Source organism: Phyllobates terribilis, unplaced genomic scaffold (assembly GCF_046119375.1).
Source record: "Phyllobates terribilis strain yellow unplaced genomic scaffold, ASM4611937v1 Scaffold_27__1_contigs__length_16484149, whole genome shotgun sequence".
NCBI classification, from domain to species: domain Eukaryota; kingdom Metazoa; phylum Chordata; class Amphibia; order Anura; family Dendrobatidae; genus Phyllobates; species Phyllobates terribilis.
Genome location: NW_027362787.1, coordinates 12,434,726 through 12,878,353, shown reverse-complemented (window position 1 = coordinate 12,878,353; position 443,628 = coordinate 12,434,726). Strand labels below are relative to the sequence as shown.

The 443,628-nt window shown below is 45.0% G+C and overlaps 186 non-coding genes and 21 pseudogenes across 186 annotated transcripts; all 207 read right to left on the bottom strand.

Moving 5' to 3' along the window:
* Nucleotides 1–4,296: 4,296 nt before the first annotated feature.
* Nucleotides 4,297–4,487, bottom strand: LOC141176820 (U2 spliceosomal RNA). Its single transcript, XR_012253472.1, has one exon. It is a non-coding gene; the product is annotated as a U2 spliceosomal RNA (small nuclear RNA).
* A 1,115-nt stretch (nucleotides 4,488–5,602) lies between these two features.
* On the bottom strand, nucleotides 5,603–5,793 carry LOC141176819 (U2 spliceosomal RNA). The gene has a single exon (XR_012253471.1). It is a non-coding gene; the product is annotated as a U2 spliceosomal RNA (small nuclear RNA).
* Nucleotides 5,794–6,908: 1,115 nt separating this feature from the next.
* Nucleotides 6,909–7,099, bottom strand: LOC141177316 (U2 spliceosomal RNA). The gene has a single exon (XR_012253921.1). It is a non-coding gene; the product is annotated as a U2 spliceosomal RNA (small nuclear RNA).
* Nucleotides 7,100–8,208: 1,109 nt separating this feature from the next.
* LOC141177673 (U2 spliceosomal RNA) lies at nucleotides 8,209–8,391 on the bottom strand. The gene has a single exon (XR_012254246.1). It is a non-coding gene; the product is annotated as a U2 spliceosomal RNA (small nuclear RNA).
* A 524-nt stretch (nucleotides 8,392–8,915) lies between these two features.
* LOC141178075 (U2 spliceosomal RNA) lies at nucleotides 8,916–9,031 on the bottom strand (annotated as a pseudogene).
* Nucleotides 9,032–10,146: 1,115 nt separating this feature from the next.
* LOC141176818 (U2 spliceosomal RNA) lies at nucleotides 10,147–10,337 on the bottom strand. Its single transcript, XR_012253470.1, has one exon. It is a non-coding gene; the product is annotated as a U2 spliceosomal RNA (small nuclear RNA).
* Nucleotides 10,338–11,452: 1,115 nt separating this feature from the next.
* On the bottom strand, nucleotides 11,453–11,643 carry LOC141176816 (U2 spliceosomal RNA). The gene has a single exon (XR_012253469.1). It is a non-coding gene; the product is annotated as a U2 spliceosomal RNA (small nuclear RNA).
* Nucleotides 11,644–12,758: 1,115 nt separating this feature from the next.
* Nucleotides 12,759–12,949, bottom strand: LOC141176815 (U2 spliceosomal RNA). Its single transcript, XR_012253468.1, has one exon. It is a non-coding gene; the product is annotated as a U2 spliceosomal RNA (small nuclear RNA).
* Nucleotides 12,950–14,064: 1,115 nt separating this feature from the next.
* On the bottom strand, nucleotides 14,065–14,255 carry LOC141177527 (U2 spliceosomal RNA). The gene has a single exon (XR_012254113.1). It is a non-coding gene; the product is annotated as a U2 spliceosomal RNA (small nuclear RNA).
* A 1,115-nt stretch (nucleotides 14,256–15,370) lies between these two features.
* Nucleotides 15,371–15,561, bottom strand: LOC141176814 (U2 spliceosomal RNA). The gene has a single exon (XR_012253467.1). It is a non-coding gene; the product is annotated as a U2 spliceosomal RNA (small nuclear RNA).
* Nucleotides 15,562–16,676: 1,115 nt separating this feature from the next.
* Nucleotides 16,677–16,867, bottom strand: LOC141176813 (U2 spliceosomal RNA). Its single transcript, XR_012253466.1, has one exon. It is a non-coding gene; the product is annotated as a U2 spliceosomal RNA (small nuclear RNA).
* A 1,115-nt stretch (nucleotides 16,868–17,982) lies between these two features.
* Nucleotides 17,983–18,173, bottom strand: LOC141176812 (U2 spliceosomal RNA). The gene has a single exon (XR_012253465.1). It is a non-coding gene; the product is annotated as a U2 spliceosomal RNA (small nuclear RNA).
* Nucleotides 18,174–19,288: 1,115 nt separating this feature from the next.
* LOC141176811 (U2 spliceosomal RNA) lies at nucleotides 19,289–19,479 on the bottom strand. Its single transcript, XR_012253464.1, has one exon. It is a non-coding gene; the product is annotated as a U2 spliceosomal RNA (small nuclear RNA).
* Nucleotides 19,480–20,594: 1,115 nt separating this feature from the next.
* On the bottom strand, nucleotides 20,595–20,778 carry LOC141177895 (U2 spliceosomal RNA). The gene has a single exon (XR_012254416.1). It is a non-coding gene; the product is annotated as a U2 spliceosomal RNA (small nuclear RNA).
* Nucleotides 20,779–21,577: 799 nt separating this feature from the next.
* On the bottom strand, nucleotides 21,578–21,669 carry LOC141178155 (U2 spliceosomal RNA; annotated as a pseudogene).
* A 1,115-nt stretch (nucleotides 21,670–22,784) lies between these two features.
* LOC141176809 (U2 spliceosomal RNA) lies at nucleotides 22,785–22,975 on the bottom strand. Its single transcript, XR_012253462.1, has one exon. It is a non-coding gene; the product is annotated as a U2 spliceosomal RNA (small nuclear RNA).
* A 1,115-nt stretch (nucleotides 22,976–24,090) lies between these two features.
* LOC141177814 (U2 spliceosomal RNA) lies at nucleotides 24,091–24,281 on the bottom strand. The gene has a single exon (XR_012254359.1). It is a non-coding gene; the product is annotated as a U2 spliceosomal RNA (small nuclear RNA).
* Nucleotides 24,282–30,671: 6,390 nt separating this feature from the next.
* Nucleotides 30,672–30,862, bottom strand: LOC141176808 (U2 spliceosomal RNA). The gene has a single exon (XR_012253461.1). It is a non-coding gene; the product is annotated as a U2 spliceosomal RNA (small nuclear RNA).
* Nucleotides 30,863–31,977: 1,115 nt separating this feature from the next.
* On the bottom strand, nucleotides 31,978–32,168 carry LOC141176807 (U2 spliceosomal RNA). The gene has a single exon (XR_012253460.1). It is a non-coding gene; the product is annotated as a U2 spliceosomal RNA (small nuclear RNA).
* A 1,114-nt stretch (nucleotides 32,169–33,282) lies between these two features.
* LOC141176805 (U2 spliceosomal RNA) lies at nucleotides 33,283–33,473 on the bottom strand. The gene has a single exon (XR_012253459.1). It is a non-coding gene; the product is annotated as a U2 spliceosomal RNA (small nuclear RNA).
* Nucleotides 33,474–34,588: 1,115 nt separating this feature from the next.
* On the bottom strand, nucleotides 34,589–34,779 carry LOC141176804 (U2 spliceosomal RNA). The gene has a single exon (XR_012253458.1). It is a non-coding gene; the product is annotated as a U2 spliceosomal RNA (small nuclear RNA).
* Nucleotides 34,780–35,894: 1,115 nt separating this feature from the next.
* On the bottom strand, nucleotides 35,895–36,085 carry LOC141176802 (U2 spliceosomal RNA). The gene has a single exon (XR_012253456.1). It is a non-coding gene; the product is annotated as a U2 spliceosomal RNA (small nuclear RNA).
* Nucleotides 36,086–37,200: 1,115 nt separating this feature from the next.
* Nucleotides 37,201–37,391, bottom strand: LOC141176801 (U2 spliceosomal RNA). Its single transcript, XR_012253455.1, has one exon. It is a non-coding gene; the product is annotated as a U2 spliceosomal RNA (small nuclear RNA).
* A 1,115-nt stretch (nucleotides 37,392–38,506) lies between these two features.
* LOC141177725 (U2 spliceosomal RNA) lies at nucleotides 38,507–38,689 on the bottom strand. The gene has a single exon (XR_012254292.1). It is a non-coding gene; the product is annotated as a U2 spliceosomal RNA (small nuclear RNA).
* A 524-nt stretch (nucleotides 38,690–39,213) lies between these two features.
* LOC141178067 (U2 spliceosomal RNA) lies at nucleotides 39,214–39,329 on the bottom strand (annotated as a pseudogene).
* Nucleotides 39,330–40,444: 1,115 nt separating this feature from the next.
* On the bottom strand, nucleotides 40,445–40,635 carry LOC141176800 (U2 spliceosomal RNA). The gene has a single exon (XR_012253454.1). It is a non-coding gene; the product is annotated as a U2 spliceosomal RNA (small nuclear RNA).
* A 1,115-nt stretch (nucleotides 40,636–41,750) lies between these two features.
* On the bottom strand, nucleotides 41,751–41,941 carry LOC141176799 (U2 spliceosomal RNA). Its single transcript, XR_012253453.1, has one exon. It is a non-coding gene; the product is annotated as a U2 spliceosomal RNA (small nuclear RNA).
* Nucleotides 41,942–43,056: 1,115 nt separating this feature from the next.
* LOC141176798 (U2 spliceosomal RNA) lies at nucleotides 43,057–43,247 on the bottom strand. Its single transcript, XR_012253452.1, has one exon. It is a non-coding gene; the product is annotated as a U2 spliceosomal RNA (small nuclear RNA).
* Nucleotides 43,248–50,946: 7,699 nt separating this feature from the next.
* LOC141176796 (U2 spliceosomal RNA) lies at nucleotides 50,947–51,137 on the bottom strand. The gene has a single exon (XR_012253450.1). It is a non-coding gene; the product is annotated as a U2 spliceosomal RNA (small nuclear RNA).
* Nucleotides 51,138–52,252: 1,115 nt separating this feature from the next.
* On the bottom strand, nucleotides 52,253–52,443 carry LOC141176794 (U2 spliceosomal RNA). Its single transcript, XR_012253449.1, has one exon. It is a non-coding gene; the product is annotated as a U2 spliceosomal RNA (small nuclear RNA).
* Nucleotides 52,444–53,558: 1,115 nt separating this feature from the next.
* LOC141177985 (U2 spliceosomal RNA) lies at nucleotides 53,559–53,739 on the bottom strand (annotated as a pseudogene).
* Nucleotides 53,740–60,092: 6,353 nt separating this feature from the next.
* On the bottom strand, nucleotides 60,093–60,279 carry LOC141177849 (U2 spliceosomal RNA). The gene has a single exon (XR_012254385.1). It is a non-coding gene; the product is annotated as a U2 spliceosomal RNA (small nuclear RNA).
* Nucleotides 60,280–63,132: 2,853 nt separating this feature from the next.
* Nucleotides 63,133–63,323, bottom strand: LOC141177648 (U2 spliceosomal RNA). Its single transcript, XR_012254223.1, has one exon. It is a non-coding gene; the product is annotated as a U2 spliceosomal RNA (small nuclear RNA).
* A 1,115-nt stretch (nucleotides 63,324–64,438) lies between these two features.
* On the bottom strand, nucleotides 64,439–64,629 carry LOC141176793 (U2 spliceosomal RNA). The gene has a single exon (XR_012253448.1). It is a non-coding gene; the product is annotated as a U2 spliceosomal RNA (small nuclear RNA).
* Nucleotides 64,630–65,744: 1,115 nt separating this feature from the next.
* Nucleotides 65,745–65,935, bottom strand: LOC141176792 (U2 spliceosomal RNA). The gene has a single exon (XR_012253447.1). It is a non-coding gene; the product is annotated as a U2 spliceosomal RNA (small nuclear RNA).
* Nucleotides 65,936–67,050: 1,115 nt separating this feature from the next.
* LOC141178193 (U2 spliceosomal RNA) lies at nucleotides 67,051–67,241 on the bottom strand. Its single transcript, XR_012254501.1, has one exon. It is a non-coding gene; the product is annotated as a U2 spliceosomal RNA (small nuclear RNA).
* Nucleotides 67,242–68,356: 1,115 nt separating this feature from the next.
* On the bottom strand, nucleotides 68,357–68,547 carry LOC141178153 (U2 spliceosomal RNA). Its single transcript, XR_012254488.1, has one exon. It is a non-coding gene; the product is annotated as a U2 spliceosomal RNA (small nuclear RNA).
* A 1,115-nt stretch (nucleotides 68,548–69,662) lies between these two features.
* On the bottom strand, nucleotides 69,663–69,853 carry LOC141176791 (U2 spliceosomal RNA). Its single transcript, XR_012253446.1, has one exon. It is a non-coding gene; the product is annotated as a U2 spliceosomal RNA (small nuclear RNA).
* A 1,111-nt stretch (nucleotides 69,854–70,964) lies between these two features.
* Nucleotides 70,965–71,143, bottom strand: LOC141177739 (U2 spliceosomal RNA; annotated as a pseudogene).
* A 2,853-nt stretch (nucleotides 71,144–73,996) lies between these two features.
* On the bottom strand, nucleotides 73,997–74,187 carry LOC141177381 (U2 spliceosomal RNA). The gene has a single exon (XR_012253980.1). It is a non-coding gene; the product is annotated as a U2 spliceosomal RNA (small nuclear RNA).
* Nucleotides 74,188–75,302: 1,115 nt separating this feature from the next.
* On the bottom strand, nucleotides 75,303–75,493 carry LOC141176790 (U2 spliceosomal RNA). The gene has a single exon (XR_012253445.1). It is a non-coding gene; the product is annotated as a U2 spliceosomal RNA (small nuclear RNA).
* Nucleotides 75,494–76,608: 1,115 nt separating this feature from the next.
* Nucleotides 76,609–76,799, bottom strand: LOC141176789 (U2 spliceosomal RNA). The gene has a single exon (XR_012253444.1). It is a non-coding gene; the product is annotated as a U2 spliceosomal RNA (small nuclear RNA).
* Nucleotides 76,800–77,914: 1,115 nt separating this feature from the next.
* On the bottom strand, nucleotides 77,915–78,105 carry LOC141177408 (U2 spliceosomal RNA). Its single transcript, XR_012254005.1, has one exon. It is a non-coding gene; the product is annotated as a U2 spliceosomal RNA (small nuclear RNA).
* A 1,115-nt stretch (nucleotides 78,106–79,220) lies between these two features.
* LOC141177449 (U2 spliceosomal RNA) lies at nucleotides 79,221–79,411 on the bottom strand. Its single transcript, XR_012254042.1, has one exon. It is a non-coding gene; the product is annotated as a U2 spliceosomal RNA (small nuclear RNA).
* A 1,109-nt stretch (nucleotides 79,412–80,520) lies between these two features.
* LOC141176788 (U2 spliceosomal RNA) lies at nucleotides 80,521–80,711 on the bottom strand. The gene has a single exon (XR_012253443.1). It is a non-coding gene; the product is annotated as a U2 spliceosomal RNA (small nuclear RNA).
* A 1,115-nt stretch (nucleotides 80,712–81,826) lies between these two features.
* On the bottom strand, nucleotides 81,827–82,017 carry LOC141177407 (U2 spliceosomal RNA). Its single transcript, XR_012254004.1, has one exon. It is a non-coding gene; the product is annotated as a U2 spliceosomal RNA (small nuclear RNA).
* Nucleotides 82,018–83,132: 1,115 nt separating this feature from the next.
* Nucleotides 83,133–83,323, bottom strand: LOC141176787 (U2 spliceosomal RNA). The gene has a single exon (XR_012253442.1). It is a non-coding gene; the product is annotated as a U2 spliceosomal RNA (small nuclear RNA).
* A 1,115-nt stretch (nucleotides 83,324–84,438) lies between these two features.
* On the bottom strand, nucleotides 84,439–84,629 carry LOC141176786 (U2 spliceosomal RNA). The gene has a single exon (XR_012253441.1). It is a non-coding gene; the product is annotated as a U2 spliceosomal RNA (small nuclear RNA).
* A 1,115-nt stretch (nucleotides 84,630–85,744) lies between these two features.
* LOC141178462 (U2 spliceosomal RNA) lies at nucleotides 85,745–85,935 on the bottom strand. Its single transcript, XR_012254745.1, has one exon. It is a non-coding gene; the product is annotated as a U2 spliceosomal RNA (small nuclear RNA).
* Nucleotides 85,936–87,050: 1,115 nt separating this feature from the next.
* LOC141177561 (U2 spliceosomal RNA) lies at nucleotides 87,051–87,241 on the bottom strand. Its single transcript, XR_012254145.1, has one exon. It is a non-coding gene; the product is annotated as a U2 spliceosomal RNA (small nuclear RNA).
* A 1,115-nt stretch (nucleotides 87,242–88,356) lies between these two features.
* On the bottom strand, nucleotides 88,357–88,535 carry LOC141177992 (U2 spliceosomal RNA; annotated as a pseudogene).
* Nucleotides 88,536–94,043: 5,508 nt separating this feature from the next.
* On the bottom strand, nucleotides 94,044–94,121 carry LOC141178019 (U2 spliceosomal RNA; annotated as a pseudogene).
* Nucleotides 94,122–95,236: 1,115 nt separating this feature from the next.
* LOC141177913 (U2 spliceosomal RNA) lies at nucleotides 95,237–95,433 on the bottom strand. The gene has a single exon (XR_012254428.1). It is a non-coding gene; the product is annotated as a U2 spliceosomal RNA (small nuclear RNA).
* Nucleotides 95,434–101,503: 6,070 nt separating this feature from the next.
* Nucleotides 101,504–101,694, bottom strand: LOC141176783 (U2 spliceosomal RNA). The gene has a single exon (XR_012253439.1). It is a non-coding gene; the product is annotated as a U2 spliceosomal RNA (small nuclear RNA).
* Nucleotides 101,695–102,809: 1,115 nt separating this feature from the next.
* Nucleotides 102,810–103,000, bottom strand: LOC141176782 (U2 spliceosomal RNA). The gene has a single exon (XR_012253438.1). It is a non-coding gene; the product is annotated as a U2 spliceosomal RNA (small nuclear RNA).
* A 1,115-nt stretch (nucleotides 103,001–104,115) lies between these two features.
* LOC141177934 (U2 spliceosomal RNA) lies at nucleotides 104,116–104,304 on the bottom strand. Its single transcript, XR_012254441.1, has one exon. It is a non-coding gene; the product is annotated as a U2 spliceosomal RNA (small nuclear RNA).
* A 6,074-nt stretch (nucleotides 104,305–110,378) lies between these two features.
* LOC141176781 (U2 spliceosomal RNA) lies at nucleotides 110,379–110,569 on the bottom strand. The gene has a single exon (XR_012253437.1). It is a non-coding gene; the product is annotated as a U2 spliceosomal RNA (small nuclear RNA).
* A 1,112-nt stretch (nucleotides 110,570–111,681) lies between these two features.
* On the bottom strand, nucleotides 111,682–111,872 carry LOC141177562 (U2 spliceosomal RNA). The gene has a single exon (XR_012254146.1). It is a non-coding gene; the product is annotated as a U2 spliceosomal RNA (small nuclear RNA).
* A 1,115-nt stretch (nucleotides 111,873–112,987) lies between these two features.
* Nucleotides 112,988–113,178, bottom strand: LOC141176780 (U2 spliceosomal RNA). The gene has a single exon (XR_012253436.1). It is a non-coding gene; the product is annotated as a U2 spliceosomal RNA (small nuclear RNA).
* Nucleotides 113,179–114,293: 1,115 nt separating this feature from the next.
* On the bottom strand, nucleotides 114,294–114,484 carry LOC141176779 (U2 spliceosomal RNA). The gene has a single exon (XR_012253435.1). It is a non-coding gene; the product is annotated as a U2 spliceosomal RNA (small nuclear RNA).
* Nucleotides 114,485–115,599: 1,115 nt separating this feature from the next.
* Nucleotides 115,600–115,790, bottom strand: LOC141176778 (U2 spliceosomal RNA). Its single transcript, XR_012253434.1, has one exon. It is a non-coding gene; the product is annotated as a U2 spliceosomal RNA (small nuclear RNA).
* A 1,115-nt stretch (nucleotides 115,791–116,905) lies between these two features.
* Nucleotides 116,906–117,096, bottom strand: LOC141176777 (U2 spliceosomal RNA). The gene has a single exon (XR_012253433.1). It is a non-coding gene; the product is annotated as a U2 spliceosomal RNA (small nuclear RNA).
* Nucleotides 117,097–118,211: 1,115 nt separating this feature from the next.
* On the bottom strand, nucleotides 118,212–118,402 carry LOC141177513 (U2 spliceosomal RNA). The gene has a single exon (XR_012254100.1). It is a non-coding gene; the product is annotated as a U2 spliceosomal RNA (small nuclear RNA).
* A 1,115-nt stretch (nucleotides 118,403–119,517) lies between these two features.
* Nucleotides 119,518–119,699, bottom strand: LOC141177663 (U2 spliceosomal RNA). The gene has a single exon (XR_012254237.1). It is a non-coding gene; the product is annotated as a U2 spliceosomal RNA (small nuclear RNA).
* A 524-nt stretch (nucleotides 119,700–120,223) lies between these two features.
* LOC141178083 (U2 spliceosomal RNA) lies at nucleotides 120,224–120,339 on the bottom strand (annotated as a pseudogene).
* Nucleotides 120,340–121,454: 1,115 nt separating this feature from the next.
* On the bottom strand, nucleotides 121,455–121,645 carry LOC141177820 (U2 spliceosomal RNA). The gene has a single exon (XR_012254365.1). It is a non-coding gene; the product is annotated as a U2 spliceosomal RNA (small nuclear RNA).
* A 10,759-nt stretch (nucleotides 121,646–132,404) lies between these two features.
* On the bottom strand, nucleotides 132,405–132,595 carry LOC141176776 (U2 spliceosomal RNA). The gene has a single exon (XR_012253432.1). It is a non-coding gene; the product is annotated as a U2 spliceosomal RNA (small nuclear RNA).
* Nucleotides 132,596–133,710: 1,115 nt separating this feature from the next.
* Nucleotides 133,711–133,901, bottom strand: LOC141176775 (U2 spliceosomal RNA). The gene has a single exon (XR_012253431.1). It is a non-coding gene; the product is annotated as a U2 spliceosomal RNA (small nuclear RNA).
* A 1,115-nt stretch (nucleotides 133,902–135,016) lies between these two features.
* Nucleotides 135,017–135,207, bottom strand: LOC141176774 (U2 spliceosomal RNA). Its single transcript, XR_012253430.1, has one exon. It is a non-coding gene; the product is annotated as a U2 spliceosomal RNA (small nuclear RNA).
* A 1,112-nt stretch (nucleotides 135,208–136,319) lies between these two features.
* On the bottom strand, nucleotides 136,320–136,510 carry LOC141176925 (U2 spliceosomal RNA). Its single transcript, XR_012253568.1, has one exon. It is a non-coding gene; the product is annotated as a U2 spliceosomal RNA (small nuclear RNA).
* Nucleotides 136,511–137,625: 1,115 nt separating this feature from the next.
* On the bottom strand, nucleotides 137,626–137,821 carry LOC141177732 (U2 spliceosomal RNA). Its single transcript, XR_012254299.1, has one exon. It is a non-coding gene; the product is annotated as a U2 spliceosomal RNA (small nuclear RNA).
* A 5,564-nt stretch (nucleotides 137,822–143,385) lies between these two features.
* LOC141178093 (U2 spliceosomal RNA) lies at nucleotides 143,386–143,463 on the bottom strand (annotated as a pseudogene).
* Nucleotides 143,464–144,578: 1,115 nt separating this feature from the next.
* LOC141177499 (U2 spliceosomal RNA) lies at nucleotides 144,579–144,769 on the bottom strand. Its single transcript, XR_012254088.1, has one exon. It is a non-coding gene; the product is annotated as a U2 spliceosomal RNA (small nuclear RNA).
* A 1,112-nt stretch (nucleotides 144,770–145,881) lies between these two features.
* Nucleotides 145,882–146,072, bottom strand: LOC141176771 (U2 spliceosomal RNA). The gene has a single exon (XR_012253428.1). It is a non-coding gene; the product is annotated as a U2 spliceosomal RNA (small nuclear RNA).
* Nucleotides 146,073–147,187: 1,115 nt separating this feature from the next.
* On the bottom strand, nucleotides 147,188–147,374 carry LOC141177783 (U2 spliceosomal RNA). Its single transcript, XR_012254334.1, has one exon. It is a non-coding gene; the product is annotated as a U2 spliceosomal RNA (small nuclear RNA).
* Nucleotides 147,375–153,764: 6,390 nt separating this feature from the next.
* On the bottom strand, nucleotides 153,765–153,955 carry LOC141176770 (U2 spliceosomal RNA). Its single transcript, XR_012253427.1, has one exon. It is a non-coding gene; the product is annotated as a U2 spliceosomal RNA (small nuclear RNA).
* A 1,115-nt stretch (nucleotides 153,956–155,070) lies between these two features.
* LOC141177737 (U2 spliceosomal RNA) lies at nucleotides 155,071–155,255 on the bottom strand. The gene has a single exon (XR_012254303.1). It is a non-coding gene; the product is annotated as a U2 spliceosomal RNA (small nuclear RNA).
* Nucleotides 155,256–166,773: 11,518 nt separating this feature from the next.
* Nucleotides 166,774–166,964, bottom strand: LOC141176769 (U2 spliceosomal RNA). Its single transcript, XR_012253426.1, has one exon. It is a non-coding gene; the product is annotated as a U2 spliceosomal RNA (small nuclear RNA).
* Nucleotides 166,965–168,079: 1,115 nt separating this feature from the next.
* LOC141176768 (U2 spliceosomal RNA) lies at nucleotides 168,080–168,270 on the bottom strand. Its single transcript, XR_012253425.1, has one exon. It is a non-coding gene; the product is annotated as a U2 spliceosomal RNA (small nuclear RNA).
* A 1,115-nt stretch (nucleotides 168,271–169,385) lies between these two features.
* LOC141177810 (U2 spliceosomal RNA) lies at nucleotides 169,386–169,591 on the bottom strand (annotated as a pseudogene).
* Nucleotides 169,592–175,978: 6,387 nt separating this feature from the next.
* LOC141177579 (U2 spliceosomal RNA) lies at nucleotides 175,979–176,169 on the bottom strand. Its single transcript, XR_012254161.1, has one exon. It is a non-coding gene; the product is annotated as a U2 spliceosomal RNA (small nuclear RNA).
* Nucleotides 176,170–177,284: 1,115 nt separating this feature from the next.
* On the bottom strand, nucleotides 177,285–177,475 carry LOC141177467 (U2 spliceosomal RNA). The gene has a single exon (XR_012254059.1). It is a non-coding gene; the product is annotated as a U2 spliceosomal RNA (small nuclear RNA).
* Nucleotides 177,476–178,590: 1,115 nt separating this feature from the next.
* LOC141176767 (U2 spliceosomal RNA) lies at nucleotides 178,591–178,781 on the bottom strand. The gene has a single exon (XR_012253424.1). It is a non-coding gene; the product is annotated as a U2 spliceosomal RNA (small nuclear RNA).
* Nucleotides 178,782–179,896: 1,115 nt separating this feature from the next.
* Nucleotides 179,897–180,087, bottom strand: LOC141176766 (U2 spliceosomal RNA). Its single transcript, XR_012253423.1, has one exon. It is a non-coding gene; the product is annotated as a U2 spliceosomal RNA (small nuclear RNA).
* A 1,115-nt stretch (nucleotides 180,088–181,202) lies between these two features.
* Nucleotides 181,203–181,393, bottom strand: LOC141177565 (U2 spliceosomal RNA). The gene has a single exon (XR_012254149.1). It is a non-coding gene; the product is annotated as a U2 spliceosomal RNA (small nuclear RNA).
* Nucleotides 181,394–182,508: 1,115 nt separating this feature from the next.
* Nucleotides 182,509–182,699, bottom strand: LOC141177564 (U2 spliceosomal RNA). The gene has a single exon (XR_012254148.1). It is a non-coding gene; the product is annotated as a U2 spliceosomal RNA (small nuclear RNA).
* A 1,115-nt stretch (nucleotides 182,700–183,814) lies between these two features.
* LOC141177525 (U2 spliceosomal RNA) lies at nucleotides 183,815–184,005 on the bottom strand. Its single transcript, XR_012254111.1, has one exon. It is a non-coding gene; the product is annotated as a U2 spliceosomal RNA (small nuclear RNA).
* A 1,115-nt stretch (nucleotides 184,006–185,120) lies between these two features.
* Nucleotides 185,121–185,311, bottom strand: LOC141176765 (U2 spliceosomal RNA). The gene has a single exon (XR_012253422.1). It is a non-coding gene; the product is annotated as a U2 spliceosomal RNA (small nuclear RNA).
* A 1,115-nt stretch (nucleotides 185,312–186,426) lies between these two features.
* On the bottom strand, nucleotides 186,427–186,617 carry LOC141176764 (U2 spliceosomal RNA). Its single transcript, XR_012253421.1, has one exon. It is a non-coding gene; the product is annotated as a U2 spliceosomal RNA (small nuclear RNA).
* Nucleotides 186,618–187,732: 1,115 nt separating this feature from the next.
* LOC141177563 (U2 spliceosomal RNA) lies at nucleotides 187,733–187,923 on the bottom strand. The gene has a single exon (XR_012254147.1). It is a non-coding gene; the product is annotated as a U2 spliceosomal RNA (small nuclear RNA).
* A 1,109-nt stretch (nucleotides 187,924–189,032) lies between these two features.
* Nucleotides 189,033–189,223, bottom strand: LOC141177524 (U2 spliceosomal RNA). Its single transcript, XR_012254110.1, has one exon. It is a non-coding gene; the product is annotated as a U2 spliceosomal RNA (small nuclear RNA).
* A 1,115-nt stretch (nucleotides 189,224–190,338) lies between these two features.
* Nucleotides 190,339–190,529, bottom strand: LOC141176763 (U2 spliceosomal RNA). Its single transcript, XR_012253420.1, has one exon. It is a non-coding gene; the product is annotated as a U2 spliceosomal RNA (small nuclear RNA).
* A 1,115-nt stretch (nucleotides 190,530–191,644) lies between these two features.
* LOC141176761 (U2 spliceosomal RNA) lies at nucleotides 191,645–191,835 on the bottom strand. Its single transcript, XR_012253419.1, has one exon. It is a non-coding gene; the product is annotated as a U2 spliceosomal RNA (small nuclear RNA).
* A 1,115-nt stretch (nucleotides 191,836–192,950) lies between these two features.
* On the bottom strand, nucleotides 192,951–193,141 carry LOC141176759 (U2 spliceosomal RNA). Its single transcript, XR_012253417.1, has one exon. It is a non-coding gene; the product is annotated as a U2 spliceosomal RNA (small nuclear RNA).
* A 1,115-nt stretch (nucleotides 193,142–194,256) lies between these two features.
* Nucleotides 194,257–194,439, bottom strand: LOC141177834 (U2 spliceosomal RNA). Its single transcript, XR_012254372.1, has one exon. It is a non-coding gene; the product is annotated as a U2 spliceosomal RNA (small nuclear RNA).
* A 794-nt stretch (nucleotides 194,440–195,233) lies between these two features.
* Nucleotides 195,234–195,325, bottom strand: LOC141178152 (U2 spliceosomal RNA; annotated as a pseudogene).
* A 1,115-nt stretch (nucleotides 195,326–196,440) lies between these two features.
* LOC141177508 (U2 spliceosomal RNA) lies at nucleotides 196,441–196,631 on the bottom strand. Its single transcript, XR_012254096.1, has one exon. It is a non-coding gene; the product is annotated as a U2 spliceosomal RNA (small nuclear RNA).
* Nucleotides 196,632–197,746: 1,115 nt separating this feature from the next.
* LOC141176758 (U2 spliceosomal RNA) lies at nucleotides 197,747–197,937 on the bottom strand. Its single transcript, XR_012253416.1, has one exon. It is a non-coding gene; the product is annotated as a U2 spliceosomal RNA (small nuclear RNA).
* A 1,115-nt stretch (nucleotides 197,938–199,052) lies between these two features.
* On the bottom strand, nucleotides 199,053–199,281 carry LOC141177971 (U2 spliceosomal RNA; annotated as a pseudogene).
* Nucleotides 199,282–205,493: 6,212 nt separating this feature from the next.
* Nucleotides 205,494–205,684, bottom strand: LOC141176757 (U2 spliceosomal RNA). Its single transcript, XR_012253415.1, has one exon. It is a non-coding gene; the product is annotated as a U2 spliceosomal RNA (small nuclear RNA).
* A 1,115-nt stretch (nucleotides 205,685–206,799) lies between these two features.
* On the bottom strand, nucleotides 206,800–206,988 carry LOC141177993 (U2 spliceosomal RNA). The gene has a single exon (XR_012254470.1). It is a non-coding gene; the product is annotated as a U2 spliceosomal RNA (small nuclear RNA).
* A 6,173-nt stretch (nucleotides 206,989–213,161) lies between these two features.
* On the bottom strand, nucleotides 213,162–213,352 carry LOC141176756 (U2 spliceosomal RNA). Its single transcript, XR_012253414.1, has one exon. It is a non-coding gene; the product is annotated as a U2 spliceosomal RNA (small nuclear RNA).
* Nucleotides 213,353–214,467: 1,115 nt separating this feature from the next.
* Nucleotides 214,468–214,657, bottom strand: LOC141177806 (U2 spliceosomal RNA). The gene has a single exon (XR_012254354.1). It is a non-coding gene; the product is annotated as a U2 spliceosomal RNA (small nuclear RNA).
* A 6,175-nt stretch (nucleotides 214,658–220,832) lies between these two features.
* Nucleotides 220,833–221,005, bottom strand: LOC141177831 (U2 spliceosomal RNA; annotated as a pseudogene).
* Nucleotides 221,006–227,857: 6,852 nt separating this feature from the next.
* LOC141177319 (U2 spliceosomal RNA) lies at nucleotides 227,858–228,048 on the bottom strand. The gene has a single exon (XR_012253924.1). It is a non-coding gene; the product is annotated as a U2 spliceosomal RNA (small nuclear RNA).
* A 1,112-nt stretch (nucleotides 228,049–229,160) lies between these two features.
* LOC141176755 (U2 spliceosomal RNA) lies at nucleotides 229,161–229,351 on the bottom strand. Its single transcript, XR_012253413.1, has one exon. It is a non-coding gene; the product is annotated as a U2 spliceosomal RNA (small nuclear RNA).
* Nucleotides 229,352–230,466: 1,115 nt separating this feature from the next.
* On the bottom strand, nucleotides 230,467–230,657 carry LOC141176754 (U2 spliceosomal RNA). Its single transcript, XR_012253412.1, has one exon. It is a non-coding gene; the product is annotated as a U2 spliceosomal RNA (small nuclear RNA).
* Nucleotides 230,658–231,772: 1,115 nt separating this feature from the next.
* On the bottom strand, nucleotides 231,773–231,963 carry LOC141176753 (U2 spliceosomal RNA). The gene has a single exon (XR_012253411.1). It is a non-coding gene; the product is annotated as a U2 spliceosomal RNA (small nuclear RNA).
* Nucleotides 231,964–233,078: 1,115 nt separating this feature from the next.
* Nucleotides 233,079–233,269, bottom strand: LOC141176752 (U2 spliceosomal RNA). The gene has a single exon (XR_012253410.1). It is a non-coding gene; the product is annotated as a U2 spliceosomal RNA (small nuclear RNA).
* Nucleotides 233,270–234,384: 1,115 nt separating this feature from the next.
* Nucleotides 234,385–234,575, bottom strand: LOC141176750 (U2 spliceosomal RNA). Its single transcript, XR_012253409.1, has one exon. It is a non-coding gene; the product is annotated as a U2 spliceosomal RNA (small nuclear RNA).
* Nucleotides 234,576–235,690: 1,115 nt separating this feature from the next.
* On the bottom strand, nucleotides 235,691–235,881 carry LOC141177577 (U2 spliceosomal RNA). Its single transcript, XR_012254160.1, has one exon. It is a non-coding gene; the product is annotated as a U2 spliceosomal RNA (small nuclear RNA).
* Nucleotides 235,882–236,996: 1,115 nt separating this feature from the next.
* On the bottom strand, nucleotides 236,997–237,187 carry LOC141177576 (U2 spliceosomal RNA). The gene has a single exon (XR_012254159.1). It is a non-coding gene; the product is annotated as a U2 spliceosomal RNA (small nuclear RNA).
* Nucleotides 237,188–238,299: 1,112 nt separating this feature from the next.
* On the bottom strand, nucleotides 238,300–238,490 carry LOC141176749 (U2 spliceosomal RNA). The gene has a single exon (XR_012253408.1). It is a non-coding gene; the product is annotated as a U2 spliceosomal RNA (small nuclear RNA).
* A 1,112-nt stretch (nucleotides 238,491–239,602) lies between these two features.
* Nucleotides 239,603–239,793, bottom strand: LOC141177575 (U2 spliceosomal RNA). The gene has a single exon (XR_012254158.1). It is a non-coding gene; the product is annotated as a U2 spliceosomal RNA (small nuclear RNA).
* A 1,112-nt stretch (nucleotides 239,794–240,905) lies between these two features.
* Nucleotides 240,906–241,096, bottom strand: LOC141176747 (U2 spliceosomal RNA). Its single transcript, XR_012253406.1, has one exon. It is a non-coding gene; the product is annotated as a U2 spliceosomal RNA (small nuclear RNA).
* A 1,115-nt stretch (nucleotides 241,097–242,211) lies between these two features.
* On the bottom strand, nucleotides 242,212–242,402 carry LOC141177486 (U2 spliceosomal RNA). Its single transcript, XR_012254076.1, has one exon. It is a non-coding gene; the product is annotated as a U2 spliceosomal RNA (small nuclear RNA).
* A 1,115-nt stretch (nucleotides 242,403–243,517) lies between these two features.
* On the bottom strand, nucleotides 243,518–243,708 carry LOC141176746 (U2 spliceosomal RNA). The gene has a single exon (XR_012253405.1). It is a non-coding gene; the product is annotated as a U2 spliceosomal RNA (small nuclear RNA).
* Nucleotides 243,709–244,823: 1,115 nt separating this feature from the next.
* On the bottom strand, nucleotides 244,824–245,021 carry LOC141177995 (U2 spliceosomal RNA). Its single transcript, XR_012254471.1, has one exon. It is a non-coding gene; the product is annotated as a U2 spliceosomal RNA (small nuclear RNA).
* Nucleotides 245,022–251,155: 6,134 nt separating this feature from the next.
* On the bottom strand, nucleotides 251,156–251,346 carry LOC141177819 (U2 spliceosomal RNA). The gene has a single exon (XR_012254364.1). It is a non-coding gene; the product is annotated as a U2 spliceosomal RNA (small nuclear RNA).
* A 6,389-nt stretch (nucleotides 251,347–257,735) lies between these two features.
* LOC141176745 (U2 spliceosomal RNA) lies at nucleotides 257,736–257,926 on the bottom strand. The gene has a single exon (XR_012253404.1). It is a non-coding gene; the product is annotated as a U2 spliceosomal RNA (small nuclear RNA).
* Nucleotides 257,927–259,041: 1,115 nt separating this feature from the next.
* On the bottom strand, nucleotides 259,042–259,232 carry LOC141176744 (U2 spliceosomal RNA). The gene has a single exon (XR_012253403.1). It is a non-coding gene; the product is annotated as a U2 spliceosomal RNA (small nuclear RNA).
* Nucleotides 259,233–260,347: 1,115 nt separating this feature from the next.
* On the bottom strand, nucleotides 260,348–260,538 carry LOC141176743 (U2 spliceosomal RNA). The gene has a single exon (XR_012253402.1). It is a non-coding gene; the product is annotated as a U2 spliceosomal RNA (small nuclear RNA).
* Nucleotides 260,539–261,653: 1,115 nt separating this feature from the next.
* Nucleotides 261,654–261,844, bottom strand: LOC141176742 (U2 spliceosomal RNA). The gene has a single exon (XR_012253401.1). It is a non-coding gene; the product is annotated as a U2 spliceosomal RNA (small nuclear RNA).
* Nucleotides 261,845–262,959: 1,115 nt separating this feature from the next.
* LOC141176741 (U2 spliceosomal RNA) lies at nucleotides 262,960–263,150 on the bottom strand. Its single transcript, XR_012253400.1, has one exon. It is a non-coding gene; the product is annotated as a U2 spliceosomal RNA (small nuclear RNA).
* Nucleotides 263,151–264,265: 1,115 nt separating this feature from the next.
* Nucleotides 264,266–264,456, bottom strand: LOC141176739 (U2 spliceosomal RNA). Its single transcript, XR_012253399.1, has one exon. It is a non-coding gene; the product is annotated as a U2 spliceosomal RNA (small nuclear RNA).
* A 1,115-nt stretch (nucleotides 264,457–265,571) lies between these two features.
* LOC141177672 (U2 spliceosomal RNA) lies at nucleotides 265,572–265,754 on the bottom strand. The gene has a single exon (XR_012254245.1). It is a non-coding gene; the product is annotated as a U2 spliceosomal RNA (small nuclear RNA).
* A 524-nt stretch (nucleotides 265,755–266,278) lies between these two features.
* On the bottom strand, nucleotides 266,279–266,394 carry LOC141178066 (U2 spliceosomal RNA; annotated as a pseudogene).
* A 1,115-nt stretch (nucleotides 266,395–267,509) lies between these two features.
* LOC141177340 (U2 spliceosomal RNA) lies at nucleotides 267,510–267,700 on the bottom strand. The gene has a single exon (XR_012253943.1). It is a non-coding gene; the product is annotated as a U2 spliceosomal RNA (small nuclear RNA).
* Nucleotides 267,701–268,815: 1,115 nt separating this feature from the next.
* Nucleotides 268,816–269,006, bottom strand: LOC141176738 (U2 spliceosomal RNA). The gene has a single exon (XR_012253398.1). It is a non-coding gene; the product is annotated as a U2 spliceosomal RNA (small nuclear RNA).
* Nucleotides 269,007–276,743: 7,737 nt separating this feature from the next.
* LOC141176737 (U2 spliceosomal RNA) lies at nucleotides 276,744–276,934 on the bottom strand. The gene has a single exon (XR_012253397.1). It is a non-coding gene; the product is annotated as a U2 spliceosomal RNA (small nuclear RNA).
* A 1,115-nt stretch (nucleotides 276,935–278,049) lies between these two features.
* Nucleotides 278,050–278,240, bottom strand: LOC141176735 (U2 spliceosomal RNA). Its single transcript, XR_012253395.1, has one exon. It is a non-coding gene; the product is annotated as a U2 spliceosomal RNA (small nuclear RNA).
* A 1,115-nt stretch (nucleotides 278,241–279,355) lies between these two features.
* On the bottom strand, nucleotides 279,356–279,546 carry LOC141176734 (U2 spliceosomal RNA). The gene has a single exon (XR_012253394.1). It is a non-coding gene; the product is annotated as a U2 spliceosomal RNA (small nuclear RNA).
* A 1,115-nt stretch (nucleotides 279,547–280,661) lies between these two features.
* Nucleotides 280,662–280,852, bottom strand: LOC141177356 (U2 spliceosomal RNA). The gene has a single exon (XR_012253958.1). It is a non-coding gene; the product is annotated as a U2 spliceosomal RNA (small nuclear RNA).
* A 1,115-nt stretch (nucleotides 280,853–281,967) lies between these two features.
* Nucleotides 281,968–282,158, bottom strand: LOC141176733 (U2 spliceosomal RNA). The gene has a single exon (XR_012253393.1). It is a non-coding gene; the product is annotated as a U2 spliceosomal RNA (small nuclear RNA).
* A 1,112-nt stretch (nucleotides 282,159–283,270) lies between these two features.
* On the bottom strand, nucleotides 283,271–283,461 carry LOC141176732 (U2 spliceosomal RNA). The gene has a single exon (XR_012253392.1). It is a non-coding gene; the product is annotated as a U2 spliceosomal RNA (small nuclear RNA).
* A 1,115-nt stretch (nucleotides 283,462–284,576) lies between these two features.
* LOC141177355 (U2 spliceosomal RNA) lies at nucleotides 284,577–284,767 on the bottom strand. Its single transcript, XR_012253957.1, has one exon. It is a non-coding gene; the product is annotated as a U2 spliceosomal RNA (small nuclear RNA).
* Nucleotides 284,768–285,882: 1,115 nt separating this feature from the next.
* On the bottom strand, nucleotides 285,883–286,073 carry LOC141176731 (U2 spliceosomal RNA). The gene has a single exon (XR_012253391.1). It is a non-coding gene; the product is annotated as a U2 spliceosomal RNA (small nuclear RNA).
* A 1,115-nt stretch (nucleotides 286,074–287,188) lies between these two features.
* Nucleotides 287,189–287,379, bottom strand: LOC141176730 (U2 spliceosomal RNA). The gene has a single exon (XR_012253390.1). It is a non-coding gene; the product is annotated as a U2 spliceosomal RNA (small nuclear RNA).
* A 1,115-nt stretch (nucleotides 287,380–288,494) lies between these two features.
* LOC141177354 (U2 spliceosomal RNA) lies at nucleotides 288,495–288,685 on the bottom strand. Its single transcript, XR_012253956.1, has one exon. It is a non-coding gene; the product is annotated as a U2 spliceosomal RNA (small nuclear RNA).
* A 1,115-nt stretch (nucleotides 288,686–289,800) lies between these two features.
* Nucleotides 289,801–289,991, bottom strand: LOC141176728 (U2 spliceosomal RNA). The gene has a single exon (XR_012253389.1). It is a non-coding gene; the product is annotated as a U2 spliceosomal RNA (small nuclear RNA).
* Nucleotides 289,992–291,106: 1,115 nt separating this feature from the next.
* Nucleotides 291,107–291,297, bottom strand: LOC141176727 (U2 spliceosomal RNA). Its single transcript, XR_012253388.1, has one exon. It is a non-coding gene; the product is annotated as a U2 spliceosomal RNA (small nuclear RNA).
* A 1,115-nt stretch (nucleotides 291,298–292,412) lies between these two features.
* On the bottom strand, nucleotides 292,413–292,592 carry LOC141177984 (U2 spliceosomal RNA; annotated as a pseudogene).
* A 6,351-nt stretch (nucleotides 292,593–298,943) lies between these two features.
* Nucleotides 298,944–299,145, bottom strand: LOC141177838 (U2 spliceosomal RNA; annotated as a pseudogene).
* Nucleotides 299,146–301,985: 2,840 nt separating this feature from the next.
* On the bottom strand, nucleotides 301,986–302,176 carry LOC141176726 (U2 spliceosomal RNA). The gene has a single exon (XR_012253387.1). It is a non-coding gene; the product is annotated as a U2 spliceosomal RNA (small nuclear RNA).
* A 1,115-nt stretch (nucleotides 302,177–303,291) lies between these two features.
* Nucleotides 303,292–303,482, bottom strand: LOC141178438 (U2 spliceosomal RNA). The gene has a single exon (XR_012254723.1). It is a non-coding gene; the product is annotated as a U2 spliceosomal RNA (small nuclear RNA).
* Nucleotides 303,483–304,597: 1,115 nt separating this feature from the next.
* Nucleotides 304,598–304,788, bottom strand: LOC141178426 (U2 spliceosomal RNA). Its single transcript, XR_012254712.1, has one exon. It is a non-coding gene; the product is annotated as a U2 spliceosomal RNA (small nuclear RNA).
* A 1,115-nt stretch (nucleotides 304,789–305,903) lies between these two features.
* On the bottom strand, nucleotides 305,904–306,094 carry LOC141176725 (U2 spliceosomal RNA). The gene has a single exon (XR_012253386.1). It is a non-coding gene; the product is annotated as a U2 spliceosomal RNA (small nuclear RNA).
* A 1,115-nt stretch (nucleotides 306,095–307,209) lies between these two features.
* Nucleotides 307,210–307,400, bottom strand: LOC141178414 (U2 spliceosomal RNA). Its single transcript, XR_012254701.1, has one exon. It is a non-coding gene; the product is annotated as a U2 spliceosomal RNA (small nuclear RNA).
* A 1,115-nt stretch (nucleotides 307,401–308,515) lies between these two features.
* Nucleotides 308,516–308,706, bottom strand: LOC141176723 (U2 spliceosomal RNA). The gene has a single exon (XR_012253384.1). It is a non-coding gene; the product is annotated as a U2 spliceosomal RNA (small nuclear RNA).
* Nucleotides 308,707–309,820: 1,114 nt separating this feature from the next.
* On the bottom strand, nucleotides 309,821–310,007 carry LOC141177887 (U2 spliceosomal RNA). Its single transcript, XR_012254412.1, has one exon. It is a non-coding gene; the product is annotated as a U2 spliceosomal RNA (small nuclear RNA).
* A 789-nt stretch (nucleotides 310,008–310,796) lies between these two features.
* On the bottom strand, nucleotides 310,797–310,888 carry LOC141178113 (U2 spliceosomal RNA; annotated as a pseudogene).
* Nucleotides 310,889–312,003: 1,115 nt separating this feature from the next.
* Nucleotides 312,004–312,194, bottom strand: LOC141176722 (U2 spliceosomal RNA). The gene has a single exon (XR_012253383.1). It is a non-coding gene; the product is annotated as a U2 spliceosomal RNA (small nuclear RNA).
* A 1,115-nt stretch (nucleotides 312,195–313,309) lies between these two features.
* LOC141176721 (U2 spliceosomal RNA) lies at nucleotides 313,310–313,500 on the bottom strand. Its single transcript, XR_012253382.1, has one exon. It is a non-coding gene; the product is annotated as a U2 spliceosomal RNA (small nuclear RNA).
* A 1,115-nt stretch (nucleotides 313,501–314,615) lies between these two features.
* Nucleotides 314,616–314,806, bottom strand: LOC141176720 (U2 spliceosomal RNA). Its single transcript, XR_012253381.1, has one exon. It is a non-coding gene; the product is annotated as a U2 spliceosomal RNA (small nuclear RNA).
* A 1,115-nt stretch (nucleotides 314,807–315,921) lies between these two features.
* On the bottom strand, nucleotides 315,922–316,112 carry LOC141176719 (U2 spliceosomal RNA). Its single transcript, XR_012253380.1, has one exon. It is a non-coding gene; the product is annotated as a U2 spliceosomal RNA (small nuclear RNA).
* Nucleotides 316,113–317,227: 1,115 nt separating this feature from the next.
* LOC141177805 (U2 spliceosomal RNA) lies at nucleotides 317,228–317,417 on the bottom strand. Its single transcript, XR_012254353.1, has one exon. It is a non-coding gene; the product is annotated as a U2 spliceosomal RNA (small nuclear RNA).
* Nucleotides 317,418–323,592: 6,175 nt separating this feature from the next.
* Nucleotides 323,593–323,783, bottom strand: LOC141176717 (U2 spliceosomal RNA). The gene has a single exon (XR_012253379.1). It is a non-coding gene; the product is annotated as a U2 spliceosomal RNA (small nuclear RNA).
* Nucleotides 323,784–324,898: 1,115 nt separating this feature from the next.
* Nucleotides 324,899–325,085, bottom strand: LOC141177757 (U2 spliceosomal RNA). Its single transcript, XR_012254313.1, has one exon. It is a non-coding gene; the product is annotated as a U2 spliceosomal RNA (small nuclear RNA).
* Nucleotides 325,086–327,938: 2,853 nt separating this feature from the next.
* Nucleotides 327,939–328,129, bottom strand: LOC141176716 (U2 spliceosomal RNA). Its single transcript, XR_012253378.1, has one exon. It is a non-coding gene; the product is annotated as a U2 spliceosomal RNA (small nuclear RNA).
* Nucleotides 328,130–329,244: 1,115 nt separating this feature from the next.
* On the bottom strand, nucleotides 329,245–329,435 carry LOC141176715 (U2 spliceosomal RNA). Its single transcript, XR_012253377.1, has one exon. It is a non-coding gene; the product is annotated as a U2 spliceosomal RNA (small nuclear RNA).
* Nucleotides 329,436–330,550: 1,115 nt separating this feature from the next.
* On the bottom strand, nucleotides 330,551–330,741 carry LOC141176714 (U2 spliceosomal RNA). The gene has a single exon (XR_012253376.1). It is a non-coding gene; the product is annotated as a U2 spliceosomal RNA (small nuclear RNA).
* Nucleotides 330,742–331,856: 1,115 nt separating this feature from the next.
* On the bottom strand, nucleotides 331,857–332,047 carry LOC141176713 (U2 spliceosomal RNA). Its single transcript, XR_012253375.1, has one exon. It is a non-coding gene; the product is annotated as a U2 spliceosomal RNA (small nuclear RNA).
* A 1,115-nt stretch (nucleotides 332,048–333,162) lies between these two features.
* Nucleotides 333,163–333,353, bottom strand: LOC141177967 (U2 spliceosomal RNA). The gene has a single exon (XR_012254455.1). It is a non-coding gene; the product is annotated as a U2 spliceosomal RNA (small nuclear RNA).
* A 796-nt stretch (nucleotides 333,354–334,149) lies between these two features.
* LOC141178151 (U2 spliceosomal RNA) lies at nucleotides 334,150–334,241 on the bottom strand (annotated as a pseudogene).
* A 1,115-nt stretch (nucleotides 334,242–335,356) lies between these two features.
* On the bottom strand, nucleotides 335,357–335,547 carry LOC141176711 (U2 spliceosomal RNA). Its single transcript, XR_012253373.1, has one exon. It is a non-coding gene; the product is annotated as a U2 spliceosomal RNA (small nuclear RNA).
* Nucleotides 335,548–336,662: 1,115 nt separating this feature from the next.
* LOC141177915 (U2 spliceosomal RNA) lies at nucleotides 336,663–336,861 on the bottom strand. Its single transcript, XR_012254430.1, has one exon. It is a non-coding gene; the product is annotated as a U2 spliceosomal RNA (small nuclear RNA).
* A 6,155-nt stretch (nucleotides 336,862–343,016) lies between these two features.
* Nucleotides 343,017–343,207, bottom strand: LOC141177604 (U2 spliceosomal RNA). The gene has a single exon (XR_012254183.1). It is a non-coding gene; the product is annotated as a U2 spliceosomal RNA (small nuclear RNA).
* Nucleotides 343,208–344,322: 1,115 nt separating this feature from the next.
* LOC141176710 (U2 spliceosomal RNA) lies at nucleotides 344,323–344,513 on the bottom strand. The gene has a single exon (XR_012253372.1). It is a non-coding gene; the product is annotated as a U2 spliceosomal RNA (small nuclear RNA).
* Nucleotides 344,514–345,628: 1,115 nt separating this feature from the next.
* LOC141176709 (U2 spliceosomal RNA) lies at nucleotides 345,629–345,819 on the bottom strand. The gene has a single exon (XR_012253371.1). It is a non-coding gene; the product is annotated as a U2 spliceosomal RNA (small nuclear RNA).
* A 1,115-nt stretch (nucleotides 345,820–346,934) lies between these two features.
* On the bottom strand, nucleotides 346,935–347,125 carry LOC141176708 (U2 spliceosomal RNA). The gene has a single exon (XR_012253370.1). It is a non-coding gene; the product is annotated as a U2 spliceosomal RNA (small nuclear RNA).
* A 1,115-nt stretch (nucleotides 347,126–348,240) lies between these two features.
* Nucleotides 348,241–348,431, bottom strand: LOC141177637 (U2 spliceosomal RNA). Its single transcript, XR_012254213.1, has one exon. It is a non-coding gene; the product is annotated as a U2 spliceosomal RNA (small nuclear RNA).
* A 1,115-nt stretch (nucleotides 348,432–349,546) lies between these two features.
* On the bottom strand, nucleotides 349,547–349,731 carry LOC141177983 (U2 spliceosomal RNA). The gene has a single exon (XR_012254465.1). It is a non-coding gene; the product is annotated as a U2 spliceosomal RNA (small nuclear RNA).
* A 5,508-nt stretch (nucleotides 349,732–355,239) lies between these two features.
* On the bottom strand, nucleotides 355,240–355,317 carry LOC141178018 (U2 spliceosomal RNA; annotated as a pseudogene).
* A 1,114-nt stretch (nucleotides 355,318–356,431) lies between these two features.
* Nucleotides 356,432–356,622, bottom strand: LOC141176706 (U2 spliceosomal RNA). The gene has a single exon (XR_012253369.1). It is a non-coding gene; the product is annotated as a U2 spliceosomal RNA (small nuclear RNA).
* Nucleotides 356,623–357,737: 1,115 nt separating this feature from the next.
* Nucleotides 357,738–357,928, bottom strand: LOC141176705 (U2 spliceosomal RNA). The gene has a single exon (XR_012253368.1). It is a non-coding gene; the product is annotated as a U2 spliceosomal RNA (small nuclear RNA).
* Nucleotides 357,929–359,043: 1,115 nt separating this feature from the next.
* LOC141176704 (U2 spliceosomal RNA) lies at nucleotides 359,044–359,234 on the bottom strand. The gene has a single exon (XR_012253367.1). It is a non-coding gene; the product is annotated as a U2 spliceosomal RNA (small nuclear RNA).
* Nucleotides 359,235–360,349: 1,115 nt separating this feature from the next.
* LOC141176703 (U2 spliceosomal RNA) lies at nucleotides 360,350–360,540 on the bottom strand. The gene has a single exon (XR_012253366.1). It is a non-coding gene; the product is annotated as a U2 spliceosomal RNA (small nuclear RNA).
* A 1,115-nt stretch (nucleotides 360,541–361,655) lies between these two features.
* Nucleotides 361,656–361,846, bottom strand: LOC141176702 (U2 spliceosomal RNA). The gene has a single exon (XR_012253365.1). It is a non-coding gene; the product is annotated as a U2 spliceosomal RNA (small nuclear RNA).
* A 1,114-nt stretch (nucleotides 361,847–362,960) lies between these two features.
* Nucleotides 362,961–363,147, bottom strand: LOC141177782 (U2 spliceosomal RNA). The gene has a single exon (XR_012254333.1). It is a non-coding gene; the product is annotated as a U2 spliceosomal RNA (small nuclear RNA).
* A 6,387-nt stretch (nucleotides 363,148–369,534) lies between these two features.
* On the bottom strand, nucleotides 369,535–369,725 carry LOC141176701 (U2 spliceosomal RNA). The gene has a single exon (XR_012253364.1). It is a non-coding gene; the product is annotated as a U2 spliceosomal RNA (small nuclear RNA).
* Nucleotides 369,726–370,840: 1,115 nt separating this feature from the next.
* On the bottom strand, nucleotides 370,841–371,031 carry LOC141177574 (U2 spliceosomal RNA). The gene has a single exon (XR_012254157.1). It is a non-coding gene; the product is annotated as a U2 spliceosomal RNA (small nuclear RNA).
* A 1,115-nt stretch (nucleotides 371,032–372,146) lies between these two features.
* Nucleotides 372,147–372,322, bottom strand: LOC141177892 (U2 spliceosomal RNA; annotated as a pseudogene).
* Nucleotides 372,323–374,322: 2,000 nt separating this feature from the next.
* LOC141176699 (U2 spliceosomal RNA) lies at nucleotides 374,323–374,513 on the bottom strand. Its single transcript, XR_012253362.1, has one exon. It is a non-coding gene; the product is annotated as a U2 spliceosomal RNA (small nuclear RNA).
* A 1,115-nt stretch (nucleotides 374,514–375,628) lies between these two features.
* Nucleotides 375,629–375,819, bottom strand: LOC141176698 (U2 spliceosomal RNA). The gene has a single exon (XR_012253361.1). It is a non-coding gene; the product is annotated as a U2 spliceosomal RNA (small nuclear RNA).
* A 1,115-nt stretch (nucleotides 375,820–376,934) lies between these two features.
* Nucleotides 376,935–377,125, bottom strand: LOC141176697 (U2 spliceosomal RNA). The gene has a single exon (XR_012253360.1). It is a non-coding gene; the product is annotated as a U2 spliceosomal RNA (small nuclear RNA).
* A 1,115-nt stretch (nucleotides 377,126–378,240) lies between these two features.
* On the bottom strand, nucleotides 378,241–378,431 carry LOC141176695 (U2 spliceosomal RNA). Its single transcript, XR_012253359.1, has one exon. It is a non-coding gene; the product is annotated as a U2 spliceosomal RNA (small nuclear RNA).
* A 1,115-nt stretch (nucleotides 378,432–379,546) lies between these two features.
* On the bottom strand, nucleotides 379,547–379,737 carry LOC141176694 (U2 spliceosomal RNA). The gene has a single exon (XR_012253358.1). It is a non-coding gene; the product is annotated as a U2 spliceosomal RNA (small nuclear RNA).
* Nucleotides 379,738–380,852: 1,115 nt separating this feature from the next.
* Nucleotides 380,853–381,043, bottom strand: LOC141176693 (U2 spliceosomal RNA). Its single transcript, XR_012253357.1, has one exon. It is a non-coding gene; the product is annotated as a U2 spliceosomal RNA (small nuclear RNA).
* A 1,115-nt stretch (nucleotides 381,044–382,158) lies between these two features.
* On the bottom strand, nucleotides 382,159–382,349 carry LOC141176803 (U2 spliceosomal RNA). The gene has a single exon (XR_012253457.1). It is a non-coding gene; the product is annotated as a U2 spliceosomal RNA (small nuclear RNA).
* A 1,111-nt stretch (nucleotides 382,350–383,460) lies between these two features.
* On the bottom strand, nucleotides 383,461–383,651 carry LOC141176692 (U2 spliceosomal RNA). Its single transcript, XR_012253356.1, has one exon. It is a non-coding gene; the product is annotated as a U2 spliceosomal RNA (small nuclear RNA).
* Nucleotides 383,652–384,766: 1,115 nt separating this feature from the next.
* LOC141177980 (U2 spliceosomal RNA) lies at nucleotides 384,767–384,952 on the bottom strand. Its single transcript, XR_012254462.1, has one exon. It is a non-coding gene; the product is annotated as a U2 spliceosomal RNA (small nuclear RNA).
* A 6,470-nt stretch (nucleotides 384,953–391,422) lies between these two features.
* LOC141176691 (U2 spliceosomal RNA) lies at nucleotides 391,423–391,613 on the bottom strand. Its single transcript, XR_012253355.1, has one exon. It is a non-coding gene; the product is annotated as a U2 spliceosomal RNA (small nuclear RNA).
* A 1,115-nt stretch (nucleotides 391,614–392,728) lies between these two features.
* LOC141176690 (U2 spliceosomal RNA) lies at nucleotides 392,729–392,919 on the bottom strand. Its single transcript, XR_012253354.1, has one exon. It is a non-coding gene; the product is annotated as a U2 spliceosomal RNA (small nuclear RNA).
* Nucleotides 392,920–394,034: 1,115 nt separating this feature from the next.
* On the bottom strand, nucleotides 394,035–394,225 carry LOC141176689 (U2 spliceosomal RNA). Its single transcript, XR_012253353.1, has one exon. It is a non-coding gene; the product is annotated as a U2 spliceosomal RNA (small nuclear RNA).
* Nucleotides 394,226–395,340: 1,115 nt separating this feature from the next.
* LOC141176687 (U2 spliceosomal RNA) lies at nucleotides 395,341–395,531 on the bottom strand. The gene has a single exon (XR_012253351.1). It is a non-coding gene; the product is annotated as a U2 spliceosomal RNA (small nuclear RNA).
* A 1,115-nt stretch (nucleotides 395,532–396,646) lies between these two features.
* Nucleotides 396,647–396,837, bottom strand: LOC141176686 (U2 spliceosomal RNA). Its single transcript, XR_012253350.1, has one exon. It is a non-coding gene; the product is annotated as a U2 spliceosomal RNA (small nuclear RNA).
* A 1,115-nt stretch (nucleotides 396,838–397,952) lies between these two features.
* Nucleotides 397,953–398,143, bottom strand: LOC141176684 (U2 spliceosomal RNA). Its single transcript, XR_012253349.1, has one exon. It is a non-coding gene; the product is annotated as a U2 spliceosomal RNA (small nuclear RNA).
* Nucleotides 398,144–399,258: 1,115 nt separating this feature from the next.
* LOC141177559 (U2 spliceosomal RNA) lies at nucleotides 399,259–399,449 on the bottom strand. The gene has a single exon (XR_012254143.1). It is a non-coding gene; the product is annotated as a U2 spliceosomal RNA (small nuclear RNA).
* A 1,115-nt stretch (nucleotides 399,450–400,564) lies between these two features.
* On the bottom strand, nucleotides 400,565–400,755 carry LOC141177536 (U2 spliceosomal RNA). Its single transcript, XR_012254122.1, has one exon. It is a non-coding gene; the product is annotated as a U2 spliceosomal RNA (small nuclear RNA).
* A 1,115-nt stretch (nucleotides 400,756–401,870) lies between these two features.
* Nucleotides 401,871–402,061, bottom strand: LOC141176683 (U2 spliceosomal RNA). The gene has a single exon (XR_012253348.1). It is a non-coding gene; the product is annotated as a U2 spliceosomal RNA (small nuclear RNA).
* A 1,115-nt stretch (nucleotides 402,062–403,176) lies between these two features.
* On the bottom strand, nucleotides 403,177–403,367 carry LOC141177348 (U2 spliceosomal RNA). The gene has a single exon (XR_012253950.1). It is a non-coding gene; the product is annotated as a U2 spliceosomal RNA (small nuclear RNA).
* Nucleotides 403,368–404,482: 1,115 nt separating this feature from the next.
* LOC141177473 (U2 spliceosomal RNA) lies at nucleotides 404,483–404,673 on the bottom strand. The gene has a single exon (XR_012254064.1). It is a non-coding gene; the product is annotated as a U2 spliceosomal RNA (small nuclear RNA).
* A 1,115-nt stretch (nucleotides 404,674–405,788) lies between these two features.
* On the bottom strand, nucleotides 405,789–405,979 carry LOC141177472 (U2 spliceosomal RNA). The gene has a single exon (XR_012254063.1). It is a non-coding gene; the product is annotated as a U2 spliceosomal RNA (small nuclear RNA).
* A 1,115-nt stretch (nucleotides 405,980–407,094) lies between these two features.
* Nucleotides 407,095–407,271, bottom strand: LOC141177854 (U2 spliceosomal RNA; annotated as a pseudogene).
* An 11,611-nt stretch (nucleotides 407,272–418,882) lies between these two features.
* On the bottom strand, nucleotides 418,883–419,073 carry LOC141176682 (U2 spliceosomal RNA). The gene has a single exon (XR_012253347.1). It is a non-coding gene; the product is annotated as a U2 spliceosomal RNA (small nuclear RNA).
* Nucleotides 419,074–420,188: 1,115 nt separating this feature from the next.
* Nucleotides 420,189–420,379, bottom strand: LOC141176680 (U2 spliceosomal RNA). Its single transcript, XR_012253345.1, has one exon. It is a non-coding gene; the product is annotated as a U2 spliceosomal RNA (small nuclear RNA).
* A 1,112-nt stretch (nucleotides 420,380–421,491) lies between these two features.
* On the bottom strand, nucleotides 421,492–421,682 carry LOC141176679 (U2 spliceosomal RNA). The gene has a single exon (XR_012253344.1). It is a non-coding gene; the product is annotated as a U2 spliceosomal RNA (small nuclear RNA).
* Nucleotides 421,683–443,628: the final 21,946 nt, after the last annotated feature.

Here is a 443,628-nt window from a genome sequence, read left to right as displayed (position 1 = left end):
CAATTCGCTAGAGTACTGCGATCACCTTTTTTATATATCAAAGACACCACTCCTCTCCTCCACGAAAATGGCAACTGTTCACAAATAAAAACTTCTTTAAAAAGCATAAAAAGGTCCTCTTTTAAAATGTCCCAAAAAGTAAGATAAAACTCTACAGGTAGTCCATCACACCCAGGTGCTTTGCCCTTAGAGAAACTTTTAAAAACATAAAATAATTCCTCTAAAACAATATCGCGTTCTAAAAACTCCTGGTCTGTAAAATTTAACTTAAAATCGAGATCATTAAGAGCATCAGATAAAAAGGACTCATCTATACACTTTTTACTAAAAAGATGCTTATAAAAGTTAAAAGTAGCATTCAACATTCCCTGCATAGATGTTTCACCCTCTAGATTTGTGATCACTTCTCTTTTATCCATGACTTTTTTGAAGAAGAAGCGAGAGCACTTCTCCCCCTCCTCCAAGTGCTGCACTCTAGAGTTAAAAATAATCTCTTTCCCCTTTGTGTCTATGCAGTTCTGAATTTCAGTTTTTAGGCTAGCAATATCATCTCCCACCTCCACCCCTAGCTCTTTGAATTTAAAAAGTGTTTGTAGTTTGGTGTTAAGATCACTAAAACATCTTTTTTTCTCTCTAGCTTTACGTCTCCCTGCTTTTATAAAAAACATTCTGACTTTTTTTTTCAAATTTTCCCACCAGGTTACCATAGGGGCATCAGAAGGTTTTTGTCGCCGCCAGGCTTGATAGGCTTTACAAAAGTCTTGTCGAATCAGAGGGTCCTCCAGCAGGTAAGTACTTAGACGCCAGAGGCCCCTGTTGACCCTCTGTTCATCCCGGTATTCTAGGTGCACCTCCAAGCCCTTATGGTCAGAAAATATATTTGATGTTAAAACACATTTTACAGGGTTAAAATCATCTGATAGGAAAATAAAATCGATCCTGGAGGACACCCCTCTTCCGGACCACGTATAACCAGGGTCCGTCGGCAGGAGTGACCTCCACGCATCGCATAATTTAAAATCAGTTATAAAATCTTTCAATAGATGACATGACTTATCCAATTTGCGTAAAGGGTCACCCCCCGCTCGTTGTTCACTAGCACAAAGACAATTAAAATCACCCCCTACGATCAGGGGAGATGACCCAGTACAGTACAATGGCAATATCCCAAATAAATTAATTCTCTCTTGCTTATCAGGGGAAGCATAAACATTCATTACACGTAGGGTAAAACCATTAAATTTAAAATGCACTAAAACCACTCTGCCTGGTACTATTTCTGTGACAGTATTTATAGCAATATTTCTCCCACGACAGAGGAAGCCCACCCCCGCTGACTTGTTGTCATTGGAGCCAGACCAGATGGAGGGCCCCAGTCTCCAATCTGTCTTGATGTCATTATAATTTAGTGCATGTTGTATCCCGCATTCCTGTAATAAACATATGTCAAAGTCAGTGGTTTCTAAGTACTTAAATAGAGCAGCCCTACGAACTGGGCTCTTTAATGACCTCACATTCAGTGAGACAAGTCTTAATGTGGGCATTCATAGGTCAGGGTGGTGGATCTTCCATGAGGACACCTGACTCAAAGCCCTGTATGCCAAATTGCTCCAGGACATCCGGGCTAGAGGACCCAAATGACTCGATATTCTGTGAGCCGGCGGTTGCCCCCTCGTAGGTCACGGTTCCCAGCCACATTCCAGGAGACGCTGGGGCTTCGACATTCCGTCTCTTTTTCGGGGCAGACTCCACTAGGTCACTGGTGCAGTCCTCCTCTTCCTCCACCTCCTCCAGGGGGAGAGACTGGTCCATCAGGATAAGATCACCAACACAGATTCCCTGATGTTCGCCACCTAGAAGCAAAGCCCCCTCATCTGGCTGGCTAATCGCCCTGGAAGATCCTGAGGCCATCGCTGCGTGGTCCCCTGTAGCCAACCGCACAGGGGCACCACCCTCCAGCCCAACAGGATCGGTATCGGGAACCATCGACACGGAGGATACCCTCCCAGAAGGAGGACCCCTCCGCTCCGGTCCATGCGAGGTCCGCCCATCGTTAAGGGACTTCGATGCAGGGGCCGCCCCAGAGGGGCCTCCGGCTCCCTGCTCCATCCCAGCCTTCTCGCCCTTCGAACCGCCCTCCGACGCCGGCCCGCCAGTGAAGACCGGCGGGCGCATCGGCTCAGCTGCAGAAGATGCAGCTTCTGCATAAGTCCTGGTCCTGGTCCTGTTGGGGCATCCTCGGAACATGTGCCCCGCCTCACCACAAAGATTGCATTTCCTCCCAGCGGGACAGTCCTTCATTAAATGTCCGTAACAGCTGCAATTATTGCAGCGGTCTACTTTCCTGCCCGTGCAGGACGTTTGGGTATGGCCCATTTGTCCACAGTTCCTGCAACATACCGGCATTCCAGGGTAAAATAAGTAGCCTCTGCTCTTACCGATCACAAATGTTGAGGGAGGGTGTAGCATTCCTCCCACTCCGCTTGGGTCCCTCTTTAGACGGGCCATGTACCTCCTCTTGCCGCACCAGAAGCCTACCGCGTTCTTCACAGTGCCCAGGTATCTCAGATCATCACAATAACGGATAAGGTAGGTCGAGATGTCTGCAGCCTCCACAAAGGGGTTCGGGAAATGCACCACGATAGGGATCTCGTCATAGGCATACAAGAGACAAAAGGTTAGTCCATCCAATTCATCTAAGTAGTTTTTCTCATTTACCTTTTGTACGAGTTGGTGACAGCATCCCTGGCTCTTGAAGGTGATGGTGTAAGTCCCCTTGTACTCATTGTCCTGGAAGCAGAATATGTCTTCCCGCCGAAACTCCAGAACTCCAAGCAGAATCCTATGGCAGATGTAGTCCAAGTTCTTCTCCGTCCTCGATCCTGCTCCAACTTCAATCCTCACGGTGTTCCGCATCCGGGCATCACCCGATGAATATGTGAGCGTTGCCGGCATCCTTCACTCAGGAACGTACCGACTCTTCTCTCTGAAAGGCGCAAGCCTTCATGGGATCCCTTCCCGTTGCTCCCGGACTAATCCTTCCTCCCAATAGCAGCAGGGGGGTTAAGTCCCTCCGAAGAGGAACGATCCCCCCAGGCCGAGAGAAAGGGTACCAAGAGCACCTCACAGGCAAGACCACACAGGTAAACCTGATAGATCGTGCCAAAAGGCCGAGAAGCGATAACCAGAATTGGTTTCAAACTACGGAGCCACCCAAGGATCCTGAAAAGTCCATTTGTGGAGATGAGCTCCTGGACTCCCGTTAAGAAGACATGTTGTCAACCTCTAGATCCCTTACATGCCTGCACTTTTCGGCTTGCTGCTGCTGCAATCCACGCGTTTTAGATCTGCATAACTCCACCTCTTTAAACACAGCACCTTCACCCCCTGCTGTTCCCACCCGCCTCAACACCGTTGGAAGGGAGGAGAACCAATTAAGGCGGGGGGTGGGGTGGAACGAGCAGCTGTCTACCCTTAGCAGGAGGGCTCCTGATTACATACCTCTCCTGCTGCTGCTGCTGCTGGCTGTCCAGCAGCAGACTGAAGGTGGCTGCTGCTGTGCACAGGTATATAAAGGCTCAGAGCCTATTATGACACGCGCAGCCAGCGTTCCATTGCCACATTCCATCTACTGCAGGCAGGATACCTGGCTGGCTGAATGTCGCTGAGAAGCTCACAGAGACCGCCATAAGCAACAGTTTAACAGAATGCCACAGACTAATCAACCAAACTTTTTGGGTTGGGTTCTCTTTTATAGTCTGCAGGCATTAAATGAAAGAAGTCAGTGTTCCAGCAGAAGGAGACAACGTTTCAGAAAAGGCATTGTAGCAAACCAAAAAAGAAATTTTAAGCGCAGCAGAGTAACCAGCGCACATACCTGTTAGCTCAGGTGAGTTTAAAAGGCTGCTGTTGATAACAAGGGCATTTGCGAAATAGATGGTGTGTGTGCAACAATATACTGAAAGGTCAATTATATTGTGCAGCTTATCTCACCACCTGTAGTTATTTAGGTGAAAGCTCCAAAATGCTTGCCTAATATGTCTGTTTATCCAAAAGGAAGTAAAAAGGGAGAGCTAGAAAGATAGCATTGCATCACATTACATGGCAATGCAATGCACAGTTGCTGAAGTTGAACCAAAATGAGCTTGTAATCTGGCTTCTGCAACTTTGAACATGAAAAATCCAATGAGGAGAAGAAAAGCAAAGCCAAAGAGTCCATCCCAAAATCCGACAAACAAGCAAATGAACAAAAAACATTGAATTCAATTCTTTCTGATTTTAGAAACTGCATTAAAGAAGGGGTGCACCGGTCCTGGAGATACTGCAATACCAGGTCAATGCGTGGAGTGGACAGAGCAAGCTCTTTTTCCATCTCCCTGTTCTAAAAATCCATTTAATATATGGTCCCCAGATAGGGGACGTATCAGATATTAAACTGATAAGAACAGATACTACACTTGATCTTAGCCAAAAGGCCGAGAAGCGATAACCAGAATTGGTTTCAAACTACGGAGCCACCCAAGGATCCTGAAAAGTCCATTTGTGGAGATGAGCTCCTGGACTCCCGTTAAGAAGACATGTTGTCAACCTCTAGATCCCTTACATGCCTGCACTTTTCGGCTTGCTGCTGCTGCAATCCACGCGTTTTAGATCTGCATAACTCCACCTCTTTAAACACAGCACCTTCACCCCCTGCTGTTCCCACCCGCCTCAACACCGTTGGAAGGGAGGAGAACCAATTAAGGCGGGGGGTGGGGTGGAACGAGCAGCTGTCTACCCTTAGCAGGAGGGCTCCTGATTACATACCTCTCCTGCTGCTGCTGCTGCTGGCTGTCCAGCAGCAGACTGAAGGTGGCTGCTGCTGTGCACAGGTATATAAAGGCTCAGAGCCTATTATGACACGCGCAGCCAGCGTTCCATTGCCACATTCCATCTACTGCAGGCAGGATACCTGGCTGGCTGAATGTCGCTGAGAAGCTCACAGAGACCGCCATAAGCAACAGTTTAACAGAATGCCACAGACTAATCAACCAAACTTTTTGGGTTGGGTTCTCTTTTATAGTCTGCAGGCATTAAATGAAAGAAGTCAGTGTTCCAGCAGAAGGAGACAACGTTTCAGAAAAGGCATTGTAGCAAACCAAAAAAGAAATTTTAAGCGCAGCAGAGTAACCAGCGCACATACCTGTTAGCTCAGGTGAGTTTAAAAGGCTGCTGTTGATAACAAGGGCATTTGCTAAATAGATGGTGTGTGTGCAACAATATACTGAAAGGTCAATTATATTGTGCAGCTTATCTCACCACCTGTAGTTATTTAGGTGAAAGCTCCAAAATGCTTGCCTAATATGTCTGTTTATCCAAAAGGAAGTAAAAAGGGAGAGCTAGAAAGATAGCATTGCATCACATTACATGGCAATGCAATGCACAGTTGCTGAAGTTGAACCAAAATGAGCTTGTAATCTGGCTTCTGCAACTTTGAACATGAAAAATCCAATGAGGAGAAGAAAAGCAAAGCCAAAGAGTCCATCCCAAAATCCGACAAACAAGCAAAATGAACAAAAAACATTGAATTCAATTCTTTCTGATTTTAGAAACTGCATTAAAGAAGGGGTGCACCGGTCCTGGAGATACTGCAATACCAGGTCAATGCGTGGAGTGGACAGAGCAAGCTCTTTTTCCATCTCCCTGTTCTAAAAATCCATTTAATATATGGTCCCCAGATAGGGGACGTATCAGATATTAAACTGATAAGAACAGATACTACACTTGATCTTAGCCAAAAGGCCGAGAAGCGATAACCAGAATTGGTTTCAAACTACGGAGCCACCCAAGGATCCTGAAAAGTCCATTTGTGGAGATGAGCTCCTGGACTCCCGTTAAGAAGACATGTTGTCAACCACTAGATCCCTTACATGCCTGCACTTTTCGGCTTGCTGCTGCTGCAATCCACGCGTTTTAGATCTGCATAACTCCACCTCTTTAAACACAGCACCTTCACCCCCTGCTGTTCCCACCCGCCTCAACACCGTTGGAAGGGAGGAGAACCAATTAAGGCGGGGGGTGGGGTGGAACGAGCAGCTGTCTACCCTTAGCAGGAGGGCTCCTGATTACATACCTCTCCTGCTGCTGCTGCTGCTGGCTGTCCAGCAGCAGACTGAAGGTGGCTGCTGCTGTGCACAGGTATATAAAGGCTCAGAGCCTATTATGACACGCGCAGCCAGCGTTCCATTGCCACATTCCATCTACTGCAGGCAGGATACCTGGCTGGCTGAATGTCGCTGAGAAGCTCACAGAGACCGCCATAAGCAACAGTTTAACAGAATGCCACAGACTAATCAACCAAACTTTTTGGGTTGGGTTCTCTTTTATAGTCTGCAGGCATTAAATGAAAGAAGTCAGTGTTCCAGCAGAAGGAGACAACGTTTCAGAAAAGGCATTGTAGCAAACCAAAAAAGAAATTTTAAGCGCAGCAGAGTAACCAGCGCACATACCTGTTAGCTCAGGTGAGTTTAAAAGGCTGCTGTTGATAACAAGGGCATTTGCTAAATAGATGGTGTGTGTGCAACAATATACTGAAAGGTCAATTATATTGTGCAGCTTATCTCACCACCTGTAGTTATTTAGGTGAAAGCTCCAAAATGCTTGCCTAATATGTCTGTTTATCCAAAAGGAAGTAAAAAGGGAGAGCTAGAAAGATAGCGTTGCATCACATTACATGGCAATGCAATGCACAGTTGCTGAAGTTGAACCAAAATGAGCTTGTAATCTGGCTTCTGCAACTTTGAACATGAAAAATCCAATGAGGAGAAGAAAAGCAAAGCCAAAGAGTCCATCCCAAAATCCGACAAACAAGCAAAATGAACAAAAAACATTGAATTCAATTCTTTCTGATTTTAGAAACTGCATTAAAGAAGGGGTGCACCGGTCCTGGAGATACTGCAATACCAGGTCAGTGCGTGGAGTGGACAGAGCAAGCTCTTTTTCCATCTCCCTGTTCTAAAAATCCATTTAATATATGGTCCCCAGATAGGGGACGTATCAGATATTAAACTGATAAGAACAGATACTACACTTGATCTTAGCCAAAAGGCCGAGAAGCGATAACCAGAATTGGTTTCAAACTACGGAGCCACCCAAGGATCCTGAAAAGTCCATTTGTGGAGATGAGCTCCTGGACTCCCGTTAAGAAGACATGTTGTCAACCTCTAGATCCCTTACATGCCTGCACTTTTCGGCTTGCTGCTGCTGCAATCCACGCGTTTTAGATCTGCATAACTCCACCTCTTTAAACACAGCACCTTCACCCCCTGCTGTTCCCACCCGCCTCAACACCGTTGGAAGGGAGGAGAACCAATTAAGGCGGGGGGTGGGGTGGAACGAGCAGCTGTCTACCCTTAGCAGGAGGGCTCCTGATTACATACCTCTCCTGCTGCTGCTGGCTGTCCAGCAGCAGACTGAAGGTGGCTGTTGCTGTGCACAGGTATATAAAGGCTCAGAGCCTATTATGACACGCGCAGCCAGCGTTCCATTGCCACATTCCATCTACTGCAGGCAGGATACCTGGCTGGCTGAATGTCGCTGAGAAGCTCACAGAGACCGCCATAAGCAACAGTTTAACAGAATGCCACAGACTAATCAACCAAACTTTTTGGGTTGGGTTCTCTTTTATAGTCTGCAGGCATTAAATGAAAGAAGTCAGTGTTCCAGCAGAAGGAGACAACGTTTCAGAAAAGGCATTGTAGCAAACCAAAAAAGAAATTTTAAGCGCAGCAGAGTAACCAGCGCACATACCTGTTAGCTCAGGTGAGTTTAAAAGGCTGCTGTTGATAACAAGGGCATTTGCTAAATAGATGGTGTGTGTGCAACAATATACTGAAAGGTCAATTATATTGTGCAGCTTATCTCACCACCTGTAGTTATTTAGGTGAAAGCTCCAAAATGCTTGCCTAATATGTCTGTTTATCCAAAAGGAAGTAAAAAGGGAGAGCTAGAAAGATAGCATTGCATCACATTACATGGCAATGCAATGCACAGTTGCTGAAGTTGAACCAAAATGAGCTTGTAATCTGGCTTCTGCAACTTTGAACATGAAAAATCCAATGAGGAGAAGAAAAGCAAAGCCAAAGAGTCCATCCCAAAATCCGACAAACAAGCAAAATGAACAAAAAACATTGAATTCAATTCTTTCTGATTTTAGAAACTGCATTAAAGAAGGGGTGCACCGGTCCTGGAGATACTGCAATACCAGGTCAATGCGTGGAGTGGACAGAGCAAGCTCTTTTTCCATCTCCCTGTTCTAAAAATCCATTTAATATATGGTCCCCAGATAGGGGACGTATCAGATATTAAACTGATAAGAACAGATTTTTTTGATTGAAGCTGCATCCAAGGCACTGAAAAATGTGACCGAAGTCACACCAAAACAGCGCACGAGGCGAGGATTCATGTGGACCCTTCCCGGAGGAGAGGGTCCCCAATAAACCATCCCCATCCCTCCGAGCCAGAAGGCCACAGCGAGGGTCAGGGATCTCCGATGCTCTCCCTAGCCGAAGCCGGAGAAGAGCCGTTTTCGTGCTCCCAGCTTCCATCTAGGCTGCCACCCTAGTGGAGCTGGAGCCTGTGTTGGTTTCTCAGCCCAAAGCTGACCGGACCTCCGACCGGGTTTATAAAAATTCCCCTTCCTAGCCCGGAGGCCAGGAATAGGGGGGGTTGCTCAGAAAGTATGATTGGCAAAGGTGCGGCGTGCTACGAAGCCAAGTCTTTCTGGGGTTCCCAGTCCCAGTAAGCTTGGACTCCCACCAGGGCGCCTACTCCTGGGGCACATTGCTCCAAAGCCCTCACACTTACCCAGCCTAGTGACTTCGATCCTGGAGGGCCATGTTTTCCATCAGATAACTCTATGAGCCACCTGGCGTACTAACAAGTGCACCAAACCAGTGTGTAATATGCATCAATTTACTAGGGCAGCCCAAGGACAAAACTGCCTTTTCAAAAGATACTACACTTGATCTTAGCCAAAAGGCCGAGAAGCGATAACCAGAATTGGTTTCAAACTACGGAGCCACCCAAGGATCCTGAAAAGTCCATTTGTGGAGATGAGCTCCTGGACTCCCGTTAAGAAGACATGTTGTCAACCTCTAGATCCCTTACATGCCTGCACTTTTCGGCTTGCTGCTGCTGCAATCCACGCGTTTTAGATCTGCATAACTCCACCTCTTTAAACACAGCACCTTCACCCCCTGCTGTTCCCACCCGCCTCAACACCGTTGGAAGGGAGGAGAACCAATTAAGGCGGGGGGTGGGGTGGAACGAGCAGCTGTCTACCCTTAGCAGGAGGGCTCCTGATTACATACCTCTCCTGCTGCTGCTGCTGCTGGCTGTCCAGCAGCAGACTGAAGGTGGCTGCTGCTGTGCACAGGTATATAAAGGCTCAGAGCCTATTATGACACGCGCAGCCAGCGTTCCATTGCCACATTCCATCTACTGCAGGCAGGATACCTGGCTGGCTGAATGTCGCTGAGAAGCTCACAGAGACCGCCATAAGCAACAGTTTAACAGAATGCCACAGACTAATCAACCAAACTTTTTGGGTTGGGTTCTCTTTTATAGTCTGCAGGCATTAAATGAAAGAAGTCAGTGTTCCAGCAGAAGGAGACAACGTTTCAGAAAAGGCATTGTAGCAAACCAAAAAAGAAATTTTAAGCGCAGCAGAGTAACCAGCGCACATACCTGTTAGCTCAGGTGAGTTTAAAAGGCTGCTGTTGATAACAAGGGCATTTGCTAAATAGATGGTGTGTGTGCAACAATATACTGAAAGGTCAATTATATTGTGCAGCTTATCTCACCACCTGTAGTTATTTAGGTGAAAGCTCCAAAATGCTTGCCTAATATGTCTGTTTATCCAAAAGGAAGTAAAAAGGGAGAGCTAGAAAGATAGCATTGCATCACATTACATGGCAATGCAATGCACAGTTGCTGAAGTTGAACCAAAATGAGCTTGTAATCTGGCTTCTGCAACTTTGAACATGAAAAATCCAATGAGGAGAAGAAAAGCAAAGCCAAAGAGTCCATCCCAAAATCCGACAAACAAGCAAAATGAACAAAAAACATTGAATTCAATTCTTTCTGATTTTAGAAACTGCATTAAAGAAGGGGTGCACCGGTCCTGGAGATACTGCAATACCAGGTCAATGCGTGGAGTGGACAGAGCAAGCTCTTTTTCCATCTCCCTGTTCTAAAAATCCATTTAATATATGGTCCCCAGATAGGGGACGTATCAGATATTAAACTGATAAGAACAGATACTACACTTGATCTTAGCCAAAAGGCCGAGAAGCGATAACCAGAATTGGTTTCACACTACGGAGCCACCCAAGGATCCTGAAAAGTCCATTTGTGGAGATGAGCTCCTGGACTCCCGTTAAGAAGACATGTTGTCAACCTCTAGATCCCTTACATGCCTGCACTTTTCGGCTTGCTGCTGCTGCAATCCACGCGTTTTAGATCTGCATAACTCCACCTCTTTAAACACAGCACCTTCACCCCCTGCTGTTCCCACCCGCCTCAACACCGTTGGAAGGGAGGAGAACCAATTAAGGCGGGGGGTGGGGTGGAACGAGCAGCTGTCTACCCTTAGCAGGAGGGCTCCTGATTACATACCTCTCCTGCTGCTGCTGCTGCTGGCTGTCCAGCAGCAGACTGAAGGTGGCTGCTGCTGTGCACAGGTATATAAAGGCTCAGAGCCTATTATGACACGCGCAGCCAGCGTTCCATTGCCACATTCCATCTACTGCAGGCAGGATACCTGGCTGGCTGAATGTCGCTGAGAAGCTCACAGAGACCGCCATAAGCAACAGTTTAACAGAATGCCACAGACTAATCAACCAAACTTTTTGGGTTGGGTTCTCTTTTATAGTCTGCAGGCATTAAATGAAAGAAGTCAGTGTTCCAGCAGAAGGAGACAACGTTTCAGAAAAGGCATTGTAGCAAACCAAAAAAGAAATTTTAAGCGCAGCAGAGTAACCAGCGCACATACCTGTTAGCTCAGGTGAGTTTAAAAGGCTGCTGTTGATAACAAGGGCATTTGCTAAATAGATGGTGTGTGTGCAACAATATACTGAAAGGTCAATTATATTGTGCAGCTTATCTCACCACCTGTAGTTATTTAGGTGAAAGCTCCAAAATGCTTGCCTAATATGTCTGTTTATCCAAAAGGAAGTAAAAAGGGAGAGCTAGAAAGATAGCATTGCATCACATTACATGGCAATGCAATGCACAGTTGCTGAAGTTGAACCAAAATGAGCTTGTAATCTGGCTTCTGCAACTTTGAACATGAAAAATCCAATGAGGAGAAGAAAAGCAAAGCCAAAGAGTCCATCCCAAAATCCGACAAACAAGCAAAATGAACAAAAAACATTGAATTCAATTCTTTCTGATTTTAGAAACTGCATTAAAGAAGGGGTGCACCGGTCCTGGAGATACTGCAATACCAGGTCAATGCGTGGAGTGGACAGAGCAAGCTCTTTTTCCATCTCCCTGTTCTAAAAATCCATTTAATATATGGTCCCCAGATAGGGGACGTATCAGATATTAAACTGATAAGAACAGATACTACACTTGATCTTAGCCAAAAGGCCGAGAAGCGATAACCAGAATTGGTTTCACACTACGGAGCCACCCAAGGATCCTGAAAAGTCCATTTGTGGAGATGAGCTCCTGGACTCCTGTTAAGAAGACATGTTGTCAACCTCTAGATCCCTTACATGCCTGCACTTTTCGGCTTGCTGCTGCTGCAATCCACGCGTTTTAGATCTGCATAACTCCACCTCTTTAAACACAGCACCTTCACCCCCTGCTGTTCCCACCCGCCTCAACACCGTTGGAAGGGAGGAGAACCAATTAAGGCGGGGGGTGGGGTGGAACGAGCAGCTGTCTACCCTTAGTAGGAGGGCTCCTGATTACATACCTCTCCTGCTGCTGCTGCTGCTGGCTGTCCAGCAGCAGACTGAAGGTGGCTGCTGCTGTGCACAGGTATATAAAGGCTCAGAGCCTATTATGACACGCGCAGCCAGCGTTCCATTGCCACATTCCATCTACTGCAGGCAGGATACCTGGCTGGCTGAATGTCGCTGAGAAGCTCACAGAGACCGCCATAAGCAACAGTTTAACAGAATGCCACAGACTAATCAACCAAACTTTTTGGGTTGGGTTCTCTTTTATAGTCTGCAGGCATTAAATCAAAGAAGTCAGTGTCCCAGCAGAAGGAGACAACGTTTCAGAAAAGGCATTGTAGCAAACCAAAAAAGAAATTTTAAGCGCAGCAGAGTAACCAGCGCACATACCTGTTAGCTCAGGTGAGTTTAAAAGGCTGCTGTTGATAACAAGGGCATTTGCTAAATAGATGGTGTGTGTGCAACAATATACTGAAAGGTCAATTATATTGTGCAGCTTATCTCACCACCTGTAGTTATTTAGGTGAAAGCTCCAAAATGCTTGCCTAATATGTCTGTTTATCCAAAAGGAAGTAAAAAGGGAGAGCTAGAAAGATAGCATTGCATCACATTACATGGCAATGCAATGCACAGTTGCTGAAGTTGAACCAAAATGAGCTTGTAATCTGGCTTCTGCAACTTTGAACATGAAAAATCCAATGAGGAGAAGAAAAGCAAAGCCAAAGAGTCCATCCCAAAATCCGACAAACAAGCAAAATGAACAAAAAACATTGAATTCAATTCTTTCTGATTTTAGAAACTGCATTAAAGAAGGGGTGCACCGGTCCTGGAGATACTGCAATACCAGGTCAATGCGTGGAGTGGACAGAGCAAGCTCTTTTTCCATCTCCCTGTTCTAAAAATCCATTTAATATATGGTCCCCAGATAGGGGACGTATCAGATATTAAACTGATAAGAACAGATACTACACTTGATCTTAGCCAAAAGGCCGAGAAGCGATAACCAGAATTGGTTTCAAACTACGGAGCCACCCAAGGATCCTGAAAAGTCCATTTGTGGAGATGAGCTCCTGGACTCCCGTTAAGAAGACATGTTGTCAACCTCTAGATCCCTTACATGCCTGCACTTTTCGGCTTGCTGCTGCTGCAATCCACGCGTTTTAGATCTGCATAACTCCACCTCTTTAAACACAGCACCTTCACCCCCTGCTGTTCCCACCCGCCTCAACACCGTTGGAAGGGAGGAGAACCAATTAAGGCGGGGGGTGGGGTGGAACGAGCAGCTGTCTACCCTTAGCAGGAGGGCTCCTGATTACATACCTCTCCTGCTGCTGCTGCTGCTGGCTGTCCAGCAGCAGACTGAAGGTGGCTGCTGCTGTGCACAGGTATATAAAGGCTCAGAGCCTATTATGACACGCGCAGCCAGCGTTCCATTGCCACATTCCATCTACTGCAGGCAGGATACCTGGCTGGCTGAATGTCGCTGAGAAGCTCACAGAGACCGCCATAAGCAACAGTTTAACAGAATGCCACAGACTAATCAACCAAACTTTTTGGGTTGGGTTCTCTTTTATAGTCTGCAGGCATTAAATGAAAGAAGTCAGTGTTCCAGCAGAAGGAGACAACGTTTCAGAAAAGGCATTGTAGCAAACCAAAAAAGAAATTTTAAGCGCAGCAGAGTAACCAGCGCACATACCTGTTAGCTCAGGTGAGTTTAAAAGGCTGCTGTTGATAACAAGGGCATTTGCTAAATAGATGGTGTGTGTGCAACAATATACTGAAAGGTCAATTATATTGTGCAGCTTATCTCACCACCTGTAGTTATTTAGGTGAAAGCTCCAAAATGCTTGCCTAATATGTCTGTTTATCCAAAAGGAAGTAAAAAGGGAGAGCTAGAAAGATAGCATTGCATCACATTACATGGCAATGCAATGCACAGTTGCTGAAGTTGAACCAAAATGAGCTTGTAATCTGGCTTCTGCAACTTTGAACATGAAAAATCCAATGAGGAGAAGAAAAGCAAAGCCAAAGAGTCCATCCCAAAATCCGACAAACAAGCAAAATGAACAAAAAACATTGAATTCAATTCTTTCTGATTTTAGAAACTGCATTAAAGAAGGGGTGCACCGGTCCTGGAGATACTGCAATACCAGGTCAATGCGTGGAGTGGACAGAGCAAGCTCTTTTTCCATCTCCCTGTTCTAAAAATCCATTTAATATATGGTCCCCAGATAGGGGACGTATCAGATATTAAACTGATAAAAACAGATACTACACTTGATCTTAGCCAAAAGGCCGAGAAGCGATAACCAGAATTGGTTTCAAACTACGGAGCCACCCAAGGATCCTGAAAAGTCCATTTGTGGAGATGAGCTCCTGGACTCCCGTTAAGAAGACATGTTGTCAACCTCTAGATCCCTTACATGCCTGCACTTTTCGGCTTGCTGCTGCTGCAATCCACGCGTTTTAGATCTGCATAACTCCACCTCTTTAAACACAGCACCTTCACCCCCTGCTGTTCCCACCCGCCTCAACACCGTTGGAAGGGAGGAGAACCAATTAAGGCGGGGGGTGGGGTGGAACGAGCAGCTGTCTACCCTTAGCAGGAGGGCTCCTGATTACATACCTCTCCTGCTGCTGCTGCTGCTGGCTGTCCAGCAGCAGACTGAAGGTGGCTGCTGCTGTGCACAGGTATATAAAGGCTCAGAGCCTATTATGACACGCGCAGCCAGCGTTCCATTGCCACATTCCATCTACTGCAGGCAGGATACCTGGCTGGCTGAATGTCGCTGAGAAGCTCACAGAGACCGCCATAAGCAACAGTTTAACAGAATGCCACAGACTAATCAACCAAACTTTTTGGGTTGGGTTCTCTTTTATAGTCTGCAGGCATTAAATGAAAGAAGTCAGTGTTCCAGCAGAAGGAGACAACGTTTCAGAAAAGGCATTGTAGCAAACCAAAAAAGAAATTTTAAGCGCAGCAGAGTAACCAGCGCACATACCTGTTAGCTCAGGTGAGTTTAAAAGGCTGCTGTTGATAACAAGGGCATTTGCTAAATAGATGGTGTGTGTGCAACAATATACTGAAAGGTCAATTATATTGTGCAGCTTATCTCACCACCTGTAGTTATTTAGGTGAAAGCTCCAAAATGCTTGCCTAATATGTCTGTTTATCCAAAAGGAAGTAAAAAGGGAGAGCTAGAAAGATAGCATTGCATCACATTACATGGCAATGCAATGCACAGTTGCTGAAGTTGAACCAAAATGAGCTTGTAATCTGGCTTCTGCAACTTTGAACATGAAAAATCCAATGAGGAGAAGAAAAGCAAAGCCAAAGAGTCCATCCCAAAATCCGACAAACAAGCAAAATGAACAAAAAACATTGAATTCAATTCTTTCTGATTTTAGAAACTGCATTAAAGAAGGGGTGCACCGGTCCTGGAGATACTGCAATACCAGGTCAATGCGTGGAGTGGACAGAGCAAGCTCTTTTTCCATCTCCCTGTTCTAAAAATCCATTTAATATATGGTCCCCAGATAGGGGACGTATCAGATATTAAACTGATAAGAACAGATACTACACTTGATCTTAGCCAAAAGGCCGAGAAGCGATAACCAGAATTGGTTTCACACTACGGAGCCACCCAAGGATCCTGAAAAGTCCATTTGTGGAGATGAGCTCCTGGACTCCCGTTAAGAAGACATGTTGTCAACCTCTAGATCCCTTACATGCCTGCACTTTTCGGCTTGCTGCTGCTGCAATCCACGCGTTTTAGATCTGCATAACTCCACCTCTTTAAACACAGCACCTTCACCCCCTGCTGTTCCCACCCGCCTCAACACCGTTGGAAGGGAGGAGAACCAATTAAGGCGGGGGGTGGGGTGGAACGAGCAGCTGTCTACCCTTAGCAGGAGGGCTCCTGATTACATACCTCTCCTGCTGCTGCTGCTGCTGGCTGTCCAGCAGCAGACTGAAGGTGGCTGCTGCTGTGCACAGGTATATAAAGGCTCAGAGCCTATTATGACACGCGCAGCCAGCGTTCCATTGCCACATTCCATCTACTGCAGGCAGGATACCTGGCTGGCTGAATGTCGCTGAGAAGCTCACAGAGACCGCCATAAGCAACAGTTTAACAGAATGCCACAGACTAATCAACCAAACTTTTTGGGTTGGGTTCTCTTTTATAGTCTGCAGGCATTAAATGAAAGAAGTCAGTGTTCCAGCAGAAGGAGACAACGTTTCAGAAAAGGCATTGTAGCAAACCAAAAAAGAAATTTTAAGCGCAGCAGAGTAACCAGCGCACATACCTGTTAGCTCAGGTGAGTTTAAAAGGCTGCTGTTGATAACAAGGGCATTTGCTAAATAGATGGTGTGTGTGCAACAATATACTGAAAGGTCAATTATATTGTGCAGCTTATCTCACCACCTGTAGTTATTTAGGTGAAAGCTCCAAAATGCTTGCCTAATATGTCTGTTTATCCAAAAGGAAGTAAAAAGGGAGAGCTAGAAAGATAGCATTGCATCACATTACATGGCAATGCAATGCACAGTTGCTGAAGTTGAACCAAAATGAGCTTGTAATCTGGCTTCTGCAACTTTGAACATGAAAAATCCAATGAGGAGAAGAAAAGCAAAGCCAAAGAGTCCATCCCAAAATCCGACAAACAAGCAAAATGAACAAAAAACATTGAATTCAATTCTTTCTGATTTTAGAAACTGCATTAAAGAAGGGGTGCACCGGTCCTGGAGATACTGCAATACCAGGTCAATGCGTGGAGTGGACAGAGCAAGCTCTTTTTCCATCTCCCTGTTCTAAAAATCCATTTAATATATGGTCCCCAGATAGGGGACGTATCAGATATTAAACTGATAAGAACAGATACTACACTTGATCTTAGCCAAAAGGCCGAGAAGCGATAACCAGAATTGGTTTCAAACTACGGAGCCACCCAAGGATCCTGAAAAGTCCATTTGTGGAGATGAGCTCCTGGACTCCCGTTAAGAAGACATGTTGTCAACCTCTAGATCCCTTACATGCCTGCACTTTTCGGCTTGCTGCTGCTGCAATCCACGCGTTTTAGATCTGCATAACTCCACCTCTTTAAACACAGCACCTTCACCCCCTGCTGTTCCCACCCGCCTCAACACCGTTGGAAGGGAGGAGAACCAATTAAGGCGGGGGGTGGGGTGGAACGAGCAGCTGTCTACCCTTAGCAGGAGGGCTCCTGATTACATACCTCTCCTGCTGCTGCTGCTGCTGGCTGTCCAGCAGCAGACTGAAGGTGGCTGCTGCTGTGCACAGGTATATAAAGGCTCAGAGCCTATTATGACACGCGCAGCCAGCGTTCCATTGCCACATTCCATCTACTGCAGGCAGGAAACCTGGCTGGCTGAATGTCGCTGAGAAGCTTACAGAGACCGCCATAAGCAACAGTTTAACAGAATGCCACAGACTAATCAACCAAACTTTTTGGGTTGGGTTCTCTTTTATAGTCTGCAGGCATTAAATGAAAGAAGTCAGTGTTCCAGCAGAAGGAGACAACGTTTCAGAAAAGGCATTGTAGCAAACCAAAAAAGAAATTTTAAGCGCAGCAGAGTAACCAGCGCACATACCTATTAGCTCAGGTGAGTTTAAAAGGCTGCAGTTGATAACAAGGGCATTTGCTAAATAGATGGTGTGTGTGCAACAATATACTGAAAGGTCAATTATATTGTGCAGCTTATCTCACCACCTGTAGTTATTTAGGTGAAAGCTCCAAAATGCTTGCCTAATATGTCTGTTTATCCAAAAGGAAGTAAAAAGGGAGAGCTAGAAAGATAGCATTGCATCACATTACATGGCAATGCAATGCACAGTTGCTGAAGTTGAACCAAAATGAGCTTGTAATCTGGCTTCTGCAACTTTGAACATGAAAAATCCAATGAGGAGAAGAAAAGCAAAGCCAAAGAGTCCATCCCAAAATCCGACAAACAAGCAAAATGAACAAAAAACATTGAATTCAATTCTTTCTGATTTTAGAAACTGCATTAAAGAAGGGGTGCACCGGTCCTGGAGATACTGCAATACCAGGTCAATGCGTGGAGTGGACAGAGCAAGCTCTTTTTCCATCTCCCTGTTCTAAAAATCCATTTAATATATGGTCCCCAGATAGGGGACGTATCAGATATTAAACTGATAAGAACAGATACTACACTTGATCTTAGCCAAAAGGCCGAGAAGCGATAACCAGAATTGGTTTCAAACTACGGAGCCACCCAAGGATCCTGAAAAGTCCATTTGTGGAGATGAGCTCCTGGACTCCCGTTAAGAAGACATGTTGTCAACCTCTAGATCCCTTACATGCCTGCACTTTTCGGCTTGCTGCTGCTGCAATCCACGCGTTTTAGATCTGCATAACTCCACCTCTTTAAACACAGCACCTTCACCCCCTGCTGTTCCCACCCGCCTCAACACCGTTGGAAGGGAGGAGAACCAATTAAGGCGGGGGGTGGGGTGGAACGAGCAGCTGTCTACCCTTAGCAGGAGGGCTCCTGATTACATACCTCTCCTGCTGCTGCTGCTGCTGGCTGTCCAGCAGCAGACTGAAGGTGGCTGCTGCTGTGCACAGGTATATAAAGGCTCAGAGCCTATTATGACACGCGCAGCCAGCGTTCCATTGCCACATTCCATCTACTGCAGGCAGGATACCTGGCTGGCTGAATGTCGCTGAGAAGCTCACAGAGACCGCCATAAGCAACAGTTTAACAGAATGCCACAGACTAATCAACCAAACTTTTTGGGTTGGGTTCTCTTTTATAGTCTGCAGGCATTAAATGAAAGAAGTCAGTGTTCCAGCAGAAGGAGACAACGTTTCAGAAAAGGCATTGTAGCAAACCAAAAAAGAAATTTTAAGCGCAGCAGAGTAACCAGCGCACATACCTGTTAGCTCAGGTGAGTTTAAAAGGCTGCTGTTGATAACAAGGGCATTTGCTAAATAGATGGTGTGTGTGCAACAATATACTGAATGGTCAATTATATTGTGCAGCTTATCTCACCACCTGTAGTTATTTAGGTGAAAGCTCCAAAATGCTTGCCTAATATGTCTGTTTATCCAAAAGGAAGTAAAAAGGGAGAGCTAGAAAGATAGCATTGCATCACATTACATGGCAATGCAATGCACAGTTGCTGAAGTTGAACCAAAATGAGCTTGTAATCTGGCTTCTGCAACTTTGAACATGAAAAATCCAATGAGGAGAAGAAAAGCAAAGCCAAAGAGTCCATCCCAAAATCCGACAAACAAGCAAAATGAACAAAAAACATTGAATTCAATTCTTTCTGATTTTAGAAACTGCATTAAAGAAGGGGTGCACCGGTCCTGGAGATACTGCAATACCAGGTCAATGCGTGGAGTGGACAGAGCAAGCTCTTTTTCCATCTCCCTGTTCTAAAAATCCATTTAATATATGGTCCCCAGATAGGGGACGTATCAGATATTAAACTGATAAGAACAGATACTACACTTGATCTTAGCCAAAAGGCCGAGAAGCGATAACCAGAATTGGTTTCAAACTACGGAGCCACCCAAGGATCCTGAAAAGTCCATTTGTGGAGATGAGCTCCTGGACTCCCGTTAAGAAGACATGTTGTCAACCTCTAGATCCCTTACATGCCTGCACTTTTCGGCTTGCTGCTGCTGCAATCCACGCGTTTTAGATCTGCATAACTCCACCTCTTTAAACACAGCATCTTCACCCCCTGCTGTTCCCACCCGCCTCAACACCGTTGGAAGGGAGGAGAACCAATTAAGGCGGGGGGTGGGGTGGAACGAGCAGCTGTCTACCCTTAGCAGGAGGGCTCCTGATTACATACCTCTCCTGCTGCTGCTGCTGCTGGCTGTCCAGCAGCAGACTGAAGGTGGCTGCTGCTGTGCACAGGTATATAAAGGCTCAGAGCCTATTATGACACGCGCAGCCAGCGTTCCATTGCCACATTCCATCTACTGCAGGCAGGATACCTGGCTGGCTGAATGTCGCTGAGAAGCTCACAGAGACCGCCATAAGCAACAGTTTAACAGAATGCCACAGACTAATCAACCAAACTTTTTGGGTTGGGTTCTCTTTTATAGTCTGCAGGCATTAAATGAAAGAAGTCAGTGTTCCAGCAGAAGGAGACAACGTTTCAGAAAAGGCATTGTAGCAAACCAAAAAAGAAATTTTAAGCGCAGCAGAGTAACCAGCGCACATACCTGTTAGCTCAGGTGAGTTTAAAAGGCTGCTGTTGATAACAAGGGCATTTGCTAAATAGATGGTGTGTGTGCAACAATATACTGAAAGGTCAATTATATTGTGCAGCTTATCTCACCACCTGTAGTTATTTAGGTGAAAGCTCCAAAATGCTTGCCTAATATGTCTGTTTATCCAAAAGGAAGTAAAAAGGGAGAGCTAGAAAGATAGCATTGCATCACATTACATGGCAATGCAATGCACAGTTGCTGAAGTTGAACCAAAATGAGCTTGTAATCTGGCTTCTGCAACTTTGAACATGAAAAATCCAATGAGGAGAAGAAAAGCAAAGCCAAAGAGTCCATCCCAAAATCCGACAAACAAGCAAAATGAACAAAAAACATTGAATTCAATTCTTTCTGATTTTAGAAACTGCATTAAAGAAGGGGTGCACCGGTCCTGGAGATACTGCAATACCAGGTCAATGCGTGGAGTGGACAGAGCAAGCTCTTTTTCCATCTCCCTGTTCTAAAAATCCATTTAATATATGGTCCCCAGATAGGGGACGTATCAGATATTAAACTGATAAGAACAGATTTTTTCTTTTTTTTTTATCGAAAGCCCGAATTCGTGTACAAAACCCGAGTGCGCTTAAAAAAGTGACAAGTGCCACAAAAAAAAGTGCACTAGGATGCTGGTCTTCTTGAAACCCTCTCCAAAAGGAGAAGGGTCCCCCAAACCATTCCCCGTCCCTCCGAGCCAGAAGGCCACAGCGAGGAACAGGGACAAATAGCCACCTCCAGCCGGAGCCAGAGGCGACCCAATCTTACCCCCAATACCTGCCCGAGTTCTCACCCGAGCAAGACACTGGGAGCCAAAGACTGTGCTCCCCTCCCGGAAGAGGGGAGCCAACAACGCTCTCCTCCCGAAAGAGGAGAGCCAGTGGGGTTCAGGGGGGAGCGGAACCTGATGGCCACACACTCCCCCCCTAGACCTGCCAAGAGAGGAACCCGAAAGGGAACCGCATCCCGACAAAATCCTAGTAAGGACGTGGACACACGTGAAAAAGTGGACACACAGTGACAAAAAAAAATTAAATAAATAGTGAAGGTTTCACAGTATAATACTGCCCGGACCTTCGACCGGGAATTGAAAAATTCCCCATCCTAAGGCCAGAAGGCCCGGAATAAGGGTGTGTGTGAAGAAAGAAATATTGAAGTGCTAGTGCAAATGTGCCATAAACTCAAGTGGGGTTCCCAATCCCAGTGAGTTAAGGCACCCCAGGGTCACCACTCCTGGGGCACTTCACACTTCGGGCTTTCGATCTTCCCCGGCCCAATGGCGTCGATCCTGGGGGGCCATGCTTTCCACCAGATGACTATATTAGCCACCTGGCGTACTAACAAGCGCCTAAACCCCAGTGTGCATAATGTATCAATCTACTAGGGCGGCCAACATCCAAAACCGCCTTTTCGAAAGATACTACACTTGATCTTAGCCAAAAGGCCGAGAAGCGATAACCAGAATTGGTTTCAAACTACGGAGCCACCCAAGGATCCTGAAAAGTCCATTTGTGGAGATGAGCTCCTGGACTCCCGTTAAGAAGACATGTTGTCAACCTCTAGATCCCTTACATGCCTGCACTTTTCGGCTTGCTGCTGCTGCAATCCACGCGTTTTAGATCTGCATAACTCCACCTCTTTAAACACAGCACCTTCACCCCCTGCTGTTCCCACCCGCCTCAACACCGTTGGAAGGGAGGAGAACCAATTAAGGCGGGGGGTGGGGTGGAACGAGCAGCTGTCTACCCTTAGCAGGAGGGCTCCTGATTACATACCTCTCCTGCTGCTGCTGCTGCTGGCTGTCCAGCAGCAGACTGAAGGTGGCTGCTGCTGTGCACAGGTATATAAAGGCTCAGAGCCTATTATGACACGCGCAGCCAGCGTTCCATTGCCACATTCCATCTACTGCAGGCAGGATACCTGGCTGGCTGAATGTCGCTGAGAAGCTCACAGAGACCGCCATAAGCAACAGTTTAACAGAATGCCACAGACTAATCAACCAAACTTTTTGGGTTGGGTTCTCTTTTATAGTCTGCAGGCATTAAATGAAAGAAGTCAGTGTTCCAGCAGAAGGAGACAACGTTTCAGAAAAGGCATTGTAGCAAACCAAAAAAGAAATTTTAAGCGCAGCAGAGTAACCAGCGCACATACCTGTTAGCTCAGGTGAGTTTAAAAGGCTGCTGTTGATAACAAGGGCATTTGCTAAATAGATGGTGTGTGTGCAACAATATACTGAAAGGTCAATTATATTGTGCAGCTTATCTCACCACCTGTAGTTATTTAGGTGAAAGCTCCAAAATGCTTGCCTAATATGTCTGTTTATCCAAAAGGAAGTAAAAAGGGAGAGCTAGAAAGATAGCATTGCATCACATTACATGGCAATGCAATGCACAGTTGCTGAAGTTGAACCAAAATGAGCTTGTAATCTGGCTTCTGCAACTTTGAACATGAAAAATCCAATGAGGAGAAGAAAAGCAAAGCCAAAGAGTCCATCCCAAAATCCGACAAACAAGCAAAATGAACAAAAAACATTGAATTCAATTCTTTCTGATTTTAGAAACTGCATTAAAGAAGGGGTGCACCGGTCCTGGAGATACTGCAATACCAGGTCAATGCGTGGAGTGGACAGAGCAAGCTCTTTTTCCATCTCCCTGTTCTAAAAATCCATTTAATATATGGTCCCCAGATAGGGGACGTATCAGATATTAAACTGATAAGAACAGATACTACACTTGATCTTAGCCAAAAGGCCGAGAAGCGATAACCAGAATTGGTTTCAAACTACGGAGCCACCCAAGGATCCTGAAAAGTCCATTTGTGGAGATGAGCTCCTGGACTCCCGTTAAGAAGACATGTTGTCAACCTCTAGATCCCTTACATGCCTGCACTTTTCGGCTTGCTGCTGCTGCAATCCACGCGTTTTAGATCTGCATAACTCCACCTCTTTAAACACAGCACCTTCACCCCCTGCTGTTCCCACCCGCCTCAACACCGTTGGAAGGGAGGAGAACCAATTAAGGCGGGGGGTGGGGTGGAACGAGCAGCTGTCTACCCTTAGCAGGAGGGCTCCTGATTACATACCTCTCCTGCTGCTGCTGCTGCTGGCTGTCCAGCAGCAGACTGAAGGTGGCTGCTGCTGTGCACAGGTATATAAAGGCTCAGAGCCTATTATGACACGCGCAGCCAGCGTTCCATTGCCACATTCCATCTACTGCAGGCAGGATACCTGGCTGGCTGAATGTCGCTGAGAAGCTCACAGAGACCGCCATAAGCAACAGTTTAACAGAATGCCACAGACTAATCAACCAAACTTTTTGGGTTGGGTTCTCTTTTATAGTCTGCAGGCATTAAATGAAAGAAGTCAGTGTTCCAGCAGAAGGAGACAACGTTTCAGAAAAGGCATTGTAGCAAACCAAAAAAGAAATTTTAAGCGCAGCAGAGTAACCAGCGCACATACCTGTTAGCTCAGGTGAGTTTAAAAGGCTGCTGTTGATAACAAGGGCATTTGCTAAATAGATGGTGTGTGTGCAACAATATACTGAAAGGTCAATTATATTGTGCAGCTTATCTCACCACCTGTAGTTATTTAGGTGAAAGCTCCAAAATGCTTGCCTAATATGTCTGTTTATCCAAAAGGAAGTAAAAAGGGAGAGCTAGAAAGATAGCATTGCATCACATTACATGGCAATGCAATGCACAATTGCTGAAGTTGAACCAAAATGAGCTTGTAATCTGGCTTCTGCAACTTTGAACATGAAAAATCCAATGAGGAGAAGAAAAGCAAAGCCAAAGAGTCCATCCCAAAATCCGACAAACAAGCAAAATGAACAAAAAACATTGAATTCAATTCTTTCTGATTTTGGAAACTGCATTAAAGAAGGGGTGCACCGGTCCTGGAGATACTGCAATACCAGGTCAATGCGTGGAGTGGACAGAGCAAGCTCTTTTTCCATCTCCCTGTTCTAAAAATCCATTTAATATATGGTCCCCAGATAGGGGACGTATCAGATATTAAACTGATAAGAACAGATTTTTTTTTTTTAATTTGGCTATCCCCTGCAGAGGGATAAAACCGTTTATTAAAACTTTAACAAATTACAAGCATAATTAAACAAATACCAAACGTTAAAAGACAAATGAAATTTACAAAACAAAAAAATACAAAGATTTTAAATAATTAGGTTCCATTGGTCAACAAGCCATTTTTTGGAAATATGTACATTCTTCTTTTTGTCAATTAAATAATAAGTATACATTTCACATAAACATAAACTTAAAACATCATTCACTGATAAAACATCTTGTTTAAAAATAGCAATGTTGCGCGCTTTCCAGAGAGATGACTTGGCGCAGTTCACTGTCTTCCAAGCCATTGTGTACTGGTCCATTGTGGGGCATTCCATAAGTCCGTATAGCACAGTTTTATATGTAAAGTCCTTGAGGTCTGCCACCCTTTCCAGTAGGGGGAGCAGTCTTCTCCAGAAATCCTTTGCAAAATTACATGTCCATAATAGATGTTCCACCGTTTCCTCGTCTTGGCATCCGGTTCTTGGGCAGATGGCAGACCTCACAAATCCTCTTCTGTATTGGAATGCCCGGCAAGGAAGACAGCGGTGCATGCAACTCCAAGCCAGATCTCTCTGTTCATTAAAAAGATAAAAAACGTTAATCATTTTCCAGATAGACATAGATTTGTCATCATCATATCTGTCAACATTACATATTTCCTCACTTTTACGTATTTCTTTAATTAGTTTCTTACTATTTCTTAATTCCTCTATTTTCTTAGTCCCTAAATTAAAATCGGACACTATTTTCCTTAAAATCTCATAATGCGTCGACAAATTAAAAGCATGGGGCACAGATATATTAACTTCATACCATCCAAACTTTCTCATAAAAAATCCTGTATTAAAACGCATAAAAAAGGACCAATAGTGATTCTTAAAAAGGGCATTAAAACAGTAAACGAACAGATGGATTAAAAGAAACCTATTAAAATCTGGAAAATCTTTACCACCTTTTACTTTTGATTTCATCACGATTTCTCTTTTCAGCTTTTCCATTTTTGAATTCCAAAAGAAGGTAAAACAGGTTTTGGTTATCTTTTTTAAAACATTAACAGGCGGGGGGAAAACCATGCTAAGATACAATAAAAGAGGTAAAATCACCATCTTTAAAACCAATACTTTACCCTCCATTGTAAGTCTCCTCATGTTCCACATACATATTTTCGTATTTACTTTCTGTGTAACTGTTTCCCAACTATTATAACCATCATTATTTTCAGTGAATGATATACCTAAAATGGAAATGGATTCGGAGACATTAATTGGTACATCACGTAAAATCATCCCCCCAACACTTAAAATGTTACACTTATTAAAATTGATTTTAAAACCAGAAGCTAGGCAAAAGGATTGCACTTGATGGAGAGTGGCCGTAAGTGATGGTGCATCTGTACACAAGACCGCCACGTCATCCATGTAGCCTACAACCTTGGCCTCCAAACCACCGCTTCCAGGCAGAGGGACACCGCATATCTGTTTATTTTGGCGTATTGCACATAACATTGGTTCCAGTGCACAGATAAACAGTAGGGGGGACAGAGGGCATCCCTGTTTCACCCCTGACCGTAAAAATACCTCTTGTGTCTTAAAACCATTCACTAAAATCTTACTTGTACAATCCTTGTAAAATGCTTTAAGCGATAGTAAAAACCCTTCTGGTATGCCCATTTTCTCTAAAACTTTAAAAAGATAAAAGTGTGAGACACGGTCAAATGCTTTTTCAAAATCAATAGATAAAATCGCCATTTTCCCCTTTCTGTCTTTTACATCCTCAATACAGTCTTTCACTAAATTCAGATTGTCCCATATACTGCGCCCCGGCACCCCACACACTTGATTAGAATGAATAACTTTGCTGATGACTTCTTTTAGACGATTTGCACAAATTTTAGCCATTATTTTATAGTCACAATTTAAAAGTGTTATTGGTCTCCAGTTTTCTAATTTTGATTTATCACCTTTTTTGTATAGGAGGGAGACTTCACCTTTCTTCCAGGAATTTAATAAAACCTTATTATTAAAAACCTCAGTAAACAAATAAAACAAATCATCTTTTAAAATATCATAAAAACATACATAAAATTCTATTGGGATGCCATCAGGACCAGGGACCTTTCCAGTTTTAAAACTTTTAATAGTTTTTAACACTTCTTGTTCCGTTAAAACTTGGGATAAAAACTCTTGGGATGCGGGATCTAAAACAGCTGTTAGTCCTTGCAGCGAATCATCCATTAATTTATTATCTATATTTTTTCCATTAAAAAGATTAGAAAAAAAAACCTCAACTTTACCCAGCATATTTTTTATATTATTCTCACCATCTATATGGTCAATTATCACTTTTTCTTTTTTATTTTTCCTAAAAAAATATCTGGAACACTTTTCATTTTCTTCTATATGTTGTACTCTAGAACGAAAAATTATCTCTTTTCCTTTTTGTTCTAGCCATTTTGAAATCTCTTCTTTTAAGTTTGAAATATCAAGTTGTACATCTATCCCATTGTCTCTGAGCTTAAATAATGTTTGTAGGCGGGTATTTAAAATTCTATATTCTTCATATTTTTCTTTGGCTCTACATATACTCTTTTTAATAAAAAAGTCTTTTATTTTTACTTTCATTCTATCCCACCATACACTCATAGTCTCATTTGTTTTTTTCCCTTTTCTACATTTCCTATAAAACTCAATAAAATCTGATAAAATCTGCGGGTCGGTTAAAAGGGATACGTTCATTTTCCAGCTTTTCTTACCACATTTTTTGTTGTCATTTACTTTTATGGTAAAGGATAAAAGTTTATGGTCTGAAAATATATTAGCTAAAACTTCACATTTGGCAGGTATTGTTTTATCTGAACCAAAAATAAAATCAATCCTAGAGCTACAATTAGCATTGCTCCAAGTGAAACCGGCGTCCTCTGGGCTGTCACTATGACACTCTTTATATATGTCTATCAATTTAGCATCTTTGACTATATCATGTAGCATACCTGAGGTTTTATCGTAGTTCCTGCTTACAGAGCTGGAGCGCCGGTTTTCACCTTTTAAAACACAATTAAAATCCCCTGCTAAGATAAAAGGTTCAGAGTTATTAATAAATAATGGTAAAAGATCAAGCATTTCGGCTCTTTCATTTTTCTCTGGGGATCCATAAAAATTTAAAAACTGCCATCTAATACCATCAATAAAAGCTTTTACTAATAAAATACGACCTGGTAAAATTTCCTGAATAAAATCAATTAAAACGTTCCCTTTAAAAAGTATGGCTACACCCGCTGATCCTGCAGCATTCGATCCGGACCAGACAGATGGCCCACACTTCCACTCATCTTTATATTTTTGATATGACATTTCATGTGGGATATTACATTCTTGCAGAAAAAATACAGATGCAGTAAAACACGTAAAAAAATTAAAAAGAGCAGTTCTTCTCGTGTTAGATTTTATGCCTCTCACGTTGAGGGAAATACCTTTCAGTTCAGCCATCATTAGAAAATGTAGAAATTTTACTTAGGTAACTAAGAGCAACGGATTTTCCTGTCCGATGAACCTGATCAGACCACTGGGCTTGCGCCTCCCTCCTCATCTGATAGTATCGTCACGAGAGTCTCCGTGGAGGAGGAAAGATTACCACATTTATATAAACCCGACGCTACACTGGCATAGCTCGGAGGGCTGGCTGGCAGAACCCGCTGGGTCTCCATTGGCTGGCCATGCAGTTCCTCATCAGGTGGGTCCCCGAGGGGTTCCGCCGCCCCTGTTTGACCTGTAGAAGGTCGTCCTATAGGAGGAGGTTGCGCACAAGGCAGAGCCTCTGACTCTTCAGAGGCAGCAAGATCCCGGTCCCCACCTGTAGCAGCGGAGACCGAAACCCCTGAGGGTCCAGCGTCCACGTCCCCTTCTGGAGAAGTGTCCATCTGTTCACCTCCTGCTGCCTCCTCTGAACCACCCTTTTTCTTTTTCTTAGGACCCACCTTTATCCACTCAGCGCCCTCAGCACTAGGAGACCCAGACTGGGCATGGGCTTCTGTGTCGGCCTTTTGCCGGTCCCTTTTGACCTTACCAGTAGTGCCCTTCTGCTCCTTCTCAGCCCTCCTTTTGGACTCCCGCAGGTCCTGCAGCCAGGTTTTGGGATTTGGTATTTTACCTGTCATAGACTCTGGAGACACTTCACTATTTGGTACGCCCTTATTGTCTCCAGAGGCTCCAGGTTGTTGTTCCTCCTCCTGAGGGGTGGTCTGATCTTTTGGTCCTTGGTCGGACGTCTTGGACTTCCCCTTTTGCTCATCTTCCCGAAATCTGTGAGGGCAAGAAAAATAAAAGTGACCTGGAGTCTGGCAAAAACTGCATTTCTTTTCCTTAGGGCATTCTTTTGTCTCATGTTCTTCACTAGCACAATTTCTACATGATACATGACAGTTTTCTTTTGAATGACCATAGCGCCCACAATTTCTGCAATATACTGGCATCCCAGAAAAGAAGAAATCCCCATTTGTTTGCCCAATTTTGAAACGGGCAGGGGGGAGCCGTATACCACCTGGTGTATTTGGATCTCTTGTACACTTCACAAGGAATTTCCACTTAGATGTCCATATGTTATATTCGTTTAATATCTTCCCAATACATTTAACACTTTTAAAATAAATTGCTAGAAATGACATTACTTCTGGAGCAGAAACAAAGGGCGAAAATATTTTTACAATAACCAGTCTTACCTCATCCAGGACGTGCTCAACAATTTGTATCCCTTTCAAAACAGGACTATTTTCAACTTTTTTTAACTTTTCTAGTACATCTCTAAAAATACCTTCTCCGGTGAATGTGATGTCATAGTCACCTCTTCTGGGATAATCCTGGATGGAGAGAATTTCATTCCTTTGTACGCCAAGAAGGTTCCTGAGCACGTCCTGGACTACATACCCTAATTTCCTCATATCCGAGCCACCCGCCGTGAAGTGAACTCGGATAGAGTTTTTTAGCCTCGCATAAAGAGGCACGAGGTTAGGGTCAACCTCCATGGAAAAACGCAACAAGGTTGCAAATTGCAGCCGCTTGCAATCTGCGCTCCCAGTGTTCTTGCAGCGAAAAACACCTGGAAGCTGGGGGATCGCAACTCGTTACCCTGGGACTAAGCCCTCTCCCTAATAGCAGCAAGCAGGCTAAGTCCACCAAAGTGGACGATCCTGCCAGGCCAAGGAGAGGGGTACCCGAGTGCCCTTCAACCACAATCTCCTGCAATAAAGCACTTGATCTTAGCCAAAAGGCCGAGAAGCGATAACCAGAATTGGTTTCAAACTACGGAGCCACCCAAGGATCCTGAAAAGTCCATTTGTGGAGATGAGCTCCTGGACTCCCGTTAAGAAGACATGTTGTCAACCTCTAGATCCCTTACATGCCTGCACTTTTTGGCTTGCTGCTGCTGCAATCCACGCGTTTTAGATCTGCATAACTCCACCTCTTTAAACACAGCACCTTCACCCCCTGCTGTTCCCACCCGCCTCAACACCGTTGGAAGGGAGGAGAACCAATTAAGGCGGGGGGTGGGGTGGAACGAGCAGCTGTCTACCCTTAGCAGGAGGGCTCCTGATTACATACCTCTCCTGCTGCTGCTGCTGCTGGCTGTCCAGCAGCAGACTGAAGGTGGCTGCTGCTGTGCACAGGTATATAAAGGCTCAGAGCCTATTATGACACGCGCAGCCAGCGTTCCATTGCCACATTCCATCTACTGCAGGCAGGATACCTGGCTGGCTGAATGTCGCTGAGAAGCTCACAGAGACCGCCATAAGCAACAGTTTAACAGAATGCCACAGACTAATCAACCAAACTTTTTGGGTTGGGTTCTCTTTTATAGTCTGCAGGCATTAAATGAAAGAAGTCAGTGTTCCAGCAGAAGGAGACAACGTTTCAGAAAAGGCATTGTAGCAAACCAAAAAAGAAATTTTAAGCGCAGCAGAGTAACCAGCACACATACCTGTTAGCTCAGGTGAGTTTAAAAGGCTGCTGTTGATAACAAGGGCATTTGCTAAATAGATGGTGTGTGTGCAACAATATACTGAAAGGTCAATTATATTGTGCAGCTTATCTCACCACCTGTAGTTATTTAGGTGAAAGCTCCAAAATGCTTGCCTAATATGTCTGTTTATCCAAAAGGAAGTAAAAAGGGAGAGCTAGAAAGATAGCATTGCATCACATTACATGGCAATGCAATGCACAGTTGCTGAAGTTGAACCAAAATGAGCTTGTAATCTGGCTTCTGCAACTTTGAACATGAAAAATCCAATGAGGAGAAGAAAAGCAAAGCCAAAGAGTCCATCCCAAAATCCGACAAACAAGCAAAATGAACAAAAAACATTGAATTCAATTCTTTCTGATTTTAGAAACTGCATTAAAGAAGGGGTGCACCGGTCCTGGAGATACTGCAATACCAGGTCAATGCGTGGAGTGGACAGAGCAAGCTCTTTTTCCATCTCCCTGTTCTAAAAATCCATTTAATATATGGTCCCCAGATAGGGGACGTATCAGATATTAAACTGATAAGAACAGATACTACACTTGATCTTAGCCAAAAGGCCGAGAAGCGATAACCAGAATTGGTTTCAAACTACGGAGCCACCCAAGGATCCTGAAAAGTCCATTTGTGGAGATGAGCTCCTGGACTCCCGTTAAGAAGACATGTTGTCAACCTCTAGATCCCTTACATGCCTGCACTTTTCGGCTTGCTGCTGCTGCAATCCACGCGTTTTAGATCTGCATAACTCCACCTCTTTAAACACAGCACCTTCACCCCCTGCTGTTCCCACCCGCCTCAACACCGTTGGAAGGGAGGAGAACCAATTAAGGCGGGGGGTGGGGTGGAACGAGCAGCTGTCTACCCTTAGCAGGAGGGCTCCTGATTACATACCTCTCCTGCTGCTGCTGCTGCTGGCTGTCCAGCAGCAGACTGAAGGTGGCTGCTGCTGTGCACAGGTATATAAAGGCTCAGAGCCTATTATGACACGCGCAGCCAGCGTTCCATTGCCACATTCCATCTACTGCAGGCAGGATACCTGGCTGGCTGAATGTCGCTGAGAAGCTCACAGAGACCGCCATAAGCAACAGTTTAACAGAATGCCACAGACTAATCAACCAAACTTTTTGGGTTGGGTTCCCTTTTATAGTCTGCAGGCATTAAATGAAAGAAGTCAGTGTTCCAGCAGAAGGAGACAACGTTTCAGAAAAGGCATTGTAGCAAACCAAAAAAGAAATTTTAAGCGCAGCAGAGTAACCAGCGCACATACCTGTTAGCTCAGGTGAGTTTAAAAGGCTGCTGTTGATAACAAGGGCATTTGCTAAATAGATGGTGTGTGTGCAACAATATACTGAAAGGTCAATTATATTGTGCAGCTTATCTCACCACCTGTAGTTATTTAGGTGAAAGCTCCAAAATGCTTGCCTAATATGTCTGTTTATCCAAAAGGAAGTAAAAAGGGAGAGCTAGAAAGATAGCATTGCATCACATTACATGGCAATGCAATGCACAGTTGCTGAAGTTGAACCAAAATGAGCTTGTAATCTGGCTTCTGCAACTTTGAACATGAAAAATCCAATGAGGAGAAGAAAAGCAAAGCCAAAGAGTCCATCCCAAAATCCGACAAACAAGCAAAATGAACAAAAAACATTGAATTCAATTCTTTCTGATTTTAGAAACTGCATTAAAGAAGGGGTGCACCGGTCCTGGAGATACTGCAATACCAGGTCAATGCGTGGAGTGGACAGAGCAAGCTCTTTTTCCATCTCCCTGTTCTAAAAATCCATTTAATATATGGTCCCCAGATAGGGGACGTATCAGATATTAAACTGATAAGAACAGATACTACACTTGATCTTAGCCAAAAGGCCGAGAAGCGATAACCAGAATTGGTTTCAACTACGGAGCCACCCAAGGATCCTGAAAAGTCCATTTGTGGAGATGAGCTCCTGGACTCTCGTTAAGAAGACATGTTGTCAACCTCTAGATCCCTTACATGCCTGCACTTTTCGGCTTGCTGCTGCTGCAATCCACGCGTTTTAGATCTGCATAACTCCACCTCTTTAAACACAGCACCTTCACCCCCTGCTGTTCCCACCCGCCTCAACACCGTTGGAAGGGAGGAGAACCAATTAAGGCGGGGGGTGGGGTGGAACGAGCAGCTGTCTACCCTTAGCAGGAGGGCTCCTGATTACATACCTCTCCTGCTGCTGCTGCTGCTGGCTGTCCAGCAGCAGACTGAAGGTGGCTGCTGCTGTGCACAGGTATATAAAGGCTCAGAGCCTATTATGACACGCGCAGCCAGCGTTCCATTGCCACATTCCATCTACTGCAGGCAGGATACCTGGCTGGCTGAATGTCGCTGAGAAGCTCACAGAGACCGCCATAAGCAACAGTTTAACAGAATGCCACAGACTAATCAACCAAACTTTTTGGGTTGGGTTCTCTTTTATAGTCTGCAGGCATTAAATGAAAGAAGTCAGTGTTCCAGCAGAAGGAGACAACGTTTCAGAAAAGGCATTGTAGCAAACCAAAAAAGAAATTTTAAGCGCAGCAGAGTAACCAGCGCACATACCTGTTAGCTCAGGTGAGTTTAAAAGGCTGCTGTTGATAACAAGGGCATTTGCTAAATAGATGGTGTGTGTGCAACAATATACTGAAAGGTCAATTATATTGTGCAGCTTATCTCACCACCTGTAGTTATTTAGGTGAAAGCTCCAAAATGCTTGCCTAATATGTCTGTTTATCCAAAAGGAAGTAAAAAGGGAGAGCTAGAAAGATAGCATTGCAGCACATTACATGGCAATGCAATGCACAGTTGCTGAAGTTGAACCAAAATGAGCTTGTAATCTGGCTTCTGCAACTTTGAACATGAAAAATCCAATGAGGAGAAGAAAAGCAAAGCCAAAGAGTCCATCCCAAAATCCGACAAACAAGCAAAATGAACAAAAAACATTGAATTCAATTCTTTCTGATTTTAGAAACTGCATTAAAGAAGGGGTGCACCGGTCCTGGAGATACTGCAATACCAGGTCAATGCGTGGAGTGGACAGAGCAAGCTCTTTTTCCATCTCCCTGTTCTAAAAATCCATTTAATATATGGTCCCCAGATAGGGGACGTATCAGATATTAAACTGATAAGAACAGATACTACACTTGATCTTAGCCAAAAGGCCGAGAAGCGATAACCAGAATTGGTTTCAAACTACGGAGCCACCCAAGGATCCTGAAAAGTCCATTTGTGGAGATGAGCTCCTGGACTCCCGTTAAGAAGACATGTTGTCAACCTCTAGATCCCTTACATGCCTGCACTTTTCGGCTTGCTGCTGCTGCAATCCACGCGTTTTAGATCTGCATAACTCCACCTCTTTAAACACAGCACCTTCACCCCCTGCTGTTCCCACCCGCCTCAACACCGTTGGAAGGGAGGAGAACCAATTAAGGCGGGGGGTGGGGTGGAACGAGCAGCTGTCTACCCTTAGCAGGAGGGCTCCTGATTACATACCTCTCCTGCTGCTGCTGCTGCTGGCTGTCCAGCAGCAGACTGAAGGTGGCTGCTGCTGTGCACAGGTATATAAAGGCTCAGAGCCTATTATGACACGCGCAGCCAGCGTTCCATTGCCACATTCCATCTACTGCAGGCAGGATACCTGGCTGGCTGAATGTCGCTGAGAAGCTCACAGAGACCACCATAAGCAACAGTTTAACAGAATGCCACAGACTAATCAACCAAACTTTTTGGGTTGGGTTCTCTTTTATAGTCTGCAGGCATTAAATGAAAGAAGTCAGTGTTCCAGCAGAAGGAGACAACGTTTCAGAAAAGGCATTGTAGCAAACCAAAAAAGAAATTTTAAGCGCAGCAGAGTAACCAGCGCACATACCTGTTAGCTCAGGTGAGTTTAAAAGGCTGCTGTTGATAACAAGGGCATTTGCTAAATAGATGGTGTGTGTGCAACAATATACTGAAAGGTCAATTATATTGTGCAGCTTATCTCACCACCTGTAGTTATTTAGGTGAAAGCTCCAAAATGCTTGCCTAATATGTCTGTTTATCCAAAAGGAAGTAAAAAGGGAGAGCTAGAAAGATAGCATTGCATCACATTACATGGCAATGCAATGCACAGTTGCTGAAGTTGAACCAAAATGAGCTTGTAATCTGGCTTCTGCAACTTTGAACATGAAAAATCCAATGAGGAGAAGAAAAGCAAAGCCAAAGAGTCCATCCCAAAATCCGACAAACAAGAAAAATGAACAAAAAACATTGAATTCAATTCTTTCTGATTTTAGAAACTGCATTAAAGAAGGGGTGCACCGGTCCTGGAGATACTGCAATACCAGGTCAATGCGTGGAGTGGACAGAGCAAGCTCTTTTTCCATCTCCCTGTTCTAAAAATCCATTTAATATATGGTCCCCAGATAGGGGACGTATCAGATATTAAACTGATAAGAACAGATACTACACTTGATCTTAGCCAAAAGGCCGAGAAGCGATAACCAGAATTGGTTTCAAACTACGGAGCCACCCAAGGATCCTGAAAAGTCCATTTGTGGAGATGAGCTCCTGGACTCCCGTTAAGAAGACATGTTGTCAACCTCTAGATCCCTTACATGCCTGCACTTTTCGGCTTGCTGCTGCTGCAATCCACGCGTTTTAGATCTGCATAACTCCACCTCTTTAAACACAGCACCTTCACCCCCTGCTGTTCCCACCCGCCTCAACACCGTTGGAAGGGAGGAGAACCAATTAAGGCGGGGGGTGGGGTGGAACGAGCAGCTGTCTACCCTTAGCAGGAGGGCTCCTGATTACATACCTCTCCTGCTGCTGCTGCTGCTGGCTGTCCAGCAGCAGACTGAAGGTGGCTGCTGCTGTGCACAGGTATATAAAGGCTCAGAGCCTATTATGACACGCGCAGCCAGCGTTCCATTGCCACATTCCATCTACTGCAGGCAGGATACCTGGCTGGCTGAATGTCGCTGAGAAGCTCACAGAGACCGCCATAAGCAACAGTTTAACAGAATGCCACAGACTAATCAACCAAACTTTTTGGGTTGGGTTCTCTTTTATAGTCTGCAGGCATTAAATGAAAGAAGTCAGTGTTCCAGCAGAAGGAGACAACGTTTCAGAAAAGGCATTGTAGCAAACCAAAAAAGAAATTTTAAGCGCAGCAGAGTAACCAGCGCACATACCTGTTAGCTCAGGTGAGTTTAAAAGGCTGCTGTTGATAACAAGGGCATTTGCTAAATAGATGGTGTGTGTGCAACAATATTCTGAAAGGTCAATTATATTGTGCAGCTTATCTCACCACCTGTAGTTATTTAGGTGAAAGCTCCAAAATGCTTGCCTAATATGTCTGTTTATCCAAAAGGAAGTAAAAAGGGAGAGCTAGAAAGATAGCATTGCATCACATTACATGGCAATGCAATGCACAGTTGCTGAAGTTGAACCAAAATGAGCTTGTAATCTGGCTTCTGCAACTTTGAACATGAAAAATCCAATGAGGAGAAGAAAAGCAAAGCCAAAGAGTCCATCCCAAAATCCGACAAACAAGCAAAATGAACAAAAAACATTGAATTCAATTCTTTCTGATTTTAGAAACTGCATTAAAGAAGGGGTGCACCGGTCCTGGAGATACTGCAATACCAGGTCAATGCGTGGAGTGGACAGAGCAAGCTCTTTTTCCATCTCCCTGTTCTAAAAATCCATTTAATATATGGTCCCCAGATAGGGGACGTATCAGATATTAAACTGATAAGAACAGATACTACACTTGATCTTAGCCAAAAGGCCGAGAAGCGATAACCAGAATTGGTTTCAAACTACGGAGCCACCCAAGGATCCTGAAAAGTCCATTTGTGGAGATGAGCTCCTGGACTCCCGTTATGAAGACATGTTGTCAACCTCTAGATCCCTTACATGCCTGCACTTTTCGGCTTGCTGCTGCTGCAATCCACGCGTTTTAGATCTGCATAACTCCACCTCTTTAAACACAGCACCTTCACCCCCTGCTGTTCCCACCCGCCTCAACACCGTTGGAAGGGAGGAGAACCAATTAAGGCGGGGGGTGGGGTGGAACGAGCAGCTGTCTACCCTTAGCAGGAGGGCTCCTGATTACATACCTCTCCTGCTTTTGCTGCTGCTGGCTGTCCAGCAGCAGACTGAAGGTGGCTGCTGCTGTGCACAGGTATATAAAGGCTCAGAGCCTATTATGACACGCGCAGCCAGCGTTCCATTGCCACATTCCATCTACTGCAGGCAGGATACCTGGCTGGCTGAATGTCGCTGAGAAGCTCACAGAGACCGCCATAAGCAACAGTTTAACAGAATGCCACAGACTAATCAACCAAACTTTTTGGGTTGGGTTCTCTTTTATAGTCTGCAGGCATTAAATGAAAGAAGTCAGTGTTCCAGCAGAAGGAGACAACGTTTCAGAAAAGGCATTGTAGCAAACCAAAAAAGAAATTTTAAGCGCAGCAGAGTAACCAGCGCACATACCTGTTAGCTCAGGTGAGTTTAAAAGGCTGCTGTTGATAACAAGGGCATTTGCTAAATAGATGGTGTGTGTGCAACAATATACTGAAAGGTCAATTATATTGTGCAGCTTATCTCACCACCTGTAGTTATTTAGGTGAAAGCTCCAAAATGCTTGCCTAATATGTCTGTTTATCCAAAAGGAAGTAAAAAGGGAGAGCTAGAAAGATAGCATTGCATCACATTACATGGCAATGCAATGCACAGTTGCTGAAGTTGAACCAAAATGAGCTTGTAATCTGGCTTCTGCAACTTTGAACATGAAAAATCCAATGAGCAGAAGAAAAGCAAAGCCAAAGAGTCCATCCCAAAATCCGACAAACAAGCAAAATGAACAAAAAACATTGAATTCAATTCTTTCTGATTTTAGAAACTGCATTAAAGAAGGGGTGCACCGGTCCTGGAGATACTGCAATACCAGGTCAATGCGTGGAGTGGACAGAGCAAGCTCTTTTTCCATCTCCCTGTTCTAAAAATCCATTTAATATATGGTCCCCAGATAGGGGACGTATCAGATATTAAACTGATAAGAACAGATACTACACTTGATCTTAGCCAAAAGGCCGAGAAGCGATAACCAGAATTGGTTTCAAACTACGGAGCCACCCAAGGATCCTGAAAAGTCCATTTGTGGAGATGAGCTCCTGGACTCCCGTTAAGAAGACATGTTGTCAACCTCTAGATCCCTTACATGCCTGCACTTTTCGGCTTGCTGCTGCTGCAATCCACGCGTTTTAGATCTGCATAACTCCACCTCTTTAAACACAGCACCTTCACCCCCTGCTGTTCCCACCCGCCTCAACACCGTTGGAAGGGAGGAGAACCAATTAAGGCGGGGGGTGGGGTGGAACGAGCAGCTGTCTACCCTTAGCAGGAGGGCTCCTGATTACATACCTCTCCTGCTGCTGCTGCTGCTGGCTGTCCAGCAGCAGACTGAAGGTGGCTGCTGCTGTGCACAGGTATATAAAGGCTCAGAGCCTATTATGACACGCGCAGCCAGCGTTCCATTGCCACATTCCATCTACTGCAGGCAGGATACCTGGCTGGCTGAATGTCGCTGAGAAGCTCACAGAGACCGCCATAAGCAACAGTTTAACAGAATGCCACAGACTAATCAACCAAACTTTTTGGGTTGGGTTCTCTTTTATAGTCTGCAGGCATTAAATGAAAGAAGTCAGTGTTCCAGCAGAAGGAGACAACGTTTCAGAAAAGGCATTGTAGCAAACCAAAAAAGAAATTTTAAGCGCAGCAGAGTAACCAGCGCACATACCTGTTAGCTCAGGTGAGTTTAAAAGGCTGCTGTTGATAACAAGGGCATTTGCTAAATAGATGGTGTGTGTGCAACAATATACTGAAAGGTCAATTATATTGTGCAGCTTATCTCACCACCTGTAGTTATTTAGGTGAAAGCTCCAAAATGCTTGCCTAATATGTCTGTTTATCCAAAAGGAAGTAAAAAGGGAGAGCTAGAAAGATAGCATTGCAACACATTACATGGCAATGCAATGCACAGTTGCTGAAGTTGAACCAAAATGAGCTTGTAATCTGGCTTCTGCAACTTTGAACATGAAAAATCCAATGAGGAGAAGAAAAGCAAAGCCAAAGAGTCCATCCCAAAATCCGACAAACAAGCAAAATGAACAAAAAACATTGAATTCAATTCTTTCTGATTTTAGAAACTGCATTAAAGAAGGGGTGTACCGGTCCTGGAGATACTGCAATACCAGGTCAATGCGTGGAGTGGACAGAGCAAGCTCTTTTTCCATCTCCCTGTTCTAAAAATCCATTTAATATATGGTCCCCAGATAGGGGACGTATCAGATATTAAACTGATAAGAACAGATTTTTTTGATTGAAGCTGCATCCAAGGCACTGAAAAATGTGACCGAAGTCACACCAAAACAGCGCACGAGGCGAGGATTCATGTGGACCCTTCCCGGAGGAGAGGGTCCCCAATAAACCATCCCCATCCCTCTGAGCCAGAAGGCCACAGCGAGGGTCAGGGATCTCCGATGCTCTCCCTAGCCGAAGCCGGAGAAGAGCCGTTTTCGTGCTCCCAGCTTCCATCTAGGCTGCCACCCTAGTGGAGCTGGAGCCTGTGTTGGTTTCTCAGCCCAAAGCTGACCGGACCTCCGACCGGGTTTATAAAAATTCCCCTTCCTAGCCCGGAGGCCAGGAATAGGGGGGGTTGCTCAGAAAGTATGATTGGCAAAGGTGCGGCGTGCTACGAAGCCAAGTCTTTCTGGGGTTCCCAGTCCCAGTAAGCTTGGACTCCCACCAGGGCGCCTACTCCTGGGGCACATTGCTCCAAAGCCCTCACACTTACCCAGCCAAGTGACTTCGATCCTGGAGGGCCATGTTTTCCATCAGATAACTCTATGAGCCACCTGGCGTACTAACAAGTGCACCAAACCAGTGTGTAATATGCATCAATTTACTAGGGCAGCCCAAGGACAAAACTGCCTTTTCAAAAGATACTACACTTGATCTTAGCCAAAAGGCCGAGAAGCGATAACCAGAATTGGTTTCAAACTACGGAGCCACCCAAGGATCCTGAAAAGTCCATTTGTGGAGATGAGCTCCTGGACTCCCGTTAAGAAGACATGTTGTCAACCTCTAGATCCCTTACATGCCTGCACTTTTCGGCTTGCTGCTGCTGCAATCCACGCGTTTTAGATCTGCATAACTCCACCTCTTTAAACACAGCACCTTCACCCCCTGCTGTTCCCACCCGCCTCAACACCGTTGGAAGGGAGGAGAACCAATTAAGGCGGGGGGTGGGGTGGAACGAGCAGCTGTCTACCCTTAGCAGGAGGGCTCCTGATTACATACCTCTCCTGCTGCTGCTGCTGCTGGCTGTCCAGCAGCAGACTGAAGGTGGCTGCTGCTGTGCACAGGTATATAAAGGCTCAGAGCCTATTATGACACGCGCAGCCAGCGTTCCATTGCCACATTCCATCTACTGCAGGCAGGATACCTGGCTGGCTGAATGTCGCTGAGAAGCTCACAGAGACCGCCATAAGCAACAGTTTAACAGAATGCCACAGACTAATCAACCAAACTTTTTGGGTTGGGTTCTCTTTTATAGTCTGCAGGCATTAAATGAAAGAAGTCAGTGTTCCAGCAGAAGGAGACAACGTTTCAGAAAAGGCATTGTAGCAAACCAAAAAAGAAATTTTAAGTGCAGCAGAGTAACCAGCGCACATACCTGTTAGCTCAGGTGAGTTTAAAAGGCTGCTGTTGATAACAAGGGCATTTGCTAAATAGATGGTGTGTGTGCAACAATATACTGAAAGGTCAATTATATTGTGCAGCTTATCTCACCACCTGTAGTTATTTAGGTGAAAGCTCCAAAATGCTTGCCTAATATGTCTGTTTATCCAAAAGGAAGTAAAAAGGGAGAGCTAGAAAGATAGCATTGCATCACATTACATGGCAATGCAATGCACAGTTGCTGAAGTTGAACCAAAATGAGCTTGTAATCTGGCTTCTGCAACTTTGAACATGAAAAATCCAATGAGGAGAAGAAAAGCAAAGCCAAAGAGTCCATCCCAAAATCCGACAAACAAGCAAAATGAACAAAAAACATTGAATTCAATTCTTTCTGATTTTAGAAACTGCATTAAAGAAGGGGTGCACCGGTCCTGGAGATACTGCAATACCAGGTCAATGCGTGGAGTGGACAGAGCAAGCTCTTTTTCCATCTCCCTGTTCTAAAAATCCATTTAATATATGGTCCCCAGATAGGGGACGTATCAGATATTAAACTGATAAGAACAGATACTACACTTGATCTTAGCCAAAAGGCCGAGAAGCGATAACCAGAATTGGTTTCAAACTACGGAGCCACCCAAGGATCCTGAAAAGTCCATTTGTGGAGATGAGCTCCTGGACTCCCGTTAAGAAGACATGTTGTCAACCTCTAGATCCCTTACATGCCTGCACTTTTCGGCTTGCTGCTGCTGCAATCCACGCGTTTTAGATCTGCATAACTCCACCTCTTTAAACACAGCACCTTCACCCCCTGCTGTTCCCACCCGCCTCAACACCGTTGGAAGGGAGGAGAACCAATTAAGGCGGGGGGTGGGGTGGAACGAGCAGCTGTCTACCCTTAGCAGGAGGGCTCCTGATTACATACCTCTCCTGCTGCTGCTGCTGCTGGCTGTCCAGCAGCAGACTGAAGGTGGCTGCTGCTGTGCACAGGTATATAAAGGCTCAGAGCCTATTATGACACGCGCAGCCAGCGTTCCATTGCCACATTCCATCTACTGCAGGCAGGATACCTGGCTGGCTGAATGTCGCTGAGAAGCTCACAGAGACCGCCATAAGCAACAGTTTAACAGAATGCCACAGACTAATCAACCAAACTTTTTGGGTTGGGTTCTCTTTTATAGTCTGCAGGCATTAAATGAAAGAAGTCAGTGTTCCAGCAGAAGGAGACAACGTTTCAGAAAAGGCATTGTAGCAAACCAAAAAAGAAATTTTAAGCGCAGCAGAGTAACCAGCGCACATACCTGTTAGCTCAGGTGAGTTTAAAAGGCTGCTGTTGATAACAAGGGCATTTGCTAAATAGATGGTGTGTGTGCAACAATATACTGAAAGGTCAATTATATTGTGCAGCTTATCTCACCACCTGTAGTTATTTAGGTGAAAGCTCCAAAATGCTTGCCTAATATGTCTGTTTATCCAAAAGGAAGTAAAAAGGGAGAGCTAGAAAGATAGCATTGCATCACATTACATGGCAATGCAATGCACAGTTGCTGAAGTTGAACCAAAATGAGCTTGTAATCTGGCTTCTGCAACTTTGAACATGAAAAATCCAATGAGGAGAAGAAAAGCAAAGCCAAAGAGTCCATCCCAAAATCCGACAAACAAGCAAAATGAACAAAAAACATTGAATTCAATTCTTTCTGATTTTAGAAACTGCATTAAAGAAGGGGTGCACCGGTCCTGGAGATACTGCAATACCAGGTCAATGCGTGGAGTGGACAGAGCAAGCTCTTTTTCCATCTCCCTGTTCTAAAAATCCATTTAATATATGGTCCCCAGATAGGGGACGTATCAGATATTAAACTGATAAGAACAGATACTACACTTGATCTTAGCCAAAAGGCCGAGAAGCGATAACCAGAATTGGTTTCAAACTACGGAGCCACCCAAGGATCCTGAAAAGTCCATTTGTGGAGATGAGCTCCTGGACTCCCGTTAAGAAGACATGTTGTCAACCTCTAGATCCCTTACATGCCTGCACTTTTCGGCTTGCTGCTGCTGCAATCCACGCGTTTTAGATCTGCATAACTCCACCTCTTTAAACACAGCACCTTCACCCCCTGCTGTTCCCACCCGCCTCAACACCGTTGGAAGGGAGGAGAACCAATTAAGGCGGGGGGTGGGGTGGAACAAGCAGCTGTCTACCCTTAGCAGGAGGGCTCCTGATTACATACCTCTCCTGCTGCTGCTGCTGCTGGCTGTCCAGCAGCAGACTGAAGGTGGCTGCTGCTGTGCACAGGTATATAAAGGCTCAGAGCCTATTATGACACGCGCAGCCAGCGTTCCATTGCCACATTCCATCTACTGCAGGCAGGATACCTGGCTGGCTGAATGTCGCTGAGAAGCTCACAGAGACCGCCATAAGCAACAGTTTAACAGAATGCCACAGACTAATCAACCAAACTTTTTGGGTTGGGTTCTCTTTTATAGTCTGCAGGCATTAAATGAAAGAAGTCAGTGTTCCAGCAGAAGGAGACAACGTTTCAGAAAAGGCATTGTAGCAAACCAAAAAAGAAATTTTAAGCGCAGCAGAGTAACCAGCGCACATACCTGTTAGCTCAGGTGAGTTTAAAAGGCTGCTGTTGATAACAAGGGCATTTGCTAAATAGATGGTGTGTGTGCAACAATATACTGAAAGGTCAATTATATTGTGCAGCTTATCTCACCGCCTGTAGTTATTTAGGTGAAAGCTCCAAAATGCTTGCCTAATATGTCTGTTTATCCAAAAGGAAGTAAAAAGGGAGAGCTAGAAAGATAGCATTGCATCACATTACATGGCAATGCAATGCACAGTTGCTGAAGTTGAACCAAAATGAGCTTGTAATCTGGCTTCTGCAACTTTGAACATGAAAAATCCAATGACGAGAAGAAAAGCAAAGCCAAAGAGTCCATCCCAAAATCCGACAAACAAGCAAAATGAACAAAAAACATTGAATTCAATTCTTTCTGATTTTAGAAACTGCATTAAAGAAGGGGTGCACCGGTCCTGGAGATACTGCAATACCAGGTCAATGCGTGGAGTGGACAGAGCAAGCTCTTTTTCCATCTCCCTGTTCTAAAAATCCATTTAATATATGGTCCCCAGATAGGGGACGTATCAGATATTAAACTGATAAGAACAGATACTACACTTGATCTTAGCCAAAAGGCCGAGAAGCGATAACCAGAATTGGTTTCAAACTACGGAGCCACCCAAGGATCCTGAAAAGTCCATTTGTGGAGATGAGCTCCTGGACTCCCGTTAAGAAGACATGTTGTCAACCTCTAGATCCCTTACATGCCTGCACTTTTCGGCTTGCTGCTGCTGCAATCCACGCGTTTTAGATCTGCATAACTCCACCTCTTTAAACACAGCACCTTCACCCCCTGCTGTTCCCACCCGCCTCAACACCGTTGGAAGGGAGGAGAACCAATTAAGGCGGGGGGTGGGGTGGAACGAGCAGCTGTCTACCCTTAGCAGGAGGGCTCCTGATTACATACCTCTCCTGCTGCTGCTGCTGGCTGTCCAGCAGCAGACTGAAGGTGGCTGCTGCTGTGCACAGGTATATAAAGGCTCAGAGCCTATTATGACACGCGCAGCCAGCGTTCCATTGCCACATTCCATCTACTGCAGGCAGGATACCTGGCTGGCTGAATGTCGCTGAGAAGCTCACAGAGACCGCCATAAGCAACAGTTTAACAGAATGCCACAGACTAATCAACCAAACTTTTTGGGTTGGGTTCTCTTTTATAGTCTGCAGGCATTAAATGAAAGAAGTCAGTGTTCCAGCAGAAGGAGACAACGTTTCAGAAAAGGCATTGTAGCAAACCAAAAAAGAAATTTTAAGCGCAGCAGAGTAACCAGCGCACATACCTGTTAGCTCAGGTGAGTTTAAAAGGCTGCTGTTGATAACAAGGGCATTTGCTAAATAGATGGTGTGTGTGCAACAATATACTGAAAGGTCAATTATATTGTGCAGCTTATCTCACCACCTGTAGTTATTTAGGTGAAAGCTCCAAAATGCTTGCCTAATATGTCTGTTTATCCAAAAGGAAGTAAAAAGGGAGAGCTAGAAAGATAGCATTGCATCACATTACATGGCAATGCAATGCACAGTTGCTGAAGTTGAACCAAAATGAGCTTGTAATCTGGCTTCTGCAACTTTGAACATGAAAAATCCAATGAGGAGAAGAAAAGCAAAGCCAAAGAGTCCATCCCAAAATCCGACAAACAAGCAAAATTGTAACATACCTGGCGGCGTCCTTGCATGGTGGTCCATCTCCCACTGTGCAAGAGCGCGCACTTGATCTCCAGTCCAGAATGTCTCTCTGGCTTCCCTCCTTGCTGTCTGTTTGTCTGTTTTGGCTGCATAGGGCGACACCCGCTGAACTTCCTGTTTCTTGTACCTGCTGTGGACACGCCCCTGTTGCACCTTCAGCCTATTGCTGTCCATCTTTGGGTATTTATACCACCTTCTTCCTCAAGATGGCGCCTGAGCATTGTGTCCTGTCAGTCGGCTTTTTGTCTCTGACATGCCAGGTCCTATCCTGTTTTCCTGCCTGTTTTCCAGTTCTGTGTCTGAACTGTGGTCTGTTTTTGTGAACACGCTTCTTGCCTGTTCTTTCGCCTTCTAGGGGCCGTATTCCTAGATCTGCCTGTCTGTGCCTTGCGGTATCTGTTCCCGTCTGAACAGAGTCCTGTTTGTGTCCCTGCCTTGTGGTATCTGTTCCTGTCTGAACTGAGTCCTGTCTATTTCTCCTGTCTTGCAGTATCTGTTCCCGTGTCTGAACTGAGTCCTGTCTATGTCTCCTGCCTTGTGGTATCAGTTCCCGTGTCTGAACTGAGTCCTGTCTGTGTACTCTTGCCTGCTGCCTTTCCTGGAGGCTGTATTTCCAGGCCTGTCTGAACACGCTCCTAGCCTGTTCCTCCCGCCTTCTAGGGGCCGATTACCTAGATCCGTTCCTGTATCTTGTCTGTCCTGTCTGAACACGCTCCTTGCCTGTTCGTCCCGCCTCTCTGGGGGCCGTATTCCCAGACCCGCTCCTGTATCCCGCTGCAGTGTCGGTCTCTTCCGTACACTCAGTTCCAGTCTGAACTCTCTCCTATCCTTTACCTGTTTTGCCTCTGTCTGTTCCTTTCCTTTTTCTGCAGAGTCTGAACTCGTACCTAACTCCTGCTTGTTGTCTCTGTACTCCCGTTTGTGAGTTTGTGGTCCCCTCGCTACTTCACTGCAAGTACCCTGTGGGTATCTGGCTCTGCCTTTCCCTTCCTGTCTGTTCCGTGTGAACAGAGCCCTGTCCGTCCTGCTCTGACTCCTTGCTCACTGCTCCGGCAGTCCTGTCCTGCCCTGCTTCTGCCCGCTGCTCCGGCAGTCCTGTCCTGCCCTGCTTCTGCCCGCTGCTCCGGCAGTCCTGTCCTGCCCTGCTTCTGCCCGCTGCTCCGGCAGTCCTGTCCTGCCCTGCTTCTGCCCGCTGCTCCGGCAGTCCTGTCCTGCCCTGCTTCTGCCCGCTGCTCTGGCAGTCCTGTCCTGCCCTGCTTCTGCCCGCTGCTTCGGCAGTCCTGTCCTGTCCTGCCCTGCTTCTGCCCGCTGCTCCGGCAGTCCTGTCCTGTCCTGCCCTGCTTCTGCCCGCTGCTCCGGCAGTCCTGTCCTGTCCTGTCCTGCTTCTGCCCGCTGCTCCGGCAGTCCTGTCCTGTCCTGCCCTGCTTCTGCCCGCTGCTCCGGCAGTCCTGTCCTGTCCTGCCCTGCTTCTGCCCGCTGCTCCGGCAGTCCTGTCCTGTCCTGCCCTGCTTCTGCCCGCTGCTCCGGCAGTCCTGTCCTGTCCTGCCCTGCTTCTGCCCGCTGCTCCGGCAGTCCTGTCCTGTCCTGCCCTGCTTCTGCCCGCTGCTCCGGCAGTCCTGTCCTGTCCTGCCCTGCTTCTGCCCGCTGCTCCGGCAGTCCTGTCCTGTCCTGCCCTGCTTCTGCCCGCTGATCCGGCAGTCCTGTCCTGCCCTGCTTCTGCCCGCTGATCCGGCAGTCCTGTCCTGCCCTGCTTCTGCCCGCTGCTCCGGCAGTCCTGTCCTGCCCTGCTTGTGCTCGCTGCTCCTGCAGCCCCGTCCTGCTCTGTTCTTGCCCACCGCTTTGGGCGTTCCCTCTCTGCTGTGGTTGTCTACCGCATCTGCGGTTCTGTGACCCAGTCTGTACTGGGTCTTAACCTTTCTGTGCTCCAGCCCGTCCTTTCGGCCAGTACCTCCCTGCCTGCATACTCGCCTGTATCCACCCCTCTGCATACCTGCCGTGTTTGCTTACATCCACCAGTCTGTGCCAGCCTAACCTGCCTGTTCCAGTAATTCCAGTGTGGGTCAACCCCCGTGTCCGGAGTTTGACCTGGAGTAGCACCTGGTCCCTCTGCCCGGTTTCTCCCTGGTGCACTGGCGTCGTATGCCGTCGTGCCACCTTGGTCGGATCGGCCAGATACTTAGTCACGCCCCTCCAGGCACTCTCCGGTCCATGGTCCAGTGGAACCACAACACCCGCACACGCCAGTCAGTCCGGGCGTGTGCATAACAGCATGCTCAGGCCATGGTTCCCGTTGAGCCCCACGGCCTTCGCTCTCTGAGAAGTTTTCCAGCGAATACATGCATTAAAAATAAATAAATAAAAGTTTTTTTTTTTCTCAGCTGAGTTCCAGGCGAATTACGCACCCGTCCAGATGGATCTATCTGCTCTCGTTCCTGCGGATCCGCCACGTTACTATGGGGATCCAAGACAAAGTCGTGCATTTGTGGAGCAATGCATGCTACACTTCAAGTTCTACCCTCTATGTTTTCCCACCGATCGGGTTAAGGTGGCATTCATTATGTCTTACCTGGCGGGTGATGCCTTGGAATGGATCAACCCCCTATATGAAACACGGGATCCGATCCTCCTGGACCTAATGGCCTTCCTGGTGGCCTTTCTAATGGTCTTCGATGATCCTAACCCGGAGGCTCCTGCTGAAGCTTCACCTCCCAATATCCCGGAGCAGCCCCGATGGGTAATGTGTGTGGGTAGCGCAATAGTCCTCCAGCCCAATGAGACTACTGCCCACCCAGAATCCTCACAGGGTGACTACGCTTTCCGGAATACTTCTCCCAACCTCAAGAGGCAGTCCAGACGTGCTAGACGTAGAGGCAAGCCGTCACGCCAGGGTCTGTCCTCCCTGAGACCTCCTGACCCCAACCTTGAAGTCCCTACTGAAGCTTCATCTCCCTGTATCCCGGAGAAGCCCCAATGGGTAATGTGTGTGGGTAGTGCTCCGGTTCTCCTGCCCGAAGAGACTTCTGCCCATCCAGACTCCACACAGGAGAACTTCCTGCACCCAGCATCAGATGCTTCACCCACTTTAACCGGTGTGCATGTCCAAGGATGCTCCAAAGCTGTGGTTACCTCAGAGTCTGTGCACCTCTACTACCTGGCGGAGGACCCCCTGTTGCCTCCTGAATCCTCCGGGATACCACTCGATGACAAATGGAGAGAGACTTCTCTACACTCGGTACTCGATACTTTGTCCGCTTCGTCCTGTGAGCCTGACAATGGGTACCCCAAAGTGGTAGTTACCCCCGAGTCTCTACACCCCTCCGACCAGGCGGAGGACCTCCAGTTGTCTCCAGAACCCTTCGGGGTGCTACCTGGTAGCGAAAGGACAGAGACTCTCCTATACTCTGTACCTGATACCTCGCTCGCTTCGTCCAGTGAGTCCAACCTAGTGTACTCCGAAGCAGAGGTTACTCCCGAGTCTCTACACCCCTCCGACCAGGCGGAGGACCTCCAGTTGTGTCCAGAACCCTTCGGGGTGCTACCTGGTAGCGAAAGGACAGAGACTCTCCTTTACTCTGTACCTGATACCTCGCTCGCTTCGTCCAGTGAGTCCAACCTAGTGTACTCCGAAGCAGAGGTTAATCCCGAGTCTCTACACCCCTCCGACCAGGCGGAGGACCTCCAGTTGTCTCCAGAACCCTTCGGGGTGCCACCTGGTGGTGAATGGACAGAGACTTTCCTATATCCTGGATCTGATACCTCGCTTGCTTCGTCCAGTGAGTCCGACCTTGTGTACTCTGAAGCAGATGTTTTCTCTGAGCCTCTGCACTCTTCTGACCCGGCGGAGGACCTCCAGTTGTTTCCTGAATTCTCCGGGGTACCACCAGATAACAAAGAGACAGTGACTTTTCCTCATTATGTACCTGATAACCCGTCTATTTCTTCCTGTGAGCTTGACAAGATGTACCTCGAAGCAGAGATTACCCCCAAGTCTCTGTCCCCCTCCAACCCGGTGAAGGACTTCCAGTCGTCTCCTGTACCCTCTGGGGTGCCACCTGAAAATATGTGGAGAGAGACTTCCTTGTGTGCTGTTCCTGGTACTCCACCCGTTTCGTCTGTTGCTAGGGATGGCTGGATAGGAGGTAGCATCCTAGCTAACCAGATGAAATCAATTTTTCCTGTGGACAGTGGAAGTGATCTCCTTGAAGTGAACGACTGGTCCTCGAATTCCCTGCGGAAGATTCTGGCAGGCCTGAAGAAGAGGGGGCGTAAGGGGGGGGGTACTGTAACATACCTGGCGGCGTCCTTGCATGGTGGTCCATCTCCCACTGTGCAAGAGCGCGCACTTGATCTCCAGTCCAGAATGTCTCTCTGGCTTCCCTCCTTGCTGTCTGTTTGTCTGTTTTGGCTGCATAGGGCGACACCCGCTGAACTTCCTGTTTCTTGTACCTGCTGTGGACACGCCCCTGTTGCACCTTCAGCCTATTGCTGTCCATCTTTGGGTATTTATACCACCTTCTTCCTCAAGATGGCGCCTGAGCATTGTGTCCTGTCAGTCGGCTTTTTGTCTCTGACATGCCAGGTCCTATCCTGTTTTCCTGCCTGTTTTCCAGTTCTGTGTCTGAACTGTGGTCTGTTTTTGTGAACACGCTTCTTGCCTGTTCTTTCGCCTTCTAGGGGCCGTATTCCTAGATCTGCCTGTCTGTGCCTTGCGGTATCTGTTCCCGTCTGAACAGAGTCCTGTTTGTGTCCCTGCCTTGTGGTATCTGTTCCTGTCTGAACTGAGTCCTGTCTATTTCTCCTGTCTTGCAGTATCTGTTCCCGTGTCTGAACTGAGTCCTGTCTATGTCTCCTGCCTTGTGGTATCAGTTCCCGTGTCTGAACTGAGTCCTGTCTGTGTACTCTTGCCTGCTGCCTTTCCTGGAGGCTGTATTTCCAGGCCTGTCTGAACACGCTCCTAGCCTGTTCCTCCCGCCTTCTAGGGGCCGATTACCTAGATCCGTTCCTGTATCTTGTCTGTCCTGTCTGAACACGCTCCTTGCCTGTTCGTCCCGCCTCTCTGGGGGCCGTATTCCCAGACCCGCTCCTGTATCCCGCTGCAGTGTCGGTCTCTTCCGTACACTCAGTTCCAGTCTGAACTCTCTCCTATCCTTTACCTGTTTTGCCTCTGTCTGTTCCTTTCCTTTTTCTGCAGAGTCTGAACTCGTACCTAACTCCTGCTTGTTGTCTCTGTACTCCCGTTTGTGAGTTTGTGGTCCCCTCGCTACTTCACTGCAAGTACCCTGTGGGTATCTGGCTCTGCCTTTCCCTTCCTGTCTGTTCCGTGTGAACAGAGCCCTGTCCGTCCTGCTCTGACTCCTTGCTCACTGCTCCGGCAGTCCTGTCCTGCCCTGCTTCTGCCCGCTGCTCCGGCAGTCCTGTCCTGCCCTGCTTCTGCCCGCTGCTCCGGCAGTCCTGTCCTGCCCTGCTTCTGCCCGCTGCTCCGGCAGTCCTGTCCTGCCCTGCTTCTGCCCGCTGCTCCGGCAGTCCTGTCCTGCCCTGCTTCTGCCCGCTGCTCTGGCAGTCCTGTCCTGCCCTGCTTCTGCCCGCTGCTTCGGCAGTCCTGTCCTGTCCTGCCCTGCTTCTGCCCGCTGCTCCGGCAGTCCTGTCCTGTCCTGCCCTGCTTCTGCCCGCTGCTCCGGCAGTCCTGTCCTGTCCTGTCCTGCTTCTGCCCGCTGCTCCGGCAGTCCTGTCCTGTCCTGCCCTGCTTCTGCCCGCTGCTCCGGCAGTCCTGTCCTGTCCTGCCCTGCTTCTGCCCGCTGCTCCGGCAGTCCTGTCCTGTCCTGCCCTGCTTCTGCCCGCTGCTCCGGCAGTCCTGTCCTGTCCTGCCCTGCTTCTGCCCGCTGCTCCGGCAGTCCTGTCCTGTCCTGCCCTGCTTCTGCCCGCTGCTCCGGCAGTCCTGTCCTGTCCTGCCCTGCTTCTGCCCGCTGATCCGGCAGTCCTGTCCTGCCCTGCTTCTGCCCGCTGATCCGGCAGTCCTGTCCTGCCCTGCTTCTGCCCGCTGCTCCGGCAGTCCTGTCCTGCCCTGCTTGTGCTCGCTGCTCCTGCAGCCCCGTCCTGCTCTGTTCTTGCCCACCGCTTTGGGCGTTCCCTCTCTGCTGTGGTTGTCTACCGCATCTGCGGTTCTGTGACCCAGTCTGTACTGGGTCTTAACCTTTCTGTGCTCCAGCCCGTCCTTTCGGCCAGTACCTCCCTGCCTGCATACTCGCCTGTATCCACCCCTCTGCATACCTGCCGTGTTTGCTTACATCCACCAGTCTGTGCCAGCCTAACCTGCCTGTTCCAGTAATTCCAGTGTGGGTCAACCCCCGTGTCCGGAGTTTGACCTGGAGTAGCACCTGGTCCCTCTGCCCGGTTTCTCCCTGGTGCACTGGCGTCGTATGCCGTCGTGCCACCTTGGTCGGATCGGCCAGATACTTAGTCACGCCCCTCCAGGCACTCTCCGGTCCATGGTCCAGTGGAACCACAACACCCGCACACGCCAGTCAGTCCGGGCGTGTGCATAACAAAAATGAACAAAAAACATTGAATTCAATTCTTTCTGATTTTAGAAACTGCATTAAAGAAGGGGTGCACCGGTCCTGGAGATACTGCAATACCAGGTCAATGCGTGGAGTGGACAGAGCAAGCTCTTTTTCCATCTCCCTGTTCTAAAAATCCATTTAATATATGGTCCCCAGATAGGGGACGTATCAGATATTAAACTGATAAGAACAGATACTACACTTGATCTTAGCCAAAAGGCCGAGAAGCGATAACCAGAATTGGTTTCAAACTACGGAGCCACCCAAGGATCCTGAAAAGTCCATTTGTGGAGATGAGCTCCTGGACTCCCGTTAAGAAGACATGTTGTCAACCTCTAGATCCCTTACATGCCTGCACTTTTCGGCTTGCTGCTGCTGCAATCCACGCGTTTTAGATCTGCATAACTCCACCTCTTTAAACACAGCACCTTCACCCCCTGCTGTTCCCACCCGCCTCAACACCGTTGGAAGGGAGGAGAACCAATTAAGGCGGGGGGTGGGGTGGAACGAGCAGCTGTCTACCCTTAGCAGGAGGGCTCCTGATTACATACCTCTCCTGCTGCTGCTGCTGCTGGCTGTCCAGCAGCAGACTGAAGGTGGCTGCTGCTGTGCACAGGTATATAAAGGCTCAGAGCCTATTATGACACGCGCAGCCAGCGTTCCATTGCCACATTCCATCTACTGCAGGCAGGATACCTGGCTGGCTGAATGTCGCTGAGAAGCTCACAGAGACCGCCATAAGCAACAGTTTAACAGAATGCCACAGACTAATCAACCAAACTTTTTGGGTTGGGTTCTCTTTTATAGTCTGCAGGCATTAAATGAAAGAAGTCAGTGTTCCAGCAGAAGGAGACAACGTTTCAGAAAAGGCATTGTAGCAAACCAAAAAAGAAATTTTAAGCGCAGCAGAGTAACCAGCGCACATACCTGTTAGCTCGGGTGAGTTTAAAAGGCTGCTGTTGATAACAAGGGCATTTGCTAAATAGATGGTGTGTGTGCAACAATATACTGAAAGGTCAATTATATTGTGCAGCTTATCTCACCACCTGTAGTTATTTAGGTGAAAGCTCCAAAATGCTTGCCTAATATGTCTGTTTATCCAAAAGGAAGTAAAAAGGGAGAGCTAGAAAGATAGCATTGCATCACATTACATGGCAATGCAATGCACAGTTGCTGAAGTTGAACCAAAATGAGCTTGTAATCTGGCTTCTGCAACTTTGAACATGAAAAATCCAATGAGGAGAAGAAAAGCAAAGCCAAAGAGTCCATCCCAAAATCCGACAAACAAGCAAAATGAACAAAAAACATTGAATTCAATTCTTTCTGATTTTAGAAACTGCATTAAAGAAGGGGTGCACCGGTCCTGGAGATACTGCAATACCAGGTCAATGCGTGGAGTGGACAGAGCAAGCTCTTTTTCCATCTCCCTGTTCTAAAAATCCATTTAATATATGGTCCCCAGATAGGGGACGTATCAGATATTAAACTGATAAGAACAGATACTACACTTGATCTTAGCCAAAAGGCCGAGAAGCGATAACCAGAATTGGTTTCAAACTACGGAGCCACCCAAGGATCCTGTAAAGTCCATTTGTGGAGATGAGCTCCTGGACTCCCGTTAAGAAGACATGTTGTCAACCTCTAGATCCCTTACATGCCTGCACTTTTCGGCTTGCTGCTGCTGCAATCCACGCGTTTTAGATCTGCATAACTCCACCTCTTTAAACACAGCACCTTCACCCCCTGCTGTTCCCACCCGCCTCAACACCGTTGGAAGGGAGGAGAACCAATTAAGGCGGGGGGTGGGGTGGAACGAGCAGCTGTCTACCCTTAGCAGGAGGGCTCCTGATTACATACCTCTCCTGCTGCTGCTGCTGCTGGCTGTCCAGCAGCAGACTGAAGGTGGCTGCTGCTGTGCACAGGTATATAAAGGCTCAGAGCCTATTATGACACGCGCAGCCAGCGTTCCATTGCCACATTCCATCTACTGCAGGCAGGATACCTGGCTGGCTGAATGTCGCTGAGAAGCTCACAGAGACCGCCATAAGCAACAGTTTAACAGAATGCCACAGACTAATCAACCAAACTTTTTGGGTTGGGTTCTCTTTTATAGTCTGCAGGCATTAAATGAAAGAAGTCAGTGTTCCAGCAGAAGGAGACAACGTTTCAGAAAAGGCATTGTAGCAAACCAAAAAAGAAATTTTAAGCGCAGCAGAGTAACCAGCGCACATACCTGTTAGCTCAGGTGAGTTTAAAAGGCTGCTGTTGATAACAAGGGCATTTGCTAAATAGATGGTGTGTGTGCAACAATATACTGAAAGGTCAATTATATTGTGCAGCTTATCTCACCACCTGTAGTTATTTAGGTGAAAGCTCCAAAATGCTTGCCTAATATGTCTGTTTATCCAAAAGGAAGTAAAAAGGGAGAGCTAGAAAGATAGCATTGCATCACATTACATGGCAATGCAATGCACAGTTGCTGAAGTTGAACCAAAATGAGCTTGTAATCTGGCTTCTGCAACTTTGAACATGAAAAATCCAATGAGGAGAAGAAAAGCAAAGCCAAAGAGTCCATCCCAAAATCCGACAAACAAGCAAAATGAACAAAAAACATTGAATTCAATTCTTTCTGATTTTAGAAACTGCATTAAAGAAGGGGTGCACCGGTCCTGGAGATACTGCAATACCAGGTCAATGCGTGGAGTGGACAGAGCAAGCTCTTTTTCCATCTCCCTGTTCTAAAAATCCATTTAATATATGGTCCCCAGATAGGGGACGTATCAGATATTAAACTGATAAGAACAGATTTTTTTTTTTTTTTTTTTTTTATCCATCATCGTGTTTTTTTTTTTTTTATATATATATATATATATATATATATACATATATATTTCCTTCTTTCCTTTTTCTTAACTTTCTTTTTAACTTTTTTTTTTTTTTTTCCTGTAATTAATATTTGTATTTTTCCAGAAAAAGATTTTCAATGACAACAAAGTCTACACAGTAAGTATATTCCATTCATTTTGCTTCCACAATACATCTGCTTTTCTTATGCCCAAAACCATTTTATCCTTCCAAAAATACATAAATAAATAACTTAGACACAACTTAATACACTGTTCAACAGACACTTCATTATGTTTAAAAATCAAAATGTTTCTCACCTTCCAAATTGCCATCTTTACACATGTTATAATCACCCACACCACCTTAAAATCTTCTTCCTTTACACCCATCCCATAGAACACCCTGTTAAAATCTAAAAAATTAACATTACTCACAGCTTTAATCAGATTGCACATTTTCCTCCAGACTTTTTGTGCAAACTCGCAATTCCAGAATACGTGCATAGGAGTCTCACTACCTCCACATCTCTGTCTTGGACATTTTTCAAAACGAACAAGACCACGTCTATGCTGAAATTCTCGTGTCGGTAAGCAATCCTTTATTATACACCATAACAAATCTTTATGTTCATTTGATAAGAACACATAGTTTACATTCAGCCAAATCCTGTCCACTATCTTTGGCATAAAGTGCTCCACTGGACTAGTGTTTAACCTTCCTTCCAAGACTTGTAATATCTTTTTATGACACCTCAGTACCTTAAGATCAAAACCTTTTAGATCATAATCTCTCAAAATCTTTTCCAGCACAACATAGTTACTTGGGGGTAAAAATCTATAAGGTCTATTCAATCTCATGTCCACCCACTTATATTTTCTTATATAGAAACCCAAATTATAAATAGAAAAGGCTTTAAGCTTCGATTCTGACCCTAATAAAATATTTATGCAGTTTGCCATATACTTTGCATATAAAAAGGCTTTGATATCAGGATAACCTTTACCACCTTTCTTTTTTGGCTTATACAATTCTTCGCGCTTAACCCTTTCCATTTTTGATCTCCATAAAAAATTAAAACATACTTTAATAATTTTTTTCATCGCATTGACAGGTGGAATAAAAATGGTTGCAACATATAAAATCATTGGGAGTAAAACCTGCTTGATAATTAAAATCTTCCCTTCCAACGTTAGCTCTCTCAGATTCCAAAAAGACACCTTTTTCCTAACCCTCTCCAACAGTGATTCCCAATTTTTTACATTTCCACACTCTTCCGAAAAATAGATGCCTAAAATCTTTGCTTCAAAGACTCTCAATAATTTACAATCGGATTCTAAGATAAAACCGCCCATCGTTAAAACACCAGATTTCTCCAAATTGATCTTAAAACCTGATGCCGCCCCAAACCATTCAACCGTTCTTAAAACCCTATTCATACTTCTTAAATCTTTTACAAAAACAGTCACATCATCCATAAAAGCCACCACTTTAACCTGCTCTCCCCAACTCCCAGGAATAAAAAAACCATTAATCACTTTGTCTTTCCTAAAAGCAGTTAAAAGAGGCTCAATCGCACAGATAAAAAGAATAGGGGATAAGGGGCATCCCTGTTTCACCCCACAATTAATCTTTACACTTCCAGATAAAAACCCATTTACAGATACTTTACTAAAACATGCTTGATACAAGGATTTAATACGTTTACTAAAATCATCCGGGCAACCCATTCTCCTTAAAACATCGAATAAAAAATCATGGGCGACTCTATCATAAGCCTTTTCAAAATCCAGAGTAATTAACGCCATCTTCTGTCTTCTATCGGAAACATCCCATATTATGTCTCTAATTAAAATCAACGAGTCACTGATCTTCCGCGTTGGAACTGCACACGTTTGGTCTATATCTATCACCGAACTCACCACTTTCTTTAATCTATTTGCCAACAGCTTCGCATAAACTTTATAATCTGTATTTAAAAGAGTAATCGGTCTCCAGTTTTTTAGCAATTCTCTATCACCTCTTTTGTATAATAAAACAATTACCCCCTCCAACCATGACTCCGGGACACGACATAAAGACTCAACTTTTAAAAACATTTCATAAAATTCATTCCCCACAATATCCCATAATATTTTATAAAACTCAATGGGTAACCCATCCGACCCTGGTGTCTTACCGTTTTGCAATGTATTAACTGTATTAAAAACTTCTTCTTTTGAAATACCCTCTGATAATAATAATTTATTTTCCTTAGTAAAACACTTATCCAACCCTCCTAAAAAATGCTCCTTCAAAGACCTATATGTATTTTTTGCTGAAAACAGGTTATCATAAAATTCTTTCACTTTCATCTTTTTCCCCTCCAAACTCCTTTCCCCCTCTAAAACCCCCATAAAGGCCTTTTTCTCACAGATTTTTTTAAAAAAGAATTTAGTACATTTCTCGTCTTCCTCCAACACCTTCACACGAGAATTAAAGATAATTTCTTTTCCTTTTTCTCTCAGACATTTTTGAATTTTTTCCTTCGTCACCATAATTTCCTCCTCCACATTAACTCCATTATTCCTAAACTGATACAGACACTGTAGATTTGCATTAAGGTTATTGTATGACTGTCGCTTATCCGCAGCTTTCCTCTTGCCTACTTCCATAAAGAATAATTTAACTTCCTTTTTCATGTAGTCCCACCATTTAAAAGTAGAGTCAAAACATTTCTTTTCTAATTTCAGTTTCTCAAAGAAAAATTTAAAATCCTCCCTTACCTCCTTATGCTGTAACAATGATACATTCAGTTTCCAATGAGACGGCCTTTTTCCCTCATCCGCCTCTACCATCAGTGTACATTCAATTATTCTATGATCAGAAAAAGGTGCTTTATGCGTTTTAAAATTAGAACAAGTAAAATCCTTGGATATAAACAAATAATCTATTCTCGAGGAACAACCTCTTCCTTCCCAAGTAATTTCATACTCCTTCTTCTGCCCGTCCAACCACCAAGCATCTTTTAGGTTAAAAGAAGATAAAATACCCTTGAGACAAGAAACCGAACCATCTTTTACATTATTTAGTTGACAATTAAAATCTCCCCCTAAAATTACTGGAACTACACCTGGGATAAAAAGCTGCAAAATTTCAAACAAATGTAACCTTAAAACTTTTTCTGTATTGGCATAAATATTAAAACATCTATATTTCTTCCCATTCCTTTCTACATCCACTCTTAGAATCCTACCAGGGTATATTTCTTCGTAGTTGGTAATCTCCCATTCCCTGGAACATATAAAACCAACCCCATCACTTCTGAATTCATTCCCGCCTGAAAAACATAAATTACCCTTCCATATACCCCGTAAAAAATCATAATTTAACTTCTTTGACAAATTACATTCTTGAAGAAATACAAAATCAAAATTTTCATTATTAAAATAGTCATAAATCACAGTTCTTTTATATAAGTCATTGAAACCCTGAACATTCAGGGAAGCCGCCCTGATCATCTTTTAGTGACTGGCACCGGGCTATCTCCCCCGCCCTCATCGGATTGCAAAGCACTTTCATCGATACTCAGCCCTTCCGACTCTGATGTACTGGAAATGTCAAAATCCTTTTCACAAGCAAATACTTTTACTACACATGGCCCTACACCACGCTCTTTATCATCTACACTTCTTTTCAAAATTTTTGATGAATCCATCCTTTCCTGACCACAGGGTATACTCTGAGATAAAAACTCCCTAGGGGAAGGCCCTATTACAGGCAGGCTTTGACTTTTCACTACCACCACCTTTCCCCCTGCGCCTCCCTTTTTTACTTCACCCCCTTGTTCTTTTATATTACTCTCTTTGCTTGGTGGAGGGACTTTCTGCATTAATTGTCCCACACCCACCAGCACAGACTTCAATTCTTCAATCCTCCGTTCTTCATTCTTCTTTTCTTCTTTCTTCTTTTCTTCTTTCTTCTGCTCTTCCTTCTCCCGACCTTCTTTCTTCTGCTCTTCTCTGTTCTTATCTTCTTCTAACTCCTTCTCCTTCTTCCTTTCTTCCATCTTTCTTTTCTCATCCTCCTCCGACCTCCTCCCTCTCTCTTCTTTCTTTCTCTTCTCTTCTTCCGGTGTTTTCTTCTTCTTTACTTTTCTCACCTCCTCCATTTCCTGCTCATCAGTTCTCTTTTCACTTGCTTCCTCACCATCCTCGGCTTCATTCTGCCGATGTTCTGATGAAGTATCCATCTCCTCCTCGCCTCCTTTCTTCTTATTTGGACATGCATCCTCCTGATGAGCTGAACCGGGACACCTACAACACTTTTTGCACACAATATCCAAATGTCCATATTTACGGCACCCATAACAGTAATTAGGCATACCCGAAAAAAACAGATATCCACGGCTACGATTAACATAGACATTTGGTGGTGGTCTAAGTACCCCACCTTCTTCTTCTGGGTTCTTCTTGAAGGCTACCAGAAAAACCCTTTTTCCGTTCCACACTCCGAACCTAGTTTCCCCACGTTTTCTTGGGATAACTTTCTCACAATATGCACTTAGATAGTTTATTACTTCACTATCAGTAACAAATGGACTGAACAAATGTATTGTTAGCAGTTTCATGGAGAACTGAAAGGAGGGAATCACTCTCACTCCAACAAAAAGCTCGTTCTCCCTATTAACTTCATAGAGAGTATAGGCTCTTTCACACTGAGAGTTCCCCATTAAAGTTAAATCATATATCCCTCTCGAAAAAAAGGATTGAAAACAAAAAAGTTCCTCCTTTTCAATCTTCAGAAATTTACAAATCTCTCTGAAGATAAACTCGGAATCCTTTTCCTGCCGATAACCAGGAGCCACCAACAAACGGAGTGTATCCTTCAAAGGATAATCCTCTGAAAAATAGTCATTGGAATTGTTCTCCCGATTTTCCCTCCTACCTCCAAATGGCCTCTTCGATTCCATATTCTTTTCCTCCTTCTTTTTCCACAGATGATCAGGAAAAAAAACGACACAGCAGATCGCAGCTCCACCCGGATTTCAATCCTCTTCGTCCTACCGACCTCCACACCACGAAAAAGAACCGTCCTCCAGGAAGAAAAGGCAAATCTAGACTTTGCTCCACACCCAATAGCAGCAGCTGGACCAAGATCCAGAAGGCCGAGTGCAAAGATCCACCTAGATCACCTTGGCCAAATGACGCAACCCACTACAGATCGCAGCCAAAAGGCCGAGAAGCGATAACCAGAATTGGTTTCAAACTACGGAGCCACCCAAGGATCCTGAAAAGTCCATTTGTGGAGATGAGCTCCTGGACTCCCGTTAAGAAGACATGTTGTCAACCTCTAGATCCCTTACATGCCTGCACTTTTCGGCTTGCTGCTGCTGCAATCCACGCGTTTTAGATCTGCATAACTCCACCTCTTTAAACACAGCACCTTCACCCCCTGCTGTTCCCACCCGCCTCAACACCGTTGGAAGGGAGGAGAACCAATTAAGGCGGGGGGTGGGGTGGAACGAGCAGCTGTCTACCCTTAGCAGGAGGGCTCCTGATTACATACCTCTCCTGCTGCTGCTGCTGCTGGCTGTCCAGCAGCAGACTGAAGGTGGCTGCTGCTGTGCACAGGTATATAAAGGCTCAGAGCCTATTATGACACGCGCAGCCAGCGTTCCATTGCCACATTCCATCTACTGCAGGCAGGATACCTGGCTGGCTGAATGTCGCTGAGAAGCTCACAGAGACCGCCATAAGCAACAGTTTAACAGAATGCCACAGACTAATCAACCAAACTTTTTGGGTTGGGTTCTCTTTTATAGTCTGCAGGCATTAAATGAAAGAAGTCAGTGTTCCAGCAGAAGGAGACAACGTTTCAGAAAAGGCATTGTAGCAAACCAAAAAAGAAATTTTAAGCGCAGCAGAGTAACCAGCGCACATACCTGTTAGCTCAGGTGAGTTTAAAAGGCTGCTGTTGATAACAAGGGCATTTGCTAAATAGATGGTGTGTGTGCAACAATATACTGAAAGGTCAATTATATTGTGCAGCTTATCTCACCACCTGTAGTTATTTAGGTGAAAGCTCCAAAATGCTTGCCTAATATGTCTGTTTATCCAAAAGGAAGTAAAAAGGGAGAGCTAGAAAGATAGCATTGCATCACATTACATGGCAATGCAATGCACAGTTGCTGAAGTTGAACCAAAATGAGCTTGTAATCTGGCTTCTGCAACTTTGAACATGAAAAATCCAATGAGGAGAAGAAAAGCAAAGCCAAAGAGTCCATCCCAAAATCCGACAAACAAGCAAAATGAACAAAAAACATTGAATTCAATTCTTTCTGATTTTAGAAACTGCATTAAAGAAGGGGTGCACCGGTCCTGGAGATACTGCAATACCAGGTCAATGCGTGGAGTGGACAGAGCAAGCTCTTTTTCCATCTCCCTGTTCTAAAAATCCATTTAATATATGGTCCCCAGATAGGGGACGTATCAGATATTAAACTGATAAGAACAGATTTTTTTTTTTTTTTTTTTTTTTTTAGAACCTATTCAGGTTAAAATTAAAGTCCACTCCACAGTCCTCTTCTCCCCAAAGGGAGACAAGACGTGGACTCCAACTTAAATCATCATCAGGTTTTGGTACTTTTAATGTCAGAAAAAAAAATTACAAAAATACAACAATACTTACAAAGAAAGAAATGTTTCAGAACCTGAATGGATACCAAAAAAATAAAAATTAAATTATAACTGTATTAACAACAGTAATAACATCAAGTAAAATACTTGTAACCATTATCAAAAGCATGAACCCCAACCCAACTCAGAACCTTAAGGGACAAATCTTCAAACCTTGATGCTGAAAAAACTTGTTTCGATACACCATCTGGTATTCTATATTTCACACAAAAAACATTTTTATCTCTTATTAGTTCTTTCCTAACATTCTCTATAAGATAGTCCAAACGTTTCTCATCATACAACTTACGGTACAACCGGTTAAAATATTCTGCATTCTTTATAAACATAGGTTGTTGAAAAACAACTATATTTTCTTCCATTGCCACCTCCACTTCCTGTTCCTTTCTCTTTTCTTGCTTTTTAACCTTACCACGGCCAGTTCCCTGACTTACACCTCCCATTTCACTCTCTACCCTATCCCCCCAATCTACTCTTGTTTTCTCCATCTCCCTCTGCACTCCTACAGGTTTGCTTTCTTTTCCCTTTACCACCAACACCTTTTCTACACTTTCCTCCTTTCTCTCTACCAAAACCTTTTTAACCACTACCTCCTTCTCTTTATTTCTTTTCCTCTTTGGGCAATTCTTAAAAACATGCGTATCTTCCTGACACAAGTTGCACTTCCTCCGATCTTTACAATCCTTTGACTCATGATCACCTTTTTTGCAAAAACCACATACACCACCCGAACAATTTTCCTTTCCATGCCCGTATTGACGACAAACTCGACAAAAAGTGGGTATACCTCTGAAAAAAATATCACCATTTATATTACCCAACTTAAACCTAGCTGGGGGAAGCAACACAGTCCCCTGCTCATCTTCTTTGAAACGGACCAAAAATTTCCACTTCGAAGTCCAAAAACCAAATTCATTATAAATCTTCCCTTTTGGTGTTACTGACAAACAAAAAAACTCCAAAAATGTAAGAACATCCTCTTCATCCACCAATGGAGAGTACATTTTAACAATGATCCATTTATCTCTAACGGGGAAGTGTGGCATTACACTTATCCCCTCCATTCTTTTATCCTGGCTTGCAGTCATTTTCCATAGATATCCTTCAAAAAAAACTTTGTCAACAAAAACTATATCATAAACATCCCTCCTGGGGTAGTCCATTATCGCCAACACTTCTTCTGTCTTCAAACCAAAAAGATCCACAAGAACTTGACTCATCACATACCTAAAATCCTTTTGATCTCGAAAGTTCTCCTGAACAACCAAACGAATAGAATTCTGCACCTTAGCGAATTCAGGCACATGATCTTCCTCTCCTTCATGTGATGCTGCAGACATCTTCTTCACAAACAGGTTCTCCTCTTCTCAATAGAAACCTTCAACACCGAAGTGCCAGGTAGATGATCGCCTCCCGTTGCCCGGGGACTAATCCGACTCCCTAATAGCAGCAGGGAGGTGAAGCCCTGCTGAAAAACAGAGCGATCCCCCCAGGCCAAGGAGCCGGGTACCCCGAGCACCTCTCAGCCAAGACCAAGGCAGCAGCCGCTAGATCACTGCACTTGATCTTAGCCAAAAGGCCGAGAAGCGATAACCAGAATTGGTTTCAAACTACGGAGCCACCCAAGGATCCTGAAAAGTCCATTTGTGGAGATGAGCTCCTGGACTCCCGTTAAGAAGACATGTTGTCAACCTCTAGATCCCTTACATGCCTGCACTTTTCGGCTTGCTGCTGCTGCAATCCACGCGTTTTAGATCTGCATAACTCCACCTCTTTAAACACAGCACCTTCACCCCCTGCTGTTCCCACCCGCCTCAACACCGTTGGAAGGGAGGAGAACCAATTAAGGCGGGGGGTGGGGTGGAACGAGCAGCTGTCTACCCTTAGCAGGAGGGCTCCTGATTACATACCTCTCCTGCTGCTGCTGCTGCTGGCTGTCCAGCAGCAGACTGAAGGTGGCTGCTGCTGTGCACAGGTATATAAAGGCTCAGAGCCTATTATGACACGCGCAGCCAGCGTTCCATTGCCACATTCCATCTACTGCAGGCAGGATACCTGGCTGGCTGAATGTCGCTGAGAAGCTCACAGAGACCGCCATAAGCAACAGTTTAACAGAATGCCACAGACTAATCAACCAAACTTTTTGGGTTGGGTTCTCTTTTATAGTCTGCAGGCATTAAATGAAAGAAGTCAGTGTTCCAGCAGAAGGAGACAACGTTTCAGAAAAGGCATTGTAGCAAACCAAAAAAGAAATTTTAAGCGCAGCAGAGTAACCAGCGCACATACCTGTTAGCTCAGGTGAGTTTAAAAGGCTGCGGTTGATAACAAGGGCATTTGCTAAATAGATGGTGTGTGTGCAACAATATACTGAAAGGTCAATTATATTGTGCAGCTTATCTCACCACCTGTAGTTATTTAGGTGAAAGCTCCAAAATGCTTGCCTAATATGTCTGTTTATCCAAAAGGAAGTAAAAAGGGAGAGCTAGAAAGATAGCATTGCATCATATTACATGGCAATGCAATGCACAGTTGCTGAAGTTGAACCAAAATGAGCTTGTAATCTGGCTTCTGCAACTTTGAACATGAAAAATCCAATGAGGAGAAGAAAAGCAAAGCCAAAGAGTCCATCCCAAAATCCGACAAACAAGCAAAATGAACAAAAAACATTGAATTCAATTCTTTCTGATTTTAGAAACTGCATTAAAGAAGGGGTGCACCGGTCCTGGAGATACTGCAATACCAGGTCAATGCGTGGAGTGGACAGAGCAAGCTCTTTTTCCATCTTCCTGTTCTAAAAATCCATTTAATATATGGTCCTCAGATAGGGGACGTATCAGATATTAAACTGATAAGAACAGATACTACACTTGATCTTAGCCAAAAGGCCGAGAAGCGATAACCAGAATTGGTTTCAAACTACGGAGCCACCCAAGGATCCTGAAAAGTCCATTTGTGGAGATGAGCTCCTGGACTCCCGTTAAGAAGACATGTTGTCAACCTCTAGATCCCTTACATGCCTGCACTTTTCGGCTTGCTGCTGCTGCAATCCACGCGTTTTAGATCTGCATAACTCCACCTCTTTAAACACAGCACCTTCACCCCCTGCTGTTCCCACCCGCCTCAACACCGTTGGAAGGGAGGAGAACCAATTAAGGCGGGGGGTGGGGTGGAACGAGCAGCTGTCTACCCTTAGCAGGAGGGCTCCTGATTACATACCTCTCCTGCTGCTGCTGCTGCTGGCTGTCCAGCAGCAGACTGAAGGTGGCTGCTGCTGTGCACAGGTATATAAAGGCTCAGAGCCTATTATGACACGCGCAGCCAGCGTTCCATTGCCACATTCCATCTACTGCAGGCAGGATACCTGGCTGGCTGAATGTCGCTGAGAAGCTCACAGAGACCGCCATAAGCAACAGTTTAACAGAATGCCACAGACTAATCAACCAAACTTTTTGGGTTGGGTTCTCTTTTATAGTCTGCAGGCATTAAATGAAAGAAGTCAGTGTTCCAGCAGAAGGAGACAACGTTTCAGAAAAGGCATTGTAGCAAACCAAAAAAGAAATTTTAAGCGCAGCAGAGTAACCAGCGCACATACCTGTTAGCTCAGGTGAGTTTAAAAGGCTGCTGTTGATAACAAGGGCATTTGCTAAATAGATGGTGTGTGTGCAACAATATACTGAAAGGTCAATTATATTGTGCAGCTTATCTCACCACCTGTAGTTATTTAGGTGAAAGCTCCAAAATGCTTGCCTAATATGTCTGTTTATCCAAAAGGAAGTAAAAAGGGAGAGCTAGAAAGATAGCATTGCATCACATTACATGGCAATGCAATGCACAGTTGCTGAAGTTGAACCAAAATGAGCTTGTAATCTGGCTTCTGCAACTTTGAACATGAAAAATCCAATGAGGAGAAGAAAAGCAAAGCCAAAGAGTCCATCCCAAAATCCGACAAACAAGCAAAATGAACAAAAAACATTGAATTCAATTCTTTCTGATTTTAGAAACTGCATTAAAGAAGGGGTGCACCGGTCCTGGAGATACTGCAATACCAGGTCAATGCGTGGAGTGGACAGAGCAAGCTCTTTTTCCATCTCCCTGTTCTAAAAATCCATTTAATATATGGTCCCCAGATAGGGGACGTATCAGATATTAAACTGATAAGAACAGATACTACACTTGATCTTAGCCAAAAGGCCGAGAAGCGATAACCAGAATTGGTTTCAAACTACGGAGCCACCCAAGGATCCTGAAAAGTCCATTTGTGGAGATGAGCTCCTGGACTCCCGTTAAGAAGACATGTTGTCAACCTCTAGATCCCTTACATGCCTGCACTTTTCGGCTTGCTGCTGCTGCAATCCACGCGTTTTAGATCTGCATAACTCCACCTCTTTAAACACAGCACCTTCACCCCCTGCTGTTCCCACCCGCCTCAACACCGTTGGAAGGGAGGAGAACCAATTAAGGCGGGGGGTGGGGTGGAACGAGCAGCTGTCTACCCTTAGCAGGAGGGCTCCTGATTACATACCTCTCCTGCTGCTGCTGCTGCTGGCTGTCCAGCAGCAGACTGAAGGTGGCTGCTGCTGTGCACAGGTATATAAAGGCTCAGAGCCTATTATGACACGCGCAGCCAGCGTTCCATTGCCACATTCCATCTACTGCAGGCAGGATACCTGGCTGGCTGAATGTCGCTGAGAAGCTCACAGAGACCGCCATAAGCAACAGTTTAACAGAATGCCACAGACTAATCAACCAAACTTTTTGGGTTGGGTTCTCTTTTATAGTCTGCAGGCATTAAATGAAAGAAGTCAGTGTTCCAGCAGAAGGAGACAACGTTTCAGAAAAGGCATTGTAGCAAACCAAAAAAGAAATTTTAAGCGCAGCAGAGTAACCAGCGCACATACCTGTTAGCTCAGGTGAGTTTAAAAGGCTGCTGTTGATAACAAGGGCATTTGCTAAATAGATGGTGTGTGTGCAACAATATACTGAAAGGTCAATTATATTGTGCAGCTTATCTCACCACCTGTAGTTATTTAGGTGAAAGCTCCAAAATGCTTGCCTAATATGTCTGTTTATCCAAAAGGAAGTAAAAAGGGAGAGCTAGAAAGATAGCATTGCATCACATTACATGGCAATGCAATGCACAGTTGCTGAAGTTGAACCAAAATGAGCTTGTAATCTGGCTTCTGCAACTTTGAACATGAAAAATCCAATGAGGAGAAGAAAAGCAAAGCCAAAGAGTCCATCCCAAAATCCGACAAACAAGCAAAATGAACAAAAAACATTGAATTCAATTCTTTCTGATTTTAGAAACTGCATTAAAGAAGGGGTGCACCGGTCCTGGAGATACTGCAATACCAGGTCAATGCGTGGAGTGGACAGAGCAAGCTCTTTTTCCATCTCCCTGTTCTAAAAATCCATTTAATATATGGTCCCCAGATAGGGGACGTATCAGATATTAAACTGATAAGAACAGATACTACACTTGATCTTAGCCAAAAGGCCGAGAAGCGATAACCAGAATTGGTTTCAAACTACGGAGCCACCCAAGGATCCTGAAAAGTCCATTTGTGGAGATGAGCTCCTGGACTCCCGTTAAGAAGACATGTTGTCAACCTCTAGATCCCTTACATGCCTGCACTTTTCGGCTTGCTGCTGCTGCAATCCACGCGTTTTAGATCTGCATAACTCCACCTCTTTAAACACAGCACCTTCACCCCCTGCTGTTCCCACCCGCCTCAACACCGTTGGAAGGGAGGAGAACCAATTAAGGCGGGGGGTGGGGTGGAACGAGCAGCTGTCTACCCTTAGCAGGAGGGCTCCTGATTACATACCTCTCCTGCTGCTGCTGCTGCTGGCTGTCCAGCAGCAGACTGAAGGTGGCTGCTGCTATGCACAGGTATATAAAGGCTCAGAGCCTATTATGACACGCGCAGCCAGCGTTCCATTGCCACATTCCATCTACTGCAGGCAGGATACCTGGCTGGCTGAATGTCGCTGAGAAGCTCACAGAGACCGCCATAAGCAACAGTTTAACAGAATGCCACAGACTAATCAACCAAACTTTTTGGGTTGGGTTCTCTTTTATAGTCTGCAGGCATTAAATGAAAGAAGTCAGTGTTCCAGCAGAAGGAGACAACGTTTCAGAAAAGGCATTGTAGCAAACCAAAAAAGAAATTTTAAGCGCAGCAGAGTAACCAGCGCACATACCTGTTAGCTCAGGTGAGTTTAAAAGGCTGCTGTTGATAACAAGGGCATTTGCTAAATAGATGGTGTGTGTGCAACAATATACTGAAAGGTCAATTATATTGTGCAGCTTATCTCACCACCTGTAGTTATTTAGGTGAAAGCTCCAAAATGCTTGCCTAATATGTCTGTTTATCCAAAAGGAAGTAAAAAGGGAGAGCTAGAAAGATAGCATTGCATCACATTACATGGCAATGCAATGCACAGTTGCTGAAGTTGAACCAAAATGAGCTTGTAATCTGGCTTCTGCAACTTTGAACATGAAATATCCAATGAGGAGAAGAAAAGCAAAGCCAAAGAGTCCATCCCAAAATCTGACAAACAAGCAAAATGAACAAAAAACATTGAATTCAATTCTTTCTGATTTTAGAAACTGCATTAAAGAAGGGGTGCACCGGTCCTGGAGATAATGCAATACCAGGTCAATGCGTGGAGTGGACAGAGCAAGCTCTTTTTCCATCTCCATGTTCTAAAAATCCATTTAATATATGGTCCCCAGATAGGGGACGTATCAGATATTAAACTGATAAGAACAGATACTACACTTGATCTTAGCCAAAAGGCCGAGAAGCGATAACCAGAATTGGTTTCAAACTACGGAGCCACCCAAGGATCCTGAAAAGTCCATTTGTGGAGATGAGCTCCTGGACTCCCGTTAAGAAGACATGTTGTCAACCTCTAGATCCCTTACATGCCTGCACTTTTCGGCTTGCTGCTGCTGCAATCCACGCGTTTTAGATCTGCATAACTCCACCTCTTTAAACACAGCACCTTCACCCCCTGCTGTTCCCACCCGCCTCAACACCGTTGGAAGGGAGGAGAACCAATTAAGGCGGGGGGTGGGGTGGAACGAGCAGCTGTCTACCCTTAGCAGGAGGGCTCCTGATTACATACCTCTCCTGCTGCTGCTGCTGCTGGCTGTCCAGCAGCAGACTGAAGGTGGCTGCTGCTGTGCACAGGTATATAAAGGCTCAGAGCCTATTATGACACGCGCAGCCAGCGTTCCATTGCCACATTCCATCTACTGCAGGCAGGATACCTGGCTGGCTGAATGTCGCTGAGAAGCTCACAGAGACCGCCATAAGCAACAGTTTAACAGAATGCCACAGACTAATCAACCAAACTTTTTGGGTTGGGTTCTCTTTTATAGTCTGCAGGCATTAAATGAAAGAAGTCAGTGTTCCAGCAGAAGGAGACAACGTTTCAGAAAAGGCATTGTAGCAAACCAAAAAAGAAATTTTAAGCGCAGCAGAGTAACCAGCGCACATACCTGTTAGCTCAGGTGAGTTTAAAAGGCTGCTGTTGATAACAAGGGCATTTGCTAAATAGATGGTGTGTGTGCAACAATATACTGAAAGGTCAATTATATTGTGCAGCTTATCTCACCACCTGTAGTTATTTAGGTGAAAGCTCCAAAATGCTTGCCTAATATGTCTGTTTATCCAAAAGGAAGTAAAAAGGGAGAGCTAGAAAGATAGCATTGCATCACATTACATGGCAATGCAATGCACAGTTGCTGAAGTTGAACCAAAATGAGCTTGTAATCTGGCTTCTGCAACTTTGAACATGAAATATCCAATGAGGAGAAGAAAAGCAAAGCCAAAGAGTCCATCCCAAAATCTGACAAACAAGCAAAATGAACAAAAAACATTGAATTCAATTCTTTCTGATTTTAGAAACTGCATTAAAGAAGGGGTGCACCGGTCCTGGAGATAATGCAATACCAGGTCAATGCGTGGAGTGGACAGAGCAAGCTCTTTTTCCATCTCCATGTTCTAAAAATCCATTTAATATATGGTCCCCAGATAGGGGACGTATCAGATATTAAACTGATAAGAACAGATACTACACTTGATCTTAGCCAAAAGGCCGAGAAGCGATAACCAGAATTGGTTTCAAACTACGGAGCCACCCAAGGATCCTGAAAAGTCCATTTGTGGAGATGAGCTCCTGGACTCCCGTTAAGAAGACATGTTGTCAACCTCTAGATCCCTTACATGCCTGCACTTTTCGGCTTGCTGCTGCTGCAATCCACGCGTTTTAGATCTGCATAACTCCACCTCTTTAAACACAGCACCTTCACCCCCTGCTGTTCCCACCCGCCTCAACACCGTTGGAAGGGAGGAGAACCAATTAAGGCGGGGGGTGGGGTGGAACGAGCAGCTGTCTACCCTTAGCAGGAGGGCTCCTGATTACATACCTCTCCTGCTGCTGCTGCTGCTGGCTGTCCAGCAGCAGACTGAAGGTGGCTGCTGCTGTGCACAGGTATATAAAGGCTCAGAGCCTATTATGACACGCGCAGCCAGCGTTCCATTGCCACATTCCATCTACTGCAGGCAGGATACCTGGCTGGCTGAATGTCGCTGAGAAGCTCACAGAGACCGCCATAAGCAACAGTTTAACAGAATGCCACAGACTAATCAACCAAACTTTTTGGGTTGGGTTCTCTTTTATAGTCTGCAGGCATTAAATGAAAGAAGTCAGTGTTCCAGCAGAAGGAGACAACGTTTCAGAAAAGGCATTGTAGCAAACCAAAAAAGAAATTTTAAGCGCAGCAGAGTAACCAGCGCACATACCTGTTAGCTCAGGTGAGTTTAAAAGGCTGCTGTTGATAACAAGGGCATTTGCTAAATAGATGGTGTGTGTGCAACAATATACTGAAAGGTCAATTATATTGTGCAGCTTATCTCACCACCTGTAGTTATTTAGGTGAAAGCTCCAAAATGCTTGCCTAATATGTCTGTTTATCCAAAAGGAAGTAAAAAGGGAGAGCTAGAAAGATAGCATTGCATCACATTACATGGCAATGCAATGCACAGTTGCTGAAGTTGAACCAAAATGAGCTTGTAATCTGGCTTCTGCAACTTTGAACATGAAAAATCCAATGAGGAGAAGAAAAGCAAAGCCAAAGAGTCCATCCCAAAATCCGACAAACAAGCAAAATGAACAAAAAACATTGAATTCAATTCTTTCTGATTTTAGAAACTGCATTAAAGAAGGGGTGCACCGGTCCTGGAGATACTGCAATACCAGGTCAATGCGTGGAGTGGACAGAGCAAGCTCTTTTTCCATCTCCCTGTTCTAAAAATCCATTTAATATATGGTCCCCAGATAGGGGACGTATCAGATATTAAACTGATAAGAACAGATACTACACTTGATCTTAGCCAAAAGGCCGAGAAGCGATAACCAGAATTGGTTTCAAACTACGGAGCCACCCAAGGATCCTGAAAAGTCCATTTGTGGAGATGAGCTCCTGGACTCCCGTTAAGAAGACATGTTGTCAACCTCTAGATCCCTTACATGCCTGCACTTTTCGGCTTGCTGCTGCTGCAATCCACGCGTTTTAGATCTGCATAACTCCACCTCTTTAAACACAGCACCTTCACCCCCTGCTGTTCCCACCCGCCTCAACACCGTTGGAAGGGAGGAGAACCAATTAAGGCGGGGGGTGGGGTGGAACGAGCAGCTGTCTACCCTTAGCAGGAGGGCTCCTGATTACATACCTCTCCTGCTGCTGCTGCTGCTGGCTGTCCAGCAGCAGACTGAAGGTGGCTGCTGCTGTGCACAGGTATATAAAGGCTCAGAGCCTATTATGACACGCGCAGCCAGCGTTCCATTGCCACATTCCATCTACTGCAGGCAGGATACCTGGCTGGCTGAATGTCGCTGAGAAGCTCACAGAGACCGCCATAAGCAACAGTTTAACAGAATGCCACAGACTAATCAACCAAACTTTTTGCGTTGGGTTCTCTTTTATAGTCTGCAGGCATTAAATGAAAGAAGTCAGTGTTCCAGCAGAAGGAGACAACGTTTCAGAAAAGGCATTGTAGCAAACCAAAAAAGAAATTTTAAGCGCAGCAGAGTAACCAGCGCACATACCTGTTAGCTCAGGTGAGTTTGAAAGGCTGCTGTTGATAACAAGGGCATTTGCTAAATAGATGGTGTGTGTGCAACAATATACTGAAAGGTCAATTATATTGTGCAGCTTATCTCACCACCTGTAGTTATTTAGGTGAAAGCTCCAAATGCTTGCCTAATATGTCTGTTTATCCAAAAGGAAGTAAAAAGGGAGAGCTAGAAAGATAGCATTGCATCACATTACATGGCAATGCAATGCACAGTTGCTGAAGTTGAACCAAAATGAGCTTGTAATCTGGCTTCTGCAACTTTGAACATGAAAAATCCAATGAGAAGAAAAGCAAAGCCAAAGAGTCCATCCCAAAATCCGACAAACAAGCAAAATGAACAAAAAACATTGAATTCAATTCTTTCTGATTTTAGAAACTGCATTAAAGAAGGGGTGCACCGGTCCTGGAGATACTGCAATACCAGGTCAATGCGTGGAGTGGACAGAGCAAGCTCTTTTTCCATCTCCCTGTTCTAAAAATCCATTTAATATATGGTCCCCAGATAGGGGACGTATCAGATATTAAACTGATAAGAACAGATTTTTTTTTTTTTTTTAAAAACCTATTCAGGTTAAAATTAAAGTCCACTCCACAGTCCTCTTCTCCCCAAAGGGAGACAAGACGTGGACTCCAACTTAAATCATCATCAGGTTTTGGTACTTTTAATGTCAGAAAAAAAAATTACAAAAATACAACAATACTTACAAAGAAAGAAATGTTTCAGAACCTGAATGGATACCAAAAAAATAAAAATTAAATTATAACTGTATTAACAACAGTAATAACATCAAGTAAAATACTTGTAACCATTATCAAAAGCATGAACCCCAACCCAACTCAGAACCTTAAGGGACAAATCTTCAACCCTTGATGCTGAAAAAACTTGTTTCGATACACCATCTGGTATTCTATATTTCACACAAAAAACATTTTTATCTCTTATTAGTTCTTTCCTAACATTCTCTATAAGATAGTCCAAACGTTTCTCATCATACAACTTGCGGTACAACCGGTTAAAATATTCTGCATTCTTTATAAACATAGGTTGTTGAAAAACAACTATATTTTCTTCCATTGCCACCTCCACTTCCTGTTCCTTTCTCTTTTCTTGCTTTTTAACCTTACCACGGCCAGTTCCCTGACTTACACCTCCCATTTCACTCTCTACCCTATCCCCCCAATCTACTCTTGTTTTCTCCATCTCCCTCTGCACTCCTACAGGTTTGCTTTCTTTTCCCTTTACCACCAACACCTTTTCTACACTTTCCTCCTTTCTCTCTACCAAAACCTTTTTAACCACTACCTTCTTCTCTTTATTTCTTTTCCTCTTTGGGCAATTCTTAAAAACATGCGTATCTTCCTGACACAAGTTGCACTTCCTCCGATCTTTACAATCCTTTGACTCATGATCACCTTTTTTGCAAAAACCACATACACCACCCGAACAATTTTCCTTTCCATGCCCGTATTGACGACAAACTCGACAAAAAGTGGGTATACCACTGAAAAAAATATCACCATTTATATTACCCAACTTAAACCTAGCTGGGGGAAGCAACACAGTCCCCTGCTCATCTTCTTTGAAACGGACCAAAAATTTCCACTTCGAAGTCCAAAAACCAAATTCATTATAAATCTTCCCTTTTGGTGTTACTGACAAACAAAAAAACTCCAAAAATGTAAGAACATCCTCTTCGTCCACCAATGGAGAGTACATTTTAACAATGATCCATTTATCTCTAACGGGGAAGTGTGGCATTACACTTATCCCCTCCATTCTTTTATCCTGGCTTGCAGTCATTTTCCTTAGATATCCTTCAAAAAAAACTTTGTCAACAAAAACTATATCATAAACACCCCTCCTGGGGTAGTCCATTATCGCCAACACTTCTTCTGTCTTCAAACCAAAAAGATCCACAAGAACTTAACTCATCACATACCTAAAATCCTTTTGATCTCGAAAGTTCTCCTGAACAACCAAACGAATAGAATTCTGCACCTTAGCGAATTCAGGCACATGATCTTCCTCTCCTTCATGTGATGCTGCAGACATCTTCTTCACAAACAGGTTCTCCTCTTCTCAATAGAAACCTTCAACACCGAAGTGCCAGGTAGATGATCGCCTCCCGTTGCCCGGGGACTAATCCGACTCCCTAATAGCAGCAGGGAGGTGAAGCCCTGCTGAAAAACAGAGCGATCCCCCCAGGCCAAGGAGCCGGGTACCCCGAGCACCTCTCAGCCAAGACCAAGGCAGCAGCCGCTAGATCACTGCACTTGATCTTAGCCAAAAGGCCGAGAAGCGATAACCAGAATTGGTTTCAAACTACGGAGCCACCCAAGGATCCTGAAAAGTCCATTTGTGGAGATGAGCTCCTGGACTCCCGTTAAGAAGACATGTTGTCAACCTCTAGATCCCTTACATGCCTGCACTTTTCGGCTTGCTGCTGCTGCAATCCACGCGTTTTAGATCTGCATAACTCCACCTCTTTAAACACAGCACCTTCACCCCCTGCTGTTCCCACCCGCCTCAACACCGTTGGAAGGGAGGAGAACCAATTAAGGCGGGGGGTGGGGTGGAACGAGCAGCTGTCTACCCTTAGCAGGAGGGCTCCTGATTACATACCTCTCCTGCTGCTGCTGCTGCTGGCTGTCCAGCAGCAGACTGAAGGTGGCTGCTGCTGTGCACAGGTATATAAAGGCTCAGAGCCTATTATGACACGCGCAGCCAGCGTTCCATTGCCACATTCCATCTACTGCAGGCAGGATACCTGGCTGGCTGAATGTCGCTGAGAAGCTCACAGAGACCGCCATAAGCAACAGTTTAACAGAATGCCACAGACTAATCAACCAAACTTTTTGGGTTGAGTTCTCTTTTATAGTCTGCAGGCATTAAATGAAAGAAGTCAGTGTTCCAGCAGAAGGAGACAACGTTTCAGAAAAGGCATTGTAGCAAACCAAAAAAGAAATTTTAAGCGCAGCAGAGTAACCAGCGCACATACCTGTTAGCTCAGGTGAGTTTAAAAGGCTGCTGTTGATAACAAGGGCATTTGCTAAATAGATGGTGTGTGTGCAACAATATACTGAAAGGTCAATTATATTGTGCAGCTTATCTCACCACCTGTAGTTATTTAGGTGAAAGCTCCAAAATGCTTGCCTAATATGTCTGTTTATCCAAAAGGAAGTAAAAAGGGAGAGCTAGAAAGATAGCATTGCATCACATTACATGGCAATGCAATGCACAGTTGCTGAAGTTGAACCAAAATGAGCTTGTAATCTGGCTTCTGCAACTTTGAACATGAAAAATCCAATGAGGAGAAGAAAAGCAAAGCCAAAGAGTCCATCCCAAAATCCGACAAACAAGCAAAATGAACAAAAAACATTGAATTCAATTCTTTCTGATTTTAGAAACTGCATTAAAGAAGGGGTGCACCGGTCCTGGAGATACTGCAATACCAGGTCAATGCGTGGAGTGGACAGAGCAAGCTCTTTTTCCATCTCCCTGTTCTAAAAATCCATTTAATATATGGTCCCCAGATAGGGGACGTATCAGATATTAAACTGATAAGAACAGATACTACACTTGATCTTAGCCAAAAGGCTGAGAAGCGATAACCAGAATTGGTTTCAAACTACGGAGCCACCCAAGGATCCTGAAAAGTCCATTTGTGGAGATGAGCTCCTGGACTCCCGTTAAGAAGACATGTTGTCAACCTCTAGATCCCTTACATGCCTGCACTTTTCGGCTTGCTGCTGCTGCAATCCACGCGTTTTAGATCTGCATAACTCCACCTCTTTAAACACAGCACCTTCACCCCCTGCTGTTCCCACCCGCCTCAACACCGTTGGAAGGGAGGAGAACCAATTAAGGCGGGGGGTGGGGTGGAACGAGCAGCTGTCTACCCTTAGCAGGAGGGCTCCTGATTACATACCTCTCCTGCTGCTGCTGCTGCTGGCTGTCCAGCAGCAGACTGAAGGTGGCTGCTGCTGTGCACAGGTATATAAAGGCTCAGAGCCTATTATGACACGCGCAGCCAGCGTTCCATTGCCACATTCCATCTACTGCAGGCAGGATACCTGGCTGGCTGAATGTCGCTGAGAAGCTCACAGAGACCGCCATAAGCAACAGTTTAACAGAATGCCACAGACTAATCAACCAAACTTTTTGGGTTGGGTTCTCTTTTATAGTCTGCAGGCATTAAATGAAAGAAGTCAGTGTTCCAGCAGAAGGAGACAACGTTTCAGAAAAGGCATTGTAGCAAACCAAAAAAGAAATTTTAAGCGCAGCAGAGTAACCAGCGCACATACCTGTTAGCTCAGGTGAGTTTAAAAGGCTGCTGTTGATAACAAGGGCATTTGCTAAATAGATGGTGTGTGTGCAACAATATACTGAAAGGTCAATTATATTGTGCAGCTTATCTCACCACCTGTAGTTATTTAGGTGAAAGCTCCAAAATGCTTGCCTAATATGTCTGTTTATCCAAAAGGAAGTAAAAAGGGAGAGCTAGAAAGATAGCATTGCATCACATTACATGGCAATGCAATGCACAGTTGCTGAAGTTGAACCAAAATGAGCTTGTAATCTGGCTTCTGCAACTTTGAACATGAAAAATCCAATGAGGAGAAGAAAAGCAAAGCCAAAGAGTCCATCCCAAAATCCGACAAACAAGCAAAATTAACAAAAAACATTGAATTCAATTCTTTCTGATTTTAGAAACTGCATTAAAGAAGGGGTGCACCGGTCCTGGAGATACTGCAATACCAGGTCAATGCGTGGAGTGGACAGAGCAAGCTCTTTTTCCATCTCCCTGTTCTAAAAATCCATTTAATATATGGTCCCCAGATAGGGGACGTATCAGATATTAAACTGATAAGAACAGATACTACACTTGATCTTAGCCAAAAGGCCGAGAAGCGATAACCAGAATTGGTTTCAAACTACGGAGCCACCCAAGGATCCTGAAAAGTCCATTTGTGGAGATGAGCTCCTGGACTCCCGTTAAGAAGACATGTTGTCAACCTCTAGATCCCTTACATGCCTGCACTTTTCGGCTTGCTGCTGCTGCAATCCACGCGTTTTAGATCTGCATAACTCCACCTCTTTAAACACAGCACCTTCACCCCCTGCTGTTCCCACCCGCCTCAACACCGTTGGAAGGGAGGAGAACCAATTAAGGCGGGGGGTGGGGTGGAACGAGCAGCTGTCTACCCTTAGCAGGAGGGCTCCTGATTACATACCTCTCCTGCTGCTGCTGCTGCTGGCTGTCCAGCAGCAGACTGAAGGTGGCTGCTGCTGTGCACAGGTATATAAAGGCTCAGAGCCTATTATGACACGCGCAGCCAGCGTTCCATTGCCACATTCCATCTACTGCAGGCAGGATACCTGGCTGGCTGAATGTCGCTGAGAAGCTCACAGAGACCGCCATAAGCAACAGTTTAACAGAATGCCACAGACTAATCAACCAAACTTTTTGGGTTGGGTTCTCTTTTATAGTCTGCAGGCATTAAATGAAAGAAGTCAGTGTTCCAGCAGAAGGAGACAACGTTTCAGAAAAGGCATTGTAGCAAACCAAAAAAGAAATTTTAAGCGCAGCAGAGTAACCAGCGCACATACCTGTTAGCTCAGGTGAGTTTAAAAGGCTGCTGTTGATAACAAGGGCATTTGCTAAATAGATGGTGTGTGTGCAACAATATACTGAAAGGTCAATTATATTGTGCAGCTTATCTCACCACCTGTAGTTATTTAGGTGAAAGCTCCAAAATGCTTGCCTAATATGTCTGTTTATCCAAAAGGAAGTAAAAAGGGAGAGCTAGAAAGATAGCATTGCATCACATTACATGGCAATGCAATGCACAGTTGCTGAAGTTGAACCAAAATGAGCTTGTAATCTGGCTTCTGCAACTTTGAACATGAAAAATCCAATGAGGAGAAGAAAAGCAAAGCCAAAGAGTCCATCCCAAAATCCGACAAACAAGCAAAATTAACAAAAAACATTGAATTCAATTCTTTCTGATTTTAGAAACTGCATTAAAGAAGGGGTGCACCGGTCCTGGAGATACTGCAATACCAGGTCAATGCGTGGAGTGGACAGAGCAAGCTCTTTTTCCATCTCCCTGTTCTAAAAATCCATTTAATATATGGTCCCCAGATAGGGGACGTATCAGATATTAAACTGATAAGAACAGATACTACACTTGATCTTAGCCAAAAGGCCGAGAAGCGATAACCAGAATTGGTTTCAAACTACGGAGCCACCCAAGGATCCTGAAAAGTCCATTTGTGGAGATGAGCTCCTGGACTCCCGTTAAGAAGACATGTTGTCAACCTCTAGATCCCTTACATGCCTGCACTTTTCGGCTTGCTGCTGCTGCAATCCACGCGTTTTAGATCTGCATAACTCCACCTCTTTAAACACAGCACCTTCACCCCCTGCTGTTCCCACCCGCCTCAACACCGTTGGAAGGGAGGAGAACCAATTAAGGCGGGGGGTGGGGTGGAACGAGCAGCTGTCTACCCTTAGCAGGAGGGCTCCTGATTACATACCTCTCCTGCTGCTGCTGCTGCTGGCTGTCCAGCAGCAGACTGAAGGTGGCTGCTGCTGTGCACAGGTATATAAAGGCTCAGAGCCTATTATGACACGCGCAGCCAGCGTTCCATTGCCACATTCCATCTACTGCAGGCAGGATACCTGGCTGGCTGAATGTCGCTGAGAAGCTCACAGAGACCGCCATAAGCAACAGTTTAACAGAATGCCACAGACTAATCAACCAAACTTTTTGGGTTGGGTTCTCTTTTATAGTCTGCAGGCATTAAATGAAAGAAGTCAGTGTTCCAGCAGAAGGAGACAACGTTTCAGAAAAGGCATTGTAGCAAACCAAAAAAGAAATTTTAAGCGCAGCAGAGTAACCAGCGCACATACCTGTTAGCTCAGGTGAGTTTAAAAGGCTGCTGTTGATAACAAGGGCATTTGCTAAATAGATGGTGTGTGTGCAACAATATACTGAAAGGTCAATTATATTGTGCAGCTTATCTCACCACCTGTAGTTATTTAGGTGAAAGCTCCAAAATGCTTGCCTAATATGTCTGTTTATCCAAAAGGAAGTAAAAAGGGAGAGCTAGAAAGATAGCATTGCATCACATTACATGGCAATGCAATGCACAGTTGCTGAAGTTGAACCAAAATGAGCTTGTAATCTGGCTTCTGCAACTTTGAACATGAAAAATCCAATGAGGAGAAGAAAAGCAAAGCCAAAGAGTCCATCCCAAAATCCGACAAACAAGCAAAATGAACAAAAAACATTGAATTCAATTCTTTCTGATTTTAGAAACTGCATTAAAGAAGGGGTGCACCGGTCCTGGAGAAACTGCAATACCAGGTCAATGCGTGGAGTGGACAGAGCAAGCTCTTTTTCCTTCTCCCTGTTCTAAAAATCCATTTAATATATGGTCCCCAGATAGGGGACGTATCAGATATTAAACTGATAAGAACAGATACTACACTTGATCTTAGCCAAAAGGCCGAGAAGCGATAACCAGAATTGGTTTCAAACTACGGAGCCACCCAAGGATCCTGAAAAGTCCATTTGTGGAGATGAGCTCCTGGACTCCCGTTAAGAAGACATGTTGTCAACCTCTAGATCCCTTACATGCCTGCACTTTTCCGCTTGCTGCTGCTGCAATCCACGCGTTTTAGATCTGCATAACTCCACCTCTTTAAACACAGCACCTTCACCCCCTGCTGTTCCCACCCGCCTCAACACCGTTGGAAGGGAGGAGAACCAATTAAGGCGGGGGGTGGGGTGGAACGAGCAGCTGTCTACCCTTAGCAGGAGGGCTCCTGATTACATACCTCTCCTGCTGCTGCTGCTGCTGGCTGTCCAGCAGCAGACTGAAGGTGGCTGCTGCTGTGCACAGGTATATAAAGGCTCAGAGCCTATTATGACACGCGCAGCCAGCGTTCCATTGCCACATTCCATCTACTGCAGGCAGGATACCTGGCTGGCTGAATGTCGCTGAGAAGCTCACAGAGACCGCCATAAGCAACAGTTTAACAGAATGCCACAGACTAATCAACCAAACTTTTTGGGTTGGGTTCTCTTTTATAGTCTGCAGGCATTAAATGAAAGAAGTCAGTGTTCCAGCAGAAGGAGACAACGTTTCAGAAAAGGCATTGTAGCAAACCAAAAAAGAAATTTTAAGCGCAGCAGAGTAACCAGCGCACATACCTGTTAGCTCAGGTGAGTTTAAAAGGCTGCTGTTGATAACAAGGGCATTTGCTAAATAGATGGTGTGTGTGCAACAATATACTGAAAGGTCAATTATATTGTGCAGCTTATCTCACCACCTGTAGTTATTTAGGTGAAAGCTCCAAAATGCTTGCCTAATATGTCTGTTTATCCAAAAGGAAGTAAAAAGGGAGAGCTAGAAAGATAGCATTGCATCACATTACATGGCAATGCAATGCACAGTTGCTGAAGTTGAACCAAAATGAGCTTGTAATCTGGCTTCTGCAACTTTGAACATGAAAAATCCAATGAGGAGAAGAAAAGCAAAGCCAAAGAGTCCATCCCAAAATCCGACAAACAAGCAAAATGAACAAAAAACATTGAATTCAATTCTTTCTGATTTTAGAAACTGCATTAAAGAAGGGGTGCACCGGTCCTGGAGATACTGCAATACCAGGTCAATGCGTGGAGTGGACAGAGCAAGCTCTTTTTCCATCTCCCTGTTCTTAAAATCCATTTAATATATGGTCCCCAGATAGGGGACGTATCAGATATTAAACTGATAAGAACAGATACTACACTTGATCTTAGCCAAAAGGCCGAGAAGCGATAACCAGAATTGGTTTCAAACTACGGAGCCACCCAAGGATCCTGAAAAGTCCATTTGTGGAGATGAGCTCCTGGACTCCCGTTAAGAAGACATGTTGTCAACCTCTAGATCCCTTACATGCCTGCACTTTTCGGCTTGCTGCTGCTGCAATCCACGCGTTTTAGATCTGCATAACTCCACCTCTTTAAACACAGCACCTTCACCCCCTGCTGTTCCCACCCGCCTCAACACCGTTGGAAGGGAGGAGAACCAATTAAGGCGGGGGGTGGGGTGGAACGAGCAGCTGTCTACCCTTAGCAGGAGGGCTCCTGATTACATACCTCTCCTGCTGCTGCTGGCTGTCCAGCAGCAGACTGAAGGTGGCTGCTGCTGTGCACAGGTATATAAAGGCTCAGAGCCTATTATGACACGCGCAGCCAGCGTTCCATTGCCACATTCCATCTACTGCAGGCAGGATACCTGGCTGGCTGAATGTCGCTGAGAAGCTCACAGAGACCGCCATAAGCAACAGTTTAACAGAATGCCACAGACTAATCAACCAAACTTTTTGGGTTGGGTTCTCTTTTATAGTCTGCAGGCATTAAATGAAAGAAGTCAGTGTTCCAGCAGAAGGAGACAACGTTTCAGAAAAGGCATTGTAGCAAACCAAAAAAGAAATTTTAAGCGCAGCAGAGTAACCAGCGCACATACCTGTTAGCTCAGGTGAGTTTAAAAGGCTGCTGTTGATAACAAGGGCATTTGCTAAATAGATGGTGTGTGTGCAACAATATACTGAAAGGTCAATTATATTGTGCAGCTTATCTCACCACCTGTAGTTATTTAGGTGAAAGCTCCAAAATGCTTGCCTAATATGTCTGTTTATCCAAAAGGAAGTAAAAAGGGAGAGCTAGAAAGATAGCATTGCATCACATTACATGGCAATGCAATGCACAGTTGCTGAAGTTGAACCAAAATGAGCTTGTAATCTGGCTTCTGCAACTTTGAACATGAAAAATCCAATGAGGAGAAGAAAAGCAAAGCCAAAGAGTCCATCCCAAAATCCGACAAACAAGCAAAATGAACAAAAAACATTGAATTCAATTCTTTCTGATTTTAGAAACTGCATTAAAGAAGGGGTGCACCGGTCCTGGAGATACTGCAATACCAGGTCAATGCGTGGAGTGGACAGAGCAAGCTCTTTTTCCATCTCCCTGTTCTAAAAATCCATTTAATATATGGTCCCCAGATAGGGGACGTATCAGATATTAAACTGATAAGAACAGATACTACACTTGATCTTAGCCAAAAGGCCGAGAAGCGATAACCAGAATTGGTTTCAAACTACGGAGCCACCCAAGGATCCTGAAAAGTCCATTTGTGGAGATGAGCTCCTGGACTCCCGTTAAGAAGACATGTTGTCAACCTCTAGATCCCTTACATGCCTGCACTTTTCGGCTTGCTGCTGCTGCAATCCACGCGTTTTAGATCTGCATAACTCCACCTCTTTAAACACAGCACCTTCACCCCCTGCTGTTCCCACCCGCCTCAACACCGTTGGAAGGGAGGAGAACCAATTAAGGCGGGGGGTGGGGTGGAACGAGCAGCTGTCTACCCTTAGCAGGAGGGCTCCTGATTACATACCTCTCCTGCTGCTGCTGCTGCTGGCTGTCCAGCAGCAGACTGAAGGTGGCTGCTGCTGTGCACAGGTATATAAAGGCTCAGAGCCTATTATGACACGCGCAGCCAGCGTTCCATTGCCACATTCCATCTACTGCAGGCAGGATACCTGGCTGGCTGAATGTCGCTGAGAAGCTCACAGAGACCGCCATAAGCAACAGTTTAACAGAATGCCACAGACTAATCAACCAAACTTTTTGGGTTGGGTTCTCTTTTATAGTCTGCAGGCATTAAATGAAAGAAGTCAGTGTTCCAGCAGAAGGAGACAACGTTTCAGAAAAGGCATTGTAGCAAACCAAAAAAGAAATTTTAAGCGCAGCAGAGTAACCAGCGCACATACCTGTTAGCTCAGGTGAGTTTAAAAGGCTGCTGTTGATAACAAGGGCATTTGCTAAATAGATGGTGTGTGTGCAACAATATACTGAAAGGTCAATTATATTGTGCAGCTTATCTCACCACCTGTAGTTATTTAGGTGAAAGCTCCAAAATGCTTGCCTAATATGTCTGTTTATCCAAAAGGAAGTAAAAAGGGAGAGCTAGAAAGATAGCATTGCATCACATTACATGGCAATGCAATGCACAGTTGCTGAAGTTGAACCAAAATGAGCTTGTAATCTGGCTTCTGCAACTTTGAACATGAAAAATCCAATGAGGAGAAGAAAAGCAAAGCCAAAGAGTCCATCCCAAAATCCGACAAACAAGCAAAATGAACAAAAAACATTGAATTCAATTCTTTCTGATTTTAGAAACTGCATTAAAGAAGGGGTGCACCGGTCCTGGAGAAACTGCAATACCAGGTCAATGCGTGGAGTGGACAGAGCAAGCTCTTTTTCCTTCTCCCTGTTCTAAAAATCCATTTAATATATGGTCCCCAGATAGGGGACGTATCAGATATTAAACTGATAAGAACAGATACTACACTTGATCTTAGCCAAAAGGCCGAGAAGCGATAACCAGAATTGGTTTCAAACTACGGAGCCACCCAAGGATCCTGAAAAGTCCATTTGTGGAGATGAGCTCCTGGACTCCCGTTAAGAAGACATGTTGTCAACCTCTAGATCCCTTACATGCCTGCACTTTTCGGCTTGCTGCTGCTGCAATCCACGCGTTTTAGATCTGCATAACTCCACCTCTTTAAACACAGCACCTTCACCCCCTGCTGTTCCCACCCGCCTCAACACCGTTGGAAGGGAGGAGAACCAATTAAGGCGGGGGGTGGGGTGGAACGAGCAGCTGTCTACCCTTAGCAGGAGGGCTCCTGATTACATACCTCTCCTGCTGCTGCTGCTGCTGGCTGTCCAGCAGCAGACTGAAGGTGGCTGCTGCTGTGCACAGGTATATAAAGGCTCAGAGCCTATTATGACACGCGCAGCCAGCGTTCCATTGCCACATTCCATCTACTGCAGGCAGGATACCTGGCTGGCTGAATGTCGCTGAGAAGCTCACAGAGACCGCCATAAGCAACAGTTTAACAGAATGCCACAGACTAATCAACCAAACTTTTTGGGTTGGGTTCTCTTTTATAGTCTGCAGGCATTAAATGAAAGAAGTCAGTGTTCCAGCAGAAGGAGACAACGTTTCAGAAAAGGCATTGTAGCAAACCAAAAAAGAAATTTTAAGCGCAGCAGAGTAACCAGCGCACATACCTGTTAGCTCAGGTGAGTTTAAAAGGCTGCTGTTGATAACAAGGGCATTTGCTAAATAGATGGTGTGTGTGCAACAATATACTGAAAGGTCAATTATATTGTGCAGCTTATCTCACCACCTGTAGTTATTTAGGTGAAAGCTCCAAAATGCTTGCCTAATATGTCTGTTTATCCAAAAGGAAGTAAAAAGGGAGAGCTAGAAAGATAGCATTGCATCACATTACATGGCAATGCAATGCACAGTTGCTGAAGTTGAACCAAAATGAGCTTGTAATCTGGCTTCTGCAACTTTGAACATGAAAAATCCAATGAGGAGAAGAAAAGCAAAGCCAAAGAGTCCATCCCAAAATCCGACAAACAAGCAAAATGAACAAAAAACATTGAATTCAATTCTTTCTGATTTTAGAAACTGCATTAAAGAAGGGGTGCACCGGTCCTGGAGATACTGCAATACCAGGTCAATGCGTGGAGTGGACAGAGCAAGCTCTTTTTCCATCTCCCTGTTCTAAAAATCCATTTAATATATGGTCCCCAGATAGGGGACGTATCAGATATTAAACTGATAAGAACAGATACTACACTTGATCTTAGCCAAAAGGCCGAGAAGCGATAACCAGAATTGGTTTCAAACTACGGAGCCACCCAAGGATCCTGAAAAGTCCATTTGTGGAGATGAGCTCCTGGACTCCCGTTAAGAAGACATGTTGTCAACCTCTAGATCCCTTACATGCCTGCACTTTTCGGCTTGCTGCTGCTGCAATCCACGCGTTTTAGATCTGCATAACTCCACCTCTTTAAACACAGCACCTTCACCCCCTGCTGTTCCCACCCGCCTCAACACCGTTGGAAGGGAGGAGAACCAATTAAGGCGGGGGGTGGGGTGGAACGAGCAGCTGTCTACCCTTAGCAGGAGGGCTCCTGATTACATACCTCTCCTGCTGCTGCTGCTGCTGGCTGTCCAGCAGCAGACTGAAGGTGGCTGCTGCTGTGCACAGGTATATAAAGGCTCAGAGCCTATTATGACACGCGCAGCCAGCGTTCCATTGCCACATTCCATCTACTGCAGGCAGGATACCTGGCTGGCTGAATGTCGCTGAGAAGCTCACAGAGACCGCCATAAGCAACAGTTTAACAGAATGCCACAGACTAATCAACCAAACTTTTTGGGTTGGGTTCTCTTTTATAGTCTGCAGGCATTAAATGAAAGAAGTCAGTGTCCCAGCAGAAGGAGACAACGTTTCAGAAAAGGCATTGTAGCAAACCAAAAAAGAAATTTTAAGCGCAGCAGAGTAACCAGCGCACATACCTGTTAGCTCAGGTGAGTTTAAAAGGCTGCTGTTGATAACAAGGGCATTTGCTAAATAGATGGTGTGTGTGCAACAATATACTGAAAGGTCAATTATATTGTGCAGCTTATCTCACCACCTGTAGTTATTTAGGTGAAAGCTCCAAAATGCTTGCCTAATATGTCTGTTTATCCAAAAGGAAGTAAAAAGGGAGAGCTAGAAAGATAGCATTGCATCACATTACATGGCAATGCAATGCACAGTTGCTGAAGTTGAACCAAAATGAGCTTGTAATCTGGCTTCTGCAACTTTGAACATGAAAAATCCAATGAGGAGAAGAAAAGCAAAGCCAAAGAGTCCATCCCAAAATCCGACAAACAAGCAAAATGAACAAAAAACATTGAATTCAATTCTTTCTGATTTTAGAAACTGCATTAAAGAAGGGGTGCACCGGTCCTGGAGATACTGCAATACCAGGTCAATGCGTGGAGTGGACAGAGCAAGCTCTTTTTCCATCTCCCTGTTCTAAAAATCCATTTAATATATGGTCCCCAGATAGGGGACGTATCAGATATTAAACTGATAAGAACAGATACTACACTTGATCTTAGCCAAAAGGCCGAGAAGCGATAACCAGAATTGGTTTCAAACTACGGAGCCACCCAAGGATCCTGAAAAGTCCATTTGTGGAGATGAGCTCCTGGACTCCCGTTAAGAAGACATGTTGTCAACCTCTAGATCCCTTACATGCCTGCACTTTTCGGCTTGCTGCTGCTGCAATCCACGCGTTTTAGATCTGCATAACTCCACCTCTTTAAACACAGCACCTTCACCCCCTGCTGTTCCCACCCGCCTCAACACCGTTGGAAGGGAGGAGAACCAATTAAGGCGGGGGGTGGGGTGGAACGAGCAGCTGTCTACCCTTAGCAGGAGGGCTCCTGATTACATACCTCTCCTGCTGCTGCTGCTGCTGGCTGTCCAGCAGCAGACTGAAGGTGGCTGCTGCTGTGCACAGGTATATAAAGGCTCAGAGCCTATTATGACACGCGCAGCCAGCGTTCCATTGCCACATTCCATCTACTGCAGGCAGGATACCTGGCTGGCTGAATGTCGCTGAGAAGCTCACAGAGACCGCCATAAGCAACAGTTTAACAGAATGCCACAGACTAATCAACCAAACTTTTTGGGTTGGGTTCTCTTTTATAGTCTGCAGGCATTAAATGAAAGAAGTCAGTGTTCCAGCAGAAGGAGACAACGTTTCAGAAAAGGCATTGTAGCAAACCAAAAAAGAAATTTTAAGCGCAGCAGAGTAACCAGCGCACATACCTGTTAGCTCAGGTGAGTTTAAAAGGCTGCTGTTGATAACAAGGGCATTTGCTAAATAGATGGTGTGTGTGCAACAATATACTGAAAGGTCAATTATATTGTGCAGCTTATCTCACCACCTGTAGTTATTTAGGTGAAAGCTCCAAAATGCTTGCCTAATATGTCTGTTTATCCAAAAGGAAGTAAAAAGGGAGAGCTAGAAAGATAGCATTGCATCACATTACATGGCAATGCAATGCACAGTTGCTGAAGTTGAACCAAAATGAGCTTGTAATCTAGCTTCTGCAACTTTGAACATGAAAAATCCAATGAGGAGAAGAAAAGCAAAGCCAAAGAGTCCATCCCAAAATCCGACAAACAAGCAAAATGAACAAAAAACATTGAATTCAATTCTTTCTGATTTTAGAAACTGCATTAAAGAAGGGGTGCACCGGTCCTGGAGATACTGCAATACCAGGTCAATGCGTGGAGTGGACAGAGCAAGCTCTTTTTCCATCTCCCTGTTCTAAAAATCTATTTAATATATGGTCCCCAGATAGGGGACGTATCAGATATTAAACTGATAAGAACAGATACTACACTTGATCTTAGCCAAAAGGCCGAGAAGCGATAACCAGAATTGGTTTCAAACTACGGAGCCACCCAAGGATCCTGAAAAGTCCATTTGTGGAGATGAGCTCCTGGACTCCCGTTAAGAAGACATGTTGTCAACCTCTAGATCCCTTACATGCCTGCACTTTTCGGCTTGCTGCTGCTGCAATCCACGCGTTTTAGATCTGCATAACTCCACCTCTTTAAACACAGCACCTTCACCCCCTGCTGTTCCCACCCGCCTCAACACCGTTGGAAGGGAGGAGAACCAATTAAGGCGGGGGGTGGGGTGGAACGAGCAGCTGTCTACCCTTAGCAGGAGGGCTCCTGATTACATACCTCTCCTGCTGCTGCTGCTGCTGGCTGTCCAGCAGCAGACTGAAGGTGGCTGCTGCTGTGCACAGGTATATAAAGGCTCAGAGCCTATTATGACACGCGCAGCCAGCGTTCCATTGCCACATTCCATCTACTGCAGGCAGGATACCTGGCTGGCTGAATGTCGCTGAGAAGCTCACAGAGACCGCCATAAGCAACAGTTTAACAGAATGCCACAGACTAATCAACCAAACTTTTTGGGTTGGGTTCTCTTTTATAGTCTGCAGGCATTAAATGAAAGAAGTCAGTGTTCCAGCAGAAGGCGACAACGTTTCAGAAAAGGCATTGTAGCAAACCAAAAAAGAAATTTTAAGCGCAGCAGAGTAACCAGCGCACATACCTGTTAGCTCAGGTGAGTTTAAAAGGCTGCTGTTGATAACAAGGGCATTTGCTAAATAGATGGTGTGTGTGCAACAATATACTGAAAGGTCAATTATATTGTGCAGCTTATCTCACCACCTGTAGTTATTTAGGTGAAAGCTCCAAAATGCTTGCCTAATATGTCTGTTTATCCAAAAGGAAGTAAAAAGGGAGAGCTAGAAAGATAGCATTGCATCACATTACATGGCAATGCAATGCACAGTTGCTGAAGTTGAACCAAAATGAGCTTGTAATCTGGCTTCTGCAACTTTGAACATGAAAAATCCAATGAGGAGAAGAAAAGCAAAGCCAAAGAGTCCATCCCAAAATCCGACAAACAAGCAAAATTAACAAAAAACATTGAATTCAATTCTTTCTGATTTTAGAAACTGCATTAAAGAAGGGGTGCACCGGTCCTGGAGATACTGCAATACCAGGTCAATGCGTGGAGTGGACAGAGCAAGCTCTTTTTCCATCTCCCTGTTCTAAAAATCCATTTAATATATGGTCCCCAGATAGGGGACGTATCAGATACTAAACTGATAAGAACAGATACTACACTTGATCTTAGCCAAAAGGCCGAGAAGCGATAACCAGAATTGGTTTCAAACTACGGAGCCACCCAAGGATCCTGAAAAGTCCATTTGGGGAGATGAGCTCCTGGACTCCCGTTAAGAAGACATGTTGTCAACCTCTAGATCCCTTACATGCCTGCACTTTTCGGCTTGCTGCTGCTGCAATCCACGCGTTTTAGATCTGCATAACTCCACCTCTTTAAACACAGCACCTTCACCCCCTGCTGTTCCCACCCGCCTCAACACCGTTGGAAGGGAGGAGAACCAATTAAGGCGGGGGGTGGGGTGGAACGAGCAGCTGTCTACCCTTAGCAGGAGGGCTCCTGATTACATACCTCTCCTGCTGCTGCTGCTGCTGGCTGTCCAGCAGCAGACTGAAGGTGGCTGCTGCTGTGCACAGGTATATAAAGGCTCAGAGCCTATTATGACACGCGCAGCCAGCGTTCCATTGCCACATTCCATCTACTGCAGGCAGGATACCTGGCTGGCTGAATGTCGCTGAGAAGCTCACAGAGACCGCCATAAGCAACAGTTTAACAGAATGCCACAGACTAATCAACCAAACTTTTTGGGTTGGGTTCTCTTTTATAGTCTGCAGGCATTAAATGAAAGAAGTCAGTGTTCCAGCAGAAGGAGACAACGTTTCAGAAAAGGCATTGTAGCAAACCAAAAAAGAAATTTTAAGCGCAGCAGAGTAACCAGCGCACATACCTGTTAGCTCAGGTGAGTTTAAAAGGCTGCTGTTGATAACAAGGGCATTTGCTAAATAGATGGTGTGTGTGCAACAATATACTGAAAGGTCAATTATATTGTGCAGCTTATCTCACCACCTGTAGTTATTTAGGTGAAAGCTCCAAAATGCTTGCCTAATATGTCTGTTTATCCAAAAGGAAGTAAAAAGGGAGAGCTAGAAAGATAGCATTGCATCACATTACATGGCAATGCAATGCACAGTTGCTGAAGTTGAACCAAAATGAGCTTGTAATCTGGCTTCTGCAACTTTGAACATGAAAAATCCAATGAGGAGAAGAAAAGCAAAGCCAAAGAGTCCATCCCAAAATCCGACAAACAAGCAAAATGAACAAAAAACATTGAATTCAATTCTTTCTGATTTTAGAAACTGCATTAAAGAAGGGGTGCACCGGTCCTGGAGATACTGCAATACCAGGTCAATGCGTGGAGTGGACAGAGCAAGCTCTTTTTCCATCTCCCTGTTCTAAAAATCCATTTAATATATGGTCCTCAGATAGGGGACGTATCAGATATTAAACTGATAAGAACAGATTTTTTTTTTTTTTTTTTTATCATATTTACATAGCATGAGGATACGACGCACTAACTAGACACATCACACCCCTATGCTACACAAAACACTCAATCTGAAAGAAAAAGCATGTCAATCAATACAGTACGACGAACCGTGATAAGGGATGGGGATTGGGAAAAAGGGGATGTGGAGGGGAAAATCACAGGCCCGAAGCTTTATTGAAAGACAAGACACATAAGGGGAGAGGGGGAGGAGGGGTTTAGTCCTCGTCCTCGTCCTCCGGACCGTCCATGATGGAATAGTCTCTGAGCAGGCTGTGGATCAGCCTGCGGCAGTCCTGGATGGACATCCTCTCCCTCCTCAAGATGAGCCGGTTCCTGGCGACCCAAACGGCATCCTTGAAGCAGTTCATAAGGCGCCAAGCCTCCTGGATGGCTCCGACGGTATGAACCCCAGGGAAGAGTCCGTAAAGCACAGAATGGTGCGATAGGCTCGCCCTGGGGACAGAGTTCCTCAGGTCGTCCTCAAGTGCAGTCAATAGGCGCTGTGCAAATCCGCAGTCCCAAAAAGTGTGCAAAGATGTTTCCTCCACGAAGGGGCACCTTGGGCAGTACAGGGTCTTGCACAGGTTCCGGGCATGCATGAATGACCGGACGGGCAGTCCGCCCTGAATCGCCATCCACGACAAGTCCTTGTGCCCGTTGGTCAGCCTGTCAGACGACACATTTGTCCACACAGTCTCCAGCGTGTCCTGGTGAAGTCCTGTGATGTTCTCCACGTCATCCTTGGCTCTGATTAGCTTGTGGATAGTTTTGGGCTTCCACAAGTCGGGCTTGAGTCCCTCCAGTTGATGCTCCCCCACAAATCGAACGACGTCTCCGTAGAACCATGGCGTCGTCCAGTTGTAGGGGAAGGAGCTGTCCCACTTGTCCCAGCCGAGTCGCCTCCAAAGAGGAAGCAGGAAGAAGCGAGACATGGACCTGCCCGCGGAGCCATTCTTGACTTGCAAAGTCCGGCGGACACAATCACACACAAAAGAGGATCGCAGGAGGGTGGGGATATCTGGAACGCCCTTCCCACCCTTGCGAGGCTCCTTGTACATGACGGCCCGCCTGACTCTGTCCATCTTGGATCCCCAGACAAAGTGAAACACTGTCCTGGTAATGGCCCTGCACACAGTGACGTGTGGGGGCCAGGCCTGCGCCGTGTACTGCAAGACGGGCAGGACCTCATTACGCAGGACGAGTGCCTTACCCTCACAAGTGAGGTGTCTGAGGCTCCAGAGTCCGATCCGTTGCTTCACCTTGGCCAAGCGTTCTTGCCAGGACTTGAGGGCCGCTCCTTCCTTCCCGAACCAGACTCCCAGCACCTTGAGGAAATCCGGTTGAATGTTGAAGGGGAAGGGGGCGGAGGAGGCCGGCTGCCAATCCCCGAAGAGCATGGCTTCCGACTTCCTGCAGTTGACTTTGGCCCCTGAAGCCCGGCCGAACCTCTCACACGTCTGGACGAGGGCGTCGACTGAACCACGATCAGCGCAGAAGACGGTGACGTCGTCCATGTAGAGCGAGCACTTGACCTCGTGTCGTCCCGGACCCGGTGCGGTGATCCCTCTGATCTCTCCATTCTGCCGGATAGCCTCTGCGAAGAGTTCTATAACACAAACAAAAAGAAGAGGTGATAGAGGGCAGCCTTGTCTGACCCCAGAGAGGACAGGGAAGGGGTCAGTCTTCCAGCCGTTCACCAACACCGAGCTGTGGATATCAAAATACATCAGACGGACATACGAACAAAACATGTTACCCAAACCTAACCGGTGCAGAGCTCGGCCCATGAACTCGTGGGAAACCCGGTCGAAGGCCTTCTCCTGATCCAAGGAGACCAGGGCCGCGTGTGCGCGGCGGACCTTGATGTACTCGACCGTGTCCCGCACGAGAGCGAGGCTGTCTGCGATGCGACGTCCAGGGATGCCGCAGGTCTGGTCCGGGTGGATGATCCGTCCGATGACCGTCTTAAGTCGTGTCGCCATCGTCTTGGCCAGGACCTTGTAGTCCACGTTGAGCAGAGTGATGGGACGCCAATTCCTCAGGTCGCACCTCTCTCCCTTCCGCTTGTACAGGATCGTGACCATTCCTTCCCTCAAAGATGGAGGCATTCTACCCTCCACCACCATCTCCTCGTACAGGTCTAACAGGTCCGGACAGATGAGGTCTCCCAGCGCTACATAGAGCTCCGCTGGAAGACCATCACTGCCCGGGGTCCTGCCGGTCCTAAAGGATTTAGCGGCAGAGAGCAATTCGCCCACCATCAGAGGTTTGTCCAAGGCTACCGTGCCTGCAGGATCAAGATGGTTAGTGATACCTGACAGGAACTTATCAGCAGCGTCGGGGTCGGTAGTCTTGTGGGAGTAGAGTTCGCTGTAGAAGTCGCTGACGACCCTCATCACGTCCTCCTTCCCACGTCGCATGTTTCCGCTCTCGTCTCGCAGCTCGTTCAGGGGCGTGTGACCGGCATGAAGTTTCCTGAAAAAGAATGAGTTACATTTCTCACCCTTCTCCAGATTCTCCACTTTGGAACGGAAGATGATTCGCTTGGACTCCTCCTCAAAGTGCCTTTTCAGGCTCTTCTTGGTCTCCTCCAGCTCCTCCCTCACGTCCCAGCCGCAGTGAAGAAGGTCCTGCAGCGACCGCAGCTCGCGCTGCAGCCCTCTGAAGTCCCTCCTCTTCTCACACGCCTGTTGTCGACCCTTGGCCTGAAAGAAACAGCGAAACTCAAGTTTAATATATTCCCACCAATCAGAGACTGTTTGGAAGCTACCCTTGTAGGACTGCCACATTGCGTAGGCTGCTCTCAGCTCCTCCACGACTTCATCCTGAGCCAGCAGAGCACAATTCAGCTTCCAGGAGCCGGGGCCGGACGGAAAACCGTCGCCGAGGACACCTTGTAAGTGAATGGCTCTGTGGTCGGAGAAGAAGCAGGAGACCATCGAGTGCCTACTCTGCCTGACTGCCCGAGAGGTGAACACAAAGTCAATCCTGGAGCGGAGTGAGCCATCGGGTCGGCTCCACGAATAGTTCGTGGAGCCTCTCCCCATGGAGCCCACCACGTCCTGAAGAGAGGCCTCGGTTACCATCTCGATGAGCAGCTTGGACGTGATGTCCAACTTGGCAGATGTGCCAGAACTACGACCGTCCTCCTCGATCCGGCAGTTGAAATCCCCGGCCATCACTAAGGTCCTGGTGGTGGCAAGCTGAAGCCGCAGGGTCTGGAAAAGCTCCAAACGCTCATTCTTCAGTGGGGACGCATACACGTTGATGAACCTGACAGGTTCTCCCGCCCAGTTGCCATCTACAACAAGAGCCCTGCCGCAGATGAGCTCCTGGACGGACTCAAGCGTGAATGCGCCCCCCCTGATCAGAATTGCGACCCCCACAGACTTGCAGTCACCCCCACCGGACCAGTAGGATGGACCGTGGGACCACTCCCTGGCCAGATGTTTGAAGGACCTAGAGGAGGGAAGGGAACATTCCTGCAACATATAAACATCACACAACTGGGAAGTAAGGAAGGCATAAATAGTCTGACGTCTGAACTTGTCCTTGATGCTCCTGACATTAATGGAAAATAAGTTAATATTAGCCATCATGTAGGGAAAAAAGAAAAAGTTAGCGCAGGCAATACACCTTAGTTACCACTCCGGTCGGGTGGTCCCTCGTCGGTGTTGACTGCTGGTGACGGGATCACCAGCAGGCCCTCTTCCTCCATCTGGTCAAGCAGCGCGGCCTCGATCTCGGCGACCACCAGTTCCTCCTCTTCTGGCTCGGCCACCAGGGTCTCAACCATGTGCTCCATCTCTTCTGGCTCAGGGAGGGTATCCTCCTTTTTGCCTACGAAATCCAGAATCTTCTTTTTGGAGGATTCAGTAGCAGGGCTGTCCTCCACCTTCCTCTTTCCCCGGGTTGGAACTGGGGAGACAAGAAGGGGAAAATCCTCCTCGGAATAGATAGCGGCGGGTGGAGGAAAGGTTAATTCCACCGCTACCATGGTCTGGGGAGGGAGAGTGGCTGCCGGGGCAGGGGAAAGGACACCTGCTGAGGAGTAGGGGAAGGAGGAAGAGGAAGTGGAATCCTCAGCAGGGGTGGCCGGGGTGGGGGGGGATTGGACGGGGGTGGCAGGGGGAGGGATCGAGAGAGGGGTGACAGAACTCTTACCCTCCTTTGACTTTTTCTTCTGCTTCGGAGCTGCTGGGACCGTCGCTGGGGCTTTGGCCACCGACTCCTTGACCGCTTTGGCCTTGGTCGTCTCGGCCTTGGCCGCTGGGGCCTTGGTCGTCGCGTCCTTGACCTTCACAGGCCTGGTCGTCGGGGCCTTGTCCTCCGTAGCTGGGGTCGTCGCAACCACCGATGCCCAGGATCTCTCACGCCTGGGGCAATCCTTGTACAGATGAGCCGCCAGCCCACACAGGTTGCAGGACGTCTTCTTCGGGCAGTCCTTCGAGCTGTGTCCCGTCACTCGACAAATCCTGCAGGCATCCTCCTTGCAGTCCTTCATCTCGTGGCCGTTCTTGCCGCATCTCCTGCAGTTCCGCGGCATGTCCGGGTAATAGATGAGGCCGTAGGAGTTGCCCAGGGAGAATGTCGGGGGCAGGTGCCGAAGTCCGTCTGAGTACGCCAGGTCCCTGTGAAGTCTAACGGTCACCGACCACTTACCTGTCCAGAAGCCGAGTCCATTCAGGATGTGAGAGGGTTCCTTCACAACCAAACAGAAGCGTCTCAGGAAGGTACAGATGTCTTGGCCTGGGGTGTGCGGGTTGCGCATGGAGACCGTGATCCTCCTTTCATCCCTCTGGATAGGGCAGCTACCTGTAAAGGCAGAGAAAGAATTATCCGGTCCTTTTGCGCTTACCATTTCCCAGAACCTCCTGCAGGTGTTCACAGTGGCGAAGGTGACGAAGAAGATCCCCGTCAAGAAGGTCTGGATGCTGAGGGTGTCCGACCTGGAGAAGCCTCGATCCAGCAGCATCTTCTGGCAGAACACGTCCGAGGACATGTCCGGCACCCTCCCATCCACTTCCTTCAGCTTCAGGGCCACCGTCTGCCGCATCCATGGCACCAGGGCTGGAGCTTCGTGGCGGGGCTTCTGGGGTCCCTTCTGCTGGCCAGTCGTGGAGGCAGAGTCCTTGGGGTCAGAATCGGCTCCTGGCTGGGCCCTCCTGGCTGTCCCCAGCTCCAGGCTCTTCTTTTCGGCCTTCCTCGCAGCGCTTGCCATGGCTTTCCTCCTGCAGTTACTTCTTGGAGCTGGATCTTGAACTCTTCCCGGAATGGGTGGAGCTATGCAGATTCTTCTCCCGTCGTGTTCTGGACAAATTCCCCGAAAGGTCTTTGTCTCGATGATTTTCTTCCTCGAAGATTCCACAGGACAGCCCGATTCTTCTCCGAGTCTTCGTCTTCTTCTGGATTCTTTAGAGCTTCTTCCTCCCACCGATATCCGCCTTCGTTCTCCGATGTCAGCTGGGCTCCGAAGCTCTTCTCCTTCCGAGTTCGATCGCTCTCGTCAAGTGTAGATCGTAGCTCTTGTGTTCTTAAAAGAACAGATACTACACTTGATCTTAGCCAAAAGGCCGAGAAGCGATAACCAGAATTGGTTTCAAACTACGGAGACACCCAAGGATCCTGAAAAGTCCATTTGTGGAGATGAGCTCCTGGACTCCCGTTAAGAAGACATGTTGTCAACCTCTAGATCCCTTACATGCCTGCACTTTTCGGCTTGCTGCTGCTGCAATCCACGCGTTTTAGATCTGCATAACTCCACCTCTTTAAACACAGCACCTTCACCCCCTGCTGTTCCCACCCACCTCAACACCGTTGGAAGGGAGGAGAACCAATTAAGGCGGGGGGTGGGGTGGAACGAGCAGCTGTCTACCCTTAGCAGGAGGGCTCCTGATTACATACCTCTCCTGCTGCTGCTGCTGCTGGCTGTCCAGCAGCAGACTGAAGGTGGCTGCTGCTGTGCACAGGTATATAAAGGCTCAGAGCCTATTATGACACGCGCAGCCAGCGTTCCATTGCCACATTCCATCTACTGCAGGCAGGATACCTGGCTGGCTGAATGTCGCTGAGAAGCTCACAGAGACCGCCATAAGCAACAGTTTAACAGAATGCCACAGACTAATCAACCAAACTTTTTGAGTTGGGTTCTCTTTTATAGTCTGCAGGCATTAAATGAAAGAAGTCAGTGTTCCAGCAGAAGGAGACAACGTTTCAGAAAAGGCATTGTAGCAAACCAAAAAAGAAATTTTAAGCGCAGCAGAGTAACCAGCGCACATACCTGTTAGCTCAGGTGAGTTTAAAAGACTGCTGTTGATAACAAGGGCATTTGCTAAATAGATGGTGTGTGTGCAACAATATACTGAAAGGTCAATTATATTGTGCAGCTTATCTCACCACCTGTAGTTATTTAGGTGAAAGCTCCAAAATGCTTGCCTAATATGTCTGTTTATCCAAAAGGAAGTAAAAAGGGAGAGCTAGAAAGATAGCATTGCATCACATTACATGGCAATGCAATGCACAGTTGCTGAAGTTGAACCAAAATGAGCTTGTAATCTGGCTTCTGCAACTTTGAACATGAAAAATCCAATGAGGAGAAGAAAAGCAAAGCCAAAGAGTCCATCCCAAAATCCGACAAACAAGCAAAATGAACAAAAAACATTGAATTCAATTCTTTCTGATTTTAGAAACTGCATTAAAGAAGGGGTGCACCGGTCCTGGAGATACTGCAATACCAGGTCAATGCGTGGAGTGGACAGAGCAAGCTCTTTTTCCATCTCCCTGTTCTAAAAATCCATTTAATATATGGTCCCCAGATAGGGGACGTATCAGATATTAAACTGATAAGAACAGATTTTTTTTTTTTTTTTCCTCAGATTAAGACCCACATTAATTTATGCATCATAGCGCATATTCACATAACGGGTTCTCAAATCATCATTCGGAAAAACAAAAACAAAATCCCAAAAAACACAACCCTGCAATTAACTGTTACTTACTGTATGAAGTCCAATGTGAAAAGTTCCAGAGTGCTTCTGCTTCTGTCTCACCATACTTCTTTTTATCCAATAAATAGGCATAAAACAGTCTAGCAAGAAAAATCTTTCTGCATTCCATGGGGGTAAAAACAATCTTTTTAAAAATCACCAAATTCCGAACGTCCCATAAAACCTCTTTATATATGACAAAAATAATCCAGCTTGCCCGCTTCCTTTGCGAGTACTTAAAATCTTGACCTATTAAAATCCTTTCAAAATCGAAACAATGAAAACCAACTAAAGCAACAAACATACGTGACAACAAGGTAAAAACTTTTTTAGCAAAAAAACAGTCCCAAAAAATATGCTGTATTGTTTCCACCTTATTGCAACCTTCCCTAGGACATAGTTCTTGAACCTTTATCCCCCGGTCATTCAAAAAAGCCCTTGTTGGCAAGCATCCATGCAACGCCATCCAGGTTACATCCTTCTGTCTGTTGCTGATTCCACGCATGAAAAAAAGCTTCCACACCTGTCCAGACTGTGCATTATTACAAAACGGCACATCACATAACATCTCCTTCTTCTTAATACCTGAGACAATCAGTTTTTTGTCCGGTCTAACCATGGAGCTTATCCCATTTTGATCATAGAAGGACCTAAGCACCACATAAAAAAACGGTATCACAAACGAAACTGGTTTTCTTAAATCCTTCTCACACCAGCTCCATTTCTGGAAAAGCCGTCCTGCTAAATATTTGCACATGTCCGCAGTCCTGTTATTGCACTGGGATAATTTATAAATGTTCAAAAAATAATGCATTCTTAAAAATAAGTCAATGTTAGGAAAATCACAACCCCCATTTTCCACAGAACACATAACCATTCCTCTTCTTAGTTTCTCCATTTTGGATCCCCAAAAAAACACAAACAGTTTCCTTGTCACTCTCTTTGTCCAAAGCACAGCAGGTGGGAAAATCAAAGCAGTGTACAGCAGAAGCGGGAGAATCACAGACTTGATTACCAGCACTTTCCCTCTCAGCGACAGGTTCCTTAGTTTCCAAAAGTTCAACTTCTGATCCATTTTGTCTTCTAGAATCTTCAGGCTGCTTTTCCCTTTCAGTTCCTTCTCAAAGATGACACCAAGAACCTCAATTTCCTCCCTACTCTCCACTCCTGCCACGTTAACCTCAACCTGCCTCCCAAAGTTACAAAGCTGGCACTTTCCCCAATTCACCGCCATACCAGCCACACAACAAAAAATCCTTACGTGCAAATTCACTCTATTGAGATCCGCCTGTGAACCACAAGTAAAAACAATATCATCCATATAACTTAAAGACTTGACTGGACCCCCGGATCCCCCAGGAATAAAAACACCAGCCACACACTTGTCAACTTGCACACTTTTTAAAAGGGCCTCCACCACACAGATAAAAAGAATTGGTGACAGGGGACAACCCTGCCTAACTCCCGATAAAATATTAAAACTGGAACTCACATGCTCATTAACTAAAATCTGGCTACTGACCCCACAATAAAAACTCTTAATGACCATCAATAATTTATCCGAAACACCAAGGTGACTTAAAGCAGAGAACAAAAATCTATGTGATATTTTATCAAAGGCTTTCTCCAGGTCCACCGACTGTAACAAAAGAGCATTCTTATTCAAATTAGCCTGATAAATTAAGTCTCTTAGAAGCAGCAAATTATCTGAAATTTTCCTACCAGGCACTGCACATGCCTGATACTCCCCCACCATATCACCTATCACATCTGCCAGTCTACCAGCCACAATTTTAGAAATAATTTTGTAATCACTGTTTAACAATGTTATGGGCCTCCAATTTTTAATATCCCTCATGTCCCCTTTCTTATGAATCAGCGTAACAATCCCCCTACGCATAGAAACCGATAAAATCCCATGAGTAAAACCATATTGCACCACCCGGGAAAACTCCACACCTATAATATCCCAAAATCTAACATAAAATTCAGCAGGAAGACCATCACAGCCTGGCGTCTTGCCTTTCGCCAAGCCATCCACTGCCCGTCTAATTTCATCTTTCCCAACCTCCTCACTTAAAAACCCAATTTTCTCCTCAGGAATATTATTAGTTAATACTTTGCAATAATCATTAATTTCCGCATCGCTGGCTCTACTATCGTTAGAGAAGAGTGTTTCATAAAAGGAAAGAATACTGCCAATCATCTCATCCCCAGATACCTCCCCTGCAGGAGAAAAAACAGACTTAAAAACCCCTTTAGGTTTAAAACATTTTTTAAAAAAGTATCTCGAACATTGCTCATTTTCCTCCATGTGCTTTATTTTTGCCTTAAACATAATAGTCTTCCCTTTTTCAATAAGTATCTTCTTCAGTTCGTCCTTCAAATCTGCAATCTCTTTATCCACCTCCATCCCCGCTCTCTTAAACTTATGGAGTACTTCCAATTTTGAAATAACAGCAGCATCATGATCCCTTTTGGCTTTCGCTCTCCTAAAACACACCCCTTTAAAATAACATGCAAATTTCTCCTTAGCCCAGTCCCACCACTCTAGCAAATCTTTAAAAAGGTGCTGTTCAGACACACAAGACAAAAACACTTTATTAAAACCAACCTTAACACTCTCCTCTTCCAGCAGGCTTACGCTCAGCTTCCAGAGTCCCTTTCCAAAAGCCAGGGACTCAGCTATACACAGATCTACCACTATCATCTTGTGGTCAGAAAAAGTCGTCATCACGTGGTTGCACTTGGCCACCTTAATCCCTTCAGACATAAAAACATAGTCAATTCGGGAAACACTACGTCCACTATCTGATATGTATGTGAACTTATCACTTGGCCCAACCATCAGACCAGCATCCGTGTAGCGTAAATCCTGCACAATCTGATTTAAAATATTAGACGTAACATCAGTCCTACCTTCCGTAGAGCTCTTACGATCTTTTGCGGATCTGACACAATTAAAATCTCCAGCCACTATAGTGAAGTCTCTGCCTGGTAAAAACAACTTTAGAGACTCCAAAAACCCAACTCTTGCTTGTTTATCAGCAGGGACATAAACATTAAAAACCCGTACCCGCTGACCTAAAAAATCCACTAATAAAAACAAACATCTCCCAGGTATGATTACTTTAAACTCTAAAACCTTTAGACTGGAATTACACAGTAAAATGCCCACCCCTTCATTCCTGTTTTCTGAGCATGGGGACCAAAAAGATTGCCCCTTATTCCACTCACTCTCATGCGGGGCAGATTTAATTACACATTCCTGCAGACAGACAATATCTGCATTCACACTCTCAATGTACTCCAGTATCCCTGCTCTCCTACAAGCAGAACCAATCCCTCGTACATTCAGAGAAGCAACACACAACGCCATCATAACAACAGGAAAAAATCTCCACCATACCCGATCCATCATGAACCAGGAGAAAACCCACTCCTGCCACCCACTTTTCTACGTATATCAGGCGACTCAGAACTCGAGTCCCTGTTAGAATAACCTGGTCTTAGGGAGACTGGATCTTCCTGCCCCCCAGACCAACACCCCTCCACCTTACTTCTTTTAATCACGGAGGCATAACTCTCCTCCTTGCCATCATCTTCCTCCTCATTTTCACTCCAATCACTGTTAACCCTATCACGCTGCTGAGGGGTTATAGTTCCATCCGAATCAGAATCCTCCTCCTCCAAAACCTCCATTTCCTCACCCCCATCTCTTCCCAAAACAGGATTCACTGACTCCGCCATATTAGACAAATCCATCCCATCACCCGGGCCATGCACATCAGCTACTTTGTTTATTACTTCCAGCCCCTCCCTCAAACCAACTTTCTTCTGGCTCCGCCCCTTTTCCTCCATCTTGGGCACCGCATGGTCTCTTCCCCTACCACCATCTTGTTTTTGGCTTTCCCCCTCTGAGTCTGAGCCTTCGCCCTCCTCCCCACTTTCCTGCCGAGTCTTCTTCTGCCTCTCTTCAGCGTCCACCTGTGACCTAGGAATCTGAGCCCACAATCTACATTTCCTTGCAAGGTGATCTGCATGTCCACACAAATCACACACCTTATTCATTGGGCAACCACTTGCAACATGCCCAGATTTCCCACAACCTCTACAAACATCACCTTGCACTGGACAATCTTTCTGAACATGTCCAAACTCATGACACTTCCTACAATATTCCATCTGTCCATTATAAAAACAAAATCCCCTTTCTCCTCCGATAGAAAACTGTGCAGGAATGCTCTTGGCACCCCCAATAGCTCTATCATCCGGTCTCAGTTTTACAACATATCTCCTCTTGCCATTTAGATAATTGTATTTGTTCTTCATTCTTCCCAAAAATTTAACCTCACTACAATACCGAGCTAAAAAATTGGAAACAGTCTCATCCGGAACTTTAGGGTTATACATGTGCACAACCACATACTTATATGTCTGCTGGAACAGAGGTTCCAGTGCAATAAACTCTAGGCATTTCAATTCCTTTTCTTCCTTCATTCGTACCAACTCCATGTAGACTCTCTGGCAAATACTCAAAGAAACAAAAGTGATATCATAAATTCCTTGTTTCTGAAAATCCTGCAGTGCCAATACATCCGTTACCTTCAAGCCATTAATGTTCTTCAAGACATCAACGCAAACTTGGTCCAAACCGATTTCTCCTTCATGACCTGCAGCCACCTTCAGACGGACCGAGTCCTCTAATCCACGTGTTTTCTCCACCATTTTTACAGCAGATAAACACAATCGCCGCTCAATCGCACACTAGGGCCCCACAAGGGGGAACCCCAGTCACAACTGCCCTCCAAACAACACCAGCAGCAGAAAACCACCACTGATCTTGCCAAAAGGCCGAGAAGCGATAACCAGAATTGGTTTCAAACTACGGAGCCACCCAAGGATCCTGAAAAGTCCATTTGTGGAGATGAGCTCCTGGACTCCCGTTAAGAAGACATGTTGTCAACCTCTAGATCCCTTACATGCCTGCACTTTTCGGCTTGCTGCTGCTGCAATCCACGCGTTTTAGATCTGCATAACTCCACCTCTTTAAACACAGCACCTTCACCCCCTGCTGTTCCCACCCGCCTCAACACCGTTGGAAGGGAGGAGAACCAATTAAGGCGGGGGGTGGGGTGGAACGAGCAGCTGTCTACCCTTAGCAGGAGGGCTCCTGATTACATACCTCTCCTGCTGCTGCTGCTGCTGGCTGTCCAGCAGCAGACTGAAGGTGGCTGCTGCTGTGCACAGGTATATAAAGGCTCAGAGCCTATTATGACATGCGCAGCCAGCGTTCCATTGCCACATTCCATCTACTGCAGGCAGGATACCTGGCTGGCTGAATGTCGCTGAGAAGCTCACAGAGACCGCCATAAGCAACAGTTTAACAGAATGCCACAGACTAATCAACCAAACTTTTTGGGTTGGGTTCTCTTTTATAGTCTGCAGGCATTAAATGAAAGAAGTCAGTGTTCCAGCAGAAGGAGACAACGTTTCAGAAAAGGCATTGTAGCAAACCAAAAAAGAAATTTTAAGCGCAGCAGAGTAACCAGCGCACATACCTGTTAGCTCAGGTGAGTTTAAAAGGCTGCTGTTGATAACAAGGGCATTTGCTAAATAGATGGTGTGTGTGCAACAATATACTGAAAGGTCAATTATATTGTGCAGCTTATCTCACCACCTGTAGTTATTTAGGTGAAAGCTCCAAAATGCTTGCCTAATATGTCTGTTTATCCAAAAGGAAGTAAAAAGGGAGAGCTAGAAAGATAGCATTGCATCACATTACATGGCAATGCAATGCACAGTTGCTGAAGTTGAACCAAAATGAGCTTGTAATCTGGCTTCTGCAACTTTGAACATGAAAAATCCAATGAGGAGAAGAAAAGCAAAGCCAAAGAGTCCATCCCAAAATCCGACAAACAAGCAAAATGAACAAAAAACATTGAATTCAATTCTTTCTGATTTTAGAAACTGCATTAAAGAAGGGGTGCACCGGTCCTGGAGATACTGCAATACCAGGTCAATGCGTGGAGTGGACAGAGCAAGCTCTTTTTCCATCTCCCTGTTCTAAAAATCCATTTAATATATGGTCCCCAGATAGGGGACGTATCAGATATTAAACTGATAAGAACAGATACTACACTTGATCTTAGCCAAAAGGCCGAGAAGCGATAACCAGAATTGGTTTCAAACTACGGAGCCACCCAAGGATCCTGAAAAGTCCATTTGTGGAGATGAGCTCCTGGACTCCCGTTAAGAAGACATGTTGTCAACCTCTAGATCCCTTACATGCCTGCACTTTTCGGCTTGCTGCTGCTGCAATCCACGCGTTTTAGATCTGCATAACTCCACCTCTTTAAACACAGCACCTTCACCCCCTGCTGTTCCCACCCGCCTCAACACCGTTGGAAGGGAGGAGAACCAATTAAGGCGGGGGGTGGGGTGGAACGAGCAGCTGTCTACCCTTAGCAGGAGGGCTCCTGATTACATACCTCTCCTGCTGCTGCTGCTGCTGGCTGTCCAGCAGCAGACTGAAGGTGGCTGCTGCTGTGCACAGGTATATAAAGGCTCAGAGCCTATTATGACACGCGCAGCCAGCGTTCCATTGCCACATTCCATCTACTGCAGGCAGGATACCTGGCTGGCTGAATGTCGCTGAGAAGCTCACAGAGACCGCCATAAGCAACAGTTTAACAGAATGCCACAGACTAATCAACCAAACTTTTTGGGTTGGGTTCTCTTTTATAGTCTGCAGGCATTAAATGAAAGAAGTCAGTGTTCCAGCAGAAGGAGACAACGTTTCAGAAAAGGCATTGTAGCAAACCAAAAAAGAAATTTTAAGCGCAGCAGAGTAACCAGCGCACATACCTGTTAGCTCAGGTGAGTTTAAAAGGCTGCTGTTGATAACAAGGGCATTTGCTAAATAGATGGTGTGTGTGCAACAATACACTGAAAGGTCAATTATATTGTGCAGCTTATCTCACCACCTGTAGTTATTTAGGTGAAAGCTCCAAAATGCTTGCCTAATATGTCTGTTTATCCAAAAGGAAGTAAAAAGGGAGAGCTAGAAAGATAGCATTGCATCACATTACATGGCAATGCAATGCACAGTTGCTGAAGTTGAACCAAAATGAGCTTGTAATCTGGCTTCTGCAACTTTGAACATGAAAAATCCAATGAGGAGAAGAAAAGCAAAGCCAAAGAGTCCATCCCAAAATCCGACAAACAAGCAAAATGAACAAAAAACATTGAATTCAATTCTTTCTGATTTTAGAAACTGCATTAAAGAAGGGGTGCACCGGTCCTGGAGATACTGCAATACCAGGTCAATGCGTGGAGTGGACAGAGCAAGCTCTTTTTCCATCTCCCTGTTCTAAAAATCCATTTAATATATGGTCCCCAGATAGGGGACGTATCAGATATTAAACTGATAAGAACAGATACTACACTTGATCTTAGCCAAAAGGCCGAGAAGCGATAACCAGAATTGGTTTCAAACTACGGAGCCACCCAAGGATCCTGAAAAGTCCATTTGTGGAGATGAGCTCCTGGACTCCCGTTAAGAAGACATGTTGTCAACCTCTAGATCCCTTACATGCCTGCACTTTTCGGCTTGCTGCTGCTGCAATCCACGCGTTTTAGATCTGCATAACTCCACCTCTTTAAACACAGCACCTTCACCCCCTGCTGTTCCCACCCGCCTCAACACCGTTGGAAGGGAGGAGAACCAATTAAGGCGGGGGGTGGGGTGGAACGAGCAGCTGTCTACCCTTAGCAGGAGGGCTCCTGATTACATACCTCTCCTGCTGCTGCTGCTGCTGGCTGTCCAGCAGCAGACTGAAGGTGGCTGCTGCTGTGCACAGGTATATAAAGGCTCAGAGCCTATTATGACACGCGCAGCCAGCGTTCCATTGCCACATTCCATCTACTGCAGGCAGGATACCTGGCTGGCTGAATGTCGCTGAGAAGCTCACAGAGACCGCCATAAGCAACAGTTTAACAGAATGCCACAGACTAATCAACCAAACTTTTTGGGTTGGGTTCTCTTTTATAGTCTGCAGGCATTAAATGAAAGAAGTCAGTGTTCCAGCAGAAGGAGACAACGTTTCAGAAAAGGCATTGTAGCAAACCAAAAAAGAAATTTTAAGCGCAGCAGAGTAACCAGCGCACATACCTGTTAGCTCAGGTGAGTTTAAAAGGCTGCTGTTGATAACAAGGGCATTTGCTAAATAGATGGTGTGTGTGCAACAATATACTGAAAGGTCAATTATATTGTGCAGCTTATCTCACCACCTGTAGTTATTTAGGTGAAAGCTCCAAAATGCTTGCCTAATATGTCTGTTTATCCAAAAGGAAGTAAAAAGGGAGAGCTAGAAAGATAGCATTGCATCACATTACATGGCAATGCAATGCACAGTTGCTGAAGTTGAACCAAAATGAGCTTGTAATCTGGCTTCTGCAACTTTGAACATGAAAAATCCAATGAGGAGAAGAAAAGCAAAGCCAAAGAGTCCATCCCAAAATCCGACAAACAAGCAAAATGAACAAAAAACATTGAATTCAATTCTTTCTGATTTTAGAAACTGCATTAAAGAAGCGGTGCACCGGTCCTGGAGATACTGCAATACCAGGTCAATGCGTGGAGTGGACAGAGCAAGCTCTTTTTCCATCTCCCTGTTCTAAAAATCCATTTAATATATGGTCCCCAGATAGGGGACGTATCAGATATTAAACTGATAAGAACAGATTTTTTTTTTTTCCTCAGATTAAGACCCACATTAATTTATGCATCATAGCGCATATTCACATAACGGGTTCTCAAATCATCATTCGGAAAAACAAAAACAAAATCCCAAAAAACACAACCCTGCAATTAACTGTTACTTACTGTAAGAAGTCCAATGTGAAAAGTTCCAGAGTGCTTCTGCTGCTGTCTCACCATACTTCTTTTTATCCAATAAATAGGCATAAAACAGTCTAGCAAGAAAAATCTTTCTGCATTCCATGGGGGAAAAAACAATCTTTTTAAAAATCACCAAATTCCGAACGTCCCATAAAACCTCTTTATATATGACAAAAATAATCCAGCTTGCCCGCTTCCTTTGCGAGTACTTAAAATCTTGACCTATTAAAATCCTTTCAAAATCGAAACAATGAAAACCAACTAAAGCAACAAACATACGTGACAACAAGGTAAAAACTTTTTTAGCAAAAAAACAGTCCCAAAAAATATGCTGTATTGTTTCCACCTTATTGCAACCTTCCCTAGGACATAGTTCTTGAACCTTTATCCCCCGGTCATTCAAAAAAGCCCTTGTTGGCAAGCATCCATGCAACGCCATCCAGGTTACATCCTTCTGTCTGTTGCTGATTCCACGCATGAAAAAAAGCTTCCACACCTGTCCAGACTGTGCATTATTACAAAACGGCACATCACATAACATCTCCTTCTTCTTAATACCTGAGACAATCAGTTTTTTGTCCGGTCTAACCATGGAGCTTATCCCATTTTGACCATAGAAGGACCTAAGCACCACATAAAAAAACGGTATCACAAACGAAACTGGTTTTCTTAAATCCTTCTCACACCAGCTCCATTTCTGGAAAAGCCGTCCTGCTAAATATTTGCACATGTCCGCAGTCCTGTTATTGCACTGGGATAATTTATAAATGTTCAAAAAATAATGCATTCTTAAAAATAAGTCAATGTTAGGAAAATCACAACCCCCATTTTCCACAGAACACATAACCATTCCTCTTCTTAGTTTCTCCATTTTGGATCCCCAAAAAAACACAAACAGTTTCCTTGTCACTCTCTTTGTCCAAAGCACAGCAGGTGGGAAAATCAAAGCAGTGTACAGCAGAAGCGGGAGAATCACAGACTTGATTACCAGCACTTTCCCTCTCAGCGACAGGTTCCTTAGTTTCCAAAAGTTCAACTTCTGATCCATTTTGTCTTCTAGAATCTTCAGGCTGCTTTTCCCTTTCAGTTCCTTCTCAAAGATGACACCAAGAACCTCAATTTCCTCCCTACTCTCCACTCCTGCCACGTTAACCTCAACCTGCCTCCCAAAGTTACAAAGCTGGCACTTTCCCCAATTCACCGCCATACCAGCCACACAACAAAAAATCCTTACATGCAAATTCACTCTATTGAGATCCGCCTGTGAACCACAAGTAAAAACAATATCATCCATATAACTTAAAGACTTGACTGGACCCCCGGATCCCCCAGGAATAAAAACACCAGCCACACACTTGTCAACTTGCACACTTTTTAAAAGGGCCTCCACCACACAGATAAAAAGAATTGGTGACAGGGGACAACCCTGCCTAACTCCCGATAAAATATTAAAACTGGAACTCACATGCCCATTAACTAAAATCTGGCTACTGACCCCACAATAAAAACTCTTAATGACCATCAATAATTTATCCGGAACACCAAGGTGACTTAAAGCAGAGAACAAAAATCTATGTGATATTTTATCAAAGGCTTTCTCCAGGTCCACCGACTGTAACAAAAGAGCATTCTTATTCAAATTAGCCTGATAAATTAAGTCTCTTAGAAGCAGCAAATTATCTGAAATTTTCCTACCAGGCACTGCACATGCCTGATACTCCCCCACCATATCACCTATCACATCTGCCAGTCTACCAGCCACAATTTTAGAAATAATTTTGTAATCACTGTTTAACAATGTTATGGGCCTCCAATTTTTAATATCCCTCATGTCCCCTTTCTTATGAATCAGCGTAACAATCCCCCTACGCATAGAAACCGATAAAATCCCATGAGTAAAACCATATTGCACCACCCGGGAAAACTCCACACCTATAATATCCCAAAATCTAACATAAAATTCAGCAGGAAGACCATCACAGCCTGGCGTCTTGCCTTTCGCCAAGCCATCCACTGCCCGTCTAATTTCATCTTTCCCAACCTCCTCACTTAAAAACCCAATTTTCTCCTCAGGAATATTATTAGTTAATACTTTGCAATAATCATTAATTTCCGCATCACTGGCTCTACTATCGTTAGAGAAGAGTGTTTCATAAAAGGAAAGAATACTGCCAATCATCTCATCCCCAGATACCTCCCCTGCAGGAGAAAAAACAGACTTAAAAACCCCTTTAGGTTTAAAACATTTTTTAAAAAAGTATCTCGAACATTGCTCATTTTCCTCCATGTGCTTTATTTTTGCCTTAAACATAATAGTCTTCCCTTTTTCAATAAGTATCTTCTTCAGTTCGTCCTTCAAATCTGCAATCTCTTTATCCACCTCCATCCCCGCTCTCTTAAACTTATGGAGTACTTCCAATTTTGAAATAACAGCAGCATCATGATCCCTTTTGGCTTTCGCTCTCCTAAAACACACCCCTTTAAAATAACATGCAAATTTCTCCTTAGCCCAGTCCCACCACTCTAGCAAATCTTTAAAAAGGTGCTGTTCAGACACACAAGACAAAAACACTTTATTAAAACCAACCTTAACACTCTCCTCTTCCAGCAGGCTTACGTTCAGCTTCCAGAGTCCCTTTCCAAAAGCCAGGGACTCAGCTATACACAGATCTACCACTATCATCTTGTGGTCAGAAAAAGTCGTCATCACGTGGTTGCACTTGGCCACCTTAATCCCTTCAGACATAAAAACATAGTCAATTCGGGAAACACTACGTCCACTATCTGATATGTATGTGAACTTATCACTTGGCCCAACCATCAGACCAGCATCCGTGTAGCGTAAATCCAGCACAATCTGATTTAAAATATTAGACGTAACATCAGTCCTACCTTCCGTAGAGCTCTTACGATCTTTTGCGGATCTGACACAATTAAAATCTCCAGCCACTATAGTGAAGTCTCTGCCTGGTAAAAACAACTTTAGAGACTCCAAAAACCCAACTCTTGCTTGTTTATCAGCAGGGGCATAAACATTAAAAACCCGTACCCGCTGACCTAAAAAATCCACTAATAAAAACAAACATCTCCCAGGTATGATTACTTTAAACTCTAAAACCTTTAGACTGGAATTACTCAGTAAAATGCCCACCCCTTCATTCCTGTTTTCTGAGCATGGGGACCAAAAAGATTGCCCCTTATTCCACTCACTCTCATGCGGGGCAGATTTAATTACACATTCCTGCAGACAGACAATATCTGCATTCACACTCTCAATGTACTCCAGTATCCCTGCTCTCCTACAAGCAGAACCAATCCCTCGTACATTCAGAGAAGCAACACACAACGCCATCATAACAACAGGAAAAAATCTCCACCATACCCGATCCATCATGAACCAGGAGAAAACCCACTCCTGCCACCCACTTTTCTACGTATATCAGGCGACTCAGAATTCGAGTCCCTGTTAGAATAACCTGGTCTTAGGGAGACTGGATCTTCCTGCCCCCCAGACCAACACCCCTCCACCTTACTTCTTTTAATCACGGAGGCATAACTCTCCTCCTTGCCATCATCTTCCTCCTCATTTTCACTCCAATCACTGTTAACCCTATCACGCTGCTGAGGGGTTATAGTTCCATCCGAATCAGAATCCTCCTCCTCCAAAACCTCCATTTCCTCACCCCCATCTCTTCCCAAAACAGGATTCACTGACTCCGCCATATTAGACAAATCCATCCCATCACCCGGGCCATGCACATCAGCTACTTTGTTTATTACTTCCAGCCCCTCCCTCAAACCAACTTTCTTCTGGCTCCGCCCCTTTTCCTCCATCTTGGGCACCGCATGGTCTCTTCCCCTACCACCATCTTGTTTTTGGCTTTCCCCCTCTGAGTCTGAGCCTTCGCCCTCCTCCCCACTTTCCTGCCGAGTCTTCTTCTGCCTCTCTTCAGCGTCCACCTGTGACCTAGGAATCTGAGCCCACAATCTACATTTCCTTGCAAGGTGATCTGCATGTCCACACAAATCACACACCTTATTCATTGGGCAACCACTTGCAACATGCCCAGATTTCCCACAACCTCTACAAACATCACCTTGCACTGGACAATCTTTCTGAACATGTCCAAACTCATGACACTTCCTACAATATTCCATCTGTCCATTATAAAAACAAAATCCCCTTTCTCCTCCGATAGAAAACTGTGCAGGAATGCTCTTGGCACCCCCAATAGCTCTATCATCCGGTCTCAGTTTTACAACATATCTCCTCTTGCCATTTAGATAATTGTATTTGTTCTTCATTCTTCCCAAAAATTTAACCTCACTACAATACCGAGCTAAAAAATTGGAAACAGTCTCATCCGGAACTTTAGGGTTATACATGTGCACAACCACATACTTATATGTCTGCTGGAACAGAGGTTCCAGTGCAATAAACTCTAGGCATTTCAATTCCTTTTCTTCCTTCATTCGTACCAACTCCATGTAGACTCTCTGGCAAATACTCAAAGAAACAAAAGTGATATCATAAATTCCTTGTTTCTGAAAATCCTGCAGTGCCAATACATCCGTTACCTTCAAGCCATTAATGTTCTTCAAGACATCAACGCAAACTTGGTCCAAACCGATTTCTCCTTCATGACCTGCAGCCACCTTCAGACGGACCGAGTCCTCTAATCCACGTGTTTTCTCCACCATTTTTACAGCAGATAAACACAATCGCCGCTCAATCGCACACTAGGGCCCCACAAGGGGGAACCCCAGTCACAACTGCCCTCCAAACAACACCAGCAGCAGAAAACCACCACTGATCTTGCCAAAAGGCCGAGAAGCGATAACCAGAATTGGTTTCAAACTACGGAGCCACCCAAGGATCCTGAAAAGTCCATTTGTGGAGATGAGCTCCTGGACTCCCGTTAAGAAGACATGTTGTCAACCTCTAGATCCCTTACATGCCTGCACTTTTCGGCTTGCTGCTGCTGCAATCCACGCGTTTTAGATCTGCATAACTCCACCTCTTTAAACACAGCACCTTCACCCCCTGCTGTTCCCACCCGCCTCAACACCGTTGGAAGGGAGGAGAACCAATTAAGGCGGGGGGTGGGGTGGAACGAGCAGCTGTCTACCCTTAGCAGGAGGGCTCCTGATTACATACCTCTCCTGCTGCTGCTGCTGCTGGCTGTCCAGCAGCAGACTGAAGGTGGCTGCTGCTGTGCACAGGTATATAAAGGCTCAGAGCCTATTATGACACGCGCAGCCAGCGTTCCATTGCCACATTCCATCTACTGCAGGCAGGATACCTGGCTGGCTGAATGTCGCTGAGAAGCTCACAGAGACCGCCATAAGCAACAGTTTAACAGAATGCCACAGACTAATCAACCAAACTTTTTGGGTTGGGTTCTCTTTTATAGTCTGCAGGCATTAAATGAAAGAAGTCAGTGTTCCAGCAGAAGGAGACAACGTTTCAGAAAAGGCATTGTAGCAAACCAAAAAAGAAATTTTAAGCGCAGCAGAGTAACCAGCGCACATACCTGTTAGCTCAGGTGAGTTTAAAAGGCTGCTGTTGATAACAAGGGCATTTGCTAAATAGATGGTGTGTGTGCAACAATATACTGAAAGGTCAATTATATTGTGCAGCTTATCTCACCACCTGTAGTTATTTAGGTGAAAGCTCCAAAATGCTTGCCTAATATGTCTGTTTATCCAAAAGGAAGTAAAAAGGGAGAGCTAGAAAGATAGCATTGCATCACATTACATGGCAATGCAATGCACAGTTGCTGAAGTTGAACCAAAATGAGCTTGTAATCTGGCTTCTGCAACTTTGAACATGAAAAATCCAATGAGGAGAAGAAAAGCAAAGCCAAAGAGTCCATCCCAAAATCCGACAAACAAGCAAAATGAACAAAAAACATTGAATTCAATTCTTTCTGATTTTAGAAACTGCATTAAAGAAGGGGTGCACCGGTCCTGGAGATACTGCAATACCAGGTCAATGCGTGGAGTGGACAGAGCAAGCTCTTTTTCCATCTCCCTGTTCTAAAAATCCATTTAATATATGGTCCCCAGATAGGGGACGTATCAGATATTAAACTGATAAGAACAGATACTACACTTGATCTTAGCCAAAAGGCCGAGAAGCGATAACCAGAATTGGTTTCAAACTACGGAGCCACCCAAGGATCCTGAAAAGTCCATTTGTGGAGATGAGCTCCTGGACTCCCGTTAAGAAGACATGTTGTCAACCTCTAGATCCCTTACATGCCTGCACTTTTCGGCTTGCTGCTGCTGCAATCCACGCGTTTTAGATCTGCATAACTCCACCTCTTTAAACACAGCACCTTCACCCCCTGCTGTTCCCACCCGCCTCAACACCGTTGGAAGGGAGGAGAACCAATTAAGGCGGGGGGTGGGGTGGAACGAGCAGCTGTCTACCCTTAGCAGGAGGGCTCCTGATTACATACCTCTCCTGCTGCTGCTGCTGGCTGTCCAGCAGCAGACTGAAGGTGGCTGCTGCTGTGCACAGGTATATAAAGGCTCAGAGCCTATTATGACACGCGCAGCCAGCGTTCCATTGCCACATTCCATCTACTGCAGGCAGGATACCTGGCTGGCTGAATGTCGCTGAGAAGCTCACAGAGACCGCCATAAGCAACAGTTTAACAGAATGCCACAGACTAATCAACCAAACTTTTTGGGTTGGGTTCTCTTTTATAGTCTGCAGGCATTAAATGAAAGAAGTCAGTGTTCCAGCAGAAGGAGACAACGTTTCAGAAAAGGCATTGTAGCAAACCAAAAAAGAAATTTTAAGCGCAGCAGAGTAACCAGCGCACATACCTGTTAGCTCAGGTGAGTTTAAAAGGCTGCTGTTGATAACAAGGGCATTTGCTAAATAGATGGTGTGTGTGCAACAATATACTGAAAGGTCAATTATATTGTGCAGCTTATCTCACCACCTGTAGTTATTTAGGTGAAAGCTCCAAAATGCTTGCCTAATATGTCTGTTTATCCAAAAGGAAGTAAAAAGGGAGAGCTAGAAAGATAGCATTGCATCACATTACATGGCAATGCAATGCACAGTTGCTGAAGTTGAACCAAAATGAGCTTGTAATCTGGCTTCTGCAACTTTGAACATGAAAAATCCAATGAGGAGAAGAAAAGCAAAGCCAAAGAGTCCATCCCAAAATCCGACAAACAAGCAAAATGAACAAAAAACATTGAATTCAATTCTTTCTGATTTTAGAAACTGCATTAAAGAAGGGGTGCACCGGTCCTGGAGATACTGCAATACCAGGTCAATGCGTGGAGTGGACAGAGCAAGCTCTTTTTCCATCTCCCTGTTCTAAAAATCCATTTAATATATGGTCCACAGATAGGGGACGTATCAGATATTAAACTGATAAGAACAGATACTACACTTGATCTTAGCCAAAAGGCCGAGAAGCGATAACCAGAATTGGTTTCAAACTACGGAGCCACCCAAGGATCCTGAAAAGTCCATTTGTGGAGATGAGCTCCTGGACTCCCGTTAAGAAGACATGTTGTCAACCTCTAGATCCCTTACATGCCTGCACTTTTCGGCTTGCTGCTGCTGCAATCCACGCGTTTTAGATCTGCATAACTCCACCTCTTTAAACACAGCACCTTCACCCCCTGCTGTTCCCACCCGCCTCAACACCGTTGGAAGGGAGGAGAACCAATTAAGGCGGGGGGTGGGGTGGAACGAGCAGCTGTCTACCCTTAGCAGGAGGGCTCCTGATTACATACCTCTCCTGCTGCTGCTGCTGCTGGCTGTCCAGCAGCAGACTGAAGGTGGCTGCTGCTGTGCACAGGTATATAAAGGCTCAGAGCCTATTATGACACGCGCAGCCAGCGTTCCATTGCCACATTCCATCTACTGCAGGCAGGATACCTGGCTGGCTGAATGTCGCTGAGAAGCTCACAGAGACCGCCATAAGCAACAGTTTAACAGAATGCCACAGACTAATCAACCAAACTTTTTGGGTTGGGTTCTCTTTTATAGTCTGCAGGCATTAAATGAAAGAAGTCAGTGTTCCAGCAGAAGGAGACAACGTTTCAGAAAAGGCATTGTAGCAAACCAAAAAAGAAATTTTAAGCGCAGCAGAGTAACCAGCGCACATACCTGTTAGCTCAGGTGAGTTTAAAAGGCTGCTGTTGATAACAAGGGCATTTGCTAAATAGATGGTGTGTGTGCAACAATATACTGAAAGGTCAATTATATTGTGCAGCTTATCTCACCACCTGTAGTTATTTAGGTGAAAGCTCCAAAATGCTTGCCTAATATGTCTGTTTATCCAAAAGGAAGTAAAAAGGGAGAGCTAGAAAGATAGCATTGCATCACATTACATGGCAATGCAATGCACAGTTGCTGAAGTTGAACCAAAATGAGCTTGTAATCTGGCTTCTGCAACTTTGAACATGAAAAATCCAATGAGGAGAAGAAAAGCAAAGCCAAAGAGTCCATCCCAAAATCCGACAAACAAGCAAAATGAACAAAAAACATTGAATTCAATTCTTTCTGATTTTAGAAACTGCATTAAAGAAGGGGTGCACCGGTCCTGGAGATACTGCAATACCAGGTCAATGCGTGGAGTGGACAGAGCAAGCTCTTTTTCCATCTCCCTGTTCTAAAAATCCATTTAATATATGGTCCCCAGATAGGGGACGTATCAGATATTAAACTGATAAGAACAGATACTACACTTGATCTTAGCCAAAAGGCCGAGAAGCGATAACCAGAATTGGTTTCAAACTACGGAGCCACCCAAGGATCCTGAAAAGTCCATTTGTGGAGATGAGCTCCTGGACTCCCGTTAAGAAGACATGTTGTCACCCTCTAGATCCCTTACATGCCTGCACTTTTCGGCTTGCTGCTGCTGCAATCCACGCGTTTTAGATCTGCATAACTCCACCTCTTTAAACACAGCACCTTCACCCCCTGCTGTTCCCACCCGCCTCAACACCGTTGGAAGGGAGGAGAACCAATTAAGGCGGGGGGTGGGGTGGAACGAGCAGCTGTCTACCCTTAGCAGGAGGGCTCCTGATTACATACCTCTCCTGCTGCTGCTGCTGCTGGCTGTCCAGCAGCAGACTGAAGGTGGCTGCTGCTGTGCACAGGTATATAAAGGCTCAGAGCCTATTATGACACGCGCAGCCAGCGTTCCATTGCCACATTCCATCTACTGCAGGCAGGATACCTGGCTGGCTGAATGTCGCTGAGAAGCTCACAGAGACCGCCATAAGCAACAGTTTAACAGAATGCCACAGACTAATCAACCAAACTTTTTGGGTTGGGTTCTCTTTTATAGTCTGCAGGCATTAAATGAAAGAAGTCAGTGTTCCAGCAGAAGGAGACAACGTTTCAGAAAAGGCATTGTAGCAAACCAAAAAAGAAATTTTAAGCGCAGCAGAGTAACCAGCGCACATACCTGTTAGCTCAGGTGAGTTTAAAAGGCTGCTGTTGATAACAAGGGCATTTGCTAAATAGATGGTGTGTGTGCAACAATATACTGAAAGGTCAATTATATTGTGCAGCTTATCTCACCACCTGTAGTTATTTAGGTGAAAGCTCCAAAATGCTTGCCTAATATGTCTGTTTATCCAAAAGGAAGTAAAAAGGGAGAGCTAGAAAGATAGCATTGCATCACATTACATGGCAATGCAATGCACAGTTGCTGAAGTTGAACCAAAATGAGCTTGTAATCTGGCTTCTGCAACTTTGAACATGAAAAATCCAATGAGGAGAAGAAAAGCAAAGCCAAAGAGTCCATCCCAAAATCCGACAAACAAGCAAAATGAACAAAAAACATTGAATTCAATTCTTTCTGATTTTAGAAACTGCATTAAAGAAGGGGTGCACCGGTCCTGGAGATACTGCAATACCAGGTCAATGCGTGGAGTGGACAGAGCAAGCTCTTTTTCCATCTCCCTGTTCTAAAAATCCATTTAATATATGGTCCCCAGATAGGGGACGTATCAGATATTAAACTGATAAGAACAGATACTACACTTGATCTTAGCCAAAAGGCCGAGAAGCGATAACCAGAATTGGTTTCAAACTACGGAGCCACCCAAGGATCCTGAAAAGTCCATTTGTGGAGATGAGCTCCTGGACTCCCGTTAAGAAGACATGTTGTCAACCTCTAGATCCCTTACATGCCTGCACTTTTCGGCTTGCTGCTGCTGCAATCCACGCGTTTTAGATCTGCATAACTCCACCTCTTTAAACACAGCACCTTCACCCCCTGCTGTTCCCACCCGCCTCAACACCGTTGGAAGGGAGGAGAACCAATTAAGGCGGGGGGTGGGGTGGAACGAGCAGCTGTCTACCCTTAGCAGGAGGGCTCCTGATTACATACCTCTCCTGCTGCTGCTGCTGCTGGCTGTCCAGCAGCAGACTGAAGGTGGCTGCTGCTGTGCACAGGTATATAAAGGCTCAGAGCCTATTATGACACGCGCAGCCAGCGTTCCATTGCCACATTCCATCTACTGCAGGCAGGATACCTGGCTGGCTGAATGTCGCTGAGAAGCTCACAGAGACCGCCATAAGCAACAGTTTAACAGAATGCCACAGACTAATCAACCAAACTTTTTGGGTTGGGTTCTCTTTTATAGTCTGCAGGCATTAAATGAAAGAAGTCAGTGTTCCAGCAGAAGGAGACAACGTTTCAGAAAAGGCATTGTAGCAAACCAAAAAAGAAATTTTAAGCGCAGCAGAGTAACCAGCGCACATACCTGTTAGCTCAGGTGAGTTTAAAAGGCTGCTGTTGATAACAAGGGCATTTGCTAAATAGATGGTGTGTGTGCAACAATATACTGAAAGGTCAATTATATTGTGCAGCTTATCTCACCACCTGTAGTTATTTAGGTGAAAGCTCCAAAATGCTTGCCTAATATGTCTGTTTATCCAAAAGGAAGTAAAAAGGGAGAGCTAGAAAGATAGCATTGCATCACATTACATGGCAATGCAATGCACAGTTGCTGAAGTTGAACCAAAATGAGCTTGTAATCTGGCTTCTGCAACTTTGAACATGAAAAATCCAATGAGGAGAAGAAAAGCAAAGCCAAAGAGTCCATCCCAAAATCCGACAAACAAGCAAAATGAACAAAAAACATTGAATTCAATTCTTTCTGATTTTAGAAACTGCATTAAAGAAGGGGTGCACCGGTCCTGGAGATACTGCAATACCAGGTCAATGCGTGGAGTGGACAGAGCAAGCTCTTTTTCCATCTCCCTGTTCTAAAAATCCATTTAATATATGGTCCCCAGATAGGGGACGTATCAGATATTAAACTGATAAGAACAGATACTACACTTGATCTTAGCCAAAAGGCCGAGAAGCGATAACCAGAATTGGTTTCAAACTACGGAGCCACCCAAGGATCCTGAAAAGTCCATTTGTGGAGATGAGCTCCTGGACTCCCGTTAAGAAGACATGTTGTCAACCTCTAGATCCCTTACATGCCTGCACTTTTCGGCTTGCTGCTGCTGCAATCCACGCGTTTTAGATCTGCATAACTCCACCTCTTTAAACACAGCACCTTCACCCCCTGCTGTTCCCACCCGCCTCAACACCGTTGGAAGGGAGGAGAACCAATTAAGGCGGGGGGTGGGGTGGAACGAGCAGCTGTCTACCCTTAGCAGGAGGGCTCCTGATTACATACCTCTCCTGCTGCTGCTGCTGCTGGCTGTCCAGCAGCAGACTGAAGGTGGCTGCTGCTGTGCACAGGTATATAAAGGCTCAGAGCCTATTATGACACGCGCAGCCAGCGTTCCATTGCCACATTCCATCTACTGCAGGCAGGATACCTGGCTGGCTGAATGTCGCTGAGAAGCTCACAGAGACCGCCATAAGCAACAGTTTAACAGAATGCCACAGACTAATCAACCAAACTTTTTGGGTTGGGTTCTCTTTTATAGTCTGCAGGCATTAAATGAAAGAAGTCAGTGTTCCAGCAGAAGGAGACAACGTTTCAGAAAAGGCATTGTAGCAAACCAAAAAAGAAATTTTAAGCGCAGCAGAGTAACCAGCGCACATACCTGTTAGCTCAGGTGAGTTTAAAAGGCTGCTGTTGATAACAAGGGCATTTGCTAAATAGATGGTGTGTGTGCAACAATATACTGAAAGGTCAATTATATTGTGCAGCTTATCTCACCACCTGTAGTTATTTAGGTGAAAGCTCCAAAATGCTTGCCTAATATGTCTGTTTATCCAAAAGGAAGTAAAAAGGGAGAGCTAGAAAGATAGCATTGCATCACATTACATGGCAATGCAATGCACAGTTGCTGAAGTTGAACCAAAATGAGCTTGTAATCTGGCTTCTGCAACTTTGAACATGAAAAATCCAATGAGGAGAAGAAAAGCAAAGCCAAAGAGTCCATCCCAAAATCCGACAAACAAGCAAAATGAACAAAAAACATTGAATTCAATTCTTTCTGATTTTAGAAACTGCATTAAAGAAGGGGTGCACCGGTCCTGGAGATACTGCAATACCAGGTCAATGCGTGGAGTGGACAGAGCAAGCTCTTTTTCCATCTCCCTGTTCTAAAAATCCATTTAATATATGGTCCCCAGATAGGGGACGTATCAGATATTAAACTGATAAGAACAGATACTACACTTGATCTTAGCCAAAAGGCCGAGAAGCGATAACCAGAATTGGTTTCAAACTACGGAGCCACCCAAGGATCCTGAAAAGTCCATTTGTGGAGATGAGCTCCTGGACTCCCGTTAAGAAGACATGTTGTCAACCTCTAGATCCCTTACATGCCTGCACTTTTCGGCTTGCTGCTGCTGCAATCCACGCGTTTTAGATCTGCATAACTCCACCTCTTTAAACACAGCACCTTCACCCCCTGCTGTTCCCACCCGCCTCAACACCGTTGGAAGGGAGGAGAACCAATTAAGGCGGGGGGTGGGGTGGAACGAGCAGCTGTCTACCCTTAGCAGGAGGGCTCCTGATTACATACCTCTCCTGCTGCTGCTGCTGCTGGCTGTCCAGCAGCAGACTGAAGGTGGCTGCTGCTGTGCACAGGTATATAAAGGCTCAGAGCCTATTATGACACGCGCAGCCAGCGTTCCATTGCCACATTCCATCTACTGCAGGCAGGATACCTGGCTGGCTGAATGTCGCTGAGAAGCTCACAGAGACCGCCATAAGCAACAGTTTAACAGAATGCCACAGACTAATCAACCAAACTTTTTGGGTTGGGTTCTCTTTTATAGTCTGCAGGCATTAAATGAAAGAAGTCAGTGTTCCAGCAGAAGGAGACAACGTTTCAGAAAAGGCATTGTAGCAAACCAAAAAAGAAATTTTAAGCGCAGCAGAGTAACCAGCGCACATACCTGTTAGCTCAGGTGAGTTTAAAAGGCTGCTGTTGATAACAAGGGCATTTGCTAAATAGATGGTGTGTGTGCAACAATATACTGAAAGGTCAATTATATTGTGCAGCTTATCTCACCACCTGTAGTTATTTAGGTGAAAGCTCCAAAATGCTTGCCTAATATGTCTGTTTATCCAAAAGGAAGTAAAAAGGGAGAGCTAGAAAGATAGCATTGCATCACATTACATGGCAATGCAATGCACAGTTGCTGAAGTTGAACCAAAATGAGCTTGTAATCTGGCTTCTGCAACTTTGAACATGAAAAATCCAATGAGGAGAAGAAAAGCAAAGCCAAAGAGTCCATCCCAAAATCCGACAAACAAGCAAAATGAACAAAAAACATTGAATTCAATTCTTTCTGATTTTAGAAACTGCATTAAAGAAGGGGTGCACCGGTCCTGGAGATACTGCAATACCAGGTCAATGCGTGGAGTGGACAGAGCAAGCTATTTTTCCATCTCCCTGTTCTAAAAATCCATTTAATATATGGTCCCCAGATAGGGGACGTATCAGATATTAAACTGATAAGAACAGATACTACACTTGATCTTAGCCAAAAGGCCGAGAAGCGATAACCAGAATTGGTTTCAAACTACGGAGCCACCCAAGGATCCTGAAAAGTCCATTTGTGGAGATGAGCTCCTGGACTCCCGTTAAGAAGACATGTTGTCAACCTCTAGATCCCTTACATGCCTGCACTTTTCGGCTTGCTGCTGCTGCAATCCACGCGTTTTAGATCTGCATAACTCCACCTCTTTAAACACAGCACCTTCACCCCCTGCTGTTCCCACCCGCCTCAACACCGTTGGAAGGGAGGAGAACCAATTAAGGCGGGGGGTGGGGTGGAACGAGCAGCTGTCTACCCTTAGCAGGAGGGCTCCTGATTACATACCTCTCCTGCTGCTGCTGCTGCTGGCTGTCCAGCAGCAGACTGAAGGTGGCTGCTGCTGTGCACAGGTATATAAAGGCTCAGAGCCTATTATGACACGCGCAGCCAGCGTTCCATTGCCACATTCCATCTACTGCAGGCACGATACCTGGCTGGCTGAATGTCGCTGAGAAGCTCACAGAGACCGCCATAAGCAACAGTTTAACAGAATGCCACAGACTAATCAACCAAACTTTTTGGGTTGGGTTCTCTTTTATAGTCTGCAGGCATTAAATGAAAGAAGTCAGTGTTCCAGCAGAAGGAGACAACGTTTCAGAAAAGGCATTGTAGCAAAACAAAAAAGAAATTTTAAGCGCAGCAGAGTAACCAGCGCACATACCTGTTAGCTCAGGTGAGTTTAAAAGGCTGCTGTTGATAACAAGGGCATTTGCTAAATAGATGGTGTGTGTGCAACAATATACTGAAAGGTCAATTATATTGTGCAGCTTATCTCACCACCTGTAGTTATTTAGGTGAAAGCTCCAAAATGCTTTCCTAATATGTCTGTTTATCCAAAAGGAAGTAAAAAGGGAGAGCTAGAAAGATAGCATTGCATCACATTACATGGCAATGCAATGCACAGTTGCTGAAGTTGAACCAAAATGAGCTTGTAATCTGGCTTCTGCAACTTTGAACATGAAAAATCCAATGAGGAGAAGAAAAGCAAAGCCAAAGAGTCCATCCCAAAATCCGACAAACAAGCAAAATGAACAAAAAACATTGAATTCAATTCTTTCTGATTTTAGAAACTGCATTAAAGAAGGGGTGCACCGGTCCTGGAGATACTGCAATACCAGGTCAATGCGTGGAGTGGACAGAGCAAGCTCTTTTTCCATCTCCCTGTTCTAAAAATCCATTTAATATATGGTCCCCAGATAGGGGACGTATCAGATATTAAACTGATAAGAACAGATTTTTTGATTGAAGCTGCATCCAAGGCACTGAAAAATGTGACCGAAGTCACACCAAAACAGCGCACGAGGTGAGGATTCATGTGGACCCATCCCGGAGGAGAGGGTTCCCAATAAACCATCCCCATCCCTCCGAGCCAGAAGGCCACAGCGAGGGTCAGGGATCTCCGATGCTCTCCCTAGCCGAAGCCGGAGAAGAGCCGTTTTCGTGCTCCCAGCTTCCATCTAGGCTGCCACCCTAGTGGAGCTGGAGCCTGTGTTGGTTTCTCAGCCCAAAGCTGACCGGACCTCCGACCGGGTTTATAAAAATTCCCCTTCCTAGCCCGGAGGCCAGGAATAGGGGGGGTTGCTCAGAAAGTATGATTGGCAAAGGTGCGGCGTGCTACGAAGCCAAGTCTTTCTGGGGTTCCCAGTCCCAGTAAGCTTGGACTCCCACCAGGGCGCCTACTCCTGGGGCACATTGCTCCAAAGCCCTCACACTTACCCAGCCTAGTGACTTCAATCCTGGAGGGCCATGTTTTCCATCAGATAACTCTATGAGCCACCTGGCGTACTAACAAGTGCACCAAACCAGTGTGTAATATGCATCAATTTACTAGGGCAGCCCAAGGACAAAACTGCCTTTTCAAAAGATACTACACTTGATCTTAGCCAAAAGGCCGAGAAGCGATAACCAGAATTGGTTTCAAACTACGGAGCCACCCAAGGATCCTGAAAAGTCCATTTGTGGAGATGAGCTCCTGGACTCCCGTTAAGAAGACATGTTGTCAACCTCTAGATCCCTTACATGCCTGCACTTTTCGGCTTGCTGCTGCTGCAATCCACGCGTTTTAGATCTGCATAACTCCACCTCTTTAAACACAGCACCTTCACCCCCTGCTGTTCCCACCCGCCTCAACACCGTTGGAAGGGAGGAGAACCAATTAAGGCGGGGGGTGGGGTGGAACGAGCAGCTGTCTACCCTTAGCAGGAGGGCTCCTGATTACATACCTCTCCTGCTGCTGCTGCTGCTGGCTGTCCAGCAGCAGACTGAAGGTGGCTGCTGCTGTGCACAGGTATATAAAGGCTCAGAGCCTATTATGACACGCGCAGCCAGCGTTCCATTGCCACATTCCATCTACTGCAGGCAGGATACCTGGCTGGCTGAATGTCGCTGAGAAGCTCACAGAGACCGCCATAAGCAACAGTTTAACAGAATGCCACAGACTAATCAACCAAACTTTTTGGGTTGGGTTCTCTTTTATAGTCTGCAGGCATTAAATGAAAGAAGTCAGTGTTCCAGCAGAAGGAGACAACGTTTCAGAAAAGGCATTGTAGCAAACCAAAAAAGAAATTTTAAGCGCAGCAGAGTAACCAGCGCACATACCTGTTAGCTCAGGTGAGTTTAAAAGGCTGCTGTTGATAACAAGGGCATTTGCTAAATAGATGGTGTGTGTGCAACAATATACTGAAAGGTCAATTATATTGTGCAGCTTATCTCACCACCTGTAGTTATTTAGGTGAAAGCTCCAAAATGCTTGCCTAATATGTCTGTTTATCCAAAAGGAAGTAAAAAGGGAGAGCTAGAAAGATAGCATTGCATCACATTACATGGCAATGCAATGCACAGTTGCTGAAGTTGAACCAAAATGAGCTTGTAATCTGGCTTCTGCAACTTTGAACATGAAAAATCCAATGAGGAGAAGAAAAGCAAAGCCAAAGAGTCCATCCCAAAATCCGACAAACAAGCAAAATGAACAAAAAACATTGAATTCAATTCTTTCTGATTTTAGAAACTGCATTAAAGAAGGGGTGCACCGGTCCTGGAGATACTGCAATACCAGGTCAATGCGTGGAGTGGACAGAGCAAGCTCTTTTTCCATCTCCCTGTTCTAAAAATCCATTTAATATATGGTCCCCAGATAGGGGACGTATCAGATATTAAACTGATAAGAACAGATTTTTTTTTTTTAATTTGGCTATCCCCTGCAGAGGGATAAAACCGTTTATTAAAACTTTAACAAATTACAAGCATAATTACACAAATACCAAACGTTAAAAGACAAATGAAATTTACAAAACAAAAAAATACAAAGATTTTAAATAATTAGGTTCCATTGGTCAACAAGCCATTTTTTGGAAATATGTACATTCTTCTTTTTGTCAATTAAATAATAAGTATACATTTCACATAAACATAAACTTAAAACATCATTCACTGATAAAACATCTTGTTTAAAAATAGCAATGTTGCGCGCTTTCCAGAGAGATGACTTGGCGCAGTTCACTGTCTTCCAAGCCATTGTGTACTGGTCCATTGTGGGGCATTCCATAAGTCCGTATAGCACAGTTTTATATGTAAAGTCCTTGAGGTCTGCCACCCTTTCCAGTAGGGGGAGCAGTCTTCTCCAGAAATCCTTTGCAAAATTACATGTCCATAATAGATGTTCCACCGTTTCCTCGTCTTGGCATCCGGCTCTTGGGCAGATGGCAGACCGCACAAATCCTCTTCTGTATTGGAATGCCCGGCAAGGAAGACAGCGGTGCATGCAACTCCAAGCCAGATCTCTCTGTTCATTAAAAAGATAAAAAACGTTAATCATTTTCCAGATAGACATAGATTTGTCATCATCATATCTGTCAACATTACATATTTCCTCACTTTTACGTATTTCTTTAATTAGTTTCTTACTATTTCTTAATTCCTCTATTTTCTTAGTCCCTAAATTAAAATCGGACACTATTTTCCTTAAAATCTCATAATGCGTCGACAAATTAAAAGCATGGGGCACAGATATATTAACTTCATACCATCCAAACTTTCTCATAAAAAATCCTGTATTAAAACGCATAAAAAAGGACCAATAGTGATTCTTAAAAAGGGCATTAAAACAGTAAACGAACAGATGGATTAAAAGAAACCTATTAAAATCTGGAAAATCTTTACCACCTTTTACTTTTGATTTCATCACGATTTCTCTTTTCAGCTTTTCCATTTTTGAGTTCCAAAAGAAGGTAAAACAGGTTTTGGTTATCTTTTTTAAAACATTAACAGGCGGGGGGAAAACCATGCTAAGATACAATAAAAGAGGTAAAATCACCATCTTTAAAACCAATACTTTACCCTCCATTGTAAGTCTCCTCATGTTCCACATACATATTTTCGTATTTACTTTCTGTGTAACTGTTTCCCAACTATTATAACCATCATTATTTTCAGGGAATGATATACCTAAAATGGAAATGGATTCGGAGACATTAATTGGTACATCACGTAAAATCATCCCCCCAACACTTAAAATGTTACACTTATTAAAATTGATTTTAAAACCAGAAGCTAGACAAAAGGATTGCACTTGATGGAGAGTGGCCGTAAGTGATGGTGCATCTGTACACAAGACCGCCACGTCATCCATGTAGCCTACAACCTTGGCCTCCAAACCACCGCTTCCAGGCAGAGGGACACCGCATATCTGTTTATTTTGGCGTATTGCACATAACATTGGTTCCAGTGCACAGATAAACAGTAGGGGGGACAGAGGGCATCCCTGTTTCACCCCTGACCGTAAAAATACCTCTTGTGTCTTAAAACCATTCACTAAAATCTTACTTGTACAATCCTTGTAAAATGCTTTAAGCGATAGTAAAAACCCTTCTGGTATGCCCATTTTCTCTAAAACTTTAAAAAGATAAAAGTGTGAGACACGGTCAAATGCTTTTTCAAAATCAATAGATAAAATCGCCATTTTCCCCTTTCTGTCTTTCACATCCTCAATACAGTCTTTCACTAAATTCAGATTGTCCCATATACTGCGCCCCGGCACCCCACACACTTGATTAGAATGAATAACTTTGCTGATGACTTCTTTTAGACGATTTGCACAAATTTTAGCCATTATTTTATAGTCACAATTTAAAAGTGTTATTGGTCTCCAGTTTTCTAATTTTGATTTATCGCCTTTTTTGTATAGGAGGGAGACTTCACCTTTCTTCCAGGAATTTAATAAAACCTTATTATTAAAAACCTCAGTAAACAAATAAAACAAATCATCTTTTAAAATATCATAAAAACATACATAAAATTCTATTGGGATGCCATCAGGACCAGGGACCTTTCCAGTTTTAAAACTTTTAATAGTTTTTAACACTTCTTGTTCCGTTAAAACTTGGGATAAAAACTCTTGGGATGCGGGATCTAAAACAGCTGTTAGTCCTTGCAGCGAATCATCCATTAATTTATTATCTATATTTTTTCCATTAAAAAGATTAGAAAAAAAAACCTCAACTTTACCCAGCATATTTTTTATATTATTCTCACCATCTATATGGTCAATTATCACTTTTTCTTTTTTATTTTTCCTAAAAAAATATCTGGAACACTTTTCATTTTCTTCTATATGTTGTACTCTAGAACGAAAAATTATCTCTTTTCCTTTTTGTTCTAGCCATTTTGAAATCTCTTCTTTTAAGTTTGAAATATCAACTTGTACATCTATCCCATTGTCTCTGAGCTTAAACAATGTTTGTAGGCGGGTATTTAAAATTCTATATTCTTCATATTTTTCTTTGGCTCTACATATACTCTTTTTAATAAAAAAGTCTTTTATTTTTACTTTCATTCTATCCCACCATACACTCATAGTCTCATTTGTTTTTTTCCCTTTTCTACATTTCCTATAAAACTCAATAAAATCTGATAAAATCTGCGGGTCGGTTAAAAGGGATACGTTCATTTTCCAGCTTTTCTTACCACATTTTTTGTTGTCATTTACTTTTATGGTAAAGGATAAAAGTTTATGGTCTGAAAATATATTAGTTAAAACTTCACATTTGGCAGGTATTGTTTTATCTGAACCAAAAATAAAATCAATCCTAGAGCTACAATTAGCATTGCTCCAAGTGAAACCGGCATCCTCTGGGCTGTCACTATGACACTCTTTATATATGTCTATCAATTTAGCATCTTTGACTATATCATGTAGCATACCTGAGGTTTTATCGTAGTTCCTGCTTACAGAGCTGGAGCGCCGGTTTTCACCTTTTAAAACACAATTAAAATCCCCTGCTAAGATAAAAGGTTCAGAGTTATTAATAAATAATGGTAAAAGATCAAGCATTTCGGCTCTTTCATTTTTCTCTGGGGATCCATAAAAATTTAAAAACTGCCATCTAATATCATCAATAAAAGCTTTCACTAATAAAATACGACCTGGTAAAATTTCCTGAATAAAATCAATTAAAACGTTCCCTTTAAAAAGTATGGCTACACCCGCTGATCCTGCAGCATTCGATCCGGACCAGACAGATGGCCCACACTTCCACTCATCTTTATATTTTTGATATGACATTTCATGTGGGATATTACATTCTTGCAGAAAAAATACAGATGCAGTAAAACATGTAAAAAAATTAAAAAGAGCAGTTCTTCTCGTGTTAGATTTTATGCCTCTCACGTTGAGGGAAATACCTTTGAGTTCAGCCATCATTAGAAAATGTAGAAATTTTACTTAGGTAACTAAGAGCAACGGATTTACCTGTCCGATGAACCTGATCAGACCACTGGGCTTGCGCCTCCCTCCTCATCTGATAGTATCGTCACGAGAGTCTCCGTGGAGGAGGAAAGATTACCACATTTATATAAACCCGACGCTACACTGGCATAGCTCGGAGGGCTGGCTGGCAGAACCCGCTGGGTCTCCATTGGCTGGCCATGCAGTTCCTCATCAGGTGGGTCCCCGAGGGGTTCCGCCGCCCCTGTTTGACCTGTAGAAGGTCGTCCTATAGGAGGAGGTTGCGCACAAGGCAGAGCCTCTGACTCTTCAGAGGCAGCAAGATCCCGGTCCCCACCTGTAGCAGCGGAGACCGAAACCCCTGAGGGTCCAGCGTCCACGTCCCCTTCTGGAGAAGTGTCCATCTGTTCACCTCCTGCTGCCTCCTCCGAACCACCCTTTTTCTTTTTCTTAGGACCCACCTTTATCCACTCAGCGCCCTCAGCACTAGGAGACCCAGACTGGGCATGGGCTTCTGTGTCGGCCTTTTGTCGGTCCCTTTTGACCTTACCAGTAGTGCCCTTCTGCTCCTCCTCAGCCCTCCTTTTGGACTCCCGCAGGTCCTGCAGCCAGGTTTTGGGATTTGGTATTTTACCTGTCATAGACTCTGGAGACACTTCACTATTTGGTACGCCCTTATTGTCTCCAGAGGCTCCAGGTTGTTGTTCCTCCTCCTGAGGGGTGGTCTGATCTTTTGGTCCTTGGTCGGACGTCTTGGACTTCCCCTTTTGCTCATCTTCCCGAAATCTGTGAGGGCAAGAAAAATAAAAGTGACCTGGAGTCTGGCAAAAACTGCATTTCTTTTCCTTAGGGCATTCTTTTGTCTCATGTTCTTCACTAGCAAAATTTCTACATGATACATGACAGTTTTCTTTTGAATGACCATAGCGCCCACAATTTCTGCAATATACTGGCATCCCAGAAAAGAAGAAATACCCATTTGTTTGCCCAATTTTGAAACGGGCAGGGGGGAGCCGTATACCACCTGGTGTATTTGGATCTCTTGTACACTTCACAAGGAATTTCCACTTAGATGTCCATATGTTATATTCGTTTAATATCTTCCCAATACATTTAACACTTTTAAAATAAATTGCTAGAAATGACATTACTTCTGGAGCAGAAACAAAGGGCGAAAATATTTTTACAATAACCAGTCTTACCTCATCCAGGACGTGCTCAACAATTTGTATCCCTTTCAAAACAGGACTATTTTCAACTTTTTTTAAATTTTCTAGTACATCTCTAAAAATACCTTCTCCAGTGAATGTGATGTCATAGTCACCTCTTCTGGGATAATCCTGGATGGAGAGAATTTCATTCCTTTGTACACCAAGAAGGTTCCTGAGCACGTCCTGGACTACATACCCTAATTTCCTCATATCCGAGCCACCCGCCGTGAAGTGAACTCGGATAGAGTTTTTTAGCCTCGCATAAAGAGGCACGAGGTTAGGGTCAACCTCCATGGAAAAACGCAACAAGGTTGCAAATTGCAGCCGCTTGCAATCTGCGCTCCCAGTGTTCTTGCAGCGAAAAACACCTGGAAGCTGGGGTATCGCAACTCGTTACCCTGGGACTAAGCCCTCTCCCTAATAGCAGCAAGCAGGTTAAGTCCACCAAAGTGGACGATCCTGCCAGGCCAAGGAGAGGGGTACCCGAGTGCCCTTCAACCACAATCTCCTGCAATAAAGCACTTGATCGTAGCCAAAAGGCCGAGAAGCGATAACCAGAATTGGTTTCAAACTACGGAGCCACCCAAGGATCCTGAAAAGTCCATTTGTGGAGATGAGCTCCTGGACTCCCGTTAAGAAGACATGTTGTCAACCTCTAGATCCCTTACATGCCTGCACTTTTCGGCTTGCTGCTGCTGCAATCCACGCGTTTTAGATCTGCATAACTCCACCTCTTTAAACACAGCACCTTCACCCCCTGCTGTTCCCACCCGCCTCAACACCGTTGGAAGGGAGGAGAACCAATTAAGGCGGGGGGTGGGGTGGAACGAGCGGCTGTCTACCCTTAGCAGGAGGGCTCCTGATTACATACCTCTCCTGCTGCTGCTGCTGCTGCTGGCTGTCCAGCAGCAGACTGAAGGTGGCTGCTGCTGTGCACAGGTATATAAAGGCTCAGAGCCTATTATGACACGCGCAGCCAGCGTTCCATTGCCACATTCCATCTACTGCAGGCAGGATACCTGGCTGGCTGAATGTCGCTGAGAAGCTCACAGAGACCGCCATAAGCAACAGTTTAACAGAATGCCACAGACTAATCAACCAAACTTTTTGGGTTGGGTTCTCTTTTATAGTCTGCAGGCATTAAATGAAAGAAGTCAGTGTTCCAGCAGAAGGAGACAACGTTTCAGAAAAGGCATTGTAGCAAACCAAAAAAGAAATTTTAAGCGCAGCAGAGTAACCAGCGCACATACCTGTTAGCTCAGGTGAGTTTAAAAGGCTGCTGTTGATAACAAGGGCATTTGCTAAATAGATGGTGTGTGTGCAACAATATACTGAAAGGTCAATTATATTGTGCAGCTTATCTCACCACCTGTAGTTGACGCGCCCCCTGGGACATATTCCTTTTTGAGGGGAATACCCGGCACCGGATCAGATGGGGGGTTGTAGTCTCCGAGCGGCTGTGACCCGGCCCGTGCCCAGGGCGTCAAGCTCAGTGTTATGTGGCAGTCCTACAGATGTTATTAAGAGTTCTTTTGTGTCGACTACGCCACCCGTTGTGATGCGGTCACTGTGGCCGCCGCTGCAGCAGGGTCCGCTGAGGCTGATGGTGGGTGCGCAGCTTGGTGGGATAACCCCCAACGGGAGGGGTATAGCCTCAGAGGGGACAGGCGCAGAGGATGGGGGTTGTGGTGGTGTAGTGCAGACGGCAGTGAAGACAGAGTCGGGTTGTGCAGTTAAGGGTGTTTACTTACTGCAGATTTTGTACTGGTCACTCCAGCTGCTAGTGACCACCCGAGCCGTGCTGCGTCCACCAGGTCCTGGATCCAGCCAACCCCCAAACAAGTCCGGAGCGAGGCCATGAGCTCTCTTTCTGTCCCGTTCTCTGGCCGTCCCCACCAGTAATCCACCTAGGTCCAGCTCCCTCGGGCCTTCTGTTGGGACACCCTTGGCCCTGGGTTCCCTGACCCTTCATGTGGTGTGCCTTCGGGGTGGATGTGATGGGTGACCGTGGCAGACGCTGCCCACGGTCTCCGGTCTCTGGCTGGGGAATGTTTTTACCCCCACCAGCTTGGGTTCCGGTACCCTGATGCCGACTCTTCACCCGGTGCTTTTAGTTGGGATCTCAGAGTCCTTCTCTTCTGTGCTCTGGGTCTCTCTCTTTTCTCCTCTCTCACTCTGGGTCTTTGTCTTTCTTCTCTCCTCTGCTCCTGACTTGTTCTCTGCAGCTGACTGACTCTCTGCATCTGATCCTCTGCATCTGACCCTGATCTTAGTTGGTGCCCACCTTATATACACCCTCTATGTGTGAGCTCAGGTGACCAGCACCCAATGAGCTCCTATCTTTACCCAGGCTGCTCCCCCTATCTGCCCCTACACTACATGGGATGTACCACCCCCCTCCCACTCCAGCCAGGAACAGACTCGGTCGTACCTGCACATTTCTAAGTGGGAGTACCGTCGGCCTGTTCCCCGGAAATGGGATGTGTGTAGTGCATGCAGCCTACCGAGCTCAGTTCCACTCTCCATCCTTGCCCGGGAGTGGAATATCACACCTCTGGGTTGAGGTGCAATACTCCTGTAGCAGCCGAATCCTCAGGGTGCTACATTCCCCCCTGGTAAACCACAGCACGTCCTCGGGCTGTAAAGACAAAAACACCAAAACATACAAAAAAAATTTTTTTTTTCATATAAACATAATAAAACATATAAAACATTATATATATAAAACTTTTCATATAAACATTCTCGTCGTCTCTTGTTTCAGGTTCCTCCTCCGGACACTGTGCAACGTGTGTCCGGGAAAAGTGCGACAGTCTCTTAGAAAAACTGGTTTTACTATAAAACCGGTAGGGGGCGCTTTAGGACGCGCAACTATATACAGGGGAAGTTGGCCGCTCTCAGTCCTCGGCCAGGTAGAGGGAAGGGGATGGCTGCTCACAGTCCTCAGCCTGTGGGATTAAGGGGTTAACGGGTAAACAGTTCACTCAGCTGGTCCCAACGGGGACTATATATATGTAGCAACAGTTTCAGTTTCTTTATACCCCGATTGGGTAACTATTTACATCACTTCTCTGCCGCACTCAACGGCGTCTTCCTCCTGCTCTTTGCTTGTAGCTGGTTGTAACTTCAGACCCGTCCGGCCATGTGAGCTGGCTGAACAAGTCCTCCCCCAGGTGTGGCACCCTTGGTTTTACGGGCGCGGGCGCGGTGGTGGTGGCGCCCGGGTTGCCCAGGCCTTGCGGCCAGGCCTGGGGCACCTGGAAGGTGAAGGGCACCGTTAATACGGCGGCGCCCTGGGCTACCTGGCCTTGCGACCAGGCCGGAGGCTCCGCAGAGGTAGGGGGCGCTGTTGGTGTTGCGGCGCCCGGGAATTCTAGGCCCTGCGACCAGGCTGGTGGTACTTCCTGCTTGGTCACGCTCGGGGTCGAGGCGTGTGACGTCACAGGGGTCGCGGCGGCGGCTTCCGGTTGGGGCCTAGTCTGCGTCGGTGACATGGCGTTTTCGGGCACAGCAGGGGGACTTTCGGACTCTGCGACGGGGAGCTGGGGCAGGTAAGCGGTGTCACGGCTTGGGGTATAGGCGTCCCCTTTACCTGCCTCCACTCGTTCGGCTCCCTCCTCGGCGCCGTCTCCGGCCTTGGGTCCTCCCGCGCCATCCTCAGAGGCGGTCTCCTTCCTCATCTCGGCTGGCGTGCTCCGGGTCTTGGTTTCAGCTTGCTGGGCCATCTCCCGGCTCCATTCCGCCAATATCTCGCGCTGTACCCGGGCCATCCTCCGTGCGAGGCCCTCCAGGGCAGTCTGTGCACACTCCCGGTCTCGGGGGAGCTGTGCAAGGACCTCCACTAGGCCTAGTGGGGTCGTGGTGTCCAGCAGGCTCCTGACCAACGGGTCGGTGCTGCTCTGCTCTTCTTCCAGCAGGCTCCTGGCCAGCGGGCCGGTGCTGCTCTGCTCTCTGGACATCTCCGGGTGAGCTTCTCTGCTACTCCTCTCCAGGCTTCTTGCCTCCGGGTGCGCTCGCTCCAGACTGCTCCAGGCGGCACCCATCTTCGCTCTCTTCTTTCGTCTCCTCCCACTTCGAGGGCGGTCCCGGGGCAACTCGGTGACTGTCAGCTCCAGGGGTAGTTCTTTCACGCTGACAGACACCTCCAGCATCACAGTCTCTGTTGGTGGGGGCGGTTTCCACTTTTGGCGCCATTTTCTGTCCCGGCCCACGATGGGAGGCGGCCTCTCGCCCTCCTTTGGCACGCCCATAATGGCGTCCGCTGCTCTTCCAAGGCGGGAAATCTTCGGATTTGGCGGGAAGCGTCGCCCAGTGGCGGGAAACTCTGCAGATGGCGGGAACAAGCTGGAAATGGCGGACAATCGGCGGGAAACGACCTGTGATGGGGTCCGATGGCGTGGACCCTCCGGAACCGGCGGGAGACTTCTTTCTGAGGTAAACTTGCACTTTTCTTCAGGCACGCAGTACCAGGGTGTTGCGGGCACGTAATCCTGCCGACTACGCCAAAGTTGACGCGCCCCCTGGGACATATTCCTTTTTGAGGGGAATACCCGGCACCGGATGAGATGGGGGGTTGTAGTCTCCGAGCGGCTGTGACCCGGCCCGTGCCCAGGGCGTCAAGCTCAGTGTTATGTGGCAGTCCTACAGATGTTATTAAGAGTTCTTTTGTGTCGACTACGCCACCCGTTGTGATGCGGTCACTGTGGCCGCCGCTGCAGCAGGGTCCGCTGAGGCTGATGGTGGGTGCGCAGCTTGGTGGGATAACCCCCAACGGGAGGGGTATAGCCTCAGAGGGGACAGGCGCAGAGGATGGGGGTTGTGGTGGTGTAGTGCAGACGGCAGTGAAGACAGAGTCGGGTTGTGCAGTTAAGGGTGTTTACTTACTGCAGATGTTGTACTGGTCACTCCAGCTGCTAGTGACCACCCGAGCCGTGCTGCGTCCACCAGGTCCTGGATCCAGCCAACCCCCAAACAAGTCCGGAGCGTGGCCCTGAGCTCTCTTTCTGTCCCGTTCTCTGGCCGTCCCCACCAGTAATCCACCTAGGTCCAGCTCCCTCGGGCCTTCTGTTGGGACACCCTTGGCCCTGGGTTCCCTGACCCTTCATGTGGTGTGCCTTCGGGGTGGATGTGATGGGTGACCGTGGCAGACGCTGCCCACGGTCTCCGGTCTCTGGCTGGGGAATGTTTTTACCCCCACCAGCTTGGGTTCCGGTACCCTGATGCCGACTCTTCACCCGGTGCTTTTAGTTGGGATCTCAGAGTCCTTCTCTTCTGTGCTCTGGGTCTCTCTCTTTTCTCCTCTCTCACTCTGGGTCTTTGTCTTTCTTCTCTCCTCTGCTCCTGACTTGTTCTCTGCAGCTGACTGACTCTCTGCATCTGATCCTCTGCATCTGACCCTGATCTTAGTTGGTGCCCACCTTATATACACCCTCTATGTGTGAGCTCAGGTGACCAGCACCCAATGAGCTCCTATCTTTACCCAGGCTGCTCCCCCTATCTGCCCCTACACTACATGGGATGTACCACCCCCCTCCCACTCCAGCCAGGAACAGACTCGGTCGTACCTGCACATTTCTAAGTGGGAGTACCGTCGGCCTGTTCCCCGGAAATGGGATGTGTGTAGTGCATGCAGCCTACCGAGCTCAGTTCCACTCTCCATCCTTGCCCGGGAGTGGAATATCACACCTCTGGGTTGAGGTGCAATACTCCTGTAGCAGCCGAATCCTCAGGGTGCTACATAGTTATTTAGGTGAAAGCTCCAAAATGCTTGCCTAATATGTCTGTTTATCCAAAAGGAAGTAAAAAGGGAGAGCTAGAAAGATAGCATTGCATCACATTACATGGCAATGCAATGCACAGTTGCTGAAGTTGAACCAAAATGAGCTTGTAATCTGGCTTCTGCAACTTTGAACATGAAAAATCCAATGAGGAGAAGAAAAGCAAAGCCAAAGAGTCCATCCCAAAATCCGACAAACAAGCAAAATGAACAAAAAACATTGAATTCAATTCTTTCTGATTTTAGAAACTGCATTAAAGAAGGGGTGCACCGGTCCTGGAGATACTGCAATACCAGGTCAATGCGTGGAGTGGACAGAGCAAGCTCTTTTTCCATCTCCCTGTTCTAAAAATCCATTTAATATATGGTCCCCAGATAGGGGACGTATCAGATATTAAACTGATAAGAACAGATACTACACTTGATCTTAGCCAAAAGGCCGAGAAGCGATAACCAGAATTGGTTTCAAACTACGGAGCCACCCAAGGATCCTGAAAAGTCCATTTGTGGAGATGAGCTCCTGGACTCCCGTTAAGAAGACATGTTGTCAACCTCTAGATCCCTTACATGCCTGCACTTTTCGGCTTGCTGCTGCTGCAATCCACGCGTTTTAGATCTGCATAACTCCACCTCTTTAAACACAGCACCTTCACCCCCTGCTGTTCCCACCCGCCTCAACACCGTTGGAAGGGAGGAGAACCAATTAAGGCGGGGGGTGGGGTGGAACGAGCAGCTGTCTACCCTTAGCAGGAGGGCTCCTGATTACATACCTCTCCTGCTGCTGCTGCTGCTGGCTGTCCAGCAGCAGACTGAAGGTGGCTGCTGCTGTGCACAGGTATATAAAGGCTCAGAGCCTATTATGACACGCGCAGCCAGCGTTCCATTGCCACATTCCATCTACTGCAGGCAGGATACCTGGCTGGCTGAATGTCGCTGAGAAGCTCACAGAGACCGCCATAAGCAACAGTTTAACAGAATGCCACAGACTAATCAACCAAACTTTTTGGGTTGGGTTCTCTTTTATAGTCTGCAGGCATTAAATGAAAGAAGTCAGTGTTCCAGCAGAAGGAGACAACGTTTCAGAAAAGGCATTGTAGCAAACCAAAAAAGAAATTTTAAGCGCAGCAGAGTAACCAGCGCACATACCTGTTAGCTCAGGTGAGTTTAAAAGGCTGCTGTTGATAACAAGGGCATTTGCTAAATAGATGGTGTGTGTGCAACAATATACTGAAAGGTCAATTATATTGTGCAGCTTATCTCACCAGCTGTAGTTATTTAGGTGAAAGCTCCAAAATGCTTGCCTAATATGTCTGTTTATCCAAAAGGAAGTAAAAAGGGAGAGCTAGAAAGATAGCATTGCATCACATTACATGGCAATGCAATGCACAGTTGCTGAAGTTGAACCAAAATGAGCTTGTAATCTGGCTTCTGCAACTTTGAACATGAAAAATCCAATGAGGAGAAGAAAAGCAAAGCCAAAGAGTCCATCCCAAAATCCGACAAACAAGCAAAATGAACAAAAAACATTGAATTCAATTCTTTCTGATTTTAGAAACTGCATTAAAGAAGGGGTGCACCGGTCCTGGAGATACTGCAATACCAGGTCAATGCGTGGAGTGGACAGAGCAAGCTCTTTTTCCATCTCCCTGTTCTAAAAATCCATTTAATATATGGTCCCCAGATAGGGGACGTATCAGATATTAAACTGATAAGAACAGATACTACACTTGATCTTAGCCAAAAGGCCGAGAAGCGATAACCAGAATTGGTTTCAAACTACGGAGCCACCCAAGGATCCTGAAAAGTCCATTTGTGGAGATGAGCTCCTGGACTCCCGTTAAGAAGACATGTTGTCAACCTCTAGATCCCTTACATGCCTGCACTTTTCGGCTTGCTGCTGCTGCAATCCACGCGTTTTAGATCTGCATAACTCCACCTCTTTAAACACAGCACCTTCACCCCCTGCTGTTCCCACCCGCCTCAACACCGTTGGAAGGGAGGAGAACCAATTAAGGCGGGGGGTGGGGTGGAACGAGCAGCTGTCTACCCTTAGCAGGAGGGCTCCTGATTACATACCTCTCCTGCTGCTGCTGCTGCTGGCTGTCCAGCAGCAGACTGAAGGTGGCTGCTGCTGTGCACAGGTATATAAAGGCTCAGAGCCTATTATGACACGCGCAGCCAGCGTTCCATTGCCACATTCCATCTACTGCAGGCAGGATACCTGGCTGGCTGAATGTCGCTGAGAAGCTCACAGAGACCGCCATAAGCAACAGTTTAACAGAATGCCACAGACTAATCAACCAAACTTTTTGGGTTGGGTTCTCTTTTATAGTCTGCAGGCATTAAATGAAAGAAGTCAGTGTTCCAGCAGAAGGAGACAACGTTTCAGAAAAGGCATTGTAGCAAACCAAAAAAGAAATTTTAAGCGCAGCAGAGTAACCAGCGCACATACCTGTTAGCTCAGGTGAGTTTAAAAGGCTGCTGTTGATAACAAGGGCATTTGCTAAATAGATGGTGTGTGTGCAACAATATACTGAAAGGTCAATTATATTGTGCAGCTTATCTCACCACCTGTAGTTATTTAGGTGAAAGCTCCAAAATGCTTGCCTAATATGTCTGTTTATCCAAAAGGAAGTAAAAAGGGAGAGCTAGAAAGATAGCATTGCATCACATTACATGGCAATGCAATGCACAGTTGCTGAAGTTGAACCAAAATGAGCTTGTAATCTGGCTTCTGCAACTTTGAACATGAAAAATCCAATGAGGAGAAGAAAAGCAAAGCCAAAGAGTCCATCCCAAAATCCGACAAACAAGCAAAATGAACAAAAAACATTGAATTCAATTCTTTCTGATTTTAGAAACTGCATTAAAGAAGGGGTGCACCGGTCCTGGAGATACTGCAATACCAGGTCAATGCGTGGAGTGGACAGAGCAAGCTCTTTTTCCATCTCCCTGTTCTAAAAATCCATTTAATATATGGTCCCCAGATAGGGGACGTATCAGATATTAAACTGATAAGAACAGATACTACACTTGATCTTAGCCAAAAGGCCGAGAAGCGATAACCAGAATTGGTTTCAAACTACGGAGCCACCCAAGGATCCTGAAAAGTCCATTTGTGGAGATGAGCTCCTGGACTCCCGTTAAGAAGACATGTTGTCAACCTCTAGATCCCTTACATGCCTGCACTTTTCGGCTTGCTGCTGCTGCAATCCACGCGTTTTAGATGTGCATAACTCCACCTCTTTAAACACAGCACCTTCACCCCCTGCTGTTCCCACCCGCCTCAACACCGTTGGAAGGGAGGAGAACCAATTAAGGCGGGGGGTGGGGTGGAACGAGCAGCTGTCTACCCTTAGCAGGAGGGCTCCTGATTACATACCTCTCCTGCTGCTGCTGCTGGCTGTCCAGCAGCAGACTGAAGGTGGCTGCTGCTGTGCACAGGTATATAAAGGCTCAGAGCCTATTATGACACGCGCAGCCAGCGTTCCATTGCCACATTCCATCTACTGAAGGCAGGATACCTAGCTGGCTGAATGTCGCTGAGAAGCTCACAGAGACCGCCATAAGCAACAGTTTAACAGAATGCCACAGACTAATCAACCAAACTTTTTGGGTTGGGTTCTCTTTTATAGTCTGCAGGCATTAAATGAAAGAAGTCAGTGTTCCAGCAGAAGGAGACAACGTTTCAGAAAAGGCATTGTAGCAAACCAAAAAAGAAATTTTAAGCGCAGCAGAGTAACCAGCGCACATACCTGTTAGCTCAGGTGAGTTTAAAAGGCTGCTGTTGATAACAAGGGCATTTGCTAAATAGATGGTGTGTGTGCAACAATATACTGAAAGGTCAATTATATTGTGCAGCTTATCTCACCACCTGTAGTTATTTAGGTGAAAGCTCCAAAATGCTTGCCTAATATGTCTGTTTATCCAAAAGGAAGTAAAAAGGGAGAGCTAGAAAGATAGCATTGCATCACATTACATGGCAATGCAATGCACAGTTGCTGAAGTTGAACCAAAATGAGCTTGTAATCTGGCTTCTGCAACTTTGAACATGAAAAATCCAATGAGGAGAAGAAAAGCAAAGCCAAAGTGTCCATCCCAAAATCCGACAAACAAGCAAAATGAACAAAAAACATTGAATTCAATTCTTTCTGATTTTAGAAACTGCATTAAAGAAGGGGTGCACTGGTCCTGGAGATACTGCAATACCAGGTCAATGCGTGGAGTGGACAGAGCAAGCTCTTTTTCCATCTCCCTGTTCTAAAAATCCATTTAATATATGGTCCCCAGATAGGGGACGTATCAGATATTAAACTGATAAGAACAGATACTACACTTGATCTTAGCCAAAAGGCCGAGAAGCGATAACCAGAATTGGTTTCAAACTACGGAGCCACCCAAGGATCCTGAAAAGTCCATTTGTGGAGATGAGCTCCTGGACTCCCGTTAAGAAGACATGTTGTCAACCTCTAGATCCCTTACATGCCTGCACTTTTCGGCTTGCTGCTGCTGCAATCCACGCGTTTTAGATCTGCATAACTCCACCTCTTTAAACACAGCACCTTCACCCCCTGCTGTTCCCACCCGCCTCAACACCGTTGGAAGGGAGGAGAACCAATTAAGGCGGGGGGTGGGGTGGAACGAGCAGCTGTCTACCCTTAGCAGGAGGGCTCCTGATTACATACCTCTCCTGCTGCTGCTGCTGCTGGCTGTCCAGCAGCAGACTGAAGGTGGCTGCTGCTGTGCACAGGTATATAAAGGCTCAGAGCCTATTATGACACGCGCAGCCAGCGTTCCATTGCCACATTCCATCTACTGCAGGCAGGATACCTGGCTGGCTGAATGTCGCTGAGAAGCTCACAGAGACCGCCATAAGCAACAGTTTAACAGAATGCCACAGACTAATCAACCAAACTTTTTGGGTTGGGTTCTCTTTTATAGTCTGCAGGCATTAAATGAAAGAAGTCAGTGTTCCAGCAGAAGGAGACAACGTTTCAGAAAAGGCATTGTAGCAAACCAAAAAAGAAATTTTAAGCGCAGCAGAGTAACCAGCGCACATACCTGTTAGCTCAGGTGAGTTTAAAAGGCTGCTGTTGATAACAAGGGCATTTGCTAAATAGATGGTGTGTGTGCAACAATATACTGAAAGGTCAATTATATTGTGCAGCTTATCTCACCACCTGTAGTTATTTAGGTGAAAGCTCCAAAATGCTTGCCTAATATGTCTGTTTATCCAAAAGGAAGTAAAAAGGGAGAGCTAGAAAGATAGCATTGCATCACATTACATGGCAATGCAATGCACAGTTGCTGAAGTTGAACCAAAATGAGCTTGTAATCTGGCTTCTGCAACTTTGAACATGAAAAATCCAATGAGGAGAAGAAAAGCAAAGCCAAAGAGTCCATCCCAAAATCCGACAAACAAGCAAAATGAACAAAAAACATTGAATTCAATTCTTTCTGATTTTAGAAACTGCATTAAAGAAGGGGTGCACCGGTCCTGGAGATACTGCAATACCAGGTCAATGCGTGGAGTGGACAGAGCAAGCTCTTTTTCCATCTCCCTGTTCTAAAAATCCATTTAATATATGGTCCCCAGATAGGGGACGTATCAGATATTAAACTGATAAGAACAGATTTTTTTTTGATTGAATATATCTTTTATTAGCACAAAAAATAAGTTAACAGACAGTGTACAGTGCCGCAGCCCAGTACACACAGAATTCTACATCATATTTACATAGCATGAGGATACGACGCACTAACTAGACACATCACACCCCTATGCTACACAAAACACTCAATCTGAAAGAAAAAGCATGTCAATCAATACAGTACGACGAACCGTGATAAGGGATGGGGATTGGGAAAAAGGGGATGGGGAGGGGAAAATCACAGGCCCGAAGCTTTATTGAAAGACAAGACACATAAGGGGAGAGGGGGAGGAGGGGTTTAGTCCTCGTCCTCGTCCTCCGGACCGTCCATGATGGAATAGTCTCTGAGCAGGCTGTGGATCAGCCTGCGGCAGTCCTGGATGGACATCCTCTCCCTCCTCAAGATGAGCCGGTTCCTGGCGACCCAAACGGCATCCTTGAAGCAGTTCATAAGGCGCCAAGCCTCCTGGATGGCTCCGACGGTATGAACCCCAGGGAAGAGTCCGTAAAGCACAGAATGGTGCGATAGGCTCGCCCTGGGGACAGAGTTCCTCAGGTCGTCCTCAAGTGCAGTCAATAGGCGCTGTGCAAATCCGCAGTCCCAAAAAGTGTGCAAAGATGTTTCCTCCACGAAGGGGCACCTTGGGCAGTACCGGGTCTTGCACAGGTTCCGGGCATGCATGAATGACCGGACGGGCAGTCCGCCCTGAATCGCCATCCACGACAAGTCCTTGTGCCCGTTGGTCAGCCTGTCAGACGACACATTTGTCCACACAGTCTCCAGCGTGTCCTGGTGAAGTCCTGTGATGTTCTCCACGTCATCCTTGGCTCTGATTAGCTTGTGGATAGTTTTGGGCTTCCACAAGTCGGGCTTGAGTCCCTCCAGTTGATGCTCCCCCACAAATCGAACGACGTCTCCGTAGAACCATGGCGTCGTCCAGTTGTAGGGGAAGGAGCTGTCCCACTTGTCCCAGCCGAGTCGCCTCCAAAGAGGAAGCAGGAAGAAGCGAGACATGGACCTGCCCGCGGAGCCATTCTTGACTTGCAAAGTCCGGCGGACACAATCACACACAAAAGAGGATCGCAGGAGGGTGGGGATATCTGGAACGCCCTTCCCACCCTTGCGAGGCTCCTTGTACATGACGGCCCGCCTGACTCTGTCCATCTTGGATCCCCAGACAAAGTGAAACACTGTCCTGGTAATGGCCCTGCACACAGTGACGTGTGGGGGCCAGGCCTGCGCCGTGTACTGCAAGACGGGCAGGACCTCATTACGCAGGACGAGTGCCTTACCCTCACAAGTGAGGTGTCTGAGGCTCCAGAGTCCGATCCGTTGCTTCACCTTGGCCAAGCGTTCTTGCCAGGACTTGAGGGCCGCTCCTTCCTTCCCGAACCAGACTCCCAGCACCTTGAGGAAATCCGGTTGAATGTTGAAGGGGAAGGGGGCGGAGGAGGCCGGCTGCCAATCCCCGAAGAGCATGGCTTCCGACTTCCTGCAGTTGACTTTGGCCCCTGAAGCCCGGCCGAACCTCTCACACGTCTGGACGAGGGCGTCGACTGAACCACGATCAGCGCAGAAGACGGTGACGTCGTCCATGTAGAGCGAGCACTTGACCTCGTGTCGTCCCGGACCCGGTGCGGTGATCCCTCTGATCTCTCCATTCTGCCGGATAGCCTCTGCGAAGAGTTCTATAACACAAACAAAAAGAAGAGGTGATAGAGGGCAGCCTTGTCTGACCCCAGAGAGGACAGGGAAGGGGTCAGTCTTCCAGCCGTTCACCAACACCGAGCTGTGGATATCAAAATACATCAGACGGACATACGAACAAAACATGTTACCCAAACCTAACCGGTGCAGAGCTCGGCCCATGAACTCGTGGGAAACCCGGTCGAAGGCCTTCTCCTGATCCAAGGAGACCAGGGCCGCGTGTGCGCGGCGGACCTTGATGTACTCGACCGTGTCCCGCACGAGAGCGAGGCTGTCTGCGATGCGACGTCCAGGGATGCCGCAGGTCTGGTCCGGGTGGATGATCCGTCCGATGACCGTCTTAAGTCGTGTCGCCATCGTCTTGGCCAGGATCTTGTAGTCCACGTTGAGCAGAGTGATGGGACGCCAATTCCTCAGGTCGCACCTCTCTCCCTTCCGCTTGTACAGGATCGTGACCATTCCTTCCCTCAAAGATGGAGGCATTCTACCCTCCACCACCATCTCCTCGTACAGGTCCAACAGGTCCGGACAGATGAGGTCTCCCAGCGCTACATAGAGCTCCGCTGGAAGACCATCACTGCCCGGGGTCCTGCCGGTCCTAAAGGATTTAGCGGCAGAGAGCAATTCGCCCACCATCAGAGGTTTGTCCAAGGCTGCCGTGCCTGCAGGATCAAGATGGTTAGTGATACCTGACAGGAACTTATCAGCAGCGTCGGGGTCGGTAGTCTTGTGGGAGTAGAGTTCGCTGTAGAAGTCGCTGACGACCCTCATCACGTCCTCCTTCCCACGTCGCATGTTTCCGCTCTCGTCTCGCAGCTCGTTCAGGGGCGTGTGACCGGCATGAAGTTTCCTGAAAAACAATGAGTTACATTTCTCACCCTTCTCCAGATTCTCCACTTTGGAACGGAAGATGATTCGCTTGGACTCCTCCTCAAAGTGCCTTTTCAGGCTCTTCTTGGTCTCCTCCAGCTCCTCCCTCACGTCCCAGCCGCAGTGAAGAAGGTCCTGCAGCGACCGCAGCTCGCGCTGCAGCCCTCTGAAGTCCCTCCTCTTCTCACACGCCTGTTGTCGACCCTTGGCCTGAAAGAAACAGCGAAACTCAAGTTTAACATATTCCCACCAATCAGAGACTGTTTGGAAGCTACCCTTGTAGGACTGCCACATTGCGTAGGCTGCTCTCAGCTCCTCCACGACTTCATCCTGAGCCAGCAGAGCACAATTCAGCTTCCAGGAGCCGGGGCCGGACGGAAAACCGTCGCCGAGGACACCTTGTAAGTGAATGGCTCTGTGGTCGGAGAAGAAGCAGGAGACCATCGAGTGCCTACTCTGCCTGACTGCCCGAGAGGTGAACACAAAGTCAATCCTGGAGCGGAGTGAGCCATCGGGTCGGCTCCACGAATAGTTCGTGGAGCCTCTCCCCATGGAGCCCACCACGTCCTGAAGAGAGGCCTCGGTTACCATCTCGATGAGCAGCTTGGACGTGATGTCCAACTTGGCAGATGTGCCAGAACTACGACCGTCCTCCTCGATGGGGCAGTTGAAATCCCCGGCCATCACTAAGGTCCTGGTGGTGGCAAGCTGAAGCTGCAGGGTCTGGAAAAGCTCCAAACGCTCATTCTTCAGTGGGGACGCATACACGTTGATGAACCTGACAGGTTCTCCCGCCCAGTTGCCATCTACAACAAGAGCCCTGCCGCAGATGAGCTCCTGGACGGACTCAAGCGTGAATGCGCCCCCCCTGATCAGAATTGCGACCCCCGCAGACTTGCAGTCACCCCCACCGGACCAGTAGGATGGACCGTGGGACCACTCCCTGGCCAGATGTTTGAAGGACCTAGAGGAGGGAAGGGAACATTCCTGCAACATATAAACATCACACAACTGGGAAGTAAGGAAGGCATAAATAGTCTGACGTCTGAACTTGTCCTTGATGCTCCTGACATTAATGGAAAATAAGTTAATATTAGCCATCATGTAGGGAAAAAAGAAAAAGTTAGCGCAGGCAATACACCTTAGTTACCACTCCGGTCGGGTGGTCCCTCGTCGGTGTTGACTGCTGGTGACGGGATCACCAGCAGGCCCTCTTCCTCCATCTGGTCAAGCAGCGCGGCCTCAATCTCGGCGACCACCAGTTCCTCCTCTTCTGGCTCGGCCACCAGGGTCTCAACCATGTGCTCCATCTCTTCTGGCTCAGGGAGGGTATCCTCCTTTTCGCCTACGAAATCCAGAATCTTCTTTTTGGAGGATTCAGTAGCAGGGCTGTCCTCCACCTTCCTCTTTCCCCGGGTTGGAACTGGGGAGACAAGAAGGGGAAAATCCTCCTCGGAATAGATAGCGGCGGGTGGAGGAAAGGTTAATTCCACCGCTACCATGGTCTGGGGAGGGAGAGTGGCTGCCGGGGCAGGGGAAAGGACACCTGCTGAGGAGTAGGGGAAGGAGGAAGAGGAAGTGGAATCCTCAGCAGGGGTGGCCGGGGTGGGGGGGGATTGGACGGGGGTGGCAGGGGGAGGGATCGAGAGAGGGGTGACAGAACTCTTACCCTCCTTTGACTTTTTCTTCTGCTTCGGAGCTGCTGGGACCGTCGCTGGGGCTTTGGCCACCGACTCCTTGACCGCTTTGGCCTTGGTCGTCTCGGCCTTGGCCGCTGGGGCCTTGGTCGTCGCGTCCTTGACCTTCACAGGCCTGGTCGTCGGGGCCTTGTCCTCCGTAGCTGGGGTCGTCGCAACCACCGATGCCCAGGATCTCTCACGCCTGGGGCAATCCTTGTACAGATGAGCCGCCAGCCCACACAGGTTGCAGGACGTCTTCTTCGGGCAGTCCTTCGAGCTGTGTCCCGTCACTCGACAAATCCTGCAGGCATCCTCCTTGCAGTCCTTCATCTCGTGGCCGTTCTTGCCGCATCTCCTGCAGTTCCGCGGCATGTCCGGGTAATAGATGAGGCCGTAGGAGTTGCCCAGGGAGAATGTCGGGGGCAGGTGCCGAAGTCCGTCTGAGTACGCCAGGTCCCTGTGAAGTCTAACGGTCACCGACCACTTACCTGTCCAGAAGCCGAGTCCATTCAGGATGTGAGAGGGTTCCTTCACAACCAAACAGAAGCGTCTCAGGAAGGTACAGATGTCTTGGCCTGGGGTGTGCGGGTTGCGCATGGAGACCGTGATCCTCCTTTCATCCCTCTGGATAGGGCAGCTACCTGTAAAGGCAGAGAAAGAATTATCCGGTCCTTTTGCGCTTACCATTTCCCAGAACCTCCTGCAGGTGTTCACAGTGGCGAAGGTGACGAAGAAGATCCCCGTCAAGAAGGTCTGGATGCTGAGGGTGTCCGACCTGGAGAAGCCTCGATCCAGCAGCATCTTCTGGCAGAACACGTCCGAGGACATGTCCGGCACCCTCCCATCCACTTCCTTCAGCTTCAGGGCCACCGTCTGCCGCATCCATGGCTCCAGGGCTGGAGCTTCGTGGCGGGGCTTCTGGGGTCCCTTCTGCTGGCCAGTCGTGGAGGCAGAGTCCTTGGGGTCAGAATCGGCTCCTGGCTGGGCCCTCCTGGCTGTCCCCAGCTCCAGACTCTTCTTTTCGGCCTTCCTCGCAGCGCTTGCCATGGCTTTCCTCCTGCAGTTACTTCTTGGAGCTGGATCTGGAACTCTTCCCGGAATGGGTGGAGCTATGCAGATTCTTCTCCCGTCGTGTTCTGGACAAATTCCCCGAAAGGTCTTTGTCTCGATGATTTTCTTCCTCGAAGATTCCACAGGACAGCCCGATTCTTCTCCGAGTCTTCGTCTTCTTCTGGATTCTTTAGAGCTTCTTCCTCCCACCGATATCCGCCTTCGTTCTCTGATGTCAGCTGGGCTCCGAAGCTCTTCTCCTTCCGAGTTCGATCGCTCTCGTCAAGTGTAGATCGTAGCTCTTGTGTTCTTAAAAGAACAGATACTACACTTGATCTTATCCAAAAGGCCGAGAAGCGATAACCAGAATTGGTTTCAAACTACGGAGCCACCCAAGGATCCTGAAAAGTCCATTTGTGGAGATGAGCTCCTGGACTCCCGTTAAGAAGACATGTTGTCAACCTCTAGATCCCTTACATGCCTGCACTTTTCGGCTTGCTGCTGCTGCAATCCACGCGTTTTAGATCTGCATAACTCCACCTCTTTAAACACAGCACCTTCACCCCCTGCTGTTCCCACCCGCCTCAACACCGTTGGAAGGGAGGAGAACCAATTAAGGCGGGGGGTGGGGTGGAACGAGCAGCTGTCTACCCTTAGCAGGAGGGCTCCTGATTACATACCTCTCCTGCTGCTGCTGCTGCTGGCTGTCCAGCAGCAGACTGAAGGTGGCTGCTGCTGTGCACAGGTATATAAAGGCTCAGAGCCTATTATGACACGCGCAGCCAGCGTTCCATTGCCACATTCCATCTACTGCAGGCAGGATACCTGGCTGGCTGAATGTCGCTGAGAAGCTCACAGAGACCGCCATAAGCAACAGTTTAACAGAATGCCACAGACTAATCAACCAAACTTTTTGGGTTGGGTTCTCTTTTATAGTCTGCAGGCATTAAATGAAAGAAGTCAGTGTTCCAGCAGAAGGAGACAACGTTTCAGAAAAGGCATTGTAGCAAACCAAAAAAGAAATTTTAAGCGCAGCAGAGTAACCAGCGCACATACCTGTTAGCTCAGGTGAGTTTAAAAGGCTGCTGTTGATAACAAGGGCATTTGCTAAATAGATGGTGTGTGTGCAACAATATACTGAAAGGTCAATTATATTGTGCAGCTTATCTCACCACCTGTAGTTATTTAGGTGAAAGCTCCAAAATGCTTGCCTAATATGTCTGTTTATCCAAAAGGAAGTAAAAAGGGAGAGCTAGAAAGATAGCATTGCATCACATTACATGGCAATGCAATGCACAGTTGCTGAAGTTGAACCAAAATGAGCTTGTAATCTGGCTTCTGCAACTTTGAACATGAAAAATCCAATGAGGAGAAGAAAAGCAAAGCCAAAGAGTCCATCCCAAAATCCGACAAACAAGCAAAATGAACAAAAAACATTGAATTCAATTCTTTCTGATTTTAGAAACTGCATTAAAGAAGGGGTGCACCGGTCCTGGAGATACTGCAATACCAGGTCAATGCGTGGAGTGGACAGAGCAAGCTCTTTTTCCATTTCCCTGTTCTAAAAATCCATTTAATATATGGTCCCCAGATAGGGGACGTATCAGATATTAAACTGATAAGAACAGATACTACACTTGATCTTAGCCAAAAGGCCGAGAAGCGATAACCAGAATTGGTTTCAAACTACGGAGCCACCCAAGGATCCTGAAAAGTCCATTTGTGGAGATGAGCTCCTGGACTCCCGTTAAGAAGACATGTTGTCAACCTCTAGATCCCTTACATGCCTGCACTTTTCGGCTTGCTGCTGCTGCAATCCACGCGTTTTAGATCTGCATAACTCCACCTCTTTAAACACAGCACCTTCACCCCCTGCTGTTCCCACCCGCCTCAACACCGTTGGAAGGGAGGAGAACCAATTAAGGCGGGGGGTGGGGTGGAACGAGCAGCTGTCTACCCTTAGCAGGAGGGCTCCTGATTACATACCTCTCCTGCTGCTGCTGCTGGCTGTCCAGCAGCAGACTGAAGGTGGCTGCTGCTGTGCACAGGTATATAAAGGCTCAGAGCCTATTATGACACGCGCAGCCAGCGTTCCATTGCCACATTCCATCTACTGCAGGCAGGATACCTAGCTGGCTGAATGTCGCTGAGAAGCTCACAGAGACCGCCATAAGCAACAGTTTAACAGAATGCCACAGACTAATCAACCAAACTTTTTGGGTTGGGTTCTCTTTTATAGTCTGCAGGCATTAAATGAAAGAAGTCAGTGTTCCAGCAGAAGGAGACAACGTTTCAGAAAAGGCATTGTAGCAAACCAAAAAAGAAATTTTAAGCGCAGCAGAGTAACCAGCGCACATACCTGTTAGCTCAGGTGAGTTTAAAAGGCTGCTGTTGATAACAAGGGCATTTGCTAAATAGATGGTGTGTGTGCAACAATATACTGAAAGGTCAATTATATTGTGCAGCTTATCTCACCACCTGTAGTTATTTAGGTGAAAGCTCCAAAATGCTTGCCTAATATGTCTGTTTATCCAAAAGGAAGTAAAAAGGGAGAGCTAGAAAGATAGCATTGCATCACATTACATGGCAATGCAATGCACAGTTGCTGAAGTTGAACCAAAATGAGCTTGTAATCTGGCTTCTGCAACTTTGAACATGAAAAATCCAATGAGGAGAAGAAAAGCAAAGCCAAAGAGTCCATCCCAAAATCCGACAAACAAGCAAAATGAACAAAAAACATTGAATTCAATTCTTTCTGATTTTAGAAACTGCATTAAAGAAGGGGTGCACCGGTCCTGGAGATACTGCAATACCAGGTCAATGCGTGGAGTGGACAGAGCAAGCTCTTTTTCCATCTCCCTGTTCTAAAAATCCATTTAATATATGGTCCCCAGATAGGGGACGTATCAGATATTAAACTGATAAGAACAGATACTACACTTGATCTTAGCCAAAAGGCCGAGAAGCGATAACCAGAATTGGTTTCAAACTACGGAGCCACCCAAGGATCCTGAAAAGTCCATTTGTGGAGATGAGCTCCTGGACTCCCGTTAAGAAGACATGTTGTCAACCTCTAGATCCCTTACATGCCTGCACTTTTCGGCTTGCTGCTGCTGCAATCCACGCGTTTTAGATCTGCATAACTCCACCTCTTTAAACACAGCACCTTCACCCCCTGCTGTTCCCACCCGCCTCAACACCGTTGGAAGGGAGGAGAACCAATTAAGGCGGGGGGTGGGGTGGAACGAGCAGCTGTCTACCCTTAGCAGGAGGGCTCCTGATTACATACCTCTCCTGCTGCTGCTGCTGCTGGCTGTCCAGCAGCAGACTGAAGGTGGCTGCTGCTGTGCACAGGTATATAAAGGCTCAGAGCCTATTATGACACGCGCAGCCAGCGTTCCATTGCCACATTCCATCTACTGCAGGCAGGATACCTGGCTGGCTGAATGTCGCTGAGAAGCTCACAGAGACCGCCATAAGCAACAGTTTAACAGAATGCCACAGACTAATCAACCAAACTTTTTGGGTTGGGTTCTCTTTTATACTCTGCAGGCATTAAATGAAAGAAGTCAGTGTTCCAGCAGAAGGAGACAACGTTTCAGAAAAGGCATTGTAGCAAACCAAAAAAGAAATTTTAAGCGCAGCAGAGTAACCAGCGCACATACCTGTTAGCTCAGGTGAGTTTAAAAGGCTGCTGTTGATAACAAGGGCATTTGCTAAATAGATGGTGTGTGTGCAACAATATACTGAAAGGTCAATTATATTGTGCAGCTTATCTCACCACCTGTAGTTATTTAGGTGAAAGCTCCAAAATGCTTGCCTAATATGTCTGTTTATCCAAAAGGAAGTAAAAAGGGAGAGCTAGAAAGATAGCATTGCATCACATTACATGGCAATGCAATGCACAGTTGCTGAAGTTGAACCAAAATGAGCTTGTAATCTGGCTTCTGCAACTTTGAACATGAAAAATCCAATGAGGAGAAGAAAAGCAAAGCCAAAGAGTCCATCCCAAAATCCGACAAACAAGCAAAATGAACAAAAAACATTGAATTCAATTCTTTCTGATTTTAGAAACTGCATTAAAGAAGGGGTGCACCGGTCCTGGAGATACTGCAATACCAGGTCAATGCGTGGAGTGGACAGAGCAAGCTCTTTTTCCATCTCCCTGTTCTAAAAATCCATTTAATATATGGTCCCCAGATAGGGGACGTATCAGATATTAAACTGATAAGAACAGATTTTTTTTAATTTGGCTATCCCCTGCAGAGGGATAAAACCGTTTATTAAAACTTTAACAATTTACAAGCATAATTACACAAATACCAAACGTTAAAAGACAAATGAAATTTACAAAACAAAAAAATACAAAGATTTTAAATAATTAGGTTCCATTGGTCAACAAGCCATTTTTTGGAAATATGTACATTCTTCTTTTTGTCAATTAAATAATAAGTATACATTTCACATAAACATAAACTTAAAACATCATTCACTGATAAAACATCTTGTTTAAAAATAGCAATGTTGCGCGCTTTCCAGAGAGATGACTTGGCGCAGTTCACTGTCTTCCATGCCATTGTGTACTGGTCCATTGTGGGGCATTCCATAAGTCCGTATAGCACAGTTTTATATGTAAAGTCCTTGAGGTCTGCCACCCTTTCCAGTAGGGGGAGCAGTCTTCTCCAGAAATCCTTTGCAAAATTACATGTCCATAATAGATGTTCCACCGTTTCCTCGTCTTGGCATCCGGCTCTTGGGCAGATGGCAGACCTCACAAATCCTCTTCTGTATTGGAATGCCCGGCAAGGAAGACAGCGGTGCATGCAACTCCAAGCCAGATCTCTCTGTTCATTAAAAAGATAAAAAACGTTAATCATTTTCCAGATAGACATAGATTTGTCATCATCATATCTGTCAACATTACATATTTCCTCACTTTTACGTATTTCTTTAATTAGTTTCTTACTATTTCTTAATTCCTCTATTTTCTTAGTCCCTAAATTAAAATCGGACACTATTTTCCTTAAAATCTCATAATGCGTCGACAAATTAAAAGCATGGGGCACAGATATATTAACTTCATACCATCCAAACTTTCTCATAAAAAATCCTGTATTAAAACGTATAAAAAAGGACCAATAGTGATTCTTAAAAAGGGCATTAAAACAGTAAACGAACAGATGGATTAAAAGAAACCTATTAAAATCTGGAAAATCTTTACCACCTTTTACTTTTGATTTCATCACGATTTCTCTTTTCAGCTTTTCCATTTTTGAGTTCCAAAAGAAGGTAAAACAGGTTTTGGTTATCTTTTTTAAAACATTAACAGGCGGGGGGAAAACCATGCTAAGATACAATAAAAGAGGTAAAATCACCATCTTTAAAACCAATACTTTACCCTCCATTGTAAGTCTCCTCATGTTCCACATACATATTTTCGTATTTACTTTCTGTGTAACTGTTTCCCAACTATTATAACCATCATTATTTTCAGTGAATGATATACCTAAAATGGAAATGGATTCGGAGACATTAATTGGTACATCACGTAAAATCATCCCCCCAACACTTAAAATGTTACACTTATTAAAATTGATTTTAAAACCAGAAGCTAGACAAAAGGATTGCACTTGATGGAGAGTGGCCGTAAGTGATGGTGCATCTGTACACAAGACCGCCACGTCATCCATGTAGCCTACAACCTTGGCCTCCAAACCACCGCTTCCAGGCAGAGGGACACCGCATATCTGTTTATTTTGGCGTATTGCACATAACATTGGTTCCAGTGCACAGATAAACAGTAGGGGGGACAGAGGGCATCCCTGTTTCACCCCTGACCGTAAAAATACCTCTTGTGTCTTAAAACCATTCACTAAAATCTTACTTGTACAATCCTTGTAAAATGCTTTAAGCGATAGTAAAAACCCTTCTGGTATGCCCATTTTCTCTAAAACTTTAAAAAGATAAAAGTGTGAGACACGGTCAAATGCTTTTTCAAAATCAATAGATAAAATCGCCATTTTCCCCTTTCTGTCTTTCACATCCTCAATACAGTCTTTCACTAAATTCAGATTGTCCCATATACTGCGCCCCGGCACCCCACACACTTGATTAGAATGAATAACTTTGCTGATGACTTCTTTTAGACGATTTGCACAAATTTTAGCCATTATTTTATAGTCACAATTTAAAAGTGTTATTGGTCTCCAGTTTTCTAATTTTGATTTATCACCTTTTTTGTATAGGAGGGAGACTTCACCTTTCTTCCAGGAATTTAATAAAACCTTATTATTAAAAACCTCAGTAAACAAATAAAACAAATCATCTTTTAAAATATCATAAAAACATACATAAAATTCTATTGGGATGCCATCAGGACCAGGGACCTTTCCAGTTTTAAAACTTTTAATAGTTTTTAACACTTCTTGTTCCGTTAAAACTTGGGATAAAAACTCTTGGGATGCGGGATGTAAAACAGCTGTTAGTCCTTGCAGCGAATCATCCATTAATTTATTATCTATATTTTTTCCATTAAATAGATTAGAAAAAAAAACCTAAACTTTACCCAGCATATTTTTTATATTATTCTCACCATCTATATGGTCAATTATCACTTTTTCTTTTTTATTTTTCCTAAAAAAATATCTGGAACACTTTTCATTTTCTTCTATATGTTGTACTCTAGAACGAAAAATGATCTCTTTTCCTTTTTGTTCTAGCCATTTTGAAATCTCTTCTTTTAAGTTTGAAATATCAAGTTGTAAATCTATCCCATTGTCTCTGAGCTTAAATAATGTTTGTAGGCGGGTATTTAAAATTCTATATTCTTCATATTTTTCTTTGGCTCTACATATACTCTTTTTAATAAAAAAGTCTTTTATTTTTACTTTCATTCTATCCCACCATACACTCATAGTCTCATTTGTTTTTTTCCCTTTTCTACATTTCCTATAAAACTCAATAAAATCTGATAAAATCTGCGGGTCGGTTAAAAGGGATACATTCATTTTCCAGCTTTTCTTACCACATTTTTTGTTGTCATTTACTTTTATGGTAAAGGATAAAAGTTTATGGTCTGAAAATATATTAGTTAAAACTTCACATTTGGCAGGTATTGTTTTATCTGAACCAAAAATAAAATCAATCCTAGAGCTACAATTAGCATTGCTCCAAGTGAAACCGGCATCCTCTGTGCTGTCACTATGACACTCTTTATATATGTCTATCAATTTAGCATCTTTGACTATATCATGTAGCATACCTGAGGTTTTATCGTAGTTCCTGCTTACAGAGCTGGAGCGCCGGTTTTCACCTTTAAAAACACAATTAAAATCCCCTGCTAAGATAAAAGGTTCAGAGTTATTAATAAATAATGGTAAAAGATCAAGCATTTCGGCTCTTTCATTTTTCTCTGGGGATCCATAAAAATTTAAAAACTGCCATCTAATACCATCAATAAAAGCTTTCACTAATAAAATACGACCTGGTAAAATTTCCTGAATAAAATCAATTAAAACGTTCCCTTTAAAAAGTATGGCTACACCCGCTGATCCTGCAGCATTCGATCCGGACCAGACAGATGGCCCACACTTCCACTCATCTTTATATTTTTGATATGACATTTCATGTGGGATATTACATTCTTGCAGAAAAAATACAGATGCAGTAAAACACGTAAAAAAATTAAAAAGAGCAGTTCTTCTCGTGTTAGATTTTATGCCTCTCACGTTGAGGGAAATACCTTTCAGTTCAGCCATCATTAGAAAATGTAGAAATTTTACTTAGGTAACTAAGAGCAATGGATTTACCTGTCCGATGAACCTGATCAGACCACTGGGCTTACGCCTCCCTCCTCATCTGATAGTATCGTCACGAGAGTCTCCGTGGAGGAGGAAAGATTACCACATTTATATAAACCCGACGCTACACTGGCATAGCTCGGAGGGCTGGCTGGCAGAACCCGCTGGGTCTCCATTGGCTGGCCATGCAGTTCCTCATCAGGTGGGTCCCCGAGGGGTTCCGCCGCCCCTGTTTGACCTGTAGAAGGTCGTCCTATAGGAGGAGGTTGCGCACAAGGCAGAGCCTCTGACTCTTCAGAGGCAGCAAGATCCCGGTCCCCACCTGTAGCAGCGGAGACCGAAACCCCTGAGGGTCCAGCGTCCACGTCCCCTTCTGGAGAAGTGTCCATCTGTTCACCTCCTGCTGCCTCCTCCGAACCACCCTTTTTCTTTTTCTTAGGACCCACCTTTATCCACTCAGCGCCCTCAGCACTAGGAGACCCAGACTGGGCATGGGCTTCTGTGTCGGCCTTTTGCCGGTCCCTTTTGACCTTACCAGTAGTGCCCTTCTGCTCCTTCTCAGCCCTCCTTTTGGACTCCCGCAGGTCCTGCAGCCAGGTTTTGGGATTTGGTATTTTACCTGTCATAGACTCTGGAGACACTTCACTATTTGGTACGCCCTTATTGTCTCCAGAGGCTCCAGGTTGTTGTTCCTCCTCCTGAGGGGTGGTCTGATCTTTTGGTCCTTGATCGGACGTCTTGGACTTCCCCTTTTGCTCATCTTCCCGAAATCTGTGAGGGCAAGAAAAATAAAAGTGACCTGGAGTCTGGCAAAAACTGCATTTCTTTTCCTTAGGGCATTCTTTTGTCTCATGTTCTTCACTAGCACAATTTCTACATGATACATGACAGTTTTCTTTTGAATGACCATAGCGCCCACAATTTCTGCAATATACTGGCATCCCAGAAAAGAAGAAATCCCCATTTGTTTGCCCAATTTTGAAACGGGCAGGGGGGAGCCGTATACCACCTGGTGTATTTGGATCTCTTGTACACTTCACAAGGAATTTCCACTTAGATGTCCATATGTTATATTCGTTTAATATCTTCCCAATACATTTAACACTTTTAAAATAAATTGCTAGAAATGACATTACTTCTGGAGCAGAAACAAAGGGCGAAAATATTTTTACAATAACCAGTCTTACCTCATCCAGGACGTGCTCAACAATTTGTATCCCTTTCAAAACAGGACTATTTTCAACTTTTTTTAACTTTTCTAGTACATCTCTAAAAATACCTTCTCCGGTGAATGTGATGTCATAGTCACCTCTTCTGGGATAATCCTGGATGGAGAGAATTTCATTCCTTTGTACGCCAAGAAGGTTCCTGAGCACGTCCTGGACTACATACCCTAATTTCCTCATATCCGAGCCACCCGCCGTGAAGTGAACTCGGATAGAGTTTTTTAGCCTCGCATAAAGAGGCACGAGGTTAGGGTCAACCTCCATGGAAAAACGCAACAAGGTTGCAAGTTGCAGCCGCTTGCAATCTGCGCTCCCAGTGTTCTTGCAGCGAAAAACACCTGGAAGCTGGGGGATCGCAACTCGTTACCCTGGGACTAAGCCCTCTCCCTAATAGCAGCAAGCAGGTTAAGTCCACCAAAGTGGACGATCCTGCCAGGCCAAGGAGAGGGGTACCCGAGTGCCCTTCAACCACAATCTCCTGCAATAAAGCACTTGATCTTAGCCAAAAGGCCGAGAAGCGATAACCAGAATTGGTTTCAAACTACGGAGCCACCCAAGGATCCTGAAAAGTCCATTTGTGGAGATGAGCTCCTGGACTCCCGTTAAGAAGACATGTTGTCAACCTCTAGATCCCTTACATGCCTGCACTTTTCGGCTTGCTGCTGCTGCAATCCACGCGTTTTAGATCTGCATAACTCCACCTCTTTAAACACAGCACCTTCACCCCCTGCTGTTCCCACCCGCCTCAACACCGTTGGAAGGGAGGAGAACCAATTAAGGCGGGGGGTGGGGTGGAACGAGCAGCTGTCTACCCTTAGCAGGAGGGCTCCTGATTACATACCTCTCCTGCTGCTGCTGCTGCTGGCTGTCCAGCAGCAGACTGAAGGTGGCTGCTGCTGTGCACAGGTATATAAAGGCTCAGAGCCTATTATGACACGCGCAGCCAGCGTTCCATTGCCACATTCCATCTACTGCAGGCAGGATACCTGGCTGGCTGAATGTCGCTGAGAAGCTCACAGAGACCGCCATAAGCAACAGTTTAACAGAATGCCACAGACTAATCAACCAAACTTTTTGGGTTGGGTTCTCTTTTATAGTCTGCAGGCATTAAATGAAAGAAGTCAGTGTTCCAGCAGAAGGAGACAACGTTTCAGAAAAGACATTGTAGCAAACCAAAAAAGAAATTTTAAGCGCAGCAGAGTAACCAGCGCACATACCTGTTAGCTCAGGTGAGTTTAAAAGGCTGCTGTTGATAACAAGGGCATTTGCTAAATAGATGGTGTGTGTGCAACAATATACTGAAAGGTCAATTATATTGTGCAGCTTATCTCACCACCTGTAGTTATTTAGGTGAAAGCTCCAAAATGCTTACCTAATATGTCTGTTTATCCAAAAGGAAGTAAAAAGGGAGAGCTAGAAAGATAGCATTGCATCACATTACATGGCAATGCAATGCACAGTTGCTGAAGTTGAACCAAAATGAGCTTGTAATCTGGCTTCTGCAACTTTGAACATGAAAAATCCAATGAGGAGAAGAAAAGCAAAGCCAAAGAGTCCATCCCAAAATCCGACAAACAAGCAAAATGAACAAAAAACATTGAATTCAATTCTTTCTGATTTTAGAAACTGCATTAAAGAAGGGGTGCACCGGTCCTGGAGATACTGCAATACCAGGTCAATGCGTGGAGTGGACAGAGCAAGCTCTTTTTCCATCTCCCTGTTCTAAAAATCCATTTAATATATGGTCCCCAGATAGGGGACGTATCAGATATTAAACTGATAAGAACAGATACTACACTTGATCTTAGCCAAAAGGCCGAGAAGCGATAACCAGAATTGGTTTCAAACTACGGAGCCACCCAAGGATCCTGAAAAGTCCATTTGTGGAGATGAGCTCCTGGACTCCCGTTAAGAAGACATGTTGTCAACCTCTAGATCCCTTACATGCCTGCACTTTTCGGCTTGCTGCTGCTGCAATCCACGCGTTTTAGATCTGCATAACTCCACCTCTTTAAACACAGCACCTTCACCCCCTGCTGTTCCCACCCGCCTCAACACCGTTGGAAGGGAGGAGAACCAATTAAGGCGGGGGGTGGGGTGGAACGAGCAGCTGTCTACCCTTAGCAGGAGGGCTCCTGATTACATACCTCTCCTGCTGCTGCTGCTGCTGGCTGTCCAGCAGCAGACTGAAGGTGGCTGCTGCTGTGCACAGGTATATAAAGGCTCAGAGCCTATTATGACACGCGCAGCCAGCGTTCCATTGCCACATTCCATCTACTGCAGGCAGGATACCTGGCTGGCTGAATGTCGCTGAGAAGCTCACAGAGACCGCCATAAGCAACAGTTTAACAGAATGCCACAGACTAATCAACCAAACTTTTTGGGTTGGGTTCTCTTTTATAGTCTGCAGGCATTAAATGAAAGAAGTCAGTGTTCCAGCAGAAGGAGACAACGTTTCAGAAAAGGCATTGTAGCAAACCAAAAAAGAAATTTTAAGCGCAGCAGAGTAACCAGCGCACATACCTGTTAGCTCAGGTGAGTTTAAAAGGCTGCTGTTGATAACAAGGGCATTTGCTAAATAGATGGTGTGTGTGCAACAATATACTGAAAGGTCAATTATATTGTGCAGCTTATCTCACCACCTGTAGTTATTTAGGTGAAAGCTCCAAAATGCTTGCCTAATATGTCTGTTTATCCAAAAGGAAGTAAAAAGGGAGAGCTAGAAAGATAGCATTGCATCACATTACATGGCAATGCAATGCACAGTTGCTGAAGTTGAACCAAAATGAGCTTGTAATCTGGCTTCTGCAACTTTGAACATGAAAAATCCAATGAGGAGAAGAAAAGCAAAGCCAAAGAGTCCATCCCAAAATCCGACAAACAAGCAAAATGAACAAAAAACATTGAATTCAATTCTTTCTGATTTTAGAAACTGCATTAAAGAAGGGGTGCACCGGTCCTGGAGATACTGCAATACCAGGTCAATGCGTGGAGTGGACAGAGCAAGCTCTTTTTCCATCTCCCTGTTCTAAAAATCCATTTAATATATGGTCCCCAGATAGGGGACGTATCAGATGTTAAACTGATAAGAACAGATTTTTTAATTTGGCTATCCCCTGCAGAGGGATAAAACCGTTTATTAAAACTTTAACAAATTACAAGCATAATTACACAAATACCAAACGTTAAAAGACAAATGAAATTTACAAAACAAAAAAATACAAAGATTTTAAATAATTAGGTTCCATTGGTCAACAAGCCATTTTTTGGAAATATGTACATTCTTCTTTTTGTCAATTAAATAATAAGTATATGTAGCACCCTGAGGATTCGGCTGCTACAGGAGTATTGCACCTCAACCCAGAGGTGTGATATTCCACTCCCGGGTAAGGAAGGAGTGTGGAACTGAGCTCAGATAGGCTGCATGCACTACATACATCCCATTCCAGAGGAGCAGGCCGACGGCACTCCCACTTAGAAATGTGCAGGTGCGACCGAGCCTGTTCCTGGCTGGAGTGGGAGGGGGGAGGAACATCCCATGTAGTGTAGGGGCAGATAGGGGGAGCAGTCTGGGTAGTGGTAGGAGCTCATTGGGTGCTGGTCGCCTGAGCTCACACATAGAGGGCTATATAAGGTGGGCACCATCAAAGATCAGGGTCAGACGCAGAGGAGCCTGTCAGACGCTGAGCACAAGTCAGTCAGTGCAGAGAACAAGTCTGCTGCAGAGGAAGTCAGCCTGCAGCAAGGGAGCAGAACAGACCTGAGCCTGAAGAGTGAGAGAGTGGAGTACAGAAAGACCCAGAGGGGGACAAAGAAGGGACCCAAGAACCCAAATAAGAACACCGGGTGAGGAGTCAGCAAGAGGGTACCGGAACCCAAGCTGGTGGGGGTAAAGACATTCCCCAGCCAGAGACCGGAGACCGTGGGCAGAGTCTGTCACGGTCACCCACTACATTCACCCTGAAGGCACACCACATGGAGGGTCAGGGAACCTGAGGCCAAAGGTTGCCCAACAGAAGGCCCGAGGGAGCTGGATTTAGGTGAATCACTGGTGGGGACGGCTGAAGGAAGGACAGAGGGAGAGCTCAGGGCCACGCTCCGGACTTGTTTGGGGGTTGGCCGGATCCAGGACCTGGTGGACGCAGCACGGCTCGGGAGGTCACTTGGAGCTAGAGTGACCAGGAACATCTGCAGTAAGTAAAGACCCTTAACTGCACTACCCGAGTCTGTCATCATTACCGGCTGCACCGCACCACCACAACCCCCATCCTCTGCGCCTGTCCCCTCTGAGGCTATACCCCTCCCGTTGGGGGTTATCCCACCAAGCTGCGCATCCACCATCAGCCTCAGCGGACCCTGCTGCAGCGGCGGCCACAGTGACCGCATCACAACGGGTGGCGTAGTCGACACAACGAACTTTAATAACATCAGTAAGGACTGCCACATAACACTTAGCTTGACGCCCTGGGCACGGGACCGGGTCACAGCCGCTCGGAGACTACAACCCCCCATCTGATCCGGTGCCGGGTATTCCCCTCACAAAGGAGTATGTCCCAGGGGGCGCGTCAACTTTGGCGTAGTCGGCAGGATTACGTGCCCGCAACACCCGGGTACTGCGTGCCTGAAGAAAAGTGCAAGTTTACCTCAGAAAGAAGACTCCTGCCGGTTCCGGAGGGTCCACGCCATCGGACTCCATCACCAGTCGTTTCCCGCCGATTGTCCGCCATTTCCAGCTTGTTCCCGCCATCTGCAGAGTTTCCCGCCACTGGGAAGCGATTCCCGCCAAAACCGCAGATTTCCCGCCTTGGAAGAGCAGCGGACGCCATTATGGGCGTGCCAAAGGAGAGCAAGAGGCCACCTCCCATCGTGGGCCGGGACAGAAAATGGCGCCAAAAGTGGAAACCGCCCCCACCAACAGAGACTGTGATGCTGGAGGTGTCTGTCAGCGTGAAAGAACTACCCCTGGAGCTGACAGTCACCGAGTTGCCCCGGGACCGCCCTCGAAGTGGGAGGAGACGAAAGAAAAGAGCAAAGATGGGTGTCGCTTGGAGCAGAGTAGAACGAGCGCACCCGGAGGCAAGAGGTCTAATGAGGAGTAGCGGAGAAGCTCACCCGGAGTCGAGGAGAGAAAGAGTGGACCCGGGAATGGAGCGGCAGCAGAGCAGCACCGGCCCGCTGGCCAGGAGCCTGCTGGAGGAAGAAGGAGGAGAGCAGAGCAGCACCGGCCCGCTGGCCAGGAGCCTGCCGGAAGAAGAGCAGAGCAGCACCGACCCGATGGTCAGGAGCCTGCTAGAGTCAACAACCCCGCTAGGCTTAGCGGAGATCCTGGCGCAGCTTCCCCGAGATCGGGAGTGCGCGCGGAGTGCCCTGGAGGGCCTCGCGGGAAGGATGGCCCGAGTGCAGAGGGAGATCCTGGCGGAGTGGGGCCGGGAGATGGCCCAGCAAGCTGGAATCCGCCCACGGAACCCGCTCCCTTGGAAGAAGACACCGACTACCTCTGCGGATGACGCGGGAGGACCCAAGGCCGGAGACGGCGCAGAAGAGGGAGCGAGACGCATGGCAGCAGGTAAGGGGGACGCCTATACCCCATACCGGAAGACCGCTTACCTGCCCCAGCTCCCCGTCGCAGAGCCCGAAGGTCCCCCGGCCGTACCCGAGACCGCCATGACACCGCCACCGACTAGGCCCCGACCGGAAGCCGCCGTCGCGACCCCGGTGACGTCACGCGTCGTGACCCGGAGCGTGGCGAAGAAGGAGGAGCCTCCGGCCTGGTCGCAGGGCCTAGCGTTTCCGGGCGCCGCATCCCCAGCAGAGCCATCTACCTCCGCGGAGCCTCCGGCCTGGTCGCAAGGCCAGGTAGCCCAGGGCGCCGCCGTCCTAACAGTTCCATTTACCTTCCAGATGCCCCCGGCCTGGCCGCAAGGCCTGGGCAACCTGGGTGCCCCCACCATCGCGCCCGCGCCCGTAATACCTAGGGTGCCACATCTGGGAGAGGACCCCTTCAGCCAGCTAACGTGGCCGGACGGTCGGCCTTTCATCTGGCCCGAAGGATTCTTGGAGCTGGAGCGGCAGAAGCAACTAGGTCCCCTGTGTGAGCCCCTGATCCCGGCTCCAAAGCCCGTGACTCGGGTCTCGCCTCCCCTAGAAGAGGCTCAATTTGCGTGGGACCCCAAGGGAGAAGATCTGATGGGGTTCACCGGAGAGACTCGGGCAGCTGCAGCAGCGCGCACAGAGTGTTGCCGTCAACAGCTGGCAGAGTTCAAGAGAGAGCGGGAGGAGAGGCAGGCCAAAGAGCAATGGGCCCAGACCCGCAGCGCGGAGCAAAAGAGTCGGACCAGAAGGGACCCCCGTGCAGCAGATCGTCCCCGTACCATCGGGACGGTAATAAAGTTTAATGCGCAGCATGGGTGGGGCTTCATAAGGGACCGGAACACCATGGGTGACGTCTTCGTTACACGACGGGACGTCGAGTCCCACCTGCCAGAGGGTCACAAAGGCCGTGACCTCTACGTCGGTGATGAGGTAACGTTCACCCGGCACAAGTGTGCCAAGGGACCTTACGCCCTCCACGTGCATCGCTTGACGGAGGAGGAGTTGCGGTGCGAGGAGGAAGAGCAAGAGGACCCGGACGGGTCTGAAGAAACCACCAGCCGTAAGATAAGAGCAGGAGGCAGACGCCGTTGAGTGCGGCAGAGCAGGAGACTGTATATAGTTGCCTGTCGGGGCACAGTGAATCGGAACTGAAACTGAAACTGGAACTGTTGTTGCTGCTAAAATAGTCCCCGTTGGGACCAGCGAACTGTTACCTGTAACCCTGTCCATACCAGGCTGAGGACTGTGAGCAGCCATCCCTTTCCCTTTACCTGGCCGGGGACTGAGAACGGCCAAAATTCCCCTGTACATAGTTGCGCTTGCTAAAGCGCCCCCTACCGGTTTTATAGGAAAAACCATTTTTCTAAAAGACTGTCGCACTCTACCTGGTCACGAGTTGCACGGTGACCAGAGGAACAGAAGAGAGAAAGAGACGACGAGAATGTTGTTTACCTGAAAAAGTTTATATATATATTTATATAGTATTTCGTATAATATTTAATATGTTTTACATGTTTATAAAAATGTTGTATGTTTTGGTGTTTTTTGTCTTTGCAGCCCGAGGACGTGCTGTGATTTACCAGGGGGGAATGTAGCACCCTGAGGATTCGGCTGCTACAGGAGTATTGCACCTCAACCCAGAGGTGTGATATTCCACTCCCGGGTAAGGAAGGAGTGTGGAACTGAGCTCAGATAGGCTGCATGCACTACATACATCCCATTCCAGAGGAGCAGGCCGACGGCACTCCCACTTAGAAATGTGCAGGTGCGACCGAGCCTGTTCCTGGCTGGAGTGGGAGGGGGGAGGAACATCCCATGTAGTGTAGGGGCAGATAGGGGGAGCAGTCTGGGTAGTGGTAGGAGCTCATTGGGTGCTGGTCGCCTGAGCTCACACATAGAGGGCTATATAAGGTGGGCACCATCAAAGATCAGGGTCAGACGCAGAGGAGCCTGTCAGACGCTGAGCACAAGTCAGTCAGTGCAGAGAACAAGTCTGCTGCAGAGGAAGTCAGCCTGCAGCAAGGGAGCAGAACAGACCTGAGCCTGAAGAGTGAGAGAGTGGAGTACAGAAAGACCCAGAGGGGGACAAAGAAGGGACCCAAGAACCCAAATAAGAACACCGGGTGAGGAGTCAGCAAGAGGGTACCGGAACCCAAGCTGGTGGGGGTAAAGACATTCCCCAGCCAGAGACCGGAGACCGTGGGCAGAGTCTGTCACGGTCACCCACTACATTCACCCTGAAGGCACACCACATGGAGGGTCAGGGAACCTGAGGCCAAAGGTTGCCCAACAGAAGGCCCGAGGGAGCTGGATTTAGGTGAATCACTGGTGGGGACGGCTGAAGGAAGGACAGAGGGAGAGCTCAGGGCCACGCTCCGGACTTGTTTGGGGGTTGGCCGGATCCAGGACCTGGTGGACGCAGCACGGCTCGGGAGGTCACTTGGAGCTAGAGTGACCAGGAACATCTGCAGTAAGTAAAGACCCTTAACTGCACTACCCGAGTCTGTCATCATTACCGGCTGCACCGCACCACCACAACCCCCATCCTCTGCGCCTGTCCCCTCTGAGGCTATACCCCTCCCGTTGGGGGTTATCCCACCAAGCTGCGCATCCACCATCAGCCTCAGCGGACCCTGCTGCAGCGGCGGCCACAGTGACCGCATCACAACGGGTGGCGTAGTCGACACAACGAACTTTAATAACATCAGTAAGGACTGCCACATAACACTTAGCTTGACGCCCTGGGCACGGGACCGGGTCACAGCCGCTCGGAGACTACAACCCCCCATCTGATCCGGTGCCGGGTATTCCCCTCACAAAGGAGTATGTCCCAGGGGGCGCGTCATATACATTTCACATAAACATAAACTTAAAACATCATTCACTGATAAAACATCTTGTTTAAAAATAGCAATGTTGCGCGCTTTCCAGAGAGATGACTTGGCGCAGTTCACTGTCTTCCAAGCCATTGTGTACTGGTCCATTGTGGGGCATTCCATAAGTCCGTATAGCACAGTTTTATATGTAAAGTCCTTGAGGTCTGCCACCCTTTCCAGTAGGGGGAGCAGTCTTCTCCAGAAATCCTTTGCAAAATTACATGTCCATAATAGATGTTCCACCGTTTCTTCGTCTTGGCATCCGGTTCTTGGGCAGATGGCAGACCTCACAAATCCTCTTCTGTATTGGAATGCCCGGCAAGGAAGACAGCGGTGCATGCAACTCCAAGCCAGATCTCTCTGTTCATTAAAAAGATAAAAAACGTTAATCATTTTCCAGATAGACATAGATTTGTCATCATCATATCTGTCAACATTACATATTTCCTCACTTTTACGTATTTCTTTAATTAGTTTCTTACTATTTCTTAATTCCTCTATTTTCTTAGTCCCTAAATTAAAATCGGACACTATTTTCCTTAAAATCTCATAATGCGTCGACAAATTAAAAGCATGGGGCACAGATATATTAACTTCATACCATCCAAACTTTCTCATAAAAAATCCTGTATTAAAACGCATAAAAAAGGACCAATAGTGATTCTTAAAAAGGGCATTAAAACAGTAAACGAACAGATGGATTAAAAGAAACCTATTAAAATCTGGAAAATCTTTACCACCTTTTACTTTTGATTTCATCACGATTTCTCTTTTCAGCTTTTCCATTTTTGAGTTCCAAAAGAAGGTAAAACAGGTTTTGGTTATCTTTTTTAAAGCATTAACAGGCGGGGGGAAAACCATGCTAAGATACAATAAAAGAGGTAAAATCACCATCTTTAAAACCAATACTTTACCCTCCATTGTAAGTCTCCTCATGTTCCACATACATATTTTCGTATTTACTTTCTGTATAACTGTTTCCCAACTATTATAACCATCATTATTTTCAGTGAATGATATACCTAAAATGGAAATGGATTCGGAGACATTAATTGGTACATCACGTAAAATCATCCCCCCAACACTTAAAATGTTACACTTATTAAAATTGATTTTATAACCAGAAGCTAGGCAAAAGGATTGCACTTGATGGAGAGTGGCCGTAAGTGATGGTGCATCTGTACACAAGACCGCCACGTCATCCATGTAGCCTACAACCTTGGCCTCCAAACCACCGCTTCCAGGCAGAGGGACACCGCATATCTGTTTATTTTGGCGTATTGCACATAACATTGGTTCCAGTGCACAGATAAACAGTAGGGGGGACAGAGGGCATCCCTGTTTCACCCCTGACCGTAAAAATACCTCTTGTGTCTTAAAACCATTCACTAAAATCTTACTTGTACAATCCTTGTAAAATGCTTTAAGCGATAGTAAAAACCCTTCTGGTATGCCCATTTTCTCTAAAACTTTAAAAAGATAAAAGTGTGAGACACGGTCAAATGCTTTTTCAAAATCAATAGATAAAATCGCCATTTTCCCCTTTCTGTCTTTCACATCCTCAATACAGTCTTTCACTAAATTCAGATTGTCCCATATACTGTGCCCCGGCACCCCACACACTTGATTAGAATGAATAACTTTGCTGATGACTTCTTTTAGACGATTTGCACAAATTTTAGCCATTATTTTATAGTCACAATTTAAAAGTGTTATTGGTCTCCAGTTTTCTAATTTTGATTTATCGCCTTTTTTGTATAGGAGGGAGACTTCACCTTTCTTCCAGGAATTTAATAAAACCTTATTATTAAAAACCTCAGTAAACAAATAAAACAAATCATCTTTTAAAATATCATAAAAACATACATAAAATTCTATTGGGATGCCATCAGGACCAGGGACCTTTCCAGTTTTAAAACTTTTAATAGTTTTTAACACTTCTTGTTCCGTTAAAACTTGGGATAAAAACTCTTGGGATGCGGGATCTAAAACAGCTGTTAGTCCTTGCAGCGAATCATCCATTAATTTATTATCTATATTTTTTCCATTAAAAAGATTAGAAAAAAAAACCTCAACTTTACCCAGCATATTTTTTATATTATTCTCACCATCTATATGGTCAATTATCACTTTTTCTTTTTTATTTTTCCTAAAAAAATATCTGGAACACTTTTCATTTTCTTCTATATGTTGTACTCTAGAACGAAAAATTATCTCTTTTCCTTTTTGTTCTAGCCATTTTGAAATCTCTTCTTTTAAGTTTGAAATATCAACTTGTACATCTATCCCATTGTCTCTGAGCTTAAATAATGTTTGTAGGCGGGTATTTAAAATTCTATATTCTTCATATTTTTCTTTGGCTCTACATATACTCTTTTTAATAAAAAAGTCTTTTATTTTTACTTTCATTCTATCCCACCATACACTCATAGTCTCATTTGTTTTTTTCCCTTTTCTACATTTCCTATAAAACTCAATAAAATCTGATAAAATCTGCGGGTCGGTTAAAAGGGATACGTTCATTTTCCAGCTTTTCTTACCACATTTTTTGTTGTCATTTACTTTTATGGTAAAGGATAAAAGTTTATGGTCTGAAAATATATTAGTTAAAACTTCACATTTGGCAGGTATTGTTTTATCTGAACCAAAAATAAAATCAATCCTAGAGCTACAATTAGCATTGCTCCAAGTGAAACCGGCGTCCTCTGTGCTGTCACTATGACACTCTTTATATATGTCTATCAATTTAGCATCTTTGACTATATCATGTAGCATACCTGAGGTTTTATCGTAGTTCCTGCTTACAGAGCTGGAGCGCCGGTTTTCACCTTTTAAAACACAATTAAAATCCCCTGCTAAGATAAAAGGTTCAGAGTTATTAATAAATAATGGTAAAAGATCAAGCATTTCGGCTCTTTCATTTTTCTCTGGGGATCCATAAAAATTTAAAAACTGCCATCTAATACCATCAATAAAAGCTTTCACTAATAAAATACGACCTGGTAAAATTTCCTGAATAAAATCAATTAAAACGTTCCCTTTAAAAAGTATGGCTACACCCGCTGATCCTGCAGCATTCGATCCGGACCAGACAGATGGCCCACACTTCCACTCATCTTTATATTTTTGATATGACATTTCATGTGGGATATTACATTCTTGCAGAAAAAATACAGATGCAGTAAAACACGTAAAAAAATTAAAAAGAGCAGATCTTCTCGTGTTAGATTTTATGCCTCTCACGTTGAGGGAAATACCTTTGAGCTCAGCCATCATTAGAAAATGTAGAAATTTTACTTAGGTAACTAAGAGCAATGGATTTACCTGTCCGATGAACCTGATCAGACCACTGGGCTTGCGCCTCCCTCCTCATCTGATAGTATCGTCACGAGAGTCTCCGTGGAGGAGGAAAGATTACCACATTTATATAAACCCGACGCTACACTGGCATAGCTCGGAGGGCTGGCTGGCAGAACCCGCTGGGTCTCCATTGGCTGGCCATGCAGTTCCTCATCAGGTGGGTCCCCGAGGGGTTCCGCCGCCCCTGTTTGACCTGTAGAAGGTCGTCCTATAGGAGGAGGTTGCGCACAAGGCAGAGCCTCTGACTCTTCAGAGGCAGCAAGATCCCGGTCCCCACCTGTAGCAGCGGAGACCGAAACCCCTGAGGGTCCAGCGTCCACGTCCCCTTCTGGAGAAGTGTCCATCTGTTCACCTCCTGCTGCCTCCTCCGAACCACCCTTTTTCTTTTTCTTAGGACCCACCTTTATCCACTCAGCGCCCTCAGCACTAGGAGACCCAGACTGGGCATGGGCTTCTGTGTCGGCCTTTTGCCGGTCCCTTTTGACCTTACCAGTAGTGCCCTTCTGCTCCTTCTCAGCCCTCCTTTTGGACTCCCGCAGGTCCTGCAGCCAGGTTTTGGGATTTGGTATTTTACCTGTCATAGACTCTGGAGACACTTCACTATTTGGTACGCCCTTATTGTCTCCAGAGGCTCCAGGTTGTTGTTCCTCCTCCTGAGGGGTGGTCTGATCTTTTGGTCCTTGGTCGGACGTCTTGGACTTCCCCTTTTGCTCATCTTCCCGAAATCTGTGAGGGCAAGAAAAATAAAAGTGACCTGGAGTCTGGCAAAAACTGCATTTCTTTTCCTTAGGGCATTCTTTTGTCTCATGTTCTTCACTAGCACAATTTCTACATGATACATGACAGTTTTCTTTTGAATGACCATAGCGCCCACACTTTCTGCAATATACTGGCATCCCAGAAAAGAAGAAATCCCCATTTGTTTGCCCAATTTTGAAACGGGCAGGGGGGAGCCGTATACCACCTGGTGTATTTGGATCTCTTGTACACTTCACAAGGAATTTCCACTTAGATGTCCATATGTTATATTCGTTTAATATCTTCCCAATACATTTAACACTTTTAAAATAAATTGCTAGAAATGACATTACTTCTGGAGCAGAAACAAAGGGCGAAAATATTTTTACAATAACCAGTCTTACCTCATCCAGGACGTGCTCAACAATTTGTATCCCTTTCAAAACAGGACTATTTTCAACTTTTTTTAACTTTTCTAGTACATCTCTAAAAATACCTTCTCCGGTGAATGTGATGTCATAGTCACCTCTTCTGGGATAATCCTGGATGGAGAGAATTTCATTCCTTTGTACGCCAAGAAGGTTCCTGAGCACGTCCTGGACTACATACCCTAATTTCCTCATATCCGAGCCACCCGCCGTGAAGTGAACTCGGATAGAGTTTTTTAGCCTTGCATAAAGAGGCACGAGGTTAGGGTCAACCTCCATGGAAAAACGCAACAAGGTTGCAAATTGCAGCCGCTTGCAATCTGCGCTCCCAGTGTTTTTGCAGCGAAAAACACCTGGAAGCTGGGGGATCGCAACTCGTTACCCTGGGACTAAGCCCTCTCCCTAATAGCAGCAAGCAGGTTAAGTCCACCAAAGTGGACGATCCTGCCAGGCCAAGGAGAGGGGTACCCGAGTGCCCTTCAACCACAATCTCCTGCAATAAAGCACTTGATCTTAGCCAAAAGGCCGAGAAGCGATAACCAGAATTGGTTTCAAACTACGGAGCCACCCAAGGATCCTGAAAAGTCCATTTGTGGAGATGAGCTCCTGGACTCCCGTTAAGAAGACATGTTGTCAACCTCTAGATCCCTTACATGCCTGCACTTTTCGGCTTGCTGCTGCTGCAATCCACGCGTTTTAGATCTGCATAACTCCACCTCTTTAAACACAGCACCTTCACCCCCTGCTGTTCCCACCCGCCTCAACACCGTTGGAAGGGAGGAGAACCAATTAAGGCGGGGGGTGGGGTGGAACGAGCAGCTGTCTACCCTTAGCAGGAGGGCTCCTGATTACATACCTCTCCTGCTGCTGCTGCTGCTGGCTGTCCAGCAGCAGACTGAAGGTGGCTGCTGCTGTGCACAGGTATATAAAGGCTCAGAGCCTATTATGACACGCGCAGCCAGCGTTCCATTGCCACATTCCATCTACTGCAGGCAGGATACCTGGCTGGCTGAATGTCGCTGAGAAGCTCACAGAGACCGCCATAAGCAACAGTTTAACAGAATGCCACAGACTAATCAACCAAACTTTTTGGGTTGGGTTCTCTTTTATAGTCTGCAGGCATTAAATGAAAGAAGTCAGTGTTCCAGCAGAAGGAGACAACGTTTCAGAAAAGGCATTGTAGCAAACCAAAAAAGAAATTTTAAGCGCAGCAGAGTAACCAGCGCACATACCTGTTAGCTCAGGTGAGTTTAAAAGGCAGCTGTTGATAACAAGGGCATTTGCTAAATAGATGGTGTGTGTGCAACAATATACTGAAAGGTCAATTATATTGTGCAGCTTATCTCACCACCTGTAGTTATTTAGGTGAAAGCTCCAAAATGCTTGCCTAATATGTCTGTTTATCCAAAAGGAAGTAAAAAGGGAGAGCTAGAAAGATAGCATTGCATCACATTACATGGCAATGCAATGCACAGTTGCTGAAGTTGAACCAAAATGAGCTTGTAATCTGGCTTCTGCAACTTTGAACATGAAAAATCCAATGAGGAGAAGAAAAGCAAAGCCAAAGAGTCCATCCCAAAATCCGACAAACAAGCAAAATGAACAAAAAACATTGAATTCAATTCTTTCTGATTTTAGAAACTGCATTAAAGAAGGGGTGCACCGGTCCTGGAGATACTGCAATACCAGGTCAATGCGTGGAGTGGACAGAGCAAGCTCTTTTTCCATCTCCCTGTTCTAAAAATCCATTTAATATATGGTCCCCAGATAGGGGACGTATCAGATATTAAACTGATAAGAACAGATACTACACTTGATCTTAGCCAAAAGGCCGAGAAGCGATAACCAGAATTGGTTTCAAACTACGGAGCCACCCAAGGATCCTGAAAAGTCCATTTGTGGAGATGAGCTCCTGGACTCCCGTTAAGAAGACATGTTGTCAACCTCTAGATCCCTTACATGCCTGCACTTTTCGGCTTGCTGCTGCTGCAATCCACGCGTTTTAGATCTGCATAACTCCACCTCTTTAAACACAGCACCTTCACCCCCTGCTGTTCCCACCCGCCTCAACACCGTTGGAAGGGAGGAGAACCAATTAAGGCGGGGGGTGGGGTGGAACGAGCAGCTGTCTACCCTTAGCAGGAGGGCTCCTGATTACATACCTCTCCTGCTGCTGCTGCTGCTGGCTGTCCAGCAGCAGACTGAAGGTGGCTGCTGCTGTGCACAGGTATATAAAGGCTCAGAGCCTATTATGACACGCGCAGCCAGCGTTCCATTGCCACATTCCATCTACTGCAGGCAGGATACCTGGCTGGCTGAATGTCGCTGAGAAGCTCACAGAGACCGCCATAAGCAACAGTTTAACAGAATGCCACAGACTAATCAACCAAACTTTTTGGGTTGGGTTCTCTTTTATAGTCTGCAGGCATTAAATGAAAGAAGTCAGTGTTCCAGCAGAAGGAGACAACGTTTCAGAAAAGGCATTGTAGCAAACCAAAAAAGAAATTTTAAGCGCAGCAGAGTAACCAGCGCACATACCTGTTAGCTCAGGTGAGTTTAAAAGGCTGCTGTTGATAACAAGGGCATTTGCTAAATAGATGGTGTGTGTGCAACAATATACTGAAAGGTCAATTATATTGTGCAGCTTATCTCACCACCTGTAGTTATTTAGGTGAAAGCTCCAAAATGCTTGCCTAATATGTCTGTTTATCCAAAAGGAAGTAAAAAGGGAGAGCTAGAAAGATAGCATTGCATCACATTACATGGCAATGCAATGCACAGTTGCTGAAGTTGAACCAAAATGAGCTTGTAATCTGGCTTCTGCAACTTTGAACATGAAAAATCCAATGAGGAGAAGAAAAGCAAAGCCAAAGAGTCCATCCCAAAATCCGACAAACAAGCAAAATGAACAAAAAACATTGAATTCAATTCTTTCTGATTTTAGAAACTGCATTAAAGAAGGGGTGCACCGGTCCTGGAGATACTGCAATACCAGGTCAATGCGTGGAGTGGACAGAGCAAGCTCTTTTTCCATCTCCCTGTTCTAAAAATCCATTTAATATATGGTCCCCAGATAGGGGACGTATCAGATATTAAACTGATAAGAACAGATACTACACTTGATCTTAGCCAAAAGGCCGAGAAGCGATAACCAGAATTGGTTTCAAACTACGGAGCCACCCAAGGATCCTGAAAAGTCCATTTGTGGAGATGAGCTCCTGGACTCCCGTTAAGAAGACATGTTGTCAACCTCTAGATCCCTTACATGCCTGCACTTTTCGGCTTGCTGCTGCTGCAATCCACGCGTTTTAGATCTGCATAACTCCACCTCTTTAAACACAGCACCTTCACCCCCTGCTGTTCCCACCCGCCTCAACACCGTTGGAAGGGAGGAGAACCAATTAAGGCGGGGGGTGGGGTGGAACGAGCAGCTGTCTACCCTTAGCAGGAGGGCTCCTGATTACATACCTCTCCTGCTGCTGCTGCTGCTGGCTGTCCAGCAGCAGACTGAAGGTGGCTGCTGCTGTGCACAGGTATATAAAGGCTCAGAGCCTATTATGACACGCGCAGCCAGCGTTCCATTGCCACATTCCATCTACTGCAGGCAGGATACCTGGCTGGCTGAATGTCGCTGAGAAGCTCACAGAGACCGCCATAAGCAACAGTTTAACAGAATGCCACAGACTAATCAACCAAACTTTTTGGGTTGGGTTCTCTTTTATAGTCTGCAGGCATTAAATGAAAGAAGTCAGTGTTCCAGCAGAAGGAGACAACGTTTCAGAAAAGGCATTGTAGCAAACCAAAAAATAAATTTTAAGCGCAGCAGAGTAACCAGCGCACATACCTGTTAGCTCAGGTGAGTTTAAAAGGCTGCTGTTGATAACAAGGGCATTTGCTAAATAGATGGTGTGTGTGCAACAATATACTGAAAGGTCAATTATATTGTGCAGCTTATCTCACCACCTGTAGTTATTTAGGTGAAAGCTCCAAAATGCTTGCCTAATATGTCTGTTTATCCAAAAGGAAGTAAAAAGGGAGAGCTAGAAAGATAGCATTGCATCACATTACATGGCAATGCAATGCACAGTTGCTGAAGTTGAACCAAAATGAGCTTGTAATCTGGCTTCTGCAACTTTGAACATGAAAAATCCAATGAGGAGAAGAAAAGCAAAGCCAAAGAGTCCATCCCAAAATCCGACAAACAAGCAAAATGAACAAAAAACATTGAATTCAATTCTTTCTGATTTTAGAAACTGCATTAAAGAAGGGGTGCACCGGTCCTGGAGATACTGCAATACCAGGTCAATGCGTGGAGTGGACAGAGCAAGCTCTTTTTCCATCTCCCTGTTCTAAAAATCCATTTAATATATGGTCCCCAGATAGGGGACGTATCAGATATTAAACTGATAAGAACAGATTTTTATTTTTTTTTTTTAATTTGGCTATCCCCCACATGGGGATAAAAACCGTTTATTTAAAATTTAACAAATTACAGAAATAAAACCATTACATCCACATTACACTTTCGGGACTTCAAAGAAAAATAAAAATTCCATCACAGCAAATTTTACAAGACTTCAAATATTCCATAGGTTAAAAAGCCATTTGCCTGCCAACATTACATTCTTTTTCCTGTCCAATAAATAGTATATGTACATTTCACTTTTACAAAAGGCTAAAACATCATCTACTGGTAACATTTCATGTTTAAAAACAGCAATATTTCTAGCATTCCAGAGCGCTATCTTGGCACAATTCACTGTCTTCCACGCCATTATTTTTTGGTCCATTGTTGGGCATTCCAGAAGACCATATAACACTGATGCAAAATTAAAGTCCTTGAGGTCCACCATTTTCTCCAGCAGGGGGATTAATCTTCTCCAGAACTCTTTAGCAAAAGCACAAGTCCATAAAAGATGCTTCACTGTCTCTTCTTCTTGACAACCTTCTCTTGGGCAGATGGCAGACCTCACAAAACCTCTTCTGTACTGGAATGCCCGGCAAGGAAGACAGTGGTGTGCGCAGCTCCAAGACATGTCTTTCTGTACATTAAAAAGATAAGGGGCGTTAATCATTTTCCATATGTGTACAGTTTTGTCATCATCATAACGTTCAATATCACACAACGTCACATCAGTACTAATTTGTTTGAGTAGTGTCTTGCTGTTACATAGATCCCCTGTCTGTTTCTTATTCAAATTAAAATCAAGAATAATTTTCTTTAAAATCTCATAATGTGCAGGTAGGTTAAAAGCATAAGGAAAGGATAAAACCGTTTCAAACCAACCAAACCTTCTCATGAGAAAACCAGTGTTAAAACGCATAAAATAGGAAAGGTAATTATCTTTAAAAAGGGTTTTAAAACAGAAACAGAAAAAATGTATTAAAAGAAACTTATCTAAAACAGGGAAATCTTTCCCACCTTTAACCTTTGGCTTTGTCACAATTTCTCTTTTGAGTTTCTCCATTTTTGAGCCCCAAAAAAAGGTAAAACATACTTTTGTAATTCGTTTCAACAAATTTGTAGGAGGGGGGAACACCAAACTAAGATATAACAGGATAGGTAATATCACCATTTTTACAATCAGAACTTTACCTTCCATTGACAGCTTTCTCATATTCCACATGCAGATTTTCTGATTAATTTTCTGTGCTGCCGCATCCCAGCTATTAAAACCATTATTAGATTCATTAAAAGAAACACCTAAAATAGTAATGGAATCTGTAACTGCAATTGGTACATCATGTAAACTCATCCCCCCGACATTTAAAATATTACATTTAGTAAGATTAATTTTAAAACCGGAAACTGTACAAAAAGACTGAATTTGGCTTATCGTTTTTTGTATTGAAGGTACATCACATCCAAACACTGCTACATCATCCATATAGCTTACAACTTTAACTTGTAGACCGTTCCCTCCGGGTAAGGGTACTCCACATATTTGCTTATCCCGGCGTATTGTACATAAAAGGGGTTCTATAGCACATATAAAAAGCAGGGGGGACAAAGGGCAACCCTGCTTCACCCCTGATTTTAAAACTACCTCTTTTGTTTTAAAACCATTAACTAAAATCTTACTCGTACAATCATTATAAAAAGCTTTAAGAGACAATAAAAACCCACCCGGAATGCCCATTTTTTCTAAAACTTTAAAAAGATAAAAATGAGACACGCGGTCAAAAGCTTTCTCAAAATCCACCGCTAGGATTGACATCTTTGTCTTTCTGGTTTTTACATCTTCAATACAATCTTTCACCAGGTTTAAATTGTCCCAGATACTACGACCAGGTACCCCGCATACCTGATTTGCATGAATTACTTTATGTATCACCTTTTTCAACCGATTTGCACAGATCTTAGCCATAATTTTGTAATCACTATTTAAAAGAGTTATCGGCCTCCAGTTTTTAAGATCCGTTTTGTCACCTTTTTTGTATAGTAGTGATACCTCACCTTTCTTCCATGAGTTGAGTAAAACCTTATTATTAAAAACTTCGGAAAACAAATTAAACAAATCATCTTTTAAAATATCATAAAAACTTATATAAAACTCTATGGGGATACCATCAGGGCCGGGCACTTTACCATTTTTAAAACTCTTCATGGTTTCTAAAATCTCTTCCTCACATAGAGGTTGGGATAAAAAACTTTGGGCATCAGCATCTAGGGTGGACTTGATCTCCCCCAGGAAAGTGTGTATTAAATCATGGTCTACAGTTTTTACATTAAAAAGATCATTAAAATAGACATTTACCTTATCCAATATAACGTTGATATTATTATCTCCATCTATGTTATCAATTATTGTTTTCGCCTGTTTGTTTTTCTTAAAAAAATACCTGGAGCAAGTCTCATCCTCTTCTACGTGTTTTACCTTTGAACGAAAAATCAGTTCTTTTCCTTTTTGTTCCAACCACTTTGAAATTTCTCCTTTAAGACTCAATATATCATTACCTACATCCAGACCATTGTCTTTGAATTTGTACAATGTCTGTAACCTGATATTAAGAAAATTATAGATCTCAAACTTTTCTTTAGCTTTTTGTATGCTTTTCTTTATAAAGAAATCTTTAATGTTTATTTTCATTCTATCCCACCAGGAGCTAAAAGAAATATTGGGGTTTTTCCTTTTTCTACAGTTTACATAAAACTCAATAAAATCCGATAAAATTTGTGGATCTTTTAAAAGGGACACATTCAATTTCCAAGATTTCTTACCACATTTCTTCTTTCCATTAATCCTCACTCTAAAAGATAAAACCTTGTGATCTGAGAGAATATTAGTTAAAACTTCACATTTCACTGGCAGTATTTTTTCTGAACCTAAAACAAAATCTATCCTGGAGCTACATGTAGAATTGCTCCAGGTGAAACCAGCGTCTATAGGGCTATCCTTGTTACATTCTTTATACACATCAGTTAATTTACAATCATTTATAATATTGCTTAACATTCCAGACGTTTTGTCATAATTTCTACTCACGGAACCGGAGCGTCGGCTTTCGCCTTTTAAAATACAATTAAAATCACCTGCCAGGATAAAAGGTTCAGAAATGTTAATAAATAAAGGTAAAATTTCCAGCATATCAGCCCTTTCATTTTTATCAGGTGACCCATAAAAATTTAAAAACTGCCATCTTGTCCCATCAATAAAAGCCTTAACTAAAAGAATACGACCCGGTAAAATATCTTGGATAAAATCAATAGACACATTTCCCTTAAAAAGTATAGCTACCCCGGCTGATCCGGTTGCATTTGATCCAGACCAGACCGATGGACCATGTTTCCACTCTTCCTTATATTTTTTGTAAGAAATCTTATGAGGGATATGACATTCTTGTAAAAAGAAAACAGAAGCTGTAAAACAGGTTAAAAAATGTAAAACAGTAGCTCTTCTGGTCTTGGATCCTATGCCTCTCACATTGAGGGAAACACCACTAATGTCAGCCATCATAACAAATGGTTAGGAAGAAACAAAAACTGGACTTTACCTATCCGATGGACGGATCAGACCACTTGGACTTTCACCAACGCCCTCTTCTGAATCCACCGTTATCAAAGAGTCTTCATCATCGGAGAAGGAACATTCACTTAAATTAAGACCCGACGCTACTGGGGTGTAGCTCGTAAGGATATTGAGAGAAAGGTTACACTGGGTCTCCATAGGCTGACCATTTAGGTCCTCGTCAGGTGGGTCTCCGAGAGGCTCCGCACTCCCCTGCTGACCCGCAGAGGGTCGTAACACAGGGGCAGGCTGCGCACATGGCGGAGCCTCAGAGTCCCCGGAGGCAGCCAGGTTCGGGGCCCCACCTGGAGCAGCAGAGCCCCGGGACCTCGGGATTCCAGAGTCTACACCCCCGTGAGGGGATGTATCCATCTCCTCCCTATTAGCCACCTCCACGGAACCATTCTTTTTCTTATTATGAGACCTCACCAAATGCCACGTACCGCCCTCGCTCTCGTGAGACCCAGTGGGAATTTTGGGCTCGGTGTCAGCCTTTTGGCGCTCTTTTTTGGCCTTACCGACCGCCCCTTTATGATCTTTCTCAGCCTTCCTTTTAGCCTCCTTATGGTCTTTCAGCCAGCTCCTGGGCTCCTGTGAGTTACCTGTCATTGACTCGGAGGGATTGTTACTAGTTGAAGCGCCCTTATCACCTCCCGAGGCTCCAGGTTGTTGCTCCTCCTCCTGAGGGGTGGTCTGATTGGCCCGTCCATTCCCGGATGTCTTGGACTTCTCCTTTTGTTTTTGTTCATCCTCTCTGAACCTGTGAGGGCAAGAAAAATAGAAATGACCAGGTGTCCGACAAAAAGAGCATTTTTTTTCATTTGGGCACTCCTTTGTGTCATGTTCAGTACTGGCACAATTTCTACAAGTGGCACCACAACTATCCTTAGAGTGCCCATAGAGACCACAATACCTACAGAAAAGTGGCATTCCTGAGAAAAAAAAATCCCCATTAGTTTGCCCTATTTTAAATCGAGCTGGAGGAAGTCTCACACCTCCAGGGAATTTAGGGTCTCTTTCACATTTTACTAAAAACTTCCATTTTGAGGTCCAGATGTTAAACTCATTCAACACTTTCCCAATCAATTTCACACTTTTAAAATAAACTGACAAAAAGGAAATAACCTCTGGTGCTGTTATGAAGGGTGAGAAGATTTTCACAACCACCATCTTTACCTTATCCAGGACGTGCTCGATGATCTGAATCCCTTTTAGACCAGGGCTATTTTCTACCGACTTAACTCTGGACAAAACATCTTTGAAAATACCTTCGCCAGTAAAGGTTACATCATAATCTCCACGTCGAGGATAATCCTGGATAGAAAGGATTTCGTTGGTTCTGACGTGGAGCAGTTTCTCAAGCACGTCCTGGACTACATATCCCAGATTCCGTATATCGGAACCACCAGCCGTAAATCGGACCCTTATGGTGTTCTTAAGCCTCGCATATAGAGGCACGAGGTTGGGGTCAACCTCCATGGTATGGCGCAACAAAATGTAAATTGCAACCGCCTGCAATCTGCGCCTTCAGAGCTTTGAGATAAAGCACCTGAAGGCTGGGGGATCGCTGCCCGTTACCCTAGGACTAATCCCTCTCCCTAATAGCAGCAGGCAGGTGAAGCCCACCGAAGTGGACGATCCTGCCAGGCCAAGGAGAGGGGTACCTGAGTGCCCTTCAACTGAAACCTCCTGCTGTGAAGCACTTGGTCTCAGCCAAAAGGCCGAGAAGCGATAACCAGAATTGGTTTCAAACTACGGAGCCACCCAAGGATCCTGAAAAGTCCATTTGTGGAGATGAGCTCCTGGACTCCCGTTAAGAAGACATGTTGTCAACCTCTAGATCCCTTACATGCCTGCACTTTTCGGCTTGCTGCTGCTGCAATCCACGCGTTTTAGATCTGCATAACTCCACCTCTTTAAACACAGCACCTTCACCCCCTGCTGTTCCCACCCGCCTCAACACCGTTGGAAGGGAGGAGAACCAATTAAGGCGGGGGGTGGGGTGGAACGAGCAGCTGTCTACCCTTAGCAGGAGGGCTCCTGATTACATACCTCTCCTGCTGCTGCTGCTGCTGGCTGTCCAGCAGCAGACTGAAGGTGGCTGCTGCTGTGCACAGGTATATAAAGGCTCAGAGCCTATTATGACACGCGCAGCCAGCGTTCCATTGCCACATTCCATCTACTGCAGGCAGGATACCTGGCTGGCTGAATGTCGCTGAGAAGCTCACAGAGACCGCCATAAGCAACAGTTTAACAGAATGCCACAGACTAATCAACCAAACTTTTTGGGTTGGGTTCTCTTTTATAGTCTGCAGGCATTAAATGAAAGAAGTCAGTGTTCCAGCAGAAGGAGACAACGTTTCAGAAAAGGCATTGTAGCAAACCAAAAAAGAAATTTTAAGCGCAGCAGAGTAACCAGCGCACATACCTGTTAGCTCAGGTGAGTTTAAAAGGCTGCTGTTGATAACAAGGGCATTTGCTAAATAGATGGTGTGTGTGCAACAATATACTGAAAGGTCAATTATATTGTGCAGCTTATCTCACCACCTGTAGTTATTTAGGTGAAAGCTCCAAAATGCTTGCCTAATATGTCTGTTTATCCAAAAGGAAGTAAAAAGGGAGAGCTAGAAAGATAGCATTGCATCACATTACATGGCAATGCAATGCACAGTTGCTGAAGTTGAACCAAAATGAGCTTGTAATCTGGCTTCTGCAACTTTGAACATGAAAAATCCAATGAGGAGAAGAAAAGCAAAGCCAAAGAGTCCATCCCAAAATCCGACAAACAAGCAAAATGAACAAAAAACATTGAATTCAATTCTTTCTGATTTTAGAAACTGCATTAAAGAAGGGGTGCACCGGTCCTGGAGATACTGCAATACCAGGTCAATGCGTGGAGTGGACAGAGCAAGCTCTTTTTCCATCTCCCTGTTCTAAAAATCCATTTAATATATGGTCCCCAGATAGGGGACGTATCAGATATTAAATTGATAAGAACAGATACTACACTTGATCTTAGCCAAAAGGCCGAGAAGCGATAACCAGAATTGGTTTCAAACTACGGAGCCACCCAAGGATCCTGAAAAGTCCATTTGTGGAGATGAGCTCCTGGACTCCCGTTAAGAAGACATGTTGTCAACCTCTAGATCCCTTACATGCCTGCACTTTTCGGCTTGCTGCTGCTGCAATCCACGCGTTTTAGATCTGCATAACTCCACCTCTTTAAACACAGCACCTTCACCCCCTGCTGTTCCCACCCGCCTCAACACCGTTGGAAGGGAGGAGAACCAATTAAGGCGGGGGGTGGGGTGGAACGAGCAGCTGTCTACCCTTAGCAGGAGGGCTCCTGATTACATACCTCTCCTGCTGCTGCTGCTGCTGGCTGTCCAGCAGCAGACTGAAGGTGGCTGCTGCTGTGCACAGGTATATAAAGGCTCAGAGCCTATTATGACACGCGCAGCCAGCGTTCCATTGCCACATTCCATCTACTGCAGGCAGGATACCTGGCTGGCTGAATGTCGCTGAGAAGCTCACAGAGACCGCCATAAGCAACAGTTTAACAGAATGCCACAGACTAATCAACCAAACTTTTTGGGTTGGGTTCTCTTTTATAGTCTGCAGGCATTAAATTAAAGAAGTCAGTGTTCCAGCAGAAGGAGACAACGTTTCAGAAAAGGCATTGTAGCAAACCAAAAAAGAAATTTTAAGCGCAGCAGAGTAACAAGCGCACATACCTGTTAGCTCAGGTGAGTTTAAAAGGCTGCTGTTGATAACAAGGGCATTTGCTAAATAGATGGTGTGTGTGCAACAATATACTGAAAGGTCAATTATATTGTGCAGCTTATCTCACCACCTGTAGTTATTTAGGTGAAAGCTCCAAAATGCTTGCCTAATATGTCTGTTTATCCAAAAGGAAGTAAAAAGGGAGAGCTAGAAAGATAGCATTGCATCACATTACATGGCAATGCAATGCACAGTTGCTGAAGTTGAACCAAAATGAGCTTGTAATCTGGCTTCTGCAACTTTGAACATGAAAAATCCAATGAGGAGAAAAAAAGCAAAGCCAAAGAGTCCATCCCAAAATCCGACAAACAAGCAAAATGAACAAAAAACATTGAATTCAATTCTTTCTGATTTTAGAAACTGCATTAAAGAAGGGGTGCACCGGTCCTGGAGATACTGCAATACCAGGTCAATGCGTGGAGTGGACAGAGCAAGCTCTTTTTCCATCTCCCTGTTCTAAAAATCCATTTAATATATGGTCCCCAGATAGGGGATGTATCAGATATTAAACTGATAAGAACAGATACTACACTTGATCTTAGCCAAAAGGCCGAGAAGCGATAACCAGAATTGGTTTCAAACTACGGAGCCACCCAAGGATCCTGAAAAGTCCATTTGTGGAGATGAGCTCCTGGACTCCCGTTAAGAAGACATGTTGTCAACCTCTAGATCCCTTACATGCCTGCACTTTTCGGCTTGCTGCTGCTTCAATCCACGCGTTTTAGATCTGCATAACTCCACCTCTTTAAACACAGCACCTTCACCCCCTGCTGTTCCCACCCGCCTCAACACCGTTGGAAGGGAGGAGAACCAATTAAGGCGGGGGGTGGGGTGGAACGAGCAGCTGTCTACCCTTAGCAGGAGGGCTCCTGATTACATACCTCTCCTGCTGCTGCTGCTGCTGGCTGTCCAGCAGCAGACTGAAGGTGGCTGCTGCTGTGCACAGGTATATAAAGGCTCAGAGCCTATTATGACACGCGCAGCCAGCGTTCCATTGCCACATTCCATCTACTGCAGGCAGGATACCTGGCTGGCTGAATGTCGCTGAGAAGCTCACAGAGACCGCCATAAGCAACAGTTTAACAGAATGCCACAGACTAATCAACCAAACTTTTTGGGTTGGGTTCTCTTTTATAGTCTGCAGGCATTAAATGAAAGAAGTCAGTGTTCCAGCAGAAGGAGACAACGTTTCAGAAAAGGCATTGTAGCAAACCAAAAAAGAAATTTTAAGCGCAGCAGAGTAACCAGCGCACATACCTGTTAGCTCAGGTGAGTTTAAAAGGCTGCTGTTGATAACAAGGGCATTTGCTAAATAGATGGTGTGTGTGCAACAATATACTGAAAGGTCAATTATATTGTGCAGCTTATCTCACCACCTGTAGTTATTTAGGTGAAAGCTCCAAAATGCTTGCCTAATATGTCTGTTTATCCAAAAGGAAGTAAAAAGGGAGAGCTAGAAAGATAGCATTGCATCACATTACATGGCAATGCAATGCACAGTTGCTGAAGTTGAACCAAAATGAGCTTGTAATCTGGCTTCTGCAACTTTGAACATGAAAAATCCAATGAGGAGAAGAAAAGCAAAGCCAAAGAGTCCATCCCAAAATCCGACAAACAAGCAAAATGAACAAAAAACATTGAATTCAATTCTTTCTGATTTTAGAAACTGCATTAAAGAAGGGGTGCACCGGTCCTGGAGATACTGCAATACCAGGTCAATGCGTGGAGTGGACAGAGCAAGCTCTTTTTCCATCTCCCTGTTCTAAAAATCCATTTAATATATGGTCCCCAGATAGGGGACGTATCAGATATTAAACTGATAAGAACAGATACTACACTTGATCTTAGCCAAAAGGCCGAGAAGCGATAACCAGAATTGGTTTCAAACTACGGAGCCACCCAAGGATCCTGAAAAGTCCATTTGTGGAGATGAGCTCCTGGACTCCCGTTAAGAAGACATGTTGTCAACCTCTAGATCCCTTACATGCCTGCACTTTTCGGCTTGCTGCTGCTGCAATCCACGCGTTTTAGATCTGCATAACTCCACCTCTTTAAACACAGCACCTTCACCCCCTGCTGTTCCCACCCGCCTCAACACCGTTGGAAGGGAGGAGAACCAATTAAGGCGGGGGGTGGGGTGGAACGAGCAGCTGTCTACCCTTAGCAGGAGGGCTCCTGATTACATACCTCTCCTGCTGCTGCTGCTGCTGGCTGTCCAGCAGCAGACTGAAGGTGGCTGCTGCTGTGCACAGGTATATAAAGGCTCAGAGCCTATTACGACACGCGCAGCCAGCGTTCCATTGCCACATTCCATCTACTGCAGGCAGGATACCTGGCTGGCTGAATGTCGCTGAGAAGCTCACAGAGACCGCCATAAGCAACAGTTTAACAGAATGCCACAGACTAATCAACCAAACTTTTTGGGTTGGGTTCTCTTTTATAGTCTGCAGGCATTAAATGAAAGAAGTCAGTGTTCCAGCAGAAGGAGACAACGTTTCAGAAAAGGCATTGTAGCAAACCAAAAAAGAAATTTTAAGCGCAGCAGAGTAACCAGCGCACATACCTGTTAGCTCAGGTGAGTTTAAAAGGCTGCTGTTGATAACAAGGGCATTTGCTAAATAGATGGTGTGTGTGCAACAATATACTGAAAGGTCAATTATATTGTGCAGCTTATCTCACCACCTGTAGTTATTTAGGTGAAAGCTCCAAAATGCTTGCCTAATATGTCTGTTTATCCAAAAGGAAGTAAAAAGGGAGAGCTAGAAAGATAGCATTGCATCACATTACATGGCAATGCAATGCACAGTTGCTGAAGTTGAACCAAAATGAGCTTGTAATCTGGCTTCTGCAACTTTGAACATGAAAAATCCAATGAGGAGAAGAAAAGCAAAGCCAAAGAGTCCATCCCAAAATCCGACAAACAAGCAAAATGAATAAAAAACATTGAATTCAATTCTTTCTGATTTTAGAAACTGCATTAAAGAAGGGGTGCACCGGTCCTGGAGATACTGCAATACCAGGTCAATGCGTGGAGTGGACAGAGCAAGCTCTTTTTCCATCTCCCTGTTCTAAAAATCCATTTAATATATGGTCCCCAGATAGGGGACGTATCAGATATTAAACTGATAAGAACAGATACTACACTTGATCTTAGCCAAAAGGCCGAGAAGCGATAACCAGAATTGGTTTCAAACTACGGAGCCACCCAAGGATCCTGAAAAGTCCATTTGTGGAGATGAGCTCCTGGACTCCCGTTAAGAAGACATGTTGTCAACCTCTAGATCCCTTACATGCCTGCACTTTTCGGCTTGCTGCTGCTGCAATCCACGCGTTTTAGATCTGCATAACTCCACCTCTTTAAACACAGCACCTTCACCCCCTGCTGTTCCCACCCGCCTCAACACCGTTGGAAGGGAGGAGAACCAATTAAGGCGGGGGGTGGGGTGGAACGAGCAGCTGTCTACCCTTAGCAGGAGGGCTCCTGATTACATACCTCTCCTGCTGCTGCTGCTGCTGGCTGTCCAGCAGCAGACTGAAGGTGGCTGCTGCTGTGCACAGGTATATAAAGGCTCAGAGCCTATTATGACACGCGCAGCCAGCGTTCCATTGCCACATTCCATCTACTGCAGGCAGGATACCTGGCTGGCTGAATGTCGCTGAGAAGCTCACAGAGACCGCCATAAGCAACAGTTTAACAGAATGCCACAGACTAATCAACCAAACTTTTTGGGTTGGGTTCTCTTTTATAGTCTGCAGGCATTAAATGAAAGAAGTCAGTGTTCCAGCAGAAGGAGACAACGTTTCAGAAAAGGCATTGTAGCAAACCAAAAAAGAAATTTTAAGCGCAGCAGAGTAACCAGCGCACATACCTGTTAGCTCAGGTGAGTTTAAAAGGCTGCTGTTGATAACAAGGGCATTTGCTAAATAGATGGTGTGTGTGCAACAATATACTGAAAGGTCAATTATATTGTGCAGCTTATCTCACCACCTGTAGTTATTTAGGTGAAAGCTCCAAAATGCTTGCCTAATATGTCTGTTTATCCAAAAGGAAGTAAAAAGGGAGAGCTAGAAAGATAGCATTGCATCACATTACATGGCAATGCAATGCACAGTTGCTGAAGTTGAACCAAAATGAGCTTGTAATCTGGCTTCTGCAACTTTGAACATGAAAAATCCAATGAGGAGAAGAAAAGCAAAGCCAAAGAGTCCATCCCAAAATCCGACAAACAAGCAAAATGAACAAAAAACATTGAATTCAATTCTTTCTGATTTTAGAAACTGCATTAAAGAAGGGGTGCACCGGTCCTGGAGATACTGCAATACCAGGTCAATGCGTGGAGTGGACAGAGCAAGCTCTTTTTCCATCTCTCTGTTCTAAAAATCCATTTAATATATGGTCCCCAGATAGGGGACGTATCAGATATTAAACTGATAAGAACAGATACTACACTTGATCTTAGCCAAAAGGCCGAGAAGCGATAACCAGAATTGGTTTCAAACTACGGAGCCACCCAAGGATCCTGAAAAGTCCATTTGTGGAGATGAGCTCCTGGACTCCCGTTAAGAAGACATGTTGTCAACCTCTAGATCCCTTACATGCCTGCACTTTTCGGCTTGCTGCTGCTGCAATCCACGCGTTTTAGATCTGCATAACTCCACCTCTTTAAACACAGCACCTTCACCCCCTGCTGTTCCCACCCGCCTCAACACCGTTGGAAGGGAGGAGAACCAATTAAGGCGGGGGGTGGGGTGGAACGAGCAGCTGTCTACCCTTAGCAGGAGGGCTCCTGATTACATACCTCTCCTGCTGCTGCTGCTGCTGGCTGTCCAGCAGCAGACTGAAGGTGGCTGCTGCTGTGCACAGGTATATAAAGGCTCAGAGCCTATTATGACACGCGCAGCCAGCGTTCCATTGCCACATTCCATCTACTGCAGGCAGGATACCTGGCTGGCTGAATGTCGCTGAGAAGCTCACAGAGACCGCCATAAGCAACAGTTTAACAGAATGCCACAGACTAATCAACCAAACTTTTTGGGTTGGGTTCTCTTTTATAGTCTGCAGGCATTAAATGAAAGAAGTCAGTGTTCCAGCAGAAGGAGACAACGTTTCAGAAAAGGCATTGTAGCAAACCAAAAAAGAAATTTTAAGCGCAGCAGAGTAACCAGCGCACATACCTGTTAGCTCAGGTGAGTTTAAAAGGCTGCTGTTGATAACAAGGGCATTTGCTAAATAGATGGTGTGTGTGCAACAATATACTGAAAGGTCAATTATATTGTGCAGCTTATCTCACCACCTGTAGTTATTTAGGTGAAAGCTCCAAAATGCTTGCCTAATATGTCTGTTTATCCAAAAGGAAGTAAAAAGGGAGAGCTAGAAAGATAGCATTGCATCACATTACATGGCAATGCAATGCACAGTTGCTGAAGTTGAACCAAAATGAGCTTGTAATCTGGCTTCTGCAACTTTGAACATGAAAAATCCAATGAGGAGAAGAAAAGCAAAGCCAAAGAGTCCATCCCAAAATCCGACAAACAAGCAAAATGAACAAAAAACATTGAATTCAATTCTTTCTGATTTTAGAAACTGCATTAAAGAAGGGGTGCACCGGTCCTGGAGATACTGCAATACCAGGTCAATGCGTGGAGTGGACAGAGCAAGCTCTTTTTCCATCTCTCTGTTCTAAAAATCCATTTAATATATGGTCCCCAGATAGGGGACGTATCAGATATTAAACTGATAAGAACAGATACTACACTTGATCTTAGCCAAAAGGCCGAGAAGCGATAACCAGAATTGGTTTCAAACTACGGAGCCACCCAAGGATCCTGAAAAGTCCATTTGTGGAGATGAGCTCCTGGACTCCCGTTAAGAAGACATGTTGTCAACCTCTAGATCCCTTACATGCCTGCACTTTTCGGCTTGCTGCTGCTGCAATCCACGCGTTTTAGATCTGCATAACTCCACCTCTTTAAACACAGCACCTTCACCCCCTGCTGTTCCCACCCGCCTCAACACCGTTGGAAGGGAGGAGAACCAATTAAGGCGGGGGGTGGGGTGGAACGAGCAGCTGTCTACCCTTAGCAGGAGGGCTCCTGATTACATACCTCTCCTGCTGCTGCTGCTGCTGGCTGTCCAGCAGCAGACTGAATGTGGCTGCTGCTGTGCACAGGTATATAAAGGCTCAGAGCCTATTATGACACGCGCAGCCAGCGTTCCATTGCCACATTCCATCTACTGCACGCAGGATACCTGGCTGGCTGAATGTCGCTGAGAAGCTCACAGAGACCGCCGTAAGCAACAGTTTAACAGAATGCCACAGACTAATCAACCAAACTTTTTGGGTTGGGTTCTCTTTTATAGTCTGCAGGCATTAAATGAAAGAAGTCAGTGTTCCAGCAGATGGAGACAACGTTTCAGAAAAGGCATTGTAGCAAACCAAAAAAGAAATTTTAAGCGCAGCAGAGTAACCAGCGCACATACCTGTTAGCTCAGGTGAGTTTAAAAGGCTGCTGTTGATAACAAGGGCATTTGCTAAATAGATGGTGTGTGTGCAACAATATACTGAAAGGGCAATTATATTGTGCAGCTTATCTCACCACCTGTAGTTATTTAGGTGAAAGCTCCAAAATGCTTGCCTAATATGTCTGTTTATCCAAAAGGAAGTAAAAAGGGAGAGCTAGAAAGATAGCATTGCATCACATTACATGGCAATGCAATGCACAGTTGCTGAAGTTGAACCAAAATGAGCTTGTAATCTGGCTTCTGCAACTTTGAACATGAAAAATCCAATGAGGAGAAGAAAAGCAAAGCCAAAGAGTCCATCCCAAAATCCGACAAACAAGCAAAATGAACAAAAAACATTGAATTCAATTCTTTCTGATTTTAGAAACTGCATTAAAGAAGGGGTGCACCGGTCCTGGAGATACTGCAATACCAGGTCAATGCGTGGAGTGGACAGAGCAAGCTGTTTTTCCATCTCCCTGTTCTAAAAATCCATTTAATATATGGTCCCCAGATAGGGGACGTATCAGATATTAAACTGATAAGAACAGATACTACACTTGATCTTAGCCAAAAGGCCGAGAAGCGATAACCAGAATTGGTTTCAAACTACGGAGCCACCCAAGGATCCTGAAAAGTCCATTTGTGGAGATGAGCTCCTGGACTCCCGTTAAGAAGACATGTTGTCAACCTCTAGATCCCTTACATGCCTGCACTTTTCGGCTTGCTGCTGCTGCAATCCACGCGTTTTAGATCTGCATAACTCCACCTCTTTAAACACAGCACCTTCACCCCCTGCTGTTCCCACCCGCCTCAACACCGTTGGAAGGGAGGAGAACCAATTAAGGCGGGGGGTGGGGTGGAACAAGCAGCTGTCTACCCTTAGCAGGAGGGCTCCTGATTACATACCTCTCCTGCTGCTGCTGCTGCTGGCTGTCCAGCAGCAGACTGAAGGTGGCTGCTGCTGTGCACAGGTATATAAAGGCTCAGAGCCTATTATGACACGCGCAGCCAGCGTTCCATTGCCACATTCCATCTACTGCAGGCAGGATACCTGGCTGGCTGAATGTCGCTGAGAAGCTCACAGAGACCGCCATAAGCAACAGTTTAACAGAATGCCACAGACTAATCAACCAAACTTTTTGGGTTGGGTTCTCTTTTATAGTCTGCAGGCATTAAATGAAAGAAGTCAGTGTTCCAGCAGAAGGAGACAACGTTTCAGAAAAGGCATTGTAGCAAACCAAAAAAGAAATTTTAAGCGCAGCAGAGTAACCAGCGCACATACCTGTTAGCTCAGGTGAGTTTAAAAGGCTGCTGTTGATAACAAGGGCATTTGCTAAATAGATGGTGTGTGTGCAACAATATACTGAAAGGTCAATTATATTGTGCAGCTTATCTCACCACCTGTAGTTATTTAGGTGAAAGCTCCAAAATGCTTGCCTAATATGTCTGTTTATCCAAAAGGAAGTAAAAAGGGAGAGCTAGAAAGATAGCATTGCATCACATTACATGGCAATGCAATGCACAGTTGCTGAAGTTGAACCAAAATGAGCTTGTAATCTGGCTTCTGCAACTTTGAACATGAAAAATCCAATGAGGAGAAGAAAAGCAAAGCCAAAGAGTCCATCCCAAAATCCGACAAACAAGCAAAATGAACAAAAAACATTGAATTCAATTCTTTCTGATTTTAGAAACTGCATTAAAGAAGGGGTGCACCGGTCCTGGAGATACTGCAATACCAGGTCAATGCGTGGAGTGGACAGAGCAAGCTCTTTTTCCATCTCCCTGTTCTAAAAATCCATTTAATATATGGTCCCCAGATAGGGGACGTATCAGATATTAAACTGATAAGAACAGATACTACACTTGATCTTAGCCAAAAGGCCGAGAAGCGATAACCAGAATTGGTTTCAAACTACGGAGCCACCCAAGGATCCTGAAAAGTCCATTTGTGGAGATGAGCTCCTGGACTCCCGTTAAGAAGACATGTTGTCAACCTCTAGATCCCTTACATGCCTGCACTTTTCGGCTTGCTGCTGCTGCAATCCACGCGTTTTAGATCTGCATAACTCCACCTCTTTAAACACAGCACCTTCACCCCCTGCTGTTCCCACCCGCCTCAACACCGTTGGAAGGGAGGAGAACCAATTAAGGCGGGGGGTGGGGTGGAACGAGCAGCTGTCTACCCTTAGCAGGAGGGCTCCTGATTACATACCTCTCCTGCTGCTGCTGCTGCTGGCTGTCCAGCAGCAGACTGAAGGTGGCTGCTGCTGTGCACAGGTATATAAAGGCTCAGAGCCTATTATGACACGCGCAGCCAGCGTTCCATTGCCACATTCCATCTACTGCAGGCAGGATACCTGGCTGGCTGAATGTCGCTGAGAAGCTCACAGAGACCGCCATAAGCAACAGTTTAACAGAATGCCACAGACTAATCAACCAAACTTTTTGGGTTGGGTTCTCTTTTATAGTCTGCAGGCATTAAATGAAAGAAGTCAGTGTTCCAGCAGAAGGAGACAACGTTTCAGAAAAGGCATTGTAGCAAACCAAAAAAGAAATTTTAAGCGCAGCAGAGTAACCAGCGCACATACCTGTTAGCTCAGGTGAGTTTAAAAGGCTGCTGTTGATAACAAGGGCATTTGCTAAATAGATGGTGTGTGTGCAACAATATACTGAAAGGTCAATTATATTGTGCAGCTTATCTCACCACCTGTAGTTATTTAGGTGAAAGCTCCAAAATGCTTGCCTAATATGTCTGTTTATCCAAAAGGAAGTAAAAAGGGAGAGCTAGAAAGATAGCATTGCATCACATTACATGGCAATGCAATGCACAGTTGCTGAAGTTGAACCAAAATGAGCTTGTAATCTGGCTTCTGCAACTTTGAACATGAAAAATCCAATGAGGAGAAGAAAAGCAAAGCCAAAGAGTCCATCCCAAAATCCGACAAACAAGCAAAATGAACAAAAAACATTGAATTCAATTCTTTCTGATTTTAGAAACTGCATTAAAGAAGGGGTGCACCGGTCCTGGAGATACTGCAATACCAGGTCAATGCGTGGAGTGGACAGAGCAAGCTCTTTTTCCATCTCCCTGTTCTAAAAATCCATTTAATATATGGTCCCCAGATAGGGGACGTATCAGATATTAAACTGATAAGAACAGATACTACACTTGATCTTAGCCAAAAGGCCGAGAAGCGATAACCAGAATTGGTTTCAAACTACGGAGCCACCCAAGGATCCTGAAAAGTCCATTTGTGGAGATGAGCTCCTGGACTCCCGTTAAGAAGACATGTTGTCAACCTCTAGATCCCTTACATGCCTGCACTTTTCGGCTTGCTGCTGCTGCAATCCACGCGTTTTAGATCTGCATAACTCCACCTCTTTAAACACAGCACCTTCACCCCCTGCTGTTCCCACCCGCCTCAACACCGTTGGAAGGGAGGAGAACCAATTAAGGCGGGGGGTGGGGTGGAACGAGCAGCTGTCTACCCTTAGCAGGAGGGCTCCTGATTACATACCTCTCCTGCTGCTGCTGCTGCTGGCTGTCCAGCAGCAGACTGAAGGTGGCTGCTGCTGTGCACAGGTATATAAAGGCTCAGAGCCTATTATGACACGCGCAGCCAGCGTTCCATTGCCACATTCCATCTACTGCAGGCAGGATACCTGGCTGGCTGAATGTCGCTGAGAAGCTCACAGAGACCGCCATAAGCAACAGTTTAACAGAATGCCACAGACTAATCAACCAAACTTTTTGGGTTGGGTTCTCTTTTATAGTCTGCAGGCATTAAATGAAAGAAGTCAGTGTTCCAGCAGAAGGAGACAACGTTTCAGAAAAGGCATTGTAGCAAACCAAAAAAGAAATTTTAAGCGCAGCAGAGTAACCAGCGCACATACCTGTTAGCTCAGGTGAGTTTAAAAGGCTGCTGTTGATAACAAGGGCATTTGCTAAATAGATGGTGTGTGTGCAACAATATACTGAAAGGTCAATTATATTGTGCAGCTTATCTCACCACCTGTAGTTATTTAGGTGAAAGCTCCAAAATGCTTGCCTAATATGTCTGTTTATCCAAAAGGAAGTAAAAAGGGAGAGCTAGAAAGATAGCATTGCATCACATTACATGGCAATGCAATGCACAGTTGCTGAAGTTGAACCAAAATGAGCTTGTAATCTGGCTTCTGCAACTTTGAACATGAAAAATCCAATGAGGAGAAGAAAAGCAAAGCCAAAGAGTCCATCCCAAAATCCGACAAACAAGCAAAATGAACAAAAAACATTGTATTCAATTCTTTCTGATTTTAGAAACTGCATTAAAGAAGGGGTGCACCGGTCCTGGAGATACTGCAATACCAGGTCAATGCGTGGAGTGGACAGAGCAAGCTCTTTTTCCATCTCTCTGTTCTAAAAATCCATTTAATATATGGTCCCCAGATAGGGGACGTATCAGATATTAAACTGATAAGAACAGATACTACACTTGATCTTAGCCAAAAGGCCGAGAAGCGATAACCAGAATTGGTTTCAAACTACGGAGCCACCCAAGGATCCTGAAAAGTCCATTTGTGGAGATGAGCTCCTGGACTCCCGTTAAGAAGACATGTTGTCAACCTCTAGATCCCTTACATGCCTGCACTTTTCGGCTTGCTGCTGCTGCAATCCACGCGTTTTAGATCTGCATAACTCCACCTCTTTAAACACAGCACCTTCACCCCCTGCTGTTCCCACCCGCCTCAACACCGTTGGAAGGGAGGAGAACCAATTAAGGCGGGGGGTGGGGTGGAACGAGCAGCTGTCTACCCTTAGCAGGAGGGCTCCTGATTACATACCTCTCCTGCTGCTGCTGGCTGTCCAGCAGCAGACTGAAGGTGGCTGCTGCTGTGCACAGGTATATAAAGGCTCAGAGCCTATTATGACACGCGCAGCCAGCGTTCCATTGCCACATTCCATCTACTGCAGGCAGGATACCTGGCTGGCTGAATGTCGCTGAGAAGCTCACAGAGACCGCCATAAGCAACAGTTTAACAGAATGCCACAGACTAATCAACCAAACTTTTTGGGTTGGGTTCTCTTTTATAGTCTGCAGGCATTAAATGAAAGAAGTCAGTGTTCCAGCAGATGGAGACAACGTTTCAGAAAAGGCATTGTAGCAAACCAAAAAAGAAATTTTAAGCGCAGCAGAGTAACCATCGCACATACCTGTTAGCTCAGGTGAGTTTAAAAGGCTGCTGTTGATAACAAGGGCATTTGCTAAATAGATGGTGTGTGTGCAACAATATACTGAAAGGGCAATTATATTGTGCAGCTTATCTCACCACCTGTAGTTATTTAGGTGAAAGCTCCAAAATGCTTGCCTAATATGTCTGTTTATCCAAAAGGAAGTAAAAAGGGAGAGCTAGAAAGATAGCATTGCATCACATTACATGGCAATGCAATGCACAGTTGCTGAAGTTGAACCAAAATGAGCTTGTAATCTGGCTTCTGCAACTTTGAACATGAAAAATCCAATGAGGAGAAGAAAAGCAAAGCCAAAGAGTCCATCCCAAAATCCGACAAACAAGCAAAATGAACAAAAAACATTGAATTCAATTCTTTCTGATTTTAGAAACTGCATTAAAGAAGGGGTGCACCGGTCCTGGAGATACTGCAATACCAGGTCAATGCGTGGAGTGGACAGAGCAAGCTGTTTTTCCATCTCCCTGTTCTAAAAATCCATTTAATATATGGTCCCCAGATAGGGGACGTATCAGATATTAAACTGATAAGAACAGATACTACACTTGATCTTAGCCAAAAGGCCGAGAAGCGATAACCAGAATTGGTTTCAAACTACGGAGCCACCCAAGGATCCTGAAAAGTCCATTTGTGGAGATGAGCTCCTGGACTCCCGTTAAGAAGACATGTTGTCAACCTCTAGATCCCTTACATGCCTGCACTTTTCGGCTTGCTGCTGCTGCAATCCACGCGTTTTAGATCTGCATAACTCCACCTCTTTAAACACAGCACCTTCACCCCCTGCTGTTCCCACCCGCCTCAACACCGTTGGAAGGGAGGAGAACCAATTAAGGCGGGGGGTGGGGTGGAACAAGCAGCTGTCTACCCTTAGCAGGAGGGCTCCTGATTACATACCTCTCCTGCTGCTGCTGCTGCTGGCTGTCCAGCAGCAGACTGAAGGTGGCTGCTGCTGTGCACAGGTATATAAAGGCTCAGAGCCTATTATGACACGCGCAGCCAGCGTTCCATTGCCACATTCCATCTACTGCAGGCAGGATACCTGGCTGGCTGAATGTCGCTGAGAAGCTCACAGAGACCGCCATAAGCAACAGTTTAACAGAATGCCACAGACTAATCAACCAAACTTTTTGGGTTGGGTTCTCTTTTATAGTCTGCAGGCATTAAATGAAAGAAGTCAGTGTTCCAGCAGAAGGAGACAACGTTTCAGAAAAGGCATTGTAGCAAACCAAAAAAGAAATTTTAAGCGCAGCAGAGTAACCAGCGCACATACCTGTTAGCTCAGGTGAGTTTAAAAGGCTGCTGTTGATAACAAGGGCATTTGCTAAATAGATGGTGTGTGTGCAACAATATACTGAAAGGTCAATTATATTGTGCAGCTTATCTCACCACCTGTAGTTATTTAGGTGAAAGCTCCAAAATGCTTGCCTAATATGTCTGTTTATCCAAAAGGAAGTAAAAAGGGAGAGCTAGAAAGATAGCATTGCATCACATTACATGGCAATGCAATGCACAGTTGCTGAAGTTGAACCAAAATGAGCTTGTAATCTGGCTTCTGCAACTTTGAACATGAAAAATCCAATGAGGAGAAGAAAAGCAAAGCCAAAGAGTCCATCCCAAAATCCGACAAACAAGCAAAATGAACAAAAAACATTGAATTCAATTCTTTCTGATTTTAGAAACTGCATTAAAGAAGGGGTGCACCGGTCCTGGAGATACTGCAATACCAGGTCAATGCGTGGAGTGGACAGAGCAAGCTCTTTTTCCATCTCCCTGTTCTAAAAATCCATTTAATATATGGTCCCCAGATAGGGGACGTATCAGATATTAAACTGATAAGAACAGATACTACACTTGATCTTAGCCAAAAGGCCGAGAAGCGATAACCAGAATTGGTTTCAAACTACGGAGCCACCCAAGGATCCTGAAAAGTCCATTTGTGGAGATGAGCTCCTGGACTCCCGTTAAGAAGACATGTTGTCAACCTCTAGATCCCTTACATGCCTGCACTTTTCGGCTTGCTGCTGCTGCAATCCACGCGTTTTAGATCTGCATAACTCCACCTCTTTAAACACAGCACCTTCACTCCCTGCTGTTCCCACCCGCCTCAACACCGTTGGAAGGGAGGAGAACCAATTAAGGCGGGGGGTGGGGTGGAACGAGCAGCTGTCTACCCTTAGCAGGAGGGCTCCTGATTACATACCTCTCCTGCTGCTGCTGCTGCTGGCTGTCCAGCAGCAGACTGAAGGTGGCTGCTGCTGTGCACAGGTATATAAAGGCTCAGAGCCTATTATGACACGCGCAGCCAGCGTTCCATTGCCACATTCCATCTACTGCAGGCAGGATACCTGGCTGGCTGAATGTCGCTGAGAAGCTCACAGAGACCGCCATAAGCAACAGTTTAACAGAATGCCACAGACTAATCAACCAAACTTTTTGGGTTGGGTTCTCTTTTATAGTCTGCAGGCATTAAATGAAAGAAGTCAGTGTTCCAGCAGAAGGAGACAACGTTTCAGAAAAGGCATTGTAGCAAACCAAAAAAGAAATTTTAAGCGCAGCAGAGTAACCAGCGCACATACCTGTTAGCTCAGGTGAGTTTAAAAGGCTGCTGTTGATAACAAGGGCATTTGCTAAATAGATGGTGTGTGTGCAACAATATACTGAAAGGTCAATTATATTGTGCAGCTTATCTCACCACCTGTAGTTATTTAGGTGAAAGCTCCAAAATGCTTGCCTAATATGTCTGTTTATCCAAAAGGAAGTAAAAAGGGAGAGCTAGAAAGATAGCATTGCATCACATTACATGGCAATGCAATGCACAGTTGCTGAAGTTGAACCAAAATGAGCTTGTAATCTGGCTTCTGCAACTTTGAACATGAAAAATCCAATGAGGAGAAGAAAAGCAAAGCCAAAGAGTCCATCCCAAAATCCGACAAACAAGCAAAATGAACAAAAAACATTGAATTCAATTCTTTCTGATTTTAGAAACTGCATTAAAGAAGGGGTGCACCGGTCCTGGAGATACTGCAATACCAGGTCAATGCGTGGAGTGGACAGAGCAAGCTCTTTTTCCATCTCCCTGTTCTAAAAATCCATTTAATATATGGTCCCCAGATAGGGGACGTATCAGATATTAAACTGATAAGAACAGATACTACACTTGATCTTAGCCAAAAGGCCGAGAAGCGATAACCAGAATTGGTTTCAAACTACGGAGCCACCCAAGGATCCTGAAAAGTCCATTTGTGGAGATGAGCTCCTGGACTCCCGTTAAGAAGACATGTTGTCAACCTCTAGATCCCTTACATGCCTGCACTTTTCGGCTTGCTGCTGCTGCAATCCACGCGTTTTAGATCTGCATAACTCCACCTCTTTAAACACAGCACCTTCACCCCCTGCTGTTCCCACCCGCCTCAACACCGTTGGAAGGGAGGAGAACCAATTAAGGCGGGGGGTGGGGTGGAACGAGCAGCTGTCTACCCTTAGCAGGAGGGCTCCTGATTACATACCTCTCCTGCTGCTGCTGCTGCTGGCTGTCCAGCAGCAGACTGAAGGTGGCTGCTGCTGTGCACAGGTATATAAAGGCTCAGAGCCTATTATGACACGCGCAGCCAGCGTTCCATTGCCACATTCCATCTACTGCAGGCAGGATACCTGGCTGGCTGAATGTCGCTGAGAAGCTCACAGAGACCGCCATAAGCAACAGTTTAACAGAATGCCACAGACTAATCAACCAAACTTTTTGGGTTGGGTTCTCTTTTATAGTCTGCAGGCATTAAATGAAAGAAGTCAGTGTTCCAGCAGAAGGAGACAACGTTTCAGAAAAGGCATTGTAGCAAACCAAAAAAGAAATTTTAAGCGCAGCAGAGTAACCAGCGCACATACCTGTTAGCTCAGGTGAGTTTAAAAGGCTGCTGTTGATAACAAGGGCATTTGCTAAATAGATGGTGTGTGTGCAACAATATACTGAAAGGTCAATTATATTGTGCAGCTTATCTCACCACCTGTAGTTATTTAGGTGAAAGCTCCAAAATGCTTGCCTAATATGTCTGTTTATCCAAAAGGAAGTAAAAAGGGAGAGCTAGAAAGATAGCATTGCATCACATTACATGGCAATGCAATGCACAGTTGCTGAAGTTGAACCAAAATGAGCTTGTAATCTGGCTTCTGCAACTTTGAACATGAAAAATCCAATGAGGAGAAGAAAAGCAAAGCCAAAGAGTCCATCCCAAAATCCGACAAACAAGCAAAATGAACAAAAAACATTGAATTCAATTCTTTCTGATTTTAGAAACTGCATTAAAGAAGGGGTGCACCGGTCCTGGAGATACTGCAATACCAGGTCAATGCGTGGAGTGGACAGAGCAAGCTCTTTTTCCATCTCCCTGTTCTAAAAATCCATTTAATATATGGTCCCCAGATAGGGGACGTATCAGATATTAAACTGATAAGAACAGATACTACACTTGATCTTAGCCAAAAGGCCGAGAAGCGATAACCAGAATTGGTTTCAAACTACGGAGCCACCCAAGGATCCTGAAAAGTCCATTTGTGGAGATGAGCTCCTGGACTCCCGTTAAGAAGACATGTTGTCAACCTCTAGATCCCTTACATGCCTGCACTTTTCGGCTTGCTGCTGCTGCAATCCACGCGTTTTAGATCTGCATAACTCCACCTCTTTAAACACAGCACCTTCACCCCCTGCTGTTCCCACCCGCCTCAACACCGTTGGAAGGGAGGAGAACCAATTAAGGCGGGGGGTGGGGTGGAACGAGCAGCTGTCTACCCTTAGCAGGAGGGCTCCTGATTACATACCTCTCCTGCTGCTGCTGCTGCTGGCTGTCCAGCAGCAGACTGAAGGTGGCTGCTGCTGTGCACAGGTATATAAAGGCTCAGAGCCTATTATGACACGCGCAGCCAGCGTTCCATTGCCACATTCCATCTACTGCAGGCAGGATACCTGGCTGGCTGAATGTCGCTGAGAAGCTCACAGAGACCGCCATAAGCAACAGTTTAACAGAATGCCACAGACTAATCAACCAAACTTTTTGGGTTGGGTTCTCTTTTATAGTCTGCAGGCATTAAATGAAAGAAGTCAGTGTTCCAGCAGAAGGAGACAACGTTTCAGAAAAGGCATTGTAGCAAACCAAAAAAGAAATTTTAAGCGCAGCAGAGTAACCAGCGCACATACCTGTTAGCTCAGGTGAGTTTAAAAGGCTGCTGTTGATAACAAGGGCATTTGCTAAATAGATGGTGTGTGTGCAACAATATACTGAAAGGTCAATTATATTGTGCAGCTTATCTCACCACCTGTAGTTATTTAGGTGAAAGCTCCAAAATGCTTGCCTAATATGTCTGTTTATCCAAAAGGAAGTAAAAAGGGAGAGCTAGAAAGATAGCATTGCATCACATTACATGGCAATGCAATGCACAGTTGCTGAAGTTGAACCAAAATGAGCTTGTAATCTGGCTTCTGCAACTTTGAACATGAAAAATCCAATGAGGAGAAGAAAAGCAAAGCCAAAGAGTCCATCCCAAAATCCGACAAACAAGCAAAATGAACAAAAAACATTGAATTCAATTCTTTCTGATTTTAGAAACTGCATTAAAGAAGGGGTGCACTGGTCCTGGAGATACTGCAATACCAGGTCAATGCGTGGAGTGGACAGAGCAAGCTCTTTTTCCATCTCCCTGTTCTAAAAATCCATTTAATATATGGTCCCCAGATAGGGGACGTATCAGATATTAAACTGATAAGAACAGATTTTTTTTTTTTTTTTATCGAAAGCCCGAATTCGTGTACAAAACCCGAGTGCGCTTAAAAAAGTGACAAGTGCCACAAAAAAAGTGCACTAGGATGCTGGTCTTCTTGAAACCCTCTCCAAAAGGAGAAGGGTCCCCCAAACCATTCCCCGTCCCTCCGAGCCAAAAGGCCACAGCGAGGAACAGGGACAAAAAGCCACCTCCAGCCGAAGCCAGAGGCGACCCAATCTTACCCCCAGCACCTGCCCGAGTTCTCACCCGAGCAAGGCACTGGGAGCCAAAGACTGTGCTCCCCTCCCGGAAGAGGGGAGCCAACAACGCTCTCCTCCCGAAAGAGGAGAGCCAGGGGGGTTCAGGGGGGAGCGGAACCTGATGGCCACACACTCCCCCACTAGACCTGCCAAGAGAGGAACCCGTAAGGGAACCGCATCCCGACAAAATCCTAGTAGGACGTGACACACGTGAATAAGTGGACACACAGTGACAAAGAAATTAAATAAATAGTGAAGGTTTCACAGTATAATACTGCCCGGACCTTCGACCGGGAATTGAAAAATTCCCCATCCTAAGGCCAGAAGGCCCGGAATAAGGGTGTGTGCGAAGAAAGAAAATTTGAAGTGCTTGTGCAAATGTGCCATAAACTCAAGTGGGGTTCCCAATCCCAGTGAGTTAAGGCACCCCAGGGTCACCACTCCTGGGGCACTTCACACTTCGGGCTTTCGATCTTCCCCGGCCCAATGGCGTCGATCCTGGGGGGCCATGCTTTCCACCAGATGACTATATTAGCCACCTGGCGTACTAACAAGCGCCTAAACCCCAGTGTGCATAATGTATCAATCTACTAGGGCGGCCAACATCCAAAACCGCCTTTTCGAAAGATACTACACTTGATCTTAGCCAAAAGGCCGAGAAGCGATAACCAGAATTGGTTTCAAACTACGGAGCCACCCAAGGATCCTGAAAAGTCCATTTGTGGAGATGAGCTCCTGGACTCCCGTTAAGAAGACATGTTGTCAACCTCTAGATCCCTTACATGCCTGCACTTTTCGGCTTGCTGCTGCAGCAATCCACGCGTTTTAGATCTGCATAACTCCACCTCTTTAAACACAGCACCTTCACCCCCTGCTGTTCCCACCCGCCTCAACACCGTTGGAAGGGAGGAGAACCAATTAAGGCGGGGGGTGGGGTGGAACGAGCAGCTGTCTACCTTTAGCAGGAGGGCTCCTGATTACATACCTCTCCTGCTGCTGCTGCTGCTGGCTGTCCAGCAGCAGACTGAAGGTGGCTGCTGCTGTGCACAGGTATATAAAGGCTCAGAGCCTATTATGACACGCGCAGCCAGCGTTCCATTGCCACATTCCATCTACTGCAGGCAGGATACCTGGCTGGCTGAATGTCGCTGAGAAGCTCACAGAGACCGCCATAAGCAACAGTTTAACAGAATGCCACAGACTAATCAACCAAACTTTTTGGGTTGGGTTCTCTTTTGTAGTCTGCAGGCATTAAATGAAAGAAGTCAGTGTTCCAGCAGAAGGAGACAACGTTTCAGAAAAGGCATTGTAGCAAACCAAAAAAGAAATTTTAAGCGCAGCAGAGTAACCAGCGCACATACCTGTTAGCTCAGGTGAGTTTAAAAGGCTGCTGTTGATAACAAGGGCATTTGCTAAATAGATGGTGTGTGTGCAACAATATACTGAAAGGTCAATTATATTGTGCAGCTTATCTCACCACCTGTAGTTATTTAGGTGAAAGCTCCAAAATGCTTGCCTAATATGTCTGTTTATCCAAAAGGAAGTAAAAAGGGAGAGCTAGAAAGATAGCATTGCATCACATTACATGGCAATGCAATGCACAGTTGCTGAAGTTGAACCAAAATGAGCTTGTAATCTGGCTTCTGCAACTTTGAACATGAAAAATCCAATGAGGAGAAGAAAAGCAAAGCCAAAGAGTCCATCCCAAAATCCGACAAACAAGCAAAATGAACAAAAAACATTGAATTCAATTCTTTCTGATTTTAGAAACTGCATTAAAGAAGGGGTGCACCGGTCCTGGAGATACTGCAATACCAGGTCAATGCGTGGAGTGGACAGAGCAAGCTCTTTTTCCATCTCCCTGTTCTAAAAATCCATTGAATATATGGTCCCCAGATAGGGGACGTATCAGATATTAAACTGATAAGAACAGATACTACACTTGATCTTAGCCAAAAGGCCGAGAAGCGATAACCAGAATTGGTTTCAAACTACGGAGCCACCCAAGGATCCTGAAAAGTCCATTTGTGGAGATGAGCTCCTGGACTCCCGTTAAGAAGACATGTTGTCAACCTCTAGATCCCTTACATGCCTGCACTTTTCGGCTTGCTGCTGCTGCAATCCACGCGTTTTAGATCTGCATAACTCCACCTCTTTAAACACAGCACCTTCACCCCCTGCTGTTCCCACCCGCCTCAACACCGTTGGAAGGGAGGAGAACCAATTAAGGCGGGGGGTGGGGTGGAACGAGCAGCTGTCTACCCTTAGCAGGAGGGCTCCTGATTACATACCTCTCCTGCTGCTGCTGCTGCTGGCTGTCCAGCAGCAGACTGAAGGTGGCTGCTGCTGTGCACAGGTATATAAAGGCTCAGAGCCTATTATGACACGCGCAGCCAGCGTTCCATTGCCACATTCCATCTACTGCAGGCAGGATACCTGGCTGGCTGAATGTCGCTGAGAAGCTCACAGAGACCGCCATAAGCAACAGTTTAACAGAATGCCACAGACTAATCAACCAAACTTTTTGGGTTGGGTTCTCTTTTGTAGTCTGCAGGCATTAAATGAAAGAAGTCAGTGTTCCAGCAGAAGGAGACAACGTTTCAGAAAAGGCATTGTAGCAAACCAAAAAAGAAATTTTAAGCGCAGCAGAGTAACCAGCGCACATACCTGTTAGCTCAGGTGAGTTTAAAAGGCTGCTGTTGATAACAAGGGCATTTGCTAAATAGATGGTGTGTGTGCAACAATATACTGAAAGGTCAATTATATTGTGCAGCTTATCTCACCACCTGTAGTTATTTAGGTGAAAGCTCCAAAATGCTTGCCTAATATGTCTGTTTATCCAAAAGGAAGTAAAAAGGGAGAGCTAGAAAGATAGCATTGCATCACATTACATGGCAATGCAATGCACAGTTGCTGAAGTTGAACCAAAATGAGCTTGTAATCTGGCTTCTGCAACTTTGAACATGAAAAATCCAATGAGGAGAAGAAAAGCAAAGCCAAAGAGTCCATCCCAAAATCCGACAAACAAGCAAAATGAACAAAAAACATTGAATTCAATTCTTTCTGATTTTAGAAACTGCATTAAAGAAGGGGTGCACCGGTCCTGGAGATACTGCAATACCAGGTCAATGCGTGGAGTGGACAGAGCAAGCTCTTTTTCCATCTCCCTGTTCTAAAAATCCATTTAATATATGGTCCCCAGATAGGGGACGTATCAGATATTAAACTGATAAGAACAGATACTACACTTGATCTTAGCCAAAAGGCCGAGAAGCGATAACCAGAATTGGTTTCAAACTACGGAGCCACCCAAGGATCCTGAAAAGTCCATTTGTGGAGATGAGCTCCTGGACTCCCGTTAAGAAGACATGTTGTCAACCTCTAGATCCCTTACATGCCTGCACTTTTCGGCTTGCTGCTGCTGCAATCCACGCGTTTTAGATCTGCATAACTCCACCTCTTTAAACACAGCACCTTCACCCCCTGCTGTTCCCACCCGCCTCAACACCGTTGGAAGGGAGGAGAACCAATTAAGGCGGGGGGTGGGGTGGAACGAGCAGCTGTCTACCCTTAGCAGGAGGGCTCCTGATTACATACCTCTCCTGCTGCTGCTGCTGCTGGCTGTCCAGCAGCAGACTGAAGGTGGCTGCTGCTGTGCACAGGTATATAAAGGCTCAGAGCCTATTATGACACGCGCAGCCAGCGTTCCATTGCCACATTCCATCTACTGCAGGCAGGATACCTGGCTGGCTGAATGTCGCTGAGAAGCTCACAGAGACCGCCATAAGCAACAGTTTAACAGAATGCCACAGACTAATCAACCAAACTTTTTGGGTTGGGTTCTCTTTTATAGTCTGCAGGCATTAAATGAAAGAAGTCAGTGTTCCAGCAGAAGGAGACAACGTTTCAGAAAAGGCATTGTAGCAAACCAAAAAAGAAATTTTAAGCGCAGCAGAGTAACCAGCGCACATACCTGTTAGCTCAGGTGAGTTTAAAAGGCTGCTGTTGATAACAAGGGCATTTGCTAAATAGATGGTGTGTGTGCAACAATATACTGAAAGGTCAATTATATTGTGCAGCTTATCTCACCACCTGTAGTTATTTAGGTGAAAGCTCCAAAATGCTTGCCTAATATGTCTGTTTATCCAAAAGGAAGTAAAAAGGGAGAGCTAGAAAGATAGCATTGCATCACATTACATGGCAATGCAATGCACAGTTGCTGAAGTTGAACCAAAATGAGCTTGTAATCTGGCTTCTGCAACTTTGAACATGAAAAATCCAATGAGGAGAAGAAAAGCAAAGCCAAAGAGTCCATCCCAAAATCCGACAAACAAGCAAAATGAACAAAAAACATTGAATTCAATTCTTTCTGATTTTAGAAACTGCATTAAAGAAGGGGTGCACCGGTCCTGGAGATACAGCAATACCAGGTCAATGCGTGGAGTGGACAGAGCAAGCTCTTTTTCCATCTCCCTGTTCTAAAAATCCATTTAATATATGGTCCCCAGATAGGGGACGTATCAGATATTAAACTGATAAGAACAGATTTTTTTTTTTTTTTTTTTTTTTTTCTACTCAGATCTTTAAGTCCACCATCACAAGTCATCATGTTAAAATGGTTTCAAACTTAAAAGTTTCCTCATTGTAGATAGCAAACTGGATCTTTTTTTTTTTTTCCCTTTTTTTGTTGTTGTAAATTTACAGCTTATATTATTTTCCATATTCCAGTTTATTTTCGTTTTAACTTTAGAATTTCCATTTTTTACAGGGGGGTACATATGGTGCAACAAGAACATCACAAGGTAAGTACATTCCAATCTTTTTGCTTCCAAATTTCATTAGCTTTTTTATCACCAAACAACACCTTATCTCTCCAGAAATATAAAAACATATAACTTAGGCATAACTTAATACATTCTTGTACCGATACTTCCTTATGTTTAAAAATCAAAATATTCCGAGTTTTCCAAAGCGCCATTTTCACACAAGATAAAATTATCCATACAACCTTGAACACTTCATCCTTGACACCCAACCCGTAAAAAATCCTATTAAAATCTAGAAAATTAACACCACTTAGAGCTTTAACTAAATTTCTAATCTTTCTCCATACTAATTGCGCATAACAACAGTTCCAAAAAATGTGCATAGCTGTTTCGCTAGCAGCACATTTACGTCTTGGGCATTTTTCAAACCGTACCAATCCTCTTCTATATTGGAAATCTCGAGTTGGCAGACAGTCTTTAATACTACACCATATTAAGTCCTTGTGTTCATTAGTCAAACACTTAAAATTTGCATTAATCCAAATTTTATCTACAACATTATCGGAAAATCGCTCTACCGGACTAGCTATCACCCTGCTTTCTAAGACTTTTAAAATGTTCTTATGATTTCCAAGTATTTTAAGATCTATATTCATTAATTTAAAATCCCTCAGAATTCTTTCTAAAATAATATAATTCCCAGATGGCATAAACTTATATGGCCGATCCAAATGCATTTGTAACCATTTGTATTTCCTAATAAAAAAAAACAAATTGTATGTTAAAAAGGTTTTCAGCCTAGAAACTGGTCCTAATAAAGTGCATATGCAATTAGCTAAATACTTGGCATAAATGAAGGTTCTGATGTCTGGGAAGCCTTTCCCTCCTTTCCCTTTAATTTTGTACAACTCTTCCCTTTTTACCCTTTCCATTTTTGACTTCCATAGGAAATTAAAACATAACTTAATTATCTTTTTCATTACATTAATAGGAGGTATAAAAACAGTTGAAATGTATAAAATTATCGGAAGTAAGACCTGCTTTATTATCAAGATTTTGCCTTCCATTGTTAAACTTCTCAAGTTCCAAAAATCAATCTTTTTCCTTACCCTTTCAAGCAGGGACTCCCAATTCCTCACATTCCCACATGTCTCTGTAAAAAATACCCCTAAAACTTTAATTTCCATTACTCTCATCAGCATGCAATCCGAATTTAAAAGAAATTTACCCATAGATAAAACACCTGATTTTTCTAAATTTATTTTAAAACCAGATGCTCCACCAAACCACACAACTGTCCTTAAAACTCTATGAAGACTCTTAATGTCCCGCACTAAAACTGACACATCATCCATATAAGCTAAAACCTTCACTTGGTCATTCCTACTGCCAGGAATAAAAAAGCCATTAATAACTTTATCTTTCCTAAAAGCAGTTAAAAGGGGTTCTATTGCACAAATGAAAAGTATAGGCGACAGGGGGCACCCCTGCTTAACCCCACAATTAATATTAATATTTTCCGATAAAAAACCATTAATAGAAATCTTACTAAAACATAACTTATACAGACATTTAATACGTTCAATAAAAACACCAGGACATCCTATTTTTTTTAAAACGGCAAATAAAAACTCATGAGCAACCCTATCATATGCCTTTTCAAAATCAAGGGAAACAAGGGCCAAGTCCTGCTTCCTATCAGCCACATCCCATATTATATCTCTCAGTAAGATTAGCGTGTCGGTAATCTTACGATTCGGGACTGCACAAGACTGATCCACCTCAATAACCGACCCTATCACACTCTTTAATCTATTGGCCAATAGTTTTGCATATACTTTATAGTCTGTATCTAGCAGCGTAATAGGCCTCCAATTTTTAATCAGTTCTTTTCCTCCTTTTTTATATAATAAAACAATAAGGCCTTCTGCCCATGACTTGGGAATATTAAAAGAGGACTCCACTTCTGAAAACAACTCATAAAAATCTTCCCCTATAATATCCCACACAACCCTGTAAAACTCCACAGGGAGGCCATCCACACCTGGTGTCTTCTGATTTTGTAAAGTGCAAATAGTATTAAATATCTCCTCCTTAGTAAACTCCCTAGATAAAAGTAATTTTTCTTCCTCACTAAGAGCTTTATCCAGAACCTCTAAAAAATGGTTTTTCAATGATTCATCAATCTTTTTTCGAGAAAACAGATCATCATAAAATATTTTGGCCTGCAATGCTTTCCCTTCTGGGCTCACCTCACCCTCTAAGACCTCAATAAAATCCTTTTTTCCACATATTTTTTTAAAGAAAAACTTAGTGCATTTCTCATCCTCATCCAGGACCTTTACCCTAGAGTTGAAGATGATTTCTTTTCCCTTCTCTTTTAGTGCATTCTGAATTTTCTCCTTTACCTCACTAATACTGCTGTCCATATTAACTCCATTGTTTTGAAAATAATAATAACACTGCAAATTAGCATTTAACGCATCATAAAACTGCCTTTTCTCATACGCTTTCCTCTTTCCCAATTTAACAAAGAAGGTTCTGATCTTACCCTTCATAAAATCCCACCAGTCTAAAATACACTTAAAACCCTTTTTGTTAAGTTTTAATTCATTATAAAAAACCTTAAAGTCTTCTTTAAAATTCTCCCCCTGTAATAAAGAAACATTCAGTTTCCAATGCGAAGGTTTTTTCTTACCGCAAGGGTCTATTGCTAAAGTGCATCCCAATAACTTATGATCCGAAAAAGGATTAATACTTGTCTTAAAAGAGGAACATTTAAAAGAATCAGACATAAAAAAGTGATCAATCCTAGACGTAAAACCTCTGTTTGACCACGTAACTTCAAATTCTTTTTTACTACCATCCATAGCCCATGCATCCTTTAAACTGAAGGCAGAAATTATGTTCTTAAGGCAGGTTACCGACCCATCCCGTACATTATTTAACTGGCAGTTAAAATCCCCACCAATTAAAATCGGATCCGCACCTGATAAAAAAAGCTGTAAAATCTCGAATAAATGTAATCTTTGATTTTTCTCAGTATGAGCATAAATATTAAAACAACGCACCCTTTTACCCTCCCTCATTACTTCTACACATAGAATACGACCAGGGTAAATTTCCTCATACTTCACCACCTCCCACTCACTAGAGCACAAAAAACCCACCCCATCACTTTTCAATTCATTCCCACCAGAAAAAACCATGTTACCCTTCCATATTCCACGTAAATATTCATAGCTCATTTTCCTTTCTAAATTACATTCTTGTAAAAAAATAAAATCGCATTTCTCATTATTCAAAAAATCATATAATGCAGTGCGTTTGTATAAATTGTTCAACCCCTGAACATTCAGGGATACAACAGTAATCATCTTCTAGTAATAGGCCCAGGGCTAATCCCTCCGCCCTCATCTACCAAAGGTGATTTCACATCCACAATTAAGGATTCTTGATCAGAAGAACTTGAGGGAGATACATCCCCAAACAAAGAAGACGCGTCACCACGAGATTTTTTCCCACCCAAGTCCTCCATGATCTCCTGTTGCTCTTCTTCCCATGTACTCCTTTTCAAAGATTTTGAACTTAAGTCCATATTTTCCTGGGCACAAGGAATCCCTGACGACATCTCTGATAATACCGCCAGAGCAGCAACTGTATCCACAATACCTTGTTGCCCCTCCTTTTCCTCTTCCAATGTTCCTTCCTCTCTTCCATCTTCTTTCCTCTCTCCTTCTTTCTTTTTATCTTCTTTCTTCTTGTCTTCCTTCTTCTTGTCTTCCTTCTTCTTTTCTTCCTTCTTCTTTACTTCCTTCTTCTTTTCTTCCTTCTTCCTTTCTTCTTTCTTCTTTTCTTCAGCTTTCTTCCTCTCTTCTCTTTTTTCTCTATTACTTAGAGGTGCCAGAACCTCTACTTCCTGCGCCACATTAGAAGAACTTTCTGATCCTCCATCCTCCATCTGCCCACCATCCCCTTGTTTATCTTCAGCATCAGCCTCAGATGTTTGCCTGGCTTGCATTGGGCACTCTCTCGCCTGATGAACCGGGCCAGAACATACTTCACAAGGGGCGCAATTTTCATCCATATGGCCATATTTCCGACATCGTTTACAATATGGTGGCATATTAGAAAAAAACAAAAAGCCTCTATCTCTATTTATGAACACAACTGGTGGGGGTCTTAAGACACCCCCCTCCACTGACGGGTCCTTTTTAAAAACGACCTGATACAGTCTCTTGCCGTTCCAGGCCCCAAAACCAGTCGTACAACGTTTTTTCATAATTAATACGGAGCAAAACCTTCTTAAGTATGAAGTCACTTGCTCATCAGATATGAAAGGGTTATACATATGTATTGTTAGCATCCTTTGATCAAATTGAAAGCGAGGCGTGGCTGAAATTCCTTCCAATACCTCACTATGCTCACAGGCTGCAGCATATCTAAAATTGGAAAAAACCCTCTCACATACACCAGCACCTCTCAAAGTCACATCGTGTACTCCTCTGTTAGAAAATGACTGAACACAAAAGTACTCATCCTTGCTGATATGCAAGATAGGAGTAAAGACTTTCCTGTACAAAAAGTCCAAGTTTTTAACTTGCCTAAATTCCACACTCACCACAAACCGGATGGTGTCCTTCATGTAGGCATCGTCCTGATCCAAATTCATCTCCATTTCCACACAGAGAAAATTCAAAAGAAAGCCCGATGACGTCCAAAAATAACAGCACCAGACTCGATCCCTTCTGTTCAGCAGCGTCCAGAACTCCAGTCCTGAAGAAATCCTCCTCCACGATCCAGAATTCCTTCCACGCCGAAAGGTACGAGAAACACCTTCCTTCCTTCCCAATAGCAGCAGTTCCAATCGGAAAAGGCCGAGAAAGAATTCCAGTGATCACGAACCTGCCTCCTGACACCAATCACAAGGATCGTGCCAAAAGGCCGAGAAGCGATAACCAGAATTGGTTTCAAACTACGGAGCCACCCAAGGATCCTGAAAAGTCCATTTGTGGAGATGAGCTCCTGGACTCCCGTTAAGAAGACATGTTGTCAACCTCTAGATCCCTTACATGCCTGCACTTTTCGGCTTGCTGCTGCTGCAATCCACGCGTTTTAGATCTGCATAACTCCACCTCTTTAAACACAGCACCTTCACCCCCTGCTGTTCCCACCCGCCTCAACACCGTTGGAAGGGAGGAGAACCAATTAAGGCGGGGGGTGGGGTGGAACGAGCAGCTGTCTACCCTTAGCAGGAGGGCTCCTGATTACATACCTCTCCTGCTGCTGCTGCTGGCTGTCCAGCAGCAGACTGAAGGTGGCTGCTGCTGTGCACAGGTATATAAAGGCTCAGAGCCTATTATGACACGCGCAGCCAGCGTTCCATTGCCACATTCCATCTACTGCAGGCAGGATACCTGGCTGGCTGAATGTCGCTGAGAAGCTCACAGAGACCGCCATAAGCAACAGTTTAACAGAATGCCACAGACTAATCAACCAAACTTTTTGGGTTGGGTTCTCTTTTATAGTCTGCAGGCATTAAATGAAAGAAGTCAGTGTTCCAGCAGAAGGAGACAACGTTTCAGAAAAGGCATTGTAGCAAACCAAAAAAGAAATTTTAAGCGCAGCAGAGTAACCAGCGCACATACCTGTTAGCTCAGGTGAGTTTAAAAGGCTGCTGTTGATAACAAGGGCATTTGCTAAATAGATGGTGTGTGTGCAACAATATACTGAAAGGTCAATTATATTGTGCAGCTTATCTCACCACCTGTAGTTATTTAGGTGAAAGCTCCAAAATGCTTGCCTAATATGTCTGTTTATCCAAAAGGAAGTAAAAAGGGAGAGCTAGAAAGATAGCATTGCATCACATTACATGGCAATGCAATGCACAGTTGCTGAAGTTGAACCAAAATGAGCTTGTAATCTGGCTTCTGCAACTTTGAACATGAAAAATCCAATGAGGAGAAGAAAAGGAAAGCCAAAGAGTCCATCCCAAAATCCGACAAACAAGCAAAATGAACAAAAAACATTGAATTCAATTCTTTCTGATTTTAGAAACTGCATTAAAGAAGGGGTGCACCGGTCCTGGAGATACTGCAATACCAGGTCAATGCGTGGAGTGGACAGAGCAAGCTCTTTTTCCATCTCCCTGTTCTAAAAATCCATTTAATATATGGTCCCCAGATAGGGGACGTATCAGATATTAAACTGATAAGAACAGATACTACACTTGATCTTAGCCAAAAGGCCGAGAAGCGATAACCAGAATTGGTTTCAAACTACGGAGCCACCCAAGGATCCTGAAAAGTCCATTTGTGGAGATGAGCTCCTAGACTCCCGTTAAGAAGACATGTTGTCAACCTCTAGATCCCTTACATGCCTGCACTTTTCAGCTTGCTGCTGCTGCAATCCACGCATTTTAGATCTGCATAACTCCACCTCTTTAAACACAGCACCTTCACCCCCTGCTGTTCCCACCCGCCTCAACACCGTTGGAAGGGAGGAGAACCAATTAAGGCGGGGGGTGGGGTGGAACGAGCAGCTGTCTACCCTTAGCAGGAGGGCTCCTGATTACATACCTCTCCTGCTGCTGCTGCTGCTGGCTGTCCAGCAGCAGACTGAAGGTGGCTGCTGCTGTGCACAGGTATATAAAGGCTCAGAGCCTATTATGACACGCGCAGCCAGCGTTCCATTGCCACATTCCATCTACTGCAGGCAGGATACCTGGCTGGCTGAATGTCGCTGAGAAGCTCACAGAGACCGCCATAAGCAACAGTTTAACAGAATGCCACAGACTAATCAACCAAACTTTTTGGGTTGGGTTCTCTTTTATAGTCTGCAGGCATTAAATGAAAGAAGTCAGTGTTCCAGCAGAAGGAGACAACGTTTCAGAAAAGGCATTGTAGCAAACCAAAAAAGAAATTTTAAGCGCAGCAGAGTAACCAGCGCACATACCTGTTAGCTCAGGTGAGTTTAAAAGGCTGCTGTTGATAACAAGGGCATTTGCTAAATAGATGGTGTGTGTGCAACAATATACTGAAAGGTCAATTATATTGTGCAGCTTATCTCACCACCTGTAGTTATTTAGGTGAAAGCTCCAAAATGCTTGCCTAATATGTCTGTTTATCCAAAAGGAAGTAAAAAGGGAGAGCTAGAAAGATAGCATTGCATCACATTACATGGCAATGCAATGCACAGTTGCTGAAGTTGAACCAAAATGAGCTTGTAATCTGGCTTCTGCAACTTTGAACATGAAAAATCCAATGAGGAGAAGAAAAGCAAAGCCAAAGAGTCCATCCCAAAATCCGACAAACAAGCAAAATGAACAAAAAACATTGAATTCAATTCTTTCTGATTTTAGAAACTGCATTAAAGAAGGGGTGCACCGGTCCTGGAGATACTGCAATACCAGGTCAATGCGTGGAGTGGACAGAGCAAGCTCTTTTTCCATCTCCCTGTTCTAAAAATCCATTTAATATATGGTCCCAGATAGGGGACGTATCAGATATTAAACTGATAAGAACAGATCAGGTTTCAACATATTTTATTATGTGCGTAAAAGATGGTTTACAATCAAAAAACAGCAACACAAATACATTAATTAAACACAGAATTCCACCCATAAAAACCCCATATACGATTAGCATCCCTCCTCCCAATACATTTGACATCCCTCAAGTAATAAATATACATCTGACTAAAAGCAATTTTAAGACAATCCTTCACAGAAATAGCATCACGTTTAAAAAGTAAAATATTGCGTGCCTTCCAAAGGGCGTCTTTAAAACAGTTAATCATGCACCAACATATACAATACTGTTGAGGGGTCGGACATTTAAAAAGGCCATATAAAACATATTCATGGTTAAAATCTCTTAAACCGCAAGTCCATTTTAAAAGAATCCCAACTTTGTGCCAAAGTTCCTGTGCAAACGGGCAATTCCACATAAGGTGCAAGGTGGTTTCGTCATAAACACATGAGTCTCTGGGGCATTTGGCTCTGGCCACCAGGCCTCTCCTGTGTTGAAACTCTCTGGTGGGGAGGCACTGGTGGACCACCATCCATGCGATGTCCTTATGTCCATTTGCTAAAAATTTTCCGAAGACATTCTTCCAAACTTGCTTCGACCTCTCTTCTGAGAAATTTACTATGGGGGTCACATCTTCATTCCTCCTCAGAAAAGATAAAAGCTTCTTGCGGTCTTTAAAAATGTCCATTTTAAAATCACCAAGGCTATAAAATCGAACAGTCTTTTCTAAGATTGCTTGGTGTTTGGGGGGGCATAGTAAAACAGGGGAATTCAACGACAACTTAAACCATCTTTTAAAAATCATCCCACAGGTATATTTTAAAAAATAACTTAGCGCACTATTACCATTAAAATGTTTGAAACAAAAGCAGAAATAATTTAAATACAAATAAATATGTAAGTCGGGGACATCCCTTCCGCCGTTCATTTTATTCTTCCTCATTATTTCTCGCCTTAATTTTTCCATTTTGGAGTTCCATAAAAACATAAAGATCATCCTAGTCATTTTTTTAATTAAAACATCAGAGGGGGGGTACACCATAGCTATATACAGTATGAGGGGTAACAACACTGATTTTATAATTAAAATTTTCCCCTGCATTGTTAGGGACCTCAAACCCCAAAATGATATTTTCTTTGACATTTTTTCTATGACATTCTCCCAGCTTTGAGTTCCCACATTCTCCTCGTTAAAAACAACTCCAAGAATTTTTACATTGTCTCGTTTTATAGTGAGCTGCGGGAGTTGGGCGGTGTCCCAGGATCCCAAAGTCAGACATTCAGATTTATTTAAATTAAGTTTAAACCCGGATGCCTGGGAAAAAAATTCAATGCGCAACACCGCCCTCCGGAGGGAAGCAGGGTCCACGCACACAACCGTCACGTCATCCATGTAGCCAAAGACTCTCACATCACTGCCACCTCCGCCAGGAATAGGAACCCCTCTAATCACTTTGTCTTTCCTTATTGCGCTCAGCAGGGGCTCCGTGGCGCAGATGAACAGGATGGGCGACAAGGGGCATCCCTGCTTCACTCCGGACTCAAGGGGAACTCCATCTGTTAAAAAGCCATTAAGAGAAATTTGACTAAAACAATTTTTATATAAAATCTTAATACAATTTAAAAGCATATTAGGGATACCCATTCTTTTTAAAACTCTAAAAAGAAATCTATGAGAGACTCTATCGAAAGCTTTTTCAAAATCTAGGGCTAAAAGAGCTACATTTTGACCCCGGTCTCTGGAATACCAAATTACATCCCTTAATACGTTTAAAACCTCTGAAATACTTCTGCCTGGTACACTACAAACCTGCTCAGGCTGGATTAGTTTGGCAATGACATTCCTGAGCCGGTTTGCAACCACCTTAGCAAGTACCTTGTAATCGACGTTTAGGAGAGTTATGGGTCTCCAATTCGCTAGAGCACTGCGATCACCTTTTTTATATATCAAAGACACCACTCCTCTCCTCCACGAAAATGGCAACTGTTCACAAATAAAAACTTCTTTAAAAAGCATAAAAAGGTCCTCTTTTAAAATGTCCCAAAAAGTAAGGTAAAATTCTACAGGTAGTCCATCACACCCAGGTGCTTTGCCCTTAGAGAAACTTTTAAAAACATAAAATAATTCCTCTAAAACAATATCGCGTTCTAAAAACTCCTGGTCTGTAAAATTTAACTTAAAATCGAGATCATTAAGAGCATCAGATAAAAAGGACTCATCTATACACTTTTTACTAAAAAGATGCTTATAAAAGTTAAAAGTAGCATTCAACATTCCCTGCATAGATGTTTCACCCTCTAGATTTGTGATCACTTCTCTTTTATCCATGACTTTTTTGAAGAAGAAGCGAGAGCACTTCTCCCCCTCCTCCAAGTGCTGCACTCTAGAGTTAAAAATAATCTCTTTCCCCTTTGTGTCTATGCAGTTCTGAATTTCAGTTTTTAGGCCAGCAATATCATCTCCCACCTCCACCCCTAGCTCTTTGAATTTAAAAAGTGTTTGTAGTTTGGTGTTAAGATCACTAAAACATCTTTTTTTCTCTCTAGCTTTACGTCTCCCTGCTTTTATAAAAAACATTCTGACTTTTTTTTTCAAATTTTCCCACCAGGTTACCATAGGGGCATCAGAAGGTTTTTGTCGCCGCCAGGCTTGATAGGCTTTACAAAAGTCTTGTCGAATCAGAGGGTCCTCCAGCAGGTAAGTACTTAGACGCCAGAGGCCCCTGTTGACCCTCTGTTCATCCCGGTATTCTAGGTGCACCTCCAAGCCCTTATGGTCAGAAAATATATTTGATGTTAAAACACATTTTACAGGGTTAAAATCATCTGATAGGAAAATAAAATCGATCCTGGAGGACACCCCTCTTCCGGACCACGTGTAACCAGGGTCCGTCGGCAGGAGTGACCTCCACGCATCGCTTAATTTAAAATCAGTTATAAAATCTTTCAATAGATGACATGACTTATCCAATTTGCGTAAAGGGTCACCCCCCGCTCGTTGTTCACTAGCACAAAGACAATTAAAATCACCCCCTACGATCAGGGGAGATGACCCAGTACAGTACAATGGCAATATCCCGAATAAATTAATTCTCTCTTGCTTATCAGGGGAAGCATAAACATTCATTACACGTAGGGTAAAACCATTAAATTTAAAATGCACTAAAACCACTCTGCCTGGTACTATTTCTGTGACAGTATTTATAGCAATATTTCTCCCACGACAGAGGAAGCCCACCCCCGCTGACTTGTTGTCATTGGAGCCAGACCAGATGGAGGGCCCCAGTCTCCAATCTGTCTTGATGTCATTATAATTTAGTGCATGTTGTATCCCGCATTCCTGTAATAAACATATGTCAAAGTCAATGGTTTCTAAGTACTTAAATAGAGCAGCCCTACGAACTGGGCTCTTTAATGACCTCACATTCAGTGAGACAAGTCTTAATGTGGGCATTCATAGGTCAGGGTGGTGGATCTTCCATGAGGACACCTGACTCAAAGCCCTGTATGCCAAATTGCTCCAGGACATCCGGGCTAGAGGACCCAAATGACTCGATATTCTGTGAGCCGGCGGTTGCCCCCTCGTAGGTCACGGTTCCCAGCCACATTCCAGGAGACGCTGGGGCTTCGACATTCCGTCTCTTTTTCGGGGCAGACTCCACTAGGTCACTGGTGCAGTCCTCCTCTTCCTCCACCTCCTCCAGGGGGAGAGACTGGTCCATCAGGATAAGATCACCAACACAGATTCCCTGATGTTCGCCACCTAGAAGCAAAGCCCCCTCATCTGGCTGGCTAATTGCCCTGGAAGATCCTGAGGCCATCGCTGCGTGGTCCCCTGTAGCCAACCGCACAGGGGCACCACCCTCCAGCCCAACAGGATCGGTATCGGGAACCATCGACACGGAGGATACCCTCCCAGAAGGAGGACCCCTCCGCTCCGGTCCATGCGAGGTCCGCCCATCGTTAAGGGACTTCGATGCAGGGGCCGCCCCAGAGGGGCCTCCGGCTCCCTGCTCCATCCCAGCCTTCTCGCCCTTCGAACCGCCCTCCAACGCCGGCCCGCCAGTGAAGACCGGCGGGCGCATCGGCTCAGCTGCAGAAGATGCAGCTTCTGCGTAAGTCCTGGTCCTGGTCCTGTTGGGGCATCCTCGGAACATGTGCCCCGCCTCACCACAAAGATTGCATTTCCTCCCAGCGGGACAGTCCTTCATTAAATGTCCGTAACAGCTGCAATTATTGCAGCGGTCTACTTTCCTGCCCGTGCAGGACGTTTGGGTATGACCCATTTGTCCACAGTTCCTGCAACATACCGGCATTCCAGGGTAAAATAAGTAGCCTCTGCTCTTACCGATCACAAATGTTGAGGGAGGGTGTAGCATTCCTCCCACTCCGCTTGGGTCCCTCTTTAGACGGGCCATGTACCTCCTCTTGCCGCACCAGAAGCCTACCGCGTTCTTCACAGTGCCCAGGTATCTCAGATCATCACAATAACGGATAAGGTAGGTCGAGATGTCTGCAGCCTCCACAAAGGGGTTCGGGAAATGCACCACGATAGGGATCTCGTCTTAGGCATACAAGAGACAAAAGGTTAGTCCATCCAATTCATCTAAGTAGTTTTTCTCATTTACCTTTTGTACGAGTTGGTGACAGCATCCCTGGCTCTTGAAGGTGATGGTGTAAGTCCCCTTGTACTCATTGTCCTGGAAGCAGAATATGTCTTCCCGCCGAAACTCCAGAACTCCAAGCAGAATCCTATGGCAGATGTAGTCCAAGTTCTTCTCCGTCCTCGATCCTGCTCCAACTTCAATCCTCACGGTGTTCCGCATCCGGGCATCACCCGATGAATATGTGAGCGTTGCCGGCATCCTTCACTCAGGAACGTACCGACTCTTCTCTCTGAAAGGCGCAAGCCTTCATGGGATCCCTTCCCGTTGCTCCCGGACTAATCCTTCCTCCCAATAGCAGCAGGGGGGTTAAGTCCCTCCGAAGAGGAACGATCCCCCCAGGCCGAGAGAAAGGGTACCAAGAGCACCTCACAGGCAAGACCACACAGGTAAACCTGATAGATCGTGCCAAAAGGCCGAGAAGCGATAACCAGAATTGGTTTCAAACTACGGAGCCACCCAAGGATCCTGAAAAGTCCATTTGTGGAGATGAGCTCCTGGACTCCCGTTAAGAAGACATGTTGTCAACCTCTAGATCCCTTACATGCCTGCACTTTTCGGCTTGCTGCTGCTGCAATCCACGCGTTTTAGATCTGCATAACTCCACCTCTTTAAACACAGCACCTTCACCCCCTGCTGTTCCCACCCGCCTCAACACCGTTGGAAGGGAGGAGAACCAATTAAGGCGGGGGGTGGGGTGGAACGAGCAGCTGTCTACCCTTAGCAGGAGGGCTCCTGATTACATACCTCTCCTGCTGCTGCTGCTGCTGGCTGTCCAGCAGCAGACTGAAGGTGGCTGCTGCTGTGCACAGGTATATAAAGGCTCAGAGCCTATTATGACACGCGCAGCCAGCGTTCCATTGCCACATTCCATCTACTGCAGGCAGGATACCTGGCTGGCTGAATGTCGCTGAGAAGCTCACAGAGACCGCCATAAGCAACAGTTTAACAGAATGCCACAGACTAATCAACCAAACTTTTTGGGTTGGGTTCTCTTTTATAGTCTGCAGGCATTAAATGAAAGAAGTCAGTGTTCCAGCAGAAGGAGACAACGTTTCAGAAAAGGCATTGTAGCAAACCAAAAAAGAAATTTTAAGCGCAGCAGAGTAACCAGCGCACATACCTGTTAGCTCAGGTGAGTTTAAAAGGCTGCTGTTGATAACAAGGGCATTTGCTAAATAGATGGTGTGTGTGCAACAATATACTGAAAGGTCAATTATATTGTGCAGCTTATCTCACCACCTGTAGTTATTTAGGTGAAAGCTCCAAAATGCTTGCCTAATATGTCTGTTTATCCAAAAGGAAGTAAAAAGGGAGAGCTAGAAAGATAGCATTGCATCACATTACATGGCAATGCAATGCACAGTTGCTGAAGTTGAACCAAAATGAGCTTGTAATCTGGCTTCTGCAACTTTGAACATGAAAAATCCAATGAGGAGAAGAAAAGCAAAGCCAAAGAGTCCATCCCAAAATCCGACAAACAAGCAAAATGAACAAAAAACATTGAATTCAATTCTTTCTGATTTTAGAAACTGCATTAAAGAAGGGGTGCACCGGTCCTGGAGATACTGCAATACCAGGTCAATGCGTGGAGTGGACAGAGCAAGCTCTTTTTCCATCTCCCTGTTCTAAAAATCCATTTAATATATGGTCCCCAGATAGGGGACGTATCAGATATTAAACTGATAAGAACAGATACTACACTTGATCTTAGCCAAAAGGCCGAGAAGCGATAACCAGAATTGGTTTCAAACTACGGAGCCACCCAAGGATCCTGAAAAGTCCATTTGTGGAGATGAGCTCCTGGACTCCCGTTAAGAAGACATGTTGTCAACCTCTAGATCCCTTACATGCCTGCACTTTTCGGCTTGCTGCTGCTGCAATCCACGCGTTTTAGATCTGCATAACTCCACCTCTTTAAACACAGCACCTTCACCCCCTGCTGTTCCCACCCGCCTCAACACCGTTGGAAGGGAGGAGAACCAATTAAGGCGGGGGGTGGGGTGGAACGAGCAGCTGTCTACCCTTAGCAGGAGGGCTCCTGATTACATACCTCTCCTGCTGCTGCTGCTGCTGGCTGTCCAGCAGCAGACTGAAGGTGGCTGCTGCTGTGCACAGGTATATAAAGGCTCAGAGCCTATTATGACACGCGCAGCCAGCGTTCCATTGCCACATTCCATCTACTGCAGGCAGGATACCTGGCTGGCTGAATGTCGCTGAGAAGCTCACAGAGACCGCCATAAGCAACAGTTTAACAGAATGCCACAGACTAATCAACCAAACTTTTTGGGTTGGGTTATCTTTTATAGTCTGCAGGCATTAAATGAAAGAAGTCAGTGTTCCAGCAGAAGGAGACAACGTTTCAGAAAAGGCATTGTAGCAAACCAAAAAAGAAATTTTAAGCGCAGCAGAGTAACCAGCGCACATACCTGTTAGCTCAGGTGAGTTTAAAAGGCTGCTGTTGATAACAAGGGCATTTGCTAAATAGATGGTGTGTGTGCAACAATATACTGAAAGGTCAATTATATTGTGCAGCTTATCTCACCACCTGTAGTTATTTAGGTGAAAGCTCCAAAATGCTTGCCTAATATGTCTGTTTATCCAAAAGGAAGTAAAAAGGGAGAGCTAGAAAGATAGCATTGCATCACATTACATGGCAATGCAATGCACAGTTGCTGAAGTTGAACCAAAATGAGCTTGTAATCTGGCTTCTGCAACTTTGAACATGAAAAATCCAATGAGGAGAAGAAAAGCAAAGCCAAAGAGTCCATCCCAAAATCCGACAAACAAGCAAAATGAACAAAAAACATTGAATTCAATTCTTTCTGATTTTAGAAACTGCATTAAAGAAGGGGTGCACCGGTCCTGGAGATACTGCAATACCAGGTCAATGCGTGGAGTGGACAGAGCAAGCTCTTTTTCCATCTCCCTGTTCTAAAAATCCATTTAATATATGGTCCCCAGATAGGGGACGTATCAGATATTAAACTGATAAGAACAGATCAGGTTTCAACATATTTTATTAAGTGCGTAAAAGATGGTTTACAATCAAAAACAACAACACAAACAGTACATTATTAAAACACAGAATTCCACCCATAAAAACCCCATATACGATTGGCATCCCTTCTCCCAATACATTTGACATCCCTTAAGTAATAAATATACATCTGGCTAAAAGCAATTTTAAGACAATCCTTCACAGAAATAGCATCACGTTTAAAAAGTAAAATATTGCGTGCCTTCCAAAGGGCGTCTTTAAAACAGTTAATCATACACCAACATATACAATACTGTTGAGGGGTCGGACATTTAAAAAGGCCATATAAAACATATTCATGGTTAAAATCTCTTAAACCGCAAGTCCATTTTAAAAGAATCCCAACTTTGTGCCAAAGTTTCTGTGCAAATGGGCAATTCCACATAAGGTGCAAGGTGGTTTCGTCATTAACACATGAGTCTCTGGGGCATTTGGCTCTGGCCACCAGGCCTCTCCTGTGTTGAAACTCTCTGGTGGGGAGGCACTGGTGGACCACCATCCATGCGATGTCCTTATGTCCATTTGCTAAGAATTTCCCGAAGACATTCTTCCAAACTTGCTTCGATCTCTCTTCTGAGAAATTTACTATGGGGGTCACATCTTCATTCCTCCTCAGAAAAGATAAAAGCTTCTTGCGGTCTTTAAAAATGTCCATATTAAAATCACCAAGGCTATAAAATCGAACAGTCTTTTCTAAGATTGCTTGGTGTTTGGGGGGGCATAGTAAAACAGGGGAATTCAACGACAACTTAAACCATCTTTTAAAAATCATCCCACAAGTATATTTTAAAAAATAACTTAGCGCACTATTACCATTAAAATGTTTGAAACAAAAGCAGAAATAATTTAAATACAAATAAATATGTAAGTCGGGGACATCCCTTCCGCCGTTCATTTTATTCTTCCTCATTATTTCTCGCCTTAATTTTTCCATTTTGGAGTTCCATAAAAACATAAAGATCATCCTAGTCATTTTTTTAATTAAAACATCAGAGGGGGGGTACACCATAGCTATATACAGTATGAGGGGTAACAACACTGATTTTATAATTAAAATTTTCCCCTCCATTGTTAGGGACCTCAAACCCCAAAATGATATTTTCTTTGACATTTTTTCTATGACATTCTCCCAGCTTTGAGTTCCCACATTCTCCTCGTTAAAAACAACTCCAAGAATTTTTACATTGTCTCGTTTTATAGTGAGCTGCGGGAGTTGGGCGGTGTCCCAGGATCCCAAAGTCAGACATTCAGATTTATTTAAATTAAGTTTCAAACCGGATGCCTGGGAAAAAAAATCAATGCGCAACACCGCCCTCCGGAGGGAAGCAGGGTCCACGCACACAACCGTCACGTCATCCATGTAGCCAAAGACTCTCACATCACTGCCACCTCCGCCAGGAACAGGAACCCCTCTAATCACTTTGTCTTTCCTTATTGCGCTCAGCAGGGGCTCCATGGCGCAGATGAACAGGATGGGCGACAAGGGGCATCCCTGCTTCACTCCGGACTCAAGGGGAACTCCATCTGTTAAAAAGCCATTAAGAGAAATTTGACTAAAACAATTTTTATATAAAATCTTAATACAATTTAAAAGCATATTAGGGATACCCATTTTTTTTAAAACTCTAAAAAGAAATCTATGAGAGACTCTATTGAAAGCTTTTTCAAAATCTAGGGCTAAAAGAGCTACATTTTGACCCCGGTCTCTGGAATACCAAATTACATCCCTTAATACGTTTAAAACCTCTGAAATACTTCTGCCTGGTACACTACATACCTGCTCAGGCCGGATCAGTTTGGCAATGACACTCCTGAGCCGGTCAGCAACCACCTTAGCAAGTACCTTGTAATCAACATTTAGGAGAGTTATGGGTCTCCAATTCGCTAGAGCACTGCGGTCACCTTTTTTATATATCAAAGACACCACTCCTCTCCTCCACGAAAATGGCAACTGTTCACAAATAAAAACTTCTTTAAAAAGCATAAAAAGGTCCTCTTTTAAAATGTCCCAAAAAGTAAGGTAAAATTCTACAGGTAGTCCGTCACACCCAGGTGCTTTACCCTTAGAGAAACTTTTAAAAACATAAAATAATTCCTCTAAAACAATATCGCGTTCTAAAAACTCCTGGTCTGTAAAATTTAACTTAAAATCGAGATCATTAAGAGCATCAGATAAAAAGGACTCATCTATACACTTTTTACTAAAAAGATGCTTATAAAAGTTAAAAGTAGCATTCAACATTCCCTGCATAGATGTTTCACCCTCTAGATTTGTGATCACTTCTCTTTTATCCATGACTTTTTTGAAGAAGAAGCGAGAGCACTTCTCCCCCTCCTCCAAGTGCTGCACTCTAGAGTTAAAAATAACCTCTTTCCCCTTTGTGTCTATGCAGTTCTGAATTTCAGTTTTTAGGCCAGCAATATCATCTCCCACCTCCACCCCTAGCTCTTTGAATTTAAAAAGTGTTTGTAGTTTGGTGTTAAGATCACTAAAACATCTTTTTTTCTCGCTGGCTTTACGTCTCCCTGCTTTTATAAAAAACATTCTGACTTTTTTTTTCAAAATTTCCCACCAGGTTACCATAGGGGCATCAGAAGGTTTTTGTTGCCTCCAGGCTTGATAGGCTTTAACAAAGTCTTGTCGAATCAGAGGGTCCTCCAGCAGGTAAGTACTTAGACGCCAGAGGCCCCTGTTGACCCTCTGTTCATCCCGGTATTCTAGGTGCACCTCCAAGCCCTTATGGTCAGAAAATATATTTGATGTTAAAACACATTTTACAGGGTTAAAATCATCTGATAGGAAAATAAAATCGATCCTGGAGGACACTCCTCTTCCGGACCACGTGTAACCAGGGTCCGTCGGCAGGAGTGACCTCCACGCATCGCATAATTTAAAATCAGTTATAAAATCTTTCAATAGATGACATGACTTATCCAATTTGCGTAAAGGGTCACCCCCCGCTCGTTGTTCACTAGCACAAAGACAATTAAAATCACCCCCTACGATCAGGGGAGATGACCCAGTACAGTACAATGGCAATATCCCGAATAAATTAATTCTCTCTTGCTTATCAGGGGGAGCATAAACATTCATTACACGTAGGATAAAACCATTAAATTTAAAATGCACTAAAACCACTCTGCCTGGTACTATTTCTGTGACAGCATTTATAGTAATATTTCTCCCACGACAGAGGAAGCCCACCCCTGCTGACTTGTTGTCGTTGGAGCCAGACCAGATGGAGGGCCCCAGTCTCCAATCTGTCTTGATATCATTATAATTTAGTGCATGTTGTATCCCGCATTCCTGTAATAAACATATGTCAAAGTCAGTGGTTTCTAAGTACTTAAATAGAGCAGCCCTACGAACTGGGCTCTTTAATGACCTCACATTCAGTGAGACAAGTCTTAATGTGGGCATTCATAGGTCAGGGTGGTGGATCTTCCATGAGGACACCTGTCTCAAAGCCCTGTATATCAAATTGCTCCAGGACATCCGGGCTAGAGGACCCAAACGACTCGATATTCTGTGAGCCGGCGGTTGCCCCCTCGTAGGTCACGGTTCCCAGCCACATTCCAGGAGACGCTGGGGCTTCGACATTCCGTCTCTTTTTCGGGGCAGACTCCACTAGGTCACTGGTGCAGTCCTCCTCTTCCTCCACCTCCTCCAGGGGGGGAGACTGGTCCATCAGGACAAGATCAGCAACACAGATTTCCTGATGTTCGCCACCTAGAAGCAAAGCCCCCTCATCTGGCTGGCTAATTGCCCTGGAAGATCCTGAGGCCATCGCTGCGTGGTCCCCTGTAGCCAACCGCACAGGGGCACCACCCTCCAGCCCAACAGGATCGGTATCGGGAACCATCGATACGGAGGATACCCTCCCAGAAGGAGGACCCCCCCGCTCCGGTCCATGCGAGGTCCGCCCATCGTTAAGGGACTTCGATGCAGGGGCCGCCCCAGATGGGCCTCCGGCTCCCTGCTCCATCCCAGCCTTCTCGCCCTTCGAACCGCCCTCCGACGCCGGCCTGCCAGTGAAGACTGGTGGGCGCATCGGCTCAGCTTCAGAAGATGCAGCTTCTGCGTAGGTCCTGGTCCTGGTCCTGTTGGGGCATCCTCGGAACATGTGCCCCGCCTCACCGCAGAGATTACATTTCCTCCCAGCGGGACAGTCCTTCATTAAATGTCCGTAACAGCTGCAATTATTGCAGCGGTCTACTTTCCTGCCCGTGCAGGACGTTTGGGTATGACCCATTTGTCCACAGTTCCTGCAACATACTGGCATTCCAGGATAAAATAAGTAGCCTCTGCTCTTACCGATTACGAAGGTTGAGGGAGGGTGTAGCATTCCTCCCACTCCACTAAGGTCCCTCTTTAGACGGGCCATATACCTTCTCTTGCCGCACCAGAAGCCTACCGCGTTCTTCACAGTACCCAGGTATCTCAAATCATCACAATAGCGGGTAAGGTAGGTCGAGATGTCTGCAGCTTCCACAAAGGGGTTCGGGAAATGCACCACGATGGGGATCTCGTCATAAGCATACAAGAGACAAAAGGTTAGTCCATCCAATTCATCTAAGTAGTTTTTCTCGTTTACCTTTTGTACGAGTTGCTGACAGCATCCCTGGCTCTTGAAGGTGATGGTGTAAGTCCCCTTGTACTCGTTGTCCTGGAAGCAGAATATGTCTTCCCGCCGAAACTCCAGAACTCCAAGAAGAATCCTATGGCAGATGTAGTCCAAATTCTTCTCCATCCTCGATGCTGCTCCAACTTCAATCCTCACGGTGTTCCGCATCCGGGCATCACCCGATGAATATGTGAGCGTTGCCGGCATCCTTCACTCAGGAACGTACCGACTCTTCTCTCTGAAAGGCGCAAGCCTTCATGGGATCCCTTCCCGTTGCTCCCGGACTAATCCTTCCTCCCAATAGCAGCAGGGGGGTTAAGTCCCTCCGAAGAGGAACGATCCCCCCAGGCCGAGAGAAAGGGTACCAAGAGCACCTCACAGGCAAGACCACACAGGTAAACCTGATAGATCGTGCCAAAAGGCCGAGAAGCGATAACCAGAATTGGTTTCAAACTACGGAGCCACCCAAGGATCCTGAAAAGTCCATTTGTGGAGATGAGCTCCTGGACTCCCGTTAAGAAGACATGTTGTCAACCTCTAGATCCCTTACATGCCTGCACTTTTCGGCTTGCTGCTGCTGCAATCCACGCGTTTTAGATCTGCATAACTCCACCTCTTTAAACACAGCACCTTCACCCCCTGCTGTTCCCACCCGCCTCAACACCGTTGGAAGGGAGGAGAACCAATTAAGGCGGGGGGTGGGGTGGAACGAGCAGCTGTCTACCCTTAGCAGGAGGGCTCCTGATTACATACCTCTCCTGCTGCTGCTGCTGCTGGCTTTCCAGCAGCAGACTGAAGGTGGCTGCTGCTGTGCACAGGTATATAAAGGCTCAGAGCCTATTATGACACGCGCAGCCAGCGTTCCATTGCCACATTCCATCTACTGCAGGCAGGATACCTGGCTGGCTGAATGTCGCTGAGAAGCTCACAGAGACCGCCATAAGCAACAGTTTAACAGAATGCCACAGACTAATCAACCAAACTTTTTGGGTTGGGTTCTCTTTTATAGTCTGCAGGCATTAAATGAAAGAAGTCAGTGTTCCAGCAGAAGGAGACAACGTTTCAGAAAAGGCATTGTAGCAAACCAAAAAAGAAATTTTAAGCGCAGCAGAGTAACCAGCGCACATACCTGTTAGCTCAGGTGAGTTTAAAAGGCTGCTGTTGATAACAAGGGCATTTGCTAAATAGATGGTGTGTGTGCAACAATATACTGAAAGGTCAATTATATTGTGCAGCTTATCTCACCACCTGTAGTTATTTAGGTGAAAGCTCCAAAATGCTTGCCTAATATGTCTGTTTATCCAAAAGGAAGTAAAAAGGGAGAGCTAGAAAGATAGCATTGCATCACATTACATGGCAATGCAATGCACAGTTGCTGAAGTTGAACCAAAATGAGCTTGTAATCTGGCTTCTGCAACTTTGAACATGAAAAATCCAATGAGGAGAAGAAAAGCAAAGCCAAAGAGTCCATCCCAAAATCCGACAAACAAGCAAAATGAACAAAAAACATTGAATTCAATTCTTTCTGATTTTAGAAACTGCATTAAAGAAGGGGTGCACCGGTCCTGGAGATACTGCAATACCAGGTCAATGCGTGGAGTGGACAGAGCAAGCTCTTTTTCCATCTCCCTGTTCTAAAAATCCATTTAATATATGGTCCCCAGATAGGGGACGTATCAGATATTAAACTGATAAGAACAGATCCGTTTTCAAACAAGCTTTATTTAAATCAGACATACATCATAAATTACAAACAAATCACAAAGACTTGAATAAAATATGACATAAAACAAATACAAGGTCAGATTTAAAAAGCGCATAAAAGCATAAAAAGCATAAAACACAGTTTTGCATATAATTTGCATAAATAAATACATATGTCAAATGCAAACACCATAGCTTTTTAACTTTATCTTTTTACAATCAGGTAGTATGAAAACTTTTCACAAAGAACATATCCGATACAATATTTGAAACAAATCACAAATACTGGAATAAAATATGACATAAAACTAATACAGAGTCAGAATTAAAATGCACTTAAAAGCATAAAAAGCATAAAACACAGTTTTGCATATAATTTACATAAATAAATACATATTCCAAATTTGCAAACACCATAGCTTTTTTGCTTCATTGATTCCCATCTTTTTACAATCTCTCAGGTAGTATGTAAACATTTCACAAAGAGCAAGCCCAATACAATCTTTGACAGGAATAAATTCACGTTTAAACAATAATATATTGCGCACTTTCCATAAAGCTTCTTTTAAACAGTTTATTATAAGCCATGCGACTCGTGCTTGTTTCATGGTTGGGCATTTAATTATCCCATATATTATAATGTCACAATTAAGGGTTTGTATACCACATATCCATTTTAGGAGGGTGCCCACCGTCTGCCATAGCTCTTGTGCGTAGGGGCAATCCCACAGTAAATGAAACACTGACTCGTTTGGGGCGCATCTTTCTCTGGGACATCTAGCACTAGCCACCAGCCCCCTATGATGCTGAAAAGCTCTCGTAGGGAGACATTGGTGAACAACCTGCCAAGCTAAATCCTTTTGTGAGTTGCTAAGTGCAGGACAGGCCACGTTGTTCCACACCAGGCGGCACCTGGAGATGGAAAAATTAGACACATCCTCCATCTCCTCATGTCCCTTACAAATAACTGTTAACTTACGTTGATCAAATAAAAGCTGACGATCAACTTGGGTCAGATCATATTCTGAAATGACCTTCTCCAAGATCTTGTAATGCTTAGGGGGAGATAAGAGAAAAGGACAATTAACAGTCATACTGAAGTTCAACTTTCGGAAAAGAAACCCAGTTGTACATCTAAGAAAACAAGAGAAAGCCCCAACATTATTCAAGCTTTTGCAACAAAATACAAAAAACTTGATAAATAAAAACAATTTTAAATCAGGGAACCCTTTACCCCCATTTTTCTTGCTTTTACATACCACCTCCCTCCTCAATTTCTCCATTTTGGATCCCCACAGAAAATAAAACATGGGCTTCATAAGTCTTTTAAGATACAGAGAATTAGGGGGAAAAACCATAGCGGCATACAAAATGATAGGAAGCAAAACCATTTTAATTACAAGAATCTTGCCCTCCATTGTTAGTTTTCGAGTTTGCCATAAAGAGATCTTCTGATTTAATTTATTCAAAACCAAATCCCAGTTTTCAATACCATCATTAGCAGGATTAAACAAGACACCCAGGATCTTGATTCCTACTGTTTGTGTGGGAACCCTAGGCGGATCTGACTCCCATTGACCCATAATCATACAGTCACATTTATTTATATTCAACTTAAACCCAGACCCAGCACTAAAAATTTCAGTAATTAGAATTGCTCTGTTAATAGATGCTGAGCTAGTGCCATATACAGATATGTCATCCATATATCCAATGGCTTTAACTTGTTGTCCACCCCCACCCGGAATAAAAATGCCCCTAACCACCTTGTCCCGACGCAGCAGGCACAACAGTGGCTCAATGGAGCAGACAAATAAAAGTGGGGACATGGGGCAACCTTGTTTAACACCGGAAAGAAGCTCCACCTCTCTAGTTAAAAAACCATTGACTAAAATCTGGGCAGATGACTGTTTGTATAAAAGCGCAATTTTCTGAATAAAAGAATCAGGGAACCCCATCTTTCCCATAACTTTAAAAAGATAAAAGTGGGAGACCCTATCAAACGCTTTCATAAAATCCAAAGATAAAATAGCTAGTGGCTGTTTTCTATCTTTTTGAAACCAGATAAGATCACGAATTAGGTTTAGATGCTCCCAGATTGATCTCCCGGGGACACCACACACCTGATCTGGATGAATTACATTTTTAACAACTGCTTTAAGACGACCAGCAACAACTTTAGCTAAAATCTTGTAGTCTGTATTTAATAGTGAAATAGGCCTCCAATTCTCCAACTTTGATTTATCACCTTTCTTAAAAATTAATGTAATCATACTTTTACGCCATGAATATGGTAATAAATCAGCCTTAGAGGCTTCACAAACTACTTGTATAAAATCCTCCTTAATTAGATCCCAAAAGCAAAGATAAAATTCAATAGGAAGGCCATCTGATCCAGGAGCCTTACCTTTATTAAAACTCTTAAGGGTCTCTTCAATTTCACTGGGTAAAAGTTCTTTAGCTAAAAAAATCTGGTCATCTTTATTTAAAAACTGGGATAAAACATTAAGATTCTCTGTAAAAGCAGGTTCATCAACATTTTTAATACTAAAAAGATCTCTATAAAAATTAGCAGTATGCTCTAAAATGCCCTCAGTGGAAGATTGTCCTTCTAGCTCAGTAATCACTTGTTTTTTGTCACTCATTTTTTTAAAGAAAAACCTTGAGCAGGTCTCACCCTCTTCCAAATATTTCACACGGGTATTAAATATAATTTCTTTACCCTTTTGTTCCAGGAATTTTTGGATTTCTGTCTGGATCTTGGCAATCTCATCATCCACACCAGGTACTCCCCACCCCTTAAGCTTAAGGAGAGTTTGCATCCTGACATTAAAATCTTTAAAACATTTCCTTTTTTCACGTGCCTTCCTTTTACCAATTTTAATAAAAAATTCTTTAATACGGGTTTTAACACACTCCCACCACCCCAACATACTCTGATTTGGGTGTTTCCGTCTTCTCCAACTCTCATACTTTGCATAAAACTCCGCCCTTACCAGTTCGTCTTCTAATAAGAGCACATTCAATTTCCACATACCTTTTCCAACTTTTGCTTCCTGTGGAGTTTGCAATACATTGTATAGTAATACATGATCAGAAAAAATATTTTCTATTAGACCAGCATTCCTAGGTTTAAAAACATCAGAAGAGGAAAAAATAAAATCAATACGAGATGACATCCCTCTACCCCTCCATGTATGCCCAGGGTCAGTAGGGTAGGACTTTCTCCAAGCATCTAATAATTTGAGGTCCGTTGTCAAATGTTTTAACAGACTGGATGTTTTGTCTGTTCTTCCATTAGTATCACCTCCACTCCTCCCCTCCCCCAACATGACACAGTTAAAATCCCCTCCCACTATCACAGGGGACGGACCTGATAAAAACAAAGGGATGACATTAAAAAGGGAAGCACGCTCATTTTTCTCTGGGGATGCATAAACATTAATAAGACGACAGGTAAAACCATTTAAAATAACATGAGTTGATAAGGCACGACCTGGAACTATTTCAGTGATGGATAAAACATTAACATTTTGACATTTGAATAAAATCCCAACCCCGGCAGCTTTATTTTCATTGGACCCTGACCAAATAGAGGGTCCTGCTGACCAGTCCATTTTTAAGTTGGGGTATGACAAATCGTGATCAATACCGCATTCTTGCAGGAAAAAAATGTCAAAGTTCAGAGTCATTAACCAAGCAAACAAAGCAGCCCGTCTAACAGGGCTCTTTAGGCTTCTCACATTTAGTGAGGCAACACGGATTTCTGCCATGTTAGGTGTTTTTTATTGATTCATTATACTCTGAATCTGAATCAATAATTTGTGACAGAGAAGGTGAAGGAAGGGATGACACAGTTCGTAAACTGTCCGTTTCATCTGAGTCCGTGAAATCCTCAATTAAGTTAGTCCCCTCTGGGCTGAGAATTTTTGCAGCACTAGATAGAAAGACTTTACGGGACATCTGAGGCAGGTTATGCTCCTCCTGCGCCTCTTCACGACTTCTCTTACCACTGGCGCTGAGATCCATCCGATCCTCCGAATCCACCCGATCCTCACCAGGCACTGCAGCAGGTGGAATACCCGCAGACCCTCCAGGAGCACCAAGGGACATCATCTCCGGAGCAGGATGACCATCAGGACCAGCAACAGGTTCACCAACCACTGCACGACCTCTATCATCCAGGCAGGCAACAGGACATCCATCAGGAATGGTTCCAGGACATCCATCTGGACTGGCATCAGGACATCCATCTGGACTGGCATCAGGGCATCCATCTGGACTGGCATCAGGGCATCCATCTGGGTTGGCATCAGGACATCCATCTGGATTGGCATCAGGGCATCCGTCTGGATTGGCATCAGGGCATCCATCTGGATTGGCATCAGGGCATCCGTCTGGACTGGCATCAGGGCAGACATCTGGTCCAACATCTGTGCTGGCATCAGCAGGGGTATCTGGATGGACATCTGGATTGGTACCAACAGCTCCAGATTTTCGCCTCTTTTTTGGTTCCCTCTCATTTCCGCTCTGAGAAGGTGCCATCTCCCCACCAGGTGAAACCTGGACCCCTGCAGGAGTAGGCAAAGGCGTGACCTCGGCTACAGAGGCCGGGTTTTTCCGCAAAGGTACCGACAGAGCATCGACTGAGTCAGACTGTTTTTGACCTTTAGTAATGTCCACAAAGCTTTTTCTGGGGTCACCCGGGCTGACCCTGCTGGCATCAGCAGGAACTCCTGCGGAACTAGCCGCAGGCGCCCGAGAGCCACCACGAGACCTTGTCCGCATCGGACAATTACTGAACAGGTGAGTAGACATTCCGCACCCACTGCAGGTCTTACTGTTCTTACAGTCCTTTGAGGCATGACCCCATTGTCCACAGTTGTGGCACTGACTCATCCGCTCGTTCTTACAATCGCTCTGTATGTGACCAAGGTCACCACACCTACGACACCTGAATGGTTGTCCATCATAGAAGAGATAGCCATGGTCTCTTCCCAGCACCACTGTGGAGGGGGGGTGCATAAGGCCTTCTACACCCCCAGGGTCAAGTCTGAAGCGTACCATAAAGCGTCGTTTCCCATTCCAGAAACCACTCCGACCTTTGACGTTCCCCGTAAATCTGACAGATGTACAATATCTGCTCAGAAAAAGCTCAATATCATCTGTGGACACATGGGGGTTAAACATGTATACCACAAGGGGAACGTCAACTCCGCCATAGAGACCCGTAAAAATCACTCCGTCCAACAGCTTGCTGTTACGGTGGCCCTTAACGCATTCGTAAAAGTGCTGGCAGGCAACCTTGGTCGAGAACGTGAGAATATATGTACTCTGCCCCTTCTCCTGCAGGCAGTAAACATCATGATCTTTCACGTTCAACAGATCTCTCAAAATCTGTACATAGAACTCACGGGGGTTGTCATATCCGACGTGGTTTGCTGGAACCTCGATACGCACCGAGTTCCTGATCTGGCCGGAGCCAGTGGAAAATTGAAATGAACAAGGCATCTCACCAAAGTGGCAAAGGCTTACCGTCACCACGGGCTCGGCCTTTCGCCTGGGGATCGCAACTTGTTGCCCGGGGACTAAGCCAGCTCCCTAATAGCAGCAGGGGGGTGAAGTCCCACCAAAAGGTGAGACGATCCCCCCAGGCCAAGGAGCCGGGTACCCCGGGCACCTCTCAGCCAAGACCAAGGCAGCAACCGTTAGATCACTGCACCTGATCTCAGCCAAAAGGCCGAGAAGCGATAACCAGAATTGGTTTCAAACTACGGAGCCACCCAAGGATCCTGAAAAGTCCATTTGTGGAGATGAGCTCCTGGACTCCCGTTAAGAAGACATGTTGTCAACCTCTAGATCCCTTACATGCCTGCACTTTTCGGCTTGCTGCTGCTGCAATCCACGCGTTTTAGATCTGCATAACTCCACCTCTTTAAACACAGCACCTTCACCCCCTGCTGTTCCCACCCGCCTCAACACCGTTGGAAGGGAGGAGAACCAATTAAGGCGGGGGGTGGGGTGGAACGAGCAGCTGTCTACCCTTAGCAGGAGGGCTCCTGATTACATACCTCTCCTGCTGCTGCTGCTGCTGCTGGCTGTCCAGCAGCAGACTGAAGGTGGCTGCTGCTGTGCACAGGTATATAAAGGCTCAGAGCCTATTATGACACGCGCAGCCAGCGTTCCATTGCCACATTCCATCTACTGCAGGCAGGATACCTGGCTGGCTGAATGTCGCTGAGAAGCTCACAGAGACCGCCATAAGCAACAGTTTAACAGAATGCCACAGACTAATCAACCAAACTTTTTGGGTTGGGTTCTCTTTTATAGTCTGCAGGCATTAAATGAAAGAAGTCAGTGTTCCAGCAGAAGGAGACAACGTTTCAGAAAAGGCATTGTAGCAAAACCAAAAAAAAATTTTAAGCGCAGCAGAGTAACCAGCGCACATACCTGTTAGCTCAGGTGAGTTTAAAAGGCTGCTGTTGATAACAAGGGCATTTGCTAAATAGATGGTGTGTGTGCAACAATATACTGAAAGGTCAATTATATTGTGCAGCTTATCTCACCACCTGTAGTTATTTAGGTGAAAGCTCCAAAATGCTTGCCTAATATGTCTGTTTATCCAAAAGGAAGTAAAAAGGGAGAGCTAGAAAGATAGCATTGCATCACATTACATGGCAATGCAATGCACAGTTGCTGAAGTTGAACCAAAATGAGCTTGTAATCTGGCTTCTGCAACTTTGAACATGAAAAATCCAATGAGGAGAAGAAAAGCAAAACCAAAGAGTCCATCCCAAAATCCGACAAACAAGCAAAATGAACAAAAAACATTGAATTCAATTCTTTCTGATTTTAGAAACTGCATTAAAGAAGGGGTGCACCGGTCCTGGAGATACTGCAATACCAGGTCAATGCGTGGAGTGGACAGAGCAAGCTCTTTTTCCATCTCCCTGTTCTAAAAATCCATTTAATATATGGTCCCCAGATAGGGGACGTATCAGATATTAAACTGATAAGAACAGATACTACACTTGATCTTAGCCAAAAGGCCAAGAAGCGATAACCAGAATTGGTTTCAAACTACGGAGCCACCCAAGGATCCTGAAAAGTCCATTTGTGGAGATGAGCTCCTGGACTCCCGTTAAGAAGACATGTTGTCAACCTCTAGATCCCTTACATGCCTGCACTTTTCGGCTTTCTGCTGCTGCAATCCATGCGTTTTAGATCTGCATAACTCCACCTCTTTAAACACAGCACCTTCACCCCCTGCTGTTCCCACCCGCCTCAACACCGTTGGAAGGGAGGAGAACCAATTAAGGCGGGGGGTGGGGTGGAACGAGCAGCTGTCTACCCTTAGCAGGAGGGCTCCTGATTACATACCTCTCCTGCTGCTGCTGCTGGCTGTCCAGCAGCAGACTGAAGGTGGCTGCTGCTGTGCACAGGTATATAAAGGCTCAGAGCCTATTATGACACGCGCAGCCAGCGTTCCATTGCCACATTCCATCTACTGCAGGCAGGATACCTGGCTGGCTGAATGTCGCTGAGAAGCTCACAGAGACCGCCATAAGCAACAGTTTAACAGAATGCCACAGACTAATCAACCAAACTTTTTGGGTTGGGTTCTCTTTTATAGTCTGCAGGCATTAAATGAAAGAAGTCAGTGTTCCAGCAGAAGGAGACAACGTTTCAGAAAAGGCATTGTAGCAAACCAAAAAAGAAATTTTAAGCGCAGCAGAGTAACCAGCGCACATACCTGTTAGCTCAGGTGAGTTTAAAAGGCTGCTGTTGATAACAAGGGCATTTGCTAAATAGATGGTGTGTGTGCAACAATATACTGAAAGGTCAATTATATTGTGCAGCTTATCTCACCACCTGTAGTTATTTAGGTGAAAGCTCCAAAATGCTTGCCTAATATGTCTGTTTATCCAAAAGGAAGTAAAAAGGGAGAGCTAGAAAGATAGCATTGCATCACATTACATGGCAATGCAATGCACAGTTGCTGAAGTTGAACCAAAATGAGCTTGTAATCTGGCTTCTGCAACTTTGAACATGAAAAATCCAATGAGGAGAAGAAAAGCAAAGCCAAAGAGTCCATCCCAAAATCCGACAAACAAGCAAAATGAACAAAAAACATTGAATTCAATTCTTTCTGATTTTAGAAACTGCATTAAAGAAGGGGTGCACCGGTCCTGGAGATACTGCAATACCAGGTCAATGCGTGGAGTGGACAGAGCAAGCTCTTTTTCCATCTCCCTGTTCTAAAAATCCATTTAATATATGGTCCCCAGATAGGGGACGTATCAGATATTAAACTGATAAGAACAGATACTACACTTGATCTTAGCCAAAAGGCCGAGAAGCGATAACCAGAATTGGTTTCAAACTACGGAGCCACCCAAGGATCCTGAAAAGTCCATTTGTGGAGATGAGCTCCTGGACTCCCGTTAAGAAGACATGTTGTCAACCTCTAGATCCCTTACATGCCTGCACTTTTCGGCTTGCTGCTGCTGCAATCCACGCGTTTTAGATCTGCATAACTCCACCTCTTTAAACACAGCACCTTCACCCCCTGCTGTTCCCACCCGCCTCAACACCGTTGGAAGGGAGGAGAACCAATTAAGGCGGGGGGTGGGGTGGAACGAGCAGCTGTCTACCCTTAGCAGGAGGGCTCCTGATTACATACCTCTCCTGCTGCTGCTGCTGCTGGCTGTCCAGCAGCAGACTGATGGTGGCTGCTGCTGTGCACAGGTATATAAAGGCTCAGAGCCTATTATGACACGCGCAGCCAGCGTTCCATTGCCACATTCCATCTACTGCAGGCAGGATACCTGGCTGGCTGAATGTCGCTGAGAAGCTCACAGAGACCGCCATAAGCAACAGTTTAACAGAATGCCACAGACTAATCAACCAAACTTTTTGGGTTGGGTTCTCTTTTATAGTCTGCAGGCATTAAATGAAAGAATTCAGTGTTCCAGCAGAAGGAGACAACGTTTCAGAAAAGGCATTGTAGCAAACCAAAAAAGAAATTTTAAGCGCAGCAGAGTAACCAGCGCACATACCTGTTAGCTCAGGTGAGTTTAAAAGGCTGCTGTTGATAACAAGGGCATTTGCTAAATAGATGGTGTGTGTGCAACAATATACTGAAAGGTCAATTATATTGTGCAGCTTATCTCACCACCTGTAGTTATTTAGGTGAAAGCTCCAAAATGCTTGCCTAATATGTCTGTTTATCCAAAAGGAAGTAAAAAGGGAGAGCTAGAAAGATAGCATTGCATCACATTACATGGCAATGCAATGCACAGTTGCTGAAGTTGAACCAAAATGAGCTTGTAATCTGGCTTCTGCAACTTTGAACATGAAAAATCCAATGAGGAGAAGAAAAGCAAAGCCAAAGAGTCCATCCCAAAATCCGACAAACAAGCAAAATGAACAAAAAACATTGAATTCAATTCTTTCTGATTTTAGAAACTGCATTAAAGAAGGGGTGCACCGGTCCTGGAGATACTGCAATACCAGGTCAATGCGTGGAGTGGACAGAGCAAGCTCTTTTTCCATCTCCCTGTTCTAAAAATCCATTTAATATATGGTCCCCAGATAGGGGACGTATCAGATATTAAACTGATAAGAACAGATACTACACTTGATCTTAGCCAAAAGGCCGAGAAGCGATAACCAGAATTGGTTTCAAACTACGGAGCCACCCAAGGATCCTGAAAAGTCCATTTGTGGAGATGAGCTCCTGGACTCCCGTTAAGAAGACATGTTGTCAACCTCTAGATCCCTTACATGCCTGCACTTTTCGGCTTGCTGCTGCTGCAATCCACGCGTTTTAGATCTGCATAACTCCACCTCTTTAAACACAGCACCTTCACCCCCTGCTGTTCCCACCCGCCTCAACACCGTTGGAAGGGAGGAGAACCAATTAAGGCGGGGGGTGGGGTGGAACGAGCAGCTGTCTACCCTTAGCAGGAGGGCTCCTGATTACATACCTCTCCTGCTGCTGCTGCTGCTGGCTGTCCAGCAGCAGACTGAAGGTGGCTGCTGCTGTGCACAGGTATATAAAGGCTCAGAGCCTATTATGACACGCGCAGCCAGCGTTCCATTGCCACATTCCATCTACTGCAGGCAGGATACCTGGCTGGCTGAATGTCGCTGAGAAGCTCACAGAGACCGCCATAAGCAACAGTTTAACAGAATGCCACAGACTAATCAACCAAACTTTTTGGGTTGGGTTCTCTTTTATAGTCTGCAGGCATTAAATGAAAGAAGTCAGTGTTCCAGCAGAAGGAGACAACGTTTCAGAAAAGGCATTGTAGCAAACCAAAAAAGAAATTTTAAGCGCAGCAGAGTAACCAGCGCACATACCTGTTAGCTCAGGTGAGTTTAAAAGGCTGCTGTTGATAACAAGGGCATTTGCTAAATAGATGGTGTGTGTGCAACAATATACTGAAAGGTCAATTATATTGTGCAGCTTATCTCACCACCTGTAGTTATTTAGGTGAAAGCTCCAAAATGCTTGCCTAATATGTCTGTTTATCCAAAAGGAAGTAAAAAGGGAGAGCTAGAAAGATAGCATTGCATCACATTACATGGCAATGCAATGCACAGTTGCTGAAGTTGAACCAAAATGAGCTTGTAATCTGGCTTCTGCAACTTTGAACATGAAAAATCCAATGAGGAGAAGAAAAGCAAAGCCAAAGAGTCCATCCCAAAATCCGACAAACAAGCAAAATGAACAAAAAACATTGAATTCAATTCTTTCTGATTTTAGAAACTGCATTAAAGAAGGGGTGCACCGGTCCTGGAGATACTGCAATACCAGGTCAATGCGTGGAGTGGACAGAGCAAGCTCTTTTTCCATCTCCCTGTTCTAAAAATCCATTTAATATATGGTCCCCAGATAGGGGACGTATCAGATATTAAACTGATAAGAACAGATACTACACTTGATCTTAGCCAAAAGGCCGAGAAGCGATAACCAGAATTGGTTTCAAACTACGGAGCCACCCAAGGATCCTGAAAAGTCCATTTGTGGAGATGAGCTCCTGGACTCCCGTTAAGAAGACATGTTGTCAACCTCTAGATCCCTTACATGCCTGCACTTTTCGGCTTGCTGCTGCTGCAATCCACGCGTTTTAGATCTGCATAACTCCACCTCTTTAAACACAGCAACTTCACCCCCTGCTGTTCCCACCCGCCTCAACACCGTTGGAAGGGAGGAGAACCAATTAAGGCGGGGGGTGGGGTGGAACGAGCAGCTGTCTACCCTTAGCAGGAGGGCTCCTGATTACATACCTCTCCTGCTGCTGCTGCTGCTGGCTGTCCAGCAGCAGACTGAAGGTGGCTGCTGCTGTGCACAGGTATATAAAGGCTCAGAGCCTATTATGACACGCGCAGCCAGCGTTCCATTGCCACATTCCATCTACTGCAGGCAGGATACCTGGCTGGCTGAATGTCGCTGAGAAGCTCACAGAGACCGCCATAAGCAACAGTTTAACAGAATGCCACAGACTAATCAACCAAACTTTTTGGGTTGGGTTCTCTTTTATAGTCTGCAGGCATTAAATGAAAGAAGTCAGTGTTCCAGCAGAAGGAGACAACGTTTCAGAAAAGGCATTGTAGCAAACCAAAAAAGAAATTTTAAGCGCAGCAGAGTAACCAGCGCACATACCTGTTAGCTCAGGTGAGTTTAAAAGGCTGCTGTTGATAACAAGGGCATTTGCTAAATAGATGGTGTGTGTGCAACAATATACTGAAAGGTCAATTATATTGTGCAGCTTATCTCACCACCTGTAGTTATTTAGGTGAAAGCTCCAAAATGCTTGCCTAATATGTCTGTTTATCCAAAAGGAAGTAAAAAGGGAGAGCTAGAAAGATAGCATTGCATCACATTACATGGCAATGCAATGCACAGTTGCTGAAGTTGAACCAAAATGAGCTTGTAATCTGGCTTCTGCAACTTTGAACATGAAAAATCCAATGAGGAGAAGAAAAGCAAAGCCAAAGAGTCCATCCCAAAATCCGACAAACAAGCAAAATGAACAAAAACCATTGAATTCAATTCTTTCTGATTTTAGAAACTGCATTAAAGAAGGGGTGCACCGGTCCTGGAGATACTGCAATACCAGGTCAATGCGTGGAGTGGACAGAGCAAGCTCTTTTTCCATCTCCCTGTTCTAAAAATCCATTTAATATATGGTCCCCAGATAGGGGACGTATCAGATATTAAACTGATAAGAACAGATACTACACTTGATCTTAGCCAAAAGGCCGAGAAGCGATAACCAGAATTGGTTTCAAACTACGGAGCCACCCAAGGATCCTGAAAAGTCCATTTGTGGAGATGAGCTCCTGGACTCCCGTTAAGAAGACATGTTGTCAACCTCTAGATCCCTTACATGCCTGCACTTTTCGGCTTGCTGCTGCTGCAATCCACGCGTTTTAGATCTGCATAACTCCACCTCTTTAAACACAGCACCTTCACCCCCTGCTGTTCCCACCCGCCTCAACACCGTTGGAAGGGAGGAGAACCAATTAAGGCGGGGGGTGGGGTGGAACGAGCAGCTGTCCACCCTTAGCAGGAGGGCTCCTGATTACATACCTCTCCTGCTGCTGCTGCTGCTGGCTGTCCAGCAGCAGACTGAAGGTGGCTGCTGCTGTGCACAGGTATATAAAGGCTCAGAGCCTATTATGACACGCGCAGCCAGCGTTCCATTGCCACATTCCATCTACTGCAGGCAGGATACCTGGCTGGCTGAATGTCGCTGAGAAGCTCACAGAGACCGCCATAAGCAACAGTTTAACAGAATGCCACAGACTAATCAACCAAACTTTTTGGGTTGGGTTCTCTTTTATAGTCTGCAGGCATTAAATGAAAGAAGTCAGTGTTCCAGCAGAAGGAGACAACGTTTCAGAAAAGGCATTGTAGCAAACCAAAAAAGAAATTTTAAGCGCAGCAGAGTAACCAGCGCACATACCTGTTAGCTCAGGTGAGTTTAAAAGGCTGCTGTTGATAACAAGGGCATTTGCTAAATAGATGGTGTGTGTGCAACAATATACTGAAAGGTCAATTATATTGTGCAGCTTATCTCACCACCTGTAGTTATTTAGGTGAAAGCTCCAAAATGCTTGCCTAATATGTCTGTTTATCCAAAAGGAAGTAAAAAGGGAGAGCTAGAAAGATAGCATTGCATCACATTACATGGCAATGCAATGCACAGTTGCTGAAGTTGAACCAAAATGAGCTTGTAATCTGGCTTCTGCAACTTTGAACATGAAAAATCCAATGAGGAGAAGAAAAGCAAAGCCAAAGAGTCCATCCCAAAATCCGACAAACAAGCAAAATGAACAAAAAACATTGAATTCAATTCTTTCTGATTTTAGAAACTGCATTAAAGAAGGGGTGCACCGGTCCTGGAGATACTGCAATACCAGGTCAATGCGTGGAGTGGACAGAGCAAGCTCTTTTTCCATCTCCCTGTTCTAAAAATCCATTTAATATATGGTCCCCAGATAGGGGACGTATCAGATATTAAACTGATAAGAACAGATACTACACTTGATCTTAGCCAAAAGGCCGAGAAGCGATAACCAGAATTGGTTTCAAACTACGGAGCCACCCAAGGATCCTGAAAAGTCCATTTGTGGAGATGAGCTCCTGGACTCCCGTTAAGAAGACATGTTGTCAACCTCTAGATCCCTTACATGCCTGCACTTTTCGGCTTGCTGCTGCTGCAATCCACGCGTTTTAGATCTGCATAACTCCACCTCTTTAGACACAGCACCTTCACCCCCTGCTGTTCCCACCCGCCTCAACACCGTTGGAAGGGAGGAGAACCAATTAAGGCGGGGGGTGGGGTGGAACGAGCAGCTGTCTACCCTTAGCAGGAGGGCTCCTGATTACATACCTCTCCTGCTGCTGCTGCTGCTGGCTGTCCAGCAGCAGACTGAAGGTGGCTGCTGCTGTGCACAGGTATATAAAGGCTCAGAGCCTATTATGACACGCGCAGCCAGCGTTCCATTGCCACATTCCATCTACTGCAGGCAGGATACCTGGCTGGCTGAATGTCGCTGAGAAGCTCACAGAGACCGCCATAAGCAACAGTTTAACAGAATGCCACAGACTAATCAACCAAACTTTTTGGGTTGGGTTCTCTTTTATAGTCTGCAGGCATTAAATGAAAGAAGTCAGTGTTCCAGCAGAAGGAGACAACGTTTCAGAAAAGGCATTGTAGCAAACCAAAAAAGAAATTTTAAGCGCAGCAGAGTAACCAGCGCACATACCTGTTAGCTCAGGTGAGTTTAAAAGGCTGCTGTTGATAACAAGGGCATTTGCTAAATAGATGGTGTGTGTGCAACAATATACTGAAAGGTCAATTATATTGTGCAGCTTATCTCACCACCTGTAGTTATTTAGGTGAAAGCTCCAAAATGCTTGCCTAATATGTCTGTTTATCCAAAAGGAAGTAAAAAGGGAGAGCTAGAAAGATAGCATTGCATCACATTACATGGCAATGCAATGCACAGTTGCTGAAGTTGAACCAAAATGAGCTTGTAATCTGGCTTCTGCAACTTTGAACATGAAAAATCCAATGAGGAGAAGAAAAGCAAAGCCAAAGAGTCCATCCCAAAATCCGACAAACAAGCAAAATGAACAAAAAACATTGAATTCAATTCTTTCTGATTTTAGAAACTGCATTAAAGAAGGGGTGCACCGGTCCTGGAGATACTGCAATACCAGGTCAATGCGTGGAGTGGACAGAGCAAGCTCTTTTTCCATCTCCCTGTTCTAAAAATCCATTTAATATATGGTCCCCAGATAGGGGACGTATCAGATATTAAACTGAGAAGAACAGATACTACACTTGATCTTAGCCAAAAGGCCGAGAAGCGATAACCAGAATTGGTTTCAAACTACGGAGCCACCCAAGGATCCTGAAAAGTCCATTTGTGGAGATGAGCTCCTGGACTCCCGTTAAGAAGACATGTTGTCAACCTCTAGATCCCTTACATGCCTGCACTTTTCGGCTTGCTGCTGCTGCAATCCACGCGTTTCAGATCTGCATAACTCCACCTCTTTAAACACAGCACCTTCACCCCCTGCTGTTCCCACCCGCCTCAACACCGTTGGAAGGGAGGAGAACCAATTAAGGCGGGGGGTGGGGTGGAACGAGCAGCTGTCTACCCTTAGCAGGAGGGCTCCTGATTACATACCTCTCCTGCTGCTGCTGCTGCTGGCTGTCCAGCAGCAGACTGAAGGTGGCTGCTGCTGTGCACAGGTATATAAAGGCTCAGAGCCTATTATGACACGCGCAGCCAGCGTTCCATTGCCACATTCCATCTACTGCAGGCAGGATACCTGGCTGGCTGAATATCGCTGAGAAGCTCACAGAGACCGCCATAAGCAACAGTTTAACAGAATGCCACAGACTAATCAACCAAACTTTTTGGGTTGGGTTCTCTTTTATAGTCTGCAGGCATTAAATGAAAGAAGTCAGTGTTCCAGCAGAAGGAGACAACGTTTCAGAAAAGGCATTGTAGCAAACCAAAAAAGAAATTTTAAGCGCAGCAGAGTAACCAGCGCACATACCTGTTAGCTCAGGTGAGTTTAAAAGGCTGCTGTTGATAACAAGGGCATTTGCTAAATAGATGGTGTGTGTGCAACAATATACTGAAAGGTCAATTATATTGTGCAGCTTATCTCACCACCTGTAGTTATTTAGGTGAAAGCTCCAAAATGCTTGCCTAATATGTCTGTTTATCCAAAAGGAAGTAAAAAGGGAGAGCTAGAAAGATAGCATTGCATCACATTACATGGCAATGCAATGCACAGTTGCTGAAGTTGAACCAAAATGAGCTTGTAATCTGGCTTCTGCAACTTTGAACATGAAAAATCCAATGAGGAGAAGAAAAGCAAAGCCAAAGAGTCCATCCCAAAATCCGACAAACAAGCAAAATGAACAAAAAACATTGAATTCAATTCTTTCTGATTTTAGAAACTGCATTAAAGAAGGGGTGCACCGGTCCTGGAGATACTGCAATACCAGGTCAATGCGTGGAGTGGACAGAGCAAGCTCTTTTTCCATCTCCCTGTTCTAAAAATCCATTTAATATATGGTCCCCAGATAGGGGACGTATCAGATATTAAACTGAGAAGAACAGATACTACACTTGATCTTAGCCAAAAGGCCGAGAAGCGATAACCAGAATTGGTTTCAAACTACGGAGCCACCCAAGGATCCTGAAAAGTCCATTTGTGGAGATGAGCTCCTGGACTCCCGTTAAGAAGACATGTTGTCAACCTCTAGATCCCTTACATGCCTGCACTTTTCGGCTTGCTGCTGCTGCAATCCACGCGTTTTAGATCTGCATAACTCCACCTCTTTAAACACAGCACCTTCACCCCCTGCTGTTCCCACCCGCCTCAACACCGTTGGAAGGGAGGAGAACCAATTAAGGCGGGGGGTGGGGTGGAACGAGCAGCTGTCTACCCTTAGCAGGAGGGCTCCTGATTACATACCTCTCCTGCTGCTGCTGCTGGCTGTCCAGCAGCAGACTGAAGGTGGCTGCTGCTGTGCACAGGTATATAAAGGCTCAGAGCCTATTATGACACGCGCAGCCAGCGTTCCATTGCCACATTCCATCTACTGTAGGCAGGATACCTGGCTGGCTGAATGTCGCTGAGAAGCTCACAGAGACCGCCATAAGCAACAGTTTAACAGAATGCCACAGACTAATCAACCAAACTTTTTGGGTTGGGTTCTCTTTTATAGTCTGCAGGCATTAAATGAAAGAAGTCAGTGTTCCAGCAGAAGGAGACAACGTTTCAGAAAAGGCATTGTAGCAAACCAAAAAAGAAATTTTAAGCGCAGCAGAGTAACCAGCGCACATACCTGTTAGCTCAGGTGAGTTTAAAAGGCTGCTGTTGATAACAAGGGCATTTGCTAAATAGATGGTGTGTGTGCAACAATATACTGAAAGGTCAATTATATTGTGCAGCTTATCTCACCACCTGTAGTTATTTAGGTGAAAGCTCCAAAATGCTTGCCTAATATGTCTGTTTATCCAAAAGGAAGTAAAAAGGGAGAGCTAGAAAGATAGCATTGCATCACATTACATGGCAATGCAATGCACAGTTGCTGAAGTTGAACCAAAATGAGCTTGTAATCTGGCTTCTGCAACTTTGAACATGAAAAATCCAATGAGGAGAAGAAAAGGAAAGCCAAAGAGTCCATCCCAAAATCCGACAAACAAGCAAAATGAACAAAAAACATTGAATTCAATTCTTTCTGATTTTAGAAACTGCATTAAAGAAGGGGTGCACCGGTCCTGGAGATACTGCAATACCAGGTCAATGCGTGGAGTGGACAGAGCAAGCTCTTTTTCCATCTCCCTGTTCTAAAAATCCATTTAATATATGGTCCCCAGATAGGGGACGTATCAGATATTAAACTGATAAGAACAGATACTACACTTGATCTTAGCCAAAAGGCCGAGAAGCGATAACCAGAATTGGTTTCAAACTACGGAGCCACCCAAGGATCCTGAAAAGTCCATTTGTGGAGATGAGCTCCTGGACTCCCGTTAAGAAGACATGTTGTCAACCTCTAGATCCCTTACATGCCTGCACTTTTCGGCTTGCTGCTGCTGCAATCCACGCGTTTTAGATCTGCATAACTCCACCTCTTTAAACACAGCACCTTCACCCCCTGCTGTTCCCACCCGCCTCAACACCGTTGGAAGGGAGGAGAACCAATTAAGGCGGGGGGTGGGGTGGAACGAGCAGCTGTCTACCCTTAGCAGGAGGGCTCCTGATTACATACCTCTCCTGCTGCTGCTGCTGGCTGTCCAGCAGCAGACTGAAGGTGGCTGCTGCTGTGCACAGGTATATAAAGGCTCAGAGCCTATTATGACACGCGCAGCCAGCGTTCCATTGCCACATTCCATCTACTGCAGGCAGGATACCTGGCTGGCTGAATGTCGCTGAGAAGCTCACAGAGACCGCCATAAGCAACAGTTTAACAGAATGCCACAGACTAATCAACCAAACTTTTTGGGTTGGGTTCTCTTTTATAGTCTGCAGGCATTAAATGAAAGAAGTCAGTGTTCCAGCAGAAGGAGACAACGTTTCAGAAAAGGCATTGTAGCAAACCAAAAAAGAAATTTTAAGCGCAGCAGAGTAACCAGCGCACATACCTGTTAGCTCAGGTGAGTTTAAAAGGCTGCTGTTGATAACAAGGGCATTTGCTAAATAGATGGTGTGTGTGCAACAATATACTGAAAGGTCAATTATATTGTGCAGCTTATCTCACCACCTGTAGTTATTTAGGTGAAAGCTCCAAAATGCTTGCCTAATATGTCTGTTTATCCAAAAGGAAGTAAAAAGGGAGAGCTAGAAAGATAGCATTGCATCACATTACATGGCAATGCAATGCACAGTTGCTGAAGTTGAACCAAAATGAGCTTGTAATCTGGCTTCTGCAACTTTGAACATGAAAAATCCAATGAGGAGAAGAAAAGCAAAGCCAAAGAGTCCATCCCAAAATCCGACAAACAAGCAAAATGAACAAAAAACATTGAATTCAATTCTTTCTGATTTTAGAAACTGCATTAAAGAAGGGGTGCACCGGTCCTGGAGATACTGCAATACCAGGTCAATGCGTGGAGTGGACAGAGCAAGCTCTTTTTCCATCTCCCTGTTCTAAAAATCCATTTAATATATGGTCCCCAGATAGGGGACGTATCAGATATTAAACTGAGAAGAACAGATACTACACTTGATCTTAGCCAAAAGGCCGAGAAGCGATAACCAGAATTGGTTTCAAACTACGGAGCCACCCAAGGATCCTGAAAAGTCCATTTGTGGAGATGAGCTCCTGGACTCCCGTTAAGAAGACATGTTGTCAACCTCTAGATCCCTTACATGCCTGCACTTTTCGGCTTGCTGCTGCTGCAATCCACGCGTTTTAGATCTGCATAACTCCACCTCTTTAAACACAGCACCTTCACCCCCTGCTGTTCCCACCCGCCTCAACACCGTTGGAAGGGAGGAGAACCAATTAAGGCGGGGGGTGGGGTGGAACGAGCAGCTGTCTACCCTTAGCAGGAGGGCTCCTGATTACATACCTCTCCTGCTGCTGCTGCTGGCTGTCCAGCAGCAGACTGAAGGTGGCTGCTGCTGTGCACAGGTATATAAAGGCTCAGAGCCTATTATGACACGCGCAGCCAGCGTTCCATTGCCACATTCCATCTACTGCAGGCAGGATACCTGGCTGGCTGAATGTCGCTGAGAAGCTCACAGAGACCGCCATAAGCAACAGTTTAACAGAATGCCACAGACTAATCAACCAAACTTTTTGGGTTGGGTTCTCTTTTATAGTCTGCAGGCATTAAATGAAAGAAGTCAGTGTTCCAGCAGAAGGAGACAACGTTTCAGAAAAGGCATTGTAGCAAACCAAAAAAGAAATTTTAAGCGCAGCAGAGTAACCAGCGCACATACCTGTTAGCTCAGGTGAGTTTAAAAGGCTGCTGTTGATAACAAGGGCATTTGCTAAATAGATGGTGTGTGTGCAACAATATACTGAAAGGTCAATTATATTGTGCAGCTTATCTCACCACCTGTAGTTATTTAGGTGAAAGCTCCAAAATGCTTGCCTAATATGTCTGTTTATCCAAAAGGAAGTAAAAAGGGAGAGCTAGAAAGATAGCATTGCATCACATTACATGGCAATGCAATGCACAGTTGCTGAAGTTGAACCAAAATGAGCTTGTAATCTGGCTTCTGCAACTTTGAACATGAAAAATCCAATGAGGAGAAGAAAAGCAAAGCCAAAGAGTCCATCCCAAAATCCGACAAACAAGCAAAATGAACAAAAAACATTGAATTCAATTCTTTCTGATTTTAGAAACTGCATTAAAGAAGGGGTGCACCGGTCCTGGAGATACTGCAATACCAGGTCAATGCGTGGAGTGGACAGAGCAAGCTCTTTTTCCATCTCCCTGTTCTAAAAATCCATTTAATATATGGTCCCCAGATAGGGGACGTATCAGATATTAAACTGATAAGAACAGATACTACACTTGATCTTAGCCAAAAGGCCGAGAAGCGATAACCAGAATTGGTTTCAAACTACGGAGCCACCCAAGGATCCTGAAAAGTCCATTTGTGGAGATGAGCTCCTGGACTCCCGTTAAGAAGACATGTTGTCAACCTCTAGATCCCTTACATGCCTGCACTTTTCGGCTTGCTGCTGCTGCAATCCACGCGTTTTAGATCTGCATAACTCCACCTCTTTAAACACAGCACCTTCACCCCCTGCTGTTCCCACCCGCCTCAACACCGTTGGAAGGGAGGAGAACCAATTAAGGCGGGGGGTGGGGTGGAACGAGCAGCTGTCTACCCTTAGCAGGAGGGCTCCTGATTACATACCTCTCCTGCTGCTGCTGCTGCTGGCTGTCCAGCAGCAGACTGAAGGTGGCTGCTGCTGTGCACAGGTATATAAAGGCTCAGAGCCTATTATGACACGCGCAGCCAGCGTTCCATTGCCACATTCCATCTACTGCAGGCAGGATACCTGGCTGGCTGAATGTCGCTGAGAAGCTCACAGAGACCGCCATAAGCAACAGTTTAACAGAATGCCACAGACTAATCAACCAAACTTTTTGGGTTGGGTTCTCTTTTATAGTCTGCAGGCATTAAATGAAAGAAGTCAGTGTTCCAGCAGAAGGAGACAACGTTTCAGAAAAGGCATTGTAGCAAACCAAAAAAGAAATTTTAAGCGCAGCAGAGTAACCAGCGCACATACCTGTTAGCTCAGGTGAGTTTAAAAGGCTGCTGTTGATAACAAGGGCATTTGCTAAATAGATGGTGTGTGTGCAACAATATACTGAAAGGTCAATTATATTGTGCAGCTTATCTCACCACCTGTAGTTATTTAGGTGAAAGCTCCAAAATGCTTGCCTAATATGTCTGTTTATCCAAAAGGAAGTAAAAAGGGAGAGCTAGAAAGATAGCATTGCATCACATTACATGGCAATGCAATGCACAGTTGCTGAAGTTGAACCAAAATGAGCTTGTAATCTGGCTTCTGCAACTTTGAACATGAAAAATCCAATGAGGAGAAGAAAAGCAAAGCCAAAGAGTCCATCCCAAAATCCGACAAACAAGCAAAATGAACAAAAAACATTGAATTCAATTCTTTCTGATTTTAGAAACTGCATTAAAGAAGGGGTGCACCGGTCCTGGAGATACTGCAATACCAGGTCAATGCGTGGAGTGGACAGAGCAAGCTCTTTTTCAATCTCCCTGTTCTAAAAATCCATTTAATATATGGTCCCCAGATAGGGGACGTATCAGATATTAAACTGATAAGAACAGATACTACACTTGATCTTAGCCAAAAGGCCGAGAAGCGATAACCAGAATTGGTTTCAAACTACGGAGCCACCCAAGGATCCTGAAAAGTCCATTTGTGGAGATGAGCTCCTGGACTCCCGTTAAGAAGACATGTTGTCAACCTCTAGATCCCTTACATGCCTGCACTTTTCGGCTTGCTGCTGCTGCAATCCACGCGTTTTAGATCTGCATAACTCCACCTCTTTAAACACAGCACCTTCACCCCCTGCTGTTCCCACCCGCCTCAACACCGTTGGAAGGGAGGAGAACCAATTAAGGCGGGGGGTGGGGTGGAACGAGCAGCTGTCTACCCTTAGCAGGAGGGCTCCTGATTACATACCTCTCCTGCTGCTGCTGCTGCTGGCTGTCCAGCAGCAGACTGAAGGTGGCTGCTGCTGTGCACAGGTATATAAAGGCTCAGAGCCTATTATGACACGCGCAGCCAGCGTTCCATTGCCACATTCCATCTACTGCAGGCAGGATACCTGGCTGGCTGAATGTCGCTGAGAAGCTCACAGAGACCGCCATAAGCAACAGTTTAACAGAATGCCACAGACTAATCAACCAAACTTTTTGGGTTGGGTTCTCTTTTATAGTCTGCAGGCATTAAATGAAAGAAGTCAGTGTTCCAGCAGAAGGAGACAACGTTTCAGAAAAGGCATTGTAGCAAACCAAAAAAGAAATTTTAAGCGCAGCAGAGTAACCAGCGCACATACCTGTTAGCTCAGGTGAGTTTAAAAGGCTGCTGTTGATAACAAGGGCATTTGCTAAATAGATGGTGTGTGTGCAACAATATACTGAAAGGTCAATTATATTGTGCAGCTTATCTCACCACCTGTAGTTATTTAGGTGAAAGCTCCAAAATGCTTGCCTAATATGTCTGTTTATCCAAAAGGAAGTAAAAAGGGAGAGCTAGAAAGATAGCATTGCATCACATTACATGGCAATGCAATGCACAGTTGCTGAAGTTGAACCAAAATGAGCTTGTAATCTGGCTTCTGAAACTTTGAACATGAAAAATCCAATGAGGAGAAGAAAAGCAAAGCCAAAGAGTCCATCCCAAAATCCGACAAACAAGCAAAATGAACAAAAAACATTGAATTCAATTCTTTCTGATTTTAGAAACTGCATTAAAGAAGGGGTGCACCGGTCCTGGAGATACTGCAATACCAGGTCAATGCGTGGAGTGGACAGAGCAAGCTCTTTTTCCATCTCCCTGTTCTAAAAATCCATTTAATATATGGTCCCCAGATAGGGGACGTATCAGATATTAAACTGATAAGAACAGATACTACACTTGATCTTAGCCAAAAGGCCGAGAAGCGATAACCAGAATTGGTTTCAAACTACGGAGCCACCCAAGGATCCTGAAAAGTCCATTTGTGGAGATGAGCTCCTGGACTCCCGTTAAGAAGACATGTTGTCAACCTCTAGATCCCTTACATGCCTGCACTTTTCGGCTTGCTGCTGCTGCAATCCACGCGTTTTAGATCTGCATAACTCCACCTCTTTAAACACAGCACCTTCACCCCCTGCTGTTCCCACCCGCCTCAACACCGTTGGAAGGGAGGAGAACCAATTAAGGCGGGGGGTGGGGTGGAACGAGCAGCTGTCTACCCTTAGCAGGAGGGCTCCTGATTACATACCTCTCCTGCTGCTGCTGCTGCTGGCTGTCCAGCAGCAGACTGAAGGTGGCTGCTGCTGTGCACAGGTATATAAAGGCTCAGAGCCTATTATGACACGCGCAGCCAGCGTTCCATTGCCACATTCCATCTACTGCAGGCAGGATACCTGGCTGGCTGAATGTCGCTGAGAAGCTCACAGAGACCGCCATAAGCAACAGTTTAACAGAATGCCACAGACTAATCAACCAAACTTTTTGGGTTGGGTTCTCTTTTATAGTCTGCAGGCATTAAATGAAAGAAGTCAGTGTTCCAGCAGAAGGAGACAACGTTTCAGAAAAGGCATTGTAGCAAACCAAAAAAGAAATTTTAAGCGCAGCAGAGTAACCAGCGCACATACCTGTTAGCTCAGGTGAGTTTAAAAGGCTGCTGTTGATAACAAGGGCATTTGCTAAATAGATGGTGTGTGTGCAACAATATACTGAAAGGTCAATTATATTGTGCAGCTTATCTCACCACCTGTAGTTATTTAGGTGAAAGCTCCAAAATGCTTGCCTAATATGTCTGTTTATCCAAAAGGAAGTAAAAAGGGAGAGCTAGAAAGATAGCATTGCATCACATTACATGGCAATGCAATGCACAGTTGCTGAAGTTGAACCAAAATGAGCTTGTAATCTGGCTTCTGCAACTTTGAACATGAAAAATCCAATGAGGAGAAGAAAAGCAAAGCCAAAGAGTCCATCCCAAAATCCGACAAACAAGCAAAATGAACAAAAAACATTGAATTCAATTCTTTCTGATTTTAGAAACTGCATTAAAGAAGGGGTGCACCGGTCCTGGAGATACTGCAATACCAGGTCAATGCGTGGAGTGGACAGAGCAAGCTCTTTTTCCATCTCCCTGTTCTAAAAATCCATTTAATATATGGTCCCCAGATAGGGGACGTATCAGATATTAAATTGATAAGAACAGATTTTTTTTTTTTTTTTTTTTTTTCTTTTTTTGTTGTTGTAAATTTACAGCTTATATTATTTTCCATATTCCAGTTTATTTTCCTTTTAACTTTAGAATTTCCATTTTTTACAGGGGGGTACATATGGTGCAACAAGAACATCACAAGGTAAGTACATTCCAATCTTTTTGCTTCCAAATTTCATTAGCTTTTTTATCACCAAACAACACCTTATCTGTCCAGAAATATAAAAACATATAACTTAGGCATAACTTAATACATTCTTGTACCGATACTTCCTTATGTTTAAAAATCAAAATATTCCGAGTTTTCCAAAGCGCCATTTTCACACAAGATAAAATTATCCATACAACCTTGAACACTTCATCCTTGACACCCAACCCGTAAAAAATCCTATTAAAATCTAGAAAATTAACACCACTTAGAGCTTTAACTAAATTACTAATCTTTCTCCATACTAATTGCGCATAACAACAGTTCCAAATAATGTGCATAGCTGTTTCGCCAGCAGCACATTTACGTCTTGGGTATTTTTCAAACCGTACCAATCCTCTTCTATATTGGAAATCTCGAGTTGGCAGACAGTCTTTAATACTACACCATATTAAGTCCTTGTGTTCATTAGTCAAACACTTAAAATTTGCATTAATCCAAATTTTATCTACAACATTATCGGAAAATCGCTCTACCGGACTAGCTATCACCCTGCTTTCTAAGACTTTTAAAATGTTCTTATGATTTCCAAGTATTTTAAGATCCATATTCATTAATTTAAAATCCCTCAGAATTCTTTCTAAAATAATATAATTCCCAGATGGCATAAACTTATATGGCCGATCCAAATGCATTTGTAACCATTTGTATTTCCTAATAAAAAAAACCAAATTGTATGTTAAAAAGGTTTTCAGCCTAGAAACTGGTCCTAATAAAGTGCATATGCAATTAGCTAAATACTTGGCATAAATGAAGGTTCTGATGTCTGGGAAGCCTTTCCCTCCTTTCCCTTTAATTTTGTATAACTCTTCCCTTTTTACCCTTTCCATTTTTGACTTCCATAGGAAATTAAAACATAACTTAATTATCTTTTTCATTACATTAATAGGAGGTATAAAAACAGTTGAAATGTATAAAATTATCGGAAGTAAGACCTGCTTTATTATCAAGATTTTGCCTTCCATTGTTAAACTTCTCAAGTTCCAAAAATCAATCTTTTTCCTTACCCTTTCAAGCAGGGACTCCCAATTCCTCACATTCCCACATGTCTCTGTAAAAAATACCCCTAAAACTTTAATTTCCATTACTCTCATCAGCTTGCAATCCGAATTTAAAAGAAATTTACCCATAGTTAAAACACCTGATTTTTCTAAATTTATTTTAAAACCAGATGCTCCACCAAACCACACAACTGTCCTTAAAACTCTATGAAGACTCTTAATGTCACGCACTAAAACTGACACATCATCCATATAAGCTAAAACCTTCACTTGGTCATTCCTACTGCCAGGAATAAAAAAGCCATTAATAACTTTATCTTTCCTAAAAGCAGTTAAAAGGGGTTCTATTGCACAAATGAAAAGTATAGGCGACAGGGGGCACCCCTGCTTAACCCCACAATTAATATTAATATTTTCCGATAAAAAACCATTAATAGAAATCTTACTAAAACATAACTTATACAGACATTTAATACGTTCAATAAAAACACCAGGACATCCTATTTTTTTTAAAACGGCAAATAAAAACTCATGAGCAACCCTATCATATGCCTCCTCAAAATCAAGGGAAACAAGGGCCAAGTCCTGCTTCCTATCAGCCACATCCCATATTATATCTCTCAGTAAGATTAGCGTGTCGGTAATCTTACGATTCGGGACTGCACAAGACTGATCCACCTCAATAACCGACCCTATCACACTCTTTAATCTATTGGCCAATAGTTTTGCATATACTTTATAGTCTGTATTTAGCAGCGTAATAGGCCTCCAATTTTTAATCAGTTCTTTTCCTCCTTTTTTATATAATAAAACAATAAGGCCTTCTGCCCATGACTTGGGAATATTAAAAGAGGACTCCACTTCTGAAAACAACTCATAAAAATCTTCCCCTATAATATCCCACACAACCCTGTAAAACTCCACAGGGAGGCCATCCACACCAGGTGTCTTCTGATTTTGTAAAGTGCAAATAGTATTAAATATCTCCTCCTTAGTAAACTCCCTAGATAAAAGTAATTTTTCTTCCTCACTAAGAGCTTTATCCAGAACCTCTAAAAAATGGTTTTTCAATGATTCATCAATCTTTTTTCGAGAAAACAGATCATCATAAAACATTTTGGCCTGCAATGCTTTCCCTTCTGGGCTCACCTCACCCTCTAAGACCTCAATAAAATCCTTTTTTCCACATATTTTTTTAAAGAAAAACTTAGTGCATTTCTCATCCTCATCCAGGACCTTTACCCTAGAGTTGAAGATGATTTCTTTTCCCTTCTCTTTTAGTGCATTCTGAATTTTCTCCTTTACCTCACTAATACTGCTGTCCATATTAACTCCATTGTTTTGAAAATAATAATAACACTGCAAATTAGCATTTAACGCATCATAAAACTGCCTTTTCTCATACGCTTTCCTCTTTCCCAATTTAACAAAGAAGGTTCTGATCTTACCCTTCATAAAATCCCACCAGTCTAAAATACACTTAAAACCCTTTTTGTTAAGTTTTAATTCATTATAAAAAACCTTAAAGTCTTCTTTAAAATTCTCCCCCTGTAATAAAGAAACATTCAGTTTCCAATGCGAAGGTTTTTTCTTACCGCAAGGGTCTATTGCTAAAGTGCATCCCAATAACTTATGATCCGAAAAAGGATTAATACTTGTCTTAAAAGAGGAACATTTAAAAGAATCAGACATAAAAAAGTGATCAATCCTAGACGTAAAACCTCTGTTTGACCACGTAACTTCAAATTCTTTTTTACTACCATCCATAGCCCATGCATCCTTTAAACTGAAGGCAGAAATTATGTTCTTAAGGCAGGTTACCGACCCATCCCGTACATTATTTAACTGGCAGTTAAAATCCCCACCAATTAAAATCGGATCCGCACCTGATAAAAAAAGCTGTAAAATCTCGAATAAATGTAATCTTTGATTTTTCTCAGTATGAGCATAAATATTAAAACAACGCACCCTTTTACCCTCCCTCATTACTTCTACACATAGAATACGACCAGGGTAAATTTCCTCATACTTCACCACCTCCCACTCACTAGAGCACAAAAAACCCACCCCATCACTTTTCAATTCATTCCCACCAGAAAAAACCATGTTACCCTTCCATATTCCACGTAAATATTCATAGCTCATTTTCCTTTCTAAATTACATTCTTGTAAAAAAATAAAATCGCATTTCTCATTATTCAAAAAATCATATAATGCAGTGCGTTTGTATAAATTGTTCAACCCCTGAACATTCAGGGATACAACAGTAATCATCTTCTAGTAATAGGCCCAGGGCTAATCCCTCCGCCCTCATCTACCAAAGGTGATTTCACATCCACAATTAAGGATTCTTGATCAGAAGAACTTGAGGGAGATACATCCCCAAACAAAGAAGACGCGTCACCACGAGATTTTTTCCCACCCAAGTCCTCCATGATCTCCTGTTGCTCTTCTTCCCATGTACTCCTTTTCAAAGATTTTGAACTTAAGTCCATATTTTCCTGGGCACAAGGAATCCCTGACGACATCTCTGATAATACCGCCAGAGCAGCAACTGTATCCACAATACCTTGTTGCCCCTCCTTTTCCTCTTCCAATGTTCCTTCCTCTCTTCCATCTTCTTTCCTCTCTCCTTCTTTCTTTTTATCTTCTTTCTTCTTGTCTTCCTTCTTCTTGTCTTCCTTCTTCTTTTCTTCCTTCTTCTTTACTTCCTTCTTCTTTTCTTCCTTCTTCCTTTCTTCTTTCTTCTTTTCTTCAGCTTTCTTCCTCTCTTCTCTTTTTTCTCTATTACTTAGAGGTGCCAGAACCTCTACTTCCTGCGCCACATTAGAAGAACTTTCTGATCCTCCATCCTCCATCTGCCCACCATCCCCTTGTTTATCTTCAGCATCAGCCTCAGATGTTTGCCTGGCTTGCATTGGGCACTCTCTCGCCTGATGAACCGGGCCAGAACATACTTCACAAGGGGCGCAATTTTCATCCATATGGCCATATTTCCGACATCGTTTACAATATGGTGGCATATTAGAAAAAAACAAAAAGCCTCTATCTCTATTTATGAACACGACTGGTGGGGGTCTTAAGACACCCCCCTCCACTGACGGGTCCTTTTTAAAAACGACCTGATACAGTCTCTTGCCGTTCCAGGCCCCAAAACCAGTCGTACAACGTTTTTTCATAATTAATACGGAGCAAAACCTTCTTAAGTATGAAGTCACTTGCTCATCAGATATGAAAGGGTTATACATATGTATTGTTAGCATCCTTTGATCAAATTGAAAGCGAGGCGTGGCTGAAATTCCTTCCAATACCTCACTATGCTCACAGGCTGCAGCATATCTAAAACTGGAAAAAACCCTCTCACATACACCAGCACCTCTCAAAGTCACATCGTGTACTCCTCTGTTAGAAAATGACTGAACACAAAAGTACTCATCCTTGCTGATATGCAAGATAGGAGTAAAGACTTTCCTGTACAAAAAGTCCAAGTTTTTAACTTGCCTAAATTCCACACTCACCACAAACCGGATGGTGTCCTTCATGTAGGCATCGTCCTGATCCAAATTCATCTCCATTTCCACACAGAGAAAATTCAAAAGAAAGCCCGATGACGTCCAAAAATAACAGCACCAGACTCGATCCCTTCTGTTCAGCAGCGTCCAGAACTCCAGTCCTGAAGAAATCCTCCTCCACGATCCAGAATTCCTTCCACGCCGAAAGGTACGAGAAACACCTTCCTTCCTTCCCAATAGCAGCAGTTCCAATCGGAAAAGGCCGAGAAAGAATTCCAGTGATCACGAACCTGCCTCCTGACACCAATCACAAGGATCGTGCCAAAAGGCCGAGAAGCGATAACCAGAATTGGTTTCAAACTACGGAGCCACCCAAGGATCCTGAAAAGTCCATTTGTGGAGATGAGCTCCTGGACTCCCGTTAAGAAGACATGTTGTCAACCTCTAGATCCCTTACATGCCTGCACTTTTCGGCTTGCTGCTGCTGCAATCCACGCGTTTTAGATCTGCATAACTCCACCTCTTTAAACACAGCACCTTCACCCCCTGCTGTTCCCACCCGCCTCAACACCGTTGGAAGGGAGGAGAACCAATTAAGGCGGGGGGTGGGGTGGAACGAGCAGCTGTCTACCCTTAGCAGGAGGGCTCCTGATTACATACCTCTCCTGCTGCTGCTGCTGGCTGTCCAGCAGCAGACTGAAGGTGGCTGCTGCTGTGCACAGGTATATAAAGGCTCAGAGCCTATTATGACACGCGCAGCCAGCGTTCCATTGCCACATTCCATCTACTGCAGGCAGGATACCTGGCTGGCTGAATGTCGCTGAGAAGCTCACAGAGACCGCCATAAGCAACAGTTTAACAGAATGCCACAGACTAATCAACCAAACTTTTTGGGTTGGGTTCTCTTTTATAGTCTGCAGGCATTAAATGAAAGAAGTCAGTGTTCCAGCAGAAGGAGACAACGTTTCAGAAAAGGCATTGTAGCAAACCAAAAAAGAAATTTTAAGCGCAGCAGAGTAACCAGCGCACATACCTGTTAGCTCAGGTGAGTTTAAAAGGCTGCTGTTGATAACAAGGGCATTTGCTAAATAGATGGTGTGTGTGCAACAATATACTGAAAGGTCAATTATATTGTGCAGCTTATCTCACCACCTGTAGTTATTTAGGTGAAAGCTCCAAAATGCTTGCCTAATATGTCTGTTTATCCAAAAGGAAGTAAAAAGGGAGAGCTAGAAAGATAGCATTGCATCACATTACATGGCAATGCAATGCACAATTGCTGAAGTTGAACCAAAATGAGCTTGTAATCTGGCTTCTGCAACTTTGAACATGAAAAATCCAATGAGGAGAAGAAAAGCAAAGCCAAAGAGTCCATCCCAAAATCCGACAAACAAGCAAAATGAACAAAAAACATTGAATTCAATTCTTTCTGATTTTAGAAACTGCATTAAAGAAGGGGTGCACCGGTCCTGGAGATACTGCAATACCAGGTCAATGCGTGGAGTGGACAGAGCAAGCTCTTTTTCCATCTCCCTGTTCTAAAAATCCATTTAATATATGGTCCCCAGATAGGGGACGTATCAGATATTAAACTGATAAGAACAGATTTTTTTTTTTTAATTTGGCTATCCCCTGCAGAGGGATAAAACCGTTTATTAAAACTTTAACAAATTACAAGCATAATTAAACAAATACCAAACGTTAAAAGACAAATGAAATTTACAAAACAAAAAAATACAAAGATTTTAAATAATTAGGTTCCATTGGTCAACAAGCCATTTTTTGGAAATATGTACATTCTTCTTTTTTCAATTAAATAATAAGTATACATTTCACATAAACATAAACTTAAAACATCATTCACTGATAAAACATCTTGTTTAAAAATAGCAATGTTGCGCGCTTTCCAGAGAGATGACTTGGCGCAGTTCACTGTCTTCCAAGCCATTGTGTACTGGTCCATTGTGGGGCATTCCATAAGTCCGTATAGCACAGTTTTATATGTAAAGTCCTTGAGGTCTGCCACCCTTTCCAGTAGGGGGAGCAGTCTTCTCCAGAAATCCTTTGCAAAATTACATGTCCATAATAGATGTTCCACCGTTTCCTCGTCTTGGCATCCGGCTCTTGGGCAGATGGCAGACCTCACAAACCCTCTTCTGTATTGGAATGCCCGGCAAGGAAGACAGCGGTGCATGCAACTCCAAGCCAGATCTCTCTGTTCATTAAAAAGATAAAAAACGTTAATCATTTTCCAGATAGACATAGATTTGTCATCATCATATCTGTCAACATGACATATTTCCTCACTTTTACGTATTTCTTTAATTAGTTTCTTACTATTTCTTAATTCCTCTATTTTCTTAGTCCCTAAATTAAAATCGGACACTATTTTCCTTAAAATCTCATAATGCGTCGACAAATTAAAAGCATGGGGCACAGATATATTAACTTCATACCATCCAAACTTTCTCATAAAAAATCCTGTATTAAAACGCATAAAAAAGGACCAATAGTGATTCTTAAAAAGGGCATTAAAACAGTAAACGAACAGATGGATTAAAAGAAACCTATTAAAATCTGGAAAATCTTTACCACCTTTTACTTTTGATTTCATCACGATTTCTCTTTTCAGCTTTTCCATTTTTGAATTCCAAAAGAAGGTAAAACAGGTTTTGGTTATCTTTTTTAAAACATTAACAGGCGGGGGGAAAACCATGCTAAGATACAATAAAAGAGTTAAAATCACCATCTTTAAAACCAATACTTTACCCTCCATTGTAAGTCTCCTCATGTTCCACATACATATTTTCGTATTTACTTTCTGTGTAACTGTTTCCCAACTATTATAACCATCATTATTTTCAGTGAATGATATACCTAAAATGGAAATGGATTCGGAGACATTAATTGGTACATCACGTAAAATCATCCCCCCAACACTTAAAATGTTACACTTATTAAAATTGATTTTAAAACCAGAAGCTAGGCAAAAGGATTGCACTTGATGGAGAGTGGCCGTAAGTGATGGTGCATCTGTACACAAGACCGCCACGTCATCCATGTAGCCTACAACCTTGGCCTCCAAACCACCGCTTCCAGGCAGAGGGACACCGCATATCTGTTTATTTTGGCGTATTGCACATAACATTGGTTCCAGTGCACAGATAAACAGTAGGGGGGACAGAGGGCATCCCTGTTTCACCCCTGACCGTAAAAATACCTCTTGTGTCTTAAAACCATTCACTAAAATCTTACTTGTACAATCCTTGTAAAATGCTTTAAGCGATAGTAAAAACCCTTCTGGTATGCCCATTTTCTCTAAAACTTTAAAAAGATAAAAGTGTGAGACACGGTCAAATGCTTTTTCAAAATCAATAGATAAAATCGCCATTTTCCCCTTTCTGTCTTTTACATCCTCAATACAGTCTTTCACTAAATTCAGATTGTCCCATATACTGCGCCCCGGCACCCCACACACTTGATTAGAATGAATAACTTTGCTGATGACTTCTTTTAGACGATTTGCACAAATTTTAGCCATTATTTTATAGTCACAATTTAAAAGTGTTATTGGTCTCCAGTTTTCTAATTTTGATTTATCGCCTTTTTTGTATAGGAGGGAGACTTCACCTTTCTTCCAGGAATTTAATAAAACCTTATTATTAAAAACCTCAGTAAACAAATAAAACAAATCATCTTTTAAAATATCATAAAAACATACATAAAATTCTATTGGGATGCCATCAGGACCAGGGACCTTTCCAGTTTTAAAACTTTTAATAGTTTTTAACACTTCTTGTTCCGTTAAAACTTGGGATAAAAACTCTTGGGATGCGGGATCTAAAACAGCTGTTAGTCCTTGCAGCGAATCATCCATTAATTTATTATCTATATTTTTTCCATTAAAAAGATTAGAAAAAAAAACCTCAACTTTACCCAGCATATTTTTTATATTATTCTCACCATCTATATGGTCAATTATCACTTTTTCTTTTTTATTTTTCCTAAAAAAATATCTGGAACACTTTTCATTTTCTTCTATATGTTGTACTCTAGAACGAAAAATTATCTCTTTTCCTTTTTGTTCTAGCCATTTTGAAATCTCTTCTTTTAAGTTTGAAATATCAAGTTGTACATCTATCCCATTGTCTCTGAGCTTAAACAATGTTTGTAGGCGGGTATTTAAAATTCTATATTCTTCATATTTTTCTTTGGCTCTACATATACTCTTTTTAATAAAAAAGTCTTTTATTTTTACTTTCATTCTATCCCACCATACACTCATAGTCTCATTTGTTTTTTTCCCTTTTCTACATTTCCTATAAAACTCAATAAAATCTGATAAAATCTGCGGGTCGGTTAAAAGGGATACGTTCATTTTCCAGCTTTTCTTACCACATTTTTTGTTGTCATTTACTTTTATGGTAAAGGATAAAAGTTTATGGTCTGAAAATATATTAGCTAAAACTTCACATTTGGCAGGTATTGTTTTATCTGAACCAAAAATAAAATCAATCCTAGAGCTACAATTAGCATTGCTCCAAGTGAAACCGGCGTCCTCTGGGCTGTCACTATGACACTCTTTATATATGTCTATCAATTTAGCATCTTTGACTATATCATGTAGCATACCTGAGGTTTTATCGTAGTTCCTGCTTACAGAGCTGGAGCGCCGGTTTTCACCTTTTAAAACACAATTAAAATCCCCTGCTAAGATAAAAGGTTCAGAGTTATTAATAAATAATGGTAAAAGATCAAGCATTTCGGCTCTTTCATTTTTCTCTGGGGATCCATAAAAATTTAAAAACTGCCATCTAATACCATCAATAAAAGCTTTTACTAATAAAATACGACCTGGTAAAATTTCCTGAATAAAATCAATTAAAACGTTCCCTTTAAAAAGTATGGCTACACCCGCTGATCCTGCAGCATTCGATCCGGACCAGACAGATGGCCCACACTTCCACTCATCTTTATATTTTTGATATGACATTTCATGTGGGATATTACATTCTTGCAGAAAAAATACAGATGCAGTAAAACACGTAAAAAAATTAAAAAGAGCAGTTCTTCTCGTGTTAGATTTTATGCCTCTCACGTTGAGGGAAATACCTTTCAGTTCAGCCATCATTAGAAAATGTAGAAATTTTACTTAGGTAACTAAGAGCAACGGATTTTCCTGTCCGATGAACCTGATCAGACCACTGGGCTTGCGCCTCCCTCCTCATCTGATAGTATCGTCACGAGAGTCTCCGTGGAGGAGGAAAGATTACCACATTTATATAAACCCGACGCTACACTGGCATAGCTCGGAGGGCTGGCTGGCAGAACCCGCTGGGTCTCCATTGGCTGGCCATGCAGTTCCTCATCAGGTGGGTCCCCGAGGGGTTCCGCCGCCCCTGTTTGACCTGTAGAAGGTCGTCCTATAGGAGGAGGTTGCGCACAAGGCAGAGCCTCTGACTCTTCAGAGGCAGCAAGATCCCGGTCCCCACCTGTAGCAGCGGAGACCGAAACCCCTGAGGGTCCAGCGTCCACGTCCCCTTCTGGAGAAGTGTCCATCTGTTCACCTCCTGCTGCCTCCTCCGAACCACCCTTTTTCTTTTTCTTAGGACCCACCTTTATCCACTCAGCGCCCTCAGCACTAGGAGACCCAGACTGGGCATGGGCTTCTGTGTCGGCCTTTTGCCGGTCCCTTTTGACCTTACCAGTAGTGCCCTTCTGCTCCTTCTCAGCCCTCCTTTTGGACTCCCGCAGGTCCTGCAGCCAGGTTTTGGGATTTGGTATTTTACCTGTCATAGACTCTGGAGACACTTCACTATTTGGTACGCCCTTATTGTCTCCAGAGGCTCCAGGTTGTTGTTCCTCCTCCTGAGGGGTGGTCTGATCTTTTGGTCCTTGATCGGACGTCTTGGACTTCCCCTTTTGCTCATCTTCCCGAAATCTGTGAGGGCAAGAAAAATAAAAGTGACCTGGAGTCTGGCAAAAACTGCATTTCTTTTCCTTAGGGCATTCTTTTGTCTCATGTTCTTCACTAGCACAATTTCTACATGATACATGACAGTTTTCTTTTGAATGACCATAGCGCCCACAATTTCTGCAATATACTGGCATCCCAGAAAAGAAGAAATCCCCATTTGTTTGCCCAATTTTGAAACGGGCAGGGGGGAGCCGTATACCACCTGGTGTATTTGGATCTCTTGTACACTTCACAAGGAATTTCCACTTAGATGTCCATATGTTATATTCGTTTAATATCTTCCCAATACATTTAACACTTTTAAAATAAATTGCTAGAAATGACATTACTTCTGGAGCAGAAACAAAGGGCGAAAATATTTTTACAATAACCAGTCTTACCTCATCCAGGACGTGCTCAACAATTTGTATCCCTTTCAAAACAGGACTATTTTCAACTTTTTTTAACTTTTCTAGTACATCTCTAAAAATACCTTCTCCGGTGAATGTGATGTCATAGTCACCTCTTCTGGGATAATCCTGGATGGAGAGAATTTCATTCCTTTGTACGCCAAGAAGGTTCCTGAGCACGTCCTGGACTACATACCCTAATTTCCTCATATCCGAGCCACCCGCCGTGAAGTGAACTCGGATAGAGTTTTTTAGCCTCGCATAAAGAGGCACGAGGTTAGGGTCAACCTCCATGGAAAAACGCAACAAGGTTGCAAATTGCAGCCGCTTGCAATCTGCGCTCCCAGTGTTCTTGCAGCGAAAAACACCTGGAAGCTGGGGGATCGCAACTCGTTACCCTGGGACTAAGCCCTCTCCCTAATAGCAGCAAGCAGGCTAAGTCCACCAAAGTGGACGATCCTGCCAGGCCAAGGAGAGGGGTACCCGAGTGCCCTTCAACCACAATCTCCTGCAATAAAGCACTTGATCTTAGCCAAAAGGCCGAGAAGCGATAACCAGAATTGGTTTCAAACTACGGAGCCACCCAAGGATCCTGAAAAGTCCATTTGTGGAGATGAGCTCCTGGACTCCCGTTAAGAAGACATGTTGTCAACCTCTAGATCCCTTACATGCCTGCACTTTTCGGCTTGCTGCTGCTGCAATCCACGCGTTTTAGATCTGCATAACTCCACCTCTTTAAACACAGCACCTTCACCCCCTGCTGTTCCCACCCGCCTCAACACCGTTGGAAGGGAGGAGAACCAATTAAGGCGGGGGGTGGGGTGGAACGAGCAGCTGTCTACCCTTAGCAGGAGGGCTCCTGATTACATACCTCTCCTGCTGCTGCTGCTGCTGGCTGTCCAGCAGCAGACTGAAGGTGGCTGCTGCTGTGCACAGGTATATAAAGGCTCAGAGCCTATTATGACACGCGCAGCCAGCGTTCCATTGCCACATTCCATCTACTGCAGGCAGGATACCTGGCTGGCTGAATGTCGCTGAGAAGCTCACAGAGACCGCCATAAGCAACAGTTTAACAGAATGCCACAGACTAATCAACCAAACTTTTTGGGTTGGGTTCTCTTTTATAGTCTGCAGGCATTAAATGAAAGAAGTCAGTGTTCCAGCAGAAGGAGACAACGTTTCAGAAAAGGCATTGTAGCAAACCAAAAAAGAAATTTTAAGCGCAGCAGAGTAACCAGCGCACATACCTGTTAGCTCAGGTGAGTTTAAAAGGCTGCTGTTGATAACAAGGGCATTTGCTAAATAGATGGTGTGTGTGCAACAATATACTGAAAGGTCAATTATATTGTGCAGCTTATCTCACCACCTGTAGTTATTTAGGTGAAAGCTCCAAAATGCTTGCCTAATATGTCTGTTTATCCAAAAGGAAGTAAAAAGGGAGAGCTAGAAAGATAGCATTGCATCACATTACATGGCAATGCAATGCACAGTTGCTGAAGTTGAACCAAAATGAGCTTGTAATCTGGCTTCTGCAACTTTGAACATGAAAAATCCAATGAGGAGAAGAAAAGCAAAGCCAAAGAGTCCATCCCAAAATCCGACAAACAAGCAAAATGAACAAAAAACATTGAATTCAATTCTTTCTGATTTTAGAAACTGCATTAAAGAAGGGGTGCACCGGTCCTGGAGATACTGCAATACCAGGTCAATGCGTGGAGTGGACAGAGCAAGCTCTTTTTCCATCTCCCTGTTCTAAAAATCCATTTAATATATGGTCCCCAGATAGGGGACGTATCAGATATTAAACTGATAAGAACAGATACTACACTTGATCTTAGCCAAAAGGCCGAGAAGCGATAACCAGAATTGGTTTCAAACTACGGAGCCACCCAAGGATCCTGAAAAGTCCATTTGTGGAGATGAGCTCCTGGACTCCCGTTAAGAAGACATGTTGTCAACCTCTAGATCCCTTACATGCCTGCACTTTTCGGCTTGCTGCTGCTGCAATCCACGCGTTTTAGATCTGCATAACTCCACCTCTTTAAACACAGCACCTTCACCCCCTGCTGTTCCCACCCGCCTCAACACCGTTGGAAGGGAGGAGAACCAATTAAGGCGGGGGGTGGGGTGGAACGAGCAGCTGTCTACCCTTAGCAGGAGGGCTCCTGATTACATACCTCTCCTGCTGCTGCTGCTGCTGGCTGTCCAGCAGCAGACTGAAGGTGGCTGCTGCTGTGCACAGGTATATAAAGGCTCAGAGCCTATTATGACACGTGCAGCCAGCGTTCCATTGCCACATTCCATCTACTGCAGGCAGGATACCTGGCTGGCTGAATGTCGCTGAGAAGCTCACAGAGACCGCCATAAGCAACAGTTTAACAGAATGCCACAGACTAATCAACCAAACTTTTTGGGTTGGGTTCCCTTTTATAGTCTGCAGGCATTAAATGAAAGAAGTCAGTGTTCCAGCAGAAGGAGACAACGTTTCAGAAAAGGCATTGTAGCAAACCAAAAAAGAAATTTTAAGCGCAGCAGAGTAACCAGCGCACATACCTGTTAGCTCAGGTGAGTTTAAAAGGCTGCTGTTGATAACAAGGGCATTTGCTAAATAGATGGTGTGTGTGCAACAATATACTGAAAGGTCAATTATATTGTGCAGCTTATCTCACCACCTGTAGTTATTTAGGTGAAAGCTCCAAAATGCTTGCCTAATATGTCTGTTTATCCAAAAGGAAGTAAAAAGGGAGAGCTAGAAAGATAGCATTGCATCACATTACATGGCAATGCAATGCACAGTTGCTGAAGTTGAACCAAAATGAGCTTGTAATCTGGCTTCTGCAACTTTGAACATGAAAAATCCAATGAGGAGAAGAAAAGCAAAGCCAAAGAGTCCATCCCAAAATCCGACAAACAAGCAAAATGAACAAAAAACATTGAATTCAATTCTTTCTGATTTTAGAAACTGCATTAAAGAAGGGGTGCACCGGTCCTGGAGATACTGCAATACCAGGTCAATGCGTGGAGTGGACAGAGCAAGCTCTTTTTCCATCTCCCTGTTCTAAAAATCCATTTAATATATGGTCCCCAGATAGGGGACGTATCAGATATTAAACTGATAAGAACAGATACTACACTTGATCTTAGCCAAAAGGCCGAGAAGCGATAACCAGAATTGGTTTCAAACTACGGAGCCACCCAAGGATCCTGAAAAGTCCATTTGTGGAGATGAGCTCCTGGACTCCCGTTAAGAAGACATGTTGTCAACCTCTAGATCCCTTACATGCCTGCACTTTTCGGCTTGCTGCTGCTGCAATCCACGCGTTTTAGATCTGCATAACTCCACCTCTTTAAACACAGCACCTTCACCCCCTGCTGTTCCCACCCGCCTCAACACCGTTGGAAGGGAGGAGAACCAATTAAGGCGGGGGGTGGGGTGGAACGAGCAGCTGTCTACCCTTAGCAGGAGGGCTCCTGATTACATACCTCTCCTGCTGCTGCTGCTGCTGGCTGTCCTGCAGCAGACTGAAGGCGGCTGCTGCTGTGCACAGGTATATAAAGGCTCAGAGCCTATTATGACACGCGCAGCCAGCGTTCCATTGCCACATTCCATCTACTGCAGGCAGGATACCTGGCTGGCTGAATGTCGCTGAGAAGCTCACAGAGACCGCCATAAGCAACAGTTTAACAGAATGCCACAGACTAATCAACCAAACTTTTTGGGTTGGGTTCTCTTTTATAGTCTGCAGGCATTAAATGAAAGAAGTCAGTGTTCCAGCAGAAGGAGACAACGTTTCAGAAAAGGCATTGTAGCAAACCAAAAAAGAAATTTTAAGCGAAGCAGAGTAACCAGCGCACATACCTGTTAGCTCAGGTGAGTTTAAAAGGCTGCTGTTGATAACAAGGGCATTTGCTAAATAGATGGTGTGTGTGCAACAATATACTGAAAGGTCAATTATATTGTGCAGCTTATCTCACCACCTGTAGTTATTTAGGTGAAAGCTCCAAAATGCTTGCCTAATATGTCTGTTTATCCAAAAGGAAGTAAAAAGGGAGAGCTAGAAAGATAGCATTGCATCACATTACATGGCAATGCAATGCACAGTTGCTGAAGTTGAACCAAAATGAGCTTGTAATCTGGCTTCTGCAACTTTGAACATGAAAAATCCAATGAGGAGAAGAAAAGCAAAGCCAAAGAGTCCATCCCAAAATCCGACAAACAAGCAAAATGAACAAAAAACATTGAATTCAATTCTTTCTGATTTTAGAAACTGCATTAAAGAAGGGGTGCACCGGTCCTGGAGATACTGCAATACCAGGTCAATGCGTGGAGTGGACAGAGCAAGCTCTTTTTCCATCTCCCTGTTCTAAAAATCCATTTAATATATGGTCCCCAGATAGGGGACGTATCAGATATTAAACTGATAAGAACAGATACTACACTTGATCTTAGCCAAAAGGCCGAGAAGCGATAACCAGAATTGGTTTCAAACTACGGAGCCACCCAAGGATCCTGAAAAGTCCATTTGTGGAGATGAGCTCCTGGACTCCCGTTAAGAAGACATGTTGTCAACCTCTAGATCCCTTACATGCCTGCACTTTTCGGCTTGCTGCTGCTGCAATCCACGCGTTTTAGATCTGCATAACTCCACCTCTTTAAACACAGCACCTTCACCCCCTGCTGTTCCCACCCGCCTCAACACCGTTGGAAGGGAGGAGAACCAATTAAGGCGGGGGGTGGGGTGGAACGAGCAGCTGTCTACCCTTAGCAGGAGGGCTCCTGATTACATACCTCTCCTGCTGCTGCTGCTGCTGGCTGTCCTGCAGCAGACTGAAGGCGGCTGCTGCTGTGCACAGGTATATAAAGGCTCAGAGCCTATTATGACACGCGCAGCCAGCGTTCCATTGCCACATTCCATCTACTGCAGGCAGGATACCTGGCTGGCTGAATGTCGCTGAGAAGCTCACAGAGACCGCCATAAGCAACAGTTTAACAGAATGCCACAGACTAATCAACCAAACTTTTTGGGTTGGGTTCTCTTTTATAGTCTGCAGGCATTAAATGAAAGAAGTCAGTGTTCCAGCAGAAGGAGACAACGTTTCAGAAAAGGCATTGTAGCAAACCAAAAAAGAAATTTTAAGCGAAGCAGAGTAACCAGCGCACATACCTGTTAGCTCAGGTGAGTTTAAAAGGCTGCTGTTGATAACAAGGGCATTTGCTAAATAGATGGTGTGTGTGCAACAATATACTGAAAGGTCAATTATATTGTGCAGCTTATCTCACCACCTGTAGTTATTTAGGTGAAAGCTCCAAAATGCTTGCCTAATATGTCTGTTTATCCAAAAGGAAGTAAAAAGGGAGAGCTAGAAAGATAGCATTGCATCACATTACATGGCAATGCAATGCACAGTTGCTGAAGTTGAACCAAAATGAGCTTGTAATCTGGCTTCTGCAACTTTGAACATGAAAAATCCAATGAGGAGAAGAAAAGCAAAGCCAAAGAGTCCATCCCAAAATCCGACAAACAAGCAAAATGAACAAAAAACATTGAATTCAATTCTTTCTGATTTTAGAAACTGCATTAAAGAAGGGGTGCACCGGTCCTGGAGATACTGCAATACCAGGTCAATGCGTGGAGTGGACAGAGCAAGCTCTTTTTCCATCTCCCTGTTCTAAAAATCCATTTAATATATGGTCCCCAGATAGGGGACGTATCAGATATTAAACTGATAAGAACAGATACTACACTTGATCTTAGCCAAAAGGCCGAGAAGCGATAACCAGAATTGGTTTCAAACTACGGAGCCACCCAAGGATCCTGAAAAGTCCATTTGTGGAGATGAGCTCCTGGACTCCCGTTAAGAAGACATGTTGTCAACCTCTAGATCCCTTACATGCCTGCACTTTTCGGCTTGCTGCTGCTGCAATCCACGCGTTTTAGATCTGCATAACTCCACCTCTTTAAACACAGCACCTTCACCCCCTGCTGTTCCCACCCGCCTCAACACCGTTGGAAGGGAGGAGAACCAATTAAGGCGGGGGGTGGGGTGGAACGAGCAGCTGTCTACCCTTAGCAGGAGGGCTCCTGATTACATACCTCTCCTGCTGCTGCTGCTGCTGGCTGTCCAGCAGCAGACTGAAGGTGGCTGCTGCTGTGCACAGGTATATAAAGGCTCAGAGCCTATTATGACACGCGCAGCCAGCGTTCCATTGCCACATTCCATCTACTGCAGGCAGGATACCTGGCTGGCTGAATGTCGCTGAGAAGCTCACAGAGACCGCCATAAGCAACAGTTTAACAGAATGCCACAGACTAATCAACCAAACTTTTTGGGTTGGGTTCTCTTTTATAGTCTGCAGGCATTAAATGAAAAAAGTCAGTGTTCCAGCAGAAGGAGACAACGTTTCAGAAAAGGCATTGTAGCAAACCAAAAAAGAAATTTTAAGCGCAGCAGAGTAACCAGCGCACATACCTGTTAGCTCAGGTGAGTTTAAAAGGCTGCTGTTGATAACAAGGGCATTTGCTAAATAGATGGTGTGTGTGCAACAATATACTGAAAGGTCAATTATATTGTGCAGCTTATCTCACCACCTGTAGTTATTTAGGTGAAAGCTCCAAAATGCTTGCCTAATATGTCTGTTTATCCAAAAGGAAGTAAAAAGGGAGAGCTAGAAAGATAGCATTGCATCACATTACATGGCAATGCAATGCACAGTTGCTGAAGTTGAACCAAAATGAGCTTGTAATCTGGCTTCTGCAACTTTGAACATGAAAAATCCAATGAGGAGAAGAAAAGCAAAGCCAAAGAGTCCATCCCAAAATCCGACAAACAAGCAAAATGAACAAAAAACATTGAATTCAATTCTTTCTGATTTTAGAAACTGCATTAAAGAAGGGGTGCACCGGTCCTGGAGATACTGCAATACCAGGTCAATGCGTGGAGTGGACAGAGCAAGCTCTTTTTCCATCTCCCTGTTCTAAAAATCCATTTAATATATGGTCCCCAGATAGGGGACGTATCAGATATTAAACTGATAAGAACAGATACTACACTTGATCTTAGCCAAAAGGCCGAGAAGCGATAACCAGAATTGGTTTCAAACTACGGAGCCACCCAAGGATCCTGAAAAGTCCATTTGTGGAGATGAGCTCCTGGACTCCCGTTATGAAGACATGTTGTCAACCTCTAGATCCCTTACATGCCTGCACTTTTCGGCTTGCTGCTGCTGCAATCCACGCGTTTTAGATCTGCATAACTCCACCTCTTTAAACACAGCACCTTCACCCCCTGCTGTTCCCACCCGCCTCAACACCGTTGGAAGGGAGGAGAACCAATTAAGGCGGGGGGTGGGGTGGAACGAGCAGCTGTCTACCCTTAGCAGGAGGGCTCCTGATTACATACCTCTCCTGCTTTTGCTGCTGCTGGCTGTCCAGCAGCAGACTGAAGGTGGCTGCTGCTGTGCACAGGTATATAAAGGCTCAGAGCCTATTATGACACGCGCAGCCAGCGTTCCATTGCCACATTCCATCTACTGCAGGCAGGATACCTGGCTGGCTGAATGTCGCTGAGAAGCTCACAGAGACCGCCATAAGCAACAGTTTAACAGAATGCCACAGACTAATCAACCAAACTTTTTGGGTTGGGTTCTCTTTTATAGTCTGCAGGCATTAAATGAAAGAAGTCAGTGTTCCAGCAGAAGGAGACAACGTTTCAGAAAAGGCATTGTAGCAAACCAAAAAAGAAATTTTAAGCGCAGCAGAGTAACCAGCGCACATACCTGTTAGCTCAGGTGAGTTTAAAAGGCTGCTGTTGATAACAAGGGCATTTGCTAAATAGATGGTGTGTGTGCAACAATATACTGAAAGGTCAATTATATTGTGCAGCTTATCTCACCACCTGTAGTTATTTAGGTGAAAGCTCCAAAATGCTTGCCTAATATGTCTGTTTATCCAAAAGGAAGTAAAAAGGGAGAGCTAGAAAGATAGCATTGCATCACATTACATGGCAATGCAATGCACAGTTGCTGAAGTTGAACCAAAATGAGCTTGTAATCTGGCTTCTGCAACTTTGAACATGAAAAATCCAATGAGGAGAAGAAAAGCAAAGCCAAAGAGTCCATCCCAAAATCCGACAAACAAGCAAAATGAACAAAAAACATTGAATTCAATTCTTTCTGATTTTAGAAACTGCATTAAAGAAGGGGTGCACCGGTCCTGGAGATACTGCAATACCAGGTCAATGCGTGGAGTGGACAGAGCAAGCTCTTTTTCCATCTCCCTGTTCTAAAAATCCATTTAATATATGGTCCCCAGATAGGGGACGTATCAGATATTAAACTGATAAGAACAGATACTACACTTGATCTTAGCCAAAAGGCCGAGAAGCGATAACCAGAATTGGTTTCAAACTACGGAGCCACCCAAGGATCCTGAAAAGTCCATTTGTGGAGATGAGCTCCTGGACTCCCGTTAAGAAGACATGTTGTCAACCTCTAGATCCCTTACATGCCTGCACTTTTCGGCTTGCTGCTGCTGCAATCCACGCGTTTTAGATCTGCATAACTCCACCTCTTTAAACACAGCACCTTCACCCCCTGCTGTTCCCACCCGCCTCAACACCGTTGGAAGGGAGGAGAACCAATTAAGGCGGGGGGTGGGGTGGAACGAGCAGCTGTCTACCCTTAGCAGGAGGGCTCCTGATTACATACCTCTCCTGCTGCTGCTGCTGCTGGCTGTCCAGCAGCAGACTGAAGGTGGCTGCTGCTGTGCACAGGTATATAAAGGCTCAGAGCCTATTATGACACGCGCAGCCAGCGTTCCATTGCCACATTCCATCTACTGCAGGCAGGATACCTGGCTGGCTGAATGTCGCTGAGAAGCTCACAGAGACCGCCATAAGCAACAGTTTAACAGAATGCCACAGACTAATCAACCAAACTTTTTGGGTTGGGTTCTCTTTTATAGTCTGCAGGCATTAAATGAAAGAAGTCAGTGTTCCAGCAGAAGGAGACAACGTTTCAGAAAAGGCATTGTAGCAAACCAAAAAAGAAATTTTAAGCGCAGCAGAGTAACCAGCGCACATACCTGTTAGCTCAGGTGAGTTTAAAAGGCTGCTGTTGATAACAAGGGCATTTGCTAAATAGATGGTGTGTGTGCAACAATATACTGAAAGGTCAATTATATTGTGCAGCTTATCTCACCACCTGTAGTTATTTAGGTGAAAGCTCCAAAATGCTTGCCTAATATGTCTGTTTATCCAAAAGGAAGTAAAAAGGGAGAGCTAGAAAGATAGCATTGCATCACATTACATGGCAATGCAATGCACAGTTGCTGAAGTTGAACCAAAATGAGCTTGTAATCTGGCTTCTGCAACTTTGAACATGAAAAATCCAATGAGGAGAAGAAAAGCAAAGCCAAAGAGTCCATCCCAAAATCCGACAAACAAGCAAAATGAACAAAAAACATTGAATTCAATTCTTTCTGATTTTAGAAACTGCATTAAAGAAGGGGTGCACCGGTCCTGGAGATACTGCAATACCAGGTCAATGCGTGGAGTGGACAGAGCAAGCTCTTTTTCCATCTCCCTGTTCTAAAAATCCATTTAATATATGGTCCCCAGATAGGGGACGTATCAGATATTAAACTGATAAGAACAGATTTTTTTGATTGAAGCTGCATCCAAGGCACTGAAAAATGTGACCGAAGTCACACCAAAACAGCGCACGAGGCGAGGATTCATGTGGACCCTTCCCGGAGGAGAGGGTCCCCAATAAACCATCCCCATCCCTCTGAGCCAGAAGGCCACAGCGAGGGTCAGGGATCTCCGATGCTCTCCCTAGCCGAAGCCGGAGAAGAGCCGTTTTCGTGCTCCCAGCTTCCATCTAGGCTGCCACCCTAGTGGAGCTGGAGCCTGTGTTGGTTTCTCAGCCCAAAGGTGACCGGACCTCCGACCGGGTTTATAAAAATTCCCCTTCCTAGCCCGGAGGCCAGGAATAGGGGGGGTTGCTCAGAAAGTATGATTGGCAAAGGTGCGGCGTGCTACGAAGCCAAGTCTTTCTGGGGTTCCCAGTCCCAGTAAGCTTGGACTCCCACCAGGGCGCCTACTCCTGGGGCACATTGCTCCAAAGCCCTCACACTTACCCAGCCAAGTGACTTCGATCCTGGAGGGCCATGTTTTCCATCAGATAACTCTATGAGCCACCTGGCGTACTAACAAGTGCACCAAACCAGTGTGTAATATGCATCAATTTACTAGGGCAGCCCAAGGACAAAACTGCCTTTTCAAAAGATACTACACTTGATCTTAGCCAAAAGGCCGAGAAGCGATAACCAGAATTGGTTTCAAACTACGGAGCCACCCAAGGATCCTGAAAAGTCCATTTGTGGAGATGAGCTCCTGGACTCCCGTTAAGAAGACATGTTGTCAACCTCTAGATCCCTTACATGCCTGCACTTTTCGGCTTGCTGCTGCTGCAATCCACGCGTTTTAGATCTGCATAACTCCACCTCTTTAAACACAGCACCTTCACCCCCTGCTGTTCCCACCCGCCTCAACACCGTTGGAAGGGAGGAGAACCAATTAAGGCGGGGGGTGGGGTGGAACGAGCAGCTGTCTACCCTTAGCAGGAGGGCTCCTGATTACATACCTCTCCTGCTGCTGCTGCTGCTGGCTGTCCAGCAGCAGACTGAAGGTGGCTGCTGCTGTGCACAGGTATATAAAGGCTCAGAGCCTATTATGACACGCGCAGCCAGCGTTCCATTGCCACATTCCATCTACTGCAGGCAGGATACCTGGCTGGCTGAATGTCGCTGAGAAGCTCACAGAGACCGCCATAAGCAACAGTTTAACAGAATGCCACAGACTAATCAACCAAACTTTTTGGGTTGGGTTCTCTTTTATAGTCTGCAGGCATTAAATGAAAGAAGTCAGTGTTCCAGCAGAAGGAGACAACGTTTCAGAAAAGGCATTGTAGCAAACCAAAAAAGAAATTTTAAGCGCAGCAGAGTAACCAGCGCACATACCTGTTAGCTCAGGTGAGTTTAAAAGGCTGCTGTTGATAACAAGGGCATTTGCTAAATAGATGGTGTGTGTGCAACAATATACTGAAAGGTCAATTATATTGTGCAGCTTATCTCACCACCTGTAGTTATTTAGGTGAAAGCTCCAAAATGCTTGCCTAATATGTCTGTTTATCCAAAAGGAAGTAAAAAGGGAGAGCTAGAAAGATAGCATTGCATCACATTACATGGCAATGCAATGCACAGTTGCTGAAGTTGAACCAAAATGAGCTTGTAATCTGGCTTCTGCAACTTTGAACATGAAAAATCCAATGAGGAGAAGAAAAGCAAAGCCAAAGAGTCCATCCCAAAATCCGACAAACAAGCAAAATGAACAAAAAACATTGAATTCAATTCTTTCTGATTTTAGAAACTGCATTAAAGAAGGGGTGCACCGGTCCTGGAGATACTGCAATACCAGGTCAATGCATGGAGTGGACAGAGCAAGCTCTTTTTCCATCTCCCTGTTCTAAAAATCCATTTAATATATGGTCCCCAGATAGGGGACGTATCAGATATTAAACTGATAAGAACAGATACTACACTTGATCTTAGCCAAAAGGCCGAGAAGCGATAACCAGAATTGGTTTCAAACTACGGAGCCACCCAAGGATCCTGAAAAGTCCATTTGTGGAGATGAGCTCCTGGACTCCCGTTAAGAAGACATGTTGTCAACCTCTAGATCCCTTACATGCCTGCACTTTTCGGCTTGCTGCTGCTGCAATCCACGCGTTTTAGATCTGCATAACTCCACCTCTTTAAACACAGCACCTTCACCCCCTGCTGTTCCCACCCGCCTCAACACCGTTGGAAGGGAGGAGAACCAATTAAGGCGGGGGGTGGGGTGGAACGAGCAGCTGTCTACCCTTAGCAGGAGGGCTCCTGATTACATACCTCTCCTGCTGCTGCTGCTGCTGGCTGTCCAGCAGCAGACTGAAGGTGGCTGCTGCTGTGCACAGGTATATAAAGGCTCAGAGCCTATTATGACACGCGCAGCCAGCGTTCCATTGCCACATTCCATCTACTGCAGGCAGGATACCTGGCTGGCTGAATGTCGCTGAGAAGCTCACAGAGACCGCCATAAGCAACAGTTTAACAGAATGCCACAGACTAATCAACCAAACTTTTTGGGTTGGGTTCTCTTTTATAGTCTGCAGGCATTAAATGAAAGAAGTCAGTGTCCCAGCAGAAGGAGACAACGTTTCAGAAAAGGCATTGTAGCAAACCAAAAAAGAAATTTTAAGCGCAGCAGAGTAACCAGCGCACATACCTGTTAGCTCAGGTGAGTTTAAAAGGCTGCTGTTGATAACAAGGGCATTTGCTAAATAGATGGTGTGTGTGCAACAATATACTGAAAGGTCAATTATATTGTGCAGCTTATCTCACCACCTGTAGTTATTTAGGTGAAAGCTCCAAAATGCTTGCCTAATATGTCTGTTTATCCAAAAGGAAGTAAAAAGGGAGAGCTAGAAAGATAGCATTGCATCACATTACATGGCAATGCAATGCACAGTTGCTGAAGTTGAACCAAAATGAGCTTGTAATCTGGCTTCTGCAACTTTGAACATGAAAAATCCAATGAGGAGAAGAAAAGCAAAGCCAAAGAGTCCATCCCAAAATCCGACAAACAAGCAAAATGAACAAAAAACATTGAATTCAATTCTTTCTGATTTTAGAAACTGCATTAAAGAAGGGGTGCACCGGTCCTGGAGATACTGCAATACCAGGTCAATGCGTGGAGTGGACAGAGCAAGCTCTTTTTCCATCTCCCTGTTCTAAAAATCCATTTAATATATGGTCCCCAGATAGGGGACGTATCAGATATTAAACTGATAAGAACAGATACTACACTTGATCTTAGCCAAAAGGCCGAGAAGCGATAACCAGAATTGGTTTCAAACTACGGAGCCACCCAAGGATCCTGAAAAGTCCATTTGTGGAGATGAGCTCCTGGACTCCCGTTAAGAAGACATGTTGTCAACCTCTAGATCCCTTACATGCCTGCACTTTTCGGCTTGCTGCTGCTGCAATCCACGCGTTTTAGATCTGCATAACTCCACCTCTTTAAACACAGCACCTTCACCCCCTGCTGTTCCCACCCGCCTCAACACCGTTGGAAGGGAGGAGAACCAATTAAGGCGGGGGGTGGGGTGGAACGAGCAGCTGTCTACCCTTAGCAGGAGGGCTCCTGATTACATACCTCTCCTGCTGCTGCTGCTGGCTGTCCAGCAGCAGACTGAAGGTGGCTGCTGCTGTGCACAGGTATATAAAGGCTCAGAGCCTATTATGACACGCGCAGCCAGCGTTCCATTGCCACATTCCATCTACTGCAGGCAGGATACCTGGCTGGCTGAATGTCGCTGAGAAGCTCACAGAGACCGCCATAAGCAACAGTTTAACAGAATGCCACAGACTAATCAACCAAACTTTTTGGGTTGGGTTCTCTTTTATAGTCTGCAGGCATTAAATGAAAGAAGTCAGTGTTCCAGCAGAAGGAGACAACGTTTCAGAAAAGGCATTGTAGCAAACCAAAAAAGAAATTTTAAGCGCAGCAGAGTAACCAGCGCACATACCTGTTAGCTCAGGTGAGTTTAAAAGGCTGCTGTTGATAACAAGGGCATTTGCTAAATAGATGGTGTGTGTGCAACAATATACTGAAAGGTCAATTATATTGTGCAGCTTATCTCACCACCTGTAGTTATTTAGGTGAAAGCTCCAAAATGCTTGCCTAATATGTCTGTTTATCCAAAAGGAAGTAAAAAGGGAGAGCTAGAAAGATAGCATTGCATCACATTACATGGCAATGCAATGCACAGTTGCTGAAGTTGAACCAAAATGAGCTTGTAATCTGGCTTCTGCAACTTTGAACATGAAAAATCCAATGAGGAGAAGAAAAGCAAAGCCAAAGAGTCCATCCCAAAATCCGACAAACAAGCAAAATTGTAACATACCTGGCGGCGTCCTTGCATGGTGGTCCATCTCCCACTGTGCAAGAGCGCGCACTTGATCTCCAGTCCAGAATGTCTCTCTGGCTTCCCTCCTTGCTGTCTGTTTGTCTGTTTTGGCTGCATAGGGCGACACCCGCTGAACTTCCTGTTTCTTGTACCTGCTGTGGACACGCCCCTGTTGCACCTTCAGCCTATTGCTGTCCATCTTTGGGTATTTATACCACCTTCTTCCTCAAGATGGCGCCTGAGCATTGTGTCCTGTCAGTCGGCTTTTAGTCTCTGACATGCCAGGTCCTATCCTGTTTTCCTGCCTGTTTTCCAGTTCTGTGTCTGAACTGTGGTCTGTTTTTGTGAACACGCTTCTTGCCTGTTCTTTCGCCTTCTAGGGGCCGTATTCCTAGATCTGCCTGTCTGTGCCTTGCGGTATCTGTTCCCGTCTGAACAGATTCCTGTTTGTGTCCCTGCCTTGTGGTATCTGTTCCTGTCTGAACTGAGTCCTGTCTATTTCTCCTGTCTTGCAGTATCTGTTCCCGTGTCTGAACTGAGTCCTGTCTATGTCTCCTGCCTTGTGGTATCAGTTCCCGTGTCTGAACTGAGTCCTGTCTGTGTACTCTTGCCTGCTGCCTTTCCTGGAGGCTGTATTTCCAGGCCTGTCTGAACACGCTCCTAGCCTGTTCCTCCCGCCTTCTAGGGGCCGATTACCTAGATCCGTTCCTGTATCTTGTCTGTCCTGTCTGAACACGCTCCTTGCCTGTTCGTCCCGCCTCTCTGGGGGCCGTATTCCCAGACCCGCTCCTGTATCCCGCTGCAGTGTCGGTCTCTTCCGTACACTCAGTTCCAGTCTGAACTCTCTCCTATCCTTTACCTGTTTTGCCTCTGTCTGTTCCTTTCCTTTTTCTGCAGAGTCTGAACTCGTACCTAACTCCTGCTTGTTGTCTCTGTACTCCCGTTTGTGAGTTTGTGGTCCCCTCGCTTCTTCACTGCAAGTACCCTGTGGGTATCTGGCTCTGCCTTTCCCTTCCTGTCTGTTCCATGTGAACAGAGCCCTGTCCGTCCTGCTCTGACTCCTTGCTCACTGCTCCGGCAGTCCTGTCCTGCCCTGCTTCTGCCCGCTGCTCCGGCAGTCCTGTCCTGCCCTGCTTCTGCCCGCTGCTCCGGCAGTCCTGTCCTGCCCTGCTTCTGCCCGCTGCTCCGGCAGTCCTGTCCTGCCCTGCTTCTGCCCGCTGCTCCGGCAGTCCTGTCCTGCCCTGCTTCTGCCCGCTGCTCTGGCAGTCCTGTCCTGCCCTGCTTCTGCCCGCTGCTTCGGCAGTCCTGTCCTGTCCTGCCCTGCTTCTGCCCGCTGCTCCGGCAGTCCTGTCCTGTCCTGCCCTGCTTCTGCCCGCTGCTCCGGCAGTCCTGTCCTGTCCTGCCCTGCTTCTGCCCGCTGCTCCGGCAGTCCTGTCCTGTCCTGCCCTGCTTCTGCCCGCTGCTCCGGCAGTCCTGTCCTGTCCTGCCCTGCTTCTGCCCGCTGCTCCGGCAGTCCTGTCCTGTCCTGTCCTGCTTCTGCCCGCTGCTCCGGCAGTCCTGTCCTGTCCTGCCCTGCTTCTGCCCGCTGCTCCGGCAGTCCTGTCCTGTCCTGCCCTGCTTCTGCCCGCTGCTCCGGCAGTCCTGTCCTGTCCTGCCCTGCTTCTGCCCGCTGCTCCGGCAGTCCTGTCCTGTCCTGCCCTGCTTCTGCCCGCTGATCCGGCAGTCCTGTCCTGCCCTGCTTCTGCCCGCTGATCCGGCAGTCCTGTCCTGCCCTGCTTCTGCCCGCTGCTCCGGCAGTCCTGTCCTGCCCTGCTTGTGCTCGCTGCTCCTGCAGCCCCGTCCTGCTCTGTTCTTGCCCACCGCTTTGGGCGTTCCCTCTCTGCTGTGGTTGTCTACCGCATCTGCGGTTCTGTGACCCAGTCTGTACTGGGTCTTAACCTTTCTGTGCTCCAGCCCGTCCTTTCGGCCAGTACCTCCCTGCCTGCATACTCGCCTGTATCCACCCCTCTGCATACCTGCCGTGTTTGCTTACATCCACCAGTCTGTGCCAGCCTAACCTGCCTGTTCCAGTAATTCCAGTGTGGGTCAACCCCCGTGTCCGGAGTTTGACCTGGAGTAGCACCTGGTCCCTCTGCCCGGTTTCTCCCTGGTGCACTGGCGTCGTATGCCGTCGTGCCACCTTGGTCGGATCGGCCAGATACTTAGTCACGCCCCTCCAGGCACTCTCCGGTCCATGGTCCAGTGGAACCACAACACCCGCACACGCCAGTCAGTCCGGGCGTGTGCATAACAGCATGCTCAGGCCATGGTTCCCGTTGAGCCCCACGGCCTTCGCTCTCTGAGAAGTTTTCCAGCGAATACATGCATTAAAAATAAATAAATAAAAGTTTTTTTTTTTCTCAGCTGAGTTCCAGGCGAATTACGCACCCGTCCAGATGGATCTATCTGCTCTCGTTCCTGCGGATCCGCCACGTTACTATGGGGATCCAAGACAAAGTCGTGCATTTGTGGAGCAATGCATGCTACACTTCAAGTTCTACCCTCTATGTTTTCCCACCGATTGGGTTAAGGTGGCATTCATTATGTCTTACCTGGCGGGTGATGCCTTGGAATGGATCAACCCCCTATATGAAACACGGGATCCGATCCTCCTGGACCTAATGGCCTTCCTGGTGGCCTTTCTAATGGTCTTCGATGATCCTAACCCGGAGGCTCCTGCTGAAGCTTCACCTCCCAATATCCCGGAGCAGCCCCGATGGGTAATGTGTGTGGGTAGCGCAATAGTCCTCCAGCCCAATGAGACTACTGCCCACCCAGAATCCTCACAGGGTGACTACGCTTTCCGGAATACTTCTCCCAACCTCAAGAGGCAGTCCAGACGTGCTAGACGTAGAGGCAAGCCGTCACGCCAGGGTCTGTCCTCCCTGAGACCTCCTGACCCCAACCTTGAAGTACCTACTGAAGCTTCATCTCCCTGTATCCCGGAGAAGCCCCAATGGGTAATGTGTGTGGGTAGTGCTCCGGTTCTCCTGCCCGAAGAGACTTCTGCCCATCCAGACTCCACACAGGAGAACTTCCTGCACCCAGCATCAGATGCTTCACCCACTTTAACCGGTGTGCATGTCCAAGGATGCTCCAAAGCTGTGGTTACCTCAGAGTCTGTGCACCTCTACTACCTGGCGGAGGACCCCCTGTTGCCTCCTGAATCCTCCGGGATACCACTCGATGACAAATGGAGAGAGACTTCTCTACACTCGGTACTCGATACTTTGTCCGCTTCGTCCTGTGAGCCTGACAATGGGTACCCCAAAGTGGTAGTTACCCCCGAGTCTCTACACCCCTCCGACCAGGCGGAGGACCTCCAGTTGTCTCCAGAACCCTTCGGGGTGCTACCTGGTAGCGAAAGGACAGAGACTCTCCTATACTCTGTACCTGATACCTCGCTCGCTTCGTCCAGTGAGTCCAACCTAGTGTACTCCGAAGCAGAGGTTACTCCCGAGTCTCTACACCCCTCCGACCAGGCGGAGGACCTCCAGTTGTGTCCAGAACCCTTCGGGGTGCTACCTGGTAGCGAAAGGACAGAGACTCTCCTTTACTCTGTACCTGATACCTCGCTCGCTTCGTCCAGTGAGTCCAACCTAGTGTACTCCGAAGCAGAGGTTAATCCCGAGTCTCTACACCCCTCCGACCAGGCGGAGGACCTCCAGTTGTCTCCAGAACCCTTCAGGGTGCCACCTGGTGGTGAATGGACAGAGACTTTCCTATATCCTGGATCTGATACCTCGCTTGCTTCGTCCAGTGAGTCCGACCTTGTGTACTCTGAAGCAGATGTTTTCTCTGAGCCTCTGCACTCTTCTGACCCGGCGGAGGACCTCCAGTTGTTTCCTGAATTCTCCGGGGTACCACCAGATAACAAAGAGACAGTGACTTTTCCTCATTATGTACCTGATAACCCGTCTATTTCTTCCTGTGAGCTTGACAAGATGTACCTCGAAGCAGAGATTACCCCCAAGTCTCTGTCCCCCTCCAACCCGGTGAAGGACTTCCAGTCGTCTCCTGTACCCTCTGGGGTGCCACCTGAAAATATGTGGAGAGAGACTTCCTTGTGTGCTGTTCCTGGTACTCCACCCGTTTCGTCTGTTGCTAGGGATGGCTGGATAGGAGGTAGCATCCTAGCTAACCAGATGAAATCAATTTTTCCTGTGGACAGTGGAAGTGATCTCCTTGAAGTGAACGACTGGTCCTCGAATTCCCTGCGGAAGATTCTGGCAGGCCTGAAGAAGAGGGGGCGTAAGGGGGGGGGGTACTGTAACATACCTGGCGGCGTCCTTGCATGGTGGTCCATCTCCCACTGTGCAAGAGCGCGCACTTGATCTCCAGTCCAGAATGTCTCTCTGGCTTCCCTCCTTGCTGTCTGTTTGTCTGTTTTGGCTGCATAGGGCGACACCCGCTGAACTTCCTGCTTCTTGTACCTGCTGTGGACACGCCCCTGTTGCACCTTCAGCCTATTGCTGTCCATCTTTGGGTATTTATACCACCTTCTTCCTCAAGATGGCGCCTGAGCATTGTGTCCTGTCAGTCGGCTTTTTGTCTCTGACATGCCAGGTCCTATCCTGTTTTCCTGCCTGTTTTCCAGTTCTGTGTCTGAACTGTGGTCTGTTTTTGTGAACACGCTTCTTGCCTGTTCTTTCGCCTTCTAGGGGCCGTATTCCTAGATCTGCCTGTCTGTGCCTTGCGGTATCTGTTCCCGTCTGAACAGAGTCCTGTTTGTGTCCCTGCCTTGTGGTATCTGTTCCTGTCTGAACTGAGTCCTGTCTATTTCTCCTGTCTTGCAGTATCTGTTCCCGTGTCTGAACTGAGTCCTGTCTATGTCTCCTGCCTTGTGGTATCAGTTCCCGTGTCTGAACTGAGTCCTGTCTGTGTACTCTTGCCTGCTGCCTTTCCTGGAGGCTGTATTTCCAGGCCTGTCTGAACACGCTCCTAGCCTGTTCCTCCCGCCTTCTAGGGGCCGATTACCTAGATCCGTTCCTGTATCTTGTCTGTCCTGTCTGAACACGCTCCTTGCCTGTTCGTCCCGCCTCTCTGGGGGCCGTATTCCCAGACCCGCTCCTGTATCCCGCTGCAGTGTCGGTCTCTTCCGTACACTCAGTTCCAGTCTGAACTCTCTCCTATCCTTTACCTGTTTTGCCTCTGTCTGTTCCTTTCCTTTTTCTGCAGAGTCTGAACTCGTACCTAACTCCTGCTTGTTGTCTCTGTACTCCCGTTTGTGAGTTTGTGGTCCCCTCGCTACTTCACTGCAAGTACCCTGTGGGTATCTGGCTCTGCCTTTCCCTTCCTGTCTGTTCCGTGTGAACAGAGCCCTGTCCGTCCTGCTCTGACTCCTTGCTCACTGCTCCGGCAGTCCTGTCCTGCCCTGCTTCTGCCCGCTGCTCCGGCAGTCCTGTCCTGCCCTGCTTCTGCCCGCTGCTCCGGCAGTCCTGTCCTGCCCTGCTTCTGCCCGCTGCTCTGGCAGTCCTGTCCTGCCCTGCTTCTGCCCGCTGCTCCGGCAGTCCTGTCCTGCCCTGCTTCTGCCCGCTGCTCTGGCAGTCCTGTCCTGCCCTGCTTCTGCCCGCTGCTTCGGCAGTCCTGTCCTGTCCTGCCCTGCTTCTGCCCGCTGCTCCGGCAGTCCTGTCCTGTCCTGCCCTGCTTCTGCCCGCTGCTCCGGCAGTCCTGTCCTGTCCTGCCCTGCTTCTGCCCGCTGCTCCGGCAGTCCTGTCCTGTCCTGCCCTGCTTCTGCCCGCTGCTCCGGCAGTCCTGTCCTGCCCTGCTTCTGCCCGCTGCTCCGGCAGTCCTGTCCTGTCCTGCCCTGCTTCTGCCCGCTGCTCCGGCAGTCCTGTCCTGTCCTGCCCTGCTTCTGCCCGCTGCTCCGGCAGTCCTGTCCTGTCCTGCCCTGCTTCTGCCCGCTGCTCCGGCAGTCCTGTCCTGTCCTGCCCTGCTTCTGCCCGCTGCTCCGGCAGTCCTGTCCTGTCCTGCCCTGCTTCTGCCCGCTGATCCGGCAGTCCTGTCCTGCCCTGCTTCTGCCCGCTGATCCGGCAGTCCTGTCCTGCCCTGCTTCTGCCCGTTGCTCCGGCAGTCCTGTCCTGCCCTGCTTGTGCTCGCTGCTCCTGCAGCCCCGTCCTGCTCTGTTCTTGCCCACCGCTTTGGGCGTTCCCTCTCTGCTGTGGTTGTCTACCGCATCTGCGGTTCTGTGACCCAGTCTGTACTGGGTCTTAACCTTTCTGTGCTCCAGCCCGTCCTTTCTGCCAGTACCTCCCTGCCTGCATACTCGCCTGTATCCACCCCTCTGCATACCTGCCGTGTTTGCTTACATCCACCAGTCTGTGCCAGCCTAACCTGCCTGTTCCAGTAATTCCAGTGTGGGTCAACCCCCGTGTCCGGAGTTTGACCTGGAGTAGCACCTGGTCCCTCTGCCCGGTTTCTCCCTGGTGCACTGGCGTCGTATGCCGTCGTGCCACCTTGGTCGGATCGGCCAGATACTTAGTCACGCCCCTCCAGGCACTCTCCGGTCCATGGTCCAGTGGAACCACAACACCCGCACACGCCAGTCAGTCCGGGCGTGTGCATAACAAAAATGAACAAAAAACATTGAATTCAATTCTTTCTGATTTTAGAAACTGCATTAAAGAAGGGGTGCACCGGTCCTGGAGATACTGCAATACCAGGTCAATGCGTGGAGTGGACAGAGCAAGCTCTTTTTCCATCTCCCTGTTCTAAAAATCCATTTAATATATGGTCCCCAGATAGGGGACGTATCAGATATTAAACTGATAAGAACAGATACTACACTTGATCTTAGCCAAAAGGCCGAGAAGCGATAACCAGAATTGGTTTCAAACTACGGAGCCACCCAAGGATCCTGAAAAGTCCATTTGTGGAGATGAGCTCCTGGACTCCCGTTAAGAAGACATGTTGTCAACCTCTAGATCCCTTACATGCCTGCACTTTTCGGCTTGCTGCTGCTGCAATCCACGCGTTTTAGATCTGCATAACTCCACCTCTTTAAACACAGCACCTTCACCCCCTGCTGTTCCCACCCGCCTCAACACCGTTGGAAGGGAGGAGAACCAATTAAGGCGGGGGGTGGGGTGGAACGAGCAGCTGTCTACCCTTAGCAGGAGGGCTCCTGATTACATACCTCTCCTGCTGCTGCTGCTGCTGGCTGTCCAGCAGCAGACTGAAGGTGGCTGCTGCTGTGCACAGGTATATAAAGGCTCAGAGCCTATTATGACACGCGCAGCCAGCGTTCCATTGCCACATTCCATCTACTGCAGGCAGGATACCTGGCTGGCTGAATGTCGCTGAGAAGCTCACAGAGACCGCCATAAGCAACAGTTTAACAGAATGCCACAGACTAATCAACCAAACTTTTTGGGTTGGGTTCTCTTTTATAGTCTGCAGGCATTAAATGAAAGAAGTCAGTGTTCCAGCAGTAGGAGACAACGTTTCAGAAAAGGCATTGTAGCAAACCAAAAAAGAAATTTTAAGCGCAGCAGAGTAACCAGCGCACATACCTGTTAGCTCAGGTGAGTTTAAAAGGCTGCTGTTGATAACAAGGGCATTTGCTAAATAGATGGTGTGTGTGCAACAATATACTGAAAGGTCAATTATATTGTGCAGCTTATCTCACCACCTGTAGTTATTTAGGTGAAAGCTCCAAAATGCTTGCCTAATATGTCTGTTTATCCAAAAGGAAGTAAAAAGGGAGAGCTAGAAAGATAGCATTGCATCACATTACATGGCAATGCAATGCACAGTTGCTGAAGTTGAACCAAAATGAGCTTGTAATCTGGCTTCTGCAACTTTGAACATGAAAAATCCAATGAGGAGAAGAAAAGCAAAGCCAAAGAGTCCATCCCAAAATCCGACAAACAAGCAAAATGAACAAAAAACATTGAATTCAATTCTTTCTGATTTTAGAAACTGCATTAAAGAAGGGGTGCACCGGTCCTGGAGATACTGCAATACCAGGTCAATGCGTGGAGTGGACAGAGCAAGCTCTTTTTCCATCTCCCTGTTCTAAAAATCCATTTAATATATGGTCCCCAGATAGGGGACGTATCAGATATTAAACTGATAAGAACAGATACTACACTTGATCTTAGCCAAAAGGCCGAGAAGCGATAACCAGAATTGGTTTCAAACTACGGAGCCACCCAAGGATCCTGAAAAGTCCATTTGTGGAGATGAGCTCCTGGACTCCCGTTAAGAAGACATGTTGTCAACCTCTAGATCCCTTACATGCCTGCACTTTTCGGCTTGCTGCTGCTGCAATCCACGCGTTTTAGATCTGCATAACTCCACCTCTTTAAACACAGCACCTTCACCCCCTGCTGTTCCCACCCGCCTCAACACCGTTGGAAGGGAGGAGAACCAATTAAGGCGGGGGGTGGGGTGGAACGAGCAGCTGTCTACCCTTAGCAGGAGGGCTCCTGATTACATACCTCTCCTGCTGCTGCTGCTGCTGGCTGTCCAGCAGCAGACTGAAGGTGGCTGCTGCTGTGCACAGGTATATAAAGGCTCAGAGCCTATTATGACACGCGCAGCCAGCGTTCCATTGCCACATTCCATCTACTGCAGGCAGGATACCTGGCTGGCTGAATGTCGCTGAGAAGCTCACAGAGACCGCCATAAGCAACAGTTTAACAGAATGCCACAGACTAATCAACCAAACTTTTTGGGTTGGGTTCTCTTTTATAGTCTGCAGGCATTAAATGAAAGAAGTCAGTGTTCCAGCAGAAGGAGACAACGTTTCAGAAAAGGCATTGTAGCAAACCAAAAAAGAAATTTTAAGCGCAGCAGAGTAACCAGCGCACATACCTGTTAGCTCAGGTGAGTTTAAAAGGCTGCTGTTGATAACAAGGGCATTTGCTAAATAGATGGTGTGTGTGCAACAATATACTGAAAGGTCAATTATATTGTGCAGCTTATCTCACCACCTGTAGTTATTTAGGTGAAAGCTCCAAAATGCTTGCCTAATATGTCTGTTTATCCAAAAGGAAGTAAAAAGGGAGAGCTAGAAAGATAGCATTGCATCACATTACATGGCAATGCAATGCACAGTTGCTGAAGTTGAACCAAAATGAGCTTGTAATCTGGCTTCTGCAACTTTGAACATGAAAAATCCAATGAGGAGAAGAAAAGCAAAGCCAAAGAGTCCATCCCAAAATCCGACAAACAAGCAAAATGAACAAAAAACATTGAATTCAATTCTTTCTGATTTTAGAAACTGCATTAAAGAAGGGGTGCACCGGTCCTGGAGATACTGCAATACCAGGTCAATGCGTGGAGTGGACAGAGCAAGCTCTTTTTCCATCTCCCTGTTCTAAAAATCCATTTAATATATGGTCCCCAGATAGGGGACGTATCAGATATTAAACTGATAAGAACAGATACTACACTTGATCTTAGCCAAAAGGCCGAGAAGCGATAACCAGAATTGGTTTCAAACTACGGAGCCACCCAAGGATCCTGAAAAGTCCATTTGTGGAGATGAGCTCCTGGACTCCCGTTAAGAAGACATGTTGTCAACCTCTAGATCCCTTACATGCCTGCACTTTTCGGCTTGCTGCTGCTGCAATCCACGCGTTTTAGATCTGCATAACTCCACCTCTTTAAACACAGCACCTTCACCCCCTGCTGTTCCCACCCGCCTCAACACCGTTGGAAGGGAGGAGAACCAATTAAGGCGGGGGGTGGGGTGGAACGAGCAGCTGTCTACCCTTAGCAGGAGGGCTCCTGATTACATACCTCTCCTGCTGCTGCTGCTGCTGGCTGTCCAGCAGCAGACTGAAGGTGGCTGCTGCTGTGCACAGGTATATAAAGGCTCAGAGCCTATTATGACACGCGCAGCCAGCGTTCCATTGCCACATTCCATCTACTGCAGGCAGGATACCTGGCTGGCTGAATGTCGCTGAGAAGCTCACAGAGACCGCCATAAGCAACAGTTTAACAGAATGCCACAGACTAATCAACCAAACTTTTTGGGTTGGGTTCTCTTTTATAGTCTGCAGGCATTAAATGAAAGAAGTCAGTGTTCCAGCAGAAGGAGACAACGTTTCAGAAAAGGCATTGTAGCAAACCAAAAAAGAAATTTTAAGCGCAGCAGAGTAACCAGCGCACATACCTGTTAGCTCAGGTGAGTTTAAAAGGCTGCTGTTGATAACAAGGGCATTTGCTAAATAGATGGTGTGTGTGCAACAATATACTGAAAGGTCAATTATATTGTGCAGCTTATCTCACCACCTGTAGTTATTTAGGTGAAAGCTCCAAAATGCTTGCCTAATATGTCTGTTTATCCAAAAGGAAGTAAAAAGGGAGAGCTAGAAAGATAGCATTGCATCACATTACATGGCAATGCAATGCACAGTTGCTGAAGTTGAACCAAAATGAGCTTGTAATCTGGCTTCTGCAACTTTGAACATGAAAAATCCAATGAGGAGAAGAAAAGCAAAGCCAAAGAGTCCATCCCAAAATCCTACAAACAAGCAAAATGAACAAAAAACATTGAATTCAATTCTTTCTGATTTTAGAAACTGCATTAAAGAAGGGGTGCACCGGTCCTGGAGAAACTGCAATACCAGGTCAATGCGTGGAGTGGACAGAGCAAGCTCTTTTTCCATCTCCCTGTTCTAAAAATCCATTTAATATATGGTCCCCAGATAGGGGACGTATCAGATATTAAACTGATAAGAACAGATACTACACTTGATCTTAGCCAAAAGGCCGAGAAGCGATAACCAGAATTGGTTTCAAACTACGGAGCCACCCAAGGATCCTGAAAAGTCCATTTGTGGAGATGAGCTCCTGGACTCCCGTTAAGAAGACATGTTGTCAACCTCTAGATCCCTTACATGCCTGCACTTTTCGGCTTGCTGCTGCTGCAATCCACGCGTTTTAGATCTGCATAACTCCACCTCTTTAAACACAGCACCTTCACCCCCTGCTGTTCCCACCCGCCTCAACACCGTTGGAAGGGAGGAGAACCAATTAAGGCGGGGGGTGGGGTGGAACGAGCAGCTGTCTACCCTTAGCAGGAGGGCTCCTGATTACATACCTCTCCTGCTGCTGCTGCTGCTGGCTGTCCAGCAGCAGACTGAAGGTGGCTGCTGCTGTGCACAGGTATATAAAGGCTCAGAGCCTATTATGACACGCGCAGCCAGCGTTCCATTGCCACATTCCATCTACTGCAGGCAGGATACCTGGCTGGCTGAATGTCGCTGAGAAGCTCACAGAGACCGCCATAAGCAACAGTTTAACAGAATGCCACAGACTAATCAACCAAACTTTTTGGGTTGGGTTCTCTTTTATAGTCTGCAGGCATTAAATGAAAGAAGTCAGTGTTCCAGCAGTAGGAGACAACGTTTCAGAAAAGGCATTGTAGCAAACCAAAAAAGAAATTTTAAGCGCAGCAGAGTAACCAGCGCACATACCTGTTAGCTCAGGTGAGTTTAAAAGGCTGCTGTTGATAACAAGGGCATTTGCTAAATAGATGGTGTGTGTGCAACAATATACTGAAAGGTCAATTATATTGTGCAGCTTATCTCACCACCTGTAGTTATTTAGGTGAAAGCTCCAAAATGCTTGCCTAATATGTCTGTTTATCCAAAAGGAAGTAAAAAGGGAGAGCTAGAAAGATAGCATTGCATCACATTACATGGCAATGCAATGCACAGTTGCTGAAGTTGAACCAAAATGAGCTTGTAATCTGGCTTCTGCAACTTTGAACATGAAAAATCCAATGAGGAGAAGAAAAGCAAAGCCAAAGAGTCCATCCCAAAATCCGACAAACAAGCAAAATGAACAAAAAACATTGAATTCAATTCTTTCTGATTTTAGAAACTGCATTAAAGAAGGGGTGCACCGGTCCTGGAGATACTGCAATACCAGGTCAATGCGTGGAGTGGACAGAGCAAGCTCTTTTTCCATCTCCCTGTTCTAAAAATCCATTTAATATATGGTCCCCAGATAGGGGACGTATCAGATATTAAACTGATAAGAACAGATACTACACTTGATCTTAGCCAAAAGGCCGAGAAGCGATAACCAGAATTGGTTTCAAACTACGGAGCCACCCAAGGATCCTGAAAAGTCCATTTGTGGAGATGAGCTCCTGGACTCCCGTTAAGAAGACATGTTGTCAACCTCTAGATCCCTTACATGCCTGCACTTTTCGGCTTGCTGCTGCTGCAATCCACGCGTTTTAGATCTGCATAACTCCACCTCTTTAAACACAGCACCTTCACCCCCTGCTGTTCCCACCCGCCTCAACACCGTTGGAAGGGAGGAGAACCAATTAAGGCGGGGGGTGGGGTGGAACGAGCAGCTGTCTACCCTTAGCAGGAGGGCTCCTGATTACATACCTCTCCTGCTGCTGCTGCTGGCTGTCCAGCAGCAGACTGAAGGTGGCTGCTGCTGTGCACAGGTATATAAAGGCTCAGAGCCTATTATGACACGCGCAGCCAGCGTTCCATTGCCACATTCCATCTACTGCAGGCAGGATACCTGGCTGGCTGAATGTCGCTGAGAAGCTCACAGAGACCGCCATAAGCAACAGTTTAACAGAATGCCACAGACTAATCAACCAAACTTTTTGGGTTGGGTTCTCTTTTATAGTCTGCAGGCATTAAATGAAAGAAGTCAGTGTTCCAGCAGAAGGAGACAACGTTTCAGAAAAGGCATTGTAGCAAACCAAAAAAGAAATTTTAAGTGCAGCAGAGTAACCAGCGCACATACCTGTTAGCTCAGGTGAGTTTAAAAGGCTGCTGTTGATAACAAGGGCATTTGCTAAATAGATGGTTTGTGTGCTACAATATACTGAAAGGTCAATTATATTGTGCAGCTTATCTCACCACCTGTAGTTATTTAGGTGAAAGCTCCAAAATGCTTGCCTAATATGTCTGTTTATCCAAAAGGAAGTAAAAAGGGAGAGCTAGAAAGATAGCATTGCATCACATTACATGGCAATGCAATGCACAGTTGCTGAAGTTGAACCAAAATGAGCTTGTAATCTGGCTTCTGCAACTTTGAACATGAAAAATCCAATGAGGAGAAGAAAAGCAAAGCCAAAGAGTCCATCCCAAAATCCGACAAACAAGCAAAATGAACAAAAAACATTGAATTCAATTCTTTCTGATTTTAGAAACTGCATTAAAGAAGGGGTGCACCGGTCCTGGAGATACTGCAATACCAGGTCAATGCGTGGAGTGGACAGAGCAAGCTCTTTTTCCATCTCCCTGTTCTAAAAATCCATTTAATATATGGTCCCCAGATAGGGGACGTATCAGATATTAAACTGATAAGAACAGATACTACACTTGATCTTAGCCAAAAGGCCGAGAAGCGATAACCAGAATTGGTTTCAAACTACGGAGCCACCCAAGGATCCTGAAAAGTCCATTTGTGGAGATGAGCTCCTGGACTCCCGTTAAGAAGACATGTTGTCAACCTCTAGATCCCTTACATGCCTGCACTTTTCGGCTTGCTGCTGCTGCAATCCACGCGTTTTAGATCTGCATAACTCCACCTCTTTAAACACAGCACCTTCACCCCCTGCTGTTCCCACCCGCCTCAACACCGTTGGAAGGGAGGAGAACCAATTAAGGCGGGGGGTGGGGTGGAACGAGCAGCTGTCTACCCTTAGCAGGAGGGCTCCTGATTACATACCTCTCCTGCTGCTGCTGCTGCTGGCTGTCCAGCAGCAGACTGAAGGTGGCTGCTGCTGTGCACAGGTATATAAAGGCTCAGAGCCTATTATGACACGCGCAGCCAGCGTTCCATTGCCACATTCCATCTACTGCAGGCAGGATACCTGGCTGGCTGAATGTCGCTGAGAAGCTCACAGAGACCGCCATAAGCAACAGTTTAACAGAATGCCACAGACTAATCAACCAAACTTTTTGGGTTGGGTTCTCTTTTATAGTCTGCAGGCATTAAATGAAAGAAGTCAGTGTTCCAGCAGAAGGAGACAACGTTTCAGAAAAGGCATTGTAGCAAACCAAAAAAGAAATTTTAAGCGCAGCAGAGTAACCAGCGCACATACCTGTTAGCTCAGGTGAGTTTAAAAGGCTGCTGTTGATAACAAGGGCATTTGCTAAATAGATGGTGTGTGTGCAACAATATACTGAAAGGTCAATTATATTGTGCAGCTTATCTCACCACCTGTAGTTATTTAGGTGAAAGCTCCAAAATGCTTGCCTAATATGTCTGTTTATCCAAAAGGAAGTAAAAAGGGAGAGCTAGAAAGATAGCATTGCATCACATTACATGGCAATGCAATGCACAGTTGCTGAAGTTGAACCAAAATGAGCTTGTAATCTGGCTTCTGCAACTTTGAACATGAAAAATCCAATGAGGAGAAGAAAAGCAAAGCCAAAGAGTCCATCCCAAAATCCTACAAACAAGCAAAATGAACAAAAAACATTGAATTCAATTCTTTCTGATTTTAGAAACTGCATTAAAGAAGGGGTGCACCGGTCCTGGAGAAACTGCAATACCAGGTCAATGCGTGGAGTGGACAGAGCAAGCTCTTTTTCCATCTCCCTGTTCTAAAAATCCATTTAATATATGGTCCCCAGATAGGGGACGTATCAGATATTAAACTGATAAGAACAGATACTACACTTGATCTTAGCCAAAAGGCCGAGAAGCGATAACCAGAATTGGTTTCAAACTACGGAGCCACCCAAGGATCCTGAAAAGTCCATTTGTGGAGATGAGCTCCTGGACTCCCGTTAAGAAGACATGTTGTCAACCTCTAGATCCCTTACATGCCTGCACTTTTCGGCTTGCTGCTGCTGCAATCCACGCGTTTTAGATCTGCATAACTCCACCTCTTTAAACACAGCACCTTCACCCCCTGCTGTTCCCACCCGCCTCAACACCGTTGGAAGGGAGGAGAACCAATTAAGGCGGGGGGTGGGGTGGAACGAGCAGCTGTCTACCCTTAGCAGGAGGGCTCCTGATTACATACCTCTCCTGCTGCTGCTGCTGCTGGCTGTCCAGCAGCAGACTGAAGGTGGCTGCTGCTGTGCACAGGTATATAAAGGCTCAGAGCCTATTATGACACGCGCAGCCAGCGTTCCATTGCCACATTCCATCTACTGCAGGCAGGATACCTGGCTGGCTGAATGTCGCTGAGAAGCTCACAGAGACCGCCATAAGCAACAGTTTAACAGAATGCCACAGACTAATCAACCAAACTTTTTGGGTTGGGTTCTCTTTTATAGTCTGCAGGCATTAAATGAAAGAAGTCAGTGTTCCAGCAGTAGGAGACAACGTTTCAGAAAAGGCATTGTAGCAAACCAAAAAAGAAATTTTAAGCGCAGCAGAGTAACCAGCGCACATACCTGTTAGCTCAGGTGAGTTTAAAAGGCTGCTGTTGATAACAAGGGCATTTGCTAAATAGATGGTGTGTGTGCAACAATATACTGAAAGGTCAATTATATTGTGCAGCTTATCTCACCACCTGTAGTTATTTAGGTGAAAGCTCCAAAATGCTTGCCTAATATGTCTGTTTATCCAAAAGGAAGTAAAAAGGGAGAGCTAGAAAGATAGCATTGCATCACATTACATGGCAATGCAATGCACAGTTGCTGAAGTTGAACCAAAATGAGCTTGTAATCTGGCTTCTGCAACTTTGAACATGAAAAATCCAATGAGGAGAAGAAAAGCAAAGCCAAAGAGTCCATCCCAAAATCCGACAAACAAGCAAAATGAACAAAAAACATTGAATTCAATTCTTTCTGATTTTAGAAACTGCATTAAAGAAGGGGTGCACCGGTCCTGGAGATACTGCAATACCAGGTCAATGCGTGGAGTGGACAGAGCAAGCTCTTTTTCCATCTCCCTGTTCTAAAAATCCATTTAATATATGGTCCCCAGATAGGGGACGTATCAGATATTAAACTGATAAGAACAGATACTACACTTGATCTTAGCCAAAAGGCCGAGAAGCGATAACCAGAATTGGTTTCAAACTACGGAGCCACCCAAGGATCCTGAAAAGTCCATTTGTGGAGATGAGCTCCTGGACTCCCGTTAAGAAGACATGTTGTCAACCTCTAGATCCCTTACATGCCTGCACTTTTCGGCTTGCTGCTGCTGCAATCCACGCGTTTTAGATCTGCATAACTCCACCTCTTTAAACACAGCACCTTCACCCCCTGCTGTTCCCACCCGCCTCAACACCGTTGGAAGGGAGGAGAACCAATTAAGGCGGGGGGTGGGGTGGAACGAGCAGCTGTCTACCCTTAGCAGGAGGGCTCCTGATTACATACCTCTCCTGCTGCTGCTGCTGCTGGCTGTCCAGCAGCAGACTGAAGGTGGCTGCTGATGTGCACAGGTATATAAAGGCTCAGAGCCTATTATGACACGCGCAGCCAGCGTTCCATTGCCACATTCCATCTACTGCAGGCAGGATACCTGGCTGGCTGAATGTCGCTGAGAAGCTCACAGAGACCGCCATAAGCAACAGTTTAACAGAATGCCACAGACTAATCAACCAAACTTTTTGGGTTGGGTTCTCTTTTATAGTCTGCAGGCATTAAATGAAAGAAGTCAGTGTTCCAGCAGAAGGAGACAACGTTTCAGAAAAGGCATTGTAGCAAACCAAAAAAGAAATTTTAAGCGCAGCAGAGTAACCAGCGCACATACCTGTTAGCTCAGGTGAGTTTAAAAGGCTGCTGTTGATAACAAGGGCATTTGCTAAATAGATGGTGTGTGTGCAACAATATACTGAAAGGTCAATTATATTGTGCAGCTTATCTCACCACCTGTAGTTATTTAGGTGAAAGCTCCAAAATGCTTGCCTAATATGTCTGTTTATCCAAAAGGAAGTAAAAAGGGAGAGCTAGAAAGATAGCATTGCATCACATTACATGGCAATGCAATGCACAGTTGCTGAAGTTGAACCAAAATGAGCTTGTAATCTGGCTTCTGCAACTTTGAACATGAAAAATCCAATGAGGAGAAGAAAAGCAAAGCCAAAGAGTCCATCCCAAAATCCGACAAACAAGCAAAATGAACAAAAAACATTGAATTCAATTCTTTCTGATTTTAGAAACTGCATTAAAGAAGGGGTGCACCGGTCCTGGAGATACTGCAATACCAGGTCAATGCGTGGAGTGGACAGAGCAAGCTCTTTTTCCATCTCCCTGTTCTAAAAATCCATTTAATATATGGTCCCCAGATAGGGGACGTATCAGATATTAAACTGATAAGAACAGATACTACACTTGATCTTAGCCAAAAGGCCGAGAAGCGATAACCAGAATTGGTTTCAAACTACGGAGCCACCCAAGGATCCTGAAAAGTCCATTTGTGGAGATGAGCTCCTGGACTCCCGTTAAGAAGACATGTTGTCAACCTCTAGATCCCTTACATGCCTGCACTTTTCGGCTTGCTGCTGCTGCAATCCACGCGTTTTAGATCTGCATAACTCCACCTCTTTAAACACAGCACCTTCACCCCCTGCTGTTCCCACCCGCCTCAACACCGTTGGAAGGGAGGAGAACCAATTAAGGCGGGGGGTGGGGTGGAACGAGCAGCTGTCTACCCTTAGCAGGAGGGCTCCTGATTACATACCTCTCCTGCTGCTGCTGCTGCTGGCTGTCCAGCAGCAGACTGAAGGTGGCTGCTGCTGTGCACAGGTATATAAAGGCTCAGAGCCTATTATGACACGCGCAGCCAGCGTTCCATTGCCACATTCCATCTACTGCAGGCAGGATACCTGGCTGGCTGAATGTCGCTGAGAAGCTCACAGAGACCGCCATAAGCAACAGTTTAACAGAATGCCACAGACTAATCAACCAAACTTTTTGGGTTGGGTTCTCTTTTATAGTCTGCAGGCATTAAATGAAAGAAGTCAGTGTTCCAGCAGAAGGAGACAACGTTTCAGAAAAGGCATTGTAGCAAACCAAAAAAGAAATTTTAAGCGCAGCAGAGTAACCAGCGCACATACCTGTTAGCTCAGGTGAGTTTAAAAGGCTGCTGTTGATAACAAGGGCATTTGCTAAATAGATGGTGTGTGTGCAACAATATACTGAAAGGTCAATTATATTGTGCAGCTTATCTCACCACCTGTAGTTATTTAGGTGAAAGCTCCAAAATGCTTGCCTAATATGTCTGTTTATCCAAAAGGAAGTAAAAAGGGAGAGCTAGAAAGATAGCATTGCATCACATTACATGGCAATGCAATGCACAGTTGCTGAAGTTGAACCAAAATGAGCTTGTAATCTGGCTTCTGCAACTTTGAACATGAAAAATCCAATGAGGAGAAGAAAAGCAAAGCCAAAGAGTCCATCCCAAAATCCTACAAACAAGCAAAATGAACAAAAAACATTGAATTCAATTCTTTCTGATTTTAGAAACTGCATTAAAGAAGGGGTGCACCGGTCCTGGAGAAACTGCAATACCAGGTCAATGCGTGGAGTGGACAGAGCAAGCTCTTTTTCCATCTCCCTGTTCTAAAAATCCATTTAATATATGGTCCCCAGATAGGGGACGTATCAGATATTAAACTGATAAGAACAGATACTACACTTGATCTTAGCCAAAAGGCCGAGAAGCGATAACCAGAATTGGTTTCAAACTACGGAGCCACCCAAGGATCCTGAAAAGTCCATTTGTGGAGATGAGCTCCTGGACTCCCGTTAAGAAGACATGTTGTCAACCTCTAGATCCCTTACATGCCTGCACTTTTCGGCTTGCTGCTGCTGCAATCCACGCGTTTTAGATCTGCATAACTCCACCTCTTTAAACACAGCACCTTCACCCCCTGCTGTTCCCACCCGCCTCAACACCGTTGGAAGGGAGGAGAACCAATTAAGGCGGGGGGTGGGGTGGAACGAGCAGCTGTCTACCCTTAGCAGGAGGGCTCCTGATTACATACCTCTCCTGCTGCTGCTGCTGCTGGCTGTCCAGCAGCAGACTGAAGGTGGCTGCTGCTGTGCACAGGTATATAAAGGCTCAGAGCCTATTATGACACGCGCAGCCAGCGTTCCATTGCCACATTCCATCTACTGCAGGCAGGATACCTGGCTGGCTGAATGTCGCTGAGAAGCTCACAGAGACCGCCATAAGCAACAGTTTAACAGAATGCCACAGACTAATCAACCAAACTTTTTGGGTTGGGTTCTCTTTTATAGTCTGCAGGCATTAAATGAAAGAAGTCAGTGTTCCAGCAGTAGGAGACAACGTTTCAGAAAAGGCATTGTAGCAAACCAAAAAAGAAATTTTAAGCGCAGCAGAGTAACCAGCGCACATACCTGTTAGCTCAGGTGAGTTTAAAAGGCTGCTGTTGATAACAAGGGCATTTGCTAAATAGATGGTGTGTGTGCAACAATATACTGAAAGGTCAATTATATTGTGCAGCTTATCTCACCACCTGTAGTTATTTAGGTGAAAGCTCCAAAATGCTTGCCTAATATGTCTGTTTATCCAAAAGGAAGTAAAAAGGGAGAGCTAGAAAGATAGCATTGCATCAAATTACATGGCAATGCAATGCACAGTTGCTGAAGTTGAACCAAAATGAGCTTGTAATCTGGCTTCTGCAACTTTGAACATGAAAAATCCAATGAGGAGAAGAAAAGCAAAGCCAAAGAGTCCATCCCAAAATCCGACAAACAAGCAAAATGAACAAAAAACATTGAATTCAATTCTTTCTGATTTTAGAAACTGCATTAAAGAAGGGGTGCACCGGTCCTGGAGATACTGCAATACCAGGTCAATGCGTGGAGTGGACAGAGCAAGCTCTTTTTCCATCTCCCTGTTCTAAAAATCCATTTAATATATGGTCCCCAGATAGGGGACGTATCAGATATTAAACTGATAAGAACAGATACTACACTTGATCTTAGCCAAAAGGCCGAGAAGCGATAACCAGAATTGGTTTCAAACTACGGAGCCACCCAAGGATCCTGAAAAGTCCATTTGTGGAGATGAGCTCCTGGACTCCCGTTAAGAAGACATGTTGTCAACCTCTAGATCCCTTACATGCCTGCACTTTTCGGCTTGCTGCTGCTGCAATCCACGCGTTTTAGATCTGCATAACTCCACCTCTTTAAACACAGCACCTTCACCCCCTGCTGTTCCCACCCGCCTCAACACCGTTGGAAGGGAGGAGAACCAATTAAGGCGGGGGGTGGGGTGGAACGAGCAGCTGTCTACCCTTAGCAGGAGGGCTCCTGATTACATACCTCTCCTGCTGCTGCTGCTGCTGGCTGTCCAGCAGCAGACTGAAGGTGGCTGCTGATGTGCACAGGTATATAAAGGCTCAGAGCCTATTATGACACGCGCAGCCAGCGTTCCATTGCCACATTCCATCTACTGCAGGCAGGATACCTGGCTGGCTGAATGTCGCTGAGAAGCTCACAGAGACCGCCATAAGCAACAGTTTAACAGAATGCCACAGACTAATCAACCAAACTTTTTGGGTTGGGTTCTCTTTTATAGTCTGCAGGCATTAAATGAAAGAAGTCAGTGTTCCAGCAGAAGGAGACAACGTTTCAGAAAAGGCATTGTAGCAAACCAAAAAAGAAATTTTAAGCGCAGCAGAGTAACCAGCGCACATACCTGTTAGCTCAGGTGAGTTTAAAAGGCTGCTGTTGATAACAAGGGCATTTGCTAAATAGATGGTGTGTGTGCAACAATATACTGAAAGGTCAATTATATTGTGCAGCTTATCTCACCACCTGTAGTTATTTAGGTGAAAGCTCCAAAATGCTTGCCTAATATGTCTGTTTATCCAAAAGGAAGTAAAAAGGGAGAGCTAGAAAGATAGCATTGCATCACATTACATGGCAATGCAATGCACAGTTGCTGAAGTTGAACCAAAATGAGCTTGTAATCTGGCTTCTGCAACTTTGAACATGAAAAATCCAATGAGGAGAAGAAAAGCAAAGCCAAAGAGTCCATCCCAAAATCCGACAAACAAGCAAAATGAACAAAAAACATTGAATTCAATTCTTTCTGATTTTAGAAACTGCATTAAAGAAGGGGTGCACCGGTCCTGGAGATACTGCAATACCAGGTCAATGCGTGGAGTGGACAGAGCAAGCTCTTTTTCCATCTCCCTGTTCTAAAAATCCATTTAATATATGGTCCCCAGATAGGGGACGTATCAGATATTAAACTGATAAGAACAGATACTACACTTGATCTTAGCCAAAAGGCCGAGAAGCGATAACCAGAATTGGTTTCAAACTACGGAGCCACCCAAGGATCCTGAAAAGTCCATTTGTGGAGATGAGCTCCTGGACTCCCGTTAAGAAGACATGTTGTCAACCTCTAGATCCCTTACATGCCTGCACTTTTCGGCTTGCTGCTGCTGCAATCCACGCGTTTTAGATCTGCATAACTCCACCTCTTTAAACACAGCACCTTCACCCCCTGCTGTTCCCACCCGCCTCAACACCGTTGGAAGGGAGGAGAACCAATTAAGGCGGGGGGTGGGGTGGAACGAGCAGCTGTCTACCCTTAGCAGGAGGGCTCCTGATTACATACCTCTCCTGCTGCTGCTGCTGCTGGCTGTCCAGCAGCAGACTGAAGGTGGCTGCTGCTGTGCACAGGTATATAAAGGCTCAGAGCCTATTATGACACGCGCAGCCAGCGTTCCATTGCCACATTCCATCTACTGCAGGCAGGATACCTGGCTGGCTGAATGTCGCTGAGAAGCTCACAGAGACCGCCATAAGCAACAGTTTAACAGAATGCCACAGACTAATCAACCAAACTTTTTGGGTTGGGTTCTCTTTTATAGTCTGCAGGCATTAAATGAAAGAAGTCAGTGTTCCAGCAGAAGGAGACAACGTTTCAGAAAAGGCATTGTAGCAAACCAAAAAAGAAATTTTAAGCGCAGCAGAGTAACCAGCGCACATACCTGTTAGCTCAGGTGAGTTTAAAAGGCTGCTGTTGATAACAAGGGCATTTGCTAAATAGATGGTGTGTGTGCAACAATATACTGAAAGGTCAATTATATTGTGCAGCTTATCTCACCACCTGTAGTTATTTAGGTGAAAGCTCCAAAATGCTTGCCTAATATGTCTGTTTATCCAAAAGGAAGTAAAAAGGGAGAGCTAGAAAGATAGCATTGCATCACATTACATGGCAATGCAATGCACAGTTGCTGAAGTTGAACCAAAATGAGCTTGTAATCTGGCTTCTGCAACTTTGAACATGAAAAATCCAATGAGGAGAAGAAAAGCAAAGCCAAAGAGTCCATCCCAAAATCCGACAAACAAGCAAAATGAACAAAAAACATTGAATTCAATTCTTTCTGATTTTAGAAACTGCATTAAAGAAGGGGTGCACCGGTCCTGGAGATACTGCAATACCAGGTCAATGCGTGGAGTGGACAGAGCAAGCTCTTTTTCCATCTCCCTGTTCTAAAAATCCATTTAATATATGGTCCCCAGATAGGGGACGTATCAGATATTAAACTGATAAGAACAGATTTTTTTTTTTTTTTTTTTTTATCCATCATCGTGTTTTTTTTTTTTGTTTTTTTTTTTTTTTTTATATATATACATATATATTTCCTTCTTTCCTTTTTCTTAACTTTCTTTTTAACTTTTTTTTTTTTTTTTCCTGTAATTAATATTTGTATTTTTCCAGAAAAAGATTTTCAATGACAACAAAGGCTACACAGTAAGTATATTCCATTCATTTTGCTTCCACAATACATCTGCTTTTCTTATGCCCAAAACCATTTTGTCCTTCCAAAAATACATAAATAAATAACTTAGACACAACTTAATACACTGTTCAACAGACACTTCATTATGTTTAAAAATCAAAATGTTTCTCACCTTCCAAATTGCCATCTTTACACATGTTATAATCACCCACACCACCTTAAAATCTTCTTCCTTTACACCCATCCCATAGAACACCCTGTTAAAATCTAAAAAATTAACATTACTCACAGCTTTAATCAGATTGCACATTTTCCTCCAGACTTTTTGTGCAAACTCGCAATTCCAGAATACGTGCATAGGAGTCTCACTACCTCCACATCTCTGTCTTGGACATTTTTCAAAACGAACAAGACCACGTCTATGCTGAAATTCTCGTGTCGGTAAGCAATCCTTTATTATACACCATAACAAATCTTTATGTTCATTTGATAAGAACACATAGTTTACATTCAGCCAAATCCTGTCCACTATCTTTGGCATAAAGTGCTCCACTGGACTAGTGTTTAACCTTCCTTCCAAGACTTGTAATATCTTTTTATGACACCTCAGTACCTTAAGATCAAAACCTTTTAGATCATAATCTCTCAAAATCTTTTCCAGCACAACATAGTTACTTGGGGGTAAAAATCTATAAGGTCTATTCAATCTCATGTCCACCCACTTATATTTTCTTATATAGAAACCCAAATTATAAATAGAAAAGGCTTTAAGCTTCGATTCTGACCCTAATAAAATATTTATGCAGTTTGCCATATACTTTGCATATAAAAAGGCTTTGATATCAGGATAACCTTTACCACCTTTCTTTTTTGGCTTATACAATTCTTCGCGCTTAACCCTTTCCATTTTTGATCTCCATAAAAAATTAAAACATACTTTAATAATTTTTTTCATCGCATTGACAGGTGGAATAAAAATGGTTGCAACATATAAAATCATTGGGAGTAAAACCTGCTTGATAATTAAAATCTTCCCTTCCAACGTTAGCTCTCTCAGATTCCAAAAAGACACCTTTTTCCTAACCCTCTCCAACAGTGATTCCCAATTTTTTACATTTCCACACTCTTCCGAAAAATAGATGCCTAAAATCTTTGCTTCAAAGACTCTCAATAATTTACAATCGGATTCTAAGATAAAACCGCCCATCGTTAAAACACCAGATTTCTCCAAATTGATCTTAAAACCTGATGCCGCCCCAAACCATTCAACCGTTCTTAAAACCCTATTCATACTTCTTAAATCTTTTACAAAAACAGTCACATCATCCATAAAAGCCACCACTTTAACCTGCTCTCCCCAACTCCCAGGAATAAAAAAACCATTAATCACTTTGTCTTTCCTAAAAGCAGTTAAAAGAGGCTCAATCGCACAGATAAAAAGAATAGGGGATAAGGGGCATCCCTGTTTCACCCCACAATTAATCTTTACACTTCCAGATAAAAACCCATTTACAGATACTTTACTAAAACATGCTTGATACAAGGATTTAATACGTTTACTAAAATCATCCGGGCAACCCATTCTCCTTAAAACATCGAATAAAAAATCATGGGCGACTCTATCATAAGCCTTTTCAAAATCCAGAGTAATTAACGCCATCTTCTGTCTTCTATCGGAAACATCCCATATTATGTCTCTAATTAAAATCAACGAGTCACTGATCTTCCGCGTTGGAACTGCACACGTTTGGTCTATATCTATCACCGAACTCACCACTTTCTTTAATCTATTTGCCAACAGCTTCGCATAAACTTTATAATCTGTATTTAAAAGAGTAATCGGTCTCCAGTTTTTTAGCAATTCTCTATCACCTCTTTTGTATAATAAAACAATTACCCCCTCCAACCATGACTCCGGGACACGACATAAAGACTCAACTTTTAAAAACATTTCATAAAATTCATTCCCCACAATATCCCATAATATTTTATAAAACTCAATGGGTAACCCATCCGACCCTGGTGTCTTACCGTTTTGCAATGTATTAACTGTATTAAAAACTTCTTCTTTTGAAATACCCTCTGATAATAATAATTTATTTTCCTTAGTAAAACACTTATCCAACCCTCCTAAAAAATGCTCCTTCAAAGACCTATCTGTATTTTTTGCTGAAAACAGGTTATCATAAAATTCTTTCACTTTCATCTTTTTCCCCTCCAAACTCCTTTCCCCCTCTAAAACCCCCATAAAGGCCTTTTTCTCACAGATTTTTTTAAAAAAGAATTTAGTACATTTCTCGTCTTCCTCCAACACCTTCACACGAGAATTAAAGATAATTTCTTTTCCTTTTTCTCTCAGACATTTTTGAATTTTTTCCTTCGTCACCATAATTTCCTCCTCCACATTAACTCCATTATTCCTAAACTGATACAGACACTGTAGATTTGCATTAAGGTTATTGTATGACTGTCGCTTATCCGCAGCTTTCCTCTTGCCTACTTCCATAAAGAATAATTTAACTTCCTTTTTCATGTAGTCCCACCATTTAAAAGTAGAGTCAAAACATTTCTTTTCTAATTTCAGTTTCTCAAAGAAAAATTTAAAATCCTCCCTTACCTCCTTATGCTGTAACAATGATACATTCAGTTTCCAATGAGACGGCCTTTTTCCCTCATCCGCCTCTACCATCAGTGTACATTCAATTATTCTATGATCAGAAAAAGGTGCTTTATGCGTTTTAAAATTAGAACAAGTAAAATCCTTGGATATAAACAAATAATCTATTCTCGAGGAACAACCTCTTCCTTCCCAAGTAATTTCATACTCCTTCTTCTGCCCGTCCAACCACCAAGCATCTTTTAGGTTAAAAGAAGATAAAATACCCTTGAGACAAGAAACCGAACCATCTTTTACATTATTTAGTTGACAATTAAAATCTCCCCCTAAAATTACTGGAACTACACCTGGGATAAAAAGCTGCAAAATTTCAAACAAATGTAACCTTAAAACTTTTTCTGTATTGGCATAAATATTAAAACATCTATATTTCTTCCCATTCCTTTCTACATCCACTCTTAGAATCCTACCAGGGTATATTTCTTCGTAGTTGGTAATCTCCCATTCCCTGGAACATATAAAACCAACCCCATCACTTCTGAATTCATTCCCGCCTGAAAAACATAAATTACCCTTCCATATACCCCGTAAAAAATCATAATTTAACTTCTTTGACAAATTACATTCTTGAAGAAATACAAAATCAAAATTTTCATTATTAAAATAGTCATAAATCACAGTTCTTTTATATAAGTCATTGAAACCCTGAACATTCAGGGAAGCCGCCCTGATCATCTTTTAGTGACTGGCACCGGGCTATCTCCCCCGCCCTCATCGGATTGCAAAGCACTTTCATCGATACTCAGCCCTTCCGACTCTGATGTACTGGAAATGTCAAAATCCTTTTCACAAGCAAATACTTTTACTACACATGGCCCTACACCACGCTCTTTATCATCTACACTTCTTTTCAAAATTTTTGATGAATCCATCCTTTCCTGACCACAGGGTATACTCTGAGATAAAAACTCCCTAGGGGAAGGCCCTATTACAGGCAGGCTTTGACTTTTCACTACCACCACCTTTCCCCCTGCGCCTCCCTTTTTTACTTCACCCCCTTGTTCTTTTATATTACTCTCTTTGCTTGGTGGAGGGACTTTCTGCATTAATTGTCCCACACCCACCAGCACAGACTTCAATTCTTCAATCCTCCGTTCTTCATTCTTCTTTTCTTCTTTCTTCTTTTCTTCTTTCTTCTGCTCTTCCTTCTCCCGACCTTCTTTCTTCTGCTCTTCTCTGTTCTTATCTTCTTCTAACTCCTTCTCCTTCTTCCTTTCTTCCATCTTTCTTTTCTCATCCTCCTCCGACCTCCTCCCTCTCTCTTCTTTCTTTCTCTTCTCTTCTTCCGGTGTTTTCTTCTTCTTTACTTTTCTCACCTCCTCCATTTCCTGCTCATCAGTTCTCTTTTCACTTGCTTCCTCACCATCCTCGGCTTCATTCTGCCGATGTTCTGATGAAGTATCCATCTCCTCCTCGCCTCCTTTCTTCTTATTTGGACATGCATCCTCCTGATGAGCTGAACCGGGACACCTACAACACTTTTTGCACACAATATCCAAATGTCCATATTTACGGCACCCATAACAGTAATTAGGCATACCCGAAAAAAACAGATATCCACGGCTACGATTAACATAGACATTTGGTGGTGGTCTAAGTACCCCACCTTCTTCTTCTGGGTCCTTCTTGAAGGCTACCAGAAAAACCCTTTTTCCGTTCCACACTCCGAACCTAGTTTCCCCACGTTTTCTTGGGATAACTTTCTCACAATATGCACTTAGATAGTTTATTACTTCACTATCAGTAACAAATGGACTGAACAAATGTATTGTTAGCAGTTTCATGGAGAACTGAAAGGAGGGAATCACTCTCACTCCAACAAAAAGCTCGTTCTCCCTATTAACTTCATAGAGAGTATAGGCTCTTTCACACTGAGAGTTCCCCATTAAAGTTAAATCATATATCCCTCTCGAAAAAAAGGATTGAAAACAAAAAAGTTCCTCCTTTTCAATCTTCAGAAATTTACAAATCTCTCTGAAGATAAACTCGGAATCCTTTTCCTGCCGATAACCAGGAGCCACCAACAAACAGAGTGTATCCTTCAAAGGATAATCCTCTGAAAAATAGTCATTGGAATTGTTCTCCCGATTTTCCCTCCTACCTCCAAATGGCCTCTTCGATTCCATATTCTTTTCCTCCTTCTTTTTCCACAGATGATCAGGAAAAAAAACGACACAGCAGATCGCAGCTCCACCCGGATTTCAATCCTCTTCGTCCTACCGACCTCCACACCACGAAAAAGAACCGTCCTCCAGGAAGAAAAGGCAAATCTAGACTTTGCTCCACACCCAATAGCAGCAGCTGGACCAAGATCCAGAAGGCCGAGTGCAAAGATCCACCTAGATCACCTTGGCCAAATGACGCAACCCACTACAGATCGCAGCCAAAAGGCCGAGAAGCGATAACCAGAATTGGTTTCAAACTACGGAGCCACCCAAGGATCCTGAAAAGTCCATTTGTGGAGATGAGCTCCTGGACTCCCGTTAAGAAGACATGTTGTCAACCTCTAGATCCCTTACATGCCTGCACTTTTCGGCTTGCTGCTGCTGCAATCCACGCGTTTTAGATCTGCATAACTCCACCTCTTTAAACACAGCACCTTCACCCCCTGCTGTTCCCACCCGCCTCAACACCGTTGGAAGGGAGGAGAACCAATTAAGGCGGGGGGTGGGGTGGAACGAGCAGCTGTCTACCCTTAGCAGGAGGGCTCCTGATTACATACCTCTCCTGCTGCTGCTGCTGCTGGCTGTCCAGCAGCAGACTGAAGGTGGCTGCTGCTGTGCACAGGTATATAAAGGCTCAGAGCCTATTATGACACGCGCAGCCAGCGTTCCATTGCCACATTCCATCTACTGCAGGCAGGATACCTGGCTGGCTGAATGTCGCTGAGAAGCTCACAGAGACCGCCATAAGCAACAGTTTAACAGAATGCCACAGACTAATCAACCAAACTTTTTGGGTTGGGTTCTCTTTTATAGTCTGCAGGCATTAAATGAAAGAAGTCAGTGTTCCAGCAGAAGGAGACAACGTTTCAGAAAAGGCATTGTAGCAAACCAAAAAAGAAATTTTAAGCGCAGCAGAGTAACCAGCGCACATACCTGTTAGCTCAGGTGAGTTTAAAAGGCTGCTGTTGATAACAAGGGCATTTGCTAAATAGATGGTGTGTGTGCAACAATATACTGAAAGGTCAATTATATTGTGCAGCTTATCTCACCACCTGTAGTTATTTAGGTGAAAGCTCCAAAATGCTTGCCTAATATGTCTGTTTATCCAAAAGGAAGTAAAAAGGGAGAGCTAGAAAGATAGCATTGCATCACATTACATGGCAATGCAATGCACAGTTGCTGAAGTTGAACCAAAATGAGCTTGTAATCTGGCTTCTGCAACTTTGAACATGAAAAATCCAATGAGGAGAAGAAAAGCAAAGCCAAAGAGTCCATCCCAAAATCCGACAAACAAGCAAAATGAACAAAAAGCATTGAATTCAATTCTTTCTGATTTTAGAAACTGCATTAAAGAAGGGGTGCACCGGTCCTGGAGATACTGCAATACCAGGTCAATGCGTGGAGTGGACAGAGCAAGCTCTTTTTCCATCTCCCTGTTCTAAAAATCCATTTAATATATGGTCCCCAGATAGGGGACGTATCAGATATTAAACTGATAAGAACAGATTTTTTTTTTTTTTTTTTTTTTTTAGAACCTATTCAGGATAAAATTAAAGTCCACTCCACAGTCCTCTTCTCCCCAAAGGGAGACAAGACGTGGACTCCAACTTAAATCATCATCAGGTTTTGGTACTTTTAATGTCAGAAAAAAAAATTACAAAAATACAACAATACTTACAAAGAAAGAAATGTTTCAGAACCTGAATGGATACCAAAAAAATAAAAATTAAATTATAACTGTATTAACAACAGTAATAACATCAAGTAAAATACTTGTAACCATTATCAAAAGCATGAACCCCAACCCAACTCAGAACCTTAAGGGACAAATCTTCAAACCTTGATGCTGAAAAAACTTGTTTCGATACACCATCTGGTATTCTATATTTCACACAAAAAACATTTTTATCTCTTATTAGTTCTTTCCTAACATTCTCTATAAGATAGTCCAAACGTTTCTCATCATACAACTTACGGTACAACCGGTTAAAATATTCTGCATTCTTTATAAACATAGGTTGTTGAAAAACAACTATATTTTCTTCCATTGCCACCTCCACTTCCTGTTCCTTTCTCTTTTCTTGCTTTTTAACCTTACCACGGCCAGTTCCCTGACTTACACCTCCCATTTCACTCTCTACCCTATCCCCCCAATCTACTCTTGTTTTCTCCATCTCCCTCTGCACTCCTACAGGTTTGCTTTCTTTTCCCTTTACCACCAACACCTTTTCTACACTTTCCTCCTTTCTCTCTACCAAAACCTTTTTAACCACTACCTCCTTCTCTTTATTTCTTTTCCTCTTTGGGCAATTCTTAAAAACATGCGTATCTTCCTGACACAAGTTGCACTTCCTCCGATCTTTACAATCCTTTGACTCATGATCACCTTTTTTGCAAAAACCACATACACCACCCGAACAATTTTCCTTTCCATGCCCGTATTGACGACAAACTCGACAAAAAGTGGGTATACCTCTGAAAAAAATATCACCATTTATATTACCCAACTTAAACCTAGCTGGGGGAAGCAACACAGTCCCCTGCTCATCTTCTTTGAAACGGACCAAAAATTTCCACTTCGAAGTCCAAAAACCAAATTCATTATAAATCTTCCCTTTTGGTGTTACTGACAAACAAAAAAACTCCAAAAATGTAAGAACATCCTCTTCGTCCACCAATGGAGAGTACATTTTAACAATGATCCATTTATCTCTAACGGGGAAGTGTGGCATTACACTTATCCCCTCCATTCTTTTATCCTGGCTTGCAGTCATTTTCCTTAGATATCCTTCAAAAAAAACTTTGTCAACAAAAACTATATCATAAACATCCCTCCTGGGGTAGTCCATTATCGCCAACACTTCTTCTGTCTTCAAACCAAAAAGATCCAAAAGAACTTGACTCATCACATACCTAAAATCCTTTTGATCTCGAAAGTTCTCCTGAACAACCAAACGAATAGAATTCTGCACCTTAGCGAATTCAGGCACATGATCTTCCTCTCCTTCATGTGATGCTGCAGACATCTTCTTCACAAACAGGTTCTCCTCTTCTCAATAGAAACCTTCAACACCGAAGTGCCAGGTAGATGATCGCCTCCCGTTGCCCGGGGACTAATCCGACTCCCTAATAGCAGCAGGGAGGTGAAGCCCTGCTGAAAAACAGAGCGATCCCCCCAGGCCAAGGAGCCGGGTACCCCGTGCACCTCTCAGCCAAGACCAAGGCAGCAGCCGCTAGATCACTGCACTTGATCTTAGCCAAAAGGCCGAGAAGCGATAACCAGAATTGGTTTCAAACTACGGAGCCACCCAAGGATCCTGAAAAGTCCATTTGTGGAGATGAGCTCCTGGACTCCCGTTAAGAAGACATGTTGTCAACCTCTAGATCCCTTACATGCCTGCACTTTTCGGCTTGCTGCTGCTGCAATCCACGCGTTTTAGATCTGCATAACTCCACCTCTTTAAACACAGCACCTTCACCCCCTGCTGTTCCCACCCGCCTCAACACCGTTGGAAGGGAGGAGAACCAATTAAGGCGGGGGGTGGGGTGGAACGAGCAGCTGTCTACCCTTAGCAGGAGGGCTCCTGATTACATACCTCTCCTGCTGCTGCTGCTGCTGCTGGCTGTCCAGCAGCAGACTGAAGGTGGCTGCTGCTGTGCACAGGTATATAAAGGCTCAGAGCCTATTATGACACGCGCAGCCAGCGTTCCATTGCCACATTCCATCTACTGCAGGCAGGATACCTGGCTGGCTGAATGTCGCTGAGAAGCTCACAGAGACCGCCATAAGCAACAGTTTAACAGAATGCCACAGACTAATCAACCAAACTTTTTGGGTTGGGTTCTCTTTTATAGTCTGCAGGCATTAAATGAAAGAAGTCAGTGTTCCAGCAGAAGGAGACAACGTTTCAGAAAAGGCATTGTAGCAAACCAAAAAAGAAATTTTAAGCGCAGCAGAGTAACCAGCGCACATACCTGTTAGCTCAGGTGAGTTTAAAAGGCTGCTGTTGATAACAAGGGCATTTGCTAAATAGATGGTGTGTGTGCAACAATATACTGAAAGGTCAATTATATTGTGCAGCTTATCTCACCACCTGTAGTTATTTAGGTGAAAGTTCCAAAATGCTTGCCTAATATGTCTGTTTATCCAAAAGGAAGTAAAAAGGGAGAGCTAGAAAGATAGCATTGCATCACATTACATGGCAATGCAATGCACAGTTGCTGAAGTTGAACCAAAATGAGCTTGTAATCTGGCTTCTGCAACTTTGAACATGAAAAATCCAATGAGGAGAAGAAAAGCAAAGCCAAAGAGTCCATCCCAAAATCCGACAAACAAGCAAAATGAACAAAAAACATTGAATTCAATTCTTTCTGATTTTAGAAACTGCATTAAAGAAGGGGTGCACCGGTCCTGGAGATACTGCAATACCAGGTCAATGCGTGGAGTGGACAGAGCAAGCTCTTTTTCCATCTCCCTGTTCTAAAAATCCATTTAATATATGGTCCCCAGATAGGGGACGTATCAGATATTAAACTGATAAGAACAGATACTACACTTGATCTTAGCCAAAAGGCCGAGAAGCGATAACCAGAATTGGTTTCAAACTACGGAGCCACCCAAGGATCCTGAAAAGTCCATTTGTGGAGATGAGCTCCTGGACTCCCGTTAAGAAGACATGTTGTCAACCTCTAGATCCCTTACATGCCTGCACTTTTCGGCTTGCTGCTGCTGCAATCCACGCGTTTTAGATCTGCATAACTCCACCTCTTTAAACACAGCACCTTCACCCCCTGCTGTTCCCACCCGCCTCAACACCGTTGGAAGGGAGGAGAACCAATTAAGGCGGGGGGTGGGGTGGAACGAGCAGCTGTCTACCCTTAGCAGGAGGGCTCCTGATTACATACCTCTCCTGCTGCTGCTGCTGCTGGCTGTCCAGCAGCAGACTGAAGGTGGCTGCTGCTGTGCACAGGTATATAAAGGCTCAGAGCCTATTATGACACGCGCAGCCAGCGTTCCATTGCCACATTCCATCTACTGCAGGCAGGATACCTGGCTGGCTGAATGTCGCTGAGAAGCTCACAGAGACCGCCATAAGCAACAGTTTAACAGAATGCCACAGACTAATCAACCAAACTTTTTGGGTTGGGTTCTCTTTTATAGTCTGCAGGCATTAAATGAAAGAAGTCAGTGTTCCAGCAGAAGGAGACAACGTTTCAGAAAAGGCATTGTAGCAAACCAAAAAAGAAATTTTAAGCGCAGCAGAGTAACCAGCGCACATACCTGTTAGCTCAGGTGAGTTTAAAAGGCTGCTGTTGATAACAAGGGCATTTGCTAAATAGATGGTGTGTGTGCAACAATATACTGAAAGGTCAATTATATTGTGCAGCTTATCTCACCACCTGTAGTTATTTAGGTGAAAGCTCCAAAATGCTTGCCTAATATGTCTGTTTATCCAAAAGGAAGTAAAAAGGGAGAGCTAGAAAGATAGCATTGCATCACATTACATGGCAATGCAATGCACAGTTGCTGAAGTTGAACCAAAATGAGCTTGTAATCTGGCTTCTGCAACTTTGAACATGAAAAATCCAATGAGGAGAAGAAAAGCAAAGCCAAAGAGTCCATCCCAAAATCCGACAAACAAGCAAAATGAACAAAAAACATTGAATTCAATTCTTTCTGATTTTAGAAACTGCATTAAAGAAGGGGTGCACCGGTCCTGGAGATAATGCAATACCAGGTCAATGCGTGGAGTGGACAGAGCAAGCTCTTTTTCCATCTCCCTGTTCTAAAAATCCATTTAATATATGGTCCCCAGATAGGGGACGTATCAGATATTAAACTGATAAGAACAGATACTACACTTGATCTTAGCCAAAAGGCCGAGAAGCGATAACCAGAATTGGTTTCAAACTACGGAGCCACCCAAGGATCCTGAAAAGTCCATTTGTGGAGATGAGCTCCTGGACTCCCGTTAAGAAGACATGTTGTCAACCTCTGGATCCCTTACATGCCTGCACTTTTCGGCTTGCTGCTGCTGCAATCCACGCGTTTTAGATCTGCATAACTCCACCTCTTTAAACACAGCACCTTCACCCCCTGCTGTTCCCACCCGCCTCAACACCCTTGGAAGGGAGGAGAACCAATTAAGGCGGGGGGTGGGGTGGAACGAGCAGCTGTCTACCCTTAGCAGGAGGGCTCCTGATTACATACCTCTCCTGCTGCTGCTGCTGCTGGCTGTCCAGCAGCAGACTGAAGGTGGCTGCTGCTGTGCACAGGTATATAAAGGCTCAGAGCCTATTATGACACGCGCAGCCAGCGTTCCATTGCCACATTCCATCTACTGCAGGCAGGATACCTGGCTGGCTGAATGTCGCTGAGAAGCTCACAGAGACCGCCATAAGCAACAGTTTAACAGAATGCCACAGACTAATCAACCAAACTTTTTGGGTTGGGTTCTCTTTTATAGTCTGCAGGCATTAAATGAAAGAAGTCAGTGTTCCAGCAGAAGGAGACAACGTTTCAGAAAAGGCATTGTAGCAAACCAAAAAAGAAATTTTAAGCGCAGCAGAGTAACCAGCGCACATACCTGTTAGCTCAGGTGAGTTTAAAAGGCTGCTGTTGATAACAAGGGCATTTGCTAAATAGATGGTGTGTGTGCAACAATATACTGAAAGGTCAATTATATTGTGCAGCTTATCTCACCACCTGTAGTTATTTAGGTGAAAGCTCCAAAATGCTTGCCTAATATGTCTGTTTATCCAAAAGGAAGTAAAAAGGGAGAGCTAGAAAGATAGCATTGCATCACATTACATGGCAATGCAATGCACAGTTGCTGAAGTTGAACCAAAATGAGCTTGTAATCTGGCTTCTGCAACTTTGAACATGAAAAATCCAATGAGGAGAAGAAAAGCAAAGCCAAAGAGTCCATCCCAAAATCCGACAAACAAGCAAAATGAACAAAAAACATTGAATTCAATTCTTTCTGATTTTAGAAACTGCATTAAAGAAGGGGTGCACCGGTCCTGGAGATAATGCAATACCAGGTCAATGCGTGGAGTGGACAGAGCAAGCTCTTTTTCCATCTCCCTGTTCTAAAAATCCATTTAATATATGGTCCCCAGATAGGGGACGTATCAGATATTAAACTGATAAGAACAGATACTACACTTGATCTTAGCCAAAAGGCCGAGAAGCGATAACCAGAATTGGTTTCAAACTACGGAGCCACCCAAGGATCCTGAAAAGTCCATTTGTGGAGATGAGCTCCTGGACTCCCGTTAAGAAGACATGTTGTCAACCTCTGGATCCCTTACATGCCTGCACTTTTCGGCTTGCTGCTGCTGCAATCCACGCGTTTTAGATCTGCATAACTCCACCTCTTTAAACACAGCACCTTCACCCCCTGCTGTTCCCACCCGCCTCAACACCCTTGGAAGGGAGGAGAACCAATTAAGGCGGGGGGTGGGGTGGAACGAGCAGCTGTCTACCCTTAGCAGGAGGGCTCCTGATTACATACCTCTCCTGCTGCTGCTGCTGCTGGCTGTCCAGCAGCAGACTGAAGGTGGCTGCTGCTGTGCACAGGTATATAAAGGCTCAGAGCCTATTATGACACGCGCAGCCAGCGTTCCATTGCCACATTCCATCTACTGCAGGCAGGATACCTGGCTGGCTGAATGTCGCTGAGAAGCTCACAGAGACCGCCATAAGCAACAGTTTAACAGAATGCCACAGACTAATCAACCAAACTTTTTGGGTTGGGTTCTCTTTTATAGTCTGCAGGCATTAAATGAAAGAAGTCAGTGTTCCAGCAGAAGGAGACAACGTTTCAGAAAAGGCATTGTAGCAAACCAAAAAAGAAATTTTAAGCGCAGCAGAGTAACCAGCGCACATACCTGTTAGCTCAGGTGAGTTTAAAAGGCTGCTGTTGATAACAAGGGCATTTGCTAAATAGATGGTGTGTGTGCAACAATATACTGAAAGGTCAATTATATTGTGCAGCTTATCTCACCACCTGTAGTTATTTAGGTGAAAGCTCCAAAATGCTTGCCTAATATGTCTGTTTATCCAAAAGGAAGTAAAAAGGGAGAGCTAGAAAGATAGCATTGCATCACATTACATGGCAATGCAATGCACAGTTGCTGAAGTTGAACCAAAATGAGCTTGTAATCTGGCTTCTGCAACTTTGAACATGAAAAATCCAATGAGGAGAAGAAAAGCAAAGCCAAAGAGTCCATCCCAAAATCCGACAAACAAGCAAAATGAACAAAAAACATTGAATTCAATTCTTTCTGATTTTAGAAACTGCATTAAAGAAGGGGTGCACCGGTCCTGGAGATACTGCAATACCAGGTCAATGCGTGGAGTGGACAGAGCAAGCTCTTTTTCCATCTCCCTGTTCTAAAAATCCATTTAATATATGGTCCCCAGATAGGGGACGTATCAGATATTAAACTGATAAGAACAGATACTACACTTGATCTTAGCCAAAAGGCCGAGAAGCGATAACCAGAATTGGTTTCAAACTACGGAGCCACCCAAGGATCCTGAAAAGTCCATTTGTGGAGATGAGCTCCTGGACTCCCGTTAAGAAGACATGTTGTCAACCTCTAGATCCCTTACATGCCTGCACTTTTCGGCTTGCTGCTGCTGCAATCCACGCGTTTTAGATCTGCATAACTCCACCTCTTTAAACACAGCACCTTCACCCCCTGCTGTTCCCACCCGCCTCAACACCGTTGGAAGGGAGGAGAACCAATTAAGGCGGGGGGTGGGGTGGAACGAGCAGCTGTCTACCCTTAGCAGGAGGGCTCCTGATTACATACCTCTCCTGCTGCTGCTGCTGCTGGCTGTCCAGCAGCAGACTGAAGGTGGCTGCTGCTGTGCACAGGTATATAAAGGCTCAGAGCCTATTATGACACGCGCAGCCAGCGTTCCATTGCCACATTCCATCTACTGCAGGCAGGATACCTGGCTGGCTGAATGTCGCTGAGAAGCTCACAGAGACCGCCATAAGCAACAGTTTAACAGAATGCCACAGACTAATCAACCAAACTTTTTGGGTTGGGTTCTCTTTTATAGTCTGCAGGCATTAAATGAAAGAAGTCAGTGTTCCAGCAGAAGGAGACAACGTTTCAGAAAAGGCATTGTAGCAAACCAAAAAAGAAATTTTAAGCGCAGCAGAGTAACCAGCGCACATACCTGTTAGCTCAGGTGAGTTTAAAAGGCTGCTGTTGATAACAAGGGCATTTGCTAAATAGATGGTGTGTGTGCAACAATATACTGAAAGGTCAATTATATTGTGCAGCTTATCTCACCACCTGTAGTTATTTAGGTGAAAGCTCCAAAATGCTTGCCTAATATGTCTGTTTATCCAAAAGGAAGTAAAAAGGGAGAGCTAGAAAGATAGCATTGCATCACATTACATGGCAATGCAATGCACAGTTGCTGAAGTTGAACCAAAATGAGCTTGTAATCTGGCTTCTGCAACTTTGAACATGAAAAATCCAATGAGGAGAAGAAAAGCAAAGCCAAAGAGTCCATCCCAAAATCCGACAAACAAGCAAAATGAACAAAAAACATTGAATTCAATTCTTTCTGATTTTAGAAACTGCATTAAAGAAGGGGTGCACCGGTCCTGGAGATAATGCAATACCAGGTCAATGCGTGGAGTGGACAGAGCAAGCTCTTTTTCCATCTCCCTGTTCTAAAAATCCATTTAATATATGGTCCCCAGATAGGGGACGTATCAGATATTAAACTGATAAGAACAGATACTACACTTGATCTTAGCCAAAAGGCCGAGAAGCGATAACCAGAATTGGTTTCAAACTACGGAGCCACCCAAGGATCCTGAAAAGTCCATTTGTGGAGATGAGCTCCTGGACTCCCGTTAAGAAGACATGTTGTCAACCTCTAGATCCCTTACATGCCTGCACTTTTCGGCTTGCTGCTGCTGCAATCCACGCGTTTTAGATCTGCATAACTCCACCTCTTTAAACACAGCACCTTCACCCCCTGCTGTTCCCACCCGCCTCAACACCGTTGGAAGGGAGGAGAACCAATTAAGGCGGGGGGTGGGGTGGAACGAGCAGCTGTCTACCCTTAGCAGGAGGGCTCCTGATTACATACCTCTCCTGCTGCTGCTGCTGCTGGCTGTCCAGCAGCAGACTGAAGGTGGCTGCTGCTGTGCACAGGTATATAAAGGCTCAGAGCCTATTATGACACGCGCAGCCAGCGTTCCATTGCCACATTCCATCTACTGCAGGCAGGATACCTGGCTGGCTGAATGTCGCTGAGAAGCTCACAGAGACCGCCATAAGCAACAGTTTAACAGAATGCCACAGACTAATCAACCAAACTTTTTGGGTTGGGTTCTCTTTTATAGTTTGCAGGCATTAAATGAAAGAAGTCAGTGTTCCAGCAGAAGGAGACAACGTTTCAGAAAAGGCATTGTAGCAAACCAAAAAAGAAATTTTAAGCGCAGCAGAGTAACCAGCGCACATACCTGTTAGCTCAGGTGAGTTTAAAAGGCTGCTGTTGATAACAAGGGCATTTGCTAAATAGATGGTGTGTGTGCAACAATATACTGAAAGGTCAATTATATTGTGCAGCTTATCTCACCACCTGTAGTTATTTAGGTGAAAGCTCCAAAATGCTTGCCTAATATGTCTGTTTATCCAAAAGGAAGTAAAAAGGGAGAGCTAGAAAGATAGCATTGCATCACATTACATGGCAATGCAATGCACAGTTGCTGAAGTTGAACCAAAATGAGCTTGTAATCTGGCTTCTGCAACTTTGAACATGAAAAATCCAATGAGGAGAAGAAAAGCAAAGCCAAAGAGTCCATCCCAAAATCCGACAAACAAGCAAAATGAACAAAAAACATTGAATTCAATTCTTTCTGATTTTAGAAACTGCATTAAAGAAGGGGTGCACCGGTCCTGGAGATACTGCAATACCAGGTCAATGCGTGGAGTGGACAGAGCAAGCTCTTTTTCCATCTCCCTGTTCTAAAAATCCATTTAATATATGGTCCCCAGATAGGGGACGTATCAGATATTAAACTGATAAGAACAGATACTACACTTGATCTTAGCCAAAAGGCCGAGAAGCGATAACCAGAATTGGTTTCAAACTACGGAGCCACCCAAGGATCCTGAAAAGTCCATTTGTGGAGATGAGCTCCTGGACTCCCGTTAAGAAGACATGTTGTCAACCTCTAGATCCCTTACATGCCTGCACTTTTCGGCTTGCTGCTGCTGCAATCCACGCGTTTTAGATCTGCATAACTCCACCTCTTTAAACACAGCACCTTCACCCCCTGCTGTTCCCACCCGCCTCAACACCGTTGGAAGGGAGGAGAACCAATTAAGGCGGGGGGTGGGGTGGAACGAGCAGCTGTCTACCCTTAGCAGGAGGGCTCCTGATTACATACCTCTCCTGCTGCTGCTGCTGCTGGCTGTCCAGCAGCAGACTGAAGGTGGCTGCTGCTGTGCACAGGTATATAAAGGCTCAGAGCCTATTATGACACGCGCAGCCAGCGTTCCATTGCCACATTCCATCTACTGCAGGCAGGATACCTGGCTGGCTGAATGTCGCTGAGAAGCTCACAGAGACCGCCATAAGCAACAGTTTAACAGAATGCCACAGACTAATCAACCAAACTTTTTGGGTTGGGTTCTCTTTTATAGTCTGCAGGCATTAAATGAAAGAAGTCAGTGTTCCAGCAGAAGGAGACAACGTTTCAGAAAAGGCATTGTAGCAAACCAAAAAAGAAATTTTAAGCGCAGCAGAGTAACCAGCGCACATACCTGTTAGCTCAGGTGAGTTTAAAAGGCTGCTGTTGATAACAAGGGCATTTGCTAAATAGATGGTGTGTGTGCAACAATATACTGAAAGGTCAATTATATTGTGCAGCTTATCTCACCACCTGTAGTTATTTAGGTGAAAGCTCCAAAATGCTTGCCTAATATGTCTGTTTATCCAAAAGGAAGTAAAAAGGGAGAGCTAGAAAGATAGCATTGCATCACATTACATGCAATGCAATGCACAGTTGCTGAAGTTGAACCAAAATGAGCTTGTAATCTGGCTTCTGCAACTTTGAACATGAAAAATCCAATGAGGAGAAGAAAAGCAAAGCCAAAGAGTCCATCCCAAAATCCGACAAACAAGCAAAATGAACAAAAAACATTGAATTCAATTCTTTCTGATTTTAGAAACTGCATTAAAGAAGGGGTGCACCGGTCCTGGAGATACTGCAATACCAGGTCAATGCGTGGAGTGGACAGAGCAAGCTCTTTTTCCATCTCCCTGTTCTAAAAATCCATTTAATATATGGTCCCCAGATAGGGGACGTATCAGATATTAAACTGATAAGAACAGATTTTTTTTTTTTTTTATCGAAAGCCCGAATTCGTGTACAAAACCCGAGTGCGCTTAAAAAAGTGACAAGTGCCACAAAAAAAGTGCACTAGGATGCTGGTCTTCTTGAAACCCTCTCCAAAAGGAGAAGGGTCCCCCAAACCATTCCCCGTCCCTCCGAGCCAAAAGGCCACAGCGAGGAACAGGGACAAAAAGCCACCTCCAGCCGAAGCCAGAGGCGACCCAATCTTACCCCCAGCACCTGCCCGAGTTCTCACCCGAGCAAGGCACTGGGAGCCAAAGACTGTGCTCCCCTCCCGGAAGAGGGGAGCCAACAACGCTCTCCTCCCGAAAGAGGAGAGCCAGGGGGGTTCAGGGGGGAGCGGAACCTGATGGCCACACACTCCCCCCCTAGACCTGCCAAGAGAGGAACCCGTAAGGGAACCGCATCCCGACAAAATCCTAGTAGGACGTGACACACGTGAATAAGTGGACACACAGTGACAAAGAAATTAAATAAATAGTGAAGGTTTCACAGTATAATACTGCCCGGACCTTCGACCAGGAATTGAAAAATTCCCCATCCTAAGGCCAGAAGGCCCGGAATAAGGGTGTGTGCGAAGAAAGAAAATTTGAAGTGCTTGTGCAAATGTGCCATAAACTCAAGTGGGGTTCCCAATCCCAGTGAGTTAAGGCACCCCAGGGTCACCACTCCTGGGGCACTTCACACTTCGGGCTTTCGATCTTCCCCGGCCCAATGGCGTCGATCCTGGGGGGCCATGCTTTCCACCAGATGACTATATTAGCCACCTGGCGTACTAACAAGCGCCTAAACCCCAGTGTGCATAATGTATCAATCTACTAGGGCGGCCAACATCCCAAACCGCCTTTTCAAAAGATACTACACTTGATCTTAGCCAAAAGGCCGAGAAGCGATAACCAGAATTGGTTTCAAACTACGGAGCCACCCAAGGATCCTGAAAAGTCCATTTGTGGAGATGAGCTCCTGGACTCCCGTTAAGAAGACATGTTGTCAACCTCTAGATCCCTTACATGCCTGCACTTTTCGGCTTGCTGCTGCTGCAATCCACGCGTTTTAGATCTGCATAACTCCACCTCTTTAAACACAGCACCTTCACCCCCTGCTGTTCCCACCCGCCTCAACACCGTTGGAAGGGAGGAGAACCAATTAAGGCGGGGGGTGGGGTGGAACGAGCAGCTGTCTACCCTTAGCAGGAGGGCTCCTGATTACATACCTCTCCTGCTGCTGCTGCTGCTGGCTGTCCAGCAGCAGACTGAAGGTGGCTGCTGCTGTGCACAGGTATATAAAGGCTCAGAGCCTATTATGACACGCGCAGCCAGCGTTCCATTGCCACATTCCATCTACTGCAGGCAGGATACCTGGCTGTCTGAATGTCGCTGAGAAGCTCACAGAGACCGCCATAAGCAACAGTTTAACAGAATGCCACAGACTAATCAACCAAACTTTTTGGGTTGGGTTCTCTTTTATAGTCTGCAGGCATTAAATGAAAGAAGTCAGTGTTCCAGCAGAAGGAGACAACGTTTCAGAAAAGGCATTGTAGCAAACCAAAAAAGAAATTTTAAGCGCAGCAGAGTAACCAGCGCACATACCTGTTAGCTCAGGTGAGTTTAAAAGGCTGCTGTTGATAACAAGGGCATTTGCTAAATAGATGGTGTGTGTGCAACAATATACTGAAAGGTCAATTATATTGTGCAGCTTATCTCACCACCTGTAGTTATTTAGGTGAAAGCTCCAAAATGCTTGCCTAATATGTCTGTTTATCCAAAAGGAAGTAAAAAGGGAGAGCTAGAAAGATAGCATTGCATCACATTACATGGCAATGCAATGCACAGTTGCTGAAGTTGAACCAAAATGAGCTTGTAATCTGGCTTCTGCAACTTTGAACATGAAAAATCCAATGAGGAGAAGAAAAGCAAAGCCAAAGAGTCCATCCCAAAATCCGACAAACAAGCAAAATGAACAAAAAACATTGAATTCAATTCTTTCTGATTTTAGAAACTGCATTAAAGAAGGGGTGCACCGGTCCTGGAGATACTGCAATACCAGGTCAATGCGTGGAGTGGACAGAGCAAGCTCTTTTTCCATCTCCCTGTTCTAAAAATCCATTTAATATATGGTCCCCAGATAGGGGACGTATCAGATATTAAACTGATAAGAACAGATACTACACTTGATCTTAGCCAAAAGGCCGAGAAGCGATAACCAGAATTGGTTTCAAACTACGGAGCCACCCAAGGATCCTGAAAAGTCCATTTGTGGAGATGAGCTCCTGGACTCCCGTTAAGAAGACATGTTGTCAACCTCTAGATCCCTTACATGCCTGCACTTTTCGGCTTGCTGCTGCTGCAATCCACGCGTTTTAGATCTGCATAACTCCACCTCTTTAAACACAGCACCTTCACCCCCTGCTGTTCCCACCCGCCTCAACACCGTTGGAAGGGAGGAGAACCAATTAAGGCGGGGGGTGGGGTGGAACGAGCAGCTGTCTACCCTTAGCAGGAGGGCTCCTGATTACATACCTCTCCTGCTGCTGCTGCTGCTGGCTGTCCAGCAGCAGACTGAAGGTGGCTGCTGCTGTGCACAGGTATATAAAGGCTCAGAGCCTATTATGACACGCGCAGCCAGCGTTCCATTGCCACATTCCATCTACTGCAGGCAGGATACCTGGCTGGCTGAATGTCGCTGAGAAGCTCACAGAGACCGCCATAAGCAACAGTTTAACAGAATGCCACAGACTAATCAACCAAACTTTTTGGGTTGGGTTCTCTTTTATAGTCTGCAGGCATTAAATGAAAGAAGTCAGTGTTCCAGCAGAAGGAGACAACGTTTCAGAAAAGGCATTGTAGCAAACCAAAAAAGAAATTTTAAGCGCAGCAGAGTAACCAGCGCACATACCTGTTAGCTCAGGTGAGTTTAAAAGGCTGCTGTTGATAACAAGGGCATTTGCTAAATAGATGGTGTGTGTGCAACAATATACTGAAAGGTCAATTATATTGTGCAGCTTATCTCACCACCTGTAGTTATTTAGGTGAAAGCTCCAAAATGCTTGCCTAATATGTCTGTTTATCCAAAAGGAAGTAAAAAGGGAGAGCTAGAAAGATAGCATTGCATCACATTACATGGCAATGCAATGCACAGTTGCTGAAGTTGAACCAAAATGAGCTTGTAATCTGGCTTCTGCAACTTTGAACATGAAAAATCCAATGAGGAGAAGAAAAGCAAAGCCAAAGAGTCCATCCCAAAATCCGACAAACAAGCAAAATGAACAAAAAACATTGAATTCAATTCTTTCTGATTTTAGAAACTGCATTAAAGAAGGGGTGCACCGGTCCTGGAGATACTGCAATACCAGGTCAATGCGTGGAGTGGACAGAGCAAGCTCTTTTTCCATCTCCCTGTTCTAAAAATCCATTTAATATATGGTCCCCAGATAGGGGACGTATCAGATATTAAACTGATAAGAACAGATACTACACTTGATCTTAGCCAAAAGGCCGAGAAGCGATAACCAGAATTGGTTTCAAACTACGGAGCCACCCAAGGATCCTGAAAAGTCCATTTGTGGAGATGAGCTCCTGGACTCCCGTTAAGAAGACATGTTGTCAACCTCTAGATCCCTTACATGCCTGCACTTTTCGGCTTGCTGCTGCTGCAATCCACGCGTTTTAGATCTGCATAACTCCACCTCTTTAAACACAGCACCTTCACCCCCTGCTGTTCCCACCCGCCTCAACACCGTTGGAAGGGAGGAGAACCAATTAAGGCGGGGGGTGGGGTGGAACGAGCAGCTGTCTACCCTTAGCAGGAGGGCTCCTGATTACATACCTCTCCTGCTGCTGCTGCTGCTGGCTGTCCAGCAGCAGACTGAAGGTGGCTGCTGCTGTGCACAGGTATATAAAGGCTCAGAGCCTATTATGACACGCGCAGCCAGCGTTCCATTGCCACATTCCATCTACTGCAGGCAGGATACCTGGCTGTCTGAATGTCGCTGAGAAGCTCACAGAGACCGCCATAAGCAACAGTTTAACAGAATGCCACAGACTAATCAACCAAACTGTTTGGGTTGGGTTCTCTTTTATAGTCTGCAGGCATTAAATGAAAGAAGTCAGTGTTCCAGCAGAAGGAGACAACGTTTCAGAAAAGGCATTGTAGCAAACCAAAAAAGAAATTTTAAGCGCAGCAGAGTAACCAGCGCACATACCTGTTAGCTCAGGTGAGTTTAAAAGGCTGCTGTTGATAACAAGGGCATTTGCTAAATAGATGGTGTGTGTGCAACAATATACTGAAAGGTCAATTATATTGTGCAGCTTATCTCACCACCTGTAGTTATTTAGGTGAAAGCTCCAAAATGCTTGCCTAATATGTCTGTTTATCCAAAAGGAAGTAAAAAGGGAGAGCTAGAAAGATAGCATTGCATCACATTACATGGCAATGCAATGCACAGTTGCTGAAGTTGAACCAAAATGAGCTTGTAATCTGGCTTCTGCAACTTTGAACATGAAAAATCCAATGAGGAGAAGAAAAGCAAAGCCAAAGAGTCCATCCCAAAATCCGACAAACAAGCAAAATGAACAAAAAACATTGAATTCAATTCTTTCTGATTTTAGAAACTGCATTAAAGAAGGGGTGCACCGGTCCTGGAGATACTGCAATACCAGGTCAATGCGTGGAGTGGACAGAGCAAGCTCTTTTTCCATCTCCCTGTTCTAAAAATCCATTTAATATATGGTCCCCAGATAGGGGACGTATCAGATATTAAACTGATAAGAACAGATACTACACTTGATCTTAGCCAAAAGGCCGAGAAGCGATAACCAGAATTGGTTTCAAACTACGGAGCCACCCAAGGATCCTGAAAAGTCCATTTGTGGAGATGAGCTCCTGGACTCCCGTTAAGAAGACATGTTGTCAACCTCTAGATCCCTTACATGCCTGCACTTTTCGGCTTGCTGCTGCTGCAATCCACGCGTTTTAGATCTGCATAACTCCACCTCTTTAAACACAGCACCTTCACCCCCTGCTGTTCCCACCCGCCTCAACACCGTTGGAAGGGAGGAGAACCAATTAAGGCGGGGGGTGGGGTGGAACGAGCAGCTGTCTACCCTTAGCAGGAGGGCTCCTGATTACATACCTCTCCTGCTGCTGCTGCTGCTGGCTGTCCAGCAGCAGACTGAAGGTGGCTGCTGCTGTGCACAGGTATATAAAGGCTCAGAGCCTATTATGACACGCGCAGCCAGCGTTCCATTGCCACATTCCATCTACTGCAGGCAGGATACCTGGCTGGCTGAATGTCGCTGAGAAGCTCACAGAGACCGCCATAAGCAACAGTTTAACAGAATGCCACAGACTAATCAACCAAACTTTTTGGGTTGGGTTCTCTTTTATAGTCTGCAGGCATTAAATGAAAGAAGTCAGTGTTCCAGCAGAAGGAGACAACGTTTCAGAAAAGGCATTGTAGCAAACCAAAAAAGAAATTTTAAGCGCAGCAGAGTAACCAGCGCACATACCTGTTAGCTCAGGTGAGTTTAAAAGGCTGCTGTTGATAACAAGGGCATTTGCTAAATAGATGGTGTGTGTGCAACAATATACTGAAAGGTCAATTATATTGTGCAGCTTATCTCACCACCTGTAGTTATTTAGGTGAAAGCTCCAAAATGCTTGCCTAATATGTCTGTTTATCCAAAAGGAAGTAAAAAGGGAGAGCTAGAAAGATAGCATTGCATCACATTACATGGCAATGCAATGCACAGTTGCTGAAGTTGAACCAAAATGAGCTTGTAATCTGGCTTCTGCAACTTTGAACATGAAAAATCCAATGAGGAGAAGAAAAGCAAAGCCAAAGAGTCCATCCCAAAATCCGACAAACAAGCAAAATGAACAAAAAACATTGAATTCAATTCTTTCTGATTTTAGAAACTGCATTAAAGAAGGGGTGCACCGGTCCTGGAGATACTGCAATACCAGGTCAATGCGTGGAGTGGACAGAGCAAGCTCTTTTTCCATCTCCCTGTTCTAAAAATCCATTTAATATATGGTCCCCAGATAGGGGACGTATCAGATATTAAACTGATAAGAACAGATACTACACTTGATCTTAGCCAAAAGGCCGAGAAGCGATAACCAGAATTGGTTTCAAACTACGGAGCCACCCAAGGATCCTGAAAAGTCCATTTGTGGAGATGAGCTCCTGGACTCCCGTTAAGAAGACATGTTGTCAACCTCTAGATCCCTTACATGCCTGCACTTTTCGGCTTGCTGCTGCTGCAATCCACGCGTTTTAGATCTGCATAACTCCACCTCTTTAAACACAGCACCTTCACCCCCTGCTGTTCCCACCCGCCTCAACACCGTTGGAAGGGAGGAGAACCAATTAAGGCGGGGGGTGGGGTGGAACGAGCAGCTGTCTACCCTTAGCAGGAGGGCTCCTGATTACATACCTCTCCTGCTGCTGCTGCTGCTGGCTGTCCAGCAGCAGACTGAAGGTGGCTGCTGCTGTGCACAGGTATATAAAGGCTCAGAGCCTATTATGACACGCGCAGCCAGCGTTCCATTGCCACATTCCATCTACTGCAGGCAGGATACCTGGCTGGCTGAATGTCGCTGAGAAGCTCACAGAGACCGCCATAAGCAACAGTTTAACAGAATGCCACAGACTAATCAACCAAACTTTTTGGGTTGGGTTCTCTTTTATAGTCTGCAGGCATTAAATGAAAGAAGTCAGTGTTCCAGCAGAAGGAGACAACGTTTCAGAAAAGGCATTGTAGCAAACCAAAAAAGAAATTTTAAGCGCAGCAGAGTAACCAGCGCACATACCTGTTAGCTCAGGTGAGTTTAAAAGGCTGCTGTTGATAACAAGGGCATTTGCTAAATAGATGGTGTGTGTGCAACAATATACTGAAAGGTCAATTATATTGTGCAGCTTATCTCACCACCTGTAGTTATTTAGGTGAAAGCTCCAAAATGCTTGCCTAATATGTCTGTTTATCCAAAAGGAAGTAAAAAGGGAGAGCTAGAAAGATAGCATTGCATCACATTACATGGCAATGCAATGCACAGTTGCTGAAGTTGAACCAAAATGAGCTTGTAATCTGGCTTCTGCAACTTTGAACATGAAAAATCCAATGAGGAGAAGAAAAGCAAAGCCAAAGAGTCCATCCCAAAATCCGACAAACAAGCAAAATGAACAAAAAACATTGAATTCAATTCTTTCTGATTTTAGAAACTGCATTAAAGAAGGGGTGCACCGGTCCTGGAGATACTGCAATACCAGGTCAATGCGTGGAGTGGACAGAGCAAGCTCTTTTTCCATCTCCCTGTTCTAAAAATCCATTTAATATATGGTCCCCAGATAGGGGACGTATCAGATATTAAACTGATAAGAACAGATCAGGTTTCAACATATTTTATTAAGTGCGTAAAAGATGGTTTACAATCAAAAACAACAACACAAACAGTACATTATTAAAACACAGAATTCCACCCATAAAAACCCCATATACGATTGGCATCCCTTCTCCCAATACATTTGACATCCCTCAAGTAATAAATATACATCTGGCTAAATGCAATTTTAAGACAATCCTTCACAGAAATAGCGTCACGTTTAAAAAGTAAAATATTGCGTGCCTTCCAAAGGGCGTCTTTAAAACAGTTAATCATACACCAACATATACAATACTGTTGAGGGGTCGGACATTTAAAAAGGCCATATAAAACATATTCATGGTTAAAATCTCTTAAACCGCAAGTCCATTTTAAAAGAATCCCAACTTTGTGCCAAAGTTCCTGTGCAAATGGGCAATTCCACATAAGGTGCAAGGTGGTTTCGTCATAAACACATGAGTCTCTGGGGCATTTTGCTCTGGCCACCAGGCCTCTCCTGTGTTGAAACTCTCTGGTGGGGAGGCACTGGTGGACCACCATCCATGCGATGTCCTTATGTCCATTTGCTAGGAATTTCCCGAAGACATTCTTCCAAACTTGCTTCGATCTCTCTTCTGAGAAATTTACTATGGGGGTCACATCTTCATTCCTCCTCAGAAAAGATAAAAGCTTCTTGCGGTCTTTAAAAATGTCCATATTAAAATCACCAAGGCTATAAAATCGAACAGTCTTTTCTAAGATTGCTTGGTGTTTGGGGGGGCATAGTAAAACAGGGGAATTCAACGACAACTTAAACCATCTTTTAAAAATCATCCCACAAGTATATTTTAAAAAATAACTTAGCGCACTATTACCATTAAAATGTTTGAAACAAAAGCAGAAATAATTTAAATACAAATAAATATGTAAGTCGGGAACATCCCTTCCGCCGTTCATTTTATTCTTCCTCATTATTTCTCGCCTTAATTTTTCCATTTTGGAGTTCCATAAAAACATAAAGATCATCCTAGTCATTTTTTTAATTAAAACATCAGAGGGGGGGTACACCATAGCTATATACAGTATGAGGGGTAACAACACTGATTTTATAATTAAAATTTTCCCCTCCATTGTTAGGGACCTCAAACCCCAAAATGATATTTTCTTTGACATTTTTTCTATGACATTCTCCCAGCTTTGAGTTCCCACATTCTCCTCGTTAAAAACAACTCCAAGAATTTTTACATTGTCTCGTTTTATAGTGAGCTGCGGGAGTTGGGCGGTGTCCCAGGATCCCAAAGTCAGACATTCAGATTTATTTAAATTAAGTTTAAACCCGGATGCCTGGGAAAAAAATTCAATGCGCAACACCGCCCTCCGGAGGGAAGCAGGGTCCACGCACACAACCGTCACGTCATCCATGTAGCCAAAGACTCTCACATCACTGCCACCTCCGCCAGGAACAGGAACCCCTCTAATCACTTTGTCTTTCCTTATTGCGCTCAGCAGGGGCTCCATGGCGCAGATGAACAGGATGGGCGACAAGGGGCATCCCTGCTTCACTCCGGACTCAAGGGGAACTCCATCTGTTAAAAAGCCATTAAGAGAAATTTGACTAAAACAATTTTTATATAAAATCTTAATACAATTTAAAAGCATATTAGGGATACCCATTCTTTTTAAAACTCTAAAAAGAAATCTATGAGAGACTCTATCGAAAGCTTTTTCAAAATCTAGGGCTAAAAGAGCTACATTTTGACCCCGGTCTCTGGAATACCAAATTACATCCCTTAATACGTTTAAAACCTCTGAAATACTTCTGCCTGGTACACTACAAACCTGCTCAGACTGGATTAGTTTGGCAATGACATTCCTGAGCCGGTTTGCAACCACCTTAGCAAGTACCTTGTAATCAACGTTTAGGAGAGTTATGGGTCTCCAATTCGCTAGAGCACTGCGATCACCTTTTTTATATATCAAAGACACCACTCCTCTCCTCCACGAAAATGGCAACTGTTCACAAATAAAAACTTCTTTAAAAAGCATAAAAAGGTCCTCTTTTAAAATGTCCCAAAAAGTAAGATAAAACTCTACAGGTAGTCCATCACACCCAGGTGCTTTGCCCTTAGAGAAACTTTTAAAAACATAAAATAATTCCTCTAAAACAATATCGCGTTCTAAAAACTCCTGGTCTGTAAAATTTAACTTAAAATCGAGATCATTAAGAGCATCAGATAAAAAGGACTCATCTATACACTTTTTACTAAAAAGATGCTTATAAAAGTTAAAAGTAGCATTCAACATTCCCTGCATAGATGTTTCACCCTCTAGATTTGTGATCACTTCTCTTTTATCCATGACTTTTTTGAAGAAGAAGCGAGAGCACTTCTCCCCCTCCTCCAAGTGCTGCACTCTAGAGTTAAAAATAATCTCTTTCCCCTTTGTGTCTATGCAGTTCTGGATTTCAGTTTTTAGGCTAGCAATATCATCTCCCACCTCCACCCCTAGCTCTTTGAATTTAAAAAGTGTTTGTAGTTTGGTATTAAGATCACTAAAACATCTTTTTTTCTCTCTAGCTTTACGTCTCCCTGCTTTTATAAAAAACATTCTGACTTTTTTTTTCAAATTTTCCCACCAGGTTACCATAGGGGCATCAGAAGGTTTTTGTCGCCGCCAGGCTTGATAGGCTTTACCAAAGTCTTGTCGAATCAGAGGGTCCTCCAGCAGGTAAGTACTTAGACGCCAGAGGCCCCTGTTGACCCTCTGTTCATCCCGGTATTCTAGGTGCACCTCCAAGCCCTTATGGTCAGAAAATATATTTGATGTTAAAACACATTTTACAGGGTTAAAATCATCTGATAGGAAAATAAAATCGATCCTGGAGGACACCCCTCTTCCGGACCACGTATAACCAGGGTCCGTCGGCAGGAGTGACCTCCACGCATCGCATAATTTAAAATCAGTTATAAAATCTTTCAATAGATGACATGACTTATCCAATTTGCGTAAAGGGTCACCCCCCGCTCGTTGTTCACTAGCACAAAGACAATTAAAATCACCCCCTACGATCAGGGGAGATGACCCAGTACAGTACAATGGCAATATCCCAAATAAATTAATTCTCTCTTGCTTATCAGGGGGAGCATAAATATTCATTACACGTAGGGTAAAACCATTAAATTTAAAATGCACTAAAACCACTCTGCCTGGTACTATTTCTGTGACAGCATTTACAGTAATATTTCTCCCACGACAGAGGAAGCCCACCCCCGCTGACTTGTTGTCATTGGAGCCAGACCAGATGGAGGGCCCCAGTCTCCAATCTGTCTTGATGTCATTATAATTTAGTGCATGTTGTATCCCGCATTCCTGTAATAAACATATGTCAAAGTCAGTGGTTTCTAAGTACTTAAATAGAGCAGCCCTACGAACTGGGCTCTTTAATGACCTCACATTCAGTGAGACAAGTCTTAATGTCGGCATTCATAGGTCAGGGTGGTGGATCTTCCATGAGGACACCTGACTCAAAGCCCTGTATGTCAAATTGCTCCAGGACATCCGGGCTAGAGGACCCAAACGACTCGATATTCTGTGAGCCGGCGGTTGCCCCCTCGTAGGTCACGGTTCCCAGCCACATTCCAGGAGACGCTGGGGCTTCGACATTCCGTCTCTTTTTCGGGGCAGACTCCACTAGGTCACTGGTGCAGTCCTCCTCTTCCTCCACCTCCTCCAGGGGGAGAGACTGGTCCATCAGGATAAGATCACCAACACCGATTCCCTGATGTTCGCCACCTAGAAGCAAAGCCCCCTCATCTGGCTGGCTAATCGCCCTGGAAGATCCTGAGGCCATCGCTGCGTGGTCCCCTGTAGCCAACCGCACAGGGGCACCACCCTCCAGCCCAACAGGATCGGTATCGGGAACCATCGACACGGAGGATACCCTCCCAGAAGGAGGACCCCTCCGCTCCGGTCCATGCGAGGAACGCCCATCGTTAAGGGACTTCGATGCAGGGGCCACCCCAGAGGGGCCTCCGGCTCCCTGCTCCATCCCAGCCTTCTCGCCCTTCGAACCGCCCTCCGACGCCGGCCCGCCAGTGAAGACCGGCGGGCGCATCGGCTCAGCTGCAGAAGATGCAGCTTCTGCGTAGGTCCTGGTCCTGGTCCTGTTGGGGCATCCTCGGAACATGTGCCCCGCCTCACCACAAAGATTGCATTTCCTCCCAGCGGGACAGTCCTTCATTAAATGTCCGTAACAGCTGCAATTATTGCAGCGGTCTACTTTCCTGCCCGTGCAGGACGTTTGGGTATGACCCATTTGTCCACAGTTCCTGCAACATACCGGCATTCCAGGGTAAAATAAGTAGCCTCTGCTCTTACCGATCACAAATGTTGAGGGAGGGTGTAGCATTCCTCCCACTCCGCTTGGGTCCCTCTTTAGACGGGCCATGTACCTCCTCTTGCCGCACCAGAAGCCTACCGCGTTCTTCACAGTGCCCAGGTATCTCAGATCGTCACAATAACGGATAAGGTAGGTCGAGATGTCTGCAGCTTCCACAAAGGGGTTCGGGAAATGCACCACGATAGGGATCTCGTCATAGGCATACAAGAGACAAAAGGTTAGTCCATCCAATTCATCCAAGTAGTTTTTCTCATTTACCTTTTGTACGAGTTGGTGACAGCATCCCTGGCTCTTGAAGGTGATGGTGTAAGTCCCCTTGTACTCATTGTCCTGGAAGCAGAATATGTCTTCCCGCCGAAACTCCAGAACTCCAAGCAGAATCCTATGGCAGATGTAATCCAAATTCTTCTCCGTCCTCGATCCTGCTCCAACTTCAATCCTCACGGTGTTCCGCATCCGGGCATCACCCGATGAATATGTGAGCGTTGCCGGCATCCTTCACTCAGGAACGTACCGACTCTTCTCTCTGAAAGGCGCAAGCCTTCATGGGATCCCTTCCCGTTGCTCCCAGACTAATCCTTCCTCCCAATAGCAGCAGGGGGGTTAAGTCCCTCCGAAAAGGAACGATCCCCCCAGGCCGAGAGAAAGGGTACCAAGAGCACCTCACAGGCAAGACCACACAGGTAAACCTGATAGATCGTGCCAAAAGGCCGAGAAGCGATAACCAGAATTGGTTTCAAACTACGGAGCCACCCAAGGATCCTGAAAAGTCCATTTGTGGAGATGAGCTCCTGGACTCCCGTTAAGAAGACATGTTGTCAACCTCTAGATCCCTTACATGCCTGCACTTTTCGGCTTGCTGCTGCTGCAATCCACGCGTTTTAGATCTGCATAACTCCACCTCTTTAAACACAGCACCTTCACCCCCTGCTGTTCCCACCCGCCTCAACACCGTTGGAAGGGAGGAGAACCAATTAAGGCGGGGGGTGGGGTGGAACGAGCAGCTGTCTACCCTTAGCAGGAGGGCTCCTGATTACATACCTCTCCTGCTGCTGCTGCTGCTGGCTGTCCAGCAGCAGACTGAAGGTGGCTGCTGCTGTGCACAGGTATATAAAGGCTCAGAGCCTATTATGACACGCGCAGCCAGCGTTCCATTGCCACATTCCATCTACTGCAGGCAGGATACCTGGCTGGCTGAATGTCGCTGAGAAGCTCACAGAGACCGCCATAAGCAACAGTTTAACAGAATGCCACAGACTAATCAACCAAACTTTTTGGGTTGGGTTCTCTTTTATAGTCTGCAGGCATTAAATGAAAGAAGTCAGTGTTCCAGCAGAAGGAGACAACGTTTCAGAAAAGGCATTGTAGCAAACCAAAAAAGAAATTTTAAGCGCAGCAGAGTAACCAGCGCACATACCTGTTAGCTCAGGTGAGTTTAAAAGGCTGCTGTTGATAACAAGGGCATTTGCTAAATAGATGGTGTGTGTGCAACAATATACTGAAAGGTCAATTATATTGTGCAGCTTATCTCACCACCTGTAGTTATTTAGGTGAAAGCTCCAAAATGCTTGCCTAATATGTCTGTTTATCCAAAAGGAAGTAAAAAGGGAGAGCTAGAAACATAGCATTGCATCACATTACATGGCAATGCAATGCACAGTTGCTGAAGTTGAACCAAAATGAGCTTGTAATCTGGCTTCTGCAACTTTGAACATGAAAAATCCAATGAGGAGAAGAAAAGCAAAGCCAAAGAGTCCATCCCAAAATCCGACAAACAAGCAAAATGAACAAAAAACATTGAATTCAATTCTTTCTGATTTTAGAAACTGCATTAAAGAAGGGGTGCACCGGTCCTGGAGATACTGCAATACCAGGTCAATGCGTGGAGTGGACAGAGCAAGCTCTTTTTCCATCTCCCTGTTCTAAAAATCCATTTAATATATGGTCCCCAGATAGGGGACGTATCAGATATTAAACTGATAAGAACAGATACTACACTTGATCTTAGCCAAAAGGCCGAGAAGCGATAACCAGAATTGGTTTCAAACTACGGAGCCACCCAAGGATCCTGAAAAGTCCATTTGTGGAGATGAGCTCCTGGACTCCCGTTAAGAAGACATGTTGTCAACCTCTAGATCCCTTACATGCCTGCACTTTTCGGCTTGCTGCTGCTGCAATCCACGCGTTTTAGATCTGCATAACTCCACCTCTTTAAACACAGCACCTTCACCCCCTGCTGTTCCCACCCGCCTCAACACCGTTGGAAGGGAGGAGAACCAATTAAGGCGGGGGGTGGGGTGGAACGAGCAGCTGTCTACCCTTAGCAGGAGGGCTCCTGATTACATACCTCTCCTGCTGCTGCTGCTGCTGGCTGTCCAGCAGCAGACTGAAGGTGGCTGCTGCTGTGCACAGGTATATAAAGGCTCAGAGCCTATTATGACACGCGCAGCCAGCGTTCCATTGCCACATTCCATCTACTGCAGGCAGGATACCTGGCTGGCTGAATGTCGCTGAGAAGCTCACAGAGACCGCCATAAGCAACAGTTTAACAGAATGCCACAGACTAATCAACCAAACTTTTTGGGTTGGGTTCTCTTTTATAGTCTGCAGGCATTAAATGAAAGAAGTCAGTGTTCCAGCAGAAGGAGACAACGTTTCAGAAAAGGCATTGTAGCAAACCAAAAAAGAAATTTTAAGCGCAGCAGAGTAACCAGCGCACATACCTGTTAGCTCAGGTGAGTTTAAAAGGCTGCTGTTGATAACAAGGGCATTTGCTAAATAGATGGTGTGTGTGCAACAATATACTGAAAGGTCAATTATATTGTGCAGCTTATCTCACCACCTGTAGTTATTTAGGTGAAAGCTCCAAAATGCTTGCCTAATATGTCTGTTTATCCAAAAGGAAGTAAAAAGGGAGAGCTAGAAAGATAGCATTGCATCACATTACATGGCAATGCAATGCACAGTTGCTGAAGTTGAACCAAAATGAGCTTGTAATCTGGCTTCTGCAACTTTGAACATGAAAAATCCAATGAGGAGAAGAAAAGCAAAGCCAAAGAGTCCATCCCAAAATCCGACAAACAAGCAAAATGAACAAAAAACATTGAATTCAATTCTTTCTGATTTTAGAAACTGCATTAAAGAAGGGGTGCACCGGTCCTGGAGATACTGCAATACCAGGTCAATGCGTGGAGTGGACAGAGCAAGCTCTTTTTCCATCTCCCTGTTCTAAAAATCCATTTAATATATGGTCCCCAGATAGGGGACGTATCAGATATTAAACTGATAAGAACAGATTTTTTTTTTTTTTTTTTTTTTTTAAAAACCTATTCAGGTTAAAATTAAAGTCCACTCCACAGTCCTCTTCTCCCCAAAGGGAGACAAGACGTGGACTCCAACTTAAATCATCATCAGGTTTTGGTACTTTTAATGTCAGAAAAAAAAATTACAAAAATACAACAATACTTACAAAGAAAGAAATGTTTCAGAACCTGAATGGATACCAAAAAAATAAAAATTAAATTATAACTGTATTAACAACAGTAATAACATCAAGTAAAATACTTGTAACCATTATCAAAAGCATGAACCCCAACCCAACTCAGAACCTTAAGGGACAAATCTTCAACCCTTGATGCTGAAAAAACTTGTTTCGATACACCATCTGGTATTCTATATTTCACACAAAAAACATTTTTATCTCTTATTAGTTCTTTCCTAACATTCTCTATAAGATAGTCCAAACGTTTCTCATCATACAACTTACGGTACAACCGGTTAAAATATTCTGCATTCTTTATAAACATAGGTTGTTGAAAAACAACTATATTTTCTTCCATTGCCACCTCCACTTCCTGTTCCTTTCTCTTTTCTTGCTTTTTAACCTTACCACGGCCAGTTCCCTGACTTACACCTCCCATTTCACTCTCTACCCTATCCCCCCAATCTACTCTTGTTTTCTCCATCTCCCTCTGCACTCCTACAGGTTTGCTTTCTTTTCCCTTTACCACCAACACCTTTTCTACACTTTCCTCCTTTCTCTCTACCAAAACCTTTTTAACCACTACCTCCTTCTCTTTATTTCTTTTCCTCTTTGGGCAATTCTTAAAAACATGCGTATCTTCCTGACACAAGTTGCACTTCCTCCGATCTTTACAATCCTTTGACTCATGATCACCTTTTTTGAAAAAACCACATACACCACCCGAACAATTTTCCTTTCCATGCCCGTATTGACGACAAACTCGACAAAAAGTGGGTATACCACTGAAAAAAATATCACCATTTATATTACCCAACTTAAACCTAGCTGGGGGAAGCAACACAGTCCCCTGCTCATCTTCTTTGAAACGGACCAAAAATTTCCACTTCGAAGTCCAAAAACCAAATTCATTATAAATCTTCCCTTTTGGTGTTACTGACAAACAAAAAAACTCCAAAAATGTAAGAACATCCTCTTCGTCCACCAATGGAGAGTACATTTTAACAATGATCCATTTATCTCTAACGGGGAAGTGTGGCATTACACTTATCCCCTCCATTCTTTTATCCTGGCTTGCAGTCATTTTCCTTAGATATCCTTCAAAAAAAACTTTGTCAACAAAAACTATATCATAAACACCCCTCCTGGGGTAGTCCATTATCGCCAACACTTCTTCTGTCTTCAAACCAAAAAGATCCACAAGAACTTAACTCATCACATACCTAAAATCCTTTTGATCTCGAAAGTTCTCCTGAACAACCAAACGAATAGAATTCTGCACCTTAGCGAATTCAGGCACATGATCTTCCTCTCCTTCATGTGATGCTGCAGACATCTTCTTCACAAACAGGTTCTCCTCTTCTCAATAGAAACCTTCAACACCGAAGTGCCAGGTAGATGATCGCCTCCCGTTGCCCGGGGACTAATCCGACTCCCTAATAGCAGCAGGGAGGTGAAGCCCTGCTGAAAAACAGAGCGATCCCCCCAGGCCAAGGAGCCGGGTACCCCGAGCACCTCTCAGCCAAGACCAAGGCAGCAGCCGCTAGATCACTGCACTTGATCTTAGCCAAAAGGCCGAGAAGCGATAACCAGAATTGGTTTCAAACTACGGAGCCACCCAAGGATCCTGAAAAGTCCATTTGTGGAGATGAGCTCCTGGACTCCCGTTAAGAAGACATGTTGTCAACCTCTAGATCCCTTACATGCCTGCACTTTTCGGCTTGCTGCTGCTGCAATCCACGCGTTTTAGATCTGCATAACTCCACCTCTTTAAACACAGCACCTTCACCCCCTGCTGTTCCCACCCGCCTCAACACCGTTGGAAGGGAGGAGAACCAATTAAGGCGGGGGGTGGGGTGGAACGAGCAGCTGTCTACCCTTAGCAGGAGGGCTCCTGATTACATACCTCTCCTGCTGCTGCTGCTGCTGGCTGTCCAGCAGCAGACTGAAGGTGGCTGCTGCTGTGCACAGGTATATAAAGGCTCAGAGCCTATTATGACACGCGCAGCCAGCGTTCCATTGCCACATTCCATCTACTGCAGGCAGGATACCTGGCTGGCTGAATGTCGCTGAGAAGCTCACAGAGACCGCCATAAGCAACAGTTTAACAGAATGCCACAGACTAATCAACCAAACTTTTTGGGTTGGGTTCTCTTTTATAGTCTGCAGGCATTAAATGAAAGAAGTCAGTGTTCCAGCAGAAGGAGACAACGTTTCAGAAAAGGCATTGTAGCAAACCAAAAAAGAAATTTTAAGCGCAGCAGAGTAACCAGCGCACATACCTGTTAGCTCAGGTGAGTTTAAAAGGCTGCTGTTGATAACAAGGGCATTTGCTAAATAGATGGTGTGTGTGCAACAATATACTGAAAGGTCAATTATATTGTGCAGCTTATCTCACCACCTGTAGTTATTTAGGTGAAAGCTCCAAAATGCTTGCCTAATATGTCTGTTTATCCAAAAGGAAGTAAAAAGGGAGAGCTAGAAAGATAGCATTGCATCACATTACATGGCAATGCAATGCACAGTTGCTGAAGTTGAACCAAAATGAGCTTGTAATCTGGCTTCTGCAACTTTGAACATGAAAAATCCAATGAGGAGAAGAAAAGCAAAGCCAAAGAGTCCATCCCAAAATCCAACAAACAAGCAAAATGAACAAAAAACATTGAATTCAATTCTTTCTGATTTTAGAAACTGCATTAAAGAAGGGGTGCACCGGTCCTGGAGATACTGCAATACCAGGTCAATGCGTGGAGTGGACAGAGCAAGCTCTTTTTCCATCTCCCTGTTCTAAAAATCCATTTAATATATGGTCCCCAGATAGGGGACGTATCAGATATTAAACTGATAAGAACAGATACTACACTTGATCTTAGCCAAAAGGCCGAGAAGCGATAACCAGAATTGGTTTCAAACTACGGAGCCACCCAAGGATCCTGAAAAGTCCATTTGTGGAGATGAGCTCCTGGACTCCCGTTAAGAAGACATGTTGTCAACCTCTAGATCCCTTACATGCCTGCACTTTTCGGCTTGCTGCTGCTGCAATCCACGCGTTTTAGATCTGCATAACTCCACCTCTTTAAACACAGCACCTTCACCCCCTGCTGTTCCCACCCGCCTCAACACCGTTGGAAGGGAGGAGAACCAATTAAGGCGGGGGGTGGGGTGGAACGAGCAGCTGTCTACCCTTAGCAGGAGGGCTCCTGATTACATACCTCTCCTGCTGCTGCTGCTGCTGGCTGTCCAGCAGCAGACTGAAGGTGGCTGCTGCTGTGCACAGGTATATAAAGGCTCAGAGCCTATTATGACACGCGCAGCCAGCGTTCCATTGCCACATTCCATCTACTGCAGGCAGGATACCTGGCTGGCTGAATGTCGCTGAGAAGCTCACAGAGACCGCCATAAGCAACAGTTTAACAGAATGCCACAGACTAATCAACCAAACTTTTTGGGTTGGGTTCTCTTTTATAGTCTGCAGGCATTAAATGAAAGAAGTCAGTGTTCCAGCAGAAGGAGACAACGTTTCAGAAAAGGCATTGTAGCAAACCAAAAAAGAAATTTTAAGCGCAGCAGAGTAACCAGCGCACATACCTGTTAGCTCAGGTGAGTTTAAAAGGCTGCTGTTGATAACACGGGCATTTGCTAAATAGATGGTGTGTGTGCAACAATATACTGAAAGGTCAATTATATTGTGCAGCTTATCTCACCACCTGTAGTTATTTAGGTGAAAGCTCCAAAATGCTTGCCTAATATGTCTGTTTATCCAAAAGGAAGTAAAAAGGGAGAGCTAGAAAGATAGCATTGCATCACATTACATGGCAATGCAATGCACAGTTGCTGAAGTTGAACCAAAATGAGCTTGTAATCTGGCTTCTGCAACTTTGAACATGAAAAATCCAATGAGGAGAAGAAAAGCAAAGCCAAAGAGTCCATCCCAAAATCCAACAAACAAGCAAAATGAACAAAAAACATTGAATTCAATTCTTTCTGATTTTAGAAACTGCATTAAAGAAGGGGTGCACCGGTCCTGGAGATACTGCAATACCAGGTCAATGCGTGGAGTGGACAGAGCAAGCTCTTTTTCCATCTCCCTGTTCTAAAAATCCATTTAATATATGGTCCCCAGATAGGGGACGTATCAGATATTAAACTGATAAGAACAGATACTACACTTGATCTTAGCCAAAAGGCCGAGAAGCGATAACCAGAATTGGTTTCAAACTACGGAGCCACCCAAGGATCCTGAAAAGTCCATTTGTGGAGATGAGCTCCTGGACTCCCGTTAAGAAGACATGTTGTCAACCTCTAGATCCCTTACATGCCTGCACTTTTCGGCTTGCTGCTGCTGCAATCCACGCGTTTTAGATCTGCATAACTCCACCTCTTTAAACACAGCACCTTCACCCCCTGCTGTTCCCACCCGCCTCAACACCGTTGGAAGGGAGGAGAACCAATTAAGGCGGGGGGTGGGGTGGAACGAGCAGCTGTCTACCCTTAGCAGGAGGGCTCCTGATTACATACCTCTCCTGCTGCTGCTGCTGCTGGCTGTCCAGCAGCAGACTGAAGGTGGCTGCTGCTGTGCACAGGTATATAAAGGCTCAGAGCCTATTATGACACGCGCAGCCAGCGTTCCATTGCCACATTCCATCTACTGCAGGCAGGATACCTGGCTGGCTGAATGTCGCTGAGAAGCTCACAGAGACCGCCATAAGCAACAGTTTAACAGAATGCCACAGACTAATCAACCAAACTTTTTGGGTTGGGTTCTCTTTTATAGTCTGCAGGCATTAAATGAAAGAAGTCAGTGTTCCAGCAGAAGGAGACAACGTTTCAGAAAAGGCATTGTAGCAAACCAAAAAAGAAATTTTAAGCGCAGCAGAGTAACCAGCGCACATACCTGTTAGCTCAGGTGAGTTTAAAAGGCTGCTGTTGATAACAAGGGCATTTGCTAAATAGATGGTGTGTGTGCAACAATATACTGAAAGGTCAATTATATTGTGCAGCTTATCTCACCACCTGTAGTTATTTAGGTGAAAGCTCCAAAATGCTTGCCTAATATGTCTGTTTATCCAAAAGGAAGTAAAAAGGGAGAGCTAGAAAGATAGCATTGCATCACATTACATGGCAATGCAATGCACAGTTGCTGAAGTTGAACCAAAATGAGCTTGTAATCTGGCTTCTGCAACTTTGAACATGAAAAATCCAATGAGGAGAAGAAAAGCAAAGCCAAAGAGTCCATCCCAAAATCCGACAAACAAGCAAAATGAACAAAAAACATTGAATTCAATTCTTTCTGATTTTAGAAACTGCATTAAAGAAGGGGTGCACCGGTCCTGGAGATACTGCAATACCAGGTCAATGCGTGGAGTGGACAGAGCAAGCTCTTTTTCCATCTCCCTGTTCTAAAAATCCATTTAATATATGGTCCCCAGATAGGGGACGTATCAGATATTAAACTGATAAGAACAGATACTACACTTGATCTTAGCCAAAAGGCCGAGAAGCGATAACCAGAATTGGTTTCAAACTACGGAGCCACCCAAGGATCCTGAAAAGTCCATTTGTGGAGATGAGCTCCTGGACTCCCGTTAAGAAGACATGTTGTCAACCTCTAGATCCCTTACATGCCTGCACTTTTCGGCTTGCTGCTGCTGCAATCCACGCGTTTTAGATCTGCATAACTCCACCTCTTTAAACACAGCACCTTCACCCCCTGCTGTTCCCACCCGCCTCAACACCGTTGGAAGGGAGGAGAACCAATTAAGGCGGGGGGTGGGGTGGAACGAGCAGCTGTCTACCCTTAGCAGGAGGGCTCCTGATTACATACCTCTCCTGCTGCTGCTGCTGCTGGCTGTCCAGCAGCAGACTGAAGGTGGCTGCTGCTGTGCACAGGTATATAAAGGCTCAGAGCCTATTATGACACGCGCAGCCAGCGTTCCATTGCCACATTCCATCTACTGCAGGCAGGATACCTGGCTGGCTGAATGTCGCTGAGAAGCTCACAGAGACCGCCATAAGCAACAGTTTAACAGAATGCCACAGACTAATCAACCAAACTTTTTGGGTTGGGTTCTCTTTTATAGTCTGCAGGCATTAAATGAAAGAAGTCAGTGTTCCAGCAGAAGGAGACAACGTTTCAGAAAAGGCATTGTAGCAAACCAAAAAAGAAATTTTAAGCGCAGCAGAGTAACCAGCGCACATACCTGTTAGCTCAGGTGAGTTTAAAAGGCTGCTGTTGATAACAAGGGCATTTGCTAAATAGATGGTGTGTGTGCAACAATATACTGAAAGGTCAATTATATTGTGCAGCTTATCTCACCACCTGTAGTTATTTAGGTGAAAGCTCCAAAATGCTTGCCTAATATGTCTGTTTATCCAAAAGGAAGTAAAAAGGGAGAGCTAGAAAGATAGCATTGCATCACATTACATGGCAATGCAATGCACAGTTGCTGAAGTTGAACCAAAATGAGCTTGTAATCTGGCTTCTGCAACTTTGAACATGAAAAATCCAATGAGGAGAAGAAAAGCAAAGCCAAAGAGTCCATCCCAAAATCCGACAAACAAGCAAAATGAACAAAAAACATTGAATTCAATTCTTTCTGATTTTAGAAACTGCATTAAAGAAGGGGTGCACCGGTCCTGGAGATACTGCAATACCAGGTCAATGCGTGGAGTGGACAGAGCAAGCTCTTTTTCCATCTCCCTGTTCTAAAAATCCATTTAATATATGGTCCCCAGATAGGGGACGTATCAGATATTAAACTGATAAGAACAGATACTACACTTGATCTTAGCCAAAAGGCCGAGAAGCGATAACCAGAATTGGTTTCAAACTACGGAGCCACCCAAGGATCCTGAAAAGTCCATTTGTGGAGATGAGCTCCTGGACTCCCGTTAAGAAGACATGTTGTCAACCTCTAGATCCCTTACATGCCTGCACTTTTCGGCTTGCTGCTGCTGCAATCCACGCGTTTTAGATCTGCATAACTCCACCTCTTTAAACACAGCACCTTCACCCCCTGCTGTTCCCACCCGCCTCAACACCGTTGGAAGGGAGGAGAACCAATTAAGGCGGGGGGTGGGGTGGAACGAGCAGCTGTCTACCCTTAGCAGGAGGGCTCCTGATTACATACCTCTCCTGCTGCTGCTGCTGCTGGCTGTCCAGCAGCAGACTGAAGGTGGCTGCTGCTGTGCACAGGTATATAAAGGCTCAGAGCCTATTATGACACGCGCAGCCAGCGTTCCATTGCCACATTCCATCTACTGCAGGCAGGATACCTGGCTGGCTGAATGTCGCTGAGAAGCTCACAGAGACCGCCATAAGCAACAGTTTAACAGAATGCCACAGACTAATCAACCAAACTTTTTGGGTTGGGTTCTCTTTTATAGTCTGCAGGCATTAAATGAAAGAAGTCAGTGTTCCAGCAGAAGGAGACAACGTTTCAGAAAAGGCATTGTAGCAAACCAAAAAAGAAATTTTAAGCGCAGCAGAGTAACCAGCGCACATACCTGTTAGCTCAGGTGAGTTTAAAAGGCTGCTGTTGATAACAAGGGCATTTGCTAAATAGATGGTGTGTGTGCAACAATATACTGAAAGGTCAATTATATTGTGCAGCTTATCTCACCACCTGTAGTTATTTAGGTGAAAGCTCCAAAATGCTTGCCTAATATGTCTGTTTATCCAAAAGGAAGTAAAAAGGGAGAGCTAGAAAGATAGCATTGCATCACATTACATGGCAATGCAATGCACAGTTGCTGAAGTTGAACCAAAATGAGCTTGTAATCTGGCTTCTGCAACTTTGAACATGAAAAATCCAATGAGGAGAAGAAAAGCAAAGCCAAAGAGTCCATCCCAAAATCCGACAAACAAGCAAAATGAACAAAAAACATTGAATTCAATTCTTTCTGATTTTAGAAACTGCATTAAAGAAGGGGTGCACCGGTCCTGGAGATACTGCAATACCAGGTCAATGCGTGGAGTGGACAGAGCAAGCTCTTTTTCCATCTCCCTGTTCTAAAAATCCATTTAATATATGGTCCCCAGATAGGGGACGTATCAGATATTAAACTGATAAGAACAGATTTTTTTTCTTTTTTTTTTTCTTTTCATCGAAAGCCCGAATTCGTGTACAAAACCCGAGTGCGCTTAAAAAAGTGACAAGTGCCACAAAAAAAGTGCACTAGGATGCTGGTCTTCTTGAAACCCTCTCCAAAAGGAGAAGGGTCCCCCAAACCATTCCCCGTCCCTCCGAGCCAAAAGGCCACAGCGAGGAACAGGGACAAAAAGCCACCTCCAGCCGAAGCCAGAGGCGACCCAATCATACCCCCAGCACCTGCCCGAGTTCTCACCCGAGCAAGGCACTGGGAGCCAAAGACTGTGCTCCCCTCCCGGAAGAGGGGAGCCAACAACGCTCTCCTCCCGAAAGAGGAGAGCCAGGGGGGTTCAGGGGGGAGCGGAACCTGATGGCCACACACTCCCCCCCTAGACCTGCCAAGAGAGGAACCCGTAAGGGAACCGCATCCCGACAAAATCCTAGTAGGACGTGACACACGTGAATAAGTGGACACACAGTGACAAAGAAATTAAATAAATAGTGAAGGTTTCACAGTATAATACTGCCCGGACCTTCAACCGGGAATTGAAAAATTTCCCATCCTAAGGCCAGAAGGCCCGGAATAAGGGTGTGTGCGAAGAAAGAAAATTTGAAGTGCTTGTGCAAATGTGCCATAAACTCAAGTGGGGTTCCCAACCCCAGTGAGTTAAGGCACCCCAGGGTCACCACTCCTGGGGCACTTCACACTTCGGGCTTTCGATCTTCCCCGGCCCAATGGCGTCGATCCTGGGGGGCCATGCTTTCCACCAGATGACTATATTAGCCACCTGGCGTACTAACAAGCGCCTAAACCCCAGTGTGCATAATGTATCAATCTACTAGGGCGGCCAACATCCAAAACCGCCTTTTCGAAAGATACTACACTTGATCTTAGCCAAAAGGCCGAGAAGCGATAACCAGAATTGGTTTCAAACTACGGAGCCACCCAAGGATCCTGAAAAGTCCATTTGTGGAGATGAGCTCCTGGACTCCCGTTAAGAAGACATGTTGTCAACCTCTAGATCCCTTACATGCCTGCACTTTTCGGCTTGCTGCTGCTGCAATCCACGCGTTTTAGATCTGCATAACTCCACCTCTTTAAACACAGCACCTTCACCCCCTGCTGTTCCCACCCGCCTCAACACCGTTGGAAGGGAGGAGAACCAATTAAGGCGGGGGGTGGGGTGGAACGAGCAGCTGTCTACCCTTAGCAGGAGGGCTCCTGATTACATACCTCTCCTGCTGCTGCTGCTGCTGGCTGTCCAGCAGCAGACTGAAGGTGGCTGCTGCTGTGCACAGGTATATAAAGGCTCAGAGCCTATTATGACACGCGCAGCCAGCGTTCCATTGCCACATTCCATCTACTGCAGGCAGGATACCTGGCTGGCTGAATGTCGCTGAGAAGCTCACAGAGACCGCCATAAGCAACAGTTTAACAGAATGCCACAGACTAATCAACCAAACTTTTTGGGTTGGGTTCTCTTTTATAGTCTGCAGGCATTAAATGAAAGAAGTCAGTGTTCCAGCAGAAGGAGACAACGTTTCAGAAAAGGCATTGTAGCAAACCAAAAAAGAAATTTTAAGCGCAGCAGAGTAACCAGCGCACATACCTGTTAGCTCAGGTGAGTTTAAAAGGCTGCTGTTGATAACACGGGCATTTGCTAAATAGATGGTGTGTGTGCAACAATATACTGAAAGGTCAATTATATTGTGCAGCTTATCTCACCACCTGTAGTTATTTAGGTGAAAGCTCCAAAATGCTTGCCTAATATGTCTGTTTATCCAAAAGGAAGTAAAAAGGGAGAGCTAGAAAGATAGCATTGCATCACATTACATGGCAATGCAATGCACAGTTGCTGAAGTTGAACCAAAATGAGCTTGTAATCTGGCTTCTGCAACTTTGAACATGAAAAATCCAATGAGGAGAAGAAAAGCAAAGCCAAAGAGTCCATCCCAAAATCCGACAAACAAGCAAAATGAACAAAAAACATTGAATTCAATTCTTTCTGATTTTAGAAACTGCATTAAAGAAGGGGTGCACCGGTCCTGGAGATACTGCAATACCAGGTCAATGCGTGGAGTGGACAGAGCAAGCTCTTTTTCCATCTCCCTGTTCTAAAAATCCATTTAATATATGGTCCCCAGATAGGGGACGTATCAGATATTAAACTGATAAGAACAGATACTACACTTGATCTTAGCCAAAAGGCCGAGAAGCGATAACCAGAATTGGTTTCAAACTACGGAGCCACCCAAGGATCCTGAAAAGTCCATTTGTGGAGATGAGCTCCTGGACTCCCGTTAAGAAGACATGTTGTCAACCTCTAGATCCCTTACATGCCTGCACTTTTCGGCTTGCTGCTGCTGCAATCCACGCGTTTTAGATCTGCATAACTCCACCTCTTTAAACACAGCACCTTCACCCCCTGCTGTTCCCACCCGCCTCAACACCGTTGGAAGGGAGGAGAACCAATTAAGGCGGGGGGTGGGGTGGAACGAGCAGCTGTCTACCCTTAGCAGGAGGGCTCCTGATTACATACCTCTCCTGCTGCTGCTGCTGCTGGCTGTCCAGCAGCAGACTGAAGGTGGCTGCTGCTGTGCACAGGTATATAAAGGCTCAGAGCCTATTATGACACGCGCAGCCAGCGTTCCATTGCCACATTCCATCTACTGCAGGCAGGATACCTGGCTGGCTGAATGTCGCTGAGAAGCTCACAGAGACCGCCATAAGCAACAGTTTAACAGAATGCCACAGACTAATCAACCAAACTTTTTGGGTTGGGTTCTCTTTTATAGTCTGCAGGCATTAAATGAAAGAAGTCAGTGTTCCAGCAGAAGGAGACAACGTTTCAGAAAAGGCATTGTAGCAAACCAAAAAAGAAATTTTAAGCGCAGCAGAGTAACCAGCGCACATACCTGTTAGCTCAGGTGAGTTTAAAAGGCTGCTGTTGATAACAAGGGCATTTGCTAAATAGATGGTGTGTGTGCAACAATATACTGAAAGGTCAATTATATTGTGCAGCTTATCTCACCACCTGTAGTTATTTAGGTGAAAGCTCCAAAATGCTTGCCTAATATGTCTGTTTATCCAAAAGGAAGTAAAAAGGGAGAGCTAGAAAGATAGCATTGCATCACATTACATGGCAATGCAATGCACAGTTGCTGAAGTTGAACCAAAATGAGCTTGTAATCTGGCTTCTGCAACTTTGAACATGAAAAATCCAATGAGGAGAAGAAAAGCAAAGCCAAAGAGTCCATCCCAAAATCCGACAAACAAGCAAAATGAACAAAAAACATTGAATTCAATTCTTTCTGATTTTAGAAACTGCATTAAAGAAGGGGTGCACCGGTCCTGGAGATACTGCAATACCAGGTCAATGCGTGGAGTGGACAGAGCAAGCTCTTTTTCCATCTCCCTGTTCTAAAAATCCATTTAATATATGGTCCCCAGATAGGGGACGTATCAGATATTAAACTGATAAGAACAGATTTTTTTTTTTTTTTTTTTTTTTTTTTTCTCCTCAGACGAGGAAATTCCACAGTCTATGGAAACCAGACAAAGGAAAATTCCATCAAAACAGCTGCGTCAAATCCAATACGCAATTTGCTGTCCCCATCATCATCGGAAATATTTATTTCATATTTCAAAACAACAATAACAAAAATCAAGAGGTACTAACAATATATCTCCACTTTTTAACTTTCCATATTCCCTCCGCATCCACTTCCCCTCTCCTCTTTTTGTCCCATAGGAAACACACATACATCTTCCCCAAAATCACCTTCACACTATCCTTTACAGCAATTTCCTTCCTTTTAAACACATACACATTCCTCACATCCCATAACACTTCCTTTATACATGCAAGCATCAACCACAAGACTCTTTCCTTCGTCCCATCACATATTCCCAAACCAAACATAAACAACTCAAAAGACAACAAATTCACACCACACAATTCTTTACACAAAGGCCCCATTCTCCCAATCACATCTCTAGCATACTGGCAATTCCAAAAAACATGCAACACACTTTCCCTTCCACCACAGCCATTTCTTGGACACATTTCACTCCTCACCAAACCTCTATTCCTCTGAAACTCTCTCACAGGTAATACTCCATGTAAAGACTGCCACACAACTTCACTCTGTTTGTTGGTCATACCACTCATCCGCACTTTCTTCCAAACCTTCTGCACATCACCACCCCTAACCATATTTATTCCACATTCTACCTCTCTACATTCAATCATCCTATACACAGCCTTCTTATTCTCCAGCAATCTCACATCTGCATCACACAGTTCATACCTCACCAAAAACTTATAAACCCACACATACCATACAGGCACCTCAAAAGCAATCGGACATCGCAAATCCCTTTCTTGCCACTTTAAACGAAACAAATACGCTCCAAATAAATACCTACACATAGATGAAAACTTTCCATCCGCCCTAATCACTTTCAAAACAAACACAACGATATTCACACCAAAAAACACGTCCAAATTCGGAAAACCCAAACCACCTTTTTCCACTCTTTTAACCAAAATTTCTCTCCTAGCTCTCTCCATTTTCAAGTTCCACAAAAAAACAAATAAAATTCTATTCAAGCTTCTCATACACATATATCCTGGTGGAAATACTACCGCAATATATAAAAATATTGGCAACACCACACTCTTAACAATTAAAATCTTCCCAAAAAAGGATAAACTCCTCAATTTCCAAAAATTCAACTTCTGCTCAACTTTTCCTTTCGCATCATCCCAACTTTCTTTCCCATCCAAACTCTCTGAAAACTTCACACCCAAAACTTTAATAGGTCCATTCACTACATTCACACCTACATCCCTACTTAAACTTCCGCCTCCAAAACCCTTACACTCACTCTTTTCCCAATTCACTTTAAACGCAGATGCACCACAAAAAATAGACACTAACAACTTCACCCGCCTCACCGAACATTCAGAATCACATAATACACACACGTCATCCATATAACCACTCACCTTCCATTCTTTTCCTCCACCTCCCGGCACTTGCACACCACGAATTACCTTATCTTTCCTCAGCATACACAACAATGGCTCAATTGCACAAATAAATGCTACAGGGGACAAAGGACACCCCTGTCGCACACCCGAAAACACATTCACTTTCCTACCCACATACCCATTCATTAAAACACAGCTATAAACACCCGCATACAAACTTCTCACTCGCCCAACAAAATCAGCCGGAAAACCCATTTTTAACAACACTCTGAACAAAAAACCATGCGACAACCTATCATAAGCCTTTTCAAAATCCAAACTTAACAAAAATACACTCTTCTTACGACCCATGCAATCCCATAGACAATCTCTTAACATACACACACACTCATGAATCCGCCTCCCAGGTACCGCACAACACTGCTCATCCCCAATCACACTCTCTATCACATCACGCATCCTATTAGCCATAAGTTTTGCATAGATTTTATAATCACAATTAAGTAACGTTATTGGCCTCCAATTCCTCAGACTTTTCAAATCCCCTTTCTTAGGAATTAACACAACCATACCTGCACGCATACTCTCAGCCACCTCCATGTTTCCCCACTTATACTTACATACATCCACAAAGTCCTTACCAATCACACCCCACATCACACGATAAAATTCTACTGGGAGGCCATCCTCCCCCGGCGTCTTATTCAAAGCCATACTACACATAACCTTCCATACCTCATCACCAGTCACCTCACCCATCACTCTCTCTCTTTCTGCTTCACTCAACTTACTCTCTAACACACTCAAAACATCATTCTCCAAACATTCATCCCTCTGTTTCACTGCATACAGATCCTCATAAAACTTAGCCACCTCTTCACACATATCCTCTCCACTCACCTCACTTCCATCTGCTCCATACACCACGCTCATACTCTGTTTCTTTCCAAAAACTTTTTTAAAGAAAAACCGAGAACATTTCTCATCCTGCTCCATCTTATCAATCTTTGCCCTAAACACTATGCTTCTCCCTCTCTCCAACAAAAACTCACTAATCTCCTTTTTTACCTCTAAAATATCCTCCTCCACCTCAACTCCTCATTCCCTTAACTTATACAAAACGCTCAACCGCGCGTTCAGTTTAACAAAACTCTCTCTTTTAATTGCTGCATACTTGTATCCTAAATTTTTAAAGAACATTTTTGCTTGTTTCTTCACCCAGTCCCACCACTCACAAACATTCCCAAACTCATTTTTATGCTTACACCATTCTTCATACCGCCTTTCATACTCCTTTCTCACATCTTCATTCTCTAACAGTTTAACATTTAACTTCCACAATCCTCTCCCAAACACTCCATCAACTTTTATATCCAACTCACACAACATACACACATGATCTGAAAAAAGAACGTTTTCCTGCCTATAATTAACAGAAACCATATTTTTAGAAATAAAACAATAATCCAATCTGGATTGTACCCTACCACTCTCAGAAAAGAAAGTGTTCAACAAAGGATTCATGTTACACACGCGCTGCATATCACACAACCCAAAATCATTCACTAACTCCAATAATGCTTTCCCAGACACATCCACATTCACTCTCCCCACATCACAGTTCATATCACCCACAATTACCACAGGTATTCTTCCTGGAACAAAAAGCTTAATTTTTTCAAATAAATTTTTGCGCTCATTTTTTTCAACTGGCGCATAAACATTAATAACACAAAACTTTACATTCTTGTATACAAAATTAGCAAGGATACATCTCCCCACCTCAATAACCAAATAATCACTCAAAACAACCTCCCTTCCTTTAACCAAAATACCCACACCATCATTCTTATTACATGCACTCCCCGACCACACAGACGCTCCATAAGACCATTCATCCCCTTTCACACCATCCACTACCCCACATTCTTGTAAACAAAAAATAGATGCATTTTGCATAGCTAAAAACTCAAAAATAGCAGCTCTTCTTACTTTACTTTTAAACACTCTTACGTTTTGGGACACTATGGTAAATCCCATAATACTTCTACTCCTTCACCAATTACACAAAGAAATAGCCTTTGGCCTAAACCAAAGCTCACAAGAGGACAAAAAGAAAAAACATTTACAATATTATATGGTGACACTATCGAGCACCACCACTATCCTCCTCCGCCATCAGAAAAGAACAGCTGGTTTCCGACCCGCTGGCTTCACCAGCCACACTCCTCATTCTGGCAGTTCTGATCTTCCTCTGAGGCTCACTAAAATCTGCATCATCACTGCCCCCACCATCCTCCCTACGACTCTTCTTTGCACCCCTATCATCCTCCGAAGAAAAATCTTCAATGTTTTCAGGACCCGAAGGGTGTTCAGGACTGTCGGGTTCCGAGATTTGCACTTCACATCCTGTTGCGTCCATTGCCTCTCCAAAAGTCATCATCTCAGGCAGCTCTGCTTCCACCACTTTCCTAGATATTCTCGCAGACACTGCCTTTTTCTCCACCTTTGCCACTTCCCTCCAGAACTCCTTTTCTTCCCTCCGCTTCTTCCTCATTTCTTCAGCAGAAGAAGAACATGGTCTCAGGGACACCTCCTCTGGCGCCGTAGAGGGAGAGGCTCTACCAGTTTCCCGCCTCCTTCCCTCTCTCTCCTCCCTCTCCAATCTTTCCAGCACTTTCAGTGCGCTTGCCATCTGCCTCCTCTCCAGCTCCTCCTCCTTCTGTTCTTTATCAGAACGTCTAGGTGCACTCATAGGACAGTCCTTATACATGTGATCACTACTCCCACAGACATCACAGGACTTGGCCTCTGGACACTGGTTGGCCATATGCCCCTCCTTTCTGCAATTTCGGCAACACTGCCCTTTAAGGCATGTTACCATGGTATGTCCGAAAGAAAAGCATCTACGGCAAAACATGGGCTGGCCTGGGTAAAAGAGGAAACCTCTATGGCCTGCAACGGAAAAATTTGATGGAGGGTGTCTAAAGCCCCCCACACTGTCAGGATCCCTTTTCAATTTCACACGGAATTTATACTGACAGTTAAAGATTCCTAGACAATTGACTTGCTTCACTCCCTTCCGCACATATTCACAGTAGCGAGAGAGGAAGCACTCCAGCAGCTCAGGGTCTGTAAAAGGGTTATAGACAGTCACAGTCACCTCCTTTTCTTGCAGACCAAACAAAGGTTCCCATCTAACTCCTTCCAAGCAGGGGTCACTAGAGTGACCACGGAGCCATTCAAAGACATTAAGGCAAACATCCTGGTCCATAAAGGTAACGTCATAATTACCTTGACGTGAAAATTCGTTGACACTGAAGATCTCAGAACGTCTTGCTCCAGCTTTGCCTTCAACGATGTCTTGGACAATGAAAACCACGTTGTTCTTGTTCTGGTCAGATGGATCCACGGACAAACGGATGGTGTTCTTCACAAAAGACATCTTGGATTCTGTCGGTATGGAATACCACAGGAAAAAGCAGAAAATCCTCCACAAAAGGGTCCGGATTCCTCCAGGAGACTCGCACCAATCAAGGTACAGTCATACGATCGCAGCCAAAAGGCCGAGAAGCGATAACCAGAATTGGTTTCAAACTACGGAGCCACCCAAGGATCCTGAAAAGTCCATTTGTGGAGATGAGCTCCTGGACTCCCGTTAAGAAGACATGTTGTCAACCTCTAGATCCCTTACATGCCTGCACTTTTCGGCTTGCTGCTGCTGCAATCCACGCGTTTTAGATCTGCATAACTCCACCTCTTTAAACACAGCACCTTCACCCCCTGCTGTTCCCACCCGCCTCAACACCGTTGGAAGGGAGGAGAACCAATTAAGGCGGGGGGTGGGGTGGAACGAGCAGCTGTCTACCCTTAGCGGGAGGGCTCCTGATTACATACCTCTCCTGCTGCTGCTGCTGCTGGCTGTCCAGCAGCAGACTGAAGGTGGCTGCTGCTGTGCACAGGTATATAAAGGCTCAGAGCCTATTATGACACGCGCAGCCAGCGTTCCATTGCCACATTCCATCTACTGCAGGCAGGATACCTGGCTGGCTGAATGTCGCTGAGAAGCTCACAGAGACCGCCATAAGCAACAGTTTAACAGAATGCCACAGACTAATCAACCAAACTTTTTGGGTTGGATTCTCTTTTATAGTCTGCAGGCATTAAATGAAAGAAGTCAGTGTTCCAGCAGAAGGAGACAACGTTTCAGAAAAGGCATTGTAGCAAACCAAAAAAGAAATTTTAAGCGCAGCAGAGTAACCAGCGCACATACCTGTTAGCTCAGGTGAGTTTAAAAGGCTGCTGTTGATAACAAGGGCATTTGCTAAATAGATGGTGTGTGTGCAACAATATACTGAAAGGTCAATTATATTGTGCAGCTTATCTCACCACCTGTAGTTATTTAGGTGAAAGCTCCAAAATGCTTGCCTAATATGTCTGTTTATCCAAAAGGAAGTAAAAAGGGAGAGCTAGAAAGATAGCATTGCATCACATTACATGGCAATGCAATGCACAGTTGCTGAAGTTGAACCAAAATGAGCTTGTAATCTGGCTTCTGCAACTTTGAACATGAAAAATCCAATGAGGAGAAGAAAAGCAAAGCCAAAGAGTCCATCCCAAAATCCGACAAACAAGCAAAATGAACAAAAAACATTGAATTCAATTCTTTCTGATTTTAGAAACTGCATTAAAGAAGGGGTGCACCGGTCCTGGAGATACTGCAATACCAGGTCAATGCGTGGAGTGGACAGAGCAAGCTCTTTTTCCATCTCCCTGTTCTAAAAATCCATTTAATATATGGTCCCGAGATAGGGGACGTATCAGATATTAAACTGATAAGAACAGATACTACACTTGATCTTAGCCAAAAGGCCGAGAAGCGATAACCAGAATTGGTTTCAAACTACGGAGCCACCCAAGGATCCTGAAAAGTCCATTTGTGGAGATGAGCTCCTGGACTCCCGTTAAGAAGACATGTTGTCAACCTCTAGATCCCTTACATGCCTGCACTTTTCGGCTTGCTGCTGCTGCAATCCACGCGTTTTAGATCTGCATAACTCCACCTCTTTAAACACAGCACCTTCACCCCCTGCTGTTCCCACCCGCCTCAACACCGTTGGAAGGGAGGAGAACCAATTAAGGCGGGGGGTGGGGTGGAACGAGCAGCTGTCTACCCTTAGCAGGAGGGCTCCTGATTACATACCTCTCCTGCTGCTGCTGCTGCTGGCTGTCCAGCAGCAGACTGAAGGTGGCTGCTGCTGTGCACAGGTATATAAAGGCTCAGAGCCTATTATGACACGCGCAGCCAGCGTTCCATTGCCACATTCCATCTACTGCAGGCAGGATACCTGGCTGGCTGAATGTCGCTGAGAAGCTCACAGAGACCGCCATAAGCAACAGTTTAACAGAATGCCACAGACTAATCAACCAAACTTTTTGGGTTGGGTTCTCTTTTATAGTCTGCAGGCATTAAATGAAAGAAGTCAGTGTTCCAGCAGAAGGAGACAACGTTTCAGAAAAGGCATTGTAGCAAACCAAAAAAGAAATTTTAAGCGCAGCAGAGTAACCAGCGCACATACCTGTTAGCTCAGGTGAGTTTAAAAGGCTGCTGTTGATAACAAGGGCATTTGCTAAATAGATGGTGTGTGTGCAACAATATACTGAAAGGTCAATTATATTGTGCAGCTTATCTCACCACCTGTAGTTATTTAGGTGAAAGCTCCAAAATGCTTGCCTAATATGTCTGTTTATCCAAAAGGAAGTAAAAAGGGAGAGCTAGAAAGATAGCATTGCATCACATTACATGGCAATGCAATGCACAGTTGCTGAAGTTGAACCAAAATGAGCTTGTAATCTGGCTTCTGCAACTTTGAACATGAAAAATCCAATGAGGAGAAGAAAAGCAAAGCCAAAGAGTCCATCCCAAAATCCGACAAACAAGCAAAATGAACAAAAAACATTGAATTCAATTCTTTCTGATTTTAGAAACTGCATTAAAGAAGGGGTGCACCGGTCCTGGAGATACTGCAATACCAGGTCAATGCGTGGAGTGGACAGAGCAAGCTCTTTTTCCATCTCCCTGTTCTAAAAATCCATTTAATATATGGTCCCCAGATAGGGGACGTATCAGATATTAAACTGATAAGAACAGATACTACACTTGATCTTAGCCAAAAGGCCGAGAAGCGATAACCAGAATTGGTTTCAAACTACGGAGCCACCCAAGGATCCTGAAAAGTCCATTTGTGGAGATGAGCTCCTGGACTCCCGTTAAGAAGACATGTTGTCAACCTCTAGATCCCTTACATGCCTGCACTTTTCGGCTTGCTGCTGCTGCAATCCACGCGTTTTAGATCTGCATAACTCCACCTCTTTAAACACAGCACCTTCACCCCCTGCTGTTCCCACCCGCCTCAACACCGTTGGAAGGGAGGAGAACCAATTAAGGCGGGGGGTGGGGTGGAACGAGCAGCTGTCTACCCTTAGCAGGAGGGCTCCTGATTACATACCTCTCCTGCTGCTGCTGCTGCTGGCTGTCCAGCAGCAGACTGAAGGTGGCTGCTGCTGTGCACAGGTATATAAAGGCTCAGAGCCTATTATGACACGCGCAGCCAGCGTTCCATTGCCACATTCCATCTACTGCAGGCAGGATACCTGGCTGGCTGAATGTCGCTGAGAAGCTCACAGAGACCGCCATAAGCAACAGTTTAACAGAATGCCACAGACTAATCAACCAAACTTTTTGGGTTGGGTTCTCTTTTATAGTCTGCAGGCATTAAATGAAAGAAGTCAGTGTTCCAGCAGAAGGAGACAACGTTTCAGAAAAGGCATTGTAGCAAACCAAAAAAGAAATTTTAAGCGCAGCAGAGTAACCAGCGCACATACCTGTTAGCTCAGGTGAGTTTAAAAGGCTGCTGTTGATAACAAGGGCATTTGCTAAATAGATGGTGTGTGTGCAACAATATACTGAAAGGTCAATTATATTGTGCAGCTTATCTCACCACCTGTAGTTATTTAGGTGAAAGCTCCAAAATGCTTGCCTAATATGTCTGTTTATCCAAAAGGAAGTAAAAAGGGAGAGCTAGAAAGATAGCATTGCATCACATTACATGGCAATGCAATGCACAGTTGCTGAAGTTGAACCAAAATGAGCTTGTAATCTGGCTTCTGCAACTTTGAACATGAAAAATCCAATGAGGAGAAGAAAAGCAAAGCCAAAGAGTCCATCCCAAAATCCGACAAACAAGCAAAATGAACAAAAAACATTGAATTCAATTCTTTCTGATTTTAGAAACTGCATTAAAGAAGGGGTGCACCGGTCCTGGAGATACTGCAATACCAGGTCAATGCGTGGAGTGGACAGAGCAAGCTCTTTTTCCATCTCCCTGTTCTAAAAATCCATTTAATATATGGTCCCCAGATAGGGGACGTATCAGATATTAAACTGATAAGAACAGATACTACACTTGATCTTAGCCAAAAGGCCGAGAAGCGATAACCAGAATTGGTTTCAAACTACGGAGCCACCCAAGGATCCTGAAAAGTCCATTTGTGGAGATGAGCTCCTGGACTCCCGTTAAGAAGACATGTTGTCAACCTCTAGATCCCTTACATGCCTGCACTTTTCGGCTTGCTGCTGCTGCAATCCACGCGTTTTAGATCTGCATAACTCCACCTCTTTAAACACAGCACCTGCACCCCCTGCTGTTCCCACCCGCCTCAACACCGTTGGAAGGGAGGAGAACCAATTAAGGCGGGGGGTGGGGTGGAACGAGCAGCTGTCTACCCTTAGCAGGAGGGCTCCTGATCACATACCTCTCCTGCTGCTGCTGCTGCTGGCTGTCCAGCAGCAGACTGAAGGTGGCTGCTGCTGTGCACAGGTATATAAAGGCTCAGAGCCTATTATGACACGCGCAGCCAGCGTTCCATTGCCACATTCCATCTACTGCAGGCAGGATACCTGGCTGGCTGAATGTCGCTGAGAAGCTCACAGAGACCGCCATAAGCAACAGTTTAACAGAATGCCACAGACTAATCAACCAAACTTTTTGGGTTGGGTTCTCTTTTATAGTCTGCAGGCATTAAATGAAAGAAGTCAGTGTTCCAGCAGAAGGAGACAACGTTTCAGAAAAGGCATTGTAGCAAACCAAAAAAGAAATTTTAAGCGCAGCAGAGTAACCAGCGCACATACCTGTTAGCTCAGGTGAGTTTAAAAGGCTGCTGTTGATAACAAGGGCATTTGCTAAATAGATGGTGTGTGTGCAACAATATACTGAAAGGTCAATTATATTGTGCAGCTTATCTCACCACCTGTAGTTATTTAGGTGAAAGCTCCAAAATGCTTGCCTAATATGTCTGTTTATCCAAAAGGAAGTAAAAAGGGAGAGCTAGAAAGATAGCATTGCATCACATTACATGGCAATGCAATGCACAGTTGCTGAAGTTGAACCAAAATGAGCTTGTAATCTGGCTTCTGCAACTTTGAACATGAAAAATCCAATGAGGAGAAGAAAAGCAAAGCCAAAGAGTCCATCCCAAAATCCGACAAACAAGCAAAATGAACAAAAAACATTGAATTCAATTCTTTCTGATTTTAGAAACTGCATTAAAGAAGGGGTGCACCGGTCCTGGAGATACTGCAATACCAGGTCAATGCGTGGAGTGGACAGAGCAAGCTCTTTTTCCATCTCCCTGTTCTAAAAATCCATTTAATATATGGTCCCCAGATAGGGGACGTATCAGATATTAAACTGATAAGAACAGATACTACACTTGATCTTAGCCAAAAGGCCGAGAAGCGATAACCAGAATTGGTTTCAAACTACGGAGCCACCCAAGGATCCTGAAAAGTCCATTTGTGGAGATGAGCTCCTGGACTCCCGTTAAGAAGACATGTTGTCAACCTCTAGATCCCTTACATGCCTGCACTTTTCGGCTTGCTGCTGCTGCAATCCACGCGTTTTAGATCTGCATAACTCCACCTCTTTAAACACAGCACCTGCACCCCCTGCTTTTCCCACCCGCCTCAACACCGTTGGAAGGGAGGAGAACCAATTAAGGCGGGGGGTGGGGTGGAACGAGCAGCTGTCTACCCTTAGCAGGAGGGCTCCTGATCACATACCTCTCCTGCTGCTGCTGCTGCTGGCTGTCCAGCAGCAGACTGAAGGTGGCTGCTGCTGTGCACAGGTATATAAAGGCTCAGAGCCTATTATGACACGCGCAGCCAGCGTTCCATTGCCACATTCCATCTACTGCAGGCAGGATACCTGGCTGGCTGAATGTCGCTGAGAAGCTCACAGAGACCGCCATAAGCAACAGTTTAACAGAATGCCACAGACTAATCAACCAAACTTTTTGGGTTGGGTTCTCTTTTATAGTCTGCAGGCATTAAATGAAAGAAGTCAGTGTTCCAGCAGAAGGAGACAACGTTTCAGAAAAGGCATTGTAGCAAACCAAAAAAGAAATTTTAAGCGCAGCAGAGTAACCAGCGCACATACCTGTTAGCTCAGGTGAGTTTAAAAGGCTGCTGTTGATAACAAGGGCATTTGCTAAATAGATGGTGTGTGTGCAACAATATACTGAAAGGTCAATTATATTGTGCAGCTTATCTCACCACCTGTAGTTATTTAGGTGAAAGCTCCAAAATGCTTGCCTAATATGTCTGTTTATCCAAAAGGAAGTAAAAAGGGAGAGCTAGAAAGATAGCATTGCATCACATTACATGGCAATGCAATGCACAGTTGCTGAAGTTGAACCAAAATGAGCTTGTAATCTGGCTTCTGCAACTTTGAACATGAAAAATCCAATGAGGAGAAGAAAAGCAAAGCCAAAGAGTCCATCCCAAAATCCGACAAACAAGCAAAATGAACAAAAAACATTGAATTCAATTCTTTCTGATTTTAGAAACTGCATTAAAGAAGGGGTGCACCGGTCCTGGAGATACTGCAATACCAGGTCAATGCGTGGAGTGGACAGAGCAAGCTCTTTTTCCATCTCCCTGTTCTAAAAATCCATTTAATATATGGTCCCCAGATAGGGGACGTATGAGATATTAAACTGATAAGAACAGATACTACACTTGATCTTAGCCAAAAGGCCGAGAAGCGATAACCAGAATTGGTTTCAAACTACAGAACCACCCAAGGATCCTGAAAAGTCCATTTGTGGAGATGAGCTCCTGGACTCCCGTTAAGAAGACATGTTGTCAACCTCTAGATCCCTTACATGCCTGCACTTTTCGGCTTGCTGCTGCTGCAATCCACGCGTTTTAGATCTGCATAACTCCACCTCTTTAAACACAGCACCTTCACCCCCTGCTGTTCCCACCCGCCTCAACACCGTTGGAAGGGAGGAGAACCAATTAAGGCGGGGGGTGGGGTGGAACGAGCAGCTGTCTACCCTTAGCAGGAGGGCTCCTGATTACATACCTCTCCTGCTGCTGCTGCTGCTGGCTGTCCAGCAGCAGACTGAAGGTGGCTGCTGCTGTGCACAGGTATATAAAGGCTCAGAGCCTATTATGACACGCGCAGCCAGCGTTCCATTGCCACATTCCATCTACTGCAGGCAGGATACCTGGCTGGCTGAATGTCGCTGAGAAGCTCACAGAGACCGCCATAAGCAACAGTTTAACAGAATGCCACAGACTAATCAACCAAACTTTTTGGGTTGGGTTCTCTTTTATAGTCTGCAGGCATTAAATGAAAGAAGTCAGTGTTACAGCAGAAGGCGACAACGTTTCAGAAAAGGCATTGTAGCAAACCAAAAAAGAAATTTTAAGCGCAGCAGAGTAACCAGCGCACATACCTGTTAGCTCAGGTGAGTTTAAAAGGCTGCTGTTGATAACAAGGGCATTTGCTAAATAGATGGTGTGTGTGCAACAATATACTGAAAGGTCAATTATATTGTGCAGCTTATCTCACCACCTGTAGTTATTTAGGTGAAAGCTCCAAAATGCTTGCCTAATATGTCTGTTTATCCAAAAGGAAGTAAAAAGGGAGAGCTAGAAAGATAGCATTGCATCACATTACATGGCAATGCAATGCACAGTTGCTGAAGTTGAACCAAAATGAGCTTGTAATCTGGCTTCTGCAACTTTGAACATGAAAAATCCAATGAGGAGAAGAAAAGCAAAGCCAAAGAGTCCATCCCAAAATCCGACAAACAAGCAAAATGAACAAAAAACATTGAATTCAATTCTTTCTGATTTTAGAAACTGCATTAAAGAAGGGGTGCACCGGTCCTGGAGATACTGCAATACCAGGTCAATGCGTGGAGTGGACAGAGCAAGCTCTTTTTCCATCTCCCTGTTCTAAAAATCCATTTAATATATGGTCCCCAGATAGGAGACGTATCAGATATTAAACTGATAAGAACAGATTTTTTTTTATTTTTTTATTTTTTTATCATATTTACATAGCATGAGGATACGACGCACTAACTAGACACATCACACCCCTATGCTACACAAAACACTCAATCTGAAAGAAAAAGCATGTCAATCAATACAGTACGACGAACCGTGATAAGGGATGGGGATTGGGAAAAAGGGGATGTGGAGGGGAAAATCACAGGCCCGAAGCTTTATTGAAAGACAAGACACATAAGGGGAGAGGGGGAGGAGGGGTTTAGTCCTCGTCCTCGTCCTCCGGACCGTCCATGATGGATTAGTCTCTGAGCAGGCTGTGGATCAGCCTGCGGCAGTCCTGGATGGACATCCTCTCCCTCCTCAAGATGAGCCGGTTCCTGGCGACCCAAACGGCATCCTTGAAGCAGTTCATAAGGCGCCAAGCCTCCTGGATGGCTCCGACGGTATGAACCCCAGGGAAGAGTCCGTAAAGCACAGAATGGTGCGATAGGCTCGCCCTGGGGACAGAGTTCCTCAGGTCGTCCTCAAGTGCAGTCAATAGGCGCTGTGCAAATCCGCAGTCCCAAAAAGTGTGCAAAGATGTTTCCTCCACGAAGGGGCACCTTGGGCAGTACCGGGTCTTGCACAGGTTCCGGGCATGCATGAATGACCGGACGGGCAGTCCGCCCTGAATCGCCATCCACGACAAGTCCTTGTGCCCGTTGGTCAGCCTGTCAGACGACACATTTGTCCACACAGTCTCCAGCGTGTCCTGGTGAAGTCCTGTGATGTTCTCCACGTCATCCTTGGCTCTGATTAGCTTGTGGATAGTTTTGGGCTTCCACAAGTCGGGCTTGAGTCCCTCCAGTTGATGCTCCCCCACAAATCGAACGACGTCTCCGTAGAACCATGGCGTCGTCCAGTTGTAGGGGAAGGAGCTGTCCCACTTGTCCCAGCCGAGTCGCCTCCAAAGAGGAAGCAGGAAGAAGCGAGACATGGACCTGCCCGCGGAGCCATTCTTGACTTGCAAAGTCCGGCGGACACAATCACACACAAAAGAGGATCGCAGGAGGGTGGGGATATCTGGAACGCCCTTCCCACCCTTGCGAGGCTCCTTGTACATGACGGCCCGCCTGACTCTGTCCATCTTGGATCCCCAGACAAAGTGAAACACTGTCCTGGTAATGGCCCTGCACACAGTGACGTGTGGGGGCCAGGCCTGCGCCGTGTACTGCAAGACGGGCAGGACCTCATTACGCAGGACGAGTGCCTTACCCTCACAAGTGAGGTGTCTGAGGCTCCAGAGTCCGATCCGTTGCTTCACCTTGGCCAAGCGTTCTTGCCAGGACTTGAGGGCCGCTCCTTCCTTCCCGAACCAGACTCCCAGCACCTTGAGGAAATCCGGTTGAATGTTGAAGGGGAAGGGGGCGGAGGAGGCCGGCTGCCAATCCCCGAAGAGCATGGCTTCCGACTTCCTGCAGTTGACTTTGGCCCCTGAAGCCCGGCCGAACCTCTCACACGTCTGGACGAGGGCGTCGACTGAACCACGATCAGCGCAGAAGACGGTGACGTCGTCCATGTAGAGCGAGCACTTGACCTCGTGTCGTCCCGGACCCGGTGCGGTGATCCCTCTGATCTCTCCATTCTGCCGGATAGCCTCTGCGAAGAGTTCTATAACACAAACAAAAAGAAGAGGTGATAGAGGGCAGCCTTGTCTGACCCCAGAGAGGACAGGGAAGGGGTCAGTCTTCCAGCCGTTCACCAACACCGAGCTGTGGATATCAAAATACATCAGACGGACATACGAACAAAACATGTTACCCAAACCTAACCGGTGCAGAGCTCGGCCCATGAACTCGTGGGAAACCCGGTCGAAGGCCTTCTCCTGATCCAAGGAGACCAGGGCCGCGTGTGCGCGGCGGACCTTGATGTACTCGACCGTGTCCCGCACGAGAGCGAGGCTGTCTGCGATGCGACGTCCAGGGATGCCGCAGGTCTGGTCCGGGTGGATGATCCGTCCGATGACCGTCTTAAGTCGTGTCGCCATCGTCTTGGCCAGGATCTTGTAGTCCACGTTGAGCAGAGTGATGGGACGCCAATTCCTCAGGTCGCACCTCTCTCCCTTCCGCTTGTACAGGATCGTGACCATTCCTTCCCTCAAAGATGGAGGCATTCTACCCTCCACCACCATCTCCTCGTACAGGTCCAACAGGTCCGGACAGATGAGGTCTCCCAGCGCTACATAGAGCTCCGCTGGAAGACCATCACTGCCCGGGGTCCTGCCGGTCCTAAAGGATTTAGCGGCAGAGAGCAATTCGCCCACCATCAGAGGTTTGTCCAAGGCTACCGTGCCTGCAGGATCAAGATGGTTAGTGATACCTGACAGGAACTTATCAGCAGCGTCGGGGTCGGTAGTCTTGTGGGAGTAGAGTTCGCTGTAGAAGTCGCTGACGACCCTCATCACGTCCTCCTTCCCACGTCGCATGTTTCCGCTCTCGTCTCGCAGCTCGTTCAGGGGCGTGTGACCGGCATGAAGTTTCCTGAAAAAGAATGAGTTACATTTCTCACCCTTCTCCAGATTCTCCACTTTGGAACGGAAGATGATTCGCTTGGACTCCTCCTCAAAGTGCCTTTTCAGGCTCTTCTTGGTCTCCTCCAGCTCCTCCCTCACGTCCCAGCCGCAGTGAAGAAGGTCCTGCAGCGACCGCAGCTCGCGCTGCAGCCCTCTGAAGTCCCTCCTCTTCTCACACGCCTGTTGTCGACCCTTGGCCTGAAAGAAACAGCGAAACTCAAGTTTAACATATTCCCACCAATCAGAGACTGTTTGGAAGCTACCCTTGTAGGACTGCCACATTGCGTAGGCTGCTCTCAGCTCCTCCACGACTTCATCCTGAGCCAGCAGAGCACAATTCAGCTTCCAGGAGCCGGGGCCGGACGGAAAACCGTCGCCGAGGACACCTTGTAAGTGAATGGCTCTGTGGTCGGAGAAGAAGCAGGAGACCATCGAGTGCCTACTCTGCCTGACTGCCCGAGAGGTGAACACAAAGTCAATCCTGGAGCGGAGTGAGCCATCGGGTCGGCTCCACGAATAGTTCGTGGAGCCTCTCCCCATGGAGCCCACCACGTCCTGAAGAGAGGCCTCGGTTACCATCTCGATGAGCAGCTTGGACGTGATGTCCAACTTGGCAGATGTGCCAGAACTACGACCGTCCTCCTCGATCCGGCAGTTGAAATCCCCGGCCATCACTAAGGTCCTGGTGGTGGCAAGCTGAAGCCGCAGGGTCTGGAAAAGCTCCAAACGCTCATTCTTCAGTGGGGACGCATACACGTTGATGAACCTGACAGGTTCTCCCGCCCAGTTGCCATCTACAACAAGAGCCCTGCCGCAGATGAGCTCCTGGACGGACTCAAGCGTGAATGCGCCCCCCCTGATCAGAATTGCGACCCCCGCAGACTTGCAGTCACCCCCACCGGACCAGTAGGATGGACCGTGGGACCACTCCCTGGCCAGATGTTTGAAGGACCTAGAGGAGGGAAGGGAACATTCCTGCAACATATAAACATCACACAACTGGGAAGTAAGGAAGGCATAAATAGTCTGACGTCTGAACTTGTCCTTGATGCTCCTGACATTAATGGAAAATAAGTTAATATTAGCCATCATGTAGGGAAAAAAGAAAAAGTTAGCGCAGGCAATACACCTTAGTTACCACTCCGGTCGGGTGGTCCCTCGTCGGTGTTGACTGCTGGTGACGGGATCACCAGCAGGCCCTCTTCCTCCATCTGGTCAAGCAGCGCGGCCTCGATCTCGGCGACCACCAGTTCCTCCTCTTCTGGCTCGGCCACCAGGGTCTCAACCATGTGCTCCATCTCTTCTGGCTCAGGGAGGGTATCCTCCTTTTTGCCTACGAAATCCAGAATCTTCTTTTTGGAGGATTCAGTAGCAGGGCTGTCCTCCACCTTCCTCTTTCCCCGGGTTGGAACTGGGGAGACAAGAAGGGGAAAATCCTCCTCGGAATAGATAGCGGCGGGTGGAGGAAAGGTTAATTCCACCGCTACCATGGTCTGGGGAGGGAGAGTGGCTGCCGGGGCAGGGGAAAGGACACCTGCTGAGGAGTAGGGGAAGGAGGAAGAGGAAGTGGAATCCTCAGCAGGGGTGGCCGGGGTGGGGGGGGATTGGACGGGGGTGGCAGGGGGAGGGATCGAGAGAGGGGTGACAGAACTCTTACCCTCCTTTGACTTTTTCTTCTGCTTCGGAGCTGCTGGGACCGTCGCTGGGGCTTTGGCCACCGACTCCTTGACCGCTTTGGCCTTGGTCGTCTCGGCCTTGGCCGCTGGGGCCTTGGTCGTCGCGTCCTTGACCTTCACAGGCCTGGTCGTCGGGGCCTTGTCCTCCGTAGCTGGGGTCGTCGCAACCACCGATGCCCAGGATCTCTGACGCCTGGGGCAATCCTTGTACAGATGAGCCGCCAGCCCACACAGGTTGCAGGACGTCTTCTTCGGGCAGTCCTTCGAGCTGTGTCCCGTCACTCGACAAATCCTGCAGGCATCCTCCTTGCAGTCCTTCATCTCGTGGCCGTTCTTGCCGCATCTCCTGCAGTTCCGCGGCATGTCCGGGTAATAGATGAGGCCGTAGGAGTTGCCCAGGGAGAATGTCGGGGGCAGGTGCCGAAGTCCGTCTGAGTATGCCAGGTCCCTGTGAAGTCTAACGGTCACCGACCACTTACCTGTCCAGAAGCCGAGTCCATTCAGGATGTGAGAGGGTTCCTTCACAACCAAACAGAAGCGTCTCAGGAAGGTACAGATGTCTTGGCCTGGGGTGTGCGGGTTGCGCATGGAGACCGTGATCCTCCTTTCATCCCTCTGGATAGGGCAGCTACCTGTAAAGGCAGAGAAAGAATTATCCGGTCCTTTTGCGCTTACCATTTCCCAGAACCTCCTGCAGGTGTTCACAGTGGCGAAGGTGACGAAGAAGATCCCCGTCAAGAAGGTCTGGATGCTGAGGGTGTCCGACCTGGAGAAGCCTCGATCCAGCAGCATCTTCTGGCAGAACACGTCCGAGGACATGTCCGGCACCCTCCCATCCACTTCCTTCAGCTTCAGGGCCACCGTCTGCCGCATCCATGGCTCCAGGGCTGGAGCTTCGTGGCGGGGCTTCTGGGGTCCCTTCTGCTGGCCAGTCGTGGAGGCAGAGTCCTTGGGGTCAGAATCGGCTCCTGGCTGGGCCCTCCTGGCTGTCCCCAGCTCCAGGCTCTTCTTTTCGGCCTTCCTCGCAGCGCTTGCCATGGCTTTCCTCCTGCAGTTACTTCTTGGAGCTGGATCTGGAACTCTTCCCGGAATGGGTGGAGCTATGCAGATTCTTCTCCCGTCGTGTTCTGCACAAATTCCCCGAAAGGTCTTTGTCTCGATGATTTTCTTCCTCGAAGATTCCACAGGACAGCCCGATTCTTCTCCGAGTCTTCGTCTTCTTCTGGATTCTTTAGAGCTTCTTCCTCCCACCGATATCCGCCTTCGTTCTCCGATGTCAGCTGGGCTCCGAAGCTCTTCTCCTTCCGAGTTCGATCGCTCTCGTCAAGTGTAGATCGTAGCTCTTGTGTTCTTAAAAGAACAGATACTACACTTGATCTTAGCCAAAAGGCCGAGAAGCGATAACCAGAATTGGTTTCAAACTACGGAGCCACCCAAGGATCCTGAAAAGTCCATTTGTGGAGATGAGCTCCTGGACTCCCGTTAAGAAGACATGTTGTCAACCTCTAGATCCCTTACATGCCTGCACTTTTCGGCTTGCTGCTGCTGCAATCCACGCGTTTTAGATCTGCATAACTCCACCTCTTTAAACACAGCACCTTCACCCCCTGCTGTTCCCACCCGCCTCAACACCGTTGGAAGGGAGGAGAACCAATTAAGGCGGGGGGTGGGGTGGAACGAGCAGCTGTCTACCCTTAGCAGGAGGGCTCCTGATTACATACCTCTCCTGCTGCTGCTGCTGCTGGCTGTCCAGCAGCAGACTGAAGGTGGCTGCTGCTGTGCACAGGTATATAAAGGCTCAGAGCCTATTATGACACGCGCAGCCAGCGTTCCATTGCCACATTCCATCTACTGCAGGCAGGATACCTGGCTGGCTGAATGTCGCTGAGAAGCTCACAGAGACCGCCAAAAGCAACAGTTTAACAGAATGCCACAGACTAATCAACCAAACTTTTTGGGTTGGGTTCTCTTTTATAGTCTGCAGGCATTAAATGAAAGAAGTCAGTGTTCCAGCAGAAGGAGACAACGTTTCAGAAAAGGCATTGTAGCAAACCAAAAAAGAAATTTTAAGCGCAGCAGAGTAACCAGCGCACATACCTGTTAGCTCAGGTGAGTTTAAAAGGCTGCTGTTGATAACAAGGGCATTTGCTAAATAGATGGTGTGTGTGCAACAATATACTGAAAGGTCAATTATATTGTGCAGCTTATCTCACCACCTGTAGTTATTTAGGTGAAAGCTCCAAAATGCTTGCCTAATATGTCTGTTTATCCAAAAGGAAGTAAAAAGGGAGAGCTAGAAAGATAGCATTGCATCACATTACATGGCAATGCAATGCACAGTTGCTGAAGTTGAACCAAAATGAGCTTGTAATCTGGCTTCTGCAACTTTGAACATGAAAAATCCAATGAGGAGAAGAAAAGCAAAGCCAAAGAGTCCATCCCAAAATCCGACAAACAAGCAAAATGAACAAAAACATTGAATTCAATTCTTTCTGATTTTAGAAACTGCATTAAAGAAGGGGTGCACCGGTCCTGGAGATACTGCAATACCAGGTCAATGCGTGGAGTGGACAGAGCAAGCTCTTTTTCCATCTCCCTGTTCTAAAAATCCATTTAATATATGGTCCCCAGATAGGGGACGTATCAGATATTAAACTGATAAGAACAGATACTACACTTGATCTTAGCCAAAAGGCCGAGAAGCGATAACCAGAATTGGTTTCAAACTACGGAGCCACCCAAGGATCCTGAAAAGTCCATTTGTGGAGATGAGCTCCTGGACTCCCGTTAAGAAGACATGTTGTCAACCTCTAGATCCCTTACATGCCTGCACTTTTCGGCTTGCTGCTGCTGCAATCCACGCGTTTTAGATCTGCATAACTCCACCTCTTTAAACACAGCACCTTCACCCCCTGCTGTTCCCACCCGCCTCAACACCGTTGGAAGGGAGGAGAACCAATTAAGGCGGGGGGTGGGGTGGAAAGAGCAGCTGTCTACCCTTAGCAGGAGGGCTCCTGATTACATACCTCTCCTGCTGCTGCTGCTGCTGGCTGTCCAGCAGCAGACTGAAGGTGGCTGCTGCTGTGCACAGGTATATAAAGGCTCAGAGCCTATTATGACACGCGCAGCCAGCGTTCCATTGCCACATTCCATCTACTGCAGGCAGGATACCTGGCTGGCTGAATGTCGCTGAGAAGCTCACAGAGACCGCCATAAGCAACAGTTTAACAGAATGCCACAGACTAATCAACCAAACTTTTTGGGTTGGGTTCTCTTTTATAGTCTGCAGGCATTAAATGTAAGAAGTCAGTGTTCCAGCAGAAGGAGACAACGTTTCAGAAAAGGCATTGTAGCAAACCAAAAAAGAAATTTTAAGCGCAGCAGAGTAACCAGCGCACATACCTGTTAGCTCAGGTGAGTTTAAAAGGCTGCTGTTGATAACAAGGGCATTTGCTAAATAGATGGTGTGTGTGCAACAATACACTGAAAGGTCAATTATATTGTGCAGCTTATCTCACCACCTGTAGTTATTTAGGTGAAAGCTCCAAAATGCTTGCCTAATATGTCTGTTTATCCAAAAGGAAGTAAAAAGGGAGAGCTAGAAAGATAGCATTGCATCACATTACATGGCAATGCAATGCACAGTTGCTGAAGTTGAACCAAAATGAGCTTGTAATCTGGCTTCTGCAACTTTGAACATGAAAAATCCAATGAGGAGAAGAAAAGCAAAGCCAAAGAGTCCATCCCAAAATCCGACAAACAAGCAAAATGAACAAAAAACATTGAATTCAATTCTTTCTGATTTTAGAAACTGCATTAAAGAAGGGGTGCACCGGTCCTGGAGATACTGCAATACCAGGTCAATGCGTGGAGTGGACAGAGCAAGCTCTTTTTCCATCTCCCTGTTCTAAAAATCCATTTAATATATGGTCCCCAGATAGGGGACGTATCAGATATTAAACTGATAAGAACAGATACTACACTTGATCTTAGCCAAAAGGCCGAGAAGCGATAACCAGAATTGGTTTCAAACTACGGAGCCACCCAAGGATCCTGAAAAGTCCATTTGTGGAGATGAGCTCCTGGACTCCCGTTAAGAAGACATGTTGTCAACCTCTAGATCCCTTACATGCCTGTACTTTTCGGCTTGCTGCTGCTGCAATCCACGCGTTTTAGATCTGCATAACTCCACCTCTTTAAACACAGCACCTTCACCCCCTGCTGTTCCCACCCGCCTCAACACCGTTGGAAGGGAGGAGAACCAATTAAGGCGGGGGGTGGGGTGGAACGAGCAGCTGTCTACCCTTAGCAGGAGGGCTCCTGATTACATACCTCTCCTGCTGCTGCTGCTGCTGGCTGTCCAGCAGCAGACTGAAGGTGGCTGCTGCTGTGCACAGGTATATAAAGGCTCAGAGCCTATTATGACACGCGCAGCCAGCGTTCCATTGCCACATTCCATCTACTGCAGGCAGGATACCTGGCTGGCTGAATGTCGCTGAGAAGCTCACAGAGACCGCCATAAGCAACAGTTTAACAGAATGCCACAGACTAATCAACCAAACTTTTTGGGTTGGGTTCTCTTTTATAGTCTGCAGGCATTAAATGAAAGAAGTCAGTGTTCCAGCAGAAGGAGACAACGTTTCAGAAAAGGCATTGTAGCAAACCAAAAAAGAAATTTTAAGCGCAGCAGAGTAACCAGCGCACATACCTGTTAGCTCAGGTGAGTTTAAAAGGCTGCTGTTGATAACAAGGGCATTTGCTAAATAGATGGTGTGTGTGCAACAATATACTGAAAGGTCAATTATATTGTGCAGCTTATCTCACCACCTGTAGTTATTTAGGTGAAAGCTCCAAAATGCTTGCCTAATATGTCTGTTTATCCAAAAGGAAGTAAAAAGGGAGAGCTAGAAAGATAGCATTGCATCACATTACATGGCAATGCAATGCACAGTTGCTGAAGTTGAACCAAAATGAGCTTGTAATCTGGCTTCTGCAACTTTGAACATGAAAAATCCAATGAGGAGAAGAAAAGCAAAGCCAAAGAGTCCATCCCAAAATCCGACAAACAAGCAAAATGAACAAAAAACATTGAATTCAATTCTTTCTGATTTTAGAAACTGCATTAAAGAAGGGGTGCACCGGTCCTGGAGATACTGCAATACCAGGTCAATGCGTGGAGTGGACAGAGCAAGCTCTTTTTCCATCTCCCTGTTCTAAAAATCCATTTAATATATGGTCCCCAGATAGGGGACGTATCAGATATTAAACTGATAAGAACAGATACTACACTTGATCTTAGCCAAAAGGCCGAGAAGCGATAACCAGAATTGGTTTCAAACTACGGAGCCACCCAAGGATCCTGAAAAGTCCATTTGTGGAGATGAGCTCCTGGACTCCCGTTAAGAAGACATGTTGTCAACCTCTAGATCCCTTACATGCCTGCACTTTTCGGCTTGCTGCTGCTGCAATCCACGCGTTTTAGATCTGCATAACTCCACCTCTTTAAACACAGCACCTTCACCCCCTGCTGTTCCCACCCGCCTCAACACCGTTGGAAGGGAGGAGAACCAATTAAGGCGGGGGGTGGGGTGGAACGAGCAGCTGTCTACCCTTAGCAGGAGGGCTCCTGATTACATACCTCTCCTGCTGCTGCTGCTGCTGGCTGTCCAGCAGCAGACTGAAGGTGGCTGCTGCTGTGCACAGGTATATAAAGGCTCAGAGCCTATTATGACACGCGCAGCCAGCGTTCCATTGCCACATTCCATCTACTGCAGGCAGGATACCTGGCTGGCTGAATGTCGCTGAGAAGCTCACAGAGACTGCCATAAGCAACAGTTTAACAGAATGCCACAGACTAATCAACCAAACTTTTTGGGTTGGGTTCTCTTTTATAGTCTGCAGGCATTAAATGAAAGAAGTCAGTGTTCCAGCAGAAGGAGACAACGTTTCAGAAAAGGCATTGTAGCAAACCAAAAAAGAAATTTTAAGCGCAGCAGAGTAACCAGCGCACATACCTGTTAGCTCAGGTGAGTTTAAAAGGCTGCTGTTGATAACAAGGGCATTTGCTAAATAGATGGTGTGTGTGCAACAATATACTGAAAGGTCAATTATATTGTGCAGCTTATCTCACCACCTGTAGTTATTTAGGTGAAAGCTCCAAAATGCTTGCCTAATATGTCTGTTTATCCAAAAGGAAGTAAAAAGGGAGAGCTAGAAAGATAGCATTGCATCACATTACATGGCAATGCAATGCACAGTTGCTGAAGTTGAACCAAAATGAGCTTGTAATCTGGCTTCTGCAACTTTGAACATGAAAAATCCAATGAGGAGAAGAAAAGCAAAGCCAAAGAGTCCATCCCAAAATCCGACAAACAAGCAAAATGAACAAAAAACATTGAATTCAATTCTTTCTGATTTTAGAAACTGCATTAAAGAAGGGGTGCACCGGTCCTGGAGATACTGCAATACCAGGTCAATGCGTGGAGTGGACAGAGCAAGCTCTTTTTCCATCTCCCTGTTCTAAAAATCCATTTAATATATGGTCCCCAGATAGGGGACGTATCAGATATTAAACTGATAAGAACAGATACTACACTTGATCTTAGCCAAAAGGCCGAGAAGCGATAACCAGAATTGGTTTCAAACTACGGAGCCACCCAAGGATCCTGAAAAGTCCATTTGTGGAGATGAGCTCCTGGACTCCCGTTAAGAAGACATGTTGTCAACCTCTAGATCCCTTACATGCCTGCACTTTTCGGCTTGCTGCTGCTGCAATCCACGCGTTTTAGATCTGCATAACTCCACCTCTTTAAACACAGCACCTTCACCCCCTGCTGTTCCCACCCGCCTCAACACCGTTGGAAGGGAGGAGAACCAATTAAGGCGGGGGGTGGGGTGGAACGAGCAGCTGTCTACCCTTAGCAGGAGGGCTCCTGATTACATACCTCTCCTGCTGCTGCTGCTGCTGGCTGTCCAGCAGCAGACTGAAGGTGGCTGCTGCTGTGCACAGGTATATAAAGGCTCAGAGCCTATTATGACACGCGCAGCCAGCGTTCCATTGCCACATTCCATCTACTGCAGGCAGGATACCTGGCTGGCTGAATGTCGCTGAGAAGCTCACAGAGACCGCCATAAGCAACAGTTTAACAGAATGCCACAGACTAATCAACCAAACTTTTTGGGTTGGGTTCTCTTTTATAGTCTGCAGGCATTAAATGAAAGAAGTCAGTGTTCCAGCAGAAGGAGACAACGTTTCAGAAAAGGCATTGTAGCAAACCAAAAAAGAAATTTTAAGCGCAGCAGAGTAACCAGCGCACATACCTGTTAGCTCAGGTGAGTTTAAAAGGCTGCTGTTGATAACAAGGGCATTTGCTAAATAGATGGTGTGTGTGCAATAATATACTGAAAGGTCAATTATATTGTGCAGCTTATCTCACCACCTGTAGTTATTTAGGTGAAAGCTCCAAAATGCTTGCCTAATATGTCTGTTTATCCAAAAGGAAGTAAAAAGGGAGAGCTAGAAAGATAGCATTGCATCACATTACATGGCAATGCAATGCACAGTTGCTGAAGTTGAACCAAAATGAGCTTGTAATCTGGCTTCTGCAACTTTGAACATGAAAAATCCAATGAGGAGAAGAAAAGCAAAGCCAAAGAGTCCATCCCAAAATCCGACAAACAAGCAAAATGAACAAAAAACATTGAATTCAATTCTTTCTGATTTTAGAAACTGCATTAAAGAAGGGGTGCACCGGTCCTGGAGATACTGCAATACCAGGTCAATGCGTGGAGTGGACAGAGCAAGCTCTTTTTCCATCTCCCTGTTCTAAAAATCCATTTAATATATGGTCCCCAGATAGGGGACGTATCAGATATTAAACTGATAAGAACAGATACTACACTTGATCTTAGCCAAAAGGCCGAGAAGCGATAACCAGAATTGGTTTCAAACTACGGAGCCACCCAAGGATCCTGAAAAGTCCATTTGTGGAGATGAGCTCCTGGACTCCCGTTAAGAAGACATGTTGTCAACCTCTAGATCCCTTACATGCCTGCACTTTTCGGCTTGCTGCTGCTGCAATCCACGCGTTTTAGATCTGCATAACTCCACCTCTTTAAACACAGCACCTTCACCCCCTGCTGTTCCCACCCGCCTCAACACCGTTGGAAGGGAGGAGAACCAATTAAGGCGGGGGGTGGGGTGGAACGAGCAGCTGTCTACCCTTAGCAGGAGGGCTCCTGATTACATACCTCTCCTGCTGCTGCTGCTGCTGGCTGTCCAGCAGCAGACTGAAGGTGGCTGCTGCTGTGCACAGGTATATAAAGGCTCAGAGCCTATTATGACACGCGCAGCCAGCGTTCCATTGCCACATTCCATCTACTGCAGGCAGGATACCTGGCTGGCTGAATGTCGCTGAGAAGCTCACAGAGACCGCCATAAGCAACAGTTTAACAGAATGCCACAGACTAATCAACCAAACTTTTTGGGTTGGGTTCTCTTTTATAGTCTGCAGGCATTAAATGAAAGAAGTCAGTGTTCCAGCAGAAGGAGACAACGTTTCAGAAAAGGCATTGTAGCAAACCAAAAAAGAAATTTTAAGCGCAGCAGAGTAACCAGCGCACATACCTGTTAGCTCAGGTGAGTTTAAAAGGCTGCTGTTGATAACAAGGGCATTTGCTAAATAGATGGTGTGTGTGCAACAATATACTGAAAGGTCAATTATATTGTGCAGCTTATCTCACCACCTGTAGTTATTTAGGTGAAAGCTCCAAAATGCTTGCCTAATATGTCTGTTTATCCAAAAGGAAGTAAAAGGGAGAGCTAGAAAGATAGCATTGCATCACATTACATGGCAATGCAATGCACAGTTGCTGAAGTTGAACCAAAATGAGCTTGTAATCTGGCTTCTGCAACTTTGAACATGAAAAATCCAATAAGGAGAAGAAAAGCAAAGCCAAAGAGTCCATCCCAAAATCCGACAAACAAGCAAAATGAACAAAAAACATTGAATTCAATTCTTTCTGATTTTAGAAACTGCATTAAAGAAGGGGTGCACCGGTCCTGGAGATACTGCAATACCAGGTCAATGCGTGGAGTGGACAGAGCAAGCTCTTTTTCCATCTCCCTGTTCTAAAAATCCATTTAATATATGGTCCCCAGATAGGGGACGTATCAGATATTAAACTGATAAGAACAGATTTTTTTTAATTTGGCTATCCCCTGCAGAGGGATAAAACCGTTTATTAAAACTTTAACATATTACAAGCATAATTACACAAATACCAAACGTTAAAAGACAAATGAAATTTACAAAACAAAAAAATACAAAGATTTTAAATAATTAGGTTCCATTGGTCAACAAGCCATTTTTTGGAAATATGTACATTCTTCTTTTTGTCAATTAAATAATAAGTATACATTTCACATAAACATAAACTTAAAACATCATTCACTGATAAAACATCTTGTTTAAAAATAGCAATGTTGCGCGCTTTCCAGAGAGATGACTTGGCGCAGTTCACTGTCTTCCAAGCCATTGTGTACTGGTCCATTGTGGGGCATTCCATAAGTCCGTATAGCACAGTTTTATATGTAAAGTCCTTGAGGTCTGCCACCCTTTCCAGTAGGGGGAGCAGTCTTCTCCAGAAATCCTTTGCAAAATTACATGTCCATAATAGATGTTCCACCGTTTCCTCGTCTTGGCATCCGGCTCTTGGGCAGATGGCAGACCGCACAAATCCTCTTCTGTATTGGAATGCCCGGCAAGGAAGACAGCGGTGCATGCAACTCCAAGCCAGATCTCTCTGTTCATTAAAAAGATAAAAAACGTTAATCATTTTCCAGATAGACATAGATTTGTCATCATCATATCTGTCAACATTACATATTTCCTCACTTTTACGTATTTCTTTAATTAGTTTCTTACTATTTCTTAATTCCTCTATTTTCTTAGTCCCTAAATTAAAATCGGACACTATTTTCCTTAAAATCTCATAATGCGTCGACAAATTAAAAGCATGGGGCACAGATATATTAACTTCATACCATCCAAACTTTCTCATAAAAAATCCTGTATTAAAACGCATAAAAAAGGACCAATAGTGATTCTTAAAAAGGGCATTAAAACAGTAAACGAACAGATGGATTAAAGGAAACCTATTAAAATCTGGAAAATCTTTACCACCTTTTACTTTTGATTTCATCACGATTTCTCTTTTCAGCTTTTCCATTTTTGAGTTCCAAAAGAAGGTAAAACAGGTTTTGGTTATCTTTTTTAAAACATTAACAGGCGGGGGGAAAACCATGCTAAGATACAATAAAAGAGGTAAAATCACCATCTTTAAAACCAATACTTTACCCTCCATTGTAAGTCTCCTCATGTTCCACATACATATTTTCGTATTTACTTTCTGTATAACTGTTTCCCAACTATTATAACCATCATTATTTTCAGTGAATGATATACCTAAAATGGAAATGGATTCGGAGACATTAATTGGTACATCACGTAAAATCATCCCCCCAACACTTAAAATGTTACACTTATTAAAATTGATTTTAAAACCAGAAGCTAGACAAAAGGATTGCACTTGATGGAGAGTGGCCGTAAGTGATGGTGCATCTGTACACAAGACCGCCACGTCATCCATGTAGCCTACAACCTTGGCCTCCAAACCACCGCTTCCAGGCAGAGGGACACCGCATATCTGTTTATTTTGGCGTATTGCACATAACATTGGTTCCAGTGCACAGATAAACAGTAGGGGGGACAGAGGGCATCCCTGTTTCACCCCTGACCGTAAAAATACCTCTTGTGTCTTAAAACCATTCACTAAAATCTTACTTGTACAATCCTTGTAAAATGCTTTAAGCGATAGTAAAAACCCTTCTGGTATGCCCATTTTCTCTAAAACTTTAAAAAGATAAAAGTGTGAGACACGGTCAAATGCTTTTTCAAAATCAATAGATAAAATCGCCATTTTCCCCTTTCTGTCTTTCACATCCTCAATACAGTCTTTCACTAAATTCAGATTGTCCCATATACTGCGCCCCGGCACCCCACACACTTGATTAGAATGAATAACTTTGCTGATGACTTCTTTTAGACGATTTGCACAAATTTTAGCCATTATTTTATAGTCACAATTTAAAAGTGTTATTGGTCTCCAGTTTTCTAATTTTGATTTATCGCCTTTTTTGTATAGGAGGGAGACTTCACCTTTCTTCCAGGAATTTAATAAAACCTTATTATTAAAAACCTCAGTAAACAAATAAAACAAATCATCTTTTAAAATATCATAAAAACATACATAAAATTCTATTGGGATGCCATCAGGACCAGGGACCTTTCCAGTTTTAAAACTTTTAATAGTTTTTAACACTTCTTGTTCCGTTAAAACTTGGGATAAAAACTCTTGGGATGCGGGATCTAAAACAGCTGTTAGTCCTTGCAGCGAATCATCCATTAATTTATTATCTATATTTTTTCCATTAAAAAGATTAGAAAAAAAAACCTCAACTTTACCCAGCATATTTTTTATATTATTCTCACCATCTATATGGTCAATTATCACTTTTTCTTTTTTATTTTTCCTAAAAAAATATCTGGAACACTTTTCATTTTCTTCTATATGTTGTACTCTAGAACGAAAAATTATCTCTTTTCCTTTTTGTTCTAGCCATTTTGAAATCTCTTCTTTTAAGTTTGAAATATCAACTTGTACATCTATCCCATTGTCTCTGAGCTTAAACAATGTTTGTAGGCGGGTATTTAAAATTCTATATTCTTCATATTTTTCTTTGGCTCTACATATACTCTTTTTAATAAAAAAGTCTTTTATTTTTACTTTCATTCTATCCCACCATACACTCATAGTCTCATTTGTTTTTTTCCCTTTTCTACATTTCCTATAAAACTCAATAAAATCTGATAAAATCTGCGGGTCGGTTAAAAGGGATACGTTCATTTTCCAGCTTTTCTTACCACATTTTTTGTTGTCATTTACTTTTATGGTAAAGGATAAAAGTTTATGGTCTGAAAATATATTAGTTAAAACTTCACATTTGGCAGGTATTGTTTTATCTGAACCAAAAATAAAATCAATCCTAGAGCTACAATTAGCATTGCTCCAAGTGAAACCGGCGTCCTCTGTGCTGTCACTATGACACTCTTTATATATGTCTATCAATTTAGCATCTTTGACTATATCATGTAGCATACCTGAGGTTTTATCGTAGTTCCTGCTTACAGAGCTGGAGCGCCGGTTTTCACCTTTTAAAACACAATTAAAATCCCCTGCTAAGATAAAAGGTTCAGAGTTATTAATAAATAATGGTAAAAGATCAAGCATTTCGGCTCTTTCATTTTTCTCTGGGGATCCATAAAAATTTAAAAACTGCCATCTAATACCATCAATAAAAGCTTTCACTAATAAAATACGACCTGGTAAAATTTCCTGAATAAAATCAATTAAAACGTTCCCTTTAAAAAGTATGGCTACACCCGCTGATCCTGCAGCATTCGATCCGGACCAGACAGATGGCCCACACTTCCACTCATCTTTATATTTTTGATATGACATTTCATGTGGGATATTACATTCTTGCAGAAAAAATACAGATGCAGTAAAACACGTAAAAAAATTAAAAAGAGCAGTTCTTCTCGTGTTAGATTTTATGCCTCTCACGTTGAGGGAAATACCTTTGAGTTCAGCCATCATTAGAAAATGTAGAAATTTTACTTAGGTAACTAAGAGCAACGGATTTACCTGTCCGATGAACCTGATCAGACCACTGGGCTTACGCCTCCCTCCTCATCTGATAGTATCGTCACGAGAGTCTCCGTGGAGGAGGAAAGATTACCACATTTATATAAACCCGACGCTACACTGGCATAGCTCGGAGGGCTGGCTGGCAGAACCCGCTGGGTCTCCATTGGCTGGCCATGCAGTTCCTCATCAGGTGGGTCCCCGAGGGGTTCCGCCGCCCCTGTTTGACCTGTAGAAGGTCGTCCTATAGGAGGAGGTTGCGCACAAGGCAGAGCCTCTGACTCTTCAGAGGCAGCAAGATCCCGGTCCCCACCTGTAGCAGCGGAGACCGAAACCCCTGAGGGTCCAGCGTCCACGTCCCCTTCTGGAGAAGTGTCCATCTGTTCACCTCCTGCTGCCTCCTCCGAACCACCCTTTTTCTTTTTCTTAGGACCCACCTTTATCCACTCAGCGCCCTCAGCACTAGGAGACCCAGACTGGGCATGGGCTTCTGTGTCGGCCTTTTGCCGGTCCCTTTTGACCTTACCAGTAGTGCCCTTCTGCTCCTTCTCAGCCCTCCTTTTGGACTCCCGCAGGTCCTGCAGCCAGGTTTTGGGATTTGGTATTTTACCTGTCATAGACTCTGGAGACACTTCACTATTTGGTACGCCCTTATTGTCTCCAGAGGCTCCAGGTTGTTGTTCCTCCTCCTGAGGGGTGGTCTGATCTTTTGGTCCTTGGTCGGACGTCTTGGACTTCCCCTTTTGCTCATCTTCCCGAAATCTGTGAGGGCAAGAAAAATAAAAGTGACCTGGAGTCTGGCAAAAACTGCATTTCTTTTCCTTAGGGCATTCTTTTGTCTCATGTTCTTCACTAGCACAATTTCTACATGATACATGACAGTTTTCTTTTGAATGACCATAGCGCCCACAATTTCTGCAATATACTGGCATCCCAGAAAAGAAGAAATCCCCATTTGTTTGCCCAATTTTGAAACGGGCAGGGGGGAGCCGTATACCACCTGGTGTATTTGGATCTCTTGTACACTTCACAAGGAATTTCCACTTAGATGTCCATATGTTATATTCGTTTAATATCTTCCCAATACATTTAACACTTTTAAAATAAATTGCTAGAAATGACATTACTTCTGGAGCAGAAACAAAGGGCGAAAATATTTTTACAATAACCAGTCTTACCTCATCCAGGACGTGCTCAACAATTTGTATCCCTTTCAAAACAGGACTATTTTCAACTTTTTTTAACTTTTCTAGTACATCTCTAAAAATACCTTCTCCGGTGAATGTGATGTCATAGTCACCTCTTCTGGGATAATCCTGGATGGAGAGAATTTCATTCCTTTGTACGCCAAGAAGGTTCCTGAGCACGTCCTGGACTACATACCCTAATTTCCTCATATCCGAGCCACCCGCCGTGAAGTGAACTCGGATAGAGTTTTTTAGCCTCACATAAAGAGGCACGAGGTTAGGGTCAACCTCCATGGAAAAACGCAACAAGGTTGCAAGTTGCAGCCGCTTGCAATCTGCGCTCCCAGTGTTCTTGCAGCGAAAAACACCTGGAAGCTGGGGGATCGCAACTCGTTACCCTGGGACTAAGCCCTCTCCCTAATAGCAGCAAGCAGGTTAAGTCCACCAAAGTGGACGATCCTGCCAGGCCAAGGAGAGGAGTACCCGAGTGCCCTTCAACCACAATCTCCTGCAATAAAGCACTTGATCTTAGCCAAAAGGCCGAGAAGCGATAACCAGAATTGGTTTCAAACTACGGAGCCACCCAAGGATCCTGAAAAGTCCATTTGTGAAGATGAGCTCCTGGACTCCCGTTAAGAAGACATGTTGTCAACCTCTAGATCCCTTACATGCCTGCACTTTTCGGCTTGCTGCTGCTGCAATCCACGCGTTTTAGATCTGCATAACTCCACCTCTTTAAACACAGCACCTTCACCCCCTGCTGTTCCCACCCGCCTCAACACCGTTGGAAGGGAGGAGAACCAATTAAGGCGGGGGGTGGGGTGGAATGAGCAGCTGTCTACCCTTAGCAGGAGGGCTCCTGATTACATACCTCTCCTGCTGCTGCTGCTGGCTGTCCAGCAGCAGACTGAAGGTGGCTGCTGCTGTGCACAGGTATATAAAGGCTCAGAGCCTATTATGACACGCGCAGCCAGCGTTCCATTGCCACATTCCATCTACTGCAGGCAGGATACCTGGCTGGCTGAATGTCGCTGAGAAGCTCACAGAGACCGCCATAAGCAACAGTTTAACAGAATGCCACAGACTAATCAACCAAACTTTTTGGGTTGGGTTCTCTTTTATAGTCTGCAGGCATTAAATGAAAGAAGTCAGTGTTCCAGCAGAAGGAGACAATGTTTCAGAAAAGGCATTGTAGCAAACCAAAAAAGAAATTTTAAGCGCAGCAGAGTAACCAGCGCACATACCTGTTAGCTCAGGTGAGTTTAAAAGGCTGCTGTTGATAACAAGGGCATTTGCTAAATAGATGGTGTGTGTGCAACAATATACTGAAAGGTCAATTATATTGTGCAGCTTATCTCACCACCTGTAGTTATTTAGGTGAAAGCTCCAAAATGCTTGCCTAATATGTCTGTTTATCCAAAAGGAAGTAAAAAGGGAGAGCTAGAAAGATAGCATTGCATCACATTACATGGCAATGCAATGCACAGTTGCTGAAGTTGAACCAAAATGAGCTTGTAATCTGGCTTCTGCAACTTTGAACATGAAAAATCCAATGAGGAGAAGAAAAGCAAAGCCAAAGAGTCCATCCCAAAATCCGACAAACAAGCAAAATGAACAAAAAACATTGAATTCAATTCTTTCTGATTTTAGAAACTGCATTAAAGAAGGGGTGCACCGGTCCTGGAGATACTGCAATACCAGGTCAATGCGTGGAGTGGACAGAGCAAGCTCTTTTTCCATCTCCCTGTTCTAAAAATCCATTTAATATATGGTCCCCAGATAGGGGACGTATCAGATATTAAACTGATAAGAACAGATACTACACTTGATCTTAGCCAAAAGGCCGAGAAGCGATAACCAGAATTGGTTTCAAACTACGGAGCCACCCAAGGATCCTGAAAAGTCCATTTGTGGAGATGAGCTCCTGGACTCCCGTTAAGAAGACATGTTGTCAACCTCTAGATCCCTTACATGCCTGCACTTTTCGGCTTGCTGCTGCTGCAATCCACGCGTTTTAGATCTGCATAACTCCACCTCTTTAAACACAGCACCTTCACCCCCTGCTGTTCCCACCCGCCTCAACACCGTTGGAAGGGAGGAGAACCAATTAAGGCGGGGGGTGGGGTGGAACGAGCAGCTGTCTACCCTTAGCAGGAGGGCTCCTGATTACATTCCTCTCCTGCTGCTGCTGCTGCTGGCTGTCCAGCAGCAGACTGAAGGTGGCTGCTGCTGTGCACAGGTATATAAAGGCTCAGAGCCTATTATGACACGCGCAGCCAGCGTTCCATTGCCACATTCCATCTACTGCAGGCAGGATACCTGGCTGGCTGAATGTCGCTGAGAAGCTCACAGAGACCGCCATAAGCAACAGTTTAACAGAATGCCACAGACTAATCAACCAAACTTTTTGGGTTGGGTTCTCTTTTATAGTCTGCAGGCATTAAATGAAAGAAGTCAGTGTTCCAGCAGAAGGAGACAACGTTTCAGAAAAGGCATTGTAGCAAACCAAAAAAGAAATTTTAAGCGCAGCAGAGTAACCAGCGCACATACCTGTTAGCTCAGGTGAGTTTAAAAGGCTGCTGTTGATAACAAGGGCATTTGCTAAATAGATGGTGTGTGTGCAACAATATACTGAAAGGTCAATTATATTGTGCAGCTTATCTCACCACCTGTAGTTATTTAGGTGAAAGCTCCAAAATGCTTGCCTAATATGTCTGTTTATCCAAAAGGAAGTAAAAAGGGAGAGCTAGAAAGATAGCATTGCATCACATTACATGGCAATGCAATGCACAGTTGCTGAAGTTGAACCAAAATGAGCTTGTAATCTGGCTTCTGCAACTTTGAACATGAAAAATCCAATGAGGAGAAGAAAAGCAAAGCCAAAGAGTCCATCCCAAAATCCGACAAACAAGCAAAATGAACAAAAAACATTGAATTCAATTCTTTCTGATTTTAGAAACTGCATTAAAGAAGGGGTGCACCGGTCCTGGAGATACTGCAATACCAGGTCAATGCGTGGAGTGGACAGAGCAAGCTCTTTTTCCATCTCCCTGTTCTAAAAATCCATTTAATATATGGTCCCCAGATATGGGACGTATCAGATATTAAACTGATAAGAACAGATACTACACTTGATCTTAGCCAAAAGGCCGAGAAGCGATAACCAGAATTGGTTTCAAACTACGGAGCCACCCAAGGATCCTGAAAAGTCCATTTGTGGAGATGAGCTCCTGGACTCCCGTTAAGAAGACATGTTGTCAACCTCTAGATCCCTTACATGCCTGCACTTTTCGGCTTGCTGCTGCTGCAATCCACGCGTTTTAGATCTGCATAACTCCACCTCTTTAAACACAGCACCTTCACCCCCTGCTGTTCCCACCCGCCTCAACACCGTTGGAAGGGAGGAGAACCAATTAAGGCGGGGGGTGGGGTGGAACGAGCAGCTGTCTACCCTTAGCAGGAGGGCTCCTGATTACATACCTCTCCTGCTGCTGCTGCTGCTGGCTGTCCAGCAGCAGACTGAAGGTGGCTGCTGCTGTGCACAGGTATATAAAGGCTCAGAGCCTATTATGACACGCGCAGCCAGCGTTCCATTGCCACATTCCATCTACTGCAGGCAGGATACCTGGCTGGCTGAATGTCGCTGAGAAGCTCACAGAGACCGCCATAAGCAACAGTTTAACAGAATGCCACAGACTAATCAACCAAACTTTTTGGGTTGGGTTCTCTTTTATAGTCTGCAGGCATTAAATGAAAGAAGTCAGTGTTCCAGCAGAAGGAGACAACGTTTCAGAAAAGGCATTGTAGCAAACCAAAAAAGAAATTTTAAGCGCAGCAGAGTAACCAGCGCACATACCTGTTAGCTCAGGTGAGTTTAAAAGGCTGCTGTTGATAACAAGGGCATTTGCTAAATAGATGGTGTGTGTGCAACAATATACTGAAAGGTCAATTATATTGTGCAGCTTATCTCACCACCTGTAGTTATTTAGGTGAAAGCTCCAAAATGCTTGCCTAATATGTCTGTTTATCCAAAAGGAAGTAAAAAGGGAGAGCTAGAAAGATAGCATTGCATCACATTACATGGCAATGCAATGCACAGTTGCTGAAGTTGAACCAAAATGAGCTTGTAATCTGGCTTCTGCAACTTTGAACATGAAAAATCCAATGAGGAGAAGAAAAGCAAAGCCAAAGAGTCCATCCCAAAATCCGACAAACAAGCAAAATGAACAAAAAACATTGAATTCAATTCTTTCTGATTTTAGAAACTGCATTAAAGAAGGGGTGCACCGGTCCTGGAGATACTGCAATACCAGGTCAATGCGTGGAGTGGACAGAGCAAGCTCTTTTTCCATCTCCCTGTTCTAAAAATCCATTTAATATATGGTCCCCAGATAGGGGACGTATCAGATATTAAACTGATAAGAACAGATTTTTTTTTTTGAAAGCCCGAATTCGTGTACAAAACCCGAGTGCGCTTAAAAAAGTGACAAGTGCCACAAAAAAAGTGCACTAGGATGCTGGTCTTCTTAAAACCCTCTCCAAAAGGAGAAGGGTCCCCCAAACCATTCCCCGTCCCTCCGAGACAGAAGGCCACAGCGAGGAACAGGGACAAATAGCCACCTCCAGCCGGAGCCAGAGGCGACCCAATCTTACCCCCAATACCTGCCCGAGTTCTCACCCGAGCAAGGCACTGGGAGCCAAAGACTGTGCTCCCCTCCCGGAAGAGGGGAGCCAACAATGCTCTCCTCCCGAAAGAGGAGAGCCAGGGGGGTTCAGGGGGGAGCGGAACCTGATGGCCACACACTCCCCCCCTAGACCTGCCAAGAGAGGAACCCGTAAGGGAACCGCATCCCGACAAAATCCTAGTAAGGACGTGGACACACGTGAAAAAGTGGACACACAGTGACAAAAAAAATTAAATAAATAGTGAAGGTTTCACAGTATAATACTGCCCGGACCTTCGACCGGGAATTGAAAAATTCCCCATCCTAAGGCCAGAAGGCCCGGAATAAGGGTGTGTGTGAAGAAAGAAATATTGAAGTGCTAGTGCAAATGTGCCATAAACTCAAGTGGGGTTCCCAATCCCAGTGAGTTAAGGCACCCCAGGGTCACCACTCCTGGGGCACTTCACACTTCGGGCTTTCGATCTTCCCCGGCCCAATGGCGTCGATCCTGGGGGGCCATGCTTTCCACCAGATGACTATATTAGCCAACTGGCGTACTAACAAGCGCCTAAACCCCAGTGTGCATAATGTATCAATCTACTAGGGCGGCCAACATCCAAAACCGCCTTTTCGAAAGATACTACACTTGATCTTAGCGAAAAGGCCGAGAAGCGATAACCAGAATTGGTTTCAAACTACGGAGCCACCCAAGGATCCTGAAAAGTCCATTTGTGGAGATGAGCTCCTGGACTCCCGTTAAGAAGACATGTTGTCAACCTCTAGATCCCTTACATGCCTGCACTTTTCGGCTTGCTGCTGCTGCAATCCACGCGTTTTAGATCTGCATAACTCCACCTCTTTAAACACAGCACCTTCACCCCCTGCTGTTCCCACCCGCCTCAACACCGTTGGAAGGGAGGAGAACCAATTAAGGCGGGGGGTGGGGTGGAACGAGCAGCTGTCTACCCTTAGCAGGAGGGCTCCTGATTACATACCTCTCCTGCTGCTGCTGCTGGCTGTCCAGCAGCAGACTGAAGGTGGCTGCTGCTGTGCACAGGTATATAAAGGCTCAGAGCCTATTATGACACGCGCAGCCAGCGTTCCATTGCCACATTCCATCTACTGCAGGCAGGATACCTGGCTGGCTGAATGTCGCTGAGAAGCTCACAGAGACCGCCATAAGCAACAGTTTAACAGAATGCCACAGACTAATCAACCAAACTTTTTGGGTTGGGTTCTCTTTTATAGTCTGCAGGCATTAAATGAAAGAAGTCAGTGTTCCAGCAGAAGGAGACAACGTTTCAGAAAAGGCATTGTAGCAAACCAAAAAAGAAATTTTAAGCGCAGCAGAGTAACCAGCGCACATACCTGTTAGCTCAGGTGAGTTTAAAAGGCTGCTGTTGATAACAAGGGCATTTGCTAAATAGATGGTGTGTGTGCAACAATATACTGAAAGGTCAATTATATTGTGCAGCTTATCTCACCACCTGTAGTTATTTAGGTGAAAGCTCCAAAATGCTTGCCTAATATGTCTGTTTATCCAAAAGGAAGTAAAAAGGGAGAGCTAGAAAGATAGCATTGCATCACATTACATGGCAATGCAATGCACAGTTGCTGAAGTTGAACCAAAATGAGCTTGTAATCTGGCTTCTGCAACTTTGAACATGAAAAATCCAATGAGGAGAAGAAAAGCAAAGCCAAAGAGTCCATCCCAAAATCCGACAAACAAGCAAAATGAACAAAAAACATTGAATTCAATTCTTTCTGATTTTAGAAACTGCATTAAAGAAGGGGTGCACCGGTCCTGGAGATACTGCAATACCAGGTCAATGCGTGGAGTGGACAGAGCAAGCTCTTTTTCCATCTCCCTGTTCTAAAAATCCATTTAATATATGGTCCCCAGATAGGGGACGTATCAGATATTAAACTGATAAGAACAGATACTACACTTGATCTTAGCCAAAAGGCCGAGAAGCGATAACCAGAATTGGTTTCAAACTACGGAGCCACCCAAGGATCCTGAAAAGTCCATTTGTGGAGATGAGCTCCTGGACTCCCGTTAAGAAGACATGTTGTCAACCTCTAGATCCCTTACATGCCTGCACTTTTCGGCTTGCTGCTGCTGCAATCCACGCGTTTTAGATCTGCATAACTCCACCTCTTTAAACACAGCACCTTCACCCCCTGCTGTTCCCACCCGCCTCAACACCGTTGGAAGGGAGGAGAACCAATTAAGGCGGGGGGTGGGGTGGAACGAGCAGCTGTCTACCCTTAGCAGGAGGGCTCCTGATTACATACCTCTCCTGCTGCTGCTGCTGCTGGCTGTCCAGCAGCAGACTGAAGGTGGCTGCTGCTGTGCACAGGTATATAAAGGCTCAGAGCCTATTATGACACGCGCAGCCAGCGTTCCATTGCCACATTCCATCTACTGCAGGCAGGATACCTGGCTGGCTGAATGTCGCTGAGAAGCTCACAGAGACCGCCATAAGCAACAGTTTAACAGAATGCCACAGACTAATCAACCAAACTTTTTGGGTTGGGTTCTCTTTTATAGTCTGCAGGCATTAAATGAAAGAAGTCAGTGTTCCAGCAGAAGGAGACAACGTTTCAGAAAAGGCATTGTAGCAAACCAAAAAAGAAATTTTAAGCGCAGCAGAGTAACCAGCGCACATACCTGTTAGCTCAGGTGAGTTTAAAAGGCTGCTGTTGATAACAAGGGCATTTGCTAAATAGATGGTGTGTGTGCAACAATATACTGAAAGGTCAATTATATTGTGCAGCTTATCTCACCACCTGTAGTTATTTAGGTGAAAGCTCCAAAATGCTTGCCTAATATGTCTGTTTATCCAAAAGGAAGTAAAAAGGGAGAGCTAGAAAGATAGCATTGCATCACATTACATGGCAATGCAATGCACAGTTGCTGAAGTTGAACCAAAATGAGCTTGTAATCTGGCTTCTGCAACTTTGAACATGAAAAATCCAATGAGGAGAAGAAAAGCAAAGCCAAAGAGTCCATCCCAAAATCCGACAAACAAGCAAAATGAACAAAAAACATTGAATTCAATTCTTTCTGATTTTAGAAACTGCATTAAAGAAGGGGTGCACCGGTCCTGGAGATACTGCAATACCAGGTCAATGCGTGGAGTGGACAGAGCAAGCTCTTTTTCCATCTCCCTGTTCTAAAAATCCATTTAATATATGGTCCCCAGATAGGGGACGTATCAGATATTAAACTGATAAGAACAGATACTACACTTGATCTTAGCCAAAAGGCCGAGAAGCGATAACCAGAATTGGTTTCAAACTACGGAGCCACCCAAGGATCCTGAAAAGTCCATTTGTGGAGATGAGCTCCTGGACTCCCGTTAAGAAGACATGTTGTCAACCTCTAGATCCCTTACATGCCTGCACTTTTCGGCTTGCTGCTGCTGCAATCCACGCGTTTTAGATCTGCATAACTCCACCTCTTTAAACACAGCACCTTCACCCCCTGCTGTTCCCACCCGCCTCAACACCGTTGGAAGGGAGGAGAACCAATTAAGGCGGGGGGTGGGGTGGAACGAGCAGCTGTCTACCCTTAGCAGGAGGGCTCCTGATTACATACCTCTCCTGCTGCTGCTGCTGCTGGCTGTCCAGCAGCAGACTGAAGGTGGCTGCTGCTGTGCACAGGTATATAAAGGCTCAGAGCCTATTATGACACGCGCAGCCAGCGTTCCATTGCCACATTCCATCTACTGCAGGCAGGATACCTGGCTGGCTGAATGTCGCTGAGAAGCTCACAGAGACCGCCATAAGCAACAGTTTAACAGAATGCCACAGACTAATCAACCAAACTTTTTGGGTTGGGTTCTCTTTTATAGTCTGCAGGCATTAAATGAAAGAAGTCAGTGTTCCAGCAGAAGGAGACAACGTTTCAGAAAAGGCATTGTAGCAAACCAAAAAAGAAATTTTAAGCGCAGCAGAGTAACCAGCGCACATACCTGTTAGCTCAGGTGAGTTTAAAAGGCTGCTGTTGATAACAAGGGCATTTGCTAAATAGATGGTGTGTGTGCAACAATATACTGAAAGGTCAATTATATTGTGCAGCTTATCTCACCACCTGTAGTTATTTAGGTGAAAGCTCCAAAATGCTTGCCTAATATGTCTGTTTATCCAAAAGGAAGTAAAAAGGGAGAGCTAGAAAGATAGCATTGCATCACATTACATGGCAATGCAATGCACAGTTGCTGAAGTTGAACCAAAATGAGCTTGTAATCTGGCTTCTGCAACTTTGAACATGAAAAATCCAATGAGGAGAAGAAAAGCAAAGCCAAAGAGTCCATCCCAAAATCCGACAAACAAGCAAAATGAACAAAAAACATTGAATTCAATTCTTTCTGATTTTAGAAACTGCATTAAAGAAGGGGTGCACCGGTCCTGGAGATACTGCAATACCAGGTCAATGCGTGGAGTGGACAGAGCAAGCTCTTTTTCCATCTCCCTGTTCTAAAAATCCATTTAATATATGGTCCCCAGATAGGGGACGTATCAGATATTAAACTGATAAGAACAGATACTACACTTGATCTTAGCCAAAAGGCCGAGAAGCGATAACCAGAATTGGTTTCAAACTACGGAGCCACCCAAGGATCCTGAAAAGTCCATTTGTGGAGATGAGCTCCTGGACTCCCGTTAAGAAGACATGTTGTCAACCTCTAGATCCCTTACATGCCTGCACTTTTCGGCTTGCTGCTGCTGCAATCCACGCGTTTTAGATCTGCATAACTCCACCTTTTTAAACACAGCACCTTCACCCCCTGCTGTTCCCACCCGCCTCAACACCGTTGGAAGGGAGGAGAACCAATTAAGGCGGGGGGTGGGGTGGAACGAGCAGCTGTCTACCCTTAGCAGGAGGGCTCCTGATTACATACCTCTCCTGCTGCTGCTGCTGCTGGCTGTCCAGCAGCAGACTGAAGGTGGCTGCTGCTGTGCACAGGTATATAAAGGCTCAGAGCCTATTATGACACGCGCAGCCAGCGTTCCATTGCCACATTCCATCTACTGCAGGCAGGATACCTGGCTGGCTGAATGTCGCTGAGAAGCTCACAGAGACCGCCATAAGCAACAGTTTAACAGAATGCCACAGACTAATCAACCAAACTTTTTGGGTTGGGTTCTCTTTTATAGTCTGCAGGCATTAAATGAAAGAAGTCAGTGTTCCAGCAGAAGGAGACAACGTTTCAGAAAAGGCATTGTAGCAAACCAAAAAAGAAATTTTAAGTGCAGCAGAGTAACCAGCGCACATACCTGTTAGCTCAGGTGAGTTTAAAAGGCTGCTGTTGATAACAAGGGCATTTGCTAAATAGATGGTGTGTGTGCAACAATATACTGAAAGGTCAATTATATTGTGCAGCTTATCTCACCACCTGTAGTTATTTAGGTGAAAGCTCCAAAATGCTTGCCTAATATGTCTGTTTATCCAAAAGGAAGTAAAAAGGGAGAGCTAGAAAGATAGCATTGCATCACATTACATGGCAATGCAATGCACAGTTGCTGAAGTTGAACCAAAATGAGCTTGTAATCTGGCTTCTGCAACTTTGAACATGAAAAATCCAATGAGGAGAAGAAAAGCAAAGCCAAAGAGTCCATCCCAAAATCCGACAAACAAGCAAAATGAACAAAAAACATTGAATTCAATTCTTTCTGATTTTAGAAACTGCATTAAAGAAGGGGTGCACCGGTCCTGGAGATACTGCAATACCAGGTCAATGCGTGGAGTGGACAGAGCAAGCTCTTTTTCCATCTCCCTGTTCTAAAAATCCATTTAATATATGGTCCCCAGATAGGGGACGTATCAGATATTAAACTGATAAGAACAGATACTACACTTGATCTTAGCCAAAAGGCCGAGAAGCGATAACCAGAATTGGTTTCAAACTACGGAGCCACCCAAGGATCCTGAAAAGTCCATTTGTGGAGATGAGCTCCTGGACTCCCGTTAAGAAGACATGTTGTCAACCTCTAGATCCCTTACATGCCTGCACTTTTCGGCTTGCTGCTGCTGCAATCCACGCGTTTTAGATCTGCATAACTCCACCTCTTTAAACACAGCACCTTCACCCCCTGCTGTTCCCACCCGCCTCAACACCGTTGGAAGGGAGGAGAACCAATTAAGGCGGGGGGTGGGGTGGAACGAGCAGCTGTCTACCCTTAGCAGGAGGGCTCCTGATTACATACCTCTCCTGCTGCTGCTGCTGCTGGCTGTCCAGCAGCAGACTGAAGGTGGCTGCTGCTGTGCACAGGTATATAAAGGCTCAGAGCCTATTATGACACGCGCAGCCAGCGTTCCATTGCCACATTCCATCTACTGCAGGCAGGATACCTGGCTGGCTGAATGTCGCTGAGAAGCTCACAGAGACCGCCATAAGCAACAGTTTAACAGAATGCCACAGACTAATCAACCAAACTTTTTGGGTTGGGTTCTCTTTTATAGTCTGCAGGCATTAAATGAAAGAAGTCAGTGTTCCAGCAGAAGGAGACAACGTTTCAGAAAAGGCATTGTAGCAAACCAAAAAAGAAATTTTAAGCGCAGCAGAGTAACCAGCGCACATACCTGTTAGCTCAGGTGAGTTTAAAAGGCTGCTGTTGATAACAAGGGCATTTGCTAAATAGATGGTGTGTGTGCAACAATATACTGAAAGGTCAATTATATTGTGCAGCTTATCTCACCACCTGTAGTTATTTAGGTGAAAGCTCCAAAATGCTTGCCTAATATGTCTGTTTATCCAAAAGGAAGTAAAAAGGGAGAGCTAGAAAGATAGCATTGCATCACATTACATGGCAATGCAATGCACAGTTGCTGAAGTTGAACCAAAATGAGCTTGTAATCTGGCTTCTGCAACTTTGAACATGAAAAATCCAATGAGGAGAAGAAAAGCAAAGCCAAAGAGTCCATCCCAAAATCCGACAAACAAGCAAAATGAACAAAAAACATTGAATTCAATTCTTTCTGATTTTAGAAACTGCATTAAAGAAGGGGTGCACCGGTCCTGGAGATACTGCAATACCAGGTCAATGCGTGGAGTGGACAGAGCAAGCTCTTTTTCCATCTCCCTGTTCTAAAAATCCATTTAATATATGGTCCCCAGATAGGGGACGTATCAGATATTAAACTGATAAGAACAGATACTACACTTGATCTTAGCCAAAAGGCCGAGAAGCGATAACCAGAATTGGTTTCAAACTACGGAGCCACCCAAGGATCCTGAAAAGTCCATTTGTGGAGATGAGCTCCTGGACTCCCGTTAAGAAGACATGTTGTCAACCTCTAGATCCCTTACATGCCTGCACTTTTCGGCTTGCTGCTGCTGCAATCCACGCGTTTTAGATCTGCATAACTCCACCTCTTTAAACACAGCACCTTCACCCCCTGCTGTTCCCACCCGCCTCAACACCGTTGGAAGGGAGGAGAACCAATTAAGGCGGGGGGTGGGGTGGAACGAGCAGCTGTCTACCCTTAGCAGGAGGGCTCCTGATTACATACCTCTCCTGCTGCTGCTGCTGCTGGCTGTCCAGCAGCAGACTGAAGGTGGCTGCTGCTGTGCACAGGTATATAAAGGCTCAGAGCCTATTATGACACGCGCAGCCAGCGTTCCATTGCCACATTCCATCTACTGCAGGCAGGATACCTGGCTGGCTGAATGTCGCTGAGAAGCTCACAGAGACCGCCATAAGCAACAGTTTAACAGAATGCCACAGACTAATCAACCAAACTTTTTGGGTTGGGTTCTCTTTTATAGTCTGCAGGCATTAAATGAAAGAAGTCAGTGTTCCAGCAGAAGGAGACAACGTTTCAGAAAAGGCATTGTAGCAAACCAAAAAAGAAATTTTAAGTGCAGCAGAGTAACCAGCGCACATACCTGTTAGCTCAGGTGAGTTTAAAAGGCTGCTGTTGATAACAAGGGCATTTGCTAAATAGATGGTGTGTGTGCAACAATATACTGAAAGGTCAATTATATTGTGCAGCTTATCTCACCACCTGTAGTTATTTAGGTGAAAGCTCCAAAATGCTTGCCTAATATGTCTGTTTATCCAAAAGGAAGTAAAAAGGGAGAGCTAGAAAGATAGCATTGCATCACATTACATGGCAATGCAATGCACAGTTGCTGAAGTTGAACCAAAATGAGCTTGTAATCTGGCTTCTGCAACTTTGAACATGAAAAATCCAATGAGGAGAAGAAAAGCAAAGCCAAAGAGTCCATCCCAAAATCCGACAAACAAGCAAAATGAACAAAAAACATTGAATTCAATTCTTTCTGATTTTAGAAACTGCATTAAAGAAGGGGTGCACCGGTCCTGGAGATACTGCAATACCAGGTCAATGCGTGGAGTGGACAGAGCAAGCTCTTTTTCCATCTCCCTGTTCTAAAAATCCATTTAATATATGGTCCCCAGATAGGGGACGTATCAGATATTAAACTGATAAGAACAGATACTACACTTGATCTTAGCCAAAAGGCCGAGAAGCGATAACCAGAATTGGTTTCAAACTACGGAGCCACCCAAGGATCCTGAAAAGTCCATTTGTGGAGATGAGCTCCTGGACTCCCGTTAAGAAGACATGTTGTCAACCTCTAGATCCCTTACATGCCTGCACTTTTCGGCTTGCTGCTGCTGCAATCCACGCGTTTTAGATCTGCATAACTCCACCTCTTTAAACACAGCACCTTCACCCCCTGCTGTTCCCACCCGCCTCAACACCGTTGGAAGGGAGGAGAACCAATTAAGGCGGGGGGTGGGGTGGAACGAGCAGCTGTCTACCCTTAGCAGGAGGGCTCCTGATTACATACCTCTCCTGCTGCTGCTGCTGCTGGCTGTCCAGCAGCAGACTGAAGGTGGCTGCTGCTGTGCACAGGTATTTAAAGGCTCAGAGCCTATTATGACACGCGCAGCCAGCGTTCCATTGCCACATTCCATCTACTGCAGGCAGGATACCTGGCTGGCTGAATGTCGCTGAGAAGCTCACAGAGACCGCCATAAGCAACAGTTTAACAGAATGCCACAGACTAATCAACCAAACTTTTTGGGTTGTGTTCTCTTTTATAGTCTGCAGGCATTAAATGAAAGAAGTCAGTGTTCCAGCAGAGGGAGACAACGTTTCAGAAAAGGCATTGTAGCAAACCAAAAAAGAAATTTTAAGCGCAGCAGAGTAACCAGCGCACATACCTGTTAGCTCAAGTGAGTTTAAAAGGCTGCTGTTGATAACAAGGGCATTTGCTAAATAGATGGTGTGTGTGCAACAATATACTGAAAGGTCAATTATATTGTGCAGCTTATCTCACCACCTGTAGTTATTTAGGTGAAAGCTCCAAAATGCTTGCCTAATATGTCTGTTTATCCAAAAGGAAGTAAAAAGGGAGAGCTAGAAAGATAGCATTGCATCACATTACATGGCAATGCAATGCACAGTTGCTGAAGTTGAACCAAAATGAGCTTGTAATCTGGCTTCTGCAACTTTGAACATGAAAAATCCAATGAGGAGAAGAAAAGCAAAGCCAAAGAGTCCATCCCAAAATCCGACAAACAAGCAAAATGAACAAAAAACATTGAATTCAATTCTTTCTGATTTTAGAAACTGCATTAAAGAAGGGGTGCACTGGTCCTGGAGATACTGCAATACCAGGTCAATGCGTGGAGTGGACAGAGCAAGCTCTTTTTCCATCTCCCTGTTCTAAAAATCCATTTAATATATGGTCCCCAGATAGGGGACGTATCAGATATTAAACTGATAAGAACAGATACTACACTTGATCTTAGCCAAAAGGCCGAGAAGCGATAACCAGAATTGGTTTCAAACTACGGAGCCACCCAAGGATCCTGAAAAGTCCATTTGTGGAGATGAGCTCCTGGACTCCCGTTAAGAAGACATGTTGTCAACCTCTAGATCCCTTACATGCCTGCACTTTTCGGCTTGCTGCTGCTGCAATCCACGCGTTTTAGATCTGCATAACTCCACCTCTTTAAACACAGCACCTTCACCCCTGCTGTTCCCACCCGCCTCAACACCGTTGGAAGGGAGGAGAACCAATTAAGGCGGGGGGTGGGGTGGAACGAGCAGCTGTCTACCCTTAGCAGGAGGGCTCCTGATTACATACCTCTCCTGCTGCTGCTGCTGGCTGTCCAGCAGCAGACTGAAGGTGGCTGCTGCTGTGCACAGGTATATAAAGGCTCAGAGCCTATTATGACACGCGCAGCCAGCGTTCCATTGCCACATTCCATCTACTGCAGGCAGGATACCTGGCTGGCTGAATGTCGCTGAGAAGCTCACAGAGACCGCCATAAGCAACAGTTTAACAGAATGCCACAGACTAATCAACCAAACTTTTTGGGTTGGGTTCTCTTTTATAGTCTGCAGGCATTAAATGAAAGAAGTCAGTGTTCCAGCAGAAGGAGACAACGTTTCAGAAAAGGCATTGTAGCAAACCAAAAAAGAAATTTTAAGCGCAGCAGAGTAACCAGCGCACATACCTGTTAGCTCAGGTGAGTTTAAAAGGCTGCTGTTGATAACAAGGGCATTTGCTAAATAGATGGTGTGTGTGCAACAATATACTGAAAGGTCAATTATATTGTGCAGCTTATCTCACCACCTGTAGTTATTTAGGTGAAAGCTCCAAAATGCTTGCCTAATATGTCTGTTTATCCAAAAGGAAGTAAAAAGGGAGAGCTAGAAAGATAGCATTGCATCACATTACATGGCAATGCAATGCACAGTTGCTGAAGTTGAACCAAAATGAGCTTGTAATCTGGCTTCTGCAACTTTGAACATGAAAAATCCAATGAGGAGAAGAAAAGCAAAGCCAAAGAGTCCATCCCAAAATCCGACAAACAAGCAAAATGAACAAAAAACATTGAATTCAATTCTTTCTGATTTTAGAAACTGCATTAAAGAAGGGGTGCACCGGTCCTGGAGATACTGCAATACCAGGTCAATGCGTGGAGTGGACAGAGCAAGCTCTTTTTCCATCTCCCTGTTCTAAAAATCCATTTAATATATGGTCCCCAGATAGGGGACGTATCAGATATTAAACTGATAAGAACAGATACTACACTTGATCTTAGCCAAAAGGCCGAGAAGCGATAACCAGAATTGGTTTCAAACTATGGAGCCACCCAAGGATCCTGAAAAGTCCATTTGTGGAGATGAGCTCCTGGACTCCCGTTAAGAAGACATGTTGTCAACCTCTAGATCCCTTACATGCCTGCACTTTTCGGCTTGCTGCTGCTGCAATCCACGCGTTTTAGATCTGCATAACTCCACCTCTTTAAACACAGCACCTTCACCCCCTGCTGTTCCCACCCGCCTCAACACCGTTGGAAGGGAGGAGAACCAATTAAGGCGGGGGGTGGGGTGGAACGAGCAGCTGTCTACCCTTAGCAGGAGGGCTCCTGATTACATACCTCTCCTGCTGCTGCTGCTGCTGGCTGTCCAGCAGCAGACTGAAGGTGGCTGCTGCTGTGCACAGGTATATAAAGGCTCAGAGCCTATTATGACACGCGCAGCCAGCGTTCCATTGCCACATTCCATCTACTGCAGGCAGGATACCTGGCTGGCTGAATGTCGCTGAGAAGCTCACAGAGACCGCCATAAGCAACAGTTTAACAGAATGCCACAGACTAATCAACCAAACTTTTTGGGTTGGGTTCTCTTTTATAGTCTGCAGGCATTAAATGAAAGAAGTCAGTGTTCCAGCAGAAGGAGACAACGTTTCAGAAAAGGCATTGTAGCAAACCAAAAAAGAAATTTTAAGCGCAGCAGAGTAACCAGCGCACATACCTGTTAGCTCAGGTGAGTTTAAAAGGCTGCTGTTGATAACAAGGGCATTTGCTAAATAGATGGTGTGTGTGCAACAATATACTGAAAGGTCAATTATATTGTGCAGCTTATCTCACCACCTGTAGTTATTTAGGTGAAAGCTCCAAAATGCTTGCCTAATATGTCTGTTTATCCAAAAGGAAGTAAAAAGGGAGAGCTAGAAAGATAGCATTGCATCACATTACATGGCAATGCAATGCACAGTTGCTGAAGTTGAACCAAAATGAGCTTGTCATCTGGCTTCTGCAACTTTGAACATGAAAAATCCAATGAGGAGAAGAAAAGCAAAGCCAAAGAGTCCATCCCAAAATCCGACAAACAAGCAAAATGAACAAAAAACATTGAATTCAATTCTTTCTGATTTTAGAAACTGCATTAAAGAAGGGGTGCACCGGTCCTGGAGATACTGCAATACCAGGTCAATGCGTGGAGTGGACAGATCAAGCTCTTTTTCCATCTCCCTGTTCTAAAAATCCATTTAATATATGGTCCCCAGATAGGGGACGTATCAGATATTAAACTGATAAGAACAGATTTTTTTTAATTTGGCTATCCCCTCACAGGGATAAAACCAGTTTTATTTAAAAATTACACAGATGTACAGAAATAAAAGCAACATTTTACATCATTACAAATTTTTATACATTGTCTCGAAACATACGAGACTTAAAAACATAAATTATTCAAATAGGATAAAAATTTGCATATATTCAAATTAATAAAATGTTACAAAAATTCAAAATGTGTTCCATACATTGACATCCCATTTTAGGGAGATATTTGGATTATTTTTTTTATCTAATAAAAAATATACATACATTTCACTTAAACAAAAACTAAAAACATCATTTAAAGACAATTCATCATGATTAAAAATTAAAATATTTCGGGCTTTCCAGAGAGCTATTTTGGCGCAATTTATTGTCTTCCATGCCATAATTTTTTGGTCTTCTGTTGGGCATTCCATAAGTCCATAAAGTATTGTGGCGTAGTTAAAGTCTTTGAGGTCTGCCACTTTTTCCATCAGAGGGAGCAATTTTCTCCAGAACGCTTTTGCAAAAGGACAAGTCCATAGTAGATGTTTCACTGATTCCTCCTCTTGACATCCGCTTCTTGGGCAAATGGCAGACCTCACGAGTCCTCTTCTATGTTGGAATGCCCGGCACGGAAGACATTGGTGTGCGCAGCTCCAAGCCAAATCTTTCTGTATATTAAAAAGATATTTTGCATTAATGACTTTCCATATATTCAATATTTGTTCATCATCATAGCGCTCAATGTTACATAACTCTTCATTTTTACAAAGACTTTTAATTAATTTCTTACTATTTTGTAGATCTCCCGCTTCTTTACCCCCTAAATTAAAATGAATCACTATTTTTTCTAAAATTAAATAATGCGTTGGCAGTTTAAAAGCATATGGAGATGATAAAACCGTTTCAAACCACCCAAACTTTCTCATAAAAAAACCAGTGTTATAACGCATAAAAAAGGACCAATAGTGATTTTTAAAAAGGGCATTAAAACAGAAGCAAAAAAATTTAATTAAAAGGAACCTACTAAAATCTGGAAAGTCTTTCCCACCTTTGAGCTTTGGTTTTGTTACAATTTCTCTTTTTAATTTCTCCATCTTAGAACTCCAGAAAAAAGTAAAACATGCTTTAGTGATCTTTTTTAAAATATTTACAGGGGGAGGGAAAACCAAACTCAAATACAATAAAAGAGGCAAAATGACCATTTTTATAATTAATACTTTACCCTCCATCGTTAATTTTCTCATATTCCACATACATATTTTCGTATTCACTTTCTGAGCTACCGCCTCCCAGTTATTTAGACCATTATTGGATTCACAGAAAGAAATACCTAAAATATTAATAGATTCAGTTATTGGAATAAAAACATCGTGTAAAATCATCTCCCCAATATTTAAAATACTACTCTTATTAAAATTAACCTTAAAACCAGAAGCTGTACAAAAGGATTGGATCTGTTTGAGTGAGTTTTGTAGTGATGGTGCATCTCGGCAAAGGACCGCCACATCGTCCATGTAACCCACCACTTTTGCTTCTGTTCCTTTGCTTCCAGGTAGAGGGATACCACATATTTGTCTATCTCTACGGATTGCACATAAAAGTGGCTCAAGAGCACAAATAAAAAGTAGTGGGGACAGGGGGCACCCCTGTTTTACCCCTGATTTTAAAAAAACATCTTGTGTCTTGAAACCATTTACTAAAATCTTACTTGTGCAGTCCTTATAAAATGCTTTAAGAGATAATAAAAACCTTTCTGGTATGCCCATTTTTTCTAAAACCTTAAAAAGATAAAAATGAGAAATCTGATCAAAAGCTTTTTCGAAGTCAATTGATAAAATTGCCATCTTCCCTTTTCTGTTTTTAATGTCTTCAATACAGTCTTTAACAAGGTTTAGATTGTCCCAGATACTGCGCTCAGGCACACCACATACTTGGTTTGAGTGGATTATTTTTCCTATAATTTTTTTAAGGCGGTTTGCACAAATTTTTGCCATTATTTTATAGTCACAGTTTAGTAGGGTTATAGGTCTCCAGTTTTTTAAGTCTGTCTTATCACCTTTCTTATATAATAATGAGACCTCCCCTTTTTTCCAGGATTTTAATAAAACCTTATCATTAAAAACTTCAGTAAAAACATAAAACAGATCCTCTTTTAAAATATCATAAAATTTTACATAAAACTCTATAGGAATACCGTCTGATCCAGGGACTTTTCCAATTTTAAAACTTTTTATGGTTTGTAAAATTTCTTCTTCTGTTATGTTTTGTGATAAAAACTCTTGGGAGGCGGTATCTAAAACAGATGTTATTTCTTCTAGAGAATTTTGCATTATATTTTCATCTATTCTTTTATCATTAAAAAGATTAAAATAGTAACCATGTACCTTTTCCAAAATTTTTCCCATATTTTTCTCTCCATCTATATCTTCAATTACTGTTTTTTTCTCTCTAATTTTTTTAAAGAAATATCTAGAACATTTTTCGTCTTCCTCCACGTGTTTTATTCTGGAGCGGAAAATGAGCTCTTTCCCTTTTTGTTCTAGTGATTTTGTTATTTCTTCTTTCAGTATTTTAATATCTTTTTCTACTTCTAGACCATTTTCTCTAAGTTTATATAAGGTCTGTAACCGGGTATTTAAATTATTATATAATTCTAGCTTTTCTTTTGCTTTATATATGCTTTTCTTAATAAAAAAATCTTTTATTTTTTTTTTCATTTTATCCCACCAGGCACTTATAGGGACATTTACATCTTTCTTCCTCCTGCAGTTTTTATAAAATTCAATAAAATCCGATAAAATCTTAGAATCATTTAAAAGGGATACATTCATTTTCCAAGTTTTTTTCCCACATTTTTTATTAGCATTAATTTTTACACTAAAAGATAAAAATTTATGATCTGAGAAGATATTATCGTGGGTTTCACATTTATCAGGTAAAATTTGTTCTGAACCGAATATAAAATCTATTCTTGAACTGCAATTTAAATTGCTCCAGGTAAAGCCGGCTTCTACTGAACTAGTCTTGTTGCATTCTTTATAAATATCAACAAGTCTAAAATCACTTAAAATATTACTTAACATACCGGTAGTTTTGTCATAGTTTCTACTTACGGCTGTAGAGCGCCGACTTTCACCCTTTAAAATACAATTAAAATCACCTGCCAAGATAAAAGGTTCAGAGGTATTAATAAATAATGGTAAAATCTCTAACATGTCAGCTCTTTCATTTTTATCTGGGGACCCATAAAAATTTAAAAATTGCCATTTTACACCATTAATAAAAGCTTTAACTAATAACATACGACCTGGTAAAATCTCTTGGATAAAATCAATTTGAACGTTTCCCTTAAAAAGTATAGCTATCCCTGCTGATCCGGTAACATTTGACCCGGACCACACTGATGGGCCACATTTCCAATCCTCTTTGTATTTTTTGTAGGATACTGTGTGCGGGATATTGCATTCCTGTAAAAAGAAGACGGAAGCCGTAAGACAAGTTAAAAAATTAAATAATGTTACTCTTCTGGTTTTTGATTTTAGACCCCTCACATTGAGGGAAATGCCCTTAAGTTCTGCCATTGGAGGAAAGTAAAAAAATTATATAAAACAGAAATACGGAACTTACTTCCTATCCGCTGAACCGGCCAGACCACTTACGCTCGAGCTACTTCCCTCGTCCGAATTTATCGTAAGTAAGGACTCCATGGAGGAGGAACTTGACTCACCAAGACAATGACCCAACGCTACATGTGAGTAGCTTGGGAGACAACTATGAGGAACAGCACCCTGGGTCTCCATGGGCTGGCCATTCAGATCCTTATCAGGTGGGTCCCCAGGTGGCTCCCCTGCACCCAGGGGAGGCCGACACACAGGGGAAGGTTGGGTACAAGGCAATGTACCCGAGCTCACGGAGCTGGCAAGGCCCGGCTCCCCACCGGGGTCAGCAGGGTCCGGGACTTTTGGGGGACCAACGTCCACCTCCCCACCAGGAGATGTGTCCATCTGATCCCCATCAGCCGCTCCATTCGAACCATCTTTCTTCCCTCTTTTCTTTTTATGGGGACCCACCGTAGTCCAGTTAGCCTCAGACTCATGCCCAGGAAACCCAGTTTTTGCCTCGGGCTCGGTGTCAACCTTCTGCCGGTCTCTTTTGGTTTTACCGATCATGCCCTTTTGTTCCTTTTCTGCCTTTCTTTTAGCCTCCCTGTTGTCTTGGTGCCAACTTTTCCTCACTGCTTGGGAGTTACCCTTCATTACCTCTGAGCTTTCCTCATCACTCGAATTGCCCTCTTTGCTCGCTGAGGCTCCAGGTTGTTGTTCCTCCTCCTGAGGGGTGGTCTGACCTGTTGGTTCATTTTCGGATGTCCTGGCCTTTTCCTTCCGTCTCTGTTCGGCCTCCCAGAACCTATGTGGGCATGAAAAATAAAAATGACCAGGTTTTTGGCAGAAATTACATTTTTTATCATGAGGACATTCTTTGGTGTCATGTTCTGTACTAGCACAGTTTCTACAGGTTGCCTCACAGTCATCCTTAAAATGGCCATATTTTCCACAGTTTCTACAAAAGGGTGGCATACCAGAAAAAAAGAAGTCTCCATTTGAGGAACCTATTTTAAAACGTGCAGGAGGGAGTTTCACACCGCCTGGGAAATTAGGGTCTCTTTCACATGTTACTAGAAATTTCCATTTGGACGTCCATATGTGAAACTCATTAAGTACTTTCCCTATACATTTTACACTTTTAAAGTACATTGAAAGAAAACATGTTAGTTCCACTGAAGTAACGAAAGGAGAAAATACTTTAAGGATTACCATTTTTACCTCATCCAGGACGTGCTCGATAACTTGTATTCCTTTTAGAATAGGATTGTTTTTTGCCTTTCTGGCTCTTACCAGGACATCCTGAAAAATGCCTTCCCCGGTGAAGGTGATGTCATAATCGCCACGCCTCGGATAATCCTGGATAGAGAGAATCTCGTTCTTCTGCACATGAAAGAGCCCTTCAAGCACGTCCTGGACTACGTACCGCAATTTCCTTTCATCACTTCCGCCCTCTGTGAAATGAATACGGATAGTGTTTTTAAGCCTCGCATAGTGAGGCACGAGGTTGGGGTCAACCTCCATGGTAACGCAACAAGAAAAAGCAAATCGCAAACCGCTTGCAATCTGCGCCTTTCAGAGTTCTGTAAACAGAAACACCTGAGAGGCTGGGGGGGATCGCAACCCTTTACCCTGGGACTAAGCCCTCTCCCAATAGCAGCAGGCAGGGGAGCCCACCGAAGTGGGTCACCCTGCAAGGCCGAGGAGAGGGGTACCCGAGTACCTTCTGGACCACAGTCGCCTGTACAAGACACTTGACCGCAGCCAAAAGGCCGAGAAGCGATAACCAGAATTGGTTTCAAACTACGGAGCCACCCAAGGATCCTGAAAAGTCCATTTGTGGAGATGAGCTCCTGGACTCCCGTTAAGAAGACATGTTGTCAACCTCTAGATCCCTTACATGCCTGCACTTTTCGGCTTGCTGCTGCTGCAATCCACGCGTTTTAGATCTGCATAACTCCACCTCTTTAAACACAGCACCTTCACCCCCTGCTGTTCCCACCCGCCTCAACACCGTTGGAAGGGAGGAGAACCAATTAAGGCGGGGGGTGGGGTGGAACGAGCAGCTGTCTACCCTTAGCAGGAGGGCTCCTGATTACATACCTCTCCTGCTGCTGCTGCTGCTGGCTGTCCAGCAGCAGACTGAAGGTGGCTGCTGCTGTGCACAGGTATATAAAGGCTCAGAGCCTATTATGACACGCGCAGCCAGCGTTCCATTGCCACATTCCATCTACTGCAGGCAGGATACCTGGCTGGCTGAATGTCGCTGAGAAGCTCACAGAGACCGCCATAAGCAACAGTTTAACAGAATGCCACAGACTAATCAACCAAACTTTTTGGGTTGGGTTCTCTTTTATAGTCTGCAGGCATTAAATGAAAGAAGTCAGTGTTCCAGCAGAAGGAGACAACGTTTCAGAAAAGGCATTGTAGCAAACCAAAAAAGAAATTTTAAGCGCAGCAGAGTAACCAGCGCACATACCTGTTAGCTCAGGTGAGTTTAAAAGGCTGCTGTTGATAACAAGGGCATTTGCTAAATAGATGGTGTGTGTGCAACAATATACTGAAAGGTCAATTATATTGTGCAGCTTATCTCACCACCTGTAGTTATTTAGGTGAAAGCTCCAAAATGCTTGCCTAATATGTCTGTTTATCCAAAAGGAAGTAAAAAGGGAGAGCTAGAAAGATAGCATTGCATCACATTACATGGCAATGCAATGCACAGTTGCTGAAGTTGAACCAAAATGAGCTTGTAATCTGGCTTCTGCAACTTTGAACATGAAAAATCCAATGAGGAGAAGAAAAGCAAAGCCAAAGAGTCCATCCCAAAATCCGACAAACAAGCAAAATGAACAAAAAACATTGAATTCAATTCTTTCTGATTTTAGAAACTGCATTAAAGAAGGGGTGCACCGGTCCTGGAGATACTGCAATACCAGGTCAATGCGTGGAGTGGACAGAGCAAGCTCTTTTTCCATCTCCCTGTTCTAAAAATCCATTTAATATATGGTCCCCAGATAGGGGACGTATCAGATATTAAACTGATAAGAACAGATACTACACTTGATCTTAGCCAAAAGGCCGAGAAGCGATAACCAGAATTGGTTTCAAACTACGGAGCCACCCAAGGATCCTGAAAAGTCCATTTGTGGAGATGAGCTCCTGGACTCCCGTTAAGAAGACATGTTGTCAACCTCTAGATCCCTTACATGCCTGCACTTTTCGGCTTGCTGCTGCTGCAATCCACGCGTTTTAGATCTGCATAACTCCACCTCTTTAAACACAGCACCTTCACCCCCTGCTGTTCCCACCCGCCTCAACACTGTTGGAAGGGAGGAGAACCAATTAAGGCGGGGGGTGGGGTGGAACGAGCAGCTGTCTACCCTTAGCAGGAGGGCTCCTGATTACATACCTCTCCTGCTGCTGCTGCTGCTGGCTGTCCAGCAGCAGACTGAAGGTGGCTGCTGCTGTGCACAGGTATATAAAGGCTCAGAGCCTATTATGACACGCGCAGCCAGCGTTCCATTGCCACATTCCATCTACTGCAGGCAGGATACCTGGCTGGCTGAATGTCGCTGAGAAGCTCACAGAGACCGCCATAAGCAACAGTTTAACAGAATGCCACAGACTAATCAACCAAACTTTTTGGGTTGGGTTCTCTTTTATAGTCTGCAGGCATTAAATGAAAGAAGTCAGTGTTCCAGCAGAAGGAGACAACGTTTCAGAAAAGGCATTGTAGCAAACCAAAAAAGAAATTTTAAGCGCAGCAGAGTAACCAGCGCACATACCTGTTAGCTCAGGTGAGTTTAAAAGGCTGCTGTTGATAACAAGGGCATTTGCTAAATAGATGGTGTGTGTGCAACAATATACTGAAAGGTCAATTATATTGTGCAGCTTATCTCACCACCTGTAGTTATTTAGGTGAAAGCTCCAAAATGCTTGCCTAATATGTCTGTTTATCCAAAAGGAAGTAAAAAGGGAGAGCTAGAAAGATAGCATTGCATCACATTACATGGCAATGCAATGCACAGTTGCTGAAGTTGAACCAAAATGAGCTTGTAATCTGGCTTCTGCAACTTTGAACATGAAAAATCCAATGAGGAGAAGAAAAGCAAAGCCAAAGAGTCCATCCCAAAATCCGACAAACAAGCAAAATGAACAAAAAACATTGAATTCAATTCTTTCTGATTTTAGAAACTGCATTAAAGAAGGGGTGCACCGGTCCTGGAGATACTGCAATACCAGGTCAATGCGTGGAGTGGACAGAGCAAGCTCTTTTTCCATCTCCCTGTTCTAAAAATCCATTTAATATATGGTCCCCAGATAGGGGACGTATCAGATATTAAACTGATAAGAACAGATACTACACTTGATCTTAGCCAAAAGGCCGAGAAGCGATAACCAGAATTGGTTTCAAACTACGGAGCCACCCAAGGATCCTGAAAAATCCATTTGTGGAGATGAGCTCCTGGACTCCCGTTAAGAAGACATGTTGTCAACCTCTAGATCCCTTACATGCCTGCACTTTTCGGCTTGCTGCTGCTGCAATCCACGCGTTTTAGATCTGCATAACTCCACCTCTTTAAACACAGCACCTTCACCCCCTGCTGTTCCCACCCGCCTCAACACCGTTGGAAGGGAGGAGAACCAATTAAGGCGGGGGGTGGGGTGGAACGAGCAGCTGTCTACCCTTAGCAGGAGGGCTCCTGATTACATACCTCTCCTGCTGCTGCTGCTGCTGGCTGTCCAGCAGCAGACTGAAGGTGGCTGCTGCTGTGCACAGGTATATAAAGGCTCAGAGCCTATTATGACACGCGCAGCCAGCGTTCCATTGCCACATTCCATCTACTGCAGGCAGGATACCTGGCTGGCTGAATGTCGCTGAGAAGCTCACAGAGACCGCCATAAGCAACAGTTTAACAGAATGCCACAGACTAATCAACCAAACTTTTTGGGTTGGGTTCTCTTTTATAGTCTGCAGGCATTAAATGAAAGAAGTCAGTGTTCCAGCAGAAGGAGACAACGTTTCAGAAAAGGCATTGTAGCAAACCAAAAAAGAAATTTTAAGCGCAGCAGAGTAACCAGCGCACATACCTGTTAGCTCAGGTGAGTTTAAAAGGCTGCTGTTGATAACAAGGGCATTTGCTAAATAGATGGTGTGTGTGCAACAATATACTGAAAGGTCAATTATATTGTGCAGCTTATCTCACCACCTGTAGTTATTTAGGTGAAAGCTCCAAAATGCTTGCCTAATATGTCTGTTTATCCAAAAGGAAGTAAAAAGGGAGAGCTAGAAAGATAGCATTGCATCACATTACATGGCAATGCAATGCACAGTTGCTGAAGTTGAACCAAAATGAGCTTGTAATCTGGCTTCTGCAACTTTGAACATGAAAAATCCAATGAGGAGAAGAAAAGCAAAGCCAAAGAGTCCATCCCAAAATCCGACAAACAAGCAAAATGAACAAAAAACATTGAATTCAATTCTTTCTGACTTTAGAAACTGCATTAAAGAAGGGGTGCACCGGTCCTGGAGATACTGCAATACCAGGTCAATGCGTGGAGTGGACAGAGCAAGCTCTTTTTCCATCTCCCTGTTCTAAAAATCCATTTAATATATGGTCCCCAGATAGGGGACGTATCAGATATTAAACTGATAAGAACAGATACTACACTTGATCTTAGCCAAAAGGCCGAGAAGCGATAACCAGAATTGGTTTCAAACTATGGAGCCACCCAAGGATCCTGAAAAGTCCATTTGTGGAGATGAGCTCCTGGACTCCCGTTAAGAAGACATGTTGTCAACCTCTAGATCCCTTACATGCCTGCACTTTTCGGCTTGCTGCTGCTGCAATCCACGCGTTTTAGATCTGCATAACTCCACCTCTTTAAACACAGCACCTTCACCCCCTGCTGTTCCCACCCGCCTCAACACCGTTGGAAGGGAGGAGAACCAATTAAGGCGGGGGGTGGGGTGGAACGAGCAGCTGTCTACCCTTAGCAGGAGGGCTCCTGATTACATACCTCTCCTGCTGCTGCTGCTGCTGGCTGTCCAGCAGCAGACTGAAGGTGGCTGCTGCTGTGCACAGGTATATAAAGGCTCAGAGCCTATTATGACACGCGCAGCCAGCGTTCCATTGCCACATTCCATCTACTGCAGGCAGGATACCTGGCTGGCTGAATGTCGCTGAGAAGCTCACAGAGACCGCCATAAGCAACAGTTTAACAGAATGCCACAGACTAATCAACCAAACTTTTTGGGTTGGGTTCTCTTTTATAGTCTGCAGGCATTAAATGAAAGAAGTCAGTGTTCCAGCAGAAGGAGACAACGTTTCAGAAAAGGCATTGTAGCAAACCAAAAAAGAAATTTTAAGCGCAGCAGAGTAACCAGCGCACATACCTGTTAGCTCAGGTGAGTTTAAAAGGCTGCTGTTGATAACAAGGGCATTTGCTAAATAGATGGTGTGTGTGCAACAATATACTGAAAGGTCAATTATATTGTGCAGCTTATCTCACCACCTGTAGTTATTTAGGTGAAAGCTCCAAAATGCATGCCTAATATGTCTGTTTATCCAAAAGGAAGTAAAAAGGGAGAGCTAGAAAGATAGCATTGCATCACATTACATGGCAATGCAATGCACAGTTGCTGAAGTTGAACCAAAATGAGCTTGTAATCTGGCTTCTGCAACTTTGAACATGAAAAATCCAATGAGGAGAAGAAAAGCAAAGCCAAAGAGTCCATCCCAAAATCCGACAAACAAGCAAAATGAACAAAAAACATTGAATTCAATTCTTTCTGATTTTAGAAACTGCATTAAAGAAGGGGTGCACCGGTCCTGGAGATACTGCAATACCAGGTCAATGCGTGGAGTGGACAGAGCAAGCTCTTTTTCCATCTCCCTGTTCTAAAAATCCATTTAATATATGGTCCCCAGATAGGGGACGTATCAGATATTAAACTGATAAGAACAGATACTACACTTGATCTTAGCCAAAAGGCCGAGAAGCGATAACCAGAATTGGTTTCAAACTACGGAGCCACCCAAGGATCCTGAAAAGTCCATTTGTGGAGATGAGCTCCTGGACTCCCGTTAAGAAGACATGTTGTCAACCTCTAGATCCCTTACATGCCTGCACTTTTCGGCTTGCTGCTGCTGCAATCCACGCGTTTTAGATCTGCATAACTCCACCTCTTTAAACACAGCACCTTCACCCCCTGCTGTTCCCACCCGCCTCAACACCGTTGGAAGGGAGGAGAACCAATTAAGGCGGGGGGTGGGGTGGAACGAGCAGCTGTCTACCCTTAGCAGGAGGGCTCCTGATTACATACCTCTCCTGCTGCTGCTGCTGCTGGCTGTCCAGCAGCAGACTGAAGGTGGCTGCTGCTGTGCACAGGTATATAAAGGCTCAGAGCCTATTATGACACGCGCAGCCAGCGTTCCATTGCCACATTCCATCTACTGCAGGCAGGATACCTGGCTGGCTGAATGTCGCTGAGAAGCTCACAGAGACCGCCATAAGCAACAGTTTAACAGAATGCCACAGACTAATCAACCAAACTTTTTGGGTTGGGTTCTCTTTTATAGTCTGCAGGCATTAAATGAAAGAAGTCAGTGTTCCAGCAGAAGGAGACAACGTTTCAGAAAAGGCATTGTAGCAAACCAAAAAAGAAATTTTAAGCGCAGCAGAGTAACCAGCGCACATACCTGTTAGCTCAGGTGAGTTTAAAAGGCTGCTGTTGATAACAAGGGCATTTGCTAAATAGATGGTGTGTGTGCAACAATATACTGAAAGGTCAATTATATTGTGCAGCTTATCTCACCACCTGTAGTTATTTAGGTGAAAGCTCCAAAATGCTTGCCTAATATGTCTGTTTATCCAAAAGGAAGTAAAAAGGGAGAGCTAGAAAGATAGCATTGCATCACATTACATGGCAATGCAATGCACAGTTGCTGAAGTTGAACCAAAATGAGCTTGTAATCTGGCTTCTGCAACTTTGAACATGAAAAATCCAATGAGGAGAAGAAAAGCAAAGCCAAAGAGTCCATCCCAAAATCCGACAAACAAGCAAAATGAACAAAAAACATTGAATTCAATTCTTTCTGATTTTAGAAACTGCATTAAAGAAGGGGTGCACCGGTCCTGGAGATACTGCAATACCAGGTCAATGCGTGGAGTGGACAGAGCAAGCTCTTTTTCCATCTCCCTGTTCTAAAAATCCATTTAATATATGGTCCCCAGATAGGGGACGTATCAGATATTAAACTGATAAGAACAGATACTACACTTGATCTTAGCCAAAAGGCCGAGAAGCGATAACCAGAATTGGTTTCAAACTACGGAGCCACCCAAGGATCCTGAAAAGTCCATTTGTGGAGATGAGCTCCTGGACTCCCGTTAAGAAGACATGTTGTCAACCTCTAGATCCCTTACATGCCTGCACTTTTCGGCTTGCTGCTGCTGCAATCCACGCGTTTTAGATCTGCATAACTCCACCTCTTTAAACACAGCACCTTCACCCCCTGCTGTTCCCACCCGCCTCAACACCGTTGGAAGGGAGGAGAACCAATTAAGGCGGGGGGTGGGGTGGAACGAGCAGCTGTCTACCCTTAGCAGGAGGGCTCCTGATTACATACCTCTCCTGCTGCTGCTGCTGCTGGCTGTCCAGCAGCAGACTGAAGGTGGCTGCTGCTGTGCACAGGTATATAAAGGCTCAGAGCCTATTATGACACGCGCAGCCAGCGTTCCATTGCCACATTCCATCTACTGCAGGCAGGATACCTGGCTGGCTGAATGTCGCTGAGAAGCTCACAGAGACCGCCATAAGCAACAGTTTAACAGAATGCCACAGACTAATCAACCAAACTTTTTGGGTTGGGTTCTCTTTTATAGTCTGCAGGCATTAAATGAAAGAAGTCAGTGTTCCAGCAGAAGGAGACAACGTTTCAGAAAAGGCATTGTAGCAAACCAAAAAAGAAATTTTAAGCGCAGCAGAGTAACCAGCGCACATACCTGTTAGCTCAGGTGAGTTTAAAAGGCTGCTGTTGATAACAAGGGCATTTGCTAAATAGATGGTGTGTGTGCAACAATATACTGAAAGGTCAATTATATTGTGCAGCTTATCTCACCACCTGTAGTTATTTAGGTGAAAGCTCCAAAATGCTTGCCTAATATGTCTGTTTATCCAAAAGGAAGTAAAAAGGGAGAGCTAGAAAGATAGCATTGCATCACATTACATGGCAATGCAATGCACAGTTGCTGAAGTTGAACCAAAATGAGCTTGTAATCTGGCTTCTGCAACTTTGAACATGAAAAATCCAATGAGGAGAAGAAAAGCAAAGCCAAAGAGTCCATCCCAAAATCCGACAAACAAGCAAAATGAACAAAAAACATTGAATTCAATTCTTTCTGATTTTAGAAACTGCATTAAAGAAGGGGTGCACCGGTCCTGGAGATACTGCAATACCAGGTCAATGCGTGGAGTGGACAGAGCAAGCTCTTTTTCCATCTCCCTGTTCTAAAAATCCATTTAATATATGGTCCCCAGATAGGGGACGTATCAGATATTAAACTGATAAGAACAGATACTACACTTGATCTTAGCCAAAAGGCCGAGAAGCGATAACCAGAATTGGTTTCAAACTACGGAGCCACCCAAGGATCCTGAAAAGTCCATTTGTGGAGATGAGCTCCTGGACTCCCGTTAAGAAGACATGTTGTCAACCTCTAGATCCCTTACATGCCTGCACTTTTCGGCTTGCTGCTGCTGCAATCCACGCGTTTTAGATCTGCATAACTCCACCTCTTTAAACACAGCACCTTCACCCCCTGCTGTTCCCACCCGCCTCAACACCGTTGGAAGGGAGGAGAACCAATTAAGGCGGGGGGTGGGGTGGAACGAGCAGCTGTCTACCCTTAGCAGGAGGGCTCCTGATTACATACCTCTCCTGCTGCTGCTGCTGCTGGCTGTCCAGCAGCAGACTGAAGGTGGCTGCTGCTGTGCACAGGTATATAAAGGCTCAGAGCCTATTATGACACGCGCAGCCAGCGTTCCATTGCCACATTCCATCTACTGCAGGCAGGATACCTGGCTGGCTGAATGTCGCTGAGAAGCTCACAGAGACCGCCATAAGCAACAGTTTAACAGAATGCCACAGACTAATCAACCAAACTTTTTGGGTTGGGTTCTCTTTTATAGTCTGCAGGCATTAAATGAAAGAAGTCAGTGTTCCAGCAGAAGGAGACAACGTTTCAGAAAAGGCATTGTAGCAAACCAAAAAAGAAATTTTAAGCGCAGCAGAGTAACCAGCGCACATACCTGTTAGCTCAGGTGAGTTTAAAAGGCTGCTGTTGATAACAAGGGCATTTGCTAAATAGATGGTGTGTGTGCAACAATATACTGAAAGGTCAATTATATTGTGCAGCTTATCTCACCACCTGTAGTTATTTAGGTGAAAGCTCCAAAATGCTTGCCTAATATGTCTGTTTATCCAAAAGGAAGTAAAAAGGGAGAGCTAGAAAGATAGCATTGCATCACATTACATGGCAATGCAATGCACAGTTGCTGAAGTTGAACCAAAATGAGCTTGTAATCTGGCTTCTGCAACTTTGAACATGAAAAATCCAATGAGGAGAAGAAAAGCAAAGCCAAAGAGTCCATCCCAAAATCCGACAAACAAGCAAAATGAACAAAAAACATTGAATTCAATTCTTTCTGATTTTAGAAACTGCATTAAAGAAGGGGTGCACCGGTCCTGGAGATACTGCAATACCAGGTCAATGCGTGGAGTGGACAGAGCAAGCTCTTTTTCCATCTCCCTGTTCTAAAAATCCATTTAATATATGGTCCCCAGATAGGGGACGTGTCAGATATTAAACTGATAAGAACAGATACTACACTTGATCTTAGCCAAAAGGCCGAGAAGCGATAACCAGAATTGGTTTCAAACTACGGAGCCACCCAAGGATCCTGAAAAGTCCATTTGTGGAGATGAGCTCCTGGACTCCCGTTAAGAAGACATGTTGTCAACCTCTAGATCCCTTACATGCCTGCACTTTTCGGCTTGCTGCTGCTGCAATCCACGCGTTTTAGATCTGCATAACTCCACCTCTTTAAACACAGCACCTTCACCCCCTGCTGTTCCCACCCGCCTCAACACCGTTGGAAGGGAGGAGAACCAATTAAGGCGGGGGGTGGGGTGGAACGAGCAGCTGTCTACCCTTAGCAGGAGGGCTCCTGATTACATACCTCTCCTGCTGCTGCTGCTGCTGGCTGTCCAGCAGCAGACTGAAGGTGGCTGCTGCTGTGCACAGGTATATAAAGGCTCAGAGCCTATTATGACACGCGCAGCCAGCGTTCCATTGCCACATTCCATCTACTGCAGGCAGGATACCTGGCTGGCTGAATGTCGCTGAGAAGCTCACAGAGACCGCCATAAGCAACAGTTTAACAGAATGCCACAGACTAATCAACCAAACTTTTTGGGTTGGGTTCTCTTTTATAGTCTGCAGGCATTAAATGAAAGAAGTCAGTGTTCCAGCAGAAGGAGACAACGTTTCAGAAAAGGCATTGTAGCAAACCAAAAAAGAAATTTTAAGCGCAGCAGAGTAACCAGCGCACATACCTGTTAGCTCAGGTGAGTTTAAAAGGCTGCTGTTGATAACAAGGGCATTTGCTAAATAGATGGTGTGTGTGCAACAATATACTGAAAGGTCAATTATATTGTGCAGCTTATCTCACCACCTGTAGTTATTTAGGTGAAAGCTCCAAAATGCTTGCCTAATATGTCTGTTTATCCAAAAGGAAGTAAAAAGGGAGAGCTAGAAAGATAGCATTGCATCACATTACATGGCAATGCAATGCACAGTTGCTGAAGTTGAACCAAAATGAGCTTGTAATCTGGCTTCTGCAACTTTGAACATGAAAAATCCAATGAGGAGAAGAAAAGCAAAGCCAAAGAGTCCATCCCAAAATCCGACAAACAAGCAAAATGAACAAAAAACATTGAATTCAATTCTTTCTGATTTTAGAAACTGCATTAAAGAAGGGGTGCACCGGTCCTGGAGATACTGCAATACCAGGTCAATGCGTGGAGTGGACAGAGCAAGCTCTTTTTCCATCTCCCTGTTCTAAAAATCCATTTAATATATGGTCCCTAGATAGGGGACGTATCAGATATTAAACTGATAAGAACAGATACTACACTTGATCTTAGCCAAAAGGCCGAGAAGCTATAACCAGAATTGGTTTCAAACTACGGAGCCACCCAAGGATCCTGAAAAGTCCATTTGTGGAGATGAGCTCCTGGACTCCCGTTAAGAAGACATGTTGTCAACCTCTAGATCCCTTACATGCCTGCACTTTTCGGCTTGCTGCTGCTGCAATCCACGCGTTTTAGATCTGCATAACTCCACCTCTTTAAACACAGCACCTTCACCCCCTGCTGTTCCCACCCGCCTCAACACCGTTGGAAGGGAGGAGAACCAATTAAGGCGGGGGGTGGGGTGGAACGAGCAGCTGTCTACCCTTAGCAGGAGGGCTCCTGATTACATACCTCTCCTGCTGCTGCTGCTGCTGGCTGTCCAGCAGCAGACTGAAGGTGGCTGCTGCTGTGCACAGGTATATAAAGGCTCAGAGCCTATTATGACACGCGCAGCCAGCGTTCCATTGCCACATTCCATCTACTGCAGGCAGGATACCTGGCTGGCTGAATGTCGCTGAGAAGCTCACAGAGACCGCCATAAGCAACAGTTTAACAGAATGCCACAGACTAATCAACCAAACTTTTTGGGTTGGGTTCTCTTTTATAGTCTGCAGGCATTAAATGAAAGAAGTCAGTGTTCCAGCAGAAGGAGACAACGTTTCAGAAAAGGCATTGTAGCAAACCAAAAAAGAAATTTTAAGCGCAGCAGAGTAACCAGCGCACATACCTGTTAGCTCAGGTGAGTTTAAAAGGCTGCTGTTGATAACAAGGGCATTTGCTAAATAGATGGTGTGTGTGCAACAATATACTGAAAGGTCAATTATATTGTGCAGCTTATCTCACCACCTGTAGTTATTTAGGTGAAAGCTCCAAAATGCTTGCCTAATATGTCTGTTTATCCAAAAGGAAGTAAAAAGGGAGAGCTAGAAAGATAGCATTGCATCACATTACATGGCAATGCAATGCACAGTTGCTGAAGTTGAACCAAAATGAGCTTGTAATCTGGCTTCTGCAACTTTGAACATGAAAAATCCAATGAGGAGAAGAAAAGCAAAGCCAAAGAGTCCATCCCAAAATCCGACAAACAAGCAAAATGAACAAAAAACATTGAATTCAATTCTTTCTGATTTTAGAAACTGCATTAAAGAAGGGGTGCACCGGTCCTGGAGATACTGCAATACCAGGTCAATGCGTGGAGTGGACAGAGCAAGCTCTTTTTCCATCTCCCTGTTCTAAAAATCCATTTAATATATGGTCCCCAGATAGGGGACGTATCAGATATTAAACTGATAAGAACAGATACTACACTTGATCTTAGCCAAAAGGCCGAGAAGCGATAACCAGAATTGGTTTCAAACTACGGAGCCACCCAAGGATCCTGAAAAGTCCATTTGTGGAGATGAGCTCCTGGACTCCCGTTAAGAAGACATGTTGTCAACCTCTAGATCCCTTACATGCCTGCACTTTTCGGCTTGCTGCTGCTGCAATCCACGCGTTTTAGATCTGCATAACTCCACCTCTTTAAACACAGCACCTTCACCCCCTGCTGTTCCCACCCGCCTCAACACCGTTGGAAGGGAGGAGAACCAATTAAGGCGGGGGGTGGGGTGGAACGAGCAGCTGTCTACCCTTAGCAGGAGGGCTCCTGATTACATACCTCTCCTGCTGCTGCTGCTGCTGGCTGTCCAGCAGCAGACTGAAGGTGGCTGCTGCTGTGCACAGGTATATAAAGGCTCAGAGCCTATTATGACACGCGCAGCCAGCGTTCCATTGCCACATTCCATCTACTGCAGGCAGGATACCTGGCTGGCTGAATGTCGCTGAGAAGCTCACAGAGACCGCCATAAGCAACAGTTTAACAGAATGCCACAGACTAATCAACCAAACTTTTTGGGTTGGGTTCTCTTTTATAGTCTGCAGGCATTAAATGAAAGAAGTCAGTGTTCCAGCAGAAGGAGACAACGTTTCAGAAAAGGCATTGTAGCAAACCAAAAAAGAAATTTTAAGCGCAGCAGAGTAACCAGCGCACATACCTGTTAGCTCAGGTGAGTTTAAAAGGCTGCTGTTGATAACAAGGGCATTTGCTAAATAGATGGTGTGTGTGCAACAATATACTGAAAGGTCAATTATATTGTGCAGCTTATCTCACCACCTGTAGTTATTTAGGTGAAAGCTCCAAAATGCTTGCCTAATATGTCTGTTTATCCAAAAGGAAGTAAAAAGGGAGAGCTAGAAAGATAGCATTGCATCACATTACATGGCAATGCAATGCACAGTTGCTGAAGTTGAACCAAAATGAGCTTGTAATCTGGCTTCTGCAACTTTGAACATGAAAAATCCAATGAGGAGAAGAAAAGCAAAGCCAAAGAGTCCATCCCAAAATCCGACAAACAAGCAAAATGAACAAAAAACATTGAATTCAATTCTTTCTGATTTTAGAAACTGCATTAAAGAAGGGGTGCACCGGTCCTGGAGATACTGCAATACCAGGTCAATGCGTGGAGTGGACAGAGCAAGCTCTTTTTCCATCTCCCTGTTTTAAAAATCCATTTAATATATGGTCCCCAGATAGGGGACGTATCAGATATTAAACTGATAAGAACAGATACTACACTTGATCTTAGCCAAAAGGCCGAGAAGCGATAACCAGAATTGGTTTCAAACTACGGAGCCACCCAAGGATCCTGAAAAGTCCATTTGTGGAGATGAGCTCCTGGACTCCCGTTAAGAAGACATGTTGTCAACCTCTAGATCCCTTACATGCCTGCACTTTTCGGCTTGCTGCTGCTGCAATCCACGCGTTTTAGATCTGCATAACTCCACCTCTTTAAACACAGCACCTTCACCCCCTGCTGTTCCCACCCGCCTCAACACCGTTGGAAGGGAGGAGAACCAATTAAGGCGGGGGGTGGGGTGGAACGAGCAGCTGTCTACCCTTAGCAGGAGGGCTCCTGATTACATACCTCTCCTGCTGCTGCTGCTGCTGGCTGTCCAGCAGCAGACTGAAGGTGGCTGCTGCTGTGCACAGGTATATAAAGGCTCAGAGCCTATTATGACACGCGCAGCCAGCGTTCCATTGCCACATTCCATCTACTGCAGGCAGGATACCTGGCTGGCTGAATGTCGCTGAGAAGCTCACAGAGACCGCCATAAGCAACAGTTTAACAGAATGCCACAGACTAATCAACCAAACTTTTTGGGTTGGGTTCTCTTTTATAGTCTGCAGGCATTAAATGAAAGAAGTCAGTGTTCCAGCAGAAGGAGACAACGTTTCAGAAAAGGCATTGTAGCAAACCAAAAAAGAAATTTTAAGCGCAGCAGAGTAACCAGCGCACATACCTGTTAGCTCAGGTGAGTTTAAAAGGCTGCTGTTGATAACAAGGGCATTTGCTAAATAGATGGTGTGTGTGCAACAATATACTGAAAGGTCAATTATATTGTGCAGCTTATCTCACCACCTGTAGTTATTTAGGTGAAAGCTCCAAAATGCTTGCCTAATATGTCTGTTTATCCAAAAGGAAGTAAAAAGGGAGAGCTAGAAAGATAGCATTGCATCACATTACATGGCAATGCAATGCACAGTTGCTGAAGTTGAACCAAAATGAGCTTGTAATCTGGCTTCTGCAACTTTGAACATGAAAAATCCAATGAGGAGAAGAAAAGCAAAGCCAAAGAGTCCATCCCAAAATCCGACAAACAAGCAAAATGAACAAAAAACATTGAATTCAATTCTTTCTGATTTTAGAAACTGCATTAAAGAAGGGGTGCACCGGTCCTGGAGATACTGCAATACCAGGTCAATGTGTGGAGTGGACAGAGCAAGCTCTTTTTCCATCTCCCTGTTCTAAAAATCTATTTAATATATGGTCCCCAGATAGGGGACGTATCAGATATTAAACTGATAAGAACAGATACTACACTTGATCTTAGCCAAAAGGCCGAGAAGCGATAACCAGAATTGGTTTCAAACTACGGAGCCACCCAAGGATCCTGAAAAGTCCATTTGTGGAGATGAGCTCCTGGACTCCCGTTAAGAAGACATGTTGTCAACCTCTAGATCCCTTACATGCCTGCACTTTTCGGCTTGCTGCTGCTGCAATCCACGCGTTTTAGATCTGCATAACTCCACCTCTTTAAACACAGCACCTTCACCCCCTGCTGTTCCCACCCGCCTCAACACCGTTGGAAGGGAGGAGAACCAATTAAGGCGGGGGGTGGGGTGGAACGAGCAGCTGTCTACCCTTAGCAGGAGGGCTCCTGATTACATACCTCTCCTGCTGCTGCTGCTGCTGGCTGTCCAGCAGCAGACTGAAGGTGGCTGCTGCTGTGCACAGGTATATAAAGGCTCAGAGCCTATTATGACACGCGCAGCCAGCGTTCCATTGCCACATTCCATCTACTGCAGGCAGGATACCTGGCTGGCTGAATGTCGCTGAGAAGCTCACAGAGACCGCCATAAGCAACAGTTTAACAGAATGCCACAGACTAATCAACCAAACTTTTTGGGTTGGGTTCTCTTTTATAGTCTGCAGGCATTAAATGAAAGAAGTCAGTGTTCCAGCAGAAGGAGACAACGTTTCAGAAAAGGCATTGTAGCAAACCAAAAAAGAAATTTTAAGCGCAGCAGAGTAACCAGCGCACATACCTGTTAGCTCAGGTGAGTTTAAAAGGCTGCTGTTGATAACAAGGGCATTTGCTAAATAGATGGTGTGTGTGCAACAATATACTGAAAGGTCAATTATATTGTGCAGCTTATCTCACCACCTGTAGTTATTTAGGTGAAAGCTCCAAAATGCTTGCCTAATATGTCTGTTTATCCAAAAGGAAGTAAAAAGGGAGAGCTAGAAAGATAGCATTGCATCACATTACATGGCAATGCAATGCACAGTTGCTGAAGTTGAACCAAAATGAGCTTGTAATCTGGCTTCTGCAACTTTGAACATGAAAAATCCAATGAGGAGAAGAAAAGCAAAGCCAAAGAGTCCATCCCAAAATCCGACAAACAAGCAAAATGAACAAAAAACATTGAATTCAATTCTTTCTGATTTTAGAAACTGCATTAAAGAAGGGGTGCACCGGTCCTGGAGATACTGCAATACCAGGTCAATGTGTGGAGTGGACAGAGCAAGCTCTTTTTCCATCTCCCTGTTCTAAAAATCTATTTAATATATGGTCCCCAGATAGGGGACGTATCAGATATTAAACTGATAAGAACAGATACTACACTTGATCTTAGCCAAAAGGCCGAGAAGCGATAACCAGAATTGGTTTCAAACTACGGAGCCACCCAAGGATCCTGAAAAGTCCATTTGTGGAGATGAGCTCCTGGACTCCCGTTAAGAAGACATGTTGTCAACCTCTAGATCCCTTACATGCCTGCACTTTTCGGCTTGCTGCTGCTGCAATCCACGCGTTTTAGATCTGCATAACTCCACCTCTTTAAACACAGCACCTTCACCCCCTGCTGTTCCCACCCGCCTCAACACCGTTGGAAGGGAGGAGAACCAATTAAGGCGGGGGGTGGGGTGGAACGAGCAGCTGTCTACCCTTAGCAGGAGGGCTCCTGATTACATACCTCTCCTGCTGCTGCTGCTGCTGGCTGTCCAGCAGCAGACTGAAGGTGGCTGCTGCTGTGCACAGGTATATAAAGGCTCAGAGCCTATTATGACACGCGCAGCCAGCGTTCCATTGCCACATTCCATCTACTGCAGGCAGGATACCTGGCTGGCTGAATGTCGCTGAGAAGCTCACAGAGACCGCCATAAGCAACAGTTTAACAGAATGCCACAGACTAATCAACCAAACTTTTTGGGTTGGGTTCTCTTTTATAGTCTGCAGGCATTAAATGAAAGAAGTCAGTGTTCCAGCAGAAGGAGACAACGTTTCAGAAAAGGCATTGTAGCAAACCAAAAAAGAAATTTTAAGCGCAGCAGAGTAACCAGCGCACATACCTGTTAGCTCAGGTGAGTTTAAAAGGCTGCTGTTGATAACAAGGGCATTTGCTAAATAGATGGTGTGTGTGCAACAATATACTGAAAGGTCAATTATATTGTGCAGCTTATCTCACCACCTGTAGTTATTTAGGTGAAAGCTCCAAAATGCTTGCCTAATATGTCTGTTTATCCAAAAGGAAGTAAAAAGGGAGAGCTAGAAAGATAGCATTGCATCACATTACATGGCAATGCAATGCACAGTTGCTGAAGTTGAACCAAAATGAGCTTGTAATCTGGCTTCTGCAACTTTGAACATGAAAAATCCAATGAGGAGAAGAAAAGCAAAGCCAAAGAGTCCATCCCAAAATCCGACAAACAAGCAAAATGAACAAAAAACATTGAATTCAATTCTTTCTGATTTTAGAAACTGCATTAAAGAAGGGGTGCACCGGTCCTGGAGATACTGCAATACCAGGTCAATGCGTGGAGTGGACAGAGCAAGCTCTTTTTCCATCTCCCTGTTCTAAAAATCCATTTAATATATGGTCCCCAGATAGGGGACGTATCAGATATTAAACTGATAAGAACAGATTTTTTTTTTTTTTTTTAAACCATTCAGGTTAGTTTTATAGCAAATCAGTAGGATATACCAAAACTGTTGCAAAAAAAACTTCTCATCATCATGGCCATATTTATTAAGCATAAAGTAACCTAATATTACAGAAAGAAGAACATCTTATTAATATAAACCAAAAGATCACTGAAATTTTACAATATGCCTCCACTTTTTAAATTTCCATATTCCCTCGGCATCTGTTCCACCACCGCTACTACTATCCATCTTGTAAATCAAAAATAGCCTAGAAAGAATAATCCTAATACATTCATTTACTGTAATTGATTTCCTTTTAAATACACAAAGATTCCTCACATCCCACAAACTTTCTAACACACAAGCCATAATTAACCACAAAACTCTCTCCTTTACACGTCCACTTGCACCAATACCAAACATAACCACACGCCAATCCACAAAAGTCACTCCTGCCAAACTCCTACACAACCCCCCTACACATTTCCACACGTCTTGCGCAAAATCACAATTCCACATCAGATGCATAACCGTCTCACAACCATTACATCCATCTCTTGGACAAACATCCGACCTAATCAAACCTCTCTTCTTTTGAACGTCTCTCACTGGAAGAATATTGTGAAACGCCATCCACACTACATCCTTCTGTTTGTTGGACATCCCATACATACCCAACTTTCTCCAAGCATCCGCAACCTCATTCCCTCTCAAACCAACAATATTAGACTCGACCTCATTTGCACACAATTTCCTATACACCCTCTTAGTCATTCTAAACTCATCCACCGGCACACTCAGCAAATCATACTTCTTGACAAACTTCTCAATCACCTCATACCACACCGGACACTTAAAAGACACAGGCACTCTCGCATCCCTCTTTCTCCAACCTAACCCATACAACATCCATCCTGCAGAATAACTTGCCATACATGCACCCTTATTACCTTTACCCAACAATACCACAATCGTCTTAATATAATGGAGCCCTAAAAAAACCTCAACATTAGGAAATCCCAAACCACCATGCTGGCAGGCCTTATAAAGGCTTTCCCTCTTCAGCTTCTCCATCTTGCTGCACCAGAAAAAGGAAAAAATCATTTTCTCAACTCTCTTCACTTTCCTAAAAGGGGATGGAAAAATTATGGCCACAAAAAGCAGAATGGGTAAGATCACTGCTTTGATAACTAGAACTTTGCCCCGCAAAGAAAGATCTCTCATTCTCCAAAAATTCAATTTTCGCTCAACACGCATACCACACTCGTCCCAACTCTCATTTCCTTTCAGATCATCATTGAAAAATACCCCTAAAACCTTAATTGCACTCTCCTCATACTTAACACCTTCCATACGAATACTGTCATCTCCAAAGCATTTGAAACTACACTTAGTCCAGTTAACTCTAAAACCTGATGCACCACAGAAAAAATCCAAAAGCAACCTCACCCTACTCATTGAAGCCATACTTTCACTCACCATCACAACATCATCCATGTAACCTAACACCTTCACATGCTTACCACCACTCCCAGGCACTAAGAATCCTCTCATCATTTTCTCACGTCTCACTAAACACAGCAAAGGCTCAATCACACATACAAACAAGACAGGGGACATAGGGCACCCCTGTCTTACACCAGACCTAATCATCACTTTGTCAGACAACCATCCATTCACTAAAAACTCACTTGACACATAATCATATAAAGACTTAACTCCATTCAGAAAAACCCTAGGGAAACCCATCCTCTCCAATACTTTAAACAGAAACACATGCGAAACTCTATCAAAAGCCTTTTCGAAATCAATTGCTAACACCATACACTTCTGCTTTCTAGTCTTACAATCCCCAAGCATATCCCTTAACAATAACAAATTATCACTTATACTCCGACCAGGCACGGCACACACTTGGTCATCCTCCACAACCCTACCAATCACCTCACGCATACGATTTGCTAACAATTTACTGTAGACCTTATAATCAGCGTTAAGCAATGATATGGGTCTCCAGTTCTCCAAACGCTTTTTCTCACCCTTCTTAAACACAAGAACCACTATACCCTCTTTCATACTGTCACACAAAACACCATTCATCCACATATACCTACAAACCTCAGTCAAGTCCTTACCCAAAAACTCCCAAGCTTTCACATACAGCTCCACAGGCAACCCATCCTTCCCAGGCGTCTTATTCTTTTTAGCACTCATAACAACATTCCTCACCTCATCCAAAATAACATCCTCACACAAAGCATCACATTCATCCGAACCAAGTCTCTTCTCCATACCACTCAATACATGCGACACAAGTCCAGGATCAATCCATTTCTCATCGTACAACTTACTATAGAAGCCATTCACCTCATTCAACACATTCTTCCCAACCACACTAGATCCATCTTCACCTACCACTTCACTCAAATCCAACTTCCTTCCATTCATTTTTTTAAAAAAGTACCTGGTGCACTTTTCATTCTTTTCCAAATGCTCTAACTTGGTACGGTAAATAATCTCTTTACCTTTTTCATCCAGAAGACATTTTAACTCATTCTTAGCAACCTCAAGCTGATCAGACATATCCATTCCTTTCCTAACACACCCACGCAACCAATCAATCCGTCTACTTAAGTCATTAAATCTATTACGATATCTGGCAGCTTTTTTGTAGCCCCATTTTTTTAAAGAAAGTTTTTAACTGTAATTTCACCCAATCCCACCATTCAAGCACACTACCAAAATCACGCTTACGCCACCTCCAACTTGCATACCTTTTCTCCAACTCACTCATCACCTCCTCATCCTCCAACAACCTCGTATTCAATTTCCAAACCCCACCCCCAAACACCATGTCCCCATTCGCACTAAAAACTCCACGCAAACACTCATGATCAGAAAAAGGTACCTTATGTTGAACATAACTTGAACAAACCATATTTTTGGAAAATAACATCCTATCTATCCTCGATGAAATATTACCACGGTCAGCATAATATGTAGGCGGTGGTGGAATGCCATACTCAAGTATTGCAGCGTCTAAGAAAGAAAAATCAGAAATAAGTTGAGATAACTTTTTTCCCGTAATGTCCACATTACCTTCTGTGACACAATTACAGTCACCAACAAAAACTGTAGGAATTTTTCCAGGGAGAAAAAAACTCAATTTCTCAAGAAGAGCAAGCCGCTCCTCTTTTTTAGTAGGACAATATAAATTAATCATTCTAACCTTCCACCCCCTATAACTCAAAAAAACAATAATGCAGCGACCCACCTCCACAACCGTGTAACTATCAATAGTAATATTCTTATTACCAACTAAAATCCCCACACCATCATTTTTGTTAAAGCTGGACCCCGACCAAACATACTGGCCATAAGGCCAGTCCTTATCCCCTGGAGATTCAGTAATCCCACACTCTTGTAGACAATAGACATCTGCACTCAAACCCTTTAGATAATCCAGAACTGTTGTTCTTCGGGTAACAGATCTAATTTGCCTAACATTAAGGGACACAATGTCCCATCCAGAATGATGCGGCATAACTAAAGGGGATCACACATAACCTGAAAAAAAAAGAAAGAAAACATCAACTCAAACTTCATCAAGCAAAGCAAAGCTATTACCATCTGGCTGAATGCCAAATGTAACAATGTCAGGAGAAAATACATCTGACGGGTAAGCACGAGAGTCCACCGGGCTATCACACACGGCAGCAATGGATGAACACTCAGTCCTTGGCTTCTTCTTGACCACATCAGGATCCTCCTCATCAGAGAAACGGACAGCAGACAAGTCCCCTTGGCCACCGCCCCCGATCTCCTCTGAAGCAGTATTGCACCAAGATATGACAGGAGAATTGGACAAGTCCATTTCCCCCTCACCACGGACACCAAACTGGGGAGGGAAAGGTGACATCACCTCTGGAATCACCATGTCAAAGCCTCCTGACGCAGGAGGCTGAAGCTGGGCATCTTCAAATATGTCGTCCATCTGAGTGCCATCCTCTTCCTCTTGGGGAGCAGTTGCCTCCCCGACATCCGGAAGGGGACCTTGTGGAACCCTAGTAGAAGTCGAAGGAACAGCAGGCCCCTCCGCGACCACTTGAGCAAAAGACTTAGGAGTGGTTCTAGCTTGACACTGCCTAAGAACATGCCCCTCCTCACCACAAGCATCACACTTTACCTGGTTCTTGCAGTCTTTCGCCATATGACCAGACGTGTTACACCTCCTGCAGGTTGGCGGATACCTGCAGGACTCCTGGACATGACCATACTTGTTACATCTTCTGCAGAAAAAAGGAGCATCAGGAAAGTACAAGAAACCAGTGTCTCTCCCAATAGAGAAACTCATAGGAGGATAATGTATGCCCCCTGGCCCCTCGGGGTCTGTAGCAAAACGAACAAAGTACTTGTATTTGCCAGTCCACAAGCCTTCTTCATTCGAGATCTTGTGGGAAAAATGCACATAAGTACAATGCCTCCTCAAGAATACAGTAATGTCCTCCTGGGGGATAAAGGGATTGTGCATAAACACAACAACAGGAACATCCCCCTTTGAATAGAGGACAGTAAAAGTGAGTCCATCTAGGAGGGAGTTCTCAGTATGGCCTTTCAAGGTTCTATAAAGATTTTGGCAAGCAGCCATAGTAGAAAGAACCAGCACATACCTTCCATGACTTCTAAATTCCTGCAGGCAAAGAATGTCCGACTTCTTAATCTTCAATGCTTCATAGAAGATGGCATTCACCAGGTAGGACATGGAAAAATGTCCCTTCTTCTCCTCGGAAATCTCAATGCGAAATCCATTCTTGACCCGGGGGTCCCCGGTCCCAGCAAATTTCAGCTTGACTCCCATAGTCAGCCACGGAAATCGCCTTCCCGTTTCCTCCTCACTCTCCCCCTATAGCAGCATCCAGCTTAAGCCACCGGAGTGGCGATGCTGGAAGGCCGAGGGCTAGCACTCAAGGAACCTGATGTCCAGACACTTGATCTGAGCCAAAAGGCCGAGAAGCGATAACCAGAATTGGTTTCAAACTACGGAGCCACCCAAGGATCCTGAAAAGTCCATTTGTGGAGATGAGCTCCTGGACTCCCGTTAAGAAGACATGTTGTCAACCTCTAGATCCCTTACATGCCTGCACTTTTCGGCTTGCTGCTGCTGCAATCCACGCGTTTTAGATCTGCATAACTCCACCTCTTTAAACACAGCACCTTCACCCCCTGCTGTTCCCACCCGCCTCAACACCGTTGGAAGGGAGGAGAACCAATTAAGGCGGGGGGTGGGGTGGAACGAGCAGCTGTCTACCCTTAGCAGGAGGGCTCCTGATTACATACCTCTCCTGCTGCTGCTGCTGCTGCTGGCTGTCCAGCAGCAGACTGAAGGTGGCTGCTGCTGTGCACAGGTATATAAAGGCTCAGAGCCTATTATGACACGCGCAGCCAGCGTTCCATTGCCACATTCCATCTACTGCAGGCAGGATACCTGGCTGGCTGAATGTCGCTGAGAAGCTCACAGAGACCGCCATAAGCAACAGTTTAACAGAATGCCACAGACTAATCAACCAAACTTTTTGGGTTGGGTTCTCTTTTATAGTCTGCAGGCATTAAATGAAAGAAGTCAGTGTTCCAGCAGAGGGAGACAACGTTTCAGAAAAGGCATTGTAGCAAACCAAAAAAGAAATTTTAAGCGCAGCAGAGTAACCAGCGCACATACCTGTTAGCTCAGGTGAGTTTAAAAGGCTGCTGTTGATAACAAGGGCATTTGCTAAATAGATGGTGTGTGTGCAACAATATACTGAAAGGTCAATTATATTGTGCAGCTTATCTCACCACCTGTAGTTATTTAGGTGAAAGCTCCAAAATGCTTGCCTAATATGTCTGTTTATCCAAAAGGAAGTAAAAAGGGAGAGCTAGAAAGATAGCATTGCATCACATTACATGGCAATGCAATGCACAGTTGCTGAAGTTGAACCAAAATGAGCTTGTAATCTGGCTTCTGCAACTTTGAACATGAAAAATCCAATGAGGAGAAGAAAAGCAAAGCCAAAGAGTAGTGTTGAGCCACCCCCGTAGTGTTCGGGTTCGGTTTGGTTCGTCGAACACCGGGATGTTCGAGGAACTGTTCGTCGAACTGTTCGTCGAACACCTTAGAACACCGTCGAACACCGTTAAAACCAATGGCAGGCAAACAAAAACACATAGAAACACATAGAAAACACCTGCAAAGGTGTCCAAAAGCTGACAAACTGCTCAGAAGACACTCTCTTTAAAAAAGCCGGCCGGCAAATTCAGCAGCGGCATACACCGGTACCCGACAATTTAGACAAGAAGGAATAGAGCATCACACATAGATTAGATAGATAGAAACATGTCAGTCACACATATAAGAAGCACAGTGACAGTGTTGGTTACTGCACTTGTCATTTAGTGTAAAGGATTTATTAAAAAAAATATTAGTGTTTTCATGCACCGTCTCTTTAAAAAAGCCGGCCGGCAATTCAGCATCTGTACCCGACAATTTAGAACAGAAAGAATAGAGCTTCACACATAGATTAGATAGATAGAAACATGTCAGTCACATATATAATAAGTACAGTGACAGTGTTGCTTACTGTACTTGTCATTTAGTGTAAAGGATTTATTTAAAAAAATAATAGTGTTTTCATGCACTGTCTCTTTAAAAAAGCCGGCCGGCAATTCAGCAGCGGTACCCGACAATTTAGAACAGAAAGATAGAGCATCACACATAGATTAGATAGATAGAAACATGTCAGTCACATATATATGAAGTACAGTGATAGTGTTGGTTACTGTACTTGTCATTTAGTATTAAAATAAAGGATTTATTATTAAAAAAATTGGCGTGGGGTTCCCCTTAATTTTAGGCTCTAGCGGAGGTTAAGCAGACGGCTGGGGCAGATGTTTGAAGCCTGGGAAGGGGGTAATACCCACGGAGCTTCCCAGGCTACTAATATCAGCCCCCAGCTGAATACATAGCCTTTACTAGCTATTAAAATGGGGGACCCCCCCAAAAAAATGACGTGGGGTCCCCCCTAATTTAATAGCTAGCAAAGGCTAGGCAGACAGCTGGGGGCTGATATTAATAGCCCAGGAAGGGAGCCATGAATATTGGCCCCCTCCCAGGCTAGAAACACCAGCCGTCAGCCGCCCCAGAAATGGCGCATTCATAGGATGCGCCAATTCTGGCACTTAGCCTCGCTCTTCCACGCTGCCCTGGTGCGGTGGCAGGGGGTAATAGGGTTGGGGTTGATGTCAGCTTATAATGCCAGCTGACATCAAGCCCAGGTTAGTAATGGAGAGGCGTCTATAAGACACCCCCATTACTAACCCCATAGTCAAAGTTAAAAAAAACACAAACACCCAGAATAAAGTCCTTTAATTGAAATAAAGACACAGTCCTTTATTGTTCTAAATTAAACCATACTTACCGTCACGCCCATTCCAGCTGAAGCCAACGATCTCCTGCAATAAAAGAAAAATAATAAAGCAACCTCATCCTTACCTTTCCATGGTTCCCACGACAGCTTCAGCTCTGCTACATCGAGATGACAGGCTGGACCGCAGCAGAACGCTGCCATCCAGCCTGTCATCCCGCAGACACTGAGAAGCGCAGGCTTGCTTGCGCTGCTCAGCGTCTCTCTGTGACGACATCCAGATGAGCCGAGTTCATGTCCAATGAACTCGGCTCACCTCATTCACGTCACTGACAGCGTGGGAAAATTCTCACGCTGAAGCGCTGATTGCAGGAGAATTTTCCCACGCTGTCAGTGACGTGCAGGAGGTGAGCTGAGTTCATTGGACATGAGCTCACCTCATGCACATCACTGACAGCGTGGGAGAATTCTCCTGCACTCAGCACTTCAGCGTGAGAATTTTCCCACGCTGTCAGTGACGTGCATGAGGTGAGCCGAGTTCATTGGACATGACCTCGGCTCATCTGGATGCCGTCACAGCGAGACAGTGAGGAGCGCAAGCATGCCTGCGCTTCTCAGTGTCTGCGGGATGACAGACTGGATGGCAGCGTTCTGCTGCGGTCCAGCCAGTCATCTCGATGTAGCAGAGCTGAAGCTGTCGTGGGAACCATGGAAAGGTAAGGATGAGGTTGGTTTATTATTTTTCTTTTATTGCAGGAGATCGTTGGCTTCAGCTGGAATGGGTGTGATGGTAAGTATGGTTTAATTTAGAACAATAAAGAATTGTGTCTTTATTTCAATTAAAGGACTTTATTCTGGGTGTTGTGTTTTTTTTAAATACTTTACTAGAAATTCATGGCGGTCATGTCTAATACTGGCGTGACCCCATGAATTTTGGGCTTGGGGCCAGCTGATAATACCAAGCTGGCCCTAACCCCTTTATTACCCAGTGAGCCACCGCACCAGGGCCCTGGATGAGTTGGGTACAGCGCCAGAAGATGGCGCTTCTATGAACGCGCCATTTTCCGGGGTGGCTGCGGACTGCAATTTGTAGCGGGGGGGGGCCCAGAAAGCTTGGGCCTCCCTGCGCTGCAGATTCCAGCCCCCAGCTGCCTAGTTGTACCTGGCTGGACACAAAAATAGGGCGAAGCCCCACGTACTTTTTTTTTAATTATTTCATGAAATTCATGAAATAATTAAGAAAAAAAGGCCTTCCCTATATTGTTGTGTCCGGCCAGGTACAAATAGGCAGCTGGTGGTTGGGGGCAGCCCGTTCCTGCCTGCTGTACCTGGCTGGACACAAATATTGTGCGAAGCCCCACTTCAATTTTTTTTAATTATTTCATGAAATTCATGAAATAATTAAGAAAAAAAGGGCTTCCCTATATTGTTGTGTCCGGCCAGGTACAAATAGGCAGCTGGTGGATGGGGGCAGCCCGTTCCTGCCTGCTGTACCTGGCTGGACACAAATATAGTGCGAAGCCCCACTTAAATTTTTTTAAATTATTTCAGGAAATTCATGAAATAATTTAAAAAAAATTGATGTGGGGCTTCGCACTATATTTGTGTCCAGCCAGGTACAGCAGGCAGGAACGGGCTGCCCCCAACCACCAGCTGCCTATTTGTACCTGGCCGGACACAACAATATAGGGAAGCCCTTTTTTCTTAATTATTTCATGAAATAATTTAAAGAAAATTGACGTGGGGCTTCGCCCTGTTTTTGTGTCCAGCCAGGTACAACTAGGCAGCTGGGGGCTGGAATCCGCAGCGCAGGGAGGCCCAAGCTTTCTGGGCCACCCCCGCTGCAAATTGCAGTCCGCAGCCACCCCGGAAAATGGCGCGTTCATAGAAGCGCCATCTTCTGGCGCTGTACCCAACTCATCCAGGGCCCTGATGCGGTGGCTCACTGGGTAATAAAGGGGTTAGGGCCAGCTTGGCATTATCAGCTGGCCCTAAGCCCGAAATTCATGGGGTCACGCCAATATTAGACATGACCACCATGAATTTCTAGTAAAGAATTTAAAAAAAACACAACACCCAGAAAAAAGTCCTTTAATTGAAATAAACACACAATTCTTTATTGTTCTAAATTAAACCATACTTACCATCACGCCCATTCCAGCTGAAGCCAACGATCTCCTGAAATAAAAGAAAAATAATAAAGCAACATCATCCTTACCTTTCCATGGTTCCCATGACAGCTTCAGCTCTGCTACATCGAGATGACAGGCTGGACCGCAGCAGAACGCTGCCATCCAGTCTGTCATCCCGCAGACACTGAGAAGCGCAGGCTTGCTTGCGCTCCACAGTGTCTCTCTGTGAGGGCATCCAGATGAGCCGAGTTAATGTCCAATGAACTCGGCTCACCTCATGCACGTCACTGACAGCGTGGGAAAATTCTCCTGCACTCAGCGCTTCAGCGTGGGAGAATTCTCACACTGAAGCGCTGAGTGCAGGAGAATTCTCCCACGCTGTCAGTGACGTGCAGGAGGTGAGCTGAGTTCATTGGACATGAGCTCACCTTATGCACGTCACTGACAGCGTGGGAAAATTCTCCTGCACTCAGCGCTTCAGCTTGAGAATTTTCCCACGCTGTCAGTGACGTGCATGAGGTGAGCCGAGTTCATTGGACATGAACTCGGCTCATCTGGATGTCGTCACAGAGAGACGCTGAGCAGCGCAAGCAAGCCTGCGCTTCTCAGTGTCTGCGGGATGAGAGGCTGGATGGCAGCGTTCTGCTGCGGTCCAGCCTGTCATCTCGATGTAGCAGAGCTGAAGCTGTCGTGGGAACCATGGAAAGGTAAGGATGAGGTTGCTTTATTATTTTTCTTTTATTGCAGGAGATCGTTGGCTTCAGCTGGAATGGGCGTGACGGTAAGTATGGTTTAATTTAGAACAATAAAGGACTGTGTCTTTATTTCAATTAAAGGACTTTATTCTGGGTGTTTGTGTTTTTTTTAACTTTGACTATGGGGTTAGTAATGGGGGTGTCTTATAGACGCCTCTCCATTACTAACCTGGGCTTGATGTCAGCTGGCATTATAAGCTGACATCAACCCCAACCCTATTACCCCCTGCCACCGCACCAGGGCAGCGTGGAAGAGCGAGGCTAAGTGCCAGAATTGGCGCATCCTATGAATGCGCCATTTCTGGGGCGGCTGACGGCTGGTGTTTCTAGCCTGGGAGGGGGCCAATATTCATGGCTCCCTTCCTGGGCTATTAATATCAGCCCCCAGCTGTCTGCCTAGCCTTTGCTAGCTATTAAATTAGGGGGGACCCCACGTCATTTTTTTTGGGGGGTCCCCCATTTTAATAGCTAGTAAAGGCTATGTATTCAGCTGGGGGCTGATATTAGTAGCCTGGGAAGCTCCGTGGGTATTACCCCCTTCCCAGGCTTCAAACATCTGCCCCAGCCGTCTGCTTAACCTCCGCTAGAGCCTAAAATTAAGGGGAACCCCACGCCAATTTTTTTAATAATAAATCCTTTATTTTAATACTAAATGACAAGTACAGTAACCAACACTATCACTGTACTTCATATATATGTGACTGACATGTTTCTATCTATCTAATCTATGTGTGAAGCTCTATTCTGTCTGTTATAAATTGTCGGGTACAGATGCTGAATTGCCGGCCGGCTTTCTTAAAGAGACGGTGCATGAAAACACTATTATTTTTTTTGATAAATCCTTTACGCTAAATGACAAGTACAGTAAGCAGCACTTTCACTGTACTTCGTATATATGTGGCTGACATGTTTATATCTATCTAATCTATGTGTGAAGCTCTATTCTTTCGGTTCTAAATTGTCGGGTACCGGTGTATGCCGCTGCTGAATTGCCGGCTTTTCATGTTTCACTGTTGGCACTGTTCCCATCGATTTGGGCAATCACTGTAATGCCACAACCACCATGGCTGTGGCATTACAGTGAGTGGCAGACAATCCATGCAGGACACGCTTTTGGTGCACGAACAGTTATCGAACATAACCTCGAACAGCCGAATTTTTTGCAAATCGTTCGGGTTCGTCGAACAACTCGAACACCGCCCAAAACAGCTCGAATTTGAGATTGGCGAACAGTTCTAGTCGAACACCGCTCATCTCTACCAAAGAGTCCACCCCAAAATCCGACAAACAAGCAAAATGAACAAAAAACATTGAATTCAATTCTTTCTGATTTTAGACACTGCATTAAAGAAGGGGTGCACCGGTCCTGGAGATACTGCAATACCAGGTCAATGCGTGGAGTGGACAGAGCAAGCTCTTTTTCCATCTCCCTGTTCTAAAAATCCATTTAATATATGGTCCCCAGATAGGGGACGTATCAGATATTAAACTGATAAGAACAGATACTACACTTGATCTTAGCCAAAAGGCCGAGAAGCGATAACCAGAATTGGTTTCAAACTACGGAGCCACCCAAGGATCCTGAAAAGTCCATTTGTGGAGATGAGCTCCTGGACTCCCGTTAAGAAGACATGTTGTCAACCTCTAGATCCCTTACATGCCTGCACTTTTCGGCTTGCTGCTGCTGCAATCCACGCGTTTTAGATCTGCATAACTCCACCTCTTTAAACACAGCACCTTCACCCCCTGCTGTTCCCACCCGCCTCAACACCGTTGGAAGGGAGGAGAACCAATTAAGGCGGGGGGTGGGGTGGAACGAGCAGCTGTCTACCCTTAGCAGGAGGGCTCCTGATTACATACCTCTCCTGCTGCTGCTGCTGCTGGCTGTCCAGCAGCAGACTGAAGGTGGCTGCTGCTGTGCACAGGTATATAAAGGCTCAGAGCCTATTATGACACGCGCAGCCAGCGTTCCATTGCCACATTCCATCTACTGCAGGCAGGATACCTGGCTGGCTGAATGTCGCTGAGAAGCTCACAGAGACCGCCATAAGCAACAGTTTAACAGAATGCCACAGACTAATCAACCAAACTTTTTGGGTTGGGTTCTCTTTTATAGTCTGCAGGCATTAAATGAAAGAAGTCAGTGTTCCAGCAGAGGGAGACAACGTTTCAGAAAAGGCATTGTAGCAAACCAAAAAAGAAATTTTAAGCGCAGCAGAGTAACCAGCGCACATACCTGTTAGCTCAGGTGAATTTAAAAGGCTGCTGTTGATAACAAGGGCATTTGCTAAATAGATGGTGTGTGTGCAACAATATACTGAAAGGTCAATTATATTGTGCAGCTTATCTCACCACCTGTAGTTATTTAGGTGAAAGCTCCAAAATGCTTGCCTAATATGTCTGTTTATCCAAAAGGAAGTAAAAAGGGAGAGCTAGAAAGATAGCATTGCATCACATTACATGGCAATGCAATGCACAGTTGCTGAAGTTGAACCAAAATGAGCTTGTAATCTGGCTTCTGCAACTTTGAACATGAAAAATCCAATGAGGAGAAGAAAAGCAAAGCCAAAGAGTCCATCCCAAAATCCGACAAACAAGCAAAATGAACAAAAAACATTGAATTCAATTCTTTCTGATTTTAGAAACTGCATTAAAGAAGGGGTGCACCGGTCCTGGAGATACTGCAATACCAGGTCAATGCGTGGAGTGGACAGAGCAAGCTCTTTTTCCATCTCCCTGTTCTAAAAATCCATTTAATATATGGTCCCCAGATAGGGGACGTATCAGATATTAAACTGATAAGAACAGATACTACACTTGATCTTAGCCAAAAGGCCGAGAAGCGATAACCAGAATTGGTTTCAAACTACGGAGCCACCCAAGGATCCTGAAAAGTCCATTTGTGGAGATGAGCTCCTGGACTCCCGTTAAGAAGACATGTTGTCAACCTCTAGATCCCTTACATGCCTGCACTTTTCGGCTTGCTGCTGCTGCAATCCATGCGTTTTAGATCTGCATAACTCCACCTCTTTAAACACAGCACCTTCACCCCCTGCTGTTCCCACCCGCCTCAACACCGTTGGAAGGGAGGAGAACCAATTAAGGCGGGGGGTGGGGTGGAACGAGCAGCTGTCTACCCTTAGCAGGAGGGCTCCTGATTACATACCTCTCCTGCTGCTGCTGCTGGCTGTCCAGCAGCAGACTGAAGGTGGCTGCTGCTGTGCACAGGTATATAAAGGCTCAGAGCCTATTATGACACGCGCAGCCAGCGTTCCATTGCCACATTCCATCTACTGCAGGCAGGATACCTGGCTGGCTGAATGTCGCTGAGAAGCTCACAGAGACCGCCATAAGCAACAGTTTAACAGAATGCCACAGACTAATCAACCAAACTTTTTGGGTTGGGTTCTCTTTTATAGTCTGCAGGCATTAAATGAAAGAAGTCAGTGTTCCAGCAGAGGGAGACAACGTTTCAGAAAAGGCATTGTAGCAAACCAAAAAAGAAATTTTAAGCGCAGCAGAGTAACCAGCGCACATACCTGTTAGCTCAGGTGAGTTTAAAAGGCTGCTGTTGATAACAAGGGCATTTGCTAAATAGATGGTGTGTGTGCAACAATATACTGAAAGGTCAATTATATTGTGCAGCTTATCTCACCACCTGTAGTTATTTAGGTGAAAGCTCCAAAATGCTTGCCTAATATGTCTGTTTATCCAAAAGGAAGTAAAAAGGGAGAGCTAGAAAGATAGCATTGCATCACATTACATGGCAATGCAATGCACAGTTGCTGAAGTTGAACCAAAATGAGCTTGTAATCTGGCTTCTGCAACTTTGAACATGAAAAATCCAATGAGGAGAAGAAAAGCAAAGCCAAAGAGTCCATCCCAAAATCCGACAAACAAGCAAAATGAACAAAAAACATTGAATTCAATTCTTTCTGATTTTAGAAACTGCATTAAAGAAGGGGTGCACCGGTCCTGGAGATACTGCAATACCAGGTCAATGCGTGGAGTGGACAGAGCAAGCTCTTTTTCCATCTCCCTGTTCTAAAAATCCATTTAATATATGGTCCCCAGATAGGGGACGTATCAGATATTAAACTGATAAGAACAGATACTACACTTGATCTTAGCCAAAAGGCCGAGAAGCGATAACCAGAATTGGTTTCAAACTACGGAGCCACCCAAGGATCCTGAAAAGTCCATTTGTGGCTAAGTGCCAGAATTGGCGCATCCTATGAATGCGCCATTTCTGGGGCGGCTGACGGCTGGTGTTTCTAGCCTGGGAGGGGGCCAATATTCATGGCTCCCTTCCTGGGCTATTAATATCAGCCCCCAGCTGTCTGCCTAGCCTTTGCTAGCTATTAAATTAGGGGGGACCCCACGTCATTTTTTTTGGGGGGTCCCCCATTTTAATAGCTAGTAAAGGCTATGTATTCAGCTGGGGGCTGATATTAGTAGCCTGGGAAGCTCCGTGGGTATTACCCCCTTCCCAGGCTTCAAACATCTGCCCCAGCCGTCTGCTTAACCTCCGCTAGAGCCTAAAATTAAGGGGAACCCCACGCCAATTTTTTTAATAATAAATCCTTTATTTTAATACTAAATGACAAGTACAGTAACCAACACTATCACTGTACTTCATATATATGTGACTGACATGTTTCTATCTATCTAATCTATGTGTGATGCTCTATCTTTCTGTTCTAAATTGTCGGGTACCGCTGCTGAATTGCCGGCCGGCTTTTTTAAAGAGACAGTGCATGAAAACACTATTATTTTTTTAAATAAATCCTTTACACTAAATGACAAGTACAGTAAGCAACACTATCACTGTACTTATTATATATGTGACTGACATGTTTCTATCTATCTAATCTATGTGTGAAGCTCTATTCTTTCTGTTCTAAATTGTCGGGTACAGATGCTGAATTGCCGGCCGGCTTTTTTAAAGAGACGGTGCATGAAAACACTAATATTTTTTTTAATAAATCCTTTACACTAAATGACAAGTGCAGTAACCAACACTGTCACTGTGCTTCTTATATGTGTGACTGACATGTTTCTATCTATCTAATCTATGTGTGATGCTCTATTCCTTCTTGTCTAAATTGTCGGGTACCGGTGTATGTCGCTGCTGAATTTGCCGGCCGGCTTTTTTAAAGAGAGTGTCTTCTGAGCAGTTTGTCAGCTTTTGGACACCTTTGCAGGTGTTTTCTATGTGTTTCTATGTGTTTTTGTTTGCCTGCCATTGGTTTTAACGGTGTTCGACGGTGTTCTAAGGTGTTCGACGAACAGTTCGACGAACAGTTCCTCGAACATCCCGGTGTTCGACGAACCGAACCGAACCCGAACACTACGGGGGTGGCTCAACACTAGTGGTGATATCTGAGATGGAGGCTGAACATGAGGAGGAGGAGGAGGAGGAGGAGGATGCGCAGGAGCTGTACACTGTGGGGGCAACTCTGACTGACATAGGGCCCGCAATCCTCGGTGTGGGGAGGATGTGTTCCGTCCCAAGGTCCGACTAGGTCCCGGCTTCCACTATGTTTACCCAGTGTGCCGTCAGAGAGATGTACCGTCCCTGGCCACAAGCACTTGTCCACGTGTCCGTTGTCAGGTGGACTCTCCCAGTAACTGCATTGTTGAGGGCACGGCAGATGCTTTGGGACACGTGCTTGTGTAGTGCGGGGATGGCACACCGGGCAAAATAGTGTCGGCAGGGGACCGAGTACCGAGGGACGGCCACCGCCATAAGATTGCGGAAGGATTCCGTCTCCACCAGCCTAAAAGGCAGCATTTCCAATGCAAGCAGTCGTGAAATGTGCGAATTTAGGACTGTGGCCTGTGGGGCATTAGCTGCGAATTTCCGCTTTCGTTCAAAGGTCTGGGATATGGACAATTGAACGCTGCGGTGGGACGTGGACGTGGACGTTGATGCTGTTTCTTGAGAAACTGCCATAACAAGTGAAGACTAGTGTTGAGCCACCCCCGTAGTGTTCGAGTTCGGTTCGGTTCGTCGAACACCCGTGTGTTCGCCAAACTGTTCGTCGAACTGTTCGTCGAACACCTTCGAACACCGTTAAAACCAATGGCAGGCAAACAAAAACACATAGAAACACATAGAAAACACCTTCAAAGGTGTCCAAAAGCTGACAAACTGCTCAGAAGACATAACTAACACATGGAAAAATGACAAGTACATATAGTCATGCGAAAATAAAAGAGGTGGAGGAGTAAAAGGAGGGGGAGACACAGATATAGGCATGTCATGCCCTTCTAAAATCCAAAAAGTGAGAAGCCGACACGGCCAGTCCGTTCCTGCCCGTGCCACCTCCGTGTCGACGGGTTTGTGCCAGAGCCGCGGTGGACCCTGACGGCCAGCCCCCCTCTCCTAATACTGGTGCCTGTCCGCTGGTGGGTCGAGCCCCCCGCGGTGGGGGGGGAGTAACATCTGCAGAGGAAAGACCATCTTCCAGCCAAACTAACATGTCGACTTCTTTTCGTGGACAATGTGATACGATCCCTTTGTTACGGACACGCCCATCACTACAAATTCCAGATGAGGCACAAAAACAGCAGGTGCTTCAGCGGATATCAAGTGCTCCTTCAAGTGGGCTCTCCTCCACCTCAACTTCAACATCACAAATACTCCAGTCCTCAGAGGTGTCACCCCAATCGCACTTGCTTCCTCACAGCTCCCAAGTCTCCAGCTGCCCGTCTGAGTATGGGGTAACACAGATGGTTGAGTCTGCACAGCTGTTTACTCATACTATAGCCTGGGAAACGGAGGTCTGCTCCAGAGCTTCTGTTAATCCAGACGAGGAAATGATCTGCACTGATGCCCAGAATCTTTATAAGTCGGATCCAGGACCAGATGAAGAAGGTTCTGAGCATAATGTAGACCCTCGTTCCCAAACTGTAACTCCTGTTGGTGGAGACAATGATGAAGACGATGATGAGACTCAAATACCTGATTGGAGCGACAACTTGATTTTTCGGTCAGGGCAGGAAGAGGTTGGCTTTGAGGACGACGGGTGTGATAACACACAGGGTGATGATGACAAGGTTGGAGATCCCACTTACTGTCAACCCACAGTCAGCCAGTCGATGAGGTCACCCTTGCCTTTGCCTGGCCTTTGGGATGTCGCGGTGGTCGGCTCCCTGGCCCGTACCCTGGGGTCACTCTTTAAAAGGGTGGATAATTGTTAATTTTATAAGAGTTTGTGACACCACCTGTGGTATCTGGTGAGAAGCACCAGCGCTGCAGCAGTCCACTGAGGCCCGTGATAAGGCAGCTCGATGGTATAGCTCCCCACAGGTGGAGCTAGGTCTCAGGGCAGCGTATGCAGGGGGAATGCAGGACAGGCGAGACCCAGCTGGGTCAGAGCAAGAACGGAAACGGACACGGTAGTCACTTCAGTACCTTTTACTGGAGGAAATTCAGGCACATCCTGGAGCACTGTAGGGTGAAGGGTGCATATCAGGATCCTCCCCAATGAGCGGGTGTAGGGCCTCCTGTTTCTTGCCTCTGCGCAGTAAGTTTCTGACCTGCCTGGAGCTAGGCCTAACTTTGTCTCTGTCCTGCGCTGGCTGACCTTGTGGTAGGGCCTTCTCTTGAAGTTCACGCTCCCAGTATGCGGGGCCTAAGCGTCTCCTGGCTCTGTTACGTATCAGCACCTTAGCGATCCTGGGACTTGTAGTTCTCCAGGGATTCCGGTTATGCCTTACTGGGTCATAGAGATCCCGGTAAGCTCGGATCCGGTGTCCGGTAAATGCTTCGGGGTGAGCTGGTTAAGCTCCTCTGCCCCTTATGTACTAACTCGCCACTCGCCTTCGGCCTACTCGGGCCCTCAATAGGCTATACACACTAACGGCAGCTTGCCGCGCTTCACCGATCTTATGACGCCGGCACACCTTAAGCTCTATCTGGGCTCCCTGAATCTAGCTAGCAGGAGCCTCGTGCTCCACTGCTGAACTATTAACTGAGTTCTCTAGACTAGACTGAGCTCCACTGCAGACTGACCTCTCTTAGGCTTCTCTACTGCAGGAACTCTTCAGAGGAACTGAACTGCCTAGCTCCACCTTCCCTATTTATATCCCTAACGGGCTCCCTCTGCTGGTCTGAGGTGGAAGGTGGAGATGTGTGAATGTTTATGGGGGCCTCTTGTGGAGGATTCCATCAATACACTCTTCTAGGATCTGTGATACCAAGCGCAGCGGGGCGTCACAGATGCTATTGACGACGAGGTTAGGTTGCGCCTTCCTGGACAGAGACGGAGTACTGGAAGCACGTCAACAACTGCATCCTCAACCACAACTCCGCCTCTGACCACAAGTCGTAGTGGCTCTTCAGGTCGCATGGGCTCTAAGCCTTGCATAGCCTGGGCATTTATTCAGATCGATAAGGATGACCCAACTCGTGTTATCTGTAATATTTGTCACCAAAAGCTAAGTAGAGGCCAAAAAATCCATAGTTTGAGTACTTCATGCATGTACCGTCACATGGATATGAAGCATAAGTTGCAGTGGGAAGCTCACTGTGCTACAATGCGGCCTAGCAGGCTGGGCCAACCACCGTCTGCCCCGTCTTGTGCATCCGCGGCCTCTTCATCCTCTGTGACTGGGGGGACAGCAGTCACACATGTTTTTGGACGCAGACCTGCCACCTCTTTACCTGCAACAGCCAGTGTGATTGGCAGGTCGTCAGTTCATTGGGAAGTGGAAACACCTGCTGGTGTTGAGAGCTCTCTGACATCGAGAGCACCACCTTTGGATCAAGGCAACCTAACATGTCCGCCTGCATCTTCCTCACAGACCGGCAGTTTGCCAGGGACACCCTACTCAACCCCGTCAAAGCACAACAGCCAGCCCTCGGTCCCTCAGATGTGGACAAGTAAAAGACCATTTCCTCCTAGCCATGAGAAAGCTAAGAGGTTGAATTTCACCATCTGCAAGCTGTTGGCTACAGAAATGCTGCCTTTCCGCCTGGAGGACACAGTGGATTTTTGAGACCTTATGTCCGTCGCAGTGCCCCAGTACCAGATGCCCAGTCGGCACTACTTCTCAAAGAAAGGTGTGCCTGCGCTCCACCAGCATGTCGCACACAACATCACCGCTTCTTTGAGAAACTCTGTGTGTGACAGGGTGCATTTCACCACAGACACTTGGACGAGTAGGCATGGACAGGGGAGTTACATGTCGCTGACAGGGCACTGGGTAACTATGGTGACAGCAGGACAAGGGGCTGCTGTCCAAGTCTTGCCGTCCCCGCGAGTTGTACGTCAATCCTCTTTATCTAGAAGTTCCTCCACTGCTTCTGCCTCCTCAACCTCCTCTCGGTCCTCCACCTGCACCCAAAGCCTGTCTGGTAATGCCACCTGCTTTCTAACTGCGCACCTCCTTACTATGCTGGCAGCAGGGCTCAACGGCATCAGTGTTTACTTTGAAATGTCTGGGAAATGTGAGTCACACAGCTGAGGACTTGTGGTCAGCTCTGGAGACCCAGTTTCATGAATGGTTGTCTCCACTGGACCTGCAACCAGGGAAGGCCGTGTGCGACAATGCTGCAAACCTGGGTGCGGCCCTTCGCCGGGGCAATGTTACACACGTGCCTTGTATGGCTCACGTGTTGAACCTGGTTGTCCATAAATTTTTAGCCCACTATCCCGGACTAGATGGCCTTCTGCAGAGGGCACGGTCGCTGTGTGCTCACTTCCGCCGTTCGCATCCCACAGCTCAACGACTTACATCTCTACAGAAGTCGTTGGGCCTGCCAGTTCACCGGCTGAAATGCGATGTGCCGACACGGTGGAATTCAACTCTGCACATGTTGCAGCGACTGTGGCAGCACCGACAAGCCCTGGTGCAATAGTTTCTGACGTATAGCCTGGGCCAACGAGATCCAGAGGTGGGGCAAATCACACAGCAGGAGTGGTCTCAGATCAGGGACCTATGAAGTTGACGCGCCCCCTGGGCCGTGGGGTACCCGGAGCCGGGCCGGTAGACGCTGGGGGTTGTAGTCACTGTGGCGGTGACCCGGTCCGTGACCCAGGGCGGTCAATCCAACGGTAATTTGTATATATGGATTTTATAATGTCCGACTACGCCACCTGTGGAGTGCGGCCAAAGGGGCCGCCGCTGCGGAACAGTACTCTGAAGCTGGTGGTTTTGCTGCAATGGTATTATTACTCACCACAGGAAGAGTGTAGCTTCAGGACAGTGTGGGTGGATGATGGTGGTTGTAGTGCAGGGAGTCAGTAATGAACACAGAGTCCGTGTGATGCAGTCCCAAGATCTTTACTCACAGTTGTTGCAGTCCAGATTACAGGTACCAGAGCTATCTCACCCGTCGTGCTGTGCGTACTCAGTGAGGGGCTCAGTCCACCCCCAGATAGCTCCGGAGTACTTAGCAGGACCCCCTTCTGTGTGTCCTTTCTCTGGCCTTCTCCCTGCACCTCACACCCAGTGACACTTCTATCCGGTATCCTCGGGCCTTGGCGGGCGACTTGTGTTCTGTCCCCTGGGTCCTATGTGGCTACCTTCTTAGTGAGACTGGTGTGGACTTTTGCCTGCAGTACATGAAATGCTGCAGCCTCCGGTTTCTAGTTGAGCCTTGCTGTTTCTCCTCTAGTTGAGGGACCGGTTCCCCTTATCTGGCCTGACCCCTCTACCTCCTGGTAGCAGCGGGAGTACAGGTGGCCTTCTGCACGGCCCGTAGCCCTAGGGTCCCTTCGGTTCCTGGAGCCTTCCTGCTCCCACTCCTCTCTTCTCTCCTTCAGTCCTGGGCCTCCCAGGCTAGGCCCGCCTCCGGAGCAGAGCTCATGCCGAGCCTCTGCTCCTGTCACTTTTCCTCCTCTGACTGGCTTGCTCTTTCTAAGATGGCTTCCTATTTATACTCTCCCTGTCATGTGCTCCCCTAAGCTGCTCCCCTAAGCACCCACTACATAGGATCCTCCCACCAGCTAGGGACCTGGGACTGTGCTCTCCCTTAGGAGCAATCTCGCCCTAACCCCACTGCGGGTATGTGTTGGATGCAGGTGTTAGGGTCCCGAGCCATACGCCTTCCTTACCTGAGGGTGAGATACCACACCTCTGGGTGAGATGCAGTAACTCTGTGGTGACTGCACCCTCAGGGGCGCCACACACCTTTCTGCACAGTTTTGAAATGGCGACGAAGATGTTTAGTGCTGACGACGATGCCATTATCAGCATAACTATTCCGGTGATTTACATGCTGGAGCACACATTAAACAGAATTCAGAGTCAGGTGGTCGGACAAGAGGAGGTGGAGGAAGTAGAGGAGGAGTCGTATGCGGAAGGGATAACATCTCCAAGGTCCAGACGGTTGGCAGCACCAAGGAGGCAGGCATGGGAGGGTGGGGGAGAGGGATTAAACAGGGCGCATGGTAGCAGCCAAACTGTTGAGGAAGGTGCAGGAGCCGAGGAAGAAGTGGAGGATGAACTGGCGATGGGCATGGAAGACTCAGATGAGGGAGACCTTGATCACATTTCTGTTGTGCGAGGTTGGGGGGAGAGGGCTGAGGAAAGAAGCATGATTCTTACCTCGCTACCAACACAACAAGGACTTGGTCCTCCTGGATGCGCAAGACACATGAGTGCCTTCTTGCTGCACTACCTGCAACATGACCCTCAGATTGCAGAATTCGAAGTAATCTCGACTACTGGGTTGCCACACTCTTAGATCCCCGGTACAAAAGTAAATTTGCCGAAATAATTCCTGCCATAAAAAGGGATTGACGCATGCAGGAGTATCTGCAGACGCTGTTGCAGAATCTTACATGTGCTTTTCCACAAAACACCAGTGATGCACGAAGTGAATCTCACAGTTCTAACTTGCCAACCGCGGGACTGTCGAGTCTTCATCACTCAAACCGTAACAGTAACACAGTATCTGCTGGTAACAGCAATTTTGTGAAATCGTTTCACCACTTTTTTAGACCATCCTTTGCAAGGCCACAGGAGACAAGAAGTCTGACACATAGTCAATGCCTAGAGAGGATGGTGCAGGAGTATCTCCAAGTGAACATCGAAGCCATGACTGTGTCACTGGACCCTTGCTCATTTTGGTATTCCAATCTGGAAAAATGGCCGGAGCTCGCCACTCACGCCTTGGAGATCTTGTCATGCCCTGCAGCCAGTGTTCTCTCTGAACGTGTGTTCAGCGCTGCTGATGGTGTGCTGACAGATAAGCGCACGCGGCTGTCCACTGAGAATGTAGACAGACTCACGTTCATAAAGATGAACAAATCATGGATTCGCAAGGACTTTTCTAATCCTGTGTTATCCTTGGGAGGCTAAAAGCTTGAGGATTTGGTAATATCACCTCACCAACCGTTTTAAGCAACTGTGGGGCAATTGATGCCACTTAACCCTAGAACGCATGACCATAAAAATCTACACTTTCATATACCTGGGGCCTTTTAGGCCCGTGTGCAAATAACATTGAATAAGTCAAACTCAAATGACAAACAACTATATACATGAAGAATACCTAGAGTTTCAAAATTCTAACTAAAGTAATCTTGCAGAAAATAGAAAACAATTAACAGGGCGGGACTGCGAGGCCCCAGGTATGCGTTCTAGGGTTAAGTGGTGTCTGTGCCACAATTTTGGGAAAAAATGGAAACTCTTTTTGGAGTCCCCTTGCTGTGTCTTACGTGACGTTGGCATCGTCAATTCCAGGTGGGTTGGGTCGCTCCCCCCCCCCTTTTAACTGTAAGAAACTACATACACTATGGCTTGGGGTAACACAGATGATTGAGATGATTGAGTCTGAAGAGCTGTTTACTCAGAAGTCTGCTCCAAATCTTCAGTGTCTGCTAGTCAGCGTAGAATTTTTAACTGCATCTAGCCTAGGCAATACTTTGGGCGTAGTAGCCCAGCTGCGAAGCAAGCTGCACCGCCTGTGTATCTAATAAGAATTTTTAAATGCATCTAGCCTAGGCAGACTGTGGGGACTCCCAACCAAACCCAGACGCTCAGCCCCCCTACCGCCCCCCTTTCCTTGACAATACAATAATGTAACTCTTACAACTGGATGGGTGAGGATCGGTCACAGCTTTATTAACTCTTTATACTCATTCCATTAGAAAGACATTTTATTTCTAAAATAATTCAGCTTGTTGCAGCATGCCCTGGGTCTCCACTCCGGCAACTTGGCCAACAAGTGTAACTCTCCAACATGTCCTTTCTATTTCCAGGCCACGGAGGATCCTGCGTACTCGTATGCAGGACTCTGACCCCCACCCATCACTCTTAACGCTTGTTCCACTCCGTCCTGGAGTCCTGACAGGAATATGTCCAGTCCAATATCCATTAAGTGAACACCGTCGGGCCGTATGAGGCCTGCTTTATCTCCTTCCAGTTGTCGGTGTCGTACCACTACACCGCCTCTGTCTCTTCTAAATTTTGCCATCCGAATATTTATTACCCGCCTTGTCCGTTCGATGGCCGTGATGTCTCGCGCACCTTGCCATACCGCTATCGGCACAATCTCTGACCATACTATAGCTAGTTTTGTGAAAAATTCTCTGAAGCGCTCAGTGTCTAGTTTCATTATTGCCATTAGTTATGCGCTCTTGTGATGACCTAGGTTGTTTCCCCCGGCCTGTATAACTAAGATGACCAGACATCTTGCCTCTCTCCCTACCTTGATTACCTCCATTAGTACCTGTGGCCATAGCAGGCCTCTAATACCTCTCCAGTTGAAACATGTGTTATGAAACTCTAATTTCCTCCCGCCTGGGCGAACTTTCGCCCTTTAATCTGCCCAATATATATACGAGTGGCCTATCACCCACACTGTTGGCTTAGCGTCACCTGTAAAAGAAACAAACCACGTTAGGATAACAAGTCCGGTCTTATGTATCTTGCCAAACACGTGGATCACCATCTCTCTATCCTCTGAACTTCCGTTTCTGACAGTCCTGCTCTTGCTGCTTCTGTGGCCGCGTCTATGCGGAATGAGTGTGTCCCGTAATCTTTGGGGTGGTTCCCTGCCGATGTTATGCATTTATTAAATATAGCTTGGAACTGGTATCTTGATAATGGCGTCCCATCAATGTGTGATAGGAACAAATTACTTTGTGATCTGATGGTTAGATATGGTTTTACTATTGTTACCCGACTCAGTGTACCGCTTGTGGGTTGTAGAAGTACCCAAGTGCCCCTGCCCGCTGGAACCATTTTCGATTTGTGTATGCGTAGACGTATTGCATTATTGCCTATGACTACGTCCTGGTGTAATAAGCCTCCACTGGTGCTAATTTTGGATTGAGGGACTAATTCGCTTATGCATAGCGCCCCGAAGAAGGCGATCACAAATGCAGTAGACAGTAGTGTTGCTTCAAATTGTGAGTGTCATGTTAATGGTGTTAGGGATATGATGTGAGAAATCAGTTTTAGTGACACGGGACGGGACGTCTACACTCCTGACTTGGCTGACCCCTTTTCCACCCTTTTATGGATTGTCTGATGATGAATCTTTGTCACATCTCCCCAATTCAGTAGTTGGAAGTGAAATGCTACTCCGGTCAGACACCGCTGCGCTGACGCCCCTGATATGCCCCTCATCATTAGCTGGTGGAGAAATTCTATGGTGACTTGTGATCTGGCTTGTTCACATTGGTCAACCCGTCTGCCTGCTACTAGTCGTGTCCACTCTTCCCATGCCTTACCGTATGCTTGCCACGTCGACGGGGCAACTGACGCTCTGATTAATGGCATCAACTATTCGCCACTAGATCCCATAGGGAAGGTGGGCAACTGTTGTCCCGATGGGTGGGCCTTGTGGAAGAGCTCTGTGAAAATCTGCCAATTGAATTGTTATAAAGCGTTAGCAGCAGCTTTAAACCCCTCAGCATAGTGGCTAGCGCGGACCCATACATTGTGTTTTAGGCACAGGAATGCTAGCCTGGGTAGTAGGCCTAGCACTGGGAGAGACGATGATGCCATCTTATTAATGCAGTGCGCTAAGCTGGTGTTTTTTGTTATGAAGCGTATATTTTTGTAAGCCAGGAGCGCGCCCCATATTTCTATTGCTACCACTATTGGGAAGAAAAATTATTTTCAGGGCTAGATGCAGCGAAAAATTATTATTAATTGAAAAGCTGGTGGAGCTTGGTATAGATGGCCTAACACAATGAGACCCACACACTGCTAGAAGGCCAAATATTTTTTCAGAGTTAGATGCAGAAAAAAATTATATTCAGTTTGCAACCTGATGGAGGTCAGTATAGATGGATTAATAGAACAAGTCCCACACACTGCTAGAAGGCCAAATATTTTTTCAGAGGTAGGTGCAGACAAAAAATTATTTTGAATTTGCAACCTGATGGAGGTCAGTATAGATGACTAATAGAACAAGTCCCACACACTGCTAGAAGGCCAAATATTTTTTCAGTGCTAGATGCAGAAAAAAATTATATTCAGTTTGCAACCTTATGGAGGTCAGTATAGATGGACTAATAGAACAAGTCCCACACACAGCTAGAAGCCCAAATATTTTTTCAGAGGTAGATGCAGAAAAAAATTATATTCAGTTTGCAACCTGATGGAGGTCTGTATAGATGGATTAATAGAACAAGTCCCACACACAGCTAGAAGCCCAATATTTTTTCAGAGGTAGATGCAGAAAAAAATATATTCAGTTTGCAACCTGATGGAGGTCTGTATAGATGGATTAATAGAACAAGTCCCACATACTGCTAGAAGGCCAAACATTTTTTCAGAGCTAGATGCAGAAAAATATTATATTCAATTTGCAACCTGATGGAGGTCAGTATAGATGGACTGATAGAACAAGTCCCACACACAGCTAGAAGGCCAAATATTTTTTCAGAGGTAGATGCAGAAAAAAATTATATTCAGTTTGCAACCTGATGGAGGTCAGTATAGATGGACTAATAGAACAAGTCCCACACACTGCTAGAAGGCCAAACATTTTTTCAGAGCTAGATGCAGAAAAAAATTATATTCAATTTGCAACCTGATGGAGGTCAGTATAGATGGACTAATAGAACAAGTCCCACACACAGCTAGAAGCCCAAATATTTTTTCAGAGGTAGATGCAGAAAAAAATTATATTCAGTTTGCAACCTGATGGAGGTCAGTATAGATGGACTAATAGAACAAGTCCCACACACTGCTAGAAGGCCAAACATTTTTTCAGAGCTAGATGCAGAAAAATATTATATTCAATTTGCAACCTGATGGAGGTCAGTATAGATGGATTAATAGAACAAGTCCCACACACAGCTAGAAGCCCAATATTTTTTCAGAGGTAGATGCAGAAAAAAATATATTCAGTTTGCAACCTGATGGAGGTCTGTATAGATGGATTAATAGAACAAGTCCCACACACAGCTAGAAGCCCAATATTTTTTCAGAGGTAGATGCAGAAAAAAATATATTCAGTTTGCAACCTGATGGAGGTCAGTATAGATGGACTAATAGAGCAAGTCCCAGAACACTGCTAGAAGGCCAAACATTTTTTCAGAGCTAGATGCAGAAAAATATTATATTCAATTTGCAACCTGATGGAGGTCAGCATAGATGGACTAATAGAACAAGTCCCACACACAGCTAGAAGGCCAAATATTTTTTCAGAGGTAGATGCAGAAAAAAATTATATTCAGTTTGCAACCTTATGGAGGTCAGTATAGATGGACTAATAGAACAAGTCCCACACACAGCTAGAAGCCCAAATATTTTTTCAGAGGTAGATGCAGAAAAAAATTATATTCAGTTTGCAACCTGATGGAGGTCAGTATAGATGGACTAATAGAACAAGTCCCACACACAGCTAGAAGGCCAAATATTTTTTCAGAGGTAGATGCAGAAAAAAATTATATTCAGTTTGCAACCTTATGGAGGTCAGTATAGATGGACTAATAGAACAAGTCCCACATACAGCTAGAAGCCCAAATATTTTTTCAGAGGTAGATGCAGAAAAAAATTATATTCAGTTTGCAACCTGATGGAGGTCAGTATAGATGGACTAATAGAACAAGTCCCACACACTGCTAGAAGGCCAAACATTTTTTCAGAGCTAGATGCAGAAAAAAATTATATTCAGTTTGCAACCTTATGGAGGTCAGTATAGATGGACTAATAGAACAAGTCCCACACACAGCTAGAAGCCCAAATATTTTTTCAGAGGTAGATGCAGAAAAAAATTATATTCAGTTTGCAACCTGATGGAGGTCAGTATAGATGGACTAATAGAACAAGTCCCACACACTGCTAGAAGGCCAAACATTTTTTCAGAGCTAGATGCAGAAAAATATTATATTCAATTTGCAACCTGATGGAGGTCAGTATAGATGGACTAATAGAACAAGTCCCACACACAGCTAGAAGGCCAAATATTTTTTCAGAGGTAGATGCAGAAAAAAATTATATTCAGTTTGAAACCTTATGGAGGTCAGTATAGATGGACTAATAGAACAAGTCCCACACACAGCTAGAAGCCCAAATATTTTTTCAGAGGTAGATGCAGAAAAAAATTATATTCAGTTTGCAACCTGATGGAGGTCTGTATAGATGGATTAATAGAACAAGTCCCACACAGAGCTAGAAGCCCAATATTTTTTCAGAGGTAGATGCAGAAAAAAATATATTCAGTTTGCAACCTGATGGAGGTCTGTATAGATGGATTAATAGAACAATTCCCACACACTGCTAGAAGCCCAATATTTTTTCAGAGGTAGATGCAGAAAAAAATATATTCAGTTTGCAACCTGATGGAGGTCTGTATAGATGGATTAATAGAACAAGTCCCACACACAGCTAGAAGCCGAATATTTTTTCAGAGGTAGATGCAGAAAAATATATATTCAGTTTGCAACCTGATGGAGGTCAGTATAGATGGACTAATAGAATGATGCTATGCCCAAAAGATTTTACTTCACTAGGTGCAGTAAAAAAATTGGTATTCTATACACAGGTGGTATATCTTGCAACACAGATAGGCTACTCCACTGACTAACACACTCTGCAATAGGCCAAAAAGGATTAGCTTTGCTAGATTCAGCCAAATGCTGTGAAAAAAACTTGCACAGCACTGGCACAGACCTGCCTGGCAAAAACTGATAGGAACTGATGTAACCTAGTCCTGAAAAGGACTCCAATTACAATTAGTCTTTACTCCCACAACCTATCTATTTAAGAGCACAGACCTGCCTGATAAAAGTCGTAGGAAATGCTGTAACCTAGTCCTTAAAAGGACTGCAATCACAACTATTCCCTACTCCCAAGCTATCTGTAGATTTGTGCGAAAATTGGCTTGAAATTAACAAGGTATAGCGCACACAGCAACAGCGGTGCCGTCTAACACGCAGCTGCAGCAGTGAGAAAATGGTGGCGACGGGGAAAATGGCTTGGTCTTATAGGGCAAGGACATGTGACATACACTGCCAATGACACATGCCCTTGCTTGTGTGAAAAAAAGCACTTCGCTCCGTGTGTGCGCTGCTGATAGGCTGACAGATTGCACCTCCCCACTGCAAATGCGGGAAAGAGAAAAAAAATGGAGATCTTCATTGTTCCTGCAGAGATCCATCCCCTGCCCCTCCCCCCACCCCGCTGTACACTCAAACTGCGTATTAACATTAATTTTCATCATTACTGAGCAAAAATCCAGTTATGATTTTGGTACACGAACAGTTATCGAACATAACCTCGAACAGCCGAATTTTTCTCAAATTGTTCGTGTTCGCCGAACGGCTCGAACACCGCCCAAAACAGCTCGAATTTGAGATTGGTGAACAGTTCGAGTAGAACAACGCTCATCTCTAGTGAAGACTGAGAGGAGGGGGCATCTTTATATGCAGTATGGACAGGGGATTGCCTTGCACACACAACAGGGGGTTCTATTGCACGCACAACAGTGGAAGAAGCAGTGGTGACACCCGCTGACACTGGTCGTGGACCCTGGGTTTCGCCCCACAAAGTCGGGTGCTTTGCTGCCATGTGCCTGATCATGCTGGTGGTGGTCAGGCTGGTAGTTTTGTCACCCCTGCTGATGCTGGCATGGCAGGTGGAACATATGGCCTTTTTGGGGTTATCAGCAGAGTCTTTAAAAAAATTCCAGACTCTGGAAGACCTACCGCTTGTACTGGCAACGTCCCTCGTGTTGGTGTTACGGGGAACGGTTGCCTGCCTTCTGTCTGCGGCCACCACACTGCTTCTTCCTGCCTGTTGGGGTACTCTGCCTCCCTCCCCCTGTGTGCTGCTGGCCTCACTCTGCATGTCCTCCTTCCACGTTGGGTCAGTTACTAGATCATCCACCACCTCCTCATCTTCCACTTGCGCACCACGATCCTCCTCCTCACTTCCTGGCAATTGTGTCTCGTCATCGTCCACCTCTTGTGACAGATTGCCAACGTTGACTTCCTGTGGCCGTGGCTGTTCAAATATTTGGGCATCGCAACATGGGATCTCCTCTTCCACCACTTCAAGCGTATCAGGCGAGGGGCCCAAATATGGAAATGGACCAGTGAACAGCTCTTCAGAGTGTCCAAGTGTGGGATCACTTGCTGTCTGACTACACTCGGCATGGTGGGATGAAGGAGCATCAGGGTGAGGTGGAGTATGCGGTCGAGACTCACGGCTACTAAGAGTTGACCGTGTGGAAGACAGACCGGAGGTGGTGGTGCCCAGGTAACTGGAAGTATTGTCTGCTATCCAATTAATAACCTGTTCACACTGATCAGTTCTCAATACTGGTGTTGTTCTGTGCTTCCCTAGTAATTCGGTCAAGAAGTGGGAGCGAGAAGATGTGGCTGTTGGTTGTGGCACATTTTCACCTTGGCCACGGCCCCGTCCTCTGCTCGAACCATCACCAAAACGTCCACTTCCACGTCCCTTGCCACGCACCTTGCCCATTGTAAATGAAGTAAAATAGCTTACACTTGCACTATCAATGGAAAAAGGGTAATAAAGAGTAGATTAGAACCGTGGAAGAGGAAAACCACAGTTATTGTTTACTGGAGTATACCACACTTTTTTAAATAGAGATATTTGCGGCTCAACAGTGAGCGACACACTCAAACTGCTTTTTTTTAGATACCAAAGGCCCAAAACTGGATAGTACAGCGATTTGACCCGTGGAACTGCGAAACCACACTGGGATGTCGGGCCTACACAAGACTATTTTCAACAGATATATTTTTGTGTCACAACAGTCAGGAGACACTACTGTTTTTCTTTACGGAAAAAACTACCAAAACCTGAATAATAGAGATTTTTTACCGTGGGATGGCAAAACCACAATTATAATTTACTGGTGTATACCAGGCTTTTTAAAATATATATATATTTGCGGCTGAACAGTGAGCGACACACTCAAACTGTTTTTTTTAGATACAAATGGCCCAAAAGTGGATAATACAGAGGTTTGAACCGTGGAACTGCAAAACCACACTTGTATTTCTCGGGCCTACACCAGACTATTTTCAACAGATATATTTGTGTCTGAAAAATCAGGGAGACACTATTATTTTTTTTTTACAGCAAAAAATGCAAAAAGCAGGATAATAGAGATTTTTTACCGTGGAACAGCAAAAGCACACTTCTGTCTCTCTGGCCTACACCAGACTATTTTCAACAGATATATTTGTGTCTGAAAAATCAAGGAGACACTATTATTATTTTTATACAGCAAAAAATGCCAAAAACAGGATAATAGAGATGTTTTACTGTGGAACATCAAAACCACAGTAATAATTTACTGGTGTATACCAGACTTTTTTAAATATATATATTTGCGGCTGAACAGTGAGCGACACACTCAAACTGTTTTTTTTAGATACAAATGGCCCATAGAACTGCAAAACCACACTTCTATTTCTCTGGCCTACACCAGACTATTTTCAACAGATATATTTGTGTCTGAAAAATCAGAGGCACACTTTTTTTTTTTGGGGGGGGGGGACACCAAAAGGTTAATAAGATGGGTATTTGTACATTGTGAAGGAGGGAAAAAAAAAGAGGATTTAGATAAAAAAAAGGATTTTTCCTGGCCCCCGGGACCTGGAGCTAAGTCCAGCAATTTCAGCAACAGGAGCAGCACACAGGACTGTAATGCAGCGTTTGCTGGTATAACCACTGCGTCTCCTATACAGCCTGCCTGCCTGCCTGATATACCTGGGATGGATATTAGTCCTGAGAAGGACTGTTTGTTTGATCTGGCAGCCTTTACAGACCCTACACTAACTATTTTGCAGCATATATCTCTCCCTAAATCAGCAGCGCTGTCCCTACACTGTCTGATCCGGAGCGACTGTGTCCAAGATGGCGGCGCCCGGTTTTAAGTACTCAAGGTGACGCTGTGCGGCCAGCCAATCACTGTAATGCCCACAAACAACATGGCTGCGGCATTACAGTGACTGGCTGGCAATCCCTGCATGTTCATTGGCTCTGTAAAGAGCGCCAAACATGTAGGGCGGAGACCCGAGCTCCCGCCCGAGTAACCCGGAAATGCTCGGAGCTCGCCGAACATCCCGAGTAGCGTGATGCTCGGGCGAGTACCGAGCAGTGTCGAGCATGTTCGCTCAACACTAATAATGTTGTATTGGAAGGTGCAGGAGAACTCAGCGATGTCACTCTGCGGGGTGATGTTGCTGAGGATCCCCTAGCAGGAGCAAATGTCAGTGCCAAGGGTAATGGGGAGAGGCACGAAGACCATGAAGCAGGTGGTGCTGTGCCAGTGACCAGTGTCACAACTAGAGATGAGCGTTGTTCTACTCGAACTGTTCGCCAATCTCAAATTCGAGCTGTTTTGGGCGGTGTTCGAGCCGGTCGGCGAACACGAACAATTTGAGAAAAATTCGGCTGTTCGAGGTTATGTTCGATAACTGTTCGTGCACCAAAATCATAACTGGATTTTTTCTCAGTAATGATGAAAATTAATGTTAATACGCAGTTTGAGTGTACAGCGGGGCGGGGGGAGGGGCAGGGGATGGATCTCTGCAGGAACAATGAAGATCTCCATTTTTTTTTCTCTTTCCCGCATTTGCAGTGGGGAGGTGCAATCTGTCAGCCTATCAGCAGCGCACACACGGAGCGAAGTGCTTTTTTTCACACAAGCAAGGGCATGTGTGATTGGCAGTGTATGTCACATGTCCTTGCCCTATAAGACCAAGCCATTTTCCCCGTCGCCACCATTTTCTCACTGCTGCAGCTGCGTGTTAGACGGCACCGCTGTTGCTGTGTGCGCTATACCTTGTTAATTTCAAGCCAATTTTCGCACAAATATACAGATAGCTTGGGAGTAGGGAATAGTTGTGATTGCAGTCCTTTTAAGGACTAGGTTACAGCATTTCCTACGACTTTTATCAAGCAGGTCTGTGCTCTTAAATAGATAGATTGTGGGAGTAAAGACTAATTGTAATTGGAGTCCTTTTCAGGACTAGGTTACATCAGTTCCTATCAGTTTTTGCCAGGCAGGTCTGTGCCAGTGCTGTGCAAGTTTTTTTCACAGCATTTGGCTGAATCTAGCAAAGCTAATCCTTTTTGGCCTATTGCAGAGTGTGTTAGTCAGTGGAGTAGCCTATCTGTGTTGCAAGATATACCACCTGTGTATAGAATACCAATTTTTTTACTGCACCTAGTGAAGTAAAATCTTTTGGGCATAGCATCATTCTATTAGTCCATCTATACTGACCTCCATCAGGTTGCAAATTAAAAATAATTTTTTTCTGCATCTAGCTCTGAAAAAATATTTGGGCTTCTAGCAGTGTGTGGGACTTGGTCTATTAGTCCATCTATACTGACCTCCATCAGGTTGCAAATTAAAAATAATTTTTTTCTTCATTTATCTCTGAAAAAATATTTGGGCTTCTAGCAGCGTGTGGGACTTGTTCTATTAGTCCATCTATACTGACCTCCATCAGGTTGCAAATTAAAAATAATTTTTTTCTGCATCTAGCTCTGAAAAAATATTTGGGCTTCTAGCAGTGTGTGGGACTTGGTCTATTAGTCCATCTATACTGACCTCCATCAGGTTGCAAATTAAAAATAATTTTTTTCTGCATCTAGCTCTGAAAAAATATTTGGGCTTCTAGCAGTGTGTGGGACTTGGTCTATTAGTCCATCTATACTGACCTCCATCAGGTTGCAAATTAAAAATAATTTTTTTCTTCATTTATCTCTGAAAAAATATTTGGGCTTCTAGCAGCGTGTGGGACTTGTTCTATTAGTCCATCTATACTGACCTCCATCAGGTTGCAAATTAAAAATAATTTTTTTCTGCATCTAGCTCTGAAAAACTATTTGGGCTTCTAGCAGTGTGTGGGACTTGGTCTATTAGTCCATCTATACTGACCTCCATCAGGTTGCAAATTAAAAATAATTTTTTTCTTCATTTAGCTCTGAAAAAATATTTGGGCTTCTAGCAGTGTGTGGGACTTGTTCTATTAGTCCTTCTATACTGACCTCCAGCAGGTTGCAAATTGAATATAATTTTTTTCTGCATCTAGCTCTGAAAAAATATTTGGGCTTCTAGCGGTGTGTGGGACTTGGTCTATTAGTCCATCTATACTGACCTCCATCAGGTTGCAAATTAAAAATAATTTTTTTCTGCATCTAGCTCTGAAAAAATATTTGGGCTTCTAGCAGTGTGTGGGACTTGGTCTATTAGTCCATCTATACTGACCTCCATCAGGTTGCAAATTGAATAAAAAAAATTTCTGCATCTAGCTCTGAAAAAATATTTGGGCTTCTAGCGGTGTGTGGGACTTGGTCTATTAGTCCATCTATACTGACCTCCATCAGGTTGCAAATTAAAAATAATTTTTTTCAGCATCTAACCCAGCCAATAGTTTTGGCCTAATACCACAGTTTGGCCACTCAGCTCTGCTCGGTTACCATCCATTGTTTTTTTGTGCAAACAACTCCAGAGTTGTGAATTAGTTAACCACCAAAATGAGTGGAAAAAGGCCTGCTGCTGGTGGAAAGGGGAATAGGCGTGTTGGGAAGGGGAAAAAAGGTTGTGTCCGTGGGGTAGGTGCAGAAGAAAGACCATCTTCCAGCCAAACTAAAATGTCTACTTCTTTTAGCGGACAATGTGATAAGATCCCTTTCTTACGGCCACGCCAATCGCTACAAATTCCAGATGAGGCACAAAAACAGCAGGTGCTTCAACGGATATCAAGTGCTCCTTTAAGTGGGCTCTCCTCCACATCAACTTCAACATCACAAATACTCCAGTCCTCAAAGGTGTCACCCAAATCGCACTTGCTTCCTCACAGCTCCCAAATCTCCAGCTGCCCGTCTGAGTATGAGGTAGAACAGATGGTTGAGTCTGCAGAGCTGTTTACTCATACTATAGCCTGGGAATCAGAGGTCGACTCCAGCGCTTCTGTGAATCCAGACGAGGAAATGATCTGCACTGATGCCCAGAATCTTTATGAGTCGGATCCAGGACCAGACGCAGAAGGTTCTGACCATAATGTAGACCCTCATTCCCAAACTGTAACTCCTGTTGGTGGAGACAATGAGGAAGACGATGATAAGACTCAAATACCTGATTGGAGCGACAACTTTAGTTTTTTGTCAGGGCAGGAACAGGTTGGCTCTGAGGACGACGGGTGTGATAACGCACAGGGTGATGATGATGAGGTCGGAGATCCCACTTACTGTCAACCCACAGTCAGCCAAGAGATGAGGTCAGCAGAGGAGGTGGAGGAAGATGCTAGTGACGACGAGGTCAGGTTGCGCCTTCCTGGACAGAGACGTAGTACTGGAAGCACGTCAACAACTGCATCCTCAAACACAACTCTGCCTCTCACCACAAGTCGTGGTGGCTCTTCAGGTCGCATGGGTGCTAAGCCTTGCATAGCCTGGGCATTTTTTCAGATCGATAAAGATGACCCAACTCGTGTTATCTGTAACATTTGTCAGCAAAAGCTAAGTAGAGGCCAAAAAATACATAGTTTGAGTACTTCATGCATGAACCGGCACATGGACATGAAGCATAAGTTGCAGTGGGAAGCTCAGTGTGCTACAATGCGGCCTAGCCGGCCGGGCCAACCACCGTCTGCCATATCTTGTGCATCCGCGGCCTCTTCATCCTCTGTGACTGGGGGGACAGCAGTCACACCTGTTTTGGGGCGCAGACCTGCCACCTCTTTACCCGCAACAGCCAGCGTGATTGGCAGGTCATCATTTTCTTTGGAGGTGGTAACACCAGCTGGTCTTGAGCGCTGTCCGACATCGATAGCACCACCTTTGGATCAAGGCAACCTAACATGTCCGCCTGCATCTTCCTCACAGACCGGCAGTTTGCCGGGGACACCCTTATCAACCCCGTCTAAGCACAATAGCCAGCCCTCGGTCCCTCAGATGTGGACAAGTAAAAGACCATTTCCTCCTAGCCATGAGAAAGCTAAGAGGTTGAATTTCACCATCTGCAAGCTCTTGGCTACAGAAATGCTGCCTTTCCGCCTGGTGGACACAGAGGATTTTCGAGACCTTATGTCCGTCGCAGTGCCCCAGTACCAGATGCCCAGTCGGCACTACTTCTCAAAGAAAGGTGTGCCTGCGCTCCACCAGCATGTCGCACACAACATCACCGCTTCTTTGAGAAACTCTGTGTGTGACAGGGTGCATTTCACCACAGACACTTGGACGAGTAGGCATGGACAGGGGCGTTACATGTCGCTGACTGGGCACTGGGTAACTATGGTGATAGCAGGACAAGGGGCTGCTGTCCAAGTCTTGCCGTCCCCACGAGTTGTGCGTCAATCCTCTTTATGTCAAAGTTCCTCCACTGCTTCTGCCTCCTCAACCTCCTCTCGGTCTTCCACCTGCACCCAAAGCCTGTCTGGTCATGCCACAAGCTTTCTAACTGCGCAGAAGGGATCCTGCACACCTCCTTACTATGCTGGCAGTAGGGCTCAACGTTTTTACATTGAAATGTCTGGGAAATGTGAGTCACACAGCTGAGGAGTTGTGGTCAGCTCTGGAGAACCAATTTCATGAATGGTTGTCTCCACTGGACCTGAAACCAGGGAAGGCCGTGTGCGACAATGCTGCAAACCTGGGTGCGGCCCTTCGCCGGGGCAATGTCACACACGTGC